Genomic DNA, 576716 nt, shown 5'->3' on the forward strand with positions numbered 1-576716 from the left:
AACATTGTATGTACAAATTCTTCTGGTACATTATTTTTATTTTCTACATAGAATATATATCATCTGACGAGGCGTGAGCTTCCAGATTTACCTCGATTGCCACCACGTATACGTGGCAGATGGTAGGCAGTCTAGGATATAAACAACTTCTATATTATAAAAATTTTTGTAAAATAATTTTGTAAAAGATTCATGAGTTTTATTAATTAATTAAAATCATAATAAAAATACGGAATTACTCTTATGTCTATTGCATGCTAATCTTCGAAACTAGCTGAGACCAGGGTTGGCACGAAAAGTCCAGTAAGTGGAAAAAACCATGGTAAATTCCGGATTTTACCGTCCCGGACTTTATCCCATAAACTGGCAAATTAGAAGAAACTGGCAAGAACTAAAAAAGTAACTATTAAATAAAATATATTTATATGCAAAAGAAATATTTTTGCTGTAATCTTATAATGAATCTTATATATATAATCTTATATATATATTAATGAATTTTATATAAACCAATAAAATAAACCAATAAAATCTTTCTAAATTAATATATGTAATTAAATGCAAAACAGTATTATATGTAATAGTAAATAATAGTAGTAATTAATAGTAATAATACTAATAGTAGAAATAATTAAATAGTAAAATTTTATGTTTACCAACGTTTACCAATCACTAACGTCTTTGCGTTTAACATTTTATAAGAAAAAACTAATTTATTTGTTACGTCAATTTCTAATTTATTACAAATTTTGTTTTGGATGAAACTTAGATTGGAGAATACTCTCTCTATTGACGCTGAACTTGCTGGACAATTATATAAATGCATGAAAAAATTAACAAAATCTTCGGGCAAATTATATTTAAAATAAAAAAAATTATATTTAATTATATTTAAATTATATTTAATTATATTTACTTGTATTAAATTATATTTATTATTATTTTTGCTAGTTTTTTCCCGGAAATACCATTTTTTCCCGGAAAATACCGAATTTTTGCCACTGGCATGGACTTTATCAAAAAAATATGGAATTTTGCCAACCTTGGCTGGGACGCTTGGCCGGTTGAGCGCATGTACTTATGATCGAGGCACATCTAAAACAATCTAGAAGCTTTGCTTCCACTATATTGTGGAAGGGTGGTGGGTGTACTTCCACCATGAGGCCTGTTCTTTTTAGTTGAACTGTGAACTATCTGCACTAATTCACAATTTATCTTTTTCCCGTCACATTAAAAGAAGAAAGATAAATTTTGAACTAGTGCAGCCAGTTCAGTTAAAAAAAACAGGCCTTATGCTCGAAGAACATCTAGAACAATCTAGAAGCTCTGTTTCCACCATGGGGTGCTTTCCAGATTCAAGATACAAGTCGCCACTGTGTAACACAGTGTCCATTAGTGTAAGAGAGAAAATTTTAGTTGTCTTACTCACACTAATGGACACTGTATTACACAGTGTCGACTTGTGTCGTAGTTAGGATGCACCTATGTGCAGTGTAGTGGGGGTAAACCTCCACTATGGTGTAAAATGTCGGTACGGTCGGCTCATTCTCTATCGGTTACGAGTGCGGATCAGTACGAGCATCATCGCCTTGTTTGAATTAATACTGCAGCAGGCAGGACTACAAAGCTTTTATTAAAGTAAGTATTCTCCTATCAGATATATCTCGCGTATACAAGCGGAAATTCGCAGTTGTACATTCACTCACGTTATAGTAAGAATTCAAAAATTTCTCGGTGTAACTTTAAAAATTTTTTTTAATAATTACGCGTGAATATTAACTAGATCATTAAGAATTATTAAATTCCTTACCATAGATATATCTCGTTACTAAATTTGTTTCTAATCGCTTCTAAACAATTTATATTTCCCAAAAATGTACGAAGACTAAAAAATTCCAATCTATGGTAAGGAATAGATTCTCCGACTAGAGCGTAAAACTCATCTGTAAAAGGATTTCATACATAAAATAAATATCAATAAGCTTATGCACAAGCAAATAACAGATTATTTTAAGATATGAGTATTTTTTTAAAATATGTATTTTAAAACAAATTATGTACGATAATTAGATTGAACAAATTAAGTAACAATAACTTTATTTCAGAACGAATACTACAATCCGACATGCAGAAAGAAAAATCAGTTTTGGATAACGATCCCTCTAACGGACAAAATCAAGATTTCTCTTCTCCTCGTGATCCAAATTCATATCTAACCAGTAAGATTTTCATTTTATTTTAATCTGTAGAAAGAGATAATAATTTACATTTTATAAATTTTATAATTTACGTTTAGTTTCCGATTTTGAGAATATCTCCAGATTATATAATTTTGAGATTTTATTCGATTTCTTAGTTTCTATTCATACCAATTTTTTATTTTATATTTTTGTTTAACTTAATATCTCATAATTAAACTTTTGTTTTTATTTCAATATAAAATAAAAGTTAGTTGGAATAACAACAGAGTAAACGTGTTTCACGAAAAAAAAATTTTTATATAAATAAATCGATTTATCTTAGATGGCGTTTATAAAAAAAGGCATTTGGAATAGAAAAGAAAATCACCATACGGTAGTAATAGAAACAAATGAAGTGGAAAAGATTGTTAATATAAAACTCACTTGACAACGTATTAAGTGATATTCTTAATTGTCTTACAAAAACAATTTTATAAATTCATATTAATATTATTAAGATAGCATATATTTACCTGTCGCAAATGATCGAAAATTACTTGGAGACAATTGTGTATAAAATCACATAATCACTTCTTATATATACATATAAAATTAATTTAATACGTAAAAGTAACTACATGCTTTACATATTTGATTTTGCAGTGATGTTATCAATAATGAAGTTAAGTTGGGGAAATTTTCTATTTCCGTTCAATCCTACCCTGGCCGATGAGATTCTGTCCGATGTCCGCGCCAGCAAGCAGCTACCGACAGGTATGTTTCATCGTCCATCCGGATTTATTTAAGTGTATCCGCGTAATTGTCGAGGCCGATTTCACGTTCACAAAACAGCATTGCGACGATTTACGATTTCGCGGATTAACAGTTGTCCGAAAAATCCTCGTTGTATCCATCGCTCGAAAATCTTAATTGCTATTCTCTCAATTTGCTGTTTACATTTTGCCTTAAAGTAAATCCTGATGTCTGATGTTGTGTTTATGATTTATTCTTCACACATTTTTTATTTTATTATAAAATAAGGAAACACTCCATTTACCTTAATTATTTTTTTTTCTTTTAAATATTTTTTCTAAGAACAGATTTAAAATTCTTCTAAACTCTTACTAGAAAACCTAATTGATTAAGATAATCAATCTTTAATACTATGACGTAATTTTTGAAAAGCAGAAAAAGTTTTTCGAGAAATCAGATGTTTGCATATTATAAATTTATATAAATTTATTGATTTATATGTATCTTCTGTCGTTATTTATCTTTTACACACTTTTGCGTTAAGGCAAAGGACGGTCTTATTATTTAATTGTATCCACTTTACTTTCAATGTTTATCCAAGTTTCTCTAATAAAGCCTTTAATATATTTAGACGTAAAAAAAATATAAAGTGTCTATAGTACATTACGTGTACTATACATTTCAGTACCGAAAGTTAATTTTGGTACTGAACATTTATAGTATACGTAAAGTAAACTATAGATTTTTAATATAGCTTAGCAACTCAAGCGGCGGCTATCTCCACTTTTTAAGATCTTATGATTAGATATCAACATCTGATAGCTTTTTTAAATCCAACTATATTTTTGTTTCACATAAATTTTTAGATAAAGTTTTAAATATTTTTTAAATTTATTAGCCGTTTTAGAACTTTTACCACGCATTATAATTCCAAATTTCTTGAAATTTATTAATTTTACGGTGTTACTTTCTTCTTCAATTTACATTTATATGCCGTCAAATTTTACTGATACAAAAATTTTCGCAAACTTGTACAAACCGAGACGATCCCATGTTAGATTGCACAATAGTAATGCAATATAAAAATTGTTCCAAAACTATAAATTCGACAACTTTTACAAGGAATTTTGTAAATTATTATATAATGTGAGTTCTATGTATATTCTTTCTATTTTTTAACTGTGACTTTTATTTGAATATATATTTCAAAGAGGAATATTATTTATTAGATAGATTATTTGAAGAACTTTTGCTTTTAAGAAATAAAGATATTTCCCTATTGGCATTCAATAAGTTTTTCTTTTTAGCTGATGAGATAATGGAAGAGTTTCGGTTTAATGGTCAAGATTTCGAATATTGCCCAGACACGGACGCACCAAAGAAAATTGTGCCATGGCCAAAAAAAAACAAAGAACCTTTGCCGACGGAATGCGTGTTCTGCAGGAATAATGGGGAAGAGGAATCGTTCTATCGGGAACACTTGTTAAAAGACGTCGACGGACTTATTCTGTGCCCTGTCCTCAGGTAAATATTAAAAAATTTATTTTGTCAAAAAATTACGGTGTCAAACAATTTTTTAAAACATTTAACATAAACATATATTCCTTAGAGATACTTTTAATATCCGATTTAAATTTCTGAATGATATGGAATTAGTGTATAATAATTTTCATTTTATAATTTTTTAAATATAATTTTACTTAATCAAAGTAAAAAAGTCTGCAGTGCCTCTATGCGGATAATTTCACGAAATAACATTCAAAACTTTTTTTCTCTTTTGTTTTTAATATTAAATGTCCAGCATTCATTAAATGTATAAAAAAATGATCTTTTTAATTTACAGAGCTTATACGTGTCCGTACTGTGGCGCATCCGGCGACTTGGCACACACTGATAAGGATTGTCCAAAGGGCCCGTACAATCCTAATACCATAAGTATAACAAACGTCCTTTTTAATCCACAAAAAACTTTGTGGTTAAACGTCGTAGCAAGTAAGAATTTTTTGACGTTTTCGACGTAGATGTGGAACATTTTCTTTCTCCAAATCAGTAATAGTAGTAGATACATAGATATTAAGATTTTTAATTTATGGATGAATTCATAAATACACGCAAAAATATATTCCGGTTACATGTGCAAGTATAAATATGTACTAATATACAAATTGTAAATCAATAGTGAATAAATGAAATAAAATTGTACGAACAAATTATAAATGAATAAAAAATTTTCAATAAATTTGAATGTAATAATTTTGTAGGTTAAGAAAATTTAAAAACCTCTAATGAATATAAATTCACTATTATTAAGATTTTTACATTTTTATATTATTTTAAATATTAAAAAATTTTATTATATAATATATGTGTTTCTTACATTGTAGTATTTATCTTGAGCCATTCGATTTTTTTCTCTTTATTAATATATGAAATGTAAAAACGTAATAAATACGTTTGAATAATAAGACAATTATTGCTTTAATACAGAAATAAATGCTGTAATAAAATTTAAGAAATAATTTTACTCTGTCGCGCATTTCCTAAAAAAATTCAGAGCTCAACACTAATGTGAGATATGAAAAAGAAAAAAATATTTAGAATTAATAGTTTGTTTTCTATATATTTTTGTTTTATATTATATATTTTATATTATATATGTACGTAAAAGAAACGGAAGAGAACAAGTCACTTATTTTTATAATTCATTCTATGATCGTTATTAACTAATGAATATTACATTATCTTAAAAATTCTTAAAGTCAATTTTTTCTTTTCTTACAATTAGTGCTTGCCTCTGTCTGGCTTACAGTAATAATAGAAACAAATGAAGTAGAAAAGATTATTTATACTAAATAGAATCAAATTTCCATACGCCGTTTTCTATCAGTTGTCTTGGAAACAGTTTATTTTTTGCTGCCTTTAGATAGCCTTATACAAAGATTATATTAACAATGTAATTGCAACCGAAGGGAACTTGTAGTTAATAAATATTTCTCTTTTTGTGCAAAAAACGCATTGCTATCTGACCGTTTCTTTTCTTTTTATCTGCATTGTAAATAATAGACGTAAAATATTTACTTTTCTTTGAAACACGAAGTGGTCTTAAAATGTGAAGTAGAAATTTATTATTTAAATTTCATGTATGTATACACTGCATCATCTAAATCCGGACAAAGATTATTTAGAACACTTCTTTATTCAGAAAAAACTTGAAATTACAAAAAAATTTTTTTGTACATTGCTTAAGGGATTCTTTCTACGTCCTATCGTTTAATATAATTCACGTGCCACGAACTTTCGCCTGGGGCGTGAGCAAACCCTCTTCAATAATTCTAAATTTACGAATGCTGTCTAACAGGTAAGAGTTAGTATAATCGAAACATATGTAATACCTCTTTATATTAGAAATGTGAAATTAATTGATTATTTTATAAATCAAACACCTGCTTGTAACAAAATTTATAAATCAATACTCTTTGATATAGAAATTAATATTGTAATTATATCAAAGCTATTATTAAAGATGTTCGGAACATCTCGATATTGAATATTTAAGGTATTCAAGAATGTCGATACAAACATCATAACGGACAAGATTTCACACTCGTTTGAACATTGTATGTACACATTCTTCTGATACAAATACATTTTCTTCTACGTAGAATATATCATCTGACGAGGCGTTTACGAATTGAAGGAATTTTCCAAGTCATTTGGGAGTTAGAAATGGGAAAGGGGTATATAAATGGGGGTAGGTTATATCTTCGTGTGAAGTGTTGGCGCTCATTCTCTACTAGTCGCGAATGCGAATCAGTACGGATATCGCCGTCTTATAATACAATATTTTCCTATCAGACATATATCGCGAATACAAGCAAAAATTTGCAATTAAATGGAATCCGTAGTGAAATTGATTCAATTATTCCTGATGAGGAATCTAGACGGAATGACAATTAATGATCTGAATGGTAAGTTCTTATTATACTCTGCATTTAATTAATATTTAAAAAAATACAAAAGGACCCTTAATTAAATGCCTCAAGCTGACAGCATCAATTAATTTCTTTAAATAAGATTCCTGAATGCTACGCAAATAAATTTACAAATTCAATTTTTCCTAATATTAATTTTATATAAAAATCAAAATATAAACTCCATTAAAATAAAATGTCGTAGAATTAAAGAGATAATACTTTTATCATATAAATTATTTTATAAAACATTTTAATATTTGGATAAAATATTCAGATTTAGAAATTTATGAATGTACATACCGTTTAATATTATAAATTTAAGAATAAAAGAGAGTGCCGCTTTTGCAGATCTGTATCACACTCACGTCGGAGAATACATTCCTTACGATAGACCTGGATTTACAAGCCTACGTGAATTTTTGAAAACTATTGATGTTTTGGAGATAACTCACAACGAACGTGGTTATGAAATAATTAAAATCAATATGGATCTAGTCTTGGAGGAGCTATCAGCAGTTATAAGGAAACGTGTATGTTTTTGTAATATATATTTTACCACAAACTCTATACAATAATTAGACTGAACAAATCAAGTAACAATAACTTTATTTCAGGACCTCTATCCGAGAGACACAAGGACACTTTAGTTTGTAATAACAATCCATCTAATGTATGAAATCAAGGTTTCTTTTATCTTCGTAATTCAATATGTTCTTGATAACATATACACTCATTCGCAGAGGCGAATAACTTACACGCGTTTTCTCGAGCTCATTTACAACAAATTATGAAATTATTTGTTCAGCCTACATATTTAGTAATAATAAAGATAAAAATTAGTGAAATCATCTGGTTTCTATTTTCAACCTCGGATCCCTGTCCACTAATTTTAAATTGACGTGACTTACTTAAAAAAAAAAAGAAAGAAATATCACATTAGTAACATTTAAAAAACAACTTCTTACGTATTATAAATATTTATAAATATGACTGAAAACGTAATTAACTCACTTTTAAGAAATAAAAAATAAAATAGTTTATTGGTCCAACGATAAGCTTGTTTTTTTCTATACTCCAGAACTGAATTTCTTATTTTTCCTCCTTTCTTTTTCTTTTTATTGGATAAAAAGAGAAAAAATAAAACGCACAAAAGAAGTTCAATCCTAGAAAGGATTTAAACAATTACAAACTTTAAAAGTATCTTACTTTCGACCAAATGTAATACTGGTCTTCGAAAACTAAACATCTTAAGCAAAATTCTAACGTTAACTATACACTGAAAACAAGATTTTAATAATAATAATAAAGCTTCGGTGAAATAATTTTAATTATGTATTTGATTAATGTAACAAAATATTTAGTAATCAGTATAATTACATTAATCAGAATTTGATAAGTTAATATATTTTTTTAACTAAATAAAGTTAAAAATTTAATGTCTTATAAAATTAATAACTGATGAAGACTTACAATTACTATAGTGGAACGTATGTAATACCTCTTTATAAGAATATTTTTTAAATTTTCTTTTAATTGACACAACCTATTACTTCCAGATAGCAAGTTTCCCGCAAATTACTATTAATTTGATAAAAGTACATTACTTGAGTTGCTATATTTTTTAAAAAAAGCTTCCTTAAAATATAAAAAAAGATTTTATTTGATATTGTCGGAAACATTTATTTACAACAAGTTATTAGAAATTTTAAAATAAAAAAACAGCAGATTAATTAGAATAAAATTTCCATACGCTATTGTCCATACGCATATTTTTAAATAATATTTTAAAACAATCATGAGTTTTATTAATTAATTAAAATCATAATAAAAATACGGAATTACTTTTATGTCTATTGTGCTAATCTTCGAAACTAGCTGAGAAGCTTGGCCAGTTGAGCGCATGTACTTATGATCGAGGCACATCTAAAACAATCTGGAAGCTTTGCTTTCACTATGGTGTGGAAGGGTAGTGGGTGTAACTTCCACCACGAGGCCTGTTCTTTTTAGTTGAACTGTGAACTGCCTGCACTAGTTCACAATTTACCTTCTTCCCTTCACATTAAAAGAAGAAAGATAAATTCTGAACTAGCGCAGCCAGTTCAGCTAAAAAGAACAGGCCTTATGCTTGAGGAACATCTAGAACAATCTAGAAACTCTGTTTCCACCATGGGGTGCTTTCCAGCTTCAAGATACAACAGTCACCACTGTGTAACACAGTGTCCATTAGTGTAAGAGAGAAAATTTTAGTTACTCACACTAATGGACATTGTATTACACAGTGTCGACTTGTGTCGTAGCTGGGATGCACCCATGGTGTGCAGCCTAGTGGGGGTAAACTTCCTCTATAGTGTAAAATGTCGGTACGGTCGGCTCATTCTCTATCGGTTACGAGTGCGGATCAGTACGAGCATCATCGCCTTGTTTGAATTAACACTGCAGCAGTAGGACTACAAAGCTTTCATTAAAGTAAGATTCTCTTATCAGGTATGTCTCGCGTATACAAGCGGAAATTCGCAGTTATACATATTCACTCACGTTATAGAAAGAATTCGAAAATTTCTCGGTTTAACTTTAAAAATTTTTCTTGATAATTATACGTGAATATTAACTAGATCATTAAAAATTATTAAATTCTTTACCATAGATATATCTCGTTACTAAATTTGTTCCTAGTTGCTTCTAAACCATCTATATTTCCCAAAAATGTACAAAGACTAAAAAATTCCAATCTATGGTAAGGAACAGATTCTCCGACGAGAGCGTGAAACTCATCTGTAAAAGAATTTCATACATAAAATAAATATCAATAAGCTTATGCACAAGCAAATAACAGATTATTTTAAGATATATGAGTATGTTTTTAAAATATTTATTTTAAAACAAATTATGTACAATAATTAGATTGAACAAATTAAGTAACAATAACTTTATTTCAGAACGAATATTACAATCCGACATGCAGAAAAAAAAATTAGTTTTGGATAACGATCCCTCTAATGAACGAAATCAAGATTTCTCTTATCCTCGTAATCCAAATTCATATTTAACCTGTAAGATTTTCATTTCATTTTAATCTGTAGACAGAGATAATAATTTACATTTTATAAAATTTATAATTTATGTATAGTTTCCGATTTTGAGAATATCTTCAGATTATATAATTTCAAGATTTTATTCGATTTGTTAGTTTCTATTTATACCAATTTTTTATTTTATATTTTTGTTTAACTAAGTATCTCATAATTAAACTTTTATGTTTTTATTTCAATATAAAATAAAAGTTATTTGGAATAACAACAGAGTAAACATGTCTCACAAAAAAAATTTTTATATAAATAAATCGATTTATCTTAGATGGTGTTTATAAAAAAAGGCATTTGGAATAGAAAAGAAAATCACCATACGGTAGTAATAGAAACAAATGAAGTGGAAAAGATTGTTAGTATAAAACTCACTTTGCAACGCATTAAGAGATATTCTTAATTGTCTTACAAAAACAATGTTTTATAAATTCATATTAATATTATTAAGATAGCATATTACCTGTCGCAAATGATCAACAATTACTTGGAGACAATTGTGTATAAAATCACATAATCATTTTTTATAGTTATAAAGTTAATTTAATACGTAAAAGTAACTACGTGTTTTACATATTTGATTTTGCAGTGATGTTATCGATAATGAAGTCAAGTTGGGAAAATTTTCTATTTCCGTTCAATCCTACCCTGGCCGATGAGATTCTGTTCGATGTCCGCACCAGCAAGCAGCTGCCGACAGGTATGTTTCACCGTTGATCCGGATTTATTTAAGTGTATTCGCGTAATTGTCGAGGCCGATTTTACGTTCACGAAACAGCATTGCGACGATTTACGATTTCGCGGATTAACAGTTGTCCGAAAAATCCTCGTTGTATCCATCGCTCGAAAATCTTAATTGCTAATCTTTCAATTTGTTGTTTACATTTTGCCTTAAAGTAAATCCTGATGTCTGATTTTGTATTTATGATTTATTCTTCAAACATTTTTTATTTTATTATAAAATAAAGAAACACTACATTTACTTAAATTATTTCTTTTTTCTTTTAAGTATTTCTTCTAAGAACAGATTTACTTCTAAACTTTTACTAGAAAACCTAATTGATTAAGATAATCAATCGTTAATACTATGACGTAACTTTTGAATAGCAGAAAAAGTTTCTCGAGAAATCAGATGTTTGCATATTATGAATTTATATAAATTTATTGATTTATATGTATCTTCGTTATTTATCTTTTACACAATTTTGCGTTAAGACAAAAGACGATCTTATTATTTAATTGTATCTACTTTACTTTCATTGTTTATCCAAGTTTCTCCAATGAAGCCTTACATATATGATTATTTTGAGACTTAAAAAAAATATAAAGTGTCTATAGTACATTACGTGTACTATAGATTTTCAATATCGAAAGTTAATTTATCTATAGTACACGTAATGTGAACTATAGATTTAGTATAGCTCGGCAACTCAAGCGGCGGCTATCTTCACTTCTCAAGATATTACGATCAGATATCAACATCTGATAGCTTTTTTAAAGCCTACTATATTTTTGTTTCACATAAATTTTTAGATAAAGTTTTAAATATTTTTTCAAGTTTATTAGTCGTTCTGAAACTTTTATCATGCATTGTAATACCAAATTTTTTGAAATCCATCAACTTTACGGTGTTACTTTCTTCTTCAATTTACATTTATATGCCGTCAAATTTTACTGATACAAAGATTTTCACAAATTTGTACAAACCGAGACAATCCCTTGTTAGACTGCACAGTAGTAATGCAATATAAAAATTGTCCCAAAACTATAAATTCGACAACTTTTACAAGGAATTTTGTCAATTATTATATAATGTGAGTTATATGTATATTTCTTCTATTTTTTAACTGTAACTTTGAATATTTATTTCAAAGAGGAATATTATTTATCAGATAAATTATGTGAAGAATTTTTGTTTTTAAGAAATAAAGATATCCCCCTATTGGCATTCAATAAGTTTTTCTTTTTAGCTGATGAGATAATGGAAGAGTTTCGGCTTAATGGTCAAGATTTCGAATATTGCCCAGACACGGACGCACCAAAGAAAATTGTGCCATGGCGAAAAAAAAACAAAAAACCTTTGCCGACGGAATGCGTGTTCTGCAAGAATAATGGGGAAAAGGAATCGTACTACAAGAAACACTTGTTAAAAGATGTCGACGGACGTATTCTGTGCCCTGTCCTCAGGTAAATATTAAAAAATTTATTTTGTCAAAAAATTACGGTGTCAAACAATTTTTTAAAACATTTAAATATATTCCTTAGGCATACTTTTAATATCGATTTAAATTTTTGAATGATATGGAATTCGTATATAATAATTTTCATTTTATAATTTTCTCAATATAATTTTACTTAATCAAAAAAAGTCTGCAATGCCTCTATGCGGATAATTTCACAAAATAACATTAAAATTTTTTTTCTCTTTTTTTAATATTAAATGTCCTACATTCATTACATGTATAAAAAAATCTTTTTAATTTACAGAGCTTATACGTGTCCGAACTGTGGCGCATCCGGCGACTTGGCACACACTGATAAGTATTGTCCAAATGGCCCGTACAATCCTAATAGCAAAAGCATAACAAACGCCTTTAAATCCACGAAAACTTTGCGGACAAACATCGGTCGTAGCAAGTAAAAATTTTTTGACATTTTCGACGTAGATGTGGAACATTTTCTTTCTCCATGTCAGTAATAGTAATAGATACATAGATATTAATTTTTAATTTACAGACGAATTCATAAATACATGCGAAAGTATATTCCGGTTACACGTGCAAGTATAAATATGTACTAATATACAAATTGTAAATCAATAGTGAACAAATGAAATAAAATTGTAAAGGTGAACAAATTATAAATGAATAAAAAATTTTCAATAAATTAGAATGTAATATTTTTGTAGGTTAAGAAAATTTAAAAACCTCTAATGAATATAAATTCATTATTATTAAGATGTTTACATTTTTATATTATTTTAAATATTAAAAAATTGTATTATATAATATTGTATGTGTTTCTTACATTGTAGTGTTTATCTTAAGCCATACGATTCTTTTCTCTTTGCTAATATATGAAATGTAAAAACGTAATAAATATGTTTGAATAATGAGTCCTTCTCTTCGTCATCTGTGAAGAGAAGGACACGGATCATTCCAGAAGTCCCAGCTCCTTGTCGATGCAAAGAGATGACGCAGAGATTTCCTGGGATCTTCCGATATAAATAAATTCATTAATTAGATCGTTCTGCTTTTCCCATACGGTTTATTAATAAAATAATACGATTTATTTATAAAATAGTAAATAACTTATAAATATAATTTATTAAAGTCTGTTATTTTAATAAATTATATTTACGGGTTATTTACTATTTTGTAAAAAGATTGAGTTATCGCGAGAAGAAATATTTATAGAGGTACCGATCACATATTGATTTTTATTACCAAACTCTTTTTTTCAACATATATAGTTTATCACTTTTCCAACATTAGAGTGGGAATGGGTGTGCACATCACAGTTGCATAGATGATTATTCTTGGGTTAATCCTCAAGATACGTGAAGGTCAAATTGGTACACAAATAAATGAATGTATTTCTGTTTCGCTTTTATTTGCAACTCTACCTTTGTGATTGTGAGAGCTCTATCTTCTTTCTACATCTTTTTATTGTTAGTCTTGACTTGAGCCAAATAATATTAATAATGCTTAAATATTCTAACTACAGTTCTTGTATCTCAGATAAATTTGAGATACTTCCTTCCTCCCTTCCTCCCTTCCTCCCACACACTCACAAGACGGCGACGTATATACTTAACTTTCTGTGCAATTCGGCGTATTGTTTAAAAGTTCATTTCTACTTATCAAATATTTTTTAGTTCATTTTTACTTTACATTCATTTTAATTTTTTTAATTTAAACATATTTCATTTTGTACATTAACAATTTATATTTTTAATAAATAGATGCTAATTGGTATTTTCAATTATTTTTTTAATAATAAAAATATATATTTTCAGTTTTTATAATAAACTTTGTAGAAAATTAATACACAACGAGACAAACATGTATTTATCAAAATAAAATATACCGTAATATTACGTCACTTTCCAAAATTATTTTGCAGATCACTCAGAACCATGTTCTTGATAACATATATCAACGTTATCAGACATTGCTCCCCTTTCATGCATAATTTCCATAATTATTTATAAATATAACAATAAAAAAACTTCGTTTATACATAAAACATAAATGAAGTATCAACTGATCTCCACGCGGCTATCTACGTCAGTCAAATCGTAGGCGAGACATGGACCTGTTGCTCGTCCTCTGTCTCGTCGAAATTTGGCTGATCGCCTTCAATCTAGCTCGATCGTGTTCGCTGCGTAATTCATTGATGACAACGCGCCGCGCTGTCTCTTGGGGAGGTCCGCGCGAGCGGATAATTGCCTCCCTTTCAAATCTCTTCCGGGAAGCGATAGGTAGTCGAATCGATGCGTAGCGGCTTATCGCTAAGGTAGTGTGTAAAAACACGGCGGGCGAATACCGCGGCATCGCCTGCCTCTGTTTGTATTGGCCCGACGGCGCCGCTTTGTCTGCCTTTTTTTTTTACACGCGCTGCGAAAGACTTTTCCAAGTGTCACTGCCGCGCACAGGAGAGAAAAGGAGAGGAGCAGGCCATCCCCTCTACGATGTAAGAGTAGAGAATCTCGACAAATCCACCAATCGCCTCCCGGCAATGTTCCGTGTTGAGCACGGTCAGTGCGTCGTCCTCACTGTCGTCAGTCGTCAGTAGTCAGTAGCAGTCAGTAGACTCGGTAGTGCTTCAGGTCTTCGGGGATAACGTGATACGTGTGGTGTGTTTGACGCTCGCGCGAAGCTTGCGTATCGGCTCTACAGGTTGTAATGTGTCAGATAATGCGCGGCATCGTTGCAAATCCAAGTGTGTATCGTGTATAAGATCATACAGTCGCTTCTTACACGTATAAAATTAATTTAATGCGTAAAGAGTAACTGCATGTTTTACACATTTGATTTTGCAGTGATGTTACCGATGCTGGAGGAAAATTCTCTGTTTCCGTTCAATCCCAGCCTGGACGATGAGATTCAGCGGCTGTTCGATGTCCCCGTCAGGAAGCAGCTGCCGACAGGTATGTTTCACCGTCGATCCGGATTTATTTAAGTGTATTCGCGTAATTGTCGAGGCCGATTTCACGTTCACGAAACGGCACCGTGACGATTTACGATTTTGCGGATGAACTGTCGTCCGAAAAGTGCGATCCTCGTCGCACCCATCGCTCGAAAGTCTTAATTGCTTGTTCTCTCAATTCGCTGTTTACGTTTTGCCTTAAAGTGATTCTCGATACATGATTTTGTATTGACGATTTATTCTTTACGCTTTTTTTTTATTTTATTATGAAAGGAAACACGACAATCAATCTTTAATATTATAACGTAACTTTGGAAAAGCAGAAAAAGTCTTTCGAGAAATCAGATGTCTGCACATTATAAATTTATATAAATTTATTAATTTATCTTTTACACACGTTTTGCGTTAAGACGAAATACAATCTTGTTATTTAATTGTATCTACTTCACTTTCAATACTTTTTCAAGGTTCTCCAATGAAGCCTTACGTATATGATTATTTTAGACGAAAAAAAAATATAAAGAAAACGAAGACGAGAAATGTGCTTGAAAATTATTTAGAAAATGTCGTTTTTCGACAAAGAAAAATGCAGTTTGAAGGAGATTTAAAAGCGTTTCGAACGCTGAAGGAAAGCATATGTCACAAAATTCTACGAATCCTGTTGTTTTCCTTTTGTGTACACGATTCATGATTTCACGCAAGTAAAGCTTTTAACGGTCGAGGCTTCTGGTACCTATTATCGGGTATTTTCTGTATTTACATAGGTCATAAATTACACGAATCAACACAAGCGTCGATTTATCTTTATCGGTATTTAATAAATAATTTAATAAACAAAGATAGGATGATGCTCGTATCATTAAATGGAAATCCATTATTTTATATGTAGATACATAATACTTAAATCTTACATTTTTATATATTTTTAGTTTCTATACAACCATAAACTGAAGCTAGAAATAATGTCACAGAGATTAAATTGATTGCCAATTTAATAATGATGCTTTAAAAAAAACACTTTAAAAAACAGTAAATAAATTTATTGCGAAAAACATTACTCCACCCAGAGTTTTCGCAATAAATTATTTACAGTGCATCATTAATAAATTGACGATCAATTTAATTTGTGATACTATTTTTAACTTTAATTTATGATTGCATTTTAAATACGGCGCGCAGTTTATAAAAACGGAAAGTGTAACTAAAAATAATACGGAAAATAGTATTAAGTACTAAGATTTTCTTCTGAACTGATGTTTACTTTGCTATTTCTTTTATTTTTTCAAGTGTAATGTAATAAATAATGATAAATTTTTTCTTGACTAACTCGTCAGTATATTTATTTGATTCATCGCTGGTACAATCTCCTCCGCGTATCCGTCGCTTTCCCAGAGATTTGAATGCATGGGCTCATGCGACGTGAAATGTTCGTTAAGGAAACGCGTTGTGTCAACTCGATAAGAAATACGAATCACAACAAACATAAGAGCGTACATTATAGCTATCCTGCTGTATCTTTGTTGACGATTTATATTTTCCAGTCGTCTATATAAAATCTTTTCCAAGATTATTTCGATGCAGCAGAGAGTCCTCGGGATCTTCCGGCTCGCGTCAATAAATCGATACATTCGGCAAAAAGAGAGCCGCGTTTATTTGTTTAGTCCGTCGTCTCGTGGCACCAATTACGATTTGCCGGACTTATCTCGCACGTGTGCATCTCCTTTGTCGGTGCATCGGTCGCTTTGCGACGGCGGCCGGTCGCCCGCCGCAAGAAGAGCATTCTATCGAGACAAAAGCCTATTAAGATTTCGCAGATATGTTTATTCCACGTGCCGATCCCGCTTTCCTGACGACGTGACGATGACAATTCCCATCTCTGGTAAACACACGAAGCTCGACTCGAAAGTGGCCGTGTGTGTTTACAAACTGTGGTTCTACATTGAATTATGTTCGTTCCTGCATCACGAAAATAGATTGCGGTGCTACGATTTCGAAGCGAGGAGAATGATGTGAAACATTTTGGATTTTACAATGCTTCCATCTCTGATTATTACGTCAGATTAAAATTTTCTTCCGAATTACAGTCAGTGTTTGTCATTATCTAGATAAAGGAATAGATTTATCTTACCTTCATCTAAATTATTATAATGTTATCTTCATGTTTATTTTAGATAAAAGAAATGTTAACTTTTTTTGAAATTTATTTAAAATAATGTGAACAATGACGAGAAGGAAGTATTGTCCTTGTAATCTCAACTTCCAAATCATAACAATAGGATTGCGTTTCCAAAATTTACTTTCCGTGAAAATCTATAGTACACGTAATGTGAACTATAGATTTAGTATAGCTCGGCAAGCGGCGGCTCTCTTCACTTCTCAAGATATTACGATCAGATATCAACATCTGATAGCTTTTTTAAAGCCTACTATATTTTTGTTTCACATAAATTTTTAGATAAAGTTTTAAATATTTTTTCAAGTTATTAGTCATTCTAGAACTTTTACCACGCATTATAAATCCAAATTTCTTGAAATCTATCAATTTTACGGTGTTACTTTCTTCTTCAATTTACATTTATATGCCGTCAAATTTTACTGATACAAAAATTTTTAACAAACCTGTACAAACCGAGATGATCCCGTGTTAGATTGCACAGTAGTAATGCAATATAAAAATTGTTTCAAAACTATAAATTCGACAACTTTTACAAGGAATTTTGTCAATTATTATATAATGTGAGTTATATATATATATTCTTTCTATTTTTTAACTGTAACTTTGAATGTTTATTTCAAAGAGGAATATTATTTATCAGATAGATTATTCGAAGAACTTTTCGTTTTTAAGAAATAAAGATATTCTCCTATTGGCATTCAATAAGTTTTTCTTTTTAGTTGATGAGGTAATGGAAGAGTTTCGTCTTAATGGTCGCGATTTCGAATATTGCCCAGACGTGGACACGGACACATCAAAGCAAACTGCGTCACGGCGAAAGAAAAACAAGAAACCTTTGCCGACGGAATGCGTGTTCTGCAGGAATAATGGGGAAGAGGAATCGTTCTATCGGGAACACTTGTTAAAAGACGTCGACGGACGTATTCTGTGTCCTGTCCTCAGGTAAATATTAAAAAATTTATTTTGTCAAAAAGTTACGGTGTCAAGTAACTTTTTAAAACATTTAAATATATTCCTTAGGGATACTTTCAATATCCGATTTAAATTTCTGAATGATATGGAATTCGTGTATAATAATCTTCATTTTATAATTTTCTCAATATAATTTTACTTAAAGTAAAAAAGTCTGTATCGTCTAGCGGATAATTTCACAAAGTAAATTCAAAATTTTTTATTTCTCTTTTTTTAAATATTAAATGTCTTGCATTCATTAAATATATAAAAAATGATCTTTTTAATTTATAGAGCTTATACGTGTCCGATCTGTGGCGTATCCGGAGACTTGGCACACACTGTTAAGTATTGTCCAAGGGGCCCGTACAATCCTAATACCATAAGCACAGCAAACGCCTTTAAATCCATGAGAAACTCTACGGGCAAACGTCGCAGCAAGTAAGAATTGTTTGGCATTCGCCACGTAAATGTAGAACATTTTTTTTCTCCAAGTCGTAGTAGCAAATACATCGTAGTAGTAGATACATACTAATAGTAGATACATAGATACTGATTTTTAATTTACGGACAAATTCGTAAATACACGCGAGAGTATATTTCGGTTACATGTGTAAATATGTACTAATGTACAAATTGTAAATGAATAGTGAACAAATGAAATGAAATTGTAAAGATGAAAAAAATTATAAATCAATAGAAAATTTCCAATAAATTAGAATGTAATAATTTTGTAGGTTTTAAGAAAATTTTAAAACCTCTAATGAATATAAATTCACTGTTCGTTAAGATTTTTACATTTTTCTATTATTTTAAATATTAAAAAATGTTATTATATAATATTGTATGTGTTTCTTACATTGCATTGTTTATCTCGAGCTTTACGATTTTTTTCTCTTTGCTAATGTATGAAATGTAAAAACGTAAAAAATACTTTTGAATAATGATACAGTTATTGCTTTAAAACAGAAACAATTTGATAAATGCTGTAATAAAATTTGAGAAATAATTTTATTCTGTCGCACATTTTCTAAAAACATTCAGAGCTCAACTAGTGTGAGATATGAGAAGGAAAAAAATATTAGATTTAGAGTTAATAGTTTGTTTTCTATATATTTTTGTTATATTTTATATTACATGTACGTAAAAGAAACGGAAGAGCACAAGTTACTTATTTTTATAATTCATTCTATGATCGTTGTTAGGGAATATTACATTATCTTAAAAGTTCTCAAAGTCACTTCTTTCTTTTCTTACAATTAGTGCGTGCCTCTGTCTGGCTTAACAAAATACATCTTAGATATAATAACTATCTTCTAAGCAAGATTTTTAATTAGGAAGGACTGCTCAAGAGGCAAGCAATCTATCGAGCGCATCCGATTTCTGCTGACAGAGGGTGTTCCCACATCTGCAAGTGCCAATGAAACAACGATTTTTGTTTGCGAAAACGAAAGAATGTAAAGAAAAAAATTTTTTTCAAGTAGAAAGTAAGAGAGACCAATGCTGACAAATATATTACTAAAACGTCTAGGTTAAGACTCTCAAGATTACTCTGTCTCTTTAAAAGATCGTTACCATTTCGAAATCAAAGCAAATTAAGAATAAGAGAGACTAATTCTGACAAATATATTACTAAAATGTCTAGGTTAAGACTCTCAAGATTACTCTCTTTTTAAAAGATCGTTGTGGTTTCGAAATCAAAGCAAATTAAGAAATGTGATTTTTTTTTCTTATTTCCGTACAATGAGTAAACTTTCTACACAAAGTCAAACTGTATTGTTATTGCTGCATTGCAATACAATCTCTATTCCTTGATAATTCACTTATTGTGAATTATTTTAGTTACGTATTATGTCCAAAACAAGCAAGTTTTCTCAAGATATATATTTGATCTTGATTATGAAAGGCCCAGTATTTATTAGACGATTATGAGAAAAGCGATGTACTTTGAGATGGACACTTTTGTAATTATTTTAAATAATGAGACTGCATTCCGTAGATTTTTAATCTAAGTTATAAGTTTGAATGGTCCATGAAAAAATGGGGTATAACCATATTTGGTCCATAAAAAATGGATTTGACTAATTATAAATGACCAAATATTTAAAATGGATGTGCCCAATTATGGATATATCTCATTTTTACATTTAAAATGGACTTCACAAATCATAATTCAAAATACTTGAATTATCGAGGAATAGAGATTGCATTGTTTCGTGCAACGCAACAGTAATAATACAGTTTGACATCAGAGACGTATTCGAACAAAAATCATGCAGAAAGTTTACTCGTTGTACGCAACGTTTAAGTATTGTATTTATCAGCATTAGCCTCTTTTCTATTAAAAAAAAAATTTATTTCTTCGTGGCATAAGATTAACATCGAATCATCATGACACGCACATCTTTATTTTAATTTGTTTATTTTAATTTTTTTATTGATTTTTTATTACGACGTTCGCTGGAACGTTGTGACAATTATGTGATTACGTCATGATTGGACCTTACTTACTATTGTTATTGAAATTAATTTTCAATATGTATACATATATATCTAATTTTTCGCGAAACTATGTTCGCGCCCTCTGAGACGCAAACATAGTAGAAAAGATTATTATTTTGAATATATCTAATATAAGAGAAATATATTACAGAAATAAAGTATTCTATTTTTCTTATATTAGATATATTTAAAATAATTATCTTTTCTACTGTCTTCATCGTTAACGAATATTCTATTTGTTGACGGTGAAGACAGTAGAAAAGATGTTTATTTTTTAGCTTGCAGTATATTTTTTGTTTTTGAAAGAGAATATGAGAATTAAACTTCATGAAGCGTCCTCAACAAATGACTTTTTTTTATTATTTCAAAAAGTTTATCAAATTGTGCGAATGTGAGGATAATTTCGTGACAAAAGGTATGCAAGTTTTTTTCTCCTTTGTAAAACTCTATCACTCATTAAATAAGTTTGAAGTGCTCTACGTGTTACGAGTTATATAGTATAGAAATTTCAGAGAAATTTGAGAACTTCTATTTTTTCGTTATCTGTGCAATATAAAATGTTCAGATATAAATGTAAGACATATAGTACAAGTTAGCGTTATACATATTGTACAATTTTACATCTCGATAATCAGATAAAAACAACCAATGTTCTAATAACTTTCGCAAATTTTTTTACGTCGTTTGCGACATTTAATAGATTAAATCACGAGTAGTTTATATTATATCTTTAAAACATTTAAATTTCCAAAGAAATTAAAAGTTCATTTTTTGTTTACGATTTTAATAATAATCTAAGCAATAATTTCATCTCCGTAATTTGTATATGTAATCTTCAAGAATCTATAAACGATTTCTCTGATAGAAAGACATGACCTCTTTACATGACTCTCTATTGTATCAGACGAAATAGAAACAGAATGATAACACATATTCAAATATTATAAAAGATAGTGTGATGAATATTTCAGTTTTATATTGCCATTTTGGCGGGTGTTGTTAAGTAGTATGTAAAAATATCACAAAGTGTTCCTATTAGAAGTTAAGATATAATAGCGTCTTATATAATAGTGTGCCAAATGTTATGTTTCAAAGAATGTTGGAGCTTATTATTCTTCTAACTTGTATTACGATTTACTATTTAATTGTGCGAATGAGTGCACTTTCGTGAGATGCTCGTACTTTAATGGCATACGTGGCCGAAGTTCAAAATTACGCAGTTGTTACACTGCCATCATAATACACTAGACTGATTCATAGTGAGATAACGTTATGGTAATTTGAGACTGTGCAGTAGCGATTAAGAGTAGCCAGCAGGTGATGACAGTTTTCACGTTAGAACACGTAAGAATTAGATTAGTGGACTAAATATTTAAAACATTTCAATTCCTAAAAGAAATTAAGATACTATGAAATAGTCACAGTGGAATTGGACTGGACAATTCTGGGGTCCTTTAAATTCTTAAAAATTGATATATATCTCGAGATATTTATATCTCTGTATTACAAGTCTGTTTTTTTTTTAGCTGAATTGGCTGCACTAGTTCAGAGTTTATCTTTCTTTTAACGTGAAAGGGAGAAGATAAACTGTGAACTAGTGCAGTTAGTTCAGCTAAAAAGAATAAGCCTTATATTACACAATAGAGAGGCATCAGAGGTCTTTTTCTATATCGGAGAAATTATTTACTTAAAAACTATTGCTTAGATTATTATTGATTAAAACTCGTGAACAGTAAATAAATTTTTAATTTCTTTCAACGAGAATTGAAATGTTACGTGTAAAACCGTTATTACTGTATTCAGAACGTGCTTATAAAGATGTTGGAATGACGAAAAAATGCGCTAACATTTTTATAAGAACGTTCTAAGTACGATCCTTTATAAGACATAGACAGGAATTTGAGAGAAATGAGCAAATTTCAATTCAAAGAGATAATTTAGCGTGTCCAGTTGCACGTTTTACAGAATTGTATAAATATTTATTTTCAATCGCAATTATTACCTCCGATATCGATCGCCCCATTACGCGTTTCTGTCTGAGAGTGTTGAAATCCACCGATTAAATTTTATGTAAAAAAAAAACCCCCAAGAAATCTTTATTGTACCTATCCAAAAGCGTGCTCGCACGAGGAACCTTTTGGATTTTTATTACTTTTTTTATTCCACCTTCCTCGCCGTGCCGTATTAAATCTCCGCCTATTAGGAATTAAATCTTCGCCTATTAGGAATTAAATCTTGTACATTCTGGACACGCTTTTTCTTTTTTTTTGTAACGTCCGTATTTTAAGATTATATTGCGCATATTGTCATAATAATGATCTCGCCAAATATTTGTACCAATGATTATTATTATCATTATTAGTTTCGCACATATTAATATATTATTCAAACCCAATTGTACAAAAATTGTATTATGCTTAATAATGATTCCTAGAGAATTATATGCATTTGAATGAAAAGCGTGTTTTCCTCACAATGGCATATCGTTCCTTTATTAAATTTTATTCAATAGTAACGTATTATGCAATATAACAGAATTTATCAGGAATCTGTGTAACATACTTTTTGCATCTTTATGTACAGGTTCAAAATAAATCGTTAAACATTGCGTGACTGCATCTTTTGCAATATCTGTATAATGCACGCATAGATCGATTTCATAATTCATTCGGTGATGATCTACTTGTTTTTAATATTATTTTTATCAGATAAAAAATTCGCTCTCTTTGTGAATTATTGTGAATTAGTAATTGGCATTTTTTTTTAAAGTGAATTTTTGTAATTGTCACAAGTTTTTTTTTTTCAATCAAATTTTTATTTTTAATTTCATTATAAAGTATAATATTATTGAAAGGTGCAGAGAGTCAACAATCTAAAATTCTATAATTATTCTAACTTTCAAGGACAGAGAAAGAGAAATGTTGACATATTATTTTTGACTTTAGCTATCGAGTAAGTAGGTCACACATCCTTTGTATTTGACTAGTTTAAATGGATTGTCCTTCACACGCATACACATACACTAATAGAATTATAATTAGATTTACTTAAACGTGAAATTATCCATATTAATATTACATTGTACTTATTTCAAACTTCACGCATAAATCAATCTTTTATACTTGATTAATCAATTCCTTTTTCAGTAATATAGTCATTATGAAATTACAATTATCTGAATTAAATAGACATTTGTGTTCAATTTTATATTTAAAGAAATATATAATTAATATTTATTTATTAATACATAATTTATTTTCTGTTATTCTGCGTAGAGTAAATTAAGCATCTTTTAATTTGTCAATATCTAAATATTTTACTTTTTTTTGTATTTCTTTTATGAAAGTCCGTTCTCTTTATATTTTTAAGTGCGTGTCGATGCGTAACGCGTCGCTATTATATTTCGCCTTCGAAAATTAGTCGTTGTGACAAAAGGTAATACGCTATTAGCGTCATATCTGCATCTGAACGTTCCCCATAAACCCGGGAAATACTAGCACATCCTGTATACATAAACGCGCGCTCGTGTAAAAAATCGTTCAATAGACAGCGTACCATCGAATAGCAACGACACGTCGTCATGTCACGGTTCCATATATTTCTGGTGAATGTACTTGTCATTGCAATGACGATAAGCGTCGCGATCACTTCGGAAAGGGTGAATCGCGGATTTAATCAGATTGAAAGACCGATTATAATTCGAGTGAGTGACCTGGTTTCCACTCGAAATCGGAAGGTGGTACCGCTTACCGATTTGTCGTCTATATTCTGTTTGAAATTAAACAAGTACAAAGTGCAGTATCAGAAGCTAGACAGGATCGTTCCTACTACCGCTGCTCCAACCACAGCTCCAGCTTGCATCTGTGTACCTTTCTATCTATGCGACAGTAATCAGACTATCATCACTGATGGGTCCGGTGTAATCGACGTACGGTGAGTTAATCGTCAAAGTTTGATAATTTATTTGTATTATTTGTGCCGCTAGTCTTCAAGATCGATTAACTTTAATCATTGATTTTTTATCTATATAGTCTTCAATTTTGATAACTTTATTACTTTAAATTAAAGATGACTCAAAAGGAAAGCTGGAACGGCTGCAATAATTTAATTTTGTATACTATTTATTGCGCTCATGTATGCTTCTTTATATTTATTGCTTTGTCCCTTGTCACGTACTATTATATATTTGCTGTTTTAATTTTATCAGTTTTATCTAACCCGTATTCGATTTTACGCTATTCGACTTTTAATTTTACTTTATTTTTATTTTTTGTTTCAAGTTTTAAGTTTTACAGTTGAATTTTGTTCGCTGAATTTAATTCACTGTTATAATTTAAACTTCAAATGCATGACCCAGTTTAAAAAAAAATCGATAGAAACAAATTTAAACTTTATTAGAATTTTATCTAATTTCATGATAAAGTTACCGTTTCAATCGGAATCACATTTAAGCTATAAAGAAGTTAACTATTTCCGTTATTTTTTAAGAGTATCTTAATTAAATACTAATTTGGATGTTTTTCTTTATAATTTGCCAAGTTATCTAATCTAAAAATTACGATTTTTTTTGTTTTATGTATATATAAATATTTCATATTTTAAGCAATACAATATAGAACAAAATCAAGAATTACAGATGAGAAACGTACACCGCTCCGGTTCTGAGCGTCACATTGATAAGAGTTCATTAACTGTAATCATTCATTAACTTTAATCTGTTGTCGTGTAAAACAACTTGTCGAACTTAATTTTGCTGAAAAAAAAATGTTTCTTTTAGTATGAAGAATTACGTAATCTGCATGTGAAAATGGGACATCCTCTCTGTGTGTGTGTGTGTGTATGTGTATGTACATATACGTATATTAAAAATGATGGGTAATTTGTATAAACGTGTAAAAATATTGTAATTATATTAAAAACACAAAATCTCTAAAATTAAAGCTTCAAAATTCACACACATCAAATTTTACATAAATCGAAAACATGATAGAATATTTAATTTTAACAAAACACAGTTAAATAGATATTGATAAAAATGGTTATTAAATTATAAATAACAAATAAATCGGATATTTATGAATTAAAAATACGAATTAAAGAAAAAAAATGAATTAAAGATATGGGGGATTATAGTTTTTTTAAATCTAATTCTATCGGATATTTTAAGTAGGAAATGCATCGCGATCTTAATCGACGTTGAAATCAATCTCTAGAATGTTTAATGATATAATTAAAATAATTGTGAGCAGTATAGCACGCAATACTACACGAACATGTCCTGGGCTCTTCGATGTCTGCTGTTATCCGCGAAATGTCACAGTAACTCCTACGAGACCTACATATCCAACGCTGCCTACATTTACATTTCCAACAATACCAACAACACGTCCAACTACAGCACCTCCAACTACAGCACCTCCAACTACAGCACCACTTCCGAACTGCATTTGCGTGGAGATATCGCAATGCGATCCTAACGGAATAGTCACCATCTCCGGCGAGGGTGTAATAAATCCACGGTACGGACTGTGTCCTGGCACTCTGGTCTGTTGTCGAATATTGGCGACGCAGACACCAACAACGATACCAACGACGATACCGACGATACCAACGACGATACCAACGAGCCCTCCGACCACGGCACCAACCACCACGGCATCACCCACCACGGTCACCACCGCATTACCTGGACAGGTGCAACTATGCTTCGTATGCGGCATTATCACTCTGTGTTTAAGTTGCACGCTAATTAGCATTCCTGGCGGTGGTAGCGTGATAGATCCCAGATTCTCTGATATCTTATCAGAGGGAGATGTCTGCACGGCGAGGAACATACCGTCCTGTCAAAGCATGTCATCAAGAGGCACGACTACGGACCTCGACCCGCCGAAGAACCCGGGTACATCGCAGGAATGTTACTGCGTGAAGACCTGGCTGTGCTCTGAGGGAAACGTGATCTATCCAGATGGTCTCGGTATAATTGATTCGAGATTCACGTTGTGCTCGTCGGCGGACCAAGTCTGTTGTCGGCTCGAAGGGATCAATGTCGACATCTCAGTGTCCTCCAGAGATCTCGTTCCAAACGAACCAAACAAATACTTGTCTCAGGACACCACTTGTGGCATACAGAACAATAATTACGCACCGCGTAAGTAAGAGCTGTGATCGTTATATTCATGTTAATAATGTAGCGTGAAGTTTTGTCTCGGTAAAGTATAAATTCAGAACAATATATTTGATTCAGCTATAGCTGTTGTTAAATGATAACAATCGCAATTGCTTACAGCGCAACCTTTTCCCCCCGGCTCTGAGAAAACTTATTTCGCTGAATTCCCTTGGATGGTCGCACTTCTAAAATCCACAACTGCTGGTTATGTTTTTCAGTGCGGTGCTTCATTAATTAGTAACGAAGCCATTCTCACTGCTGCCCATTGCGTTGTGAAGTACGTATGAATGAAAAACGTAAGAAACGTTTAAGAAACGACTTTTAAAAATGTTTCTCACATTTTTATCGATTCTAATTTGTACTTCGTAATTGTATAGCTTTATAGTGTATTTTTCTAAATTTTCCGATAGCCAAAAGCCCGAAAATTTAATTGCACGCTTTGGACTGTGGAAGCTAGGAAATACTACTCAACCGTTACCTATTCAAGAAGCGAAAATCTTGGCAATAGTTGTGCATCCGTCGTACTATAGCAGTGGGCTTTTTCACGATGTGGCTTTCCTCGTTTTAGCAAAACCGGTCACTTACAGTGCGAACGTTTTACCGATTTGCCTTCCTGAACAAGGGGCAGTCTTCTCAGCTGGGACCAGATGTTACGGAATAGGATGGGGCAGCGATGCTTTTGGTGAGCCTCGAATTAAGCTTATAGGTCTCCATTTATTTATTTATTTTTTTTTGGCTTATTAAAATTCATTCACAATCGATCTAGGCCCGGAAGGACATTATCAAACCGAGCTTCGAAAATTGAATCTTCCTATTGTCGGTCGAGAGGATTGTCAGACGCGTTTACGAAACACGAAATTGGGCCAGTACTTTCAACTACATGGAACGTTTATTTGCGCCGGCGGTGAAGCGAATACAGACACATGTCGTGGTGACGGCGGTGGGCCGTTGATTTGTCAAGTCAAGGGACAGTTTGTTCAGGTGTGAATCAAATTATAATAATAAAAAAAATATTTCCTACATAGTAAAAAAATTTGGCAGCGAGCAAAACAGAATGGACCTAATGCTTTCTTTTTATTTGTCATATTTTTAAATGTTTTCTATTTGTTTTAAATGTTTGTGTGACTTAAAGATGTGTGAATCAGAGTTTTCTAACGCTGAATCAAATTGAATTAAATCGAATCATTGATAACTTTTAATTAATAACATTATATTGGTGGAATATTAATATATAGATAATAACAAAAAATTTCTATATTATAAGAAAAATAATATTGATTATGTGATATAAAATTATTTTAAATAAAATAGATTTTATAAGATTGTCAATATATGTGATTCATATTCGAATTTCTTAGGTTGGAAATTTTCGAATCATAAAAATTCCAATCTGAATCTTATCTGATTCGTATTCAAATAATTTGCACATCTCTAGTCATTTTATGTTTTGTGCTAATTATATTGTTTTATAATATTTTTTCTTTTAATTCTTATTTATTTATACAATTTATATATTATATTAAATTATTTGCTATTTTAATTGTACTGAGAAAAAAAGTTGTTAAATTAAACTTTTTAACTTAATTAAATTTCGTCAGTTTAAGTATTTAATTATGTACTTAAATATATAAATACTTGAATATATAAAAAAAATTTAATCCGATAGAAAAAGTTAGTCAAGTTAACAACATTTTTCCAGTGTGAGACGCGGATTTAATTGGGTCAAATTCGTAGACTTCTTTAGTATTGAACAAAAAAATAGACTTGGACAATTTTTCATTTTAGGCTGGCATAGTATCATGGGGTATTGGTTGCAAAACTTCTAATGTGCCTGCAGTGTACGCTAGCGTATCGCAACATCGCCAATGGATAAATCAACAGTTTGCGACGTATGGCGTATAATGATGTGTATTGTATGTAATTTGTTATTTCTTCATCTGCGATGTGTTGTTTATATACATTAACATCATTCACATAACTTATGACAATTATAGTACTAAAATGATGATGATATTTCAACTTATATACTTTGTATTATTTATTTGAGTTTTCACGAACAATCTATATTTATGCATTGAGTCTTCTAATCATACAGCGAATAATGTAATACGATATAAATTCATTCTCCGAGAGCAAATATATTTGTTTCAACTATTATCAGTTGTATAACATACAAACATTATCACAGTACGATGAGCGTGGAAAAGACTGAGGTCAAGCACATCATTATGTTCTAGTTTCGATATGAATATTTATTTGAATATGTATTTTGAATAATAAGACATTCGAAAACTGTTATTTATAATAAAGTTGAGTACGATTGAATGATATAATAAGACTAATTTGTAAACGCGATCTTAAAGTATCTCTAAAAAAAAACCGCAAACTTCGACACGTGGCAAACTTTCGAATTCTTACACGATTATATTATCTGAATATGAATATTTTAAAATTTACAAAAAAGTCTTCCACCGTGACAATGTTTTACACATTGCCGTGACCAGGATTCGAACCTGGGTTACTACGGCCACAACGTAGGGTCCTAACCACTAGACGATCACGGCTACTGGAAGAATTGAATAAAGTATTGAAAATTGAGCACAATGTTTGTGCAGATAAATAAAAAAATGTTGTAAATGATTAAATACATATTTCGAGGAGGGTCGTAATCAACAATATATGAAATTATTTATAATAATTATGTATAGTGAAAATAATTACAAAATTTTGCAAAAGCGAATGTTTTTATAATACAAAATAAATATTTCTAAATATTAAAAAAAAAATATTTTTTTATATTTCTTTATCTCTCTGTTATTATTATATATATTCAATAAATTAAAGAAATTCTGAAACTAGACTTGTTGAAAAATTAACAACTGTTTTATAAATCTGCACAAGACACGCACACGTCCGCGCACAACCGCGCAAAATATAAAATCAATAAAATTATTTTATAGAATAGAATATTTTACTTTTTAAAAACAAAATTTGAAACAGTTATAATTCTCAAGTTGACGTCGTTATAAAATTAACAAAAAAAAGCTTCCACCGTGACAATGTTTTTCACATTGCCGTGACCAGGATTCGAACCTGGGTTACTACGGCCACAACGTAGGGTCCTAACCACTAGACGATCACGGCTATTGGAAGAACTGACTCCAGAACTGGAAAATCGAGTATAAGACATCTACCGATAATATTCTCTCCTATTAAATATATTCTTTCAGTATGATTATATAATATATTGTATATAATCCATTAAATTATTAATATTCAAATAATGAAGACATAATAAAATTTTTAATTCAACAATAATTAATATTTTCTTTGCATAATTATACAATATATTTAGTAACGTTACGTTTACTAATATTTAAATGTATTAAATTGAAAAAATAATATCTTCTATAATTATTATATTTTACATGCGTATTTATGTTTTTCTTAGCGCAATTTCGCGGAGTTCAAAAGTCTTCGATGATAACGATAATCACGATATTTATGCTCGCATAAGTGCAGCATTTATCACATCAAATGTTGAACTTTGGTTACCACAGAATTTTATTTTATATATTTTTTGAGAATTTAAATTTTAGTCAATCACGGAAATCTGAATTACGTTTTAAAATTCAATTCGAAAGATACATTTACAAAAATATTTTATTTTTTATGTAAAAACGTATTTTCAAAAAAAAAAAATAAACGTTTAATTAAGCTACGGATATTTATGATTTCCTGTTAACAATTTTAATTATCATTAGTGACGCATGATGTATCTCTTGGATTACTACAGAGTACCTGAACGTCCATAGAGAGCTCTTTCCGAGTAATTGTATTCGCTACTGTGAATAATAAACAAATAATATTATTTTTCGCAAAAGAGCGTTATGAGAGAACAGAAGTGAATTATTTTTCAATTGTTCAACTAATTCCAAAGATTACAAGTTCTCGATTTCGCGAATACTATTTTCGATAAATTTTTTTAACTCATCCATATTTTCGCAAAGCGTTTGCTCGTCGAGCTGATAAACGGTGTCATTTATATTTTCTCGCGTTCGGTAAAATGAATATGGTAAATGGCACTTCCGATCAGATATAACATCAAATGTGAAATGCTGTTACAACACCTGTGAACAATATATGATATTACGTGTCACCTGAATCGCGTGCAACCCAACGGTGAAATCCAACACACAATCTCGATAATCTCTCTCTGTGCCATCGTGCGTCATTAATGACAATTAAGTAAAGTATGATCGACTGCTGCGATATCCATTTTTGAACATGTAGCATTAGACAAATCGGGATTGATCGGGATTACTTGTTAACATTATAATTGTACTTACAATTGATATTATAATACTCATTTAAAAGATGTGTATATAAAAAATATTATTTGAAATAAGTATTTTGTGTAGTAAATGTAAAAAATTTTATAAATATTTTATATTTAGATTTATACATGAAATAAGATATTTATTTTACATTTCGATATGTCGTGGATAAATAAATTTTCTCTAATTTCTATTATTTATTTACTATTTTTTATTTCTTACAATTACAAAATGGAACATAGATTAAAATAAAAAAACAACATACATTTCATAGTTATACAAATGTAACTCATTTTTCTTTTAATATGTTTTAAAATAAATTTACATGCTATTAGTTTACAAGTAGCTAATTATTTTAGTTTTACTATTTTTTTTTATTTTCTACTCTTAAAAAAAAGAAAATGATAATTAAAAAATAGAGAAAATTCATTTATCCGTAATATATCAAAATAAAAAATAAATATCTTATTTCAAATGAATGTACATATAAATGTTAAATACTATTTGCATTTTTCATATTTATTACACAAAATATTTATTTCGAAGTACCTTTTATAGATACATCTTTTAAATAAATAATATTTTTATTGCCATCATTTATTTCAACTATTTTGCTTAGCATTGCTTATGCTTTCGTATTCCCAGTTAAGAAAATTCAAACGGGTATTACGTGTGTTAATAAAAAGAGAGAAAGAGAATGACGCAAGTAATTTTTTTTAAATGTAAATATCACTGACTTGTAAGCATAGACGTAATAGTATACGTCTATTCCCGCAATTTCCTTCATAATTTTTTTTAGATCAGATTAAAATCCGCAAATTTATTTGTCTCTTTGCGGCAAGCTGCGCGGAGAAGAATCGTACGAAAAATCACGATAAACAAGACGTCATCTTTATAATATGTAAAGAACGATTACGCTTATCTACATATACTTGACCTTAACACCAATAATTTGTGAATCTTAAACTTTTACGAAACGCGTAAAAGTTACATATATGATGTCGTAATCGTCCAGGAAAAACTTACAGATGATTGTCAAAATTCTAGCATTAATTTGGATTTTACGTTCATGATTCATTAATTACTAGCAGTTATATTCTCTTCAATTAAAAAAAAAAATATGCAATTTTAAAAATTTGGCGTTGAGCTCACACATAAATTTGAATAATTCAAATTTATTCCAATATTTATATCCTTGCAATTTTTAATTAAAAAACATGAATAAGTCTTCGCTTTGATTAGCTTCTTAATTGTTTACTTAAGGTCATCAACTAAAAGGAATCTTAGTAAAGATCAAAACTGGTATTGAGTAATATATTGTTTCGCAGCGAATATAATTGAAAGAAATCAAGGAAAGAGATAAAAAACCAGTTTATTATATGTACAATTAATAATGCGCCTTAGGCTCATCTGACCTCGAATTGAAATCAGAGATAAATAAATTGGTAATTACTATGATTTATAAAAATTTGAAAAAATTATTTAATAAAATATATTAATACTTTTGAGAAAGGTAGTTTATCGTAAATTGAAAAATTCCTTGCCGCAACATCAATATTCGAAGGACTCGCTTAGTCATTATTGACTCATGTCCGTTGGGTCAATAGAAGTATGTTTATTCTTTCAAAGACTAATTTTTTTGTTGTGCGTCACGGAAAAAGGGGGTTTACATTAAGGGAATGTATGAGTTCTGCTAGAATTTCCAGGAAAACAACTTCGATTCTCAGGGTCAATGTATAGGTGGGAAATGCCGGTTCTCCAAGTCTCGGAGTCACGCTATAACAGAAGATAAGTCGAGGAATTTATTCACGATAAACGTGCTCGGAGTAGGGATGAACCGAGGAAACCACGATTCTTTACTCTCGGAAGCGAGCTAATTGAACATCGCTGCTCCGTGTGGAAGGTGCTCGTTTGCTGTTCGTCGTGCTTCGGTGTTTCTCTCTGGTGAGTGTTACGAATTTGCTCACGATTTTAAATAGATTTGCTTCGCTTGAATTTTTTGAATGATAATCAGTGATAAAACCATTTGTTCGTTTTCTTTTAGAGAGATAAATTGAAATCTGAATAATATATTATTTTTTTTTTACATAATCTTGACGATCCAAGTTTTAACAGAAAATATTCAGTGCCGAATGCGTTTCTGTACGTTAGCATATAATCGCGTTTATCACATTTATGTAATTATAACAGTGATTATATAATATCAACGTACAAAATTCTCGGCATTATTCTATAATGCTAGTTGTAGTTGATCTTTCATTATAATTCCCTCTTACAAAATTTTTGCAATTCCTGAATATAAATAGCCTGAGGTTAATACCGGTTTTACGAAATATGTTGCTCGTACTGGTTTGTGATCATCCGAACCCGAAAAGTCAGTGGTGAATAATTTTAAACAAACGTACTGCAAGATTTCACGATCAGAAACTATTACACAACGTGCGATCACGTTATCGTATAATTAAAATGCATCGGTCAAAAAAACATTGAATTCTCTGAATAAATAAAACATCTCTATTCTCACGCTACATGTATATAGAGAGCATTTATACGCAGAAACAAAAGGATGGTATTTTCATGTGATGACGCATATTATGTCACGTGCATGTTCATTACGGAAGCAGATTGTGATCGAGGATAACGTTAATTATCTGAGGACATCAGATTTGTCCTGGTAATTACGTGGTCAAATTACTAATCAAAAGCGTATCAAGTTTCCAGAAAAGATTATGAGTGTCTTGTTATTCAAAATAAAATCGAGTGTCTTCTCTCGGTTTTAATACCGATCAAATTGTAAACTGGAAACAATCTTATTGTTAAATCTTATTATTTAATATAATTAAAAGAATTTCTTTTGACATGGCTTGATAAATATAATATTTTAATACTTTTTATGAAATAAAATTCGTAATGTTTTATATATAGATCAAATCAAAGGATATTTCAATTTTAAAGTAAAACCAATGCATGAAATCCATTAGCATACTATCATTCATTACAGTTATAATTACAGATATAGAAACTCGGACATCGCTACTCTGTCAGATATCTCTATCTCTCGAGAGTTCACATTTTTTTTTAATACTGATTAAGCGTTGAGTTTTTATGACTCGTTACGCTTATTATGAATTATTATGATTGTGGAATGGCATATGGATTGAATATATATCTCTATAATTATATATATAAATTACAGAATAGGAAAATATTTAAATCCGAAAAAAATAAATTTAAAAAAAATATATATATATACCTATGTATTTATAATATATTTTTTTTAAATAAAATATTTTTGTTTATGGAAACAAGTTCGATTGAGATAGAAGGAAGATTACAGCAAGCCTGTTCGATTATGCCCCTTTAATGTGTCTTACAATTTATCAGTGATATTTAAAAGCATTTCCACACATAAATTTAATGTGCATCCTTTATTCCGATCACATGTATCATATAAACACGTTATCTAGGCAAGTGTATTTTTTTCAACAGTAATTTTTCTCGATGATAGCCGAGAATTACCGAAGATTAAATTGCTTCACGTTAATGCTCGCACGAAAGACAATGATTGATTTCACGAGCTATTTAGTTTGCATTTATTTTCTTCGAGTTTTTAACTTAGAGTGAGGCATCGTTGTATCATCGCTATTTATAGCTTCGAAAAAGGAGATATCTCTTCTATATAATTGCATTGGAAGAAGTTTTTGCGAAGCCGTCGTAAAATCAATTTAGGTATGATCGTTCTGCAACATTCACCTCCAAATATGTTACACTATTTTTCGTCCTTGCTTCAGGCAGACTAGCCAAGAGTCCTTGACGCAAACCATGTGGCGACTGGTTTTCGCACTGACCTTGGTCAGCGTGATTTTGGTGACGGCATTGCCGCAACTCGATCAGAAAGACGCACCTGGCAGCCTTGGCGATCTTATCGATCAAACGTTCAATACCCCTAAGGGCACGACTCCTCAGTCGGTGCCCCAGGTAGACGGTGACATCGATAGCCTCATCAATCAAGTCTTCAACACCAGTACCTCCGGACCCATCCTCGGCACCCAGAATCAAACACCCTCGAAACCCGACGACTGCGAATGCGTGCCTTATTATCAGTGCAAGGAGGGCAAGATCTTAGAGAACGGAGTCGGCATCATCGATATCAGGTCCGATTTTGGTGATTCGGATGCGAACACCTCGAAGTGAGTTTATTGACCAAAGATTGAAGTCTCATCTGGTTTTTTACTGAACGGCGATGGATCATGGCATGCTGCGAAATTTGCGCTCGCGACAGACGTAGATGGTTAACGCTCCCTTTGGTATCGTAAAATTGAGATTGATAAACTTTAACTATACGATTAGTTTGCATCTGTATGCAACAATAACTATGTATCTTCCTCCCGGGATCTACTCACATTGAATCCTTAGTTTTCGATTAAATTACTAAATTGGTATTGGTATCACAAAATGCACGACTATTTTTCACTACGAAGATATAAATAGTGGTAAATAATATAATCTCTCATTTAAATATTTAAGTATTTTTAAATTCTTGAAAAAATTCATACATCTCTTTCGATTTACATAATTATTTTCTGTTTTGTGAAATAGTGATAATGATGCACATAAAAAAACAGAATTTTTTCTTAATAATTTAATCGTCCAAATAAAATATAATAAAATATTTTTTACGCAAATGATTGCTGCAAAAATTTTGTTTAGGGAATAATAATAGTTCTTTAAAATGCGAAACATTCAATTATAAAAATTTTCGATATTGTTTATCACTTTATTTAAATTTTTGTAATGTACAAATTGTGTCGTCGAATATGGTTATGGTATGATTAGTAGTTTAGACCGTACACGAAGAGCAACTGTGTTAGAAGAAAAGCGGAAGCGTAGCTATGCCGATATTGCTAAATCAGGAATGGTTTGTGATTTCTTTTGTTATGCGCTGACCGGCACAATACGCGCGTACTCGTAAATGACGTAATTAAATAATTACGTAAGCATAATTAAATTCTGTATGGTGGTTGACACTTATTCAAAGTATCGTTACAATGTTGTCACATTTCAAGAAAATAGTATTTTAATTAATACAACATTCTCTAAATTCGAATCAATGAAATCTTATTGATTTGTAGTTACAACTATACTTATAACTGTGGCCATCAGTGATTATGTGACTTTGATTGAGAGGGAGGTACTTTCACTGATCAGAATATTATCACTGGAAGACAATGCTTCATTGATTAATACAGTTCACTGATTCACATAGTTATAATTACTGATTGATATAGCTGTAAGCACTGAAATCAGAGAGGCTATTTACTTTCCTTCAGTAAATAATACACTGATTTCGATTTAAAGAATAGTGAAGCATTTTGATCGTTGCAATTGAAATTGCATATCAAGTTGGGAAATTGAAATTACAATATAATTAAAACACTAGGAATTGTGTATCATGAACAAAATTAATTACTCCGGAATCGAAAGTCGGACGCAATTTGCGATTAAACTTCCGTCAAAAGTACTCTTCGTGCATAGCTGATATATAAGGAGTTCCTGCATAAATGGCTACTTTTTTTTTATCTCGCGAGTTAACAGAAATAGACCTAACAAAAATAATATTAAATTAAATGGTTTGAACTGAACTTTTGTTGTAAGCACAGCAAACAGTCAACAAAAATTGTTTAAAATAGATAATTTTTTTTTAATGATCAATGTGCTTAACAGTAGAGTTCAGTTCAAATCATTTAATTTGATATTATTTTTGTTAGATCAGTCTTGCTAGTCTTGTTAGTTTGCGAGATAAAAAAGGATGATTACTTTATACGGAGACATACTTGTATATGTATACATTTGCATATAGATATTTTTTTCTTGCTAAGATCAGATTCAATAAATATTTTTTAAGATCATTTTTACTTTAAATGGTTTATTGTTTTTAGCATGTCGCCTCATTATCCCCGCCGCATGAGATTATCTTTGGACAATGAAATTCTTCTGGGCTCGCCAATAAATAATATACATCGTTCTTATTCCAAACACACTTTCACTTAATGGTTAATTAAATGGCTATTAAACTCGGAAAAAGTTTGATGATTGTCGAAAATCAGAATTTTTTAATAATCGATATATAAATTCTAAATTGTTTTATAATTGATGTCATTAAATTTGTATTTTAGTTAACTAGAAAAGAATTTTAAATTAATGATCTTTCAATGTTCAGCAAATTAAAAAAATAGTAATTTAATAAATTGTAATTACACATAAAATGTCATTAAAAATATAATAAAAAATTTAAAAGAATAAGTTGCAAAATCAAAAACTCTTTCTCAGATATTTTTTAAACTTTTTCCTTTTCTTATTTATATTTTATTTATACGAATAAATAATATGATCGTTTATTTGCATTATAAAATTAATCAAAACAATTATGATTCTTGTGTTTTTACGATTATATTGTGGAATATTTAGAGCTTCTTCTGGGACTTGCGACAACTACTTGGATGTTTGCTGTAAACCGCCAGATCTACAACCACCATCCACGCCTCCACCGATCGGTAGGACTGGATGTGGACAGCGACATCCCGATGGAGTCGGCTTCAGAATCACCGGCGATTCTGATAATGAGGCTCAGTTTGGCGAGTTTCCGTGGATGGTGGCTATCTTGAAGGAACAGGCCATCGGCGAGAATGGTCAGAAATTGAATGTTTATCAATGTGGTGGAGCTCTTATCCACAGACAAGCCGTTCTTACTGCAGCTCACTGCGTCAATGGGTCAGTAGGATAGAAAATAATATTTTTGCAAATAGCTACTCGATAACCTTAGTTAATAAAACTTAATTAGGTAACTGATATATTTCAAGTAGATAACTGATATATTTCAAGTACGTTCAAGTATCGGGATATAGATAAACAACTCTCATTTATGCCACGTTTCAAAGTGAGAATAAACATATTTTATATCTGTTGTCATCGTTCGTTATTTCTTTAATTTAACGATGCATTTCGATCGACAGGAAGCAGCCACATGAATTGAAAGTTCGCGCGGGAGAATGGGATACGCAGACGAAGAACGAGATCTATCCGCATCAGGACCGCGACGTCTCGAAAGTTGTGATTCACGAGAACTTCCATTCGGGTGCGCTCTACAATGATTACGCTATCCTGATCCTAAAGACCCCGGTCGAGTACGCGGAGAACGTTGACATTGTGTGTCTAGCGGAAATGAACGCGAACTTCGACGGATCCAGATGCTTCGCTAGCGGATGGGGAAAAGACATATTCGGTACGTCTTTTATACGTTTGCAAAATGCAAGAAATAAATTTGGATTAAACTTGAATCTTTCAACAATGTTTACAGTTTAATATATTAGAGTTAATTCACTGCAACGATGAATTAATATAGTTTAGAGCTGTCTGAAATGCGATTGAGATAATGATTTCATTTCATGATATTTAATTACAGGTAAAGAAGGACGTTACCAAGTGATTCTAAAGAGGGTGAACCTTCCTATAGTAAACCATAGAACATGTCAAGACATTATGCGTACCACCAGGCTGGGAAAATACTTCCGTCTGGACGGAAGTTTCATCTGCGCGGGTGGAGAAGCAGGAAAAGATACTTGCAATGTAAATTTCAGGCTCTTTCTACAGAAAATAACTTTAAGCCAACCGGAAATTTTATAAATTTGTTTTACTTTCATACAATACTTCAACATCTATATAATTCAAAGTTTTGGAAATTTCAAAATTTTCTTTGAATCGAGAAATCTGAACCTGAAAAATCTATTCTCACAAAATCCGCGTGATCAAACTCAGAAGCGAATATTTTCTAACATTCTTGCGTCCATTATAATCCTACTTTATTATAGCATCGAAAAAGAAGAGCATTCATAAATTGAAATAACAATTAATTAAGAGCTAATTTATACAAAATTAAGCGCGAGCTTTTTCTCGAAGAAAAACATTTTTTCTTATACGAGAAAAATTATCGGAAAAATTTCTTTTAAAATATTCCTCTTTACTTTGTGCGGAATTAGACAAAAGAGTGACTTTTCAATCTTGTCGTTGCAGGGTGACGGTGGAAGTCCCCTGGTATGCCCGCTAAGGAATGACCCGACCAGATTTGTTCAAGCTGGCATAGTAGCTTGGGGACTTGGCTGCGGCGAGGGCGGTACTCCCGGCGTTTATGCCAGTATAGCCCATGGCCGTAGGTGGATCGACGAACAAATGGCCTACTACAATCTAGACAACACCGTCTATCAATATCCCAACTGACCATTCTCGTCCGACATGCCAATATAGGCTACGCAAATTTTTTTTCAATTATAAAAACATTTATCATAGATTGCGTTGATGTATGAGTATTTTTTGATTTTTTTTTTTTACATCGACTAATTCTACAGTGAAAACAAATGTGATGTTTGACAAGCTACCCACATAAATAAGAAGATACCTTTCAGATTTTTTAAATATATTTTTTGCTATGTTTGGAGATGTTTTTTAGAAATTTAAGACATCTTGTGTGACAAACATCTTGAGAATGTCTTTAAAAGTCTTTTAAGTATCTCTAAATATCTTTTAGAAATTCTACAAAATTATCTTCAGCAAAATCTTTAGAAATCTTTTAGACTACTTTTAGAAATATCTTTCATAAGATACTTTCAGATATTTACAAGATCTCAATGTTTTTTTGAACGTGACAATCGATATGGAATTCTATGAATCTCTCTAATATGAGATCTGCATTATTTTATGTAGGTAGTTTTGAAAGTGATTGTTGATTTATATATGTGACGACGAAAAACAATGTATTTTGTATGTGACGCACAAGCGAATAACAATTTTTTAGTAAAAAAGGAAAATAGTACGTTCATTCATTACTAAAACCTTGAAAGTGCCTTTCTAATTGATCAATTATTTACCGGCGATAAATTGTAAAATATAATGCTTCCATTTTTTTATAAAGATGATTAATAATTATAAAGTGTACGCAGTTTCAAATTTTCATACGTAACATGATAAAAATCATTCTATATATGATAAAATTAATTTATAAAAAACGTTGGCATTATAATTTAATGAAGTTTAATATTAAGAGTGATCTATTTATAAAAGTTGTTCTAATAGAGTGATTGAAAAAGATGGGCCGATTTCTGGTAAGGTTTACTTTTTCTTAATAATCACCATTCATGAATTAGGTCCATTGCATTAATTTCTATATTCAAACGAAGATAGAAATTTTTAACAAAACCTCACTCTTCAGATGATCTGCTAACTGAAATAATGAATGTAATTTGAGATGTTACTATAATTTGAGATAAATCAGAACATACTTGTAGGACTTCACAATCGGATCTCGGTTTGTACTCGATATTAATTAATAAACTAAAGATAATTGTGATGTTTAACAGCAGAATAAAGAAAATTTCATTTTTGTGATTAACCATTATTTTAAAACTGATTTAAAAGACAATGTTTAGTTTTCTTTATTATTTTAAATTTATTTTTTATTCGGTTCTATTATTATATTCACAAGCATATAATAAGACTATATTTGAATTTAAAAAATTTTTTGTTTGATTACAAATATTCTACATGGAAGATACGTTTTATTATTGTAATTGAAATAAAAATTTTATTATTATTTAATTTATTTTGATATTTTTATAAATAATAGAATTTTTAAAAATAAATTAAATAGGCCTGATACGGCTCAGACGCCCCAGCTGCATAAATGCAGCTTTTATAAAACAAATTTGCATAATTAATGACTCGATTTAAAAGTATGTAAATCTCAAAAATAAATTATTCTTATACATTATTCCTATACAGAGTATCTCACAAAACTTGATCATCTTAAATGTCTTGTTGTTTTATATATATATAAAAAAATATTAGAAAAAAATGTAAACATAAAACATTATTTGAAAGAAGGAAATATTAAGATAAGCAACCAAAACAAATTTATGTGTTTATCGGATACACTAGAATTATTTATTACAGTTTTGAAATAAATTTATTTTAGCGAATATTTCGTCATCACAAAAGCTATCAAAATAGCAATCGAAATAATTAAATATGTCAATGTTATGTAAAAATTCTTTGATAGAATGCACGTGAACCTAATTCATCAAAAAGAATATTAAATATGTTATCAAATATACTTTTGATAATTACTGTGACAAAATAAATTTTAATAGAAAAAAGCATTATCTATAAATCAATTTTTATCCAAACTTTGCTATTTGTTTATTAGGATATTATGAGCTACTTTTATAGAAAATGTAAAAAAATATATTTATATATAATGACTCCATACATACGCTATTATTTATAAGTTTAAGAACGCTTGCAATTTTCTCGCGTTTCACGAAAAATAAGTTAAGTTAAAAATAAATTAATAATTTGTCAATAGCAAAAGTTGTAAAAGTTTTTAAAAATACATTTCAGAAAAAAAAGATAGTCTTTTAAATATATCATGATGCTGAAGCTAGCAGACGGACTTAGCAGACGGCCGCTGCGCAACACGCTCGACGCAGCGGTTCTCAACCAAATTTTCGCTCACAGCGTCTGCTGCTCTCACAAACTTTTTTAAGCAACTACTTTAACAGCATACATTATATACCACTACACAACAGTGGTACAAAGTGACACTTTAGGTTTAACAATAAAAACATGCTAAAAACATCATATAAGATTTTCAGAGAATTACAGGCTGCATTCGGAATTAAATTCCCGGAAATAAGTTTGTATGTCGACTTCTAAGAGGGCTCATTTTTTTATAATTTGCACACACCTTCGGGATGACATTAGAGAGTTACCAGTAAATTTTTAACAAATGAGCCCTCTCAGAAGCCGATTTATAAACAAACCGATTTATTTCCAAGACATACGACAAAAAGCCGTTCAATTTAACAATTATTTATTTATATCTCGACTGCTAGTCCGTCTGCTAGCTTCAGCGTCATTATCTTTTTTTTTCTTTTTTTTTTACTGAATTTGTCAAAAAGTTACTGATATTTTGCTGACTAGGAATTTTTTAATATGCATATGTTTTCTTCAATATAATCAAGATTAATAGCCAATCTTTTTCTGTATTTAAATCTTACACACATCTTACATTATGCATCACCATATATCATAGTTTTTTTTGTCAGATAAAATCTATATAAACGAAACGTAAGATACATTGGGAATTTAGTTTCTCAAGTGTTATTGGAAGCGATGGCTCGACTAAGTAACATTGTGTTGATTATTGCTGTGAACGTATTAATATGCGTTCTCGCGAAAGAAGAGCTCTATTCGGAACAATATGACCATCTAGATGTTCGAGGAGTTCTTGCAAACAACATTCAACGAAAAAGCTATTACAACTGCTTCATGGGAATAACACCGTGCACGTCAGAACAGAAGAATCTTATAAGTACGGCTATAGATACTATTACGTTTTTCTTTTTTTCTTTTGCAATGAATTTTTTAGTCGATACGAAATCGATTTTTTTAGCTATAACAAGATCTAATAATTTTTTAAAAAATCCATAGTGTCCAATAAAAGATTTGAACTAACAATAAGCATCAGAAGAGAAAAAAAATGACAATATAAGATTTACCAGTTTCACATTTTATCTTAACAAAATTTTAATTGCTCAATTATAAGTACATTATTTTTTTTAATTAAAAAAATTTTTTGTAAAAATTAAACAATGATATATTTGATGAAAACATTCATTTTTAAATTAATAATTTATTTTATAAAGAAATGTAATGTTAGTAAAAAATTTTGTGAACAAAGAATTTATTCGTAAATTTATTTGTTATCATTTTATGCTGATTTTTGAATAAATGATTAGTTCCTCAAGAATATGAGGAACAAAATTAATTTTTCATCCTTCTTTTGTGTGCAAATCGTATTTTTAAAAAAACATTAACTTTCTAAATCTTATCTTGCGTTTTAATTTTACCATATTAAATTAAACTTACACTTACTATTAATCAAAAGCGAAGTTCGATTAGTGTAAACTAGAATTGATAAAAAAAATCCTTTTGTTTCCAGATTTATTCAGCGAAGCTTATCAAACCAAATGCAGGAAATGTACTAAAAAGCAAATAGAACATCTGAATGTGATAAGTGATTGGTATACAACACATCAACCCCTGAAATGGCTACAATTGATTCAGAAGATGATAAACGATTTAAGAAAAAAATATGCTAATGATCACTAACTGCTGGTTATTGCTCATAGCACTCATGGATCTTCCTATTTATAGTCCTATGCCAGAATTTTTTAATCGTTGCGAGTAGTTAATCGATGCGAATATAGTATATCGCAATATTTATAACATGATAATTTTAAATATATATAACTTGTTAATAATAATAATAATGGTGCTAAAAAAACATTTTGTAAACATTATTTTAACTAATGTGCAATTTTTATTATTTTAATTTGTATTAAAGAAAAATACATAATTATACCACTGCAAATTATTTGTGATTTATAAGATAAGTAATTAATAATTTATAAGTCAAAGTTAAATAATATTTTCTTAAAAGAGAATAAACAGCATTTGTAATGTATTATTTACAAAATCATAGACATTGATGGAATAAATAATTGTTAACCGTTAACTTTGCACCCTAAACTTATATCATCGATTTAAAAGAATAAATATTTAACGCGATGATAATCATAATTTCTCAATAATTTTTTAGAAACAATACTATTTTCCTTAATCGTTTGTTAAAAAATAAATATTTAATATTGTAAAATTTAATAAGCGAATATTTTAAAACGCGTAATACTTGGTAAGAATACTTTAATCAGCTCCGGATTAATTTTATGATTTGATATAAAATTATTCTAATTGTTAGGCGAGAAAAGGATAGTCATCGTCCATTTTTACAAGTATTTTAAAACGATCTTATTATTTTGTTTTATCCAAATTTTTTTTATTTACATATGCACGCAAGAAACTTTTACGCGTGATTTTTCGCTTATACATGACGTCATGATTTCACAGCTACAGTACAGTCAAAAGCTTTTTAAGAGATAAACGGCAAGAAATGTTTCTTAAAAAGTTTTGTTTATGCATTTTTCACTTTTCCTTTACACTCCACTTATGTTATGAGTAAAGTGTAAATGATCTCATCGGAGTTACAGATGATACAGCGTATCAAATTATGAGTGTCTTGTTATTCGAAATAGAATAGAGTGTCTTCTCTCGGTTTTAATACCGGTCAAATTGTAAACTAGAAACAATCTTATTGTTAAATCTTATTATTCAATATAATTAAAAGAATTTCTTTTGACATGACTTGATAAATATAATATTTTAATACTTTTTATGAAATAAAATTCGTAATGTTTTATATACAGATCAAATCAAAGGATATTTCAATTTTAAAGTAAAACCAATGAAATCCATTAGCATACTATCATTCATTACAGTTATAATAACAGATATAGAAACTCGGACATCGCTACTCTGTCAGATATCTCTATCTCTCGAGAGTTCACATTTTTTTTTAATATTGATTAAGCGTTGAGTTTTTATGACTCGTTACGCTTATTATGAATTACTATGATTGTGGAATGGCATATGGATTGAATATATATCTCTATAATTATATATATAAATTACAGAATAGGAAAATATTTAAATCCGAAAAAAATAAATTTAAAAAAAATATATATATATACCTATGTATTTATAATATATTTTTTTTAAATAAAATATTTTTGTTTATGGAAACAAGTTCGATTGAGATAGAAGGAAGATTACAGCAAGCCTGTTCGATTATGCCCCTTTAATGTGTCTTACAATTTATCAGTGATATTTAAAAGCATTTCCACACATAAATTTAATGTGCATCCTTTATTCCGATCACATGTATCATATAAACACGTTATCTAGGCAAGTGTATTTTTTTCAACAGTAATTTTTCTCGATGATAGCCGAGAATTACCGAAGATTAAATTGCTTCATGTTAATGCTCGCACGAAAGACAATGATTGATTTCACGAGCTATTTAGTTTGCATTTATTTTCTTCGAGTTTTTAACTTAGAGTGAGGCATCGTTGTATCATCGCTATTTATAGCTTCGAAAAAGGAGGTTTCTCTTCTATATAATTGCATTGGAAGAAGTTTTTGCGAAGCCGTCGTAAAATCAATTTAGGTATGATCGTTCTGCAACATTCACCTCCAAATATGTTACACTATTTTTCGACCTTGCTTCAGGCAGACTAGCCAAGAGTCCTTGACGCAAACCATGTGGCGACTGGTTTCCGCATTGACTTTGGTCAGCGTGATTTCTTGAATATAATCAAGACTAAGACCCAATCTTTTTCTATATTTAAATCTTACACACATCTTACATTATGCATCACCATATATCATAGTTTTTTTTGTCAGATAAAATCTATATAAACGAAACGTAAGATACATTGGGAATTTAGTTTCTCAAGTGTTATTGGAAGCGATGGCTCGACTAAGTAACATTGTGTTGATTATTGCTGTGAACGTATTAATATGCGTTCTCGCGAAAGAAGAGCTCTATTCGGAACAATATGACCATCTAGATGTTCGAGGACTTCTTGCAAACAACACTCAATGAGAAAGCTATTACAACTGCTTCATGGGAATAACACCGTGCACGTCAGAACAGAAGAATCTTAAAAGTAAGGCTATAGATACTATTACTTTTTTCTTTTTTTCTTTTGCAATGAATTTCTTAGTCGATACGAAATCGATTTTTTTAGCTATAACGAGGTCTAATAATTTTTTAAAAAATCCATAGTGTCCAATAAAAGATTTGAATTAACAATAAGCATCAGAAGAGAAAGATGGTTAACGCTCCCTTTGGTATCGTAAAATAGAGATTGATAAACTTTAACTATACGATTAGTTTGCATCTGTATGCAACAATAACTATGTATCTTTCTCCCGGGATCTACTCACATTGATTCCTTAGTTTTCAATTAAATTACTAAATTGGTATTGGTATCCCAAAATGCACGACTATTTTTCACTACAAAGATATAAATAGTGGTAAATAATATAATCTCTCATTTAAATATTTAAGTATTTTTAAATTCTTGAAAAAATTCATACATCTTTTTCGATTTACATAATTATTTTCTGTTTTGTGAAATAGTGATAATGATGCACATAAAAAACAGAATTTTTTCTTAATAATTTAATCGTCCAAATATAATAAAATATTTTTTACGCAAATGATTGCTGCAAAAGTTTTGTTTAGGGAATAATAATAGTTCTTTAAAATGCAAAACATTCAATTATAAAAATTTTCGATATTGTTTATCACTTTATTTAAATTTTTGTAATGTACAAATTGTGTCGTCGAATATGGTTATGGTATGATTAGTAGTTTAGACCGTACACGAAGAGCAACTGTGTTAGAAGGAAAGCGGAAGCGTAGCTATGCCGATATTGCTAAATCAGGAATGGTTTGTGATTTCTTTTGTTATGCGCTGACCGGCACAATACGCGCGTACTCGTAAATGACGTAATTAAATAATTACGTAAGCATAATTAAATTCTGTATGGTGGTTGACACTTATTCAAAGTATCGTTACAATGTTGTCACATTTCAAGAAAATAGTATTTTAATTAATACAACATTCTCTAAATTCGAATCAATGAAATCTTACTGATTTGTAGTTACAACTATACTTGTAACTGTGGCCATCAGTGATTATGTGACTTTGATTGAGAGGGAGGTACTTTCACTGATCAGAATATTATCACTGAAAGACAATGCTTCACTGATTAATACAGTTCACTGATTCATATAGTTATAATCACTGATTGATATAAGTTATAAGTACTGAAATCAGAGAGGCTATTTACTTTCCTTCAGTAAATAATACACTGATTTCGATTTAAAGAATAGTGAAGCATTTTGATCGTTGCAATTGAAATTGCATATCAAGTTGGGAAATTGAAATTACAATATAATTAAAACACTAGGAATTGTGTATCATGAACAAAATTAATTACTCCGGAATCGAAAGTCGGACGCAATTTGCGATTAAACTTCCGTCAAAAGTACTCTTCGTGCATAGCTGATATATAAGGAGTTCCTGCATAAATGGCTACTTTTTTTTATCTCGCGAGTTAACAGAAATAGACCTAACAAAAATAATATTAAATTAAATGGTTTGAACTGAACTTTTGTTGTAAGCACAGCAAACAGTCAACAAAAATTGTTTAAAATAGATAATTTTTTTTTAATGATCAATGTGCTTAACAGTAGAGTTCAGTTCAAATCATTTAATTTGATATTATTTTTGTTAGATTAGTCTCTGTTAGTTTGCGAGATAAAAAAGGATGATTACTTTATACGGAGACATACTTGTATATGTATACATTTGCATATAGATATTTTTTTCTTGCTAAGATCAGATTCAATAAATATTTTTTAAGATCATTTTTACTTTAAATGGTTTATTGTTTTTAGCATGTCGCCTCATTATCCCCGCCGCATGAGATTATCTTTGGACAATGAAATTCTTCTGGGCTCGCCAATAAATAATATACATCGTTCTTATTCCAAACACACTTTCACTTAATGGTTAATTAAATGGCTATTAAACTCGGAAAAAGTTTGATGATTGTCGAAAATCAGAATTTTTTAATAATCGATATATAAATTCTAAATTGTTTTATAATTGATGTCATTAAATTTGTATTCTAGTTAACTGGAGAAGAATTTTAAATTAATGATCTTTCAATGTTCAGATAATTAAAAAAATAGTAATTGTAATTACACATAAAAATAACAAATTGTAATTACACATAAAATGTCATTAAAAATATAATTAAAAATTTAAAAGAATAAGCTGCAAAATCAAGAACTCTTTCTCAGATATTTTTTAAACTTTTTCCTTTTCTTATTTATATTTTATTTATATGAATAAATAATGTGATTGTTTATTTGCATTATAAAATTAATCAAAACAATTATGATTTTTGTGTTTTTACGATTATATTGTGGAATATTTAGAGCTTCTTTTGGGACTTGCGACAACTACTTGGATGTTTGCTGTAAACCGCCAGATCTACAACCACCATCCACGCCTCCACCGATCGGTAGGACTGGATGTGGACAGCGATATCCCGATGGAGTCGGCTTCAGAATCACCGGCGATTCTGATAATGAGGCTCAGTTTGGCGAGTTTCCGTGGATGGTGGCTATCTTGGAGGAACAGGCCATCGGCGGGAATGGTCAGAAATTGAATGTTTATCAATGTGGTGGAGCTCTTATCCAAGACACTATGGATTTTTTAAAAAGTTATTAGACCTCGTTATAGCTAAAAAAATCGATTTCGTATCGACTATGAAATTCATTGCAAAAGAAAAAAAGAAAAAAGTAATAGTATCTATAGCCTTACTTTTAAGATTCTTCTGTTCTGACGTGCACGGTGTTATTCCCATGAAGCAGTTGTAATAGCTTTCTCGTTGAGTGTTGTTTGCAAGAAGTCCTCGAACATCTAGATGGTCATATTGTTCCGAATAGAGCTCTTCTTTCGCGAGAACGCATATTAATACGTTCACAGCAATAATCAACACAATGTTACTTAGTCGAGCCATCGCTTCCAATAACACTTGAGAAACTAAATTCCCAATGTATCTTACGTTTCGTTTATATAGATTTTATCTGACAAAAAAACTATGATATAAGGTGATACATAATGTAAGATGTGTGTAAGATTTAAATACAGAAAAAGATTGGCTATTAGTCTTGATTATATTTAAGAAAACATATGCATATTAAAAAATTCCTAGTCAGCAAAATATCAGTAATTTTTTTGACAAATTCAGTAAAAAAAAAAGAAAAAAAAAGATAATGATGCTGTGCTAGCAGACGGACTTAGCAGACGGCCGCTGCGCAACACGCTCGACGCATCGGTTCTCAACTAAGTTTTCGCTCACAGCGTCTGCTGCTCTCACACATTTTTTTAAGCAACTACTTTAACAGCATACATTATATACCACTACACAACAGTGGTACAAAGTGACACTTTAGGTTTAATAAAAAAAACATGCTAAAAACATCATGTAAGATTTTCAGAGAATTACAGGCTGCATTCGGAATTAAATTCCCGGAAATAAGTTTGTATGTCGACTTCTAAGAGGGCTCATTTTTTTATAATTTGCACACACCTTCGGGGTGACATTAGAGAGTTACCAATAAATTTTTAACAAATGAGCCCTCTTAGAAGTCGAGATATAAATGAATAATTGTTAAATTGAACGACTTTTTGTCGTATGTCTTGGAAATAAATTTGTTTATAGTGAGACCCGCTGCGTCGAGCGTGTTGCGCAGCGGCCGTCTGCTAAGTCCGTCTGCTAGCTTCAGCATCATGATATATGAGGATAGTCATCGTCCATTTTTACAAGTATTTTAAAGCGATCTTATTATTTTGTTTTATCCAAATTTTTTTTATTTACATATTGCACGCAAGAAACTTTTACGCGTGATTTTTCGCTTATACATGACGTCATCATTTCACAGCTACAGTATAGTCAAAAGCTTTTTAAGAGATAAACGGCAAGAAATGTTTCTTAAAAAGTTTTGTTTATGCATTTTTCACTTTCCCTTTACACTCCACTTATGTTATGAGTGTAAATGATCTCATCGGAGTTACAGATGATACAGCGTACGTATTCGTAGGCAAAAGTAGGAAACTTTTTGAATCGTTGCGTACAATGTTTCCAACCTGTGCTTTTCAACGCTTGTTTCGCACTATATCTACGCTAGGGTATATAAATTTAATCATAATCTAATTTTCCCAATACGAACATGTTTAACACGTGCACGTTCAATATTGTTCTTTAATTAACACATACCTGACGATGGGATAGCAACTGTCCCGATGCATCTCGCAATGAAACGGAGTCGCAAAATTGGCGAAGACGGCTGATTCGGCTCACTGATACATCACACGTCCCGAAAATCTTGGGAAAAAATCTTGATGTACACACACGCGATACTCGACGCACCACCAATATTCAGTACTTCATTCGAGAAACGCCCGTTTTAATCTATCGAAAGATATAAGAGACGACATGAGAAATTTGCGAGATCTGTCCGAACGGTGAATAATTTCACGAGATAATTATAGCGATTTATTAAGCGCGCTTTTGCGGTCGCCATCACGATTCGCCGGTACGCCGCGCGAGTGTAAATGAGACGTATACCATAGGCTGATACGAATTATCGAGGCGCCATCTCTACAACGTGAACATACACTACTATGCCAATGTGTAGATTAGACCATTAGACGTCGGAAAACACGTCATCTGTAATGGTTGGCAGACCTGACGAAGAGAGCGCCAAGTGTGCGTAAACAAACTTTGAATTTTTCCCATCCTAACCAATTTTGCGCAATTTATTGAATCGTCTTGTCGCGATTTATGCAAGAGCAATCGGGACGAGGGGCGAATATACTGAAATGTCGGGGCGAATAAACAGTAGATACAAATGAATTGACTCATCATTCGCCGCTGGTCGCTCCGTCCAGCTCCGTTTCGGCCGCAACTTTCGAACGTTCGAGAATCCTCCTCATGACGATTCGTTTTGATTCACACTTCGTTTTCGGCATTCCCGGTACTCGCGTCCGTCGAAAATTCGAGATACGGGACACGGGACAACGGAGAAGACGCAATTGAACACGCGACGTCCGATCGACTAACCGTTACAGTCTGAAAATCACGGAGAATCTGAGATCCTCCTCACGACGATTCTGAGCGATTCGTATCGATTCACACTTGCCACGAACGCGTGATCCTTCGTTTTTCGGCACTCTCGAAACACTCCTGCTACTCACATGCGTCTGAAACTCGAGGATACGAGGCAACGAGGCAATGGAGAAGATGCGAGACACGATTGAACGCGACACGACAACGCACCGTGCGTCGTATCCGACACGATGGATATGGATGTTGCCACGAACGCCCGGCACTTCACTTTCGACACTCCACGGCATTCTCGAAACACTCGCTCGTACGGGACGACGAGGATGCGAGTTGAAATGCGCCGCGACCTTCAGTCGTGCTCCCTAACCGACCGACTGCTGGCACTGCGTAGCAGCGGCGTTAGCGCAGGCGCAGCCACGCGCTAGTCACGCCGCTACGCAGTGGCAGCAGTGATCGGTTAGGCGGGACGGCGGAAGGTCCCGGCGTGTCGCGGCGCATTTCAACTCGCATCCTCGTCGTCCCGGACGAGTTTTTGATGCGAACGAGTGTTTCGAGAGTGTCGTAGAGTGTCGAAAATGAAGTGAAGTATCGGGCGTTCGTGCCATCATCCGTCGTCGGATACGATGCATGGTGCGAAGTCGCGTTGCGTTCAATCGTGTTTCGTATCTTCTCCGTTATGTTCTAAGCCTCGTACCCGAGTTTCCGGCGCATGTGAGTACCAGGAGTGTTTCGAGATCGCCGAAAACGAAGGATCGCGCGTTTGTGCCAAGTGTGAATCAAGAGGGGGAGGATCGTGAGGAGTATCTTAAATCTAGAATGTTCGAGAGTTGCGGCCGAGACGGAACTAGACGGAGTGCGATCAGCGGCGAATGGTGAGTCAATTTGTATGTACTCGTATGTTTATTCGTCCCTACAATTCGGTATTCGTGCCTCGCCCTCATTGCGTGCACGTAAATTATCGTCGGAATAGTGCTAGAAATCCGTCAGTTGCGTTAAATCTATTAGCACAGGAACGATTTGAAGTTTGTGTATACGCGTTCGGTGCTGCCTCCCTTCGTCATGTGTGCCAACAGTCGCGGGTGATGTGGGGTGATGTGCTTTCCGATGTCTAATGCACTGACATCGTAGTACATGTGGTATATGTCCACGTAGAGATGGTGTCTTGAAAAATCGTATCAACTAAAATCAAAATTGGGAACATGGCCATTCTTAGGCTTCTCTTTTCTTTTTTTCGATTTTTTTTTGTAAAATCTATCTTATCCAAGTTTTTTTTTAATGCATACTTTTATTCTGCAAAAGAATTTTGTGATCTGTCAAACCAATACAAAAGTTAAATTTATTCTGTAATGCGATCGGTATTTAAGATCCTCTTAAATTATTGCAACTTAAAAATGAGAACAATATAATATAAAACGCATAATCTGAAAATTTTATCTTATAGGGAATATAAAAAAAATAAAATTCAATCAGTTATTGCTATAAAATAATTATAAATAAAAATTATAAAGTGACTCCAGTTTAATATATATATCTACTTTTATATCTATCTTGTAATCTAAATTTTATTTTCGAAATACAGATACCGTTTACATTCAGGTTTACATACATTTGCAATTAACTTTTTACATTAAACTGGAGTCACTTTATAATTTTATATAAGTAAGCAAAGATAAACATCGTTTTGTTATAGGAAAAAATGTTTAATTTAAGTATCTATGCATCTATGAATGTATATATATGAATGAATCCACATAAACACATTAATTAAAATAATACTTATAATAACAGACATAATGACTTAATTCTTTTATGCATAATTTTGTGCATTGTACTTGTAACATTGTTTATACAGTATCAATATTCTTAAACATATTATATCATTCACATTATGTCAACCTAATTATATTTTTTCACAATTATGTTGCTCACAATAAAAAATTTCTTTTAATCAATTTTAATATTTTGCTATAGTTATATTACTTTTTCTTCTTTGTCGATCTAATCCATTCAGATTGCAATTCACGTAACATCTGTGGTGTTAACAGTCCTTCCGCTATTAATCTTTCGGTCAATTTACCTCTACCCACACGTTTGCCACTTTCTTTAAAATCTAAAAAAAAAAGTATAATTTAGTACTTATCGCACATGTATAATTTAGTTGATTTTTGTATAGATAGCAATAATTTACCTCTGTAAAAGTTTCGCTTTTGCGTTTGCGACTCGAAACTATCGGCCTCTTCACCTAAATAATGAAAATAGATTTTTACATGCATATGTTAAAAACTTTATAATTAACATTATAATATTATAAAGTCCTTGAACGATTAAAATACTATTGCAAAATATTTAATATTGTACAATATTATTAATCGCCAGAAGACTATATTGAGGATTTATGCAATATATTGTATCAATTAAGAGTTTTTTTTTAATATATTGTGCAATTTATAAAATATTGGGCTGTGACTACTTTTGCGCAATAAGATGCCAATTTGCGATGCTTGACGCTTATTTTTAGCATTAATCAGAATTGATGCTGAATAATGAAATCTGAATAATTTTTGATAGCTATATACTATTTGTACAACAATCGTCTCTTAAAAATATTTCTTGATAAAATTACACAAATATGCATACACATATATAAAAATTCGTGAAAGAAGGATGACAAATTATTCTGTAAATATGTTTCTAAAGAATCAGGCTTACTTGCATCCGAATTTAACAACAAAGTCGTTAATCTAACTATTCCTGCCTCAATAAGTGCATCAAGTTCTTTCTGTATGTCACGAACCGTCTCAGCATCCGGGAATAAGTCCATGAAGCGGTAACTAGCGGCAGGAATACAAGATAAACAGATATAAGAACACCAAAAAATACATAATTAAGATATAATTTCGTAATTATAATTTCATACCTTAACCATAGATAAAGATCCAACACATCAAAGACACCTTCCAGGTCGACCAAATCGATGATGGTTCTTGGCATTTGAAAGGGCCACCCAATGTGTTGGCACAACCAGTTAAATGTTATTGCATCGTTTTTACTATATTGACGTGCAAACTGTAAAAAAAAAAACGCACATTTATGTGTGCCTCTGAAGAAGTGCAAGGATAAAAATTAAAATTTTACATTTTGAAAAAAAAGTAAATTTTAATTGGAAATTTTTTTCTACAAAATATTTTATTTTAATTAACTTTAAGAATCGATAATATATATTATAATACTTGCCTTCAAGAACATAGTGCATACATATGGCGATTTCCGATTAATCGGTGCGCAACAGAATACGTATCTCGCACGAAGCGGCAGTGAAACATGTTGTATCATATCGGCCAGAAACTTGAAGTCGTCTATGTTGCACATAAAATAAAGAGAATCGTCGACTGTGCATAAAGATACAAAAATATCCTAAAATAAAAAATTATAAATGACATCGTTTATGATCGATTAAAATTAATTCTATCGTTGCTTTCATGCGACACTCACCATAAGATTTGATAACGTCGAGTTTGGTAAATGATAAGCGTACAGTTCAATTTGATCCGCTGTTGGGTGGAGACCAGCTTGCGTTATTGGTTCCGGTGTTTGACTCAACAAGTTTTTCAAAGTCGGCAGATCCTCCCGTTTAAATGTCGTTACGTAGCCCTGCGACAAAAAAAGCGTATTTCAATTCTTCACACTTTTCTGTGCATTGTGCTTTTTTAATAAAATTAAAAACTGTATTATGCCTACTGTATCCCAAACTGTGCCATAACGTCCAGCGCGACCTGCTATTTGCAGAGCCGCTGACACAGACATAACGTCCATTTCCTTTTCACCTTTTTCATTGAACGTTGGTTGAATCAATGAATAAAATATAATTCTTCGGATGTGTCTATAACAACACGTGATTTATTTAAGATAATCGCTTTCAATGATATATCTACATTATTAAAAATTTCAAAATATGATCAAATTGAATACATGCAACTTACAAATTCAAACCCATTCCAATGGCATTTGTTGCTACCAAGATTTTACAAGAATTATTAGGATCGTTAAATTTCGCAGCTTGCGCCAATTTGGTGCCCGGTGGTAAGCTGCCATATATTACAGCCACTTCCTTTCCCCTGCTTTCGAGGGAACGCGACACAGTATAGATATCATTTTTGTTAAAGCAGACTATGCAATCTCCCGGCATAACATTATTCAAAGTTTCGACAGCTTGGTTCTCTATTTCCAATTCCGTTAATCGTTTATATCTGCGTACTTCTACATCTTCACCCGTTGAAACGCATATAGACTTTACCTGTATATATGTATATATTATAGTTAATAGATGTCAAATATTGCTATATAATTTACGAACACAAGGATACAATGAAAGGATAAGAATGAAAGACGTACTAATTCTATTGCACCAGCTTCACCGCATAAATGTATCTCATCCGCAGGAATTCCCAGAAGAGCTCTTGTCCATGCCCAGCCTCTATTGAGATCACGCATTAATTGAATTTCGTCAATTACAGCTACTTCATCTGCAATAATTTACAATTGTTTAGCAATTTTCTTGTGTAAATGTTGAAGATGACAAAGTAATAACTTACAATTGTTTTGTAGATTGACCATTTCTACAGAACAAGATAAATGATTGGCTGCGTTATCATGACCCTTAACATATTTTCGTTCTTCTCCAGTTAATAAATCACATGGTGTTCCCTGAAATATATTATAATAGGTATATGTTGTCTATAACTAGTAATAAATTTACTGAAAGTAAATATATGATATTAACTCTTTCATTGCATTTATGAAATACTTCTGCAACTAGTAATTTTAGTGGTGCACAGTACACTCCACTTTTTGCAGTAATAAACCTTTCTAGAGCATGATAAGTCTTCCCACTGTTCGTTGGTCCAGCATGAAAAATTATTTTTCTATTTTTTGCTCTTGCAAGAGGATACCTAAAGAGGATCAATAGTTTTATCATTTTGTGAAAATTTTGTTTTCTTTAATATGTTAAAACATATATGTATGCAAAGTACATGTTTCATAACATATGTTTCAAAAATAAATTCAGGATAAAATAATAAAAAAGATTAAAACAAAATAATATAGTAATGAACAAATAACATAATTAAGAGAATAATGTACATCTAATAAAATAATAAGTTAGAAACGTCTGATATTTTTCACTATTACAATATTGATAAAATTATCACCATAACTAAACAAAACTAACTTATGATGTCTATGAACTTATTATGAAATTTCTGTGTCCTAAATTAATTTTTGAAGTCACATGTTATGAAATACTCTGTATATTATAATTGACAAATGCTGTAATAAGATAAATCTCAATAACTTTAATATTATATAAATCTATAATTTCTTACCAAGAAGCAGGACTTCTTAGATCACTAATCTTTTTGAGATCATCTAAGCAATCAATATGTGGAAATATTTGCTTAGCATGACTTATGAAATATGGAAAAATATCAGCAATATTTCCAGCACCTTGCAGGATATCACTTAGGACTACATAGAGATCCACGGGTAATGGTTCCGTTCCTAGACAGTACTGTTTAAAGTTCATGAAAGCTTGTCTCTGGAGACAGCCTGAAATCAATAACGTAGTTACAAACATTGATCAGTACAAAATATATATTTGACATCCTACATACTATCCAATCCATATTGTTGAGCTAGCTCCTTGATCTCTGTTTTCTGCGAGAAGGCATTTAATATTTTTAACAGATCTGTGTTCTTCAAAGAAGAACCAGTCAATTCGGCGCCGACGTTTATATCATCTGGATTCGGTTTAATAGGCACAGGATGGAACAGAGACTCTGGCAAGTTTGTATTGCTATCACTTTTCTTGCCTCTACATTGCTGAATGTAACTCGTGCCAAGAGTTGGCAATGATCTCGACCTAGCAACAAAAGGTGAAATAATATAGAAATCATTCTCAAACTATAGTTTGTAATAAAATGATGCAATCCATTAGAAAAGTTTAAACAAAGGAGATAAGGGACAGATATGATCAAAAGTACAGATACACCATAAAGTTTATAATCTCTATATAACATATATTTTTTTTTTAAATATATGTGTACATATATAATATATATTTATAATATGTATACAAATGTACCTGCGGGTGAATGCCACTGCCGATAAGGCGCCTCTTCGGATTAGTTGTTCCGTCATGGCACATTTTATAAGTATCATCTTTCGCGAGCGTAAACAATATCTTACTGTCAAAACATTGCAAGAACCCAGAGAGAATCAGGAATACACGATTCGAAACAGACGTAACTCACAACTTGACCTAACCTAATGTACACTAACACAACATTCATGCGTATAGTGGGTGAGGAACGTGGAGAGGAACGTGGTAAAGTCATGTGGAATCCGATCAGTTCGAAGATGGCTGCCGACTGCGCATGCGTGGCAAATCATTACAGGCGCGAATTTTATAAATATAATTATTTCGAAATTTAAATGTGTACAGACTAAAAACATTGCACAAAAACAATCGAGTCTTTACGTAGATTTATTTTATCCAAGAGTTATTGCATTAGTCGCTAAGTAATCAATCATCAATAAATGACTGTTTTAAGAATAATATTAAAATGATAAAACATAAAATCAATAAATTGGAAATTAATTGATATTTTTTAAATCTAATTTTCATACAAATTTGATTAAAAAATCACATTTTACTTGAAAATAAAGATCATTAGCTGGATCCAAAGTTACGAACCAATCATCTTTAACTGCTATTTAAGCTCTCAGTGAGCGATAGCGCATCTGGATGCACCCATTGATTAATGTTGTGAATCTTAGCTTCACTTGTTTTTTTTTCACACGTTTGGGAATGTTGCACAAGGAGCAGAGGATTAATTTCCCGTCAAATAAACAATAAAAAGAATTATGTGCTTTCTTTCTTGACGACGCAATGTGTAAGCGACGCTGCGTTAAGATACACGAGTATTATACACGCAATCTGATTCTGAACGGAAGACGTCGGTAGAATCTGCAAAGACTTTATTTCTACAAACGTGTTTGTGCAGTTTGTACCTCCCGTAAATTTCGCAAGTTGGAATACTCCGCGCGAGACGAGATTCCGACGAGATCGGAAATTGAGCGGCGACTTGGCACTTCGCTGGCACAACTTCTCTTTAATTACAGTCATCGAGAAGCTGTAAAGCCATTAGACTCGATATCCCTCGCCGAATTTTCACAGAAATCATGTTGCGCCTCACAGGACGGTCGATTAAATGCGGACACACGGACAAGGAAGCAAGAAATTCTCAAATCATTCCTGCACAGCAACATTTTAGGTAACAGTCAATGACTTTGAATTGAACACCATCAATAAAACACTAAATGTGATTTAAATATTATATCACACTTACAGGATTGAATAATTAGTTATAAAAAAGTAAAAGTTAAATAATGAAGTTATTTTAACTAACAATTAGTTAATTTTAAATAAGTTTTAAATAATTTTTTACTAGAGCTTTACGTATAAACTTTAATTTAGTAATTTTTTCTTAAATTATAAAAATTTACTTATGTAAACGAGAAAATAATTGTAAAGGAAAAAATACATTTCCATATAAAAAACAATATCTTTGTTATTTCGTAAAAACTTAATTTATAAATAAAATATAAAATTTATTTAATGCTTAAATTTATATTTAATGATACATATTATAAAAGATATTTGTTAATTAAATTAATCTAACTCTAAAAAATTATAACATTTTAATTTAATATAAATACTGCTTTTCTAAATTAACATTTAATTTAATTTAATCTAAACGAAATTTTTAACACAACTAAATTAATTTTATAAGCTATTAACTTTAATTCTTTCAACTCTGAATTAATTCTGTTTAAAAAAAAAAACTTTTTTTTCTATTATTTTTCTTAATTTAATACAGGTGGTACTTGATTTTTGAATAATTTTTCTACCAATAGTTTTGAAGAAATCAAAATGTTTAAATATCGATTAGTTTGATGTCTGGATCTGAAGAATTGTCTCAGGGTAATGACGGGTGCGAAAGGATTATTTAACTTAATTTAGTTAAAAAAAAAAATGAACTTCTCCAGCTATGCACCCTTATCAATGTCTAAATAAATTCTTGACTTAGCACTAGGCGAAGGTGAGCTGAAAAAATTTCAGGCGAAGATCGAAGCGGCAACGCAGAAGAAGCTGAGGGATGAGTTTGCGGAGGAATGTTGTATGCTAGAGGCTGAAAAGAGATTCGCCATTAGACGCAATGCGGATGAAATTCATGCCAAATACGAGGAGTATTTCAAACTCACACAGCAAGAGTTGAAGGAAAAGTTACAGGTGAACATAAAACAGCATAATTTAACACTAAACGATCAATGATAACTTATTGAAAACCGTGCGATAGGTTGAATTAGCGGATGCAGATGCGCAACGCAACAAAGAACTACAGAAGGCCGTCGTAAAAGCGCGAATGGATACGACACACGATGTGCTAAGAAAGATACGGCCCCAGATGAACTGGGTCGTTACGCGTCTTTACAATGAGCTCGAGCAAATTTGTCGTGCGCAGAAAGAAAAAATGATTACTGATTTTAATCAGATTATGAGGTATCTAGATAACAAATACTCAAGTTTCGAAAGATTTTTGGCATGAAAAATATCGTAATATATGAAATATTAAATTTGGCACCACGAAGAAACCAATATCTCAAATTGGATGCAAGAATCGAAGAAATTGAGAGGCAAAAAATGAAAGAACTGCGTATTCAACGTCATGAACTTGAAATGCAAAACATAACGAATATTATTTATATTTTTTGCTTGGAAAAATTACGTAGCGGTTCACAATTACAGGCAATACACAAACATTTTGAAGTAAATATATAGCCATTTATATTAGACTTTAAAATATCTGTATTTACGTACATTTTTTCTTTCTAAAACGATTGGATAAAAATTAAAAAAGAAATTGAAACTCACATTTAACTGTTACATTTTTATATTAAATATATTTGTTATAAAGTAAAATTTAAAATAAAATAATGATTATACTTTGTACATTTGAATATACATATCATGATAAGAAATATTAATTAAAAATTACATATTTAAAATAAGGAAAAAATCAAGTTCTTGCATAAACTGATTGCTAAACAAGAAGAAATTATAAGTACAATGAACGAAAAGATTACAAAATATCGCAATACCAATGAAATGCTTCAGGAAAAAATCGATACTCTTACACAGGAATTTCAGAAATTTATAAATTTTGCGTTTGATACCTTGCCGGAGCATGCCGATTTTTTATTGCCACTAAACCTACTTTCTGTAAAAAGTATAAGTAAAGAGGACATCAAGCAAGTAGAGAAGCGATAAATAAAGTAAAAAGAAAAAATTTTGAAATTTATTGCAATAAAATGTTATATATTGTTTCAGATAGAATATAACTTAGAAAAGATATTATTCACATCCGATAATAATTTAATAAAATGCGTTAAAAATTCTATTTTCTGCATTAATAAATAAGTGTACATAATTATATCTATATTTATTTTTACATTTCTAGCGGAGTGGATAAATGATCAAAATATCAAGCTATTAATCCATGAGAAACGAATCTGCGGCATGTTTTATCAATCTACATTTTTCAAACACAAATACACAAAAAGGAATTAGTTGATTTTATATAAATGCAAAAGAAAAGGTCTGCGTATAAATACGGAAGAGTAATTTCTTGAAATAAGGCTTCCTTTTCCATTTACCGAGCTGTAATTCAACTTATTAATATTCTTGTTAAAAGATGATACAAAGAGAAAATATCAGATGCAATTAAAAGTTTTCATGCGCTATTGGATAGAGTAAGCCGATTTTAACATATTCGTGCAAACGTTTTTACTAAGTTTTTCAAATATGCACAATAGCGTCTAAAGTAACTTTCTTGTACTTACTTAAATGTAACATTAAGACATAGTAACATGTAAAATATATGTATTAATAAAATCTAGAGTTTTACTTTTTATATTGTATATAATTATATATAACAGCTACACGTTGATAAATGCTTTATACATAATTATATAAATTTATATAACTTCAAAGAGGTTTTATATAACCATGCATAAATGTATATAAATCATTATGAATATTTATATATACATTTATGGTAACGAGGAATTTATGTATAATTAAGTATAAAAATTTGTGTTATATAAAATTGTATATAATTAGCTGACATAACAGATTACGCATATTTATTAAACAATTTTTGGGGAGTAATTTCTTTCTTTTATAATCGCGATTTATTTAAAAGTGAATAAAAGTATAACATGTAGTAATAACTAAAAATACTTTAGTCAATACATAAGCATCTGTTAATATTATATTAATTATATTATATTAACATCTTCGAAAATTGCATTCTGGATAATGCAGAAAATTAATCTGCATGCATTTTAAGGTGGTTTCCCAGCAAACGAAAATAAATTCAAATAAATTGAAAATTATAATTTATTTTAATTTATTTACCCGAGTTTGCGCTTTAGAGTCTCGGAATATTTTTGAATTTAAATAAACTCAAATGCATTGAAATAAAAAATGAGTTATTCATCATTTTGAATATATTTCGAATGTATTTACATCCATATTATATTATTTTGGGATTCAAATGGATTCGAAAAATCTGAAGCGTGAATTCGAAAATGTCGAAATGAATTCATTTATATCTATTTCAATTAATTTTTATTTGCTGAGTATATCATATACTATAGTGAGAAAGATCATGAGATAATCGTAATTATCATTTGCATTACGAGCGTGAGACCGTCCTTGCGACGTTACAATTTCATAGTGGACGTTGTCAACTCATAATGCTCACACAGAAAAAAAGTTAGTATCTAATCAACAATTATTGTTTTATACGTATATAAGCAAGATTATAAATTCTTCCAAGAAGATTTTATATTCTTGCTTATATATGAAACAAAGATTGTTAATTGATACCAATTTTTTTTTCTGTGCACTAATAGCAAAGAAATTACATTTTAAAATATTGTGTTTTAAGCCGAAAAATAATTAAAAAATTCTTTCTTCGAATAAAATACATTTTATAAAATGTTTGTAAAACTTTGTTTTATGGCTTTTATTAATAAGATCTATAAAGGATTATTAATTTGTAATTTTGTTATAATAAAAAGTGTCTTTTATGACATTATTTGTTCAAATACTGTAACTGTGGAACTATGGCTCGATTAAGCAGTATCGCATTGATCATTGTTGCAATAAACGTACTAATGTGCGTTCTTGCAGGAAAATTTGAGCTCTATCCTAGTAATTATGATTACTACGATGTTCAAAGACATCTCAATAGATAAGGCTATACGGAGACGGAGAATTCAATTGCTACATGAAAAGAGCACCGTGCACAGAAGAACAGAAGAAATTAATAGGTATATCTGTATATACCATTGCTGAATTATTTCTTTTTTCTTTTGCAACCAATTCTTTCATTATTGGATCAATTTTTTCTTAATGACGACAATGAAATATTTGTACTTTTCAAAAGATACTCTTATATCAAATAAGAGATTCTTCTGACGAAAAGATTAGAATTCATAGATGTAAATAATTTTCAATCTTTAATTGAGAGTATAATTAATTACAGATACATATTTAGTGCCACAAGAGAAAACAAATAAGAAAATAAAATTCTTTATTTACTTTCAAGCTTTATCTTAACAAAATTTTAAATTTCTTACAGAATTATTTGTATGTATAATTTGTAAAAATTGAAGAGCTGTACAAAAGTTAAAACAACAACCACACATCTATTATATCAAACATTTGATAAGACTATTTCTAAGTTAATAATTGTTTAGCATGAATAGAAAACTTTATACGCAAAGAATTCATTCGACAATCTATTTTTATCATTTTACGATAATTTTTGAATGGATGAATAATTTGTTAAAAATATCCGAAACCAAATTAATTTTTCATCTTTTTGTATAAAAAAACCGTATTCTTGAAGAACTTTCAGCTTTCTGAATATAGCTTGTATTCTTTACTCTTATTCGTATTTAGATGTTATACTTATTAAGCAAAAGCGAAATCAATTACTATATATGTTACTAGAATAAATATAAAAGAATATCTTATCGTAGTTTCAGATGCAATCAGACATATTCTATACTAACTAATTGCGCAAGATGTTCTGAAAAACAAAAACAACTGGCATTGCTGAAGGCATTTGCTGAGTGGTATAAAAAGAATGTACCCGACAATTGGAAATTAATACTTGAGAATGTTAATTTGAACTCATAAAGAAAAAGAATATAACTGATCAGTAATTACTGGAAATACAAATGAATAATGGATCTTCCGAAATAAACAAGCGATTTCCTAATTAAATGTATTAATATAATAACTCAAAGTATGATTTATAATTTGATATATAATATTTGTAAACGGGAGTACCACATAGGAGAAGGAAATAACAAACGGTAGTACCTAACGATTTTAAAGAAATATTTTATACTAATTTAACTGATATGCAATTTGTATTACCTTAACAGAAAAGAATAAAAATAAATTAAAAAATAAAAATATATTACATTACAATAAATTGTATCTTGGAAAAGCGCACGTTTTTTTTTAAACAAATACACTGTGAAGAACATTTATTGCATAATTAATTATAAAATCGTAGACATTTACTAATAAACTGGTGTTGTTAAGAATTATGTCGCGTGAATAATATTTATTAAGTTATTTTAAAAAAGCAATATATGATCTTCTCCTTCCTTTCTCTACTCATTATTATACGACCTAGATAGGATAGTCCAAGTGCAAGTACAAAATACTTTATACGATTATTTCCAATAAATATATATTTTTTTAGAAATATATATTTTATTCTGTTTTTAATGTAAATTATAATTCCGGGTGTCTCCTTTTATTACATCTGTTCGATGTTCATCGGATATCCTGTGGACACATCAGGGATTAAACACGTACATAAGTTTCATAAACAGCGCATGTTATGGATATTCATTAAATAAGTGTCTATTTTAAATATCATAAGTCGTAAAACAGTTGAATCATGGATATTTTCAATATTATTTTAGGATATCTTATAGATCACAGATGGTCTTTAAATATCCTTGTGCTATCTGTGGTTATAAACAAGCATAATTAACTAATTTAAGACGGATATAGTACTTAATAACGCTCCGCTCAAACAAGTTAATTGAATTTCAAATGATGAATAAAAAAAAAAACGTTGCAGATCCTGAAATGTGACTTTCTCTGCACTATAAACCAAGAAACGCTTTCCTCTCCGCGAATTCGCATTACGCAAGACACTTCTCCTATCTGCGACGCGAATCCTATAGATGAAAGCGTTATTCATCAGTTTTCCTTATTTTATTTATTTATTTATTTGTGAAACACTGCATTTAGAAATATTACAATTTTTCCACCGTTTTATCCATGTTATTTACCAAATGTTAAACAAGGATAAAATGATATCTGATGGTACCCACACGATGTTTCTGAATACAGCCTTGCTAATATTAGACGTCACATGACCCTGAGCGCATGATTTAGATTTAAAAATGTTGACGCAGTTAGATCAGAATCGGTGCATATTGTAATGAGGATCTAAGTTTTATCTCAAAAACGTGCATTATATATTCAATATTCTCTCGAATACGCAAATGTTTTTTTGTTTGTATTTTCCATAAAACTTACTTCATATATTTTTTGCCGTTAAGTAAGCTCTATATAAACGCAATGTCGATTCATTAACAATCTAGTATCCAAGTACTACAATTATGGCTCGATTAAATCGTATCGCGTTGCTCGTTGTTGTAACAAGCGTACTGATGTGCATTCTTGCAGAAGAGTTAGAGCTTTACCCTAGTGAACTTGATGACATCGATGTTGTAAAAATTCTCGAAAATGACGCAGAGCGAAAAGGAGAACTCAATTGCTATTTGAAAAGAGAACCGTGCGCAGAAGAATTTAATAAATACACAGGTATAACTGTATATACTATTACTGAATTGTTTCTTTTTTCTTGTGTAACTGATTCTTTGGTCAATAAAAAATCGATTTTTTCTTAACGATAAAAATAAAACATTTATAAGGTAGACATTTATATGTTATGTCAAATAAGAGATTTTTCTGAATAATTTATATTTTTGTATAAAAAAAACTGTATTCTTGAAGAATTTTTAGTTGAATATAGCTTATATTTTTTAATTCTATTTAGATGATATTATTTATTAAGCAAGAGCGAAATCGATTGCAATGAAGTAGAATAAATAAATATAAAAGAATATCCTTTCGGCGTTTCAGAAATATTCAGAGAAGCTGTAAGAACTAATTGCAAAAGATGTACTGAAAAACAAAAAGAACATTTGGAGACAATTACTAATTGGTACAAAAAGAATCAACCCGATAATTGGGAATTAATACTTGAAAATGTCAACTTATGAAGAAAAATAATAAATCTTCCGAAGCATGCTCCAGATTTTTCCAACTGATTTTTTAATGTAATAACCCATAATATGATTTATAATTCGGTAAATAATATTTATAAATGGTAGTATATAGGGAGAGGGAAATAACAAATGCACCTAATGATTTTAAAGAAATATTTTGTACAAATTAATATAACTGATATGCAATTTGTATTACCCTAACAGAAAAAGATATTTAAAAAGGAAAAATATATTGTACTGTAATAAATTGTAACTTGAAAAAATAATTTTTTCTTAAATAAATGTACTATGAAGAATATTTAGTCTATAATTAAATACAAAATTATAAACATTTAAATGAAATAAGTAACCGTTTATTGTACATATCTTTGCACCCAAAACTCATATTGACTTCGAGTTAAAATTCTAAACATTGACCTTGATCCGTCACGTTTATTTTAGACCCAATTATTTGAGAAGTAATATTGCTTTCCCTTATAAATCATAATTTATTAAAAAATGAATAAAAGAATAACTTGTAGTGCTAACTAAAAACGTTTTAGTTAGCATATAATACCAAGTATTGCATCTTTGAAATCTTGAACATGTTTTCATAATCAAAATTTAAATTAGAATTTTATTACAATGTAAAATTACTTGAAGAATGTATTTTTATTAGCTTTTGAAATTTAGATGGGGAAAAATTTTTTTTAATCGGTTGTAATTTAAAAATTTTTTATGGTCCAATTGAATTAATTTTTGCAAAAGACGGAATAAATAATCATCGATTTGTCGCACGTATCTATTTTATTATAAAAATTATCATGTCATGTTAAAATGATATGTAACAAACTATTCACAAGAAATATAATACCAAAATATATAATCATTCTATAACAATATAAATATATTTATAATTCTCTGTACGAAAGTGTTAGATTAAATACTAATTAATACATCAAGATTCATTGAAATTCCTCGCATTCTTCATTTGACAGCCACGGAACCATTCTGGATCTCGTTCCAGATTGAACGCTTTACGTTGATAAAATTGTGCTAACATAACGGATTTCAAACCTACTTTGCTAAGTGGAATGGGAGGATAATCATCAAGACACCAACCGTATATCCAATTCATACAATCAGAAAAATAGAAACGCTTCTCCGGGGGTTTCTTATATCTAAAAAATTTCAAAAAATTTTATATCGATTAATTCCTTTTCAGAGATGTGTACGCTGTGTTTAATTTGTGTTGCGCTACCTTTCCGTCAAATAATTATAAGTAGTAATAAAAGTTGGGACTCCTTTCTCGTAAAGTATAGCTCTTACGTCGGGATCAATCGGCTTCATGGTATTTATATCGATAGAACCGTCGGACCTAGGTGGCCTCCAAAGAGGTAAGGGCTTCAGTTGCACCTATGTGCGTACAAAATTTAAAAGAGATAAGTACTGCGAATTAAATGGATTGTGAGTAAAATTACATACGATGGGTCTATCAACGCGAACTGCCTCCCGTTTTTTAGACTCCGCAATTATTTCTCTGGCGCGTTTTGTGAATTTCGGCTCTTTCAACTGATCTATCAATCGTTCTTGATTCTTTAAAAACCATGTTCTTCGTATCGCGTTTTCCTTTCTTATTATCTCATTATGAAATAAATGACAACGTGCGTCGCATACGTCTCTAGTAATTTTTGCCATATTTCGATCTTGCAAATTTTACATTACTTTTATGTAAAATAAAATGATTTTTACGAATAATTTACATAACCATCAAAAAGTATTTTAAGAAAAATAACTCTGAAGTAAGATCTCAAAATGACATTGTTCTCAAGTGTTTTCTCCTTTCTTCACACCCTTGTAAGCTGACGAAAGATGAAAAACAATGAGTTAAATATAAAAGTACACTATAGCATTTTGTAGAATGATTTATTTACATCATTACTATATATAATGCGTTTCACTGTTTTACACAAACTCAATATGCATTTATTAATATGTACCTTACATTATTTATATTTCTTTATAATACCAGTGGGAGCATATATATCGACTATATACAACTTGTTTCTCGAAAAAAAAGTAAACGCTTACTTATAAGGAAAAAACGTAAAAAAATGTAAAGTCGATTAATTTTATGTAATAATACATGACCGCAACTTGCGTGATAAATTTAAAAAAAACAAATCAGTAAACGCACTACACATTATGTACAGTATTACAGTATTCTGTCACCTGAAAAATAAGCATTTATTTGAGGTTCAATAAAGGCAATTTCAAGAGACAAATGTTTAATACAAAGATTAATAGATTTCAATGCAAAGTATAAACGATAAATTAAGTATCCTGTTAAATTCAATAAAACATACACTGCAATCTGACATGCTCGAATTGGTATGCGAAATACATGCACACGTGCGTAATAGGCGCATACCTGCATGAATGTTTCGAATGACAGGTTAGTTGCGAATCGTCGAAATAAGAAAACATTTTGATTAAATACACGTTTTATAAAGTCATTTTCAAATTTAATATTAATTTATATTACCATTCTCCTTTTTACATATATCTTTACATATAAATACTGTACTTTTTTTCTCTTCAGCGTCAAACTTTTTATTTAGCAACGATGTAGGGTATTAAAAAAGTTATAACAATAAATAAATATGGCGTGAAATATGAGTTTTACATGATATTACTCCCTCTTAAAGTCAACATCAAATGACCCAGTAATCACAGCCATAGGAAGCAATATTTGTGATTATACATCATATATCGTTTAGATACATTATTTATATTACAAAATGACTAAGGAGCATTTTATTCATTTGTACTTGAATAATTAAGAGGAATCGTACTTGTACAAATAAGTTTCATTTTTTCTACACTGGTTTTTTCATTTAATTTATACTGTACATCTGTAATATATTTTATAGTTTTATCTACAGTTTTCTATAAAATAATTACTTTACATCATTTCTAATTATTTTAGTTCAGGATAGCCAATCATGCCCTATTAATTCGATTCACTCCAATCCATATTGTATCTATAATTTTGAACACAAAAAGTTACATTATATTGTACAAATCAGAGTTTCATTAAGTAGTCTTTGTATAATTTTTTTTTAACGTCAAATATCGATTGATTTTGTAATGTCCTTTTAATAATGATTATAGGAGTTATCTAATTTTGCAAAATTGTCTGTTTGTGAAATAATCCTGCATTAATTATGCCCACTTAATTATGCCCTAAAGTATATTTTATTATCGGTGAAATTCCTGCATGCATCCCACTGTTTTCTTAACTTACTTAATAGTACAATGTTGGAGTGGGCTGCAATCTAATTGTGTTATGCGCGTAATCTATTTTCTACTATTCAAGTGGAGCATATTTTTTTTCTTCCTTTTTAAAAGTATCTGATTTTTACACTTAAGAATGCTTAAAAAAATATCAGCTTAATATTTCCTTTGTTTTTAGAAACAATCTCTATTTTTAAATAAATTTTTAAATAAATAAAGATGAATCCATCTATAAATTTAATTGATGTTTATTAAACAGAATCGTCATTTCAACTAGGTGTCAATATATTAATGCCTATTAAAATATTTGAATTTATTTACATAAGTTAGATATATGTAAATTCGTATGTATATTGATAAATTAATAGCAAATTAGTAAAACACAAATACTAACTGCTCCCATTCAAGCATCAAGATATACATCAAATTGATCTTTTGCTAAATGTTCAGTGATACTCCACATGAACAGTATAATAGATAATAGCATTTTATTTCAATTGTATATATTGGATGGCAGCCAGCGGTACCAGAATTAATAATTATTTTATGCTTCCAAATTTAGTATTGCTAATTAATAAAGTCATTTTTCAATTACATTTTAAAACAGTAGTACGTTACTTCCATACTGATTTTGCGTACATAATAGAAAATCTATTGAAAGCACAAGATAATGTATGAAGCTTAAAGGAACAAGAAATTTTCTCTTATGCCTGCAGATTTACTTCTTATTAAGATCATTAACCAGAAATCAAGAATTAAAAAAAAAAAATTAACTTCATTTGACGTTGTTTTGTAATAATAAAGAAGCTTACAGATCAACATTCAATAAATCTGTACCTTTGTTGCTATTGTCTTTCTTTAAGCATCGATTTTCGTTTCTTTGCGACGTAGTACATGCATAAAAATGCTGCTTAAATGGACGAATCAATGATTCAACGAAATATTCATTGTCGATAGAATCTTATAAAGAAAGAAGATACCTTTTTATTTTTATTCTCGCGAATAATGAAACAGTTTCTCTCCCTTTTTCTTTCTTTAATGGACAATCGGATGGTGCAATTTTTTATACGCCTAACTCGTAGTCACTTTCAATAATACGGGCGACGAGGCATGGTTGTTAAAATACAGACCTGCGCCCTGAAAGCTGTTGGATCTTGCCAATGTTGGATTTTGGTTAATTCCCGTCATACCGTTGTCGGCCTCGGAGTCACTAAACTCATCATCTTGCTTGCCCCGTAATATATATTTGAATGATTCGTATCTAGTGTAGAAATCAGAAATGTGTTAAGCTTGAATCACACTAGTGATTGATGATTGCATTTACATTTACGTCTCTTGATCAATAAAAAAAAACTGCTAAAATAAAGCTCCTTTCTAATTAATCAAGAAACACAAACGCAAATGCAGACAAAGACAAAGACGAAGACGTAATCGTTAATTGCTAATTCGAACATTACGCGATGCAATATAAAAAGGACAGTGAATGTTACAGAAGCTTAAAAAAAAAAAAAAAAGCACACAGTAGAAAGAAATGTAAGGTGGATTGACTTACATCACCCAGCAGATAGCAGTGGCCGGTGCTTGGAATAAGACGCGTGCGCGTAATCCGCGGAAGTATCCCTGTACACCGCCGAACCTATAGACTTGCTTAAACGCGTCTATCATGCCTTGAGCGCGCACACCGTCCTGCTGTGTATTCAGCACTGTCTTACAAACGTCCAGAGGAGTTGTCACCGCAGCCGCAATTGCACCTGCTGCTGCACCTAGTTACATAAAACAGATGATTAAAATTTTTATCAACTACGTTTCTTCGCATCAGAACTCGTTGACTCTGCTTAAGATTTAATATTTCAAGATAATGTTAAGAGATTAATTTGATTTTTTAAATATATTTTTAAATAATATCAGTAATGTAAAATATAAATTATGGATAATTAAGACTCACCTGATCCGATATGTGCTACTGGATTGTAAACGTGCTCTGGATTCGTAATGGATTGTACGAATTCATAAGAGATAAAATGAATACTCTGAAAAGGCACATTCATAGCCAATTGAGTTGTGTAACTCCTATAGAATGCAAATATCCCTTCTTTCTGGTACACATGTTGTATACAGTTCAATACATTCCTATATGGAGAATTGTACATCTGCAATCGCTGTTTAACCACTGTAACAATATAGTATAATATGAATTTCTACGTCTACTAATCTCTATGTCCTTTAAGATTAATCTTTCAAGCTATCTATTTTTTTTTAAGTTTCTCTAAATTTTTCTTAATTTTTACATGCTTTTTACTAAATACAAAATAATGAAAGAGATTGATAATGTGTAACTTATGATTAGATCTGTACATCTTCAATAATTATGCAATAACGCTAACCGAGACATTATAAGATCACAAGGTTATCTCTGTATTTAAAATGATATTTATTATCAATAAGTCTATTAAACATCACGCTTATCATGTATCAAACGAGCTGTTCTATTTTACCTTCCGCTGGGTTCATGACACCATCATGTAGAACTGTTGCTACACAACCAGCCGCCCCGTAGACAAGATGATTGAATTGAGATCTTGTGCTCTTGAACTTTTCTTTAAGACACTCGTAGCAGGAAAAATATAGAGCGTGCGCGGGACCGGCACCAGCCACTACCGCACTGACACCTCTAATTGGCCTTAATACACCTTCTTGTCGTATCATTCTGTACAATACCTCTCCTACTCCTCCTCCTCCTCCAGGACCAGGAGTTAATGCTTGCATTCTTGTCTGAACACAAAAAAAGATAAAAAGATCATTATTAATTGAAGCAATAATATGCAATAAGCTAACTTTATTTTTTATTGTTAGTTAAAGAAATTAATAATGAACCAACTCTATTCTTTTCGTACAAGCAGCTCTGCACAACATTTTGTGAAATTATCATTTATTTAAAAGTACTTTAAAATAGGATGACTTGCTGATTATAAGAACAGTGACTGTCAATTGGGTTGTAGTATTCATTAATAAAAATATCAGGGATTTTAATGGATAATTTCAGTCAATTTGTTTTGCATTAAAGCGAAATAACAGTGTGCATCTGCATTATCCATTTGCATAATGAACGAAATCAAGACCTGGCATATTAGACAGGGAAGCATATATAGTATAGATAGCAGTCTGAAAAGAAGATCAGAAATAGAACTCACTGCCGACGAACTGTGTTACATAATCAATAGTAAACACTTGCATTCTGAGTAAGAACCTAGTATAATACATTGCTTGCAATGCACAATTACTTAGTCTTTTGAGTCTATTATATTGGTACAAAGTAACTATGAAAATCATCATGTATATTACATAAAATTGTAAAGATAATATCTGTCACGATTATGCCAACAAAGAGTCGTAATATAAATATAAATTCATCACACCAATATTTCGTACAGTAGCTTTTATCAGCTGCAATCCTAATTTCAGGGCTTTTCTAGATATAAATATACATAGATTATTATTTCTAGACATATAAATATACATGTTACAGATAAAAATATTGTAAAAGTGAATTTCTGCAATACATGCTTACGTTGCAAAAACTGTAATGGCATTTTTAAGAAATATGTAGATAAAACAAATTAAAGTTTTAATTACATGCATATGTTTCAAAAGAATTGGAATTAAATGCAGTAATAAGACATGTTAATGGCACATATACTCTAAACCTATTGCAATTGTAATGCACATGTAATTTCATAACGTGAAAAAGAAAAAGAACTTTCTATTTCTCAATTGTGCAGAATGTAAAATTACGTTACATTTCAACGGCATCCTATGACTAATAGTAATCAAGTTGCATGAGTGTTTCCAACTATAAATTTCCTCATGTACATGTTATACAGTGTGACACACACACACAGGTCCATTTAAACCATCTATTATCTTCAACATTGTCATCCTATATAATTGAGCAATTTCCTTCGTCCAAAGCGGAGAAACGTCAGCGTGAGGCTCGACGAGCATCGACAGAGTTATTGTGCTTTTGCAAACAATGCTTTCAGTGCCGCTTATCTGCGCGTCTATTTGCGTCTATTAAATCGGGACAAGATAAAGCGTCCACCGTTCGTCAGGCGATTCCAGGAAAGCATGGAGGAAAATGCGACGGTAGCGGCGTCGCCAGATGGTTGGCCTTCTCCCAGGTGGCTGACGGACGGAACGTCGCGTCGCGCTCGCGGAGAATCCGCGGATGCGACGCGAGACTACGGCCGACCGAGAGCGCACCGGCGGCGACGGCGGCGAGAGGAGGTTATGTAAAAGGACCGGAAAATGGTAACGTGTGCGCGATAGCGACGTGAAAGCGATCCGCCGACGATACCTTGACACTGTCAAACGGATACATGACGCAATGCTCCATGATCCCGGCGACGGCACCGGCCGTCATGTGCACGGCCACGGAGTTGGTCGGCAGGCTCTCGTAGTCGTCCTTATTCATGATCACGGGGGAGAGAAAGTGCTCGCTCGTGAACGCGGCTCAGCTCCGTCGCCACGATGTCGCGCAATCCGTCTTGTCTCACTCTCTCTTTTTTTTCCTTCGTTCCTTCCCTCTCTCTTGCTCTCTCTCTCGTTCGCAGTTTCGCGACTGGCCGATACACGTTTGCGCTGCCGATTCGACGTTCACGTTCGATAACAAAGTATCACCACGACGGCGAGGATGACGACGACAACGACTGGACGATGATGATGGCGTTGCGCGGCGGCACGCCGCGAAGACAGACCCGCACACGGACGGATCCGGGCACGCACGTTACATTACACGCGCGCCAACATGTGACCGCGTGCGTCGATCGTTTCTTAATGGAGTTGGGGAGCACACGCGGGGAACCAAGAAGGCTCGGTGAGCCTCAGTGGCTGTCCGTTTCCTGCCCCCGCGCACGGGCAGGCTCCCCCTTCCTCCCTGCTCGTCCGATTGTTTCGTTTGCTTCGTTCGATCGACCGAATCGTCGCGGGGATCGACGAGCACGAGATCGACTACTGGAACGCGGTCGAGGTAGCGCGAGCACCGGCTGACGAATCGGCGATTCCGTCGCTGATCTCGATCGCGGTAGCTCGGCGAGGTTAGGTTCGGACGCACGTGCCGCGCATGCGTCGTGCGCGACCACGTGGTTCGTGAGGGCCGTTCGCTTCGAAATGTGTCGCGAGATGGAACTATTGGAACACCGAATGTAACCGAATGAGCGTGCATATTCTACATGCGAGCGTGCCAATAAAGAGGATAATTTCTTGGACGATAGGGAAGGGGGATGAGGGGTGGCAAGTCATTGTGAATGCGCATCACGGCACATCACGGCACATCACGGCGATCACGGCGATCACGGCGTATTCTCGCCCACGCGATTTCGCTACAGCTACATTTCTCGGCCGCCTCGTTTTCATCTCGGCTGTATTTTCTCGGCGGTTAAACGCCGAAATGTAACTCTCCGCCGCATGCAAATACGAAAACGATTCCTGTCAAATCGCTGAAGGATTCCGCCAGAGTGATCCTTCAATCGATTTGCGACGATATAATCCATGCAATCGCGTTGATTGATGCGACGAAGTTGCGCTCAATTTTCCGTCATGGAAAAAGAGTCAGGCAAAACTACTTCGTAGCTTTCTTCGTCGCGTTGAATACCAAGCGGCGAAAGCGGTTTTTTGTTATTCGATTTTGTCGTCGCAAAAGCATTACAGTTAAACTAAATTAATGTCGATCGTGATTAGCAATTAGGAAATAGATATCCGCTGAAGGTGAGGCGAGAAAGATGTAGAAAGTGCAGCTAGGCGGAAACTCGTTCCGTGCGTTGCGGAAAAATTCTGCGCGACCTTTATGTTTAACATACAGGTGCGGTTGAATTATTGAATGCATAAAAAAGAGCGTCTGTGTTTAAAACGACCGCGCGACTGCCGTCGTTTTCATGCAAAAACGGTATGAGGTTGCGTATATACTATTCTGCGCCTGATATATCATTTAGGAAATGTAAAATATTCGGCTGCGACGATGAAAATTTTTCTCAGAATTTTTCAAAAACTTTTCAGAATTTCTGTGTAATTTTATAACTTTTTCAGATTTTTTTTATACGAATTAAAACATTTTTTTAGAAATACTTAGAAAGTCCACATCTCTTCTTAGAGATCTCTTCTTTTTTTTTATATAATATATATAACAAAGTAAGAAAAGGCTCCGAAGAATATAAATATAAATACAAGATTGCCTATAGAGCCGACACTGGGTGTTGGTGTGTAAATATGTATTTGACAATTAGTTACAATATACGTTTCGATCCGACATTAGGATCATCTTCAGTAAAGACGCGAGTAAATTGCGATAATTAACATCGATAGTTATCCAGACTCCGAGTCGTTAGATAACTCGGACCATATACGTCCCCTCAACTCGACATTGATCCTGGATGAACTTTCGATGTTAATTATCGCAATTTACTCGTGTCTTTACTGAAGATGATCCTAATGTCGGATTGAAATGTACATTGTAACTAATTGTCAAATACATAATATACAGAAAACAGTTTCTTTGAAAAAAATATTTAATTCAAAAAAGTTTATGCTATACGATTAGAAAAAGTTTTCTTAATTTGAAAAAAAAATTTTGATTATTCCTTTTAGTAGAATTGAAGAAATAGTTTAATTGTGCAATGCAAATTTTTTTATAAACGAAAAAGATGTATTTTTTAAATCAGAACAACTAAATTATTTCTTACATTTCTGTTAGTACTTTCCTTGAATTAGATAATTATTTGTTAAATTAAACAAATAATTTGAACAAATCATTTATTTACTTTTAAAGTAAATTTTTATTTTCTGTAAAGATATTTTCACTTTAACTCAGAAAAAACCAAGTTAAAGAAATAATTTTATTAAATATAATTTTTTTCTGGATGTAATTATGAAATATTCTAAAATTTCTAAGATTTTTTGTTCTATAATTTTTATTAAAATGTAAAATCTAAAATAGTTAAAAGTATTTTTTTAGAAATTATGGGATGAAAAATCTAAGAATATTTCAGAATTCACGTATATGACAAATTCTAAGAAAAGATATAGACTTTCTGAGTATTTCTGAAAATTTCTGAATCTTTCTGAAAAATTACAATTTGTATAAAAATTATAACAAAAATTTTTCACCAGAGAACGAGCGGTAAAGGAAGGATCATATTGCGTCACAGGAAATGCACTCTTTGTCTGCTTACACAAATTATTTTTATCGGCTGACGTAAACGCTGGTATCGGCGAGTCTTCTTTTCTCTCGCTCTGTTTCGTTTTCTCTCCATTCTCTCCCTTTCTCCAATATGATTGGCTTTCGGCAAAAGTGAGGCTGATTAAAACGCTCATAGCGAGATTTATCTTTGATGAACTGGAGATAAGCAAATTATTCTCAGAGATTTTATTTATTTAGTTAGTTATTAATTTGTATCTATTCAATTATTTATTTGTTTACTCATTTATTTCAAGATTTTATTAATTTAACTTTTGTTTTTTTAATGAAAATTGTAATATTCTAGATACTTTCTAAAAGATGTCTCTTTGTCTACTTAGATATCTGGAGTATTACCTTATTGATAGGTACATTGTGCAAATGTACAATAATGATGTCATGAATTTGTAATAATTAAAAATTTTGCAATAATTAATATTTTTTTGCGCTATTATGTTTTAAACTGTTTCACATTGTTCGGAAAAGTTTTGAAAATAATTATCAAAAATTTTGTAATGAGATCCCTAAAAGATAGCAATATTTTGAGATAGCTTTCAAATATTTAAAGATCTTAAATAAATCTTGGGAATGTCTTTAATAACTAACAATTGAACTTGGTCCGCATTTTATAATAATACAATTAAAACCAAGCTAATGTACGACAATAATAGGATCTTGGCGCGTTGAAATAATATTCTTTGTGATTTCACATACAATTTCAGATTTTTTTTGAACTGTGAACTATTGTTACTTTTGATGTCGAACTATAGCTCTTAGATTGAATCAGAATAAGTAATATCACAGAATTAAATTGACAAATCAATTTTATATTACTAATGCTAACACAATATCTTTTAAAATCCTTCCCATCCTGGAAAAAGTAAAAAAATCTGTTGCGAAAAATATCTTGTAGAAATTTAAAGGAATTTATTTCTTAATTATTTGATAAATATCTTAAAAATATCTTTTAGAAATTCTATACACATATCTTACATATCGTTTATATATTTGTTATCAAAATAATTAATCAAATCTATTTTATTCCTTTTTGTAGATAACTTAACTACACACCTTCCAGAAGTGTTTTGTAAATATCTTTAACGAAATATATCTTTTAGATCTAAAGTTGTGTAAATTAATTTTTTAACTAAATTAAGTTAAAGTTTTTAAAGTTAATAGCTTTATAAAATTAACTTACATAGTTACTTTAAAAGTTACAAGAATAAAAAAATTAATTAGTTAAAAGTTATTGCGTTAAAATTAAATTAAGTTAAATTAAAAATTAACTTTGAAAAGCATTATTTATATTAAATTTGAAATTTGTAAATTTTAAAGTTAAATTATTCAATTATAGTGTGGCGACTGTTCGCCACATGCCCAACTGAAGGTTCGAAAAATAATATTATTCAGGAAAATAAATAACATGTTTGTCAGAAGATTCGCAAACAAGGAAAATCATAGACAGCTTCGAATTTGCGGACCAAACGGTCATTCGGAGCTTATATAAAGAGGGCGAGAGAAGAAACGCTCTCTCTCTCTCTCTCTCTCTCTCTCTCTCTCTCTCTCGCCAAGTAATCTCTTGTCTCAATACATCGTACTTTGTAACTCGGGCGTCATATATTTAAACCAAACGTTAGATATTAAACAGATAGAAAGCTCACTCGATCTCTTAGTTAATTCCTTTACAACTACATACCCCTACAGACGATTAAATCCCAAAATAGTATCAAAAATTATAGTATCATCAAATTTAATATTTATTTGTAAATTGAGTTTATATGAAATAATAAAGAAATATTGCTTTTTTTATGTGGGAATTTTTTTCTTTCATAATTTGATTCTTTTACATCTTTAACTTAGGAAAAAAGTTAATAAATTAACGTTTATGTGTTTCAAAAATAAATAAAGTTAAAAATTAAATCATTAAAAATTAAGTTAAGTTAAAAAATAATAACTTTTTAACTGTATTATTTAACATTTAATTTTTTAACTTACAGTTACTAACTAACCCTGTTTGAGATATCTACAAGACTTCAATGCTCGCTGGGAATCTTTTGATGTGCTCTGGAGGAAATCGACATTAAAAATTCTTAGACGATGGTCGACTTGGTGAGTAAATTCTTAGACAAAGACTCGAAACTCCAAAATATTCGTGAAAATATGTTCTTGAGAAATACAACCATTCGTTTCATTCAAGCGTAATTTTCTTCTATTTTATCTGCAAGAAAACAGATAATGCTGACGTATGAAATTAATCATATCTATTATTCGATCGTTCATTATCAAATAGATACGTTTATCTATCAGATCTCGGGACCACGCTGCGCGATTTTATGCCTCGTAATACCAATATTTTCACCTCGCTTCGCGATTATTCTATTGTATCAAAGCACTAACAGTGATACGGACTTTTTCTAACTTGTTGTGTGAAACATTGCCGGAGACAATGATCGGCGTTATGCAAATGCGTTGCGATTGATCATAAACAGGTCGTTACGAGATCGATAGATCCTAATATTAATTATAGTCTATTTGCGGGAAGCGCGTTTTCGCGGAACAAGATAGACCGGTCGTCACAAATGATCTCCCTTTCTACCTAGAATATTCGATATTAGATTTCAGTCAATAATGCGTAAAAATATATATAGTACGCACGATTGCGCGTCACGATCAACGTTATTATCAACGGTTCGTTTCTAAGCGTCGAATGAGAAGACGGTTTTAAGTGGCAAGGTCGAGCGGCGTTTGTAACATGCAATATGCAATACCGCCCGATCGCGACGCGTGAAGTAAACAGGTCCGGGTCGGCTTACAACGCCGGGGGCAGTCGCTTCTGAATTTACTTATCCTATTAAGGTCCTATCGTTATTAATCTTCGCGTATAGCGACGACCTTCGCATACAGCGATGACCCGTCGGTTGGCGACTAGAAGATGAATCACCGGCGCGGCAGGCCGCCGATTTAAAGGAAGCGCATGAGCTTTTTCGTACGCTTCCATTTCGAGCGCGTGTCTTCGCGATCACACTGCAAATCCAAGCGTGTATTTTTGTGTGTAAAATTATGTAATCACTTTTTACACATTTATACGCATGTAAAACTAAAAAGGAAAAAAGTTACATGCATAAAATTAATTTAATGCGTAAAAAGTGATTACATGTTTTACACACTTGGAATTGCAGTGCAATAATAATGGTATCGAAAACACCAATTATGCGTCCTTTGACGTTTTGCAAAACTATGATTTGTCATCGAATTGTTTTCTTCTACATGCATGGAAAGAATGGTTTCGCTGAAGTGTTTAAAAATTGAGCGGACTACAGATCTGAAAATAATTTTGTTGGGCCATCAAAATAATTGCGTAGGACAGTGAAAAGTTGCTAGAATATCAAAACATTTTGCAACATCGCTCATCACGCTTGAATGAACATGATTATTTTATTTTGCTTTTGTCCTATATATAAATTATTTCGATGGCTCAATGAAATTATTTTCAGATCTGTATCTAGCTAAATTTTTCAATACCTCAAAACCGTTCTTTCCGTGTGTGTTTGAATAATTTGAGCATTTAATTAGACGCGCATGGAGTTTCAAGCAGAAATTATTTTTCCTGGTACGTCGTTTAAGAAAATAAATTCCATGCAGATTTACTGACAAAACATATTTACTGCATAGTACAGAAGAAACAGGATTGGGAAGTAATGCGTTACTTGTAACGCCAATTTTTTTTTGTCTATAACAATAACAGTAGCACTGTTACATTTTTTACGATAGTGGTAAGAAATTTAGTTGTTTTTTTTTATTATTATTTTTATCGTTATTTTAGTTCCCTGTTATCTTTGTGCCTATTCAAGACTAGCACACTTTTTTAGTGCACAAATACTCGGTGTGCCAGATCAATGATTGCGTGCAATAAATTCAACTATAAATTTTATTTTTATAAACTATATATATAATATAGTATAATATATTTAAAATATTGAAAAATATTTTGTACTAATTGTTACTTTTTAAAATTCGTAACGAATAACTTTTTACTAATAAATAAAAGTATAACGATAACGCGTTTCCAACCTTGAGAATAAATGTAAAAAATTTGTTTTATTCCAAAGCGAAAGTTAATATTACAAGTATGAAATTCATAAACATTCTGACACATTCGTGTATATTGAGAAAAAAAATTGTTGAAAAACTAAAATGTTTAATCCGACACGTTCAATTAATGTTGAGTTAGTTTTATCTTGATTAAAAACTGTTGACACGAATAAACTATACCTTTTTTTTGTGCAACTAAATAATTGTTGAACCAACCCAAAATTTAGTTAATCGTATCGGACTAAATATTTTAGTTTTTCAACAAATTTTTTTTTCAGTATAATAAATATAAGGAAAAAGTACAAAGAATAATACTTCACAATAGTTTCATTGAAAAAAAAAACAAAAAAAACTGCATATCTCTTGTATGCACATATTTATACAAGTTTACCGATGTTACGGGATGACCGACAGAAAGAAGAATACGCTTCTTAAAGGAGATCTAAAAATATATATGACGTGTATCGCAGCGTGGTAACGTCGCTACTGTTTCCATGGAACGTTTGCATTGCTGTGAATAATGTCGAAGATAATAACAAGGCATTAAATTTTAGTTGTCCTTTTTTTATTGTTTTATATATAACCCGAGTATTATTCGAAGAATAAACTAATTATACTAGAGGGCGATGGTATAAATAACGTGAAAAGACAACGATGTGAGGATATGAAAATTATAAAAGAGTTATCAGTTTTCTAGCGACGTGAGATATAACGCGAACTAAATCTTGAGAACTTACGATTAGATTTTACATCTTATGGCGCTTATTTAATGCTTTTTTTATCTTATCGGCGTAATTCTTTTCTTTATCTTTCATTTATCTAGACGATCTGCAAATTCTTTTAATTCTTATATACAGAATGTTCTGAAATTTGCGAATCAAAATACTATAACAAGTTATTGAAAAATACAGTAAAATAGCTTTTTGTCAATTTTTATTTTAAATAATAGTTTTTGAGATACAAAGGTTTAAAGCTGGTCAATCGCAAACTACGTTTACTCGGAAAAAACGGTTTTTCTAAAGTATCCAAAAATTGAATTGGATACAGATCTAAAAATAATTCTATTAAGTCGTCATAATAATTATGTTAGATTCTCAAATTGAATTGTTAGAATGTCACAATTTTTTGCAGCATTGCTCGTTATGTTTGAAAATCCGTAAAAATTATTTTAATGATCCAATAAAATTATTTTCAGATCTATATCTAAATATTTAGATACTTCAACAGAATTGTTCTTTCCGTGTAGATAATCGCAAGTCATTAAAATACTATCGCGCAAGCAGTATTACAGGCGATAGCTTAAACGTAATCTTTGGTTGACCAGTTTTAAGCCTTTGTATCTCAAAAATTATTTTTTGAAATAAAAATCTGTAAATAACAATTTTTTTTACCCAAGTTTCCGAGAACTTTCTTGTATAGTATTTTGATTTGCAAAAATTGATTCGGAACACCCTGTATACACACGCGGGCGCGGGTTTGGGAGAACGCGTTAGAGTTACTTGTGAGAATGCTTTTAAAAAAGATTAATCACTAAAATCACTTGCGGTATAAAAGCTACAAATGTATACAAGAACTATTTTCTTCTACAAAACTGGTATGTAACGTAAGCGGAAAGTTAAGTCTATTTTTATTGCGATCTTACATATATATGCATACAAAAAACGAATTTGATTGGACTGCACTGATGCATAGTACAGTGCGTACTGATGCACATTAAAGCCATAGATCCGAGTGTAAAAGTAAAATAAATTGTAAATATATTGAATAATATTATAAAATACTTATATTATTAAACAGCACAATAAAGTATATTAAGAATTTAACTCAATATATTTAATTCATTTATATATTTATATTAAATATATTTTTTATATTAATTTATGAAAGGATGACTTTAATGTGCACCAAAGCGCATTAATGCTTCCAATCAAATTTGCTAGTATATCTAATTACGTAAGTAGATATCATAAAAAGTTGTTCGCATCATTAAAATCGGCAAGTTACACGTATGAACATTTACGTATGCTAATTTAATGTCGCATTCTAATGAGCGATAAACTATAAGTAGAACCGGAAAGACGAGTTTTTTTTACAGAATTGCTTAAACACTTTCATCAGATTACGTCTAGAGATTGTAGAGATGAAATCGATTATTACTCTTATGGGAAACTTATAATTTTAATAATTTTGAAATTGCGTTTAAAACGTGTGTATCTACGGACATTCGTTCGTACATAAATACATATACACATACGTACAAGTAGAAACACTCATTTCCAACAAAGTTGACCGTTCCTAGATTGAGTATATTATCTCGAAAGAAAAAAACAGGTGCTTCTTTTTTCTAACACTCGCATTCTTCGAGATTTACGCAATCGATTTTGATAATAGTCAACATTATAATCTTTAATACTTCTTAGATATTACATGGAAGATGTTAGTTGAAACTGATAACATTATCTCGAAATTTGTTAAAGAAATATTCTAATTAATATAAACTTGTTCATTGAAGCACTAATTGAAATTTAGTCAATATCTAAATTTCATAGATACTAATAAATTTTTATAATTTGTAACTTAGATTTGTAATTTCCTAGCTTGTACTTAAAATTTTAGCAAATAAGTATAAATCTAAACAACAGATAATTCTAAATATTATAGTGTTCAGTATGAATTATCTGAATTTTAAATAATTACAAATGCCCAATTATACGCATATTTGTACGTCATTGTTGTTAATAATAAAGAAATGAAACATTTCTTAAATTATAGTAAATTGGAAAAGGAATTATTGGATTGATATACACTATATATTACTGTATAATGAAATGAAATAAATATGCTTGGAAAATGTATAAAGCTTATTCAACCTGAATCCTCGGGGTGCTAGCTATGCTTGATTAGATCGTCTGCTTCGACGAGAAGAACTTGAAAATAACGGGCGTGGTTTATATAAGTCATCGCTCGAGTATCGTTGATGACTGGTCCTATTACGGCTGCAATTTTAAGGAATAATAATGTTAGACAGAATTGAATCTCAAGTAATATTCGAGAAGATATTTATTTAGAATGATACAGTCAAATCGCGCGTTTATAGAAGAGGTACAAAGTGAGTGTAACAACAACGATCAAACAAATATAATAAGTTACATGTATAATCCTGAGCTACGTAAAAATCTCGGAAACATGTAACGTACCTCTTTTCTTCTTTGATTACATTGGACGATGCCGTCTTGTCGCTCGTTGCAGACACGTCGCTGTCAGGGCTCAGAGGCATAACGAAGTTCTCGCCATTCGAGATCCCCTGGGCATTGCATAAATTCGAGAATCTTGGTTTCTTAGTGAATTTCCTCTTCTTGACGATGTGCACCGCGTCTTCGCTAGGAGAGGACAATTTCTCTTTATGGCCGTCATTATTGTTGTCCGAATTATTCACTAGTATGTCCGATAAGGGGCTAGACGAACGTTTGCGTGATTTCGGCAATGGCGGTGCCGCCATGGACTTCGGTATTGAGGAAACTACTTTGCCGCCTAGACTCTCTATTATATCTTCCAAAGACGAATTCTCCACAAGCTCTAGAGATTCCAAAAAATTGGAGAATCTTTCCGATTTCTCGTTATCAGTCTTGAAGTAATGGCAATCCTCATTGTCCTCGTTAATCACGGAGGACGAAGATTTAATTTCCATACAATCTATGATATGTGAGTCTATTGTGTCAACTGTAGGTGACGCCTCTATTTGTTTTTCATCCGGTGATTCTTTATTATCATCCTGTATCTCGAGTGTGTCATTCTTCGTTTCTTTGTTATCATCTTGTGTTTCTGCTTCATTATAATACTGTTCTTCCAATGCCTTTTCCTCTATCGTGTTTTCCTCCATCGTGTTTTCTTCCATCGATTGTTTTACGCTTCCGTTTTCATTGTGATCCAGAGATTCTGATTTTTCTGAAGCCGCGGTTTCTTCCAGTTTTTGCGAAACATGCGTTTCCTCTGTTTGATATTTTTCTTCCTCGACAATTGTATGTTTTGGTATTTCGTTCTTTGAACTTTTCTCAGAGTCGTCCTTACAAGTCTCTTTAGAGACTTGCGAAACTTCTGTACCTTCAGCGAGCAACTCGTTAGACTGAGCGTCTTTTTTCTCGTTTTCAGTTTTGGAATCCTGTGTGACTTGTGTTTCGTCTGAATTTGATATCACTTCGCTTGAAGATTGCTCTATACTCAACTTTAAGAGGTCATTCGCACAAGACTCGGCTCCTGGCATTATTATTGATCTCTCGTCCAGCATTAAACAAGGTTCGTGTTTCTCAGGGTAAGGTTCTTCATACTCCTCGTCGGGAATCTCTATAATTTGAACCCGTTCGTCGTCCGGTACAATCTCGAAATTATCGGTATTCTTTGTATTCGATTGATTCGTTTGATCAACTTCCTGCGTAACTTTCTTCTCCACCTTCTTATCCTCTTTAAGTTTCTGCTTTTCCATTTGTTTCCTGATTTTCATCAGTTTCTTAGCTTCATGTATGTTTTTTGCAAATTTCGGTTTTTTGAGCTTTACATCGGAATTCGATTCAACATCTTTATCTGGCAACAGCCTTTTCTTCAATGGCAGACTTGTATCACGTGTATCTATGTTTCCTTCTGTCTCTTCCTGCCTATCGTGAGCCTCATTGCTATTATCAGTCTCAATCTTCGAATGACTCTTTTCATTTGTCGATAGTTGCGAACTGATTTTTTTACTCAATTTACAATCTGTCTGATGCGACAACTTCGAATCGCTCACTTGCGTTTCCTCGATGCTGTCTGACGTTTCGCTGCCAGAATTACTAACATGATTATCCTTCGTCAAATTCGACGTGCTCGATTTGTTGCTAGTTACGTTAGAATTCGAGCTGCTGGGCGGTGAGGTTTTATTACTCGAGCCGTTCGAGCCGTCCCGGTCAGTGGAACGCCGATCGTTCGAGTTCTTCCGTAAACTCGAGTGATCATCCTTCATCTTGGATTTTTTATCTTCTCTACGCTTCTTATCCTTGGATGGACTATCGGTTTTTGACTCCTTTCTACTATCTGATTTCTCGGCGCGATCGGAACTCTTGCTCTGCTGTAAGTGATTCTTCGCGTCTTTTTTACCATTTGTCGTTTTCTCACTCACCTTTATATCCTTTTTCGCATCTACTTTTCCGCCCTTATCTTCCTTCTCGCTTCTGGAAGCCTTCTTCGAATCCGACTTGTCAGATTTGTCCGACAAATCTGACTTGCTACTGTAATGGCTTTTACTTTCTTTCGACAATCGTCTCTCATCCCGTTTTGTTTTATCCCTCGAATCTGATCGTTTATCTTTTCCATCGGAAATCTTTTCCGACATCTTGCTGCTTTTATTTTCGTGATAATTTACAGAGAGATTTTTCGATGACGACGACGATGACGACGACGAACTTTTATGATCTTTCTTGCTCGATTTTTTATCCTTAAGAGGATCCTTTTTGTCTTTATTCTCTTTATTATCTTTCATGAGTTTAATATCCTTATCCTTATTCAATTTTTCTTTCTCTGTCAATTCCTTCTTTTCTCGAAGCTCTCTAATCTTCTCTTTATAAATATCTTTCAAATCTTTCACTTCTTTATTAACATTATCTTTCTTATCCGTCTCTTTAGGCTTCTCGTCCTTGAGCTTGTTGTCCTTTAAATTTCCTGAAACATCTTTGATTTTGTCAGAACTTTCCCTCGCTTGCTCAATTTTATCTTTAGATTTACTTTTATTGTACTTATCGTACTTCTCACTACTGTGTTTGTCATACTTTTCGCTTGATCTCTTTCTCTCGTTATTTTTATCCTTGTAATATTTTGCATCCTTACTTGCGGCTTTATCTTTCGTGCTTTTTGATGACTTGCTAGACTCACTGTCCTTGCTCTTTTCTCGACTCTTATGCTCATACTTATCCTTAACACTATTATCTGTGGCTTCACGAGAATTTTCTTTAGAAGATACACTTTTAGCACCCTTGAAATCCTTAGTGTCTTTATAATCTTGCACATCTTTACCTTTAGCAAAGTCAAAACTGCTTTTAGTCGACTTGTTTTTAGATGAATCCAACTCTCTGAATGCTTTGAAATTATCTTTACCGCTTTTAGCCTCGTACTTGTCCTTCGTCGTTTCGTCTCTTGATGAATCGTGTACCGGTGTTAAAGCATGATTAGAGGAACCGAAGTCCGTCACTATTGACAATCGGGAATCCGAGGAGACTTTACTAAGCTGAGAATCTTGATTGCTATACTCGAAGTTATCCCGCGACAATTCGTTCGAGAAATCCGGGCTTCTGGATCTGTGACTCGTTAATTCCGATATGCCCGATAAATGCGAATCGTTGGAAATGTTGGATTCATTTAGATTCATAATGTCGATAGGCTCAAACGTTGGACTGACCTCTTCCTCCTCTTCTTCCATTTTGTCATCTGACTTCGCGGACGTGTTCAAGTTCGAATTACTTTCATTCTTAGTTAGTTTATAGACTTCATCAGACGATTTTTCCTCCACGGAAATATGTCCATTTTCCGACCCTGCTTTAGTTTTATCCTTATATGTCTCCTCATTCTGCGGCCTCTGTTCATCGACTTTTTCATCTTGTTTTCCATTCAAATCGTTTACATCATTTATATCTAGGGATTCAAGAGATTCATCCTTCAAGCTGTTCTTGTCGGACTCTGGCGAGACCGGGTCCAAATCTTTAGGTAACAAATCTTTAAGACCGCAAGCACCGTTCTTTTCTTTCGTCTTTGGCCTCTCTATACCTAGGAACTTATACACCACATCCTCTATCTGAGGCATAAAAACTGAATAGACCTTAGGATTCACCACTTGATCTACTATTCGTTCCACGCCAGCATCCAGATATGGTGCATCATGTATATGCTTGCGCAAGGTTTCCCTGAGCTGATTCTTGTTCAGGTCTGGTTTCCATACTTGCTTACTAAGGAAAGAGTTTACAGAGCCTTCAACTCTTGTCCTCAGATTTTGATACGCAGGCTGAAATTATACATATGCATTAGATACTATATTAATACATTAGATACTATATTAATATTTAATATTTACTAAATGAGTCAGTTTTTGTATAATATGTACAATAAATGTTTTCTAATATTTAGGTTTATTCGATTTTTGTAAAAAAAATTCTCAGATTTTCTAAGAATCTTATACAAAAATTTAAGTAAAATTAGGAAAAATTTTAATGTTCTGAAATTTATTTTATTATACTTTCTAATGTTCTTAATCATATAATCATAAAAAAAACCATTTTAGTTTTAGGTAATAAATTGAACAAAATACTAAAATAAAATATATAAATTAAATACGGCATGATTTGTTCATAATATATGGATATATTCAATAGAAGTACAGGATTTGGAAAGTATTTAAATACACAATGTCAATTTAGAACAATGTATTATTTTTTGTCACTAGATTTGCTATAAAACTTGAGTCATTAGAAAATAGACATGTATATTTACTGCTAATAAATTTTGCTCAATTATCAAAATGACCATAGAAACAATTTTATCAGAAAAAAAGAGAAAATATAAATTTAAAATAAAGTTTCCAAAAAATTTTTCTGAGTATCAATAAAATCTCATAAAAATCCATGATTTTTACAGATAAAAAAAATCCTAATTTTTTAAGTATGAAAACACTGAGTATTTTATGTAATAAGTTTTTAATGACTACTTATCATTGTACTTCTATTAAATTTTGATTCTTGAACGCTTGATTTTGATGCACTGTTTCTAGAGCAATCATAATTTCTATATATTAAATATCTATATATTAAAATATTACAGTCTCCAACAGTATATCAAAATCAAGCATCGAAGAACCAAAGTTTAGAAGGAATAGATTCGTTAAAAATCTGTTACATAAAACATCATCCTAAAATGCATCCTATTTAGGATCCTCTTTGTTGCAAAAATAACGATAACGATGAAAACTTTTTTACAGCTATGCCTAATGTTTAAACCAGTTACCTAACCTCTGAATTGCTCTGAATCGAAGGGATCAGGTGGAAAGGTCCAACGTCCTTTTACGTTACGGACGAGTTTGTTGTCAGGAATCGGTTGCGAAAATTACCTTGGTATCGACGTCGGCGATGCATTCCTTCCGGAACTGATCGAAGATACCCTGGGACTTAACTTCGCCCACTATGTGATCGATCAATCGTTGATCACCAGCCAGCAGAGTGTTGGACAGGCCCAACTCCATGTCGTCAGGTTACGTCAGGTATCGGGAAGTCGGATCTCGCTCGTCATGAAACGAATAGGACGATCATCCTGGCTGATCAGAACTGCTGAAGTTGTTGCCGTTGCTGGACCCTCTTGTCAAGCAACACGCTCCGCAGCTATCTCGCGGCCATATTTCCTCGCGCTTCGTGCGGTGCGCATTCGCAAGCCAAATCAGTCTGATTTTCTCGATTTAATTGAGAAAAATCTAAAAATGAAATAAATACACACTCTTACATTTTAAATAAAATTAAATTAATGTATTTCAAAAATTACGACTTGCATAAAATAAAATAAAAATAGTAATGGTAAAAATAGCAATAGTAAATTTACAAAAAATATAACATAGAACAAATAAGTTTAAGATATTCAATAGTCGTAAATAATTTTTAATCTTTGATTGAAAAGATAATTAATTACAAATTCATTCATACAGTCATTTTTTTAAACCAAAGATTGAAAATTATTTACGACTATGAATACCGGCTTAAAATTTAATTTTTAATAATTGTTACTTTTTATGTAGATCATTGTAGTCACCTAATTTTATAAAATATAAACTTGAAATTCTCATTAGTTTGTATCAGGTTTGTTTTTTTCAGCCGAAATTCTTGCACAGTTTATTTTTTCTTTTTTTCCGTCCACCGTGAAAAAAAAGATGAACTGTGCAAGTAAGCTGAAAAGGACAGATCAATTGTTAGATATAAAATTCCAATAATGCGCAATAATCTTTAAATGCCGTCTCTCAGCTGATCGCGAAAACTTCTCTGATTTTACAAAATAAAAACATCATTAAATTATTTAATAATCTTTTGTAGATAATGTATCGACGGTCGGTAAAATCATAACCGACCTTACCGGCAGAAACTAAATGCTTTTTCCCCCTCAATTGAATGACGAAACAAATCAAACAAATGGCGTCGCGTGAGTTTCAAACGCACAGTTTATGACCGAAATTTCTGGACAAAGTCGAGATATAAGTTTGATACAAGCAGATACAGCTTCATTGATGAAAGATCGTAATATTCACATGTTCACGGAAAAAGAGAGGACACTCAGAATTGACGATTTCGTTTAAAATTGCCTCTAATTCACGGACTCCGAAAAAGTGAATTGCGCGCCAACGTCTGATCGAGTGGATCAAACTACATACGTGCATACACATGCGATGTCCCGGCCGCTTTAAGTGTAGCTGCTTTGGTGAATAGTTGATGGCATGAATGGCGTGATATGCGCGAAATCGTCGCACACATTCGCAGAAGCTGAATCACGACCGAGAGAATCCTGTTTGAGTGGAACACTCGGGAGAGGTTAGTTGCCATTGTTGTGTTTCATCGCGTTGAACCGCGTTACTTGAGAGGTTATGTTGATCATGCCATTTCGAGATAAATTTCCCACGTGTCGCGAGACCTGTCTTCTTGTAAGACACAATTTGCCATTCTATTTCACGGCAACATGAGTTACATGCAAATCACGATTTAGTCCGAAAGCTTCATTGTATTACGAGAAATTACCTTCGAAATGGAGTGTTTATCTTTTAGGAAGAAAGTACGGATTTGAAAAAGACGCAGTCATCATGATTGATTGAAATTTGCGCGAATCATATGCTCTATCGTTAGAAAATAATGATAACATGAATTGTATTTTATTGAATTAATTATACATGTTTTCATAATTATGATTTTTTATTGTTCAATTAAATTTATACTCAATGTTAAATATTAAATGCATACTAAATATTATTAAATTATGTGTGTGTGTATGTATACATATACATACATACCTTATATAAATATTATGTATGTATGATACATAAAAGTGTACCAAAAATAATAGACATACTTAATATAACAGCTTATATAAGCATTTAAGGCCATTTTATCATAACGTAAACAGTCATAAGTGGTCATAAAACATTATAAGGTAGTGTTTATTTTTACCTATGCCTCCGCAGATTAGCTTTAATATTGGTTTAACTTTATTTTTAACTTCTGGTTCTAAGAATAAGTTTACACTATTACATAAAATGGCCTTTAAATGACACATTAAGTGGTGAGTGTAAAGCTGATTTTGTGGAAACTTGTTAATTATTGAGAGTTCTATCTTTTATTTTTAATAGTTAGTTTTTAGTAGATACAGAAGAAGACCATTTTGATCATTAAAGAAAAAAAAGACTAATAACTTTAGAACTATTAAAAATAAGAAGGTAGAACTTTCGATAATTAATTTTCTGTATGTATATATATAACATTTATTATTCTCAGAGATTTTTAGGAAGACTTCTGACAGAAAACATCATGTTTTATTATTTTTAAATATTCTCTGCTTATAAAGGTAATTTTTTCGACAATTTTGTTACTTGTAAGATAATTATTGTATCATTCTAAATTCATATATACTATTTTAAAGAGTTTTAAGATAAGAATCCGGCTCGCGTACTCATATAAATGCGACTTATTTGAGTGATAAAAATGATTAAAGAAATAAACAAATAATGCTTATCGTTAGAACTCCTTGGTGATGAAACAATAATAGAAGAATCTAGATCGATATGTACAACTAATCTAAGATCGATTCAGATATAACCGAATAATGTCCGATTTTTTCACACTTTCTGATAGCTATCTTCCAGATAAAAATATGCGTTGTAAATAAAAATTGTTTTTTTCCACTGAAACCTTTGATTACGTAATGGATAGTTATTCTTCATACTACTAACTTTCGACACAAAATGTACTACAATTTTATTAGAAATTATCATATTCTCTGGGAGATATTTCATGGATAAAGTTATCTAAAGATGAAGAAATTAAAGGGCACAAGACTAGTCTTTAACAAATTGTCTTCGAAAAACTTTGATTTATATTGATTTTATATTGATCAAAACGTGACGAAGGAAAAGTTGTTTCGAGTAGCACATGGAGCGCGTATTAAGCCTGTTCTTTTTAGTTAAATTAAACTTTGCACGATTTATCTTTCCTCCTTTTATTTTTTTTTTAAGAGAAAAAGAGAAGTAAACAAAAAGTTCTAAAAAAAAAACAGACCTATAGAAGACACGTCGTGTGCGTGTGCACTTTTCCAAAAATAAACAATTGTTGATCAGCGTTACGCACTCAACATCAATGTAAAATCGACGTTCCGTACGCGACGAGGCTAACTGACTCGCACAAATCACAGATATGGCCGTACCTTCCTGGTCGGCCGGGGGCCGGTCCGCGGGGATTTTATTGTACATTCGCAAATTGACATACAATGAGGACCATTATAAAACGCGTAATGGCTTTCAATGGGATTAATTTACGGTTCGCGCGGTACGGAACAGGCCACCGCAGTATGCCGGATCGCGTCTAGCGATTTCTAAATAGAGTCCGGAGCTGGACAGAAACGTCCTTGCGCATACAATCGACGAAACGAAAATAGACTTCGATCGTGTACGTGTGCCTTGTAGTAAATTAATTTAATAGAGCGGTTAATGGAGAGATAACCCATCGATATTATGACTTTATCATTAATGAAACATTAAAGCGTGCAATTTTTTGAGGGCCTTCTAATAGATACACGCTTACCATTTACTTGAAATATTTACTCAAATTAAACTTCTGCAACACAAAAAAAAATTTTTTTTAATATATATGCTCAACAGAAAATAGGGAGCGCTATTAGAACGTCTAAAATTACACAATATTTAAATCGCTGTAATTCAATGAAAAAATTTATCGTAGAAAAAAAGTTAAAAAAGAGCATTATGAAGTTTGAAATTTGTACTGTAACATAACTTTAAACCGCTTTTGATGATCTTTTAAATTCATAGTTTTATATCTTAAAAAAGATATAGATTATGTTATTTTGTTCTTTAAAAATTCGCGCATTTAAGATAGTACATGTTTTTTTTTTTTAATATATGTTAAACGGAGTTTTTTTTAACGTAATTCGGTAAATATTTAAATGTCTCTTGCAATAAGATGTCATCGCAACACTTCTATGCATGCATTCCGGTGCATTCTATTCGTTAATAGCAATGAACACGTGGCTGTTTAGCAGAAGTGTATCATCCGGAACGGTGGCAATTAAAGCTCGCGTCTGTCGCGAACGCTGGACTACTGGTGCGATCCGATTGGTCGTGTCCGAGTAACGTGATTCTGTCGCGATTAAACACATGAAGCGTGACCGTTCAGTTCGTCTTCGTCCACTTTATTTTTCGGAAGTTTTTCCGATTTCTCGTCGTGGTGCGAAACGGCAGACGAACGCGTCGCGGCTTCCTGGGACTACTATCTAGTTTTCGGGTCCATGATACCGGAATTCCGGAGAGTCGCACCGTAGAAACGCATCACAAATTACCGTCGATCTTCGTCGGTGGCATGCCAGCCCGCGAACACGGTCGGATGCAGTCGTGGTTGATCCGTTCCAGCACTCGCGTCGAGATGAACGTGGATCACTGCGTCGTCGAACGACGCACACTCTTAAACACTATTAAACGTGGCGTGCGTTAAAAAACTAGTGACACCCTCGACTGTGATCGTACGCTCGCGTTATCGTTTGAACACCATTTAGTTTCGTTCGAGGAATTTCGTCAGGTTTCAGAAGGTTCAAGATTGGTTCTTAAATCGGATCGGATAGATCCAAAGAGTTTCACGTCTTGTTTTCGAAGCTTGAAAGCTTGACGATTAAAAGGAAAATGATGCACGTTATCACGATCTCGTGTCAAGACTCTTGTTTTGAAAAATATTTCTATTTCAATAAGAATTTTTATTCTGTATTTTCTCGCTTCTGACGTGGTAATCTGAGATAGCAATGATGAGTGTGAGCTTTAATTTTTCATTTTCATCGTTGCGCTTTTTCTTTTTTTTTATTTCATAGAAAATTTTGTGATTGATTCTACAATTTGAACACAAAGGTCTTCATTAAAACATCGCTGTTCTGACACCCATCGATTTTATCGACGATCCATCAAGTTTGTTCATAAACGATGCTGCTTTCCATTCTAAATTTTCACAATTCCACCATACGGATGCGTGACGCTAATTCTTGATTTTCATTTCATTTTTTTTTTTAAATTAAGTGAAAGCCGTGGGTTTTCTCGAGAATCATTTTTCGGACCAATGAATTCGACAAATAGAGAAAGTCTTACGGGTCGAGGAGAACGTTTATTTTCTGCAATTATCTTGGAACTGAAATTATTTTGAACGAGTAAAATATAGAAATAAAATGCTGCGATAGACTGTAACGCGAATACACGAACTCAGAAGCTACGAACGCGAATGTACGAAGAGGAAAGAGAGATAGAGAAGACTGAAAAAGAACTAAATTTTATTTTTATTAATTAATTTATTATTAATTAATTACTTTTTTTAATTATCTCTATTAATTGCTTGTTTTACCGTTCAGGTGTTGTTTCGATTCGAGTTTGCATAGATTTTGATTATTTATACGCATATGGTAACTTCATTATTAGCAATATTGAATTCGTGCACTGTCTGCATAAGTCTTGAGATCTCCATTGGATGAAAATTTATTTATATAATTAATAATATTTTTTATATTTAAGATTTTTTTTTCTACTTTATAGATTACGAGGTGTTAAAAAAACTGCACTCTTTCTTTAATATTAGTATTACTATTTTAATGTAAAAGAAATTTTATTAAATATTATATCAAAATTTTAATACTGCAATTTGCATAATGCTCTTCTTGTTGAATGTCTTATTCAACAGAAAACTTGGCTATTCAAATTTATTCGCTTGAATTGCGTATCATATGTGACTTCGAACTTTGATTTATGAGGAAATTAATTTCATCAATCCTAGAATGCAACTGTGAATTTTCACTAAACTAGGTCAAGTTTAGTATAGTTTTGATGAAAATTCACAGTTGCATTCTAAAGTTAATTTAATTGATTTTTTAACAAAATAATAAATAAAGTACGTATAACAATTTCGTATAATGATTGGATATCACGTGATTGAAGTTGAATAGTTAAGCTTTCTAACGAAGCACACAACAGAAAGAGCGTTATGCTGCAAATTTTATTGTTCAGTAAACTTAAATTTTTATTACAAGAATAATTTGTGTTAATTCTTTTAATTCCGAATTAATACCACCGTTTAGAAAACAATTTTTTTTCTCTATTTGTTATTGTTCTTAATAATGTAGAGATGGTACCTGATTTTTCTATTAACATTTTTGGAGAAATCAAAATATTATTATTGTTATTTGCATTACTTAACCCTGCGTTGGTATGGTGGGGTGTGGCGTACCCTATAGCAAAATATGCTTTGGAAATCTCAACACTTGAGTATATGCATCATAAGTGTACAGTTTTTATTTGAAACAGTGTTGTCTATCGGTAAATTATTGTCTCTAGCTCAAAGCTAGAGATCAATGCACGGGATGTATCATACCCAATCACACCAACGCGAGGTTAATCCCTTGGCATCCGTCGTTGCCCCGAGACAATAATCTTCAGATCTATCCAGACGTCAAACTAATTGAAAATATCGAATATTAAAATATTATCGCTATTTGAATTTAATTCGTGAAAAATTTTTCAAAAATATTAAAAATATTAAAGAGAAAGACAGAAAAAGAGATTTAACAACAAATATTTTAAAAATCCAGAATTCTGTTACTATTGGTTGGTTTCGTTTTTTTTTAAACTAGCGATTAATATTATGATTTATTTGTTAAAGCAAACATTTTTTTGTATGAAGTTACATAAATATATTTTAGCGTAATATATTAGTTTTAATTTTATAGTTTTTGCCAATTTATTCCATTAGATAAAGTCAGGAACGGGGTAAAAACTGGGTAAAAAATTTATCATGTATTCTTTTTTAATTCACTAGACCTAGTAGACTTTCCGGTCAACTTTGACCTCAATAAAATGCTGACGAGTAGTTTGTTAATTTATCCTTTGATCGCACAATAACACGATTCTTTTGCTCGGCGTCAATTTGCATCCAGGTTGTATCTGAATAGAAAGCCATTTTTTATATCCAAGTATTCGTCCATCAAAACTCATCATGTTTTTCACATATTTTGCACCGTCATAGGAACTTATCGGCATGACAAAGGTCATTTAATAAATCAGAACACGTGAAGAACATGTGAATTTTTAAATGCTATTGAAATGAAAATAACGCTATTTATTCTAATCAATATCTTTATAATCTTCATCTTTCGATCTTTGGATTTTAGTCTTGGTCCTTTGAGATAGCAACTTCGTTTCGTTTTACTGATTGTGAGTCGCGAATGTGCTGCTTTTGAATGATTGTACTTCGTAAATCTCGCAACACACACACACACACACACTAGCTAATTACTATATAAAATTATATTTGATAATACGCCACAAGTTTCAACAGCTGGCCAAATAGAAGCGTGCTCTGTTCTTAACATAGCGTGTCCGATGAAAATATTCGAATGAATAAATATTGAACATGAATATGAGTATAAATACAATTTGTTTTGTATTTATAGGAAACGGATAAATATTTAAAATATTTTTTTTATTTGATTTGAAAAATTATATTTGTGAATGTGATTACGAATATTTTCGATTTCGCATTCATTCTCATTCTGCACTGCTAAGTCTATTATATTAGCTTTACTTTTTTGTTATTGAAAAATTTGAATTTGGATATAGGATCACGAAAATGCTTATTCTATTCTTAGAGAGATTGCTAAAGATTATTTATCAGATTCTGGTACAAGTATCTATACGTGTATTTTCTTATCGTTTTGATTTACTTGTAAACAAGTATAATCGTTTACCTGTCATTACAATACATAAAATATTTTGCTTTCGAGCTTGATTAAAGTTTGTGAAAAATAATTATACCAAGGGGAAAATGAATGCTATTACTCTTGCTTTTTTATAATTAAATAATATATAAAATAATATAATTTGTTGGCACGGTTGTATTATGAAAACATTGTAGCAACATGACATTTAATATTAAATAATATGTATTAAATAATGTGGTTACTTATTGAACTTTTTTTTTAGTTAATATTTTTTTTACGAATTAATACGAAATGTATAAAACAATTTTCATAAATTTCATATTTATAACATAATTATAAAATATTTATGAATAAATATTTTTTAATGCAAAAATTGTACATGAATAAAATTTATAATCCAATTACTATGTATTCATTGGACACACTATCTTAACTTTTTTCAAGAATTACGCAAGCGTGCGAACTGCTCTTTTGATCTATTCTTTTTGATTCTCGTGCCTCTTCGGAAGGATTGTCCATCGTGCTGTAATTTGCGCCGGACGTTCCACAGCCGGAGCCGATTTGTCCACTCCGTATCCAGATCGACTGACGGGGAGTCCTCCGAACCCTTGTGCTGCTCCCGCGAGTTCCCCCCCTTCCCTCCGTCTCGCGTGATCCAGAAGGTCACGCACTCCGCTCCCCTTGGGGAGCGTACCTTGAAAAACGCATTCGAATGCACGCACGCACGCATGCATCACGGCCGGCGCATCGCACCATCATCATCACCGCGCAGCGAAGTCAGTGAGTCAGTGAACCGTCCTCAGTGGTGGCGGTGGCGGCAGCAGTTCGGCTCGGTACGCCGGTGCTTACTTAACGTGTTGCGGTAGAAAGTCGACGATAGTCGACGATAGTCGACGACACCGGATCGACCGGGTTAGATTGGCGCGATCGTACGGTACCTAATCGCCGCCGACGGGAATTCGGGATCGCCGCGACCCATCGCCGGGGATCCTTCGCTCACTCGTGAGCGATCTGTGCGCTGACTGTTCCGATCCATGGATCTCACGAGCCGCGCGATCGACGAAGCGGCCGACGATCCCGCGAAGTTACTGATCATCGATCCGATCGTGGGAAACGATCAGCGGCGAGCAGCACCTGATCGATTGACAGACATTTAGTGCGCGTAGGACACTTATTTTTTCCCCCTTTTTTTTTCTTTTCCTTTGCTCTTGAATCGGATCTCTTCGCACCGAAAGCAAGGATGGACGGCCTCATTGAGATTTTTCTCTTTTGCGGAGTACTCTGCTACTTCTTTAATCTCAGGTAAATCAATCGTGGGGAAATTGATTAATCAGGGTTTAATGATTTTTATCCTTTCTTGTTTTTTTTTTGTTTTTTTTGTTTTTAGTCCAATGTTCAATTAATTATTCATCATTAATTAATCTTCTTGTTTTGGTTCGCGTGATAGGAATGTTTATTTCATTATCGGGAAAGATATTTTACAGTCTTAAATAAGAATCATCCGATGCTAAATTGATCGGAAAAAATATTCTTGATCAAGCCAGAACATATCACAGGAAGTGATAAGTTCCTCTGCTTCCTGTTATTAATTTTTTATGATATTTGAAATAATAAAAATTTTGAAAATTTATATTGATAGATCAATTTTTTATTATTCTTTACTTACCATATCTTCATATTTAACATTTTATATTTGGTTAAAGTCAATATGCTTCTGCATAAATAACATGAACGAGATAAAATTAATCTTAGCACATGTTGTGTCTTTTTATAAAATATATTTTTATGTACAAGACTTTATATGCATAATATAGGTAATGTGATACTGCGCCAAACGTGCAAACATTTTTATTGAAATTATTAAACGGTGATCTTTAAATACATTTTACAAAAATATGCTCTTTTATAGTCTCTCTCTTAGGGAACCAGCCATTCTGTTTTGGTTTCTTTAATAATCCGTCCTTTAGATTATCCTTGTATAACATCGCTCTAATTATTCAAATACTAATCCGATTGCGAAATCTCATTAGAGATCTATTGATGAGTGCACTTGCGAACAGATTGTTGACTGCGGACGGAAGGTACTCGGGGAAGGATAATTCGTGGAAGCCTTCATCCATGTATTATGCTATTTGGCACAGAGGAAGATTCAATAACCTCGCGAAAGCGTTCATATCTGACATGATTATCCATCTGGTGTTGCCATTTGTCTATTGTGCCGAAACACATGTCTGTACGCAAAGGTGCACTGGGCGCAATTTCGCCGAGACCTTGATCCTCATTAATCACGAGCCGTATCTTGTCGAGCATGATTCCTATGTTGACACATGCAAGGGCGACGGTAATCTTTTTTTCCCATGGCGACGCGTACAACGTGATCGCCACGATGACATATTTGACATTTGAAACATTATTTATATAATTTTATTGTAAATTACGTAATTTTAATATAATTTATGTAATTTTATTGCAATTTAAATTTTGCAGATAAACATCAGGAACTCTCCTTGTATTCATTACGATTAATGGATGATTTTTATTGTGATTATCTATCGTTTGATTAACCATTAATTATATAGATTAGGAAGATTAATGCGCATAACTTGGTTTTGTTAACAATGCAGAAGTTTCGATGTCGATAACCTGACCTCAGCCACATCAGAAATAAATTCACAGATTTTGACATTTCGAGGGAATTAGTAACACAACAACAAGCGTTAATCTGTGTTTATAATTAGATATATGTCCCACATTGTTTTCAAAACAAAAGCATGATTTATACGGTTATGAGCAAAAAGATTGCATTTTTAGATATTTATATAGTCTAAGATTGCATTATTTTTTTCGATGAGTTTCGGCATACAGTTTGATCATCGAGCGATTGGTTCTTTACTTATGGATCTAACCAGTACATCTGCTCTATGAGCAAGGCTAAGTTCCGAAACTTAGCGAAAAAAAGTGTTTACAATCTTTTCACTTATGACGTACATACATACAAGACTGTTTGCTAACTTAATATCCCACCAAACGGAAATGGATTAAAATAGATTAAAATACATTGATGCATATGGATAAAAAGGAATTGAATGCAATAAAATAAAATTTTCTATCTATGTGTAGGAATGGGACGTGATTTTTTTTCATGGATTTAGATGGATTCAAATATTTGTACAATTCTTTTCCATGATTAATTTTTTCCATGATAATAAATAAACTTTTGGAAAATAAGTGAAATACATTTTAATATGAGCAATAATTTTTTATAGATATTTTACGACAGTATCATGAAAGAATCTGTTATCAAAAACAAAATGTGTTTTTATTTTTAAAAATATAAAATTATGTCATTGGACTAATACTTTTGCATTAATCATCCTTAAAGAATTTTGTGTGTGTGTGTGTGTGTGTGTGTGTGTGTGTGTGTGTGTGTGTGTGTGTGTGTGTGTGTGTGTGTGCGTGCGTGCGTGCGTGCGTGCGTGCGTGCGTGCGTGCGTGCGTGCGTGCGTGCGTGCGTGCGTAAAAAAATTTCACGGGTCAAGGATTTATTTTAATTCGTGAAGATCTGCATGCAGCATAAGAATAACTTTGTTTCAATTTTTGTGTCACGAATTAAAATGGATCCTTGATCCGTGAAATTTTTTCTTGATTGAATAAAAGAAATAAGACTCACTTTTTTTCAATTCCATATTATGGACAAAAATAAGTTGGAGACTGTCGAACATTTTTTTGAATTAATCCTGTTTTATGTATTACAATGGATTGACGTGACCTGTAAAATCTTTTTTTGGATTATCAGCATAGGAATCGTGTAGTTTCAATCTTACTTTGCGGATTAAAATGTATTCAAGGAATTATGAAATTATAATTGGATTGAAATGGTTTTAAAATATTAAGAATTTGTATTCGTCAGTAACCACACGAATCAATGTCAATCTATTTCAATCCATTTGCTAGGATTCCTGTTCGATTTTTACAAAGAACTGTTATAATGGTTTATCGAAAATATGAAGGACGGTTAATGAACTGAAAGCCTTTTAACCATTCAAAATTATTGAAGTTTGCATTTTATTCGTCGTACTAGTATATCAACAAAGAAGAAGTTATATAAACTAAGCTAATGTCTGAATTTATAATTCTTTCTTAGTAAATAAAAATTGTATGTTTATGTGCGCGCGCGCAAAATATTTAATTAAAAAATTATATTACTCTCAGATTCATTAAATATTGATTACATTATCATTTTTCTCGAGTCACATTGGCCAAGCATTTTAAATAAAATCTTGCTCTGTAGAACGTATCGTACATAACAAATATGCTATGACGTATTTGCATCCAATGTACGTCAAAACTTGTGAAATTTAAATAATTTTTTTATTTAAAAGAAAGCACGCACTCTGGTTGTTCCATGACAGATTAGCTGATCTCTCAAGACAAAAATAGTTTGAAGGTTTCTTAAAATCAGAACCAGAACGGACTATAATTTTCTTAATATCTTCAGGCTTTTTTGATATAAAATTTTTGTATTTTCCGAGAACTGCGAAGGATTCCACAAGTGACTAATCTTTTGTTCCCTTGTTTGCGTTTTATCATTTCCGTCAGACGTTCAAGAGCCATTAATGGTCCATTTCAGAGTCTGACAGCAATCTTCAGCTTTCTTGAATTATGTACAATTGAATTATGTACAATCATTTTCTTCCGCTGTTTGTTTCTTTCCCCCTCCCCCCTTTCCTCTACATCGAATCCCTCTCTCTCGTGTGCATGTCTCACATGATAGACGTGATAGACTTATCAACGTGGACTTTGACAATTATTCTTGACCAGGTCCAGATTCTTGTTTCTCTGACTTTTTTTATTTGTAACGATTGTAAACATGGCCGATGTCCTCTGATGCAGTAGCATCTGTTATCGGTCATCCGCACGATCATCAACATCATCATATTGCGTTACAGTAATCATCTTTATTGCAAAGTTTCAGTTTTGCAATTGATACTAGAATTGCCCTATTGATATCTCGATTTTTTTTTTATTGTCTGAAATCATCACTTGCGAAAATTTCTTGATTTAGATTTTTTAAACTCCATTGAAATAAAATAATTTAATAATTAATTAACTTATATGATTTACGATTATTAAATTGTATTTTTAAAAATTTTAATTAGCTTTCGTGACATTTTAATAGTTAATATTGAATATTTTTTTACGTAAGAGATGTAGAAGGAATTTCAATATTTAATTTTATGAGAATAAATTTTTTCTATTTTTTTATATTACATTTTATTTATTATTTTTAATTATTTAATGTTAATTATTTGATATATGTATCTATAAAATTACAAGTTTTTTAAATAATAAAATTTATTGATATTTATTATTTTACTCAAGTTTGGAGAAAATTATTTATTCTTGGTTATCTTAACCAAATATTTAATTGACATCCTTTGACTATTATCAACATTTTTTTTTATGTATTGAGATGAACGGACATAACCGAATTGTGGAAACGATTTTTTTTAATGCTCAATGCGCAACGCATACGTATGCACATGGATCAGCTGAGATTTCGTGCAGTGGTGAACGCAAGATAACGGAAGCACTCCTTTCTTGCATAGGGAACAACATCTAATCTCTGTTTATGTAACCGATATGCGATATTGCATCCGCAAGCGTGATTGTGTGACCGAAGATTCTGTGCGCGTTTGATTGATTTTGCATTTTTTTCCCTTATCTAGAACAAAATCACTTTTACACAAGCAAACTCGAAACAAAAACATGTAAAACCGGTTGCGCGAAGTTTATATGTCATTGGCTTACATTTATTCGTACAAACATGTATCTGTGGATTCGATTACAAGCTTTCATGTTTTATTTCAAAAACATATTAAGAAATAAGTTTGAGAGATAGAAGAAGGAAATATCGAATTTCTTATAACATGTGGCACCTTCACCTTTGCTTGTTTACAAAATTAGCTCGATCTGGCATTTTTGTTGGTTTTACATTATTTACATTATTTTACATATTTGGATATAAGTTAATTGTAAAAGTAGGTTTGATTGCAGCTTTGACGCTCAATATTCTCGCATAATATTTGAAGATTGCGCGATATTATTAATTATCTGAAGGCTGTATTAAGTTTGTTTTGAATTGTCTAACGAAATATTGCATATATTAATGGAAATCGCTTTAAACAAATTGTTTTTTAATAATTTAAAATTTAATTTTAAATTTAATTGTACTCTTCTTCTCAACGTTGCTCTTCGCGTTATTTATCTTGATTATCTTTTGCTTGACAAAGTTGATTATAGAAACAATATCATTTGCGATTTGCATGCGCTTAAAATTCTCAGTTCGTAGACCTTAGGCTTTTCCCTACCGAATGCAAAAGTTGTTCATTGACACTAACGCGCGCGTCATTTCATTAATATATTTCGTCATTGAGCAATCATTGCCGGTTGTTACGAATACGAAAATATTTCGTCATGCATCACGCGAGTTCTTCTATTTATACACTGAAAAAAAGAGTTTGATAATAATAATCAAGTCTACATGATAGTTTGGTGAAATAGTTCAAATGTTCAGTTAATATAACCAAATGTTTAGTAACCAATTGGTTCCCATTATTTTCATTATGGACTTACCATTAATATAATTTTTACTAAATATTTGATTATATTAAACATTTGACTGAAATAATTTCACCGAAGCTTGATTATTATTTCCACACTCTTTTTTCAATGCACTTTTGCAACAGCTCTTTGTTTTCTTTTTTCTCTTTCACGATTACAAGAGAAGACCGTTTTAAAGAGCGACGCGTTTCACATATGCAATGTATGCATCGGATAATTATCGAGGATACTTTGCACGCTGTCTGTTTTTTCTTTGCTCGTCTAATCTAATCTAATGTCAGAAGGAGTTGCATTAAATTAATCATAAACGGCACTGCACGATTAATTTGAAAGGTCGTTTGCTGAATAAGCAATTATTATATTACGTTCCCGTATATCGGCGTTATCGCGCTTCCGTCACGGAGTATTCCGACATCTGAAGCAGTAGAAGAAAAAAGAAATGTCAACTTTGTTTTACTTTTTCTAGCTCTTTTTATCGTAGGGAAATTAACACGTTATCGGACTGTTTTTTTTTCCAAGATGCATGAATGTCCGAACTACCACCTTTAATTTATAATGAAAATTTTCTTTCTCTTTAAATTGTATTGATATAAAGTAAAAGTGAAGCGTTCGACCAAATTCGAATTTTGATGCTCGTATTATATACATACACATATAGTTAATGTTTTCAGGTATATAAAATATCTAAGACTTTAAAATCTGTGCAACAGCAGAATATCTATGCAAGATATATATAAATGAAATAAAATCATAATGAAATCCATAAAAGTCACAGTAAGAGAAAAAATTTCTAAATTTTAATAAATATTTATTCGAACAGTACTAATAAAATATTTACTTATGATACATAAATATTTACTCCACAAGAAAAAATGATACTTACATTAGTGTTTTTTTTACTAATTAAATATGTGTTTACATTTAGTAAATATTTTATTAGTAGGTACTATTTGAATAAATATTATTAAAGTTTAGTAATTTTTCTCTCGATGCAATTATTACCCTTTAGCATTTATTAAATTGCAAAATAGATAATTTACTGACAAAAAAAGTTAAATACGAGAAATCAATTGAATATTAGAAATATCAAAATATCATTTAAATATCAGAAATATTATACCATTTTCAACTATAACATTTATGAATTAATAATCTTTATTTCTTTTCCACCACATTTTTCCCTTGAATGAATTTCTCACTGCATTTTCTCCCGGTCGAATGTTTCTCGTGTAACCCTAGACTTACTACGCCATTGTTGGGATCGTACGAGCCTAATCGACGGTAACTCTTGGCAATCTTTCGCCTCTGAACCATCACTATGAAGTACAGTCCGTAGCGATTGTTGCGCACGATGCATACGCCGAGGATCACGAGTATTATCGTATGCAGAAAATGAGGGGAAAAAAATTCGTGGCTTGGAATATTTTTATAATTTGCGCTTACTACTGCATAAATGTGCGCTTAAATACCACGATCAGCGGTAGTTGAAAGTGATATGTCAGAAGAAACAGTTAAATCATTTATAAATACGAAGCGTTGTACTGCGTTGAAAAGGAAAAAGTAAACGCGCGGAAGGATTCCGTTGCTCTGGAATCGCGTGATCCGCAAGTGGAAATTCATTACGCAAGATGTATCGCTTCATGATTAAAGCTGTCACATCAATTAAGAATACGTAATCGATTTTTTTTTTTTATTTCTCCGTTTGTCATCTATGAATGAATACGTTTTACGTATGAAGGACTTTTGCATGTGATTAAACGAGTTTAATGACTCTTCCATTTTTGCACTTTGTAATTATCTGCATGCCACGTAGATATATCTAGTTAATTATACAGCGTGTGATGTCAATCGCAATATTCTGCAACTTTGATCAAATTTATCTTTTAAATGTACATAGTAGCTTTTAATGGACTTGTTCTAAAATTTGAAAAGGCGTTTTAAATAGTTTGCCAATAATTTCGTTACTCGTTCGCACATCTTTTTCGACATCGCTTATACAATATTCTCGATGTGCTCTCAGCATGAAGAATAGTATTTTTTCTTTTGACCTCAGATACGTCTGGGAAAGAGAAGAAGTACAAGAAGAAATGAGAGGCATTATTTAAATTGCCACGCTCAATTTTGTTTCAAATAAAGGGCCGTCACTTTGCAATCTGTTTAACTATGCGACAGCTTTTTCCCCTTTCCGTCGTGCCCCTTTCCGAGTCGATCGTGCGTAACGCGCTATCACGAATCTCAGATCAATCGACCGTAGATCCACTTTTCAGCGGCATAAAATTCTCAATCTCTCATCTCGACAGTTCGCGCGTGTCTCTGCCCGTCAAATTAACCGATAAATTTCTGCATCGCAACGGAGCGCATCCCGTTTTCCTCGTAATGTGTTTTAGCACAGTGCACGCATGATTTCACTGCGTGGACATAATTGTACGTTCATTGTTCTCCATATCTCAACGTTTAGCCTCAACGAGAACTCTTTATCAGGAGCCTCTATTTTCGCTCTATGTACATACTAATTTATTCCTTTCCACTTAATTAATTTTTTTTTAGTTTTATTTCTCGTCTAATTTTTGTTCGAACTGTTTTCCTCAAACGATACCGTTTTTCTCATACTAATAATGAATCAGCACATTATGAAAATATTGTGTCTTCATCGTTCATTGTACTTAAACGTTTATCTTTGACGAAGCCTCATCAGAATTCTTTTCTTCTATATATATGACCCTTTAATTTTGTCTTAAGGTAGCATTTACATTTAGACGGGTCAAAACAAAATTTAATTTATCTTTGTGAGTTCTGTAAAAAAAAAAAAGAAAAAAGAAATAGAAAAGGATAGAGAAGTCGTATTTATTTCATTGAGATGTGCTTTTTTCTTACGTTTAAATTTGATCAAAAAATAATATAAAATAGCGTTTACGATGATTACTGCACAAGACTCATCAGAAAGCAAAATAGGACAAGTCTCATAAAGTTAAATCGTGGACCTAGTGCTTGATGTAACCGTTTTTTTCTTTTCGAAATATTGCGTCTGAATAAAATAGCAATTGATTAAAGCTAATGCTTTTTTTACTATAAATTTTGCTTGATTTTACTGACTGACAAAAAAAACTAAGCATAAAAAATTCTATGCCAAGCACTAGTTTTTAGTTTTTGATGTTTAGAAAAAGTGTGTAAAATTATAAGTCGATTGACTGAGCCGTCTTCAAGATACAGTGACCACTATTTAAAAATATGATTTTAATTGGCTTTATTTTATACACTCAAAAAAAAGTGTAATATTAATTAAAACGTAGCTTGATTCAATTAAACATTGCACATGAATCACAATGCTATCACTAATACATGTAGTTAATTCTACTAAATTTATACATTCAACTATATTTGTTATTGTCTTTACTTTTAATCTTTTTGTTTCACTCATACCGTCATTTAATCAACAAGATATTTCCAATTAGATGATGCTGTTGATCCAACAGCATTTTTTTATTTGTATAAAATTTTTTAATAAAATTTAAATGTTAAATAGAGAAAAATTAAAATCGCAAAGTTAGGTCTTGTCTAGGTGTATATGTATCTGTTTTTTAAATTTTCTTTCTCTAAAATTTCGATTATACTAATTGCAGACCCAATAAAATGGTGGACGTATTGTCAACGCGTCTGCAGGAAGTGTACGCCAAGTGGGAAACCAGGACGGAAGTGACACGAAATGCAGAGCCGACCACTCGATTTTCACTAGATGGTAATTTTCCTTTCTTTCATTTCAAAAGTATTACGTACGATGCGCACCGCGGGAATATACAATTGCTATCAATCGACAGCTGCATTATCGGTGCGCGTCTGCCTATTCTTTCGCGGGGTCTTTCTTCGAGTGATGGAATGCGCGTCCCGATTGCAAGATGTGAGACACTTTTCTTTAAGCGCTTCGTTTCGAGTCGTAAACTCCGTAGCTACCGTACGTTTAACGGATTTAAGAATGCAATTGCTCTGTACCTTTTTTCTCGCGAGTCAGCATCGAATGGAATTCCACAGTCCATTCGTTATTTCTTTATATTAATGACATTCATCTATGATATCTTCACCTATGATATCTGATATTTTCACACATCTACAATTGATAATCTTTTGTGTTTTTGTGTTTCAATTATATTATTTTGCAATTGATATGTCATATCTCTTATTCTAAAAATACGAAATGTCAAAGTCGCAGTCCTCTGTTATTCTGTTATTCGTGTAGACAAGGCCATTTGCGATGAGAGATGCGCTTTCGACGACTCATTAAACGCGATGCAATTGCAGGTCTTCGGCGAGCCGGGTTGCAGACCCATCGAAGGAAGTTCCAGGAGCGGGAGACATCGCGCAAGGTACGCGACAACTCGTTGTACAGCATCAAGGAGACCGAGCCGCTGACGCCCTCGATCAGACACAAGCCCTCGTTCATGAATTACTGCTGCAGCACCTGTACACCCGCTTCCAGGGTGAGTTTTTGCCGTGTCCGCGATCCGTCGTCCTCGACGAGACGGATGGACATGGACCGATGTTCAACATCAAATTGACCATGTCTTGCGTGTTCACTGCCAATCTAGCCCGTCGAGCGATCTCGTCGCGCGTGGGCTAGATATGACGCGCGTGAGGACCGTTGAATTGGAGCTGCCTAGCAGCTGATTAACCCACTTAACTTACCGAACTTATCGTTAAATACCGGCGACCTCATTGCTCTGACTTTGATTGCCATTTTTGATTCATTGTTTGTCGATAAAGTTGATGAACACAAATTCAAATGCGACGTGTATCGAAATCCTACACCGAGTTATGTCGATTTCGCATTTTATAGCGAACGTTGAAAAAATATCAATAATTAATAGATTTATCTTTGTTTATTTGAGACTTATAAATAAATAAATATTATTTTAAATTTTTCGCCAAAATTTTAACGTCTTATGAGAAAAAAGTCCTTTTTATTATTATAGCGATTAAAATATACAAGATTTATTTGTCACTATTTTAAATGTGGATTTTATGTTTAAGTAAAGTGAAAGATATTTTATAGTTTGTTTTTAGGATCAATTAAATGCTATATGTTTATTTAATTAGAAGTTAGTCTAGTCTATACTCTGATGTGTTAGACTATCTTATTGTATTCTAGAGTACTGTTTAAGATCCAAAGTAATGGTAGCAATTATATTATATTCTGTATATTCTTTCTAAATCTTTTATAAAGTGAAAAATAACTCAAAAATTGTATAAGCTCAATTTTCGCTCTAGAGAAGTGAGTTTTCACTCTGTGAATTTTAATTCTTATTAAAATGGCAAGTCGCTCGAAAAATTGCACAAGCTCAATTTTTACTCTTTTACATTAACGTTTTTCTTTTTATGAAATTTAGAGACTATGAGAACCATTATATTTTGATTTGTGAAAACAATACACATCACAGTAGTCTTATCGTCTCAATTACAAAGTTCGCGTAAAAGAAATAGTCGTGAGCGTTAATCGGCGTTTCAGATTGCAAGAAAGGTTTCTGTATTGGACAACATAGGTCATTCACTAAAAATACATCCAACCGAGATAGTTCGGCCGGATGCTTCTTAGTCTCTTAGTCGGAATCGCAAATTTCGCGAACAAATCTTTGCGTATCTTTCTTTATTTTTGTCACATTTCCTACAATAAATTCGCATTTATCGCTAGTTGCGCCTGAGGAACGCAGAGTGTTTGCAAGGCGTTTCGTTCGCATCTTCACACCTACGATAGTGATCTATTTTCGGTTCAACAGAGAGATCGTAACGGTGTGGGAGAGCACACGGTGTGTGGCGACGACGCAAATAAGTCGCTTAAGAACCGATCACCTTTAAAGATCTACCAGGTCTTTAGACGAAATCTCTTTTAACACGATCATTTTCAGCTTACGCAAAACTGATAGTTGTGTATATGTGTGAGTGTCATTTGTGTTAATGCAACTGATGATCAACAGCATTCCGTAGAATTCTACTTTCAATAAGTCAAAATCTATGATCACAAGCGTGAATTGACAGTGGTCTCGTGACACAGGAATTCAGCTATTATAGCTTCATTATCTAATTAGAGGACACATCTTCTGACACGTGTCTAATTATATAACGAAGCTTCGTCGTCTTTCATCATTTGACCGTCTCCGGATAAGAACAATTAACACGCAAGCACGTACGCATCGATGCGTGCGTAAATACGAACTTCGTACTCAAGTACTTAATAATCTTGAAGAAGAAAAATATCTTGCCTAAAGTGGATTCGGAGAAGAAAGGGTGGGAGATCCGTTCTCTCACACTTAAGCTACATTTAATGAGTCACGCTTGTGACCTTAAAACAATTTAGAAGATTAAAAATTTTTTTGTAATTATCCTTATTTTTTGTAATCTGTTTTGATTCAACGATTTAACGTTATTAGAAAACAGATGTAAAAAACTCTGAAATTGTTTTTACACGCAAAATTGTGTTTGTACGATGATGAAGTGTTGACGTATCTGCATATTCATTGCAGATAACGATTTGTTATCAAGCTAATCGATGTATATAATAATAATAACATATAATTTGTCAGAGATAAATATGTGTTCGATGTTCTGATGATAAGAAACATGTGCGAGGAATCACATGGATTCTTATCACGATGGTGGCGCATTGTTATCGTTCGTGGGTATCCAAAGAATGTGAGTTAATAGGAATGTAAAAATATAATATAACTTGTTTTGTGACACTTAAACACTTAGGATGTCTTAATATTTATTGCAAGAAAAGGGAACTTTTTTAAAAAGTGCTCCAAAAGAGCTACGACTAGAGCGCGTTCAATAATTTTAAAATACTCTCTATATATTACATTTCTGAAAAATGGATTTAATTACTGACTTATATATTTTATACATTTTTTTATTATGTATATATTTTTCATACTTTGTTTATGAAATCTAAATCAAAGAGCATTTTTCATTTTACTTTCATTTTATTTCAGGATACCTTGGTAAAATCCGTGCTTAAGCAGCAGCAACCGTATGGTGTAAACTTACTGCTAGTAAAGCCAGGCTCAACGCTTTTTTCAAAAGTATTCGACCGTTTGTCTTATGTTTGGAACTTGAAGAGATTTGACTATCCGATGGTCACGAAAACAGTAAGTTTTGCTGTCATGAATGATTTTCGAATTTTGAATTAGATAAATCTTCACCATTGTTGAACTTGCTCTCGATATGCCGCAGGTCCTGAACGATGAGAAATTAAAAGACGCTATCAAGTTAACTGCGTGGGACATGGTCAATAATGAGGGTTCCAGCGAGGAGAACGCACTCGCAAAGGCGACAGCCAAGGCCAAGAACATACTGCTACAAATGGAAAGTCGATGCAGCGATACCCTCCTCAAGATAGTCGCCTGGCTAGTACTCACTCTGTTGCCTTGTTTCACACAATCCGTTGTCGTGTTACCCTCTCAAGTGGAGCTGCTGAAACAAGCAGATAATACAGGTTTGCCGCTTGTGCTGGTGCCTCTACATCGCAGTCACTTGGACTACATAATACTTAGCTTTCTCATGGTCGCGAATAGTATAAGGAATCCGTTGATCGCAGCGGGAGACAATTTAAAAATTCCATTTTTTGGGTAAGCCTAGAAACTAACATCGATCTTAATTATAAGCTTAGACTCTTATTCTGATACTTATAAAAATGTTTTTACGATCCATTTAATATTGATTGGCAGATGGCTTTTAAGAGGTTTGGGTGCTTTCTTCATTAAACGTCGTATCGACCCAGTGGCAGGACGCAAAGATCTTCTTTACCGTGCGACTCTTCAAACTTACATCATGGAAAATCTTCGGGCCGGACATTACATGGAATTCTTTGTGGAAGGTGGTCGCACAAGAACCGGCAAACCTTGCTTGCCGAAGAGCGGTATCTTGAGCGTCATTATCGACGCGTATATAGATGGCACTATCGAAGACGCGTACGTAATGCCTATAGCGATCAACTATGAACGACTAGTGGACGGAAATTTCATTCGAGAACAGTTGGGACAGCCAAAGCAGATGGAGACCTTCACGTCAACGATCAAAGCCATGTGGTCAACATTGATGGGCCATTACGGTATCGTCAAAGTCGATTTATGTCAACCATTTTCCCTCAGGGTAAGAGAGAAAGAAAGATTCCTCTAATATAAGATTGATCTGCATCGAAGAGTTGAGACCTGTTAATGTGGATAAATAATTTTCAACAGGAAATGATAAAGGCTTTCCAAACTCAGCAGAATAAATTGGCTATAAAATCTCCACCGGAACGACCTTTAAAATACACTTCATCGAATACGTCTCTTTACGGTACAGACGTAGTTGTGGAGGAACAACGTCAATTGGTGGACAGCATTGCTCGACATATTGTGTATGGTGAGTCAATATAACAATTGTCACTTGTTTTGTCAGTTCACAAAATAAGCATAATTATTGAGGTAGATATATTTCTGTTAATTGAAAAATAATATCTTTAATATTATATCTTGTAATTTCTCATAAAATTAATCTGAATTATTATTATCTAATTGTTTTCAGACTCATCCCAATCTATGCCGATTATGTCAACCAATATTGTTGCGTTTCTATTATTAAACAAGTTCAGAGATGGTTGTACATTGGACAAACTAGTCGAAGCGTTTGATGCGATGAGGCAGGAATTGGAGTTTGGTGACAAAAATACAGCATTCTGCGGAGAGACTGTTGATATCATTAAACATGCGGTGTGTATGAAAAGTGAAACAATTTGATGAAAAGAAAAAATAAATAAAATTACTAATCGTCGAAACTTATAGCTGGATATCTTGGGACCAGGCTTGGTGACGCAACAACGGCAGGAAATCACCGAAGCTGTTGACGGTGATCAGTCCTATAAATCGAACGTCGTCATAGCAATCCGTCCTGTGTCGATTTTACCAAATGTGATCGAGCTGTCATATTACAGCAACACTATGCTGCTGTACTATGTTATGGACAGTATAGTAGGTAAGACACAAAACGTCTGATCAGCAAGCTTGATTTTGTAACACAATCTTGTTATATATTTTCAGTAACTGCTTTGTACGCTGAATTGCAGTCCCAACTTAACGATCCGATCGCGATCGCCAATAACAATATTACAGTGTTCCAAAATTATTGGCTCGAACGAGCGCTGAAGTTGTGCGACATTCTTAGGTACGAATTCATTCTCTGTAGGCCTTGTCAGGAACTGAAAGACGTAGTTATCGAAACGATACAGAATCTCTCGCACAAGGGCATTATCACTCAGAAACAGGTATACTTGTTGTTATAAATAATAAGAATAGTTGTTGTCTGGGTTAGTATAATAAAACAAAAAAAATTATTAACAGGAGGTTTACCTAGAGGACGAACTCTGGAGCAAAAGGTACGCGAGAAATTTTGATGATAGTTCGGACGAAGAATACACAAGAGAGCGGGAAATTCAGAAGATTGAATATAAAGTAAATTGCTTTTCTTAAATGTCGTAATTAATATTATTTATATACTATTTTTTAAATTATTACATGTGTTAAAAATTATAATATGTACACATAAATATTTAATATGTTAAAAATAATCTTATGAGTTATGTGCTTCTTCATTTTTAGTTGAGCCTATTGCCTGAGCATTCTAATCATATGGAATTTCTACATACAATATTACGCCCATTAATTGATACATACACATGTAGTGCTTTCAATTTGAGGAAATTGGTTGACCGATCAATCAACGAACGAGAATTAGTTCAAGAAGTATTGTGTGAAATCAAAACTAAAGTGGATGGAGGCGAAATTAGTTATGGTAAGTTACAATAGTGCATTAAACTCAATGATTTTAAATTGATATATATTCTAATGTAATACAAAATATAATTAGATTCGAATATAGCAAAATATATTCTACGAAGTACAATTTTGCATTGAATATAAAATTGCTTTTAATAAAAATAATGTAGTTTGGAATCATTGAATTAGTAAAGGCTAAAAGACTGTTGTTTTTACATGGCAATTTATTTTTTAATAGGAGAGAGCTTATGCGTCGATCCGATAAAGAATTCCTTTAGGCTTTTCGAAAAATGGGGTGTTTTGGAGAGCCACATGCAAGAGAAAGTTAAAATTTTTTATTTGAAAGATAATTTCAACATGGAAGCAGCAACAAAAAATGTATACGATACCATAGCAGTTTTCAAGTGGATTAGAAACATGGACTAAAATGTGTGATGATACTTTCTACTTCAGTTAAAAAGAGTCTTTGAATCACTATTTTTTTATATCTTTTATAAGATGTCTCATTGAGATATAAGATTTCCAAGCATTGTCAGGCATGTGTTAAGTATACTGAGAAGCAAAAATAAAATCCTTTTTTGGAGTAGATGACTTTACTATCTGGGTTGTTGCATCTACTATATTGTTTTATCTTATATAACATCAATGTTACAATTTTCTACTTAAAAATGTTATTATGATATGTGACGCGTTGTTTAGTTGAAAATTATAAAAATATATAAAATAATATTGATATATAAGACCAAATGTGTATATATATATATATATATATATATATATATATATATATATATATATATATATATCACAGTTAACAAATAATCGGTAAACAAACCGCGTAAAAATAGGCAGTCTCGCTACATATTACAAATATCACTCGTTTGATATAAAGAATTGATAATGATTATTTTTACAGGTTATGTTCACTGGAATAACAGTATAATAATTATAAATATGAATCGTATAAGATTGTAAGAACTTTTTACATTAAATGCATGTGCGAAAAATGTATATGTAGCGAAACCAAGGTGCGTTTGGTCTTTGATTGGAGAAATAGTAGATGCGACGACAATCTCAGATAACACACTCATCTACATCTATCTTTGCAAAAGAACCTCATTTTTACTTTTCAGTGTATATAGCTATAAAATACCTATAATGTACTATAATATATATTTTAGTACCTACAGCTTGTACATAGCTTCTTTAAAAGGAGGAAGATAAAAAATACAATGTTATAGTATATCACTTGTGAATGTGCCTGTAAAAGTAGTGATTCATATTCACAATGAAATACTTAAAATTCGGTTTCACAACATAGAACTGTACAGTTACAAAAATTAAATGAGATAGTTTTAAATTGGTTGTATTGTAATTTTGTATTGTAATATTGTATTTTTACGGACAAGTAGATAACGCTATATACCACAGAGAAAGATGTTTGTGTATCTTGTTAATAAAAATAATCTTGTGTACTATATTTCAACAATATTCTCAGTTCTATTGATTTAAACATATTGCTTAGTACTTTTTGGGATTTAAACTTTTTTATTAAATGTTTGTATTAATAAATACATATGTATATATACCATACCATGGTATATATGGCATGGATGCCATATCGACGATTCAGCAAGTACGTCTAAGTCAAAATCCTTGGCATTGCGATTGCCGTGCTTCTTATGCTGTTTCTTGGCTGCGCAAAAGGTTCGCCATCTTCGCGAATCTGACCAACCCATTGCAGATACAGCAGGTTTTAATCACGACAGGCAATTGGAGTGTCTGGGAATTTGTAGCTGGTGCAACATGTACGGGCCCAGGTATCCTGGGCGGTCAGTCGCTGCTACGTTTGACCTTTCATGAACTCTGCGAGGGTCAATGGGCTTCCGTGAAAGGTATCATACCATGATTGTACCTCGACGTTTTAGTGCCGTCTTCCGTCACGTCGCAAACAGCCAGAAAAGACACAATTTTGGTAAGGATTATATTCGATCGAGTAAAATATTTTTAAATACCAGTCTTTATTTTCTAATGGCACAATAAACCTATAACATAAAACATTGAATGTAACGTATAAAGAATATGAATTAAATTTGAAATAGTCGCATAGAATAATTAGAATAGAAATTATTTTTATTTTTTTTCTAATTATTATTTCTAATTTTTTTTTTGTTTTATGTTACAGGTGTAAAGAACGTGAAAATCAGACCTCTGAATTTCTTGCGAAGAACGGAACGTTGTACAATGCATTTTGATAATAATTAATGTGTTACTTAAAATTTCTTTTTAAATTGCATTCAAATATTTTGTTTTCTTTTCGTTTTCCGAAGAAACGTAACGAAATATTCACGGATTTTTTGTGTAATTGTATATTGAATCTGTGTGTGATCATTCAACATATAACACTTAATGAAAATAATTAAGATATATAAAATAATATTAAATATCATATATATAATAAATAAGACATAACACAAAAATTTAAAATAAACATGTACTTTTGAAAATATTGTATTCTAATCACTCATTTTCAAAATCAATTCTTCGTATTGCTAAATAATTGACTTGTAAGAAAGAGTTCAAAGAATGTTTCTTCTTATTATTGTATTTACTATTCTGATTCCATTGAAGATCTGCATTTCAAGACAAAAAATAACGCGTAATTTAAAAAAGTAGAAAATGTATAAACGTAAATGTATATACATAAAATCACGTAAGAAATATTAATGAGCAGTAAGATCCAGCTATGACCGTTTGTTATCTTTTTCTCGATTTTAATTGAGTTGTATATAACACTGTCTTATCTGTATTATTACTTTTTTCTTTTTAATGATATTTAAGAGATTTAGAATTAAAATTTCTTGACATGTGGAGATTAGTTTTCTTTTATAGCGGGTTTCTTTGTTCGATTGATCGATATAGTTCGAACTCGATGACCCGGAATCCACATAATGTGCTTAGCACGCCGTATCAGTGTTCTTTGATCCTGACCAAACATAGAACCTTTATCAAGGACGGTTTCCTTTTATGGGAATAGCATTTTATGCAAATAGCATTGAACTCAAACAAAATTTACACATTTTACAAAACCAACTTGGACACGAATGTTAAGAGCGTACAATGTACTAGAAAGGTAATTGTAACTCGTGATTTTTATGATATACAAAACGTTATATTTTATTTATGACAATTTAAGACTATTTTTAAAAAAATTAAAAAAGCATCCAAAAAACGCTCACCAGATTTTTAAATCGGATACCCGAAGAATTCAGATTTTATTTAATATTTATAACGTTGAACAAACAACGATTATTTCTGCTTTAACGTTTGATAATATCAGCATCAAGGTTGACGCAATAAAATTTTTTTTTATTTAATGTGAAAAGCTCGCGGCACGAGAGGTTTAGGACAATCAATGGCCCAAGCCATGTTCCGCGCGAAATATTTCCTAGAACAGATTAAGTAAACCGTTGGTTTCCGATCGGTGCATAACATTATGATAGAACTATAGTTTGCTTTTGCAGAGGAGCAATTCTATATTGTAGTAAAATTTGCGATTTTACATGACAGATCCTCTTAGGTACATACCTCCGAGTATACCTAATCTGAAAGAGACTCCAGCTTGGTGGGAGAGAATGTATGCCGTTACAGTCGAGATAAAGAAACGTTTGATTCTGGAGGGATCTCTCATGATCACTTATACGTCTTTACCGTAGCTAAAGCATGGCTATTTCTTTCGCATCATCATGAAGTGTCATCCACCACCCACGGAATCATCTATTACGTTCTCGATCAAATAGAAAAACCCAGGGCCGACTTGTAGATGAAATGTTGACAATTTTTTCCGTTGATGAGTTTAACGTAAATAAAACTTTTTAAAGAATTATTTCTTCTGACATCTTAAAATAGATTTTTCCAATCTGAATCATTGGATTGCTTTAAAGTTTCTCGTAGAAGATGCAATATTACGCAATGTCAGTGAAACATTAGATATGAGTATTTCTTGTTAATAATAGTTAATATTCTTGTAATAAAAATACACGCGCGAGTCGTAAAAGATCTTTTTATATACTTTACTGTTGATTATATTGTTTCTATACGTTATCGCAAAAGAGAAAGAGATAATTTCACATTTCTTTACAACTGCGCATTATGTCTGTATGATAATGCAACTTACAATACTTGCAATCATGACGTAAAATGTGTGGCATGAAAGAAAAAGAATTGTTCAATAAATCCACAGTAACATCCACTGAAAATGTAAGAATTCAAATGTAAGAATTCAAATGTAAGAATTCTTTACTTCGAGAACAGATTTTTTTTCATCGCTTTTCAAAAAGATCAGTTTTTGTATTTTTAAACTGCACTGTACTTAACATCATTTTTAAAAAAACCTTATTATTTTTCAGAAATTATAACGAAACAGCGTATTAATTATGTTTCTTTTTCAAAACTAATTTTTTTATAATTTTTCATAGCATTCATACAAGAGTGCGATTTAAGATCGCAATTAAAAACTGTGAATAATGCAAGAATTATTCGATATCGAGACTCAAACATGCAATATGTTTGTAAGCAATTTTAATCGCGTTTAAACCATTCTAAATATCTAAAGTACTGATATCTAGAGTATGTCAAAGAGTAACTCCACATTTGATGTATTTTTATGCGACTTGCGGAAAGGCAAAGTGCAAGCGTAACTCGGGCGTAACGAAGAGATGAACTCTATACGTAATTGGCACGCTCGAATCGCCGAGATTCACGTACGTACGACGTGTTTTCAATGACTGTGACAAAGAGCGGTTCGCTAGTGGCAAGTCGAAATGGAAGGGGCGATGGATTTGTTGGCTGGCCGGTCAGTGTACTCTTAGCGATGGCTGCATCAAGTACCAACGGCGTCATCGATCTATTGGAGAAGCTTCTGAAGGTCCTCAAAGAGGAACATGTATTCGATCGATCTGACGATCAACCTGTCGTACGATTCCGTTATCCCGCATATTTACAGGTAATTAATAATTTAATTTTTTTAATGCCAAAAGTCTCAAATGTATTAAAGCAATAGTGCAAACTGTCTTAAAACTATTTTACGTTTAATTTACCTCGACGGCAATATTATACTATGTTTCTTGTATTGCTCGTATAACTCTTCTCGTTAGAAATGATAATAGAATCAACGTCGATTCGATAATTCGATATTGATTCGACATCGATTCAATATCGATTTAATAACTTCGACATTAAATTGATGTCGATTTCATTATCATTTCTGGCTTACATTATACTTTTTCTTATAACACATTTCTATTATTTTTTTCTTGTGATTAAATTAAATAAGGATTAATAATATTATTTATATTATTTATAGGACGTATCCATTCTATTTAAAAACAATAAATTTATCTGTATAAATCTCTTTATAGTTTTAAGTCAAATGACTACGTCCTAAGTTAATAATAAATAATAAACTATGTCTTAATTAAATAATTAATTAAGAAATGATCAAAAATATTAACCTTGAAAACAAAACTGATAAAGTTTTAATTGACTGATTACCACATCAGTTAAGTGATAAGATGTCAGTTTATTTTGTCTCTTTGTTTTATGAGTAAACAAAATATAAAGTTAAGAATGACAACCAAGTATTTAGATCTAACGTTGAATATCTTTTGAATAGTGTTGGACATCTTAAAATTGTTTTATTAACATTGAATAAAATTCAACATAGCGTATGTTTAACGAGCTTAATAATATTTTTGTTGCTGTAGCAGTGAACAATACTGAAATTAATGTACATTAGTCAAAAGAAAGAAAATTCGATTATTCGCTCCTTTAACCGTTAAAGTTTCCTTTAAAAACATTTTTCTTTGAAACACTCCTTTTAAATTTACACTCCTCTTTTCGCTCTTGAACAAAGTGCTATTTTGTTTGAAGATTATTCTTATGTACTTCGGAACAAGATTAATATGTCAGTTATGATTAAGCACGTAACAGAAATCATTAACAACGTGTTAAAAAAAAAAAAAAACAACTTTCCTGCAAGTGAAATTACTACATCTATCACGGAAATTAGTAAATATGTTTGTTTCTTGTTCTTATCACACTTACCTGATTTGAATGTGTAGGGGCTTTTGTCAAGGATGGTCCATAGGATGGATAGTCGGTAGGCAAATTAACGCGAGCCAAATCGTCAGTTACGTGCAAAGTGTCCGTATATTATATCGTTACTATAATTGTGTACAGTGCTCGCAGGCTGCTCCGGCAGAGCTGCCGAACCGCGCGTCAAATTCGGAGCTCTCTCAAAACGCGCGTAAGGGCACAATGACAATAACAAATCAGGGCCGATCATGCGATCCCGCGGAGCCAATCATAGTCTCGGAAATCACGCTGTGCTCCGTTGTACGTAGCATGATTGGCAAAGGAAAATGTGCCCACGGCATCATGATCGACAATGTCGCGTTCGATAACAGAAATATGCCTACATACAAAACTATTTAAGGATTTTTTCTAATTTAAATTACTCTGGAACATATATATATTATGGTTTGTGTTTGATAAAGTTTTTAAGTAATTAGCGTTTTAAGAAAATTTTTTTTGCTGTAAAAAAATTCTTTACGCTTTGATTTCTCAAACACGGGCTGAAAAATATTCGTCTTTTTTTTTGCAAAGAGACCATTTCCGATACCTGAAGGAGAAACGATTGGATAATTGAGGGAGAAAGTACGGAAAAAGCAGGGAAAGTTTCGGACAAAGCGATGAGCAAAAGGCGCTAAAATTCTCAATTACATTAACTCGATTCCGGTCGTCCCTGCATCACGCTGGAGGAAGGGATTAGTTAGAGAACCGCTATTGGATTAGCGAATCAGTCGACTCATCCGGTTTACCGTGCCGAATCGTCCTAGCCAAGTGTCTTTAGTCGTTTTCGCATCGTTCAAATTCTATAAGTGATATTGTAATGTAGAAATACACACGCCACAATGGTAGGGCTGATTATTTATTCTTTAAACGTAGTTACACATCAATTTAGCACGCATGATTAAAAATGTAAAGAGAAAATTTGTTTTTGTAGAAAGAAAATTATAATAGAATAGGCAAAGAACGATTAGTATTGTTAGCAGTTGCCTTTTGTGAAACGTAATAATGATTTTAACAATATTAAATTAACCTATAGTGACTTGGACTATAAATTGTCATGTTCTGTGACAAAACATGTGACATTTCTCAAACAGTATAAAAAGAAAAGGAAATACACTTTAGATTATTGTTACGAATTGCTTGTTCCTTTTATCGGTGATCACAATGACTTATTTTTTAAATAAATTTATAACTTGCATGTTTATGTGGAATCAATTTTTCTTACGCATCCACTCTTCTGTCCATAATACTAAAAAATTCTACAGTTCTAATGAATATGTTGCGATTAACGTTGTTACGCAGGGATGCAGCTCACCGTGCGATCCGACGGCAAATACTATGGCAGTAGAACGAACGTATTTCTACAATTTATATTAAAGGCAAATATATCCTTGCATTTTAAAGTTATCACGTTGCTCGTATGTATAATTGATTACTTGATTAAGTTAAAAATTTAATTAAAATCATGCTTGATAATTTTATTTTACAAGAGTATATTCTAGAAATACTTTATTTTTCATTCAATAAGCAACTAACGAAATGATGATACGTATAATGTGATTTTAATAATAAGTTTATATAATTTTAAAATATAAATGTCACGTGTCAGTGAGAAAATTTTGCCACACAATTGTAAATATATTTTTCGTCGATTAACAGAAATAAAATTATTCAAATTGATTTCTCTTTTGTAATTCTTTTCAAGTCATTTTTCATTGCATAGATAAATTGACATGTCACAGTACGCTGTATGCACATTTTAAAGTTATAATGGTGTAAAAAAATGGCTCAATTTTCTCAGACGTATCGCACCACGTAAAATTTTCTTGCAACAACATGACAGCAAATATATCTCAACAAAATGAAATTGATCATCATAAGTGGTGGATAAAATGGAATAGAATGATTATTAAAAGAAGATATATTCTTCCGACAACATATATCAATTTTATCTAGTATATTATCTGACGATACATATAATCTCGTATCTCGAGAACAATTTGTTTTTTATGAAAGGTGAAGGTTACGGCATTTTTATGTACTCACGCTCCGTTATCGGCGAGCGCGAGCTGCGGCCAACCACGTGACACAGGTTCCTCCTTCAGTATCTGCCTCATATCTTGAGGCGCCCGCGGATGACGATGAGACGGCGGGGGTGGTGGTGCCACACTCGCGCTGTACAGCTTACGTCCCCAGTGGCCCTCGAGCTCGACGGGACTTCCGCCCCCCGTGGTAGCCCCGGTACCACCCCCTTCGAGTCCGAGCCATGGCGACCCCCCAGCACCCACGATTGTGGAGCTGGGCAGGAGACTGCTCCACTCGTCGGACCGCGTGGTGAGGCCGTACGGACTCTCTTGGGGCAACAGGCTTTCTCCTTCGCGTTGCCAATCTTTACAGAAACCTTCGTCGCCCCTTCGCGTCTCCGCGGGAGACTCCACTGGTTGTCTCTCCGTCAGAACGGGTACGCCCGGTGCCACATTTCTTTATAAACGCGCATGAATCATTATCACTGGAACGTTAGCGGCCGGCAACCCGTGGCGGTGCATGAACGTCCGCTCACCACTGATGGTGTCGCGTCTTTCCGGACGCACCGACCGTGTGCCGGTGCACATGCGTCCGAATGTGCGTGCCACGAGTTCGCGATACGAGCGCGCACTAAGGGCCACGTTGCTGTCTCACAATGCACATTGTTTTCACTTGCTCGCGCAGAATCGTGTCCCTTGTCCTCTGTCGGTCCGCGGATCTTTATCACCGACGTATCACTCTGTACGACATATGCGGCATATGTTCGTAGATCTTGTGAGGGATGTCATCGGCTGACTCCTGAATGCTTTCCCAAAGGTGTCCTTCTTCTATCAAATTGTTCTATGATCCCTGTACCAGATGAGGTTTGAGACACAAACGTAATGTACGATGGTAATCTGAGCACTTGCCGGCAGCACCCTGGTGCGTAGTATCGTTGCCACCAAAATGTTGCAAACGTGTCTCGTGACCAGCGGAGAGGTCTTTCGAGGTCCCCAGTCGCACGTTGCTTCCCGTTACGGTGCCGCTTGTCGAATGTGTCAGTTACGACACTATCGTGTACCTTCATAGATTAATTTTTATGTCATGGATAAAAATCTTACTAACAATAGTCATTATTACAATGAGAAAAAAAATTTTCGTGATTCATGTAAATATGTTATTAGGACCATTCAAGCAAATAGTTTACTTCACACAAATAAATATTACTTCAAAAAAATAAATAATACTTTAAAGAAATAATATTTTCCACAAACAAGTAATATTTATTTATGTAAAGTAAATAATTTGCTTGAATGGCCCTAATAACATATTTACTTAAACCACGAAAATTTTTTTCTCTGCTCATCGTTGTTCTCCCGCCGCGTAGTTTGTCAGCTCCGCTCCGCCCGTCTATTGTCCGTCACTGCTTTCTGTCTATAAACAGGCGCTTATTCGCTAACTTTAACATCATGTAGCATTGATCTGAGCAGAAGGCTCAGATCAAAAAATGACTCAGGACTTTTCGACTTGGATTTGTGTCCTCTAACTCATGGTATACTCCAGGTCCCTTTGTTTTGTTACACCCTGTATATCATGAACTAATAAATGAATAAATATATTTATAATTAATTTACACTTTCTTTTTTCTTTAAAATAATCCGATAAAGTGTGACATTTTTGTCAATATTGGAATTCTAGTAATTCAATAGATTACTTTCTAAACCCTCTACAGAAAACATAACTGTCAATATTACTTAAATGTTTATTAGAATTTGTTTATTGGGGTTCAAAAAATATATTTATCTTAGTTTTATATCATTTGAGTACTATTATATATTAATAAATATATATAACATTCGATAGATGAAAAAAATTCTTTCTTCAATATTTAAAAATGAATAAAGTTTTTGGAATGGGATGGAATGAGATGAATTTTATACTATTTGATAGAGCAAAGTATCTAGTTTCTTTACTTGTTTGGTTAATATCCCCATTCGTCCCCCTTTCATGGAAAAATGGACATCAAAGTTCACTCAATTTGGTCGAACATCTTCCACTTAGCCATTCTCTCAGCCATATTCCAATAATTCATTTTCACGAATCAGTAATTTGTGAACTAACACATATAATACACATGAATACACACACACACGAACACGAACACGCACACGCACATGCACATGCATACGCACACGCACATGCATACGCACACGCATACGCACACGCACATGCGTATGCACATGCCCATGCGTACGCACACGCAGGCGCGCGCGCACACACGCATCAATGAAATGTTAACTTTGTGCTTGAGCTTCTCCAAAACAAATGAATGATTTAAATTCAATGAAAAATATTGTAAAAGATGAATACTTATCGTTCGGACTTTCCTCATTACATTGCTGGATTCGCTGTTTCGAATGTTTATTACACATTTCGTACAGAATTAATGTCAAATGTTGGGCAGTAAGGAATGAGAGTGATAAACGAAAAGGAGTCGAGCAAAGAAAACGCGAGATACAAACTGCCTTCAGAACGAGAACAGGTCTTTTAGTAGACATTGTTAAACAAGGAACAGGTACATCCAATGATGGTAATACTGCTCGAAAATTTTTTGCTGATCCAAAATTATCAGCTGCCATTACAGATTTAGATGAGAATTTGATTACTCGATTTGGAGTCTTGTTGCAAGCAATCGCTTGTGGTAAAAGAATTAATCTATCAGAGTTCGAATCTTACAGTTTTAAAACGGCCGAAATATTTGTATCGTTATACCCTTGGTATTACATGCCAGTATCAATTCATAAATTATTAATTCATGGCAAAGATATTATAAAAAATGCTATTGTACCAATAGGACAATTGTCTGAAGAAGCTCAGGAAGCCAATCATAAATATTTTCAAAAATATAGAGAAAATCATTCGCGAAAAATGTCGCGGATACAAAATAATGAAGATATTTTTAATAATTTGATGATTGCTTCAGATCCAATAATATCAAGTTCGCGAAAATTGATGGAACGTAAAAAGAAAGAATTAACTGATGATGCAAAATGTTTATTATATTTCAGCGATGATAATGAAAATTATGATGACTAAATTAAAAAAAATTAATGTGAGATGCAAGGGGACTCACAAAAATCAAGCACCCCGAGGGATCAAATATCTGCCACGTCCACGTCGTTGATCCTGGGTAGCGCTGAGAGCAGATAAAATAATAATATTCGTTTGTTAAATCATATTGTTAATATCAGTATACTTTGATGGGTTCGCGTTTGATGGGTTACGTTTTTTCTCGTCCATCACTATATCACTTATATCAAAAACAATATAAAATTTAAATTTAATCAAATTCTAGACTCATTTATGTGTTATATTAGCTTAAGGTCATCACTAAAAATTAAATTAACCTCGATTTTTGTTTTTTTTCAAAAAAAATGTTATATATTTATCATTGCTCATTTTTAAATACTCAATTGATTTCACACACATACGTTACAGTTGTGGAATAATCATCTATATATTTTATCGATAACAATAAGTTGCAGGTAATCTTAATTTCATACACTGAAAATATACGAATCGTACATCTTTTATATTAAATTTCAAGTAATTTCATTGCAAAATGTAGAATTTATAAGCAAATGACCGAAAAATGACGCATTCGCCCCACTGTGCGCCGGCTCGAAGGTTTACTTTTGAAACAAAGTGTTCAAAGACTCTCAAGATTTCACACAAATTAAACGGCTAAAACAAGCTAGTGAGAGTCAGCGCGGGTATAAGAGCGCAAAACACAATCAGTGTTTAAATAGTAATTTATTCATGATGAATTAAAAAAATCGAACGTTTCGGCTCTCTTTGGAGCCCTCTTCAGCGAATTACAAAAGGAAAAAATTAATTTAAATCGTCATTTTCAACGCAATTACAAGTGGCTGTTCTAATCGTCATCAGTCCGTTACCGGGAATGAAATGAGTCACCAACGGTTTGCCAAATCCGCCGTGGAAGCATTGCCCGTTGTCGTGTCGGTGAAATTGACAATTTTCTAAACAATCATCGTGTTCGTAGATAGCTGACATTACTATAATTAATGTTTTTTTGTTGTTTAAATTTTTAAAAAAATTATGTGACTCACCCATTGGCACTGATGACAAGCAGTGAACCAATTCGCCTGTCAAAGTATACGCTTGAATTTTTCGTGTAATGCCGCGTGTTTACGATCTCACGCAATAACGTATACTGACCAAATCTTCGTTCGAACATCCTACCATCGCCGAGGAAGTCAGATAAACGCGAGAGAGCAAACAATAATAGATACATAGATACGTAAATATGAACAGAGAAATCATTTGATACAAAACAAAATAAATTAGCGGGCAACAATTAACAATGTCAGAATTATCAAATTAAAGGTAAAATTACAGACCTAACGTGAATTGGAGGCAAAGAGATTAATATAATTAGAATCAATATAGTAGCAAACAAAACTTATCTGTTACAGTCTCTTTAATAGTGAGAGGTATGCGTGATGTAGAAATTCAGTATCCCTTTGTAAATTGAGGCTATTTGTTTGTAATTGGATGTGTAGCATTTCCGATGTTAACCGCCTGTCCAAAACTCGCTCGTTATCCGAGATTTTAATATTCTCCCAGTCAAAGTCGTGATTAAGATTAATTCTGTGTTCCGTGATGACAGAATGGTTGTTCGCATTACGTCTAATATCATTGCAATGTTCTATGGCGCTTGTTTTTAATCTCCTGCTAGTTTGTCCTACATAGGACGCATCGCAGTCTTTGCACGTGATCTTATACACTACATTTTTCTTAAGATTATTCGGGAGAACGTCCTTTTGAACTTTAATGAATCTGCTCAATTTATTGAGACTAAAAAAAGCCAGATTTATGTTGAATTTGTTCGTGAAATATTTGAACTTGTCAGAAATTGTAGGAACATATGGCAATAAGAACCATGGAGATTTTTTATTTTTGGTGTCGGTATCATTGTTAGTGTCTGTATGTTTGCTTAGATTAATAAGATGTTTAATGCGGCTATTGATTGTCTCAAAAATAAATCCAGCAAGATAGTCATTCATAAAAAGGGTATTTACGATAAGCTCAAAATTCTTTCTGTGGAATTTAGGATCTGACAATAAAAATGTTCTGTCAACCATGCCCAAAATTGTTCCTCTTTTCTGTGATAAAGGGTGGGCTGATAAAAAATTCAGGTATCTCCCTGAAAATGTGGGTTTATGATACCAATCAAAAATTAAGGAATCTTCGTATTTTATCATAGTGATGTCTAAAAAGTTTATTTTATCACCCCCTATTTCCAATGTAAATTGCATACGCGGGTGAAAGGATATCTATATGGTTTAGTCACTTTGCTGCATGACATTATTTCAAAAAACATTCTGGAGCCTTCAAGTAAGATTAACAACAGTTTCCAATTAGTTAAAAAATTGAAGGGCAGATATCTGGGTCCTGATTACAGGTTGATTTCGTTGGATGTTATATCACTATTCACGAACATCCCCATAGACTTAGCTTTAACAAGCATCTCTAATAGGTGGATGTTTCTTAGTGAATCTTGTAACATTCCTGAACAAGAATTTTTAACAGCGGTAAAATTTGTTTTAGATTCAACTTATTTTAGCTTTGGAAATGAATTTTATAAACAGAAATTTGGTACCCCCATGGGTTCTCCGTTGTCACCCGTTATAGCAGACCTCGTCATGCAGGACCTTGAACACTGGGCTTTAAACAAAATTGGAATACATTTACCTCTTTATTTTAGATATGTAGATGACATAGTGATGGCTGTCCCAGATAATTTAATTGATCTCACCTTAAATACGTTCAATTCCTTTCACCCGCGTATGCAATTTACATTGGAAATAGGGGGTGATAAAATAAACTTTTTAGACATCACTATGATAAAATACGAAGATTCCTTAATTTTTGATTGGTATCATAAACCCACATTTTCAGGGAGATACCTGAATTTTTTATCAGCCCACCCTTTATCACAGAAAAGAGGAACAATTTTGGGCATGGTTGACAGAGCATTTTTATTGTCAGATCCTAAATTCCACAGAAAGAATTTTGAGCTTATCGTAAATACCCTTTTTATGAATGACTATCTTGCTGGATTTATTTTTGAGACAATCAATAGCCGCATTAAACATCTTATTAATCTAAGCAAACATACAGACACTAACAATGATACCGACACCAAAAATAAAAAATCTCCATGGTTCTTATTGCCATATGTTCCTACAATTTCTGACAAGTTCAAATATTTCACGAACAAATTCAACATAAATCTGGCTTTTTTTAGTCTCAATAAATTGAGCAGATTCATTAAAGTTCAAAAGGACGTTCTCCCGAATAATCTTAAGAAAAATGTAGTGTATAAGATCACGTGCAAAGACTGCGATGCGTCCTATGTAGGACAAACTAGCAGGAGATTAAAAACAAGCGCCATAGAACATTGCAATGATATTAGACGTAATGCGAACAACCATTCTGTCATCACGGAACACAGAATTAATCTTAATCACGACTTTGACTGGGAGAATATTAAAATCTCGGATAACGAGCGAGTTTTGGACAGGCGGTTAACATCGGAAATGCTACACATCCAATTACAAACAAATAGCCTCAATTTACAAAGGGATACTGAATTTCTACATCACGCATACCTCTCACTATTAAAGAGACTGTAACAGATAAGTTTTGTTTGCTACTATATTGATTCTAATTATATTAATCTCTTTGCCTCCAATTCACGTTAGGTCTGTAATTTTACCTTTAATTTGATAATTCTGACATTGTTAATTGTTGCCCGCTAATTTATTTTGTTTTGTATCAAATGATTTCTCTGTTCATATTTACGTATCTATGTATCTATTATTGTTTGCTCTCTCGCGTTTATCTGACTTCCTCGGCGATGGTAGGATGTTCGAACGAAGATTTGGTCAGTATACGTTATTGCGTGAGATCGTAAACACGCGGCATTACACGAAAAATTCAAGCGTATACTTTGACAGGCGAATTGGTTCACTGCTTGTAATCAGTGCCAATGGGTGAGTCACATAATTTTTTTAAAAATTTAAACAACAAAAAAACATTAATTATAGTAATGTCAGCTATCTACGAACACGATGGTTGTTTAGAAAATTGTCAATTTCACCGACACGACAACGGGCAATGCTTCCATGGCGGATTTGGCAAACCGTTGGTGACTCATTTCATTCCCGGTAACGGACTGATGACGATTAGAACAGCCACTTGTAATTGCGTTGAAAATGACGATTTAAATTAATTTTTTCCTTTTGTAATTTGCTGAAGAGGGCTCCAAAGAGAGCCGAAACGTTCGATTTTTTTAATTCATCATGAATAAATTACTATTTAAACACTGATTGTGTTTTGCGCTCTTATACCCGCGCTGATTCTCACTAGCCTATTTTAATTTGTGTGTTTATTTTCGACACCGGATCTCTCTACTGAGGGAATTTTCCACTGATCTGCCACAACTTCGCGTAAATAACCGGTTCCGAAAAAACGCCGTCGGACCATCTACGCGACGCCCTGGCGAGGTAAACGCCCCCTGAAGAATTAGCCGAGCGCAACCGAAACGGAGATACCGCGCCGCTCGCGTGTATTGAGCCTTGTATATAGCCGCCTATGTCGCAAATGAAGTAGTCTGTAATTAATAAATACGCTCTAAATAAAGCTTCCTGTTTTTTCTTACACTCTCCGCATTAATCATTTCGTTCCCTAACTTCGAGCTCAGGCGATACCACGAGTGATCCGTGTCCGGATAGTACGGAATGTTACAACCTAATTGTTAAGACTTTAATTGACTACATAATTATCGTGCCTCTTCGGAAAATAATAAAATCACCGGACGAATTTCACTAAGGTGTGCCACTGAATCAAAGTACCGTGAGGTAGGAGATTGAAAAGATAGTGACACCATTATAGACTGCATCGTCTAGCAGATAATAATGACTCATACCTTTGTCCGCTTCCATTGTCATCTTAAAGTTCTTAACAATATATGTAATAAATACTAAAAAATAATTTATAATAAAAAAATATGTTAATTCATACTTTTATGAATCACGGGGGTACTCATTGAAAAGATTCTGCTCTTTCTACAAAATTATTGCAAAATACAAAAAGAAATACAAATAATTTTTTAATTACTTTACTCTCTAAATTCTTTGGAGTGGAATTTCATCTAAAAGAGTGGAAACCCACTCTAAAAGGGTGAAAATCCAGCCACTCTTTATCAAGAGTGGCAGGATTTTCACTCTTTAGAGTGGGATTCCACTCCAAAGAATTTAGAGAGTACCGCTAATAGTAACATTAAAACTTTATTTTATTATTAAAATATGCAAAAAATAAATGTGTTTAGATAAATAAAAAATCGTTTACTGCCTATATTTTTAATTTTTAATATTATAATAACCAGAAAAAAATTGTTATAACAAAAGTTTTAATTTTTGACTTTGAAAAGTATGGACCATATCACATTCGTGTTGTAATTTAATCAATAATTGCACAATAATTATTGCGTTGACTCCTATTAATCTATTTACATTAGTTGCAATTTTTGGAGAATCCATTAATTTTTTAAAATTTTAAAGAATGATATAATGAAATCATTTCGGTCTGTTTCACGGATCTATCAGTTGTGCAGAAAACATCAAATAACGGTATAATAATGGTATAATAACCCAATAACGTGAATCTCTTGCCTTCCCCTTCCGAATATAAAATCGTATATAGAACGAGCCTAAGCAATTACGACGGCTTTATATTCCCGAGCGTTGATCGACGTGTTTCAACAAGAATGTTTTGTGAGCTCATCATTCGATAAAGTAGTTCTGCAGTTTGTTAAAATTAAAGTAGTTTCTGTATTTGTTAAAATCATTTTTAAGTGAAAATGATGTACGTATATATATTCATTATTTATATTAATTTTGTGGCTAACTTATTTTAATAAATTGTGAACATATTTTGATATAAAAAGATTGATTTGATTTTAATAGAAAAATTACATAATTAATAAATAAATCTAAAAAATATAATTTTCGTGTAAAAAAAATATGATTAACATTTTCTTATAAAATTTGAATCATTTTTGATTTATAAATTCTTCAGTAACAGCTTAAAAAGTTACGGTAAAATTTTTATCTAAAAATTAATTATTAAACTTTTTTAATTTAAATGTTGTATATAGTTTCTTTTTTCAAAAATTACTTTTTTTATTAAAATAATATTATCGTACAATCATAAACTTAATAATTTGCTGTTATTTTGTAGTCGTATTTTAAGCTTATTTTGTAAATACTATTAAATTAAAATAACAATACAAATAGTGATATAATAATTCAATTATATGACAAGAATCTATTGTAAAGTTGTAAACTGTAGCTGTTCTACTGTTTTTCGCGTTTGCACTCTTATGAATTAAGGTCATTTTTTAAATGGTTTTGCTAACAAAGGGGCAAAGACCGCTATGTGCGCGACATTTGCTTGCATTTCGTATTTAAGAAACTTCTGCGCTCATCTAGAAGGCGTTTCCTGCTGCTTGTTTGTACTACTTGCTATCTCTTTTTTCCTAATTAAAATTGATTTAAAGGATTGCTTTTAGAATCTGTAACAAGTCTATTCACTGCGCGTTATTAATTCACTCTCGTATTACGTATTTAACGGGAGTTTAAGATGTATAAAGAACTGTTAATTATAAACTTTTAATTTTCTAATCTGTATCTTAAAAACTTATTTATGCATAAAAGACAATAAAAATGTATTTGTTGTGACTAAAATTATTAAAGCGCATCGAATCGTCCGTCGTTGAGATGTCAAATATTTTACTGGTTAAGGAAGGCAGAGGATATAAAAATATTTAGTAATAGTTGCATTTTATAGTTTATTTTACTTACCAATTATTTACGTTTTCTTGTTGCAGATCATATTTCTCCAGCTGGACTTTGAAAGTATTACTCTATTTGGTCTTGGCCTTGGCCTTAGCCCAAGATGAGACGAAAGGTATCGTCGTCTACCAAGGTTGAACTATTCGGTGTACTTGTATTATAATTATTAATATGATCAAAATTTAACGTTACGACAAAGTTTCATAAGTTATAGTAGAGAGAAACATTTGATTCTATATTTATCTAAATATACTTTTTATTTATTAGATTTCAATAAAAATTGATGAAGCCTTTAAAAATTTTTAACGTTTACGTTACACGTTTAAAATAATTTAAGTATTGCATGCACATTATTTGATTAATTTGTTTTTAATTTACCAACTTTAATGAATTTTAATTGCATTGATTTTTCTTCGGCAAAAATATTTTTTCTTGAATTGAGTTTTATATTTTTAACGCTCCTCAATCACTTGACTTATTATTTCGTGCTTTGTTTCTTTACAGGATACGGTCATTTTGAACATTCTTCGATTCCTATTTCCATTTACGGTGCGCCCACTTCCCTTCCGGAAGTGACACACTTTTCCCTCCAGCCCAACCTCGGTCTAGGACTCTCGTTTGCTCACCTACTAAACACATTCCTAACCATTGCAAAACTTATATTAAATTTTGTGATCTTAAAGACGATCATAAAATTTATTGCGGTAATGTGCTCGGTATACGATTTTTTTTAACAGAAACCTGACAATGTCAGGTGAGGTCAAGTTGAACTGGATTTTAAATTGATGCATTTTTGAAGGAAATGCATATACACTTCAATAATATCGTAACTCAATTTTTCTAATTTTTTAACAGTTTATATCTCTAAAATAATTCTAAATACTATAAATTTTTTATTTTACTCTTTCCGTTAAAAATCGTATAAAAACAATTAAAGAGAGAGTATAATTAGACACATTATCGCAATAAATTTTATGATCGTCCTAAAGATCACCAAATTTAATATAAGTTTTGCAATGGTTAGGAATGTGTTTAGTAGGTGAGCAAACGAGAGTTTGCTCACCTACTAAACACATTCCTAACCATTGCAAAACTTATATTAAATTTGGTGATCTTTAGGACGATCATAAAATTTATTGCGATAATGTGTCTAATTATACTCTCTCTTTAATTGTTTTTATACGATTTTTAACGGAAAGAGTAAAATAAAAAATTTATAGTATTTAGAATTATTTTAGAGATATAAACTGTTAAAAAATTAGAAAAATTGAGTTACGATATTATTGAAGTGTATATGCATTTCCTTCAAAAATGCATCAATTTAAAATCCAGTATTTAGAATTATTTCTATTCGCTGATAAAAGGACTTTCAAAAATCACCCTAATTGTTTAAAGTTATATTTTGTTTGACAATAATCTTTTACAAGATTAATTATAAGTTAAATTCAAAATCAGACTAGAACTTTATCAAAAGATATCACAAACTCGTCAATTGCAATTATAATTTAAGAAGAGAAATACGTGGAAAATATTGGATCAAAAAATCGAATTATGTTTAATTTTATATTCTTTTTTTTTTCTTTCTCCCTCCCTTCTTGACCTTTCCTAGCCTTCGCGTTCCTCAGCATGTTCGCGTTTTGCGAGGAAACGTACGCTTTTCCCGACGATACAAAAATCGACACCAAGGATATAAAGGAGCCGAAAGATATCAAAGAAGCGGCGACCGCGTCGAAAGACGTAAAGGACGCCATCAAGGCGGCTAAGGAAGCGAAGAAGAATAAAAAAGATTGCGCGCGGGATTGCGGAACCGATTATGATCCTGTTTGCGCTCATGATCCTACCGACGCCAGCTTTAAGCCGAGAATCTTTGGCACGCAGTGCGCTCTGGATATTCACAACTGCGAAATGGGCACGAGTAAGCACACAAAAGCGGCATATGACTCACTATAAATAATTAGTTATTTATTTTAATATGATACCATTGATCACGTTGTACTTTAATCTTAGAATTGGCCGTGAAGAGCAAAGGCGAGTGCCCTGGATCCGGTGGAGCAAGACTATCCTAAATCAACACTGCGGAATTCTGGAAGAGCAGCGAGAAACGTGGAGCATAACGCTAACCGTCGAATGAACTGTTAGATTTTATCATTGTGGATTTATTTAGTAAATAAATTCTGACTAAATATTTTAATGTATTCTAATTGCAATGCGACCGTTCTTCTAACGATGACAGAAATAGAGACGGTGTGATACGCAAGATAGCTGGATGTAATTACGTGACAAAATATGGCGATAAAATTGGCCGCTAGACTATACGCTGTGTAACCTATAAGAAATATACAGCGCAAAGTGTATCTATCTAATAAATATTAATGATGAGCAACTATTCATTCTGTCTCGAGCAATCACTTCCTTCCTGCAACGTAGTTGCTTCTCGTAGTTTCTAATTTATGTAAGTTGCGTGGGCTGATACTGAATATGTATTCTCGGTGCGCAAATTTGAATCAGCTTTCTAATTGCATCTACTTGCATCAATCTGTCTTCGCGCGAACACATAGTTGACAAATGTATTCTCAACTCTACTTGAATATAGATGATATCCGTTCTTATCACGCACTCACAGAAGCACAACATATTACATGCATTTTAATACTAATGTAACTTTGTTAATAGAAAAATATTTTATTTAAAATATTGAACGTGAGTAGAACTTTCTCAGCTATTATTACTTTGTCTTCATTATTATGCTAAAAGAGGATGTGCTCGTATGTAATCCCCATTATCCCCATCCGTTCTTAAGTAATAATGCATCATCCTGTACGCACGTGTCACTGTTATTATTGCATAATATATTATTGCAGCTTTCTCGGAGCTGCAGCGTAACGAATGATGTCGACACGCTACGGACAAGCTATCATTATCGATTGATAATGAATAAACGTTTGAGCTTTATAGCTCGTTTTCTAGATGGCTAAACATTAAAAGGCATGTTAATTTATAGAGGGGAGGAATTGAATGATCTTTTTCATTGCTCCTGCTTCAATACAGTTTTCATTAAATTTTTAAATCATATTTATGTAAAATGAATATCTCTACTTCAGTACACATCTCTATTTCAGAAATAAAAATTAACCATATAATTATTACATAATGTAACGAACACGCGCTATTTTTGTAAAATAATTTTATGCCAAAGTGGCTTTGGTCGTTTGTGATATTTTTAAGAAAAATAACAAATTGGCATAAATTATTATAAATCCTATGAATGACGAACATTGATTTGCCGAGCATGCCTACGCCGCAATGTGCGTGAAAGGCCGTAATCTGTTCGCGTGAGGCTATTGTCCGTCAATCTTCATTGTAAAAGCTTTACCTTCCAAATCAATGTCCAAGATAATGAGGATGCGACCGTGCGCAATGAAGAACGACGGCTGGCTGCGAATCGCGTTCTCAGTCCAGCGCACTTAGTCTCGTCTCCAATGCGTCTACTCCGAACTGTCTGTGACATGACCGACTTATTCTTAAAGATTTACTGTGCAATTGTCTTCTTTTCATTGTGCAAGACAAACGCGTATTGCCTCGTCTCGCATACCTGCACCGCGAACACGCAAATTTCTACAGGTAATGGAACGAATTAAATAATCGTCCGCAATTAAATTCAGCAGCATAAATTAATGACCGAAAAATGCAAGAAGCGTCTTGTTGAATCTCTATTAATAATTATATGCTATATAAAGCTGTATATTAAATGGAGATTGGAGAATACTATTTTGTATAAATGCATTTTTTTTTGTTCAAAGATACTTTAATAATTTCATGCTCTTTAAAAATTTTAGACTAAGACCGGTATTTACTATATATTTCTAGATTCTTATTTCAAGATTGTCTTAAGTAACGTCTTAAGATGCTGATACGGTTCTCTGATTGGTTGATGGCATCTCAAGGTGATACTTGAGATGATCTTAAATATAAGAATCGACTATGAATACCGGCCTAAGGAAGATAGGTCGCAAAAGGTAGATTTTTGCGAGAAAAAGCCAGATCAAAATAAAGTATTCAAAACTAATATATCTTCTTCTAAATTTTTCTTATGTACGTCCAATATATTGAGAAACGTGATCGCAAAACTTGATATGAAGTGATATCTCATGTGTAAGGGCAGATACGGATTATTCATCGACGCCCCCGGAAGAATCGATGTCGATCTTCGAGGAGATGGAGAACCGACTCTCGAGCCTGGAACGCAGATTGCGAGCGATCGAACATCCGGGTAAGAATCAATAAAACTCTCACGATTCGCGACAGAATCACTCGTACGAAAACACACTCGTACTTTTGCAGTTTGGCAAATCGGTCTGAAAGAGGAGGATTGGGAGGTATGTACCGCAGGACCCTGCAAATGCGTACCGGAAATGAAATCGGTGTCCTGCTGGAGATACAATCTGCTGGATTTACCCGCGTCGCAATTGGTGCCCGCCGATGTGCTGCGGCTGTAAGCAATTTGAAAGATAATATCGTTCGTTTGATAGGTACCCAATGATAAATCTTTTTCGAAAAAATAATCGAAGGTACGATTAGTGAATTCTAAGGCGTGAAAGAATTACTTTACAATAATTGTATAAATAGAATTCTTTATTTTATGTCGCACATTATCAAATAATTATTCTTTTTCTTTTAATTGTAACTTTTTATATATTATATAGACGAATATTTATTAATATTGACTTCTTTTCATCATAAAAATACATACGTGTTTAATCTTAGTATGCTTCGAAAATGAAAATATTTTTCTTCATGTGTCTTTTCAGGGATCTCGGAGGTAATCGGCTCAGCGCCCTGCACAGAGACACGTTTAGAAATATGACGCAGTTGCACCATCTGTAAGTAGTGTAACGATTGAGAGCTATGTATAATTCATGCTCAAAAGAAACTGAATTACAGAGACTTGAGTAGCAATCTAGTCGAGCATTTGGCGCCGAGCCTGTTCTTATCGCTGCACGGTATCGCAAATGTCAGGTTGAGCAACAATCTCTTGAAGGAAATACAACCCAATCAGTTTTTTGGATTATGGGATCTTCAAATACTGTACGTCAGACACTTACAGCCAGTAACAACAAAATGTCTATTTATTAAATATCCATTATTGAGATTTATTTATATTATTATATTTATTTAATTGAAAATTTGATGTTTCTCGTTTTCATCATTTTCTTGTGAGCTCGCTACAAATTTAATAATTCGTTCTATTTAGCGATCTGTCATCGAATAGACTTTGTACTTTGCCGGAAGGGATCTTTTTTTGAGTAATAGTCACTTGGTCCTATTGGATCTCTCTTTCAATCGCATTTCATTATTACCTCCTGGTGCATTTGATGGTCTTGGAAATCTCGATGAACTGTTGTTGAATAAAAATCGACTAGCTCAATTACCCGGTCGAATTTTTCGGGACACCAAAAAACTCAGACGCCTCGCACTTGAAGAAAATCGTTTGAAAGAACTGCCTAACGGTATATTTGAAAATCTGACGTCGCTCAAAGAGTTAAATATGCGGAACATTAAATATGCGATTGACGGAGGTGCCCAAAGAATTGTTCGTGACCCTGTCACAACTGGAAATTCTAGAATTATCAAGCAATAAAATATCTCGTGTAAATATAAATATATGTTAATTTATCTACATTTTAATTTAAAAAAATTACAACAATAACATGAATGTATTAAAAAAATATGTTTTCTATAAAGAAACATTTATAATATATTATTATAAGATATATTAGGTCTTTAAAAAATTATTTCTCTTTAAAATTTAGATTATATTATATATATTTCTTATAAACAATTTGAATCTTTGATAGATTGACGCAAAAGCCTTTTACGGTACGACAGCGCTTCGAGAACTTCGACTAGGACATAATCATATAAAACACTTGTCACCTGGATTATTCAACAATTCTGTATCCTTGGAACGTCTCATTCTCTATGACAATCGTATAAAAATCCTAACAAGAGGTGTTTTTCGCGGCTTGTACAATCTTACTTCTCTTTTTCTGCAATCCAATCGATTGAGGATACTACAATCAGGAGTTTTCAAGGACACGCCGAACTTACGAAAGCTGTGAGTTGATTTCTTGGATTTCTTTTTTATAATTGTGACACATTACTGACTTTAAATTTAATATTATCTAATATCAAATTTGTTTGTATATACTTTTACTTAATAAAATGACAAGTGTTTCCATTAAAATATGCATAAAAAGTTGTATGTTTATTTTATAAGTCTTATGTGTTGTATCAGATTACAATTTAAGCAATATATATTTTTATTTTTCAAATAAAAAAATATTTTTCTGTTTCACGCCGTGATGTGATCTATAGGCAACTGGAGTCGAATGACCTCTCTTTCTTGCCAGCTGGTAGGCTGGTATAAAATTTTTAAAGGCTTTATATGCACCTACATAATAACCACTTCAGCGTTTTATAGTCGAGAAAATCGGGCAGCTCCTTCTGAGTCCCATACACTTTTCTTTATCGATGAATAGTGCATCTGTCTTGGACTTCAAATTGCTTTCTAAATTAGATTTCGTTCGCAAGAGTTGCTGATGCTGTGCCTCAGTCTGTTGCAGTTTCATGTTCATATTATACATTATTTTATTAATATCCTCTACTTCTTTGAGCATCCTACAAAACGTGCAAATATTGTTATTTGTATAGTGATACGTGATACGTGAAATGATTGTAGCAAACCTGAGTTGAGCTTCATCCTTGCATAGTTCAATTTCTGGTCGGTGCGTCCGAATCTCCAGTCGCGTGTGCGTAACTTTCAATTTTGGAATTTTATCGGCGATGGTTTTTTGCATTAATACTATACTCTTCTCAGCGTTATAGATCTCTTCTAAAATCTAAAACGTTCACATACAAATAATACTAAATTTAACATATATTCTCATACTGTTTATAATACTAATAAAAATTTGTATGCTCCTGTTGTCTATCGCAGCCTTGTATTGCTTTCTATAAACACAATGTTTATTACCTTGTGCAGGTGCGTTTGTAACTTTTCTTTCGCTTCCAACATTTCAGCAGCTCGTCTGTCCAGCGCTTTATTGGTTTCAGTCCAGGCCTCAAATATCTCGCAGCCTATCACATTTATAGCGCTGTCAATGTCGCTTCGCAATTTGTGCGACTTTGCTCGCTCCACCTGCGATTTCTTCACTATACTGTTTGATGCTTCCGCCCAAGCTTCAGTTCTAACATTGTAAACGTAATTATTTATAGTTGCAGTCGTGTGTCAGTCAGTAGAGAAACGAAATTCACAAAAAAATAACTTATTTAGTAAACGAGGTACGCTATTATTTATTTTTTTAAATTTTATTATATATTTTTTTTAATCTCTTTCCTTCTCCCTCATTAAGTGCTATAACGCACACACATACAAAAATGTCACATATGTCTTTAACTAAAGGACTTTATAATTACCTAGGCTCATATCTCTCTACATCATCATAACGTTGCAGACCACTACAATTGTTCATCTGTTGATAAACGTTGTCAATTCCCAAAGTTTCTTTCTTCTGCACATGAATTTGCAGCTGATGTTGTATGCTTCTGCCGTTTGTTAACTGGAAGATATAGAGCAAGTTTTTCAAAGTTATCGCAACGGTAAACGTTTAATGTACCTGATTGGCACAATTATCCACGAACTGTTTTAATTTCGTCTCACAATTTCTCACAATCTCCACTTCCTTCAGCAGAGCTTTTTCGACCTCATCATGAACCAAATCAATACCTATCAATATTAACTAATTAATTAGATTTAAGTGACGCATTTTTGTAAGATTTCCCCCATTTCAATCTCGATACATCTTTGAATCTTTATAATAATTTAATATCAGAAAATGAAGAACCTTTTCTTGATTCCCGATGATAAAGACATTCTTGCGCGATGTGTAGCTGTGCTTCGAGATTTTGGATTACAATTTGCGAATTACGTCGACATTCCTGTAGTTTATCGTTTTCTACAATTAATCTTTCTAATTCCGAAACTATATCATTCCGCCAGAAAGTAATGTCCATGATTCTTTCCCCGCTCTTCCTTTGTCCTTTTTGTATCTTTTCATCGATTTCTCTGAGACGGATAGCAAGAATATATTTCGAGAAATGAGTCGATGTGTATTTTATTAACAAATAATTTTAAACATAGCTTTCAGAGCTTCAATATTATAACGGCATTTATATCTTTTATGTCAAATTACTCTCTGCAAATATTCTTTGCAAATTTCATCTTTTTACTTTTTATTTCTTTACAGGAATATCCAGTAAAATATCCAATTTGCAACAAAAAATGTTTTGAGATAGACTTTGATATATTATAATTTTAAAACAGAAATTAATATATTATCTAATATATCTATAATTAAATGCATCTATAACTAATTTTTTATTTGATTCAAAGGCAGTAACATCAAAACGAATCTTGAGAATATTTTCCTACCCTACTAAACATGTAGTCTTCTTGCGCAATTTTTCGGAATAGTTCCTGTTAGCATTCGCCTCATTGTGGAGCTCGATTTGATTTCGTACCCATTCACACGGTGTATATCGCGTGTAAAGCGCGGCACGCGCCGCGTGCGAAGGATTGCGATCAAAACCGGTTACCAAATTCGGGAACTTCAACGGCTCCGTCGCCAGTCCGCGTGACATGCGACTGGCGTCTACCAGCAGATTTGTTATGGGCTGCGCAGGCCTAAATAAACATTAATTTAGACAACAAAAATATTGTTTAAAACTGCAGAGAGTATATACAATAATTTCCTAATTTCATACATACGTATATAAAGTCTTGAAATTAATTTTCGCCTTTTATGCTAAAAATGGCTTTTTAAATTAGTGCTAGCACTTTTGATTGTTGAAAATACAGCAAGTTGCTTACAAGGGATTAGCTTCTACGATTTCGTATCTCAAAGTAGGACGCCAAGGATGCGACCTCGAGGTTTTGCATAATTCTCTGACTCCGCCTGGAACCGGAGGACCAACGACCCGCTCCATACACGGTGAAACGCTGCCTGCACTCCATGGCTGAAGTTGCTAGACATAATAGGTGTTTGAGTAAAATGATAACCGAACAAACGGAAAAAGATCTTAATGATAAAATTCTAAGATCCCTCGAGTGTTTTTCGTGCTATTGAATAAAATCTTCACAATAAACAATTAATTTTTTTAACCCTACATCTGATTGATAAAATTGACAGAATCTAGTTTAATTGGAATACTATGTGCAACATTGAATGACATTTACAGAGTACATACAATAGTCTCGCTTCTTTTTTCGGTTTTAATGTTAGCCATGATCGCCTACGATAAATTTCATAAATTTCTCTTTACATCCAGAAGAGATACAGGCGCAATTCAGCGAAATTTTGAAACGCGACTGAAGTAAATCGAATCTCGAGCGATTTGCGAAAAAAACGCAATGCCTATACTGTCGACTACTTACCATACAGAAGAATACACAATTAAAAATATTTTCTCTCGTCCGAGAAAACGTATGGGAAATAAAAGTGACTCCGTTAGTTCGTTCGTAACTTTTTTCTTGAAATAACGAGATGAGATATATGTAAAAAAATCATTCCCGTTGAGAAAAAAGCAAAGTGACTTCGAAGTAATGTTTGTCCTGCTTAGGCGGGGCGCATTTTTAAAGTCCGGAAGTGTATCGGCCACGTGACACACGAGTCGGCGTCACGACTGTCACGAGGTTAGTAGTCAGGTGCTTCGGACGGAGTGGAGTGCCTTCTGCTCTCAGTTACCGTGCGTACGGTTCAACGTGAGTTCACGTTCGTTCGACTCACCTCCAGGATGACGGATGGTACTGGAAAGCCGAGCAGCTTGACCCGCGCGTCGTTCTTCGCGCTGCTCGCCGTCTGTCAGCTTGCTCTCGGTCGCGCCTGCACGCCCGCTGTGCTCTGGTGTTCGCACGAGTCGCTTGACTATGACGCGGCGTACCGAGCGGCGCCGTCCAGCCCGCTGCAGAAGGTGACGTCTGAGGAGTTCGAGAAGAGCCTGTCACAGTTCAACGTCACCGAGCCGGCGGTCATCACCGAGGAACTTTGCATCGAGGATCTGCGGAACAGCAAGGTTAGTCTCTCGTTCCCACCTGGCTATTCATCTGCGTTTGTAAAAGGAATGCTTATCAGAAAGGAATAACAAAGAAGCTGAAGAAAGAACTCTCGACAAATTGCACCTGGTTCATATTGTTACAATATTGTCATCAGATCAGTGTCCTTCATTTTCTCTCTTTCTGCATTTGGATTCTGGATGTGCATACTTTTGTTCTAGTTTAGAAATAGAAGACACGCCAGGAGAAAGCACCCCGAAACTTGAACATTCAATGACCACAAGATCATTTTAGTTTGTTTCGTTATGGTCCATAAATATATTGTTCATCTTACATAAGTTCTATGTGTAGTGAATAGAATTTAGAATTAAGAGCACTAAGAACAGTCGTTTTGATTACTTCTTTTCAGAGAGATTGTAGAGTTGTTACAAGTACGTAAATATTGCAGGTGCTGTCAAATGCCACCAATGGGTCGAAAATAGTTTACTTTCCATGTGTCGACACACCTGACACGGTTCTCCTCAAGGTCTACAAGCAGATAAAAGTGATAGAAGATATAAATGATGATCACGAGTTCAACATGGTCCTTAAGGACATTGATTCGAGTGGATGCATATTACTTACAGGAAAACAATGCCGTTACAGTCACACTGAACGAATAAAGAGGGAGGCACTTGCAGACAACTCTACAGAGTTCAAGATAAAAACGAATAAAGTCCTCCTGTATTCGGCTAAGCCACTATCATTCAAGGTAAATGTTTTTCAATTTAATATTACACGAGAAATTTGAAAGTAAAAGAGATTTTGAAACATTTATGCATTAACATTAGAATCATTGATGGTACATTTTGGCTCTGATAATTATTCCAATTATTTTTCTTTTACATAGAATATTGAAAATATGTGAATACAAATAATATCAAAGTAACTTTTCACAAATCAAAAACAAAAAAAAAAAAAGATAAAATTAGCCTTTGACAGTTCTAGTAGAATATCGTCGGCGATCTTAATATTATTTAATTATATATATGTATATATATACAATAAAAGGGAAAATATTGACAAAAAAATTTACATTTTTGATATTGATCAATTAGATAAATAGAAACTGAAGATAATATAAAGGAAGTACTATCGTTACAGGCACCCGACAAAGATGATGCAGTGCAACTTGAATCAAAGGCTGCCAGTGCAACAAGTCGTACAGAGAAGGAAACCACAATCCTGACCATCAAGTTCACTAATGTCGAGGAAATTGGCAGTCTAACGCTAGAGTTCTACTTCGTGGTCAAAAGCATCGGCTATTATACGTTGAAAAACGTGACTTACGACATCGACAACAAAATAAATGTTCTATCTACCATGCGGGACATCTCCTTCCCGTTCGGTTTCTCTTACCATTGCTCGCCAGAAACCGCTTTTGTGAACAGTACCACGTCGTACTTAAAGCTCACGGAAATGCAAGTACAGGTCGATCACAAAAACGCGACGTTTAGCGACGCGTACGACTGCGTTGGTTTTACCAGTATACCGATCTGGATGGGGATATTCGTGACGGTGATATTGGGTCTGATCATGATATGGGCACTCATCATGATCATGGACATCCATACGATGGACAAATTTGATGATCCTAAGGGGAAAACTATCACAATCTCCAGCGCGGAATAGAATAATAACAATAATAATAATTTGTAATGCAATTGTAGGTATTGAGTATTCATGTGCGAAACCTATCATCGCAGATATCGTGTTGATTGTTCATAATGACGATTATCGTGTTAATTCCTCCGAGTGTCACACGTTTTCACAAAAACTGAGAGTATTAAGTAACGATAATACTAGTCTCATTATTGATGAACTTTCGCTCGATGTATAAATATCATTCCTTTGTACAATATTATTTTACTTTCAATATTTATATAATATATTGTTCGCTATTGTACGTTTGCTATTTGTATGATACAATGGTTACGAATTTCTTATTTTAGCGTTTAGTTCTTATGCTAAATTTAAGAAAAGTTGTAAAATTCTTCGAGTGAATGAGTTTCCTAATATATACTGGGAATAATACATATTAAATAAAAACCCAAACGAGAAGTGTTCTTTTAAACAGGAATATAATATATAACAATAGAAAAAAAAATAGTAATATTGTCTAGCCATATACATTCATGGTAAAAATGGACAGTTGCATATAGCGGTTATTACCTGTTACTATTTGTACAGCACAACGTAATGTTTATCTTAGAAACGGTATTAAAAAAAATTGTAAACTGAGACTTGTTATGCGGTAGACGAATAAATTTCTATTCGAAATACGATTCCGCACCAAATGATTCTCACTGTATAAGCTTCCTTATTAAGAGTTCGTCAAAAATATGTAATATAAGCTATAATATAAATGTTTAATATAATGTATAAAAAAAAAACGTACAATATAAATGTCCTGTAAAATCGACTTGTCGTCTTATTCATGCCGAACATGCAGGAACATCGAGACCATGAAGTATCATGAACACCATAGAATATGGTGGTAAAAGCACGGGAACCGTAGTATCCAATATCACAGGTCGAAACGGCGGCAAATCTCCATTCGATCGCAACTTCAACGCTTCAGCTTCGTTATTCAGTTTTATTTCGCTACGCGAAACAAATATATAACTCAAATTTACTATTCATTTGATGTATAAAATTTGGTTTATCATTTTATACACACCTGGACTGTAAACAATCAGCTGTCAGGACGTAATAGAAAATCTTGACAGTTTTGCTCATTTTGCTCCGTACAAACAAGTTTGATAAATCCACGTAGGCTGCGGTCTTGTCTATATTCATTCCGTACACCGTGATAGCCGGTACTCTGGCAATTAACGCTTTCTCTGGCGTGCAATGCGCATACAATCGTACGTAGCCGAAATTGTTGGGCGTAACCAATTCCAAGACCTTTTCTGATACGAATTGTTTATAGAAGACGCTGACCCACCAGTCGGGATTTGGTACGAGATCCGGCGAAACCATAGCGTAATTTCCGCCGAATAACGATTGTCTCGTGACGACGTTTAATCCGGCCTTAGCGCTGTATCCCAATTTGTCCAACCATAAAAATCCGGCTACGAATCTGTCGGATAATTCGGGCGCGCCTCCACCGAACGCGGTACTGGTCTCTGCTGCAAATTAGATAATCTATTGTGTAATCCTTTTATGTTATGCAATAGTATATGCTTAATTGAAAAATCTATCCTAGAAAGATAGTGATAAATAATACTTATAAAAAAGATAAATTTAAAAATTGCAAGATCTGCGGTTTAAAAAAAAAAATATTACACATTTGAGAATATCATAATTTAACTTTATATGTGTAAATAATAACATTGTAATTTAAAAAAATAATTCTTTAAAAGAAACTAAAAGCAAAAAAGTGAGATTAAATAACATAATATCCAATATTTTGATATTAATGTAAGGCACGTACACAGCCACATAGAAACGTTTTTCCCCGACTCGGTAATGAATTGTTTCATGGACTTGATTTGCGCCGGTAACCAGTTGAATGTGACAGGATGCACGAAATCATTAACTTTAGCCTCTCGTCCGTTTAAATAATACTGATGCCAAGTAACATAATTTACAGTGTACTTTTGACTACTTAAAAACGTCTTGGCATATTGCTCTCCCATTTGATTATTATCTCCAACATGATTCACTTCTGGTCCAACGAGAATGCTGTTAACATATCCTGCTTCGTCTAGCAATTGCCTCAAATGATCATAATTCTTTGCGAGTTCAGTCGCAGGAACTGTCACATTGAACACATGTTTAAAGGAATTTGGTTCTGAAAACGTCAAAATTAGCATCAGAAGTTTTCTATGTATTATTGTTCATATGTATATATATTTTATGTGGGAAATTAATATATTTATATTTTAATTCTATATATATAATTTTTTTCTTATTTATTATTTTACATTTATAAACTAATCATTCCTGTAGCGATCCTGGCACAAAGAGTCACACATCTGCTCTCTATGCCAAAGATCCAAGTTCAAATCCCACTAATCAAAAAATTGTTATTTGTATCAATTTTTCGCGTTGATATAATTGTTTACCATTTCCTAATTGCCAGTCTAGAGTCATGCCTTGATTTTTAGCGAATGCAATAATCTCCTGAGCGTTACTGTCATTCCATGATCCATCTGGATTTCTTAGCAATACATTCAGATCGAAGATCATTTGTAATTCCGACTTTGCCGTAAAATCATAGATAGCGAGCAGATCCGTGCCAGAAATGGTAAAGTTGCTAATGTCCTGGCCGTCCACAGGGCTGAGAATCTTCTCGGAAAAACTTTGTTCCATCTAAATCATCATGTATGCATTAAGATAATAAGGTTAAAATCACACAAGTAGTTTTATAAATATTTTATATCATTCTATGATCTTGAATTAAGTAAAATAAACAAGTCTTCTGCAGCACAATTTGCAAAATCATTTTGTTTTACTTAGGAGGATGTGATATTTAACCACCTGATTCTGAACAAATATCAAACAATCTGCCGAGGTTCCACCCACTCTGACATAAGCAGGGCTCAGGTGACGAGCCAAATTGATAAATTTCTCTTGTCCAATGGGTAACTCATCCATTGCTCGAAGTAAGGATGTGTCGAGTCCAAACGACAAGAATTTGTTGGAGACTATGTGTAACAGAGGCTGCTGTCTGTCGAAATGGAACACATAGGTGCGGATAGGACTATGGAGATTGGAGTTCCATAATGAGAGAATCAATAGTGTTGAGCAAAGGCCTAATGCAGTAAAGCAAAGTAAGGAGCGTACAGTTATGCCTGCAAAAAAAAGAACATGTAAAATTTATTAATAATAGAAAAAGTATATCAAGGAATAAAAAAAGTTACCTAACATTTTCATATTATAATATGAGAATTTTGTATCTGTATATATTATTTTTATACTTATACTTAGATATTTATACTTATGCTTTATACTTATACTTTGATAAAAGAACAAGAGAATAATGCGATAAAATAGATTTAAGTGCAGACATAGATATGTAAATACACGTGTTTCAAATACGACCACGTGACGTAAAGTTTTGCCGGCAAGTATGGCGGCAAGATGGCTCCAAAAGCCAATTTGCTATCGGCTGCGACGTAAAACGCAGTAAAAACAAGATATTAATTGCGCTAATTGATGTAACGCTTTAGGCCAGGCGAGCAAAGGCGAATCGTAACGTTCATCCCATGTATTTCTTGATCAAAATACGTGTTTCTTTTCCCTCGAGTTCCAACTTACTTCTACGTACGCGTAAGTCGTTTGGATCATGATATTCCTGATACCGGCTCTTGCCCCAGTCGTTATTTGCGAAGTAGCTCATCGTCGCCAAACAAGATTCTCACAACCCAGCCAGATCGACGTAACATAAATGTCACATGCACATCCGTTGCTATTACGCTGCTCTTCCCTTCTTGCGCATCGGCGAACAATTGAACGCTGTAGCCCCCTCCTGTTTCCGTTTCGCGCTGCGAGAATAATCGAGGCGGGTGCGATGAAAAATGAACGACTTTGCTTTGTAATGTTTTTTTCCCCTCGATAAAAATTCAGAAATAAATAGAATATTAATAATTAAATACCAATTAAATTTATTATTAATATTAAATAATTAGCAATTAATATAGTATCAATCTCTGGTGGAAAAAATTTTACACAAATTTAAGAAATGCTACAAAAATCTATAAAAAAATACTAGAATTAAAACAATTTTATTAATTTTTATAATTAAATACATATTTTTATTAAAAAAATAATCTTTCCAAAAAAATAATTTCTACTTTCTATCTTTAGTAGTACTTTGTATTTATTCATAGAAATTTTTTCCACCAGAATAAGTTACTTAGAAATGTGCTCATTATAGTTTGATGTAGTTTCACCAAGAAATTTAGAGAAATCACAGAAACAACGCATTATAAAAATACAAAAATTTAGAAAAGTGTCCTAATTCTAACATTTTTACATAGATTTTTGACATTTCTTAAAATTATGTAGAATTTTTCCGCTAGGGATGTTTTTGTCTATTGATTATCGAGACAAATAGCTAATCCGCAGACTTGTCTTCTATCAAATAAAAAAAAGGGGAATAAAAGAAATTTGTTCACATTTAAAGAATTAAATTTATATTGAATTATTACAGATTGAGAATTGAATTTCGATCATTTTGGCAAATAATTATATATTCTACGAAAACTCAGAGTTTTCCAAGATAATAACTGCAGAGTTAATTATATATGTATATGTAGCTTACCTTTTCTATGAAAAAAATTTCCTGATTATACTAACAATTAGAGGGACATTATGATTTTAGTTCTATTTTATTTCTGTTTAGATTTAGGTGGACCACGTGCTTTTTTTGGACGGACTTTTTTGACGTTTCGTAGCGTGTTGCTTGCTCGTTCACAATGACTGGTACACAATAAGATCACTTCACGACTTTCAAGGTGTGAGCCAGATGTAGATGCAGCCTGATATTCTGAAGAGACTTTGCTCCTTGTACTATCTATTTTTTCGGTACTCGTATACGATGTTTTTGCCGATTGTAATTTCTTCGTTCTAGGCTTCAACCAACGTTTTCGTGTTCTACGAACTATAAATAATTACTTATCCAATTAAGTGTGCTTATCCAGCAATTTAATGTCAAGCACCACGAAAAGTACACTGTTAAAAATATCTTGAAATTCAATGTATTTTTGAGTTATACGTTAAATTTAATGTATCTATAACTGAAAATACGTGTATGAAATTTAATGTACATTTGACGACATTAAATGTACATTAAATATTTTTAATGTATCTGCTTGAAATTTGCTTCTGTTACGTTACATTAAATTCTGCTGCCGAATTTTAACAGTGTTAAACAATCATATTATATAAACTTATGTGACCAAGTGGAATAAAAAATCATATGATGTCAAAATGGTTTTAAAATGATAATTAAGTCACTTTTCGATCAATTAACAGTCATTTTGATATCATTTTGACTTGCTGTTCTACTTAAAGAGTTGCAATTTTAAGATTATGTCTACATAGATTATTTACATATTATTTACATTATATTTTTACATGAATTTAAATTATTATAGTTAACATAAGGCAGAAAAAATAAAGTTATAAGATTGTTAATACATCTAATTTTTAATGTTGATAAAATAAAAATATATAGTATTCAAAATTGAAAAACGGAATATAATTTCACTATTTCTGAATCTCCTAGGATTCAGAGATTATTGTTCACATAAGATGAAACATATAGTTCAAAATAGTTTTCAATGTACATATGTAATATAGATTATTTATATTTTACGCGTAAACGCCCAGTCCTGTCTTAAATTTTCGATACACGTTGATAAAAAATGAAACGTATAAAGTGAAAAGATTGGAGTTCACCTTTAGGCGAGGTTTCCGCATCGTTCGAATCGGAGCTGGAATTCGAGGAATGGGGTGCACGAGATCGACTCTTATTCGCGGCACGGTTCCTATAGGAAACGCTACGTCGGCGCTTCCTCTTCACGTTTAATCTTTGCCGTGATTCCGAGCTGCTCAGCTCGTCCTCCGCCCAGAATTGCCGATCGGTATCGTCTGAGATTGGTGGAGCTGGACCGGGTAGCTATAATGATGTTAAAATAATTAACATCATTCTGTGTGTTGTCATACATGTATGTGCTACTTATTTATTTTTGTTACGCTTCACTCACAGCTTCTCCATGGGTATTCAAAGCGCGTCCTCCTCTCTTCTGTTCAACGTCGACACGATTTTCATAACCCTCCTCCTCGGAGCTGCACATCATCTTCGCGTCCCCCCAAGCACAATAGTAACCCATTTTCTTATTTCACATACGTACAAATCGCACTATTGCAATTATGACGCACAATTTATCGCATTTTACAATTATTGTTACGACATACTGGTGAATTTTTACGATACTCGGATAATCGATAGGGCAAGAGTTACACGAGATGTGTAGTGTTTTTTTCGTTAATTGCAGCTACCACGTCAGATTCATCAATTTAAAAATTATCCCGCTGAATGGAATAATTTTTTTATAGGCTCAACTTTGAGAAATTCATCAATTTTTCGTTGAATTTTTATTTGTAAGAAACAAAATCGTTTAATCGACACTTCTGGCAACAGAACAAATGTAAGTATCTCTTTATCTTTTTTTATTAATATATAATTTTTTATTACACATCAAAGATAAAGAGTCAAAGATTTGAAAATTAAATTGAAAAAAGCATCACTTCGTAATCTTTCGCAAGTTTTAGAATTGTTCATGAATATCATAAATGTACCATATAATTAGCCTTATAAAGTACGAGATAAATTAATTTTATATAATGATTATACAATAATTATCACACATAACCTTTCCTTGTAGGCTTCGGGTATCGTTTACAACTTCGTACACAACGTCAGTACGTATATTTTACCTCAATGAAAAATATGTCTCTATTTTCCTCCGCCACATTCATATCTTTCAATCGTTTACGCACGAATGTATCTTTACATCTGTATATGTATGTACAATGCTGTACATACAATACAGTCTGTATTGTTAATAGTCTAATCATTCTCGGATTTTCTGCGTTTTTTCGAACGTGGACTGTCGGTATCGTGGGGACTCGGAGTGATGTGACTTCGTTTCCGCTTAAGACTGCTCTCGTTCGCTTCGTTGCTACCGCTCGCTGCGGTTCTAGTTTCTCTCCGAGACGTTCCTTCTTCCGCTGCTTGTTGCATTACCTAAAATTAAGTGACATTAATAAGTTTCAAAAAATACAAATATAATTAAAGATAAACTGTTATAATACACACTGAAAGAACATAATTTAAAAAAAAACAAAGCACTCTAGCGTATCTTTAATAATATTCTTACTATTACTATATGTCAGCAACCGCTAACAAAAAAAGTATTATGTGGATTATAACTAATAAATTTATATAAAAAAATTTTCCTTACCTGCATTTCGTGCAAACACTCCTTTTGCATCGAGACTGCCATTTTAAAGATAACCGAATTGTGCTTGTTGTACATAATCGCATTCTGGAACATAAGCATGACATCCCTCTGAAAGTGCGTGTTCGATCTGATCGTGCCGTTGTCGATGTTCTTTTTGATAGTCGACAGATCCATTGGTCGAAAGATCACCGAGTGATATCCGGGTGCATGGTCCTCTGTAATCGGCCTAAGAAATACCGACGCGAATTTATGTGTGGCCAGCCGATTGTAGACGAGCAGGATTGATTTTTTCCAGGCACGATAATCCGCGCCCTCCCCGGTACTCTCGTTCTCCGGCTCGCTATCCACGGCAATGTTTTGCTTTTTAGAATATGTCTTCATCGCCCGATTGCTGCTCAATTTGCTCAACGAGGACTCTTCCTCGTCCAATTCTCCGGATTCTTCCCCGACTGTGAATTCCGTCTCCTTCTTTACGCTTTGCTCGCCTTCCACATTCTTCTTGACGTCCTCTTTCTCCTCTTTTTCTTCCTTCACCTCTACACTCTCTTTCTTGTTTTCTTCCGATAGACCGCGAAGCGGGCTCTTTCCGTGAAACAAACTGCTAGTTTCCGGTTCCGTTTCGGTTTTCAATTCTTTGACTTCCGCATTCTCTATTTTCTTAATACTCATTTCCGCGTCAGCTGTCGCAATTTCAACTGGCTCGCTCTTGATACTTTTCGTCTCCTCTGTGGTTGCCACACGCGTGATATTCTCGTTTCTATCGGCTGACTCTTTGCCAGCCTCCTCCTCTTTGACTTCTATGTCCTGCAAAATGGAACTGGTAGTATCCTCCGAGGAATCCTTGACTTCTTCCTTCTTAAACTCATCCGTGTATATCTCCGTTTCCTCATTCGCTCCCTCTGCCTGTGACTTTACCGAAGACTCTTCCTTTTTTGTCTCCACGACAGTCTTCTCTTTTACCAGGACTGATTCCTCCTTGAACGATTCTAAGGACTCCGTACTCTCGGCCGTGTTTTCGATAATCTGCTCCTCCGCTACCGCTTTCTTCTTACTCTCCGCACTTTGATTGCTCTCGTCGTCTTCCAGGATCAAACTGATGTCCTGCGACTTTTCTGTGTCTTCGGCACTGGGTATATCGTTCGTTACCTCCGAAGAGACACTGACAATTTCCGCAGAGGGCACGTCCTGCTGATCCCCTGTAATTTTCGTTAAATATATTTCTAATTGATCTAATCTCGCATTATCTTTACCTTCAGTGTCTTCCGAAGGGTCCTTCTGTTCTTTAACGCTACCGGATGATTCTTTGTCCTCAGGCGCAGCCACTTCCGTTTCTTCTTCCTCCTCGTCTTCTTCTATCACCTCCATGGCTTCGTCTACCGTCTCCTTCTTTTCTACCGGAAGTTTAGACCTATTTTCCTCGGTTTCTACGTTCGACGGAGCGTCCATGGATTTTGTTTCAACCAATTGTTTTTCTTCCGTTGGAGTGTTTTTACTGGCCTCACCAACGTTGATTTCTACTTCCGAAACAAGCTTCTCCGTCAGATTCGTTTTCTTATTGCAAGTACTGGTCTCGGATTTTATTTCCGAAGTGTTTGACACAATTTGATCTTCTTTGATCTCTGTGACAATAATTTTAGGTTTCTGCGGATCTATGGCGACGGTTCCAATAATTTCGGCGATATTCGAGGTACTGGAATCAATCTCCTCGATCGCCATTTCGCTTTGCGGCGAATCGGAGAGTGACACGGCTTCATCTACATCCCTTGGTTGCGGTTTTGGTACTGTTGTTGCTGCTATCGGTATTTCCGTTGCTTGCTGAGACGTACTCGCGAGACCACCGATAACCGTTGCTGTCGTCGTTGTTGTCGTTGTCGGCGTCGAACTGCTTGTGTCGAGTGTCTGTGGGCTAGCAGTGATATCTTGCTTAATCAATTCCTCGATGTCGTGGATGATATTGTTTATCTCGTCTTTATCCATCACGTTCGCCATTATGTCTTTTTGCATCACGTCTATGTGGTCAATTATCTGCACCATGTTCTCTGCCACGGGCACGTTTGTCGGAGGGGTGGCGGTCGCTGAAGCAATCGCCGACATCGTCGTCGCTGTTGCCGTCACCGTCGCCTCATTCTGGATAGCCATCTGCTGCACCTGGACTTGTGATTGCGCCGCTTGTTGGAAATTGCGCACCTCGGACGTAGTGGCGGCCACAGTTGTGGTTGTCTGTTGCGCATGGGATACGATCGTGGTGGAAGTTGTTTGCAGATTCGGCAAGGGTCCTCTCTGCGTGCTCGCTGGCATTTCCAGTAACATAGAGAGCGTAGGAGCGCCAACGGACGGCCGTTCCGGTGTTGCATTCGCGCTGGCGATTGCCGTCGAAACCATCTGCTGTAACTGCGGCGATACGTTCTGCGCCAGTTGCGCGTTTAACGCCTTTGGACTAGATCCGAGTAAACTGGTGATGGTTGGCGTTCCCGCTTGACCGGAAGGAGTGGATGGAAAGGACTGTATAGTTTGAGTGGTTGGGCTAGGAGACTTCAGCAGACTCGTCAGCAATGGAGATCTGCCACCCTTGTTGCTCTTCTTTTCCTCGTCATTCTCTGCTGGCGATTCCATCGTAGCGGGTTCCTGCACTTGTACCTCCGTTGTACTTTCCATCACTTTGCGAGTTTGGTTTACGACCGAGATAGTCGGTGAACTTATCTCCTGCTTCTGTTGCTGCTGACGTTTCAGCCACGCAATGTGAGTCCGCGCCTTCTGCTCCATTTCGCGTTCCTCTTGCTGTATATCAAGCCACATTTTCTCTAGTTTCTCGTCGCTTATCGTACCGGATTTGAGATGTTTTATATCCGTTTTGAGTCGCAGATATTCCTCCTTCTGACGAATCAGAGTCTGACCCAACTCAGCCATTCTTTCTTGAGTTAATTTTCGGACTACAGACTCGCTGGTGGTCTCGCCGCTCTCCCGTTTTTTCCTCTTCGGCGTGTCCGCATTCTCCAGCAGATGCGCATATTGCATGGCGCATGACTTTTGTGAGAACCAATCTGCAGGCCTTAGCAATTCTTTCTCGACAAATGGTCTCATAGACCTGGACACACTCATCCAATTTTGATCCCCAGACTTCAGTACGCTTGACGCAAGACACAGTTGTTCTCGCGTGGTCCATGCGTCGCAGTTCGAGTTGGTACGTTTGAGTTTCATTCCTGAAATTTATTTTCTTAATTAGATATATCATTTATCTTTTACAATTAAAAAGTTAAATGTAAATAATAGAAAATAATAGGAACTATTGCTCAAAAAAGTGATCAAATTCAAGATTAAACAAAGTAACTTAAACCATAAATTTTGTAAGTAAATGTAAGATAAAAATTAAATTAATAGAGCATATTTTCAGTTACATTTTCTTTCCTTAGTTTTTCTTAAAATCTATTTTTAAATGTATAAATGTATATATTTTATATCCAATATTTAAAAAGCAGAAAATAAAATTAAAACAAATAAAAACATAAATCATTCGCGCAAGTAGATTTTTTGTGGAGTCTTATGCGTATAGATTATCTCTCCCTATTCCTTCTTGACATTTTATGCTGAATATTTATTCGAATATTTACTTTAAAGCGGATAAAATTAGCAAACAAGTTTTATTGCGGTAAGCACAAAATGAGATTATCTGAATTTTGGTTTGATTTAAAATTAAATAATGTTTATTGGAACTCAACATTTTGTGTATCCTAACCTGTACATTAAGCATCTTACGTCAAAGACGTGAAGAATGTCGAACTTACTGTCTTGCATCGATGTCATTGCGCCTCTTTAGGTAGATTCTGGTCTCGCTGTGATTTGTGATGAGATACGCGCGACGTAACTTTAAATTGCAAATAACTGGCTGCACTTTACCTGACTTTGCCTCGCAATTCTTTAAAAAGAACACAGAAATGAATTCCGTTCCGCCGTCCAAATTACTGAAATTACACAGCGTGGTGGGAGTCGGCCTTTACTAGTCATGCGATGTAAACGTAGCTTTCGAACGTATTTTTACGACTTTGTGATGGACCAATCAAAGAAGAGAATATATAACGTTTTCTTCTTTGATTGGCCCATAGCAGCATCGTTGCAAAACCTCATATGTTTGTTCTTTGGAACAGACGGACAGCTGATTGTAAATTCGAACGCAGGAACGTCGTGACGGGAAACGTCAGAAACATCGTAATGGCGGAACGAGTGGAAGTTATTGAAGTCCCAGGCTGTGTCTCGTCGCCGTGAGTGGAGGCAAAACGTGCGAAGCGAGCGAGCGTGCGAGTCGCGAGGACTGTGCTCAGAGTCCGTCTCGAGGACACCGGTCGTTTGTCGAAATTCGTCGAGTCCCCGCCGCGACGATGATGAATAATCGCAGGCGCAGTAACTTCACGTATGTCAGTTCGTGCGTGAAGTACATGATCTTCATGCTGAATTTTGTCTTCTGGGTGAGTGAATCCTCTTCGTATTCTTCGTGTCACGCTTTTGTCTCCATACTATGTGTACGCTATGCATAATCCGCGATTTGCTCCAGGTAAAGTGATTCATAGGATCACATTTGTATCATTGTTGAATCTGAATTGTTAGTATGCCAGCTAAATTTCCACGTTCTTCTCACAGATTATGTCCATTTCCATCAATGTATATTAACTTTAATTTCAATTTAACTTACTCTTTATCTTTTTTCTAATCTTTAGAATTAGAAAAAGATGAAGAGTAATATAGACCAAAATCAAAGTTAATTCATACTGGTGGAAATGGACATTAGATAGGATAAGAGCTAAAGATAGTCAATATAGAAAGACGGTAGACAGAAACAATTTTTTTTATGCCTAGCTGTTTGGTGGATTGCTGATCGGCGTAGGTCTCTATGCGTTCGTGGATAAATGGCAGGCAACTGGATCTGTCCGAGTGGAGAATGTCTACGACGTGGTCTTGAACATCTCTCTGGTGATGCTGATAGCTGGCGGAGTGGTTTTTGTCGTTAGTTTTGCAGGATGCGTCGGAGCCCTTCGCGAAAACACATGCCTTCTTAAATTTGTTAGTTTTCTGCAGAATGTTCTCTTTGCAGTACAAAATGCATAATTAACTAATCAATTCTTTTTTTTAGTACTCGCTGTGTCTTCTAGTATTTTTCCTTTTGGAGATGGGTGTAGCGATCGTCGGTTTTGTATTTCCGCATACTCTGCAGTCTCTTTTGGAAGAATCATTCACGGACAAAATAATTCAGACGTACAGAGAAGATCCAGATCTACAAAATTTCATCGATTTTGGTCAACAGGAGGTATAGATCGTGAATAAAATTATTAATGATAAAAATACATTTCTTATATGTTGGTACATGCAGCAGAACATTTATACAATTTCATATTGCAGTTCAAGTGTTGTGGCTTGAGTCAAGAGGGATACCTGGACTGGGGGAAGAATGAATATTTTAATTGCACTAGCCCTAGTGTAGAACGTTGCGGTGTACCTTTCTCTTGTTGCATAAACGCTACTGATATATCCGTATGTATATTGTTTTTTTATGGTCAGATCAGTGCAAAAGTTTTGGCACTCTTTTTGGTGTTACTCCTATTACACCGTGTGCCAACACTAGTAGACATTACAGCAATTTATATATTAGAAAAATAATGTTAAGATCTATAATAAAAAGTTGATGCCATTCTCGAGTTATTTACAGTGCTATCTCGTGTCTGCGTAAATACGCCTAAAAAAAGAATATGCGTAATTATTATCATGTATGAGTTTAAGAAAGAAACAAAAATGATCAGATGCTGTAAAAAGTATTTGCGATAAATTTGGAAAATTTTAAAATGGCTTTTACATCTATCATTTTTATTCCTTTCCGAAATTTGTACATTAAAATCGCATGCAAATATTCTGTTTTTTTAGACTTATGTTCGCGGATACAAATTAGCATTATAAATAACTCAAATGTCATCAACTTTTTTTTTAGATAACTCCTGATGTAACCTTTCCAATAATATATGATTTGCCCTAATATCTGATAGTGTTGACACGTAACAAAAGTAACATTATTTTTTGAAAGAATCAAGACTTTCGCATCTTACAGAAAGTCAAAGATAATTAAAAGATATTCTATCTTCGCGAAAGATATTTTTAATGCTTTTAATTATATTTACTGCTAATGAGATAATTTCAACTTTCAGAGTGGACTTGTAAATATAATGTGCGGCTACAAGGTTCAGATGTTACCAGTATCAGAAGCAAGTAAAAAAGTGTGGACCAGCGGATGCATCGAGATCGTCCGAAGTTGGGCGGAACGTAATCTCTACACGATAGCTGGCATCGCTCTGGGTATTGCGCTCAGCCAGCTTTTTGTCATCTACCTCGCGAAAACGTTGGAGGGCCAGATCGAGCTGCAGAAGTCCCGCTGGCATTCCTGAGCTTGACTTCAGGCCACCTACCGTTACCAGATACATTCTGCAGCCAATAGGCAGGTGGCCAGCGGTGGACGATCGCGCGGATCGCAGGACACTGAGTCGAATATAAACGCGCGAATGGCATTGCTCGTCCTCTTCGCGATCTCTTTATACATACTGTGCATTTTGTCCCTCATCAAACTCATCCTTTATTTCAAGAATTACTTTCACCTGTATGTGATTAAAGGATAAATACGTTGCCGATGGTCGACGAGTCCTCTTCATACATTAGACTATGCATCGATCACGGAGGCACAAATCGATGACTCTTGCATAGAGATTGTGTACACACGCGGGTGCAGAAATGGTGTCCTGTGCGTTTACAGTCAGCGGTAAAAGTTCTCTTTAGTACTCAGAAAAGCATACCTTCTCGCTTACATAGTTGACTGCATGATTCAAAATGCTTCGCACTTGCATCGGCGAATTACGTGTCATGCGTGTCATTATGTGAATGCTGCACGGGACACGATTAATGCGTTCGTCTGTACATGCGACTGGTAACTCGAAAATTAAAGACAAAAGTGAGAGAGACATTTATCATGATGAATTCTGTAATATGCATTTCACTAAGCATGTTACACGATGTGTTACATTATATTGCGTTACATAATAGTGTTTATAAAAATCGCTAAATTTTATGATTATATGAAATATCTATTTTTCGAGTATTATTTTTTTCTTTGAATCAATTTGTAATTTTTCTTCTTTTTCATCGCGGTTTCAATGTACTTTATGCAATACACAAAGCTAATACTTGTGTGTTAAATTAAGACATTTAGATCTGATATAATCTTGTCTTTCTAACACGAGATAGTTCGACGATGTTTGAATTTTATCATTTTCAGCACATTGACACAAGTTGTTTTAACGGTTAACATTGATGTACTATTAATAAGTGACATAGGAGCTTGTTTCATAAGGATTCAAATAATGATAATCGTGTGCACATTTTTTGCATATGTTACTTCCATTGAGATAAGTAAGAGTTAGAAGATAATGAATTTAGAGATGAATATCATCTTGTAAATGAATCTTGGAATTAATTTGCTCTACTAGTTAGGTGTAAATTGTATCATCAAATTATTTTGATTTTTTTCTATATTAAATTATAGATTGTAATAACTCTGCGAAACTGATGAAGACTTAGTATAGTCGAAACGTTTTTGTTAATATATTCTCTCGAGAATAATTTTTCTTTTCATTTATTTATATACGACCTAATAATAGCTCGTCATCTGATCGTTTTCCTCTATTAATTTGCGTTGCAAACAACGAGCGAAATACCGATTGTTTCTGTATTAAATAATTTTAAGCACTTAAACGCATTTGATCATAGAGTAATGCGTATATAAGCAATTTTTGCTTTTCTTTTTTTGTAATTAACAGTTACAAATGTATTATTCTATAAATAAGTGGATGTAATGCTGCAATGTTGAACTTATGATACTGATAATTATTAACGGTAATTCTCATTCACTTGTAGTGTATGCGATGCCATATCTGTATTATGCAATCACGAATGAGCGCACATTATTTGAATGATATTAATTTATATCTCGCTGTCGTTGCATTAGCGTAACTCATGTATGTGAGACAAGAAACGTCCAGTGCCAAAGTCAGAATATCGTTTTTGTTTTAAACAAATCTGACAATAATCTGGTATAAATGATTTGTTTAATGCATTTAGGTGTCTCTTTGTCAAGAATATAAATGTAAAACTGATATAAAACCTTCTAGTTTGTAATAAACAAGTATTATTCTAAGGGTAGTCTTTTTTTTCGTCATTACCAATAAATCAAATTGTATCGATATCGACAAAATCGTATAAAATCCTCAATTAGTATAAAAAAATCATATTGTTTCAATAATTGCATTATTAGTGGCCTATCGCCTGTTATTTGCAGAAATTTCATTACAAAGTAGTATACGTACAATACTTATGTATATAAAGATGGATCTATAATATCATCAGGTACATTATCAGAATATTCCAAGATAACTCGCTCTCCGTCAAAAACAGCGGAATCCTCAAATAATTTTGTTAAAGGCGTGTCCATCTTACTGCATATCAGATCTCCGGTAGAATGACGGAAGAGTTTCAACTTATTCGTGGTGGTTGTGTTATTATTGTTGGGAACTTTAAGCGTGTCTGCTATTGAATCGATACACTTGCCGAACGTCCAGTGCATGTTGACGAAGGTGCCTTTTGATGTGCCTATATGTTTATTTTTAACTGTGAGCGGCAAGTGTACGAGAAAATAACTTCTCTCGCTCGTCGGTACATTTTTAGGGCCAATCGCAGAACATTTCACACGCATGAGTTGTACCTGCAAACACAGAAAGAGGCAAAATGTGTTTATTTGTATTGATATTTTTATATTAATGTAGCTTCTGTTTTATAAGTAATATATGTAACAGTACCTTATTTGCCAATGTCGTATTTTTGGATTTCTTCAAACTATCCGCGATTTGTTGGTCTACAATAGCTTTAGCTTCTGCAAATTGTTTCTTTGGTATTTGCCACTTTTTCAGTTTTTGTGTCCTCTCCGTTTCTCCCAATTCCAAGCATCCATGATGCCTGTGGGTCACGCAGAAATGCTTCTTGCACTTGACACAGAGCATCTCAACCGGTGATGAAGCCTTGCAAGATTCTTTAGAACATAGAAAGCTCACCGATTGTTCTGCAGTGGATTTCGAGTTCTCTGTTTTCAAACACTCATGTGATTCTATATTGAAATGCTCTTTACAGAAGGTAGCCTGACAATGCTCGCATTCAAATGGTAAGAAATCCAACAATTTGCAATCTTTCATCGAGCAGCGTTTGCCAGTCTCTGGAAATTCCATTGTGACGAAGCGACAAGATATCAAGATTACAATTGGGTCTATTGCGTCTTCCAGTAAAAGAATTTGGGAAATTAGAAATAACGATGTTCAGTTGTGTAGCGGTGTCGGAGAGTGCAGATGATTGTCACTGAGGGAGCTCAAAGCCAAATTATTCCACTTCTGCTCCAATTCCTTCAACGTCATGTGAGAATCGCCGTTGTCGCTCTCGGGATCCGGTAGCTCGGCCACTGGCGTCGAGATGTCGTCGATTGGCAGACGTTCCTTGCGCCAGCCCTCGTCAATCACATCTATCAGCCTGCCGTCCCCACACACCTGACTGTCCATCTCGCAAACGACGGTCAACACACTTAGGCTTGAGAAAACATCGTCGTACTTATAATATACTATCTCAATAGATTAAAGAATTTTACGTTTCTCGAGTATTGCATATCTTTATTCTACACAGGATTAAATGTACTTGCATCGTTTGATTCAAGGAAAATGAAATATTTAAGTCTTTCAAAAGCCAAACTGATCAACTCCATTTTTTAAACTTTAGCATTTTCATCTTTTGTATATGTTTTCGTTAATTTACAATATTAATTTTAGATAAAGCTCATAGTGCCCCTATGCGCTACAATATTTCAAGAATATAATATTATTTAATATTATGGGAATAGTGTATTAATGTTATATATGTCTGCTTTATATAATATTCATGGTATTTAAAAATTAATATAAATTATTATGCATAAAATAGTCAAAAATTTTATAATTATTACATTTAAGTTATAATATCCACAATAATTTAAAATATTGAAGTAAATAAAATTATTTACTTCTCATATAATATTCATATATATATTTAATATTATTAATAATCACTTTTTATTAACATTAAATAATATTTCAAGAATATTAAATAATATTAAATAATATTGTAACACAGAGCTCATTTTTTTCAAATAACCTATCAAAAATTAGGCCTTGCTTAAAGTGACGAAATCCGTACATTTATTTTAAAGAATCTCTCTTTTAAAATCAGCGAGAATACATCACATGTTTATTTTTACTTTAACATAATAACGAGAATCGAGAAATAGGCTCAGGAAATCCTAATCATGTGAAAACAACCATTCATAATAGCAAAATCTGTCGATGAGAACAGATGAGAATGCAATAATTCGTGAGAGCTGATTGTTACTTTTGGCAGTTGCCATGTGATCTGTGATCTAGATAATTTCCGAGTACTCACCAGCAAATGAAAAGTTCGAAAGGATCTCCGATTTTTCGCAGTTTATTCGATTTTTCAATCAGTGATACGTCTCAAGATCAGCAAAATTTGCAAAATCACAAGCACGAAGTAATGAAATACCAATAGATGAGAGACGAATGGCGCCATCTCTCAGGACCGTAAAAACGCATATAAGAGAAGGGAGAGAAGAGAGAAGGTAAGCAATAAAAAAAGAGTCCATACAATTCGATGATTCGATCTCGCGTAACCTATTTAAAATGGATAAAAAGATGTGTGATTGAATGGATGGATATTTTGGACGGAATTTCAAGACTATTTGAAAATCAGCTTGAAACAATCTTAAATCCAAGTTCGGAGCACCGAGCACCAATGTTGTTTTCATCATAGTCTATGATCGTGACAACTCTCGGCGGGAAGGGAGTTGCGTGTTGCTGCGTGCGGAAAATCTCGTGGATCTCGCGTCTCGCACGTTTTCTGCGAGAGATCAAGGTGGATCGAGGGTGAGCGTGGAGTCGAAACGATTGTTTTCGCGCGTGGATCCGCGCGGATCCGGCGAATGTAATGGCGACGCCGACCAACAGCAGCGGTAACCTCGTCGACGATTTTGAGGAATCGTTTCAGGTAGAGCCGCATATTTTACTATGTTCCTACTAACGAGTTGTACGCGTTATTATTCACGTTGAGATGTAATCCTATTTTTTGTTGAACGAAATTTTTGCCCCAGGAAAACTTATATGTACATCATAATCGGATGCGAATTATGATTTCAAGACAGTTTTCTAGAGGGATCGTGTCAACATTGTTCGGATGATCATGTTGTAGGATGTCAGTTTATTTCAATATCTATTGTTTTTCAGCAATGTTTGAGTATATTGACGAAGGACGAAGGACTGGGCAACAGCGGAACTGGCGCGTCTGGTGGTTTGACAGTGGATAAGGACGAAGGTCGCGCGGAAATGGAGCAGGCTACCATGAGGTTCATAGACCTGGCCAGACAGATGGAAGCTTTCTTCCTGCAAAAGAGGTTTCTTTTGTCCGCGCTGAAACCCGAACTGTTAGTCAAGGAGGAGATCAATGAATTGAAATTGGAGTTGGTACGCAAGGAAGAGCTGATAAAGAAGCACAATGACAAGATTGCTGTGTGGCAGAACATGCTGACAGATTTGCAGGGATGGGCGCAATCACCTGCTCAAGGCCCAGCGCCTAGTGGTAATATGAAACTGCACTGGTACCTTGTAATAGAACATAATTCCAAGACTATCTGTGTGCCTAATAACAAAATTATTTCCTCTTCCCTCACTTTATTTTTGAACTGTGAAATTCAGGTGGCACTTTCTCATCTTTGCATGTCAAAAATTTCTTTTTTGATTTTTTAAAAACATTAGCCATTGCAAGAAATAAACTTACTACAATTTTACGTGAAATCTATATAAACATGTTCTTTTCAAAAAAATATAGTCAAGGTATATGCTACAGATGATTTGAATTTTTTTTTGATTGGTTAAGTTGTAAAATTGATTGTTGTCAATCAAGTGCTCCAAAGCAATTGTAGCGTCAAATTGGCCACGCAGTTCAAAATAGATTGCCAGGAGAAGACTTATAAAAACATTAATGATAAAAAATCTTTGCTACAAGGTCACATCACTATTGGCATATATGAAAGGATTTTTTGCATTATACCATATTACGAGATTCCAGTGTTATTTAACGATTATTCAATTTAATGAAACATTTGATAACATTGATGTTAATGCTAATAGGATTACCTAATGGCAATCAAAGCGGACAAAACCAGCAAGCTGCAAGTGGTGGTGGTAACGCCTCGATGCAGCAACAACAGCAAATACTGCAACATCAGCAGCAGTTGCAACAGCAGCTGCAGCAACAGCAGCAGCAGCAGCATCCACAGTTACAGCAGCAGTTGCAGCAGCAGATGCAACACCCGTTGCAACAACAGGTATTTAAGTGACTCCAAAGTTAAAATTTTGTTGTTCTTCTGGTAGATTGTTGTTAGATTTAGTATTGAAAGTACACTTTTTACTAATTAAAAGGAAAAAGAAGAAAAAAGATATGAAAAAAGGCGAGTAATAATATAATTGAAGAGTAATGGTGAAGAGATAATAGAGTACTGCTATGAGGAGTTATTGGATACGATCGAAAATATCTTGAGCACTATAGAGTACGATGATATCCTGGACATAGGAACAGAAATAGCAGAGGAATAGAAATTTCTATGACCTTGTTAACGAGTAATTTTCTTCTTTGTATCATTTTCAAATCCTAATTTAATCAAACATTAGTTGCATAAGGCATTTTTTCTTTTTTTTTTTGTACAAAATTTTAAAGTTATCTTCTTATCTCATGTACATCTCTTCTTATATCATGTACTCATATTTATTTCACGGATCTGGCTTTTTTATGTCCAAGTTTAACCAGACAATGAAAAATCAGGAGTAGTCTCTCGAAATGATCGAATACATATTTCATAGTTTTTCATAATTTGGTAATTGTTTTCGAATTGTTTCATAATTGTTTCTGAAATATAGAAGATGGTGACAAATTTCATAAATTCTGTATATAGAAGGAAGGATATGATACATCGTAATATATCGTTATAAGAATTGTAAAGAATAAATAAAAAATCTCCAAAATTTTTAAGTGGGATAATAGTCCTTTGAAAATAAGTTTACATCTTATTTGTTGAAATTATTATATATCTTATTAATAATATTGTAAATACTATTTTTGTATAATATAAGTAATAATGTATATAACTATATATATATATATATATATATATATATATATATATATATATGATATATTACGATGTTCCCTTTCTATTATTGGTTGCATTTGAAATGCGTGATTGCTTATGTGTGTGAGAGCATATGCTGTGCGAGAGAGCATGTATAAACTTACATTTATACAAAGTTCATATATATTATTAAGTCCCACATTCTCTATCTCTTTTTCTGTGGTGATTGAAATACTTTAAAATGTTAAAGATTGTTGTTAAATTTTTCAAATAGTAATCGCTGTGGAGAGGAGACAGTTTGTTACGCCATGTCGCACGACAATTTTAATATTGCGCATAACATTAGTGCCTTATAATTTCTATACATGAACAATATAAAAATTTATTATATAAGAGATTTTTTTTAATTATACAAGAGAGAAAAGATAGAGGTTAAAAGGTTTTTTTCTAATTAATTACGATATAGAAGTATGTAAAAAAGAAAATGTCCATTATGAGGAAAACATTAAAGAATTAATTGTACGTGCAAACAGTTAATGTAAAATGGTGCCAAAACAATAAAATACGATATGTACAAATATTTAGTCAAAAGAAAGATGAAAAAATGTAATAATTCTCATAATAGCAATAATAAAACTTAGTAATATTCATAATTAATATATCATACCCCAGACAGCACACAATGTTTATAATATTTATCAAAATATTTTATAGATCGTTTAATGATCTTAGATTGAATACATAAATATTTATCAAAATAAATATGATAAATATTGTATAAAATATTTAGTCTATATTTTCATAACATTTTATACAATATTTATTATAATATTTACGATAAATATGATCTATTTAATCTAAGATCATAAAAATAATATAAGATATCTTGGTAAATATTTTTAAAATATTGTAAGAATTATATTTTCCAAATATTTTATAAATATTGTGTGCTGTTTAGGATATATATACACTTCGTATTAATAGAAAGACCTACATACTGATCACCTGATGATGATTCAATATCATTTCATAAGATAGATTATATTTATATAGAAACGTAACGGAACGTTGAACATACATATAGACGGTTCTTTATTCTATTTTTTTAAATATTTTTCTTACGAATGATATTTCTTCACGTTCTATCTTTGTATTCATAGAAAAGAAATATATATATGTGTATATATACAAGTGTACATACACGTGCTCACTCTTTTACATATAGATATTATAAGCATGCATATTGAGTAATGTTACACAGTAATGTTACATTCTAATTAAGAAAATCGGTGGCAAAAGAACACTGTTACTTGTAAATTAAAATACTTACCGTCGAGTTCTCCCTGCAAACAATTTAACACATGTGTTCCGTGAATAAAGATGTTTCTTTTCATATCTACGTGATAAATGATATATAGAGCATTTAAATCTTGTGTTTCCAAAGAAAAGCATTATAGTCATTGCAATCTGGAAGACTGTTTCACTTATGTTGTTTTGACTCACAAGTAGATATTGCAGCAAAATAAATCTTTGTTCATTGCAAAAAGAAGAAAAAAAATATTGTACTTTCTTTCATTTCCCTTGCCTACTTATCGTCATTCCCGACAGATCCGACTTTTATCATTCATTTGCGTATGTCTCTGAACTTATGCATGTACGTGGATCATATTTTTGAATAGCCGTTTCGCGAGAGTATAACAGAGTAGCCCGCACAGTTCTCTTCTTTAGAAAAGACCATGTCGGAGATAGAGAATAAAAAGAATGGAAGCTTATTGTTTTTGCTGTACTACGTTTTTCTACTCTTTACTTTTATACGCATACAGGGTGTCAGAGGAAACATCCTCACATCCCGATTGTCACAACCTTCATTTGATGTGACTTTGCAGGTGCAACAGGGTTCTGGTGGCCCACCTACGTCAGGTCTTCAGGGGGTTGGTGTGCCAGTCAATCAACAGGGCATGTTCATGGCACAGGGTGGCGTAGGTGGCAGAGCTACTGGATTCCCAGTCGGCGGTATGGGCAGTAGTGCTCTGCAGGGGCCCCTGGCCTATCTGGAAAAGACAACGAGCAACATAGGGATGCCAGAGAGGCGGAGTTGACGCGGAAGGGGGAGGGGCCGGGGCCGGGGTCGTGGAAGAGGCCGAGGTAGAGGAAGAGGCGGCGGGGGCAGCGGGCTACCACCGCCACCACCGCTTCTCGATCCTTCAGACCCATCGTCCTACGCTGCTGCTGCCGCAGTCGCAGCTGCTGCGGCGGCGCCCCTTCCCTCTCCGCAACAGCAGCCTCCTCCGCCTTGCACATAATATGCGTGGCATTTTTAATTTTGTCTTCTGGAAGAGAGAGACTATGTTTGTACTTCCAGAGTCAAGTACATTTGGTTGCCATTTGCCATTGGGTGTTGTGTTTGATGTCAGATTGTTGGTTTGAACGTGCTACAGTGATGATAATAACGATAATACTAAAGTGCAATTGTGATATATGTTACTGTTTATATTGTGGAAATGGACAACTAATGCATACAAATTTATCGTATGATTTTCGAGCTTACTGTGGTCTCAACAATAAGTGCGTTTTAATATTTAATATAATTTTATCGTGATCCAGGTTTGGATTGACACTGCGACTATACGAACATTTTTCTATTTCTTACGCGAAAGATGGACGTTTTGAATTCTTTGTATTAATTGCGGAAATCGTAAGGGAGGCGAGCTTCTCGTGGATGTGTGAAATTGCAACATAGAATGATGAAAGTATGATAAATACTTTGTAACTAATGTGGCAATAAGACATGTACATAGTAATGAAATTTATATTATGTGCGATGAGAACAACATAATATTTTTAATTGTATACATAGCGATAAGAATATCTTCCTATTTCTTTATGCATCGTTAATTTGTGATATTGGTTCTTCGGAGATCGTCGACACTTTTGTAATGAACTGCGTTCATCGCTGTTACAGTGCCTTTGGACACCTATCAAATGTACTGTTCGTGCGATATCAATAAAATGTACATTACCTAGTGTACGATACAAAATCAAAATATATGTTACGTATGTTGGTTGCATTAATATAAGCGTCTGTCCTGGACATTTGTGTACAAATCCAAAATTTTTATCCACGTTTGTATAAATTTAAAAAATTTTTCAAAACGTGATAGCACACTATATGCCTGTAACTAATGTACATTCATGCATTAGATATAGACGCATTAATAATTATTATAAAACGAATAGTTTTTAAATGCAATCAAGACTTCCAAAGAATTCTCAGCGTTGTATTAGCTTTTTGTTAATATATTTTTAGTTTTGTATGATTAATAATTTGTATCTTTAGCAAACACAGATATGACATGTGTATTGCTATATATAAGAGATATGTCTTACATTTAGTTTTATGTTATATGGCAGTTATATTCGGTGTTTGCTGGGATTATGTCATTAGAATAAGTACCTATGCGACATGTTTCATGAACATATACATTGTCATAAAGTACAATAATTTTTTATATTATGACATACTGTAAAATAATCAAAATTTAGCTTAACAAATAAATATGCACAATTATTAACAATTACTTGAAACTGATACTTTATTTTGCAATTATTTATTTTGTTTTAGTTTTAGCTAAAATAGATATGTAGTAGTAGGAAACATTGTAAAATGTAATAATTTTATGCTCGTTTTTAATATGATAAAAAGAACATTTGATATATAAATTATCGATTTAATATGACAATATGAATACACATCTATTTTTCATATTAATAAGAAATTTTTATATTGCGCCTTTTGCAAGCCCAGGACAGAATGCTTATATGCACTATTTTTTAAATCCGACGTACTCAGATACATACAACATATGCAACTTTCCTGTACAATATTATATTGTATGCACTGTAGTATACATATAGTTGATACAAATGTTAATTATATACATATTTAGAGCACGCTTTTTTATATTCACTATTTCAGCTGATTCAAAATCCTGATTGTAATAAAGTCCTCAAGAATTTATCAAGAGCTCAGCTTTACACATGAAAGTAAACAATTCAATTGTACAAAATTGTAAAAGAGTTGTATCAAACTTATTTTCATAATTGCCGTTTCATATACGAACAATCAAACATGTCGCATGTATAAAGAGTGGGATTATCAGTTTCGATTTGTAATGGAAACTGTATTTTATATAGGGGAATGGTCTAATAGAGGATTTTTTGTTGGAAAATAGGATGTAAATTGTTGCGGATTTATAAAAAAAAAGTTTAAATCTAGGTTTACTAATAGAAATAACATGATAATAAAATTTCCAAATATTCCTATTTGTATTAAATTTCGTGATACAGAATGTATCTGGAGGCGTAAAAATTGTTTCTTAAATGAACAGTTTCCATATGTAGATATTAAGTATTCTATTTTAGACATCCATCTTTACCGCATGTATACATTATTTTTACGGGTTATATATTTTAATCATATAAGAAGTGGTAACTTAAAAGATGTAGGCACTACCTAATATGGCGAGGTATAATAATTTTGATTTCGAGAATCGTAACAATCGTTAAGCATTTCGATAGCTATATCTACCAGGTAAAAAAATGCAACTATTTGAGATATATCATCTATATCTTGATGTATCAAATACATATATCAAGATTTAAAAATGTATATATATATAAATCTTAATTAATACAATTAATATATTCTCCAAATGTTCTTATAGTAATGGCAATGTATTTTTATATGGAAAAACGATTTTACGATCTTTGTCTAGCGTTCATTATATTTTGTCAAAGTTTTCAACTTATCTATTTAATATTCAGACTTTCAGACATTAAAGATAAATTTCCAAATCGCATTAAAGCACATTCAATCTGCATTATCTTTGATAAATTGGGAAGATCGCTTGATAAACCTGGTATCTATCTGTTAAAAATGCTGCTACTGGCCTATTGTAAATTGTTTGGGCGTTTTATCACTGAACGTTATATAATTTCAAATCTGATTAAATACATCGCCTCTCCATATTAGGCGCAATTCCCCTATATATATGTATATTTCTATATACATATCTTTCTGTGTAAACTTTTACATGTATGTATAGAAAATTACAAGAACCCGTTTGATGCGCGAGTTACGTGACCATGTGCCTTTTAACAGAACGTCTGTAGGAATTGTATGAGCGTACGTGTCGGGCGACCAGTCATTCCGGCCGGGACATATGATAATTCATCGTGGGCAGGACCCATTACACCAGCTATGTCCAGATGCATCCATGGAGTATCTTTGCTGACAAACTCCCTCAAGAAAGCAGCAGCGGTGGCAGAGCCACCACCCTTGCACTTCGCGAGGTTATTTACATCAGCAGTCTTGATTTTTTCTGAAAATTATGACACAGATTTTTAAGTTTTATATGAACAACGAATAATAAACATGTTATATCTCAATTTTCCGTAATAGACGAGGGATAGTGACTGAATATATAAAAAATTTTTGAAATCTAATGAGAATATAAAATATAGATAACGTAATTGCGTATATAATTTTCAATTACTTACTTGTCACTTCATCTGTGAAATGCTGCCACAGAGGGAATCTCCATACTCGATCGCCACTTATCGTGCCAGCATTTCTCAGATTTTCATAAAGATTACCATCATTCGAAAATACTCCAGTCGCGGCGTTCGACAAGGCGACTCTCATGGCACCAGTCAACGTAGCAATATCCACAATAAATCTGTTTAGAAGTAATTGAAAATCAATTATAATCAATTTATAACTATTTCCAATAATTTATCCGATTATCGAATATATCAATGAAATAAGATATAATAATGAGATTAGAAAATAGGCATTTTTTAAAGTATGTTAAATGTAAAATAAATAAATATAATAATTAGAATACAAGAGATATAGGTTTCTCGTATAAGTTCCAAATAATAAGACCAATACGATTCGTTTTAAATAGTAAGTGTTACACAGCAAACCTTGGATTAAACTGCTGAGCGTAGCACAGCGCGTCGGCGAGAATCAGTCTACCCTCCGCGTCGGTGTTGTCCACGATGATGGTTTTGCCATTCATCGCCTGCACCAGATCTCCCGGCTTCGTAGCATGTCCAGACGGCAGATTCTCGGTAAGCGGGATCAGTCCAATAATATTTTTCTTCAGTTTGAGCTCCGCCGCAGCACGGATGGTGGCGGCCACGCAGGAGGCGCCACTCATATCGGCGCGCATCTCGTCCATCTCCGACGACGGCTGCAAGCAAGCGTCCGCATTTAAACCTCTTACTTGCTCCTGATATTATTTTGTGAAATGGAGAGAGAGAGAGAGAAAACCGTACCTTAAGACTGATGCCACCAGCGTCGAAAGTGACGCCCTTACCGACGAAGGTTATCGGCGACTCAGTCGCATTATCTGCGCCTTTATAACTGATCTCCAGAAACTTGGGTTGTTCGGTGCTACCACGCGCCACACTAAGGAACGAACCCATCTTCTTCTGCTCGGCCCAGCTCTTGTCGTGTACCTGAACGTCGACTCCGAGCTGCGTAAGGACATCGTGGACTCGTTGCGAAAATATCGTGGGTGTCATTAAGTTGGCGGGTGTGTCCGAGAGCTCGCGAGCCCAGTTCTGCGCTTGAGCTTTGATAATGCCCACTCGCCATTCCGCCCTTTAAAGAAGTAACGAATTATTAGTTTTATTTGTAAAATAAAATGTATAAAATTTATAAGAAATAATGAAATTTATATTTTATAATTTTAATGGACGTTTTGATGGATAAGCCTAAAGAAACGATACTTACTCTCCTTCTTCTCCGTAAAGCGAGATCTTTGGTAACTTCTTTTTTTTCTCTTCATTTTTAAATCCTTGGAAAAGCCACGTAGCCAGACCAGCTCCCTCGGCGGCGGCTTCTGCGTCTCCTAGCGTTTCTAGCTTGATGTTCTTTATCTCGACGTCATCCAATGCACGGCATCCCGCTAGAACAACAGAACTTTAATAGAATCTATAGTACTTTATAATAATATAGCTTCTCAATATTTTTTTAAAATTAATTTAAGAAAATAGGTAAGCCATAAGTCCTATTGTATTACAATACAAATATAATTATGGCATAATTTTAAATGTATAAAAGGAACTAATTATAACTCTTTAACATAATCAATTGAAATATAAATATTAAAGTATTAATCCTTTAGTTATTATACTTCACTATAATGGGTTCTCTCTAAACGATCGTTTAGAACAAAGAATGACTTTTCTATTTTAATATTTCTTCGACGTTACGTATTTTATTTGGCGCGAGATATTACCGTGTCTTTTGATAATAAAAGCAAAATTATAAAAAAAATCCCTTCTCTTTTTCATTTGCGTTTGATCGCGTTCTATAACCGAGCTGTGCATACAGCGATACAGTTCTGCGTCTAGTTCAGTAGTTAAAGAGTTAAATATTCAGCAAACAAAAATGAATTGAAATGGATAGAAATGAATTTATTTCGACATTTTCGAATTTGTGCTTCAAATTTTTCGAATCCATTTGAAAATAATATAATTGGGACATGAACCCATCTGAATTCAAAATGATGAAGAGTGCATTTCGTATTTCAATTGAATCCATTTGAATTCAAAACTATTGTAAAGCACGAATTTGAATAAACTAAAATGAATTACAATTTCTAATTTATTTGAATTTATTTTCGTTTGCTAGGTATGTATTAAAATATCAAATAAGTATGAAATTTTGTAATATGTTGATGTCAATTTTGAAGTACACTTCTGAGAATTTTGTATAACAAAGTGAATGACTATTTGCATAATATACATAATTGAATTAATAAGATTACCTGCTGCGGCAGCACGTACATTTTCCTTTCCTTCATGGATCTCCTCAAGTTCATTAATACCAAGACCCTGCTTGCCCAGTCCGACTACCGCGACTCCGGTGTAATCTGTTTCATCCAAACCCCAAAACACTCTAGCGTGACCTTTAGGGATCTTTGGTCCTGCTCTGTAGCGTAAACATTCGTTCGATGTTAGTGAAAAGATCTCTGATCGCACCGCAATTTGTGAAGGAAAGATACGCGGCAGTGATCCATTTAGTAGACAGAGATGTTCAGACACAAATTCATAAATTTATTAATTACAATAGTCTAGGCATTCTTTTGACATTCATCATGTGTACGCGCGGTGTACTTGTAATTTTAAAATACACTCTAAAAATATACTATTCTTTATTTCTAGAATATCCTTTTTTTTCGTCCAATTATACATTAACATCGGTACATTTACAATAACTCTCTCATTTTAGAGATTATAGACTACACATTAATTCACAACTGCTGTTTTTTTTTTCTTAGCTACAGTATCAGCGTGGATACGTTACGTTATAGAACCGTTTCACATTCAGTTCTCACTAACATTGTTGAAACGAGCATTGATTACAACCTATTTAGCGGCTTAAGATATAATACAATGAAATATTTGTCGATAAACTTCATTATTTCTTTTATATACAACAATACTATAAGTAATAATGTGACTTTGTCATGGGGTTTAGTTGGCATAGTTGTACAGTGAATCAATTTTACATGTAATCATATTTTAATTATAAGTAAGAATAGATGCTAATTAAAGGCTAATTTACAATGTGCTTTTTTCTGTTTTTTTGCTTCTTGTTTATTGCCTTTGCGTGCACTGTTTTACATGGAAAGATTGATTTTGCTAAAGTATCTATACATTTAGTTGAATACAGATCTGAAAATAATTTTACTGGATCATCAAACTAATCATGACGAATGCTGAAGTACAATGAGAAATGCTGCAAAAAATTTTGACATTCTAGCAATCAGTTTGAAAGTCCAACGTAATTACTTTAATAGTCTAACAAATTTATTTTCAGATCCAATTAAATTGTTAGATATTTTAACAAAATTATTCTTTCCGTATATCGATAATTGTGTTTCTTATCACTTCTAAAGAGTTGGTCAACTTTTATCTCGCAAATTTCGATAAAATAATGCACAAAAAAGCAGAGAAGCTAGAAGTAGAAAGAGCACGTTGTAGATCAGTCTTTAATACTTATGACAGAAGCTTAAAGCAAGTTTATTAAAAGAAATATATTAAGATATATTCATTCTTTTATCACTTCCATATTCTGAAAACAAAATATATTGTGAACTTTATCGCAATATATTTCATTTTTCTATTCACTCTTTGTACATTTTCCTTTTTTAAAATGTATGTATCACTTGCAACAATAACTTGCTTCGCTCTGTCTTTCAACTATTCACCGTTCCAATTAAATTAACGTAGTAATGCAAATTTTTTTTAACAGCATAGTCAAATTACAAAGACGATAATATAACCATTAAAAAAATTTGATATGTAGTAAAAAACAATTTTAATAAAAATAACGCCTTATCTAGATATCATTATCAGAGAAAAAAATATTTGAGACATTGATTACCTTCTTATCACTTTTCTGTTTACACAATTACGCAATCATGATATCAGTCAATTTAAGCTAAATGATTTTAAGCTAATTTAAGCTGAAAACTTCGTTAGCAACTAGTAGCAAAAAATTTTAAAAATTGTTGAGATTTCTATCACGCGATAATGAAAACATCGATATTTTAATACTTAAAATATTGATATTGCAATTACTAGTGGTTTCTAGGAAAATGCAGGTACGATTTGTATACGATTGCCAGTCAAAGTATATTATATGTATATATGTATATCAATTTTATATTACATTTTAATATATGCGTATTTTAGTTTTGATGATTTCCATTCGAATGTTTCAACTTTTTCTAATCTTTCGAGAACTGAAACAAGTTTTTGGATTTACTCTAAAAATTTGTTAAAAAATTTTGTTAAAAAAATTATGTGGTTATCAAACGCGTATTTATTCTACGTGTCATTTCTAAATTTTGTGTCGAGAGCAGATTTCGTGATGGATGAAGACTACGTTCGCTCACAGCTTGTTGAGCTTTGTGACCAATCGAATTTGAATACTTCAGATAACTAACACGATTGATCAATTCCTTTTCTGTTTTAAATCTCGGATCGATTTTTAGCATTATGAACACAAGGTTTAACAAGGCTCATTTGTCCTTGGTTAATATTTGTCATAAACAAAAAGGATGAAATGCTTCGAGCGCTAAAGCGAACGCAGCTTAAAATATCGAAACAGTCGCCACTCGGACATTAAGAAGCGTTATTGGAAAATCATCCTCGAACACACGCATACAAATTTACATTGCGCTGTAAATTTCTGCAGACTCAAACGCTGCTTCCAAAAGTATTGTACTTATTGTAATAAACATCATACTCACGTCACGCGTCGATCATATTTAAAAATATATGTGTATTTATATATCCGCATAAAATAGTTTAGCAAGCGTGCAATTATGATATCTTCGACGAATATTAAGTATCGATAACGTAAAATTACGAAAGATCCTTTTCGATAAGTCATATGGAGGAATATTTTTTTCGAACGTGTTACAACGATGCAAAACTTTTATTATTAAGTGATTCAGTCTGTTGAGATGGAATTATGTTTAAATTAGATTAGAAAATTCAAAATACGAATGCAATAATTAATAGTACCAATTTTCCTAATCATACTCACACATAGGCTGCTTTTAAAAAAAAAAGAACCACACAGTCGACATTTTTGACATAGATCAACATTTAATTTTATTTATCATTTGATTCAAACTCAATCGAAACTCTTTGACTTTGTTCGGAGTGCGTTTTTAACTGAACAATATTAAAAAAAGTTTAAAATTTGAATTACTTGTTGTTGTACTACATTTAACAAAATTACAATACATATTATATACTTTGTAATTGTAAAGTAGCAATTTATATTTTACATTAAAATTTATAATTTTTCTTTTTAAAATAAATATTACAACGTTAAGCATTAAAAGTTCGTACACACTATGCATATCACGTTCCATTTAATTGTAACAAATGCGAGTTAATCTATATCGATTTGTGTCTCTTAAAAAAAAAGTAGCCATAGTGTACAATTCAGAGAAAATATTTGTGCTTTGTGATATATTGAGCATAGATCACATAATCGAAGATCTCCACTTGCAATATTTTAATCGCCAATAACGACCTTCTTAAAATTTCCATCGAATTTGTCGATTACATTAATTGTAAAAATTTTCATTACGTGTCATTATTATAAATCATTACGCTATTTAGAATGGTTCCATTATGTCTCGTTGTTATTCACATCTAAAATAATCACAAGGTAGGTACCATAAAATAAAAAGGGTCTAAGTATACTAAAAGTATTATAAAAACACAAAGCGAACAGAATTCTTTTCTGAAAGTATAATCTCTGTATAATTATTCTTACGCTTCTACTTTTGGCAATCTCCTTTATTATTTAGACCCGTTTTAGTTTACAGTAATCGAATACGCGTTTCACTCATTTAAGTTCAATTGCTTTTTCCTAATTGTCTCATACCAACTCTAATATTTTGATAATTCCTTGAGAGTTAGCGGCTACTACGACATTAGACATCTGCCTCCAGCATACCGCGGACACAAACTCGTTCAGATCTTCCTCCCTTCTGTCCTGTACCTCCAATATGCTTCGAACGGCATCGAATTTGTACGAGAACAATTGCTTTGTCAAACCTTTATAATAGACGTACAGCGCATTATTTTCTGAACCGCAGGCAACGTAATCGCCGTCGGTGGCGAGTCCGACGAAATTCTTTTCATTCACGTGCCCGACGAATGATCGCAAACAAAGTGGATTGTTTATGTTCCACATCTTTAACTGGGAATCTGTACTGGCTGAAACAATTTCCTCTTTGTTTATGAACTTGACATAGGAGACCGCTTTACGATGGCCCTTGAATATGCACAACGCCTCCTTCATGTTGCGCAAATCGTAATAATGTACACAGTGATCCGCGGATCCAAAGGCCAGGTGACACGAGCTACGTGGATTGAATTTCACGCAGCACACATTGGCCTTTGCCTCCAACGACGCCACGGAATAATCGGTATTCAACGCCCACAATTTCACGCGGGCGTCGTCGGAGCCCGACGCGATCAATCTGGTATCTACATCGTTGAAATCCACGGACCAACATCTCTTCTCGTGCTCCTGGAACGCCTTCGTTCTCTGACCGGTCACCGCATCCCATACCGTCACGGTGCCCTCATAATCCGAAGACGCGAGCATGCCCTTGTGAAAGGAGTTCCATGACACACAAGAAATTTTGGAACTAGATATCATCTCGACGCAGGGATAATGAATGTCGACGGTGTCACGTATGACCGCGCCGTAATCGAACACTTTGATGCGTTTAATGACACCAGCGATTGCGAAAAATTCGTTGTCCTTATCGAACTCGATACTAGACACAATAGTGGAATTGTTGAAGAGATCCGATGAGTAGTTTAGGGTGGCCAGTGGACGCAGAGAATTGTACCTCGAGAACTTGACGAGATTCTCGCGAAACACATCCAGCCCGGAACTCGTGCTGTGCACGCCACCGTGCTGCAGCTGAGCTTCGCTCTGAGTCTGCGACTTCTGGCCGAGTAGTAATTCCTTGCCGCGCGAATCGAAGTAACATTGAACGAAATCGTCAAAGTGAGCGTGCAATCTTTTCCTCCGTATGGCTAGTGTTGATCCACCGTGCTGACTGACACTCGGATTTGTGAAAGTATCAATGCCGCCGGTCGCCTTGTCGCTGGGCTTCACCATATTCGAGTCTATTATGTCTATAAGGCCGAGCATCTCACGTCTGATCGCCGATACCTGCGCGGTATCGTTCTCGCTTGCCTTTTTGACGTCCTCTACCCGCGGGCACTTGCTCTGAACGTCCTTCAGGATGTTCTCCACCTCCTCCATGTCCTTCTTGATCAACGCCACCTCTTTCTGCAACTGATTCTTCTGCTCCTCCTTTTGTTGCAGCAAGTGCTTGAGGAACTCGTGCAGAAGCTTATTTTGCGCCGTACAGGTCTCCGCCTCGAGCAGATGCTTTCGTTGAGTAAGCACCTCGAGCATCACGTTCACATCGGGCAGAGTGAGATTGGCGCTCTCCGCCGCTACGATACTCCTCAAGCCGTCAGAGGCCGGCGTCGATGAATCGCCACCAGCAATTCTGTGCCTACTATTGTCCGCGTACGAGCCTAGCTGAGCGAGGCCTTTGCTTCTAGTTTTATATTTGGAAACTAATTCGTCCAACAGAAAATTCGGGAAAATGTCGTGCTCGCTCAACGTGAAACTGCATTTCGGGCAACGATCCTTAATCTCTAAGCACTTTACGATGCAATGATGACAAAACGTGTGTCCACAACGTGTGATATACGCCGTGTCGATAAGATCGAAGCATATCGGGCACAGGTAATCGTTGCTCTTATCCTCTAATATCCCGGTCATCCTCTGTAGCACGTTCGTAGGTGGATGAGGCTTAATAATTTTACCGCTACCGTCGCCTAATCCACCACTGCTCCCGGCGCCGCTATCGTTCCCCATATTACCGTCGCCAGTCGACATTACTACTATTACTCTACTCGATTCCCGTCAGTCTTGAAGCAGTGATGATTTAATCAACTGAACGATTAACAGGAGTTTAAAATCTCCTATTCGACCTGTCTGACGTCTGTCTCGCGTCGAAAAGAATTTATCATAAATCAGGCAGTATTATATTCTTATTTATAAAGCGCAGCGTATTTTCTAGGATATCCTTGTGCGTAGCAAGTTGCGCTTCATATCATGCGTATAATACCGTCTCTCTCTCTTTCTCACTCTAGTCACTCCTGAAACAATGAAAATAATGCCAGTGAGCTCGTGAGGCGCAATACTATCGTTGGAAAATTCACAAAATTTTTGAACAGAAACAATACTTCATATGTATATATATATATAAATATGAGAATTTTAAGATAACAAAGGGAAAGCACTTTTGAATGTCAGATAAAGCTCAGGCAGCATTATAACAATTGTTTCAGGCTGGAAATATGAATAAAATATTTAAACATATTGTTATATCGTATGACGAAACGAAAGTGAAACAACAATTTAGATAAGTGCAATGTGGTTGGGGCTGAAGGAGGAGAGGGAAGAAGGGGAGGGAAGAGAAGAAGGGCCTTTTCATACACGTTATGGCTCTATACTTCGGACTTGTTAAACAAAGTATGTGCTAAAAGTACGTGTGTACACATGAGGGAACACAGGTCAACTTCGTCGAGAGAAGAGCGGGTTCCAATATGGAGAAAGAAAAAGGATACTCCGACATGTGTCGAGTCAACATATGTGTCCAAATAGCCAAGGCAAGAGTAGTCTGGCAAGTATATATATATATATATTCTACAACAGTGGCGCACAAGGGGTACAGCCTTGTTAGATTTAAAAAATAATAATAACGATACTAACACAGACGCGCGTTGCGATGTATGAAATGCCGTCTCTATAAAATCGCGCGGATGCACAAAAGAGATTTTTTTACAGCGGTGGTGGATAAATAGCGTGGCATTGAGAGACTTACAGCATAATGTTCTTCAGCAGCTTGCCGTTAACCAGCTCGTTGTACTTGGCCGCCGTAGGGGTGAGCACGACATTGTCCTCGCTCTCTGTTTCGTAAACACCCAATACCAATCCCGTCTGCGGAAAAAAAGGACAAACATGTCAGGAGAGAGCGGGTGACAACGGGATCAAGATCGTCGACGAGTAAAATGTGTCAAAGTATTGGGCATCGTAATCAACGTCGACGTTCGACCGCCGACGCTGATGAAAAGCTAGCTTAGATAACTCGCCCGAGATAGCCCGCGAATGAACACGACGATGGGTCGCGTAGTGTCGAATCATCATGTTCGCTCGAATTTTCCGAGACACGACGGGAATTTCGCGTTTTTCGTCGTTTCGGAGGAGCGAATGTGCTCCGCGTCGATCGACGGAGAGGCTCGCGCGATTACCTTCATGGTCGATAAACTGGCGAAGAGACGCAGGTGTGAATTTCCGTGCTGCACTGCTCTAGCCCTGATAAAAGACAATGCCATAATTCGTTCCCGAGAGCATTAGGTGCGATACATATATGCGCCCATCAAGACGGCTGCACACGGCGGCAGCGACGGAACGACGATTCTGATTGGCTGGATTCATTTTCTGATCGCCGACACCGTAAATCGCGCGATTTACGAACGCGAAAGAATCATTTCTCGGCTACGAGCGGGGATTTTATATAAATAATAAATATTTTAACGTACTCTTCTAAGTTCTTTTACAATAAAAATAAAAAGTAAAGTAAAATAATATGATGAAAATAAATATTACGCTTTGTATTATGAAGACAAAAACCTGACTTCGCAAATTGTCATCGAGCTCAAAAATAATTTGCGGAAAAAGGAAATAAAAAATAACTTAATAAATATTTAAAAAATTTTATCTTATTGCTTGATGTATCACGTTTAGATGTATCTTAGTAAAAAGTTGAGAAGTTTGGAATCAATCTTTTTTAAATAAAAATATTTACAAAATTGGATATATATTGATTTTTTTTAAATTTAATTCATATAAAATTTGTCTACTTTTCAAATATAGTTTTAGTAGAACCAAATTTTCCCATACCTGAATTTGTACTATATGTATGTTATATACTGTAGTATATTAAATGCTAATATTTTTATATTTGTAAAAAAACTTTAGATATTTTATACAGCATATAACATATTTTATAAACAACTTGTATTATGATATAAACAAATATATTGAAAATATATGTACAAAAAATACAGATCTTTTATTATATGAAAATAACTTTGTAATTTTAATAGTGTTTAATATCTTAATTATTATTAACATTAATTGGAAGTTTCTCTGGCATTATGGGAAATTGCAAGTTTCTTATTCAGGAGCAAAATGCACTGAGTTAATCGATAATAAAGTATTGATTTTAAAGAAAATGGGTCATCAGATCTTTATCATGTTTGTTTCATTTGATATCTGTCTCTTTGGCTGTCGATGCTTTCGCCTCCGCTGTTATATGGACATTTCCTATCATGCATTCTCAACAGCCTGTTTGTTTCCTTCACATTCTCTTTCTCTTTCCTCAACATTTCCTTCAGTTTGTCTTCATCTCGTCTCTCGATATTACTATTCTTCCGATTTTCCTTCTGTTTCTTCAATTTTCGTTTTGTCTCTTCACTTTATCTTTTTCATTTCTTTATCAAACGAAACTCTCGCTACTTATAGAATGATTGTCCTTTATCATGTCCAACTTATCATCCATTTTTTCTGCTTCAAATCTCACAAATGGTATCTTATCTCAAATGTTATCAGCTACCTTTGCAGCTTTCTGTCCTGATACTCCAGTGCAATACAATTATTTTTATAAAGAAATAACAGCCTCATTATTGATAAGAAACCCCAAACCGACGTGTAATTGTTTGGAGATATCCTCGTCTTAGATCGTACTATAGATCATATACCTGCCAGTTCTACCTTTATTTTATTGCTTTATTTACATATACTGTTGAATGGATGCTTCTTTTTTAATTCTTTATCAAAAATTGACTAAATGGAGTTTTGAGTTTACGTCTAAACGTGCGTCATTATTAACCTAAAGAATTATTTAAATTTACTAATTAGAGATGCGGTGAGGTTATGTTTTACAGAGGTTATGTTTCACATCTAAAAGTTACACATGACAGTTAAAAATAAAACCTGTCAACTGGCGCTTCCACGTGGGCGTAATTTAAACTACGTTACCATATTTACGAATCTTTTCAACGGGTAACACGCTGTATTTATATGATGTGCCGTTTCACATTCGCGAAATGATTTTTTTATAAGAAACTATTAAACATTAAAAAAAAAAAACAAAACAAAATAGATATATATGTTCGTTATGGAACACTTGAGCTGTTGTGATTTCAAAATATTTAGCGCTTTATAAAATAATTTCTTATAAGCTAAAAATAATTTTTATTTAAAGCGATTTATTGGGTTTTAGTTTTTAAAACTTAAATGTACTACTTCAGTAAATAAAATAAAGTCAAGTGACGTTTTAATAATATTTAATAGAATTTCTAACATCTTGATAACATATCTAACATCTGTAATATTATTGAAAAGTCATTTAACATCACTTTATCTGTCAAGACTACTGGAGTTTTATTTTTAAAAGTAATTGTACAATAGTTATATTTTTCGAGAAGCGCATATATTTGACACTTTTTTCTTACCTTTCTTTTGTAAAAACATCGACCGTGTCTGCAATGGTTATGACCGCCTTTTCTCCCTCTATGTACAAGCTCCACTTCATCATAGTCGTCTCCATACCCGTAAATTTCTTGTAAACTAATGGTGATTACCATCAACAACACAAATAATTTTGTTAACGTCATCTTTTTGAACGTATCTTCAAAAAGATGGCAGATAAGTAAAATTTTGACACAAACTATAACGCGGTAAATATTCGCCTTGATCTACTTTATATACTCTTGTACGGATAATTAAGCTCGCACGTAATAAAATCAATGATTACTTATAAATTATCTTATCAGATGCAATGGATCATATGAAATTAATGTCATCAATTAAAACCTTTATTAAACTTTATTCCTTATACGTCATAGAGTTAAATGACAGATGATCTATGCCATTTTTGTTTGAGAAATTTGTCGAATAGAGAAATAAAATAATTCTGGTTAGAAAAATGAAAAAAAAATCTCTTTTGAATATGTTTGTAATGCGACCACACCTAGGCTAGTTAATTTAATTTAATTTTCGGTAAATAACAAAGATAACTTTTTATTTTTTACTCGACAAATTTAAAAAAAAAACAAAAGTGGTATGGATTTCTTACATGAATTTATCCATCTGATGCATTGAATAAGGCTTAACAAGGTTTAATAAAGATTTTAATTAATTTATTTTTTATATAATTCGCTGCATCTGATAAGATAATTTATCAATAATATATATAATATAAGTAGCCTCAATCGCAATCTTGAGTGATTTAAAAGTTGCATGTGTCTTTCGGTAAATGACAAACATGAAAAAAGCACAAAAGTACCGATTCGCGAACATAACAGAAAGTTTATAAACATTTTGTATACACAATGTTATTAAATGGGCAAGTGTCCGGGAATTTTCCAATGGCAGACATTGTGTTAATACAGCTGCAAGTAATTGCGTATGTTTTTCAACTTTGTCGTCATCAAAGTCCAAATTTATATTTCGGAGCAGAAACGAATAAATTAAATTGTTACATAAATTATATAAATGTTGTAATTTCCCACTTATTAATGCAACTGCTATGTAACACACTCGTCGTATAACAGTTACATTACTGAGTGAGAAATTATACCTAATTAACATTTACATCATTGTAACTTGGTGTTTGCAAGGATATTGCTTCATTAAATATATATGAAAAAATATACTATTCTAACAAACATTTATATTTCTTCAGATTCAAAATGAATTTTTCTTCAGTATAATCAAAGGATGTTATATATGTTACTTATTCATATCTAAAACTTTAATTCAGTGCTTTTTACTAATTTGACATTAAAATTTAAATTTCGACATTAAAGTAATTTTTTAAATTTCATTAAAATAAATTTTCATAAAAATGCACATCACATTAATTAAATTGGAAATAATATTATTTATTTTTTTTGTAACGGAGGCTTAATTCATGAAGAAATTCTCGAAATATTTGTGCGTTCCGAAACTCAGCAAAAGAGTGTTGCAGCTTTTTAATCTTTGGTTTCGTTTCATAGCAATCCGAAATAAATTTCTTACGAAAAATCAAAAATTAAAGAACAAAATATGTTTGTTATAGAACATTGAGCTATTATAGTTTCGAAATATTTAATGCTTTAGGGAGTGGCTTTTTATAGACTAAATAATTTATATTTAAAATAAAGAATTTCATTTTATATTAAAGAAGTTTCAGAATAATATTTATTATTTTTATCAAACCGATCCAAGTATCTGCATATTTCATTTTATTCTTATTTCATTTTATTTTCTTGTTGAATGTTAAAAAAAAAAACGATATATGAAAACACTCGGGCAATGTTTTTGAACATAGCCCAATGTAAATTAATCTCGGTTTAACTTATTTTTTTATTTTTTACTAGTTCTAAAAATAAGAAAAGATTAAAGTCAATTTATAATACATTAACAGAAATGGACATAAGATGGCACAGAGTCGCCATTTTGCTAACGTAATATTTGTCCAAATCCTCAGAGTCGCACATAACGTTATTTATCATCATTTGCTATACTTATTCTCTATTTCATAAAATTAAAACAACTTTTTTTATATATATAGAAATTCATCGTTCACGCTCGCTTGAAATTTGACGAATCTCTCGGTGTTTCGGGCCCAGTTCTGCGCCTCCAATGAGACGAAGCGCTTTTCGCAACGCACCTCTCATCTTGGGTCTGCAAGAAGTCCCGGTTGATCGACTTGGAGAGGGGCCTTAGTTGTGAAAACGGGAGAGGGGAATGGTCGATCGCGTTGGGCAGTGTTGGGGCCCCATAAGTGTGTCGGGGGACCTGTCATATGTCGGATTTTCCATTCCACGTCCGCGAAACGCGATCGCGCAAGTTCCTCGAGCGACCGCACGAGCGATTCAACGAATTCCAGAGCAAGTGCGGCTGTCGAGCGGACCCCGTTCTGCGCGGTCCGTCGATCCCCCGCGCGCGAGCAAAACGCGCTCGGGCCCCGCAGCTGCTTCGAGAGTTGGAATGCGGGATCAACATGGAGGAGGTGGCGGATAGATCGATATTGCTCGGTGATGTCACGCACGGTCGCTGACTCTCCCGTCCGGCATCCCGTTGTGAGTTGTGAAATTCGCACGTCGAGCCGTAAACGGTCGCGAATGGACGCGTCCCGATGAGGCCCCTCCCTGGGCCCGTAACTCACGTCCTGTAAATACGGACGGTCGTGCAAAATTCAAGATGCAAATTTTTTTTTCGAAAGCGAGTACCGAGGCTGTCGCGTCGAAGCTGCACGAAAGTTCAATCGAGAAACACGGGATTGTGACAGTTTTATACGTTTACTCTTGTAAATTCGAAGAATAATCTATTGGCAAATTATAATTTACGTCGTGACATATGTCGTCATTAGATGACATAGGCTAGTAATTAAGCAAATAGAATCTAAATTTTTTTCTGTTTCTTTTTAACAAATTTGAAAACGGTCTCTGTCACTAATTTTGAATTCTTTGATTATTAAATTTTAAGTTAGAATTTGTACTGGTTCCTAAAAATATACATTTTTAGATTTTTGATAAATGAAAGTGAAGAAATATACTTTCAAATATAACTTTTTTTATATCATCTGTGTTATATCTAAGTAACATTTATTATCTCAAGATTATATTTAAGAAACAAAAATCTAGCTGCGCGATGATCCAAATAATTTTTACATTCCAAATTATTTCATCTCTATTTGGAAAATAAATGCACCAAAACAGTTGTATTGAAATTAATTCCTAATTACAGAACGGAGCATGGAATGGAAGGATCATGCCCACTCCTCTTTCCCAGCTTCGGGGAGCAGAGCGGCTCTGAGCGGGGAGGAGGCTACTCGTCGCAGAAGGTCGGCGTTTATCGACCAGGTGCGGACACCATTGACTTGGGCTACCATACCCTCGACAACAATGCCTGCCGTACCACGTCGTCATCGTCGTCATCAACCCCATGCGTGTCCAACACGCCGACTCGCCAACAGCAGCAGCAGCAGCAGCAGCAGCAGCAGCAGCAGCAGCAGCAACAGCAGCAGCAGCAACAGCAGCAGCAGCAGCAGCAGCAGCAGCAGCAGCAGCAGCAGCAGCAGCAACCCAAGCTACCACAACCCAAGCATCATCTGGCCCACGTCGCGGTCAATGATCTCTGCCAGCTCGACGACAGTTTGCTGCTGAAGATCTTCAGCTGGCTCGATACCCGCGACCGTTGCTCCTTGGCGCAGACTTGCCGACGTCTCTGGGAGATTGCGTGGCATCCAGCGCTCTGGCGAGAGGTCGAGGTGCGTTATCCACAGAATGCCACTGCGGCGTTGAACGCGTTGACACGTCGCGGCTGTCATACCTGCGTCCGTCGTCTGGTCCTCGAAGGTGCTACCGGGTTGCCCGGTATCTTCGCCCAACTGCCGTACCTCAATCTGACCTCGCTGGTGCTACGACACTCGCGTCGAGTCACCGACGCTAACGTCACCACTGTCCTGGATAGCTGTACCCATCTCAGAGAACTGGACTTGACCGGCTGTCCTAATATTACTCGTACTTGTGGTCGTACCACTATTTTACAGTTACAGACGCTCGATCTCAGCGATTGCCATGGCGTCGAGGATTCTGGCCTGGTGCTGAGTTTATCGCGCATGCCGCACCTGGGATGTCTTTACCTACGTAGATGCGGTCGCATCACCGACACCAGCCTGATCGCCATCGCTTCCTATTGCGGCAGCCTACGTCAGTTATCGGTGTCGGATTGTTTAAAAGTTACGGACTTCGGGGTACGCGAGTTGGCGGCGCGTCTCGGCCCGTCACTCCGCTACTTCTCCGTGGGCAAATGTGACCGAGTGTCCGACGCCGGTCTGCTGGTCGTCGCCCGTCACTGTTACAAGCTGCGCTACCTGAACGCCCGCGGTTGCGAGGCACTCAGCGACAGTGCGACCATCGCCCTGGCGCGTGGCTGTCCACGTATGCGCGCCTTGGACATAGGCAAGTGCGACATCGGCGACGCGACCCTTGAGGCCCTCTCTACTGGTTGCCCCAACCTGAAGAAGCTATCTCTGTGCGGATGCGAGAGAATTACCGATGCCGGTCTAGAAGCGTTAGCCTATTATGTACGTGGCCTGCGACAGCTCAACATCGGCGAGTGTTCCAGAGTTACATGGGTCGGCTATCGTGCGGTCAAACGCTATTGCCGACGTTGCGTTATAGAGCATACTAATCCTGGATTCTCCAGCTGATCAACAATCGTCGCTCATATCGGGCGACATAAGGAAATATTCTCGGAAAATAAGAGTACTCCGAGAAGAGAGAGAGAGAATGTCCTGATGAATTCTTTGAAAGAGGGACTTTGAGGTATATCCTGAGAATATTAAAAATAAGAATACATATTAATATACGTATATTGAGAATAAGAATATATTCTCTAGTATAATTAAAAAAAAAGTTTTACTAAACAATATTCTCAGGATATTCGATTATTTCGTATCACTAATCTCAAGTGCCAGAGTGTAATATAGCGGAAGTTTATAGAGAATTGTAAACCTAATTTTTTATCAGAATTTGTGCGACGATAAATGTTATTCTTTTTTATACGACGAAGAAAAAAAAACGACGTAGGATGAATTGTCAATTTCTGGGATCAATAACTCTCTATTTATTAAAAAGCATCTTTTTATCGCTCGCATATTTGTAAAAAGGTTGTTTCATGATTGGTTGTAAAAATATATACATATATTCTGCTTAAAAAGTTATGCGTGCTATTTATTGTTTTCATAATTTAATATACTGCATAATGATGATGAATCATTTGTATTCTGTAACGTTTTGTAATTTATTGTAATAATGATACAACATTAAATACTCTCATTTCTTAACACCATTGAAATTCATTCTATACAGCGCAGAATGTTACAGAATATTACAGTAATATTTAAAATAATTGCAATATTTTTGCTGAAATGTTACTGGAATATTCTGTAATATTCTGTGCTGCATGGGATATGTGTGGATTAGTTACACAGCATATGCAATGTATATGAAATTGCATAGAAATGTGCAATAAATCAGTCCTTATTAAATTAATTTTTAGAAGTACAAAATTTCGTGTGATAAATTTTTATATTTATATCATTGAAAAATTGTTGTATGTTACAAAAGTCAAATGTGTTTAATAACAAACGTTATTTTAAAATTTTATATGTCGTTTGGGGATTAAATATTTATACAAGATTTGTACAAACTGCAATTTTCTAAGATCTCTTCCATTTTTCTCCTGGACAAAAATTTATAGAGTAAAATTTTACTGAAAATTCACGGTTTCGAAACGAGGGTAATTTTAACATACGTATATAAAGTATATTATAAAATAATATTTATATATTAAATACATTTTTTTAAAGAAAACTTAATTATAAATTTCTGTTATAAATTCTGTTTTCCCATATTTAAATCACGATTTCGTCAATCATATTTATGAACTTTTGTATTGCAATTTAAATACACATTTTAAGACTTGTGAAGTACATATAAAGTGTTTTAAGCTCATTTTCGTTCGTGATTGATAAAACAGTATCAGCAAATTAAATATTAGAAACAGATTCCGTTAAATATTCGTGTTATGATTTAATTCTTCCTATTGATTTAAAAATAAAATATGTGTCCTTATGTAATTCGTGATATCGTTATTTCGCTTTATCATCCTGGCTGAAAATCACGAATGGGAGATTTCCCGTTGGTCCACGTGCCCGCGTACCATCGCGCGTTCGGATTTTGCATCCGGCGTGAATTCATGTCCGCGTAGTGTTCTGACAAACGCCTGCGCGAATATCCTTCGGAAACTCCGTGTTCTCTGGTAGGGGTAGCGCGGGATTCAGGGGCGAAATTGCACGGTGGTTGAAAACCGCCGTCGTGGACCAGTCGTACGTAGGCGATCACGCGGTCACAAGCAAGCCCTCAATTCCATGTCGCCGTCTCCCATCCCGTTTCTTCGATACGGGCTTCTTCTGATCATCGCCTTCGGGAATGGTGAGTCAGAATTGTTTTTCTCCCCTGATGAAAATTTTCCTCAGAATTTTTCATATAATTTTTTTTTAATTTCTGCATAATTCTAACACCTTCTCAGATTTTTTATACGAATTGAAACACTCTTCAGAAATATTCAGAAAGTCTACATCTTTTCTCTTTTTTATACATGTTAATTATGAAACATCTTAAAATTTCTAAGATTTTTTATTTTATAATTTCTCATGAAATGATATAAAATCTAAAAAAGTTAAAAGTTTTTTTCAGAAGTAATGGGAAATTTCAAAATATTTCAGGATTTACATGTGTGAAAAATTCTAAGAGAAGATGTAGACTTTCAAAATATTTTTGAAAAATGTTCCAAAATTCGTATAAAAATTATAAAAAAAATTTTTCATGATCTCCTCGATAATTCCTCATAAGGTTGTAAATTCGCGACTGGATTCATTTCCGTTCTTTCTTTTGTTGGCAACTGCTTTAACATCGGGGCACGAACGTTCGCGCGCGAATTAACATTGCAATTAAAAGTTGAAAAGTTTGCGCTTTAAATTTAGGATTTAAGATTGATAAATAAGTATTACGTTCTTTGATCAATTTCCAAGTACCTCTTTGCACAATCAAGCATAATATTTAATTATTGAAATGTTTGAAATGAATTTTAAGCAATGAAACTTTTGCAACTGCGTTCCAAGTGATTTAAACGTTTTCATTAATGTCTGTGATAATAGCAACAGTGTTTTCAAGTTCAAAGAAAAATTCAAACAAAACAGCTAAAAAATAATTTCACTTGAATTATCGATCTTGTTTCTTGTTTAAGATAAATTTAAGATGAATGTAACGATTTATATAATACTTTTTATTTTTTAATATTTAATGCTTTTTTTAAATTGGTAAAGTTGAACAAATTGAAGAAATTGAATTCGAGAAACAAGTTTAAAAAGTTTACATGTTCTACTAAAACTTATTTTTTAATAAATCTGTGTAAAGTTCAGTCGCGGTAAAAAATTCCTTTGCTCGTGGCAAGTTTGTATTTAACTTAATACAATTTAGTATTTAACTTATATACAAACTTAAGCAAGTTTGTATATAATAAAAAATGTCATTGTAAGTCTGCATAAGGGAGAATTATCTTATTTTGAAAATTAGATTATTGATACCTATCATCTTTGAGATGTCCTGTAAAACTCATCCTTTATCCTATAATGTTTCATAATCTCGCAAGCTGTGAAAAATGTAGGCCGTTGTCAATAAAGTTTCAAGGTACTGAAGTATATACGCGTTTAGTAATTGTTTAGATATTGTCGGAGGTCACAAAGTTCGTCATAGCTTTTGCCCGCTGACACTACACAACCGCTGATATCAAAGATGTCTGAGATGTAAATTAGCGACGCGATCAAATACCCAAGGCTGAAACTTCAACAAATTGCGAGTCATTTTTGGGAAGAGCGTCCTCGACACAGAGACAACACGAACAATTCGCGACTTTCATTATATGTACCTTTCGACCGTGAAATTTTCAAGGACTTGACATTCAATTTAATGGACGCATGAATGAATACTTATCACGATCTTCGATCGCACAAATTCTAAATTCACTTTGGCTCGATAAAAAATTCGCAGTAGCGTGAAATTCTACTGTGAAAGCCAATGAAATCTCTGAAGTATTAATCTTGTGTGAGTTTACACTTATCGACATAATTTGAATTAGTCATATTGTAAAAAACATTTATTTGTATTAAAATCTTTTGAAATTTTTGTATTAAATTTTTAAGATATCCGAATGTTAATTTAACATAATATGATCATATTTTTAAATGTTTTTAAATCAAATATTTTGTGGTAAATTACACTGAGAGAAAGAATTGGTTAAAAAACCAAATTATTTAGTCTCATACGATCAACTAAACATTGAGTTGATTCAATAATTATTTAGTTGCACGTATCGGAACAAATAATTTAGTTTTTCTCAGTGTAATTTCCAATATTTCTTAAAATAACATAACTTATAAGTAAACAAACAATGTAAAAATAATGCAGTTTTAAAACGTTAAAGATAAATAACTGTACGTGTTGATTTATTATGAATATTAATGTTACTGAGAAAATATACTTACATAATTTGAAAACAAATTATTTTTTAGTTACTTTAAAAATCACTTAAAAATCATTTTTTCAGCTAGTTTTGAGTTAAACCACTCCCTTATAATATTTTAATTTTATATTTAATAATATCTGTGTCTCGCTTCAATTCGCAACGTGTGAAATTTAACTGAGCAAACGGATTCAATTACCGAGAAAACTGACGAGACATGAAGGACCCCACGCCAAAGGTTCACGTGGTCTACGATGTAGCTTTCGATCTTAACCGGACCTCGTTATGGTATGTTTGCGCCGCAGCTAGTAGTGTAAACATTTGCGAATCAATCGTGTCAAGGGACCATTTGACGCCTTCTCCATTGCCATCAAATTCGGTGATCGGGACACCGACGAAATTTGCATATCCGTCGGAATCGGGATCTGTGCATGCATTTAGCAAATCGGTTTACCTAGCAGGGCTTTAACCGGTCCATTATTTTTTCGCGGCGCTTATAAGTCTTATCCATTTATCCATGTTGGCACGCGATTGACCACGTGAAAAAAGTCAATGTTTTTATAGAATGTGATATGGTAAAAAAATTTCGAATCGATCGAGGGAGAAAAACAAAATTCTTATCATTATTACGGTAAAGACATATATCAATAAGACGGGATATTAAATTACTTAACATAATCTTGTTAAATTACTATCTTATTAAATTACTTAACATAAATTATGTATAGATTATAAATAGATTATAATAATGTCTTAAAACTGTTTTATTAATAATTTTCTCTATTTTATATTTCTCATGCATTTAAACATAAAATCGAGCTGCAGCGTAAATTAACACATTTGATAAAAACAGATTATATTTTTAAAAAATTGTATAAAATAGAATAAAATAGCAGATCCATTAAGTTATTAGTAACCTAATCTTATCTTTGTATATTATTGCTCTGCATGATTTTGTTAGACGCTCATTTTTGCTTATCTTAAGAAAAATTCAATTATTGCAAAATTCAAAATAATATCCTGAAAAAAAAAACTGTTATATCGTTGTCTGGTACAAGACACCTTTTTTCCAACTTGTGCTTCCAAAGTTTTATTTTTAGTTTTGTTTAAGAAACAAAAAACGAAGTGGTATATTGACGACCTTGCTTTACGTATAAACAGATTCACGCAAGTTTAGTAAAGTATGAATACACTGTGAGTAATTGCATATCTGGTTACGACGTTGTAAATTTTAATTGCTTATTTAGCCATGCGTTGATCCGTCGATTATTGTTTTGCGATGCATCATTGAAATTTTACATATTTTTGCTCCAAGTATTCGGATAATCGAACATCTTCAGATCCTGCGGAGTAATCTCTGGACGGGAACGGATGTCTTCGCGCGGTGAACTGTTCCGCCCTGAAGAAATTCGATGCCAGTTGGTCGAGATCCCGCGAGATATTCCGCAGCTCATACAGTATCGACATCTGACATACGATCTCATTACAAATCGGCGAGATTTTTCGATTTGCGTTCTCGATGATACCGGGCGACGGTGACGAGCCAATATTTCTCGATCAGCGAGAATCTTTTGGGATCATTCCCTCACTCGGGAATGAAAGATTCGAATTACTCGAGAATCACGGAAACGAGACATTACAATTTTGTGATATGTATTAATATATAAGATATTTAACCCCGTCGTACCTGATGGAACATACGTCCCAGAATCCTTCAAAAATTCATATCGTTCGCAAAAAATAAATAGCGACTTCTCTCTGGATACATTTTAAACATAAAGAATAGAAGTCTTTGTAAGAAAAATGGCACCCTTGTGAGTTTCACCCCTTGAACTCATCAAATATTTGTAAAATGGAGTAAAAGTAAAAAAATACATGTATCTTCTACAAAAATTAAGATAGCGAGTGCTTTCTGGATTCATTTTGAAGGTAATTATGAGGATTATGTGAAAAAGATCGTTATTTAATTTTAAAATAGCTGATTCAATGTAGCAGGCAAAAATGCTAAATTTTGTTCCATTTACACGTATAATAACAAATATAAATTATATAAATTTTTGAGGTCGCTGATGATCTGCGGCAACTATTCAAAATTTAACTTGATGGATATGATATGGCAAATTAAAATGCTAAATTTTATGAAACTCATTTAAATCCGTTATTAAGCATTTTTAAATTTTGATCATAGTTTCATAATCAGCGATCTTAAAAACCTTTAGTAAAACGTGAATTAAATGTTAATTATTCCCAGAAAAAAGGATTAAGTGATATCTTTGAAAAGTAGATAAATCTGATTTTATATTTCATAAACTATTTCAAATCGCTAATTGCTGGAAAACTGTAATAGCCTGAACATCTTTTTCTTAAAAATAAAATGACTGTAAATTGATACAGAGATTTATTACTAGGAAATAATACTGCGAACAGAGAATATCTTGTGTATCAGCGAAACTGCCGATAATTGTATTTTAACGTCGTCCAAACGTCGTTATAAAGACGGCATTTTCCGTCGTTTGAAACTACAGCTCTTACAGTTCGATAGAATCGTAAGGACTCATTCTCCTAATTGCGAGCGGTATTCTCGCGACGAGTATCACTTATCTTCCTCATAGTATCTTCCTGCCTTCCTTCCTTACTTTAGGTTGAGATTAGCTCGGTCCTCTGACAGGTTTCACTACGCTTCACGGCACAATGGTCGCTTCAATGGGGACGTGGACTGACATTACTTGATCATGTAGCCGATCGCTATAATGGACGAACATCCACGTAACGAAATGGATCAGAGCCGTGATCAGAGAGAAGGGTCCAGCGAAAGGAATCTCTTGAGTCGTTTTTGCGAGGCCGCTTCCCAGGACTTTGCGCCGCTTCTCGCACTGTCTTCTACTCTAAGTGATTCTCCATCGCGTTTTACTCTCTCGAATATCACTTGTGTCGCAATTAGTCGGTGAAGCGATTCTTTACCTTTAGTTTTTCGCATGGCATTAAATTGAGAAAGAGAAAAAATGTAATAAAAAAATATTAAAAATTGAATTGATACATCCAATTCACACGAACATGTCTCGTTGCAATTATTCACACTGTATTCATATTTGCTAAACTTTTGACTTAATTTAATTTATAAATTTTATTTCCACCATCTGAAGGTATTTTTCTTTAAATTATTAACGATATTTTTTCAGTGACAAAAACTATAATTATTAAAAACTTCGAAAGAAGAATATTGAAATTTTTATTTTAGTAAATGTAGTGTTTCAATATTTATAAGCAGTAATAATATATTTGGGAGTAACAAATGCTAAATTAAATATAAAAGGCTAATGGTACTAAAATTAAATGTATTAAATTTTTCTAATTCTAATAAAAATTTATCTCTTTCAATATTATAATACGACATTTTATTTTTGTAAAATTTAAAGATATATATATATATATATATATATATATATATTGTGCCAGAATTTGTTTGTACTTTACCTACCATTCTAATAAATAATTCTATTACGATAATATATGTATGAGGCTGTGAATGTTATTACGATAAATTTATTTCTCTAGCTAGGTCAATCCAATATCTTTTTTAACAAAGAAATAAAAATTTAATCCTGCAAGAATATTTTTAAAGATTTTAGCTTAAATTGCAACTTAATAAAGTAATTTAGAAAATTAATCGTATTTTTATCTATTCAGGTGTTTGCGATGAGCATGAATACAGACTGACGAAGCACTTGCTGGACAAATATGACGCCGGCGTGAGGCCAGCTAAAAATTCGTCCCAGCCTTTGCTCGTGGTTTTTGGACTGTCTCTTCATCATATTATCGATGTCGTAAGTACTCGAGCGTAAATAATCTTAAAAATTAATATACAATACGAGAGAGTCCCGCCCGTTTTTTAGCGTTTTCTTAGAAAACTCTAATTTAAGAAAAAAAAGTGTTACGATCAACATTCTGTATTTTTTTTAATTTTTGCTTTTCAAACTGTTTTAAAAGTTTTAGTATTCCTTTTGTAAGTGTTTAGTATTCTTGTTGTATTCATTTTATAACATTTAATTAGCAGAGTTAATAATTTGCTATTTCGTATTTTTTTTTCAATTGTAAGTTTTGTAAAAAATGGTTTGCAGAACTTGTTTATAATTTTACATACGAATAAAAATATTTCATATTATGTACATATAATTATTAATTACAGATTAAAAGATTTTCTAATGTTTCAATAAATAAATATTCTTATTTGTGACACGTGTGTGAAACGTTTTTGCTTTAAACAGTATTAAATTTCTATCGAATTAAGTACATAAAATGGACACGATATCGCCCTGTAGAACACTTAAGTACACATATTTTCCACAATAAAATATTGATGACGGTTGTAAAGTAGAAATATCAACAGAAATTCCGACATATTTCTCGAAATCCTTAAAGTTCAACGACGATCGAAATGTTTTAAAGAAGTAAACTGTTGGTTGCACGAAATCCCTCGCTAAAGGCGAGGCCGAGCGTGGGATTTCTTCGAAAACATTTTTATATTCTTCCGTGCTGGAGTTAAATCAGGTAAATGCTATCGAGATTTTGCACATATTCGCGAAATCCTGCGGAGATATTAAATACATTGTTATACTTTATTTGGTTCATTATAATATTATGCTTTATGTTATGCTTTACACGCTTTACTATAATAAAAATATGTACGCGAAAAAGTATTTATATATATATATATATATATATATATATATATAAACGAGATAACGGTGACGCGTAATAAATCGGGAAACGGTGTCTCGACGGATTTTTTACAGAACAAAATTTAAGTATATGAGAAAAAACTATAAAAACGCTTGATTGCTCGTTTTTTTAACGATATTTGTGCCTATGAATTTTTTTTACTGTCGACTTTTACCATCGCTTTGGCATTTAAACAGAATTCTCAGTAAACGGATTTGATCTTTTAATAAAATAAATTCTCGCTTGCGAGGTTGAAAAAAATTGCTAAAACAAACGGTAGAAATAACATTTGAATACTGTCACAGCTGGTAAAGAATAAATGATTTTTATTATATTTTTAAAGATCCATAAAACTGTTATAATAATATTATTCACCGCTTTGTCGTGTCGACATGTGCTGCGTGCGATAAACATAACTGTGTATGTTTAGTTCATATATAAAAATTGCTAAATTAATAGCTTGTTCCAAATTTTATCAATTTAATATAAATTTCTTTTTAATTTTTCTCTCTGATTTATCTCTATCATCTGCTCAGCGATATTTTTAAGTCTTCTCCTAAATTTGTCTCGGGACCCAAGGTAAAATTGAGAAAAATGCGTATCGTAACGTAAATGGAAACACCGCGACCGTGACAGGATCCCCGGTGGTAATCGGAGATACGCGAGATAAATTGGCGTGAGAATAAGTAAGTCGGTGGGAAAGTTTCAGGCATTTGTTTCGCGTATGGCGGTAACGAGAGCAACCTTTAGCAACGTAACCGACCGATCACCCCAGGGAGGCCTGAGACTGTCTAACGAGAGCTCGTTACATCGCGCAATATACGGCCGATTATTCGGCTCGTCTCTCTCTCTCTCTCTTTCTCTTTCTCTCTCTCCTTTTCCTTTCTTTCCCTTAGATAATATTGATGATAACGTAATATTGCGCGCTCTCCCCGCTGAGTTTTGTTAACCGCCGAATCTATTGGAAACCTTTCAAGCCACTCATGGAATAGATAATGAAATAATTGAATAATAATCAAAAGGATACTTTGCATGAATCTTATTTATTTTCATTCGAAAAGATTTATTGAGTTATTTTAAATGTGAGATTTTTATCAGTTGTATGCCTTGGCAAAGCAAAAGAGAATTTGACAAGAAACAATTTTGCGTTGTATTATAAATCGATCAAGTAATGATCATTTATCGAGCTGCGATTACTGATCTAAGTTTATTTTGCGTTATTTGAAAATCATATTTTTACATGCACACCCTGAAAAAAAAGTTGTCAATGTGACTAAATTTTTCAACTCCTTACATTTTTTCAGTTCAAGTATTTCTGTTAAGTATGTAAATACATAAATACTTGAAGAAATTTAATCAAGTTGAAAAATTTAGACGACAACTTTTTTCTCTGATTGCAGAAACAACTTTGAATTCGTGAAATCGTGATTGCTCATCAAACAGTAATCAACCACAAATTCCTATCGCTCAAGTTCTCAACATATCTAAGCCCTGTAATTGGAATATTATACATAGTCTCACAATAGTATCATCGTTATATCAGGTTATTGGGTTACTCATTCCATTTTCCATAGTATCTACTCTCGAGAGACGATATACAATGATAAATGTTAAGCATTAAGCGAGAGTTATATAGCTCTTTCGCGAAGACTTTATTAGTCCGTACATATTCATCTTCTTCTATCATTACGAAAATAGCTTCTTGAATAAACAAAAAAATGCACTAGATTATCCGTAAAAAAATTATTAAATAATCTTTTTTTCTTTTATAAAAAAAATTTTATTAATTTCTTTCATTAAAAGAAAAAAAAGTATTAAAAATGTAACAAGATTAATAATAATTTAATTTGCAATTCTATAATAATTAAAAATATTGTTCTTCATTAAAAAAAAATATAAAGAAATTATAATAATGATTCCAGTGCAATCATTACGATTAAAGACGTTTTTATAACGGTTAATGTAACAAGCATAGTTTCAAGAGATCATTTACCGAAGTATAATTATTTTATAAACAATTTAAAAATATAATATGTATCTTCAGTAACAAAGTGATATAACGAAGATACTAACACTACTCTCATTGTCAAATTAAAGAAATCCAATCTTGAGATGTCAAGCGCAGACATCGTGACTCTCAGAAGTTAACAAAGTGGTTAGAATAAGTCGCTTAAGCGCATCAAGGACTTAAGGTAAAGTACCGGAACTTTTGAATATTTACGTTCTGTGCGTACAAAATAACGAGACCTAATTATAAAGAATCCTTGCCTTCGAACGTCAATCTAGCATCGAGATAACGTTCACCGCGGAATTCGTCAGGTTCCGGGTTTCGCACAATTACGGTGGCCAATTAAGTGTCGAATAGCTTTGTACTTTGCAATTGGCCTTAATTAAACGCCTTACGTTATCAGCAAAAGTAAGAAAAAAATCAGTGAGCAAAAATAACGTTTAACGTTTTTCTCAAATCAAAAAAATATATTAAATAATTGTTTTAAATTAATGTGTTTGTTGAATGAATTAAGGTGTACATACGTTACATTGTTACCATTTTTGGCGGTTAACATGAAAGAAGTCAATCATTTAAATAATAAGAAAAATCTGTATAGAACATTAATACGTATAAATTAAATTTTAATTTATCAAATTTTTTGCACTTTTTTGTTTAATATTTATAATATTTATAATATTTATAAATAATATTTTTCGTTATATATATAATAAAACTAATTGATTTTAAAATATTTATTTTATTTCTAATTTATTTGCAATTACTTTTATAATTGAAAATAATTTGAAAATAAAGCGTTGAATTCGTTAAAATATTTTGATTGCAAAAGTAATATTATTGCACGACGTGGCTTTAAAACTGTTCCGGATTTTATGAAGAATTGTTCATTTTTTTTATAACTAGAAAGATATATTGCCTGTTGTTTGTCGACCATATCGTTGACAATTCGTTTCGTTGTCATATATCAACTCCGATTAATCACACACAGGTCAACGATTTTCTTTTAGAGAACAGTGGAAACCTAAATATTTTACGATGAATTAGTTACAAATAATGAAATTTCCTAAGACGATCTTTCATTGTTACATATTACAGAAATATGTTATTGATTAAACAAATAAATTTCTTTCTAATTTACTTCTCCAAATAAATCGCGTTACGCAAAAGGGTCTCATGGATAAGCGAGAGAAGCGCATCGGAGAAAAAGAAATTAAATTTCGTGTTAAAACAATTTCATGAATGCTAATCTGCACATAGCATTTAGATTTACAAATGAATTTATATTACAGTTTGTACGCGAAGATCGTATTGTTTTACATTCCTTTACCGTCTCAAGGTTCATATTATTTATTTCAGGATGAAAAGAACCAGATACTCACAACCAACTGTTGGGTTACGCAGGTTTGGACCGATCATCATTTGAAATGGAATGCCTCGGAATTCGCTGGAATTCGAGTAATCCGCGTTCCCTACAATCGTGTCTGGCGACCTGACACGATTTTGTACAACAAGTGAGCACTCGTCTGAAATCGCGCGAATGAACTTTGCAAACTTTGCAACGCAAGTGCAGTTTAAAAATGTATACCGCAAGGAGAAAGTTTGCGCATTCAATCTGCGGTTCTGAGATATTAAACAAATTCTACAAATTGGAGCAATGATTTATACATCCTCTCGAGATCTCTACGTCTTGATCCTGTTATTCTTTTGAAACTTCTTTCGATCCCTTGCGGGATACTTCCCGCTGGTATGCATAAAGTAAAGATCGACGGTGATTCATAATAAAATATGATAATGAAAAGAAAAGCTCGCGAGTAATTTCAACGAGTAACAATTTTCAAGTTCAGATAGAATACAAAAGTAAGAGAAATAAAGATAAGATAGGCGACGAAGAAAAATAATTTAGAATAAATTTAGAAGCATTAGAGAAAAAATAGAATATATTTTTCAATATCGTGCCCGGATAATGTAATTTCTTAAATGGAGGAACGGAGTTCAAAGATACAAAATTCATCGAAATAACAAAAGGGTTTATATATCTCGTTGCGGTTTCAATTTTCTGGTTACAGTGCGGATCCACAATATAGTTCAGCGGTCATCAATACAAACGTGATCGTCAGTCACACGGGCGAGGTGGTCTGGCTGAGCCATGGTATTTTTCGCAGCAGCTGCGACATAAATGTGGAGTTCTTTCCGTTTGACGAGCAACGATGTGCTCTCAAATGGGCCTCCTGGACGTACGACGGATATCAAGTAAGTTTCACATTCTAACGCTTTGCATTTTATCTCGCGCATTTAGATCTTCATCCGCGCGGATGCAAATTATCAAGGTTTCACGTTTGCATAATTGAATATCCGATTTTTAATCAGAATGGGTCACTGCGCCGCGCGTATCAAAATTTTTTCTCTTAAAAAGCTAAAGCTCGAAGTTTGTTCCGACGGAACAAATTATTCAACAAAATGTAAATTGTGAAAACTTGGAAAAATTTGCGTTGCGTTTTCTAACGAAATCAACTTTCCTAGATCTGGATAAACGCGTTACAATAAAACTCGCGTAAAATGTGCGAATTATATCACGTGCGAAAATACCAGATGACTATCGAAATTGAATTTTTATAGATTTTAGTTACATTTTGTTAATCATATTTGCATTTATTGTAAGAAATTTAATACGAAGAGAAATTTTGCACAAAGTTACGATTCGTCCTATATCCGTTCGTAATTGCAATAGACGATAGTAGATAAATGTTCGTAGAAAATAATCACGTTTCAATGAATGCGCGGCTCTCGTGTCGCTACCTTTTCGATCGAATCTCGGCGCGAGAATAACAATGCGACGCTCAGTGATCTTGCTTACCATAAAAAAACATCAAGGCCGTACAGACAATCGTGCCGCACAAAGTACGTAACGTTTTTAATTCCGCGAGCTAATAATCGTGCACTGCAATGAGATACGATTCGTTTCGAGAAGACAATACGATGGACAATACACGGGACGGTTCGTGCCGCTGCTTGTTCATTGAAGTGGCTCTCTGGCCATTTAATAGATACTATATATTACAAAAACAAACACCAAGATCGTGCACCAGACAGTCATAAAATATTTTACACACTACGAATCATATATGTACGCTGAATATTTTTCATTTCTTGCGTTTCGAATTAAATTCGTTAAAAAAATCTATTGCACATTATGCACTTTGTTTTGTAGACTACTAAAATCGGCTAGAGATAATGATTGATTTGACGTTTGAGATTGAGAAAACGTTTTGAAGAAAAAATATTACTTGCATTCTGATCAGTGCGAGAAAATGTATTTTTGGACCTTGAGAAACAGACTATGCGCGAGTAATCGTTCTCTTATCAAATCACTTTTGAAAAAATGTACAAGATATTTAAATTATTAATATAATTAAGATATAGAAATGATCTATAAACAAACAAATTAAAAGGTGAAAAGTAATTACATTTATATTTAATCATTATTATTATATTATTACATTAAATTCAATTATATTTATAATATATTATATATTATTATATTTAATTATAATATATTATATATAATAATTATATTTATTTCTAATACATTCTATACAAAAAACTTGAGAATAATTAATGAACATTTTATTGATCATTTCTTTATCTTAATAGAATTTGCATATATCAAACTTAGTGTTCTTATTAACATATTTATCGGTCGCTATTCATAATTCCATCTTATTTTGAGATCATTTTAAGTAATGCCTCATTAGAATCATGAATCTCTCCAGAATATCTTGTGAATCGCGAGAAACAACATTCAAGCTGTGTGTCGAAACAAATTTTATCCGAATTTCACAGTGAGTTGAATCGTGATTGCAAATATATAAACGTAACACATGTTAAACTGATTCTGATCTTTTTATAATTTAAAGAGATTAATTTCGCCTGAATTGTCTCGCTTCAAAGATGTCGATATCTTCTAAATAAATAAGTATTACGTACATTAAATTTTTATGTGATAATCCGATATGTTCCATTTGGCCAATTCTCTTGTTGGTTCTTGTAAAACTTTCAGAACCGCTTAAAAATGCGGCAAGACACTTATCGGTCGGCGCGCGACTGTTCGTTTCACAGATTTTCTTTTAAATGGAATTAATTTCTGCCTTCAGCCATTCGTAATTCCTCGCCGTATTATATTCACCATTTAAGACCGCAAAATATTTTATGGTTTCGGTGGATAACATTCAGCGAGATGTATCGATTATCCGAGAACTGAGGTATCTATATACATTGGCTCATGTGAAATGCGAAACCATATCGATTAGGGCTAAAGATAAAGATAAAGACGAATAAATATACTGCAGATTAAATCTTACATTTGGACACAGCATGAAATTATTAGGAGAATCGTCAGATAAATTCTTGTCTCTTTTTACGTTATCAAAGCTAAATTTTTTTCGGCTTACATGAGAGATTACGTGGTAAAAAAGTATTTTGGCGCAGAATTCTGCGTGCGATCCGAATGAATGAAAAGAAAAAAATATATGTACAGCCGTTCGCGAAGCGAAGCCGATCGGCCTTTCGGAAGTTCGGGGAACGCTTAACATGGCTGTGCGGCGGAATCGAAAACGCCGGCCCGTCAAGTCGTGAAAATGGTTCGGGCAGATCGAAAAGCTTAATCCCGGCATCGCGAGAAGAATTCAATACGAGAGCCGTTCGGTACGCCTCCGCATCGAGAGAGCACCCTGCCGCCTATCTTTCACAGAGCTTTTCCATTTTCTATCTCTCCGCGTTGAATAAACTTTGCGCGCCGCGCCGTCACCGCCGTTTCCCGCCGTCAGTGAGAACAATTTTACTGCAGCATCTAAAAATTTAGCTAGATACTGATCAGAAAATAATTTCACGTTGGATTGTCAAAATAAATTTGCAACATGCTCAAGCATGATAATAACGCTGCAAACAATTTTGACGTTCTACACTGGGAGAAACATTTTTAATATAAATATATTTTTTTAAAACTTCATGCAGATTTTGTATGTTCTGTTTAAATAAGAATATTTACTTTTAAGTAAGTCATCATATTACCTTAAGTATATAATTTTTATATTTTTTACATATAAATAATAATTTTACAAATGAGCTAATAATAATATTAAATTTAATTAAATTGTTTTCTTAGATTAAAAATCTGATTATCTTGAACATAAAAGTAGTCTAACAATAAATATTTTCTAGAGTTGTAAGAAAAAATTATTCGATAAAAAATTATTTCTTTATTTTATTTATATACATAATTCAATAAAAAAAATTTTAATTGAACCTGAGTGTAAGCCATGAAAAAATATTGTTTTTGTATTGAGTTAAATTTTTCTGTTTTAAGAAATTTTTTCTTTCAGGGTAACAACCAAGCTAAACATCTTAGATAATTTTTAAATGGTTTAACATAACTATTTTCAGATCTGTATTTTAACAAAATTGGTCGTTCGTGTAGAGGACGTCATCGTGGTCTAAAATACTTGTTTTGGCGAATCTTTCAAAATTCTTCCCGCATTAATCATTTCTCGTGTTTCGCGCGACCAGATTCTCAGCGTTGATCATTAATTTTCCAAGCGCAAAAACTTTGGCAAGAGGCTTCTCTTTAATGATAAAAAAAAAACTGAGCAAGTTCTTATTTTAATTAGCAGTTGTTAAAGGAATTAATGTCGATCGATCGAGTAAACGGATAAACGATACAGCAAATTAATCGTTACAAGATTTGCCTTAGGAAAGAAATTATGATGAAGAATGATGACAAAGATTATATCGGAAATAAAATTGTAAATGTCTCGTACAACATTTTACTTCAATTTAAAATCCGATTTCCCTACTTTAATTCTTTTCATTCGTACGACCGCAATAAATGTCTTTGTCGTTATTTAATAAAACACGTATCGACTCGGATAAAAAGTTATTACGCGATACACAAAACAATCTGAATCGCAGCGAAAGACATTCAACCTGTCAGCTGCTAGTTTAACTTTTAGTCAATAAAACCGAACCGGCCTTCCGTTCGTCTCCGGTTACGTTTTTAGCGAAAGGACGCAACGTTCGATAAACAAATACTGCGCCTGACATTTTTACTACTCGCAAATTCACCGGCAAATTTTATGGACGCGAAACGGTGGTGACTTGTCCTCATCGTCGATGGTCATAACTCACACAGCGGAAATTTTACATGGGCATCAGCTCGAGCTGGAAAGACAGAGCGAGCAGGGGGACACTAGCAATTATCAGGCGAATGGCGAGTTCCATCTCCTGGACTTCACCGCTCGCAGAAACGTCGAGTATTACTCCTGCTGCGAGGAGCCGTACCCTGACATCACTTACGAGATTCGCTTGCGACGACGTCCGATGTTCTACGTCTTCAACTTGATCCTGCCCTGCATACTGATCAACGGCGTCGGTAAGTGGAGTGCATAAATGCGCATACGTGACCGAAACGGCGCGGTACCCTCAGTTAGCAATCTGCGACAGACTGACGTTCGTATATCGAAGAGCGTAATAATTGTATTTACGTAATTATATCACGTATTCAAAATATTCTGTTACTATAATTCCTGAACATCAGATCTCTCTTATTCAGAAAGTTCTGATATTATATTATAGTTAATAGCGTTACATTTCATTATCTTGCATTGAAAAATATTTAAAAAAAAAAGAGGATAATTGGCAATTATTAGCAGTTGTGTTTGAAAAATACAAAATTTTGTACAAACAAAATTCAATACAACATTCAAATATTGATTTTTACATCAAATTCAGTAAAGAATTAATACAAATAGTCGATGTACCGATTTTTTAAAACATCTTTTTTTTTATAAAAAAAAAGAGTGAAACTTTTTAAGACACTCAGGCTTAATTTCGCAAGTAAACTTTCACAGATTACGAATTAATGATATGCGGTAACGCGATGTAAATCTCGAGGATCTCGTTCATTAATAAAGGCAGTAACAGTTCTTACGTTAGTTACGAAGTAAATTTCGTAAATAAACTTTGCGACTACGAAGCGGCAGACTGTACGAGAAAAATCATATTCGAGATAGGCTCTCTTCTGATCTTTCCGCACTCTCCGCCCAACCTACTTGTGTAAGAAAATTGAGATGGTGCCTACTAATACGAGATGCGAACCTAACGAATTTGCATAATAGTTTCTCATAATTCTGAGAAAAAACCAGCGTCTTGATTAATAACTGCGAACAATTAAATCGTTTTAAGATGCTCGATAAGGAAGACAAGATGATCAACACTTTTATTTGCATGTTTAAAAGAAATTTGGAAGTTTGATAACATTATATATTTCAAAAAATAATTTTGAACGTTTCAAAGAATATTTTGAAAACAAATTACTTTGAAAGTTTAAAATTATTAATTTTTTTTATAAAGAGAGATATCTAGAGGAGATATCTTAAATTAAATCGCTCATTATAAACTTTTAATATTAAAAATTTTTTATAATTTTTTAAATTATAATGGAAGTAAAATTATTTTCGTGCTTATTTTTTAATAATTTGGAAGAAAAAAATTGAAACTTTAACAACGTGTTAATGTAATTCAGGAAAAGAAAAATATATACATTGTAACAAATACTATGTAAGCAGTTACAAAAAAATATAATTACTAAAACACTAAAGTGTGTCTTACACATTGTTCATTCTTTGCAAAAAAAAACAGAAGAAAAAATTTTTAAAGAATTATATAATTTTATCTGAGAAAAAAGAATGAGGAGAAGAATTTTAAAAATAACAACAAGGCCACTAGGTCTAAGTAAGTGTTAAGATTTGTTGCGGGGAAAAACAAATTAAGTCATCGCCTTTAAGGAAACGACAGCATAAATCGACAGCATTTCATTACATTTCTGCTGCCGTTTATCGATAATGAAAGAAATTTTCCGAGAATTTGCTGGATTGGAGCTTGTAAAACAGTAATTGCCTATCGATTAAAAAAAAGAGCTTTTTATAAATAGAAAAAAGTGAAAAGTACATGGAAAGAACAATTTTGCTGGAATACAAATCTGAAATGAATTACATAAAATCATTAAAAAAATATATATCAGATTTTAACTTGGTTGCTAGAATGTCAAACCTATTTGCAGTAACATTATGTTTAAGTGTCCTGCATAATTATTTGAATCCAAAACGTAAATTTTCTGATCTGCGTTTAGTAAAATTTTTAGACGCTGCAGTATAATTGTTCTTTCCATGCGGAACATTTAAAAAATGAAAAGAATAAAGAAATCAACGTAGATACATAGATAAAAAAGCAAATATGATAACAACGGAATATAAAACCCAATGGAGCAATCGAGACTGTCAGACGAATGGGACACTTCGATGGCTTTCCGATGATAAAATTGATGGTTATTGTAGAACAGTTAAGAAATGACAACTATGAATTACTGAAAAATATTTATGCGCTTTCATTTAGCCAACAATTTGTGAATTATTTTACACGATAATAAGTGATAAAAAGTAGATAAAATTTGAATTCATTTCCGTTGAGTTTGATTCAACATTTATAATTTTTTTGCAAAATAAACTCAAATAGAATTTGCGAAAAATCAATATCCCATAAAACATGAAATTATTACAGTTTAATCATATCAATCGATAAAGAATTTAAGTATTAATATACTTTTAAATATAGACACGTTTGTGAGAACCAAAGATACGGGAAACTTAAGAAAATTTAAATTTATCGAAGTCTTGAAAGAAAAGCTCCTACATATTGCATTTACTCTTTTGTTTTGTCGTCTTTTCTGCAGCTTTGCTTGTTCTATTTTCGATTTCTACAAACTTTTGAGTTTGTCACGAGACTTCGAATCGAAGTCTGGTGGAATATCTCGAGGATTCAATATTTCGCGGTAAGAGTAAAACTTTCGTGGACGCTGCTCCTGTTTGCTCTCCAGCCCTGCTGGTGTTCTACGTGCCCTCCGAGTCGGGGGAGAAAGTCACTCTTGGCATCTCGGCCCTTCTCTCCATGACGGTGTTCCTGATGACCATTCGTGAAACTTTGCCCCCCACTGAGAAGACGCCGCTAATAAGTGAGTATACATCGTTAGTCGTTTCCGTTCGGATTTTTAATTCGAATTCAGAAAGAACATTTCTATACGAGATTTTTTCAAAATATTGCAATCTATACCAATTCCTTCTATACTATTATGTTTGACTGAATTATCACAAATATTATTTTTCAATCATATTTTGGAATTTTTTAATAGATTTTGTTAATTTTGAATCGATGCAAAATGTTACCACAATTTCAATTCGAGCGTTGCAGTCACTCGTTATTCATTAAAAAACCTGCGGAAAGTGCACCTGGGGTTTTCTTGAGACGGTTAGCCGTCTCCGCAAGGCTGAACATCGTCTCATTTCTGCTAATGTAGTCTTCAAAGGGGAGAAATCCTTTGGAAGACTACATTAGTAGGAATGTGCTCAAAGAATAGTGAGAAAACCGAATATAATAGTAGCTCAGAATCGTTATCCAAGTAAAGAAAGAATTTTGTTTGATGGTTAGACACGGTTTGTGCAAGAAAATGTGACGAACAATTTCCTCAAAAAATTACAAAAGGTGCATCATATTCAAACTAAATAAATTTCTTCAAATAGTATATGCAATTACTTTTTTCCTATTTTATTCTTTGAATTCCGCGTCCAATACATTTTAAGATAAATATTTAGTATTGCACTTATACACATTTTTTTTTACCTAAATTGCTTTCTTTCAAAAACTTAGTTAAGAAATATAAATGCAATTATCTATTCTATTCATCTGTGCTCTCTCTCTCTCTCTCTCTCTCTCTCTTGGTGCTTTCAGGTCTTTACTATGGCGTCAGTATTTGTCTGGTGTCGTTCGCATCCGGTTTGGCAGTCGTAACATTGAATTTGCATCACCGTGGTGTGCGGGGCATACGCGTGCCGAGTATCGTGAGATCGCTGGTTTTAGACAAATTAGCCAGGATAGTATTTCTGAATTTCCAAGAGGAGAATAGACCGGTAAAACGGATGCACGTAATGCACATGCATATTGCTGCTTGTAATAAGCGGAGCGTTTTGCAAATTGTCATTTCCGGTTTTCTAAAAGCTACCCTCGAAATCTGAATCAGTGAAATCTTATTGATTTGCAGTGCTATAATTATAACCGTGATCATCTCAGTGATTATTCACCGTTTTTCAATGATTCAGATTAAGAAAAGGGAGGAGGGATATTCTCATTGATCGCGTATTATTGAAAGGTAGTGCATGTATCACTGATTGACGTAGTTGTATGTATAGCTATTGAAATCAGGTCGTTCATTGTCTTTCAATGAATAAGACACTGATTCCGATTTAGAGATTATATGAATATAATATCATAAAATTGAACCAATATTCTGTGCGCGACTTTCTCAGAATCAGATCGGTCCGGTAGTAATACCGAGAGCAGCTTCCGGCGGATAATAATAAACAGGATCGGCCTCAGGCATTCGTTTCAGCATACATAAAAGTTGTAATAAGAGATGATATATATCTTCGAGATTATAATAAAAAAAAAAAATAAAACATAGATATAGTATAATACAATAGATTTAATATAAAAAAGATAATAATTTCGATTAGACAAATATATAAGCTCAAAAAGAAAGAGATCATGTAAAATGTAAATTGTGAACGATGCGAAGAAACATATGAAATAAATGTTATGATTTTTTAAAAATTATTTCATTAATAATTATAATAATTAATGAAATAGTAAAAAAAAATAGATTAATGCGAGAAAGATGCAAACTTTGTCTCCGGATAGACATCTGCTGCCGATGCCGAGCGTAAACGAAGAACGTATTGCGCCTCGCCGAGAGAAAGTTTCGCGATTCATACATACAGTTTCTAAACGCGTGCGCCCGCTATTACTCCGTTCTATAGAAAAGTTACGGCATGATCATCAATATGAGATCACAGCGATTTGTTATTTCAGCAGGAACCGGCGGAACAATTCCCGAGAAGAAAGAATTGTCCGCTGCACTGCAAGCCCGAACTGCCGGAGCAGCATGTATCCCCCAAATATGTATCGAGAAAAGACGATAGTAATAGCTCTAGTCCCAGTCTAGGTGAGTGATAAAGTAAATAATTAACTTTATTAAAATATCATGTCATTGACTTATCAGAAGTCACTGGTCTTTAATCCGTGTATTTTTTTTTAATCTTTAATGTTGCACGTAGTCATATCGCCGTTCTCGAACGTGCATTTGTTCATCTTTGATCATATTTATTATTTCAGTGTTTATGTTATATTATAAGAATCGGCTGAAAGTAAATTTCTTTGTAGAATCAAGTAAGTTTTTCTACCATTCTCTCACATACATCTGTGTGTGATTTTTAAATTGTAATATTAAATAAAACTTTTTATTTTTTGCGTTTTCGCCAATTTGTCGTAACTCGGAAAGTCACGAGAGTTCGAAACGTGCCTTTGTAAAAGAATCATACCAATCTTTTGTGCAATGTGTAATACTTGGTTACGAGAGGTTTACTTTCATTTGCATTCAAGCGTAACGACCCAATATACATATGTTTATCGTATTTCTTGTTTCGAGCATCGAGCATCCTTTCGTTCTGATTATCTTTCAGTAGTCTCTTCGTTTAGTTTGGTGTACTTTCTCTTCTTTAACCAGTTTTTTTCTTTTAACTAATTGGTGTTGCGCGATTAATGTATTATGAATAGTGTCGAACGATCGCACAGATCTCGCAAAGGAAGGTGGCCTTGAGGCGCATTGGTCCCGGGTCCTTGGAAGAGTGCACGCGACCATCGAGAGGAACGAGCGGCGCCTGGTCGAGCAGGATCGCCGGGAAAGGACAGAGTTAGATTGGAAGCAGGTCGCTTTAGTCAGTGATCGTGTTCTGTTGTGCATTTTCTTTCTTACGACAATCGTCAGCACGGCGGTGATTTTATGCGGCTCGCCCCCGACCTCGGATGCGCCCGGAGATGGGTAATCCTTGGACTACCTTGCTTCGACTAATCGTTTAATGATTGGTCGAATAACGCTTTTCAAGAATCACCGATGGTTTTTAATCCATTAATAATTTTTGTCCCCCATGCTAAAGAAAAATAATTTAGCAGACTCGTTGATACGAAAGAGAAAAGAATATAATAGTTGCTTGTTTTGCAATGAGATGTGTGTTAATCCGTGCAGAAAATAAGTGAATTTTGAGTAATTAATGAAAACTGCTATTTCTACTTGCTGATACCGTGAAAAGATTATTTTGGGACAGACCTAGTTTCTCTTTGCATTCGCATGTTTCTTGCACAGAATGTATCGTCGTGCAATTTTAGGTAAATATAACGTATTTAAAATTTATAAAACAAAGTATATCTCTTGATCAGAGGTGAATTTAAGGAATGTAAGACTGCTGAATCAGTTCAAACAACAAATTTTTTTTCGAAATAAAAATTGGGGTTTTTTTTTTGAGGATCATGATTTTAAGAATTCATGTACGTACCTCAAAATTACAACTTAAATTCGCCTCTGTTCTCCCGACATTTTATTTATTTTTTAAATTTTTTATTGAACGAACGAATCAAGAATAATTTCGAAGTAGATAAAACTGTAAATATATCCATCGAATTTGTCACAGAGAATAAATTAACGACATCATAAATCTGTAAAAGCTCGTTAATGCGTAAAGATGTGTTTATCGATATAAAATATAAATAGACTTAGAAATAAACGTTCTATATTATGAGAATTCATCGTCTGTGAAATAAATAATGTATCGTCAATATTGAAATGTGCTTAAGCAGAGTCGAAAGTAATATAATTTAAGATATAATGGCAATAAATAATGAGATTTTATTTAGTCGACCGTAGAAGTCCCGCAACCGTATTTTTAAGTTATAAAATCCTTTCTTATTTATGTAAAAATATCTTTCTTTTTCATCCATTTTATAAGAATATGTAAAACTATAAAATATATTATAGAATGTATATATAAATATGAAAGCCACTTAATAGCCCTTAATAATAATCAGGTACAGGTGCACAAGCTATTTTTACAAAGTCTTCGTACTTCACATGCCCGTTCAGAGACACATTGGCCTCGCGGAAGATTTGTTCCACTGTAACAAGGGACATTATGCCAAAATTGCCAATTAGGTTGCCAAAAAGTCATTGTTTTTTTATGTAAATAAAAGTTTTTGCTTTATATAAAAAAAAATGCCTTTCATTTACATAGAAAAAGAATGACGTGACTTTTTTTGCCAATCTACATAGCAATACAAAGCTGATTATTATATCTACTCGCTTTACCTTCTTTGCTGCTCAATTGTTCTCCCCAGTGAAGCAACATATGCGCTAGCTGTCGCGCTGGAATAGTGCCACTGTGAGAGGTATCGGCAGCTTGAAAGGCTTTGATTACCTCTTTTGGTAGATCCTCCGCACGAGTCTGAAAGTGCATGACTTCCAGAAAGTCAGCAAAAGACATCTTTCCACCTAGAATCAATGTAAAAGATATTTTCCTATTTTGTAGTTTTTTTTTCTTTTAGTGAAAGCTGAATTTTGTGGAACATCCGTTACCTTTGTCCTTCATGTACTTGTTCAATTCCGCAATGGTCGGGCTCAGCCCCAGAGATCTCATAATTATAGTGAGCTCATCAAGTGTGCGAATCTGACCACTTCGAGCAAATAGATAGAAGCACTCTCGGAACTCTAAAAATAATAAAATTAATAAATTTAGACATCAATTTATTAAAATCATATAAAATTTATTAAAAAAAAATAAATTTCAGATCATTTGTTTCATTTATTTTAACAGAGAGGTCAAAAAACCGGATAAGAGCCAACCCAAGTTTTTAGTGTGTAACAATACAATTATTTATTAATTAATAACAAGCTTCAAACGCTTCAACCCATGATTTGGGTCATTCTCAGAATTATTTCAAGTACGAGGTAGTGGTAATCTTACAACTCGTTCTCAACGTACCGTCTATATCCTCTTCTCTGAAGTAACGTGCCTGCAATAATTACGTACCGGATGAAATACGAAGAGTAAAGCATGTATGCATATTAAGCAAGTTCATTGTGCAAGAGAAAGAAATCAAACAAAACCGCATGTGAAACACGAAGAAAATAAGATCGAGTCCCGGAATCGAGACAATACGACGTTTTAAATAGATTTCGGAATTGTTGCCATAATTATAAGATTTTAGAATTACCATGATCGATCGGTCTTATGGTAATCGCGTCCTTCCTTCGGATATCGAATTCTGTCGCAGTTTTGACACAACAGGTGTTTGACGCGAACGTAACCTCACCCGTTCTCCAGGTTCCCCTTTCGTCGCCCGTACAAGAGCGACATCGTTCGTCAGGGGAGACTACTAGATTTTCTGGATGTGCATAACCTGTGCAAGAGAATGGTTGGGTCAATTAACGCTCCTGTCGTCGAAATATAATTTTAGATTGCATGACTTATTAATGGAAGTCCGTGCAGCAATTTTCAAATGTCGTAAAGGTACAATAATGTAATTTCTTTACGTGCAATAGAGCTTTATTGTTTTCAAAGGTATTTTTACTTCAACTTAAAAAAAAAAACCAAGTCAAAGAACGATATCATCGATTTAAACGTATGCAATTTCTCGGAGTTTCTTGAGCTTTTTTGGAAGTGGCGTAAATTTATCGGAATCGCTATAATTTTTTTTAAAAGTAAATAAGTTATTTATTCCAATTACTTAATTGTTTAATTTAAACGAATAATTTTATAATTCAAAGGAAGTACTGACAGAAATGTAAGAATTAAATAATTTAGTTGTTCTAGTTTCAAAAATATATTTCTTTTATTTAAAAAAAGATTTACGTTGCATAACCAAATTATTTCTTCAATTCTAATAAAAGGAACAATAAAAAAATTTCTTTCAATCTAAGAAACATTCTTTTAATCTTATAGCAGTGCACAAATTTGATTCAAAAAAATATTTTTTAACTTGAAGAAACTTTTCTCTGAGCGAAGAAATAATTTAATTGCTTTTCAAAAATACTATTATTTTATAAAAAAAAAATTGCGTTATGTGTGTGTGTGTGTGTGTGTGCGTGCGCGCGCGCGCGCGCGCACGCAACCAAATTATTTTGTTAACTTTAATGAAAGAAACAACCAGCAAATTTCTTTCAATCCAAAAAACTTTTCTTTGACCGAATAGCAATTCACAAATTTCTTCGATTCAAACAAATCTTTTTTATTCGAAGAAACTTTTCTCTGTCTGAAGAGTCGGAGAGGAGAGAAGGTCGTTTGAAGAAAGATAAGGTTTTATCCAAAGAGCAATCCAGGGTTATATCAGGGGAAAAAAGTTAAATGTCGCAAGATAGCGAAGATTTTTTTCTTGCACATCTTGAAAGTAACATTGTATAATTGTTTGTTTGTGTCTTGATTATTTTTTGTGCAATGCGTCCTCTCGATGACTGTTTTTGACTTTTGAGATAACATATACATATAATTCGATTTCTAATTATATGAATCTTGGCCAGTTTGTTAAAACAGATTTTAAAAGTTGATTTTAAAAGCTGATTTTAAGAGGACTAAGCCAAGATTCGACAAAATGTTTGTGAATTAATAAATAGACGAAACAGTTTTGTGAAAACTATGGTGAAATTAAGACGATTTATAATTTGCGCCTGATTGTTGGATAGAATCTTCGATTTTTCACGTTGTATATGTTCATTGTATTTTAATATACATATATTATATAGTATACACATACATATACATTCAACTCAAAATTAAAGCATCACTTATTTTGCAATCCGAAAATAGGCAAATTAGAAGAAAGTGTAACTTCGCCAAAAATGATTACAATAAAATTATTCAAAAAGCATTCTACAGCTTCTATAACAGAAGTCTTTACTTTTTGAATGAGTATTTTAGAAAATGATATATTATTTATTCATAAAACTGCACGAATGTAAATAGAGATGCGTTAAATCTCAAAGGTTTCATGGCATGAATTAAAAATTGCACGCAAATGTAGTTTACAGCTTTCGAAAACATAAATCTTATCTTTAATTTTTGTGCACTCGTAGAACATCGTGCAATTTTTTGCATCAAGTTATGCAACATTAAATAAAAGAGGACAAGTTTTGCTTCAATAAATTCGATGAAAAAATCTCTGTACGAGTATTTAAATTAAAAATAAAGATTCACATTTTCAAACGCTGTAAATTGCATCTTATATATGCGATGTTTAATTCATGGAACTTCGTAAGGTTTTCTAATTCTATAAACAGTTATTAGAATTTATCATTCAATATCCTTTCTTTTTTACTTACCTTTTATCAATTTATTTTATAGTTAACTCCTTCCTCATTCATCATAAAGAAAAAAATTTAATTTAAAATCATGAGAGGCGCACAATTCACATGTACGATAAAAGTACTTTATTTCTCGATTTCATCGAATCGATTGGCAATAGAATTTTATGGCGGATTCATTTATTTAATAGAAAATTTTTGAATAATCGCAATACCAATTATTTTCTTATAACTTTTCCAGCGTAAAATGTACTATTAAAAAAACTTGAATATATTATCTTTTATAATCACTTTTCAATATATCTAATGTATATACATATAATTTTTCATTTATCGGTAATACATAAAATAATATTTATCACATTTCTTTAGCTCATACATTAAGTGATGAAATGATTATTGAAATAACTTATTCAAAATTGCAGAAAACAATAAACGATGAATGTATGATATCAATATTGAAACGTACTTAGAACTGGATTAAAAGTATAATTTAATTAAGATATATAATGGGAAAATAAATAATAAAATAGATTGTATTTATTTAACAGCCGTGCGAGAGAGTTCCGTATTTTTCATCTGTGTAATAATCGGACGTCGAACAATTCAATTTTCATAACTGAGATGAGATGCGATGAGATGCGATAGACGGAAGCATGTAACAGGTAATTATTTCCTAACTTGATAACGAACATTCTTACAACAATTCGCCTAGGTGATAAGGTCGGGAAAGGGCGATTAATCAAGCGGGGCGTTAGCAACTTTTCGGGGAATAAATTCCGCGCTAATTGCGACTAATGCGATCGGTCGGGCCGCTATCGGACTCGGTGCGGAGAAAAAAGCGCCGCGCGTTGGCAGCGCGAGAAGAATGGCGCGAACGGAACAATGATCCGGTAATCGTCGTCCCTTCCGGCGGCGATTGTATTAGAATTTATTTCGAATATGTGCCGGCGGCCGTGCGTCCGCTGGTGGCTATTGATTAACGCTCCTCGCCTCCGCGCCTCGTTAAAAAGGTTTTCGCCATCAATCTCGGTGCCTTTTATGAGGCCGACGCGATTACTCTCCTTCCCGGAGGATTTCGCCTCTCCCCCTGTCTTTCCCCGAAAGACGAAACAATTTTTTCGCCTCCCCGGGAAAATGACTCGACGATTCGCGACGCTATACTCACGTTACTCTGTGACGTCAAAGGAAACACGAGAGACGCGACGCCGCGACGCGGAATGTCGACCACGCTCGAACGTCGCGCGATACGATTGCGAATTAATGGCGCGGCTCGATTTCGCGATCGAAAATGCGGACGATTATACGCTTTACTCGCAAGAGATCGCGAACGTTCTCGTTTTTTTTTTATCTGCCATTGACGTTTTCGTATCTTCGTACATATCCGAGTATCTCGTTAACTGCGCCTCAATTTAAATACCATGATGGAAATAATTGTACAAAATTTTACATTTAAGAAATGCTACCAAAATCTATGTGAAAGTGCTTGGATTGGAGCGCCTTTATTAATTTTTGTAATTAAATACATGTTTTTGAGAAGAAATAAATATTGGTGTTAAAAAATAAATATTTCTACAAAAAAGACTAATAAGAAATGGTATAATATAAAGACTCGAAACTAAAATAAAAAAATTGATAAAACAAAAGGATTAATAAAAAAAGTCTAAAGCGCGGTTGAAGGAGCGCATACATATACACAACATTAAATGAACTAATAATTAAACTGAAAAAATATAATTATTGTAAATACTAGATAAAAGACACAAATTTTACAAATTTCTATTGTGAGTGGAACTTTGTATATACTCATAGAAGTCTTTTTTTCGCCGGAGTAAGCTATTTAGAAATGCAGTGTAGAATGTTAAAGTTTGACGTAGTTTCACCGAGAAACGACGTACTACCAAAATACAAAAATTTACAAAAATTTCGAAAATGTGTTCCAATTTTAGCATCTTCATTCTTTAAGTGTAGAATTTTGTGGAATTTCTCTCTGACAGGGGGTATCCGCGTGGTTGTGAGGCTTGAAATGAAATTGGCAACAAGAGTTTCGCATCTCGCTTCGACATTTCACTTGCACGTCGAAATTCGGTACAGCTCTCACTTCCGATACTCTAATTGTTGCATGTCTGTAAACGGACGTCTCATCGATTAATAGCTGTGAGCAACGAGCCTCGGTAAAAGATGCAATTCCCGCGTTATTCTGTAAACAGGTGGGAAATGCGATCGTAGCGGCAGTCAGTAGTATCCATCCTCGATAGTTATGAACAGTTAGGCGCTCTCTCTCTCTCTTTCGGGGAAGGGTTAACAATCGTTAGGAGCGAGCGCGGACTCTCGCACAGCGCAACCCGCGGAAACTAATTGGATATCGCGGGCTCGTCCTTTGCAGCATACCGTTTCCATAATTAAATTGCTCGCGGCCTCGGCGCCGCCGCATGTCGATAATCAAACTAATCCACGGCGCAACATTCCCGGGGTAATGGTTTCGCGCCGACGACGGGGGAGGGCGAGAGGGAGGATTCTGCCATCACCCTCTCTCCCTTCCTCTTGCCGTCGTTGCCGCCACCGCCGCCGCCGCCGCCCTTTTGTCACCGTCCTCGTCGCCTTCGCGCGTTTCCTTTTGTTTCATTGATAGATTGTTCTCCTCCCGTAAGAAAGGTATACGTGCACTCGCCGGCGCGTTTCGGTTATACGAGGCAGTAGAAGCAATATACCGAACGACAGATACGAAAATATATAGCGCGACAGGAAGGGGAGGGGGGAGGACGGCAGCGGTTCAAAATAGATGTAGATCTATGGGGTAGATGGAAGAGAGGAAGGAGACAGAGAGAGAGAGAGAGAGAGAAAGAGAGAGGGAGGAAGGAATTGAGCGAGTAGTGAGAGAGAGAGAGGAAGCGGGATATCGGTCGTAAAGGACGCGAGGAAGAGAAAGTTCGCGGAAGGACGACATGTTAGCGCGCGCGCATGTCTCTCGTCCTGTCCGCGCTCTGTTGCTCCGATCCTCCTCCTCCACCTTTTCCTCTAGCACGCCGGCACACGGAGGCGACCGAACGGGAGAGAGATAGGGTGGGCGACGCGTTCGCCGACGGCCGCGAGATAGGAACGGACGGAAGGAAGGGCTCGGGGGAAGAGAGAACGCGAGGGGGTTGAATAAGTCCGTTCCGCGCGTGGTGGGAAGCGACTCGGTGCGCGAGACAGCAGGAAGGAAAGAGAGGGAGAGGGAGGGAGAGAGAGAGAGAGAATGAGGGGGGGGGGAGAGGGAGGGAGGGAGAGGGAGAGAGACACATTCGTTCCGGAGTGCGTAATAAAAATATATTTTAACATGAAATTAAATCGCTCACCTTCACCCGTAATCGAAAACGGAGCATCGAGGCACAAGCCCTTTAATCACGTTAAACCTTTAAAAATAATATTGTCAGACTATGCCGAGAGAGAGGAGGAGGATGAGGAAGGAACGACGGTGTGAGAAGGAGAGCGAAGGACAGCGAGAGAAAGGGACGAAGGAGGAGAGAGAAGACAGCGCCGCGCGTGGAGTAGACGGGGTGGACGGGGTAACGGGGAAGGTCGCGCGGGATTGGGCGCGAGAGGGGGCTATATAGCTGGGTCGAACGCGCGCGCGGATTGGTGGGGGAAGTCGTTGGCCTCGGGAGTCGGGAGTCTTCGTCCGCGAGCGGAGCGATCTCGCCAGTGCGTTGCGGAACGCGCTTTCCGTCGGCGTCTCGTCGGTATCGTCCGTGCGTACGTGCGTACGTGCGTGTGTGTATCGTGCGCGCTCGCGTTCGCGCGTGGATATACCTGTCGTTTTCGCGTGTCGCGAGCGTCGTGCCTCGCGGCCGACGCACGGGCTCCGAATCGAAAGGAAGCGACGGCGTCGGAGGAACGGTCTGTTCCGCTTCCTCTTTTCACAAATTTCTTTCTCCCTCTCTGACACGTGTGTGTGAGCGCGCGTGTGTGTCAAGTGTGTGCGCGTGTCTGTGCGTACATGTATTCCGTATGCCCGGTGTATAAGCGGGCGGCGGCGGCGGCGGCGGCGGCGGCGGCGGCGGCGGTGGCGGCGGCGGCATCGTCGTCACGCGGCGATGAACGCCGATGACATACGGGGCTCCGACCCAACTTCTTCGCAGAGTCGAGAGGCGCGCGTCGACGAACGGCCAGCGGGATCCTCCGCGGCGGCGAGCACGCTCGCGGTTTGCTAGCGGCACCAGGACTCGCGGAGCGACGACGAGCTGCTGTGTCTCGGTGAGTGTCTCCGGACGCGCAGGGCAGGCGCGCGCGCTGCCCTGCGATGATATATATACGTTGCGACGAGTGCGCGCGGGTACCGGGGAGACGTTCGCGGCGGTGCCGCGTGTCCTTTGACGAAATCTTCAAGTTGTCGAGCGAATCGCGTCCGCGTCGCGGCGTCCGAATTCAAAGAGAGGTGGCGCCATTTTCCGCGAAGCGCGTTTGAATCGCCGCACGTTTTTGGCACCGATCGTTGCGCGCGCGTCGACTTAAACTCCGAGTTGTAATTGATAATTGAGAAAGGTAAGCGCTTCGCTCCTCGTGTCACTTGCCCTTGAAACCGAGTTCGCGCGAAGTACGCGCTAACGCGCAGCGTCTCGCGCGATCGTCCGTCGGTGTCGAAATAACCGCCATTTTCGTCGGCGCGGGCCGTCGAAAGGATACTCGGCAATGACGAGGGCATCTCGTCTCCGCCTGCATACATATGACTGTGCCGAACGTGTTTCGTCACGTTCGAACGTTCACGCCGCCTCCCTTCCCCGCTCGTTCCTTTCGCAGAATGAAAGGAACGTGATTTAGCGGGTCGTGGTCGTGGATCTCTCGCGAAGCGAGCCGCGTGAAGTTGGCTGCGGAGCGCGGTCGCGACGTGACGAATCTGGACGTAACTTGTCACGACGTGTCCCGTACCCGTCAAATAGCCGCGCAATCGCAATTTCCGATGCCGCTGACAATTTGAATAGAGGAGAGTAATTTGAGAAGAATAATTCGAGGATTTCTTAAATCAGACAAGCCGAAAAAGTTAAACTTTTGGAAAACAAATAGGATCTCTCGTCTTCAAATAATTCATTGCACGTGGTAATTTTTCTTCAGACATATAGCGAGTATAAAAACGAAGTTGTAGGTTTTAATTATTAATTTGAAAACATATTTTTAAAAGAAATAAACTTGAATTTGTTTTATTCTTGTGGAAATTTTATATTTATTACTTGTTTACTTTATATTTTACATTTACTTTTTTATAATATTAATAATGATAAAAGGTGAAAACGGAAATACTATTTAAAATACAACTTAATTTGATTTTATTCATAAAAATTTACAAGTTTTCCTTAACAAAAATATTTTTTGAAATTTCTTTTTGTTTAAATATGTTAATTTTTCCCCGTACATATAACATTGGTACACGACCAAAAATTTAGAACAAATATTTTGAGAAATTTATTCAAAAAGATATCTCTGGACTTGTATTTTCTTGTCGAAAATTATATATTTAATATCTATTTATATTTTCCGTTTTTTATTTGAGTCTGATTCTCATCGAAACAAAATTATTTATAATGTGACGCTACTAATAGAAAACAATACTGGTTGGCACTATAACCCAGATTTTGATAAAGATAGATTGTTGGGTTCTCGTAGGAAATTTTTCAACTATATTTAACGTAACAAAGGAATTTGTAGTTTAAGAGGACGTAAAAGAAATCACGCCTTTGCGTCTGTTTTATAAAATTTTAATTTATATTCAAAGTCTGTGAAGAAATATCATTACGTCACAATGAGAGACGGAATCACACGAATGATCATAATGACCTTGCATGCAGAATCAACATGAATCTCGCGATCATTTAATCGTTAATCAGCCACGGACGCTATACGCTTTATTATATGGTAAAAAAACTATTTTAATATAAAACAAAACTTGTATGTTTAAAGCAAACGATGATTTTTATTGTACTATGAAAAATAGATAAATTATAAAAAAAGATACAGGTAATATAACTATGTACTTAATTATTGAAATTTTTAAAGAATTATTATACGAATCGTTATTATACGATCGTAGAGCGTTTTATATTGACGTAATTGAGAAATTAATTGTAAAAGTCTCGCGATTTTTTTTAATATTTTTGTGTTTTTAATTCTTTTTTTTTTTGTTGAAGCTTGATGAGTCCTCTAGACATACGCGATAAAAATATCTTTAGACGTGGATAATTAATAAAAAAAGCCGTCAAAGATTTTTCTTTGAGCCATGCGTAAACTCGCTCGCGTTTGTGTTTGGATACGCCAAACAATCTATATGGATTACACGCGTCTTTTAGAGTACTCGCAATGGCGAAGGACGAGTTAGCTCTGCCCCATTTCTTTGATTTGAATCGTGCCCAGAAAACGCGCTAAACGTCGGGAAATATTTGCGACAGAAATTGGCCATCGAGGCTCTCGAGTAAAGCTCCGCCGCAAAACCAAAGAGGAAGTCCAGATACGATCGATATTTCGTATTTCTGTACAAAGAAAAAATCAAGGTTGCCTTAACAGAATAATAATGCTATTTTTCGCCTATCCGTACATCTGGTTCGATTGGATCAGATCTGGCCATTGTAGATCTGGCGAGATAAACTTTTATCCAATTAGATTTTATTCTATCTAAATTTCAGATCTGGTTGTATCTGTATTTTATCAAATTAGACATAATCAGATCTACTCTATTTTTTCCCCGGGCACGTATATTGGCAAGAGGAAAAAAGAGTAACTTTACTAAATTTTTCAATTAGATTACATTTCTTTAGTTCAAGTATTTAAACACATATTTGACTGAAATAAAATACTTGAACTTTAGTTTACGAAATTATGTGTAACTTAATTACATGTATATTTAACTTCAATACTTTGAACTGAAGAAATTTGATCAAGTTGAAAAACGTAATTAAGTTAATAACTTTTTTTCGAGGGGGAATTCACAACCCAAAATTTTGTACACCAATGCCGATTTTTGGCATTGCTGTAAAACACTGCCGACATTTTTGTACACTGCCGACAATGCTTATTGTTAGTCAATGCCTACAATGCCGTCAATCCTATATTAAAATTAAGGCAATGCCATGCAATTATGAACACTACCGCGTGCCCATTATCATACGCCAATGCCTGCACAAGAATTCTAAAGCTTTCCCGAAGTATTCAAAAATTTTTGTGCTCAACCCCATGATCGAAAAACCGACTCTGAAGTGAGCTCACCACTACCCAACCACTGACGACAATGCCGTCAATATTATAGGTCACTGCTTACTTTTTTCGGCAGTCCACTGCCGAAATTTTGTACACCAATGCCGGCTGTGAATTTCCCCTCGGTTAATAACTTTTTTTCTTAGTCGTAACAGAGTTATGGGAACCATAGCATGTACTCTGGAAACAATCCATATGGTTGCCCCAATCTTTATGAGTGTAGTTTCTATATAGTCACAACCGTATTCTAACTGTAATATAACCGTATTATCAGATGATGAGCTATCAGAAAAGTAATAGAATTTATTCACATGTTCACTTAGCAGCGAATTGATGGCAGAAACTCTATACGTAATTTAGCAGTTTGACGCAAATTGGTAGCAAAAATCGAGCAGAATCTATCGCCAATTAGCCATTAGATTAGCTTAGGTTGTATCGACTGTGCTGGAGTTTAATGCGGACGCAGATGCTGCTAATCTGCTGGCATACTATGCGCATTTCGCTGACAAGGATATAAACAACACAAGAAGGGTTACAATAACACACATTTTATTTTATGTGTGAAAACTCTTCGCGAGTTACTGCTGTTGTCTATTCTATTACTGTAATGGAACTGAACTTTGTGTCGCAGAGAAAGAAAAAAAAATTCTTGTTTCGAGAATATCCTTATTTTCGAAATGTTGAATATTGAAAAGAGATTACATAGTAACAAATAATCACAATTTACATACATGAAGAAATTTTGGATAGTTTCATAAAAGAAATATATATACTCTCATTATTCAATAATAATTTTCATGAATTGAGAAGAAAAAGTATCGGATAGAAAATAATTCTTCAAATCAAGAATGAGAATTTTTTATTATGTATTATTATTATCAAAAGAATCATATTGCTCTCTTTAGAGGGCTGTTATAATATTAAAATAAAAGTACGATATTTTACTGGAATTTAATATTATCCAGTTTTTTAAAGAAGATTAAATTATATATATAAGCAAAAGATTATCATATTTCATATATAAGCAAAAATAGAATTTCTTGTTTATATACACAGAAAGCAAAGTAGTATTAAATCAATAATCCATTGTTTCATATACAGGGTGATTATTAATGATTGGAACAACGATTTACCATAAAAGATGACTTATCGACTGCACTCCATGTAATTTATATGGAGTGAAGTCAGAAAATCATCCCTAATGGTAAATAGTTGTTTCAACCATTAATAATTACCGTATAAAATTTCCTTGAAAGAATTTGATAATCTTAAACAGACATAATTTGTTCACATGAAGAAATATTGTTGAAATTATGTCTTTAAGATTACCAAATTCTTTCATTCAAGATTTTATATTCTTGCTTATATATTATGAAACAATGAATTGTTGACTTGATACTAATTTTTTTCTATGTATTCAATGTAATAGCAGTTTAAATTCACGTATATTTCTTTTCCAAACATAAAGAATATTTGTTACAATCGCAGTAATTTTTTCAGTGTATACTATCCAAGAAAAGCGGAATGTTTTATTATGTTACGTCCAAAGAGTCACTGATCGCGATATTTTGAGATAATAGTAGGATAATAGTAACCTGTCAAAATGTACCCGTCAGATAAAACAACAGAGCTTTATTATCCCGCGGATCTGTCGAGGATTAAAATAAAATGAAACAGCCGTGGGAATTAAATGGTGTTCAAAACTAACAGCGGTTGGGTTTTTGAAATCGTTCGGGAATTATGATATGCGTATCAGGAACGAGGAAATAGCAATTAGCGATTTAAAAGCGCTTGCCGATGCGCCGCGCCGGTTGATATAGAGCGCGACACTCGGTATCAATTTTGTGTGCCGCGCCGTCCCGAGATAATTCCCGAGTGTGATTTAATATAAAGATTGTCCCTTCTTTCGCGTCAGACCTTTCAGTTCTAATTAGACACGGTGCGGAAGGTGGGATTGTTTCGAATTTCTAATTTTGCTTCTCGAACTAAATGTGAAACTGGGCTAGAAATTCATAATACATATGGAAATCCCAATGCATCACGCAGCACACGCGAATAACATTATAAACGTCAACACTATTATTTGGATATTCGGATATGGTTTAATATGCTGAAAGGGATTTCTGAAATATATATCGAATGTTACGTCGACCGTAGTCGTTACGGGCCGAAGAAAAATGCGCGAGCACGCAACATAAAATATTAAAAGGATTTATGAATTATACATTGTAAGATTGTTCCTAACTATAAAATAAGCGTCTCTTACAAACGGATGGATGTTAACGCGTTGTCTGAATGTAATTTACATCGCTTACTTCTGGCGCAAAGTGTTTCTGGTAAAAACATTGCCACAGAAATTTTATAAAAACTTTGAAATAAAACTTCTCCCCGCAACCACAGAAAAGATTTCTAGATTTAATTCTATTACGAACACTTTTATGTATCATAAAATAAGATTGACATAGTAATTGTAATTACTGTTATATTTTTAAATACGGAAAAATTTTTAAATCTAGAATAAAGCGATTTTAACGCTTAATCTCACAGATTTGTTCAGGCAGATTTTGATTAGACAATTTGTGATGAATCTCATAATGAGGAAAATGAGGAAAATTTGAAGAATTTTTTTTCTGATAAAATATCTTGAAGAGAGTTGCTTGTTTCGTAAGTACCTCGTTTTATAATCAAAAGATCCGTAAGGACTTACGCTTTAAGCAAAAACTGCTGAGCAGTGTTGCCAGGACAAAAAACATCTCGTACAGTAATAAAAATGTACTAGATTGAATCAAAATGTATTAAAAATTTATGTCTAGCCCTTTTATTTGGAATTTATGCTTTCTGCATTTAAATGATAGTACGCATTTAATATTACATGCTTTTTAACTATGTGATACAAAATTTATTGAAAATAATAGTAATGTAAATGTGTTTTAATTGCACAACGCACACACATACGTATATGAATATATAAGTTTACATACATGTGAGTAATACATAGTTTAAAAGACTAAAAGATTTTTATAACTTCTTAAAATTAAATTTTTCTTATAATTAAAAAACAATAGTTTACGAAAATTTAGTAAATAATAAATTTAAAAATGGTAACTCAATAAACTCAAATAAAATAAATTAAAAATATATAATGCCAACAAAAAGCAAAAATACAAGATATTCGCGTGCTGAATTTACATTAATATATTCTACAGAAAAACTACTTACAGTGTAGAAGTTTCGGTCTCAGGATTTGGCTCATTCTGAGTATAATAAAATATTTATCGACGGTATTAACTGTGAGTCGAGTTCCAAACAAAGACTTGAACTAATTCTCATATAATAAAATAATTATCAGCAAAATGAGTGGATTGCATTACATGCATAATAAATTTAAAGCTTATAATATATAATCTATAAAACATTTATCTACCATATTTATTAAAATCGAGGAAACTCTAACAAACATAATAGGATTTTAGTGCTCAATAATATTTCTTATGCAATTTTTGATATATTTTCTTATTGAGCATTAAAATCGTGCTATGAATGTTCGATGGTCTCCTCTCGATTTTAATTGTGTGTTATATTGCCTGTAATTGATTGCTTTCGCATTTAGATCATACATTATTACATTTTTCCAATATCATACATGAATTGTACCACATATTGAAAATGTACCAAATTTGATACAATTGTACCGAGTTTGACAATACTGCTGCTGAGTCTTTGCGAATTATAATGCATCGTTTGCAAATTTTTTTACGAGAGAGCGTTTGGTCGTATAGTTTGATCGTATTTTCTATCAACAATATTTCGAACTACATTGTTGTGGTTAATCATATTGTGCGTTACAACATCGAGCAAATTTTTATTCTAAATGTAGGAATGTAAATTGAAATTTATGTGTTATTCTCTTGTGTCAAAATAATAAATCAGTCTCATTTCATTCGACGGAAATAAATAGGAATTATAAAGCTCTTAATACTGCATTATTTTTCTATTGCACAAGATGCAATCAGAGTGCGTCAAGAATATTTTTAGTCTTATTATTAGAAATCTTTTTTGAAAGGGCGAGATTCAATCCGATAATTTCACTAAAACTGCGCAAAACATAATAAGGAAAATAAATGATTCCAGATTGGTTTTGCACGTTTCCAAATATTTCAGGCTTTTATGAGATTAAATTTTGGAAATTACCAGAGCATTGTCATTGTTAGACCATTTTCGCGTAATGCCATAATGCAACGTACTAAAATTACACATCTCGAAGTCTCGCCACACATAAATCAGAACAATTAGCGACAAACAGTCAAGGGTATTCCATAAAGGTATTTCGAATGGGAAAGAGATTTGCGTTGCAAGGTAGAATTAGACCATATTTTATGGCTATTGTTGATCGAGATTTATAGATAGTACAAACGGAAGAGATCAATCAATCGTTTAAAGCTGATTCTGTTGGAAATAAATACATATGACACGTAAATATGGAAATACGTAAATATTATAATTAAATGTTTCTATGATTAAATATTTTGTCTCTTGGAAATTATATGTTACGTTTCAAATATTGAGATATCAATTTTTCGCTTTCTTGGTATATTAATTAAATTAACTTTATTTTATTTGGAGGGTAAAAATGATTTCGAATTTTTTGTATGCAATGTAATAATGCATACTGCACTAAAGAGAAGATTTTTTTTTATGCAATGTAATTATGCATACTGCATTAAAAAAAAAGTTTAGTGATATAATTAAGCTTTGGTGAAATAATTTCAGAAAAACGTTTGATTAATGTAACCAAATATTTAGTAATATTTAATAATTTTATTAATAGTAACCAAATATAATAATAGTATACAATCGGTTACTAAACGGTTACTAAATTGTTAGTAAATATTTAGTTATATTATTAAATATTAAGTGAACATTTAATTGAAATTATTTCGCCAAATCTTAGTAACTATTATCTAGAGTTAATTATTATTATCAAATTAAAAATGCAAAGAAAGGTGGCTAGTACGAACCAAGCGCGGTAATTGCAGTGCGCGAAAAATAAATCAAAATTTAAAGAATCCTATTTTAAAATTGGCACGTTATTCAATTTGAAGCTTCTAATTTGAAGTCTGTTTTCCGCATTTCCGATTGGTTGTAAATTTATTAATTTAATAATTATTTAATTATTTAATTAACATAAATACAATAATTGCATAAATGATTAATTAAAACATGAGTATAATAATTGCATAAATGGTTAATATAATTATTTTATCAAATAATTGTATAATTATTTAATTAATTTAAATATTAAATTTGTAAAAGAATCGCTATGGAAAAATCAAAGTGCTTTGTTATGTTTTAATTTAAAATAAAAAAGAATATATGTATAATATGTTTATTACATTCTTTTTAAAGAAATGCTTTGAATTTTGATTTATTTCCGTGCACCAACTACCATGCTTGACTCGTACCAGTCGCCTTTCGTTTCACTTTTATTGTCAATTTCCGTGATCCCGTTAAATTACATCTTATTCTTTTTCTTCAATGTACGAAAATACGTTTCGTGAGTGGACGAATTTGAAGGCGGCGTAAAATTCTCATCGCGATTCTAAGGAAGGCTCGATTGTCGTGCCGGGTCGACTCCTTCGTAATTATTCTATTCGTCCGGGCTCTATCTCTCCGGCTTGGACATTACGCAAAACGTGTTTCACTGGCGCGCGCGTTGCGAGGTAACGGTTCAGCGAGACGCGCTCGACGGAAAATTGTCCGATCGTGTTTGCCGGTGATGGCGAACGACGACGACGCTTACGACACGCTTAATCCCGTCTCGGTGTCGGTTCCTCGTCTGTCGATATCCCTGGACTATTTCGGTGACGTATCACTACGATGAGAGATCCCAGTCAGATCCTGATATATAATAGATGGAGCGTCAAGCGTGGCGTGCGTTAATAAATGATAAGCCGGTAGATGCGCGCTCGTGTTTGATGTCTCGCGAGGTGCCGAGGTCGGATCTCATATTCTATTGTGGTGGCCCTGGCTTGTGAGAAAATTCCGAGAGTTTTGTATGCTAATTGCAAGATTCATCTATTCTCTTAAGAAAAATATCTGGTCTCGTGCCCACGCGGATGAATCAGTCGAAGTTAACGCAACGGAGGAACGGGTTTTCTTCGACTCAAGGGGAATTCATTGGAATTCTCACTTGATGGAAAAAATTGTCAGAAAAACGAAGGTTCTTCTTTCACAGAGGTGATCATCTGTATTTAGAGATGAGAGAAGTAGAAATTGGCTGTGCAATATAAACTTCACTAATAGCTAAAGCAAATTAATGGAGTTTAAGTGAATTTTACATTTTTATGCTGATATTTCTTATGAACACATTACTTTTTATTACTAATATTTATTTATTATTGTCAATAGTACATTTATTGTAAAATATAATTATTATATTTATTATAAATATGCAGCACTTCTAAATAGAAAACTAAGAATATTTAATCCTCTGTCTGTCATAATCATATTTTTATTTCCTTCGTCAGATGTGCGAGCTTTTTGTCTAGCCCAAATTTTTATTACTGTTCTGGGCTTTTAAAAAATTTGACCTTTTATGATATACGTTATTACATTCACAGAAGATTCGAGAACTGTTCTTAATAACTGATTTAAAAATAAAGTTAATTTAATGAATACTGAGAAAATGGAATTAGTATCTAAAAACTAAATATCTTATCACATATTGTATAATTTCAAAAAGATAAAATATTTAATCCGAAATATTTAATCATAGAAATATTTAATGAGTAACAATTCATTTATTTAGCATCTTATGTATATTTATTTTCAACGGAAAATTTTCTGGAAAATTCAGGATTACTTTTCAACCTCTTTATTACATTCAGGATTGGTCGGAAAATCCAGTGGGTGGATAAAAACCATGGTAAATTCCGTTTTTATCTTTCAATACTTTCCAATAGAATAAACCGTCAAAAACTGTAAAAATGACTATCTTGTAACGCTAAAATACATTCGTGTTACTTTATACAAAAAGATATTTATATAAAACGAACTATTAATATAGAAATTTTATAATGATAATCTTTTTTCATTCAAGTTAATATGTAATGTACTTTTCTAAAACAGAAATTTTGCAGATATAAAATGTCATTAAATATTTTATATTAATTTTTAGTTTAATAAGAAAATAACACAAATGTAATAAAATTAAAATTTTTTATTATTATAAATCTGATCTGTGTTTATTATTTAACATTTTATAACACAAAGCTAATTTATTTATACAATGTATGTATGTTGAAGTAAAAATAATGAAAATTCCAGATTTCAATTTGTTTTCAATGAATATAACATTTTTTTCCTAGTTTTACTGTGCCCGCTGTATGTATTACGTATAGCGGGCTATACAAAGATTTTACTTCTTTATAAATTATAACTTTATTAATGATGCGGGCAATCTTCTTGTCATTTATCTCTTTCTCATGCTCATCAACCATTTGAGGATAAAAATGTCGATTGCGAATAAAAGTTTCTAAACACTTTAATTGACTACTTTAGCTTGTTCTATAATAAGGAATTGTTGAGATTTGCATGAACCTTCACAATTTTGTAATCATTTCCTTGTCTTTGAACAATAATTTCTGTAATATTTTTGGATTTCTAAAAAAAAGTATTTGTTAAGTTTCTGATATTTTTTATTTAAAAAATGTTTTTGCCAATTAAATTCAAATAGTGTGAAGCACAATATGAAAAAGCTTTCTATATTTTTTATTGCTTTTAATAGGAAAGACTAGTTTGCGCAGGATTTTTTTGGAGAATATTGGTAAAAATCGATTTTTACTGTTGGCATAGACTTTATTAAAAAAATATGGAATTTTGCCAACTCTGATTACTTTATCAAATAGTTTTTTAATTCCAATGTTAAAACCTTTATTTAATAAAAATTAAAATTTGTAAGTGAAACTTTGCTCATGCCAAAGAAACCTAGATTGGAGATGGAGGGTTACGTTTATTATTTTTATAAAAGTGTGTATAAATGTTTGTGTCTTCACAATTTTAATTAATATTGTGTACAAATTATATTCAATCATTCTCTCTCTCTCTCTCTTTCTCTCTCTCTCTCTCTCTCTCTCTCTCTCATCTCTCAATACGGATGATTGTTTTGCAAAAACATCATTTGCATGAGTCACTTCCCTCTTCCCTCTTACTTTTAGTGACTCGTCTCGAAATGATCATCAAATGTGAGCCGTGTAAATTCGCCGTTTCGTCGTGCCAGGACTTGCGAAATGCGAGTAATGGCTTTCGCCGCGCCAGGTCATTCTTCCGCCTGCACGGACGAGGCGCGATAAAGCTCCTCCTCGCACGAACATCGCGTCGACATTCCATTTTCGGAATGTAGTGTCTATCCCGCTCGGGGACCGCCTCTACACAGTGTACCGGGAAAGTGTATCCGACCGCAGTTCTCTCCAGTAGCACCCCACGTAATTTATTTCGGCAACGAACTTTAGAGTCCCCTGAAATATTGCGTCCTACCTACCTAATTGTGAACTTTACATCGGCTCGAAAAAGAGAACGTACGACGTGCGAGAAAATGAACAAGATCTCATTTTTGACAAAGCTTCCATTCTCGGAAACTCACCTTTGCCGATTCAGGTTAAATTAACGTTCGAGGAAAGTTATCAACGGAACATTGACATTTTGAAGTTTGTATAAATTTGCTTGCAACTCAAATTCAGCCCCTCCCCCAACTTTTCCTCCTTATACTTTTTTTTATTAATTATCGCAATTACTTTATAAACATTACAGCCATTATATATTAAAAAATAAGAGAACATTTCAGTCTTTTATTAATGTATTTTTTTCATTATAGTTCATTTGTACACTGAAAGAAACATTATTAAATTTTAATAAATATTTATGCGAATAGTACTAATAAAATATCTTTAAAAATAAATATATGTTTACATTTATTGAATGTAAATATATATTTATTTAATACAGGGACTACTAATGTAATTTAAGTGTCATTTTTTTATAGAGTAAATAATTATGTACTTTAATTAAATATTTCATTAGTTACTAATCGAATAAATACTTATTAAAATTAAGAAATTTTTTCTTTCAGTGTATCTTTATTACCTACAATATAATTTGGGATTAATTTCGAGTCTCACTTTTCGGTTTCTTCGTCACGCTTGGAGATGAAGTCCCAAGCGAAATATTCCAAAGGATCCGCTAGCTGGTGATGTCCGTTGTTCATTGCTCACGAGCTTAAGCGTAAACATGATTTATTCGCGGATTATGCGTCGCGTCATCCTGGAAAAACGTATTATCGCTCCGGTGATGTCGAGCTTGCGCACCGACGCGACGCGACGCCGTCGTCGCGATGCATGCACTTTTATTTGCCCATTAGAGCGTGCGTTCCTTGACGTTGCACGCCAGGTCGGGATATGCTAAAGTTTATATATATTTAGAATTTACACCTACATGTCGTCCTTTCCCGAGAATGCATCCTGTCTATTATTTCGTTTTGCTCTCTCGCGCGAGTACGGGAATGTGCGAAGGCGAACCCGTTCCTTTTCGACGTCAGAGTAACCCTTCATGGAAAAAAATATATAAATCCTTTTTCGCACGTCGAAACACTGTACACGTTTAGTGCATTGTCGAGTCAACATAACAACTTGAAAATAGAAATGGTAGTTATACATTTCTGTTATATTGTAATAAAAATTCGTAATTTTTCTCAATGCCCTATAATTTTCCAGTTATTACTTTTGCGCTTTGTGCACATATTTTTACAAAATATTATGTTTTATATTTTTAAAGTTCTGCTTCGAACATTATTATTATTCAGCTCGTGAAAAAAATGCATATTTTTTCGTGAGCTATATATCGTATCGTAAAAAAAAAATGACGATAGAAATGTAGGTACCGGTCGTGTCCGTTACTAATTGTATTTCTCGACGAGTGAAGTCAACATTTCCAGAGAAATAAAGCAGTTTCGTTTGTCGAGTATTAACAATACGAAAGTCGCTCTCGTGCTAGTCGCGCGTTTTATTTGCATGTTTTAGAACTTTTTCCATGAAAAATGCAAACTGTTTGCTCGCTACAAAACTGATGTATTTCACGAGCATTTTTAATCGTCGCTGTGCATTAATAATCTCGTGTACATTGTTATACGTACCAAATTCCCATGACCAATTTTGCAGCGATATTGGAATTAGATTCTACTATTAGAAATGGTTAAAGTAAAATCGAACTGTTTACTATTTAATTAACGAGTAAATTAGCAAGGAGTGAAGTCTCACAAAAAGAAATATCGGAAAAATTTGTTTTTGTACGTAAATTATGTTTTTGAACGTTTCATATTTTGTGAATAGTGTTTACGTTATTTATATAAAATTATCTAGATAATCCATCTAGATAAAGAAATAGCTTTATCTCATCTTTAACTATATTATTATAATGTATATTGTTTTCATGTTTATCTTATATAAAAGAAGGGATGTTTTTTTTCAAATTATTTAAGATAACGTGAATATTAACGACTCTGAAGTATTGTACAATTACGTAGTTTGCAAGTTACGTAATAGGAAATTTTGTATCTTTACATTTTTTTTACAATCATTTAAATAATGATTTTACAAATAAGCTAATAAATAATATTATTAAGCCTTCATTAAATCATTTTCTTATTAGATTAAAAAATTTGTGTCGAATGTAAAAATAAATAAATAATAAATATTGTCTATAACTGCAAGAAAAAATTATTTAATTAAAATGATTTCTTTTATTTACATAGATATTTCAATTAAGAAATTTTTAACATTACTGCGAGTAAATGAGCTATTAGGATTCACCGAGTGAATAATTTTTTTGTGTTAAGTAAAATTTGTTTGCTTTAAGATACTCTTTTTCTCTCAGCGTATGTCTAGATTATTTTTAAAGATTCTTATTTAACGTAACACATGAGAGTTGCATGTGCAATCTCCCTTGTGCAGTCCCCGTTGCACACTGTACTATTAACGTGCCACATTATACAAGACCGCTCGCGCGAACAATTCTCTAGCCGCAATTGCCGAGTCGACGACATTCTATCTCGGTTGCCCCTTTGCCCCCCTGCTCCTCCGGCTCAAACTTTTACAGTTTACAAGTTTACTTTTACGAGGTAAACACCCGACCAGCCCTATCGCTTCCTCCTTGTGCATGAGCACGAGCGCGCGAGTAATTTTGTAGCGCGGCAAGTTTCGCGGTCGCGAGGGCGCCGCTTTAATCTAACCCAGCCTCTCTGATTTTCACGCGAAATGAAATAATGTTGCGTATTCTTGGCACTTGCGACCAATTTTTCATTGCACACTCTTGTCAACAGGATCGATCGACAGGCGGAGAGCGGCGCTCGGAGGTGGTGAACGTCGAAGAGGAAAGAGGACGACGTGGAGGAGTCGATCCGCCGTCGAAGGTAAAGCGAGGTGGAACCGGCTGAAAAAGAGAAGAAGAAAAAAAGAGGAAGGCTGAAAGCGAAGAGGAGACGCGGCGGTGGCGGTGGTGGAGGTGGTGGAGACGGCAGAGGGGTCGAAAGGTTGAGCGACCTACGGACCAAGACGAGGAGGAGGTGGCGGAGAGAAAGGGGCGGCGGAGAGAGGGCAGGACGGACGGGAGGAGGAAGAGGAGGAGGAGGAGGAGAAGGAGGAGGAGGAGAGGGAGAACGACCGGAGAAGAAGGACGGAGAAATGATCTTGGTAGGTGACTGGCAAAGTGCTGCGGTGGTCGACTCCTCGACGAAAGGCAGATAGCGCCATTAGTCGTTACCGGGGCACGAAACATCGGGCCCATGCGCGTTGCGGCCCTGGCCGTGGGCGAAGAAGGGGAGGAGGAGGAAGAGGAGGAGGAGGAGGAGGAGGAGGAGGAGGAGGAGGACGAGGAGGAGGACGAGGAGGAGGACGAGGAAGAGGCGAAGGCGACGGAGGGCCGTGCGGGGTGCCGCCACAACGGGGCCCGCGGGCCCGCGATGCTCTCCGCGTCTACCGCGACAGTGGGGGGCAGGAGTCAATGGTCCATCACGACGTGTCCGATTTTCTTTGTGCTGTTGCTGCTGCTGCTGCCCGTATGGATTCTGACGGTCGCCGATGCGTCTCCCCTTCATCCCGCACCACCGCATAGAGGTGAGTCACATTTAACACTCTTTGTTGACTTTGTTAAAGCGAAGTCGACTCGATGGCCCAAAGTTCGTGTGCTCGATCTGACAAGTGCCTTCGAATCGAGGACACGAATTGAGGATCGAATTGAGGATCACGTTGGGAGAAATAAAATTTTCACATGTCAAATGTCCACTTTCACGTATAATTATTTAATTTTCTGATGTGACACAAAAAGAGATTATTTTTCTGAGAATTATTAGTAAAGGATAATAGAATATTAATAAGCATTTATATTTTTTGTGCATTATTATTTTCGTAGTATTATTTCGGGAACGGTGCTAACATATATTTCGTAGTATTATTTCGGGAACGGTGCTAACAATAATTCAGAAAACTTATCCGGTAAACATTTTTGCAATCACATATCTCTCGTCATTCAAATATTTTTAATATTAATGCTATTAAATACTTGAATCATAACGTTTAATGCTTTTTATATCGATATTACCAATATATTTTTATTTTTAAGTTTTGATTTTAAGGACAGAATTAAAATCGACGCGTGCTTGTTTATGTTTTTCTCATAAATTCAATATTCTAACCACAAAGCTCACTTTACACGATCTATAATTCGCGAAAATTATAAACAGAATTTAAAATAAAGTTCTATTTATATTTTTATATCAAATTATGTATAGAATATTTAATCGTTTTGTTCTTTGACATAGTTGGGCTCTTAAAAAATATAACGAGGGTTATAAGAAATACACTGTCTAAATTCTTTGGAGTGGAATTCCACTCTAAAAGAATGAAAATTCAGCCAGTCTTGAAAAAGAGTGGCTAAATTTTCATTGTTTTAGAGTTTGTACTCTTTTAAATGAAATTCCACTCCAAAGAATTTAGAGAGTATGTAAATATAATAAAAATATATAATGGAGAAATCTTTAATAATAATGTCAGTTTCAATAATCTTCACAATTGTAGTAATATCCGCTACTCTCTAAAATCTTTGGAGTGGAATCCCACTCTAAAAGTGTGAAAATCCTGCCAGTCTTGATAAAGAGTGGCAGAATTTTCACATTTTTAGAGTGAAATTCCACTCTTTTAGATGAAATTCCACTCCAAAAAATTTAGAGAGTAGAAAAAAAATTTTGTAAATGTAAAAGATATATTCGGAGTGAGTTAGAATATTTAAATTTACATTTATAAGTTTAGTTATTCAAGTATATATTGCTGTCTTCTAATATTGGTAGAAAGCAAAATATACTTGGATAACTAAAAATTCGTTATCAAGAGCCGCGGTCGTGTCTCGCGCCAAAGTGAATGTAACATACTTAACATGATACATAACGAACTTTTAATCAAGGATCCTTTAAAGAGAGAGAGAGAGAGTGAGTGTATAAATATTTGTAGATTACATAAAAAACAATTTGGAGAAATTTTATTTATTTATTTTAGTTGAGAAAGAATCTTTTGTTATCCATTGATACGAGCATGTTTATTTTTACAATTGTAAGTTGTAGTTTATGTCATTTATAATTCACTCACGGGTATTTATACACTTCGTATATTTCACGCGTCTTATTTATTCACATATTTTTTATATAAAATTACAAATAGAATTCTATCGTAAATTACAGATCGTGTAAAGTGCACTTCATATGTTAAATATATCTAATGAAAAATCGTTGAATTTGGTTTAATAAAGTTTGAATTGAAAAAATATTGATTTATTTGGACTCGTATGTGTCGACGTGAGTCTCGGAATATATACATACGATGTATATCGAAATACCGCTCCGTTCGATTCAATGTCCCGAAGGGGTTCGCACGTTGACGATGGCCGCAAAGTCCGATACTCACCTTTGTCCAAACGTGTTCCTTTTGTGTCCCGATCGCTCGATCGGTAGTATTTACGTAAACAATAGTACGCGCGACCCTAAACGCTGCTCTAATTGTAATCTGAGCACGTGAAACAAAACTGCGCTTCCCGTCGTCCCATTGATCGTCCAGGCCATTTACTCCGAAAATCGCTTAAGTTACGCGTTCAACGTCCGCTCGTTAAAATACAAATGTGCCGCGCAATATGTAGTCTCGAATCTTACATTCTTTAAATTCATCCGGTTAATACGAAAGTTAAGAAGATTAGAATTGCTGGATACAGATCGTGAGAAAAGCAAAGATTTATAATAATGAATAGTATAAAAAATTATTAAGTTGAATGATGGATAACGATATTTTTTTTTATTTCCTTGACTTTCGCTCTCTCGAGGAACAATAATTAGATATCTTGAGGCGGAAAGAAAAGATATAGGTAATTGGATCCGAACGTGACTGGATTGAATCCGAGAGTTTTCGCTTGCCGACTGGCCGTTAAGAGGAAAGGTCATGTAACGGGTAAAAAAAATTAAATTTTTTTTTACGAAATTCGAAAAATTAACGTAGTTGTATAGATATACGGGTGCCGATCGTCGAGTAGATAAAACGTCGAACGCGTGATGCATCTTCTCTTAGGTTCCGAATTCAGTTAGAATTTCTGATTAATTTTTTTGTACCCTTTACAGAGACGTCTATAATGGCACATGCAGAACGCAAACGAAAGTTTTATTCTAATTTGACGGTATGGCGTTTGGCCCTTGAGCATCTCAATTGCGGCTTCAAAACAATCAAAATCGCCGCTTTTATCGTTCCTGGCTTTTTAATAAAAATTACAGCTCTATTTTACAAATAAAGCACAATATGAATATTGTTATTGGTCAGCAGTACAAAATATTTGCTGATCAATACGACGTACAATAGTTACGAAGGCGGGAGCGCCGCAGCTCAAGCAGTACTAAAGAGGCACGATCGGTTCGTTGAGAATAGAATGCCTTACAAGAATTCTATGAAGAAACAGAAGGTATACCTTATGGGCCTTGGCATAGTAAGTTAGCTACAAGTATCCGAAAATTCACTCAGAAAAAAATTGTATTTAAATCGTTGAAATTGTTTCTTTAACTTGTTTTTTTTTAAGTTGAAGTTAAAATACCTTCACGGAAAATAAAAATTTATTTAATTTTAAGAAATGACGTTATTAGAAGTAAGTTTAAAAGTAAATAAATTATTTGTTCAAATTATTTGATTAATTTAAATAAATAATATTGGTTAGCTATCCAAAATTTTAAATGCGTCTAATATTTAAAGATATATAATAATAATTTTTTAAATCTTTAGTTAGATAATAAAATATACTAAAAGTTTCAAAAAGATTCAATACATTTTTCACAATAAATTTCCGAATATTGGTGAATATTTAACTGTTCACATGACCCTTTTCTCTCAAGTCTCACCTATTTATACTTCATTCGCCTATCTAATAGCATTGCGCTGTGATTACAATTAATAAAATTATACGGTGGATAAATAAAATTTCATTTTTTACATGCTGAAATATTCACTGAAATTTCCCCATTTTTCGAGTAAAACAATGATTTTATTTTTAAACTCTTCGAGCGCGTGCCGTTTACAATATGTATTTTCTGGTATCGGCGGACCGTTTTCGCACATATAAAAATATTGGGACGCTATTAAATTTGCTATACTGAAATCGAGCGGCGGAACTGACAGTCAATGTGTGTGCAGTCTCTCGGTAAAGTGGATGCGAAACAAGTGCACTCCGGGTGCTGCGCTCGTCCGAGATCTGAAAACGCGTCTCTGAGGAGCTCTCTCGGTCGAGTGGTCGTGGTGAATGCTCGAGCGTTCGTTTCCTCTTAAAATTTCCGTGATCCTTTCACCCTAAAATACTAACAGCGAATTTCCGCGGAGTGGGTGCAACATTTTGTCGCGTGTACATATTGCGCGCGAAAATAAATAGATTGATTCTATAGCGCTTTTGCGATGAGACGCTCAGTATCTATTGAAGCGAGTAGATTTAAATTGATATGGTGAAAGAGGGAAGGTTCTTTGATACAAAATCATATTAGCGACAGAAGGTCTAATTAGAGAGCGTATAACTGCAACTGCGTAAGCATTGCAATATTATAAGCATTGTCAATGGTAAAAGGCAAATTATTTTATTGCATCTCAGATTTTTCTTAATTGTTAAAAGAAGATATTAAGAAATTTGAGTCTCGCAATTTGCTCTTTTTCTTACGATTCAGATTTAGACCGCAGTCCCATGAAAAGATAGATACATTGACTCTTTTTGCTGTCAATGTTAAATATCATTGTTCAGTTTTAATTTATGAAAACGTGAATATTATGCAGAATTTAAGCGAATTTAATATAAATGTTACACTCTTGGAATAATGCATATATTAGTATGTTATGTACTATAATATAATCGTTCGATTTCAGAAATGGGATTTTCATAAATATGAATGCGTTTATTATTCCTACCACGTCTCTGTCTTTCTTTCTCTGTATCATTTATTATAACTATTTTATTTTGTTTTACTAAAAGGATATATATATGTCAGAAACAAATACTTTGAATATATATATATATGTCAGAAACAAATACTTTGAATTTCTAAATTTTTAAATATAAAGATTCTTACATATAACTTTTAAATATAAAGATAAACTGTCGAATGTTAAAATACATTTCTACTTTTTCGAGCTATGTATAAATTCGTTACGTTACATTTTCTGACTTTTAATCGATTTTTAATTGAGATTTGTCGTGTGGTGATTTTTGAAAAATAAATGATTGAGTGAAAGTGCCTTGTTCGATCTACGCGCCTTCGAATTTTGCAACGATGACAAAAAAAAGTATGCGGTACAGTCATCGCGTTTTTTCCCACCGTGAGCAATCGAGCGCGAATTATTACATGTATGCCTTAAGGTTTGTGGCAGAACTCTAGCATTGCGCGATTCGATAAGAAAAACTACGATATATTGGAAAAATTAGTGTGGAGTTTTTCCACGATTTTTTTGTATTATTAATGAGTAATCTCAGTAACGGTATACAATTATTATTCTTTAATTGCAATATTTCATTAAAACAATTTGAAAATATCTTTTAGAAATAATTTTACACTTATAATTATGCATTTATTCGAAAAAAAAAAAAAGATCCTGTATCGACATTTAGGAAATAAACGTCCTCGAACGAGTTTCATGCCGCGTCCTTTTGTCTTTATCTTAAAAAAATTAACTAGAGGATTTTTTTTCTCAATCACGCCTGTGATTCACATTTGAAACAAACGCATCTTTACGGCGCGACTCATCTTTGCGTGACTTGCGATTTACCGTTCGCTCGACGCATTCTTCTTAGACGGCCACTAATAGAACATCCGTTTCTTCCTCGTTTGTTTTTCAGATATCACGCGCAGCTCGTATATCAGGCACTATGAGGCAGCCATATATGACACCGTAGCCTTGAAACGACATCGCAATCGGATACGTCGCGACATCGCCGACTCCGAGCAACCCCTGATTTTGAACCTGAAGACGCTCGACAGGTGAGTGCGAGTCCCATAAGCAAACTCCTTCTATCTATCTCGGTACACACTGCGGACTTTTCCTTCCCTCGCTCGCGGTGTGTTCCGAGCAAAGACGAAGAGATCGATACGGAATCTGGACATCTGAAGAGACTGTTGACATATCAGGCTCATCAGCGGATGTCCGATTTTAAATTGAGATACGACGAATGTCTTTGAACCTCGCGAGAAAATGTAAAATTCCATTTTTGCCGAGTCTACGACGTTGAAGAATTTTGCGCAATTTAACGGTACAAACATAAAAGTATCTCTGACCAAGTTGCTATCATTATACGACCTCTTGCAAATGGCATTTCGAAATTGGCGAGTACGTGTATCTCCTACACACTGCTCGTAAAGCGATCGCGGACAAAGTTACCAGTATGTGCCGCCCGCACGTTCTCGGTATGTCCTTGTTAGGTCAGTGGTATCTGAATCCGATTAAAGATGGTGACCAAGACCAGTTCACATGTAGCTTAGTTTGTACAGGTTGCACGCATCGTGAAATTATCTTAAATATGCAATTTCTCTCTCTCTCTCTTAGTCTATCTTTATTTCTTTTTTCCTTGAGACACTTAAGGATTTCCAATCGGAGAAAATTGTTTTACCAGAAAAGAAAATTAATTTTGTTTTTCAATGTGTTTGAGATACTTTGGACATTTTCCTTTTTATGTCACATATATTGTCACATATGACATTTCTTATTTTTGTCTTTAATAAAAAGTTTCCTCTTATCTTGCTAATGAAATATGTGGAAAATAGTTGTTGAAGCGTTTTCTAAGACGAGAAATTTTTGTTAGCAATTATAATACGATAATATTTATAGTTATAATAATAAAAAAAAAATTGTACAAGACACGTGTTCTCCCTTCTTCCGCGTCAAATGTCAATGTTTGTGCTTGCACGTCGAACTAAATTTACTATCGAGACCGGCAATCACGAAGTTTCTCTCTCACGGTTATTTAATACAAGAGACGCAATGACAGAAAGTTGAATTTATGATAGCGCTCTAATTCAGCAACAAACCGCACTCTAGTCAGTGTCGGTGTATTACGACGGAGGCGTTTAAATATTGAATCGCGCTTTCACTCGCAGCGTATTTATACGAACTTAAGAAATGGCCGTTAGATAACGGTCCGTGACTTCGTTTTGTCTTCCGAATTGTAACGGTATATGACTTTTTTCAATTTTTCAATCCCTTTGTTTCTGTACTATATGTATTTACATTAAAATAATTAGAAGATTTTTACTCTGCTAATGTAAATATTGTTTATTCATTAACAATTTTTTCATGAATTTTAAAGTTACATAATGCTTTTGTTAACATTAGCTTTTATCACGAGATGTAATTAGGAAATGAATTAATTTTCGTTAATTGCAACAAACTCTACCACGAATTAAAAATGATTATTTGTGTTTTTTCTCTCTTAAAAATTTGAAGTAAATTTTAATTTCATAGTTTTTTGCATATAACTTTCATGTCCATTAAAGTCATAAACAATGGAATATTTTCATTTCATTATTCAAGAATAAATGAATTATATAGACAAAAAAATTAAATAAGTTTTTTAATTTTTGATCAGTTCTTAATTATGATTTATCACTAATATTAAAATAATTTTATAATAAATAGAAATAAAAACTGCGTTTATAATGTTAGAATTAATTATATTTTAATTTATAATTTAGGATTAATTCTTAAAAATAGGCCGAGTATTTATAGTATTATTGTCTTTTTCAATCTTATTTTTATCAACTCTTTTTGTTAACTTTTTGTTCTCTCTTTTAATCTTTTTCTAATTTAATTTTAATTTAAATTTAAACTGAATTTGGCGACTTTTGTGTCTGGAGTCATATATATACACTTTTAACCTGTTATTTTTATTTAGTATATTTATATTTCTCATCACAATTGCATAGAGTAAAATAAAATTAATTTTGTTGCATTTTAAATTAATTAATAGAATTACGCGTACGTGCGTGTGTCAATATTACAAAAAATGTCAAGTTTCACTCTTAATTATACTATGGGATAATTGGATTAATCCATAATAGATTTTATTTGATGAATTGTATAATTAAACTGCTCAATTCGGTTTGTCCGAAAATTTTGTCGAATTCCGCATTCCGCGGAGACAAGAGACAGATAGAGAAAGAGAGGAAGAGAGGGAGGGAAGAACATTAAACATTTGTCGTGCTATACATTATGCAGGAGACCGTGACAACCGCGTGCACCATGTAGATTGCAAAGTTACAACGAATGGTCCAGCATCTCAGCCGTGGCGATGTGACTCCGTAGAAACGGTTTACACGCTAGCCCATCGCCGTCGTTTCCTCTTTCTTTCCACCTTATCCTGCCCCTCCCCTCGGGAGAGAGAAAGGAAGACAAGTTCTCGAGGAAATTTCGTCCGTAATTCATAGACGTTAAGCTAATTAACTGGCGGGTACTGCTTGATCCGACAGTCCGGAGGATTTGCGGCACTCTCGAGAGGGAAAGAGGAAACGAAAGAAAGATGGAAAGCAAGAGAGAGAGAGAGAGAGAGAGAGAGAGAGAGAGAGAGAGAGAGAGAGAGAGAGAGAGAGAGAGAGAGAGAGCAATCCTCTCGACGGAATTAAGGAAGGAATCAAGGAGTGAGCGAGCGAGCGAAGTCCAACTCCGCGATTCCCGCGTGCCGGATTTAGACGCGTGTAATTATCGCTAATTGCACCGACGACGACGATGACAACGACGATAACGTGACGTCATTGTCCTTCTTTCGCGTCTCTCGCTGGTACGATTACTTTCGAAAATTCGCCGCAATGGAAATCCATTGCTTCGCGTTTATCCCCTTAAAGTTGTGGAATTAGGACGTTGGCGATTTTGTTAGCGCAACGGGTCACCGAGTGTTTGGAGTGGTTTGTCTCCTCCCTCTGAAAAAGGCCATGCATTGTATTGTCGTCTAGTGGAAATGTGAACGATAACGGAAACTAACGAAATATCGAATCCAGACAATTTTCATTTAAAATGTTTTTGTAGAAAGTATTTCAATTACATCATAATAATTGTGATTTATAATAATACAAATCATAATAATAATATAAAACATTTCTACCAGAATCAATTACACTACACGTATATAAACGATAAAAAGTTTCATCGATCACGATTGTCGCAAATAAAAGACCACTTATTTCAATTGCGCTACGATTCCCCGTTATCATATGACTCTGCATTCCGTCGGACGCACAATATCCGCTACCGACCTACGTTCCAGCAATTCCGGAGAGTATCAGTCTGGAAAGAATTTCAGTTCACGAAGAATTTCCTACGTAAAGCTGTCCGGGGAATGTTAAATAAATGAGTAAGAGAAAAAGCCAACTAGGAGAGCGAGAGAGAGAGAGAGAGAGAGAGAGAGGAGAGGGAAAGCAAAAGAGAGAGAAGAGAGAGAGAGAGAGAGAGAGAGAGAGAGAGGGGAGGAAGATACGTATTGGCATTCGCGTTTCACACACCTCCTGCATCGCAAATTTCTCGTCCTGGGCGACAAACGGCACGCAGCCCCTCTCAAACTGGTAGGAGACACGAGAAACATCCCTCGATCTCCTCCTCCTCCTCGTTCTCCTCTTCCCCGGTCGCTTTCACAGTCCGCCAATGTAACTACAGCGTTCGTCTCTTTATGTAAATCGGTCGAATCCACGTCGGGCAATAAAATGTAAAGCAGGAGTGCGCCGTGCGATTCCCTCCATCCCTCGTCGTCGTCGTTGTACATCGTCGTCGTCGTCGTCGTCGTCGTCGTCGTCGTCGTCGTCGTCGTACCAAGCGCCCGCGCAACACCCTCTCGTCGTTCCCCGTCGCCACCGCACGACGGTGGCGTTTCTACCCTGGTGCACCTGGTACAAACTGGCAAGATAATAGTTGAAGAGAGGAGAAGAAAGAAGTTTCCGTGCGGCGCACACGTCGCCGTTCTCGTCGTCTCAGCGGCGGCAGCGGCGGCGGCCTCCACTTCGGTGGCCGTTCCAGCAGAGTATCGTATTGTACGATTTTCCTTCCCTTTCCCGGTGCCGTCGATGCGACCAGGCGAATTTATTGGCCATATCGCGGCAAAGTCGCCGGTTTTACTCTCATACTTCGCGAAGAAAGTCCGCCGTTCGTCTCTCGTAAATTCCGTAGCGGCATTGTCCGCGAGACGCGTCCACGATTAGACCGCGATATATTCGTCCTACGTGTATTCGTTTGCCTCTTGCATTCTGCAGGACAGATTATAAAAATAGTCGGACGGTGCGCTGAAAGCTTCGCAAACCAATAGTTATTACGTCTTGTTACCTCTTTGAAGTTTATTAAGTGTCTATTTTCGCTTAATCTTTATAAAATATTTTAGGATAGCAAAGTTATTGTATAGAGTTCCAATAAAGATCAAAAGATCAAAATTTATATTCTAAAAAAGTAACAGTTTTCTAAATTCTTTTGGACAGTGCTTTTATCCTCTAATCATATAATATAAAATTAATACACATATATAGGTCATTAATAAGCAAAAAGTTCGATGAATAAAACAAATGCATTTATTTTAGGGATTTTAATACAAGTATCGCGAACTTTTCAACTTTATTTACCTTTCATCAGCATGAAAATCGATAAATTACAAGAAAACTCAAAAGTTAAAATTAATAATAGTAAAAACAATTCAAAACTGACATAATAAGGAAATTATTTTTAAGTTTATATCGTCTGAACATGATAAATTTCATATCGATTACGTTAATGTCCAATATAGGGAAAAGTTGCTGAATGCATATCGGTCTCTTAAAACGTTAAACTTATTCAATATTTTACATTTTTACTTCGTACATGCAATATTTAGTGACAAAAGTAAAAAGCAATAAGAAATAAGTTACAATAAACAAAAATTTAACAAGTTTTCCTTTATTTTATGCACTATCAGCATTTTAGAAAATCAGGTACATCTGATGTAAATTTTTTATTAACATATATATAGCTTATAATAATGTAATTACGCAATTTTATTTTAAATTGTTATATTTTTTATAAAAGAAAGCTTGTTGTAGAATAGTTTATATTCAATATATATACATATTATTATAAAAAACAAATTGATATTTTTATAAACTCTATCAAGTTCCTTAATTTGTACCAATTTTATTATAAAGAAATGTAACATTAATAAATGATAATAATAAGTAATAGCTATGAATAAAAATATTTTAATTACAAAAGTAAATTCAAGCCAGTTTTATTTTTTATCTTTTCAGTATTGTTATTTATTAATTACTGAATATTTGATCGTTTTTTCGATAAATTATTAGTAAAATAAATATTAGTTAATGGTTTCTTATATTTTTAATTATTTTAATTTATAAATTCAATTCGAAGACGATATTTTTTAAGAGGACATAAGTACGCTTTAGACGATCGATTTTTTAAATCACATCTTTCAGCGTATTGCAGAAAAGCTTATAACATTAATTTGTTACTAAAGAATTTAACATGTAATAATAAATGATTGAAACATCGAGCTATAATTTTGAACTTTGATTTGCAGCCAAAACAGTACCAAATACGAGATATAATAAAAAAAATGATACGCATTTGGCAACTCTCCCTTACAATATAATATTCGCAAGAAAATTTAGAGTAATCGCTGAATTTGTTTTTGCGTGAGAACAGAATCGAATAAACTCAAACCGAAGGAAATGGGAGGAAATTAGGATATGTGTCACAGTGTTCGAAATTGTTTCATCAATATGTAAAAATGGACCAAATGTGATATAAATTATCATGTAATCATATAATATAAATTAATATATTAATGTTTTTGTTTTTAAGCGTCTACAATTAAAGAATATTTTGGTGTAACAAAATACTGTTTGTTTTTAATATATTTTTCTCATATTTCTAAAAAAATATAAATGTTTGTCAGCTGCTCGCACCGGCCGATTCCGTTCTGACTTTGCCACGTGAATAAATGAGAGAATAAACTTTCGCGTTATTTCCTCGGCGATTTCTCAGTATATAGCCCGGTCTTGGGAAGCACGGCACGGTTAAGCCGGGAATAGATACCATGTACAGGCGACACCTTCTCACTTTTCTAGCCTCACGCTCGCCTCTCTCGGCGGAAGACTTTGCGCATGAATAGACCATGTACCTCGGCGCACCTCTCTCTCTCTCTCTCTCTCTCTCTCTCTCTCTCGTACGTTGCGGATCCAGTTTTCCCGTACGTGGGCACGGGCACGACATTCAACGAAGCCAACGCATCGTTTCGCCGTGCACACGGGGGCGATGTTATGGGCGGTTATATAAAAGCTAAAGAGCACACGGCCGAACCCGTGTTCCACCCTCTGCCTCTGAAGACGCGCATTGCCCATCCAATGCGCGATAAAGCCGCGTCGCGTCCGTCGTGGTGAAAATCGCAGAGCTTACCCCGGCGCAACGAGTCGCGTGCGCGCGCGAAACTCGCGTAAAGAGTTTATACATATATCGCGCCGCGCGTAATCATTATGAAAATAAACGTTGGCGCAACGTAACGCGAAAGTTGTAGTCTCGGGGTAAAACTGAGAAATTATGCGAACTATTTTTCCGCTTCGCGGCACGGTCGTTGTCGCTCGCGACTGTGACAAAGAAGCGCGATCAGTGAATTAAGGAGGTATCGGACGTACGCAGTCCCTCCAAAGTAAATAAAATTTGTGATTGTTTAGTTATTTTGTAGATAAATAAATAGATAAATTTTATTTATTTTACTGATCTCTGTATTGCAATGAAACTTTACGTAAATTATCTTGAATGTTTAAAGTACTTAAATAAAAAGTTCAGATTTTTTGTATTATTTCGTTATCAATTATATTTTCACTGGAGTACGTATCTAATTATTATTGAAATAACTTTTTATCCAGATAGAAAATTATTGCAAAATTTTTTCTGCTACTTTCAAATGCAGTATAAAACAATCTGTAATTTTTTTCATAATTTTCTTAATGTTTTGAGAAATGTCCTATACATTCTTAATAAGCGGCTAAAGCGGCTTTCCCATCGCGCTGATACATCGGCACCCTTCACAATAGAAGTTAAGAAGCTGGGATCGTTGAATTAACAAATACACGCTTTAATTTCTTATTCGCTTACTCGGAGCAATATTTGTGATAACGGTGCGAAAAGATAACTTGCCATTAGCGAAGTTTATCCAAGAGCCGACTGTAGAATAGATCTGAGAAGGGAAGTAGTGTAGCAATGGCGAAGTTCCACTTCTGCCAAAGGAATTTGGCGTCGAGTTTTTCTGGAGGAAAATTTAATCTCTTGATGGCGCGATTCTATTAGAGACTTTTCATTTGAGATTGAATACATATTAGCTAAATTCAAGCAGAGCGAGAGATAAAGAAAGAAAGAAAGAGAAAGAGAGAGGGAGAGAGAGAACTTCTAACTTCAAAAGTCGATATTTGTGATGTTTTAATAATTTAATAGTTCCGTTCAACGTTTTTCTATTTTCTCGTTTTTTACATTGGCTTTTTGTCTACGTCACATTTTCTATTGCCCGACGAGCGATAGTAAGCACTTTAATTAGAGCGTCTTGTATACAAACTTACGAGAGATTATGGCGGATGCAACGGGAGTTCGTCCTTTATGCAACAGCTTCTGGCGCGATGAAAGCGGCACTTAAGCGACTTTTTCGTGATGCTGCGAAGATACGACACAACGAGCCTCCCAAGACAAAACTGACGATTTAATGCGCGGTCCGCGACGAAGGTGCAGCCGACGGTCGGATTATGAAAATGATTGTCGCGGAAGCAGCAGCGTGTGCGCCATAAAGAGCCGCGACTAATTGTTATGCCTCCCCTAATTCCTCGCGTAATGCGTCCCGCGGTTCTGGCCCTGCGTATCTTTATGGTAATCCAGCGTTTTAGCGTCTTTTTAGCCGAGTATGCTAAAGTCGTTTTCTTCCTTCGGTGTCTTCGCGCTGCTGCGATAATAAATAAATGCCGTGAAAAGAATTACGATCGTCCCAGCAGGTCTCTAAACAAAAGCGCAAACAGTCTTCAGTTGGTGATGCATTAAGAGCTTCATTCTTTATAGATTGAATTATTATTTTGTTGGCGGGTATATTTAAACGGCATTTTTCGAACGAGGAGCGAAAGTGAAATTAATTAGTAACATGAAGATGAAACTTAAAATATACGCAATTATATATTTTTAAATACTCGCAATGTAGCATTGCGTTATAAAACGTGAAACAGATGCATAAATTAAATAATAAAGATTGATTTTTCCATTTTTTTCACATATTTTTATATTTTTGTAATAATTTTAAACCGTAAATGATTTAGTAAAATTAAGAATTCCATGGAAATTGCCATTAAAGGAGAATTCAGTTAATTAACGAGGAATAGTGTCAACAGCATTACATTTCGGATATTCTTTATACATTCAGCGTGCATTATTTAAACATGAATCGAATTCGTTTGGTTTTGCTTGTCCTACCATGTAAATCCAACATCATCGCGGAATCGGGCTTTAATGAGATATCCGGAAGCATGCCGCATATTTGCGCATCGTCATTGTGAAAGTCGTGTAAGTTCCAGCACCGGTTTTGTTCAATGACAATCATGCCGTTATTCTGCTACATTTTACAATGACCACCGGTTTCTAGTTGACCTTTGATTGTCATCGTGTGTCAGTCACCTGTCACGCAATGACTTCATCGTGGCAATTATCTTTGTTTTAAAAATGGAGCTACCTTTCACACAAGTAAGGATTTAAAAGAGAAGGGGGGTGATTAAATTAAATATTATATGCAAAATTCAAAATAAATCAAATATTAATTCGACTTTCTCGGATTTCGAGTAAAATGGCAACCGCAATTTATGAATTGACAACACAATGGCGAATTAGTAAAATAACATTTCATATTCGTGCTCGTATTTTGCTTCAATATTATTTTACAAATATTATTTTGCTTTCGTATTTTGTACAGCATGAGATTTTATAATCTTGACATAGTCTTGGTTAAACATGTCGCGATATATTTAATCTATATATATATAAAGTATATTCGCGAAGCGCAATTACATCACATATTTAACTGGACAGATGCATTTCGGTTATAAATAAAATAACTAATGTATACCGAGCGTATTTATGAAGGCTCTAACGAGCTCCTCGGGTATACGTTTCAATTTACCATGCTCTAACATTGTACATATTTATATCGCCTCTTACAAAAGTGTCCCCTTCATAATTTATTCGTTGTTGAATTTTATACGAAAGTATAGTGATATTCCGGTCGAATTTATTTTCACGTGATACATAAACTATTATAACGTATATGCGTCTTTATAAAAGCAAAATACTAATATCGTGTTCCAACCGTGATTTATTTTTCAGCAAAAATAGATGGAATCTCTTCCTTTCTTTTTTACATTGAAAAGAATACATTTATTTTCAGCAGCAACAATTTATTTTCGTGATATGCTGTTTTTGCACGCATTTGAATGGCACACATCAGCGGCGAATATTTATGAAAACGTCAATAACTTTTCCGAGGCCTGCGTTATTTTTCAGTGTTTTGATTTTCACGCTTTCAAATTCTTCCTTTCTCGAAACGTTTGTTTTTACAATCTATTTACCGCAATGTTTTTTTCGCGACACGGTAATACGGCTTGATATGACGAATGTGGAGAGCGAAGTTGCTATTAAAATTGTCAGAGCGTTTATACATGCATATCTTTATCCGACGACTAATTTATTTCTACGAAATCAGAGTTACGATGTTTATGCGACAGAGACTATTACGTATACGTATACGTATACGTTCATTTCCGTTCGCTAGAGGCCATGATTTATTTCTGTCATGTGGTCTCTTTATCGTAATTGAATGTCTCCATGATGAACGTCAACGTACGTTATTAATCCGTTTCGCGTACTCTCCTTCACGGTATTCGACGGCGCGAACGTCAATCATAGTCGACTTTGATCTCGTTAAAGGCAGATTTGTTACGTAAATGCCACTTGCAGGAGCGAAAGAGCGCGTGTATATTTAGCGCTGAATCCGTCGGTGGTGGCGAGAAGCCACCTCGATCCATATATGACGTTACATGGTTTCGTCTTAAGCTGTCTTTGAAGGTTCGAAGGTTTCAAGCGTCGTATCTCGAAATTGTGGGTGACAACCGCCTCCGTCATATCGATCTCGCCAGTCTATTTGACGGGAATAGGAAGCGAAGATTCGCACACGTTACTTATCGACAAGAATTTATTTTGAGAGAATTTTATTTTAAATATTGCGTATATTAAAAAGAGAACTGTCTCTCTCTCACATTTTGCCGGAATATACGCGCTGAGACGCGCACTTTTAATTCCGATGTTCGAAATGTTATTTTTGATACGGTTATTTCCATTTTTTAATCAACGACGCGTGTTCCTTCGTTATCGATAATCTGTTGTCATTTTACTCCGGCAGTACCTCTCTATACCTCTTTTCCATACAGATTAAAATATACCCGACATAGTAAGTACGCGTGAACTTATAGATTGACCTGACATTTCATACAAAGTACGCTCGAGAGAGATATTGCGCCTCGGTGGAGAAATCAAGATATTTATTCCCTAGGTTTGTAACTGCCCTATTTTTCTCTTTCATGCGCGAGCAAATCGACGTACATACTGCATGGAGAGCTCGCACAGACGATATCGGCTTATATATATTTCAGTTTAAGTAATATGTTTTTTATATAAATCTGGTGAGATGGTCATGCTTGAGGATTTTAGCTTGACGTTCTAGCTGCATGTAATACGATACCCGGGAATCCTTTGTCAAGCCTTTGTTTCTACGCGAAACGTTGTACTTTGGATATTATAGTTATGTGAGGAATTTACCGTACTTTGTTCTATCGATGTTGGAAAGATATTTAGTAGGTCTCTCTCTCTCTCTCTCTCTCTCTCTCTCTCTCTCTCTCTCTCTCTTTCTCTCTTTCTGAAATAAAATTGTCGAAATAATTCATCCGTACGGATAATAAGTACATTCAGAGAAAAAGTCATGGTAGTGACAGCTATACAAGTTTAATTAATGTACATAATTCAATGAACTATTTTATGGTTACTGTAATTAAAGTTTTAGTTGCGATACCTGTAAAACATAGTTTGTATCATCACGGTAACATTATTTGTGCAATTATTAGTTCATAATGAAATGGCACCTCAATTATAATTACATCGTTGGACTTTACAAATAAGTTATGACAATTACAGTTTACATACGGCAGATTAAATATACCGGATAATTATGATAGTTAGTGGGGCAGTGATGCGGGACTCAATGTGCGAGGAAGAAGGACGAGGGATTCCGAATTCAAATCTCATATTTAATTCAATTTTTTCATCACCTGTATTCGCGTTACTATTTTACTACAGTTTATCCAATAATTTCGCTACAAATGATTAATGTTACTATATTTTCTCAGTTTATATAAATTATTATTGTTTTTACTACAATTTTCTAATAATGTAATACATAGTTGAGGTGCTATCTGTTCAAAAATTTCTAAATTGCTGGTACGACTTCTTTCTCCGAGCGTAAGATTCAACTTTTCATAATCGCAGCGCGCGCATGCACGTATGCGCTTAACGGCACCTTCATTTTCTTCCTCCGACGATTCCTTTTCCTTTATTCGTGTTATTACCAGATTATCGGCCTTCCGCGTGACGACCCGAGGCGAGCCGATATTGTGGTACGCGAGAAACGCCGATAATTATTCCTCCCCGCACTCGATGAGCCCCCACAAAAAAAAAGTCTCACGTTCATCACGATTCATCTTGCAGATCCTGGACGATACGCTTGTTTCGCGACGCGAGCCTGTTTAGCAAGGATGTATCCTTCGAGAGCACGAACGGGCCGATACCCTTCGACACGTCGCATTCCTACGTTGGTACTGTTTTGGGTAAGTCCACTTATATCTCATCGTCTTCACCGATCGGAGGAAGCCTAAGCATAGCTTTTAACAGGTTCTTCGCTATCAGACCGTCAGTTATAATTCAATTAATAAAAGTGTGTTGTATTGGAATTGACGCGATTAAAATCGAATTTCGTGTTTCTTCCGCGTAGTTTGCATAAAAATTTGCACCTCGTTACAACCGAGCTAAATTATTACCTCCCTCTACGTCACAGATGCTATCGTTTTAATGCCGCGGCAATTTTTGTTGAAATTATTTAAGGATGTGTTGGACGTACAATGTCCTACGTCGTTAACAATTTATTTGGCTGACGCCGTAGCTCATGTCACGGCTGTTAATTTAATTTTCAAACGCGCAGTGGTAACGAGTAGTATAAATGACAAAACATGGCGGAAAATGCGTTATCTTTAATCCTTTCTCTTTTTTTTTATCAGTTTATTCTGCAAATTTTTGAAATACAACGTTTGCAATACGCAATTTGCTATTGGGAAATCTATTTTCTCGATGTTTGCTCGTTCTATATTATACAGGAGACCGGATTGTTCGCGTTGATTTAACGATAAGGCACAAAACGCGTGCGTCAAAAGGAACTAATTACGCGCCGGCAGATAATGCCACGACCGAGAGCGGGGAATCTTGTGATTCGAGATTACCGGAATAATCTCAACGATCCGATAATCCCGAAGCTCTTTCTCCCTGTCCCTCGGCGCGTGTCAATGTCACAGAGCGGGCGTGCAGCGAGAGCGCCCGCTGATAGTCATTGCAGCAACCGGATCAATATTTATACACGCTCAGTACGCGCGTACCGGAATTACATTGCGTAAACGAGGCGTATTATCGTCATTAAGCCGCGGGCGGTGCGGCGGCGCGCACGGCGTCGCGGGCGAAAGAGTGTAGTGTCAGCACGTTTGGAGATTAGGCGTGGTATTACACTCCGACGAGCACGCGCGTGTCCGCGGACAAAGTAATTAGCTGGTATCCCTCAACTTCAGCTTCTCGTGTGGATAGCGTGCGGCCGCCCCCGGTCTGCTGCTGCTTCCGAGGCGGTTTCCGCCGCCGCGCCGCGCCGCGCCGCCCCGGTGCAGCACATGTGCGCGTCCGCGTGTTTCGTCGGCTCGGTATATAAGGGCGGCGAGCTTGTTCGGACGCGCCTGCCGCGAGGGTGCCTTGTTTAATCCTTTGATGCACTCGGTGTATTCGCTTTCGCATTACTGACAGGATCCATCCGATTGTAATTGAACACTCTCTAAATTTGTTTTCCCAAATCGGCACGCGGTGGAATCATCGCAAATTGAGCACAAACGCGCGTGTTTTAATTTAATGAAGTGTTCCAAGCGTAAAATATAGCTGAATGCTGTCAGCGAGATTTCGCTAATAACGAATGTATTTATTATGATTGTTATTTATCGTTATTTATTACGAATGTTGTTTTTTCTTTTTTCGAATTTATAACGGGCTGTCGAGTCGAGAGGCGAGCACTTTCGGCTTTTTTTTTTATATATTTGTCACGATAATTCACATATTTAGTTTAATATTAGTTTTTCGAATATAGTATATATGTGTAACATGCGGAGTAACTATTTTAACAAATTAAGCCGCTATGAAACTCCTGCTCGAATCTAAACAAAAAGTAAAGTTCTGTAAATAAAGTTTAATAATTTTTATCGGCTTTTCTATCGGCTTTCCCGCGGAGTTTTCAGCGTATAAACAACGGGAATATCTCAAAACTGGCAAGTTTCGTTCGAAATGGGTTTTTTTATCTTTACTCAGTAGCCTTCCGGGATATCCTTTATATCTTAATAAGCCAATATTCCCAAAACTGCACGCGTGACAGGTAAATTATGCGCGATGCACGGGAGGAGGTGGTTATTTCAATTCCCAAAGTGCATCAGAGGATTAACGTTTTGTTTAACGTCATTGCATAACCGCAGATGGTTTTCCGGCTGAATGCGATTTCAGTAATTCATTGAGCACGCCCTCGTTAGTTCGCGTCGCTAATGTGCCTATAAATAATCGAGTTTGTTCCGTGTTACGCGAGTCACTCCCCGCGCGAGAGATGCACGTCTGGTGAAATAATCCTCCTTGATTGGTCCTTACAAAAACATTACGGTGATTTGTTAGTATCGTGCCTAGTTATATCCGTGTAATTAACTCGGTGTACTCCCCTCGGATGTAGGGCGTCGCGGGAGAAGTTACGATTAGAGATCTTGCGCTCTACTTGACGAGTGTGGGAAGAGAACTTGGCTTGACGCTTCGTGCATCCGTAAATTTGTTTTTTTTTCTTTTTTTTCCGTCTCAACGCAAAGCAGCTTGATAATTAAACTTCGAGGAAAAAAATTGGTTGAAGTAACGTTGACATCAAATTAATCAAAGTAAAAAGCTCTTTTTGCCCGTTTACATTATTAAAACTCGTATCCCCTGTTTTATTAAACTCCTCCGATCGCGTTTTTAATATTTTTTTATTAAACCGTACTTTTCGTAATAAGTAAAAGATGTTTCGGAGCTATTACAGCTTCTTTTATTTCTTATTATTAAGCTTTTTTTTAAATCCTTTATATACCTAATGAGAAACATAATCTGCTGCTAACAATAGAAGTAGTTTGCATTCGCTAAAACTGTTTTGTGTTAGGTAATGTCATCATTTACTTCCTCGGTAGGAGGAGAGACGCTGAAGCTCAGTAAATAATAATAAAGCAATAATAATAGAGAGAGAGTAATAATAACAGGAAAGCTTTTGTGCAAGAAAGACTCGGAAAAAGAGTCGGTTAGATCGATCGGCGACGCTCCGCACGGCCAACCATAGTATCAAATATTCCCCTCGTAACTTTTCGTGACTCTCGTCGCGACCCGCAGCGAAATCGAGAAATAAATTTCGCGTTCGAACGAGCGTATCTCGAAGCGAGTCGCGTGCGCGCCTCGCAGCCGCGCGAACGCATCGGAATGCGCAGCGTGCAACGACGGAAATGCAGGCCGCGCCGTCCTCGATTTCAATTCGAAATTATTTGAGAGCCACGCGCGTGAATCGCGCGAGATACTGTGTTTGGCGCATTGCGAAGAGAGCGAGAGCGAGAGCGGGCCATTGCGCCCGGGATTCTGGACAAAAAAAAAAGAGCTCGGAATTTCGCATGCGAATTCGAAATGGATTCCTCCGCGTCGTTATTACGCGCGTTTCCATTCGCCGCGTATCTGCAACAATAACACGTACAGATACGCTGTACGATTTTTTTTAATCAAGTTGTCACTGTGACTGCGCATTGACGATTTTTCCTTTTTTCAGTCGTTTGGCGAATATTGTTTTATTATCGTTGCGCGGGGCACCGGTGTTTTCCGCGGATCATGGCCAATTGACATTTCCAAATAGCACGTTTACCTTACGCCCGCGTCGCCGCATTAAACTAGAACTCTCATTTTCGTCATAGCCGTCGTCATTGTCGTAGTCGTCCTCGTCGTTTGGAAACGTGCCAGATTCTCCTATTGGAGATACACCGCACGGTTACTGTGCCGGAGGGGTCACGAATAAGAGGGTAGGAGAGGAGATCATAGACTTTCGGTGGGAAATAAACGTATTCCACGGTTGTGACTAGAACATTGGAACCCACCGGATTTTAAGAATAAATTTTGGAAATCTGTTTTTTTTTACAACAAAAATACTGTGACGTCTATTTCTATAAATTTTTATTTTATTTACCCGAAATTGACTCTTCATTAAACCTTTAATTTTAAAATTTAGGAATTAAAGATATCAAGAAATTTCTCTTTTTACTGTTTTGAGCGTCAAAATAGATTGACTTATATAGGAGCTAAGCTAGCAAAATAGGTTTTGTTAGGAACCTTTATTGAACCTTCATCTGCTATCTATAAAAATACTTTCCGTCCAGAAATAGGTGTAACATTATTTGTAATGCTAAACTTATGTAAAAATTTTGAAATAATGAGAAAAATTATATAACTTGTAAAGCTTTTTCTCAGAATATTTCACATTAGCATTAAAATTAAATCTATAGAATTAAAAGTTTAAAAGACGAATTAATAAGTATAATATTATTATAGTAGGTTTTTATTAGCTGTGGAATATTTTAGTGTGTGTGTGTCAAAATAGCGTTAAAATGTTAGAAACATTTGTAGCCTCAAGGTAGTATTGAAATTAAATTTATTAGAATTACACTGAGAAAAAAAGTTGTCAACTATTTAATTTTTCAAAATTTGATTAAACTTTTTTAATTCAAATATTTATGCATTTAAGTTAAATATATAAAGTTAAGTTCAAATATTTTATGTATTTGAGTTAATACATAAGTATTTGAAGAAATTTAATCAATTTAAAAAGTTTTAACAATTTTTTTCTCTGTTTAAAGATTTAAAAAGGAAGTTAATGAGTGTAATATTATTAAAACAGGTTTTTTTTTTAAATTATAAAGTATCTAAATAGGTATACAAACTATCTTTAAGAATGTCAATATCCATAAGAGTATCAAAATCTTGATTTGAGTACGCTCTGGAAGAAAAAGCGCAAGTAAACACTAAATAATCGATAATGTTATTTATACGTTTCCTTTTTTGTCTGTAAAAAGAAGTTATTTTATCTTCTTTTCTTTCCATTGGAAGTATTTTTTTAATACTATCGCATACATATAAGAATTTATATTATCTGTTTTTAATAGATAAATCAAGATATCAGCGCGCGTTTTTAATTTAATCATAGAATGTTAGAATGAATCAAGTTTTTGCTCACGCGTTTAACTTATAAATATCACTTCAGGTACAAATTCATGTTTGGATTAATTTTTGCTTGCGATTTTAAGCTCCAATTGTGGTTAGGATTTAAAAAAAATTGTAGGAGTTAACGGGTTAAGCTAACATAGGTACGGCATTGCCTGAATCGACGATGGTTGATACTAGCGCATCGTCCGAGCCCCGTAAGCGTTTCAGTACGAATCAGACACATACATAGGACAATAGAAGCAGAGAGAGAGAGAGGAGAGAGAGACAGAGAAAGATAGAGAGTGAGAAGGGTCCGCGTGGTATAATTTCGGTATACGGCGAACTAAACGTAACCGCAAGCTCGCGAACGGGCCAGAAACTTGATCGTGAATGCGACCCCGGATCGTGAATCGTGAACGACCCCCGTCGGCCCCGTCGCCGTCGCCGCCGTCGTTTCGATCGGGATTGCGGGGAAGTTGAACTCGGCCGTAATAGCATCTTGCCGTGGGTAATATCCGAACGTCGTAGTCTTCACTTCGACGACTTAGGCCGCGGTTACGGCGTCGTACGCGAGTTTCCGACGAGCATTCTTGCACGCCGACAAATTTCAACCGGGAAATCCGTTGAACTGGTAGACGAGAACTGCATTCATTTATTGTAATTGCATCCGCAAGTTGAGATATAATTACGGCTCCATCGAGTCTACCTGAGTCTACCTGCATTCACTTCAGCATTTGATTATAGCAGCCGTGGTATTAGCCTCATTTCAACTGGATGTATTAATCCGTTTTATTAACTCGGCGGTCGTCAATGTGACACAATTAACTGAGGCGCATCTGAAATTGTGGTTTCACTAAATAATTTGCATTTGCTTCAATGCATATTTTATTCGGCAGAATAATTAATTATTAATTCATTGATTCATTTATTACTTTTATTTATCTTCTTTTATACAAAATGACTGATGAATTCACCGAAGATATAAATTAAACATCGTGCTCTTGTTATTCTTCTTTTAATTTTATTATATTATGTTTAATTAATTCGGCTCATTTCATGATCTCCACTCATTTCTCCAATATTAATCTTTTTAATTATATTATTTAGGATATCGATGTAAACAGATTTAAGATTGAATCTTAAATGACTCTTGGATAACTTACGGATAGTTGAACTAGTACACACGCGGGTTATAGCATAGCGAACGCGCATAGGAATTTGCCGATCAGAACTAATTAAATGTGTCGAGATAAGTGGAGGTAATTACATGCTACGTGATCAGATCTCGCGGAGTTTCCCGGAACTTTGCGTTTCCCCATTGAAATAGTATGGATACATTATGATCCTGATAACGAATGCTTTTTTTCGAAGATAGGCCACACGTAACGTTCTTGCGCGATAGAGATACTCGGCAATTAAAAATTTCGAATATAAATATAAACAGAGAGCAAAATTTTTTCTCGAATAAAAATTTTCGAGTAACTTTTAAATTAACGGAAACGTAATTTGCGAAAAATTTACGAGTAATCTTAATTTTGACAACAACGAAGAATCACCGCGAACAAGGATCTCATTTACAAAACCAGTTCATGACCGAAGGGAATACGGTAGTCCAGAGGTAACCCTGAGTCATCTCGACTTGGTTCACGGTATTTGATTAGTTTCGACGTCTGCTACGAATTCGTCCGGATGAGTTTCAGTCCGGGACGTGCATCCACTATAACCGTAGCCTTAAGGTGCGTTTACACTTTACGCAGGCACCAGCTGTTTCCCCGTGCTCGTAATGGAAACGTTTACACTACTGCAGATGAATTTCTCCTGCGTTGGTGAACCGGATCCTCGTGCAATATTCCCGAGCTCGTTCGTCGCTATAGAATATATATAAAGATATAAAGTAGTATGGCACAAAAATAAAGTATATGATACGGAATGACACAGCGATATACGATTAGAAAATATCAATTGAAAAGCAGGAAAAACCGTTATATAAAATAAAGAAGTAAAATGTAGAGGAGATGAAGTAAGCACCGAGAGAAACATTTTTTAAAATAAAAAATACATTTTCTTAAAAGTGTGTATATTTCGATGCAAGCATTGGTTCGTTCTGTTTAAGTAAACATATTTACTTTTAAGTAAATAGACATATTTATATCTTTATATAATTTTGTATTTTTACATTTTTTTACATTTAAGTAAGGATTTAAAAATGATATTATTAATATATTATATCTAATAATATTATTATACTTAATTAAATTATTTTCTTACAATTAGAATAAAAAATCTGATTTTTTTAAATATAAAAATAGGTTATCAGTTCGTATTTCCTATAACTGCAAGAAAAAATTGCTGGTTAAAAATTTTTTTCTTCATTTTATTTACAGAAATATTTTAATTCAGAAATTTTTAATTTGATTGCAAGTAAATATTAGGACCCATCGAATAACTTTTTGTGTTAGGTAAATTTTTTTGTTTTAAGATATTTTTTTCTCAGTGTGTCAGTGTGAGAGTGTGAGAGGAAAAAAGTATAAGCAAATATCAATTTTAAAAGTTACGTATCGAATCTCTCGATCGACTATATCGTATTGAATTTTTCATTATTTCTCCTGGTTGTTCGCGCACTATATGCAAATTTTACTCTCGAGTCATGATGATGTGGCTTAATATAGCAGCGGTAACCGCAGTGTATGAAATATCGAAATGTCCGGGCTTACTTGATGGGACCATTTAATTCACATCGGAATCCGATGTTTAGATTCCGTATTGAACAGGATTCCTTTACACACAGTTTCGGGATCGACATTCGTGCCATGCTGCGCGTATCTTCTTTGACGATTGCCTGTTTGCTCGTACGCCGGGATGAACGCGAACGAACGAATGGATACGTTCGTTTTCCGCCGTGTCACAGCAAATCAACTTCCATCGTTCGTGCTCGCGTAACATGCCTTTCTAGCGAATTCATTCGGTCACTCGCGCTCTTGAATGCCGCAAACGCACATTTATTGCGAATCAATTCGCTCGCTGATACTCGGCTATTGCTCTCTTGTTTACGCAGCGCGCCGTGCCATGCGAACGCGAATACGTCGGTTTAATCGCGCTTTTACGATATAAGCGCACCTTTACAGCGTATCTTGTTCGCTCGCGCCTGTACATTTCAAACGTGCACCTTTACACCACTGCGCTCCACTCGTGTTTGCCTTTGTAGCAAAACCATTCGCTTGTGTCGCGCAAAATGCATCGAGAAAAAGTCGCTCTAGTTCCCATTCAAACAATTATAAAGTTAATTGAACCAGTTATGAATCGATTCAACGCTAAATTTCGTCGACGCTGAAATATTTCGTCGTATTAATTTGTCAATCATGTTTAATTACTTGTTTGTGCGGCCTGTAGCTATAATGTTTGCTCATTCAGCAGTTCTTTATCGCTGCATTGCAAAATGCATCTTCAAATACTTGGGTAAAAGAGCGTCGATGTAAACGAGAGACGCGACTTTATTAATCCTTCACGGTCGAATGTCGAGCTGCACTTGACACCGAACTTTGATGCACAGGATCCGGCCGTAAGCAATTCGACACCAAAGAGGAACGGACACGTAATTTATTCGCATTTATGCATAAAGCGGTAGGAGCGAGATAACTAACTCGATCTTCCCGATACGCGGGAGCGCAAAGTGGTGAGCCCGTTGATTGCCTTCTTGTACATTCTCTTCCGCGACGACTTTAATTGAGGTAACGCTATTTTCCGCGCAACCGATTACGTCTATCGCGAAATTGAAATTATTTTTGTCGTATCAATTTTCCTTACTTCCGACGCGCTTTGAGGATGTATAGGACATTTCTCAAAATTAAGAAAATTATGAAACAATTTTCTTGTATTGCAAATTAATGATTTAATAACATGCGCTTTCAATTAATTTTCCCAAACTCGATTTTAACAGTTGAAAGTAGTTGCTATTAAATACAAATTTGAATACATTTTTTAAGTAAAACAAACTTTCTTAGTAAAATCAAGATTTATAACTGCTATTAAGTGCTGTGTCAATTGATCATGTACAATGGGATTAATTAAACAATTATAATGAAGTTTAATTTTGCAATTAACATATTTAATTTATTGAATTTTTTATACACGAATTGTTAAACTTTAATAAGATTTCGCTACTGAATCTCACCTGATTTTCATCTGGAATTGTGAAACTGTATTTTAAGATGAAACTTTATTCTCAATATTCTTACTTGATATACTTTTTGATATGAGATTCATGTGATAACTATAAATGCAGATTGTAATACGAATATATCCATGCATAAGTCAACTTCCATTTCCTACCTGTGAAATATTCGCTTCATAAAACAGTCTAGTGACACGATGTATTCAAAATAGCGTATTATTATACATACATATATCGATACCATCATGTCATCATATATCAGAGAGTTGTCACTCTTCTCGAGAATCGATAACAACGAGGTGATTTATTTCCCTGGAAAATCAGGGAAACCGAGAAAATTTCGATGAATGATTGAGATTTTATTATTACTTTTTTTTTGCGATTTTAAGTTAATATCGCTCTTGGAAGTGAAGTGAAATTCATTTCTGTTGTCTGACGTTTGAAAACTCGATACTTTACCGACCTAATTAAACCGACTATTAAATCGTTTCGCTATTAAGGGAGTATTCTATTTTAAAGGATCCAAAAAGGTGTTTTTTTTTCTGGGAATATTTTTAGGGAGGCCAACAATTAATATCAAACTTTGCATACTTTTTTATTACTATTGTCAAATATTTTAATATTTTTGAAATTTAAAATGTGCTACTTTTTCGCATGTTATATACTGATCATTAAAATAGCTTATAAAAAAAATACATAGAGGTAATGGGATAAATGTCTCTTTTGGACATCTGAAATAAAAAAACTTAAAACTTTTTTTATTCAAGAGAAGCGTTGCTATTGTTGGAATTGGAATTAAATAAAATATCTCTAAGTTTGACAGAATAGTAACTTTTGTAAACATTTTTTTATATTTTAAAAATCTTATAATTATTTTTTTTATAAACAGAAATAATGAGTACATAATAATGATTCCATAATAGTTCCAACGAAAAAATACATATAATGTACTTGCGAAAAAATTGATGACGATTTTCCTAATAGTTTCCAAGAAATTTGTCCTACAATCAAAAAACATGGTTTCGAGAAGAACGGTTTTAAAGTTTTAAGTACACTTTATAGCGTGATTTTCATTTCATTATAACTAATCAGCAATTTCAAGTTATATAATAAACACTTTGTTTCCGCGATTAATTCTTGTTTTTCAAGTTTTTCAAGTACTTACGTTTTGGCTTTCTTCGTCGCTTGCAGCGCACGCTGTGTTGCTTGTAAATGAATTTCGTCCTTTTTTTGTCAATGAATATCTTCTCCTTGCAGTCCAGTTTTCCTTCCATTACCTCATTTATAAAATATTTTCAAGATTGCAATGACACGTAATATATGTTGTTCAAAGTTCAGCGACAAACTAATTTAAGAGTCACTTTGAACGATACTTTATATCTCGAGTCTTGTCCCACGCAATGTACAAGTCAAAACAATAAGTGTAAAAATAAGTATGAACAGCATAATATAATTAACATTCAACAACAGTCTAATTTAAACAGACTATAATAGCGTGATAATAATTTCCATATTAACTTCCTTCTCATTCAAATATATACGATAATTAACTGTATGACATTAAGCGCTTCGATTTTGACCTATTATAAGCGCTGCTAGCTTTTTCATCTATAACTTCGTCAAATGATCAAATATCGGCAAAACATTTGAGGAGGAAATGTATTTTAGATTTCATATAATAAAAATATCAAATTTAAAAGTCAATTTTTTAATACCTTTTAAAGAAGAATATTCCCTAAATCGTCTCGTTATTTAAGAAGTTTTTGGCTATACAATACGAGTTAAAAGTTATCGAAATTTAAAAACTGGAGGCTTCTCCAGATTTATTCTTTTTTTATAATTTATATAATAAAAAATGTTGGCCGTAAATGCCTTGAAACTAGTTGTAAAGTAGAACATAATGAAAAATTTAATTTATAATGGTTTTTGCAGCGAAAATTACTATATTTTGCTGCAGTTTTAAATAAATAACTTTTAAACGAGATTAAATAAACAACTTTTAAACGAAGTGGATCTAAATGAATTTTTGCACGAATGTTTATTAGAGTTTTATTATTACATGTAAAAATTTTTATTTAATTGGTAATGCCGCTTCACCATCAAATTTGCAAATAAGTACTGCAAAACGTGATTTTAAATAACGTTTAAACGAAATAACGTTTAAACTAAAAAGTAAATTTTGCTCAAATTTTAAACACTCAAACGTAATTCTAGAATATTCTATGAAATTTTTATATTTTTAGTAATGCTTTTTGAGATACGAGATACCCATACATCTTTAACTGCGAAATATCGCAAAAAACGGAATGAAAAACTGAATTAAACGCGCTTGAAAAATTCCGTGAAATCTAGATTTTGCAAAACAAGACAACAACGACGACGACGACGACGACGACGACGACGACGACGACGACGACAACGAAAGACACATGTTACGAATTACAAGATGTTAAATAGCAATTAGGCTTATCATTATAACTCATGGTATAATTACGACAATCGTTGTACGCTAAATGGCGATATAGTGACTTGATATGGACGACGTTTGCAGCGTTTGTTACCACCCAGCTGTCATTTAATTTATCACGCAACCACGCGATACTCGAAATTAGTAATTAGTGCGCAGAGCGACGCGGCAATTAAATTAACATGACTTTTTGGCGCAATTCGCGTCTCTGTAAACCAGCCCAACAAGCCGCCGCAATCTGCCAGCTGGTTGGCTGTAGAATCGGCCTGATAGCGGGCGCATTGGTGCGGGATAACGCGTATCAACGATAATCCGATTAGCGATTAAACTTACCTAATTGACGGTATACGCGCGTGTAATTACATATCCGGGGACACTCGATTTCCAATTCACGATAATGGAGAGTCGCGGCTAGCGCGGTACCATTAGCAAGTAATCGTCTTGGAAAGTTTGCGGGCGAGCGAACCTGGGTCGGCGCGCGAGCTATTACGCGCTCGATGAAAGTATTTGCCGCATTATGCTCGGAGTCGCACCGCTATATTGCGAAGTACGGGGCACGGTTATCAGGGTAAAGATTATCGGAGCTCGGTATCAGGGTCACAAGTTTATTTTTCTGGAAGCGAAACGGTCGCGGCAAGTTTTTTCTCCTTTTTTTGCGAGCATACGTGTATAATTATTTATATTTCCGCGCGCGTAACATTCTCTGCCTTTTTTTTTACGGTTACGTCGTTACGAAGACATTCAAATTTCCCCAAGAATATCAAATATCGTTTTGCGGCCAATTAAATTGTCGTCAGGTGGAAATTGATCAAAGGCTCCATAGATGGAAAGAAACGCCGGGGTACCAGAAACGTTCCGTTTACGCGGCTCTCGCTCGTTTCTTTGAGAATAAAAAAAAAAAAAAAAAAAAAAAATAAATTTTCAAGTATTTATGTTTATCCGCGTGAAACAAAGGATTGGTGTGAGCACCGTGTCGCGCGAGTTTTGTGATACTTAAAATTCAATTACGAACAAAGCGCGCTCGTTTAAATCCCCGCCAAAGAAATCCCACTCTCGGCCACAAATCCCTTTAATGTTAATGTCTCTCGCGACAAGCCCCGAGTTTCGCAGAAGTTTTCCCACTAAATTTTTTTTATTTTTATTTTTTTACTTTTTCAATATGAAATATCCGTAGTGCGCATCTTGCGAGTGAGAGGTCGAGAGCAGGTCGGACAAATAATACGCTTTTGTAAACGGGGAGAAAATTCAGAACCTGCCCTCTCCCCGTATTTTTTTTTCCGCCGAATAAAAATACGCGATATTGCGAAGTATTTAATATACGTTTACAAAGCATTACGTTTGCAGTACGTTTTAAGCAATTTATACATTTTTTAAATCCGGTCGCTTTTTTCCAAAACATCTCGTTTCGCGAAATCACGCGGATGTAATTTGGAACCGGAGTTGAAAGTTCTTTTTTTTCTTGGTTTTTTGTTTTTTTGGTTTTCTCGACAGTGTTCTTCAAATAGAGCTCTACCTGCGTTCCGCGTTTTATTACCATTCAAATTTTACGGACGATTTAATTACGACGCGAAATTTCAAACGCTTTAAATTTTAAGCACTCTCGGTCGATCTGCTAGGCAGTTAAATATTGGTTAATGCAGTTTCGCGGAACTCGACGCGGAACTTCGTTACGCCGGGTATTAGCGAAATGAACTCAGGACAGCGGCTTGGAATATATACGCGCGGGAGAACGATTCCACGAGCAATTTTTCATTCGTTATTGAGACGTATTTGACACATTGTCGTCGCGCGCTACACGCCGAACGGTTGCGCCGTGCCGCGCGGTGACTTTTCTTCGCGATGGACTTGTATTCGTTGTTGCGACAACGACGGACGGACGGACGAATGGACGAACGCGCGGTGTCCGGGAATCGATCAGGGGCCTTCGAGAAGCGCAAAAATTGCCGGGCCATTTGTCATAGTCGGCGGAATCCCGCGTCGTTTCCCAATAGGCGAAATTTCAAAGTCCGCGAGTAATGTCGGTTCTTCCGCGCTCCTCCGGGGAAAGGGCCGGAAAGTAGGCCAATCCCGTCTTTCCCTCCGCTCAATGTTCCGCGGTAATAGCTATAACGATATTTTGGCGTATTTCGTCTCCCGCGGCGTTCTCTCGGAGAACGCGGTGGTGCTACTCGCATTGCGACCATGCCGGTGAAATGCACTCCGTTCTTTGGTAGCGCGAATGCAGTTGCCGCGATACCGACGGAATGATCATTTGTTTCCACGGAATGTGCGGCAAGTTAAACGGACGATACGTTCGAAATGCTCGTGTTCTCACTCGGCTTTTGTTCTCAAATCGGCTTGGAGCCGGGGAAAAGCCCTCTTGAACGCTCTCCGCGTTGCCGAAAGAACTCTGATTATTGTTGACAGCAAATTTGCCGGAACGTTGAACGGCGAGCCGCTCGCAAACTTCGTTCTCTATAATTGTAAGTCGACGTTGAATGCAGCGTGTGATCTGCAGACGCGATTAGAGGAAAGGGCAACAACGTGATCGTTTTTAATTTACAAAATTAGCCATTTAACGTTGACTGTTTTCTAGATTTTATTTCTTTCAAACCGTTAAATAGAGAACTTTGGCCAAAATGTGAAAACGCAATATAAGCGAAATGAACAGATCTTAGTAGATATTTATTGTGCGATTTTATATATCTTTTCAAGTTCACGAAATTGCGCGCCAAATAACTTTTCGTTCTTAAAACACAGTTCTAAATTGAACAAGAAATAGTAATATAACGTTATTAAATTGAAAATCAATTTAATAATAAATGATTCTAACAAGTATCTAAATGTGAGAACCCTTTCGCTTAAAAAAAAAAGACTGTAAAGAATTTGATGCAAAAAATAATAATTTTAAAAATATTAAAAAAAATTATTTTATTCTATAATTAATATATTTTAGTTTGACGAATTGTATGAATTATTACATTTTTTATATTTCTCCAAAAAGAGATAAAATCGTAAATTAAGTTCTCTTCAAACCTGTTTGTATCTCGTTTATTTCTAATATCTCTATTTTTCCTTTATGAGTTTTATTTATCTGATATTGAATGCTACGTAATATGATCCGAACTTGAGGGTCAAATGGCTGCATTTAGCGCAAAATATCCGATATGAGGGAAAAATCTATGAATTTCATGAAGATACGTCTCGGAACTAATCCTTAATAATAGAATGCGATGCTTTCGTTTCGATTATTTTTTTATATCACCGAATTACAGAAGCAATGAAATAATTTTGCACCATTACGCTTTTCCACAGAATATTTTATAAAATTCGGAATTCTCTTCCGCTCCCGTTTTAATTCTTGTTTTTAAATAACTTGATAATTGTACCTTGATAATTAAATTGCAGAACACTATGTCGAAGTAAAAGAAGTCTATAATTCAAAATATCTAAAAGCGGGATTTCGATTTTTACTTAAACGAAATTTATTTGATTTAATCCGTGCAATTTGCATATCTCTTTACACATTATTAGGTTCTACATGTTAATGCCTTTTTTTTTATTTCAACGTGATCTATCTCGATAAAAAAATCTGTTTGATTAAAATAAAACGTAAATTATACTTCGAATCCGAACAAATATCGAATAAAGTTAACGAGACTCTTGTTTACTGAATAATTATTAAAATCCTTATGCTGAATTACATAACAAAATACATTTTTCTGCCGTTATGTTTGTTTCCAGTAATTAATCTAGCGGACTTTTTTGGATTTAGTCTTGATGTACTGCGTGGACTTTTTTCCGGAACAATCTTTTTGCGAAGTATCGCACGCGAACGAATCACGAATCATGTGCTTGATGAAAGGATACGGTTTACAAAGAATTCTGACGCGGCAACTAGAACGCGAAGGGGTAGCAAGTCACGATCGTAGAATGATGGTTCTACTGGCCAGCAGCCAGTTTGTCCCGACGTATTCATAAGCGGAGCTTCTCGTACTCGAAGAATACGAATTACGGAGACAAAGGGACACAGGCGGAGAATGCGTGCTTTAAAGCTGTGGCTACTGCGGCTAATTAAGTCGAGATTTGGGGGTTGGCCGCTTATTGTCGAGCACCGTAAACTGCACACAAAGAAAATGCAATTTCCGAAATGCGCTTTTCGCAAATTACCGTATGCAAAATTTATGCGTTTAAATGGGCCCTTTCTTTCATGCAATCGTCTTTTTTTCTTTTTTTCTTTTTGTTTTGACAGATGTTCCACGACTCGTTTTTACCGCCGAACCTTTATTCCCGTCTTTGCTTCCATCTCGAAAATGAATTTACTTTTCACAAAGCTTTTAAGTAATAGACAAAGCTAATCTGTCAACTAAAAGCATCTAAAAGCACATGTTTATTCTGAAGAGTAGAAACTGCTTTTAAAACGGAGTAAAAGGAACATTAATATAATGTTACCAATTTTTTTTTTCCTTTGGCCAATTCTTTCAAAACGCATTTATATAATAGAACTTTTAATTGCAGTGGTATTATATTCTTACTTTTATTTCTATGAGATGACTTGGTATACTTTTACGAACATAATAAGTTACGTAACGAGCATTATTGAAGCTTCGGCTTTATACGAACGAGAGCCAAGATGCTTGATAATACTAGTATTATCGATCCGAGATAAGTAGTTGATTCGATTTTTTTGTCTGCCATGTGATGATTCGAGCCAACTTAATGGCAGATAATCCGATAGTCAATTAACAAACTAGCCGGCGTGTGTTCGATATATCGACGGTCTGTGCGCGCTCGAGTTTGTAATTTGCCGCGATGATCAAGAGCGGAATATTTATTATCCTTTCGACGCTCCTGAGTGTCGAGGAAAAACAATAGCTGGTTTCGCCGGAGAAAGAGATCGCATCGCTTTCCGTGATTGCGAGCTGATTAATCGAGACGGCAAGGGTATCGAAAGAATGAACGTCGCTTTTAATCAAGAGAGGGGCAACAAAACACGACTTTATTTCTTTCGAAATTCGTTTTTATAAATAATAGGAAATTGTATATTTATTCATAGCAATACGAATGCGATAATTAATGAGAGATATACATTTTTTATATTTGTCGCATTTGTTATCGGTTATCGGTGAGTTCGAATTGGCCTTCGATTCTATTTTAATTCTACCGAATTAATTATTTGATTATGGTAACAATAAACAATTTAACATTGCATTTACTTTTATATTAATAGTAACAAATAATATTATTATAGTAAAAAAAAACCGTCGAACAAAAAGAATCGTAATTAATTCAGCTGGCAAACAACATTTATTATTTCGAGATGTCTCTTTACTGTAAAATTAATATTTACCTGGTAAGAGATATTGCTTTAAAATTAACGGGAGGAGAATTATATATAAAATGAGAATAAAATTAAAATATCATCTCGACCGTTGTTTATTCATTTCTGTAAATTAATTTTTAATTTATAATTAAAGTTTAAATTGATTACATAAATTGATAAATTATTGTTATATTATAGGTTTTATATAAATATAAATATAATATATGAATATTTTTATATATATTATAGAAATATAAATTTATTGAGAAGAATGTAGATGTAGCTCAATTATTTCGCGAATCGCGCACAAAGGTTCGATTGTAAATAGCTATTAATGATATGTTTTCGCGAAACGGCAAAACCGGCTGATAAATTGAGACTTATTTTACGCTCGCTGCAGTTCTATCTGTTGGAAAATCGACAATCGAGGTTGGTTCGCAAATCAACAAGAGCGCAAGTTACTCGGCATATCTACATACGTACAGGAACACGTAATTTAGCGCTGGTGCGCCGCGAGAGAAAAAGGTCGGTAATTATTCCGTGCGATTAGCTCGCAATAGGTCAATCGAGGGTTAACCAACGCTCATTAGACTAAGTATCGCGATCTCCACGGCGAAATAGATACTACCATCGATTACGACGTTAATGCTGCAAGACATTGCAAAGAAATATCTTCGATATGCGCGAGGATATCTAGCGCGCGAGTGTGTAGTATCGCGAAACTATTAATTTTGCATGATCCTATTATCTTACTTGCTGGAATTAATTGCCTTCTGTTTTTTCTCTCTCTCTCTCTCCCCCTTTATTTGAGATTAATAATTAATTCCTAGAAACATGAAAATGGATCGGACAAACGCCGGACTACTACGCTGATAGAGGGGCCGCACCTACGGGATTTTACGCGAAGCATAAATCGGCCGGCAAGAGTAAGACGAGGAAAATTACGACGTGCTTTTCAATCTCAAAGAGATTGCTACGGGAGAATTGGGGATGGTTTAACGAAGAGCTATCCACGGCGTAGTTTCGTAATATATAGCTCGAAAAAGGCTGCCAGATATATAGCGTAATATTTTTAACGCCGTCGGTGATGATTTACGGCGTCATAGATCATCGCTCGACATTGAATCTTTTAACTAGGGAAAAGCTTTTTAACATGAAAAGAGAGATTGAGAAAAATTATACTGGCAAAGCTCACTTTATATTGCATTAGAACTTTTAGTTTAGTAAGATAATAACTATCGTGTTATAATAAATTAATATCAAAAATTGAGATTCAAAGTGAGCGTGAAATCGGTAGTTGCATAATTTACAAAGTAAATTACAAAGTAAATTATGTCGCAATTGCACGCACACTTTGGAAAAAAAAAATTTTCGAAAAAGATGATTCGTTTATTTTAAAATTTCCGTAGCCCCGGTATCTATAACGAGTAAGATGAGCGAAATTATATTATACGTGTAACTAACTTTTATTCAAAGCTGGACTAGATGGACACTGCGCGAAATGGATAAATGACTCGTCTCCTCTTTGTCTCAGTTTTTGCCGGACATTATACGGTGGCGAATAGCCCTCTATGTTGTCCTCGGACTGCGGAACAATTCGGTATTCAAGTACTATTCGCTGCATATTGCTCTGCGAGTGCGAGGAGAGCCGGCAATGAAAGGCCACTTCTCGCGGCCGCGATTTTCACTGCGTATTTCGACGCGGCGGTCACGAGTTTTGAGCGTCTGGCTCGCCCGCAGCTGAAACTGGCCACTCGCATGTATCTTTTTTTTTTACTAAATCGACGAAGAACGCCGGGGTGTCCAGATAATAGAATACAAAGCGCGAAAGAGACAAAGGTAAAAAGCTCTGCCACGCTTTCACAGAAATAACTACGTCATGTGCCAGCGGTAACTTTATACCGCAATAAAAAAAAGCGAATCAGTTCGGTGTCGATCTACGAAAGTAATTTACAAACTTGAACGTAGTTGTTGTTCTTTTCTTTTTTTTGTATAAAAATTGTTTCTTTCACTATTTTCGATAATAGATTAAGGATGTTTTGGCTGTGTAATACGAGCTAAAAGTTATCGAAAATTAAAAACTGGAGGTTGCCCTAGGTTTATTCGTTTTTTCCTAATCAACAACAAAAATTTTGGAAGACGCGAATACCTGAATTTTGGTCCTGAAATTAATTTTAAATAAAGAAACAATGAAAAACTAGATTTTTAATGGTTTTTGCAGAGAAAATTGCTATATTTTGCTGCAGTTTTAAATAAATTAACTTTAAACGAGTAAGCGAATCTAAATGAATTTTTGCACGAATATCTATTAGAGTTTTATTAGTAAAAATGCTGATTTAACTGGTAATGACTTTTCCATCAAATTTATAAATAAATTCTGCAAAACGCGATTTCACAATAACAATAAAGAGTAAACAAAGAATTAAATAACTTTGAAAGCAGTAAGAATAGAATATTCTATGAAATGTTTATATTGTTAACGTTTTAGCGAAGTTTTTGTCACATATTTCGAGAAGATTATCGAGTGGATCGAAAGTTCCGGGGGAGTTTGCGGGATAAGTGCGTAAAAGACCGTTCCCGGTGAAAGCCGGGCAAGACGCTAAGTATCGCGTCAACTCAGATCAATGTGACTGTCGGTCCGCCAACTCGTAATTCGATTGTTGATCGATGAAGCGACGCTCGGTCGCGCTTTCTCGCGCGTATAGCGTTACCGCTCGCCACGATTCGACGGGCGCGTCGAACGCGCTTGCCACGACCGAGCCGATCCGTTAGCCGTTCAGTGACTAAATTGGATTTTTCTACTAACGAGCACGAGGGCTTTTCCTCCGTAAAAGCTCCATCGCAGACCTCCTCGACTAGCTCTCTGCTTCCCCCTCGGCTATCAAGCCTCTGCTCGTCCCGCTCGAGAGCGCATCTTCTCGCCTCATCCCCTTTATCGCCGCACTTTTCCGGATCGCGCAACCCCGCCCTGCCCCGCCCTCGACCCCGTCCCCGTCCCCACGTCCCATGATTTTTCTTTATTTTTTTTTTAAATTTCCTCTCTTTTTTCGCGTTTCTCGTTTCTCCTCCCAGACCCGCCGCTGCCGCTGCCACCGCCGCTGCCGCCGCTGCCTCCCGATTAAAGGCCCTGTGTTTCCATAGATCCGCTCCGCCACTTCTCGGGATTACGCCGGCAGCCAACCGGTTCGCTACCTCTTCGCGAATCCTCCTGCGAGAATTAAGCGTCTCGAGATGCGAGAGAGATGAACGTTTGCATCTTTCTGACGCTGCTTTGTTCTTCGCTCGCCGCCGGCGAGCAATCTCGCTGTATGTACATCTTGCTGCACAAAATATTAATGCTACGCTTCAAACTTTATTTTTTTTTCCTGGCCGATACGCCGTTACTTCATAGTAGCATTTATCGTTTCTTCGACTTTTAACACAACAAAGTCTAAAATATCTATAGTTAGCATGTGCATTAGGTCGTTTGTAACTGTAACACGTACATTTTATGATACGCGGCGCCTGTCAATATCTAATGACTTTTCTTAACTGGCGTCTGTTAGAAAAGTGTTTTGATCGCCTTCGCCAAGCTTGTTAATATCTCCTAACGTCAGACACGACTCGGCACTCTATTCGCAACGATCAGAAGCGAATAGTCGATAGCTACTTTTAAAACGCGACATTTACGTCCAAGTAAAAAGATCGCGACACGGATTCTTTATCACGATTCGCCAAGGGAGAGAGAAAGCGAGTGTCGATTCGGGGCGGTATCAGGTATGAAAAATGCAAGTTTCAGCTTGAATTGATCGGCGACGAGAGGAAGAGTCTATTGAATCGCGCTCTCAAATGTCCGCCGCGCCGCGCCGCGCCGGCGGGGGCGTTTTATCGCGGAGGCACGAAAATCGTCGAACGAGAGCCCGTCGATGAATAAGTATGAACGAAAACACGCTACAATGCGTGATAAAAACGAATTCGAACATGAATAATTCATTAATTATCGACGAGAGCTTTTTTCTTTTGTATCTCGCTCTTTATCGGGTTTTTTTTGTCCTCGACGACCCTGCGACGCGATGCTCGTTCTGCACGCCTCTCTCTCTCTCTCTCTCTCTCTGTTTCCAGCTCACATTCGAAACATCGCCCAGAGGGAATTTTCTTCCGTCTCTCTCATTTTTATATCCACAAACGTACAATCTTCTTCCTTTATCTCTATTCGCTCCGACTCTTCTTGCGATCATTCTGACTTAACTAGTTTCTTCCTTCAAGATTACTCGAAGAGACGACTTTTAGAATCTCACTTTTTTTTTTTGTCAAATCTATCATCTTATCAAAGTCGGAGGAAAATCGTCGTTAATATTATAACCAGGATAAATTTAAAGAAAGTGCTCGTACATAAATGTTTGATTTCTGCTTTATACGTTCGTCTGAATTCGTCTATATTAGGGCTGATTTAATAAACACACCGTTTCTGCCACTTTCATTTGGTTTTTATGATTTTTCTTTGGGACTCGGAGTCGAAAGAAGAATTACTACGGACATTTCATTTGTCAAATATGTAGGATATTCGCAGATTACTCTTTAAATATTCCGTAGTCTGTCAGCACTGATTAAATGAGTTAACTGTCATCGTTCGAGTTAAACGCTTTTTCTTCCGCCCCCCAGCGCCCGGCACCACCGCGCGGGTTCTTTCTCCCTTCTGTCTCTCTATCTACGTGTCCAATCTCTCTCCTCCTCTCAAAGTCATTTCGACTTAACCAGCTTCATCCCCCAGGATTACTTTCAGAAGTCGATTCTCCTCCTCGAGAGAGAGGAGGAATGTTTTTCTCCCGCGTCCCGCGTCGACGCGTAAAACCGTGTAAACGTGTAACGAGGGAATTTGACTATCGCGCGCGGCCTCGCTGAATAATATTTCGCGTATATACGTTGGACGCCGCGTCGCGATGAATAATTGATAAATTGCCGGGGTACAACGCTACGCCGGAACAACACCATTGCACGTTATGTACAATGCAGCGTGTCGGCGACGGACTGTAACGCGAGCTTAACACCGCGATTCCTATCGAGCGCGCTCAAGGCGTTAATCTGATCAACGTGTATGACGCGTTGTGCCGCATGGACGATTTGAACGATTCGAGGGACGTCGCCAATATAGAATTCGAACTAAAAACCGTCAAATCAGTTGCGTCCAGCTGCGTGCAATTTGTTTCCCTAAATTTAGCGAGAGTCGATTCGATTTTACGGAATACACACGGAGAGCACGGTTTTGCTCAAGTTTATCTAAAAATTTAGCTACATACAGATTTAAAAGTAATTTTGTTGCACCATTAAAATAATTACGAATGTTTGCGCATGATGAGCAATGCTGCAAAAATTTTGTAGTTACTACTGGTATCAAAAACTTAGTTATATTTAACGAACCATTTGGTTATAGTTGTATAAAAACACTTGTTTGGTTAAGTTACTGATTGTTTGATCAAAACAATTACATGTAGTAATTATAACTTTAAAATTCATTTGATTATTATTTAACTGAACGTTTCGCTGATATTTCCCTCAGTGTCTTGTCCCACTTTTCCCTATTTAAAAATTTAGCTGGATGCAGATCTGAAAATAATTTTATTAGATTATTAAAATAATGTTGGACCATTCAAACTGGTTGGTAGCTGGTCAAAACCTTGTCTTGCAACGTGAGGAGAAATGCCCCTTTTCAATTTTTTAAAGATAAAGTTTGTAATTCTCTGAAGATTTTGTTTAATGATAGTTATATTGAAAGATTGATATCCAAAGAATATTTAAGAAGTAAAGGTGATTCGTCGATTATAAAAACCTAGTTTTTATTCATCATCGAACCGTTAACTGCATCGTCTTAATTGCTCCACCTTGCCCTACTCGAGCAAAACAGTTCCTTTCGCGCACGAATCAAAATCTTGCATCGTCGTCGCGTTTAATTGCGCGCTCCACTTTTCCCTATTTATTCCCGCGGTATCTCTCGCGGTCCAGCGTATTTATATCAATTTTTCTTTGTTTCCCGCCCGACGTCGACGTGGAAGATCTACTTTATCCGCTTTACGCCTGTCCAAACTGTCGCGTCGGGATGAGACTCGATTAAACTGCGGGGCGCAGATTCCTCCCTCCTTTCCTTTCTTTTTTTGTCTCGAGCGGCCGGCAGCCCGGTGGTTCTGGACAAAAGCTATCAAAAGGATGCACCGTTGGCGGTCATACGCGGACAGTTTTATAATCCCCGTACTTTTGTTTGTCCAACCTTCGTGTTGCTTCCTGCCCTTATTGCACGCCGCTTTCCCAACGTCCGGTCCACTTCAGCATTCAGTATTTTCCATCTCGCAATCGGTAGTCTCTCTCTTGAATATGTTTATTAATTGCTACGTTCTCTGTATTTATCTCTCTTTCGTTTCCTTCCTTTTCTTTTTTTGCATGGGTCGCAAAAACGTTCTTTTAACTTTCATACTTTTTCGCTCTTCGTATAATAATAGCTAAGCTGCCGCTCTGCCGTTATCGCCGTTAATCACGAATATATACTATATGATATGATAATCATATCGTTAGTCTGCGTTTGCCACGTAATTTATTAATTACGGTGCAATTACGGGTAAATTTAATTCTTCACCTTTATTCCGTTTTTTATATCGCGGGGAAAAATATCTCTCCAACCCTCCTTTTATACTTTTTCTGCTTTCCAGCTTTTTTATCTTGCTCTCATTGCCGCTCTAATCGTTTAAAAAGTCATTATCGTTTGCATGTAATCAGTATTTCCCTAATGTATTTATTAATTACCAAGCAATTATCACGTTTTCCTCACCTTTATCTTCATTTGCCCTTCGTCGTCGAGGACAGAATATTTCTCCACAACCTCGTTCTCTTTTTTTCTTCTCTTTATCTTTGATATTTCCTCCCTTTACTCGCGCATCAGCACGATCGCACTCGCGTGCAATTAGTATTTTCTTAGCGTATTTGTTAATTACCATGCAATTATCGCGTTTTTCCCGTTTATCCTTATCCGTTCTTTGCCCGTTTTACAGGAAAAAATGTATATCCTCTTTCGTCCGTTTGCTCCCTTCATCTATTTGAGAGATCACGCTCGCTCGTTTGCTCGCTCGCTGGAAATTAAGTCGTGCTCTTCGCTTTGAGCGCTCAAACGTGAAGAAAGCCGACGAAACGCTTTAAAAAAACGCGAATACTGTAGACTACTATCTACTGCCTACTACTCCGTGATCCACACTCCTTTTCCCCGTTGTAATGCGTTTATAGTAAAATAAGCAGCGCGAGATTGTAATTATGATCACGTCTTTTAAAGGGATAAAAGGCGCCTTTACATTTTTCGAGTTTTATTTATGCTAACAAATGCATTTCGAGATATTTGGCGAAAACACGATTGCGTATTTCCATTGCGTATTGCAGCGTCGAAGATTTACAAAAATGATTTCGTGAACTCTTTTTGTTAAAACTTTATAACGGTTTCAATTACACACGGAGAAGCGGTATTCCTATATATATATATATATATTGCTAGAATTAAATTATTTCTTTAAGAAATGTTCGAGATTTATATATATAGATCGTAATCTGAACAGTATCCGCAGAGCGGAAGATTTGACCTCGACCTGCCGTCAAAGCCGCGGCGGTGGCGGCGGTTCGAATTTAATCTGACGATAGCCTAGTTTTTCCCCGCGTTTCTCTTACGCGTTTACTTTTCCTCCTCTTTCCCCTCGTTCCCAAGGTTCACTATTGAGCCTCTCGCGGGAGGTCCACTTTCCGCTGGCGATCTCTCGTCGGAAGAGGAAAAGGAAGAGGAAGAGAGGAGACGCCGCCGCACATCGATTACGTTTCCCAACTCGTCCGCGGGGAATCGCCGTTCACGGTTAAGCTATCGCGCGAAATGGGATCGAATTAGCCGAGGAAGCTCCGTAGATTGGAAGAGAAGAATCCCCGCGTTTTTCTTGAAAAACGGATCGCGGAATTTCACCTGGATCTGAAATTCCGCTAGGCATCCCGACATCGCGCTGCTGTCTCTTCTTCGGCTCTAATCGACGACGTTCTTGCGGTTCGGAAAAAGGAGCAATCGTCTTCGCAGCAAATGCCTGAGAATCACTGGCTGGTATTTCAGCCACGAATTTTTCAGCGGTACGAGGTGGATTTCAGCTTAGTAAAAATGACAAGGCTTTTAATCCTTCGAGAAGATTGCGAGGATACAAATTGATAACGAGACTCTTTTTATGTTATTCAACTTTAAATGCAATTTAATTTGAGGGAGTTTTCGTGATATTGTGTTGCAAAAATATATAATATTATACACAATTGTACATCGATTTAGTATTACAAAATGGAAAAGAAGTCATCACGATTCATATTTTTACTGACAAAAATTAATCATAGAAATCATAATGAAAAATATTCAGAGAACCTGAAAGCTGTGTACCTCATGTATATATAAAAGTGAATTTACGATGAAATAGAGTAACATCTCAATATTAAATCTTGTTCTCGTCTACGTTTGCTTGATTTTAAATTTAAGTGAGAATAAATTTTATATTAAGGTCACATTTGAAGATAAATAACGTGTCGGATATTGAAAATTTAGCAAGTTTATTGTTTAATTTATTTCTTTTATAAATAAAATTCAATCTGCGAATTAGAAAATAAAATAAGAATTATTAACAGTAACGTGCATACTACTGAAGTTTTAAATTGAGTTAAATTGAATCTAGTTTGAATTTTTTATTAGCGAAATCGTATTTTATTTGACATCTTATTCTTTACATTATTTAAATTGCATTTAGTTTCATACTTCTATATATTTTTGATCCGAATTAAAATTTGTCCTAAAACATGTTTATGAATCTTCTCGACAAATCGGTATTTCAGCACCCTCATATTGAAAGTTGCAATACGTTTAAAAGAGAAAGTAAAAAAAGTGATATGCTTATGATAAATGATAAATTAACTTCTTATAACGTTTGACGTGTTTGTATCCTGTTTTTATTCACGCGCAAGTTGTTTCCTTTTGCGTACGGCAGCTAAATTGCCCCGCGATATAAAACCTCTCTGCTGATTGTCCCTTTTATCGGAGCGGATAGGGTATCGATTACCATGAAGGGTGAATTTACGGATCGACCGCGGCGCGCCAACAAGCAAAGGGATCCAAACAATTACTTGTAGGAAGTAACACGCGGCCGTAAATTTCTCCGACTTCGCGATAGCACTTGAGTCGATTTATCTTTCCTCCACCGATAGTCCGGAATATCGTCTATGATTGACGATTGGAATTCCTAGAATCTACCCACGTTTTACCCGGGGAAACTCGCTTCGAAGCCAAGAGACTCGATTCTCGGAGGTCGTGATTTTCCCGGGGCGTCTTCCACTCAAGTTTCCTCGCCGTTCCTCAATCTGCAACGTCTTTACAAAATTGTACCGGAAGCGAGGTACACGCATATTGAGCGACAGTTCCAGTATACACTGCTTTTTCCAGACGAATTCCAATCTTTCCAAGTTATTGTCGATATACCTGATCTGTCCTCTGCACTCTCCTGTCATAGGGAGAAGAGTAGGAAATAAAGTAGAATGAAATATGGTTGATCTTGGATCGAACTCTGCCTAAACTTTGGAATTTAAACGTATTACGAAAGGAGAGCGTCAATGTCTTAAGAGACTAATATATTTACTTAAAATGGAGTTTCATTTAGAAATTGAATCGTTTGATAATATTATTTGACCGCCGGTTCGATTAATCCATATTATTTGCACAAGATTTGCACGTATTTTATGCTTAAATTACGCAAGGCTACGTCGGGCATTAGCGACAGCGATAAAGCAAATAGAAGGAATTTCTTGCTCGTCGCTGTGACGGCAAACTTCGATTTCAAGAATTTTCCACGGAAATCTGTCGTTTCGTTCAGGAAGTTGAACCGCCCGGATGGAATTTGCACGGCGCGAAGCGAAACGAAACGAAGTTATGGCTCGTCCCCGGATCCTAAATACCCGGCAATCCTTTCTAATTCCGCCCGAAAAGTTACCATACCGAAACCTCTTCTCCCACTCTTTCGCCGTGCGGCCCGCCTCCGCTAAACTTGGGCGAAGTCGCAAAAATTTCATAAGAAATAATGAAAGCACGGCGACACGGAGAACGAAGGCTTCTGCAAATATAATTAACCCCGACGGTAACTTTATATGCACCGTGGGAACGCCGAGTCTCCTGCCGCTGCGATTCTCCCTTGTATTTTCGCAGATTTAAAAGGTATGTCTGCGGGGTCATACCGCCGGACATTCAACGCAAATCCGTCTCTCTGCGGAAACTGTTAATAATAAGGTTAGCAATCTCAATTCTTGAGAGTTTTATTAAAATACGGCGCAGATTGTCGCGAAAATACTATTAACGTGCGCATATCTCGGAAAATATTATTAACGTGTACTCGAATTTGTAGGACGATTTGTCTTTTGTACTAATAACATGAAAGACAATTGAAACGATCTTTTACTTATGATATAATAAATTAAAATATTCGTTAAGAGTTAAAAAGGAAATTTATAATGCTGTATAAATTTTGTTCAAATTTAAATTATAATTATGTAAAACACGTACCAATTATAAGCTGAATTTTGTCCTTTTTTTGCGATATATATATCAATGTAGGTTCGCGTACTTTTTGCGAGACTTTCAGCGAATTTCACTGGAAAATATGTAAAGTGTATGTTTATTTGAGTAAATGCGTCCGTATATTTTAATTTAGTTTCACGTACCCATGCATCTCATATTTTCTCAATTTTTTCAATTTTCTTTGTATTTCGGGTGGGTTTTGTAGCAGCAGCACTGTTAGCGCTTCGTTCCTTGTGTATTAGTACACTAAAAAAAAGTTGTTAACTTGACTAAATTTTTTAATTTGATTAAATTTTTTCAGTTGAAGTATTAATGTCTTTAAGTCAAAATTGAATTGAAAAAATTTAATCAAATTAATGATTCTTTTTTTCATATATTTTTTTGTTACTGTGATTCTGTTATAATTTGTAGATACACAATAAATTAAAAATTAAGTTAAATTACATGTAGAGTCGAATTTTAGGCAGAAAACATGAAAGTATTTATAATATAATTGTTAGTATTTATTAAAATTAAAATGTATAGATTATATTATCTATTTTTTTATAAACTCTCTAAATCTCGTAGAGTGAAAAATCACTCGAAAATTTCACAAACTCATTTTTCACTTTTTTCAGATTGGCGTTTCATTCTACGAGAGTTATAAAGTACACAATATTAAATATTTATATTATGACACAGTAATTACTACCTGTGATTTTAAATATTTTATGATAAAAAAAGATGTTAAAAAATTGTCTGTTATATGATGATTGAATTTGTATGATGCAAATGATCCCTTTTCTCCGATAAATTCGATTACTGGCTTTTTATTAACCAGCGTCACGCGTCCCGTTCTCTTTACAGAGGATGAAAGCGCCGTGGTGCAGGGCGTCGTTACGCAAGACGGTCTCTTCGACGGCAGTGTCGTGACCAGATTCGAGGAGTACTACATCGAGCCGACGAGCAGGTATTTGAATAAAAATGAAGACACGTCGCCGCCCTATCACAGCATAGCTTATCGCACCTCCGACGTTACCACCCCGCCACATCCATTACCCTGTGCCAGTCATCAGCTGCATCAAGAGGGGTCTCTTCGTGATTCCTTCGATAGGTGAGTTCTATCTTTCTCGAATCGCTAAGCGACGATCCTTGATAGACAAGGATGTAAATCGTATAATGTTCGTAATCGTTTCGAAATTCACAGACAATTTTTTTCACGATATCTGCTCCGTATATTTTTTTTGTCAAACCAAATGTCGATCTTCAGTTTGACGTTGACGTAAAAAATGATATTTGTGAAACTTTTACAATTTTACATAACAGATTCAAGACTCGAATTGCGACGGTATAATCTTTTTGTCGATAAACGTGCATTCATATTTAAAATAATTTTTTAGAATTGCATGTTAAGTTGATTTAAAATTTTTTTGATATTAAGTTATCACATGGCAAGTTTGGATATGATCATATCGAGATCATTTTTCCCACGTGCAAAGCATTTTATATATAATTCGATACATATGATTAACTCAAATAATGTAACCGATATAATGACGGTGCCTTTATTAAGACATACTTCCAAGCGCTTATGTTCTCTCGTATATTCTCTATTTTATGAAAATACATTCACGAAGAAAATGTTAAAAGAGCACATATTGTTGGCAAACGCGGTATAATTTAGACACGTGTAAAGGAAATTCCCGCCGGCCGGGATTATCATATATTATGCGTTCCATGTCAGTCTTCATATGGCGGACTTTAAATGTAAATTTAAACTTCGCGATGTCTGTTTCTCCAGATATAGGTACAACAATTCTCAAGCATTCTACGAGCCCCTGCTCGGCGAGCATGTTGCTCTCTACTCGAGGGAAAACAATGCGAGGGTGTTAACGATGGAAACGAATAATGACGTCGAGTATACGGACGCGTGAGTATCTTGCATTTCTCGTCGAAAAGATTGCAAATCTTTTTTTTTTCCTGATTAATTGCGCGCAAATAAATCCAGCTTATCGTACGCTACGTTATTTTAGACTACATCGTATCGCCATAAAAAGTTTTATCTTCAAATATTCGTTTACGGAGCACGAAGGATGAAAGAACTTAAAAATACAAATTATAAAATAATGAAGGGAAAATAAGATACTGCAACGTAATGTAAAGATGCATTTAGGTACTTCGTTTTTCTACAAAAGGAACTGATTCAAGGTTTGATAATGAAGTGAAGTAACTGTATTTTATATGGCCTACCTAAACTTTGCGATTTTTTCTAATTTTTTGCTGAGTCTAAAATTAAAAATTGATTGTCAGATTGAAAATAGGAAACATTTCTAACCATTAATTTAAAATATGGGACAGTTAATGTGGCTGACGAGAAGACTTTTAGAAAAAGTGTCATTTAGGTAATAGTAGGTACATATGTACTCAATATAACTCAATTATATGTTTTCTTCTTTTTCTTAAAAAGCGTTAGAAAAATAGATAATAAAGTGAATAAACAATCTATTAAGTAAATAATTGATTTATCTTAACTTTTTCCCCTTAAAACCATGTTTTATGAATCGGAGTTTAGTAGGTGAGTTAAAATTTATAATCCGAAGTAATAAAAGTAGTGAAAAAGTATTACAATCGATGCATGTGTATTCATTATTTATCTATTAAGCATATTGGTTCTACCTCAAAGAATTATCTTTCTTTGACTATAAACAGAGTGCTACGACGAAATATAAATTAAATACTGCGCGTTATAAAGTATAAATATACAAATATAATAATGAACTGCGAAGACGAATAACCATCACTTGGTGGTTATAGAAAGCAGTAACTTTCCTACGAAATATAAGATCATAGAAAACATAATCAATAAAATTCTACTTTTGATCTCACTATCAACAACAGTATTCACAAACTGTTGCAAACAAGTGACGTTGACAGCCTATACGACAGACTAGCGTTATTTGTTCAATTCATCGTGTAACTAGTTAGAAACGGCAAGTAGGCCATGTAGGGTACATTTACCTCATTTAAAAATGACTGACTTGACGGTTTTACTCTAACGCGGAATATCAGTCGATCTTGTCTTCTGGGTCAATTCGCGTGTCAATTGTTGGCGTGGTGTCAGCAAACTGAGCGTCACGAAAGTTGAAATAGAATTTGGAGGAGAGCGGAGTTTAGGAAGCCCTAGGTACACGAGAGAGGAGCGCGCGGCGGCGTTTTTCATCGCGCAATAAAAGCGACCTTATTTCTCGCCTCCGCAGCGCGAGCGGCAGAGATCGGATCGCGAGGCATCTGCACAAGCGTGCGACGGTAGATCCTCGGAAAACTACCTGCATGCTCTACTTGCAAGCGGACCATCAGTTTTTCGCGCGATACGGCACGGAGGAAGCCTGTATCGAGGTGATGACGAGACACGTGCAGAGAGTCAACTCCATCTACAAACACACAGGTGGGTGTTCTTCCTTACGGCGATATACCGCGCGCGCGGTATGAGAGATGATCTAACAGTCTTCGCCACGAGAATTGGGAAAACGGACGTGGCGAAGGCCGAGGGGGGGGGGGGATTGGATGGGGAGGAAAGGAGTCCGGAAAATTGAAAACTACTTGAGGAACGCGAAAAACGTCAGGGGAATCTAATTTAAAATAGCCAGGGAATATCGAGGACTTGAAGAAAAAGCGAAGAAATTCAGAGACTTTCGAGGAATGTCGGGAAACTTCGGGAATTATGAAAATTTTCTGGAATTTTACAATTTCTGGACGTGGTTGATGATAATAGAACGGGAAAGAATCGTTTGTTTGATTTTTATTAGTCAATACTTAAACTTAGTTCGTAGTTTAACATCGCGTAATTAAGCGTTATATTTACACGGAAAATATACGATGAAAATAGTAGATTTTCTTCGTATGTAAGTGTGCATGTGCACGCCAATTTTATTTTGTTTTACTCGTTTACAGTTCTGGTCTCTTGTGATAAAGATGATAGAATTATAGACGAAGCTTGAAATTGTGAGACCGCTGAAAAAGCAAATAATTATCAAATAATTAGAGGAAGTGGAGCAAAACAGAGTTTTCGAATATTATCTATGTGTGCAAACCAGTTTAATGTTACTTTAATTTTATTTTAATTTAATATTTAATTTGAGAAGTATCGATTTTATTAAATATAAAATATAATAAATCTTAACTTAATGGAAAATGTAATTAAAAAAAAAAAAATATATCAATTTTTTTCGACATAAGAAAAAAGGTGTTTCACACATTGCAGGCGTTTAATACAATAGATATATGATAAAGGGACGAAATATGAACAATAAAATATGTCGATAATTTATTTTAGGGTCTTCTTAAAGTTCATTATTTTTACAGTGCTCGATCTCAACAGGATTAATGTAAATTTAATTATAACATAACATACTAGTGAAGATATAAGTAAAAATTTATTTGAGGTGTTTTCTGAACGTTTCAACTTGCGGATCTGTGTATCACTTGTTTACTTAAAAGTTAACAAAAATATAAATATGTAATATAAATAAAATTCTAAATATTATTTCAAAATTAATACGAGATATATTTCGACGCTTTTTGCGCAAAATGTGAATTTAAACTATCGATAAATATTTTGTTTTTCAATATTGTAAAATACACCAGTCTGCTTATTTATACATACGGTATTTTCATTATCGTACTGTTCCATTATGTACGAGTGTTACACACACTGAGTTCTACATTACATGCGAATTACTCTGTTTGAGTAACAGAGAACCGTAATCACATGGGAGTCGTTAAGAGTGGTGAGGCGCAAGAAACTAGAATAATACACGAATTTAAGTGAATTATTTAGTTTTGATGAATATGCAATTTAAGAAACAAGCAGCGTTTGAGCAGCGTTACCGTCTGTTTTCAGACTTTAATCAAGACGGACGGCCGGATAACATCAGCTTCATGATCAAACGCGTCAAGGTGCACAGCGAGGACGCGTTGAGAGACCCTCATTATCGTTTTCCAGGCAATTACGGAGTGGAGAAATATTTAGAGCTCTTTTCAGGTAAAGATCTCATTGTCGCTCTTGGTTAATAAACCGCAATGTGGCGGTAATGTCAATACGTCAATATCCGAACGAGGGAATTGCTGAGCTGATAATACGTTGATGTTTGCCTTGTTATAGAGGAGGATTACGATGCATTCTGTCTGGCTTACATGTTCACGTATCGGGATTTTGAGATGGGAACTCTGGGTTTGGCGTGGACAGGCGATCTCAAGAATGCCGGCGGCGTGTGCGAGAAGAACGGGGTATGCTCAGACGAAAAGTATTAATAAATCTTCGTGAAAAAAATGCCGATTATATTTTTTTAAATAAATTTATAAATAGTATGGAAGTAACTAAATTTTTAAGAATTAATTGGATTAGATTAAACTCGAAAAAAAAAAAATTTCTAGTTAAGTGTGTCGATCAACTATTAAATTCGAAGCGTAATCCCATCCACGCGCGACGATCAGCCGATTTACTCCGATGAAAAGTTTTTTTTTTTTTCTTTTTTTCTATCGCGTGACTTCTCCTTTCGCGACCGTTGAAGCGCAAATCGTCGTGAATACACGAAGTTTAAATGACAAATAATCGTCGAAATAACGTTGCAGCATTACCGTGGCAGCATGAAGTCATTGAACACCGGCATAGTGACCTTATTAAATTACGGGAAGCACGTACCGCCTGCGGTCTCTCACGTTACTTTGGCACACGAGATCGGCCACAACTTTGGTTCTCCGGTACGTATATACTTCCGTTAGTCGTTGAGAACGGCGCGTGTTCCACATTCCGCGGCCTTGTTATACGATGTTATCCCGTCAATAAACGAATGACGCGCACGCCATACATTTCATTGTCTCTTCACGTCCAGCACGATCCGGAACAATGTACACCGGGCGGCGAGGACGGTAACTTTATAATGTTCGCCCGTGCTACCAGCGGCGACAAGCGTAACAACAACCGCTTCAGCCCGTGCAGCCTGAACGCCATAAATCCCGTGCTCAACAGCAAGGCACGTTCGCCAAAGGGATGCTTCACCGGTGAGTTTTATGCCGCGGGAGCAACGGCGCGGTGCGGCGGACACGATACATCGCGACGTCCGTCGTGGCGAAACCAACTTGATCAAACCAGCTCCCCATCTGCTCATCCAATTATTCCAACCTCGTTTGCGCTAACCCTGACGGTACTCTGCATTGTTTATTGTAGAACCGCAAGTATCGCTGTGCGGCAACGGCGTGGTGGAGGAGGGCGAGGAGTGCGACTGCGGCTGGGAGGAGGATTGCAGGGACTCGTGCTGCTTTCCCCAGCGCCGTTATCCGCCGCCCGAGGAAACCCCGTGCACGCTCACACCGCGCTCGGTGTGCAGTCCTAGTCAAGTATGTATGACGCTTGTAAAAAATGCGAGCTGGACTGTATTGTCGAGGGAATTTTAGGACGACTTTCCTTCCTCAAAGTTTAACCCGACGCTTCTGTAGCCGCGCTTGCGCTTTTTCAATCTTGAATATTAAATGCTGAGTGTTCAAGTGTGTAAATTTTTCAAGTGCCCGCTTGTCCAACTATGTATTTAAACGTTTTGCTTAGTTGTTTAAATATTCAAAGACCAGAATACACACGTAAATTTTATGTATTTAAATGCGTCATATCTTAATTAATTTTTAATAAAGTCATCTTTAATATTTGATCAAATTTCTGCTGCCCGATTAAACATATTTAACACAATCAACAATGTATTTAATAATTGGTGCAGTATTTCATATTTTATACAAAAGATATTGAGAGTCGTTGGTGCGAATTTCATTTATCGTTTATTGTTCGTTTATTTTGCTAAAACGTTAATTAATTTAAGCGGTATTCTATGAAATTTACTTTAGGCGATTTACTCACAGATAATGCATAATGTAATTACGGAAAGCACATCGTGCGTATGACATGATGTAATTTCGACGGCTCTATTTGCTTTCCTTTTCAGGGTCCGTGCTGTACCGGCGAGTGTAATCTCCGTTTCGGAGACAAATGCAGAGACGACAACGGCTGTCGCGACGCGAGCTTCTGCGACGGTCGTTCTCCGTATTGCCCGCCATCCATCAACAAGCCTAATAAGACCATCTGTAACCGCGAACTGGTTTGCTTCATGGGGGTAGATATTAGTCTCATTAAAAACTGTACACGTGCTCTCTTATTAAATGAACCAATATGATAAGTCTCACGTGCGCGAAACTTGTGTTTCAACAGGAGTGCACTGGCAGCATTTGCTTGGCATACGGACTGGAATCTTGCCAATGCATACCAGGCCCGAACGATCCGCCAACGAAGGCTTGCGAGTTATGTTGTCGACTTCCCGGGGAAAATCAACCGTGCCTGTACGTTTATCTCGCATTATTCCGACGATCGATTTGCGCATTCGTTGAATTCAACAAATTTTTCTTTTTTGATTTTTTTTTGCAGATCGTCTTCGGATTGGAACGCCCCACCGTACGATATTCCCGACATGTACTCGAAGCCTGGAACTCCGTGTAATGATTATAACGGCTACTGCGATGTCTTTCAAAAATGTCGTGAGGTAAGTAGAACTTGGTCACTGAGAGGATAGCTAGTAGAAGCGGCGTTAATTAAAATATTTTATTCAGGTCGATCCAAGCGGCCCATTAGCAACTTTAAGGAAGCTCTTATTATCCGACGAGAGCCTCGCCACTTTCAGACGGTGGGTCGCTGAACATTGGTATGCAGCCGCTCTGATAGTTTTAGCGGCGATATCGTTGCTGGTACGTGTAACATTATCCACATTAACATTTTCTCTTGAATTAATGTATTTTATAATTATTTATTTTCAAAATTAAAATTTAGATTTCCAATTTTTTGTTCTTTTATTGTCTTGATTTTTGTTATATTTCTAATTAATGATTAGTTGGATGACATTGTTACATTAAATAAATTTATAGAGAACAAATGTGTTTTTTAAAAGATACGCGCGAGAAAACAGTTATTTTATGTATTTATATATGTTAAAAATGTTCACTATCAGAAATGGCTAAGGAAAAGAGAAAAGTACAATGAGAGTAAGTGTAGGGATATATGTACAGTAAACTATTGCAATCTAATAATGTTTATTGCAAAATAATTAAATTAATTGCTTCTTATAAAAATTTTTTGTACCTTCTTCTGCAGTGCGTACATTTGGTTAAAGTATTGCGTAGAAGTAAAACTTCTTGTAGTTGCTAGACAGTAAGATTTAAAATCTTGAATAAAGTGGTAATTTGATTTTTTTTGTAAATTATATATTTTTTATTACTAAAAATATGTACGCGTATAAAGAAGTATACAGAATTAAAGAAGTATGTATTTATACGATGATTTTACTTTTCGTATTTCTCTAAATTATTATCAATGAGAAGATAAATAAAATAAAAGTTAATTTATGAAAATGTAAAGAGATTTCTTTCTCCTTTTTTAGGTGGCCAGCATGAGATTATTAGGCAAGCGACCGGACTTGAAGCTAAAGTCTGTCACAATAATTCACAGTTCTACGACGGAAACGGTACGACTTCCGCCGGAAGGTACGGAAGGAGTGACGGTGCATCCACCGGCGGTACGTGCCAAACTTCCTCTTAGCAGAAAGGTCAGAGAAAAGAGGTGTCATCGCAAACATAAAGACAGTCATGCCGACAAGTCCAATAATAAGGTAAAATTATTGATATATAATTAATATATAATTTTCATCAGAAAATTAGAAAATAATTTATTGTTTAATTTAATTATTCAAATTAATATATTAATATATTAATTTGATATTTATATTTTCAAGTTTAAGTTCTTAAATTAAATAAGTCTTTTTTGTTTCTATTTAAAGGACGCTAAAAAGAAGCAGCAAAATCAACCAACAAAAAGATCGTCTACCGGGCAGGTGGATGATTTTGCGCGAAAGAGACCGGCCGAAGTTTTGGCTGCTGTAACACAAGAAAACAAACGGAAGAAGATCACATCGGTTAGGGATAAAGGACAAGGTGCCAGCAATAATCCAGCCGGCGGCAGCAGCGGCGATAATGACAAAAGAAAGCGTAAAAAGCAACATAGAAAGGAGGTAATCGACTATTCGGCAATTCAAGCGGATAAGGAACCAGAAACGAACGCAGATCCTAAGAGTAAAGTGCGCTCCTGGTTATTGGCATCTTCTCAGTGTCGACCGGAAACCGGTGCCCGTACCAATATCAACGGTTTGCCGAAAAGTAAGTCGACCCCGGTGGGTCTGACGGCCAGCGGAGGGGCGATTGGATCCAGAGTACCAGTGTCTAGGCAACAGGCGTTGACGTCCGTACGACGTCCTGGCGCGGAAGTTGGAAGGGTGGAACTGAAGAATTCGTCGAATTCCCTCGCCAGGAAAGAACGGGCAAGACTCCAAGTGGTGTACAAGCCGCCGTTCCGGTTCAGCGTGAAACTACGCAAATCTGACAAGGTGGCGCAGGCACCAGCCGCGGCTGTGAATCACACGAATGCGAATAGTAGAACGACGAAGCTGCCGAGAACCGGGGTGCTTCTGCGAACGGCTAAGAGGAAAGATCGAGTCAGGATAGGCAGAGCGCGACAGATCGCTCCTACTGGTATCGGAAACAGCAGTGGTGATCTGCCGGAACCAGCTAACTCCGACCTGCACACAGTACCTTCTGATTTAGAAGTACTGCTGTCCGAGAGTGAGTTTCTCTTCTCGGACACGTGACCATGGATTTCATGGATAATGAACGTGTTCGTTTCGAGTCGCTACGCGGCTAAGTAGCTCTTGCACATTTTCATTCCTTATATTTGTGCGCGAGAATAGATAATACTTAGGATACGCGGAATGATAAATAGTTCGCGTTGAATCGCTAACTCGTGCGTGGAAGAATCCCGTCCGAGAATGTGGAAGGGAAGACTTGTTTAGTTGATTTTGTTGCCTGACTGTCGAATGACTGTATCTGTGTTCGTTTTTTTTTTTAACTGTTCGCTGACTGCTCTGTATACACGTTGAAAAGACGTGCTTCATTGATTCTCATTTTCTTCCTTTCCGCACTTCTAGAGTGGAGCGATAACGTGGCGACCGATCATACGTTTGTGAACGTTCATGCGCTATCATCGCTGATGCGATGAACGTTTCTTACGCGCGATTGCGATGAACGGAATTTGCGCTTCGATGACGAACGTATGGGGTGTGCCAGCGTTAGTTTTTGACGATCAAGCCAGTTTTCTTCTTCCAAAGAAAGGGGCCAAATCCACCATTTAAAAGTGCGACTGGTGTGAACGCCGCAAATATATAGATATTGATCTACTCGTCTAATATTTCCCGGAACTATGCTATGTGAAAGCAGATTACGATTCGTTTTTCGATGGTAGCTTTAAATTTTCAGGGATCAGTGCGCAACATTAATCTCAAAATGCAACGCAGTATTTTGGGGCGTCGAAAGTAATGCTTTATCTTTAAAGTCTCTTTACACTGTGCCTGTGCTGTTACTCTGTACCCTCTTTTCTGACGCTTAGGGAAAATCACGTCTAAGAATGGCGTAGTTTTCATTTAAATGGCGATATATTATCGGTCGCGTGAGAGGATGACAAAAGGTGAATTGCGTCGACAGCCTTGATTGACTAACTTTTATTAGTCGCTCCCTTTGAGATTATAGCCCTAGTTATAATGTAATCGTAACAGATACTATGTTACAGTCGTTGCTATGATACGGCTATAAAATACTCTATATTTTAATCCTAGCTGTAACATAGCTATTACATACTTTATATTATGACCCTAGTTATAATATAGCTAAAGTATATTATAATGTATTGTATAACATATAATTTGCAACATACAACAAACTTTCGCTGAGACCGTGAACATGTTCGGACGTATTTTCTACGGAAAAACATTTCTTGTGTGACTTATGTTCCATTTGTTACATTTACTTGTGTTACAAACAAATCGGATTTAAAAGTTGTGAATTCACATGTTTTAGTTAAAAAATTCACGAGTTACTTGAAGAAATTGAGCTATGTTACAAAGCTATCAAGCTGTTTTTAATTTTCTTGTAACTGCACTCTGTAAGCAGAATGCTGTAATTCTAACCAGATACGTACAAGTTTCTTGCAAGAATTTATCTTGCAGAATCTTTCGGAAGAGAAAGGAAACAGATTATAATGTTCTAATGGCAGATCTGTCAAAATCTGTTGCAAGATTTACAGTAGTTTTGCGGCAGATTGCTATTAGAGATTGTCTTTCTGTTTTATTTTCTTTGAAAGATAGAGACAAGACAAATAAGTATCTTTTTTATATCTTTGATTTTTCGGATAAACCCTTACTTAAAATATTGAAGTATTCTACATTTACAAGATCTCGGCAAACAATTTATGTTATCAAAAAATTGTGTAATTAATGCATGATGAAATTCCGTGGAAATGAGTTTTGCGAAAAAAGATCATACATTTAGATGATGAATTACACAAATCTTTGTGCTTGGACTGCTTCTTTTTCTTCTTCTTCGCGTGCCATACGCTTGTCAGTGTATAGTTACTTTCAGTGATTTGCCTTTGCTTTCTGAGATGTGACAATCACTTCTAAATTAATTAAAAACCAATTGAATTATATTATTCTGAGTGGATTTGAATCCGAATCATTGGCATGTAGAACAAACAACTCTTTATGCTACATCGTCATAGACTGAACGGTTTTATATAAGATAGAATAGATATAACGATATATAGCGATATAAACAATTACATGAGATAGTGAAAAATTAAAGAGTATTTTTTGTTAATATGAAATATTATCACAAGAACAGGAACTAATACACAACGTAAAAATAACACGTTCACAGTCTCAGTGAGACATGTTGCAAATTATATGTTGTAAAACGTATTATAAATTTGCAACATTATACCTTTAGCTATGATATAATTAATATCTAACTGTATATTATAGCTACTGTTGTAATGTATTGTGTTGGCCACAGCATTTATTCGTAGCTAGGGCTATGGTATCGACGCAGAGGAACAAAATTTAGCATACCACGATCAAAGCTGATCTGACGTTAATAGGAATGTCAGGCAGTTTTAAACAGATCGTCGGGAGGGTTCTCTTATTACTTCGCCGCCCGATCTGCCTGTAACGTTAAAGTAACGTTATTATTCACTCGTGGTTCCTATTGTCGACAATTCCTAATCACATCTCGTGAAGCATCCTGTCGGATATATTATACTTTGCATTTTTAGTACGTCCGCGAGAATCGCGAGACGAGACGGATATTGCTTATATTTTTAAGATTGTACAAAATATCTTCAGTGGCACCCGTTACGCCAAGTTTTGGCAATTTCCGTTGCTCGTGGTTATTCAGTGGAGAACATGCTGTTTCTCCTATTTCATATTCAATCTTCAAATCCGATATCTGGTGCTATCATTTGGTACTTACGTCTCTTATATGCCTGATCGCATTTGAGTGTAACTTCCACTTGTAAATATGCTTTACCGCTCAGACATTCCTGTTTGCTTTGCAAAAGTTAAGGCGATTAATAAGAATCGGTAAGATAATTGTTTTTTCATAGTTGAAAAGAGCTTTTTGTGGAGACTAACTCATCAACTACGAATTGATGATTCTCACGCACTACCCCCAAAATATCCATGTAATACAATCAAATGTGTCAAATTCATTGAATTTGATATTCAAAGTAGAAGAAAATGTGTCAAATTCAATCAATATTCAAAGTAGAAGAAAATATTTTTAACTACAAAATTAATTGGAGAAGAAAATACTGTATGATAACAATTAATTTGTAATGAAATATTAATGTGAAAAAAAATGTTCTTGTCGTATTCTTGCTTTACATTACGTGTATTTTAAAATCCATACCTTTACAAAATGGATTTTTATCGATTCTGATTAATTGACGTTCTTTTGCAAACCATTGTCAAATGTGTTGCCGAGTTTAAGTTCCTTGCGCTCGCGGTATGTGCACTCGAATTATAAAACGTGTCTCGATACAGAGTATTAGCGCGTTTGCGTTTCATAAATCAGCTTCATGTGTGCATTCCCCTCGAGTGTGTCGCCGCGAACCTTTGAGCTGCCACGATTTCACTCACGGCGACAAACCGCGATAGCCGGCTCGGTTAATCGTTATGAAATCGACTAAACTAGCTCTTATTAGCCAACACGTATGAGTACGGTTAATGCATCCTCTTTAAGATCCGTTTACGATCGTCGACTTCTCATATTATCAGCCTGAGGCGCCGAGACATGTGAGGAGTCGCTCTGTATAATAAAGTAACAAAGTTTGATCGATACGGACTCGATACTCAAGGATAATAACATTAATAATATTAATACGCTCGTTGGCGGCATTCGTTTTTATATCATTCCTTAACAAGAAGTATTATTCAGTGGGAGAACGAGAAAGAGGTAGAGATAACGTAAAAATAACTAGCTACACTTTACGTATAGATTACTAAACGATGTAAACAGGGTCTGATAGGTTTCTTTTAATTTAATTGAAGCTGTTTAACTAAAATTATTAACATCGCTGTGCATAACTTTATGTAAGCAAGTCGTATTTTATTTGAAACTTATTGTTAACATTGAAACTTATTAATTAAATTAAATTAAATTAATAGAATTTTGTTTTTTAATTTTTTAAAGGACATATCAATTATACATAATTGATTTTTAATCTGCAATGTTGTAACAAATTAAAATTTATACTCAGCGTTACGTTTCATATTTATATTGATATGCGTTTGTTAAAAATAATTGGAAGCCTAATTTGTTAAGTGAGATATTTCGACTCTAAAGCTTATTAGAACATTTACAATTATTACATATATAAGTAAACTAATCTTCGCAAAAAATTATACTTTGTCTAACTTGTGGTAATTATACTTGGCCGACGTATTTTATACATTCCTAAGTTTGCAAATGCGAAGCTGGTGTTCATAGTAACAATTTGCGAGAGAGATCCGTTTGTGTATGTGTGCGTGTACATACACACTCCCGTAAATGTACTTAATTCATAAGAACATGTGATGTTATACTTTTACATGAATCCATAGACAGAATTGTTTAACTCGTAAGGAAGCGTGCTTTTATTTTTAAGACCGAGCTGTGTTATATCTTCTCTTGATTTAACCGGGAATTGAAATTGATTTTTATTTCGGTGAATTAAATTCTCGATGCTACACCGTGATAAGAAATAAAAAACGGAAATTTAATCTATTTTGTAAAATTGGATACGTTTTGTAAAAAAAAGGAATTTATCTTAACATAATTTTCTTAATTTTAAGTAAAAAGTTATTTTCGATTCAGAATTAAAATATTTGAAAATTGATACACATTGAGAAGGGATAGGGAATGGAAAGGATGGAGAAATTAGCTTTTGCCCAGAGCGTCTGTAGCATTTAAATCCACTGAAATTTCATTTTCAATTGCCGAATATTTAACCAATTATGAGCCATGTCGCGCGATTCGCTTTGTTGTGCCTAGTCGCTGCGCAGAAATCGCTACGAATTCGCGTGCGTGCGCGGCGAGCGTTTAATATCCGTATTAATCTGGACACTCGTTAACTTCGTTCGTACTCCGTTGTGTCTATATGCATCTATACACATATATATATACACATATATTGTGATACATACTTATATATGTCGTACAAGTAAGTAGTACTCCGCTTTGATCGTACGATTTGCGTTATAATCTAAAAAAAAAAAGGAAGCAAAGGACGGAAAAAGAACGAAGGCAAGAAAGTGTAGCTCGAACGTAGAATCAGCAGGTAGACGGCAGAAATGTTCGGATATTCGGATTCTAATGTGTAGATGATAAAACGTAGCTGTTACCCTTGTGTAGTCTGTCTACTGAGAGACTTATAGTTGCGGCGAAGTGAATCAAATTTGTAAACGCGTATTATAATGCGATCAACAGTTTTTTTACGATTTTAAGAATTCGGCGAGCGCGATTGGGCACGCATACATACGAGAAAAACTTTGCGCCACTTAGAATTAATTCTGCGGTGAATCTCGATTAGCGCGATTAGAGATTTAGCGATTGAGAAAATAATCAATTTATAGCGAAATCAAAGCAAAATGTTCACTGAGAAACGTGAATAAGTTTAAAGAGGAGAGTAGATATCAGTCTTATCACGTGATATCATCTATAATATTTTTGCATTGGTGCACGTTTTAGCATAGAAATTTAAATGCAACTTTTTATTTTGTTTTTAACAAATTGAATTATGATTAACCGCTATATTTTATTCGCTTAATACTGCTAAATTTAGAAAGAAATAATTATAGATATACTATTAAGAAAGAGAGAACTATTAAGAAAATCAAAAATTGTTTACGAAGCGTACATTAAGGAGAAAAGATTGGCGTTAAAAGGAATTCTGATTTCTATTCGAATTTCCTAAGTGAATAAGAACAGAACAGAATAACGAAGTTAAAGTTTTTAATGGAAATTAGATTCCTTCTAACTCCGTTTATTTTACAGAACAAGATCGATCTACTTTTGTAAAAGGATAGCAGCTTTCGTAAGCTTCAAAATTCGATTATTGACGAGATCGAAGACTGTTATGCGAATTATCTTTAGGAGGGAAAATTGTTGGCGTTGCCGTATCGGCGTAATTTAATTTTTTCGTACATATGCGTGTTCATCGTACGATCTGAGAAAGCATCCGTAGTTCAGTAGTTGTAGCTGAACACACTATTTTTGATCCGTGAGTGATGGATAGGAAACTGTGGCGACTAGTGAGCCACCGAACAAATTAATTGCTCTTATACTTACAATTAATGCCGTAGTCATTCCAGTTAAGCTCGAATGCTTCTTGTTCCATTTAATAAGTAGCCGTGGCGAGGGGTGATGGGATCGCACGTGTCCCCCCGCATGCCAAATGATACAACACACAACACTCGGATCCGAACAAAGTCGAGGGCACAAGTGGTCTCGATCCGAACCTATTCGGAATATTTGATACGTCCGAGAGGCGAGACTGTTATTATTTTAACTCTTATCGCGTACCACATAAACTTATAATTGATATAAGAATGGGCTGCTGTATTTTTACACGGACTTTGTACAAATATAACGGAGGAGTTCTCGCTGAGAGTCCCCGCGTTGGGGAGATATGTACATACCTGTATACCAATAAATACTAGACGAAATGTGAAACAAGGAAGAAGCTACGACCGTGCAAAAAACAAGCATGCATTTATATAGTATGAGAAAACGCGAAGGTATATTTGCATTTAAAAGAATCTCCTATTAGAATATGTTTGTCCTAATTTATAGAAAAATGAAAGAGAAAGACTAACGTGTTAATTTTAGAAGTTAAATGGACTTTTGGAATTCTTGGTTTTCGCACTCGTTATTGCGCGGTCGTAAGTTTCACTTTATTAATATTATTTCATTACCTTTTTAAATATGTGATTTTATTAAGTGAATTTTTTGAGATTTATGTTAATAAAGTTAGATCACAGTGGATTGGACATTTAATTTAATTGTAAATCATTTTAATTTTTTATTTGTTATTTATTATTATAAGTTATTGATTTTATTGTTACGTATTTATACATTTTTCTATTGAAATTTTGTCTAAAAGATTTCATACTTATAACGCATATTTTTTTAAAGAATCTTGTTAGTGTCAGGTATATCAGTCGCAAATTTGTATCATTCAGCACAGTGTCTGGTGTTCTGAGCATCAGTTATCTTCTTTCTTATAATCTTGTTAGCATTATTATCGTTAAACTATTTTATACCTGTTGTCAGTCAACTGATTTTCTTTTTTATCGTGTGCACAATTTTCAGATTGCAAAATTTTCCGTTCCAAAATATTCATAGCATATTCAATTCTGTTATTTGTTATAATTTCTTTTAATTCCTTTCCATATTGAATTTCTATAATAAAATTATATGTTTGTTAAATTTTAATTTCTAGTGTTTTCAGAATTGTCAACATATTTGAATAATATGTTGAAACTAAAATGGTATAAATATGGATAATTACGGATATGTTCTATAATTTAAATTTACAAATATTAATGAAATATTGAATGTTAGTTCAAGTTTACTTTTTGCTTGTCGTGCGTTATTGTCTTCTCTTTGTTTCTCGAGATCTTTTTTCCATTCTTCGGTTAAATATCGCTTAAACGCGGCATCATCTGCTTCATCTCTCGCTTTGCGTTCAGCTTTCCTTCTTGCCTTCAAATCGTAGAAAGATTTGTGACATTTTTTAAATTTCTATCCTTATTATATAATTTTTGCATTCGTGCAAAAAACAAACGCGATTTTTCATTGCATTGCCAATTACAAACAACGAATGGTTAAAAAATTATTCTATAATTATTATTTTTGAGAAAAGATTCGGTTTAACTTGCAACTTAATAATAATTTCACGAGCGGATTATAATACTTAAATAATTTAATAACATTACTATTTCTTGAAAGGATTCAGCAATAACACATTGCTTCTTTGCAGGTCTGACCGATTCTTTTTTCCACTTGCTCCTCTGCTCTTCCCGATACAATTCGTCAGCGATTTCTTGCCTTTTTTTTTCTTTACACACATTGACTAACAGTTTTTTCGTTACTTGTTCTATCGCTACATCTCTCGCCGCGCGAAGTTCTATCTACACTACGAAAAACAAACATCACTAAAATTTTGATGTAAAATTTAGTTAAATCTTATATTTTCAGACGAAACCTGATTTTACCTCCATACCGAGCTGCTTCTTTTGTCGAGCTTCCTTTTCCGCGATTACGCGAGCTATTTTTTTATCCTCATCTTTTAACGCGTTCTTATATTTCTTTTCCCATGCGTTCTTAGCCGCCAAAGACGCGGTCATCTCTGCATTCAGAATAATCGCGTCTTCTCTTTTTTCCTTTATCTTCGCATCTTTCTCCTGTATCTTCCGTATTGCTCGTTCCATCATCTTGCGATCCTGCTCTTTCTCTGCACTTATTTCCCGTTGAACTCGTCGCTGGTTGTCCGCCAATTGATTTTGCAGCTCATCGCGCAAGTTCTGCTTTTTTCTTTCACTCTCGGCTCTTTGCAGTTTGTCGATGATTTTGTCTTCGTGCCAGAGCTTTAATAGCTCTGCTTGATTCGCTTCTAAACGAACCTTTTCCTCTATCATACGCGATCGGGCTTCGTCTACCGCACAACTCGATGGCAACCGAGCCGAGGATTTTACTATATCAGATTTTAGCGCGCGTTTTACTTCTTCGGCTGTAATTTAGGACGAAAAATATCATTTTTATATACGGTATCTCACTAAGATGAAAATCTTCTGTAGCGTAATCTGATATAAGAAAAAGATATAAAACTATTTTTATTTATATAAATAATTTCTTCATATAAATTTCCCACCCAAAGTCGAGTATAACTTGGACAATTTTGACAATTTTTTTTAAAACTTTTATTTGAAGAATTTATAAGAAATACCGAACGTCTTCTTTTCTTACAATTTTTCATGTATGTAAATTCTGAAGATGTAGAAATATGGAAGTTCAGAGAAAACTTTTTATCAGGAAATTTATAAATCTTTACTTTTACGCCGCGACAGTTCGGCAGCCAGATTGTGCGCCACTTCAATCTCCTCTTGTTTTGCTTTAACAACTGCTCGGGTACGTGACAATTCCTCCGCCAAGATAGCTTCTCGTTGCTCGGCCTGTGAACGACGCCGTGCTATTTTCTTGTCGCATCGCTTCACCATCGATGCTCGTCTCTCCCCCAACGTAGCTTCCTTTTCGTCCTGTATCCTTTTCTCGAGCGTCTTTATCAAGTACCATTCTCTATGAATTTTCACCATCTTTACGTTTCGATGTAGCGATGTGATTTCTTCGGACGCGCAGTGAATGGCATACGGCGTAAACTTCATGATAGTCGATCAATTTCAAGCAGTTTGATATTATATCTTTTATAAATAATAATTTTAGAATATACATATGTTCTAAGATAATAATTCAGGAACGAGTGATAGAAAAAAATAATCGATTAGATGCGAAATATGTTTCTTGAACTCATGTCCAAATTTATTTTATTTTTTAATTAAAGATTTTGGTTTACTTTATACTTTGACTAGGGGTGTACGGGTACTCGAAATTACGAGTATCTGAGCTTCGGGTTGGATCAAGATTTTTTTTTCGGGACCGGGTTGGGACTCAAAAGTTTGTAAAATTCCGAAACTTACGGGTACCCGAAATCGAGTCGGGACCCGAAATTGAGTCGGGAACCGAAATTCTGAAATTCTGTCAAAACTCGAAATCGAGACGAAATCTCAAAATTTTGTAAATTTTGAGTACTCGGATCTAAAATCGGGTCGAGAAGCGGTCATAGATCTAAAAATACCTTATACACTGACGTGAGAAAAAAAATACTAAATTTTAATAATTATTTGTTCGAACATTGCCTCAATAAAATTTTTGCCGAACGTAAATATATATTTATTTAGTATAAGGAGTAACCACTAATTTAATTATCATTTTTTATTGAGTAAATACTTATGTTCTATAAGTAAATATTTTATGGGCAGTATTCAAATTTAGTAATTTAATATAAACGAAATGCCTTACGTAAATTTAGTAATTTTTTACTAAATTTACGTAAGGCATCTTTTTTACTAAAGACGCACTTCCTATTTTCGACGGAAACAGGGCCACTTTCTGTTTCCTGTTTTTAAAATGTTTTTTTTTTAAATATTGTTTGGCTCATTTATGCTTCGTTAAAAAAAGTTTCTTTAACGTTTAATACACGTTTTCTTTAAATGTTTAAAAAATGTTTTTATAATATTAAAAAAACATTCTTTTAATGTTAAAATAAACATTTTTTTAATGAAAAAAGGGGCACTTAATCCATTATTTTTAACGTTTTTATAATTGCTTTTAAAAATGAGTGTTGATTGAAATGTTAAATGCTTGTTAGCATTAGTATTATTAAATTAATTCTCGATTTAATGTAGTGATATTACTATTTTTGTTCATTTAAAAAGTGTGTTTTAAGGATCCTCCGAACGATCCTGCGAAAAAATTTATCGACGTGTAATTTGGCACATTTGTGAAAAATGTATATAAAATTACACAAGAAATATCAAAGGATTAAAGATCCTAAATATCGATTGTATTGCAGAATAAATTAATTTTCGGATTGGTTTGACGGATTATAATTTTTTTGTAGAATAAAAGTACGCATAAAAAAATTTAGATAGGATAGATTTTACGAGAAAATCGAAAGAAAGAAGAGAAGGAAAAGCCTGAGAATGGCCATGCCCACGATTTAGCAGATTTAGCTGATATATATTTTATTAAAAAGAACAGCCGTTAGTATCATGCCTATTAGCTGATATGATTTTTCGAGACACCATGCGCCATCTCTACAACGTGAACATATATTACGATGCCAATGTATGTACATACGTATGTATGTACAGTCGGTCAATACCTCAGAAAGCACGTCAATCGCGTCTGTTGGCACACCTGGCGAAGGGATGAGTGCCGAGCGCGCGTACACGAACTTTAAATTTTTTCTACCCTAACGGCTTACGAGCGATTCATTGAGTCGCAATTTATATGAGCGCAATCTGGACGAGACACAAATACTGAAATGTGAGGGCGAATAAACAATAGATACAAATGAATTGACTCACCGTTCGCCGCTGGTCGCTCCGTCCAGCTCCGTCTCGAAGTCTCAGCCGCCGCTTTCGAAGATCCAAGATCCTCCTCCTCTCGATTCATACTTGGCACAAACGCGCGACACTTGGTTCGTTTTCGGCACTCCCGGTACTCACGTCCGTCGAAAACTCGAGATACGGGATACGGGGCAACGGAGAAGACGCGATTAAACGGGCGACGCGATTTCGCGTCGTCCCGACCGATCGTCTATTGCCGTCTAAATGATACGGAGAATCCAAGATTCACGACGATTCGTCTCGATTCATACTTGCCACGAACGCTCAAGCCTTCGTTTTCGGAACTCTCGAAACCCTTCCGGTGCTCACGCGTGTCGGAAACTCGGAATAAGAGGCAACGAAGAAACTGCGAAACACGATTGAACGCGACACGACTTCGCATCGTGCATTAGACACGACGGATGTCGGTACGAACGTCGACATTTCACTTGCGGTAGTCCACGACACTCTCGAAACACTCGCTCGCATCAAACACTCGTACGGGATGACGAGGATGTGAGTTGGAATGCGCTGCGACGCACCGCGACCTTCCGCCGTACTCTCTAACCGACCGACTGCTGGCACTGCGTACTGCGTAGCGGCGTGACTGGCGCGTGATCATCCCCATTCCCCCACTCCCTACTCCCCCACGCGCCTGCGCGCCGCTGCGCCGCTACCGTCACCACTACGCAGTCTATGCACTAGCAGCAGTCGGTTGGTTAGGGAAGACGGCGGAAGGTTATGGCGCGTCGCGGCGCATTTCAACTCGCATCCTCGTCGACCCGTAGGAGTTTTTGACGCGAGCGATTGTTTCGAAAGTGTCGTGAAGCAGTGAAGTGTCGGGCATTCGTGCCGGCATCGCCATTGGAATCCCCGGCCAGGATCTGATTACAGCGATAACGAAACATTCGTACTTAGATTCTTGTGAAGTCTGATACTCAGGGCCTGAAAGAGGAAGAAGTGCCGGCGTCCGTCGTGTCGGATGCATGGTGCGAAGTCGTGTCGCGTTCAATCGTGTTTCGCATTTTCTCCGTTGTCTGGTATCCTGAATTTCCGACGCACGTGAAGGGTTTTGAGAGTTCCGAGATCGAAAGATCGCGCGTTCGTGCCAAGTTTGAATCGAGACAAATCATATATTGTGAGGAGGATCTTTGACGGACTCAAACATTCGAGAGCTGCGGCCAAGACCATCGATGGAGGGCAAGCACGCTAGGGTATGCGTTTTTCCTAGCTACAATTGTTCGTTAAAATAAATTTATATTGATAATAACTGATTTGATAAAATAATGCAGCAAGTTATAAACGTAACTGAGTATGCAATGGCATTGCAAAGATTGAAAGAAGCTTTGGAAAAGGATAAAGTAGTTATCAAACTTTCTTCAATGGGATACAAATCTTCCGTGTTTTATTATGGATTCTAGTGAACCAATTAAAGCATTTAAATTTTATAGAAGCAGAGTTAAAAGAATTGCAATTGTCACAAGAAGAGGTATAATATTACTTTTAATATTGATATTCATTTAATTTTATCTTAAATATTTTTGTGAATTATTTTCATATTTGTTTCATTATTTTATAGTGCGACTTGAAGAATTAGTTGCATATTTGTTTCATTATTTTATAGTGCGACTTGAAGAATTAGTTGCAAAACTGGAAGAGACTTTGGCTTAAAAAGATGATGCGGATCTTGAAGAAATAACAAAATAAACGAACGAACTTGAACAAGCGAGCTTGAAATTGTTTGAAATGGTGTATAAAAGGGTACTTATGTGAAAAATTAATGAGCATAAATTATAATGCTCTATATAATTCAGAGATTATTATTTAAGTATGTTGCTTTTACAGATGGCAGCAGAAAAAAAAGTCAAAATCAATCACAGCAAGAACCTGAGGGTGAAAGGAAGGAGGAGACAAATTAATTCTATTTAGATAACTCACGTTCTATGAAGAAGATAAACAAATTCACATTTGCATACATTTGTATTAGCATCTGTTGCTGTTCCATAAGCTCAAAGAAACCATTTATTTTAGAAAAAAGAAATTAAATTTCGATATTTTGTGCGATAGTAACAGATTAAAAATAAAGTATTTAAACATGAAAAAAGCTGTTTTCTTTGTCATTTTTAGTGATTATATAATAAATTTTGTGGTATTTATATAAAGATATTACTTATTATTATGTACATAGTCGAACACTAGTATAATGTAACTTCAATGTAAAATGATCATTTTTTATGCAGCATATAAAACATGTGCAGAATGTCAAAATTCCGTTATAATAATTATTATACAATAATTTGTACTAAAAAATAAGATGGAATGATTTGTTAACAAACTTATTACTGTAGAATGCTTCATAGCATGTTCAGTGAATCAGTGTGAAATGAGAATATAGAATTGACAGAGTGAGATGAGTGTTCCTGTGCAAAACAAACTTTGTAAACAGTACATAATACATAGAATTATCATAAAGAATATTGTCATAAGATAAATAATACGATGAAATTACTTATTTGATTTTTTTTATTTAAATATCTTAAATAAGAGAATATAATATATATATGTACAGTTAAAAGTATATCGAATGAATACCGATTGTTATTGTTTATTATAATTATAAAATAATATATTTAATTAATTATTTAATTATTTTTTATTATTTTTATACATGCTGATGAGTCAGTATCTTCATGCTTGGAAGACAAGTATTTGACTCATAGATATTCTTGACGCATCAGTATATAAAAGTACAACTGCATTCTTCTAAGATTTAAAGAAATGTAAACAATGTATACAAGATACTATATAAAAGTTTTGTTAGTTATTGTTACGTTATATTAATTTAGTATATGTATAATGGTTAATCTTAGAAGGTTCATGTTTGACATTTGAATTTATTACAAAACAGCCAGATGGCGCTAGTCGAACAATCATGCGCATTTGTGCAAGGGCAGCTACTCCGATATTGCTCCATGATTGCTCATTACCATGATGGAAGGATAACATGGTGTGTGCAGTTCGCGCGTGTCTCTCTCTAAAAATTAGCCCTCTTCGTCTATCGGTGGGCTATAGTTAATAAGACAGGCAACTGTGAAAAACAAAATTATTTAGCGTCAGCCTGTTGGTATGCTGAGTCATCTATCCTTGTTTCATGCACTTATTCAAGTATCTGCTTCTCTTTCTATCGGGAACAGTTATGCACGTGAAGTGTTACACTAATTTTTGACCGAAGATTCGATTCATTCGGTTAGTTTCCTCCATTTCCTTTTCATCGTAAGAACACGTGTGAAAGAAATAGGAAACAGCGTAAGAGTGTGCAAGAAATTGACAAGCTTTTAATATGTTGTAATACAGATAAAAATGTGGGACACGTATTTTTATATGTATAACAACGGGCCCATATAATTGTCAAGAGGATAAAACACACTCTTGAAATAAATTGATTTTTTAATTTCTGAATTAAAAAATCTTAATATTTAAGTAATACCATCGAAATGGTAAAAAATATAAAAAAAAGTTTTAAATAAAAGTTTTATATATTTCTATGTATTTTATAACACTTTGTTTAGATTTTTTTTAATGTTATTTTTCTCGAAATTTTCCTTCTCTTCTAAATTTCTGAAAAATTTAAAATTTACTTTATATCAAAACTTATAGCATATTTAACAACAAATTCAAACATGTATGGTGAAGTTATAGTTCGAAGACACATTTTTCAGAAATAAACTAAAAATATCTATATTGCTATACACGCGCCCCATCCATATCTGCTTTATGGCGTCTATTGTTAATATATATTTATTTTTTTAATAACTACAAAATTTTTCGTATTATTATATTTTTATATGTTTTTTAGGTTTAATTTTATTGTTTTTTATTTTTTATTTATTTATTTATTTACTTATTTAATTTTTACCTATTTACTTTTTATTGCTAAAAATCTATACAATAATGAGGACGCTCAGAATTTAACTGAACAAAAATAACTGTATTTGCTTGTCTTATTATTAAGTTTTTCCAATTTAATATTTAATTTTGATATAACAACAAACTTGTTCAATTGTAAAATATTAAAAAATATCACTTACATGCAAATCACACCTTCCTTCTGACGTATGTAAATCGAGCCATGAAAATATACATACAAGGATAGAAAGAGAAACTAACATGTGTGAAACAAAGAAGGTAGATCCAGCATACCAACAGGCTGACACTAAATAATTTTACTTTTCACAGTTGCCTGTCTTATTAACTATAGCCCTTGCAGAGCAAAAGTGGGCGTGGTTTAGCCGAACTGCACACACCATGCTATCCCTTCCACCATGCTCATTACCTTACCGGAATCGTGCATCACTGGTGCATCACAGCAGCGGTGGATGCTAGGCGGCAAGTTTCGTGTGTGTTTTCAGTTAATATCAATAAACCGTCACCACGTCTTTCCAATTCGCATCTTTTGGGTAAGTATACCACTTACATGAGCCGCGGTAATGTACTGATTTCATGCCCATACCGAAAATACTGCGATATTTATGTACGAATATCGCGTGTGCGTTGCTTAGGTTATGCGGAGGCGTCATATTGATTTTTGTTCGGTTTCGTTTCTTCAGATATTAAGTATTTCAGATAAATAAATGCTAGTATAGGTCCGCCATGTGTCAAATATGTAAATGTACACTTTACTTTACAAATTATTTAATAATCTATTGAAGGCAACATAATATAACTTACACATGTATGTATTTTTATACAGAATATGGAGGTACAGAATTAGGGCCGGTTAACATCAATTAACTTGAAAAAAACGGTTGATTAAATTTTACAAGTTACCAATTGCGGAACTTATTCTTTAATATTTTTATATTATGCTTTAAATTGATACTTAAATATTAAAAACACTAAATTGTTAATTTAAAGTATTATATTTTACATAGATAAATTATAATTTGTAGAAAGTGGACAAGGAAAACAAAATATACTCAGTTTTATGTTTTTGCAGTTAGTTATTTAATCGGTTTATCAAGAAATCAGTCCTTAGCTCATTTACATCAATGTAGATTAATTCTAATCTTAATTTAATTTAATTTCTATCTTTTTTTAATTCTTAGAACTAGAAAAAGATAAAAAACAAGATAAGATGAAAATAAATTTGCATTAAAGAAAGTGGATATACTATCAAATTACTAAATACTAAATATTAAAATTTTATCAACTAACTTTGGAGTTACAAACACAAAAGAAGAATTTTTGTTTATATAATTTTATGAAAAATATATTTTAATAAAATTTTAAAGTTTAGTGAAGTGAGATAGATTTAATGAATAATAGTATATTCTGCCATTGGAAATAGAAATTATATTTTTAGAAAAAAAGATTTCTAATGAAGAATATAAATGATGCAAGTGCAACTGTTTATATGTATTTTCTAGATTAGGATTTATTTAAAATTATTTGTACAAAATTACACATAATGTATAATATTGCTGTACACATGTTTAAAATTATTATTAATATATTACTTTCTGTTGCAGAAACAATATGGTACGAGGTCGTGGAGGGATGATCAGAGGTGGTCGAGGTGGTATGGGGCGTGGAATGGGCTTTCCACGAAAGCAGTTTCTACCACGACATCCATTTGATTATACATTATGCGAGGCAGCTTTCCCACGTGTTAAGCCTGCACCAGATGAATCAGATTTCCAGTCGGCTCTTGTAAAGAAAAATGCTGATATGTGTCCTACGCCAAAGGAACAAACTTCCATCTTAAACCTTGTAACTAAGCTGCAAAGTGTTCTTGATAATCTGATTGTTGCACCAGGAACCTTCGAAGCTTGCGTAAGTATACATGCTTCCATTGTATAATCGTTAATTGAGTTTTAGCTATTTCTGTTTAATATCTCTTATATCATACATTTATACATCGATACAATATTTGCTATTTTCTTTTAATGTAGCAATTGGAAGAAGTAAGACAAGTTGGCAGTTTTAAGAAAGGTACCATGATAAAGGGCCATAACGTCGCCGACATTGTTGTCATTCTCAAAACTTTGCCGACGAAAACTGCGGTTGAGGCTCTCGGAAACAAAGTCAATAACGATCTGAAAACCGTGAACCCAAAGGAAATGTTCAGACTTATGCAGACGGAGCGTGGATTCGATATTGCTAACAACGAAGCTACCGTGCGCGTATTAATAACCACATTACACCAAAATCTACGCAAGTTGGAATCGGAACAACATCTGGATGTTAAAATTTGTCAAGGTGATTTTTGCGTTTACCAGCAAAGATCTTACTATTGTTAGAGAAAATGTGTGAAAATATGTATAATATTTCTTGTAGGACATCTCGCTGCTATTAGACATTCTCGTTGGTTCGAAGAAAACGCTCATCATTCTAGCATTAAGGTTTTAATTCGATTACTTCGTGATCTTAGAAGTAAATTTGAAGGTCTGGAGCCATTATCGCCGTGGATGCTGGATCTGTTGGCACATAATGCCATAATGAATAATCCTAGCAGACAAGCATTACCGATAAACCAGGCTTACAAGAGAGTGCTACAGTTGCTCGCTTCTGGACTGTTTCTTCCAGGTTCAGCAGGTATATTAGAAATTGATTTGTTCTTATAATTAAAAGTCTTTGATAGTTATCATCGGGAATGACGTCATGAATAAGGAAACATGCGTTACATAATTCTTTCGCAATTGTGCGATTGATGAGTTGCAAGAATAATTTGCGTTCTAATTCCAAATAGCTGACGTACATATCGATTTTTTATAATTTTGCGAGAATTGTTATATAAATTATAACAACATTTTTCAGGTATTTCTGATCCGTGCGAGGGTGGCAATATACGCGTGCATACAGCATTGACGCTCGAACAACAGGATCTTGTATGCCTCACTGCCCAGACACTGCTGCGTGTATTGGCTCATGGTGGTTACAGACCATTGCTGGAAGGCTCCAATAAACTCGCAGTAGAGATGAGCGTGTGGGCAGGAGGCGTAGTGGCAAGCCCGTTAGATAAAGCATACGAGCCACCAACGGAGCAAGAGCAGCAGGAAGATATGGACGAGAGTAACGAGGAGATGATCACCGAGAGCGTTTAGGATTTGCTAAAATGGGAACGTTTTCTGAGTTCCTCTTTTTGTACGAAGCGCTCCTACTTTCTTGACGGCGTTTCTTATAAAACGTATTATATTTATATGTATTGCACACACACATTTTAATGATAATTGAATAATTCCGTTGACGATCTGTGAAATTATACTTTTTTATATGGTGTTGATATTCGCACCATGGGCAATCTGGCAATGGAAGTATGTCCACAGTATGTGAGTCCGAATTAAAATAAAGTATAGATGTAGTGCACTCTATCAGTTTAAATTATTTGTTCTACTCCTATAAGTTCTTTCTGCACGTATAACACTTTAAGCATCTACGTTTTTTTTTTCTACAACTATTGTATAAATGCCATGGAGAGATTCCATCACTAAAGATTAGTTTTGTGTAAATTTTTTTTATCGAAAAATGTATTCGATTTTTTTAAACATTTCGTCAATAACTATTGCAAGGATACTGTGTAAATGTGGTTGAGAAATTAGCCGTTCCTTTATACTTCGAATATGCTTCACGTACTGTCTATGACACATTAGACCTCAGTATGCGCACATATGAAATATGCTTATATTTCGTTATTCTCTTGCAATTTGGCAGTGATATGCACGTTTCTTAAGCGTGTAACGAAGTGATAGAAAATATCAGTCTTCATTTAGAACCTAGTGCAGGCAAGGATCATTCTCTGCGTTTCTAGCAACCCGCGCGCAATTAACTATACGGGAACTGGCTCCCGGTCGGACAGGCACCTTGAAGAGCTTGCCCTGCGGCATGCACACGCAGACTTTGTACTGCTCTTGGCTCTCGACAGGGCTCTGCAGAAACATCGGCGCTACCGGGATATTCTCCATGTCGATGGAGATGCCGTCCTTTGCGTCCAGCACTACGCTGCCGTTCACGCTTTTCAAGAAGATGTCGAGATCGGCGCTCCACACGATGTCTTTACTCTCCATGCGTACGCCCTCCGCGCCATGCAACGAGACCTCATCCTCGGACTTGATCGCCAGGCTCTCGTTAACCGGCGACGTGATTCGATGGGTTTCAGCGATCCTTACGTTGATTGTCTCCACGCCGTTCGGCAGACCGAAGTTCGGGAAATCTGTGGTGAAGTAGATCGCGCCAGTACGCGGGTCCTTCACCTCGAACGACTCCACCTGCGACATGGTGGTACCGTTTGGTAAAACGCCCAGCTTCGAGTGCGGATGCGCTTCGTGAATGCGTCCACGGCTTTTCACATCGACGCGAATTCCAGCCTCGTCGCCGGATAATTCCATTGCCTCGTCACCGTAACTTTGGCAGATACCCGATTGCAGGGATATCTTTAGAAAACGAAGAAACGTATAAGATTACGAAGATATACTGATGTATCTATTTATCAAATCTTTATTTTATAGTCTTTTCTATATTCTAGTCTACATATTTCTTGAAATATGTAAATATGTATGTATATACCTTGTCCAAATCTGTTCTTCCGTAAAACTTCACTAGATTCTCGTCTGGTATTACTTCCATAGCTTCCATTCCCTGACTTATGCGTAAAACAGCGATGACAGTGATGTTTAGAAAAAGATTGCAGAGGCCGATTATTGCCAGGATCAAAGTCAACGTCCAAAGACAGTAACGTCTCTTGGTGGATTTTTCGCCTGTCAACGACATGCCGTACGAAGAAGCGATTGTCCTGTTAACATCGCCCAAGCAGAATATTAATCATTCAAAATCGTTTTAATTTGATCCAGGTGAAACTGCATATTTTTTATTAATTGCATTTAATCGGTTTCTAATTAATTCTGATTATTTCCTTTTTTTTTCTGTTTAATTAGTAACATTAATTATACACATGTTTAGATAATATCAGGAAAAGCAAAATCATTAAAGCAATTAACGCAGGTATAATCAAGTAAATTTTTCTTTAACGAAAAACTTAATAAAGTGAATTGTTTTATGACAAATATCTTTTTTTAGAAAAATACTTGCATTGGACAGGAGTTACATGTAATTTAATGTACGATCACTTTTTTATTTACCTCACATGCATGCTGCCGCAACTATTTTGGCGAATTATGCCCTTAATCAGAGGCCCGTCACTGTTGGACAGATTGTCGTCAGCCTTCGATATCGATGGTGAACCGGTATCATTTCCGCATACATCTAAAAGAGCCGACATCGGACGTCCTTCCGTCTACCTGTCGGAAAGTCAATGTCGACAGGTTGTTATAAGAGTTGTTCATGAAGTAAGAGTATACTTCATGGAGTTGTTACAGAAAAATCAGATGACTAGAAAAATGTTGTATATACGCAAAAATAGAATATGTAGAATATATAATAAATATAGCCAAAAATTATTGATTTTGCTAATTAAGGAAAAATATTTTAGAAGGAGAAAAATGTAAAATCATACAGATGTATTCGTGACATTTGATTTTATTGACTTACGTTACTACAAATTGCAATGCACCTATACAGATGCATTGCAATTTGTAGCAATGTACGCTCGCACAGCACGTATAACGATTTGTACCTCGTGTCTTCATCTCGATAGTCTTAATTAAAACCGTAGAATCAGTTTCGCGTTTTGTTACCAAAAAATTACTCTCATTGAGAGATCTTTGCACTAAACGGCGAGCTCCTCCACTGAATGTATTTATCCTGCTACGAGACGTGTAGTCGACCGCTTTATGAGCGGTTTCCTTACCTCGACTGGGACCAGCAGCGTTGCGGGAGGCGGTGGCCTCTTCAGATAAACGAAAATAGACGACCGCGTTACGTTCTGCACTTTCGTGGATTTCCTGACGACCGGGAGCGATGGAAGTAGGTGAAGATACACCGGTCGGCGCTTGCGCGTCCAGGGATCAATGTCGAGTATCCTCAGGAATTCTACCTTGCGCGCATCCACCTCAGAGAATTTGTACATTCGCGCTTGTTTTTGACAAATGCAAGAAATAGAGATCGAAAGTCGCAGTCAAATAGAGCCAGTCCACGAAATAAAAATTACCTTTATCTTCTTTTATTTATACGCATATATTGTTAGGATGTAGACATAATATGGGAGTTTTTTAGCAAACAAAAATGAATTGATATGGATAGAAATAAATTTGCGTAAAAAAATTATTTTGTAATCCATTATTATTGAACATGAGCAAAATATATAATTAAATGTTTTTTTTCTATACTAATAATTATTTCATACAGATATAACTTTAATTAAACAAAAGTTGAAAATGCACTATGAAATAATGTAGAATGTATATTAATTGGTAAGAGAAAAAAATTTTTATGTTAAATTTTATGTTAATATTGTACAATGAGTGAATACAAAACGTTGGAAACGTAATGTAATGAGAACAATAACGTGCATTTTATATGTAAGAAATATTTGAGTGATATTACTTATTATGTTTCTGTGAAGGTATGAACAAATTCACCATTAACTGCACAAATTAAATACATGTATTAATGTATGAAGTATATAGAATTAATACAACAAATAACTTGTAAGATTATGAAAAGGTCATAAAAAACCTTATATAGATTATTTGCCTTATATCTATTGTGTATCTCCGTACTGATATATAATAATAACTTAATATGCTATTTATAAATAGTTTTCCATTAGAATTCTGTGTAGTATCTTCTTACTATAAAGCTCCATTGAGTGCCACGTACAAAAGAAAAAAAAAACAACATTTGTAGTTGCCGCACAGATTTATATGTTAGATTTTACTTCTTGTATTTTTGTAATAATTGCTTTTAGAACTTTTATACTGAAAATATCCGATGATGAAGTAAAAAAAGAATTAAATGCACTGGCAAGAAATCAATGAATGTCACAATATAAGTAGATATTAAGAGCAGCAGGCAAACAGAACTAAGAATGTCCACGAAACAACAACTAGCTTTAGTTTTCTTTTATTTTTTATATAAATTGATAAGATGTGGTCATATACCAATAAAATCGGATTTTCAATAAAAAAGTTTCCCAGCAAGCAAAAATGAATTGAAATAGATAGAAATAAATTTATTCTGACATTTTCGAATATGTGCTTCAGATTTTTCAAATTTGTTTGAATCCAAAAATAATATAAATTTGACATGATAAAAGATCATTTCTCGTATTTCAATAAATTGAAAAATAATATAATGGAAACGTGGATCCACACGAATTCAAAATAATGAATAGTTTATTTTATGTTTCCATTTACTTTAATCCAAAAATAATGAAGACATGAGTACATCCGAATTCAAAATGATAAATAACGCATTTCATATTTTAATCAATTTGAATTCATTTAAATTCAAAAATATTTGTAGACTTTAAAACGCGAATTAACATAAGTAATATGCACTTTTTAATTTAGTTAGATTTATTTCCATTTGCTGAGTTTCTTTTTAAACTATGAACAAATTGAAGTGTCGTGTAAATTAAAAATTTTCTGGCCACGCGGTTCTTTCTATCCAGGGAATGTAATAGTAGACTCGAGTATATACGCCAGGTATAATGCCACAGTCTCGTCCGAGACTGGTGACCCCAACCACGTTGTACAAACAATAATATTCCTCGTGAAGGAGGGTAAGTGGTCCTCCGCTATCACCCTTAAACAACATCAAATATATTCAGTTAATTTGTGTGTGTTTATAAATTTTTTTGTTATAAAAATGTTATAGGAGAGTGTTTCCAAATGCGCACTACTTAAGCTATTTTTTATTATATTTTGCATTTGGTGTGTTAGATGAACATTAAACTTGGAAATTGTAACTTGATGTATCAGGCATCTATTATTAACATTAAATCTTTCAGTACAAACAAATTAAAAATTAGATAATAGTTACAAACATGATTTTAATATACTCAAATTAAAATAAACTGTTTATTAAGAAGGATGAATCATGCAACTTGTGGTGCAAATATATTACCGGACATGTATCTATTCCAACTTCTCCCGCACAAATTTGCCAGTCGTCGACGATTCCTGATGGAAGCTCAACGGAACTGGTGCCGTCGAAATAAGTCGCGTTACAAGACGCATGGGAGACCAATTTGAGAGTCATTTTTAATAAGTCGTCTGAATTTTCCTCATCAACTGAGAAATTAAACGATACAATGCTTTTATTAATTTCATATTTACATGCATATATTCATATTTTTTTTTGATGACAATAAATTTAAATGTTTAAAAATATACAAAAGTGAACAATAATCTTATGCAATATCGCATTTCAATTTTCTTTCAGTATTTTATTTAATTTTATTCCGAGAATTTAATTTTGTTTTTTTATTTAAAAATTACTCGTACGTCGTTCGATAGCGTTTAAAACTAAAAAAATTTATATATATTGTAAAAGATTTAGCTTCTTCTTAATTAGAGAACTAGCACTCAGTTAAAGGTATACAAGATTTGTAATTAGTTTCTAAAAATTTTAAAGAAATACTGTCTTTGTAATTACGTCCAACTTGACCCCATCCAGTGGCGATTGCATAGTCATTCCCATCTATATCAGGCCAAACTACCGGAAGACACGCCGGTCTGACATACGCAGTGTAGTTAGCTTCCTCCTCCAGACGCAGTATAGCTATGTCATGATACTCCAACGGACGTTTATAGTCAGGATGCCTTATCCTTTCCGCGATTGCGATAGTCTGCGGCATCGCATCGTCATACTCGTCAATGAGATTCAGATCGCCGATACGTACCCAAGTTGCATTTCCCCTTTTTGAAACAAAACGAGATTTACTGTAGTTATAATTATAATTTATTAAGCAAAATTGACTTTTTACTTAATTTCCAACAATAATATTATAAATTCAAATTCTTCAAAAAGAATTTTAAACAAGTTTTTGATGATGGTCATTCTCAGGTGCAGTTTTTATCAGTTACTGAAACATAAGTAAACTATAACTTTTTTGAAGTATTTTAATTGTATCTCAATTATTTATTTAATTATAAAGAATTTATTACTTTTGTTTTTCTTTATTTCGAAATAACTCGCAATGAAAGCGTTTTTCATATGGTTTGATCAAAATTCAGAAGGCAGAAATTTTATAATAAAATGTCATTTTTCATTTCAAATTTCTATAAAAGCAACCTCTTGTAATCATTTTCTCTTTTAATTTTCGAGTATAAATTAGACAAATGAAAGAAGACAAGCTGGAAATTTACCAATCCGATGCCCAAGTGCAGTGGGCTGCTGTAAGAACAATCTTGGAGGAAATTAAGCTACCGCCGCAAAACCATTGGATATCATCAGGACCGCCGAAGCCGACAGCCGCCATGAACGGAAATTCTTTCGGATCGGCTTTAACGCCACCAACACCACCCCTACCCCAAGGAAACATTGTTTTCGGGCATCCGAATTCATCCGCGTATTCTTCACATTCTGAAGAAAAGAAATCATTTAGACGATTGTGGAGAATAGAAAAAAAAACTAGAGACACAAAATTTATGTCTCAACTGATCTAAATTTCTTGTTTGACAAATTGTGTGTTTTTATCTTGTTTTTCAAGATCTCATAAATAAAAATCCACTTTACGTGTTTACGTTATAATTTTACAGGAATTATGTGTAAAATGGTATGATAAAATATATGTTAATTTTTCACTCAAATTTATTGAGAATGTCTGTATGCTGACTTACAATTAGTACTGATACGCTGATTATATCTGTAGAAGGTGTGCATTCATTTAAGAGATGTTTATGCGTATTGTAAGACATGTTCTTACGTAAGACATGTTCTTACGTAAGACATGTTCTTACGTAAAGAATTCCAGTGATTCTTCTCTGTTATCAGAAAATAGATTGGAGAAGAATTGTTATTTACTCTTTTTTGCTATTTTTCCCGATGATTCAAATATCATAGGCTGTGATGTAGTCGTTCGTTCGGTATGTTCCGGTTGTGGCTCCGGTTCGTTGATCACAGAATTTGTTGTTGGGCAACATACTATGTTGTCGAGAGGCCCGCAGGTCTGATTTATCATTTTACTGTTTGAAAATTTCTGATCAACTTGAGGGCAATCATTTATATGTTTGCACACGCCTGCAGAATTGTTGCTCACGCATGACTCTGAAAGATACAAAAAACGTATTTAATGTAGTTATAAATTATTGCTAAAGATAAAATTACAGATGACTGTGCAAAAATATTTTTTCCTCGATTTGATTTTGAATTTAAAAGTTTAAGTAAAGTTTCTTCAATGTAACTTCAAGCTTAATTATTTATTAGTTTTAAGAAGATAAAAGAAAAAGACATCAGGTGGAATAATTTTGAAGCCTTATATATAAATTATTATTAAATCTGATTGAAAGGCATTTCATATAGTAAGTATATTTTATAATAGTTCAAAATTTCATTTCTTTTTATATGACTTGAAGTTAATGGTCTTATAAAATCAATTTAAAAATTAATTTTGATACATTAAAAGTTATATAATTAAAAATTAACTAATTTAATCTGGACGTAAAGGAGAAGAAGGTATTATGGCTACTGTCGACAATATGGCTATCCCTATTATCTCCGTTATTAGATGATGTAATATTTTCTTAAATATTTATTCGTTTAGTAACTCGCCGTTTATTAGTGATGCTAATATGCCAATACATAGTAACTGACAATTTGTAATGTCTCAAGTAAGATGCACATCGTAAACATCCATATTACATAGCCACAGCTCATATATAGCATGACTTTATTTGTCGAATTTATACATACATTACGACATACATTTATAAATTCAATAGTAATTAAAATTGACATTCAAGATTTTTAAGTTTAATTAAAGTTAAAAAATTAATGTATAACATACTTTTAAAAATGACGTAGAGAGTATGCATCTATAAAAATTTGTACTACCAGCACAACTAAAATTCAGCTTTTATAAATACGTAACAAATACTAGTGACCAGTGACCATCCTACAATGTCTAAATTGACTGTAACAAAGTAATTTTAACGATTTTTCTTAGAATGCAACGTGATTTATACGCGATATTATGATATTTTGTTATCCCAGATATATTCTACGACCACTGCGCGCCGTCCTTCCTCTATAACAGTGGTTTTTAACCGGTGGTGTGCGCACCCCTAGAAATGCGGGAAAGCATTTCTAGGGATGCAAGAGACGTTTTTAGATTTTCAAAAGTAACAACCGTCTAATCGCTAAAAAGAAACTACAATAAAACTATAATATAAGAAAAACAACAACGGCGTAGCTACTAATTTTGAATTTCAAATAGTTTTATGTTTACATGTAAATGTTTTTTACACAATGTGCATATATGTATATTTTTGTATTTTTTTTAGTAAATAATTTGTTTTGCAATAAATTTATTTTTTATGTTCTAAGAAAACTTATTTTTCAAGGAGGTGCAAAAATGTATTTTTTGATTGAAAAGAGTGCGGCTCATTAAAAAGGTTAAGAACCACTGCTCTATAATATGAATCATCAAACAAATTTATTATTTTATTTATTAATTAAGTTTATATAAAAGAATAAGGTATTATTATAGATACATTTTTTAAATAAACTTTTTACACAGATTTTACTATCAGAAAAAAGTTAATAAATTAAAGATTGTATCTTCAAAATAATAAGTTGACGTTGAAAATTAAATAATATAAAATCAGTTAAGTTAAGTTAATAGTTATTAACTTCATAACTTTATTATTTTACTTTCAACTTTACATTTAGTTGTAACCTAATACTGTATCAAATTACTTATATTTAATGTTCAATACTTGTTTGATGTAAATGAGTTATTTGGATGACGTTTACAATAAATATTTATTTGAATCAATCTTAAAATAATATTTTTTTATCAATGTACGACACATGGTTTTGACGCAATCATTCACCGAAGAACGCGCTCTACATATTTGTTTAAAACAAAAATTTACGTTTTGTTTTTAGGGAGGAGAACCAATACTCACCTCCGACATTCTGTCCGTATGTCGCCGACGGGATCGACACCAATATCAGCAGTAATAATGATGAGGTGAACGGTGCCATTTTTGATTTGCCTTGGTCACAGTCTTCTCGTCTAATCTGGAGACTGACCACGATAAAATATATATTTCGTCTTAATACGTCTGTTTTATACTTTTTTTGATCCCCACCTAGATCACTTATTTATCCAAACGTGGAGATGATCAACCAAGATTTTCTCATAATGCATTTCGCGATAAATCAGCCGATTCCGTACGTGACTCGTAGGAAAAGTTGAAAAGGCCTTTTAAAGGCGGATGATTAAAGCCCATTATACAATAGCAATAACGTAGTTGTAAGAGAATGAATAACTTTTCATTTCTTATGTTACAACCTTATGGCTTTATATATGTTTACGGTTCTTGTAGAATGGGTTTTTAAATGAACGGTTGTCGCGTGTTGCAAAGAATCTGTATCAGGAATTGAAATCTTCGTGATTCCCGTACGATTTCGAATCGAAATTGTTGTAAATCCTGTAATTTTGTTTTTGCGAATGTAGGGTAAGGTTGCCGAAAGTGCACCACTTTTGACATAAAGACTTATAACTAAGAAACTATGAGGAATATTTTTAATTTTCTTACGTCATAATAAAGTACAAGATTTCTCCTTTTGTATTTATTTTTTTTTTTAATTTTATGTATTGTCATAAATTTTTAAATGATGATTTTTAAGAAGCCTTCAAATAGACAATTGGTCTTCTAAATTGCATCACAGGTTTATATTACTTTCTAGAGCAAAGCGACAATTTTTCTACTAGATTCTTTCTTCTCAAACCAAAATGTGTTAGATAAGCATAATTTTATTAATATTGGAGATAAATACCGTAAACTAAATATAATTTCCGTCAATGTCATTACTTCGATAATTTTTCAATAATATTGCAATAACATTGTTACATTATGGCAATATTGTTATAACGTATTCTTGTATAATTATTATATTTAATTTTATATATATAGCGACACAATCAAAGCAATGATGTGATTTAAGAAACTACAAGACATAGTGTGATTTAGGAGACTAAAGCATTTTGTAAAACCTTATTTATTTAATTTACAAATAAGAGTACAAAGTTATTTAAACTTTGTTAATATAATTTTAATAATATTGTGATTATTACAAATTATCAAAAGGCTCGACCCGAAAGGAGGGTCAAAATTCCCACCTCAATGGATTTATCTGAAATTTGACCCATCTTTTTGCCATTAAAAAAAATTAAGTTTCCCAAATTTTCAAGTCCCAAACTTTTTCCTGTTATCCATAATCTTAAAAAAAAAAATGTTTTTTTGGTAAATAATTATTTTCTCTGCGAGTTTTTAATGAATCGATTTAAAATTTTAATTGGTAGTAGATATTATTCAGATACATAATTACAAATTTTTGTTTTCTATTTTGACAAAATTTTAATTTTACAAGTCAAAAAAAGATTTGAAATTGTAATATCTTGTCTCTCGTAAGACTTGCTATCTCTCTATTTTAATCATAGTTACAAAGTTGCATTTTTATGCAAACTATCTTCTTGATTTATTTCAGAAATTTTTTTATGAGAATATTCTTAAATACCCCAAAAACCGCTTTTTTATTTTTTTCGGTTATTTTTTGTAGTTACTTTTGCTTTTAAAGACTATTTTGTGGCTCTTTCCAATAACTTTTCTATTCTCCACGAGAACAGAGTCCATCATCAAGCATCATTAATTAATAACTTCAAAAATATCTCATTTTCACTTGTTTTTGTCATTTTCGTGTAATTTAAGCGTAGTTTTTTAATCGATCTATGACCAAATCGATTTGCTATTTCTTATGTAACTAGATAATTTTTGCTATTACTCATCATAATCGAAAATGCCATCAAAATTTTTTTAATCTTAAGAACAACATATTTCAATAGGTTTCCACGGTGCCATTCTAGCAAACACAAAATTAGCGTCGTATCGTTAGTTGTAATTTCGCATTCAGCAATGTTACATAACACACTTTATATATTACATTTACATTGTTGAGTGAGAAATTATATTAACATTTACATAACGATATTTATATTTGCTGGAAATGCTTTCAGTGCATAAAATTCTTTTTTTTTCAGTAAAAAGTATCTAGTTTGGAAAATACAAAACAATTACAATTCAAATTAATTTCAGCTTTTAAAATAAGAGGAATTATTTATTTGCTGTCTGCAATCTCATTATGAAATATTTTTTCAACAATTTTAAAAATTATACCATTAATATGTTGTTAAGTTTATTTGTTTAATTACAATATACAGAAACTACAAATATCTATTTAATTCGTATTTCATTATCCATGTTTTTCATATTTTTTCATAATTTCTCACATTTATGTAAATATCTTGAGTATTATATAATCTTAAACGGATGATCTCTTCTTTATTAAAAGCTTAATTTTTAAAAGCTTAAAAGATATGAACACACAGGTTCTTTTATTAGTTACGTAACAGTTTTATGTATTTATTATTTTGTATTTTATTAATTGCAAAATACTGAATACAAAAAACAAAGCAAAATACAAAAAACTGTTACGTAACTAATAAAGAACCTGTGTGTTTAAATCTTTTAATCCAATTAAAGCGTACACACTATACTGGATTCGATATTTTGCTACACATGGGTGTACGTTACCGGACAATTTTCAATTCCGTATATCTCGATATCTAATGCATAGAATTTGAACAATTATTTTTTTAATCGATACGCCAGAAGGTCGAGAAGAAGAATAAATAGGTGCGAGAATTGAGAAATTGAATATATTTGAAATATTAAGAAGAAATAGAAACGTACTCGCGAAAAAACGGTTTTTTTTTTAAATTCGTAGTTTTGAAAGGAAAACCATTAGAGAAATTTTTCCAACAAATTTTAAGCTGATTACTACAGTGTCAGATTTCAATTAAAGAAAATTTGGTAAATAAAATGAATAAAATAATTGATTTGAAAAATAAATTCTTTGATTAAAGTTTAAAAAGAATTGTCTTTGTAATTTAAAAAGAATTTTTACTTTGAAGTGTAAATAGATAGTAAATAGATAGTAAAAAAATGTAGCGTTTAAATTAATCTAGAATTATAATACTTTAGGAAAGAATGCAAGAGGTCTCTTATCGAAAAGAAATAATATATTTGTTAAAACAGCCGTGCAATGAGAATATTGTGATAGTAGCGCCATCAAAATGTATGTTATAATTTTGATAATGTATTTGAAGAATACGTAGACGCGTCAAATTGCAATGCATGTACATGTATTGTGACCAATAAATCACGAATGGATATAATTCATTTATTTTCCTTTTTCTACAAAGAAGGCTTTATTGCAGCTAGACGATTTATAATTCGTGATTTTAATCAAAATTGCTGCTATTTTTATAGTTTATTTCTACGAATGTATATAAAGTCAGGAAAATCTACGAAATCAAAATTAGTTTTAGTTTTTTTTTTATTTTTACACATATTTATACTTTGTTAGGATGTAGTTATATAATGTCCGCTAAAGTTGGATTTTCAATAAGGGTTTGCATCAGGAATGAATAAAATTTTGTGTAAAATAAAAAAGAAATGTATTTAACATTTGGGAAAATAGATACATTTTAATTAAACAATATTTTAAAAATCTTATGGCCACGCGGTTTTTCTTATCCAGGGAACGTAATGATAGACTCGAGTATAGACGCCAGGTATGATGCTACCGCAGGTTCGTCCGAGACTCGTGATCCCAATCACGGCGTGAAGCTTACATCGGTCAGCAATTATGACAGCAAGTGGACCTCCGCTATCACCCTTAAACAACAACAAATATAATTAATTAATTTGTATGGGTTTGTAAATATTCTCGTTATAAAAATGATATAAAAGAGTGTTGCCAAATGCGCACTACTTAAGCTACTTTTTATTATATTTTGTAATTGTAACTAGATGTTTCATGCATCTATTATTACATGTTAAATCTTTCAGTAATAACAACACATTAAAAACTAGGTAATAGTTATGAAAACGATTTTAATAGACTAAAATTGAAATAAAATTTTTATTAAGAAGGATGTAACATACAACTTTTTGTGCAAATGTATTACCTCACATGTATCTATTCCAACTTCTCCCGCGCATATTTGCCAGGTGTCGACAATTCCTAATGGGAGCTCAACAGAGCTGGTGCCGTCGAAGTAACTCGCGTTGCAAGACGCATGGGAGATCAATTTGAGCTTCATCTTTAATAAGTCGTCTGAACGTTCCTCATCAGCTAAAGAGTTAAACGATATAATGTTATAATTAATTTCATATCTACATATACATATATTTTTTTTCAATTTTTATAACAATAAAAATTGCATATTTAAAAATATACAGAAGTAAACAATAATTTTATGTAATATCATATTTCAAGTTTATTACAGTGATGTATTTAATATTATTCTAAGAATTTAATTTTGTTTCTTTTCATTTAAAAATTACTTATGCGTCATTTGACATTGATCAAAACTAAAAAATTAATTTATGTATCAAAGATATAACTCCCTCATAATTAGAGAACTAGCACTCATTTAAATATAAATATATAAGATTTGTAATTAGTTTCTAAAAATTTTAAAGAAATACTTTGTAATTACGTCCAACTTGACCCCATCCGGTTGCAATTGCCTCGGCGTTCCGATATACGTCAGGCCAACCTGACGGAAGACAAGCTGGTCTGACATACTTAGTATAGTTAGCTTCCTCCTTCAGACGCAGTATAGCTATATCGTGATATTGCAAAGGGCGTTTATAGTCGGGATGTCTTATCCTTTCCGCGATTGCGATAGTCTGCGGCTTTGCATCGTCATACTTGTCAATAAGATTCAGATCGCCGAGACGTACCCAGGTTGCATTTCCCCTTTTTGAAACAAAACGAGATTTGTTATAGTTATAATTATTATTTATTAACACATGTTAAAGTTAAGTCAATAACAAGAGAAAACAGCGATTTTTTACTTAATTTCCAACAATAATAAGATAAATTCAAATTCTTTGAAAAGAATTTTAAGCAAGCTTTTGATGATGGTCATTCTCAAATGCAGTTTTTTATCAATTAATATTTATATCTTAATAATAATAGCTAAAATTAAATGTTCAAAAATATGCTGAAGTAAACTATAATTTTATTTAAGTATTTTATTTCGATTACTTATTTAATTGTAGTCTGAGAATTTATTACTTTTGTTTTTCTTCATTTCGAAATCACTCGTAATGAAAGCATTTTTTATATGGTTTGATTAAAATTCAGAAAGCAGCAATTTTATAATGAATATTATTTTTTATTTTAAATTTTTATAAAAGCAATTTTGTGTAATAATTTTTTCATTAATTTTTAAGCGTAAGTTAGACGAATGAAGAAAGACGAGCCGAAAGTTACCACTGCGGTGCCCAAGTGCAGTGGGCTGCTGTGAGGACAATCTTGGAAGAAATTAAGCTACCGCCGCAAAACCATTGGATATCATCAGCACCGCCGAAGCCGACAGCCGCCATGAACGGAAATTCTTTCGGATCGGCTTTAACGCCACCATAACCCGCCCGGAAAGGGCATCCAGGATTATAAGCAAATCGTGTACATTCTGAAGAGATAAATATATTAAGACGATTTTGGAGGATACAAAACTTAAAACACTAAATTTATATCTCAATTTATATCTCAATTGATCTTTATCTTTCTGTTTGTCAATGTATGTTTTCTCATCTTGTTTTACAAGATCTAATTAATATGAATAAAGTTCCACTTTACGAGTTTAAGTTATAATTTTACAAAAATGTATATGCAAAGTAGCATAACAAAAAGTATGTTAATTTTCCACTCGAGTTTACTGAGAATGTCTATATACTGATTTAGCACTGATGCATTCTGATTGTATCAATAAAAGGTGTGCATTCATTTAAGAGATGTTTAAGCGTATTATAAGACATATTCTAAAGAATTCTAAGACGTAAATAATTCTAAGATGAGATATGGACCAATTTGGTTTTATTAAATTTAGTTTCGACAAGTAATGAAAGAGTAATGAAAGAGTTTCAGCGATTTTTATCTCTTATTAGAGAATAGATTGGAAAGAAATTCCTATTCACCTTTTTCTTCTTCTTTTTCTGGTAATTTCGATATCATAGGCTGTGATGTAGTTGTTTGTTTAGTAAGTTCTGAATGTGATGCCGGTATTGATTGAGTGACCACAGAATTTGTTGTTGGGCAACATACCATAAAGTCGAGAGTTTCGCAGGTATGACTGAGTACTTTGCTAGTTATATATTGCTGAAAAACTTGCGGGCAATCATCTATATGTCTGCATACGCCTGAAGAATTGTTGACCACGCATAACCACTCTGAAAGATACGAAAAAGGCATTTAATGCAGTTATGAGTAATTGCTAAAGATAAAATTACAGATGACTGTGCAAAGATATTTTTTCCTCGATTTGAATTTGTGTCTAAAAATTGAGGTCCTTAATGTGACTCCAAGTATAATTATTTATTAGCTTTAAAACGATAAAAAAAAGACATTAAGTTAGAATAAGTTTGTAACCTTACATATATTATTATTAAATTTGATTGAAAGGTATTTAATATATGTACATTTTATAATAGTTCAAAAATTCATTTCTTTTTATATGGCTTGAAGTTAATGATTTATAAAATCAATTTAAGAATTGATTTAGATATGTGAAAAGTATATAAATAAGAATTAACTAATTTTTCATCTTGACCTAGAGAAGAAGAAGGTATTACGGTTACTGTCGACAATATGACTACCTCTATTATTTTTGTTATTAAGTGATATATTCTAACAATTGCTTATGGAGTTATTTAACATTTTATTCGGCTGTACACATTTCGAGTTGTATAAAATTAAAACATTAACATGGAATTTTGTTAATATGGTGTTATAAGTAAAATTTTTACATTGAAATGTTTCTTCAATAAAGTGACTATCATTTTAGAAGGTGATATTCAGAAATATTTAAAATTTTATTTTTTGCTTGTTGTTTAATGTTAAACAGGGATAAAATAATATTTCTAATGAAATTTCTAACGGTATTTTTAAAGTTTCCAAACGCAGAAAAATTCTAAATTAGGAAAATTTGAAACAATGGAAAATTAAAAATATATAATTTTGTAATAAGGTACCGTATTTTTTTTAAACTAAAGTAATTTTTAAAAATTATTTTTACGGATAGCCATATTACAACCATTTTTTTTCTTCCACCGATTATGCAGTGCATTAGATATTTATAAATCACGTCTTAAATAATAAATATTTCATTGAGTTTAGAATCTGACAAACAACACTTTGACGTATGTAATTGTTCAAGTTTCAATAAAAAATATTAATTATAAACAAAGTTATGCAATAAAACGAAATTTGGTGTCATATTATCTTCTTCTCCTTTAACATTTAACGTTTAATGTTTAATAGTTTAATATAAATAAGTTATTTGGACAATGTTAACAATAAATATTTATTTGAATCAATCTTGAAATAATATTTTTTTATCAGTGTACGACACATGGTTTTCACGCAATCTTTTGCCGAAGAACGTACTCTACATATTCGTTTAAAATAATAATTTGCGTTTCTTTTTAGGGAGATTAATCAATACTCACCTCCAACACCCTGTTCGTACGTCACTAGAATCGACAGTAACATCAACAGTAATAACGATGAAACAATCGGTGCCATTCTTGATCAGTTGGTCACGCGGTCTTTTCGTCTAATCTCGAAGACTCACCATGATAAAATATATATTTTGTTTAATACGTTTGTGCTTCATATGTTTCAGTTTTTCCCGAGCCACACCCAGCTCACTCATCTGACCTATCGTGATGATGATGAACAACTAGATCACTTTTATAATAAGCAACTCGCGATAAATTAATCGGTTTCGTTCGCGTGTTCGAGGAAGAAGGAAATATGGCGCTCTAATGACGGATAATTAAAGCTCATTTTACAATAGTAACGTAAAGCTGTAAAGTCGTAAAGCGTGATTGTAAGAACTTATAAGCAAGTAAATAACTTTCATTTCTTACCTTACAACTTCACGGCTTTATGTTTACTGCTGTTGTAGAGAGAAGAAAAAATAAGAGAAAAGAAGAAGAGAATTATCAGGAGTTTTACAGATGATCAGATCTCGCAAGTAGCAAGGAATTTGTATCAGGAATAGAAATCTTTGTGATTCCCATACGATTTCGGATCAAAATTGCAGCAATTCCTGTAATTTTGATTTTGCAAATGTATATTTTCCATGCAAATTATCATGCACACTGCCGTTGTCACAGAAAATGGCATTAAATGTTATTCTTGTCTAAATCACTTTAACATTTGAATTTAACTGAAATTCAATTGTTTGCTGAGCTTCTCCCAAACAATGAACACATTTAGGTGTCGTATAAATTAAAAATTTTCCGGCCACGCTGTTCTTTCTATCCAGGGAATGTAATAGTAAACTCGAGTGAAAACGTCAGGTATGATGCTGCCGCAGATTTGTCCGAGACTGTGGATCCCAATCACGTAGTGCGAACATTCATGGTCCCCGAAAATGAAGGCAAGTGGTCCTCCGCTATCAACCTTAAACAATAACAAATATATTAAATTAATTTTTCTGTGTTTGTAAATATTCTTGTTATAAAAATGATATAGGGGAGTGTTGCCAAATGCGCGTTACTTAAGTTATTTTTTATTACATTTTGTGTTGTTTTAAAAAGTTTAATAAACATTAAACTTTGAAATTGTAACTTAATGTCTCAGTTGTTATTACTCGTGAAATCTTTTAGTAATTACACATTAAAAACTAGGTAATAGTTACAAAAACGATTTTAGTAGAAAAATAAAATAAAATTTTTATTGAGAAAGATGAAACATGCAAATTTTTGTGCAAATGTATCACCTCACATGTTTCTGCCTCAACTTGCCTAGCACATATTTGCCATTCGTCGACGATTCCTAATGGGAGTTCAACAGAGCGGCTGCCGCCGAAGTAACTCTCGTTGCACAACCTATGGGAGACCAGTTTGAGCCTTATCTTTAATAAGTTGTCTGAACCTTTGTCATCAGCTGAAGAATTAAACGATACAATGCTTTTATTAATTTCATATCCACATATATGCATATATATTTTACTGATGACAATAAATTTGAAAATTTAAAAATTTACAAAAGTAAATAATAATATTATACAATATCACATTGCAATTTTATTTCAGTATTTTATTTAATTTCATTCCAAGAATTTTGTTTCTCTTCATTTAAAAATCACTCGTGCGTCGTTTGACATCGATCAAAACTAAAAGAATTTATGTATAAAAGACGTGGCTCCCTCATAATTAGAGAACTAGCACTCATTTAAAAATAAATATATAAGATTTGTAATTAGTTTCTAAAAATTTTAAAGAAATACTGTCTTTGTAATTACGTCCAACTTGACCCCATCCGGCTGCAAATACCCTGTACATCCGACGTATTTCAGACCAATTTACCGGAAGACAAGCTGGTCTGACATACTTAGTAAAGTTAGCTTCCTCCTTCAGACGCAGTATAGCTATGTCATGATACTGCAACGGGCGTTTATAATCGGGATGTCTTATCCTTTCCGCGATTGCGATAGTCTGCGGCATCGCATCGTCATACTCGTCAATGAGATTCAGATCGCCGATACGTACCCAGGTTGCATTTCCCCTTTTTAAAATAAAACAAGATTTATTATAATTATAATTATAATTTATTAATACATGTCAAAATTTAGTCCATAATGAGAGAAAAAAGCGACTTTTTACTTAATTTCCAACAAGGATAGAATAAATTCAAAGTCTTCGAGAAGTATTTATGGAAGTTTTTGATGATGGCCATTCTAAGATGTAGTTTTTTATCAATTAATTTTTATATTTTAATAATAATTGTTGAAATTGAATATTTAAAAATATGAAACTTAAGTTTCCGCATATTTTTGTAAACTATAATTTTATTTAAATATTTTAATTTTATTTCAATTACTTATTTAATTGTAGTTTGAAAATTTATCACTTTTGTTTTTCTTTATTTTAAAATCACTCATAATAATTTTGATATGGTTTGATCAAAATTCAGAAGGTAGAAATTTTATAATAAAATGTCATTTTTCATTTCAAATTTCTATAAAAGCAATCTCTTATAATCATTTTCTCTTTTAATTTTCGAGTATAAATTAGACAAATGAAAGAAGACAAGCCGGAAATTTACCAATCCGGTACCCAAGTGCAGTGGGCTGCTGTCAAGACAATCTTGGAGGAAATTAAACTACCGCCGCAAAACCATCGAATATTATTAGGATCACCGAAACCGATAGTCGCCATAAATCGAAAATCTTTCTCAGCGCCTCCCCACCTATCCTTATGAAACAATATTCTGCATCCAAGTTCATGTGCGTATTCTTCACATTCTAAAGAGAAGAAATCATTAAGAAGATTTTGGTGGATACAAAAAAAATTTTAGACACTAAACTTATGTCTTAACTAATCTTAATCGTCTTATTTAATAAATTATGTCTTGTTAAAGAAAAACAAAAGTTTTTCAAGATCTCGTTAATATGAATAAAATTCCATTTTACGTTATAATTTTACAGAAATATATATGCAAAGTAGTATGATAAAAAATATGTTACTTTTTCGCTCGAGTTTATTGAGAATGTCTATATGCTGACTTAGCTCTGATACGCTGATTATATTAGTAGAAGTTGTGTGCATTTATTTAAGTGATGTTTATGAGTATTATAAGACATGTTCTAACGTAAAGAATTCTAAAATGAGATGTAGACCAATTCAGTTTCATTAAACTTAGTTTTGATAAGTATTAAAAGTGTTCCAGTCATTCTTATCTCTTATCAGAGGATAGATTGCGAAGAAATTTCTATTTACTTGTTTTTGCTACTTTTCCATGTGATTCCAATATCATAGGCTGCGATGTAGTCGTTTGTTGAGTAAGTTCTGATTGTGACGCCGCTATTAGTTCGGTGACCACGGGATCTGTTGTTGGGCAACATACTATACGGTCGAGAGCTTCGCAGGTCTGATTGACCATTCTACCATGTGAATATTCCTGATAAACTTGTGGGCAATCATTTATATGCTTGCATAAGCCTGCAGAATTGTTGATTACGCATGACCACTCTGAAAGATACAAAAGACGCATTTAATGTAGCTATAAGTTATTACAAAAAATAAAATTGTAGACGACTGTGCAAAGATGTTTTTTCCTCGACTTAAATTTGCGTCTAAAAGTTTAAGTCCTCAATGTGACTCCAAGCTTAATTATTGATTAGTTTTAAAAAGATAAAAAGAAGACATTAGTTGTAATAATTTTGAAGTCTTATATATAAATTATTAATGAAGTTGATTGAAAAGCATTTTATACAGTATATTTGATAATAGTTCAAAATTTTATTTTTTTCTATATGACTTGAAGTTAACGGTTTATAAAACAAATTTAAAAATTAATTTAGATACATTAAAAGTTATGTAATTAAAAATTAACTAATTTAATCTGGACGTAAAGGAGAAGAAGTTATTATAGCTGTTGTCGACAATACAGCTATTCCTATTATCTCTGTAATTAAGTGATGTATTGTAACAATTGCTTATGGAGTTATTTGTTTAGAAACCCGCCGTTTTTTAATGATGCTAATATGCCAATAGATAGTAACTGACAATTGTTATAATGCATTTTTACTTTTAAGCACTTCTAATTGTTTTCAACGTACACATTGAATCTTTAATTACACATACTTCATTATTAAACTTGAGTGTATTATAACACAGAGTTGCGTACACTTGTGTTTTTTGTTATTTATCTTTTTATTCGGCTGCACATTTTAAGTTACTATACAAAATTATAGCAATAACATCGAATTTTGTTAATATGATTTTTTAAACAAAATTCTTACATTAAAATATTTTATCGATAAATCGATTGTCGTTCTAGAAAATGGTATAAACAAAACATAATATAGAGATATAATTTTATACTTGTCGTTTTATGTGAAATGTGGATAAAATGTTTTTTTTAATGAAATTTCTGATATTCCTAATAATTCTGAACGCAGGAAAATTCTAAATCAGGAAAATTCTAAGCAATGGAAAATTAAAGATACATAATTTTATAACAAGGTACTGTATTTCTATTAAACTAATTTTTATAAATTAATTTTATAAATAGCCATATTACAACCACTTTTATTCATTTAATACTATTTTGCTTTCAACTTTACATTTAGTTCTAACTTAATACTGTATCAAATCAATATTACTTAACGTTTAATATTTACTTATTTGATGTAAATGAGTTATTTGGATGAAATAAATAAATAAATATTTATTTAAATCAAACTTGAAATAATATTTTTTTATCAGTGTACATACAACACATGGTTTTGATGCAACATTTTACCAAAGAAGACGCTCTACGTATTTGTTTAAAACAAGAATTTGCGTTTCTTTTTTAAGAAGGAGAATCAATACTCACCCCCGACATTCTGTCCGTATGTCGCCGACAGAATCGACACCAGTACCAACAGTATTAATGATGAAATAAACAGTGCCATGCTTGATCAGCCTTGATCACGCAATCTTCTCGTCTAACTTAGAAGACACGGTACGATAAAAGATATACCTTGCTTAATACGTTTGTTTTTATGTTTCAGTTTTTTCCGAGCCACACCCAGTTCTCTCATCCGTTCTACCGTGATGATGATGAACAACTAGATCATTTTCGTAATAAACAACTTGCGATAGATTCCATTCGCGTCTTCGAGGAAGAAGAAAAAGCGTTTTAATAACGGACAATTAAAGCCCATTTTACAATAGTAACGATAAGCTGAAAAGTCATAAAGCGTAATACAAGCTTATAAGGGAATGAATAACTGACATTTCTTACGTTACAACTTTACGGCTTTATGTTTACGGCTATTATAGAATGGGTTTTACAGATCAGTTGTCGCGTGCCGTAAGCGATATCTGTAACAGAAAATGAAATCTCCGTGATTTCTGTACAATTTCGAAATTGCTGTAGTTTCTGTAATTTGTTTTTACGAATGTATACAAAGCAAGGAAAATCTACGAAAATTAGCTTCAGTTTTTCTTTTATTTTTACACATATTTATACATTGTTAGAATGTAGTTATATAATGTCCGCTATCGAATTTTCAATAAGAGTTTGCATTAGGAATAAATAAACTTTTGTGTCGTAAAAAAGAAAGGTATTTAACACTTGAGAAAATGGATACACTTTAATTAAACAAAATTTATAAAAAATTTTACGGCCACGGGGTTGATGATCATACGTCAACCAAACATGATTAGAAAAAAAATACGTTAATTGAACATGAATTGAAAAAAACACGTCAACCGGATCATAGATTTAAAAAAATACGTTAACCGGACATGGATTAAAAAAATACGTCAACAGGACATAGATTGAAAATCATTCGTCATTTGGACATAAATTGAAAATTGTACGTCAATCGAATATGGATTAAAAAAAATATTTGTATTTGAAATACAACGACTTTAATTCATTTGGATTTATCTCCGTTTATTGAGTTTCTTTCCAAACTATGAACAAATTTAGATGTCGAATAAATTAAAAATTTTCTGGCCATGCGGTTCTTTCTATCCAGGGAATATAATGGTATACTCGAGTATATACGCCAGGTATAATGCTGCCGCAAAGTCTTCCGAGACTGGTGACCCCAACCACGTTGTGCAAACATTGATAGTGATCGTTAATGAGGGCAAGTGGTCCTCCGCTATCACCCTTAAACGACAACAAATATATTCAATTAATTTGTGGTTGTAAATATTCTTGTTATGAAAATGATATAGGAGAAGTAGTGCCAAATGAGCACTACTTAAGTTATTTTTCATTATATTTTGTATTTGGTGTTGTTTTAGATGAACAGTAAACATCAAAATTGTAACTTGGTGTTTCAGGCGCCTATTATTACACGTTAAATCTTTCAGTAATAACAAATTAAAAACTAAGTTATAGTTGGAAACTATTTTAATAGACTCAAATTAAAATAAAATTTTTATCGAAAAAGATGAAACATGCAATTTTTGGTGCAAATGTATTACCTCACATGTATCTACCCCGACTTGTCCAGCACATATTTGCCATTCATCGACGATTCCTGATGGGAGTTCAGCAGAGTTGGTACCGTCGAAGTAACTCGCGTTGCAAGATGCGTGGGAAACTAAATTGAGCGTCATCTTTAATAAGTCCTCTGAACGTTCCTCATCAGCTGAAGAATTAAACGGTACAATGCTTTTATTAATTTCATATCTACATATGTGTACATTTTTTTGATAAAAATAAATTTGAATACTTAAAAATATACAGAAGTGAACAATAATCTTATGCAATATCACATTTTAATTTAATTTTAGTAGTTTATTTAATTTTATTCCGAGAATTTTGTTTCTCTTCATTTAAAAATCACTCGTGCGTCGTTTGACATCGATTAAAACTAAAAAAGAGTTTGTATATAAAAGATATAACTTCCTCATACTTAGAGAACTGGCACTCATTTAAAGGTATATATACAAAATTAGTAATTAATTCTTAGAAATTTTAAAGAACTACTGTCTTTGTAATTACGTCCAACTTGACCCCATCCAGTGGCAATTGCCCTGTCATTCCGACGAACATCACGCCAAAGAAACGGAAGACAAGCTGGTCTGACATAATCAGTATAGTTAGCTTCCTCCTTCAGACGCAGTATAGCTATATCGTGATATTGCAAAGGGCGTTTATAGTCGGGATGTCTTATCCTTTCCGCTATTGCGATAGTCTGCGGCATCGCATCGTCATACTCGTCAATGAGATTCAGATCGCCGATACGTACCCAGGTTGCATTTCCCCTTTTTGAAACAAAACGAGATTTATTATAGTTATAATTATAATCTATCAATACATGTTAAGTCAATAGACGAGAGAAGAAAGTGATTTTTTACTTAATTTCCTACAATGATAGGATAATTTCAAATTCTTTGAGAAGAATTTTTAAGAAAGTTTTTGATGATGGTCATTCTCAGATGCAGTTCTTTATAAATTAATATGTATATTTCAATGATAATTGCTAAAATTAAAAATTTATTACTTATTTAAAAATATGCTGAAATTTAAGTAAACTGTAATTTTATTTAAGTATTTAAGTATTTTAACCCTTAAACACGTAAGTGGATCTGAGAGATCCCATATGAAGCTTTAAATGCTTGCTATGTGAAGACGGAATGACATAGGAGGTTTGGGCCAAGACGTAAAAAAAGTTTGAAATCTCCTCTTTTGATTGATATGGTTGATCAACTTTTCTGGTCAACTAGAATTTGAACGGCACTGCAGCAAAGTTTTGTTAGGGTCAATGCGACCATATAGTGTGTAAGTGAAACTTTTTTTGTATTTTACATAAAAAAGCTGGACAAAATACGTTCGAACAAGTTGGTTTGCAGATATTACTCGCATATACTCTGTTTAAAGTTGGAATACTATAAAATGCTGTAGAAAATGGAGTTTTTCCAAAATATATCATAAAACACATCAATTTTCAATTTTAGACACGATTTAATCAAAAATACCTCATATTCGCCTTGTTATATAAGTTACATTTTTTAATAGAAATGACAATAATATAATTTTTTTTTGAAAGTATGAATCTTTAGCTTTAAAACGCCGTATTGTAAAGTTTTTCAAAGTTTTTTGTTGCAAAGATATGATTTTTTTTTTAAGTGGATTTTTAGATGTTCAAAAATACTTCTTATTCTCCATGTTACATAATTATACTTTTTAAAAGAAATGACTTTTATTTTATTTTGAAAGTGTGACTCTTTAGCTTTAAAACGCCATATTTGAAAGTCCTTTAACGTTTTTTGTCGCGAAGATATGATTTTTTGAAGAAAAGTGGATTTTTGACCAATTTCTTATTTTTGCTTAATGGTTTTTCTTTTATAACTTCACAATAAATTATTTTTTGGCAATGCCAATTGTGCAGTTACACTCCTGAGATTTTGAACTTTCGTTTTAAAAAAAATTGTAGAAAGATATTGATTGTAATCAAAGTTATAGCTTCTCAAATTTGAAAAAGTCTCCCAGACCCAAAAATGTGTTTCCGTATTTTACAGAATCGGTGTGTTTAAAAGTTAATTTTATTTCAATTACTTATTTAATTGTAGTCTGAGAATTTATTACTTCTGTTTTCCATTATTTTGAAATTACGTAATAAAAGCATTTTGATATGATTTGATCAAAATTCAGAAAGCAGCAATTTTAAAATAAAGACTAATTTTTATTTTAAATTTCTATGAAAGCAGTCTTTTGTAATCATTTGCTTTATTAATTTTTGAGCATAAGACAAATAAAAGAAGACAAGCCGAAATTTACCAATTTGGTGCCCAAGTGCAGTGGGCTGCTGTGAGAACAATCTTAGAGGAAATTAAGCTACCGCCGCAAAACCATTGGATATCATCAGAACCGCCGAAACCGACAGCCGCCATGAACGGAAATTCTTTTGGATCGGCTTTCTCGCCACCAATACCGGCTGATATTGGGCATTTGAATTCATCTGCGTATTCTTCACATTCTGAAGAGAAGAAATGATTAAGACGATTGTGGAGGATACAAAAAAAGCTCGAGACACAAAATTTATATCTCAACTGACCTTAATCTTCTTGTTTGACAAATTATGTTTTATTATCAAGATTCTTGTTAATACGAATAAAATTCCTCTTTACGTGTTTACGTCATAATTTTACAGAAATATATGCGAGAATAGCATGATAAAAAATATTTTAATTTTCCAGTCGAGTTTATGACGAGAATGTCTATATATTGACTTAGCACTGATACACTGATTATATCAGTAGAAGGTGTGCATTCATTTAAGAGATGTTTATGCGTTTTATAAAACATGTTCTTATGTAAAAAATTCCAAGATGAGATGTGAACTAATTTAGTTTCATTAAACTTAGTTTCGATAAGTGTTGAAAGTGTTTCAGTGATACCTTTTAACAGAGAATAGATTGAAAAGGAATTTCTATTTACTTGTTTTTGCTACTTTGCCCGGTGATTTCAAAATCATAGGCTGCGATGTAGTCGTTCGTTTAGTAAGTTCTGGTTGTGGCGCCGATATGGATTTAGTGATCACAGGATTTGTTATTGGGCAACATACTATGAGGTCGAGAGACTCGCAGGTGTGATTGATCATTTTACCGTCTTTATGTTCCTGATCAACTTGTGGGCAATCATCTATATGTCTGCACACGCCAGTAGAATTGTCAATCACGCATATCCACTCTGAAAGATACAAAAGACGCATTTAATGTAGTTATAAGTTATTGCTAAAGGTAGCATTACGTGTAACTGTGCTAAGATATTTTTTCCTCGATTTGAGTTTGCATCTAAAATTTTTAGTTTTCAATGTGATTTCAAGCTTAATTATTTAGCTTTAAGACGATAAAAAGAAAAAACATTAAGTTGGAATAATTTTGAAGTCTTATATATAAATTATTATTAAATCTAATTGAAAGCTATTTTATATATGTATATTTTATAATAGTTCAAAAATTAATTTCTTTTCATTACTTACTTAATGTTAATGATTTATAAAATAAATTGAGATATGTTAAAAGTTATATGAATAAGAATTAACTAATTTAATTTTGATGTAATTAAAAGTTAATTTTACAAAACATTATTTATATTACATTAGAAAATTGTAATTTTTAAACGTTAGATTACTTAAAATAATTAGAGAACAAGAGAGGATTGTGGAATACCTTTCTGTGTATTGACAATAATTCAGTAAATATAACGCAACACATTTCTAATCAACGCCAGTATATTTGCCATAGACTTCTATCCATCCCCCTATAGGTAAAAGTTCATTGTGCATATAGAACAAACATAAGTAACGAAGGAAAAAAATGATGTGTTTGTGGAATAGCAGAGTAGTAGTGGAATACTAACAACTACATCATGATAAGCACTTTTCTTTACAAAAAAAACATAAATTAATAATGTTTCGTAAATTTTACATAAAAATAAGTGCCATAAAAAAAGATTTTACGTACATTTTGTAAAATATCCTTTATTTGAAAAACTTTCTTTAAATAGTTTTTTGGCTTACAAATTTTTTAAAAGAAAACTTAAAATATTTTACAAAAATTCTTTTGCTTCTAATAAACATTATACAATACCTACAATAAGATTATTGTAATATTGCAAGAGAGATGTACATGGCAGACGTCAATATTCCACAGTTACAGCCCGTACTTTATTTGTTGAATTTATACATCATACATTATGACATACATTTATAAATTTAATAATATTTGATATTCACATTTAAGATCTTTAAGTTAGATTAAAGTTGAAAAATTAATATATAACATACTTTTCAAAACTATGTTGAGAGTATACATTTATAAAAATTTCTACTACCAACAAATTTGAAATTTTGTTTTTGTAAATACAGACACTGAGAAAAATTTCGATCAGATTTATCTCGTTAAAAAGTAAGAAATGGATATATCCGATTATTTAGATCGAAATATCCGAAAATAAACAGATAATCTGTCGAATAGTCACTTAATTTTTAAACAGATTATCCGTTTATTTCTGCATATTCCGATCTAAATAATCGGAAATATTCGTTTGTTATTTTTTAACAGGATAATCCGATCGTTATTTTTCGAACATTTTTCTCAGTGCAATAGTTTCGACGCAATTTTTTACCAAAGAACGCGTTCTACGTATTCGTTTAAAACAAGAATTTGCGTTTTTTTAGGGAGGAGAACCAGTACTCACCTCCGACACTATTCTGTCCGTACGTCATCGACAGGACCGACACCAACACGAACGGTGATAACGATGAGACGATCGATGCCATCCTTGACCAGCCTTGATTACGCGGTCTTCTCGTCTAACCTCGAAGACTCATCGCGATAAAATATATATCTCTTTAATACGTCTGTTCTTTATGTTTCCGCTTTTTCTGATCCCCACTTAGCTCACTTATTCGTTTCACCGTGGAGATGGTAAATCAAGGTCTTCTCGTAATGCATCTCGCGGTAAATCAGCCGATTCCATTCGCGACTCCTGGAAGAAGTTAGAAAGGAGCTCTAAAGACAAATGATTAAAGCCCATTTTACAATAGCCGTAACGTGGTTGTAATAGAATAAATAACTATTCATTTTTTATATTACGACCTTACGGCGTTAACGGTTATTATAGAATGGGTTTTATAGATGAGCAGTTGTCGCTTGCCGCAACAGATCTGTCTGCGTGATTCTCATTCAATTTCGATGAAAATCGCTACAAATTCAGTAATTTCGTTTTTGCGAATGTATATCTTCTATGCAATTTATAATGCGCTGCCGTTATTACAAGGAATGATATTGGAAGGATATTTTTGCTTAAATTAATATGAGTTTGAATGAGATGCTTAATGAATGTTGCAATGTTATAAGTAGAGATTGGGAGTCATAGGCAAATAGAGCCAGGTAAGATCACAAAATAAAAATTGTCTTTAATTATCTTTTAATTTTACACATAAATTGTTAGGATGTTGTTATTTACATTTAGTGCGCTAAAATTGGATTTTGGACAAAAGCTTGCATTAAGAATGAGCTTTTTTGTTGTATAAAAAAAAAACGTATTTAATATTTGAAAAAATACATACATTTCAATTAAACAATATCTTTAAAATTTTCCGGCCACGCATATCTTTCTATCCAAGGAATGTAATGATAGACTCGAGTGTAGACGCCAGGTTTGCTGCCGCAGAGTCGTCCGAGGCTGTTGATCCCAATCACGTTGTGCATACATTTATAGTCCGTGTTAACGACGGCAAGTGGTCCTCCGCTATCACCCTTAATCAACAACAAATATATTCAATTAATTTGTCTGTGTTTGTAAATTTTTTTATAAAAAATTATTTATTCTTGATATAAAAATGATATAGAGGAGTGTTGCCAAATTGCACTACTTAAGCTATTTTTTATTACATTTTGTATTTGGTGTTTGTTTTAGATGAACATTAAACTTTAAAATTGTAACTTGATTTTTCAGGCATTTATTGATACACTTTAAATCTTTCAGTAATAACAAATTCAAAATTAGGTAATAGTCACAAAAACAATTTTAATAGACTCAAGTTAAAATAAAGTTTTTATTGAGAAAGATGAAACATGCAACTTTTGGTGCAAATGTATTACCTCACATTTTCTACCAGTATCTTCCCAGATTTTTCCCGCACATATTTGCCAGTTGTCGACGATTCCTGATGGGAGCTCAACGGAGCTGCCGTCGAAGTAACTCGCGTTGCAAGACGCATAGGAGATCATTTTGGGCGTCATCTTTATTAAATAATCATAAACTTCGTCATTAGCTGAAGAATTAAAGAATAATGCTTTTATTAATTTCATATCTACATATATGCATATTTCTTTGATGACAATAAAATTGAATATTCGAAAATGTATAGATGTGAACGGTAATCTTATGCAATATCACATATCAATTTTATTTTAGTAGTTTATTTCATTTTGAGAATTTCTGAGAATTTAATTTTGTTTCTCTTCATTTAAAAATCACTCGTACATCTTTATCATTGATTAAAACTAAAACATAATTTATATATAAAAGATGTAGCTCCCTCATAATTAAAAAACTAGCAGTCATATAAAGATATCTATACAAGATTTATAATTAGGTTTTAGAAATTTTAAAGAACTACCGTGTTAGTAATTACGTCTTTTTGAAATCCATCCGGTTGCTCTTGTCTGAGAATACCGACTTAAGTCAGGCCAATGTACCGGAAGACAAGCTGGTCTGACATGGGCAGTATAGTTAGCTTCCTCCTTTAGACGCAGTATAGCTATGTCATGATATTGCGACGGGTGTTTATAGTCGGGATGTCTTATCCTTTCTGCGATTGCCATAGCCTGCGGCATCGCGTTGTCATTAATCCGCATAAAATTTAAATCGCCAAGACGTACCCAGGTTGCATTTCCCCTTTGAAACAAAATAAGATTTATTATAATTAGCATAATTTATTAACACATGTCAAACTTCAGTCAAAGCGAGAAAAAGAAAGCAATTTTTTAAGTAATTTCCAACAATGATAAGATAAATTCAAATTTTTTGAAAAGAATTTTAAGGAAGTTTTTGATGATGGTCGTTCTTAGTTGCAGTTTTTTCATGATTTAATTTTCACATTTTAATGTTAATTGCTAAAATTGAATCTTTAAAAATATACTGAAATTTAAGTAAACCGTAATCTTATTTAAGTATTTTAATTTTATTTCAATTAGTTACTTAATTGCAATCTGAGAATTTATTGCTCTTATTTTTCTATATTTTAAAATCACTCGTCATAAAAGCGTTTCGATATAATTTAATCAAAATTTAGAAAGCATTAATTTTATAATGAATACAATTTTTCATTTTAAATTTCTATAAAAGCAATCTCTTGTAATAATTTTCTTCATTAGTTTTCGAGCGCAAGTTAGACGAATGAAGAAAGAAAAGCCGAAATTTACCAATTAGATGTCCAAGTGCAGTGGGCTGCTGTCAGGACAATCTTGGAGGAAATTAAGCTACCGCCGCAAAGCCATTGGATATTATTAGAACTGCCGAAACCGACGGTCGCCATATGCGGAAAATTTGTCAAAGTTACTCTCTCGCCATTTTGATCAAATAATATTGGGCATCCGAAATTATTCGCGTACTCTGCGCATTCTGAAGAGAAGAAATACAAAACTCGAGACACCAAATTTATATCTCAACTGACCCTAATCATCTTGTTTGATAAAGTACGTCTTCTTATTTTGCTTTTCAAGATCTCGTTAATATGAATAAAATTTTACTTTGCGGATTTACGTTATAAATTTGCAAAAATGTATATGTACAAAATAGCATGCAAAAAATAATTTTCCACTTGAGTTTACTGAGAATGTCTATATGTTGACTTAGCACGGTACGCTGATTATATTATATCAGTAGAAGGCGTGCATTCATTTAAGCGATGTTTAAGCGATGCGTATTATAAGACTTACGTAAAGAATTCCAAGATGAGATGCGGACCAATTTTGTTTTGTTAAACTTAGGTTCGATAAGTATTGACAGTGTTCCAGCGATTCTTATCTCTTATCAAAGAATAGATTTAAAAAAAAATTCTATTTACTTGCTAGTGCTACTTCTCCTGGTGATCCCAATATCATAGGCTGCGATGTATTCGTGCGTTTAGTAAGTTCTGGTTGTGGCGCCAATGTTGATTCGGTGATCACAGGATTTGTTGTTGGGCAACATACTATATGGTCGAAAGATTCGCAGGTCAGATTGATCATTTTACCGGCTGACAATTCCTGAAAAACTTGCGGGCAATCATTTATATGTCTGCATACGCCTGGCGAATTGTTGACTACGCATGGCCAATCTGAACGATACAAATGGCGCATGTAATGTAGTTATGAGTTATTGCTAAAGATAAAATTACAGATGACTGTGCAAAGATATTTTTTTCTTGATTTGAATGTGCGTCTAAAAGTTAAAGTTTTTAATGTGTCTTTAAGCTTTGTTATTTATTAACGCGCTTTAACATGATAAAAGAAAATGACATCAGTTGGAATAATTTTGAAACTTTATATATTATTAAAGCTGATTGAAAGGCATTTTATGTATGTATGTATTATAATAATTCAATATTTTATTTCTTTTTATATGACTTAAAGTTAATGGTTTATAAAATTAATTTAAATTTATTTTAGATACGTTCAAAGTTACATGAATAAGAACTAAATAATTTAATCTTTCTATAATTAAAAGTCAATTTTAAACAGCATTATTCATATTAAACTAGGAAAGTGTAATTTTTTAAAGTTAGTTTACTTAAAATAATTAAAGAAAAGGTGGGTATTGTGAAATAAAACAAGAATTTGCGTTTTTTAGCGAGAAGAACCAACACTCACCTCCGATACCATTCTGTCCATACGTCGCCGACAGAATCGACACCAATACCGGCAGTAATAACGATGAGACGATCGGTGACATTCTTGATCAGCCTTGGTCACGCGGTCTTCTCGTTTAATATCGAAGACTTGTTGTGATAAAAGATATACCCCGTTTCACACGTCTGCTCTATACGTTTCTGCTTTTTTCCGATCCCCACCCAGCTCATTCATTCCTCCTACTGTGTAGATGGTGAACCAAGGTCTTCTCATAATGCATCTTGCGATAAATCAGCCGATTCCATTCGCGACTCGTGGAAGAAGTTGGAAAGGGTCTCTAACGACGAATGATTAAAGCTTACTATACAATAGCCGTAACGTGATTGTAAGAGGATGAATAACTTTTTATTTTTTATGTTATAACTTTATGGCTTTATGTTTACGGCTATTGTAAAACAGGTTTTACAAATGAGCAGTTGTCGTGTGCCGCAACAAAACTGAATCAAGTATTGAAATCTCCATGATTTCCATGCGACTTTGAATTGAAATCGCTGCAAATCCTGTTATTTCGGTTTTGTAAATTTATTGTACATCTTTCGTGCAAATTATAATATACGCTGCTGTCGTTACAAGAACGGTATTGAAAAGATATTTTTACTTAAATCAATATGACTTTGAATTTAATAGGAATTTATTTATTAGATTCTTAGGTCCATAAATACTCAATAAATGTCGCAATGTAAACAGAGATTGGGAGTCACAATCAAATAGAGCCAGGAAAATTCGCGCAATAAATATTAACTTCAGTCTTCTTTTATTTTTATACTATACATGTATTGCTAGGATGTAGTTAGGTTCGCTAAAATCAGATTTTCTGTTGCACATATAGTTGCACATTCATACAGTTAGTAACTGTACGAATTTTTGTGTCATATAAGAAAGAAATTTAACACTTGAGAAAATGGATACATTTAAATTAAACAATATCTTCAAAATATTCCGGCCACGCGGTTCTTTCTATCCAAGGCATGTAGTGATAGACTCGAGTGAAGACGCCAGGTATACCGTTACCGCAGAGTCGTCCGAAACTGTTGATTCCAATCACGCTGTGCATACATTTATAGTCCGTGTTAACGACGGCAAGTGGTCCTCCGCTATCACTCTTAATCAACAACAAATATATTCAATTAATTTGTCTGTGTTTATAAATTTTTTTGTTATAAAAATTATATAAGGGAGTATTGCCAAATGCGCACTACTTAAGCTATTTTTTATTATATTTTTATTATATAATTTGGTGCTGTTTTAAGTTTTTAATATTAAATTTTGAAATTGTAACTTGATGTTTCTAGCCTCTATTATTACACGTTAAATCTTTCAGTAATAACAAATTAGATAATAGTTAGAAAACAATTTTAATCCGTTGAAATCATACTTCCACGTAATAACATAACGGTTACATGGAGTCCACTGGATCCCCTGCACAAAATCAGTCGTCATTTGCAAGCTTTTTGATATTTCATCGCAAAAATTTTACTAAACATACCTTGAGGTTTCTTGTTTATTAGCCAATACTTTTTTAAATTAAAATTTGACATAATGAAAAAATTCAAATAAAAAAGAACTGCAAAATTTGACTTTTTTTTACAAAAATATTCATAAAACTTTGAATTTTTGAGATAATTCAACAAAAATTTAGAGGTGTATTCTCAATATATTATACTTTCAAATAAAAATTAATTTCATAGAAGGTTTTGAAAAAAGTACATTTATTTGGAAGTTTAAAGTGCTTGACAAAAATTGTAAAATCAAAGAATTGAGTTACAAGACGCAAAACAGAGTAAATAAATTACTCTACGTACTCTTAAAGTTAGTGTGGGGTTTTTTGGACCCCTTGTGACCGTAACAGGTTAATAAACTTAAAATAAAATTTTTATTAAGAAGAATAAATCATGCAATTTTTGGTGCAAATGTATTACCTCACATTTTTGATTCGCTGTTAAACATATTTGCCAGTTGTCGACAATTCCTGATGGGAGATAAACGGAGCTGCTACCGTTGAAGTAACTCGCATTGCAAGACGCATAGGAGACCTTATTGGGCGTCATCTTTATTAAATAATCATAAACTTCGACATCACCTAAAGAATTAAAGAACAATGCTTTTATTAACTTTTATCTACATATATGCTTTTTTTGATGACAATAAAATTTAGTATTTAAAAATTTACAGAAATGAACAATAATCTTATGCAATATCACATTTTAATTTAATTTTAGTAGCTTATTTAATTTTCTTTTGAGAATTTAATTTTTTCTTTATTTAAAAATTACTCGTGCCTCGTTTAACATCATACAAAAAAGAATTTATATATAAAAGATATAATTCTTTCATAATTAGAGAACTAACACTCATTTAAGAGTATATATACAAGATTTGTAATTACTTTTTAGAAATTTTGAAAGAACTTTTGTGTTTGTAATTACGTTTATTTTGAATCCATCCCGTTACGGCTGCCTGGGAATATCGATTTACATCAGGCCAATCTACTGGAAGACAAGCTGGTCTGACATAATCAGTATAGTTCGCGTTCTCCTTCAGACGCAGTATAGCTATGTCATGATACTGCAACGGACATTTATAGTCGGGATGTGTTATTCTTTCCGCGATAGCGATAGTCTGCGCAATCGCCTCGCCAGACTTCTGAATGAGATTTAGATGGTCGAGACGTATCCAGGTTGCATTCCCCCTTTTTGAAACAAAACGAGATTTATTATAGTTAAAATTATTATTTATTAACACATGTCAAAATTAAATTAATAACGAGAGAAAAAGCGACTTTTTATTTAATTTCCTGCAATGATAAAATAAATTCAAATTCTTCGAGCAGAATTTTAAGCAAGTTTTTGATGATGGTCATTCTCAGATGCAATTTTTTTATCAATTAATATTCATATTTTAATCATAACTGTTGAAATGGAATATTTCCAAATATGCTAAAACTTAAGTTTAACTATAATTTTATTTAAATGTTTTAATTTTAATTCAATTACTTATTTAATTGTAGTCTCAGAACTTACTACTAATTTTGTTTTTTTTTTTATTTTAAAAGCACTCGTAATAAAAGTGTTTTTATATGATTTGATCAAAATTCAGAAAGCAGCAATTTTATAATGTAGGTGATTTTTCATTTTAAATTTCTATAAAAACAGTTTTTTTGTAATTATTTTCTTTATTAATTTTCGAACGTAAGTTAGACGAATGAAGAAAGACAAGCTAAAATTTACCAATCCGGTGTCCAAGTGCAGTGGGCTGCTGTCAGGACAATCTTGGAGGAAATTAAGCTACCAGCGCAAAACCATCGGATATTGTTGGGACCGCCAAAACCGATGGTCACCATATACGGAAGATTTTTTAGAGAGACTCTGTTGCCACTTTTATTAAATGTTATTGGGCATCCGAAATCATCCGCGTATTCTGCGCATTCTAAAGAGAAGAAAACATTTAAACAATTTTAAAGGATACAAAACTCGAGACCAAATCTAAATCTCAACCTAATCTCAGTTTAATCTTCTTGTTTGACAAATTATGTCTCCTTATTTTGTTTTTAAGATTTTATTAATGTGAATAAAATTTCACTTTACAAACTTATTTTATAATTAACAAAAATGTATATGCAAAGTATCATAATAAAAAATGTGTTAATTTTTCACTCGAATTTACTTCGAATGTTTATTTGCTGACTTAGCACTGATACGCTAATTATACATGTAGTGGTAGAAGGTGTGCATTTATTTAAAGGATGTTTATGCGTATTATAAAACATGTTCTTATGTAAAGAATTCTAAGATAAAATATGAAAATATTTAGTTTCATTAAACTTAGTTTTAATAAGTATTGAAAGTATTCCAGGGATTCTTATCTTTTATCACAAAATAGATTGAAAAGGTACTTTACTTACTTGTTTTTGATACAATTCCCGGTGATCCCAATATCATAGGCCGTGATGTATTTGTTTGTTTAGTAAGTTTTGGTTGTGGCGCTGATATTGGTTCGGTGACTACAGGATTTGTTGTTGGACAACATACTATAAGATCGAGAGATTCGCAGGTCAGATTGATCATTTTACCGGCTGATAATTCTTGAGATACTTGCGGGCAATCATTTATATGTCTGCATACGCCTGGAGAATTGTTGACCACGCATGACCACTCTAGAAAGTACAAAAAACGCATTTAATTTAGTTATGAGTTATTTGCTAAAGATAAAATTACAGATGACTGTGCAAAGATACTTCTTCCTCGATTTGAATTTTTGTCTAAAAGTTAAAGTATTTAATGTAACTTGAAAAAAAAGACGTAAGTTAGAATAATTTTAAAGAATTCTATATAAATTAATATTAAAGCTACTTGATAGGCATTTTATATATGTATGTTTTATAATTTAAAATTTTGTTTTTTTTTATATGACTTAAAGTTAATGGTTTATAAAATTAATTTAAAAATTAATTTAGATATGTTACAAGTTATCTGAATAAAAACTAACTAATTTAATCTCAACGTAATTAAAAGTTAATTTTAAGAAGCATTATTTATATTAAATTAGAAATTCGTAATTTTTTAAAGTTAGATTTCTTAAAACAATTATAATTAACAGAAAAGGTGGGGAATGTGAAATATAACAAGAATTTGCATTTTTTAGCGAGAAGAACCAATACTCACCTGCGACACCCTGTTCGTATGTCACCGACAGGATCGACAGCAACACTAGCAGTAATAACGATGAGACGATCGAAGCCATTTTTGATTAGTCTTGGTTATGCGGTCTTCTCGTGTAATCTCGAAGACTCACCGCGATAAAATATATATCTCGTTTAATACGTCTGTTCTTTATGTTTCCGCTTTTTCTGGTCCCCACCCAGCTCATTCATTCGTCCCACTGCGGAGATGGTGAATCAAGGTCTTCTCGTCTAATGTACCTTACGATAAGTCAGCTGATTCGCGACTCGTAGAAGAAGTTGGAAAGGCGCTCTAACGACGGATGATTAAAGCCCATTATACAATAGCCGTAACGTGGTTGTAAGAGAATGAATAACTTTTCATTGCTTATGTTACAACCTTATGGCTTTATGTTTACGACTATTGTAAATTGGGTTTTCGACGAGCAGTTGTTCCGTCCTTTCTCTATAATATAAATCATCAAACAAATTTAATATTTTATTTGTTAATTAATTTTATATAAAAGAATAAAGAATTATTGTGGATATTTTTTCTTTTATAATTTTTCTTACACAGATTTTATTGTAAGAGAATAAGTTAATAAATTAAAGTTAAAAATTAAATCAGTTAAAATTACTTAAATTAAGTTACTAACATTTAACTTTATAATTAGTTGGAACCCAACATTATACCAAATTGATAATATTTAAAATTTAATATTTACTTGTTTGATGTAAAAAAAATTATTTTGTTGGTACTAATAATAAATACTTATTTGCAATCAAGTAATCTTTCTTTATTAGTGTAGAGCATATGGTTTTGAAACGATCTTGTATCGAAGAACGTACGTGCTTCATGAACCCGTTTAAGACAGGAATTCGTGTATTTTTAGCAAGCAAAACCAGTACTCACCTCCGACATTCTGTCCGTGTGTCGCCGATAGGATCGACTAACAATAACGATGAGACGATCGGCACGCTCGCTGGCATCCTTGATCAGCCTTGATCATGCGGACTACTCGTCTAATTGTCGCGATGGAAGTTATACTTTGTCTAACACAACCATTCCATACGTTTCCGCTTTTACCAATCTCTACCCAGCTCACTCATTCCTCCCACCGTAGAGATGTTGAATCTTGAAGTTATCTCGTAATGCACTTCGCGATAAATCAACCGATTCCATTTGCGATTTTGTGGATAAAGTCGGAAAGGTGCTTTAAAGACGGATGATTAACGTAACGTTGTAAGCAAATGAATAATTTTTTATTTCTTATGTTACAACCTTATGGCTTTGTACGGCTATTGTAGAATGGATTTTACAGATAAACACTTGTCGCCTATCAAAAGAAATCTGGATCAGGAATTAAAATCTCCGTGATTTCCATACGATTTCGAATTGAAATTGCAAATCCTGTTACTTTGTTTTTGCAAATATATTGTAACGACCACAAATTATAATGTGTACTGCCGCCGTTACAAAAACAGTGTGTTAAAAAGATATTTTTGCCTAAATCAAAACAATTTTTAATATAACGGGAATTTATTTGTTAAATCCTTAGATCCGTAGATACTCCATGAATGTCGCAATATAAGTAGAGATTGCGGGCCACAAACAAATAAAGCCAGGAAAATTTACGCAATAAAAATTAGCTCCAGTTTTCTTTTATTTTTATATTACACATACATTATTAGGATGTAGTTAGATTCGCTAAAATCGGATTTTCAGTAACGGTTTGCATTAGGAATGAACAAACTTTTGTGTAGTATAAAAAAAGAAACGTATTTAATACTTGAAAAAATGGATACATTTGAATTACACAAGGTCTTAAAAATCTTCCGGCCACGCGGTTCTTTCTATCCAGGGAATATAATGGTACACTCGTGTGTAGACGCCAGGTATGATGCTGGCACATAATCGTCCGAGACTGGTGACCCCTATCACGTTGTACATACATTGATGGTCCGTGTTAAAGACGACGAGTGGTCCTCCGCTATCACCCTTAAACAACAAATAAATTTAATTAATTTGTTTGCGTTTATAAATATTCTCGTCATAAAAATGATGTTGAAGAATATTGGCAACCACTTAAAACATTTTTTTATTACATTTCGCATTTGGTGTTGTTTTGCATGCAAATTAAAGTTCACAAAAAAATTGTTTCAAGCATCTATTATTGCACGTAAATTTTTCAGTGTTAACAAATTAATTTCCCGTACAGCACGTAATATTGCAATCTAACAACAATATTGCTGCAATATTGCTGTAATATTACAATATTGCTGTAATATTACTGCGATATTGTAATATTGTCGCTATATTGTTGCAATATTACGTACTGTGCGGGTTGTTATAAGTTTTTCTGTAACATGTTGCAAAAGGTATTATATAGAAAATTGGTAGCATAAAGTGCACTTGTAATCTCTTGATTTGTATCGTTTTTAAAAATATCAAATTTATAAATTAAAAAGTAATTAAAAGTATGAGAAATTAATAATTTATTGTCATTAATAATTTATTGAAGAAGCGATCAAATATTTCGTAATTAATAAATAACGATATTTAAGTAATAAGAATACTAAAATAAAACTGACTTAAAAATATTTTTCTTTGTAATTAATGTATTTTTATTTATTGCAATTATTAGTTTCATCATTATCATTCATTTCACATTATTATTTATTATTTATGTATATTATTTTCTTTCTTATTTACTTTTTATTTTTAGTATTAAATATCAATTCTTGCATGTATAAAATATGAATTTAAAATATTGCAGAGATGCGTTTTAAGTGATGGTACGCATTCAACAATTTTCTCCTAAAAAGCTCCTTTTTTCCAGTATTAAACCTTTAATTTCTTGCAGAGAAATGGAATTTGAAAAAAGCAATTGTAATAGTTACGAAAAGACTAATAAACTAATATGTTACAAAAACCATTTTAACAGACTCAAATAAAATTTTCATTGAGAGGCATCAAACATGCAACTTTTGGCAAATGTATTACCTGACATGTATCTTTCCCGACTTCTCCCGCGCATATTTGCCAGTCGTTGTCGATTCCTAATGGGATCTCCACGGAGCTAGTGCCGTCGCAGTAACTCGCGTTGCATGGCTCGTGGGAGACCAATTTGAGCGTTACTTTTAACAGATGATCTGAACCTTCCTCATCAGCTGAAGAATTAAAAGATATATTGCACTTAATAATTTTATATCTACATATATACATATACATTTTTTCAGTGACAATAAAATTAAATATTTAAAAATATACAAAAGTGAACAATAATCTTATGCAATATGGCATTTCAATTTTATTTCAGTATTTTATTCAATTTTATTCCGAGAATTTAATTTCGTTTCTCTTTATTTAAAAATCACTCGTTTGACAAAGCTAAAATAAAATTAAAAATATATATATGTATAGAAGATACAGTTCCCTCATAATTAAAAAATTAGTACGTATTTATAAATATATATACACAATTAGTTATCAGTTTTTCAAAATTTTAAAGGTATTCTGTCTTTCTAATTACTCTTAGTTTGACCCCATCCAGTAGCGACTGCCTTATCATTCTGACCCACGTCAGGCCAATCTACCGGAAGACACGCCGGCCTGACATATGCATTGTAGGTAGCGTCCTCCTTCAGACGCAGTATAGCTATGTCATGATATTGCAGCGGGCGTTTATAGTCAGGATGTTTTATCCTTTCCTCGATTGCGATGGTCTGCGTCATCGCGCTGTCATTGGTATGCACGAGATTCAGATCGCCGAGACGTACCCAGCTTACATTTCCTCTTTTGGAAACAAAACGAGATTTATTATAGTTATAATTATTATTTATTAACACATGTCAAAGTTTAATTAATAACGCAAGAAAAAAGCGACTTATTTATTAATTACCAACAATGGTACGATAACTTTAAATTCATTGAGAAGAAACTTGAGAAAGTTGATGGTGGTTATTAGTTGCATTTTTTTGTCAATTAACATTCATATTTCGATAAAAATATCTGTAATTTATATTTAGAAGTGCTGAATCTTAATTGAACAATAATTTTATTTAAATATTTTAATTTTGTTTTAATGGCTTATTTAATTACTTTCTGAGAATTTATTAATTTTATTCATCTTTGTTTCAAAATCACTCGTCAATAGCACTTTGATATGGTTTGATCAAAATTTAAAAAGCAAAAATATTTATAGTTACAATGACATGAAAGCTATTTTTTATTTTAGATTTCTATAAAACCAATCTTGCAATCAGTTTCTTCATCAATTTTCTAGCGTAAGTTAAACGAATGAAGAAAGACGAAGACAAAAGTTACAATTCTGGTGTCCAAATGCAGTGGGCTGCTGTCAGGACAATCTTAGCGGAAATTAGGCTACCTCCGCAAAACCATTGGATGTTATTGCGATCGCCAAATCCGACGGCCGCCATATGTGGAAATTCTTTCGGATCGGCTTTCTTACCACCAACTACTAATTTGTGCGTTTTCAAGGCGCATAGCGATATGTTGATTGGCTTGTGATTCACTGTCGGCGTCGGAGGTAATACGAGACCGTAGACAGCTTCCGCATTTTTTGCGCATTCTGAAGAGAAGAAAACATTAAGACGATTTGAAAGACTCAAAACTCGAGATAACAAATTTATATCTCAACCGATCTTAGTCTTTTCATTTGACAAATCATGTTTTCTTATTTTGCAAAATCTCATTAATATGAATAAAATTTCACCTTACGTGCTTTCGTTATAACTTCACAGAAATGTTTATGCAAAGTGACATATAATAAAAAATATTTTAACTATTTCCACACGAGTTTATTATGAATGTCTATATTGCTAATTTAGCACTATTAAGCTGATTATATCAGTAGAAGATGTGCATTCATTTAAAAGATGCGTTTTATAAGACATGTTCTTACGTCAAAAATTCTAAGCTGAGATGTAGACCAATTTAATTTCATTAAACTTAGTTTCGATAAGTATTGAAGGTGTTGTAACAATTCTTATCATTTATTAGAAAATAGATTGAAAAAAAATTTCTATTTACTTGCTCGTGCTACAGATCCTCTTGATCCCACTGTCAAAGGCCGCGATATATTCATTCGTATAATAGTTTCTGATTGTTGCGCCGGTGTTGGTTTGGTGACCTCAGGATTTGTTATTGGGCAACATACTATCGGGTTAAAATCTAATTCTCCGCAGGTCTGACTGGGCATTTTGCCGGCTAACGATTCCTGATAAACTGGCGGGCAATCATCAATAAGTTTGCACACGCCCGCAGAATTGTTGATTACGCACGACTCTGAAAAATATAAAAATACAAAATGTTCAAAGTTCTTTAAATCGCTGTAACTCAAAGAAAATTATCCGACTATGCTGAAATCTTATAATGCATCTCTGTAGTAAAATTACATCAGATGAAACACATCGACTTTTTTTACTTGGAGACTGCGTAATATCTTGCGTGAACCAAATGAGCTTTTTTTGAAAAACAGAAAAAAATTAAAAAAAAACTTAATAATATCAGTAAATTATCATTCAAATATTAAAACAATATTATCTGATGAAAACTGTTAGTGAAGTATGCGCGCAATGAAAGATATTATAAGTTAGATTTGGAATTTTAAATATTTATTTTTTTTTTAATCAAATTATAAATATCGATTTGTGATGAATATCAAAAGAAAAAAATTCTAGTAAAAAATGTAATTTACTTACTCAAATAGTACACAAATGCGTTTGACCAAATTGTAAAAGCGAATGCTGCGTAATTAAATTAGAAATTTGTAATTTTTTAAAGTTATATTACTTAAAATAATTACAATATGGATTATCAAACAAATTTAATATTTTATTTGTTAATTAAGTTTATACAAAATAACAAAAAAATGTTGCAAAATTTTTTCTTGTATAACTTTTTTACATAGATTTTAATGTTAGAAAATAATTAATAAATTAAAATTGAAAGTTAAATCATTTGCAATTAATTGAGTTAAGTTATTAACATTTACCTTTATTATTTTACTTTCAACTTTATAATTAGTTATTGCCCAATACTGTATCAAATTTATAATATTTAATATTTAACATTTATTTGTTTGAAGTAAATAAGTTATTTAAATAATACTAACAACAAATATTTATTTAAATCAAGTAATCTCTTTTTATTAGTATACCGCACGTAGTTTTGACATGATCTTTTGCCGAAGAACGTGTTCGACGCACTTGATCAAAACAAGAATTAGCGTCTTTTATCAAGGAAAACCAATACTCACGTCCGACGTCCTGTCCGTAGGTCACCGACAGGATCGACACCAACACTAACTGTAATAATGATGAGAGAATCGGCGGCATCTTCGATCAACCTTGGTCACGCAATTTTCTCGTCTGATCTTGAAGACTCGTCGCGATGGAAGGCATACCTCGTCTGACACATCTGCTCTATACGTTTCTGCTTTTTCTGATCCACACCCAGCTCGCTCATCCATCCCACCCTGGAGATGAGAATCACGAGGTCATTTTCGTAACGCACCTCACGATAAATCAACCGATTCTATTTTCGACTTCGTGGAAGAAGTTGGAGAGATGGTTTAACGACGGATGATTAAAGCCCATTGTACAATAGCCGTCACGTAGTTGTAAGTGAATAAATAACTTTTAATTTCTTATGTTATAACCTTATAACTTTATGTTTATGGCTATTGTAGAGAAAAGAGAAAAGAGAGGAGAGAAGAAGAGAATTATTGCTGAGCTTTATAGAGGAGCAGTTGTTGCGTGCCACAAGAAATCTGTAACAGAAATTGAAATCTCTGTGTTTCCGTACGTTTTCGAATCAAAATTGCTGTAATTTTTATAATTTTGTTTTTGCGAATGTATATTTTCCATGCAAATGGAATCATCATGTGCGCAACCGTTGTTACAAGGTTTACATTGGAAAGATATTTTTGCCTAAATCACTATTATAATTTTGAATTTAACGGGAATTTAATTGTTAAATTCTTTGATTCATAGATACGCAATAAATATCGCAATTTTGACCGTGTACTCATGTCAAATCATTATATTTATGTCTCATACAAGAATTGCTCCTTGTTTAGATAATCTGTGGAATTATTCTTGCAATGTTTATATTTTTCTTTAAATAATTGTAAATAAGACCTAGAGATTTCTTGTTTATACATAAACAAAATTATGTATTAACAGTAATTAAACCAATTAATATTAATTGGAAATAATCTTATTAATTCAATATGTTATACTTTTGTCTTAATAAAACTACAATAATATTTGTCTTATTAATGTTATTATTGAATTAATAACATTATTTTTAATTTGATTTATCTAATTGAGCTGTTAATACAATATCATTTTTCATACATTTATATACTTTCATATATATGTAATAATCTCATAAATGTATTGTGTATTTATAGTATACGTCATATTGCCTTCATGTAACTAGAATAAAATCAAAAACTGCGTAAATAGGAGCAAGCTTTACACAATATCTTTAACGTTAATTTGACATTAAACTCACAAGAAATGACTTATTGCAGATATAAAAACAAGAAAAAAAATATTTTTTGTCTTGTTAACAGAATACATCTTAGAAATCGATATTGAAAATCTTGGAATTGTGCACACTGAGGAAAAATATGCTGTACTAAGAATTAAAACGTAGTTTGATAGGTGCTCATTATCAAGCTATTAGAAACCCGTTGATGATTACATGATTTTCGATACGTCAGATACCCAACTTAATACGCGGAATAAATCTGATTAGATCCATTACGATCGACATCACGGCGATGCCAAAGGCCCATTGGGTTTGATAAGATTAATTACGTTTTGAGCAAAACATGTACATACATCCTGGAAGGTAGCCTTTGTCCGAATATTATCTGTAGGAGGTGGAGATGACAACATAAAACTATTAACAGTTTAATGAAACATTAATTACATTTTGCAGTAAACAAATTCATAGCTTCACAGGAAATGTACAAAAGAGAAATATTTTTCTGAATAAATTAAAGTGTTAAATATGCTAAAGTTATTCCATGCTTTCTGGAAAGATGTGTCATACTGCGGAAAAATGTATGAATGTGCAAGTAGCACGTGCTTTAATAAGAATAATAAAATGGTTTCTAAATTAATTAAATAGGATTTGTATGCGCCCTTTTTGATTAATTCAAAGTCAACTTTTCTTTTAAGAAAAGTCGTATATCTATACGATTAATAAAATTCTTGCAAATTGCAACTCAGGTTGAATAACAAAACTTTGTAATTTTTACTTATCTTTATATTTATAAAAAATTGAGTAAAGATTTATTTATCAAATATGAAATAATTTTGTATAAAAAGTTATAATATAAATATAATATGAAAGAATAAACACATTTGTCACAAATGCAATGTTCTATTTCAGTAGCTATACAAGAAACCGTTTCCAGATTCATAATTTAAATTAAACGATATATTAAAAGTCTTCCGGCCACGCGGTTCTTTCTATCCAGGGAATGTAATGGTACACTCGAGTATAGACGCCAGGTATGCTGCCGCAGAGTCGTCCGAAACTGGTGATCCCAATCACGTTGTACATACATTCATGGTCCGTGTTAAAGACGGTGAGTGGTCCTCCGCTATCACCCTTAAACAACAAGTAAATTTAATTAATTTATCTAGATTTGTAAATATTCTTGTAAATATTCTCATAAAAATAATGTTCCTAAATGTGTTAAGCTTTCTTTTATGAAAGTATAATAATTCAAAATAAAATTGCATAATTATTCTATTCATCAATCAATTATATGAGATGATGACAAATTTACATGAGATAAAGCTGATTTTTTAAAATGACGACCCCTTTTACGAAGAGAGTAAGGCGAGGCGGCCGACCGGCGTAGCGTCTGACCTTGTGCGGTCATCAACCCGAGTGGGGGGTCATTAACCGACGGCGTGCACGTGCGCCTCGACTAGAGTGAATGACCGAACGACCGAAGAGAGTGGGGAGGGGGCCCAGACAGCACGCGGCGTGGCGCGTATCTTACGGGACCATGCGCGGTCAACAACCCGAGTCGGACTTTAACAAGGATAGCGTGCGCCTCGAACTTTGGGCCTCGGGTAATATGGAGTCTCTCTCGCTGCACAAGACCACCGCGTCTCTTGATCAACGACTAAGGAGATTTTGCATCGCGCCGTAGTACAAACTCTCGTAACTCATTTACAGAGTTGAGTAATTAAAAAATTAAAAGTTAAATAATGAAGTTAGTAACTTTTAACTTAACTCAGTTAATTTTAAATGATTTAATTTTGAATTGTAATTAGTTATTTTTGAAATACATGGACTTTATTTTATTAACTTTTTACTAAAGTTAAAAATTTATTTGTATAAAAAAAGGTTATAAAAAAAAAATTTTAAAAAAAGGAAAAACAAAGAAAAGAAAGAAAGAGTTTTTGAACCATTGAAAGTTTATAGAAACATTGTGTGGATAATATTGTATGAAAGTTACAAAAGATTTCTGCAATGTTACTATAAGCTTGCGGTAACTTTGAAATGTACGCAATTTTAAACCTGAAAATTTTCATGACGTTTTGGACTATTTGAGAGCGTCTATTTATTTTACTTGTAGAAGAAACAGAATGCAATGTCAGTAATTTTTTCTTCTGCCAACTGCATTATTTTTACTTGTAATAACCAAACTTATTTTTGAACAGAGGGTGAATCATCTTTCTTGATACTGGAAACCACAAGGTTGTCATGCACAATGTTGCCCGTAAACGCGAAACAAGTGAGCTTCGAATATAAGTCGAGCGCTCTCACAAATATGTAATTCTTAATCCAAGAATAACAAGCTTTCAAATAATATGATTCAGCTTGTCGTGGGAACAATATGATATTGGAAACAAGAATACGATTTTAAGAATAAAATATACTTTGCACAGATCTATTTATTATTGATGCAAGTAAACAATTGTAATTAAAAAAAGCATTTTATACTTAAATAAAAACAAATAGCATTTAAGAATAAAAATATACGTGAATTAAAAATTTATTTTTTATGTGTTCTTCTTTCTAGTATTGAAGCTAGTCGCATCTTTGGTTTCTTGCAGAAAAATGGAATTGGAAAGAAGCAATTGTATATTATTAATTACGAAAACAATTTTAATAGACTTGCATTAAAGTAATATTTTTATTGAGAGGGATAAAATATGCAACTTTTGGTGCAAATGTATTACCTGACATGTATCTTTCCCGGTTTCTCCCGCGCATATTTGCCAGTTATCGACGATCCCTAATGGGAGTTGCGTGGAGTTGTCTTCGAAGTAACTCGCGTTGCAAGATACATGGGGAACCAATTTGAGCGATACTTTTAATAGTCTGTCTGAACCTTCGTCCTCAGCTGAAGAATACAATACTCTTATTAATTTCTTGTCTACATATACTAAATGTTTTTTCAATGACAATGAAATTGAATATTAAAAAATTTTATCTCAGTTTATTTCGAGAATTTAGTTTCGTTTTTCTTCATTACAAAATTACTCGTGACTACTTATTTAGCATAGTCGATTAACATAGCTCGATCAAAATAAAAAAATATATATGTATAAATGATAAAGCTTCTTTATAATTAGAGAAATCGCACGTATTTATAATTATATGTACAAGGTGTGTAATTATCAGTTTTTATAATTTTGAAGATTTTTTGTCTTTGTAATTACCCCAGTCGGTTTTACCCCATCCAGTGGCGACTGCCACGTCATTCTGTCCTACGTCAGGCCAATCTACCGGAAGACACGCAGGTCTGACATACGCATTGTAGGTAGCGTCCTCCTCCAGACGCAGTAGAGCTATGTTATGATATTGCAGCGGGCGTTTATAGTCAGGATGTATTATCTTTTCCTTGATTGCAATAGTCTGCGATATCGCGTAGTCATTCGTCTGAACGAGATTCACATCGCCAAGACGTACCCAGGTTGCATTTCCTCTTTTGGAAACAAAACGAGATTTATTATAGTTATAATTATTATTTATTAACACATGTCAAAGTTTAATAACGAGAGAAAAAAGCAACTTTTTATTTAAGTTCCATCACTAGTAGGATAAATTCAAATTCTTCGAGAAACTTAAAAAAGTTTTTACAATGGTCATTCTCAAATGCTTATAATAAAATATAATTTTTTTATATAATAAAATTATATAATATTCATCATTTTAATGATAATTACTAAAATTGAATATTTAAAAATAGACTAAAACTTAAGTAAACTATAATCTTATTTAAGTATTTTAATCTTATTTTAATATATTATTTAATTGTTGCCTGAGAATTTATTAATTTTGTTTATTTTTATTTCAAAATCACTCGTAAAAATAGCACTTTGACATGGTTCGATTAAAATTCAAAGCAGAAATGCTTATAATTAAAATGACAAGAAGTCATTCTTTATTTTAGATTTCTATATAAGCAATCGTGCGATCACTTTCTTCATGAAGTTTTATGCGTAAAGTTAGACAAATAAGGGAAGACAAAAAAAAATTTACAATTGCGATGGTCCAGCGCAGGACGCTCCTGTCAGGACAATCCTGGCGGAAATTAGACTACCGCCGCATCGCCATTCGATATTATTGCGATCGCCAAAACCAACGGCCGCCATATGCGGAAATTCTTTCAGATCGGCTGTCCTGCCACCGATTATCAGTTTGCGCGTTGTCAAGGCACATAGCGATACGTTGATGGGCTTTCGATCTAATGTCGGCGTCGGTGGTAGTACTAAACCATACACGGCTTTTGCATTTTCCGCGCATCCTAAAAAGAAGAAAACAACAAAGTTTTAGAGGACACAAAACTCGAGACATCAAGATATCATTAATATGAATAAAATTTCACTTTACGTGTTTACGTTATAATTTTGCAAGAATGTTTATGCAAACCGGCAAGATAAAATATATTTTAACTATTTTCCACTCCCTTCCAGATTACTGAGAATGTCGTTATTGATGATTTAGTAATAATAAACTGATTAAGTATATCTATTGATTATATCAGTAGAAGATGTGCATTTACTTAAGAGATGTTTTTGTTTATTATAAGACGTGTTCTTATGTAAAGAATTCTAAGGTGAGTGGTGGATTAATATAGTTTCATTAAACTTAGTTTCGATAACTATTGAAGATGTTTCAGCAATTCTTATCTTTTATAAGAGAATAAAATGGAAAGTTTATGTTTTACTTGCTCGTGCTACAGATCCCCTTGAACTCGATGTATTCGTTCGAGTTGTAGGTTTTGGTTGTGGCGCCGGTGTAGTGACCGCCGGTGTATTTGTTGTTGGGCAACACATTATCGGATCAAAACCAAAATATCCGCAGATCTGTCTGAACGTTTTACCAGCTAACAATTCCTGATAAACTTGCGGGCAATCATCTAAAAGTCTGCACACGCCCGTAGAATTGTTGCTTACACATGACTCTGAAAAATACAAAAGAAGTATTTAACGTAGTTATAAGTTTTTATTAAAAATAAAAATTGGAGATGATTATTCAAAGATATTTTTTTCTCGATTCAAATTTGCATCTAAAGACTCGAGACTTCAGTGAGACTTCAAGCTTAATTATTTATTAGGTTTAAGATGCTTAAAGAGGAAAAGAAATCAGTTGGAATAATTATAAAGTTTTAGTAAGTATATATAATTTATATTATTATTTAGGTTGATTAGGTCTCTTTATATATACATATATATTATATATTTGTTATATAATTCAACATATATATTATATAATTCAAGTTTCAATTTTATTTTACATTACTTTTCGCTTGAGTACTTTAAAAAAATTGAGAAGTCTGACATGTAAATTATCTCCAAAAAAGGAATAAAATTTGTTTTTTAAACTTGTCAACAACGTTATTCACACATTTATACATTATAATGAATTAAATAAAACGGATTTTTTTTTAATGACAGAGATATTTCTCACAGCATCGAGCAATTGCCATTAAATCATTATGCCAAATACTAATTTGTATGACAGAATATACTCATTAAGAATAAAAATAATCATTAAAAAAAAATTTATTTGTGTTAAAAATTACATCAGTAAAAATTAACTAATTTTATCTTGACTTAATTAAAAGGTAAATTTAATTAAAATTAAGTTTTAGAAAGCAGTACTCATAATATTAAATTAGAAATTTGTAATTTTTTAAAGTTAGAATATTTAAAACAGTTATAATATGGATCATCAAATAATTTTAGTATTTTATTTGTTAACTTATTTGTTAAGTTTATATAAAATAATAGAAAAATTGAGAAAAAAAATTTTTTTTTATAACTTTTTTACATAGATTTTAACGTTAGAAGAAAGTTGATAAATTAAAGTTTGAGTTAGAAAATAATAAGTTAAAGTTAAAAATTAAATCATTAAAAATTAACTGAGTTAATTATTATAATAACATTCAACTTTATTATTTTACTTTCAATTATATAATTAGTCGCAACCCAATACTGAATAAAATCAATAATTCAAACATTTAATATTTACTTATTTGATGTAAATAAATTATTTGGATGATACTAACAACAATATTTATTTGAATCAAGTAATCTGCTTTTTTAGAATATACAGTATGTCGTTTTGAGGCGACCTTTTGTCGAAGAACGCACTTGACGCAATCGTCCAGAACCAGAAATCGCGTATTTTTAGCAAGCAGCACCAATACTCACCTCCGACATTCTGTTCGCGCGTCACTGATAGGATCGATACCAACACTAACAATAACAACGATGACACGATCGGCACGCTCGCTGGCATCCTCGATCAGCTTTGATCATGCAGTCTTCTCGTCTGATCTCGAAGAGATCATCGCCATGGACACTCGTCGCGATGGAAGATGTACTTTGTCTAACCCGTCCTTTCCATACGTTTCAGGTTTTTCCGGTCCCCACCCAGTTCATTCATTCCTTCTACTGTAGAGATGATGAACCATAAGGTTATCTCGTAATGCACCTCGCGATAAATCAGTTGATTCGTGACTTTGTGGAAGAAGTAGGATAGGCGCACAACAGACAAACGTTTAAAGCCCATTCTACAATAACATAACATGATTGTAAGTGAATGAATAACTTTTTATTTCTTGTGTTACAACGTTATGTTTACGGCTTTATTTTTACGGCTATTGTAAAATAAGTTTTACAAATGAACAGTTATCGTATGCCGCGAGGAATTTGTAACAGGAATTGAAATCTCCGCGATTTCCGTTCGATTTCGAATCGAAATCGCTGCAATTTTTGTAATTTTGTTTTCGCAAATGTATATATTTTCCATGCAAATTATAATGTGCGCTGCCGTCTTTACGGTATTGAAAAGTTATTTTTGTCTAAATCACTTTAACATTTAAATTTAATAGAAATTTAATTGTTGAATTATTAGATCCATAGATACTCAGTCGTAATATAAATAGAGATTGGGAGTGCAAATAGAACCAGGATAATCCACGCAATCAGAATTAGCTTCAGTTTTCTCTTATTTTGTACAGATATTATTAGGATGTTATTATATAATGTCCGCTAAAATTGGATTTTTAATAAGGGTTTGCATTAGAAATAAACGAATAACTTTTGTGTCTTATAAAAAAGAAATAAATTTAATACTTAAAGAAATGGATACATTTAATTTAAAGAAGTCAAATAGACATATTTAAATTAAGTAACATCTTAAAAATCTTCCGGCTACGCGGTTCTTTCTATCCATGGAATGTATTGGTAGACCGTGGAAACGACCGAAATAGTCCCACTATCATACAGAAAATGCCGATCCCGATCAGGCTTAACGTACGTTCTTGGTCCTTGACGGTGAATATTTCTCTTGGAAGACTATAATAAATCTTAAACAACAAGTAAATACAATTAATTTATATGGGTTTATAAATATTCTCGTTATAAAAATAATACAGGGGAATGTTGCCAAATGCGTAACATTTAAATTATTTTGTATTATATTTCGCGTATGGTGCAGTTTTGGATGCAAATTAAAATTTGAAATTATAACTTGATGTTTCAGATATCTATTATTATATTAAACATTTGAATAATAATAAATTAATTTAATTTCCTCGAGATTACCACTTAGACTAAGACGTTTCCGGTACATTTTGTTATCTTGATTTAATCTGGTACGTTTTTATAAGCGGATGTCGCAGATTCATACTCGATAAGATTCTAATTATTAATTAATTTGATGCGTCAAGTTTGTGATAAAATTTGTAATATAATTGTTTGTTGTTATAGATTTTAAGATTTGTATTGAAGAAGACGGTTTATTAAATGTCGGATCGTTTGATTTATTTTGGTTTTTTATTTATTAGTTTTTGTTTTGGCATACGGTTCCAGCACGGTTCTTAAGCTCGTTTTGTCTATTTTGAATTGTTATTCAGAGGAAACCTAACTTTTATTTTTTTTTAATTTTTTAAATTAACTTAATTAATTATTTTTTTTATTACACATTGTGAAAAGTGTGATTTAAAAAACCAGTCGTCTAAAAAACGTATCTGTGATATTTTATATTGTCGTATCTTTTAAATTGTCTTCGAAAATATCGAATTGATGAATTAAAGTAATTAAAAATATTAGGAATCATACTAATTCATGCGTATTAATAATTTTTTAAACCACACAAAACAGGCACGCTCTACGCGCGCCCTACAGAATTTTTGATATTATATAATGTTATGCAAATTACAAATTTAATATTACACTGTTAATTCATACACCCCTCAACACACATAGTTAAAATACGCGATCTTCGCAATGACATCCGTTCACGAAGTAAGTGCTAAATGAGAACCAGTCAGCATATCGGAAAAGCAACAATAATAATTTGAATATCGATGCATTGCACTTTTTCAAATAAAAAAAAAAGATAAAATAAACTAGTAAAAGCAAGCAAGTATTCAATAATTAATAAATAACAATATTGAAAAGGTAAGAATACTGAAATAAAACTGCCCTGAAATTATTTGTGTAATTTACATATTTTTAATAATATATAATTATTATTAATTTTACTATTATCATTTATATTATTATTATTTGTATTGCAGTAAAATTTGTCACAATACGAGTTAAGAAACTTGATAAAGCTTATAAAATATCAATTTAATTTTTACAATAATTGTAAATATAATAAATGTGTAATATTCTACAACAAGTTTTCTTTTATGAAAGTATAATAATTCAAAATAAAATTATTTTATGATCAGTTATATAATATGATGAAAATTTACATCAGATAAATCTGATTTTTTAAAATGACAATAGTATGCACAAAACAAGATAAAATTTGTTAAATTTTTATTTTTGTTATTTTTTTCTTATTTACTTTTTATTTTTGTCACAAAATGTTGGATCAAGTGTTGCTTATATGAAATAAAAATGTAAAATATAGAAGAGGTACATTTTAGGAGACGGTACGCATTCAATAACTTTCCCCCAAAGTTTTTTCTTTCCAGTATTAAAGCTAGCCGAACCTTTGGTCTTTCGCAGAGAAATGGAATTGGAAAGAAGCAATTGTAAACTATTAGTTACAAAAACAATTCTAATAGACTCATACTAAAATAACATTTTTATTGAGAAGGATGAAACATGCAACATTTGTTGCAAATGTATTACCATATTTTCGTCTCCCAAGATTTTTTTGACGCATAATTGATCTTCTTTGATGATCTCTAATCCGTAGTAGAAGGTACTCTCTTTGTAAGACCCGTTAGGAAATAAAGTGAACGTCGTCTTTAATGATAGATTGTTTAAATGTTCGACATCATCTAAAGAATTAAACAATGTTCTTATTAATTTTATGTCTACATATAAATATTTTTTTACTCAATGACAATAAAATTAAATATTAAAAAATTTTATTTTGAGAATTTAGTTTCGTTTTTCTTCATTACGAAATTACTCGTGACTACGTCATTTAACATAGCTCGATCAAAATAAAAAAAATTTATATGTATAAATGATATATTTCCTTTATAATTAGAACAATTGCACGCATTTGTAATTATATATACAAGGTGTGTAATTATCAATTTAAGTAATTTTGAAAATTTTTTATCTTTGTAATTACTCCAACTGACTCGACTCCATCCAGTGGCAACTGCCTTGTATTAATAAAAATTAACTAATTTAATCTTGACGTTATTAAAAGTTAAAGTAAATTAAAAGTTAATTTGAAAACCATTAATCATATTAAATTAGAGATTCGTAATTTTTTAAAGTTAGATTACTGAAAACAACCACAATATATATATACAATATATATATATATATATATATATATATATATATGTTGTCAAACTAATTTAGTCTTCTATTTATTAATTATATAAAGTAAAGAAATTGCGGAAATTTTTACTTTTATAACTTTTTTACATAAATTTTAACGTTAGAAAAAAGTTAATAAATTAAAATTTGTATTACAAAATAAAAAGTTAAAAGTTAAATCATTTGCAATTAATTGAGTTAAGTTATTAACATTTAACTTTATTATTTTGCTTTTAACTTTATAATTTGTTGTGACCCAATACTGCGTTAAATTAATGATATTTAACATTCAACATTTATTTTTTTTTTTATGTAAGTTATTTGAATAATACTAACAACAAATATTTATTTAAATTAATTATAATTTTTTTTTACAGTATATAATATGTGATTTTGAGGCGATTTTTGTCGAAGGATGCAATCGTTCAAAACAAGAAATCACGTATTTTTAGCAAGCAGCACCAATACTCACCCGCAACTTTCTGCATGTGTTCGCGCGCCACTAATAGGATCAATAATAACACTAACAAAAAAACCAATGACATAATCCGTACGCTCACTGGCACACTTACTGGCATCTTTGATCAGCTTTGATTACGAAGTCTTCTCATCTGATGTCGAAGAGATTGTCGCGATGGACACTCGTCGCGATGGAAGATAAATTTTGTCTAACATGTCCTTTCTACTTTTTTCGATCCCCACCTAGCTCACTTATTCCTCCCACTGTGGAAATGGTGAACCATCATGTTATTTCGTAATGCACCTCACGATAATTCAGCGGATTCCATTCATGGAAAGTTGCGTTGCAACTTCGTAGAAGATGTAGAAAAGACGCTTTAAAGACAGACGATTAAAGCCCATTCTGCAATAGTGTAACATGATTGTAAGTGAATGAATAACTTTTTATTTCTTACGTTACAACCTTATGACTTTATGTTTACGGCTATTGTAGAATGAGCTTTAATCATCCGTGAGCTTTACTGATGAGCAGTTGTCGCATGCCGCAAGAAATTCGTAACAGAAATTGAAATCTCCATGATTTCCGTACGATTTCGAATCACTGCAATTTCTGTAATTTTGTTTTTGCGTCTGTAAATCTTTCATGAAAATTATCAAGTGCGCTGCCGTCTTTACAAGGAACGGTATTTGAAAGTTATTTTTGCCTAAATTACTTTAACATTTAAATTTAATTGAAATTTAATAGTTCAATCATTAGATCCATCGATACTCGATGAATGTTGCAATTATAAGTATAAGAGATTGGGAGCCACAAGCAAATAGAACCAGAAAAATTCACGCAATCAGAATTAGCTTCAGTTTTCTTTTATTTTTGCACAGATATTATTAGGATGTTGTTACGTAATGTCCGCTAAAATCGGATTTTCAATAAGGGTGTGCATTAGGAATAAACGAATTTTTGTATTGTATAAAAAAGAAATGTATTTAATGTTTAAAAAAATGGATACTTTAAATTTAAAGAAGTGAAGTAGACACATTTAAATTAAATAACATCTTAAAAGTCTTCCGGCCACGCGGTTCTTTCTATCCAGGGAATGTAATGGTACACTCGAGTATAGACGCCAGGTATGATGCTGCCGCAGAGTCGTCCGAGACTAGTGACTCCAATCACGTTGTACATACAATAATGGTCCGTGTTAAAAACGGAGAGTGGTCCTCCGCTATCACCCTTAAACAGCAAGTAAATTCAATTAATTTGTCTGCGTTTATAAATATTCTCGTCGTAAAAATGATATTGGGGAATGTTATCAAGCACTTAAATATGTTTTGATTATATTTTGCATTTGATGTTGTTTTGGATGCAAATTAAGATTTGAAAAAGGAAACTTGAGGCATTTCAGGCGTTTCAGGCATTTATTATTGTACGTTAAATTTTTCAGTACTAATAAATTAATTTGTTATAAGTTTTTCTCTAATTTCTTGTGAAAAGTATTATTTAGAAAATCGATCGCATAAAGTACACTTGTGATCTCTTGAATCGTCTTTAAAAATATCGAATTTAAGTAATTAAAATAATTAAAAATATTAGGAAATATTAATACATTTTTATTAATATTTTATCAAAAAAGCAATCAGGTATTTTATTATTATCACTCATCTTAGATTAGTATCATTTGCATTATAGTAAAATTTGTGATGGTACGAGTTAGGAAACTTGATGAAATTTATAAAATATTAATTTTTACATTAATTGTAAAAATATGTAAATATAACAAATGTAAAATATTCTTCAACAATCTTTTTTTTATAAAAATATATTAATTTAAAATAAAATTGTATAATTGTTTTAGGACTAATTACATAAGTTGATGAACAATTTACATCAGATAAACCTGATTTTTTAAAATAGCATGTACAAAATGAGATAAAACTCGTAAAATTTTTGTTTATATTATTTTTTTCTTATTTAATTTTTATTTTTGTCACTAAATGTTGCTCATATGAAATAAAAATATAAAATACTGAAGAGGTACGTTTTAGGAAACAGTACGCGTTCAATAAAACTTTCCTCTAATGTTTTTGCTTTCCGAAAGTATTAAAGCTAGCCGAACCTTCGATCTCTTGCAGAGAAATGGAATTGAAAAGAAGCAATTGCAAACTATTAATTACAAAAACAATTCTAATAGATTCACAATAAAATAATATTTTTATTGAGAAGGATAAAACATGCAACTTTTGGCAAATGTATTACCTGACATGTATCTTTCCCGACTTCTCCCGCGCATATTTGCCAGTCGTTGTCGATTCCAAATGGGAGCTCCACGGAGTTGCCGCCGTCAAAGAAACTCGCGTTGCAAGACGCATGGGAGACCAATTTGAGCGTCACTTTTAATAGATTGTCTGAACCTGTGTCTTCAGCTGAAAAATTGAACGATACAATTTTTTTATTAATTTTATGTCTTTATGTATCTGTATATATATATATATATATATATATATATATATATTTCTTCAATGACAATAAAATTGAATATTGGAAAATTTTCTGAAATGAACATTAATCTTACGCAATTTTTACAATTTTATTTTAGTGTTTTATCTAATCTCATTTCAATTTTAGCTTTTTAAAGATATTTACTCCAATCGACTAGACCCCATCCTGTGGCGATTGCCTTGTCATTCCGACCCACGTCAGGCCAATCTACCGGAAGACACGCCGGTCTGACATATGCATTGAAGGTAGCGTCTTCCTCTAATCGTAGTATAGCTATGTCGTGATATTGCGACGGGCGTTTATAATCAGGATGTCTTATCCTTTCCTCGACTGCGATAGTCTGCGGCATCGCATTGTCATTCGTCTGAACGAGATTCAAATCGCCAACACGTACCCAGTTTGCACTTCCCCTTTTTAAAACAACACGAGATTTATTATAGTTATAATTATAATTTAGTAACACGTGTCAAAGTTTAGTCAATAACGAAAGAAAAAAGCAAATTTTTAATTAATTTCCAACAATGGTAGGATAAATTCCAATTCTTCGAGAAACTTAAAAAAGTTTTTGACGATGATCATTCTCAAATGCAGATTTTTATCTATTAATATTCATACTTTAATAATAATACTAAAATTAATTATTTAAAATATACTGGAACTTAAGTAAACTATAATCTTATTTAAATATTGTATTTTAATTTAATTTTAATATCTTGTTTAATTGCTTCCTGAGAATTTATTAATTATGTTTCTTTCCATTCCAAAATCACTCATAAAAGTAGCGCTTTGACATTGTTCGATAATATTCAAAAAGCAGAAATGCTTATAATTAAAATGACAAAAAGCCATTCTTCTTTTTAGATTTCTATATAAGCAATCACTTTCTTCATGAAGTTTTGAGCGTAAATTAGACAAATAAAGGAAAACAAAGCCTAAATTTACCAGTCCGATGTCCAAGTGCAGTGCGCTGCTGTCAAGACAATCCTGGCGGAAATTAAGCTACCGCCGCAAAGCCATTGGATATTATTGTAAGGACCGAAACCTACGGCCGTCATATGCGGAAATTCTTTTGCATCAGCTTTTTTGCCACCGACTATCAGTTTGCGCCCATCCAAAACGCATAGCGATGTGTTGACGGGCTTTCGGTTTAATGTCGGCGTCGGTGGTAGTACTAAACCATACACGGCTTTTGCATTTTCCGCGCATCCTGAAGAGAAGAAAACAATAAGGTTTTGGAGGACACAAAACTTGAGATACCAAATTTATATCTTAGTCTTAGTCTTTTTATTTGACAAATCATATTTTTTTATCTTGCTTTTTAAGATCTCATTAATTTGAATGAACTTTTATTTTACCTGTTTACGTTATAGTTTCACAGAAATGTTTAAACTGGCATGATAAAAAATATTTTAACTATCCATTCGAGTTTACTGAGGATGTCTATATTAGAGCTTTATATTATTAAAGTAGCGCAATTCTTTTATCTTAAGCGATGCCGACTTCAACCACCATGATGGAATGATGGACCTAATAGTTTTTCATCCAATGAGCGTTCAGTGATTTTAGTTTTCACACTTTTCAGCCAATCAGCATTAGGTCCAAAAAGCAGATGGTTGCGCTACTCTTATAATATAAAGCTTTAGTCTATATAACCAATTTAGCACTAATAAGTGGAATTAGTACATCTACTATTTATATGTATTAGTAGAAGCTGTACATTCATTTAAGAGTTGTTTTTGCGTATTATAAGACATGTTCTTACTTAAAATAATTCCAAAGTGAGATGTGGACAAATTTGGTTTCATAAATATTGAAGATGTTCCAGTGATACTTATTACTTATAAGACAATAGATTGGAAAGAAGTTTCTACTTACTTGCTCGTGCTACGGATCCTCTTGATTCCAATGTTAAAGGCCGCGATGTATTTCTTCGTTTTGTAGGTTCTGGTGACGCCGGTGTTGGCTTGGTGACCTGAGAATTTGTTGTTGGGCAACACACTATCGGATCAAAACCTAAAAATCCGCATGTCTTACTGGGCATTCTACCAGCTAACAATTCTTGATAAACTGGCGGGCAATCATCTACAATTTTGCACACACCCGCAGAATTATTGATCACGCATGACTCTAAAAAATACGAAAAACGCATTTAACTTAGTTAGTACGACTCTAGTCTTCAGTGAGACTTTAAGCTTAATTATTTATTAGCTTTAATATGCTTAAGAAAGAAGAGAAACCAGTTGGAATAATTTTAAAGCCTTAGTATGTATACATAAATTATTATTTAGACTGATTGAAATATTATATATATATATATATATATATATATATATATATATATATATATATATATATATATTAGTAATGATTCAAGATATTAATTTTGTTCGTATTACTTTTTCCTTAAGTACTATAAAGAAATTGAAAAGTCTAACATGTAAACTATCTCCAGAAGAGTTACGAAATTTTCTTTTTGATTTTGCCAACAACGTTATTTGTACGCATATATGCATCATAACAAATTAAAAATTAAATGCAGACTTGTTTCTTAATGACAGAGATAGCTCTTAGCATCAAGAAATTGCCATTAAATCATAATGTCAAATACTAATTTATATGACATGATATATCTATTAAGAATAAAAGTAATCGTTAATGGTCGAGAATTATCAATAATTAAATAATTATTTAATTCTTTCGCGTTTCAAGAACAAATTAAATAAATTTGATATATGTAAAATAATATATTTATGATTACAATTGTTTTGTAAATGCATAATTATTTATAATTGAAGAGAGAGAGAAGGAGGAGGGGAGGAGAGAAAAATCTGTTGCTAAAATAGATTTTTTTTAGTACATACACTGAGTGAAAAATTGCTTGATTTAAATAAATATTTATTTGTATTATTTCAATAACTATTTTATATCAAACTTGTATTTTATATCAAATCAGCGTTAGATATGTGAAAATATTTTTTGAATTAAATTAAGTTAAAATTAACGGTTTATAATATTAATATAGTTAAAATGTTAAAAATTGCATAAACAATAAGCTAGCCTGCTTAATTTTGACGTACTTAAATTTGCGTTACGATCAAATTAACGTTAAATTAAATTAAATGTTAATTCTGAAATGCATTATTCATATTAAATTAGAAATTTGTAATTTTTTTGAAATTGAATTATTGAAAACAATTTATAATATGGATTATTAAACTAATTTAATATTTTATTTGTAAATTAAATTTATATAAAAAGACAAAGAAATATATTTTATAACAAAAAAATAGAGAAATGTATTTCATTTATAATTCTTTTTACATAGATTTTAACGTAACAAAGAAGTTAATAAATTAAAGTTTGTGTTTCAAAAATAATTAGTTAAAGTTAAAAATTAAATCATTTAAGATTAACTACGTCAAATTAAAAGTTATTAACTTTTATATAACTTTTTAACTTTATTATTTTACTTTCAACTTTATATTTAGTTGTAACCTAATACTGTATCAAATCCATAATATTTAACATTTAATATTTACTTGTTTGATTTAAATAAGTTATTCAAATAATACTAACAATAAATATTTATTGTATTTAAATCAAGTAATCTCTTTTATCAATCTACAGTACGTGGTTTTGAGGCAACTTTTTGCCGAAGAATGCGCTCGACGCATTCGTTCAAAACAAGAATTCGCATATTTTTAGCAAGCAGAACCAATACTCACCTCCGACATCTTGTCCGTGCGTCGTCGACAGGATCGACACTAACACTAACGGTAATAACGATGAAACGATCGGCACGCTCGCTGGCATCCTCGATCACAGCCTTGATCGCGCAGTCTTTTCGTCTGATCTCGAAGACTCGTCGCGATGGAAGATATACTTCGTCTAACACGTCCATTCCACATGCGTTTCCGTTTTTTCCGATCCCCACCCAGCTCACTCATCCGTCCCACCGTGGTGATGATGAACCACGAGGTCATTCTCGTCATGCACCTCGCGATAAATCAGACGACTTCATTCGCATCTTTGAGGAAGAAGTTGGAAAAGCGTTCTAACGGATGATTAACAGACGATTAGTTGTCGCGTGTCGCAAGCAATCTATAACAAGAATTGAAATCTCCGTGATTCCCGTGCAATTTCAATGAAAATCGCTGCAATTCTTATAATTTTGTTTTTGTAAATGCATATTTTTCATGTAAATTATATCTTGTGCTCTGCCGTCGTCACAGAGATTGAAAAGTTATTTTTGCGTTTTTAAATCATTTTGCGTACTTGAATTTAATGGAATTGATAAATTCTTAACACTATAGATATTCAATGAATATACGTGAATTTGTGTGTGTATTTATGTGAAATCATTATTTATGTCTTACAAAAGTCGCTCCTTATTCCGATCTATCGAATGCTTGCAAAATTCTATATTTTCCATTAAATAATTGTAAATAAGACCTAGAGCTTTCTCGTTCGTACACGAAAAAAACATTCTATTAACAGTAATTAACATTTAATAATAGTTAATTAAAAATATTTTTATTAATTCAATGCGTTATACTTTTGTCTTAATAAAACAAATATTTGTTTCTTTAATGCTATTATTGAATTATCAAGATTATTTCTAATGTGATCTATCTAATATAAATGAGCTGTTTATACAATACCATTTTTCATGCATTTACAATAATCTCTTATAAATGTATTCATCATATGAATTATGTATTATCTTTTATGCAACTGGAATAAAATCGAAAGCTGCGTAGATAGGGACAAACTTTAAATAGTGTCTTTAACGTCATTTTGACGTCAAACTGACCATAGATGATGTCAGTTTACAGGATATAAAAACGAGAAAAATAAACTTTTTTATTCCTTGTTAACAGAACGCATATGAGAAATCTATATTAATCCTTATATCTTATTACGAAGAATTTCTTATTATTTTACGTCACGTATAATGGTTTTCTTACAATTCTTACATTTATGGGAAACATTATAATACGTTAATTTCCTCAAAGGAATCTCGATGCAAAGTACAAGAATAGTAGAACAGTGATTGTCTTATTTACTTTAGAGACAAGGGAGTGAGATCGATCGAGTTGTAATGCAAAAGTAAAGTGCGGATTTTTTGGAAGCTTTCAAGTTAAATCTTTGAAGCTTTCTACATCTCATTGCGATTAATTATTTGTTCCTTTTACGATATCATTATTTCTTACATAGGTTACACATTACCAAGCTATTAGAAACCAGATGATGATTGCACGTTTTTCGATATGTCAGACGCTGAATTTAATACACGGAACAAAATCGATTCGATTCATCACGATCGACATCACGGCGCTGCCAAAGGCCCGATGGGTTTGATAAGACCAGTTTCATTACAAGCGAACCACGTGTGCATACATCCAGGGATGTAGCCTTTGTCCGAGTGTTATCTGCAGGAGATTGATGTGATTGAATACAACTATTAACGGTTCAATGATACGTTAATTATATTTTGCGGTAAATAAATTTATGACTTGACAGAAAATGTACGAAAGAGAAATATTTTTATGAATGAATCAAAGTGTTAAATATGCTAAATTTATTCTATGCGTTCAAGAAGGATGTTTCATACTGTGGAAGGATGAGCGAATGTGCAAGTAGCACGTGTTTGAGTAATAATAATGAGATGGTTTCTGAATTAAATAACTGGAATTTCTAAGCACGATTTCTGATTAATTCAAAGTCGACTTTTCTTATATAAGATTAGCAAAATTCTTGCAAATTGCGTCTTAGAGTGAATGATAAAACTTTGCAATTTTTACTTATCTCTGTTTTATAAAAAGTTAAAAATTAATTTATCAAATATAAAATAATTTTGTATCACAAAATATCAAAAAATGCAATATTGAAGATTAAACACAGTTGCTACAAATGTAATGATCTATTAATTTTAGCCACTGTACAAGAAACTGTTTTCAGATTCATATTTTCAAAATTTATATAAATATATCTTTTTTATTGAATTAAAAATACAGTGGAGCCTTCCATATCTGAAATAATAGGGAGACAAAATTGTTCGAATAAGAGAATTTTTGGATAATAGAATAAATACATTTTTATTTATTATTAAATTTTATTTAAACAGAAACTTAAATTTTTAACAAAAGGGACTTCATATAGTCAAAAAATACTTAAATTTTTTACGTAAAGAAAACAAAATTAATTTCACAACATGTTATAACATTCAAATAGAACGTTTGAATATTGAGTATTCGGATAATGGAACTTCGGATATGGCAGGCTCTACTGTAATAAGTTAACATTTCATTCAACTGACGCATGAAAAGAAGCTTATCCCAGCGTGAGTATGATATGCGGTTAAAGTAGGAATACAAGTTTTCCTATGAAGCAGCTAGTTATTAAGGTACAATATCTACTTATTGGAAACAGACGTAAATATTTTACGAATCGCGCCAGAAGGAATCCAGCGGATACGTCATTGTTCGTAGCTGCGGTAATATTATTAATGACAGCTCAATGCACGGATCGCCAATCGTTGATAAACGACTTCATCATGCGCAAGCCGCATGCACTTCGTTACGCGTTATCCATTGTACTTAAGGCGAGAATTCGCTATTAAGGCCTTTGTTCGAAGAAGGTGTCGATACGCCGAATGTATTGGATTCGCAATATGCCCAGAGAGCTTGCAATCGCTTTGTTCGTCACAATCTTGTTCAGGAATTCCGTGGCGCGAAAAAGTGACGAAAGTTAGTGATAGCTTGTCTGCTTCGTTATATTCGCGATCGGATTCGAAGAAATTGTTTATTTAGAATGTACACACACTCATCATCTCAATGTATCCTAATTCTTTGTCAAATTTTGTTGAGGCAGAAATTAAAGAGAGAATTCATAGTGGTGACTGTATAACTTTTAGTATTAAAGCTCGTAGTAATTATACAATAAATATGAGATTAATAGACTAATTAGATGTTTATTTAAATAAAATAAAATTTGGTGACTAAAGAATGAAGGTAGCATTTAATTCAAAGACTTATATTAATTTTTTGTTTGCGTAAATTTCCATAGTTAATCACAGAAAAAATTAAAGTTGATTTTTTTTTTAATTTTATGGAAGACCTGATATGTAAAGAATTTTTTTTGAAATTTATTTTTACAAAGTTGAAAGCTGTGAAAATTTACAAAAAACGAAAGATTATAAGTCTCTGATTTAAGCGTTGACTTCATGTTTTGTTATATATCAGAATCGAATCTTCCATACAACTTTAAAAAAAAAGACAAGTTTAATTTTATTTGTTATTTAAAAATAAATCATTATTATTACACAATTTGCATTGCAAGTCTATATAGCTTCAGCGAAATATGTAATGTTTGTTAAATCGATATCGTTAAGTGTTTTTAGAACCTCTCATTGTGAATATTCGCTTTGAAATTACAAGAAACACGCGTAACTTTAGACGAACAACATTCGCGTAAATAGATGCGCATCTCGTGGAGACGCGTGATTAAGTAATCATGACGTTTGATAATAAATCGATGAGCTATGCATTTTGCCGGCCACAGAATTGCGCGTGTAAATGAGTAATGAAGTAATTTCTATACATTAATTCCCATAATTCCTACACATCGTAATTGTACCATAAATTGTCGATTGCAACGGTCATCCCTGTCCATTTTTAACTACAATTGTTATTCACATAATTGTATTTTTCCTCTTTAGAATGTAAGGAATACGCCAATCTGGTTTACGAGACCGAGAACTCGCCGATTTTGCGCATCAATGCCGGCTCGAATAAAGTTTCCCGATGCGCCATCATTGAGACACCTCTAATCATCGGCGGAGTCCAAGCGAAACATGCGGAATTTCCGCACATGGTAAGAATAAACACATTTATTGCTGTGATTGCAAAAATAATTAGAAAAATATACATAATGTCGCCAATGTAATAAACATGTTGCAAAAACATCAGTAGATAAAGAAAATTATCTTCAAAATTTTGATCACTTAAAAACTCATAAAAAACAATATCATTAATTGTTATGTGATATAAAATATATGCTTCTTGTAATTAAATTATGTAATTACAAATACGTAGAAAAAATATGAAATTTAATATGTGTAAAATATATTTTATAAAAATTGTGTGCCTTCTATTTTTGAAAATAGAGAATTTTAAATATTAAATATTATTTTTTATTAAATAATTTAATAAGTATACATTTTGTTTAATAATTTTTACTTTGTAATTGTGACATACGCGGTGTGCTTTGCATTCGCTTTTATTTGCTTTCTTAAAATGTGCGATGTTTGAAAAACCCATGTGATAAGTATAATAGATTTCCATGTATTGCTTTGGTCATGAAAGTAATTATCGGAACAGTATTTTTCATATCATAGGCAGTGATCGGTTATGGCAAAAGCGACATATCCTGGCAATGCGGAGGAAGTATCATTTCCGAGAATTTTATTCTGACAGCTGCGCACTGTATGGAATCTCCGGACAAGTAATGCAATAGCAACAGCTGAGTTACAATTATTCTGTTGCATCTTTCGCCATCATTACACTAATGATTTTGTCATAATTTTGGACATCGAATACATAGAAAATTAAATAATTAAAATTGACAACAGTCACAGTAGATCTGAATACTCAAATAATAAAAAATTACATTATAAACATAAATAATATTTAAACTAAAGAAATTTAATTAAATTGAAGAATTTAGTCAAGTTAACAATTTTTTTCTTAATGTAATATTATCTATATGCTTCTCAGGGGTCCCGCAAGTAAAGTGCGAGCCGGATTAATTGACCTAACGAATCCGGGCGATTCTATGCAGGAGAGAGATGTCGCGGAAAGAATTACCTATCCGGATTACAAGGCATCAATTAGATATCACGACATAGCGTTACTGAAGCTCGATCGTCCATTAGAATTGAATCCTCGAGTGAGACCTACGTGCCTTGAAGTAAACTCCCAGATACCAGGCAAAAGCGCTATCGCTTCTGGATTTGGGAAAACATCCTACGGTTAGTCCAAGTCTCTCATCTTATTATTTTACATTATTTTTTTGCGTATTGAGAGATATAAAGTGACATAATGTATAGAGTCCAATATCGGTAGCAACAAATTGATGAAAGTCCAGTTAAACTACATTTCGGAAGATAAATGTAAAGAAGCTTACGCTGAAGATCTTGGCACTCGACGATTACCCGATGGCTTGATATCGAGCTTACTTTGCGCCGGCATAATGGAGGGAGGAAAAGACACATGCCAGGTGTGAAGAATTGCTTAAAATTATTTTTGAGCCAATTATTTTTTAACATAATAGTTTGAAAAATATCTTTTGTATTCTTTAAATTAGTAATTTTACATCTATTTCTTCATTTATCTTCGGACAGTTTGACTTTCAAAGTCCACAAGATTAATTAAAAAAAAATTGTATATATAAAAGATTTAAAAAATAGAGACAGGTAATTAAACATTATAAATCAGATGCAAATAATATGTTCGCTTTAACTGCATTTGGTAAATTTTACTTACTTAAATACAATCACATATTTGAAAGATTATATATTTAAAGGATTGAGAAAGAATTGGAATAGAGTCTAATGTAATATTATTTGCAGGGCGATAGTGGTGGTCCGTTACAAAGAATTCTTTCGGAACCATACTGCATGTACAGCGTCGTGGGTGTGACGAGCTTCGGCAAGTTTTGCGCCTTCAAAGACTCGCCCGCGATATACACCCGAGTCAGTTCTTATCTCGATTGGATTGAGAGTACGGTTTGGCCGTAAAAATCGAACACGGAAGCGTATCGATAAACGGAACGCGCGATCTTTCAAATTGAATTCGATTGGTTTCAAATGGCAAAAATAATCATGTGTAAAGTTATATCAAGATGGTGAGAATTGAGGAATAATTGAAATAAAAGAATTACAGACAAAATCGTCACATAATCATTACTGTAACTTTTATTACAAAAGAGATAATAGTTGTTCATCGGTATTTACAATACACGGTACCCAAATCAATATATAGTACGTACGATCCAGTTTAAGGAACATCTGCAACTTATTTATTTACACAGGGGATATATTCTAATTAATAATAACCAACAATGATAAAATGTATACAATATCTAATGAATAATACGCTCTGTAAAAATAGAATGATATTCAACCCCACACAATTCGGATAAAAGGAGATAAAAACGACACAACTATAACTTTAACAGGTGTTATAGTATGTCCAGTATATATATATTGGGAGATACATAAAAACTATTAATAAATATTACAAGTGGCAAGTAAGAATACGGAACAGAGAACGAGGACTCACAACGCGATAAAAAAATCTACAGAGATGCGATCTGCTTATTAGAAGAAATATCTCGGTAATCGTCTAGTAAGATAAGAGATGCTTAAAACTTCCATCGAGACGTAATTAAAAACCGTAATGAGTGCGCATATTATTTACATTATGTATGATTTAAGTTATCAGTCTTACGGCTCTCGAAAGGAAATTACGTGTATAAGTATGTACACGCGCGAGCGCGAAGTCTCGTTTTACTCATCAGCGATCGACGGACGCGAACTCGATTTGTAGCGGCAGTACCGGTGCACAAACTGGCTTCTTTGCGACAAACTACCAATCATCCCACGTATTTCCGGTACATCTGTTTGCAAAGCTTCTTTTAATACTCCGCATCGAAGCGCGAAGAGATGAAAGAAGCGAAGAAAATAGGAAGAGCGAAGGAAGAATCAAAGAGAAGAAAAGGAAAGATAACGCATAAGAGAAGTAACGGAGGTGTTCGTTCATCAGAAGATTTGACGTTAAAAGACTCGCTGAGAAAGCGTAACGCGATAGTGGAGTATCAATCTTTATCCACTTTGAAGAAGAGAACTTTGAAAAATTCCGAAGAGCAGAGAAAGCTGTTCCTTTTAAGATATTGCTAGCAGGATCCAATTTACAGAACGCGTAGATCGGCGCCTGCAAATCATCGGGTAAAATCTCTGCTGTCTCTCGTAGCCGTATGCCGACGTTTCTTCCAGCAATTCTGCAAACTCAAAGCACTCTCTTATTCACCGCGAAAGCATAACTCAGATCGCTGAGCATTCGAACGTTGCTTTCGTTCAACAACGCGGGTGGCATTGTATTTTCATGCGCGTCAGCCACACACTAACTAGAGAGACATGCATTTAATTTCAAACGAGAGACTTTTGAAGGAGCACAGGCACCCAACTGGCAGCGCTTTGAGCGTGCTAGGGAAGAGTGTCAGAAGTGACTTCAAAGAAACCTCGATACTCTACACATAAGGAAGCTTGCTAGATGCAAGATAAGAAACGATCGGTAAGAGATGCCTGGTGCCACAAAGTATCACGTCTGAAGGTTCAGTGCGTGCGTTCACAGCATTAAATGCTCCGCTCCTCCGTTCCGAGTTTTCGCGAAAGTAACGTTCGAATGTTCCCAGTGAGCACGTTGACCATCGACTCGACAATATCTGAACGAGGCTGATGAACGTTTCAACAATCGAAACAGTATACACAAGTCTTCTTCAGATTCACGTCTCAGAGAAAAATATCGAGCATATGCTAATTCGAGACTCATACACACATTTCTCATAGAACTTCTCTTTTTGGTATTCACGAATTAATGACCGATTATTACGTGTGCTACGGTGTCTGTTTGTAAATCGAGTCGCTCGCCGCTCTTTATCGCGGCTCATTCGTTTGCTCTATTTATTTTTAAGCCCACTTGTTTAAGCGCGCCGCTGCAAGCAAACAGATGATCCGCGAAACGCATGTGTACATACGAGTATCGCGTATACGCCTACTTCAGTATACATGTACATATAAGACATAAATCTTCGTTAAAAAAATCTTTGCGAGTGGTGAAAGCCAAAGATAGTTAAAGTGCATATACAGTTGCGCTTTACATTATAATAGTTCAACATTTCACAAGACACATATCTAGTATCGTTTATCCGCTCGATTTGGATATTCTCATGACTGCGCGAAATTTTGTGTTTACCATGCGAAGCTATTTTATCCTCTAATCGCGAAACGATCGAAGGAGGAACTATAAAGGAAATGGCATATAGCACCGGTTAGAAAATAAACCTGCCATTAACGATTTATTATTTGAGCGTTTTCCGCTGATAACATCGATTGCGAGCGGTATTCGCCTTCTACTACAAATGCTCAGTTGTTAGTTCACGACATAACTTTTCATCGATTCGATAACGATGATACCATTGCCCAAATAACATATAGTAATAGATTTAAAGAACATATAAACGGACGTTTGCAAAAATCACGTACGTTTTCACGTGTTTGCATTGCCTGAGCGATGAAATGTGCTACACGTGCCATAAGACAAATCTCTATAATTCCTTAAGGCACCCTAAGGCACATCGTAATGTAATTTTATTACAGTAATCTTGAAACTGTTATTTACACCGAAAAAAAAGATTTGTATGTTTGAGTAAATATACTTATTATTTTAATATCATATTTCCTTGACTTAAATTAATATTAGTCAGTATAAATTAATTTTTTTTTAATTAAAAAATATTTCTTTAAATCAAGAAAATGATGTTAAAATAAATATATTTACTTGAACATAAAACATTTTCTTTCAGTGTGCACTGAGACTTGACGAGACCTACAGTCTTCAGTGTTCCGTTATGCTCGTAAAAAATAATTGACACACTCGGTCGACGGTTTATGTTCCGCAGAAAGGATCGTGTCAAGAGTGCTGGAGAGGAAGAAATGGAAGATAGAGAGAAAGAAAAAAAAAGAAAGGGATATAGAGGAAGAAGTGTACAAAGGAAGAAATGGAGAAAGCTTACAGAACTCTAACAATGGCCGATATGACGAGACCAGCGAGACATGGATCGACTCGAGAATGGAAGCTCAAACCCCGACGGACTCCTGTCCGAACAGGCGGGCCGAAAATCCCAGGAATGAGGAAGCGGAAGAGGAAGAAGAGGACGTTCGAGAAGATAACGTGCGACGACGATGTTCATGCTGGTGGCTGCTGGCGTTACAGCTGCGGAGGTGAACGCTGGATAATCTCGATGAACCGATCGTACGATGAGCGGATGCTGGGATCTGAAACAATAACAATATATGATAAGATAATACGTATAATATTATCGTTCGACTGGAGTGATAAATATCAAAGCCGGAAGTGCTCGATCGAAAATAAATTAAAATGGATAGAAATGAATTTATTTTTAGATTTATTTTCGAGTTCGCGCTTCAGACCTTTTGAATCCAAAAATAATATGAACTCAACATGATGAATGGCTCATTTCGTATTTCAATCAATTTGAGTCCACTTAAATCTAAAAATACTCAGGGACTCTTAAGCGCGAACTCGGATAAATTAAAATAGATTGTAATTTTCAATTCATTTGAATTTGTTTTTGTTTGCTTGAATGTGCATCATTAAAAAATTTGCGACAAAAAGTAAATATGGTATTGGAATAGTAAAATGATAAATGTGCTCAAACCCTCAGTTCTATATTGAATTTTAATAGAAATAAAGTACGATTAATCTCAACAAAATACGATTAATCAAAGCATAGTATTTTTAATAATCTGCATCTATGATTAAAATTCTGCAATTATAAAATAAGATTAAATAGGGAATTAATTATATATTACAAATTGTGGTAAGTTCAATCGATCCAAACGTTCGCAATTGAAATGCACAGCGTGTCGTTGCATCGAGTTTTGAGAATTGATTAATCGTTTAGATTTCTATCAGAGATGTTCATTTTAATTTATGTAATATTGAATTACAGTTACATATGCTAAGTAGACGTATTTAAAAGATTTAATATTCTTTTTACTCTGTCGGCACAGACCGAACACGATTGAAAGCTCTTTGGGTTTCGGCGACGGAGTTGAAACGCGTCGGAGTGGTCTCGGCGACCGCCGACTGTGATTTCCAGGGAGGGGCGAGCATTTAACAATGCTCGGCAATTAAGACGGCTGCCTTTTTCTCAGCGACACGGAATGCGCGTGTCGCGCGCGTAGGTATATATTACATATGCGGGAACGCGCGCAAACACCGCGCGAACAAGCGAGCAACCGCTCGAGGTTGTCGAGAAGCCGAGATTACCCCGGTCCGTCCCACGCGTCTAGACGTCTTAAAGCTTTTTCCTTTTTTTTCCCTTTTTTTCGTCTTTTCCTCTCCCTCTCTCTTTCTCGCTCTCGGTGCTCAAGGCGTGGCACCACACGGCGTGACCGCGGCGCGGCACGAACGCGCGGTATACGATCCTGCACCACTACTTCTCGCAACCACGCCTCGAATAATGTCTACAGGATATCTCAGGAGTCGCGCACTTCCTCTGCACCGGAGATACAATTCATAGCTAAACTGTCTCAATGCCGAGAAACGTGCAGATAAAAAGAGCTCGCTCGCGAGAGTTCAATCCTCTGATGCACTTCGAGAATTAAAGCGACTCCTGCAGCTCCGCTTATCATGCACATGCGACTACAGTGATATCAAATTACCGAGAAATTATATGCTGGCTTATATTTATCGTATCGCGCGTTGTACCCCCGAGACCAATGTGTACAGCTTTTAGTTGTTATTATCAGAAATTGCGTCGTGTACAAAATTTTTAACAAGGTGATAATTGGATGCTGCATCTGAGGGTTAAAGAGGCCATCGGATCGTTTGGCATCAAAAGAGTCGTAAATCCTACCGGATGTTGTCAAGCGATGCCAGATACTGTTCGAAAATAAGAACTGCAGTGTGGATTGTAATTACAATAAAAAAAACTTTTATGTTTAAGTAAATAAATTTACTGTAACATCATTTTCTTGATTTAAAAAATATCAATCTAATTGTAAGAGCTGTGCTTGAATCCGAAAGTGACGGCACACAGTTCAAAAGAATCAGAAATCATAAAATCACATAAAAAACATTTTAGCTCTAGGATCCTGCTATGAAATTACAGTATACATAGGCCTCCTCATCTCATCTTTAATTTGTATTGTACATAAAATGCGATCTAGGTTTGATTATTAATTATTTAAAAAATATTTTCCAAATTTAAAAATAAATTATTTTATACTAGCTAATATTTACTTGGATCGATCGAGAAAATAATGTTAAAATAAATACGTTTACTTGAATACATAAAACATTTTATTTTCAGTGAAGGAAAAAATTTATTTGCAGTGACATCTTTAAGAAGAAATCAAATATCACAACTGAATAATTAACAAGTGCTATTTTAAAAATACCTAAGTGTAGTAATAAATTATATTAATAAGAAGTAATAAATGTAATTAAGCTAATAAGTGTTAAAAATAGCTAACGGTAAAAAGAGAAAGGCGAGAGACAGTGCTAACGTAGCGAGTCAAATTTTTAAGAGCAGGTTTCCACGCGGGAAATATTTTTATTCATATTCATTGAGAAATCTAGAGTAGTGCCTGTATTCGAGGTACCTTTACTTATATTCACAGGGATAATGAATGATATTGTCGAGGTAAACCACGTCTTTTAAAATATGTCATTGATATATTTTAATTCTCAAATTTCTTTATAACTTGTACGAAAAATGTAATTCAACGTTTCAATAAAAAGAAAATATTTTAATAATTCTAAAATAATCGAAAATATCTCTGAGATTTAAATTTACACATGAAACCTCTCTGATATATTTTGTTAGCCCAAAATGTGCGAATATTTAAGATCAGAATTTTACGGAAAAACCGATGCAGATCATCAATGAAATAAAAGTCGTATTCGCAGAAAAATCTTAATACGTTTACAAAATAAAATTTCAGAGTTATTCGTCGACCAGACTTCTTCAATCGTAAAATTATTGTATTCGACGATTACATTGAGAAAAAAGTTTTTAAATTACAATAAATATTTATTCAAACAGTACCAGTAAAATATTTACTTACGGTACATAAGTATTTACTCTATAAAAAAAAATAATATATTTAAATTAAATTAGTGAATTTTATACAAAATAAATATATATTTATGTTTAGTAAATATTTCATCAGTACTATTCCAATAAATGTTTATTAAAATGTAATAATTCGTCCTTCAGTGCACCAGTTACATCTGGAAAAGCACCGTAATTCTTCGCGGTTTTCTTACGCAGTTATTCTCTCCGTTCGTCACAATGCCTGAAAACACAGGCATTAAAGTCACCTGTTCCTTTCGTTGCCAAACAGAATCGTCCGCGGGAAAGCGCGTTGCGCCACAAATATAGATCGATTTAGCGGCAAAGTGGGTTAACGCGTTCGCACCAGGGTCGAGTTTTGCAAAACTCGAACGGAGCCGTCGAACGAGTCGAACCAAACGCAAATCTGTCTCTTTGACACGTCTCGCGTACCTCGACAGATAAGGGTCGAGGACATTTCGCGCTTGGAAAAGATCCGTTTTGTTTGTTATACTTGTAACAGCGCGCACGAAACGAGGTGCTGATGGGCAAGTGTGTCAAGGACGCGTCGTGTCCTTTTTGGCCGTGAAAACGATCTGCAAACCTTGTCAACTAGAACTTGTCAAGCCTCGAACGCGGTGATACGCGGTGATCTGCGAGCGACTGCCAGATCTTTGCGCCTCGAATGCAAGAGTGCAAGAGTATCCTTGGAACATCGTTAAACGAATCGCGGCGTGCCTTTCAGAAAAACACAGTAATGTTTGTACTACTGGCACACGAGGGAGAAGAAAACGCGAACAGGGTGAATGAATGTATGTGTAAATATGTACAGACACGCTGCCCCCAGAAGAAGCGATTAAAAGTTATCGCCCCAACGATACCACGTGGGCCGGTCTCCCCTTCATTCACTCGTGACTTCAGTGTTATTTATATAACATTTATCGAAAGATTAATACTCGGCTCGCTTATTGGACGCATCCAGCTTGATTCTCTCGAATTCGTAACACACATCTTTAACACTTTGTGTTTTGGCGAAAAGATCTTTCCGCCTTTCCACGAGTTTAATTTTTGATACGGAATGCATCGGAGGCCTGGGACTTAAATCGTTAAAAGTTCATTGAAAAGTAAATAAATAAAAGGGGTGAATTTTATTCGACTTTTGTTCTAACCGATTACACAAACAGCTTCATTCTCCGTTCGTCTTCAAGAGCCGAGGAGGAAATTTCGTACGAAGAAATAGCTTTTTTATTTTCGCGCTCGCGATACAATCCTACAATTTTTTTTATACCCTATGCATCATACGATGGATCTATAAGGCGACGACACGAGAGGGCAGAGGGCAGAGGGAGGGAAGACCGAGTGATGAAAGGAGGATGCGGGAGGGAATGAAATCGGCGTGTCATGCCGTCGCGTGGTAACAACCTTTCGTTAAGGCGATTAGAGTCGCGCGACTCTCATCGTCGGCGGGACCGTTATCGTGCTTGTCTCGCACACGACGACGTCGCCAGTCGACTATAGTTATTTATAGAGAGAAAGTCCGAAGCGGCTCGGGCGGCGAGAAAGGCCGTTCGAAATTTTGCGAGGTGCCGCGATTTCGCGATCGCGCCGCCCGATCGATCGATCGAGACGCGCGATTGCGAAACCGCCGGAATGATAACGCGGTGGAAGGCGCTTCGCTCTGCTTGGAGCTTTCGGCTATTCTCGAGTAGAAACTCTCGTTGCGTTTGTCGGATAATAATAGCTCGTGAGATCGTGGTACTATTCCGTTTGTACGCGCACGACGTAAATAGATAGAACTGTCGGCGTAAGTTCAGAGAGTGGAACCAATGAATCTTTACTTTCTAATATCGTAATGTTTTTTTCTTCTTTAAAATGTTTGAAAAAAAAATATATATACGTATATAATTAGACTAATATTTTAACTCGGAAGTTTCTATTCATATTTCATGTTACATCAAGAGAATTTAAAAAGAGAAGTTAAATTTTTCCTTCGTTATAGAAGAAAAAAGACTTTAAAGATATATGGGTCACATCGAAACATTATCAAAAGTATAAAAATTTCATAGAATATTCTAGTGTTACGTTTGAGCATCTGTGTAAAATTTGAGCACAATTCAGCAAATGGTTTAAAAGTTATTTAATTTTTATTTACTCTTGATTCTTATGTAATCATGTTTTGCGTATTTGATTGCAAATTTGATGGGGAAGTTATTCATTATAACGTATAATTTTTTTTATTATTTATTGTGTCTTTTTTTAAAATATACTTTTCCACGTTTGTTGAACTTTGAACAAGTAACGTTCTCGTAAGTGTGAAACACACTACATTAAAATTCAAGTGCGTATTATATTTAAGAGGCCACGTGCCGCGAAATATCTCGCTGATATTACTGCTTAATTAAAATTCAAATATGATACATCAGTATAGATAAAACTGCATGACTTTGCTTTTTATCAATTTATAAAAATAATACGTCCCATTTTAAGCATGTGGAGTGTAAAGATACGAATACTCGAATAGATCCGTTCAGCGACGAGCATGACAGTGAAAGTTGCCGAGAAATCAAATTTGCGAAACGTGTTAGGAAACTCGATACGTCCGAGAATTCGAAGAATTTCTATTCCAGCGAAATAATTAAAAAAAAATCTATAAGAAGTTATAAAAATTAAAGGAAGAAATATAATGCATGTGTGAATATGCGCTGTCCTAAGTATAACACAGATAATAATTTTAGAAAAACTGCCATGTGCGTCACGCAGTTTTATCGCGAACGTTTGGTGCTTATTCAGAACACTCGCTTAAGCATTTGTTCTATCGCCCGTTTCTTCCAGGTCATCGCGAAAAGAAGCGCTAAAACTCGCGACGTACTCTTACACGAAATAAAAAAAGATAAGAGGAGAATCGGAGCTTACCGTGCAGATTGCGTTATCCGACGCTCAGAGTCGTCCGGCACCATCGCTCGCGCTATCAGCCTCCCCGATTGTTTTTCTCCCGCACGCGTGTTCTTGTTTCCTCGTTCTCAATTCGGATCGTCGCACAGCTTCTCTCCTCGCGTCCTCGCGTTTATTCCTCCTCGTTCCCACGTCCCTGGCGACTCACGTGCCTCGCGAGATGCCACCGGCTCGCGGTCCCGCGTGATCTACGTCTCGGCGAAGTTGCCGAGGTGAGAAAAACTGGAGGAATTTGTACAGCTTCGTACATGACTTTGATATTGAGACGAGGGGGGGCCACGACCTCCTCACCAGTAGGGCGCGTCGTTGGCCAGGTGCTGCCAGGATGCGAACTCGCTCCAGGTACGCATGTTCAATCTGGTAGCATCCGCGACCTGCGGCATGCCGTCCCTCTCGTTACCATTGGTGAGCACCTCGCATTTCTTCGTCTGGATGTTGTCGTATCGCGCGGCTGACACTCTGGGCTGAAGTATTAATATTTGGTATTAATGTTTCTCAATCCTTTGGAATGCGCATTATAGCAATGAATTTCAATAAAAATTCGGAACTTATTTAATCCATCAATTTACATACGAGAAAAAGGAAGCAAAAACTTTTACAAGACAAACAGATAAAACCAAAATTTAATAACTCTGAGTAATGCGTAAAGTACATAGTCGTCTTTCAGACATGTATGTACGTCTTAGAGAGCATCTAAACCATGAATATCCTTGAAACTCAATGAAACGTGACGAATCGCCTCTATACCTAGCAAATATTTGATGAAGATCCAAAGATCCTTGCATGTAAATAAAATCACGTAATTTTTACGAAATATGTCAATCCGTCAATCAAGGAACACCGGGTGAACCGTTACAAGGACTGCAAATAGAAGTGACGTCGCGGATACACATTTAATATTGAGAGATTAAATAATCTCTTTTTAAAATGCTTACCTCCTGCTTTTTGCGAACCAGATAGTTTTTGCCCTCGTTGTTGTCCCACGACTCCTTGTCGTCGGTGCGATATCTGACGCAGAACTCGATGACATTCGACGCTACCGGCAAGGTGAGCCGGAAACGGAAGGTGTCGTAGAGGATGAGGGGACCCGGCGAACCCGGTTGCGCCACGTACGTGCAGTGCACGTCTTCGTGGGTCGCCCAACTGTCGCTGGTGACCCTCACCACGACCTCCTTGTCGTAGGCCAGATTCCGTACCTTCACCGTGCCCACCAGGCACTGCTCGGACTCGCGCACGATCACGTTCTCCAGACTGACGTTGTCCTGATCGAGCTTACGCCGAAAAGCGAGGTAATCGCTAGCCGGCTGCGGAAAGGTGACCTGCCACGGAGGCGTGCTATCCTGCGCTGCTTCCTGACTCAGATTCTTCGACATGTTGAACAGACCACCGGTCAAGCCGGCCACGTAAGCCGTGCTCCACAGTGGTGGTACGTTGCTCGGTTCCGACATCACGCGAACCTAGGTATCAAAATCGGACGAAATATTGAAATATCGAATGATAAGATAAATTAAAGGAAAAATAAGTTAATTGGACTTGCGCGGAATGTTAATCCGACTGTTGGATTATGTAATATAATGATGATTAATATACCACGCGCGATTCTCTTTGTTTGGATAGTAAAATAAAGACGCGAGTTATTATTAAAAAGTTACTGTGAATTATTGACATTCTTGTTAACTTAGTATCATTAGCAATTAAGTCCGGATTTGTGGCTTCGATTAGATATTAACTGCATAATTATTATTTAATTTTAACAATCATAAACGTCTTTCAAACGTCTTGGCATATTAGGTAGATGTAAATTATATGCCTCTTGGCATTCACTTTTGACTTGAATCCAGCTCGCACGCTCGTAATACACTTTAGCAATATACACAAAGTATAAATTGTCAAGAAACATACGTGACTACTATCGCACATGTGAAATATGATCAAGCAGCAACATTGTGTTTAAAAATATGTTTAAAATATTTGGAAACCACTTTTTTTAATATTTAAAAATAATGGGTTGAGTCCCCTTTATTTCATTTAAAAAATAGTTATTGTATGAATAGGTAATTTTAACGTTTAACAAACGTTTATTTCAACACTTGAAAAAAAATTTTCCAAACGTTAAAAATTATCCTCTTGTTAAAATAAACTCTTTTTTTTTAATGAAATAAAGGGGAGTTAAACCATTATTTTTAACATATTTAAAAATAATTTTCATATGTTGTAAAAATATTTTTAAAAATTTTGTTTGCCACTTAGGCACGATTCGTGGGCCTCAAACTAGATATTATCGCGCTACTTCGGTAAAAATAATTTCAAACAAAATTTAAAAGTACAAAGTAAAGAACGTTGTTTGATTCATCGCTGATAGTATTGGTTTTATCTATCTTCGTCGTTATTTGCTTTTCAAAAGTAAACTAATACTGCGTATTCCAACTTGCGAACGAATGATGGTTGAAATTTTCTGACCTTTGATTCATGATACAGCAAATGATTTAGCTATTAACATTATGAGTTCTTTTTTTATACTTATCGAAGAAGCGATGCATCGCTCCGCGAGTGTTGTAATGGGTAAGATAAAATCAAATTTATCTGTCATACACATATATCAAGACCACTTTTGTGTCATATAATTTATCTCGACGGAAAAAAAGGGGAAAAATTGTAGAAGTACCTGTGTGAGAGGGCGGCCGCGATCGTCAGCGAACACCACCCGTTTCTTTTGCTTGCCATCGTTGTTTCGCAGTGAATCCAGGGATAAGGATCCCGAAGAGAGGCACGGCCTAATTCTGGGCGGCATCGATCGGCTGGTGATCGTGGGCGCCGTGACTACCAAGGGGCCGTACAGCAAGGAGCTGTACACCGGGGGGCTGTGCAGAATCAGTTCGGCCGGCATCGCTATCGAACACATTTAGACCTGTGAAAGAAAAATGTCCATTTTTTGCAATTGTCGTACATACACAAACAATCTTGATATTAGTAAATATTATTCTTATATCCAAAAGTAGAGGAAATGGTGGAATAACGTTTCATTTTCTTAAAATAACTCATAATTATTAGATATCAACGTGACATAGTTTTTATGGACACAAGTTTGTTAGATATCAGATTGTACCAATTATCTTACAGGTAAAAGTTCATTGAGTATATAAAAAGAATTTTAGTAATTTACAATTTGATAAAGAAAAAGATGCGTTTGTGAGATAGAAAGGGGATTATGACATACGACTATAATGTCATAAAAGGCACTTTTGTTTATAAAAGATTGCAGATTAATCCTTCGTAGATTTTACACAAAAAAATGTCACAAAACAAATAGGAGTTTCATAAATATGTATTTTAGAAAATATATTTTTACCTGCAAAAAAGGAATTTCGAGCGATATTCTCTTTTGCATACATGCTAATTATACTTTCATGAATAAAATTGTAAAACTGCAGAGGTGACAGTCGCTACACACGAAAGATCGGACGGGATTGAAAATGTATTGCTTAATAATTCTTTTAATGGCACTCTGGCGCCTGCAATTTATTGACGTCGAGACACCGTTAACGTTAATTTCGTCACGTCGTGGGCGAAATCTACGAACGATATAGCATTTAAAATTGTAAGGCTCGTTTCTCGTCTGCCAGAAATTTCAACTGCTTGGATCATCCTCAGATCACGTGGATCCGCATGGAGTCATTAAAAGTATTTATATAGTTATATCAATGCCAATTAGTTGCCAATACGCGCGACACTTTTATATTTATCGACTAATCGCATTCTTTACAGTGAAAAAAGTTATAATATCTTTACATTAGCAACAAAAATACCTTTATACCTTAAGAATTTTTTGTGATAAGCGCACATAATTCATTAACGTATTTTGCTGAATTATCAATTATTATCTTGTACGTCATTCGTGGTCAGACACGATGCCAATCATTTATTCGTATGCATTGTGTCTTGCAAAATGATCTATCTTATGTGTTACGTACACACATTTTTGTTCTAAGATAAAATATGATATCATTAGTTAAAAAATGAACAGCACGAGTGATTAAAGGTTATCATAATCCGGCGACATAAGTAAGATTTATTGCATCTTATTAAAATGTTTTTAAATAAAAATGATATAGAGGATGTAATAAAGATTATCTAGATTTTCCTTTCAGGAATATTTAACAGATATTCATCACTTGTCAAAATTTCAAAAAAATGTATAAAATAATTTTATATAAGAATTTGCTTGGTATTTTTATTAATTAAATATTAGAAAGATATAATCAAACCATGTGTTTTCCAAAGATAGAATGACGCTTACGATTTCTGTCTCGTAGAGAGGCAAAATATTCAAAAAATTGTACGAGTTTAATTTTCACTCTGTTAGAGCGACGTTTTACTCTACGACATTTAGAGAGTACGCTTTTGTGCGCTAGCGCACATGTACTATACTATACGCGTAATCAAGTTACTCGCGGGGTAGAATTACGACTCTCAGATGCGGTGAACCGGCGAGCCGCTCTTCCTTTTCTGGGGACTGGTTCCGGGTGAACCAGGCCTCGAGACGCAATACGCATGCAGAATAGGTACCAGACCGAAACCAAACGGCAGAGAATCGGCAGACCATGAATCGCATGGACGCGTTTTAAATCTCAGCACGACGTTATCTCCTCAATTATAGGTATAACATAGTTTCCAACAAGTTGCAAATACTGTTAGCAGAACTAAATGCATCTTCGCTAAACACTTTGTAGGAGTAGTGCAATATATATATATATTTTTTTTTGATAGAGCAAGAAAGGTGCGGCTCACTTGAACTAAATCGACCGAGTAAAGCTACAAAGTCATAACTAACAAGTGATCGGAGTAATTGAAGAGGTTTAACTGCGGCGATTTATGTGTACACTTGGAAGCTATATAAATAATATGCGGCTAATTAATGTAACATAACGCTTATTAACTTATTATTATTGGACATTTAAACGTAAGCGACATGACCTTTAAGTCTTCATTGTATGTTTGATAAAAGTATAATAAAAGTATAATATGCAGGTAATCAATGTAATTATAATATATTGAGTACTGCACAAAATTTTTAAAAATTCTTGCTTTAATTCAGACAAGCTTGGTCTAGTCAGGAAGCATTGAATGACTCATCTACAAGTATCTAAAACAAAGATTTTCTAAGATAGAGAAAATTTAAACCAAAAATTAAGTTAATAAATTAGAAGCTAGATATTGCACAAGGAAAACTTACAAAACTTAGGTACTGTACGGTTCACGAGATCATTTGACATGTGTATAAGTAAGGATTGAGGTCATCGCATAGTGCCATTCTCATTCTTCTCATTTAACAATGATTTAACAAGGACATGCTGTTTGGTCTAACGATTTACACAAAAAATCTTATCGTTTCTTGTTACAACTCTCATTATCGTTTCCCTGTAATTTTCCATTATAATGCGCTTTATCTAACCGATAACATGTATCGTCAAAAATCAATGAACAATATAATAGGATAAAATAACAACTCGGTTATGTAATTAGCCATTTTTATGTACAAGCGGGAACATGATAAGAGAATATTTGTTTGCACAATGATATTCTTGCGAATAATGGTGAAAATTTATTATCATCTCGCAACAGCAACATGTAAACATGGACTAAAGAATTTAAGAATTACTTTATTTTATTGTCTAAAATTCTCATGGATTTTTAATTAATGATCAAGATTTATCTCACAGAACCTCGTCAGTCCGTTGATTATCGCCCGTTGGCGGATAAATCTTCAACATGCCTCGTTGCACTTCCTATTCATCGATTCGGCGACTGATCGGCATGTTGCACTTTTCTCTTCGGGTATACTGCCGCATGCTCGGGCACGATATATTCGGCTGCGGTATTTTTACCGTTCCCGAAGAGATCACAGGATGAGCAGGCTTTAAACTCAGAGACTTAATTCGCAATGCGACTCGCCTCGTTACATCTCTATTCACGACTCTACAACGCTTTCCCGAGATAAAAGCATGTCGCATGCTTCAACATGATAAATTCATCCGCGATTTTTATTGCGAACGCGAGAAGAAACATCTCATCGCGCTCTTAACGAAGTAATGATCGGGTCAGCTGTCGTCCATTAATTGTCGTAAACAGTTAGGTAAACGTTATATAATGAACGATAGAAAAGATGACGTTTATTGAAATGTTTTTTGTTGCAACGTCTTCAGTATATCGCGAAGCACTTTTTTATGAACGTTTCTAAAATAATAATAAATAATTGTTGCGTTATAAATTTTCATAAAAATGATGCACGAGTCATTAATTAATACATTCATATGCATGATTTAATATAATGTGCATTTATATCATTGTATGTGTGTATATGTGCGCGCGCGTGGATATTTGAAATGTATTGGAAATTGGTTATCAGCAACGATAATTAAACGTAAAACTCTTTTCTGCTGGTAGCACGAGTGACAAAAAGAAACGGTCATACACGTGTCGACGACAGAAGTTTATCGTCTGGCCTCTTCTGTTTACAGATGTAAGGCCATGAAAAGGAATACGCGAGACGATCACAGCAAATATCCGACATGTGCAAGTTCGATATGCGATCGAACGCAGTTGTGAAGGAAAACTTTTTTGCGCTTTAATTGGTAAGTTGACGCAATATCACATATCTATCATTCATAATTTTTATAATATTTTTTATACGTCAAAAATAAACATTTATCTGTAAATAATCTCTCTGCTAACAACAAGATTAACAATTGGTGATTATGGTTACGCATCCTGTTAGTTATTACAATATTTTATAATTGTGACATTATAATTGTGACATTATTTTATTATACAAATAATTTTAGTACATAATTCATAATTCATATAACATCGCCTTGTACCCAGACATAATAGCACATCATTTTAGCAAATTGGACGGATAAGACTATCGATAACGTTAATATGATCAGTACTTGTTAAGTCAGCTAAATACAATTAGATGTATTTAACTTCTATGTCCTCTATATGTTGTATTATTATTTGCATAAGACAAACATGCGCTTGGGTCATCTTACATTTATGTCATACTTATCTTTATTTTTTTCATACTTCAATCTCGTTACTGGAATGTATTGGAATGTATGTGAACATATTTTGTATTTGATAATTTGGAAGAACAGTTTATTTTTATATTCATATATATATATATATATATATATATCGCATTATTTCTTTAAAACATACGAAGAAAATATTATAAAACGTGTTTGTGTGTGTGTAACTTAATCCTGTAAGCTTTGTGTACAAAAAATCTTTCTAATACTTGATGAAAACATGTCTAAAGTACAGTACATTTATGTAATAAAATCATAATTATGACAATGCTCTTTTTCATTAGCGAATGAATAATACTATCTGGTTGGAAGACGATGAGGAAAATTACGCAGTCGAACTATTTCAGATAATCTCGCGGCCAAATTTAGATTGTCGCGAAACGCGGCCTTGGATCTGATCCAATCCAGTCCGTACTCTTTAAGGTAGATATAAATTCGCGTACACCGTCAAAGAGCGGAAAGGCGAGCTTCTTAGCCCAATTGTAAATTGAAATAGAAAACCTTAACCTCGCGTAGGGGTCACGAAACTTGCCAATTCATAAGCTGCAAGCTATGAAAATTAACTTTAAAGAATGAGGAATTGAAAGGAATATAATGAATTCCTGTGGATGTCTTTAGTTATACTTCTCTTCTCCACCTGTCTCTCTTTCTCTCTCTTGTTCAAATATTTTTACAATATATTTATAATAATTATTATATTTTAAACACACATTTTTTATTCTACTTGCATTTATATTATGCAACTTTTTTATTATAATACGCATATATTGTTTAAATTGTGGTTTATTAATTTTTATATATTCAATAAGAAGCTACGAAACAGACAACGCAGGTTCACTGGATAACAAATATTTTTTAATAAGTAATAGATGTGGTATGTATTAAAAAAAATTTGTTACGTTCACAATCACAATTTAAAGAACGTTATAATCTTATTATAAGGTCATGACCAGAGATATCTATGGTCACTTTGAGGTTTGCTCACCAATGCAACTTGACTCTCGGAGACTGCATTGGCGCCATGTGGTGACTACAGACAGCTCCGACGTCGAATCATTTGTCGTAGAATGTAATGCTCTATGACAGGTAAATTATCAAGCATGTATGGAATGTATTATAACATTTGAATTTGTAAAACTAACAACTTATCAAGCAGATGCACCTTATACTCTTTGATATTAAATTATTCTAGTAAAATGTCTACAGAGAAAAGAGAAAAGATGAGAGTAAGAAAGTGTAAAGGTGAAATGTATGTATGAATAGTAAAGCTATACTAGAAACAAAATAAGATTTAAAAAACCTTTTGTACACATATAATTTTTAAACTTTCTTACAATTTTTTTGCTAAAAATGATTAAAGATTTCATTAAAATTAATAAAACATTTAATGTTAAAACTTGAAAAGTTGTGACAAATACCAAGAAATTTTTTTTAAGATATATGGAGAAATATGTAGTATACATTGATAACACCATATGTCGAGAATATCATGAAACATTAAACAGACTGTAGAAGGACAGTGATAATTTTTAATGATTTTATCAATTGCGGAAGTCAAGTATTATAAAAAATATATATCTTTTCAACGATTTTTCCAACTAAAAAAAAATGCAAAATCTGTCTTGTAAAGTTTTATAGGTAATTTGAAATATCTATGTACTATTTATAATATGTCTGTCTCGTTAAATAGATAATCATTCAGAAAACAATAAATACAGGGTATCAATAAAGTCTGTCTCCACCTCTTATATTTTCGGAATCGATTCAAAATTATGAAAAATCACAAAATACATGTTCGATTATTTCAAGGAACTATTCTACCTTTCCAATCCTTTTAAAAGAGCAATTTCTCGAATGAATCAAACACGTATTTTGCAGTTTTTCATAATATGAAATATTCCATTCCTACAATATGTAATAGTATTGACGAGTAAAGAATGCGGAAAGATCAGGATAAATTATATAATATGATCGTGAAAGTCAAAATATCGCATCACGTCTGCTTACATCGCTTTAATCGATAAGATATTAATTTTAAATAAAGCTGCGCATATGTTGATCTTAGTAGTCTTTTATAACCCATAGTTTTCTTTATCGCTAGCGAAAAGATACAGAAATGATGTTTTATTACGTAATGCTTATAATATATGTACATAATAATTTTAAAAATATATACAATATCATTAATATTATATACGCAAAAATTTATTAATAAATAAAGTAGAATAATTAATAAAAAAATAATTAAATATTTATTAAAATTGGAAGGATTAAAAGATAAGACTTCGTACGATGATTTCGTACTTCAATATTTCATAAAGAAACTTTAATACCTACATTGCTACTTAATATATTACAACTTAAATATTTTTTCTCTATTTTTTTTTTACTGTAATTTTCTCTAACTTTTAATTTCTAATTTTACTTCCAATTGTTTATTTTATAATTATTAATCTTTTAAATTAAAGTCTATAGAACCATACACGTCTATACAACTTATAATTTTATTTATTTTTATATGTTATATATCATATATATATGATATATATATATATGAGGATAATAAAATATAAATGTTTGTAAATGATTCATATTGTGCACAAATTAAGAATGGTATAACAGTGTCAATTCTCAAGTGCAATGATAGAATTCTGGGGAAATACTATGAAACAGCACTTGACAAAATACTTGTACGATAGATGTCTGGTTAATCGGTCGTCGCTATCAATCGTCGGTGTTTAACTATATCAAGAAGCAATAAGGCTATCTGACTGCAGGGAATTAGTATTGCTGAGATAATAGAACGGTCAGAAGGTGTCAAACGTTACGCGGAACGTCACGTATTATCGCTCGTGTTTCTAAACATTTTCTTATAAACAGTGTTTAATTTACGATTTAATCCACCGATTTTATATATATGTTTTTTTCGGCACTTTGGAAAAATGGGTCTGTCATGTTGGACATTATTTTCTCTATCTTAAAGTATTAAAAAAATTTGAAAAAGTTTATAGAACATCTGTTAACATTATAGTTGACAATTTCGTAATTATTTTAATAAAAATAATTTATTAAATAGTTTTCTTTTTAAAAAGCTTTAAACATGACCGAAGAAAAAAGTTAGGAGTTGTCGTTTTATGTCGGACGCACGCATACAGGCAAAGGGTTTATTTATCACGTTAATTTATTCTGTTACTTTTACAGTTGTTGCATATACATAATCGATAATTGAACTAGAATCTTCAATAGCATAACTGTTTAATAATTACTGTTCTTACATTGCAAAACTTGGATTTCTATTGCAATAAAATTTCATACTAAATTAATAATTAGACAAAACGTATCAAAAAAAATAAAATAAAAGATATATTTGTAAATAATATACATAAGAAAAACATTATTGCTTCGTGTACTTTTGTTCATTTTGAAACAATTTGATTTTCATTTATAATAAATCTGTCCAATTGTAACTCTACATGTCAACGATTCAAAGTTACGAAGCTTGAAATAAATAATTCTGCGTTATGTACATGCAATAATATTTTATTCTTCAAATTTTAAACACCGATTGTTTTACACGTTATATGCCTGTGTGTAAACATAGACAGTTATCCAGTAGATAATTTACTACATAGTTTATCCGAAGATGAAACAACCGATCAAGTAAATTGTAACATAAGTTACAGTAGTCTCTAAATTTCGTAGAGTATAAATAACTCGAAAAATTGCACTGGCTCAATTGACGTTCCACTCTATGAGATTTAAAGAGTAGGACCGGTTCGTTTTGTAATTTAATCATATACTATATTATGTTTTTTTGTCGACAATCCGGCAGATATCTTTAAATCAAACAAGAAAATTTAATTGCGCGTGCAGTGCGAAAACACACCGATATCAGTTTCGACAGTTTTACCGGCGTAGCGTGACTTTTGTTTGTCAGTCCGTAATGCGCGATATTGCCCCGATATTCTTAAACCAATTACCTCGCGCCGCACAAGACACACATTCTTTATCGTTGAGGAAAAAAAAGACGAGGGCACGTTTGACTGATATAGCATTAAATATGCACTTGCGCGACTGAGGTGATGGTAAATGACGCTCTCAATGACGTTGTCGGAGGCAACGTTTGACAAGGTGGGTGTATATACACTGTCATCGCACACGAGTCGATGCACGGCAGCCGCCTCGATTTTACTTCCCATGAATATAAATCCACAAATAGGTCAGCGCGTCTGTCGCATGAATCAGTTGGCGAAAATAAAGACGGAATGACGATGGTGAATGGATATGTAATTTTTCACGTGGGTGCGCTATAAATTCCGCGAAACCGATCCAAAATACTAATCTCCTCGCTAAGAAAACATATAAAAATAGGGCGAATGCATTCGAAGAATTCTGCAAAACCACGTGACGAGAATTTTATTTCCGATTATAATTGTAAATTTTTTTGTGTTCTGGTAAAGAAATGTTATGACGCTTTGTAAGGACGTACGAGTATAGAAAATTGTAAAAACAATAACTTATAATGTGAGTAACATATTAATTAATCTTTTGATGACAAAGTAATCGAGTTTTTAATAATGAAATTCATGAATGAGATTAAATTTGAAGAGAAATGATTAATTGACGGAGCTAGCTCTTAGTTAATTATGTTTCTTCCACTCGAATTGACACTCGGTTGATACCGTATCTAACTTCACATTCTAATTATAATTGTTGATCCGCGTAAAATACGAAAGAATTAGGGTTATCTGAAAGAAGAGACAAATGACGCCGAAACAATGGTGTCAAAACCTTTGCGCATGCCTGACCTATGATAATCTCGCTATCATGTTACTCAATCTGCGCATTAAAGAATACCCATAAGAATGTAAGCGATGTACACGAGAACGTAAATACTATAATGGATAACCCTGAATCGCTACTCTTTGTTATTTTCTGAATTTCCAGACGCTCTAATGTTGATCCACTTTTTACGAAGCATTCCAAAAACAAGTTCTAATAATAGAGTGAACATTAACACGCACACATCTACGAAATCTCGTAGAAGTTTATAAGCAAAATTATCGACTTCTCTGTCTTTGTGCAATTTTGACGTTTCTTTTATTTTTTATAAAGGAAAATAAATAAAATTTTAAAAAGCGTATTCATAAATAAAAATTAATGAGAAGTTCTTTGTATAAAAATTAAATTTTTATAATATAGAGAACGCTATCTCAATTAATGCAATCTACTTTTTTTTTAATTTTTAAGTTTATATATTAACATAACATCGATGCTGGAAAGAAAATGAATTTTTTATTTCGCAAAACTTCTACTCGTGACACGTGTCATATTCGCTCATCACACTTGACATATCGGTGAGTGAATGAGTCTACTTAGCAACACGCGATAAAACTTGTGATTACGACTTGGATTTACCTTGTACAAATGTTGTAAGCGTTGCTGAAAGCTATCTTTGAACGTAAAAATAACCGCCGATCGTAAAGAGTAAAATGACGAACGGAGGAGACCGTTCTTCAACCGGTTTTAGCGTTTCATGTGCATGTGACACGAAACGAGCGTAAACCGGGCTTGGTAGAGAGCCGGAAGGACCGGTCGCTGGAATTCGAGTAGCTTCATTCAAATTCGAAACCCGGCCAGACTCCTTAGCGCGCGGCGGTACTACAAATAGCTCGGAGATGATCATGAGGCGAGCATTCTATTTTTTGGACGCTTTACAATCGTTTCGTCTTGGGATTCCCATTTGTAAGGATAAACACACGCGGACAAGTGATTGTTAAGCATTAATTATCGATTATCTATAAAGTTCAACGGAATTGCCGATAGTAACGTTCTAATTTCGAATCGCTGCCGCATGTCACCAGACATCCACGCGACGAACACGTGAAAGAAATCTTTTACAAGCGACGGAACCGTATCTGGTACCAATTCGACGAACCGTATCTTGTACTTTTGGAGTCGAACGACTCCGTATCCTGTACTTAGCGTGGCAGTATTTCCCTCTTTTTCTCTCCTTTTTATTTTCTTTCACTCGGACGAAGGCGCCGTTGAGGTCGGACCTTTCTGGCCTTATCGCCCCCGGTATTCTGGTTCGAAGCAGTAATGATAACCGACATACATATATTCTCGGCTCTCTCTTGCTCCTTCTAGCTTGGCTCTAACGCCCTCGCGAAATGGTCGATCGCGGAATCTTACCGAGCAAAGTTTAACTCGCCGCCGAAACCACGCGACGTTAGAGGCGCGATAATTTTAATGCACATCCACGTTATCGTTAAATAGATTTAGATTTAGTATCAGAAGCACATTGACTCGCTCTTCAAATAGAAACATAGAGATTTTGCACGGTTTCTCCCCGTAATTTTTGTACTTGTACTTTTTACTCTGCTACGTGATCTAAAAACAATGTTACAATTTTATGGTCTTGCATAACTTAAAAATTTGTAAGTTTGTCTTTTAAAGATTGATGCGTTTCGGTCACACTGAAAAAAAAGATTCTTAAATTTTAATAAATATTTATTAACACTAATAAAATATTCACTTACAATATGTAAATAATTACTCTATAAAAAAATGATATTCAAATTAAATTACTGGTTTTTATACTAAATAAATACATATTTACATTTGGTAAATATTTCATTAATTCAAATAAATATTCATTAAAATTTAATAATTTTTTCATAATTTTAGAAATTGTGTTCAGGATTTAATTAGTAATAATTTTAGAAATTGTTTACAAAGAGTATTCCAAGTAATACAGTTTCTTTTTAATAAATACATATATAATTAACATATTGAATATAGTTTCGGTTTTTGTAGTTTAATTTTTAATATTCGTTATTTATTGTAGTATTTCGATTAATGTAATTTTCTTTTTTTGTGTGTGATGTGACGGAGAGATATCTTCAACAATTTTTTAATTTTAACAAGAAATAAATAAATGTTAAAAAAACATATGAATTATCGTCTAACAATTAGATATGAATTAATTGATATCTACATGTGCAAATTTCATGTAATTTAATAATGGATTACTATATTTTAATAAAATAAAAAAAAACCTTTATACCGTGCACAAAAGAAACGAAAGAACTCGATGAGTTTCAAGTATCAGAGTTCCACGTCTACTTAATTAAACGATGGCGTCTTAATTTCTTCCGTGATATCTGATGTAATATCATTCGAGAGTCACGTGCTCCCAGGTTGACTTCTTTTTACAACTACGTGAAATCAGTAGACGGATTGGTAGACGCAGATAATGTATCGTATTAACTCATCCGTTGTGTCTAAAACTTCGTTTCGTTCACTTTTTCAATGATATCGTACTTGCTCATTAATGCACGTATTGATGTTACGTAAGAAAGGGAGTACGTTTCCGTACGTTACTACGAGATATAAGATATACTTCTACACGGATTAGCGTGTAAATTCAGATTTCTCTGCTGCACAGAAAAAAAGTTAGCATAAACTGAAAAATTCATTGTTTTGTCCCTTAAAAAGAGAACTGAGACGTGTTTTAACTTAATTACTATATTGATAACTAATGATATTTCATCTCTGATGAATAATATTTTAACATTTCCTAAAGTTTTATCAAATTTTTTCAAGATTTTATATTCTCATTTATATTTCTCTTAAAAAAAAGAACTGATAAAGTGTTTCAACAAACTGATTACTATATCGGTGACTGTTGATTACTATTTAGTTAACTGACTGATTTAGTAATCAATTTATTTTAAACTTTAAAAAATTTCGCTATTTTTGGAATATTCTTATCTTTATGTAAATAAATCATGTCTGTTTAAGATTATCAAATTCTTTTAAGAAGATTTCATACCCTTGTTTACGTATGAAACAATGTCTCGTTCATTTCGTACTAATTTTTTTTCCGTATATTCAAATATATTCTAGTCTTTCAAAGTTTTCCTTCGCTTTCCCGCTGGATATTCGCTCGATGCACCCTTAATCGGAAAGTTCTCGAGAATCGGCCTCGGACTTTCCCCGGAAATTGCTGCTTTGCTGCACACACGCTGGGATATCGTGTAGGTGTGTTAAAGGGTCGATTAACCAGGAAAAATTCCGGCTTTTGTACCAGCACGAAACGCACGACTACACACGACTACACGCGTGAATGTCGTTCAGCAAGCCGCCAAGCTGGTTTCGAGAGAATATCCGGGCGACTTGCGTTCGATATATAACGCACTTCTCTGAAAAGATCCGACACGAGAGATTTTCAGGAATAATTTCACGATCCGTATCTCCGTCTATTAAAATTTATTAAGATATTTTGCTCTATCGTTGAACATTTAATTAATGAAATAATTAAATTACTGAAATTGTGAGGAAATTAAACGAGATGGAACAAGGCGTCTTCGCTTTAATCAATCACACCTTTGGCAATAAATAATTTTATCACGTCCGGTTAAATTAATTTTACGATGCAGCTTGCTGATTAATTGCAAAACAAAATTTTTTTAATTATGTATATATTGCTAAATGTATCACGCGTTCATAGCGAAGTAAAAATAGAATTAGTTAACGTGGACAAGCTAATTCGGTAACGATACGACATAACATGTAACACGTGTGTAAATTAAGCTATTTGTCAGGAAACGACATTATCTTAGGTCTTGTTTATAAACAAAGAATCTCCTTCGTGAAACGATAGCACATGTCGAAAGATATGTTTTATTTGACCTGTAAATGAACTTCGAAAATATATAAATAATTATTTACATGTTACTTAACACGAGTATATATATATTGGTTGAGATTCACACGTTATCTCTCGTTCCAGTTCCAATCTCTCGTCTGCAGTATCACGCCGGTTTCACGATAAAATATGTGACACGCTCCTCATTAGTATCATACAATTATACGATTATTTTTTGCAAACCGAAATACTATACAACGATAACAAAGAATCATAAGTTCATTTGTAGACTATCACAAAGAGATTTGCCCTCGGTATTTTCCACTGACGGTAACGACTGGCTCATGTCGGAGGTCGAAACATGATCTGAATTTTGAATCTCATTCTCGTGTGTCATCATTATTCTTACGTGCATTGTATACGTGTGTTAAAAAGAATCTTTTAAAACTTGCGATGAACTCTGACTTATGATAAAAAAAAATTAAAATTCTATTGGCATCATCCCAAATTTAAATTTACTTAAATATAAAGTTTCTATTAAAATTGAACCTCTATAAAAGCGCGTTCGCGCAAATCTGCAATGCTTTTATTTTTATTAACTTGTTTTTTTAAATAAATTAAATCAGATCTGTAATTCCGAGTTACTTCTCAGCATCGTACATTTAACGTGATTCTATCTAATTCTCAGTTCACGTGTTTGTGTTCTGTATCACGTGGTTGGAATCGGATCGTAGAATGACAAGAAAGTGTCGAAGGTAAACAAACGTCTTTTAGACAGTTACAGATGTCCATCAGTCACAAATACTCGCAAGATGAAATTCACGATTATGAGTAACTCCTGGTTGCAAGGAAAATGTCCAGACTTGTTGCAGATGCGAATTCGGAGTAGCGCGTCCGTTCAATGCATTCGCGACTACTGTGTCTGCAACGTACACTCGAAACCGGTGTAACTTCGATAAGATTTCTAATATTATGGAAATTCTTCATGCCAAGTACGGAAAATCGTAACTCAAGTCAATGAAAACATGCTTTTATTTTAGAATAAATCGAATAAACACGGGGGAAAGAAAGATTATATTATTTCCACGGCGACATATTGAAATTCAAAATTATTAAGATATCGGTTTCGATATTAATTTTAACTAATTTTAATTTAATTTAATTTTAATTTTTGTATTCTCTTCATACGTTAAGCACAATGAGTATATCACGTTTTAAAAATATTGCAGTTTTGCTCTGCGATACAAAACAAAGAGTGAGAAATTTCGCGAATACATCAAATGCCAAGATTAAAAGATTATTATAGCTACAATTGTAATAAAAATGTATACTCAAAAAAATGTTTATTTTCAAGTAAATATTTCTTTGATATTATTTTTTTAATTAAAAGAATATTTCTAAAAGTTTAAAAATAAGATATTTTATGCTAATATTTATTTAAATCAAATAAAATGATATGATCGAAAGAATCTCTTTGTGGGTGATATGAAAAACGTAAATATGTGTGAATGTGTGCATGTGGAGTTGTGAGTAAATAAAAATACCATACTTATGTCTGCATTAAAAATTAAGAATAATAAATTGACGATTTCAGTAAAAGAAATTTCTGTTTTATTGTTAGCAAACGTTGTGATCATTTGTGAAATATGTAAAGATTTCTTGCAGTTACTTATTTAGTTAATTATGTTATCAAATTACCGTAATTTTTTTAATATTAATTATAAACTACTGAAAGTTTGTCATTTTATCAAATATACAGTATTTAATAACGCAATGCAAGAATTATATTTTTGTTTTACAATACCACAATAATGTAGTAAAAGAAATGTAGCAATTGGATAATTTAAATCTTAAAAAAGAAACAGAGAGGAGAAGGAGGAGAGAGAGAAAGATAGCTCTGCTCAAACTAACAGATAATTATATTTACAAAGTGATTTTAATTAATGATAAAATTGTGCTAACAACATATTGATATTAGATTACTTTTAAATATATTTAAAAAAAGCATCAAGACGAAATTAAAATAATAGAAAAAAAATCAATCTTTTTTGCATCTTATGCACACTTTACTCAACGACTGCAAATGAACGTCTGCGTTCAATTAAACGAGAAAACATATGAGAAGGCTTTCTTCAATTAATAAGAGGAGAAGATGGTATTATAGTGAGTATTACGGCCTTGTAAGTATTACGACTGCTCGTAATGTCTTCGTGAATAGCCGGCAAGAATTCTAGTAATTACTTATGGAATCATTTGTTTAATAGCTCACCAAATGCAGTGGCACTTATATAGCCGACATTTGTGACAAAATATTAAATTTTTATTTCTGAACATTTCGGAACTTTTTAAAGATATTACAGCATTTAATTACCTATACTTCATTATTTTTAAACTCGGACGTAGTGGCATACAAATACTTGAGTTTTTCTGATTATTTAAATTTTTTTTTTTGGGCTATATACATTTTTCTGAGTCATTCAAATTGTTAAACAACAGTATATAATTTTACTAATGTAACGTGCTTAAACTTCTGGTGATTCAAAAGGCGTAATATGGTCTCTATTTTAAAGTTTTTATGTTGAAGAAATTATTCAATAAGTTTATAGTTCTACTGCCAATCTATTACATTTAGTTTACATTACATTTTATTTTCTATATTGCAGTCTATACGTGGATAGACTATACGTACATATATTTGTATATATTGTACAATCAAGGTTGAGTAATAATTAGTTAAAAAATTAAAAATTAATACTAAAATAAAAAAGTTAACAATTTTTAACTTAACTTAGTTAATTTTAAATGATTTAATTTTTAACTTTAACTAATTATTTTTGAAACACGTAAATTTATTGATTTTTTCTGAGATAAAACTTTATAATTTATGTAAAAAAAATATTAAAAAATTTCCATAAAAAAACATTATTTCTCTATTATTTTACATATAAACTTAATTTACAAATAAAATATTAAATTTCTTTAATGATCCATATTATAATTGTTATGAGTAATCTAACTTTATATACATAAAAAATTGCAAATTCCTAATTGAATATGAATAAAATGTTTAAAAGTAACTTTTAATTTAATTTAATCTTAACTTTTAACTCAGTCAGTTTTTTGTTCATTTAACTTTTAATCTAACTAAACAAATTTTAAAAGCCATTAAGTTTAACTTAAATCAGTTTGAAAAAAATATGTTAACTTACCCAACCCTGCTTATAACGTTTCTTAATAATTTTAGTTCATTTTGAGTAAATATGTAATTTTATAACAAAACATTAATTTTTTTTAAAAAGTAAATTTTAAAAATGTATTTTTGTGAGGGAAACAAACGTATTGTCACTTCTGTTTCACTTCTACCCATTATGCAATGTCACATGTTTATAAATAACAATACAATGTCACATGTTTTAGATAATAAATATTTTATAACTTGTGTCTAAAATTGATTAAGCAACACATTAAGGCTTCAATTAAAAATATTGATTATTAACAAAGTTGTTGCAAAATATAAATGACGAAGGGGAAGCTGTATTATCACTTTCTCCTTAAACTTAAATTGAAAATTAGTAGCAAGCGCACATTCCTAAGCGACCTTCCTAAGATTTATATTAATCGCTCTCTCGCGCATGTCAACAAACAAACCGACGTAAAAGTGTGAGTTACTTACTAGTTTCTCGCAGTAAGGACAGGCTCCTCAGACGTGACGAGGAGCGGATTTAAATAACTCTCACGGGCTGTCCGCTCCGCTTTCTCGACGATCCGGTAGTGACGTATTCCTTCTTCCTTTTTACGCGCTAACCTCTTCTCCAATCCGCGTTTTACTCCGCGGAACTTCAGGACCGACGACCAAGTTGTCAATTGCAGTTTTCCTTTCGGGAAAGGGGCTTTTCCTATCTCATAGGATCATACGTAACATAACCATCAATCGAGTACCATCACGATCGAGAGTCTGTATTGCACATTGGGTACGACCGAACGGATGGTGACCTCGTGTAAAAGACGCCGGTCGTCGCGGTCCGTTTAAAGGCTCGAACGGTTCTCTCCTCCACACGTGATAACAGCCACTGTGTAGCGCATCGCGCGCGTGCCGATCACCGACTCCGGCGTGCACGACCGACAACGGCGGTCTTATCTCACCGTCTCGCCATATGCCGCGACAATCGGACGGACCCGCGATAACGCACGCGAGTGCGAATAAGGGAGGAAGAGGGAGGGAGAAAGAGAGAGAAGAGGAAGAAGAAGAAAGAGAGAGTGCAACCCTACGACTCGGCCGGCGCGCCGATGATCGCGCGCGGTACCGTTCTACGTTACACCACGTTCGACACGCGTTTGAAGCGCAGAGTTTTGAAAGCGGCCGCGAACCGGCCGGCGCGCGTCGCGACGGCGAGCGCTGCGCATGCGCGCGCGCTGCGCTTCGCGTGACATTCACGTGATCGCGACACATACGCGAATCGGAGTCGCGCGCGTGCCGCGTGCTCCGTGCGCATTCCTCGCCTTGCAGCCGTCTGACCACTCGTCGAGCCTCGGCTGATCGACTGATTCTCTCGTGCAATTGCACGCTTTATTAGCTTATACACATTTACAGTGAATATAAAAAAAAATTATTAATCAATACAATCCGCACTCTCTTCCCTTTCGAGATAATAATGTAGATTTTTATTGAGAAAATTCCCCTCATTCTCATTTTGATGACGCAGCGTCTAACGCGAGGAACACGCGATTTCCGACGTGGCGCCAGTACCTCGTTGACCTTGCGTGACTTTTTTTTTAAGAAAAAAAAAATTACTTCAACGTCTGTCGCAAACTCCCCACCTCCCATCCGTATCAGACGCGATGCACGTGCTCAATGCAACTATTACAGGCGCCGGAGAAAATCTCGCCAGCACGTGTGACTCTTTTATCAACTCACCCGGTGTTAGATTTAAGAGACTCTCGGGACTAAGAGACTAGGGCTTCCGCGGAATTTACCGTGTACGCAGAGTAGAGAGAAACGCTTGTGTATATTAATAACGCACTCAGTACAAAGCGGCATGCGTAACACCGTAATAAAACAGGTGTCATTGACGCACCTGACGGTCTGAGCTGAACACGTGATGACTGGCAGGAACTGCATATTTTTAGTATATCTGAGACGATTATCAGTGATGCATTATAAATGTTTTTTCTCTTTCTCTCTTTGCACATTCCGCGAGACCATCGGAGTTTCTTGAAAACGAGCGAATTAACATTCGCAATCTTTTTAAACGTTCCGCGATGGTATGCGACTTTACTCCACTTTCGGCAGAGCGAAGCGACAATACTTCGCAACTGACAGATCATGCATCGAGCGATCGTAAAATAAACAAGCCGTGGAAGAGAATGTTACAATCATCGTCGGTATTTTCTTCTTTCTTTCGCTTTTTTCCCTCCAACGGGATACGAGATAAATAAGCAAAAAAAGATATCGCGGTGGGAGATTAAATAGTCGCGCCATTCGTCGAAATGTGTCGATTCATCGAACGATATCCGCGCAACCGGCGCGCAATGCAGGATTTCAAGATGTTCCTGCCCATTATTCTGATTCGTGCTTAAAATTTATGATATTTTAAAAGTATTATTGTAGTGAATACTTATTTATGATAATTTTACATGACAATTTTATTTGTAACAGCTTAATTATTGATCAATTTGAAAAAAAAACTAAATATAACGATTTAATGAAAATGTAGAATAATCAAATGTAGAATTATCATCACAAATATTGCTGTTATAAATAAATAAAATGCGAGCGCAAAGATGTGTGATGAAAGAAGTTTGATTAAATTGTTAATTTTCATAAAAATTGCCAATTTTTGCAACTTTTTTAAATTGCAAATAAAACCATATTAAAATTACACAATTTTTAGATCAATCTTAGAAGACTTATATCCGAAAGTATAGTAAATATTAATAATAACATTATGACATAATAAAAGAAATCCATCCATTATAAATAAGCTCAATATGTAACGAGTAAGAAAGTTTTCTTCTAACTTTCCAGGTTATTTATATATATATATATATATATATATATATATATATATATATATATATATATATATATATATATAATTTAGTTTATAACAGTACTAAACAAAGTGAAGAAATATATACGTGCTCCTTAAAAATAAGCGCCATATTGCGAGAAATATTAAATGTTTCGTGTTTATATTGCTTAGTAATTAAATTATGCTGATACTAATTGAGATATAATCATAATTAACTATATTTAATAATTTTTTAATTGAAATAAAGTCAAACAATATATTTATTCAAAATTATTTTAATTTTTGAATATACTTTTCTGAGATTCCTACGCTGTGCGGCGCGACACGTGTTGCGTTAACAAAATTTCTGAAACATCCGATACGTGTAATTTTCCGCGACCGCTCGTAAAGATGTACACATGAACGGGCGTACGGACACGAGTGATCAGCAATTGGTCGCCGCAATTTAATTTTTGTAAATTCTGGATGATCATATATATATATATATCAGCTGAGCCGGACTTGTTTTTGCTACGAGCGATATCCTCGATATCTCTGAAAAAAACGCACGGAACGATACCCTTTTATAGCTTAGCGTCGCGAAAAAACGCGTGGAAAAATCATGGGGACGGGGGTTTCCGCAAGGGCTCCTTGTGTAATTAAGAAAAAAGAAAAGAAAAGAAAAGAGAGATACTCGCAGCTGGTGCACGCTATAAACACGTGCCGCCTCGCGATCGGATATTCTTATGCAAATTGCCGCAACACGCTCAGACGTATTACGTATTGCATTGATTATAAATTGTAATAGCGCATATTCATTAACCACAGAGTTGCATTCCGCGACTGACTAATCTCTCTCCTCTCGTCAACTTCGTCGCGAGAAAAAAGCTAAAAATACAATCTATTTATTTAATATCGGATATACGAATTTCGTGCGACGTAAAGCACTCTCCTCTCATCCTCAGCTATAAAAAATATTTCAATAATATCGAATAGAAATGGAGCAATAATATGAGTAATAAGCGTGGGCGTTCACGATTTCTCTCGCGAACGTATCGTAATTGTACTACATGAGCTTCGGTAATTTATCTACCACATAATAAAGCGTATAATCGGATTTGTCGTCACATCAATGTCGACGTTTCATTGTACATTTTCGTAGTGTTTGAGCACGTATGTACATTTCTATAGTGTAAAATCGAAAAATTTCCGCGAATGATGTAACATGTATGAATGACGGCTCATAACGACGCTGTCGTTATGAGCCGTCATAAACGACTCGTAGTTGTAAAGCCGCGGCGCTATGATACCGTGGCTCAAAAATCTATATTGAAAAAAAAAAAGAAAAAAGTATAGGCAACAGATAAACGGAGAGATACGTGCGCAGAGACACGATCTTGAGGATTAAATTGTTTACAGTTGCTTTTATAATCGTACGTCGCGATTGTCGACGGCTGTAACATGCGCGTCAGTCACTTGTATCTTAAAGAGATTCATTGAACGATTGCATGTCGGCAATCTTGCAAGCATTGCAAGATAAAATAAGATCTTTACAATTGGTCGAAAACGAAGTGATCTATAAAATTCGGTGTTTAGACCTGATCTCGCAACAGAGGCAAAAATTTGTAAAATGCAAAGAAAAAGAAAGGAAGACGTGTCTCTTACGCATGTGTATTAGCTCCAAAGATATTCAAACAAGGAGAAGAAATAAAACAGAAGACAATTCACATATTAACAATTAAAGAAAATCATTTTTTTATAAGTCTCTCGTTCTCTTACAATTAGAACACAGTGGTAATATGTATATGCACTTCAGTATTACTCCGGCTTTGTTGCATATCTGCCTTACATGAAAATATCGCAATCAATTTTAAGAACAGATACAACAGAGCGAAGAAGTCATTGGCTGCTAGTCCATGTCTAGTACAGTCACAGACAATCGGTAGCGCTTGGCTTAAAGTGAACATCGTACATAAAACACAGAAAAAAAAGATCACCATCACCGAGAATAAGTGTTAAGACTATAGCAATTGTGGCTGTAAATGGTGTTCATTTTCCGCTATCTACACACAATTGTATTATTCTTATGCATATTTTATATATTTGCGTAGTTTTTTCTCTTTATAACTATGACGAAATAATTTCAAAAGTGTCGTGAACGAGGACGTTAAAGACGGCGTTTTAATGAGATCAAGAAATTGTCTTCGAGATTTTCCTTCAAGGTCGCATTTAAAAAAAGTTGTCCTTTAAACAGCATTACGTATCCCGAAGTCAAATTAATTCAACTATATTTGGTACTTTATAAATAGTCAATCACTGTCATGATGATTTGCAGCTAATGCGTCACTCGGCGTCGGGAATACGATTTTTCTTTTTAACGATTCGTAATATCCCGATACCATTTTTTTTCGAAAACAGATCGTTAATAAAATAGCTATTATATCATCTTGGTAAAAAAAAGACTATACAGTTTGAAAGCTATCAAATTATAGGAACCCCATTGATTATGTTTACGAACTATAAGAGAGTAAATTAATCAAATATTTACATTATGTAATACTTATATACCGAAGTTATAAGTTTATACATATCGCAAGTAAAGTCCGAAATGCAAAAGATTTGTGTCTGTAACTAAATAGAAAAACTTCGTACTACTTGAAGAGAGTAATACAACATATATAACGGACATAAATGTAGTTCTCTCAGTTGATTTGCGGTTGTCAAAATAAAACCGTAAAATTATATTTATAATGCAAAAAATGTTACAATAATTGTAAATATATTATCATTCCGTATTAAAAAAAACATTTGTTTGTACATATAAATATATATTTCATCACATTGCAGACTTTACCCATAATGAACATATCAAATAGATTAATTTACAAGCTACTATATATTCATGTATGAGAGACGGTGAGTAAATTACATTCCCCTTCGATTTTATATACTTTCAAGATCAAAATTTGCTTTCATCTTTGCCTTTTTTTAAATTGAAACAGGTATTGATATAAATAAATTTTTTCATATGTATACAAATGTATACGAGTATGTTGTGATCACTTTTAATACTGACTAATCCTAGGAACACACTCTAGTCGACACATCAAATTTGATGTAAGAGATGCACACTGTATCAGTATGAATATATACATAATTAATATTGTATCTCTTTTCATCATCTGACGATTGGATTGATCTCGAATATTACGTTTAAATGCTAGAAATAAGCTATTACAACGTCATCTTTTTTGTAGTAAGACTGGATATTATTTTGGAATAAAATATTCTGCATATTTCGATCACATACGTACGCACACACATACTGTTATTTTCTGTAAATTCTATTTTAGTCAGTTTAAAAATGGAAGAACTGATGTTAGACGAATCAAGTTCGAAGCAAGTTTAAATTTTATGTCCGCGACAATGCGCCGCATGCCCTCGACCTCTGACAGCAACAGAGGCTGCGCAATCGCGCCGCAGGACCCGGCTCTTCCGATCACCGTTCCTCAACGCCATCGCTGCCGCCGCTTTCCTGTTGAGGCCTCGCAATTTGGTACGTGATAAGATATTCTGGATATGCTTGTTCACCTCTGTAGACAACGTATTCGGGGAATACCAAACCGCCCTGCGACGGCCTACCCATTACACTATGGTGGCCGGGAGGGGCATGTGCCATTTTCATTGCCGAAAATTGTAGAAACGACTTACCAAGCGTAACTCTACAGAGCAGTAAGTGTCTAAAAAATTAGAAACAAACATTTTAATAGTACACAATAAAGTTATTAAACTTTTAAAAATAAAAAAAGAAGTGCATAAATTTAATGTATGTTAATGGTGAAAGCTGCTATCGATAGACCTTTAATCTTTTAGACACCTGCCGTAACAATCTGTACTTCTTATAAACATTTAATTTTCTTCCGCTTACCTGTGGCAAATGTAACAGCTTCTGTCTTTATGTGCGGGGCATCCAGTACCGCCACATATACCGTAGACGTATTGATTACTCTTGCTGCTGTGTTCTGCAAAATATATGCCAGCGCCGAACATTCCGCCGATATATGCGTGCCGCTCATCGAAGCCTTTCTGAACGATAGCATTGATAAATGGACTACCATGGAACAACATTCTTTCGTTCGCCTGTGATACTGTAGAGCTGGAAGTACCCCTAGGTCCGGTACTAGGAGAAGCAGGAGCGGCAGCGCCGACTTCTTCAGCTACTTCTTGTCTTCTATGGGCATAACGCTCCCACAACTTGCGATTCTGAACCTTTTGAATCTGCATAAAATATTTTTAATTACAAAACTGCCAATGTCAAATGTTACATTACTTTTGATGTAAATTAAATACATACTCTGACTATGTTGTATCGAGAGAAGATACCACCGGAATGACCGTTATCCCTATGTTGTCTAATAGTACTTTGCATTTCCTCTTCAACAGCCAAAAATTCTTTGTCTTCTGCTAATAAATCCACTAACAATGTCCCGGGATTTATGGAAGGTTGCCAAAGGGAACCTGCCGCTGTGTTGAGCAGCTTATCCATACCTTTAATTAATTTATGTCTATAACCGTAAGCCGACACTCCAACTTGCTTCAAATCCTCGTGACCCATTTCTGCTAATATATCTAAAGTGATTTGTTCGCGTTCAAATAGTTCAAGTAGATGTTCCAAACCAAGACTTTGCAGAAAACCGGCAACGGTTGTGATAGTATTGTTGTGTTCTTTACACATATCTTTAGATTCTTTCTCGGAGCATGGCTCACTCGGCGGCATTGGACTCAGACACGACGTCGGGCGAGCCAATGGCACGCATAGAATCATGGCTGCACCAGATGGCATAATGACTGTTTCTTGAGTGAGGGGCGGTGGCGGTGTAACAGGAACTGCGCGAAAAGAATAAACATTATAATATATGTATATAAACATATTATCTGAATATATATATATATATATTTTTTTTTTTTAAATCTTTAATTAGTCTATATTTGAATCAAACTGGACAGAAATATAAGTATAAACAATTCTTACCAGATACAATACTGGGTGGTCTACTGTTAATGGAATTGCTACCAGCACTGTTCACTATGTTGCCAGATGGTACCGATGGGACGATTTGCTGAGAAGCCATAGCATCTTGCAATAAACATCTTACATCATCTGCGCTGGCCAAATCCACCGGAGTCTGGCCTTCCTGATTTTTCAGAAAGGGATCGGCACCGTGAGCAAGCAGAAGGGCACACAGTTGCGTTCGACCCTTTTGCGCAGCTTCATGCAGCGGCGTGAATCCCCATTTATCAGTTGCATTCACCACAGTATTGTATTTAATGAGCAAGGCTGCAATGTCCAAGTGACCATAACTCGACGCGTTATGCAGGGGAATAAGACCGCCTTTATCTTGTGCATTTACATCGGCTCCACGCTCAAGCAAGAATTCAGCAACTTCCAAGTTATTGTATCCCGCTATATTAAGAAAAGTACAGTTTACGTATAGAATACACTGATATTTCTATATAAATATTTCTATATAATCTATTTGACTTGTAAAAACTCAAACTAAAATTACATTTAATAATACATCTCACAAATCTGTAGTAAAATAAATAAAAGAAAATACAAAAAAGCTATTTACATATCTTCAAAAAACATATTTTTTAAAAAAGAGAACAAAAAAAAGAAATTATCGATGTTTATGTAATAAAAAAAAAAAAGATACATTACCGGCTAAATGTAATGGAGTACTATTGCGTCCTTGTGCATCTCGACAGTTGATGTTGTCTTGCGTAACCAGTCTCTGAACTCTGGCTAAGTTGCCCTTCTTCGCCGCGTCTAAAAGAGCACTATTTCCGCGTAAGAGATCCGCTACATCTTGATCGCCATCTCTTACCAAGTCTAATGGCGTCGCGCCGTCTCTGTTCTTTTTAGTGGCATCAGCTCCGTGTCTCAGTAGTAATCGAACTATTTCATATTTGCCTTTGGCAGCAGCTTCGTGAAGCGGCGTAAATTTCCATAGATCGGCAACATTCACAGATGCTCCGTGTTTTACTAATAATTCCGTAACCTCGTAATGGCCGTAAGAGCAAGCGTTATGGAGAGGAACCAATCCACTGTATAAAAAATATGCAATATTAGAATATTGAATGCATAGATGAATATTGAATTATAGAATATCTTAAAGAAAGATTAATAAATATTATGTAAATATTAACAATAAGTAATCAATGGATAATTAAATTTATTACATTAATATAATTTTATTACCCTTTGTCTTTGGCATGCACATCTGCGCCATGTGCTAATAGATACTCTACAACCGGCACTCTATTAAAACCCGCTGCAAAGTGCAGCGGAGTCGAGTGTCTCCCGTCCAAATCGCGACAATTCACAGCATGTGGATTGGCTTGCAAAATTCTTTCTACTGCAGCAAGATCGCCCGATTTGCTCGCCTCTAACAGTTGCGCTTCCACATCGTCGGTTCCATTTGGTGGATCTATGTAATTAAACATAAAGACGAAAATGTTCTCCCCCAAAATAAATTGTGAAATCAGATTAAAAGTAACTTACCTTGCAATATTTTCAATACATTCTCGGCGGAAATTTGTGCCGCAGTGTATCCTTGAAGGGATACTATTGAAGGGTCGATATTATACGACAAAAGTATTCTGCAAGCTTGTACATTATCCTCTCTAGCACACCTAGTAAGGAAATAATTAATTGACGTATTATGAACTAATAATATTAAAATTGGCTCACTCATTTCTTACGATGGCGAAATCGAAACGAGTGGTTTTTTCCAGAACAAAGATACCTGTGCAGCGCAGTTTGTCCTAAGCCATCTAGCGCGTTGACTTTCACATTATGCCGCAGCAATATGTCCATCGCATCGTAATGCGAATGGTCAGTCGCTACGTGAAGCGGCGTAAGGAAGTCTTTATTTTTCTCATTCATGGCAGCATTCTTTCGAATCAAGGCCTCGATAACTTGCTTTCGCTTCGGGTATGGGGACGCCACTGCGCAATGCATCGGTGTATCACCGGTATAAGGATGTTTGAAATTAACGATTTCTTGCGACAGATATTTTTTAAGCTTAGTAAGATCTGCCTGCCTGCAGGCGTCCAATAGGCAATGACCTTTATATTCGTCTGTAAGTTATGATTAGACATCGATTGTAGAATATGCATGACTAAAATATTTATGAATCAAATGATAAGAATAGAAAGTACGATAGATTTGCTTAAAACTTACATGCTAGTCTTTCTTGTAATTCGAGGGTCGGCGCCACGTCGATGGCGCTCTTACTATGGCAGTTTAATTGCGTCGGATCCGCGCCCTCGCTCAATAGTAAGGAACAGACCTCTGCTCTAGACTTACTCGCGGCTTCGTGCAACGGAGTGAATGTCCAGAGATCACTAGCGTTAACGGCGGCACCGTGTTTCAGAAGCGCTTCGGTTACTTCAAAGTGACCGTATGAACAAGCGTTATGAAGCGGTACGAGACCTCTGTAAACGAGTCAATTAGGATTTCAATGAATTTCAATTCAATTTCGATATGCCGTTTGACTGAAAGTTATAGCAAATAAAAAAAATAAAGACCAAATACTATGAATCAAATAAGGCAAGGAACTTTATTACAAATTGATTTTATAAAATATAAATTGGATATTTGCGTCTACCAACCCTTTATCCTTGGCATGCACATCCGCGCCATTTTGAAGAAGAATCTGTACAACCCTAGATCTATTATATCCAGCCGCCAAATGTAGCGGCGTAGACCTTCTTCCGTCACTGGCGTGACAATTGACATTAAGAGGATTTAGTAGCTGTAATAATCTTTCTTCATTCCCGGATCTAGCCGCTTCTAAGAGCTCATCTTTTCTATATTCTCCCGTTAGTACCGGTTTTGTAGAGACATCCGCTACTTCTAATGCAGTCTTTCCTTCTGTATTCCTAATGTTTACATCTGCTCCATGCTGTAGCAGAGTAATACATACGTCTATTTTACCCTGTCAAGTACAAATGAAGATGAAAAAGTTAGACACCATTTCCATCTTCAGCCCTTCAGTACTAATGACAAAGTTGTATAAGTGCTATAAAATAAGCACCTTGATCGCCGCCTCATGCAAAGGTGTGAAGTTCCAGTTGTCTCTCGTATTTGGACTTGCTCCTGCCTCTAAAAGTAATCTCACAACGTCGCAATGTCCAAAGGAACATGCATTGTGTAACGGATGCAGACCACCGTCGTCGCGTGCTTGAATCGACGCACCAGCAGAGAGAAGAAATTCTACTACATCCTTTCTACCATATCCTATGAAAAATTTTAAAACATGCAATGTATTTAATATCTTCATAATATATAGTCTTTAATATATAATCCCTTATAATATGTATACCTTTATAATCCTTTATAATATACAGATATATAATATATAATAATTTATGAATGCTCAAACAATATTTTTGAAATGTCAAACCAGACTTGGTTTTAATCAAATGTCAACAAATGCAGCATGCATCGCTTAGTCAACTTTTTCATGCCAAACTTTCTTATGACCAAAATATTTAGAAAAATGTTGGAGTAAGTGCATTAAGTTAGATTACGTTGAAAAATAAATAAATATAATTTATAGTTCTTGATAATAAGATAATATTACACACTTTATATATAATTATGTATCCCAGCAAACAAAAATTAATTCAAATGAATTAAAAATTGCAATTCATTTTAATTCATTTTAGTTTATTTCAGTTCGCGCTTTAGAGTTCCAAAGTATTTTTGGATTCATATAAATTAAAATATGAAATGAGCTCTCTTCATCATGTTGAATTATAATGTATTCATATCCATATCACATCCATATTATTTTTGTATGGATTTGAAAAATCTGAAGCACAAATTTGAAAAAGTTGAAATAAATCCATTTCTATTTCAATTTATTTTCTGGATCAAAAACCTGTAAAATACAAAAGATCCATAAAGTATATAATTAGGAGAAATTAAAGTAACTGGAATTAAAAGTAACATTATATTAAGTAAATTGCAACATCCATATTAACAAATGTTGTAAACAAGATATAAAAAAAGATAGAAAATGGTTATAATGGTCATTACAAACTTCTATTTTTTAAATGCTTTTATCTTGTTCATAGCATTCTTTTATAAGAAATGTTATCCTACTTCTGTTACTTTTAATTCCATTTTCCTATATCAAAATTCATTAAATTTTGACAAGTTATAATAAATTCTAATAATTTTAAAGTTTAAAAGAGTTTCTATTTTTTGTAATACAAGGGTGGATTGAATAGTTTCTAACATGACCTAATAAAACACAAATTTTCAGTGCAAAATAAAATTTATTTTTCAATATACTCTCCTTTTAATACACCACACACGAACTTCACATTTACTTTAATATTTTTTAAACCTTTCATACTTTCAATAAAAAAACTTTTATCCAAAAATAGTTCACAGCACATTGCATTTAAGAATTTGATAAAAATTCTTCCAACTGAGCTATTTTTTTCAAATTTGGGAACAAAAACGTTCAAACTATATTTTTGAAATGTCAAACCAGACTTGTTTTTGATCAACAAATGAAACACTCATCGCTTGGTCAACTTTTTTATGCCAAACTTTCTCATGTCCAAAATATTCAGAAAAATGTTCAAGTAAGTGCATTAAGTTAGAAGATTATATTGAAAAATAAATGATTTTGTTCTGGAAATTCATGTTTTATTGGTCAGGTTAGGTTGGAAACTTTTCAATCCAGCCTCATATGAGGATATATTGAACTAAATTAGTTCATCACAATTAATGTGACAGCAACCTTTTAGATAAAGATTCAAATTATTTATTTCCATCAAGTTTAAACTATTGGCCATAGGTATACATTTACGATAATCCAAAAAATATTACAATTTACAGATAATAAAATGCCAGTTTAAAAGAAGCTAAAATATTGATGTTTCCAAAGGGAGTGTTGTAGAAAGGTCAATAATTCCTTTCAATAATCCATCTAAAATTTTATTTTTTTATCTTGTAAAAATTTCTATCACATTTATCTAGAAAAATTGTGCGTATGTACGCTCTCAACGTGATAATCATCATCGAGTCGACGTCGACAAAATCATCGCACGCAATTACCACTTGACAGCTCTACGAAACGCGATCAGCTGAACACGATTGGCCTGGCTCATTAACCTCCCTCAGCCAGCAACGTCCACGTGTTTACGAGGAACTTTGACATTCGAAGAGGATGTCGATCAGGAGGAAATAAGAGTCTGAACGAGCGCGGAGCGGATATCAAAAAACGAGTCCCGTGTATTCGACTCACCAGCTGCAAAGTGCAGGGGGGTGGACTTGCGTCCGGCAGTGTCGCGGGCGTTGACCGTCTTCGGATTGACCAACGCCTTCACCTTGGCGAGATCGCCGGTCTTGCAGGCCTCAAAGAGCTCGCGTAGCGGGTCGTTGCCGCCGCCTCCGCTGCCGCCGCCCGAGCACGGCAGCGAGTCCGCCGCATTCGACAGTGTCGATCTGCGTCCTGCCATCTCTTCACACCGCCATTTTCACGCTGTCGCGCCGTCCGACGACAGGAGGAGACCCCGCGACGTAGTTGCGACGACGAACAGGCAGGCACATCTCACGAACGTCCGGCTGTAAACGCTGCACCGTACACGCCACAACGGAGACGGACGGACGAAAGGATCGACGGACGGACGAACGGATGGACGGACGTGCGGGTGGGCGGGCGGGCGGGCGAACGGATGGGTTGCTAGGGAAGCAATTGGCCCGCACCAGCGACGTTCCGCGTTTCCGCGACGTAACCGTCGACGAGGTGTCTACGGAAGATTCGCGACCGTAAGCAAACCTCGCGATTATCAGGTGGAACACGTAGATAACTAGAATCTTGACGTTACCGACCTCGTATTCTCGAAGACATGCGAGTGCGCCACCGTCGGTGTCGGCGAGATTTTACGTCGCTATTGGTACACCTGACAAAGAAAGTATCGAGCGCGCGTATGGAAGCGTACACGAACTTTTAATCATTTCTAAGGGCTTTCGCCTTTCGTATAACTGATTGATTCGTCTCATCGGACTGTACCGACAATAATTAATGCGAACGCAATAGAGACAAGGCACGAAATAATAAAACGTGGGGACGAATAAACAGTAGATATAAATGAATTGACTCACCGTTCGCCGCTAGTCGCTCCATGTCCAGTTCGGTCCAGCTCCATTTCGGCCGCAGCTGTCGAACATAGAGTACCAAGATCCTGCTCACGACGATTCGTCTTGATTCACACTTGGCACGAACGCGCGACCCTTTGTTTTCAACATTCCTGTTACTCAAATGCGTCGAAAACTCTGGATACGATGCAATGGAGAAGATACGAAACATGATTGAACGCAACACAACATGAATCGTATCCGATGACGGATGATGGCACGATCGCCCGAAACTTTACTTCATTTTCGATACTCCATGACACGAATCAAGATGAATCGTCATGAGGAAGTATTGTATTTCGTCTTGTATTTCGAATGTTTGAGAACTACGGCTGAGACCGGAACTGGATCGAGCCTGCACGGAGTGACTAGCGACGAACAGTGAGTCAATTCATTTGTATCTACTGTTTATTCGTCCCCACGATTCAGTATTCGTGTTTCGTTCCGGTTGCGTTCGCATAAATCGCAACAAAACAAATCAGTGAATCGGGCGAAAACGTTTTAGAACAGGATTTGAAGTTGACTTTGTATTGTACGCGCGCTCGGCGCTGTCTTTGCCAGGTGTGCCAATAGTCGAGCGATATGCTTTCCGAAGTCTAACCTAACCTAACCTAACCTGACATCGTAGTGTAGTTCAAACTGCGCAGAGTTTACATCGTTAGATTGGCTGACCTGCGTGAATCTGTTAAGTTTGAAATTTTCTCCAGCTCACTCGCGCCAACTCGCGCGCATCAACGAGCTGCTCGATCTCGTAGATTAATTATAGTAGATTTTCAGGCGTCAGACAGGCAGACAGACTTGGACAGACTATACTCGCTACTCATGAAGGTATAACGCGATCGGTTTTCTCATTTTGACGTGGTAGAGCCCCGTGGACCAAGATATCTGGTTATCGCGAACGACGTCAACTGGGAAGCGGAGCAGCAACGGAATCCGACGATGTTCGCTATCGGCGAGATGTCGATGCGATTCGCGTCAGTAAACACCATCGCGGAACATCTACTAAAGGAGCTCGCCAACGTCAATAGCAGGATCGATCTCACGACGAGTGAGATCGTCGAGACGAGGACGACCACCGGGCATGCCCTGGAATGGCGGGGCGCTGTACGAAGAAGGAAGAGTTCAAACTTTAATAGCGACGTACGTCATCGAGAGATTTTATTTGTAATGTATATATACAGTATTATTTTATTCTTATAATGTTTACCAAATGTTAAAAAAAACAGGAATAAAATAATATCTGGGTACGTCCCAGGCGAGAATTTCTAACGGCCGCAGATCTTTCGTAACTTCTGATTGGTTCACAGATATCTTTCGCGGCTTCTGATTGGTTAAAGTCTCTTGCCCCCTGTTATTTTCTCCCGTTTTTCATTACGTAATAGGGGTGGAAGCTGGTATTTTCCATTACCGTTACCCAGGAATCGCAGATGGCGGCTTTTGAACATTCGAAATACAAACACGCTTTTGCACGCACTTACACGGCATGTACGCTTCTGTGCAGCCGTGCTCCGTGCTATCAGAAGCCGCGATATTACAAAATTATATAAAAGTTTTAGAAAAAAACGAGCAACAGTGTTACTCATTACTTTTTATCTCTGATAATTAATAGACTTTAGACTACATGGGTCAGAAGTTACGTTTGGTGAGAAATAACGTTATTTTTTTTTAATGAATAAGTACCAGTTTTGTGTGTTATATATATTGAATATTTTAAAATATTTCTCTTATCTTTGTTTTTGCAGGAGCACTTAAAAATTAATTTTACTACATTTAATATAATTGTATCACAATGTACTCTTTATTATTGATATATAGAATGTTTAATTATAATATTACAGCATATTCGATGTTACAGTTGTATGATGTCAAAGGAGCACCTGTGGTGAAGAAACCGCAACGCAGTAAGACCAATGTAGAAAAAATTTGGAGGTAGTTTTACAATGACAATGTGTTCTACAGAAGTGAAATAAATATTGGATAGATCTGTACAACAGATTTTGTTGGTGAGTCATTTGTTAATTATTCAATCTCTAAACGAAAATGATATAAGCAAGAAAAATATTGAGATAAATGTAAACCTATAAAAATGATAGAAGGATAAACATTTTGTGCACAGAATATCATACAAATATTTCATACTTGAGACTTAATACTCTGGAGATCTAATTATTTTTATTGATTTCTATCATGTAGTGAAACGTATGCAAATATGCTGCTTATTGATTCATTGTCTTGGAAATATATTGAAAATATACATTTTTATTATTTTTTTAAACAATGCACTTCTGTTTTGCATCTCAAAGTGATGTTATATGATAAGTTAATTACTTTAATATTTTGCACGATGTTTTTTTAAGATAGTACTATTATCATCTTTATAGTGGTACTACATTTATGTTTAGAAAGATTATTGCTGGAGATAACTCGGTGGTGTCAGTTACTCTTATTGCTTCATGCAAAACTATCACAATTTTTTTTCAATTTCATATGTCACGCACTAAAATTCTGTCAATCTATTTTTTAGTCAAGAATTTCTTAAATTAATTGTATTTCTGTTTAAAAGCTTTAGACTAACTTTTATTATTAATGGAATCTAATTTGATCTATACCACACATTATTATAATGGAAGATAATTGAAAGAGAAAAATTTTTGAATCATTGGATATTGATAAAAGTTTCTCTAAGTTAACTGTAAATTTGTAAAAATTTAGTTTGCTTTAACAATATAAGTATACAAGCAATGAACTTCAATATACTTAAAGGTTTAATGTGACAACGCAGTTTATATGTACATTACAAAATAAGAACATATTTTTCTATTACTGAAATCTTAATTAGAAATACATTGCTCATCATATCGATTACCATACTTCCTATCCCTTCAAATTAATTTAGTGCTATCTATGATTTTGTTCTGTGTTGCATGCCTTATTTTATTTCATGTTACATATTCTAAGCATAGACGAAATGTCGGAATCACCTTTACACACGTTAGTGTGTTAATTTCATCTGTACCAAATGCTAAGTACTAAGGTGAATAATCACTAAAAAGTCATACCTGTGAATTACAAATGTAAGATAGTTTTACATTTTATATTGTCATGTACTATTCATACATTTTTATTCGTACATAGTTATTGCTATACATTATTCATACGCGGGAAGAATAGTTTTGCTGAAGTAAAAATTTAGTTATAGATCTAGAAATAATTTTTTTTAACAATCAAAACAATCACAGGACATTTAAGCATGAACAAAGCTATAAAATATTTTGACATTTTAGCAACTAATGTATTTGTCCTATTATGATTTTTTTTTCAAATGAAGTAAAAACATTTATTTACATAAAAAACAAAGCAATATGATTTTTTACCAATCTAATAATTATTTTGATCTAACAAAATTAATTTCATATCTGTATCCAATAAATTATTAAACACTTCAGCAAAAGCGCACTTTCCATGTATATTGTTGACCATTACACCTAACAATACGCAAAATTATCAATGTATGTAGACTTCACAATTTGTTTCCTGCGAACATAGCTGAACATTTCATAAAGCTCCTAAATATACGTTTTGGATAATTGTGTGAAATAATTTTTTATATCAAAAGATTTGTAGGATGTTGAGTAAAACATAAAGATATTAACAAGAAATAATTGTCGCTCAATAGCGGAGCGTCTGTATCAGTATATCATATATCAGAATTTTTTTCAGATTTTTAGAATCCAAAAATTTTGAAAAAATCATAATCTTTTGTTTGGATGCCCTTAATAGGATTTTTCCACTGAAGTTTGATGATATGTCTTACATGATCTTGCTTTAAAAGATAGTCTTTCTCGACTTTTAATAGGAGATTGTTGTAAATTGCTTGGTTCAGTAAAATACATATGTTAAATAGCACGAAGAACGTTGTAGAACGTTGACTTTACCGACCGTATTTCCGAGAACTTACGCCGCTCGAACCCGACACTGTCGCCATCGTCAGTCTTCTCGATTGGTTTCGAAACGGAGTTGTCTCGTGACAGTGCAGACGCAGAGTCCGCTTTGTTGGCTATCCTGCGCGAATCAGTTAATAAAGTTTGAAAATTTCGCTAGCTTGCGTGCATCACCGGCTCCTCGATCTCGTAGATTTTCACACGTAAGACAAAGAGACAGGTTATATTTGCTACTCGGGAAGGTATCACGCGATAACGCGATCGCGCTTTACTCCGATTTTGCCGTGGTTAAACTCCGTGGACAAAGATCTGTTTATCATTGCAAACGGCGCCGTAGCTGGGAAGGGGGGCAGCAATGGAATCCGGCGACGAAGATACATTTGCTATCAGCGACGAGGAGATGTCGGTGCAATCTCCGCCAACAAACCCCGTCTAGGAACACCTGCTGAAGGAGCTCACCGACGTCGTGAGCAGAATCGATCTTTTGACGAGAGAGATTGCCGAAACGATGCCGACTACCGAGCGCGTTTTGGGTGCCCTAGGGTCTGGAATGGCGAGTGCTGTACGGTGAAGACGCGAGTTCGAACTCGGATAGCGACGTACGTCATTGCGCGATTTTATTTGTAATATTTATATAGTATTATTTTATTCTTGTTTACCAATTGATAGAAAGAGATCGAACGTTATCTGGGCGCATTAGACGATAGTTTCTAACGACCGCCATAGATCTTCTTTCGCAACTTCTGATTGGTTCACATATATCTTTCGCGGTTTCTGATTGGTTGAGATGTCTTGCCCCCTGTTTTTTCCCCTCTTGTTTTTCATTACGCAGTAGATAGGGGCGGAACCTGGTATTTTCCATTACCGTTTCCTAGGAATTGCAGATGGCGGCTTTTCGACGTTCGAAATGCAAGTTCATTTTTGTACGCATATACACGGCATGTACGCTTCTGTGCGGTCGTGCCCCGTGCTATTAAGAGCCGCGATATTATCAAATTATAAAAAATTATTAGAAAGAACTAACGAGCAACAGCGTTACTTTTTATCCCTGGTAATAGACTTAGATTACATGAGACGGAAGTTATGTTTTGTGAAAAATAATGTTATTTTTTTTTATGAATATCACTTCTGTGTGTTATATGTTTTGTATGTTCTTAAATTTTTCTCTTTGTTTTTGCAGGAGCACTAAAAAATTAATTTTATTGCATTTAATATAATTGTATTGTAATGTACACACTATTGTTGTTATATGGAATGTTTAATTATAATATTACAGCATATTTGATATTACAGTTATGATGTCGAAGGAGCACCTGTGGCGAAGAAACCGCAACGCAGTAAGACCAATGTAGAAAAAATTTGGAGGTAGTTTTACAGTGGCAATGCGTTCTACAGAACAAGTGAAATATTGGATAGATCTGTACAACAGATTTTGTTGGTGAGTTGTTTGTTAATTATTTAATCTCTAAACGAAAATGATATAAGCAAGAAAAATAGTGAGATAAATGTAAAGCTATAAAAATGATTGAAGGATAAACATTTTGTGCACAGAATATCGTACAAATATTTCATACTTGAGACTTAATACTCTGGAGATCCAATTATTTTTATTGATTTTAATCTTGTGGTGAAACATATGCAAATATGCTGTTGATTGATTCATTGTCTTGTAAATATATTGGAAATATACATTTTTATTATTTTTTTGAAACATTGCACTTCTACAAAATGTTTTGCATCTCAAAGTGATGTTATGTGATAAGTTAATTACTTTAATATTTTGCACCATGTTTTTTTAAGGTAGTACTATTACCATCTTTATAGTGGTACCACATTTATGTTTAGAAAGATTATTGCTGGAGATAACTCAGTGGTGTTAGTTACTCTTATTGCTTCATGCAAAACTATCACAAATTTTTTTCAATTTCATATGTCACGCACTAAAATGTTGTCAATCTATTTTTAAGTCTAGAATTTCTTAAATTAATTGTATTTCTGTTTAAAAGCTTTAGACCAACTTTTATTATTAATAGAATTTAATTTGATCTATACCATACATTATTATAATGGAAGGTAATTGAAAGAGAAAAAATTTTGCATCATTGGATATTGATAAAAGTTTCTCTAAGTTAACTGTAAATTTGTAAAAATTTAGTTTGCTTTAACAATATAAGTATGCAAGCAATGAACTTTAATATACTTAAAAGGTTTAATCTGACAATGCAGTTTATATGTAAATTACAAAATAAGAACATCTTTTTCTATTACTGCAATCTTAATTAGAAATGCATTGATCATCATGTCGATTACCATACTTCCTATCCCTTCAAATTAATTTAGTGCTCTCTATGATTTTGTTCTGTGTTGCATGCCTTATTTTATTTCATGTTACATATTCTAAGCATAGATGAAATGTCGGAATCACCTTTACACACGTTAGTGTGTTAATTTCATCTGTACCAAATGCTAAGTACTAAGGTGAATAATCGAACAGTACAAAGTCATACCTGTGACTTACAAATATAAGATAGTTTTACATTTTATATTGTCATATACTATTCATACATTTTTATTCGTACATAGTTATTGCTACATATTGTTTATACGCGGAAAGAATAGTTTCGCTGAATTGAAAATTTAGATATAGATCTGGAAATAATTTTTTTGAGCAATCAAAACAATTATGGGATATTTAAACATGAACAAAGCTACAAAATATTTTGATATTTTAGCAAATAATGTTTTTGTCTTATTATGATTTTTTTTCAAATAAAGCAAAAACTTTTATTTATATAAAAAACAAAGCAACATGATTTTTTACCAATCTAATAATTATTTTGATCTAACAAAATTAATTTCATATCTGTATCCAATAAGTTATTAAACACTTCAGCAAAAGCGCACTTTCCATGTATATTGTTGTCTCTTACACCTAACAATACGCAAAATTATCAATATATTTAGATTTTACAATTTGTTTCCTGCGAACATATCTGAACATTTCATAAAGCCCCTAAATATATGTTTTGGATAATTGTGTGAAATAATTTTTTATGTCAAAATAGATTTGTAGGATGTTGAGTAAAACGTAAAGGTATCAACAAGAGATAATTGTAACTCAATAGCGGAACGTTTGTATCAGTAAATCATATATCAGAATTTTTTTCAGATTTTTAGAGTTCAAAAATTTTGAAAAAATCATAATCTTTTGCTCTTAATAGGATTTTTTCACTGAGGTTTGATATGTTTTACATGATCTTGCTTTATAAGATAGTCTTTCTTGACTTTTAATAAGAGATTGTTGTAAACTGCTTGGTTCAGTAAAATACATATGTTAGATGGAGCACGAAGAACGTTGTAGAACGTTGACTTTACCGACCGTATTTCCGAGAACTTACGCCGCTCGAACCCGACACTGTCGCCATCGTCAGTCTTCTCGATTGATTTCGAAACGGAGTTGTCTCGTGACAGTGCAGACGCAGAGTCCGCTTTGTTGGCTATCCTGCGCGAATCAGTTAATAAAGTTTGAAAATTTCGCTAGCTTGCGTGCATCACCGGCTCCTCGATCTCGTAGATTTTCACACGTAAGACAAAGAGACAGGTTATATTTGCTACTCGGGAAGGTATCACGCGATAACGCGATCGCGCTTTACTCCGATTTTGCCGTGGTTAAACTCCGTGGACAAAGATCTGTTTATCATTGCAAACGGCGCCGTAGCTGGGAAGGGGGGCAGCAATGGAATCCGGCGACGAAGATACATTTGCTATCAGCGACGAGGAGATGTCGGTGCAATCTCCGCCAACAAACCCCGTCTAGGAACACCTGCTGAAGGAGCTCACCGACGTCGTGAGCAGAATCGATCTTTTGACGAGAGAGATTGCCGAAACGATGCCGACTACCGAGCGCGTTTTGGGTGCCCTAGGGTCTGGAATGGCGAGTGCTGTACGGTGAAGACGCGAGTTCGAACTCGGATAGCGACGTACGTCATTGCGCGATTTTATTTGTAATATTTATATAGTATTATTTTATTCTTGTTTACCAATTGATAGAAAGAGATCGAACGTTATCTGGGCGCATTAGACGATAGTTTCTAACGACCGCCATAGATCTTCTTTCGCAACTTCTGATTGGTTCACATATATCTTTCGCGGTTTCTGATTGGTTGAGATGTCTTGCCCCCTGTTTTTTCCCCTCTTGTTTTTCATTACGCAGTAGATAGGGGCGGAACCTGGTATTTTCCATTACCGTTTCCTAGGAATTGCAGATGGCGGCTTTTCGACGTTCGAAATGCAAGTTCATTTTTGTACGCATATACACGGCATGTACGCTTCTGTGCGGTCGTGCACCGTGCTATTAAGAGCCGCGATATTATCAAATTATAAAAAATTATTAGAAAGAACTAACGAGCAACAGCGTTACTTTTTATCCCTGGTAATAGACTTAGATTACATGAGACGGAAGTTATGTTTTGTGAAAAATAATGTTATTTTTTTTTATGAATATTACTTCTGTGTGTTATATGTTTTGTATGTTCTTAAATTTTTCTCTTTGTTTTTGCAGGAGCACTAAAAAATTAATTTTATTGCATTTAATATAATTGTATTGTAATGTACACACTATTGTTGTTATATGGAATGTTTAATTATAATATTACAGCATATTTGATATTACAGTTATGATGTCGAAGGAGCACCTGTGGCGAAGAAACCGCAACGCAGTAAGACCAATGTAGAAAAAATTTGGAGGTAGTTTTACAGTGGCAATGCGTTCTACAGAACAAGTGAAATATTGGATAGATCTGTACAACAGATTTTGTTGGTGAGTTGTTTGTTAATTATTTAATCTCTAAACGAAAATGATATAAGCAAGAAAAATAGTGAGATAAATGTAAAGCTATAAAAATGATTGAAGGATAAACATTTTGTGCACAGAATATCGTACAAATATTTCATACTTGAGACTTAATACTCTGGAGATCCAATTATTTTTATTGATTTTAATCTTGTGGTGAAACATATGCAAATATGCTGTTGATTGATTCATTGTCTTGTAAATATATTGGAAATATACATTTTTATTATTTTTTTGAAACATTGCACTTCTACAAAATGTTTTGCATCTCAAAGTGATGTTATGTGATAAGTTAATTACTTTAATATTTTGCACCATGTTTTTTTAAGGTAGTACTATTACCATCTTTATAGTGGTACCACATTTATGTTTAGAAAGATTATTGCTGGAGATAACTCAGTGGTGTTAGTTACTCTTATTGCTTCATGCAAAACTATCACAAATTTTTTTCAATTTTATATGTCATGCACTAAAAATCTGTCAATCTATTTTTAAGTCAATAATTTCTTAAATTAATTGTATTTCTGTTTAAAAGCTTTAGACCAACTTTTATTATTAATAGAATTTAATTTGATCTATACCATACATTATTATAATGGAAGGTAATTGAAAGAGAAAAAATTTTGCATCATTGGATATTGATAAAAGTTTCTCTAAGTTAACTGTAAATTTGTAAAAATTTAGTTTGCTTTAACAATATAAGTATGCAAGCAATGAACTTTAATATACTTAAAAGGTTTAATCTGACAATGCAGTTTATATGTAAATTACAAAATAAGAACATCTTTTTCTATTACTGCAATCTTAATTAGAAATGCATTGATCATCTTATCGATTACTTCCTATTCCTCCAAATTATTTTTATGCTATCTATGATTTCTTTCTGTGTCGCATGTTTTATTTCATTTTATGTTGCATATTCTAAGCATAGGCGAACTGCCGGGATCATTTTTTTACACATGTTAGTGTGGTAATTTTGTCTACTAAATGCTAAGTAAAGTGAATAATCGAACAGTACAAAGTCATACCTGTGAATTACAAGATAGTTTTATATTTTATATTGTCATATACTATTCATACATTTTTATTCGTACATAGTTATTGCTCTGCATTATTTATACGCGGAAAGAATAGTTTCGCTGAAGTAAAAATTTAGATATAGATCTGGAAATAATTTTTTTGAGCAATCAAAACAATTATGGGATATTTAAACATGAACAAAGCTACAAAATATTTTGATATTTTAGCAAATAATGTATTTGTCTTATTATGATTTTTTTTCAAATAAAGCAAAAACTTTCATTTATATAAAAAACAAAGCAACATGATTTTTTACCAATCTAATAATTATTTTGATCTAATAAAATTAATTTCATATCTGTATCCAATAAATTATTAAACACTTCAGCAAAAGCGCACTTTCCATGTATATTGTTGTCTCTCTTACACCTAACAATACGCAAAATTATCAATGTATGTAGATTTTACAATTTGTTTCCTGTGAACATATCTGAACATTTCATAAAGCCCCTAAATATATGTTTTGGATAATTGTGTGAAATAATTTTTTATGTCAAAATAGATTTGTAGGATGTTGAGTAAAACGTAAAGGTATCAACAAGAGATAATTGTAGCTCAATAGCGGAACGTTTGTATCAGTAAATCATATATCAGAATTTTTTTCAGATTTTTAGAGTTCAAAAATTTTGAAAAAATCATAATCTTTTGCTCTTAATAGGATTTTTTCACTGAGGTTTGATATGTTTTACATGATCTTGCTTTATAAGATAGTCTTTCTTGACTTTTAATAAGAGATTGTTGTAAACTGCTTGGTTCAGTAAAATACATATGTTAGATGGAGCACGAAGAACGTTGTAGAACGTTGACTTTACCGACCGTATTTCCGAGAACTTACGCCGCTCGAACCCGACACTGTCGCCATCGTCAGTCTTCTCGATTGATTTCGAAACGGAGTTGTCTCGTGACAGTGCAGACGCAGAGTCCGCTTTGTTGGCTATCCTGCGCGAATCAGTTAATAAAGTTTGAAAATTTCGCTAGCTTGCGTGCATCACCGGCTCCTCGATCTCGTAGATTTTCACACGTAAGACAAAGAGACAGGTTATATTTGCTACTCGGGAAGGTATCACGCGATAACGCGATCGCGCTTTACTCCAATTTTGCCGTGGTTAAACTCCGTGGACAAAGATCTGTTTATCATTGCAAACGGCGCCGTAGCTGGGAAGGGGGGCAGCAATGGAATCCGGCGACGAAGATACATTTGCTATCAGCGACGAGATGTCGGTGCAATCTCCGCCAACAAACCCCGTCTAGGAACACCTGCAGAAGGAGCTCACCGACGTCGTGAGCAGAATCGATCTTTTGACGAGAGAGATTGCCGAAACGATGGCGACCGCAGAGCGCGTTTTGGGTCCCTGGTGTCTGGAATGGCGAGCGCTGTACGGGGAAGACGCGAGTTCCAACTCGGATAGCGACGTACGTCATCGCGCGATTTTATTTGTAATATTTATGTAGTATTATTTTATTCTTGTTTACCAAATGATAAACAAGATCGAACGTTATCTGGGCGCATTAGACGATGGTTTCTAACGACCGCCATAGATCTTCTTTCGCAACTTCTGATTGGTTCACATATATCTTTCGCGGCTTCTGATTGGTTGAGATGTCTTGCCCCCTGTTTTTTCCCCTCTTGTTTTTCATTACGCAGTAGATAGGGGTGGAACCTGGTATTTTCCATTACCGTTACCTAGGAATTGCAGATGGCGGCTTTTCGACGTTCAAAATGCAAGCTCATTTTTGTACGCATATATACGGCATGTACGCTTCTGTGCGGCCGTGTTTCGTGCTATTAAGAGCCGCGATATTATAAAATTATAAAAAAATATTAGAAAGAACTAACGAGCAATAGCGTTACTCATTACTTTTCATCCTTGGTAATAGACTTTAGACTACATGAGGCGGAAGTTATGTTTGGTGAGAAGTAATGTTATTTTTTGTAATGAATATCACTTCTGTGTGTTTTATATATCGTATGTTCTTAAATTTTTCTCTTTGTTTTTGCAGGCGCATTAAAAAATTAATTTTATTGCATTTAATATAATTGTATTGCAATGTACACTCTATTGTTGATATATAGAATGTTTAATTATAATATTACAGCATATTTGATGTTACAGTTATGATGTCGAAGGAGCACTCGTGGTGAAGAAACCAAAACGCAGTAAGACTGATATAGAAAAAAAATTGGAGGTAGTTTTACAGTAGCAATGCGTTCTGCAGAACAAGTGGATTATTGGGTAGATCTGTACAACAGATCTTATTGGTGAGTTATTTGTCAATTATTCAATCTCTAAACGAAGATGATATAAGCAAGAAAAATATTGAGATAAATGTAAAAATATAAAAATGAAAAAAGGATAAACTTGTTTGTGCACAGAATATCATACAAATATTTCACACTTAATATTGTGAAGATTCAATTATTTTTATGGAGTTCTACTTTTTATTGATACTTCTTTAATGAAACATGCAAATATGCTACTGATTGATTTATTGTCTTGGAAATATATTTGAAATATACATTTTTATTATTTCTTGAAACAATGCAACTCTACAAAATGTTTTGCATTTCAAAGTGATGTAATGTGAAAAGTTAATTACCTTAATATTTTGTACCATGTTTTCTTGAGGCAGTACTATTAAGATCTTTATGGTGGTACTACATTTGTGCTTAGAAAGAGTATTGTGCAGTATTGTGCTGGAGATAACTTGGTGGCATTAGTTAGATACTCTTATTGCTTCATGCAAAACTGTTTATCATAAATTTTTTCAATTTTTTATGTCACTCAGTAAAATTCTGTCAATCTATTTTTAAGTCATGAATTTCTTAAATCACTTATATTTCTGTTTAAAAGCTTTACAACAACTTTTATTATCAATAGAATCTAATTCCATTTATACCATACATTATTACAAAGGAATATAACTGAAACAGTAAAAATTTTTAATGATTAGATATTGATAAAAGTTTCTCTAAGCTGATTGTGAGTTTGTAAAAATTTAGTGTCTTAACAATTTAAGTACGTAATCAATGAACTTTAATATATTCAAAAGGTTTAATATGACAACGCAGTTTATATTTAAATTACAAGAACATATCTTTTTCTTACTGAAATTCCACATTAGAAATGCATTGATCGTCTTATCGATTACTTTCCTATACCTCCAAATTATTTTTATGCTATCTGCGATTTCTTTCTGTGCCTTGTTTTATTTTATGTTGCATATTCTAAGCATAGGCGAACTGCCGGGATCATTTTTTACACATGTTAGTGTGGTAATTTTGTCTCTATTAAATGCTAAGTACTCAGGTGAATAATCAAACAGTATGACTTTATACCTACGAATTACAAAGATAAGATAATTTTTATGTTGTCATATATTATTTATACATTGTTATTTTTATATTGCTACACATTATTCATATGTGAAAAGAATAGTTTCGCTGAAGTAAAAATTTAGCTAGATATAGATTTGGAAATAATTTTTTTGTGCAATTTAAATAATTACAGGACATTTTAAGCATGAACAAAGCTACACAATGTTTTGATATTTTAGCAACTAATTTGTCCTGTTATTAAAGGCTTTTTTTAAATAAAACAAAAATTTAAATGTAAATAAAATACAAACAAATTTTGTATTTTATTTACATAAAATACAAAACATGATTTTTTTGACAATTTAATAATTTTGATCCAACAAAATTAATTTTATATCTGTATCCAAGTTAAATTATTGAACATTTTAGCAAATGTGTACTTTCCGTGTATATTGTTATGTTTCTATATCTAACGATACGCCAAATTATCAATGTATATAGATTTTACAATTCTTTTTCTGCAAACATATCAGAACATCTCATAAATTTCTTTGATATATGTTTTGGATATTTGCGTGAAATAATTTTTTTATGTCTTAAAATAGATTTGTAGGATGTAAAATATAAGGGTATCAACAAGAGATAATTGTAGTTTAATAGCATGTCTATATCAGTATATTGTATATCAAATTTTTTTCAGATTTTTAGAGTCCAAAAATTTTGAAAAAGTAGTATAATCTTTTATTTGAACACTCTTAGGATTTTTCCACTGGGGTTTGATGATGTGTTTCACATGAGCTTGCTTTATAAGATAGTCTTTGTCGACCTCTAATAAGAGATGATTTTAAAACTGCTCGATTCAGTAAAGTACATAAGTCAGATGGAGCACGAAGAACATTGTAGAGCGTTGACTTTACCGACCGTACTTCCGAGAACCTGCGAGTATGCGAGTACGCCGCTCGAACCAGTCACTGTCGCCATCGTCAGTCTTCTCGATTGTTTTCGGAAACGGAGTTGTCTTGTGATAGCGCAGACGCAGAGTCCGCTTCGTTAGGTTGGCTATCCTGCGCGAATCGGTTAATAAAGTTTGAAATTTTTGTTAACTTGCTTGCGTGCATCACCGGCTTCTCGATCTCATAGATTTTCATACGTAAGACAGACAGAGAGACAGGTTATATTCGCTACTCGGGTAGGTATCACGCGATCGCTTTGCTCCGATTTTGCCGTGGTCAAACCGTGGACAAAGATATCTGTTTATTATTGCAAACGACGCCGTAGCCGGGAAGAGGGGCAGCGGGGCAATGGAATCCGACGACGAAGATATATTCGCTATTAGCGACGAGGAGATGTCGGTGCAATCCCCGCCAACAAATCCCGTCGAAGAACACCTTCTGAAGGAGCTCGCCAACGTCAAGAGCAGAATCGATCTCACGACGAGTGAGATTGCCGAAACGAGGGCGACCACCGAGCGCGTTTTGGGTGCTCTTGAATGGCGAGCGCTGTACGGGGAGGACGCGAGTTCCAACTCGGATAGCGACGTACGTCATCGCGCGATTTTGTTTGTAATATATATGTAGTATCATTTTATCTTTGTTTACCAAATGATGAACGAGATAAAATGATATCTGGGTGCATCCCAGATGATAGTTTCTAACGATTGTCGTAGATCTTTCTCAATTTCTGATTGGCTCACATATATCTTTCGCGGCTTCTTATTGGTTAAGATTTTTTTCCCCCTTGCTATTTTCTACTTCTGTTTTTCATTGTACCACTGATAGGGATGGGAAGATTGGGAAGCTGTTATTTTCTATTACTGTTGGCTGTTGTCCAGGTATCACGGATCCTGATAGCTTGGTCGCATGCCGCACACAGCTATGCTCTCATTTATGACGTTGCTGGCACACTTTAGCACACGTACACGGCATGCACGCTTGTGTGCGGCAGTGACCAGAAGCTGTGATCTGCGATTCTTTTTACCTTATCGTTACTTTTATTTTTTTATAATGATAATTTGATAATATTACAATTTTTTATTATAGTAATGACGCTAGAGTTGGAAAATTACTTTTAACAAGTTTCTTGTCATTACCAAGAAAACATTTTTTATATAAAATATGTATAATTATATATTTTTTAAAATGTGGACATATTTGATGTATAATTATATAAATAAAAATTTTACCCGGGTATGCATTACTCATTGAAAAAAAAGTAACTTATCAGTTGACTCATTATGTAAGTAAGAGTAAAGTTAGAAGTTAGTATTTTTTAATGAGCAATGTGTAATGATAATGAGTTGATTGTGACTATTTCCCTGAACTTATTATTAGTACCAAGAAAAATTGTAACATTGTTAACAAATTATAAAACAATAATTATAAAGAGCTAACTTGTTACGAGTAACATTGTTACTTATTGTAACTCATTACTTCCCATTTCTGACAATAGATTTTAGTTAGTGACATGGGTCACTGATAAGATGTTATATTTTTGTTGGTTTTTTTTAGAACTCTAAAAATTCTGACGTAATATATTAATATAGACACTTTGCCATTGAGCTACAATTATCTCTTACTGATACCTTTATATTTTATCTAAACATCCTACAAATCTATTTTGAATTTGAGTTTTTTTTTAATTTTGATTTTTTCTTTTATTTGTATTTTTTTGTTATATGTATGTTTTTAAGTTTTTCTTTTGTTTTTGTTTTTGCAGGAGCACTTAAAAATTAATTTTAGTGGATTTAATGCCATTATATCACAATGTACTCTATTGTTGATATATGGAATATTTAATTATAATATTACAGTATATTTGATATTACAGTTGTATGATGTCGAAGGAGCACCTGTGACAAAGAAACCGAAACACAGTAAGACCAGTGTAGTAAAAAATTTGGAGGTAACTTTACAGTGGCAATGCGTTCTTCAGGACAAGTGGATTATTGGAGTAGATCTATACAATAGATCTAGTTGGTGAGTCATTTGACAATTATGGTATTTGGTCTCTAAACAAAGACAATACAAGTAACAAAAATATTGAGATAAAGATGTATAGCTATAAAAATAAGAGAAGGATGAAGATTTTGCGCACAAAATATTGTACAAATGATCTTTATTCAACAATGTTTTACCTTGTAAGTATAGAAATTCGTAACGTCAAGATATTTTTGCATCATTCAAATTCAATTGAGTTCTGCGATCACGCAGACAAATATTTCACACTTAAAACTCTGGAAATCCAATTATTTTTATCGATTTCTACCGTCTAGCAAAACGTATGCAAATATGCTGCTGATTGATTTAACGTTTTACTTGGAAATATATCGGAAATATACATTTTTATTATTTCTCGAAAACAACGCAACTCTACAAAATGTTTTGCATCTCAAAGTGATGTTATGTGATAAGTTAATTACCTTAATATTTTGCACCATGTTTCCTTGAGGCAGTACTATTACCATTTTTATAGTGGTACTACATTTATGTTTAAAAAGATTATTGTGCAGTTGCCGGGGACAACTCGGTGGCATTAGTTAGATACTCTTATTGCTTTATGCAAAACTGAGGCTATCACAAATTTTTTTCAATTTTCTGTGTCACGTACTAAAATTCTTTCAATCTATTTTTAAGTTAAGAATTTCTTGAGTCAATCGTAATTCTATTTAAAAGCTTTTTAGAACAACTTTTATTATTAATCGAATCTATACCATGATAATCTATACCATAATAATACCATACATTATTATAACGGAAGATAATTGAGAGTGAAAATTTTGAAAGATTGGATACCGATAAAGCTTTCTCCAAGCTGACAACTGTAAATTTGTAAAAATTGAGTATGTTTTAACAATTTAAGTACGCAAGCAACGAACTGTACGTTCATATTTGCAAGACGTTTGCATCATCGTTATTTATCGTTAATATCCATCGCGTTTTTATTCTCCAATGTATTCAATACAACAATTTGATAAACTTTAACATACACACTATCAAAAAGTTCAATATGACAACGCAGTTTATATGTAAATTACAAAACCAGGACATATCTTTCCTTTTCTGAAATTCCATATTAGAAATGCGTTGATCATCATACATCGAATACCGTACTTCCTATTCCTCCAAATTCATTTAGCGCTATCTACGATTTCGTTGTGTGTCGCACGCCTCATTTAATTTGATGTCACATATTCTAAGCATAGACGAAATGCCATGATCACTTTTTACACGTTAGTGTGGTAATCTCGTCTCTACCAAATGCTAAGTACTCCTCGGGTGAATAATCGAACAGTACGAAGTCATACCTGCGAATTAGAAAGATAAGATAAATTTACGTTTTATGTTATACATTATTCATATATTGTTATATATTATTATTGTTACACATTATTCATACGTAGGAAGAATGGTTTTGCTAAAGTAAAAATTTAGTTAGATATAGATCTGGAAATAATTTTTTCGAGCAATCCAAATAATTACATTTAACATGAACAAAGCTACAAATTGTTTTGACATTTTAGCAACTAATTTGATTGTCCTATTATGAAAGATTTTTTTTTTTAATGAAGCAAAAACTTTTATTTACATAGAAAATAAAACGACATGACTTTTTTGCCAACCTAATAATTATTTTGATGTAACAAAATTATTTTCAGATTTGTATCCAAGCTAAATTATTAGGCACTTCAGCAAAAACGTTCTTTCCGTGCATAATTGTTACGTCTCTTACACGCAACAATACATAAAATTATCATCGTACATAAATTTCATGATTCTTTTTCTGCGAATGTACCTGAACATCTCGTAAAGCTCCTCGATCTGCGTTTTGGATAATTGTGTGAAATAGTTTTTTATAACATCTTTCGTTTGGACGCCCTTGGTAGGATTTTTCCACTCAGGTTTGATGATGTGTCCTACATGAGCTTGCTTTATAAGATAATCTTGATCGTCCTTTAACAAGAAAGGGGTGGTTTTAAAACTTTTTGCTCGATTTAGCAAAATACATCTGTCTCATTTAATATTTTGCAAACTAAATATTTTCTTGAATCATAAAACATTCAGAAAATTACTCGTCTAACTGTATCGGCCCTTAAAAGGAAGCCGATGATTAAATCCACTTACATGCAGTGTCTCGAATTTAGCTATCACGTCAAATCGCACTTGGCAGGGCGTGCAGAAGTTCACAACTGGTGTCCAATGCATGTCGAGCTCGTTTCCCGCTCTCCACTGGCATAACAGCCATCGCACAAATTCCTCGAAGAGGGGGTATCTCGGCCCTTGTCTTGTATTTGATTTCGGATCCTGTATTTTACGAAAGATTCATTTTTTAATTTTTTGTTTGACATTAATAATTTTATCGATTGAAATCATCAATATGAATATGTTAATTTGTGTACTATTAGAGAAAGTCGACTTCAAGTTCAACTAATTTTATTTTTTTATTTTTTTTTATTGATTTGCATCTTTTATTTCCATGTTTATAATTCACTAAATTTTATTTTAGGAGAATTAGGATTAACTTGACTAGCATGAGAGAATCTGACTGGTTATTATTTATAAAAATCGTCGAAAGACATTACCCTTGCTCTGTAGTGCCAAACTATGTGTGCACCGAGGTTACTATGAAACGTGTGTGGCAGACTGTGCTCCAATTTGTCTCGATAAGCGCTAAGCAATCTTTCGAAGGGATGCCGCACTATCAGAAAACTGATGCTGTCGTTCAAAAATTTAGCCAACTCTTCCGCGCTGTGCCTAGGATACCTCTGTCTGGCTAGCGAAACCGGCACTGCTTTAGAGGCCTTCAGAAATTGCGGACTATATCTGCAAAGGTAGTGCAATAACGATTATTCATTGATGATTCATCACTGATTTATCATTTGTGATTTTATCAGTGGTACGATCAATTTATAATTAACTCATCCGGTTAGGGTTTTAGCAAATTAACGATTAGAAAATAGAAAAATTTACGATTAGAAATAACGATTAGAAAAATAGAAAATAGGGAAATTCTTTGAGTCCAGGATAGTTAAAGTAATTAAATAGCTATCTTTGTAATATTATCTTTTTGCAAACACATCTTGCAATTTACAGTCTGCAGCAGTACATAAATTGCGCGGTACATACTATATCTTCATCATTTTTGTCGTTTCTGCGAGAAACTTTAGTTACGTAAACAGCGATGGAACTTACCCCGCAAGTAAATTAAAGTTATACATCCATGATGTAGACGCTGCTTTGAAAACGTTACACCATATGAGATGGTACTCCCTATTTACAAGAAACTCCCAGGCGTTCGGCCTGTGAAGCGAGTCGTTGCCAGGGCGATCGAGTCCCTCCTCGGCGCATTTCTCCGCCAGGAATTTCCGCCTAGCTGTTAGACGTTGCTCGGTTTCCGCCGCCGTAATTTGCTCCAATATTTTCTCCTCCGGTGTCAGATTCGCGTCCTACCAAAGTGTATAAAGTTTACGATTCGTAAGAGAAAATCAATGCGAAAGGACGTAATTTGTAATCGATATCCTGTGTTACGCAGCACCATTCTACTGCTCGTTTAATGATGTCGCTTTTAATTAAGGTTCTTTAAAAATACGAAGTGTCGAGAAATATTACTGTCATTTACCATTAACTTGACCTAAATTAATAGTTAGTGGGCGGTTAGATATACCAGAGACCACTTCAATGAACTATAAAATGAGTCGGTGCTGCTGAATTATGAATTGGACACTGACGTAAGAGTTATGTATGTGTAAGATACAAAACGTGTCGAAAATTACTTGCTCGATTATTTTGCGTAATCTTTGTAATGCCGTCGTTGATAAATGACAGAAATGAGAAATTCACGGACGCAAGCTTTTTGCGCACAATTTAATCATTATTACTCTGCCAATTATTTCATTCTCTCTATTATCATTTGCGACGAGTAGCCTCGTTGATGCGTAGGTTCAAGTTATTACGTTATCTACTTAATAATAATAAAAAAGGGGGGGGGGGATTTGTTTGAAAACGTAATGCGCGAACAGAATTATGAATGAACATAAGCTTCTCGTGTAAAAGACGACCTTAACCTTTTATAAAAAGGTAAAAAAGGTGTGTGTGTCTGTGTAATACAAAGATAAAATAAAATCATACTCATGCATATAAAAAAAAACCATTTAAAGTGAAAACTTGATTGACACATGCACCTGGCGTGAAACTCTAGCATGTCTCTTAATAACACTCAATTACAATACAGGTAATTGCGAGATAATGAGTAATAATTATTATATAGCTAATTAAAACTGCACACGTGCGAAAAAGTTAGAGAACCAGTCCATCGATTGAGTCCGAAGAGTCCATGTACGCGGATTATAACACGAATCTTCCTGTCGAGGAAGGACTACGCCGCAACACATATTGACCTCCGGGGCTTGTAAGATTAATCCAATTTCCCAATTTTTGTAATTAGAATTTAAACGCATGTCTATGTGTTTAAATGTATGTTGCATTGCGCTGAATGCGGTCTTGATAAGTGCATGACATAATTGCATTTAAATTGGAGATTGTGTTACTTGTGAACGCATATTTCTCTTTTAAGGCGTGTCTCACGTCGCTTTCAATGTAATTGAAGCTCTTTTCATATTTAATTTCTCTAAAGAAAATGTTCAATTAATTAAAGTACGACTTTCTGATGTGACTTTATGAATAATTAATGAAAGTTAGCTTAAATAGTATTCGTATAGCAAACGTGATGTTTACAGGCGATAAAATAATGCATATATTATATCAATATAGTATACAAAAGATTACCTCTTACCATTTATAAAATAGACGGTAAGAGGTGATATTTTGTATACTATATTGAGACACATCCTTATTAAATTCGTATCTCACTAATAAGAGGCGGTAGACAATTCTATGATCTCATGAATTATCTGTGTATTCGGGAAATTGGTTTCGAGATTCTCATACAGTCTGTGTGTGTGTAGATATATAACTGTATACACACACACACACACACACACACACACACACACACACACACACACACACACACACACTTTGATTTACGTCATCCTTATCAATACTTTATTTTGTGAGGCTCATTCATATTTACATTAAAATTTTTGCAAGAATTCTCTAAGCGGTAGAGATCTTTCAGTAATCCGGTAATTACAAAAGCAAATATATCTTACGTCAACTCCCCCGGGATTGTAAGGATTAGTAATTTAGATTGCTACAGCCTGATTGCGATCGCGACGAAATCCCGCAGGGAGCGAGACCTAAAAGGCGTGAGAGGTAAAAACCGATTTTTTCTTCCCTCAATATTCGCGGCGAAGTCGTTCAGCGTGAAAAAGTCGGCATTGATATAGTATTGTGGTGTGGCGAGCTGGCAAGACCGAATGCAGAACTACCGGCTTCCGCTTATTGATTTCGATGTGGAACGCGTCTTGTGCGACGACGAATGTGGGCCACGAAGGGTGGTGGCGCATCGCGCGCGTTTATGCATTGGCGCATCATGCATACACGTGCCACCTGTGAGGCATTAGGGCGCACATCGTTATTTCTCTTTGTTACATTTCTGCGTTATTTACGTTAAGCAGTTATACCATGTTGTTATACGAGAAGATATATTCCGGTTGGGCAGCTTTCCTAAGTGCAATTAAATGTTAGCTTGTCGCGACTGAAGTATTGTCGTACGAGCGGTGTTGCAGATACTAGAGTCTTCCTTGCCAACATGTTTCCTGTTTCCTTTGTTTTGATATCATGTAACAACCGCCTGTGGCCGTAATATTTTTTTCTCTCTGCTGTTTTCTCTCTGCTGCTTGCAGTTATTTTTGGCCATTATTACATTTTTGCTCGGTGCATTAAGGCGTTACAAATAATTACAGTCTTTTGGATAAAAACGTCTCTTTTGTTTAAACGCGTTGAAATAAAAATTGTATTTTCGCTTTTAATTATCGTTAGCTCTCCATCTCTGTTACTGTTTTATTTCTGACAAAATTCAATCCACATTGGATTTTTGCGTCTCTGATTGTGAAACGTTATACTCCACGCTCTGATTCAAATCTTATTATTCTGCAAGAGAATAACTTTGTTAATAAAGATAATTCATGTTTTTGAAAAAAAGTTATGCGTTGCGATAGAAGTTTTTGTCTCGCGATTTTCCATTGTGTCGATATTAATTTTTTCCAATGGAAAACTTTTTGGCTTAAACACCCGAGATTTCATAGCAAAAATATGAAGTGCTATGCGTGTGTGATGACCATAACTTATCATACGAATGCCCCGACATGTAGAAACCTTTTTGGCGTTATACATTATCTTAATCGGATAATCTCGCTGAGCCAGAAAAATATAATACTTTGAACTTATATAGATTTCTCGTTTTGTCTTTGGATGATTTAAATCTTTGTTATTAGGTATCGTTAATAAAAAAAAAAAACATTCACTGTAAAAATTCAGTTCAATTATTTACAAATCTATTGTATGATTTTGAAAAAATTTTAAATTATGCAGTTATACAAAATCTCGAAATTATGCCATTACATTTAAGGTTTTTTATTTTGTTCGGAATTTTTGATATTTTACGATAAGAAAAAGAAAAAGAGACAAACTTCTTTTTGCTTTTTATACAATTTTTTAGCTATTTTTGTGGGGAGGGATAACAAATTTATCTTTGATAGTTTCAGGAGCTTTGTATGTTGCGATGACATATTCAAATCGATGCTAACGTCTTTCTATTGAAACGTTTTATTCTTATTGATACGTATGCATTTGTACGATTGTCTGATAAATTTCATAGCAAAAGGGTCAATGGATACATGTTGGTTCCCAACTCGCAAAATGATTACGTTCGAAAGTAACTTTAACTACTTTTTTGGATATTTAAATGGGCCATATCAGGCGGGCACTGATCTATGTACCGCATTGCGCCTGGAAATGTGCCAATCTATGGTCGTTATGCTTTACGTAAGGCAAACGTTTTCGGTTTCCCAAGAATCAGGGGGAAGAATTCTGCGTTCCCTCGAAATTAACTTTTTTTTTTTTATGTGACCTCTTTCACGTCAGGAACGTATAACAAGCTTTCTTAGAATAGCACATTTATAACATGTTTAACGAGATAAATGTTTGTTTAAACATTGGCAACTTAAAAATGGAACTCGGCGCGCAATTATTGGAAGAAGAGTTAAAATTGAGATTAATCAGCATTGCGACTTTCGTTGAATAACGTTGAAAATTGGCGCAAGTTCAATTATATGCTCGAATTGGAAACTTTAAATGACTTTGGAGAATGCAATTGAAGCTATTGAATGTGAAACGTCATGCTAATGTTGAATGATCGACGATGGCAAACGTTCGGTTTTCGAGCTCCATAAATTGTACTCGAATTATTCGAAACAATGTAGAGCAGATTTCTAGGGTGCTTAAAGACCCGGAGAAATATTACTGGTAAAACCACTACGAGAGATATAACTCACCTCCAGCGAATTCCCGTGCTGCAGAGTGTTAGTGCCATCCTGACCTGACAGTGCTAGGACGATAAGCGCCAGGACACCGGCGGCAAAAATAGCACGGCGAATTCCTGCCAAGACGCGACGACGTGGGGTCATCTTCTCCCGGAGAACGTGTTTCCGTCTGTACTCATATCGGACTGAAACACGTTTAGAGCGTTACCATACGGCGCCTCTTAAATAATGAATCGCTATAATTAATCAGTGATCCGCCGGGCCATTACGTTAATTGCGTTGTCTGTCGATCTCTCGCCATACCGATACTTCGGATCTTGCTAACGAGGACGAGATTGGGTGATAAACTAAACCGTTCCGTGAATGTGAACGTAAACGCTTTAGAATGTTCCAAGCCCCAGGTATTATGTTCCGTCAGAAATTATTCAGCACACCCCGCGATTTATAGCTCTCCGAGCGTCTGATAGTTTGGGAGCCGGTGAACACTTTGTTGTATCATTTCAGCAAACTTGATTTGTCAATTTTATCGTTATTTTTATTATTTTATCATTACAGCAGTCATAGCAGCAAAGCTGATATTTTTTTTCTTATTGTTTATGATATAAAAAATAATAAAATGACAGTCTGTCAGTGTACTTTCGGGACGATACAATCTGTCATCCCCTCAAATACGTCAAGAAAATAGGATACAATTTACGGAACACGTTAAAAAATGATACAATTGTGTAAAAAAAATACAATACAATTTTATTTCAGCAAAGTTGAAATTTAGTACAATAATAGTTATATTATTTTTTTAAATAATCAAACAAAAATCAGCTTTGCTGCTATAATGTATATTACTTATTTTTTGTATTTTTTATGTATATTTTTTATTTTTTACGAAATAAAATGGCTTTTGTAGGCTTCTGTCCCGGAAGAGTGACGGCAGACTTCCGTTTTAACAATCTCAAGTATAAAAAAAGACGATAAAATTGATTAACGAAGTTTGCTGAAATAAAACGCAAAAAATGTTCACTGGCTCCCGGACTGTAACGGCATATGTCGCTATCATAGTCTGGGAGCCAGTGAACATTGTTTGTTCTAGCGAAGCAATCGTTTTAAATTCGAGGTAGTGTAAATAATCTTTTATTTAACGACAAAATAGACGACGATAGAATTAATGACTCGTGTGGTTTGTTGTCTCGCAAATATTATGTTTCGCAAGTTCTACTTTAACAAGGAAGCGATGATGACAAATATACCATTACGTCTTCGTGTTCTGACGTTCGACACGAAGACGAATGTTCGATCCGACAGCTGAATCGGTTACAATCTTCTTTTAGAATTCTCGTAAGCAATTCTCGTTACATGACGTGCATTTCGCCCACGTGGAAAGACGACAATGGATGCATTTGCAATAAATAGATTTTTTCCGCATATCGACATTTCAATCAACTAAATGTAAATGCTCTTTATAACATTTCTATTCGGTAAAAGGAAACTTTAATTATTTTTCTAATTAACACAAATATTTTTTACACAGAAAAAGAATTGGCATCAAATCAACAATCATATTTTCATATATAAGCAAGAGTGTACAATTTTTTGAAAGAATTTGATAATTTCAAACAGACATGACTTATATGAAGAAACAAATTTCTTATGTCTATTTAAGATAATCAAAATCCTTCAAAATATTACACTCTTGTTTATATTACACAGAGAAAATGATTTCTTTGCACTTAACAAATTTTATTGATTCAAACATTGATTTGTTTGGATCATTCCAAATAAATTTGTATCCAAACAAATTTATCGAAACTTGTATTAATAAGTGCTATTAATAATAGTGCTGTTTTCGTAAAATAATGGAAGTTCGAATAAAACAATATTTTTATTCAAACAAATATTTTGTATAAGCATATGTTGTTTTAATCAACACTGAGAGAAAAGATTGTAATTCAACAAATACCAATATCCGTAACAAATATTTATAGATACAACAAATATATTTGTTGAATTAAAATTTTTTCTCTCAGTGAAACAACTTTTAGTCAAAGAAATAAAAATACTAATGAAATGTTTTTCTCTCTGTATATGAAAATGTGATTGATTTAATAATAATTTTTTTCTGCGTAATACTTATTTCTGTAATACGTCGAGTAGTTTTTACAGACACACGCGTAACCGCTCAAGAATACACAAGTCGATGATTCAGATGACACGATAATTAGTTCGGCGAAGAAAATTTATAAGAGCGCTGTGTTTATTTGCGGAATACTACGTACGACGTGAGAAGGAGGCGCGCCAGTCCCGATGGGATAGGTAATCAGTTTCGCATTTCCCGGTGTTGGTATGCGTTTGTCCGTGTATATCGAGATCGCGAGTTATTCGCGCGCCAAGCAGCCGTAGAGCAGCCGCGGAAATGTGACCGCATCCACGCGATAAGCGTTCGCGCGCTGCAGAAATTCTCACGGTCAGTATGCCAGCGGTAACGCCGGCGTGGATGATCCCACTTGCAGTTGACTTTCTCGACGTTGTTGCTAGCATAATCGTCGCGTTTGGCTGCACGTCGAATGGCAGATTTACCGAGATTCGTCATCATTGTATTCTATCCGCTCGGATTACGCGGACCATTATAATGAAGCCTCGTAATATTGTGATACGCAGGAACGATCGGATTAGTCATTGTTTGCGAGAAGGAAGCTTGAAATTCATTATTTCATGCGCAATGACAACATGAATCAAGGATAACAATCAGAGTAATGAGGAGGAAAAGATCTTAAAATATAACATCTTGAGCAATAAAAAGAAACGGTTCTAGATCTCTACACTCAAAAAATATTTTGCTGATGTAGATTTCCAGATGTCAGGACAAAAATTTATCGCTATTTTTTATATCTGTTAAAATATTATTTGTTACATATATAAATTTATAACAGCAACAGAAAAATTTTCTTTTTTAATTTCACAAACAGTTCACATCTGATATAAATTGTCTTCGTTATTTAAATTGGTTAATCCTTAAAAGAAGTATCAAACACATGCGATATCTCAATATTTGCTAATTATTTATCTACCTCAGTTAATTTTTTACAGCCAAAAAATTATGGCTGTACTTGCAGTACCATTCTTTTGAGTGTGTCACGTTTCTTCGTTGCTTCGCAATTAAATGGTAATTATTGCTGGCGTTTTATGAAACAAAGTCTCTTGTCACAAGGATAATCGCGGGTAGGTGTGTAATTATCGAATAAAGCGAAGTGGTAGGCTACATAAATCTCGCTTTTTTCGAAACAAGTTTCGCGCTGATGTATTGCTTGCGTTGCGCTTGACAGGTAAAAAGAGTCGAAAAGAAAAATTGCACAGTTGCGAAAAAGGATTTAGTAGGGCGTATGCAAACTTTTTTGCGGAGGTGTGCCGCAAAAAACTACGTACGATCGAATTCTATCAGGGTTTATAGAACAAATGTGCTTCAGCAATAGCTCATGGTATCAGCATTTGTCAGTGCTATAGATGTAACACATAAAATATGACGAGTTATAGGTATCGCTTTTTACCGAATTTTTACAAATTTGCTATCTTGACACATGTAGAGATAACAACATACGAAGATAATGGTTGTAAATTTAATTATCGAGACATTTCAATATAGTTGTTTCCTATAATATTTCCTGTTTATATTACATAAAATAAACTTGTGTGTTGATTTTATCGTATCAGTCGGTCACTATTTAAAGCAAAAATGACTTCTTTCCGTTTCATACCGTTCAGGTAATCTATTGTGCCCATTCATTTGAAGTCACATAATCTTTACGTAACTCTATTCTTCACTATGGACTCGATGCATTTAGTAAAATATACTTTTCCTGCTTCATTGTCATTATGGAAAAATTGAAATCTACTAGATACTAGATTACTAGGTATCTCACTTTTAAATTTCGCTAGTTAGAAAAGAGAATATACATATTTCCTCGAAATACACAACCATTGTGTAATTACTTAAAAAAAAATTAAATAAATAAATAAACCTAAGCGATATGTATTCTCACTTAAAAATTTTTCTATTTTAATCCAAGTGATGTATTTTAATGGAATATAAAACTTAATCACAGAACCAAGTTTCTTTACATAAAAATTTTTTTTTAATTTTAATTGAACTGATTCATTTTGTAGTGTTACGTCTTTAATTCTTCATGACTAAATTTTATATTTCATTAAATTATGTCACTTGGATTGGAGTAGGAAAATTTTTAAATGGAAGTACAATAGTATTACTTGGGTTTTATTTTTTAAAAGTAGTTTTACAACAGTTATAATTCAATTCATGTTATTATCGAAAAATTGCAAATTTACTAAATAGTAAGATAAATATTACTTTTTATTTGTAATGAACAATATTGTGTAAGATAAAATTTACTTAAAAATGATAATAGTATATAAAATAAGAAATAATTGAAAGCGATATCAGTAGGATTATTCTCTTGTGTAACATTAAAATGAATGTATGTATAAAGTAGAATTCATGTTATTCGCCAATAGGCCATCTTCGTGCGATATAATGCGAAACGGATCCATACTAGCGCTAGGATTTCAGCATTAGATTACATAAGCCTGGACAATTCTGTGTGCATGTGACTTATGTTTTCCGTGAGATTCGTGATGAGAGAAACGGTTTGCTCCCACAGCGAAGGGAACGATCTTTGATCTCGACGTGAATGGAACCGTTGATTTGTAATTCACGATTACATTTGCTTTGTGTACCCGGAATAAGAACTTATTACTGAAGCATGTGACAACGGCAGATGTCAGTTCAAGCATTAGTCTATTATCATTTGATTAGAATTTTGTCACAATGAAAGATAAATATTTAAATATTAAAGCTCAAATTATTTATACAAAAAAATAAATACATGAGAGATAAGCCACGACCAAAGAGAGTGAACAGATAAATAGATACATTTATTCAAAGAAATTTAAATACAAATCGTAAATGCTTCTAAACCGTTACTAAGTCTTTTTCAACACTTCCATTAATCCATTAATATAAAAATAATAAAAATTAAAAAGATAAAAGATGTCCTAAAAATTAATTTTAGGACAGCATCATGAATTGATAATAAATTCAATGTAATAAATCTGATAATAAATTTAATATAACATGTAAATAAAGCAATTTAACATAATAGAAATAAATTACTGTCAAAATCAAAGTCAATCAGATTATAAAATTCACAATAGTTAATAAATAATCGTTATTAATTATTTCTTGCACGTTGAAATGAATAGCTAGACTGAAATCGAATAAATCCAAAAAAGGAAAAAAACTAGCATAGCGTGATGTTCGAATTTTGCCAGTATTAAAACCGCTCAAATTATAAAATTAAATTATAAAAATAGCAAGTATAGAGATACATATAAAAAATAAAATAAATATAAAAGAATTTAATTTGGATAAAGAATTTAATTTGGATGGATTGAAAAAGAGGCAAGGTATTAGTAGTCCTAATTTAAACAGTGCAGTTCATGTTGACACAAACGAAAAGACAAATGCGACTATTAAACAATACATCTTTTTCGTGCAAACAAAAGACGAATGAGATTAAGCAAATTATTTAGATATAATGTATTAAATGATACTTTAAAAATTATTATTAGATAGAGAGTAAAATAAACACAAGAAGCATCAAGAAACTCTGTATTTTTTTGTAAAATTATGTTGTTTTTTTGTTTTATATTTAACATTTCAGAAATTAATTTTTTTCATAATTAGAATTTTGAATCAAGAATTTTTATATTCCAATTAAAAGATCTTTAATTATAAAATTTATGATATCTTGTTACTGAATGTGTCTTGATGGCTCCATCTTTATGTTTTTTAAATTCTAGTTTTTAATTGTCTCTTCGTTTGTCCAACGTGAGATATTGCAGTCGACACAACAAATTTTGGAGATAATATTGCTGTGGCACTCTAAATGTATTTTGTCTTTATGTACCTCAATGAAGTTATTAATTTTGTTTAAATATCTAAGACCAACAGTAAATGGAGATCTGTTTACCAGCGATGCCGTTATCTCAGATATATTGCGGATGGTGCGACAAAGTATTATTTGATAAATTGTTCATTATCAACATTACCTTGAGAAACGACTTTATTATTAAAATTAGATAAAAGTTTAGTAATAATCAACTTATTGATCCTTTTGTTGATTTATTTAAAAATAAAGAATTTTTAGAGATAAGTAATTCGAAAAAGTTGCTGATATTTCTAGAAAGAATTAGCTGACGTTTAAAGGAATTTAAATTTCATTGTTAAACTGTAGAATAGTTAACATTACTGAAATTATTAAAGAATCTTCACGTAATGCAAAGGGTTACCATGCACATTATACATAAAATCAGGTCGAGACAATATTTGCGCACGAAACAGATTCGTGCATACAGACGGGTGGATTAACAAAATATCGTTAAGATTTTATTAGTCACGAATGTTATAATTCGGTAATTTGCCTGGCAATAGATCGAGCAATAAAAAAAGGAAGTACCGTCGCGTGCATTCTGTTATAGAAACATCGAGGACTACTTTTGCAATTGCACTTTTTCAAGGATGGGTTTATTAAAACTAGCCTTGAAATCATAATCGTCGACGACAAGCAACCGCGAGAGATATATTAAAGGAATCAAATTGCAGATAAGATTTCACGTCTCTTTCTAACGTCAATTAATTTTGACCTTAATTTAAATTGGCCGGTTGTGTTAATTAACATTGACTCGATTAGGTCATTTCTTTCTCTACGTCTGCACTGCGGACAAATCTACTCTGTATAAAGAGATGGTGAGAATATCTAATTTGTAGTTAGTTAACTCGAACTATCTGCTATTTGACTTCTACTTCTTTCTAAAAGCCGAAAGTTCACTGATTTATGATTAATCGTTGATGTTTTTAAGGCCCAGTTTAACTAACGAAATTCTAATTTAATTCTCTCTCGATTTTTTTTTATGATTCTAGTTTACATTGACAATAATATATGATGGAAGAAGAAAATTTGATCAATCACGATAGATGTTAATGATACGGGGTTTCAGCAAAATTAAGTTAATTTACAGTCTTTCAATGCCGTGTCACGAATATGTTAAAATTCCAGGTTTGCTGCGAAATAATCACGTGATAATTTTCACTTTGGTCTAACATTATCGCTCACCGTACACGCGATTCTATATTACGTTAGTTTTATCTTTGCCGTATCCCCATAACGTTATCGCGAAAAAGTAACGTTTCCTGGATGACGACGGGCGATCGGTCTCGCGGAAAAAAAGCGGTCGTGTACAGCTGTGCCAAAGGTTCACGGGGTCAGCGGGTGGCCTTTCTAATTCCAGGATTTGCGCGCGGGGGTCGCGTTTACCACCCGGGAGAGAGTCTCATTTCTCTCCCAGGTTGGGCATCGCGTGTATCGCGAGTATATACCTTCTCCCGGCATATATCCAACGACGGGATCACTGACGCATTTGTTGTCGCGCGCGAGCGTCGTCGACGGGCGTCGTTTCTCCCCCGGATCGGTGCGCTACGCGTCGTCGGTGCGAGGGAGACGTCGGACGTGGTCACGCCGCAGGAGGCAGGAGCGCGCGGACGCGGTGTGTGGTGCCACGTGATGCGTGCCGCGTGTCGCCAGGAAAAGTACGATGCCGTACGATCACGGCGGCATCGTGCAGATCACTGAGACCGACCGACCGGCCTGTTCCATAAGCGCCTCGGCGCTACCGCCCGACCCGTCCCACCAGGGCCGATGCTTCGCAGGGTGCTCTCGCGATAGGCGCGTTGTTTCTGGCTGTAAAATCGGAGCACACGAGACACTATTTGGTCCAACAATCGTTCTTAACATTCGTGGGCCATTCTATTACAAAATAAAGGAAATTAAGTCTAGATATATTCTAACACCAAATTGGGAAACCAAATTAAAGAGAAATGGATTCTTTCCAAATTAATGTTTTCAAGTTTGTGTATATAAAATTGAATATCATACGTACGTATGAGAAGTACCAACAGAATTTATTCTTTATAAATGGAAATATATTCTTACATATACATACGTTTTTTGTGGTGTCTTATGTGTAAATGAAAACAATTTATGTTCTATAAGAAAACATGTAGTAAAATTGAAAATGAGAACAGGCTATAGATGCATTTGTAAATGGGAGCTGGATGAATATGAGAGGACAGTAAATATTAATCTTGATGTCGGGGTATAAATACCCGCAGCCAGACCTGCGGCTTGTCTGCTTCCGTCCATTGGTCGGTTTTTTCGCGGGTCGATTTGCCGCTGGACGTTTCTCGCGCAAACGCGCCGCGGCTTGCGAGCCACCGCGAGCAAGTAAACGCCTTCTCGGTCGGAGATCGATCAATTGAAATTGAAATTTAATTACTAATGATAACTCGTGATTCGCGAAGTATCGAGCGTGTCGTACAATCGTGCAAACTGCTGACGTTGTTTCCAAATTGCGGTTTGATATTGGCAACCTGCGTTGCGAAAAAGTGACATGAATATTGCATCGCGATTACACGATTGCACGCAATTAATATTTTCCGAGCTTACTCGAATGCGAGTTAATGAATACATAAAATGTGTTTAATTTTATATAATCAGAAATGAAACGAGCTATATTTTTATGTTGGATTAAAATTTCTACATTCTATTATAAATTTCCGACATTTGTTTATTGTGAAGCATTCTTCATTAAAATATAGAAGAGAGGAATAAAATATCGACAAATAAGTATATCGATTAACTGCAAATGAAAGAATTGATATTATTTTCTTTTTATTATTGATTTTATTTTCTGTTAGTTGAGAAAATCTCTTACTGTCTCGATCTGATTTCGTACGGCTATCTTCACCTCATCAGTGCTATTAAATTGTTGTGGCGTTTGAAATTCCTTCACCCACCGACTTCCGGTTTTTCACTTGAAGAAATTTTTAGTTTGTTCGACAGCGCTGATGAGGTGAAAATAGCTATACCAGATTGCGTCAAGACGTCGGTAGCAGACTTCTTCGACGAAACTTCTACTGTGATACAATATCTCAATTTAGAAAGCAACGGACTGAAAAGTAGATTAGAGTGTAAGATTGCGTCAGAAAAGAATGAAATTGGAAAAACTTTTCTCGCTTATATTTGCCTGTTTAGCTAATCAATGTTTTTTTTTATGTCTGATGAGAAGACAAATTTAATTAATACAAATTTTATTTTATTTATTTTTAATTACTTTCTCGCCATTTAATACGCTTTAAATATAACATATAATGTTATTAAAGCAAGAAAAACATAATAGAGAGGAATGTATAAAATATTGCGTTTATATTTCATAGAAAGGGAAAAGAGGGAAGGAAAGTAAAATTTGCAAATTATCAGAGCTCCCTATAACATCGCAATTTGCATAATAAAATTATTCTACCACCGTTGATATTGCGTTATTATACATTTTGCAGGAACATCGTGATTAGTATCTTTGTTCTCGGGTCAATTTGCATAGATAATGTCGATATAAGCATTGCTTTCAAGGTCGATTCGTGCATATCCGCCAACTTAACAACTGCATTATCTGTGCATGACCTGATTCTTATTCTTTTGGGAAAAAGAGCGTATGCATAATTTTATATATATATATATATATATATATATATATATATATATATATATATATATATAACAACAATAGTAGCTGAAGTATTATCAGGAAGTAGCATTTATTAGAAAATATCAAAATTAAATGCGTATATTCTGTGAGAAACGCAAATCGAGCGAACGAAGAAATAGGGTTAAGTAGAATTGTCTAATGGCGACAATTAGGACAGTTTATTTTTTACGTTCTACAAGTGGTGCAGACCAACGATAATTTACCTTCGATTATTCTTGCATCGATATCTTAAATTGTTCGAACAATAAATCTGCCAATTCGAATGCGACGCATTTCTTCTGCCATTTTTATCAGTGTGATGCTGTGGATTAACATTAAAACATGATTAATTAAAATGCAAGCTGTTTGCCGTTTCAATTAGCTTTACATTGATCTACATTCATGCAGTATGCATACATTATGTTACGTAACGTCAGGGGTTTTTATACGCGTGTTGAATACGTATAAGTATTGCACATATACAAGTCGTGCATTATCATCGTTAAATGAGGCAAATATCTATATCACGTGGCACATCGTCATAGACGATGCTAAAAGATTTGCTCTATCTCCTTTTAAAAGCTTTATTTCGGAAATATCTAATTGGATGACACAACTTTCCTATCTGTGACGTCAATATTGACTTTTCTCGGGGAAAGCGTGAGACATCTCCTTCCCAAGACCAGTTTCTCCCAACAAATTATAACATCACATCACGATGCAAAGAGAACTTATTATCATAAATACATAATTTAATTATACATATATATAGGATAAGAATTTTTGACAGCTTAAAATTTAATTTTCTAAACTAATGTACTTATCGTTTGGATATTTTACGCGTTTTACATTCTATAACGAGTTGAATAGTCTAAAGATGTACACAGTTATGAATATTGAATTTTCCACAAATCAAACTTTATATTTTTTATTTTTATTATATTTTAAATCAACAAAGCTAAATTCCAAATAACAGGTAATTATAATTTGTTTATTATGTTTATATTTTTTTGTAAAGCAGTAGTAATATTATTTTAATACGATTATTTTAACGCATACAAATTAACTGAAAACTGCGAAAAAGAGAAATTCTTAGACGCGATAGTCAATAGCGTAAAAGTTATTGCCGTTACGTAAACTTTCTTTGCAGCACGTTGGAGAATCCAAGATATTATCCATACGTGTTATCTATGCGGGACGAGCAGATTTCCGGAGAATCGGCGTTCTGGAAATTGGAACAAGAACGTGCTTTCCACTCGGAAAAGATCAACTCGATCCAACCCGGAGCCGTTGTGGCGACAACGGTGATAGATCTGGGATGCTATCCGATGTTCGATCAGGAGCCTGTCGTCAAGTGCTGGGGTATAATCTCATATGAGATAGATGATACACAATTCCAAATCCCAGTGCCGTCTATCCAGCTCTCCATTAAGAAAACGCTTGATAGTTCGTGTATAAAGTTCTTAGATGAAAGAAGATACAATACGATATTAGCCCTGAAAAGCACGTCTACCATAGAGAAGGTTGTTAACGTTTGCTTTTCGAGAGATGATCAAGATGATCAAAATGGATCGGGCAATGAACTCTTTCATTTCTTGATCAGAAGAACCTTTGCAAAGGTTTACGACAATGTTTTTTTAATGAAAGAACACGGCTCCCTGATGTACTGCTTGATTGAAGTGCAATCGATCGATGTCAAGGAAGCTCGTATCCGAATCTTTGCCAGGTAATGTATTGCTGACGAGCGGAACTACGCTCTTCTTGGATCGCTATTTATGGTAACGTAAAACATGCTATGATGAAAGGTAAATTTACATTATTTAACAATACGTTTGCAGATCTGTCAATCAGCTGAACGTAATATTGCATCTTCTGCAAGACGAATTTCAGAATGTATTTGTTGTGGACGAGACTAATGATTGCGTCGAAGCTGCGGAGGCTCTGATTCGCGAGTTAAAGATGATTCGCGATAAGAAAAGTATTCGCGACATACAAGAAGCGAAAGTGATAACAGACTTACTCATTCCTTAAATTCTACTTACTATTATGTGTTTATAAAAGATAGTCTTGTATTAACTCATTAGTTCCTGATTTTTTAATTTTTTTTAATTAAAAAAAAATATTAAAAAAAGCATTGGTAGGTAATAAAAGAAGAAAATTTGAAAAAATGCTGTTCTATATGTAGGACAGTGGGAAGAAATGGGTTAGTACGAGGTGTAATTGTATGTCATGTATAAAAATATAAGACTGCAATTAATGCAGCAATATATCATTCAAAAAATTAACATCGACGAAATAGAAAAACGTTAGTGTAAATAAATCAAGTTTTTATTATTTTGTATAATTTGTTATCTACCCTTCTTATAATATTGATATAATGATTATCGAATTAAAATTTGATATTGAGCTAATTGTTTTCTTTTTTAAGAGATTTACTCGGAGAAATTTTTTTTTATTAAAAAAAAATACATTTTCTTGAAACAATGTATTTTGATGCAAGTATTTCTTCTTTTTAAGTAAAAATATTTATTTTTAAATGAATAGACATATTATCTTACTATATAATTTTGTATTTTTACATTTTTTATATTTAAATAATTTTATAAATAAACTAATAATATTAAACTTGATTATGTTGATTTTTTAGATTAAACAATTTGATTATCTTGAATATAAAACAGGAACCAACAATAGATTATTTTCTAGAACTGCAAGAAAAGATTTCTTGATTAAAAGTTATTTTATTTACATAAATATTTTAATTAGGAAATTTTTGACTTGACTGGCAAATAAATTAACTATTAGACCAGTGAGTAAATAATTTTTTGTGTTAACTAAAATTTTTTGAAGACATTTCAAGATTTTTTCTCGGTGTATGTAAATTAATGTATAAATCTTCTTTTATTATGAAATATACACTACACATGTAGGTAGGTACATATCTTCGCGTACACACGAAAAAAGAAATATTCACACTGGAAATGGGAGGCATTCAGACACTGTAAATTTTTGAAATAATTTATTTTGTTAAACTATATAAAGCACATATTCGTAACATATATACTGTAGTGAGAGTGGATAGTGAGTGATCGGAGTGACAGAGTGAGTGAGCGAGTCAGTGAGTGAGTCAGTATGGGTCAGTAGACTTCGCTGAGCACTTTCGATAAAAAATATCGCTACGACCAGTGTGCATTTTAATGTCATCAACATACGATATAATTCTTTCTTCTCAATACATATGTATACAGTCGTTTCATTACAGATATCACTTTGTTGTATATGCCCGCCATATGTCTTGGCCGCGTCCTATGTATATGTCGACTGACTTACGCGTCGCAATAGTATGTATACGCCTATGTATTAAGATACCTACATTGTGTAAAATCGATAAACGCCTTCGCTGTTGATTAAGATTGAATGAATGGGGCACAGTAGCGGCGCGAAACGTGAGAGTTCTGTTAAAATACCGGCTATCGCGCGCTTCGCACTTTGTAGGTTGAGCCCGTAATGAAATATCGAAGTGTGCACCCATCGGTAGGGATTCAAGTCTATCTTCTTTTTTTTTTCTCTCGATGCATCGATATTTTAGCGGAGCAGTTGATGCCAATTTTATCGACTCGACGCGACGTTGATGCATATATTTGCGTTAATTAATTAGACTGAGGGTTCTAAAGCCTACCGATCGATTAGCGGCCGGCCGGCCGTTTAAGTTTTGTTTAAGTTACGAACACGGTCGTTCAATTCTTCCTTCAAGTGGCTGTAATAAAGTTTTTTTTTTTATTTTTTTGTTTTTTAACCCACCGTCAACAGGGGTCGGCTCGCGTTCGCACGTGGAGAAAAGTCTCGCCCGAGACGAGAGGTTGGTATTATATAACGCTATATCATCAATCCACGATCATTTGTCACGACGCTTGTTAACACTGCAAGTTAATTAATCTTGTTTGTGTGCCTGGAATCGAAAGCTTTCTCCTCTGCGAACCCTGCCGGCTTCTATTTCAACGCGCGACATCACTCGGTCCCTTTTTTTTCCAATTTTTGTTTCTATTTTCTCATCACCGCACTCTCTCGCTCTCGCTCTCTTTCTCTCTTTCATGTATTGTCCGCTTGGCTTATTTACATACTACATTGGGCTTCGACTGTACACGCGGATATATACCCATATGTATATTCAATGTACATAGGTACTCAATTCCCATTCGTTCTCGTTTCTCGTGAGCGATAATTTACAATAAACTAGTTTGACGTTTTCGTCCTTGTTGCCGTCGTCGTCTTGATCGTCCTCGTCAGAGTATCGCATAATTCACTAATACACACGTAGTATTCGGCACTCTCGTTTCCAAAGCTGCAAATCGTATGCGTAACAATCTTTCATTTTATAAAGGTCGCGAATAAGTGAACACTTAACCGATCGCTGAATCGTAGTCGCGTTCTTATCTGGAGCGGCTTTTTTTTTTATAGGATTGTTCGACCTTCGCAATCCAAAGACCATGGATTCATTCATTATGACGTAAATTTTTCCAAACTAATTAGTTTGATTTATTATTTGCTACTAAAGTAAAAATAAAATAAAGAAATAATTTAATTTGAAATAGATTTTTAAGTATGAATGTTCAAGTTAAATAAAAAAATTAGATAAATTGACATTTCAACATAATTGTATATTTTACATGAAATTATCATCTTTAAGGATGACTCAAAGAGATCTACATAATCCTAATTTTTTGTTATGTTTTCTGTTGTTTTCAATAAATCTCAATTTTTACAAAATTGATCGACGTTTATGGACATGTGAATGCATGGTCCTCAGCAAGCGATGCTATCGAAATCCGAATCTGAAAGAAGACAAACTCGAATGCATTAATGAAACGCTTTTCAATGCGTAAAAAAGCGATGTATCCATGATTTTATATTACTATCAGTTCGAGAAAAATTTGCTGTTTCATAGCGATTATGCAATTAAATTTGGATTGAAATAATTCTTTAAGAGAATTTTTCTTGGTGAAATATAACGTAAAATGTAGCGTTAACGTAATACTTTCTATGGAAGTCAATATTTAAGAAGATCGTTACCTTTATTTAAGAAAATCTTAGAATTAATGTGCCATGAAATGTAACAATATTACTGTATACAATTTCGATGGTGTACATAACTAAACTTAGGATGAAAGAGAATCCTGGAACTGATATTATATTTTTTGTTTCGTGATAGTCCGCAACGCAATCAATATTGGCGTATTTTGCGATATATCACGATGATAATCGTAGTTCGCTGTTATGACAAGTATTATATATATCATTATTGATTGCCAGCTTTGACGTAACCGTCTCATTTTCTGCGAGGAAATTTATTTGATAAACACGAAGAAATGTGCGCAGAGATATTCTGAATTTAATTATTTCACATACTTGCTGCATACTTCCCATCAAATTTTTAAGAAGGATACGCAGATGCATCTTATTTGTAACTCAAAAACACTCAGTTCAAAGTCAAGTTATATAATTATATAATTTATGTTTAAAAAAATAAGTAAATATGTATGTGAAAATTTAATACAATTTTAAAAATTAAAATATTTGCAATTTGTTTTGTAGTGCATGTTAAATTGAAGTATATCCAGATTTTAGAGCATTTATTGATGTTGAAAGTTTAAATGTGTTTTTTAGTTCTGTTAAGAATCGAACTAAATTAGAAGAAGAATTAGTAGAAGACACTTTTACATTAATTATCTTAGGTATTTATCTCGCGCGTTTTTGTTATACTACAGAAAATAAAGTTTCTTCTATGTTGTTACTATTATTTAGGTAGAAAAACCTACGCACGAAATTGTAATACAGTATAATACACCCACATCCAAGAAATCTTTACATGAGTCATAGGATGGTATGAGGAGAAATCAGTTTCTTGAACAGGCTATACTAATTGCACCAAAGTATTTATTCTTAGAATAAATAGCAGCGAAGGCACTAAATTATATTAATATCTGTTCATTAATGATTATTACGAAAGTAAACATTTTTATCAGCATACAAGTGCTGTCTAGAAACAAGGACAATCCCAGAAATGCTATTGTTTAAATTTTTTTACAAATACGTCATCATATCTCTTGCAAGGAAAGTGTTATGTAGATCTTTTTAATTTTTACATTTCATTTGATGCTTTTCTTTCGCATTTACCTCTTATTATGCGATAACGCAAACTCTTTTTTTTTTTGTAAAGTATTCATCACAAAGATTATCGATTCGTCGAATTAACGCCGATTGAAATTCTAATTTTAACACTCGCCAGTAACTCATCACGACCGATAAATCAGAGTAATGTATTCACAGGCGTTTACGTTAGTCGCGTTGTAAATGCATGTGGAAATCTATTGACGAAATATACAAACGTTTGCCTTATTTTCGCCGACTTCAGCATAGAGACGTCGTTACTTTTTCCCACTACGTGATTAGCCTTAATACTTGTTTCTCTTGAAATTGTTCTCTCCGCTACTTATACGATTTATCGCGATTGACTTCACTGGTAGAACGCGTGTCGCTTTGTAATATTTTATTTGCAATTCATTCTATATATATGTACACGTCTGTCCGGGCGTCCGTGTACGTCGGCAACACGTCCGTTTAATGCGGTATTCGCTATAGCGGTAATTGGAAAATAATCTCCAACGAGAAGTAGTTCGAGACATAGAATAGTAGTTCGATTAGAAATATATAGTCGTCGTAATCGTGCGTTTTGGACATCTATGTTTCTATGTAGAGTTTCATAAAGCTTCGTTAAGCACACGAGGACGTATTGCAATGTACACGCATACGCACGGACATATTTAACATAGATTACATTATCAGTGATTAAATAATAGCATAGAAAATAATTGTTTTCCTCGCCACGAAGCTATAGTCTCAACTATTTTGCCATTGACCTTTGATACTTGATATTGTTTTTTTTTTTACTCTCATTTTCTTATACATAGTTCTTCAACTAGTTAGTCGCTAGTGTGATACTGTATGAAATCTCGGAGTATGCATGTGTACGTGTGTATATGTGTTTGTGTACGTGTACATGATGCATTTCGCGCTCGTCGTGCTGTACCCGAATGTTATACATGCAGAAATGCATGTATAATTTCGTCGGCAGGCAGGACACAATATGTGACGATATGCACTAAAAAAAAAGACGTTCTTTTTTTTTCAGATAAAAAACTAAGAACGCTTTCGAATAAATGGTCATAAAATATATTGCTGCAGAATGTATGATATCTTAAATAGTATGTCATTATTAATAATTTGATTTATAAGTGGCCGAGTTTCAACAACTAGTAATATCGAAATGAATTGATAATACCGAATCACGAAGAGTGCGTTGACAGAATTTGAATCTTATATTTGAGTATTGTTTGGGGGAAAATCGCTTTAATCGATTGGCATCGTATTGATTTAGTATTTGCTTAATCACACGCCTGAGAAAGAAATAATTGCAAACGCGATATTGATGACGAAACTAAACGAGAGATATTCGTTTATTTACTCGTATCGAGCGTGTAATGCCGCTAGATAAAAATATGATATGAAATATGCGCGCGAATATTTTCAATGCAAATTACTTTGACATTATCAATTAAAGATCGCGAAAAATAATTTTTTATTGCAATTATACAGTATAACTAATGATTTTTATATTTCTTAATCAATTTTCAGATTTCTTCAAAACTGCCATTTTACGATTATGAGAAAAAAATTATTTAAGTGCAAATCACTTAGATTTTTTCAAAAATTTGTTTTATATTAAGAATTTCCGTGCTATATTCTTTAATATCTAAACATTTTATGGTTCCTCTTTTCCATATGGCACATGTGTCAAGGCATGACGACGTTTAAAATAAAAAAGGTTAGAAAGAAATTAGTTTACAGTATTTTTACGTTGACTTTTTTCTCTCCGACTTCTTTTTGTTTAAGAGATGAACTCTAAAGTTTAATAATAGATAAATTAAAATTCAGCTTTCCTACGCGAAACGTATGACGTAGAAACTGAATGGACGGGCGAAGTTGAGTATTGCTATCGATGGTATGTACATGATTAATGATCGCTCTTTCACTCACTAAGAAGTAATTCAATCTTAATATAATACATTTAATTATATACTCTCACTTTGCACCCTCATCCCTTACTTGTATTTTTTCGTGCGCTTCTGAGAAGTCTCGCGTACACTGCTTTCGAGTGATTGTTCAACTTCTATCGGTTATTTGTTAACGTGATTACACGTATAATATCTATCGCGACCGATCGCGATCACGGTATATCTTATGCGTGCACGCGGTGAATGTAGGTACTCTCTCTTCTACTTATGTTTTCTACTTATGTTTGATGTGCATTGGCTTTTTTGACTCATTTGCCTATTTGTGTGTTTGTTTGAGTGTATGGCTTTTTATGTGTGTATATACCGTGTGTATGTACGTGTGCCATGCGTATGACATGTATACTTATTTTTATATACCTTCTCTCCCGTGGTACCTCAATTATACAGTAACATTTTGCTAAGGCATTCGTTATGGCAAGTATATTTTAAAGGTGCCGATGTCTAAATACGCGCGTGAAATACTTCTCGTACACTTTATAAAAGTATAGTCGGCCGGTTAATTCCCTAAATATATATAATATAGCCAGGCTAGGATCGAATCGGTTTTTAAAAAGAAACGACGGCCCCATTAGAAAAGAAGTGTGACCTCGATTCGAATTTATATTTATATATATTTATATTTATATATATATATAGATAGGTATGCGGCTTGCACATTCGCGGCCCGCGCTAATTTTTTTCACCTAATCGCATGCAGTTTCTCCGTCTAGACTTGGTACGCCTAATTATCCCGTTAGTAAAGTATACCGAATTGCAAATCGCTACGTAAATCGCGAAACGAGAAGAAGTTACAGATCTCGAAAAGCACGAGTGTGTGTTCCTTCGGCCAGAACGCGTACGGGCTATTAACTTCCACTCGATATAGAGAGTGACGCGCCTAACGAGGTGCAACTGCATCTCCGAGATGTCGTACGATAGCTTGAGATATTCGTACATACCAAGCGTTATTAGCTGAAGGTCCGATTGATTTCCTCGTTCGAATTAATTAAATGCTTGCTATTAATTATTGCTTACTCACAGCATGAGCTGACCTTAATGAAATACGCACAGCAGCGTAGAACGGCATAATCCGCACGTTTATTCATTATTATTACTTTTTATTCTTATGGCACATGGAAGATCTTTTGCGAGTAATGGTGTAGCATCAATTAAAGCAATCGTTCGCGAATTCGAATTACTAGTGCAATTTTAAATATAAATTTCTACTTAAATTCGAGTAAATTTGTCACATAAACTCGTTTACTTTTCATGTATTCAATGAAAGAGTTCGATTCTTTTAACATTATTAATATTAACATCCTCAAATAATCGTTAGATATTTGCGGGAGTACTATTGTACAAGCTACACCATTAGCCTCGTGAAAGATATCGGCAATGTACTTGTCTATAAAACCGTAGCACTCCTACTCTGCCATGTATTTCATCCAAATTTTCGTACGATCTCTGCAGCTAAATTTCCCGAAAAATTTTATTTTACGAAACGCCAAGTAAATCTTCGAGTCGCTAAAGAAACGGAAGCGAAAAGTCGCGTAGAAAAATCGAAGCATCTCATTTGAAGTGTCTTCTCGCATCCGTCCAATCGATCTCTAGCAAGCACTCACTATTAACTGATAATGCGCTCCCCGCTGTAGTCTGCTTTCCTTCGCACGCTCGAAAAAACGATCGTATAATTACAAACGCAATAACGTGTAATAGAAAAAACGTCGGTAGATTCATATCAGCGCCGCAACAGCGTACATACATATTCATACCATAAGCACGACATCGAATTCCCGCTCATGGTGTGAACCCTGTAGAAAACTCTCTTTCGTAGAAAATTGACGCTAGGGTAATGTTTTCTTCATTTTATTATTTTTTTTTTTTTACAAGGCGTACTACGCAGGTTTCCCAGTTAGCTGCCCTAGCTTTCACACGGTGTCACGATATTCAAAGAGATTTAAGGAGAGCATAAAAATCGAAAATTTGTTAGTAATAGATAGTAATTTTTCATGTAAAATTCTCATTACGCAGCCAGACATTATCGAAACAGATATGATGTAAATTCTATGACGGTCGTTTAATGCGACGCGACGTTCGGCGAAGGATTATCTACTGCTCTTCCGATTGCGAATGATTCCTTGAAAGAGGAAAAAAAAATCGTGACCTGTGATAACACCATTGCGTTCGAGCAACTGTTAAGATCTACGTGATTACACTTCTATTTAATATTATACAAGAATTATCGCACGCGCGAGCTCTGATGTGTGCATAATTCGTTGTTTCAATCACATTTGATTTTCAACGGCTTTAGAAAAACGGGCAATGTTAGCGGATTTTAAAATGACACGTTTACATTTGCCAAAATCGTTAAAATGACGATATTCAATCGCGATAATTTTATCCAGTGTTGAGGTTATATTTGATAGTGTGCAACATCTAATGAAATGATACGTAAGAATAAAATGGATTTTTCGGAAATTTGTTCCGGGGGTACCGTGTCACCGTGCAAGAACTATTGAGAAACGCTTAACAGCGGATCATCTAATAGAGTTTTATTTAGCTTTGGACAGTCGCATGTTTCTTCGTCGATTGTTCTTACAGCTTTCGATCCTTGAAACCGGAAACGGAAATTGTAAGTCTACTTCGAGGGGTAGATAACTTTTAGACGGTCGTTCTGTTTATTTAGCGCGATGTTTGACGAGTGAGATTACTCGATGGATACTCGAAAGGTGCACGATACGTGGAAATTTTGCTCAAGCCTCAAGTCTGCTTTATAAATTGCGAGATCGAATGTTCTCTAAAAAGAAATGGAAAAAAAATCGAGTACGATACGCTATACTAGTTAAGCATTTTTACCGAGCGCGCTGTAAAAACAATTCACGCATCCAGCATATACTTTCGCGACGTCTCTCAACAGAACGATTGATATGTGAAATTTGAAACACCCGTTCACGATCTCGTCCTTCTCTTCGCGGCGTCTCATTCTGCATGCTCTATATGAATTGACGCACTTTAATCAACTTCGAACGACAGTTGTGCTCACTGCAGCTAGACGACCGATAACATTGTCCAATATTTTTCTAGACAATTCAAAACAAACTCGATATGTCCTCCAGACAATCAATAATATTATGCAATGATATTGAGCGTCTAGGAGCCGCTTAATGCTCTCGTAATTCGGTTAATTTTTTGCAACGATATAGATCTGCGATTTTTTCTCGTGTTTTTTTATCTCCGGTTTTCTCAACTACTATCGATTCACAGACACTATATGCATCCATTTCCGATTTCCGGATCTGTCCCTTACTCCTCTGTCTCCCCCTCCCCCCCAAATTCAATATACCGCTGTTCACACGCGACCTGACTCAATACAAAAACTATTCACCTCTTTTTTTTTTGTTTTTATTTAATAAGTGTCTCACTCTTGTCTGTTAGCATTTACGGAAGTAAGGTTCACACGCCTCACAATAGTCACACGATCTCTCTGTTTAATCCTAAAGAGTTATTCTCTCCCGACTTTTCTTTCGTATAGAGCGCTATAGAGATGCGTATCTCCTTACGTACATATTACGTACGGTATTATGTACACGTAATATCTTGTATGTGTATGTGAGTAGAGTACTAACACAGCGCTTCCTTGCCGCAGCTTCTTATCCTTCTTTTCCCATCGTTTTATCGACATAAGTAGACAGTAGCTAAATAGTGTCTATCAGTTAGCAGTGGTAGTAAGAGTACAGCTTCTTCCTGTTTCTTTTGTGTGTCAATCACTTTGTTCTTTCCCTCGCACTCGTCTCGGAGCACAGTAACAATATTTTATATATATATATTTATTTATTTATAATATTTATATATTAATGCGTACCTCTTAGGCCCGAACCGGCAGATTAATCCTAGACCGTTCGTACAGATTAAACTATAAAAACGTCGATCATGCGGTCTACGACTACTCTACCATTGAAATGTTTTGACCTCTCGTACGCATTCTTTCTTCCTTACACTCTCTCGTGGCTATTATATAGTATTTATATATTTATATATGTATATTTAGGATGAGACGTGTGTTGAAGATGTAAATAATGACAGAAAACTATGTCTCTCTTACATGAAAAATAGGTACTTTTTTTCTTTTTCATTTTCTCTCGCTCGTTCTTTCTCTCTCTCCCTCTTGCACGCATGTGTAAGTGTTTTATGTTTACATATGTATGAAACGCGCGTCTAAACCCTTACGTGAAGACATATGTACATGTATTCGCGATAACGTGTACGATATACGCGTCAACTAGAAAAAACGATCGGCTCACTCCTTGCAATCGTGCGCCCGCAAAATGGAGTCGTCTCGTCATCATATAAGTAAAAATAACATTCGGGCGTTATTTTTAGTAGAGGATGACCGATTTGCTTTTCACGTGGAAGGGAGCACTCGTAATCTCGAATCTGAGAGAAAATAAAAGCGAATAGCTGCGTTCGATCGCATGCCTACTAATGTCGAAAGGACGTTTCCTTAATCCTGAAGAGCGCAACACGGTTCAACATACTCCGTTTGAAAGAAATTTCTTGATTTTATTAATTTTATGTGTAAATTGTCACGGAAAAAACAAATTAATTTTCTTAATAAATTTGATTAAATTTTGGTTGCTTTGTTATAATTTTGTAGAAATTCAGAGACATTATGTCGCGAAGTGAAACTGTTACTTGTGCTCTTCGGGATTAAGAACTAAAGAGCTCGTTAGGTTTTATAGTTGTAAACTAAATAGTACTACAATTATCTTTCGAAAACCTTTTTACGCTGAATCTTCTTCTGTTAGGAGGTATTTAAAATGAAATATTCTGTTTGATTCCGATTAGCGTCTATAAAATACGCAAAGCGAGATCGATCGGTATGGTTCAGTTGGCCTCGAAGATATTGGTATTTATAAAACGGTATTTAAACGGAATACAATAGATCAAGCTCCGGGGGGATCATGATGTATAAACTGCTTAAGTATCGGTTTAGTCGGTGTTTAGTCAAAACCATTTCGCACGTAGAGCTGAACATTATAAGGTTATCTTGCAACACGATATTTAACCACTATGCATAATACTTCATATATGTATGTATATCTTTTTTTTTTTGTAATTTATTTAGTCGCCTAATTATGCGGTAGTGGTGTAGTAATCATTGCAAGTAATAATCGTAACAATAATAATAATTTATTACATAGTATTTATAGCTTCTTTTATAGTACATTCGCGTATTTTTCTTGTTTTCATCTCATAAAAAGATACTTTGCTCGCGTTATGCTTAATATTCATTCATTGACATGTAACCACAGCGGCCCGAAAGACTCTCAACAAGTAAACACAGCCTTCGGGCCCTCGGTAGCATTTGTAGAACCGATTTAATCCGTATTACCGCATCTCAAGCTCTCTCCTTTACTCTCTTTTTCTGGATTCGTCCGCGAATTCTCAAATACGCGTGTAATTTCTCTCTTACCGATCATATTTTTCTGTATTCCAGGACGGTCTATCGAATATTATCCGACATTTGAGTCGCAACATATAATCGTCACTCGGCTTTAGTGTTATAACACTCTCGAAGTGAACTGAAACCGTAGCGAAATAAGGAGGCTCTATCAAACAAGCGAGATTACGGAACGCAAACTTATTTCGCGTCTGAAAACAGAAAAAGAGCCTTTTCACCGACAACTGTAACTCATCTTACCGTTTCTCTTTTCGTTCTTCTATTTCTTTCCCCGCACGGAGTATTATGCATTTATTCGTTTCACCTATTTATGCGGCTCTAATGCAGTACGAAGCTAAAGATAAATCGTCAACTTAATCGAAATGTTCTGGTCTTACGACGTACGATTCCTCTATGTTAGTTGTTGCCTTAAAAAAAAGAGCATTCTAATTCTTCACGTAGATTATACTGGTTTTTTTTTCTTCTTTCCTAAGGTGCGAAACGTCAACTTGCAAAATCACAGAGAATTACGCATCGTTACACTGTTACTTAGGATTATACCTAATTTTTTTTTCCCACGCGACGTGGGCTACATATTCTCTATAAACTTCTAGGCCTGCTCTTCGTCGTCTTTGAGATCTTCATTCTTCGCTGCGTCCATCCATTAATATTGCACCTGATGCGACGCGGCGATTATTCTCAATGAAGAGACGCGGCGTAAAACGTGGCTCCATGTTCTCCAACCGAGATACAGATGTTTCCTCTCTCTCTTTCTCTTTCTCTCTCTCTCTCTCTCTCTTTTTCTCTCTCTTTCTGCCTCTCGTGAAAGATTGAATTTTCGCGATTATGTGGAATGCTTCGTCCTCACTTTTTAAATAAAAGAAGTCGAACCAAGTTTGAAAGATAAAGGGGCCTAAAATGTAAAAGTTTTTTTTCCTTTATTCTTCAAACCTTTCATTTCCATCGTGAAATTATTTTGCGATATATGTTTTATGATAATTTTATATATCACCAAGAATGTATTTATATAATTCTTGCGATGTTTTATTTGACGCGAATCTGTATCACAGTTGGAGCATAGGACTCGGTCTCGGCGGTTTTGCGGTCCTGGACGAAAATGCCGTCAGATTAATATAAGAAGGCGCTATAAATCGATTGCTAAAGGACTACTGGCATGGCCGATATCTATGTATAGACCGCTGCTATAGGATCGCCCTAGCACCGGGCACAAAACCGCCAGTTGTCCCGTGGTCGATAAGATAAAGTTCTATCGTTCTTCGAACATGGAGCCGTTAGTATCTCTGCATATGCTAGTAAAACGAGTGTCGTCATTGATACGAATCTTTGTGGAAAGTGTCGCTCTTGTGAAAGATCCTTCGTCCTTCCCTCGTGAGTTCTTGGCTCGCGAAATTGTTTTCAGACTTTGGTCTGGGCAACAGGCAAGCCGGCAGCGTTCTGAGCTCCATACTATGTACCTGAAATGATAAATTTTACGCAGATGACACACGCGCTCATTTATTTTTGTAAAGATACGAGAAACGCAGGACTTTGTGTTTCGTTCGTCGATTAGGGATAAATTTCAATCAATAAGATTAGGGATAAAAGTACACAGAAAGAACGATTTTGCTGAAGCATTTAAACATTTAGCTGGTTACAGATCTGAAAATAATTTCATTCGACTGCCAAAATAATTATAACGGATGTTAACGCATGATGAGCAGTGCTACAAAAATGTTTTAATTTCTAGCAATCAATTTGAGACTCTAACATAATTATTTTGATGGGCTAATAAAATTGTCAGATCTATATTGAGCTAAATTTTTAGATACTTTAGCAAAGTCAATCTATCCATATACATCGAAAATAAGAATTTTTTTCTTATAAGAACATTTTTTTCTTTTGGTTAAGAAAAGAAACGCTATTAAAAACAAAAAATGTATCCTAATAGTTTAATCATAGCGCATTGCACCATCCATTCATTCGTGTACTTACCGATTCCTCACTGGCGCTGGCATGCGCGGCCTGCTCCGCGAGCGCATTTACTACGGCATTTATCGTTTTTGATTCGCTGCCAAGATCTTCCTCGCGATGAGCCACCAGATTAGGATTCTTGCCGATTTTGTTTAGCCTACAAAGAGAGCATGATTAAGCGTAGGGAATGTCGCATGGGACATAACCGACTACTATTCACACAAATTCTAAACCACTTAGCAGCACAGAGATTCTTCCATTTCGTGACGCTTTACAACACCCGCCGCTTATCATCTGTACTCAACACTGATTATTATTTGCTTCGATACTACTTGCACTGCTAAAGGTAATCGAATGAAATAAACCGATAAAAAAAATCAATTATCTTTGTCACACTGACCGCGCACAGTTTTGTATTTTGAATAATACACGAATACATAAAATAAAATAAAAAAGTAGCGAATACATTATTTCGATGTATCGATTTTCATTCGGGAAGTCCTTTGCCATTAATATTTTTGTAATATCGAGAAAACAATTTACAAATTTAGAATATAATCTTTTCGAATCGAATCGGCACAAGAATAGCTCTTACGCGGACGTGTGACAAAAATGATACTTCAAATAATTTATAAAATATGTTATGCCAAATTATAAATAGAATATTATTATGTAATGAATGTGTCGAGAGTGTAAAACTTTAGTCGCGACTGCACTTATTATTTATTTAATCGGGTAATATTCGATTTCACGATATACATCACTACATCGGATATTTTCCCTTTCATGCACATGAGTATAAAATAAATTTCGATTATATTTTTGCGTCAAAGATATTTCGAACGGATTTAACTCTCTCAACTCATTTTAAGTATCGTAAGTTAGTGCGCTTTCATCACAAATTTGTTTCAAATTATTCCCAACTCTCCAACTGTCTCGCTCAAGTGTGTCACGAGAAAATCAATGAGCGACAATACGTCGCTTTTATTCTTTCATTTTTCTTTCATTGAAAATTTTCATTGACGTATGTGTGTGTACGTGTGTGTAAAATAAGCGTTCGAGTTCTAACAAACACATACGAAAATCGGTATGTTGAGGCGAGAGCGAGATGATTTTCGCAGGCGGCAAATGACTGATCTCCGTTTTGTCGGACAGTACGAAATGCTCAAATAAAGTAGATGGGAGTGGGAGTGATGATTGACATCTATTAGCACACCAACTCGATAGAACAAACCTAACCAAAGCTTATACCTCTCGGCGGCAACGCTCTCCATCGTTCTGCGCATTAGGGGATACTGGTCCAGTACGGCGTTGAAATGGTCCACCGAGAGGCTGAAGAGATTGCAGTAGGTCTCCGCTCGAACCGACGCTACCCTCCTTGCGTTCGTCAACAGACAGATTTCACCGAAGTAAGACCCGTCCGATAACGAGGTCGCGACTTCGCCATTTGCCATCACGATATCGACTATGCCTTCTTGTATGAAGTACATTTTCGAACCGATTGTACCCTCCTTAATGATGATATCACCTGCAAGTATACGTACACGCTCGAATGTTACACGCGGTTCTTGAGCGACGCGCGAGAAAATATCCTCTCGGGATACTCTCTCTAAACGAGACGCTTTTACTTGCGTGGATAGAGAACGCGTTTATGACAATTGATACCTGGTTGGAAGACTTCGTATCTGAGTTTCGTCACGACATCCGAGACGAAATTCGAATCGGCGTTGGCGAAGAAGGGCACGGATGCTACTAGCGATCTGCAGTTGTAGTTTATCACATCCTGAAATAAGGCGCAATCTCTTCGTAGTTATCTGTATTTTTTTCAATGAAAATATTGTAACTTTTCTAGACAAGTTCTAAAGATCGATATTAAATATTAATATCATATTAATTATATTAATATCATCAGTTAGAATAAGAGATTTTCTGCTACTCTTTTCCCGAAATATTATACACATATAATTTTTAATTGCAATGAAATGTTTCACAAAGATCCTATCGTACTTCTCTCAATTTTTCCGAGAGCTCTCCAAGGATCAGCTCTTCGTCGAAGAACTTTCCTTGGTACCGATGTTCGAAGTACTCCGTTATCCTCTGTCTCATTTCTCTCGGTAATTTTCGATAGGCCATGTATTCCTCTACTTGTTTCACCTATGAAAAAATCGGAAAATTAAATTCAGATAAACTTTGGACAAGTTACTCTCGCGCGTGTCGCATCGTTATATGACGTGTTACCTACCTTCTCGCGGTATTGTCTTCTCGAGGAATCGAGAGATTGAATGAGATTTGTCGCGTGTCCGAGGAAAAGAGCGTAACACGTCGCACCGCTGATCATGCTGAGCATGGTGAGCCACATGTCGGTCAAGGACTGTGGCGGAAACCTACCGTACCCGATACACAGCATGTGCGACATGGCTTTGAAGAGGGCCCACGAGTATTGTTCCAGCCAAAACGAGTCCTGCAAGTAGGCGTTAGGTCAGATAACATATTTTGTAAATCGATTACCAATTCCATCACAAAGAACAAAGAGTTTATGCGAAGTTTCGTTCGATCTTGCTTCTTGAGAATTCACGATTGTCAAATCGTCTCAAATAAGACCCTGCACACAACGTAGGAATATTGGATATTGGGAATGGGAATCGGAATTTTGGAATTGGTTTCCCCCAATGAACATTAAACGTAACGCGTAACGGATACGAATAAAATATGAGGCATAAATATGTTATACAAAACACATCGTCATTAATTATTTATCTGTAGTGCTTATTGAGGAAACTGATTCAAAAATTCTAATTCCCATTCCTAATATCTAATGTTCTTCCATTGTGCACAGAATTTCCGAGTGCTCTGTCACGTACAGTTTATTATTATTTTTATATATTTTGAAAAGAAACATACGTTTATAAACAATTTTAAAAATGATATATTAATTTTTAGAAGAAGAAAAATTAAGATAATAACAGCTGAGTGAATGGGGAGCTTTAGTGAAATCGATATTAAACAAATTATTTTTCAATCCTGAAATTATATATTAATTTAATGTTTATTAGAATTATGAACAGAGTACAATATAGTTAAATAATAATATTGATTACTCACTTGTAACTCGTTAATGGCCACCCATGAATTACTGGGAAATCCTTGAAGCATGGGGACCAGGAATTGCAGACAGCCACTCCAGTGGCCGATTAGGAGCATCATACAGATCAGGTTAAAAATCCGCATGAACACCGACGCCATATTCAGGAACTGCCAACAACAACGTTAGAGCTTTACTCTCGTGCCGGATCGGGCGCGTCGGAATGTTTCTCACACGTTTTAGTTAAAACTTCTCTTGTTTATCCAAAAGCTCCGATTGCGTAGTGTACAGCAAGTAAGCGAGTGTTGCACAAAAACGCGTTAAATATATAATTCGTCGAATACAATTGGTTCTATTACTGTTTTTATTGCTCAGATTTAGGAATGCTGAGTAAACTACGTGACGGATCCGTCACTAAGATCCGATCGTATATTGATAATTATTCAACAAACAAATTCTATGGAGAATAAAACTGTTTTTAACCCTTTATCTAGTACCACGCTTATAAAATAACAAATTTTTGGAAGAAAACTTGTTTATTTCGAGATTTCCTGCAACAAACTTGAAAAATTAAGATTGGTTTCTGCTGTGTTTAACAACTGATTAAAAGATTGAGATCTTTATGATTGACAGTACATCAAGCAAGAATTAATGCTCGCATTCAGATCTTAGCGCGGATATATACAGTTCAAGTGAGGGTGTCACATTTTTCCTAAGTTGTCATCGCCAGTTCTCAAACTGTTAAAACTCTTTTTTTTTTGTCCGTTTAGAAAAGCATGCTACATTAGAAAATACGCATCACGTGGCACACAAAAGAACAATTCAATGTAACCTAAAACGTCGATTAATAACTGGTTACTCTACGAATGCTCTAACAAAAAAATATCAATCATTTGCAACTGGTTGGGCCAAGATTCTCAAACCGCTTATGCGCCAAATGTTTATGATATGACGTACACAAAAAGGGTAAAAAAAGACAGAAACAATCGACGCTCATCCAATGAGATCGATGTTATAGGTTCGGTTCTAAAACGTAAATTGCAATTTGTTCGGCTCCATCGTGCGCAATAAGTACGATATGGGAATCCGCGTCCGTACTAAAATAAAAAGCTGGAGAATACGCTGAGAACGTACCGACGCGCGTGGCGAATTAACCCTTCAAAATTCCGACTTCTGTCTTATTTCGATTTATTATCCTTCATGAAGAACTGCATCTTGATATTCTTCTTAATAATTACTACACTTGATTGAATAATTTGTTTCTGCTTTTCTTGGTAATATTATTATTATGCATTCAAGTGAAATATTAACAAATAACTCTGCTATTTTTAATAAAATCATTGCTTAACGAAATAATAATCAGAAAAATTTTGAACTTAAATATATGTTATAATTTATCTTTATATGAAATTATCAATATTTTCAAGAGGAATTTTTAATATTTTTCTACGTATAATTAGAAATTTATATATATGGTAGATCCATTTGATTTTATTTGTTACCAAAATCGGCAAAGAGCGATTGATAAATTAATCGAAGGGTTGTAGTCGGATAGTCTCAGCGTTCTCCTGTTAGTCGAGAGATAAGGATAGAGTTATCTAAGGATCGTTGGAGGTATCATGAAGTGCGACTCATGTTCATGAGTAGGTACATAACGTATGTACATATGTGACGATGACATTTATATATATATATATATATATATATATATATATATATATATCTGCTTCCGCACTCGTATGCGTGCGGCACTCGCAACGAAATGCGACACGCGCGCTGCAATAATGAGTATGTCATGCACCGTATTCGGTCTCCGGTGTTCGAGAGATTCCGTTCGGATACCCTGCCAATAGCGCAAATGAATTTCCAATACGACGTCGCCGTCGTCTGGGCATGTGCGAAGAAAATTCTCCCGAACCCGGGGTCCTGTTATATGCGGCGACGAACTGAAGTTTTCGAACTTAAACGCGCTTGCCCAAGTACCCGCAAGTGGTTCAAACCTTCGAGTTTTCTGTTTTTATCGTCCACGATATTTATCATTCTCCATACACTTTCCTGCTCTTATAATTTACGGAAGTTTGATACTTTCGTGAAGAAAATTCTTGTAGTACTCGCCTCGCGTTGTCAGGTGAAAAATTTTTGTTGGCAATTTATTAAATACTTGTTGTTAATAAATCTAAGCGACAGCAAAAGCGAGGAGAGCAGGTGAAACTATTTACGTTTTGTCTAATCTTGGGCAATCGCGGTATAATGATCTTGAAATCGTACGGCAGTGGGACCTATAACGGTTAAGTAATTATACTTGCACTTAAACCGTAGAAGTGACGAAGCCATTGCAGTACCGACGTAATGACATAATGGCGTACAATAAGCTCAAACAGATGTGCCATCTTATTGAAGATAATCAAGTTCTGTGAATTTTGGAAACATTCCTCTTTATATTCTGTCTTTATTATTTAATTGCTGTAAAATTACAGCGATAAGTGCTCGTGAAATTTATAAACAAACGATAATTAAAATCATTTATAATAATATGCTATATTTTAACAATTATTTATCTTAAATTTAATAATCAGACATTTTTTTTACATTAGTGATACAATATTTTCAAGAAATTAATTATACGAATTTGGCTTGCATAGCTTTATCACTTGTGCGATTATGCTGGAAACCTGGTTGTAAAAGAATTGCATTTACAGTTATCAGCAGACACGAGGTGCTTTCCATATGACACAAGTCATATGACACAAGTGTCGTTCTGTCTTCGTTACTCATTGAATACCAAGAAAGATAGAACGACGTTCGTGTCGACTTGTGTCATTAAATGGAAAACACTTACAGTTAACAGACTGCAACAATGTTAAAAGGCGACGAGAGACACTTCGATGCCCAATCGCCGTAGGATTTCGATGAAGCGTGGGGCTCTGGTTATTTAAATGCGATAAATTATTAGAGGTACTGGCTATCTATCGGGTATCATGACACTCCATGGATGATGATCAATGATAATTGTTTCTGCACCTACGGGAAACAAGTAAAAAACATGGGAGACTTATGAACTAGACGACATACAGCTGAATACATTACCTGGTCTACAAGTAAAAAATCGTGTACACGTGAAATACACACGGTACACGCGCACACGCATACGTATATCGTCGATGCCGTAATGAGCGATGCGACGTATATGTACGTGCGTGGCGTGGTTTCGTAAATTAACAAGAATAAAAAAAAAAGAAGGAAAAGAAGAAAGAAGGAAAACACAAGATAAACGATACACTCAACATCAACCTTCTCTTCTACGAGACAGTCACAGGTTCAGTAAAGATGAAAGCTTGATTCTGTTATGTCTCCACGATGTGATGAATGAACAATCAACGATCAATGAGTCAGCGCACTATTAACGGATGGCGATTGTAAGTGGTGACAATAAACGTTTTAAAACGACACCGGAACAAAAGTGAGTACTGCAAACTAAAGGTACAACAGAGAACAACCGAGACGAGGTTATACGGGGTTCACGGAAGAGAAAGATGTTTGTCGTGGGGGAAGGGGGGGGGGTGAGAGAGTTCCTCGCATTTCGGCCGAGACGAATTCGAGTGATCATGAGCGTTATGAGGAACGACGAACAAAACGCAGCTGCCAAATTAAACGTCGCGCTGTTAAGCCTCGCGCAAGCTAAGCCACACGAAGCGAGAAGGCGAAAGCGTCTTCGCTCTTCTGTCGTTTCTTTGTTTCTTTTTTTTTCTTTTCCGTATTTGCAAGCACACAGATAGCTAGCGGTATTACACATATATAGAGGTGCACTTTCTCGGCCGAGAAGCAGCGATAGAGCGGGGAGGAACGGGCAGCGACAGAGCGGACAGCGGTGGGTAAGACGCGCGGCTGGCAAGGGTGAAAAATCAGGTTTGCAGAGCAGCGGTAGGGGAGGATAAGCGGAGCTCTACTCTCATACGCATTGCATCCGTTTATTGTTTATTACGTTAGCGCTCGCGCATGTGATCTGTGTGTATCCATTTCCTTCCTGTACTTTTATATCTAAGGTAGCGATGCACCTCGGGTATACATAGTTGATATACAGTGTGCAATTTGCAACAAAGCAACAGAGAAGGGACGCCCAATCACGTGCGCTTGTTTTCACAGGATCGTGCACACCGTCTAGCGATCAAAAGCGTTTTACAAGATAGTGCGTGGAAATAGGCGGTTTGCGGTCGTCCATCGGGTCACGGGACGCGATAGGATCGGAAGGGAAAAGGCGGGAGGGAAAGGGGATCGAGGAGACAAGTAGATGATACAACTAACAGTCATATAGTAAACGAGAGGAAGTTAGAATGAGAAGACAAAGAGAGAAAGATACAATATATATATATAAAGAGACGGAGAGAGGAAGGGTTTAACACGAATATACAATTGTTTTGAGTCGCTACGCCGGACTTTTGACAACCGGTCCCCGTTCGGTTCACTTTCACGTTCGGATATCGCGCTGTCAATCGGCCATCATCGAAAATCGGGGCCTCTACGTCCGCGAGGTGACGCCGTGCTGGCGCAAAGGTGGTTCATTAATTAACCGAGCCGAGCGTTTTTTTCTTTGTTCTATCTATTTCCGTGGGTCATATATCACACACATAGTTATGTACATGTACTTTCTCATCGCTAGGCGGGTGCCGATGGTGAATGTATAGAAGCATAGCCTATTGCTGCGGGTATTATATATTTATATATATATATGTAAATGTATAATGCGGCGGAAAAAGTAAAAGCTGAATGTTTGTAATAAACCAACGAGCCAATCAGCGTACAGCTCCTCCGTCCAATTAACCTCGTCAGCCCCGTTCCCGGTCCTCGCGAGACACCGATAGAACGACAGTCGATCGGTTCAATAACATCCGATTCCCGCGTGACGCTCCAAATTATTGCTTTGCAGACGCATTTACCCTTGGCAAGGAGATAAACGATTGATTTAAAAAATTGATTCACTGATCAGAGATATATTAGCTCAGTTTTGAGGCGTGGAATCACGAGGTTCTTCTACAGTTTCTGTTATATTTTGCTAATATCTCCACTGGTGCTTGCGACACTTTCTCAAGTGTTATTGATTATATTTTTTATGTCATATTAAAACGTTCGTGTCAAGAAATTATCATGCGAACGGTTCTTTACTATCGGAGATCTCGTTCAATCATTACGTTAATTAAAATGTCGGCGATAAGGAGACGGTCGAAAGAGTCTACTTCCTTCTACCGAGTCTCGCGGAAACCCGGATGGGAAATCGCTGAGGCTGATTCGTAGTGCGAATCGCGTGGACGTGAGCTCGCGCGTTCGCCAGGGCGGGTTACCTTAAAAATAAGTTCGCTTTTGCTGAAACCGGACTTCTTTTTAGTCATATTGTCAGAACTTAGGCGCCCCCTCCGCTCAGTGCGTTTTTTTTGTAGGTTCTGCAATATCTAGAAACAAAAGAAAGCGGGACATAGCCAGACGTAGTAAGAAGAGGTTAATAGAAATTCTGCAGAGGTTAATAGAAATTTCACAGAGAGAAGGAAGTAGAAGAAATAGTGTGTCGGAAAGAGTGTAAGAGAAAGAACGGGAAACAGAGATAGAAAGAAACGGAATGAAAGTAACAGTGAGGAGGACGAAGGACAGAAACGTCTGTATAGTTGGTACAGTAGGCGGTTATATATATATTAGTCGACAGATTTGCAAGATGGTATGGTGGTACAGTGGCGAAAAGTAAGACGGAAGTAGTATAGGAGATTGTCGGGCGGTTGCAGGATCGATTTTCTTTTTCTCGTCTCTCGTAGGGGGGTCAGTAATTTCCGTGTGCGGTACAGTGGCCACGTTACACGACGAACATTGAAAGGCAATCCAATCCCTGAAGTTTCGTTCTTTCGCTATAATTGTGCGAAGTACACTCGGATCGCGATGTCCGCCAGCAGATGTGTGAAAGTAGTAATCGACGTCACTGTACATTCTTAACGGTGACATCCATTAAATCAGGCCGTACGCGCACGACCACGCTAGTTTTCATTTAATGACGAAATAAATTAAAAAAAAAAGTAGAGAAAGACGACATAGTTATATATTTACATAGATATAAGGTGTTAGTACCTCTCATTTTCCATCCTCCCTCCTGAACGCTAGTACTGGCACATACACAAGCACATAAATAGAGTAAATAATTACATCAGGTGTCAGTATATTGGTATATCGGTGTCAGTGCGAATTCTCGCTTCGTCGGCGAGTGTCGGCCGCCGTAATCTCTGGGTACCAAAAACGATCGATCGATCGACCAATCGTGTGAGTGATGAGAGAGAGAGAGTTCGGTAAAGTGTGAGTGAGGGTCGCAAAGAACGATTTTCGATGATGTGAGCGAGTGTGTGCACGCGAAAGTATCGGCAAGGGTACGACACGATAACGAAGAGTAACAGTTCGATGATCCGTGAATTAATATAGATAATTAGTAATCAACAAGCCATTCGTTGGTATCAAAGCTATCGAATTAGCAGTCGCGCGCCAAGCGTGAAGCCGCAATTCCTTTTCAAGCTCGGATGAAGCTCGATGAATTAATTAGCGGATCTGTATATATATGTGGTATCATGGTGGATTTACAGATTGAGTAAAAAACCGCGCGATTAACTTGCAAAGCCGTGTAACTTGATCCTGGGCGTGTCTATAGATCCATTGAAGTAATTCAGCACGCGAACGTAATTGACTTCGTGACACTGTTGATATTATCTTTCATGCAAATTTGACGGCATTGTCTTGATTTAAAATGAAAATTCAATTGCAATATACGCCGTAGAGAATTTGATACTTTTTCACATGGGAGAGGCTGCTCATTTCGTCTTGAAGAAACACTTTTAGTAATTTAATCGAAAAAGGACATTTATTCGAAAGAAAGGCTAAAAAAGAAGAAGAAAAGTGCACATTAACTTACGCTTGAAGGAACAAAAATTATTGTGTTGGTGATACATATTAAACATTGCCTTAGCTTCGATTTATGAAATTCATATTGATGAAAGAGAGAGAGAGAGAGAGAGAAAGAGAGAGAAAGAGAAAGAGAGAGAGAGAGAAAAATCTGCAAATGTGATAACTGTGAAATATAAAAATTCTGCTCTTCCCGGGGCAATGTGTGCGCATCGCTGCTCTGCTGAAAGAAACAGTCTGTGACGAGATAAACATTTACAAAGGAGTACGCTCCCATCTTTCTGAAAAATTCCATGCAAAAGTCACGAAAAGGCAGAAGAAACTTGAGAATTATCAAAATTTTTCCTTAAAAGATCACCGTGTAGTTCGAGAGAACATCGTAATCTGGTCGCAACATTGATGAGATTGCAAAAGTATATACACAGACAACATTAGGACAAGAATACGTTAATTGCGATCTCACGACATTTCTCTGTCGCGTATTTACATCTTATGCATAACATCTCGATAATTGTGCGATAACTGATGAGAAACGCGCGATTTGCGCCACGCCGACCATGTGCGCGTCGCCGCGCCTTGCCGCGAAAATCACGCGGACGTACAATCGCGCGTTTCTGCATGACAGCTATGATTTATCGTCTCTTAATGTGCGTACACACGCGAGTACGTTTTAATTTGCCACGCTGAATGCAACCAGCCCCGACCATTATCGCGGCGGTTTGCTACTGTGCGGCTGTTAACTCTAATGTGCGTGCTCACAAAGGCACTCGTGTTTGTTATCTGATTTAATTACGATGTAAAGGGAAACTGGGTGTACGTGCCACGGGCAGGAAGCTTTTGCACTCGTTACAAAGAGCACTGCGTTTGCTATTCTTTTTTTTTTATTTAATTAATTAATAAATAAGGGCGAGTTTATATATGGGTGGAATTTTCGGGCGCGTTGTTGATTCATTGTAAGATCGAAGATGTACGCACGAATATGGGAAGGAATTGTTTGTCTCTCTAAAATATTTGCTGACATAATAGATAAGCCACTTTTTTCCGTACAGAATGTTATCGTTTGAAGGAAAAAAAGAATTAATGCAACGCAAATCACGAGTTAGTGTTTAAAAAAGTTAAATGAAAAGTTAACGTTAAATAAGTAAAAAGGAAAATTTTCGATTACGATAAACTTATACTTTATTTGTTTTGTGTTTTTATATGCATTATCTATTTATTTTTTGTACTATATTGCTGACAGTTTTTAATTATTATAAATAAGAAAAATAAAACATTGAAAACTTTAAAAATTAAATTAGCTTTAACGTAAGTCTCTTTCACCCTTTCTCTTTAGATCTCTTAATATTTTAAGATAGACGACAAGTCTTAATATGCAATCATATAGCTTTAATCTTTTTGGTTGACATTCGTCGTTCATTTAAATTTGTCAAATTCAATTGCATGATAAATCATTCGACGTTTAGGAAAATACTATGCAATGAAAAAGGAGAAATAGACAACGAGAATCGTCTGTTTTAGATCTAGTCTGCGATTAATCGACTGTTCTCTCCTTATTTCCTGTCTCTCTTCGCGAAAAACGAAAATGCACACATGAATGACAGTACATTATGACGTACATGTATATGTGTATTCCAGAAAATGTTAGTTTTGCTTTCTAGGCATCAACACGTAAGAAGCATCTCTCTCGTGGAAAATTTTCCTCTTGTTGCACAATCGAGCTGAAACGAAACTACGTCATTGGCGATTCGCCGTGCGATCGCGCTGAGGAGCAGCAATTCTCGAGACAAGAGCGGAGATGCGAAAGACGCACGCGAAAGAGAGGAAACGTCATATCCGCTACATGTATATCGGGTGGCGAGATGGTTAAAAGACGCTGTGTCGCGTATTTCTCTCGCTTCTGTCGTCAGGGGCTAGGGCCGGATATATCTATGAACGATCGGGTCTACGGCGGAAACAGAATGTCACGCTGGAAAATATCATCGGTAATATTATAATATAAACGTGCTCCTGAGAAAAAGAGAGAGAGAGAGAGAAAGAGAAAAAGAGAGAACAAACGAACAAAAATATGATGATAATACGGATACATACGTGGGCAGAGGAAAGTACCGACGGCGTCTGCGTAATTGTACTCTCCGTCCTGGCGGAAGTAAAATGTCAAAATGAAACAAAAAGAAACGAAATCGGAATCGCTTCCTCCTCGTTAAATCAGGCATATCTAAACAACACGAAACAACAGGCAATCAGAACGGAACGCGAATGGGAGGAACGAAATAATCGGTGGGGGACTGGGTTGTTCTCGCTGGTAGTAGTAGTAGTTCACGGAGGAAGGAACGAGGAGAGGAGCGAATAGTGTCGAGGAATAAATAAAACTGGGAACACACACTGAACACGGGCACATTGCCAAGAATTTTGGACAGATAGGGTTAATTAACACCTAACACTCACAGGCAGACCTACGGTTAGACCAACTTTCTCGTCTGTAGAGCGGTTCGTGTCGAATACCTCGCAGAGAAATTCTCCATCAGGCTTACACTCGTCGTATTATATTGTCGAGAATCAATACAAGAATTGATCTTTTTTTTTTAGACACATATTTCTTGTTTCATAATCACGCGCCAATTCGCGTTGCAGCGACAAGATCCACGATAAACGAATTCTCGACTCTTCATCATCACTGTAACCACATGCGCTACCATTGTCAAAAAATGGTGCATCCGTTAAAAAATGTATATATATATATATATGTATATATACTATCAGTATACAATTACATGCACACGTATCTAGATTATGCAGACCGTCACTGAAAGAACGTCGATAATCGCTATTGACTCATACGGTAATGTACATGCGCACCTATGTCGTATCAGGCCAATAAAGTTATGCGACTTATGGGGCTGGCGATAATCGAGAGTCGAGAAATTCGAGGCGAAACGTTTCAACGGCGATCGACACGAACGTCAGCCGTTCCTGCGATCGCGCGATCGAATATTCGACACGACCAATTTACAATGACTATTCGCAACCAAACTCATGTTAGTACCTAGCAGAACGGAACTTTCCAACAAAACCCGACAAAAACAAGGTAGCATCTCATACCAAAAAACCGTTCTCAAGAACTTTGGCGAGGAATCAGCTAGCCGGTGAAACATGGATTTCAACAATGTAGTTATATAGAAAAACATCGTCACTAAGGTATAAACACGGCAAGCATCGTCATTCTCCATCGATCAATACATACTGATTTCTTCTCAGCTAATATCGCATCTTCTAATCTGTGATCCATGTCACACGTCGCATCGCCAGGACTACGGGACTAAGGGCAAGACTGATCAAGAGCTTGTTGAAATGTTCTACACAAGTGAGAGCTATTTGACTTTTGTGAAAATTACAGCTACGCTTAGTTTTGGATGAAATATAGAGTTATACTACAACTTTTTGATTAATTTCACTTGGAATAACTGTTTTAATAATTCGGTTACCTTTCGAGAGGTTAATTAATATGTATAAGACTCTCTTCCGCTTTGCCAGTTCGAGTTTGTAGTGTTCAGATTTCAAGCAAGTTGCGCGACTTTAAGGAAGGAGTTTAATTACTCCGTAAGAGTCTACAATAGACTTTTAACATTTGATCAAACGGTAAGCATAGTCTTTTCTTGGTGCACGATTGACTCGGTCTACGGAACATGAAACTCCCCGACAGTATTAAAGCTCTTGATCGGCTCTGCTACAATTCACAAACTGGGTCTAAGTATGTCGGGTGTGTTATATGTGTGTAAAAGAAAAATAACTTCTCGTACCGGAGAACTGTAAATTACACGGCAAGACTATGCACGTTCTCTATGAAACTCAAACGAAAAAAACGAGAGACAGATGACCACAAACGAAAACGGCAACGGTAATCAGAATAATCAATCGTAATCAATGAGTAATAACGAAAGAAACGACAGTAGTGAGTAATAATGATCTAGCGTATATAGATATATTTATACGTAGAAACACATTGAGTTTTGTGTTAACGAACGCTTGAATCAAGTAAGGGCAATTGGCCTTGGTTTCAGGGTAACTAGGCAGGCACACCTTGCTGGTTCGGTCTGGTTGGGGCGGTGTCGCCCGACGCTCGTAGTGCCTCTCCGGCTGTTGATAAAGGGGGATCTGCAAACCCATTCGGAAACGTGTTCTCGCAGTACGCCTAGTAGTCGATTTTTATATATTGTTTTCTTTCGTTTTCTACTCGTGTGTGTATGTCGAAGGATTGAGATGCGATTCCTGTGTGTGTGTTGTGTATGGGTGTGTTTGTGTGTTAATAGGTGGGTGTGTGGATGTGTAGGCAAGGTTGTATAGATAGTGACGGTGTGGAGAATCGTATGATATTCGAGAAATATAGGAGGATCGTTATATTGTCTCACGACACTTGATTACTTGAGAAAGTAAGTAGGTGAGTGTGATAGGGCGAGAATATTTTTTGATGAGACGATGAATAGAATCCTCATGTTACATGTAGAGCAACGCGATAATCACGCGCACCTGTCGTGTTTTCGTTTTCAGAATTTTGTACGTGTTCATATCCACTCGGTATAGAGATTTTTCGCTGCTATAGATTAATGAGTAAATTATCGATTCTACGCTCGCATTGAAATTATCAAACAATGGAGGGATAAACGTAATAATTGCGTGTACGTGTATTATGTACGTGTGTTATGAAAGAAAACCGCCCGTTTTGTTGTATATCAATGTCGATTGTGTCTGATAATACCTATATGTAAGAACTTGAGATAAAAAATTGTAAGCGCCGTTTTTTTTACGTATTTTTTAAATGAGATCATGCGTAAAAAAAATAATTTTTTGCAAATTTTGCACTTACAGTCTTTTTATATCAAGTCTGTACTTCTCTACGGCAAAGTACATAAAAGAACGACGAATTAGCCAATAATTAGCCATTAGTTTAAATTAAAACATTTTCATTACAAATGTTATAGTAGTCGTAAATTTTATGGTCTGCCCATTCGAATTGAAGAGATGCCAATCTCAACTTCGATAATCATGCGAAATGATTTATAAATTAAACTACTAAGCGCGCTTGTATTTTCTTGACACGGTATGTGTTGTAGCACCACGTTGAAAGTTTATTCTTCGCACTTCGAAAATAAGAGTGTGACAACGATAACAATAACGACGAAGAGAAGAAGATGAATGCAAAATATTTGGTCAAGTTTCATCTTAAATGGATCTATATTTTCAATTAACCTTCTATTAACGTCTATGTGAATAGTGGCGCCACGAAATTACTACTCTCGTTTTGTCGTTGGCACACTTTCGAAGCCCGTGGACGTTTTCACCGAAGCTCGGTCTCAAAGGCGGTACTAGAATTGATTTGATTTTGCGTTAATTGAGAAAACATTTTATCCCCAATTTAACGAAAACGATTTATCGTGAATTCGACGAAGAGAGGGAATACGGGATGGCGATTCCCGCTATCATCGTATTCGACCGCATTCGTCTCGCGATATTTCTATTGCTTCTATTTGACGAACGTTAGTTAATTTGACCAAACAATATCGATACCCGCGCGACGAATTGTATGACGTATCTATTGCACTTAGAACGCAGCTTTCCCTCGAGCATACGTTACTCCTTTCTTTTTTTTTTCTCAGCGTATGTCTAGTTTTGTACAACAGAACAGAACAGAGAGGAAAAAGCAGAGGGAGGCAATAGTAACGTTTCAAGGCAAGCGTAACAAGATTTTCAGCGAATGACAGACTGCTCTCTTGATTGGACGAAAAGCCTGATTGATTCGTTGGTCTCTTCGCTGCGCCACGATTTTACGCTAACAGCGCGAGCACAAGTAACGTAACACAGAACGTTATTCCACGTAAACACAATTGCCGACGTGCGGAAGCACCGAAAGGTAGCATTAATTTCTCAACCCAATTAACCCACGCAAACAATTAATGCACTTGCAGTTCATTCGCCGTATAATGGACCTGGCGAGATACGTACGCATCATATACACGAAGTTATAGACATTATCTCGTTACCCGACTTATTTTCTTATTAATATAATAATGTAAATGTTTCACAATCTTTTTCCATTCCTGTAAATGCAACGGCCATGTATTTTGTTTGAATTGTTAAATCCACATTTACGTGAGGAAATAGCGAGATACACCCGGAGTAAAGTGAAATAGAGACGCTAATTTGTGGGAAACATTTATAAAAACAAGTTCAATCTTCGTTTTTCTTTCTTTTTTGTTTTTACTTTTTTCTAATCATTCTGTTCTTTCTTTTATCTTTCGAAATGACTCTCCGATCGAACAAAAGGGCGGGCAATACGTTCGCGCGTCGCTTCGATTATCGAGTGGTATGTACACTTGCTTGGAAGAGCAGTTACTTACCCGTCGACGAATCGTCGTACCATTACATCACGTGCACAGAATCGACATGTGCGTTAAAACGAGAGCAAAAAAAAGTAACGAGTAAGATACGAATAGCGAACAACAACAATTATCGGTGCATCGAAACGACAATGAAAAATATAATAAAACGTTGTATTGTGTCACGGGATTCTCTTTGTATCGAGTTTCACGGTGTATTAGCGATGATACTGCGGGACACGCAATCATCGCGTGCACGCGTGTATCCCTTTTCCTCTATTTGCTTTTTCGTCACGCTATCTCTCCGCTTGTGTCCGCGAATTGTTTGTTATAGGTATTGCTTATTGTTATAACTATTATCTGTTTATGCCCCTCTCGGTGCGATGAGATGATCGAGCAAGGGAGAACAGCTGATTTTAATTTACGATTATTATCGCGAGAGAGAAAGACAGACAGGGAGATTGGAGACTTTCTTTTGTAGTGAGAGTGGAAGTTTCGGGTTAGTCACGGGATATATTGAGTAGAGCCGTGGGGGACACTTAATTAGATGTTCAGCAACGGAAAGCGAAACATAATCTAATCATCTGAGAGCTCAGTTCGGAAAAGATTCTCCGCAGTGGTGGACTGAGACTTTTGCAACAACGATGAAAAAGTAATTTTGTCAAGAAGCGTATCCTACTTTCGCTCAGCATACACCTAGAAAAGATTGTACATACATATTCGATCGGCTGAACTTTGCTGATGAAATTCTTATGACAAAGACTCCTTGGCAGGTAGCGAGAATGAAATTCTCTGTTAATGAGTGTAAATTCGAGAAAACTTGATTAAAAAAGATTGCCTGTCGAACAAAATCCACCACTGACATGAGAACTTCGCTAGTAACTCGGTGAGTTACCTGCGATTAAATACGAAATATCCACGGAGTACGAAAAGATACTAAAGTGGGCTGACTTGTTCCCTTTACCTCCTTCGATTCTCTATAGCGACCATGTATCAGGCATAGACATAATTATTTAATGTCCCGCGTAAAAAAAAAGCGGAAGGTGATTTCTGCAATTGACAGATTCAAAAAACTGACAATCGACATTTAATTAATTCTCGTTAAGCCTCATTGTCTACAGGAAAAGCAGTAATTTCGCAGGAGGAAGATCGTTTGTCAGCTTCCTGAATCCGTTAAAGGTCACCAAACGCTCTTCTCCTTTTCTCTTTTTTTTTTGTTTTTAGATATGTCAATTATACACGAACTACACGTATCGTATGATTACAAAATGAGAACAGTGCTGTATAGTAAATAGCGGAACACTCACATAGACCTCTTCCCATTGCGAGACATACCGCACCAGTCTTGATAAACGTAGTAACCTAACGAGTGACAACAGTTTTGCAAGCCTGAGAATCCTTAGAGCACGTCCAGCATGCAGGATCTGGAAGGACTCGCTGAAGTCCTGAAACTTTTAAATTTCTATTTTATTGTAATATTTGATTTACTCCCTGTCGATCAGTAAACGAGTGTGCAAATATCCAGAATTATTTGTTCGGAAAATCGTTTCATGGTTCATTAATCATTATGTAATATATGTACATAACACTATGTCGTATTTTACATTGCCTAGACTTGTATATATAATTTCTTGTAGTGCCTATTATTGTATTTTTACATTTCGAGAATTTCATTAATTGTTTTATCTCTTTTAAATATTTTTTAACCAGCGTACTTCAAAGAAATGACACAAAGAAAAGATAAAAGTTTTTTTTTTACAATAATTATATATCGTGAAAATAGCACAAGAAAATCCATTTATTCGTTAATTGGCGTAAGAAACTAGAAAGTTGTTTTAATGATTTTTCACATAACGAGATGATAACTTTTAACTTAACAAGGGACACGTGTAAGGTTACTGCTACTTTACGATGCAGGATATACTTACTTGATTAAATATGAGGAAAATGTAGTCTAGTGGTATGGAGGAGATGAGGTCGAGAAAGAACCAAGTCCTGAGGTAGTGTTTCGCGATTAACTTCGGATCCAGTATCACCTGTTCGGCATTATCCTGCTGCATTATACCTGCAACGAAAGAATTTCACTACGGTGCTTTTCACGTCAATGGTTTTCCAAAGCTTGCGAAGCTCAAGCCGCCGGAAAAACGCTAATACCGTTACCTCACGCTCTGGCGACTTGCCATCGATTCGACAGTTTGTCACATCGCCGTTCCCGTGCATCTGATGCACCCATTATGTGTACATATATATATATATATATAAAATGCATAATTTAACAATTGAAAGTGGAGACGAGAAAAAACCAATTACTGAATCCGTTATGGCGGCAAGAATAAAAGGAGAGGCGTAATTATTAAGAATATTAATGTTTCCATGCTAACATTCGAATGGTACATGAGACAATACACCTCAGAAAGTTTTAATCAACGTGAATCGACACAAAGCAATATACGCTATAATATAAATGATTTTCATCGGCCGCGGCTCGTGACCCAATTGCGCGTTTACGGAACCGCCTCAAACACGTTTCGAATTAATCCCCGAGTAATAACGAAATGTCAAGGAGTTAGGAGTGTTCTCTTTTGCGTAATAATACTATGCATTGTGCATTGTCGGCAAGAGCGCAAGTAGATGAGCCATCTCGCATTGCGTTTGTTTTTTTGCTGATATATTTGGGATTGAAGCAAGGACGAGTTGCGTGAAAGAAAAAAAAAAATCAAAATAGTAACCCCTTGAAATCTTGGATATAAAAAATTTAAGCGCAGTGATACAAGTCGAATAATGTTAGAAAGAAGAATTTGATAAGAAAATGATTGATATATTTCTTTAAGTATTTCTTTTTTTCCCAAGTTATAAGTATTTAAATATTTTTCAATATTTAGTCTTATGAAGTATTACACGTATAATGTATAGGTAATGTAAAAAGGAGCAAAGTATTCTAACGTGTGTAAACGTTTTTACTGTCGGCAGTATATACGAATTTACGCCGATTATTGTGAAGGAATGACGCGAAACACAATGTCTAGTGGAATTTTGCACGTTCGCGAAGACAGTATAATACAAGCAATGCTTAATGGTATTACATGAAAGTTTCAAAAGACGTTACTAATATCGTTAGAGATACGGAGCCGTTGTTGCGACAACGCAGCTGTTCTTGCATACAAATCCTATTGGTATGAGAGATTAGAACTAGAATTTCTCAACGGCACACGTTTGCGAATTTAAAGCCTTTTATCAGGGATATCAATTAAACGATGAGAATTTATTATAAAATGAGGGGATATTTAATAACGAGTTGACCGAATGACACTCACCCGTCCTGAAGTTGACGACGATGTCTACAAGGAATATCGTGTCGGAAAGGCAGTTGAAGGCTATCCATCTAGTGCTTAGGTCGTCATTGAAAAAACTAATGGCGACTGGCAGAATTATCAGATTAGCTACCAGTAGGAAGAGCATGCAGACGTCCCAATAGAATCTGAAATAAAAAAAATTGATACATTAAAACCTGTTAAATCTGAATGCATATAGTGGATACTACAGCTTAAAAGTAAAACTTGGCTTATAGAAATTCAGTTTTAATGCGATTTAGGATATATATCTTCTCACTTAACTTCGTTCATTTTAACTCATACGTGATAGTCGTTTTATATTCTCAATTTCAAGGTACCGTGAGCCAATGGGGATTTTGGGGATTTGGTTGCAATCTCGGTTAAAATAACTTTCAAAATCTGATCCAACTCTCGCCTAAACTGTAAATCTCCAAAGCCAGATATCGTAAAATCTTTTTTAAACTTAATTTTGTTTTTTGCAATAAAAGTAATCTTTATATACTGAGTGATTGTTAAGTAGTTTGAAATATTTTACGGGATGATCTAACACATTAATTTAACTTTGATGAAAACTATATGATTATATATATTCGAAACAGTTTAGATTCTAAAATACACGGTGTCAAAGTTCATGGAAAATTTCGTTTTTTCTAAAAATTTCTAAAATTATTCGTATTATTTTCACGAATTTTTGTGTATGTTTGAAGAACATAAAAATAATATCTTTAAAACTAAGTTGTTTCGGACATGGTCATATGAAATCTTAAATTAGAGAATCATCCCTAAAAAATCTTTCAGAGAGTACTTAATGATTATTCTGTACATAAAATATTTTTTTTATAATTTTAAAGTAAAATATTTATTGTTTTTCTAATATATTCCTTGTAAAGCTTGTAAATTTTTATATAATCAAATTAATTAATTAAATCATTTAATTAATGAAAGTATATTTGTGTATGTATTATTCTCAGCTCAAAATAAATATATGTATTGTATTAGTATTATGAAACTTTGAACTATAGAAGATGGTACTAACTTGGTAAGGAAGAGAAATGGATAACACGTTTCGAATACTGATTGCAAACAGTCGTACGAATTTACATTTTATTACGCCCACCGGTACACAAGTTTATTTCACATTTTTGATCCGCCTAACCAGTTACGGAATCATTAGTCTGCAAAGTGGCGCTTGTGAATAAGAATGAGGGTAATTTTTCACCATTTCGTGGGGGAGGTTGCGGGAGATTTATAGTGCGATGGAAGAAACGAGGCGATTTCTCTCGGGAAGATTAGGTGGAAATGCAGAATAAACTTTTTCACGCTTTGTGCTTTTAAAGAGAAGGAATCAACTGTGAAAAGATGTCGATGTCCCGAAAATTATTTTGTCGTTTAACTTTGGTGGATTTAACAAAAATCGACAATCGTGATTAATGCGGCACAAATGTGAATTAATAAGAATTGAAAACCTGTGAATACTAAATAATGATTTAATTCTTGAAACAATAATTCACCGAATTACGGTTGTGGAAATGCAAATCAGATTGAATCAATTACGAATACTAATCTATAATTAATTACGTTTCCAAGCAGAGATTGAAACTGAATTGGAACGAAATGAGATCATTTTCCACCGTAACGCAGTGGTGCCTTAGTGTCTCACGTATGATAAGTGTAAGAATCAATGGGCGTACGAGGCGGACATTTTCGATTGGTAACTTTGCCAACTGTGCCGCAAATTGTGACGGTTAATGAACAAACTCGTAACGCTAATTTCTCAACTTTAGAATTTTCAATCAGATATGCGACGCGTCAAAGTTATGCACCGGTAGTCCATTTCGATGTAAAACATTTCAACTTTTCTGCGGTCTGACGGGTACGATGGATAATACAAAGTTGCACAATATGACGACGGTGAAATCATGCATATGGATGAGTATGAGTCTAATTACTTTTTGATATTTATGCCTGCGTATATTCCTTTATTAACTAATTATTATGCTGAATAATCTCTTTAATTTAATATAATGATATTAGTTTCTTTGACCTGTATTTAATCCGTTATTTATTTAGAAATGCAAAATTTATATTAAGAAATATTTATCATAAATACACAACATTTAAATGTGAAATTTAAATACACAAGAATATAATTGTATTTGCAGAAATTATTATTACAATTTAAATAATCGAAATATATTACATATTTATAAAATATATTTAGGGTCTTTAATATCAGACAATTATCGCTTGTCAAACAGTCATATTTTATTAAATTTTATATAATGAAAAATGTCATTCAACATTACTTGATGTTCATATCTATAAACTTTATAAATCCAATAATTTAGTTTAAGAGGTCTACATTATCACGATAACCGAGAACTTTGTTTTAATACGAAATCTCTGATGTATAGACATATGACAATTAATATCTTACACGATGCACGAGCATAATGTTGCGGGCCATCACTTCTGCAACAACATGTATCTCAGCATGATAATGCACTATGGTACAAATTGCTATTCTTCAAACCGAACAATTTAATTACTTCCTTCCCTTTTTCCATCAAATTGCCATCTTAATATAATTAAGCCGTTATGTATACACACAGACACAGGATGAGCACAATGCATTTTCTCAACTCCCATTAATTCTCCTAAAAAACATTGGCCAGTAGTTGACGTAGTAATTATATAAGGCTTAAAATTTTCAAGTTATCTATCATATATTTTTCTGAAATTTCTTCTAGTTTAAAATTAGATCTTGTAAGTAATTACAAGCATTATCCGCTAATGAACTGTACGGTTTAATCATTTTTCATGAAAAGGATAAATTAGAAACTTTTGAATTTTTCTGAAAACATTTTTCTCAAAGCTGAGCCTTTGCTTGCGCATCCTCCTTTTTTTAATCACCGTCTCAATTTATCCTTTTACGGTGAATTTACTTTATGAGCCTTTGTGGCTTACGACGCCATTGTGTATGACTAACGTGTCGGGGTCAAGAGGTAGTAATATAGGGACTGCTCTACAAAACTGTAGGGCAGTAACTAAGCTTTCGTTTTCCTGTTAAGTTTGCAAACTTATACGCACCTTACGGCGACATAATACATCAAGCGTTTATGATGAAGAAAATAATGTGCTTGCGGAGAGCAGCCCTTGTATTAAAGTGCAAAAGCTTTCCGTCGGCCGATCGTGAAACTCAATTTCTGAAAGCTCGACTTTAATCAGTTCGATTTTAATCCGGGCAACATTGGCCCACTTTTCGGAGTAATAACGTTGCTGCGTTCTGGGCAATAAATGCGCCCGTAAGTCACGATATGTACCTGAGCATCCCGCTGATACACCACGCTCTCCATCTCTTTCTCTTTGCCTCAATTAAAAAATGTGATTTATTCTGGCCGTTTATAAACAAACTTTGTACACATATCTCTGCAAAAGAATTTTACAATAAAAACCCCGAACATTTGTACCAAAATTTATCTTCGCATTCTGACAAATTTTGCTTCGTAAATTGTTTTGCCAATTGCATTATTTATATTTTTACCTTTATCTTTGATCTCGCTCCATTTCAGCCATTATTTTCAGCACAATGTTAAATATCGCGTGGTTACGACTCGCAACGTGTTTTTATAGGAAAATCGCGTACATTACTGTTTATTCGAAAAAATTTTATTTTAAAATAAAATATTATTTTTCTCTTTGTCTCTAACTCTGCCGCTGTTTTTTTTTTCTCTGTAACGCGCGGCTCGTGAGGGAACGCGCATGTAGTGCGATCTTTTGCGTGTCTAGCTTGGATGCTGCACGCGAATGCATCCTGCCGCAGAGCACATGTCGTTGAAATACTTGCGGAAGGAAGCAATACTCGCGAGCATTCCATGCCGATGTCGCGGTATCTTCGGCGGCATTCTTCACCGCGGCAATTTTATTTAGTTTCATGCACACGGTACTGTGATGTTACACGCCATTTTTCGACCAGCAACGATGCGTAACGATGCCGGAAACGTTTCATTTGCGACGAATACAAATCGCCTACGGCGATTCATTCACGAATTTATTCCTCTCGTCATAAAGCGACGCATACCAAGGAAAGTGTACGGATAATCCGTACGCCGGCCATCAGAGTACCTCTCTTCGCTGCAATTTAATTAGATTATGCGAACATGCGGGCGATAAGGCGCAGGTATACTCCGTTTAAACTGGAGCTTATGCTGGTAAACCGCACTGGAATACCGGGCTCAAGATGACATTAGTTCTAATTAATTAATTAGATAATGCTTAAGATAAATGTGCGTCGACAACATTCAAGAGTTTAACGTCACATCTTACAGGTCTGTTTCAGCACAAGTTCGTCTGCAGAATTTATGTGCTTTTATAACTCACATTAATTTTTATATTCCTAAAAGAGCACGTGAGCAAATGAGCGAGTGAGAGAGAGGGAGAGAGAGAGAGAGAGAGAGAGAGAAATATTAATTGATCTAATATTTCATCAAATTTGAATATTTATGAGAAAGAATTTTATGTTTTGTATAAAAAATATAAAAATTAAAATATACAATAGTAAGTTGAGTATTAGATCGATAACACAGGAAATAAAAAAGATATCAATTTTTTGCGATTAAAAAATATGTTTAATAATTAATATAGAAATATTATTAAGTACTAAGATCCGTTTTTTGACCGAAAAATAGCATTTTCTTCTTATTTCTTATATCAAAAATATTTTTTTTCAAAGTAATATAATGACTATATCGAATCACGATGTCATATAAACAATCTTAAAGAAAACGAGAGGAAAAGAAAAATATAAATCATAGGGGAAAAAAATAAAAAGAAAATACATTCTAATGTTCTAAAGCTGAAATACTCAAACCGAATGAAATGAAACGTTTTTCTGGCATGATAAACAGGACCGATCCATATATTGCACGAAATTAATTTGGCAATATTGAAAATGGGAAGAAGATTGATGGGTCGATCGCTCCCAGCTACCTATAGGTTGAACAATTCTTTTCATTACGTGTCGTTTGTTTCAATTCGCTCATGTTTCTCCACGTGAGTTATGCTCGTGCGGAAACGTTTTCTCGAAAAACACGCTGTGCCTTGGGAATTCGCATTATAATAGCTGCTCGCTTTATGTGTCGATAAAATATCGCGATGTGTTGAGGGCAAGGTGCATTGGAAAAAATTTCACTTATCGAGTTTCGTTCGCGTGTTAAAACCATATAGTGTCAATAGCAAACAGTCGTAAGACTGTCGTGGATCGAGTATCGTTGGAATTTCCTGAATTGTTCCTTGGTTCGTTTGTATTCTGTATTTAGGTAATTAGCAATATTTATGAGATGGAGAAGCGATTTTCGAAGTTTTCGGATAATTTAAGCGTGTTTAATGTTCTCATAATCGATATAATTAAAGCAAGGCAATAAACGTCGTGTTTAATATCTGTTATGTGCAGTAGTGTAGCTGTAATATGTATTTCGGAAATTGTACGCTCTGTAATTAAAATTGCGATGCTCTCGCTATGTGGGTCATATATCAAATGAAGCGATCAGTCGATTCGCGGAATAGAAAAAAGACGCATGTACAAATTCGTGGATATTGGCCAACTGGCATGGGTCGACGAAATGCATTCGGTTCGGCGCAAGTGGGCGTCCGTTTATATTCGTTCCGTGTCCCATTCGTGTGGAATATCATTTCGGTTTAATTTCGCCTTCCGGAAACAATGCTTTATCTTTGATGAAATGCAGCAGGAGATGTGATAGGTAATTAGCCTCTGCTTTGGGCATTTTAGCATTAATATAATTTTAATTTAATTATAACGCGAATTTTGCATTTATAATGAACACTATTTCTAACGTTTTGAAATATTAATTATGTTTAGAGAAATTGCAATCTTATACCAATTGGATTTCAAGTAAATTGAGAAAAAATGGAACGCAATAACGAGCAGGTGACATCGCGTTTTTTTTCGTATTAAGGTAAATAATCGCGAGATAAATTGAATTAACGACGCGTGAAAAATTATGCCGTCCGACCAAACAAATTTCCTGAAGGTTTTTGTATCAAACGAAACTTTTTCCACATACACGTAACGCTAGATAGACAGTGACCTAGAAGCGTCTGTGTGAGATTATGCCTTGGCTATAACCATGTCCCGGGATCAGATTTATGCCGCTTTTTCGGAGGATCCGCTTTAACGAGCGTAAAAGGTGTGGGCGGCGAGGTTCTCTGAATTCGAGACAATTTACCACGTTCTCGCCTTTCAGGGTACTTTTTCTCGGGTTGCACGCGGCCTTGTCCGCAGCGGCCAGTTGCATCAACGCCTAGTTGAATTTTGCTTCGTCGCATTATGATTGTTATACTCGGAACGCCGTTCGTATTACCATGAAGAAGCTTTCTCGTGATTTAATTATCAAAAGTATCTTTTTTTCGCAAACGACGTAAGTGCCTCATTCTCTTTTATCACATCTTTCTCGGAAGTATTTAACAGCTCCACGTCGCTTTGCTGACGTTTGTGTTCAACTGTTGTGATTAATTCACCGGTCGTGCAAAAAAAAGAAAAAAAAAAACGCGAAACGTGAGAGCGGAAGTGCGGAACTACGCCTACACGTTCCGATCTCTATGGAACTCTGCGAAACGGTGTTGGCGCGATATCGATGAAATACGATCTCCCACGCGCTTCAACCCTTCGGTCGAAAGGCGAATATGTTATCGTCCCAGTTTCTCTTCCTGGATACTTTCCGCTATCCTACCTACGAGAGAGGCTGATCGCATTAATCTTAATTTGCTTTAGACGATTCGGAGTATAACAGCGCCGTACATCAAAACTTTTCCACCGCGCATTGAGTCGCTGGGAGACTTTCTTGACCTTTCCCGTCCAGCGTAGTCTCTTTATCCTTCTCTTATGAAAAAATGCGACACGTCGGAGAATTGCAGCGTCGCGCGTCGCTCGGGAGGATGGATGATTTCTGGCCGCGAATGCTCGCGATCCATCTTGCGCTCCAAGCCGACGCGGCTAAAAGTCGCATCTCGCGTCACTTTTGAATAGGGATTGAAAGCTTTATTGAAGCTACTGTGATTCTTCAGTGTTTAATACTGTTGATATTGTTTCAATAAAAAAAAAAAATTCTTAGAGAGCTGGTCAAAATGTTAGAGACGTTTATTTCACATGGAAAAGGAGATACCGTTAAAAATATGACATAAGTTGTATACTCTGAGAGAAAAAATTTCTAAATTTTAATAAATATCTATTTGAATAGTACTAATGAAATATTTATTTACGGTACATAAATATGTACTCTATTAGAGAAAAATGATATTTAAATTAAATTAGTGAGTTTTATAATATATTTTAAAATAAATATATGTTTACATTCAGCAAATGTATATTTAAATTCAGTAAATGTATATTTACATTCAGCAAATGTATATTTGCATTCAGTAAATGTAAATATATGTTTGTTTTAAAAGATATTTTATTAGTACTATTCGAATAAACATTTATTAAAATTTAGTAATTTTCTCCTTAGTGTAAATATATGTAAATATATTGTTACGTTCACGTAACTGTTGGTTTCTCCGGACACTTGCGGAACCACTTTCACACATATATGTAAAATATACTAACATTTCTGAATATCTTTAATTTTAATTTTTTAAATTTTTGTCGAAACATGTTATTATACATGTATGTATGTGTATTGTGTGAAATACTGTCCATTCGCGATCTATATTTATTTGCGGCTATTATAAGAAGGTGTTTTGTTTCTACGGCACGAAAAATTGAGAGAATTTAAGCTCTGAATTCAGAGATTTTGTTTATTGAGGTGACCATTTTTAGTTGCAACTGAGTATTTCTGCCTATAACCTTGCATATTTTAAGAACGTGTGGAAAGCGTTTTAGCATCATGAATATTGGAGAGGATTACTCATTTCTGCGCGCGGCAAGTGTGCCGTCCAGAACGCCTTACCGCGCGTATTTGCCACGCTGAGGATTAGGGGTTTGCCTTAGCGTGTGTATACTACGTGTCACGTATGAACGACGAATTTTGTGGCCGCGCAGCACTCTAATAGGATTACATCGGGAACTGAGAATTTGGGACCGAGAATTTCAACCATTTTCTACATATATATACGTATCCGTCTCATTTATACGTGCGCTCTAGTCTCGTTGCGGAAAATGTAATTTAGAGTATGACATTGCGCTTGAAATAACGCGAAGGATTTCGGCTAGAAGTACGGAAGTATATCACAGGTAAAAATTGTAGATGCGAGCAACAATTTGGGGAAGTCACAGATATTTCACAGACTCGCTCTCTATAATAATGAACATAGTAAAGACGAATTTATGAACTCTACGAAAAGCACGATCTCTTGTTAAAAGCGCGAAGTTTTTGCTTTACTAGTTAAAAAACCAAATTTTTTACTAGTAAATAACCGTTATTTTAATATTTTTACCTTTTATTTGATCTTATCTAAATATGAATAATTCAGAATTATTAAATACACGCTTGATGAATATACATTATTGCTACGTAATTATCATATAAAATTTGCGCATAAAAACAGGGTCTAATTGCAAAATTCCGCGCCAAAGTGGAGGAAGGTTTTACGCAATGCAGAAAATTAATCAACAGACATCTCTCGAATACGAAATCTAGAATTGATGTGAATTATTTTTTTTATATTAATTAATATTACGTATTGTGACAGAGTTATTTCTCTCTGTCAACATAATTTAATTTACGAATATTCCGTTGAATTTTTTAATTAAATTCCATATACGAAAGAATATATTTTTGCGGTTTTATTAAAGTGGTCACAAATGGTTATAGTAATCGATATATAACGTGGACTAAGTACCTTCGAAGCCGACAAGAACTTCGACTACAATATGTAATACGATATATAGGTCTCGGCTCAACTGTTTGAGATAGGATCCGCAGGATTTCGGTTAATATCGATAACGACAGTATCTCGCATTATGTCCCATTTCGAGAGGCCGTTTCAACATGTGGTTTAACTCCTCGCCGCTGCATACCGAAAGGAGTCAAACCGAAACTTCGGTATTATCGGTATGAAATAGGTCTCGCCAATGTTCGAATAAATAATCGCGGCATCTATTTATTTTGTTACTTGAATTTGTGAATAGATCGGTTTGTAGAATACATACAGGGATATTGCAGATGAAACGTTCTGCACGAGCTCTATTAAATATCTTTAATGCCAATAAGTAAATGAATTTTGATAAAAGTCTGATTAAAAAAAAATTATTATTTATATAATATTTTATAAGAAACACGTGAATTAGTGTCTAATTGTGTAGAACTGAATTTCGTTGAAATGAAGATCAAAGATGGCTGGTAAATAAGAACACGTTGCCTTGGGGAGAAAAGTACATTTAAACTTCTCGTTTTATTTTTTAGGATACATAGCAATGTCATTGTTAACGTGTGCAATTACTTCCACGTGTTTTGCAAAATAAAGTTCAAATACGCTTTCTTTTCTCTCAAGACATTGCTTAAATGCGTCCCCTTTTTCCATCTATTGCTTCAATCCATTCTTCTCCATTTGCGATACGGAGACGTTTCTCGTGTGTTGCAATAAAAGCGAGAAAATCGGTCTTTCGCCCGCCAGCGTTTTCTTGGAGAATTATTTACTGCAGTGCCGCCACATAAATGAGCGACGCCGCGTGTTTGTTGATTGGAAATACATAATGCAGTATATCCGCGAAAACAGCGCGTATTCGTGGCGGGTACAAAAATCTCGTTATTGGTACGTCGTTTGTAGAAGGGGGAACGAGCGGCGTGATAATAAGCTTTGTATCACCGTCGGAAGATGTGTTCCATCATTGCTCACGGTAATTATCGAAGCAGACTGCGTTAGCAGAATAAGGGAAACAATACGATACGCGACGTTCTAGAAGTTAACCACACATTGTTCCGGCGTATTAGTTCTTCTGACATTGATGGATCTGTACGCTGTGTTCCCATTCTCGGAGCAAACAGGTTTTCGGGGATGAAGTTTGAAATTGATTCAAGCGGGGGAAGAAAATGAGTGGACTAAAGATGATATCATTGGCATTGTCTCTCGAGGAAAACGTTAGTATAGCTACAAAATTAAACCTTATTTTGCTTCTATGAAGCTAATTAATTTTCTAATTAAATGAAGATAATTCTATTATACACGCAAGTTTTTCAAATTATATGGTTAAATCGGCGTTATTAATACAAACAATTACATTTTTACCTTAGCTTCTACACACTGAGGGAAAAATTACTAAATTTTGATTAATACTTATTTGAATAGAGCGCTAATGATATATTTATTAAATGTAAATATATATCATTTATTATAAGAATCACTATTTAAATATTATTTTTTCTTAGAAATAATTATGTAAGTAAATATTTTATTAGTACTATTCGAATAAAAATTTACTAAAAAGAATTTTTTCTCTTAGTGTATTTCAACTAAGACAGATATAATATATATCTTGAGAATATAAGCTTATTCGAGAATATTGGATTTATTCCTGAATTATCTGGAAAAGTCTTTCCAGTAAAGAAAGAGAATTGCTTCTCTCTCGCAAAGTTGTATCGCGATATTGTACTTGGCGCAAAACGCGTCTCTTGATAAGTTTCGACAAACAGGTGGCAGCGACGATAACTATTTTGTTCACTTCACTGAATCTTCCACGATAATTCTATTTCACACAACACGCCAAAAATGTAACTATCGATACTTGGCTGATTTCCATATTCTGAGTCGGAAACCACACACCGGTTTGTTTTGTTACACGTATTCGAGATACGTAGAACTGTGTGTGTGTGTGTGTGTGTGTGTGAGGGGGGGGGGGGGGCACCCCACTGAGATTCATCTGTAAATATATGGACATACTTCTTTCACAAAAATACTATTATGCGTGTTACGTTTAATTTATAATAAGTTGTAACACTCTCTTTCGAAGGCTGATAAGAAAACGTAACTATGTTTTCAAATTTTAAAGCTTTGACTTTTTTGTCGAGAAGAAAATCGGAAAATTGAATACTCAGAGAAAAATCGGTAGAATCGAATGAAGACAAATTAAATATATTAAAATATATTGAATATATATAATATTTAATATATTTTATTTATACGTATGCACATACGTGCATACATACATATGCATATATGTGTATATATGTGCATAATAATTAATTGTCCATATGTATATAAATATTAAAATTTGCTTAATTGAGATAGTTAATTACATTTTAATTGACAAATTATATTGTTTGATACATGCTTGAATGCTCATGTTATTATGTGCATATGCAAAGCAGGGACTTTATCATAGTCGCATTTGTGAAACAATGAGTTCATTTAATACAGATCGGATCAACATATTCTTTAATTACGTCGCGCGTCGCAGTAAGTTTTCATTTTCCTCGTACAAGTCTATTGCATTAGAGCGGAGATAAATCCGTGGATTAGACAAGGTCTCGCTAACGCAAAATGCGCAAATATCCTTATCCTAATCGTCGATATGATTTGTATAAGGAAAAATAATTCTTCAATTGTAAAGCGGCATAATCTTTATATTTATAAACTTCTACTAGGAAATTAGAGTTAGAATTAATTAAATGCTGAAATTATTCTTAAGAAGCAGTTTTTTGTGCCACGCGTCGATCGATAAATATTGTTCTTATTTTTCATCAAATAACAACTCGTTTTACCTGCAATCTTCTATTTATCCAGTGAAGTTCGAGAAAACGCCATTTTAGAGGCTACCATTAAAGGTGCAGTCGTACATTATCGAGAAAACTAATACGTTACTCGCAATTGGAGTAGCGGTCAGCAGATTCTCCAGAGATCAGATGCACATATTTGGCGAAGTACCGCTGCATACGTGCACAAACGCGCTCACACACGCTCGCGTCCGATTATATTGATTGGTAAGAATCACCATGAAATGGTTCGCCCGTACACTTGCTCATATAGGCGTACTGAACAATACTGCGGGGTCGCCTATTGTTCAACAGAGGATGCTGACATAATCAGAATCACGATCATGTATTTTACAGACCTGACGCGTGCGCGCAAATGGTTTTAGCGAAACAGTTTTATTTTGTCGAATTTTGATCTGTTTTGAAATTCTCGAAATCTCTTATCTACTCTTAAATTTGAATCCTTTGGGACTTGATAAAAAAAAAATGATTCTTATATTCTGTTCAAATACACTCTTGGTTTGAAAGAAAGCAAGAAGAGCTCGTTTATTCTTATGTTACAGTGTTCAAAATAAACAAATGTTATCTCATTGGTTATTACAACATTTTAAAATTAGAATGATGTGATCATATATCTTGTTGCAAGTGTTTTAAGAATGAGAAGCGTATGCCTCAGATTGCACGCGAGTAAACCACATTCCGCGGAGCCTCGCGGTTTGCACGTCGGGGATAATTTTAGTTTGTTTATTTACACACGATTCATTTTTGCGCGGTTTCCCGAAGTGAATACACATTTCTATATTTAAGTGACTTTGATCCATCGCGTGGCTTTACATCGAATTGTGGGGTTTATTCGCGAGCTGTCGCGTCCCGCGAAACGATACGCCAGACCAACGGGAATTATCACGGCTATTTCTGTGACGCATTTAGATATCGGATCATGCGGACCAGCAGAATATGCTACGAAATTGCCACTAACGCGCGCTTAGCCGTAATTAGGATATTAATAATTTATGTGCCACTCTCCGAGGATGTGCGCGCATGTGGATTCTCTATGCGCGACCGCGTCGCAGAGTAATCTTCAATATTTTCGGGCTCTCTAATTACTCGCATCGGATTGTCGCCGTGTCATCGTATAAATTTTACGACGTTTCAACGAAGTCGTCGTTTATCACAAATCGCGCCAGCTACGAATATAAATCTCATGAAAAAAAAAAAACGCGAAAGCTGAACAAAGAATTTGATAATAGCTACCAAATGTTGAGTGAAATAATGCCAATTGAATAGTAATATAATCGAAAACTATTTTTTTTTTTTTCTAAACATTTTGTAAATGTTACTAAAATTGATTATACTCTTAGAAAAGATGTGTAGAAAAGTAAAATTATTTTTGGTTATATTATCCTGCTCATCTATGGATTTGTGCAACCCTGTAACTTTGATACTCTATATCTTTGAATAAAGCATATTTTTTAGCTTATAACATATGAAATCAATACCTCAGAGTCTGACAAAGATGATAAACGAAAGCCGAATAAAAAATATTTTATTCTCAAATAATTACAATTTTTTTTAATTGTGTTGCAAAAATTCGCAAAAATGATTACTTTGGATAGTTAAAGTTTTTTTTTTTTTTTTAATCTCAATCCTAGTTTTCCAATTTATATTATGAAACAGTTTCAGCAATGTAAAATGTTACATAGAGTACCCATGTGTAGGGAGTTAAGGTTAATCAAATATTTAATTGGCATTACTACTTTACTCAACATTTGATAGCTATTACCAAACTCATTTAATGTTAATTTTCAAACAATTGTGTTTTCCTAAAATTTGCTTTTTCCATACCACCGAACTTTGCTTCAAAGGCGATTGCGGTGATGGTAGCTGCAATAAAAGCGTCTGTATCGGGTATCACTATTTCATGCTTCGAGCACTCGCTTCGGCATGTAAAACCGGCTGATCAACGCTACTTGAGAATAATTGATTGAATCGTTACAGCGCGCAGTCGATGATCAAACGTATCACGTTGCGCTTATTAATGGGACACCTCGGACACCTTGGCCCACTTTATTTCCCATTTAAGGCTTATCCGTGTCACATTAAATAACCAAATTAAAATCGCCATTTTACTATTGCTTTCGAAGAGAAGAAAAAATGACGGCTTTGATAGGGACGAGAGGAAGAAAGCGAAGTGGCGTATTCGTTAATTAGTTATCTTATATCGGAGAACATAAATTCCTTGTCAGAACACCTAAGATAGAAACGTAAAGTGAAAAGAAATGATTAGAGAGTAATGTACAAAGTTATAGGGAAAAGGAGATAGCAATCTGCACGATCATTTCTCAATGCTATAAGTGACATTGTACAAGTTTCTATATTGGTGTACTTACAAAATCGAAGAATTATGCAAATTTGAATACTTTAGAAATTACGCGTTAGCGTTAGACATATTTTTTATACGTAACATACGGAACAAGAGTAATATCAATCGTTCTCGTTCGCTCGAATTGCACTGAACTAAATCTTGCACATTAGATTTTGATATTATTACGCGAAGGCGTACAGCCTTCCGATATAAAACAGAAATTAATTTTATATCCATAAAAATGTGGACCTGTCAACAGGTTATGCCATTTATATGAAAGACGCGGAGATGAATTTACATCTCGCAGTGGGCGTAGATTATGGTCATGGTGGTTTCGTGGAGTTAGCGCAGAAATAGAAAATTAATTAAGTCATCTCTTAATTACGCCTCCGGTTAAATTCATTTTGATAGAATGCGCACACGGTCTCTCTCTCTCTCTCTCTCTCTCTTCCTTTTTGTACGTGCGGCCGTAAAGTGTGCAAACGTAGGATGCTTAATTGACGACCGCAAAAAACGCGAGAGAGCAGCTTCGTTTTGTTCACGAAGGCGGAAGTCATCGCAACTGGCTGCACTGCGCCGCTTTTTACGCCGCCCTTATGAATGAAACGATCTACGTTGGTCGGCGCGGAGGATAATTCGGGATTGCTGATGCGAACAATTAGCACGGTCGGCGTCACCATATGAATGAGTAAATAATCGGCTTTGCTTTCACGTTGAATACCGCTTGAATAGTGACAAACTGATTCTCTTGTAATGCAACATATATTATACACTTTGTGTTTTCTCTTACACGTACGAATGTGTGACAATTTTATGACTTATCCTTAACAAGAATATTATTGTCCGATTGACAAGTTTCAAGAATCAAAAAATTAAATAATTAAATAAGAAATTGGATCGTTTAAAAATTAATTTGTTCATTAGTTGATAGAATTTATGCGGGAAAAATATTAAAAATGCTACGTTCTAAAAAGATGTAAACGGAAGTACTATACATTCAAAATACGAGAAGAATCATCGGAATCGTTACGCATTAAAACGACTGACAATTAAAATCACTAATTGTCTTGTATTAACTTTAATTCCATTAAATTCCATGCCGTATTATTAACCTATCTCACAAATGTGAAATATTGCCGTAAATCAAATTTTCCGTTTTTTGCGTAGTTCACGAGCAAATCATTTAGTTCGAGATGCATAAAACTCGTTACGTCACGATTCACGCTGATAAGTTATACGTGTAAGTAATGAGATTTTGTGAATATGTATACGAATAATAAACTTTCGAAATACCGTTTCGATGGCTTTGCTTGCGAGCAGTAAACAATCGATAACTTTGCAATAGCAAAACGGCTCAAAGAAAACCATTTGTTACCTGTTCCCCTGAGCTTTGTGTTTGGCAATATTAATACGTCTGTTTTATTAAACATTTGTTCGATATCTCGTTGCAATGCCAGGTATGCGTTATATCGACATGTATTTTTCTTGATACACTAATATATGCATCATTAAAAATTCGTCGAATATATTACAGGCAAAAAAAAAAAAATATTTTGACAAATTTTTTTCTCGAATAAACAGAAATAAAAAACGTAAATTGTAATCAAGAAACATTATAGCGAAAGAATGGAATCAAGTGTACGTGTTATACGAATAAGAGACTGAGTAATTACATTGGAATATAGATTATTCGCTTAACTGTGCTATTATGGAGAAAAATTTTATTTTCGTGTTGAAAAATTCATTTCTCAATTATCGTATCAATTAAATCACATATGAATGGAATGAATTATTTTTGTAATTATCTGGATTATTCGAAATTTGCGTGTTCTGATCGAGTTTTAAATTCTGAGCGCAATTAACAAGTCTCCAGATTTAAGCTTGACAGAGCTACATATATTTATAGAAAACTGTTCTTCATTGTGCCGTGAGGCGCTCCGTACTATATTCCGGTACTAAATCTTGGTTTACGGTTTATAGTTTGCATTTTACGATGCATTTTGTAACGGTATGGCACGTTTAATGACAAAGTGGTTACGTATGGGTTAGGAAGATGTAGCCCAAAAGTTCCGGCCTGACCGGACTTGTTCGCGATTGTCAGACATGTTGCATCTTTGCGCGGCTAATAAAGCGGCTGTTCGCCTGGCAATTCCTGGCATCCGATGGCGATACTGCGGTTAAAGACCGGAAGTTGCGAAAACGCGTTTCAGCGGTCGGTCGTTCGCCAAACGTAAAGTGGGTTACAAGTGTTTGTTCGGCCATATCTAAACGGCGAGGGATGAGCCGAAATAGCCGATAGGATGCTTTTAGGAGGCTGAAATGGGCTGAAACGCCGCGTGTACTGCGGCGATTTTACGAGGCGATCAGGTTTAGCTTTTACGCTTATGCGATTGAACAGCACCGCGTCGCAATCTTGTTAGAATCAGCTGCGAGAAGCTTACCACTCATACAATTGGACACTATTAATAAATTGCTCTCCCTCGTCTTTCGTTTCATCCAAGAACGTTCTAAATTTTGTTACAAGTACAGTTGCAATTAATTTGTGATTTGAAGATGAGAATGCGTCTTGTTAATGATTATTAATTACGGAAAATGCGTTTTACTTTTTAAAGAAAAATTCAACTTTATTTCATTTTTAATAATTTTTTCGAGTTTGTGGTTTTATCAAAATTTTTTAATTTAATGTGTAATTTTAATATATTTGGCGATTTTTATGGCAAAGCAAATTTGTAAAGTTAGGAATTCATTTAAAAAATTCGTTGAGAAATTGCGAAAAAGACATTTAACAAACGGACCGGTCAGAAATAATTGATCCCATGTTTATTAAGGAATTTATACGACCAAAGTACATGCTGCTATATATTATTAATATATTCGAAGTTAGCGTATCGAAATCATGACATACGTTTACATTATTCTGATAATTGAGATGTACCGTTTGAATTGACAACTCCCCCGATCATAGATAGCTGCGTTTAATCTTGCCTACTTCGATTAGACCAAATCAGATTAATTAAATTTTATCGTAACAACAGCGGTGGTATCTTAATAAGAGCTCTTTTATGGTACCTGCTAATAGTCGTTAAAAGTTGTAAAGTATTTTTTCTTTTTCAGTACAATTACCTTGTTAACGAAAATACGAACAAGGAAGTAATACTGGTCGTTTAACGCCATGTTTGTGTCAAAATGTCAGTTTATTCCTTGAAATTTTCTTATTCAAGAGATATTTAAAATCGAATCGCGAAACGCGAGCATAAAATTTTATGTTTTCTAAATTAAAACTTTATGTGACATAAGTAGAGAAAGAAAGCTACATTTAGAGTTTATAATGTTAATCACACGAATGCTAATCACGAAGCATTAGCATTACAAATTAGTTAAAATTGTAATTTTAAATTATATTACATTAAAAAAATTTTACAACTTTCTTTTATCCTGTTCGACTAAACATTTTTTTTGCTGACATTTGTGAATTTTAACTGTAATTTGTGTTGTATAATTTTGGTTATAATTGTAGGAAAAAATTTTAATCAAGTGTTTAATGTTGATTATTCGATCGCTATTTTATGAAGCACATTATTTTGATTTAGACAATAATAGGAAATTTAACCGATATTAGCATAAATCGATTCGAAGAGATGCATTAAATTGAAATAGCCATCTAATTTTGATTAACGTTTGATCAGCGTTTGATCAATGTGTCCACTTTAGATAATAATTACGGGCATGCGAAAAAAGATACAATCACGCTAGTATTATCGACTTGATTAGGGCAAAACCGATTAATCGGCCAGCCAGTTGATCGTCGAGAGAAAGAGACAGCCTCTTAATCTTCGATTAATAAAATATCTCCTCCGTTCGCTATTTCTTATGGTCGGTACCGCGGCGCGACCATGGCCCAGTGAGATCGAACGCGCGCACCTTCGGCCTCCGAATACCGATCTGTTCGAACGGTGCCTAGAGCATACACAGGCACACACGTGTGCGCGATATTCCTTATATGCTTCGGCCAACGGCATATATCCGCCTATATCTATATTCGCATATACAAGACGCCGCATCGGTGCACGTACATACGGCCGATACATATGCAGGCGCATACGAATACCCCTTGAGATTACCTGCTTGCAGCGAAGGCGATTCCCGACAGTTGAAGAAGTAGGCTACCAGGGAATCATGGGTAAAATGTAATTTCGACACGAGAAGGTTGGCCTTGTGCTATCGGGAAGTTACAGTCGAGGCGTGAGGATTCTTTCGATCGCAACGACTTTCGATTTTACTGGACTCTATTTTTTTCATTACGAAAAACTAGAAAAAGACGAAGAGAGGAGGAGGGGGGGGGGAGATAAAGATTTTAGTTTATTGCATTTTATGGATCCTTAATCTTAGCTCCCTACACTTATTTTTGATTACCTTCTTTCCCATCTATGAGTTTGTGCAACCCTGTAACTTTGACACGCTATATCTCTGAACAGAGAAAGCACATTTTTTAGCTTATAGTATATGAAATCGATACCTCAGAATCTGATAAAGACAATAAACGAGATCCAAATAAAAAATATTTTATTTTTAAGTAATTGTAATTAAAAAAAAAATTGTATTGCAAAAATTCGCAAAAAAATGAATACTTTGGATAGTTAAAATTTCTTTTTAACCTCCTAGTCTTCAATTATAAAAAAGTTACAGCTATGTAAAAAATTGCATAGGGTATGTCGTACCCATGAGTGGGGAGCTAGGATTAAGGGTGAGCGTACAGAATATGCAATGATAAATTACTGTAGTACGAAATGTCCCATACAACTTGAAATAAAGTTTTTACGAGTTATAAATGTAATTAAATAAGTAAATGGGTGTCTGCGCGTTCGTGATAATCAAATATATTCAGGTAACTAAACTTCGTATTATCTCTCATCTAAAAATACAAAAAAAAAAAATGTTATTTCCACAAGACTTTGATTCACAAAAGATAACGCTCGTAGATTTTGTTGTATTTTCATTTCATTTTCTCTCATTCAGAAGAGTTTTTACTTTTTTGCGTCATTTGTACAACCCATAAATCATTCTTATGCCGTTATAAAACCATTTCCGTCAGAATCGTTGATTCAATTAACTCGTAAAAATGTGTATTTTATTTCAATTCACGTTGATCTATATCGACTCTCGTATTTTTTGCTTGATTGCCCCGAGTTAAATTATTTGAGGAATTAAGGGCATCACAGCGAACAGAAATTTTTCCATCATAACGCGATCATCATTACGCGGTTCATCTTCGTTGATTTTCAGCCAGAAATCTGCGCGATGCTTCAATGCATCTGATGAAGAAAGTGCATGTCACTCAAATCGTGCGTTAATTTGCAAAAGTGCGATCTATATAACACGCCGTTGGTCTACGATGCGCATTAGATTCCAGAGAAACGAGTTCGAATCAGCTGGACGATCGATCGTATCAGGCAGGTTTGCGGGTTGACTCCATTGAACTGCATTAAGTACCGTGTGCGTGTTGTCAACACGCTATATATATAATCTGGCTCATAAATTACGATCCGCGAATGCGCGAGAGCCGCAGAGTTTGCGTTAGATGATGATTAATCATGCCGCCAGCTCGCGGCAACACATTCCCCAGCTGAGTCGAGAACTTCAACGATTATCGTTTTATAACAGATGCGTAGACGGTCCTCCGCCGTCGCCGCGCCGGTTCCACGAAGCAGACGCAATATCGAGGAACGCGCGATCGGTTCCGATGAATAGGATGCTGTGCTATATCGGAAGAGAAGCCATATATTTATCGAATCGGTATCAATTCCGTCTTATGCTAGTCGGATTTTTGTAATCCGTATTTGATAAACATACTTGGAGTCGAGATAGCTGCGACGCGAGTGTTGGATGAGCATATATCCATGATTTTCGCGGAAACTGACAATTCTAAAGAGAATTAATAAATGTGTATAGAGAGAGTTAAAGCGAAATACGAATATAAAGGGAAATAAAACTTAAATTGATTTACTATTCTAATTATCCGTTGCGCGTCGAGTACGTAGAAAAATATCGAAAATGATCGTCAATTATTGTTACATAGAGAAAAAATGCTGTTGAATCTCTAGTTGGAAATATTTCATTAATTCAATAACAGTATTAATGAAACAAAAAGATTAAAAGTAAACAGAATAATAATTATAGTTAAATGAATAAAATTTAGTTGAATCAACTGCATACATATATTAATGACCGCCCGTGATTCGACGTTTAATTGAATCAAACTACGTTTTAATTCATATTATTCTCAGTGTAGACAGTATGGGGTAATAGACGATTAATGAACGTCAGACTCACATTTTTAGTCTTAATCGCGAATCGATCTGCAATTTGCGAGGTACGAATATCTCGAAGGAAGACCGATCTGCGAGCGTGATCGCGCTTCGTTTCCGATAATTCTACCGGAACAAGATGGATTAGCCGTTCCAGACACTTCCTGTTTCAAGTATCTATAATATATGGTATATTTTAAGGCACGTGACGCACGGTATTTTGAAAGCCAGCGTTAAATGGCGTTATAAAATAGAAGCCACTTGAGACTTCGCGCACTCAACGTGGCGTATTGTTAATAATCCGCGGATTATGGCACATAATGTGATGTGAAAAGATACTTATAATAGAGCATAATTTCCAGACAGTGGCCATACACACCATCTGGGTAGGCGACCACGAAATAATGATCGCATTAATCCTGTTGTAGAGGCAGTCTCTAAAATGATTCATAAATAAAACTTTTGTAAATAAAAAGAGATTTTATGTTGGTTTTTTAACAAATTTATACACTGAGAAAATAGTTGTTGACTTGACTAAATTTTTCAACTTGATTGAATTTCTTCAGATTAAGCATTTATGTTTCTAAGTTGAATATATATGTAGTTGAATGAAATGTGTCAATGTTTAAACATTCAGCTGAAATATTCAAATATTTTATATATTTAAGTTGAATACTTAAATAGTTGAACTGAAAATATTTAATCGAGTTGAAAAAGTCAAATCAATAACATTTTTTTCTCAGTGTACGTAATAATTTTTATTTTGATATTAGAACATGGAACAAGCGATAAATGCAGAAATATATACAGAAATCTTATTTTAATTAATGTTAACATACTGCACGAACTAAAATAATATTTTTAATAATTAATAGTATAGTAACGATTTAAATTTACACCGTCTTGTTACTAACTACTGTAATTACTTTGAAGGAATTAGAATTGTATGCGGTCAACTCTGTCCCAACATTCTGAAATTAGCATGAGTGCGAGACTGCAACGCGGTAATGCGAACAAGATGCGACATTATGCGTGCTGCTCCGGTGGGGAAGATCTTTATGTAACGCGTTGTCGCGAAGCAATCGGCATTACATAAAGTAAGCGCACGTCGCCGCTATTACGTGCAAATTTGTTAATGTATTGTCGGTTAATGTCATACTTATCTGCTAGTTTCCTCGCGATCGTCACCGCGCGGTGCTTCTTAAAAGGCGAGGAAACCGGCGATTATTATTCTCCTCAAGGCTGCCCGACATACGAAGAGAGACATACAAGCGGATTCTCGTACACGTTGAAAGCTATTCGCCTAATTGATCATCACGGATATGTAGTATTCCCATGGAAACGGTTCAATCGAGATACCCGTGATGTTACAATTATTTAATGTTTATAGTATTATCGACGGCTTGGATTGTTATTTTCAATTATACATAGAGAGCATTCCATTTAACGTAAACAGTATCAACAGTACTAATTATAATATCTGCTTTATTATAATGCTATGTAAGCTGGTAGCTAATACTGCTGTGTGGGAATTCGATTATGATATGTATATATATGATATTATGTATCAGATAAATGATTTTTCATCACATTAGTGTGATAATTATATAATAAGCAAAATAATTGTGACTTGAGATAAGTGTATAATAAAACATTTTTTAACGATAAAAAATTATTTATTTAATGTATAATATTATATACATAACATAATCGAATTCCCATATAGCATTATTATTAGTTACTAGTTTACATATCATTATTATATTGCAATTATGTGAAGATAGAACAATTATTTTCTGTTGTAGTATTATTACTCTTGATCACCTAATGTGTTACCAGTAATTATTACAAATTGATTTAATAAGAAATATCTTGGATAACTTTTAGATACATATACTATTTCAGTTGGCAAAAATGCCAAAATATATTGAGGGAAATAAAATTTTTTATTAGCTCGAAACATACACACATACACGAATTCGCGAATAGTTGTTCGGGAAACTCTGCTCCGCGCACTTAAAGGACTATCAATATCGAATTCTTCGTCGTTCCCCTTCTATTGTCATCCTTTATTGGCACATAAATGAGAACGAAAGTTTCGCTTTAAATTGGCAAACGATTGCTTTATAGCCTTTGCATAATTGAGAGTAAGGTAACTCATGCCGACAGCTTTTCATTCTCTTCCTTCCCTTGCACCCTCTCTTTCTCTCTCTCTCTCTCTCTCTCTCTCTCTCTCTGTGCCTGTGTGTGTGCCGCGAATGCTTAATAAGATCGAGGAAACACCCGGAGATTTCTGGAGCAAGGTCGTAAATCGTTCGGGTGAGTACCGAGGGATATAATCTCCAGACGTTTCAAGTTCGCGCGGCCATTAAAGTCGGATCAGTCCGGCGATCCGGACAACTTACTCGGCTGCTGTGTCGCTGTGCTGGCTCATCAGTCATCCGTTGGTCAAGTTTGCTAATACAAGTTGCGTTGTAAGTGCCGAGGGCAATTAGGATGCTTTTATTCACGATGGCTTTGCTAACGTTCCGTTATAATTTAGCAAGCTACAATATTAATGAGATAATCGTAAAATCGTATAGCTTCAATAATCTATTGAATATTTTTAATAATAAATATATCTGATTCATTGTGAACAGAGCACGAAAATTTCATCGATATTGCGTATTAAAAGGAAGAACTAGCCTCGCAATTGAAATGTTAAAATTGCGAATAATGGTTGTGTGCGTGTGTTCCGTAAAATTGAATTCCAATGATGGAAAGTTCAAATAGAGGACATTCGAAATAATATATTCTTTCCCATTCGACATTCTCCGGAAAACAGCGCGACGTCCTAAAGAAAACTCAAGCTCGCGCTTACTCAGGCGCGAGGTGTTGTTTTTTCTTCCTTACGGATGTTCGCATCGCTGCCGCGAAAAAATGCTGCCGCCTTGCGCAATTGAAGTGCGATGACATCGCGAGAGTGACACTTCTCTCTTATCCGGTTCTAAATGGGGCGCGTTGGCGATCGGAAACCGACGGACCGACCGGATTGGAAATTGCAGAGGCCTTGTTCGGGTCTGCCCTATCATTAGGTAGTTTGCAAATTTAAACAACGGTTTCCTACTACCGCCAACGCGAACCACTATCGTGGTCGAGTACACGGTTATGGTCAGCGTTACGTAACGGACCAGGGGAGAATCACGTGATGACCCTGATTGGGAGCAAAGCCGGTGGGCAAGAAGGCCCTCGGCTGACAGCGAACATAGAAAGAAATTACAATCGAGCGCATAAACAGATCGCGATCGATAGAGTACTGTCGCATCGCGGAATGAACCGACTGCCAACGTAAAAAATCGATTCATCGAGTCTCCGTGATGAAATCAACACTTGATAATAATCTTCAACTTGTTGTGAAGCACGATTACAGTTTATCATCAACTATTATGCTAATTATTCTATTCGTTCTTTTGTAGTTTTTACCATGTGACCTTGCCCACAAAATGCATACACATTTTACTGTTAATTCCGTTTGTTAAAAGAGTTATGAAACGATTTTGCATTTTTTTTTTACTGAAATTAAGTAGGTAGAAAACAATATTAAAAAAAATTTTTTTATACATGTAGTTAAATGACATTTTTTTATTGTTTCACTGAGTTTTGCGAGGATAATAATGATTATAAAATGCTAAAAGTACAATTAGAAATTTCTCCAGTTAATACATTATTTTGCTCTCTTATGGACATATTGCAACGTTTTTATGTATCTGGCGAGTATTTGTCGAATCATTGCTTTTTTAAAGGGTCATTTGGCCGACAAAGTTACAGTTTTAGACATTAATCGGTTTTATATTACTGAAAGTGCATTGAACTTTAGAAACGTTTTTACGAACTCAATTAGCACAATTATTTATCGATGAGTAAGCGCAATGACGGAATAATGGATTATTAAAGGGGATTTTTGTATCTTTGCTTTGGTGAAAACAGTCATGTTAATCGGATGAATGAAGCACGTGCCGAACGGTGACTACGGCAATTACGTAATAAAAGGGCATATTTAACGTTCCGTGTAATTAATCGACGAATAGAACACCGCGGTCACAAGGCGACGGCGTAACCGACCGCAATGCCGTACTTTTGGTCTCCTATATCGGTAGCACTAATGACAAAATGCACTTCAAACAGAAAAGCCAGATTATTCTCTTGGTTCCCTTTGTTTAACGCTGAAGGCGTGGATTCTTGTATTGAGCTTGTCAAGTGTACTAATATTATATGTCTATATATCTGCATATATATATATATATATATATATATATATATATATATATATATATATTCAAATATTGATTTTATTTCTCATCTAAGGAAGAAAAGGATTATACATATTTTTGTACAATTGTGATTGCAGTATTATACTTTCTCTTGCAATTATTTTTTTAAACATTGTAGTGTCAATTTATAAAGAAAATTTTCTTTTCTTTTTATTCTTTTTCATAATTTTATAAAGTTTGATATACAATGCATTTATATATATTTAAACTTCAAATTACAATTTTCTCAAAGTTTATTTAAAATTGCGTAACAAACAAGGCTATTTATTTTCGTAGTTTCTTAAAATCTCAGCGTTTTTTTAATTTGATTTGGTAACTCTTGATAATTCGACATTACCGTCTTGGAAAATATTCAGATATTATAATGGAAAAAAATGTAATTGCAATTTTAAATATGAATCGATTAAAATGTGGAATTTCATAAAAATGCTTGCGTAAAATATATCTAATGTAAGTCACTTTTGGTCATGATGCTTCATAATTACCGGGGAAAACAGTTGTAAGACCCCCAGGACAATTTTATGCGGTAGATTCGTAAATCGACGCGAGTTCTTTGGTTCTCCTCTGCGTGTCCTGCATAATCGATTGTTCCTGACAGCGTCTTAATTGCACTCGGATACGTACCACTGCCGAGGAAAACTCGGTCACAATGACACCCCGCGTTTTTGAACGAACGACGAATTCGTTCGAGCGCGGACAAGCGTTCTAATTAAATCCTTTTCCGAAGGAACAAACTCGCATCACGCCGGAGGAATTAACTCGCGACGGCTCATTAACGTTCAATCGCGACGTTGGATCGGTCGGTGCCGATGCAAAAATTCGCGCAGCTCGCCGCGAAAGTTAATTGATGTCTTCCTCCAGTCGACGGGAATAGATGAATTAATTGCGGCCTCAGACTTTTTTTGCGAGAGAGGCGCGACGCTGCTCTCGCGCAACGGAAATAGACGACCAAGCGTCCATGTTGAATTGCACAACGTTCGCTGCTCCAGAGTCGGGGATGATAGAATAGCCACGAGATCTTAATTGACCCGAGGGAATGCACGGCTATGAACCGCGCGCGTTACATACAATATGCAGTCAGCAGCCGCGTATACGCGCATATATATGCATGGTCTCGTCTCCGCGAGAAACACTACATGAGACTAATGACGCCGTCGTTCGCGCCGCGAACTAATCACGAGTGAAGGAGTAAGGAAGGCACTGATTATTACGTATTGCGTTTCGTCGGGCGCGAATCGGGATCCCTGTAGATTCCGAGCGGACTCATTTCGGTGCCGGTGAATCTCATAAGAATGGAAATGACACAATTCTCTCGTCGAATAGTTGAATATAAATCAGAATATCGGACCAAGATGCGACATTAGAAAAGTAGAAAAATATCTAGGCGAACTTATTTTGATTGCATTCGGCGTCTAATATCTATGTCTTAATTACACAACTTGCGGATAATTATTATAATAATTAGTTTCTTGTATTATCTTTGAGTGCGAATGAAAAATTATGCATGCATACATCCACAGAGAAAATCTTTAGAATTTATATTTAAAATGGTAGGTCGTGAGTCAACGTGGACTTTAGAGAAACTTTTACTATACTTTTGTAAAATTTTATTAAATTTGAATAAAAAAATTGTAGTAAAATTCTTTGATGTATTCCGCGACTTCCATGATTTTGAATTCTAAGAGAAAGTTTTTTCCGTGTAGAGCATTATGTACTTCATGACGTAACAAAAAGTTTCTGCAGCTGCAGCAATATCGTTTCTCGTAACTGATGACATTTTCGAAAAACTCGATGCGACTGACAAAGAATTAGAATTTTTTTGCGAATTAACGCTTCTGCAAAAGAAAAAAACAACTGGCTCGCGAAATTTCGCGGCTTTCCGAGTGTATCAGAATATGAATACTGAAAACAACGCGAGGTAATTAAAAATGATAGAGCGATAAACTTATCGGAACATACAACACGGATTGCGGCATCCGAAGCAGAAGCGAGATTTGAAGCAGGACCTCTGCTCTTATGTTACTAGGCGCTTAATCGAATATAACCATCAACCGGCATTCGCGCGCCGACCTAGAAAGACACAACAGTGATAAATTAGAGTCGCGCGAGGGGAAAGACACAACAGATTGGATTGTGCAAATAAACAAGTCTTTTATACCGGATTATGCTAAGATATTTTTTATGTTATAATCTATAGAGGCCTTGTATTTGAAATTTTCTCAATTCTTTTATTACTAATTGCATTATGAGTAACCAATAGCCTAACTAATTTCCCAAATAATTGAGTCATTGGCGTTAATTGCTAATTTACATTTTAAAGAAATCCAGCTATATTTCGCGAAATCAAAATTATACATAAGAGAATATCGAGATTTATGTACACTACGATTTATGACTAAAATATAGATAATTAATTAGGCACTTAATTATGAATCAAACATAGATGAGATAACTGATCGCGATATGCTTATTATCGGTATAAATGGAGTCATTTCATTAAAAGCATATGTGACAAAGCAGTTGCGTTCTTTGTATTGGCTTTTATCTGCAGCCATACGTGTATTATATGAAATTCTCCGTATGCCACAGCTGTAATAATAACGCAGCACGACGGAATCGATATTGTTTATAACAATCATCGCGGAAAATTCCGATTTTCATAATCGTAAATTTATGTGCCTCGGTTGCGTATTTTTGCAAGTGCAGCGGGATGATGGAAGGGGTTGTTTTGCAGGGAGAGCTATCAGCAAATGCGGAGCAGGCGAATGAAGTTGTATTTCACTTTTATGAGCGCTTTAACAAGTAAAGAATTACGCACACGAATAACATTTTACTGTCGGCTAGAGGACAGCTTATAACGGCGTGAAATATCGAACGCTCGTATGAGATTCGTACGTGTAACATTTGGCGTGAAAATGCATCCAGCATCTTACTCCACTGTCTGTTGACTTTTCGTTCTGTAGCGTATTCCAGGAAATAAAGACAGAATGCGATGCATTATTAGAATAATTTAAAGTATATAATTCTCGCGTAAAATTACATGTGACTGGTCATAATTTTTTTTTACAAAAAAAAACTTCATTATCTCTTTCACAAAGTGTTGTTGTGCGAGAAACGAACGAAATAAAGCGTGGAAAAAATTTTTCCTACAATCGTTTAATATCGCATTAAAATGCAAATTTGCAGAATTGCGTTCTACGTAAAATATGGGTATATTTTATTTGGAGAGAATATTTACTTGAATTGTGTTTGATTAAACTGATTGGATATATAGTGTGTTCCCGGTACCACGATATACTCGATAGAATACTAAGGACAACCCATCGATTGTCATTGTTTGATCGACCGGAGGAGTCTAGGGGGAATTACTGGTTGGCGTGCATGCATACTCAATTGAGAGCGACACAATATTATTCCTCGCTATGAATTTCGATGCCTACAAGTTTATCCATATGGTTGCTTGATAATAATTGAACATATGCACATTTATAACAATTTGATGAAATAACTAATTTATTACACTTCCTTATTTTTTTTGGAAAGAAAAAAATTGTTATAATTATTAACAATTTTTTTTTGGCTTTCCACGATATTTTACTCGTGCACATTGTGGTTTTATAAAAATATAAATATTTAATTTTATCATTCTAAATGTGGAAAAATATACGCAGATCAAAATTTTATTTTATTAATTTGTTTTCAATTAAAACATTATACTACAAAAAAATAATATGTGAAAATCTTTTTCTGGAAAAATGATGTCTGTTTTTTTATGTTGTGTTAAAAATACATTTATTTTATCATATTTGCTTATTTACGGCTCTGCAATATGAACAAACACAATATATTGAACATTATATTAAATAATATATTAAATACTATTTTTGAACAAAGATTATCAAGCTTTAATGCAGCCAGCTACACACGTGATCGAGCAATGCGCCACCAATGACACCGCAGCCTCCGACTTAATCGGATGATTATTCTGAGATCATTCTTACACTGATGCTGGACAAGCGGTGATATATATGTATGGATACACGGTTGTAACTGGCTCAAGCCGACTTGCTCCGCTTTCGCGGTCTCTCTCTTTGTCCATCTCTTCAAGAGCCACTTTCTTCATCCAGTTTTTGTTCCGTTTAATTTCTAGGACGTTTCACGAGGCCGCTTTCGCCGAGTCTTAATCTCTTTAACCGTGGATAATTCGCTATTCCGTGAATACGCGACCGAAGTGCATGCGGTGGATATCTCGCGCTTCGTCGAAAGTTTCCTCTTCCTTTCTTAATTCAACCGGCACACAATAGTCTGTTTCTCGGATCTCGAATAAACCACCGCGCCGCGCCGTGGCAAACGTGAAATACGAATTTGCCCGTTAGTCCGTTCTCTTTGTCAGCGACAGAGGAGATTCGCAGAAAGCGAGCTCTTCGCCTGTCACGTTATAACGTAATCATTTACGTATGTAACGAGCGTGTCGCGCGGTCGCGTTTATTACTTCATATAAATTATTATACCACGTCACTATGCGGTCGCCCGTACGTGTTTAGACTGATTTTTCGTCCACTATGTCATCTCATTCGGCTGTTCACGAACTGTCTAATCACGCGCTACCATAAAATTCTATCTTATTAATACATGACACAGCTTGGCTCCAGTTCCTGACGAGGACAAAGTTTGAAGGCGGCTTCAAAGTTTGTCGGCAGTGTCAGCGATTCCTCGTTTGCCTCGTGTATAAGTTATCCTCAATGCCGATAGACGCCATGTACGACCTCACTACTGTCCGGATACGGTTCCGCGTACTCTCATTCGAATACATAATTTTACAGCTTCTTGAACACGCTTCTCGAATACGTTGCCGCGATACACGCTCGTATGCAGATCTATTCGCTTATCCGCCCCTAAATTCCCAACTTTATTTGATACGCGCGTTACAAGATTGAAATTAAATAAATTATCGCGAATGTAATATTAATCTTAATTAGTTATTAATCTTTAAACGCAATATAGGATCTGGGAGACCCCGCATGAAATTTTGATCGCTTGCTATATGAAGAGGGAATGAGATAGAAAGTTTGGGTTAGGACGAGAAAAAAAAGTTTGAAACCTCCGCTATCGATCGCAACGTCGTGTGATTAGTTTTAGAACTCAACTAGAATTCAAACCGCACAAAAGTAAATTTTTTTGTTATTATATTTTTTTTGTTATATAATTTTGATAACATAATTATATAATTTTGAAAAGAATGATAATGGCATAAAAGTCTCACTCTTTATCTTTAAAACGTTGTCTAAACAAGTGTTTTTGTTTCGAAGATATAATTAATTTAAAAAAATTGTTTACAAATTTTTATTTTTGCTTAATAATGTTTCCTAAATAACTACACGATAAATCATTTTTTTCGACAATACTATTCGGTCACATTTCTGAAACTGAACTTTTATTAAAAAAGAAAAGAAATTTGTTAAAAAATATTGATTGGAATCAAAGTTATTGCTTCTCAAATTTGCAAGTCTTCCAAATTCCTTTACTATGTTCAAGGATTAATATTTGATTTTTTTTTACCTGGTTTATAAGGTTTATAGTTAATATACATATGAGAGTTAGACATAATAGTTTTTGTATCGCATACCTTTTTTTTTCACATTAAAACGTGATGTCGCTAACGGCGTCACGCGTAGTTCAGAATAGCTCACGTTAATGAAAATGGTAGACTAGAATGGATGATTGCACAGCAATGATCGATTAGACGTCGTCTGATATTATGCCGTAACGATGCGATGATTGTACGGATAAAAATAATCCTTGCTTCTTTAAATACTTCACTTCACGTGTAATGTTTTTTTTTTCAACCCTATCAAAGCGAAACCAATGCGCGTGAAGTACATTGCATACGTGCGAACTTAAGTTATTAACACGCGATTTTTACTTTTACTTTTGACCATTCAGGCATTGAAAACGTCATCTGCTTTGTTTCACGATGCTGCAGCGCTATAAACGTATTTTACTCCGAAATGGGAAAGAAATAGCTCAGAGCTTCATTATACTTTTGCGTCTTTGTTCAAACTTGGTATTTAACACTGAAATGCCAAAGACGGATAATTTGTCTGCCGGCAACTTTGAATGCCGTAATTATCGCTTAAGTGCATTTTCTTCTAGTATTTTCAGAGAGATGCGATTAGACTCGAACAAATACGCGTTATTGGTTATACAAAATAATATAAAAATAAATTCAACGCGCGTACAAAAATACAAGAGAAATCCTAGAGTATTTCTCCCTGCGGGGGAAACCGCATTTCAAAGGTAAAATTTTCTCTGGCGTATCCGAAAGCAGGGAACGTTAAATGTGGAACACGAATATTCGATACCGTGGCCATAAGCGATAAATCATTCGACTCGGGGGCTCAGTTTGCATATCTTAACATTATCAACGGTAAATCAAGCACGAAGAAAGCCGTTTTCACCGGAGACGCGGCTTTTTATACATACAATTTAACACGAAACGAGGTAGAAAAAAGTACCTACCTAATATTCCGTCCAGAGTTAAGTAGCGTGGTTTATGTTCGCTTTTATGGTGTCTCATATTTATAGGAGTTCCTTTCTCTAACAATAAGAAAGAGAGTAGGTGTGTTCTCGTGACCGAGAGTCCCGTCAAGTTATGTTTACCGCAGCAATTCCAGCCGACATAAGAGCGGAGACAAATATGTGCAGCCGCTAACATGATGAGAGAGGCTTTTATGACAGAAACAATCGCATATTTTATTCCTTGTAGTCTACGGAAAAGTAAGACATCTCGGATTTTTCTTCCTCATTTTTTTCAGGCTGCACGTATAACAATATTTTTATTTAATTTTTTACAACGTTTCCGCGAGATGCTGTCGTACGCATGATATCGTCATGAATTCCACGTGCCGCGCGAGGCGAATTGAACTCGACAAATTACAGATTCACGAAACGTACGCAAACGTAGGACAGCGATTTGGTGGTGGCCGCATATTAAAACGAAGGAAATGGTATTGTCGGCATTGTGCGTCGTAAATTTTTAATATTCTGCACCGAGTATCTCCGGGTACTGAGCTTCCAATAAAGTTTCGCTTCAGTTGAAATCCGGTCGAGAGTATCCGGAAGACACGGTCCCGCTATCTACTTATACTTTCGAAACTATTTGAATAATTTGGATGTGCTCGGCAATTTTGGCATATCTCGCTATTAGTTCGTTTCCACATAATTTTGTTGAACTATCAAAATAATTGTGAAGGACATGATTATACTCGTATAATGAGTGCGTTGCAAAAAATTTTGACATTTTAATAATCAGTTTAAGCGTCATAATTATTTTGAGGATTTAGCAAAATTATTTTTAAATCTGTGCCTAGCTAGATTTTTAGATATTTTAGCGCAAAACTGTTTTCGTACAATCGGGGTGTTTACTACAGGGAGAAATTGGGAAAACCTAGTTTTCAGGAAATTTATTTTTTATTCTTGGAAATATCATAGATTTTCATGAGAGTTTATATACTTAGGAAAAAATTTTAAATTTTATTTTTAAATTTAAATTCTATCTCTTTTTCTGACAAAATTGTTCCTTTAATCATTTTTTCTTAATAATACAAATTCAATTATCAATATATCAATGTATATCTCCCTGTACATTCCCATGTGACTCGCAAATTTTTATTTAAAAAAAAATAGTAACAATACATTGAATTACATTAAAGTTTAATTTCTCTACTTAGAATTTTGAACATGATCTCTAGAAAATCCGAGAATTTGCAGGGAATTTTTTTAGAAAATTTGAGTAAACATTTTGGTATAAGTATTCTTAATTTTAATAATAATATGTAATATTTTAATAGCAAGTATTCTTAATTTGGTATAAGTATTTTTAAACAAGTAGTGCACTGAGCTTATAACTTTTAATTGAAACATCATTTGTCTAGATTTTGTACAAGCGATTTAAATATTAGGTACTGGAAAAAATTGGCTGTTGCCAATCGAAACTCGTATCGACATCGTGTCTAGTAGGATCCTTGTTAATTGCTCAGGATGGATCCATTAACGCGATATCTCCTATAGACATGCACATGTCCGGGATGTTCGGATAATGAACTGCTGACGGAGCGACATTACAGCCGACTATGTGGCACGTGTTATCGGATATTTCGGCTATCATTTATATTCTGGCCTATAGATCAAAGAAGAAATTCATTTAGAACACGTGCTCTCACAAAACCGCGACGCCACACCGATTTGCTGTGTATCTAATATCCTATAATTCCGTAATCTTCGCGAATATTTTGATGAAATTTATCTTTTTTGAAGTACATTACAAATGAATTAACTTTTTTTATAAGAAAAAGTTAATATTTGGAAAAGGAATAATTTATTGTCAGATAAAGTCAGTAAAAGCACAGCGTGATATTAATTTTCATAATATCAACCTATTGAAATTATTATTATTATTTCTTGTTGAAAAAGATTTAATGATATTTGCACGCGTTTCATAATAATATCTATTAATTGCAACGCGCATGTCTCCCTTCCCCATTGTCACTTTCGAATAAAGCATAGTCAGATAAGAGAGCTTACATGGCTCTTATTATATGGATACCTGATATATATGGTAACGATTGGAAAATGGGGCACCATTGACGCTCATTTGTATAATTCAGCAGCTGAATATTAGCGTTATGTCGCGCAAAGAACGACCGCTAGTTACGCTCGTTCTGCCGCGGAAGATATCGCTACCATTAACGGAGGAGCGAATTAAAGTTTCAATGCCCACGAGAGTCTCGCGTTTTAGTGGAATCGTAGAGAAGACTGCGGAGGACCCGATGTCCTCCGCACTGCCGGTAATTAGCCAAGATTCCGAACGGAAGCGCTGAGCAATTTTAACCAATTGGAACGACAAACGCCACCGCCGCCGTTGCTGTCGAGCCGCGGTCGAGTATAGTGTTTCGCGCGTTATGGAACGGCATGCTGCGCTATGCTGCGTTAATATCGGCAATTTGATACTGTAACGAGGCTCCATTTGCTCATTTCCAGTCGTGCGAATTCGTCCTTTTGATTTCTCTCGCCTTAGAAGAGTTTTTTTACTTTGAAAATAAAAAAAAAACACTTGCAATGGTAGCGATGAACAAGAATTTAATCTGTGACAATTCTACCGTGAATCATTGAAAGAGAAATTGTTGGATGTAATGAGAAAATAATAAGTAATAACAAAGACAAACTCGCTTTGTCTACAAACGTAATTAATCGAAGATTTTAATGGCCATTAATGAGCAAATTAAAATACATCTTTAATATGAAGATATTTTATTTCTATATACACGCTGAGAGAAATTTATTTGTTGTGTTTAAGTAAAAATATTTCCTTTTAAGAAAATAGACATATTATCTTAAGTATATAGTAGATTTGTATTTTATATACTTTTGAATTTAAATAATGATTTTACAAATAAACTAATCATATTATTAAATTTAATTAAATTTATTTCTTACATTAACAAATCTGATTATCTTGAATATAAAAATAGTTTAATTATATTACAGTAAATATTTTCTAAAATTGCAAGAAAAAATTGTTTGGTTAAAAATTGTTTCTTTATTTTATTTATATATAAATATTTCAATTAAGAAATTTTTAACTTGACCGTAAGTAAGTAATGGAATTCACCGAGTAAATAATTGTGTCAAGTAAAATTTTTTGTTTTAAGAAATTTTTTTCTGTTTGTGAATAGATCTTTTAATTAATGTAATTTAAACATTTAACGGCGTTTCATTAGGTTCGCTGCAGGAGAGTCCCAATTGCCTACAAATCGTTTGCTTACAGTGTCGTTTGTCGACATCCCAGCATTTCCCTACAAATTGTTTGCGCACAAAAAAATTCTACCTACAGATTGATTGGCCACAGTTTCAATTGCGCACAATTAGATAATTGCATTACGAAAACACACGACAATATTGTGCACAAGCAGCATTATGCTACACAAAAATTTGTGCCTGCAGATGGATTGTTTAAAGGCAAATTTTTTTTTTTAATATAAGAATTTTTGCTTCTCATGTCACTTATCAGCGCTTAAACGATCTTTTCTAAATATACCAGTAGATATAGGAGTTTAAAGCTAACTAATTACAGACTGCATGACTCAAATATGCGACCGCCTAAACGATTTTTGTGCGCAAACGGTCTGCAGGCAAATAGAATGTTGGCAAACGATTTGTAGGCAATTGGGATTCGTAATTTACAAGGAAACGTGCATTAATGTTATATCGTTAAATTTCTCTTAACTGCAACTTGTATATCGTTAAATTTCTCGTAACTGCAACTTAACATTCGCTAAAGAAGACTGCAAGTCGAAATGTTCGGATTAAAAAAATATAATTAGAGAATCTCTATATATTCAGAAATAAATGAAATATCTTCATATTAAAGATGTATTTTATCATTGTTGGTTGTTAACTTTTGTTTAATTATAACTGTGTAAAAAAGTTATATTTTGTTAATTTTTATAATTGTTATTAGAACTTTTTAATAGGTCGAGAATAAATTTGTCAAACTCCGAGTATTTGTCTCTCTCAATTTTGTATTATGTACTTTGTGTTATTTAGGTGTGCTTTTACTAACATAAATCCGCGAAATTTAGTTCATGCTCTTGTAATCCTTTTTGCCCGACTAATGTTGATTAATAGTTAATTCCGCAAGGGATTATCGTTAATCGAGGATCGCCCATCCATTATCGTTCGGTAGACAGGTCTTCTTGAACGCTTACTGTCATTCTAATCGATATATTTCTCCTTAAACAGGCCGGCGAGCGCGTTAACATTCTTCGCGAGAAGTCGAGAGCACGCGTCCGGACTTCAACGATGGACTGTGACTCGCTATCGAGAAGGCAACACACTGGCAGGAAACGAAAGGCGTGACGAAGACTTCTTCCTGAGACCGTAAAGTTCCAATGCTATTTCGTCGACGGGCGAGGGAGACTACTCGACTGTATACGCGTACGGTGGTAAGTAGATTCTTGTAAAGCCTTTGAATATTCCTTTGCGCGACCCAGATCGATCGAAGAACCGAAGGTGAGCAACCGCGCGTTAGCCTCGTAGGTCAAACGCTCTTTTGTGATCCTCGAGATCTGTCCTGCTTGCCGAAGACATGCGCGCCACATGGGCGTCTCGAAAGCCTGAACGATGAACGATCCGGATACGGTAGATATTTTACTGCGACACAAAGGCGCGCTAGGTTTACGTTTCTCGAGCCGGGAAGTGTGTCGCAGTCAAGCCGAAAAGTTTCGGATTGCCGGTAAGCCGACACGACTCGTTGATTTACGCTCGCCCGCTCGGACCACTTTTGTCATTTATCACTCCCGCTAGCGTCCGGCATACACGTAACATATTCGAATAACAAATTTTTTTTCTAACGTCACTCTACATCTTAGAGTAGTGACTGTTAAAATTAAATTAATTGTATCGTGCTAACTTAAAAATGACTGGCATAATCGGATAATAATTTTTTGTATCGTTTCAAAAGCAAATCTCGTAGAGGAAAGTAATTTTTCATTTTCTATTATTTCCTTTTAAGATGTCTGTAAGGTAGTCGGTCTTGAAAAAAAAAAAAAACTTTTATGATTGATGCAACTTACGAAGTGTTGGAGAAAATAAACTGTTACAGCCTTTGCTTTTTGCGGAAAAAGGAATGAATATTAATGTTGTAATAACTTGTATTGCGTATTATTCAATTACTATAGTAACTTGCATCATTGTTATTTTATGAGTTATTTATATCTAGTTATCTTTCAACAACTAAGCGTAAACTTCATGTCCCGTGAGGAGAGAGCACGTGCATGCAGAATTTTGTTCTCTTTTATGGAGAACCCGGGACCGATGTGTCGCGCACGAGTTTATTCAGGCAGACTTAGATATGAGGCTGCGTCTGAGACCGATATTTCTCGGGTGGGATATGTTTTTCAACCGGAACGAATACGATAGCGCGAAATATTGATGCCGACTGTTGAATAAGATCAGTCGATAGTCCAAAGAACTTACCGAAAATTGGAGCAAGGATGGATGACACAGTGACCTGCGGTTTTCTGTCTGATCCGTTCCTTCATAAGCGCCTTCTTGCTGCCGAAGAGCTTCATGGCCAACTTGTTGTCCGTCGGCTGGAACAGGGCCTGAAGCTGATTCTTTAGGAAGCTCTGCTTGACTTCCTGGCCCGGGAGGCCCGGGCCCGGCTCTTCCTTCGGCGTCCCATAGAGGGACACGTCGTCCACCCCGAAGTGGACCTTCCCGCTGCCCTTGTAATTCATCTCGTTGCCTATAAAAAGATTGTGCGGTCGTCAGGTCAGTGTCGGCCGATAATCGTCCATTATTCCAGGACTTTTATCGCCATCCGATAGCGCGCGCCGTAAAATCTCGCACCCGTCCGATAAACCCGAGCCGAGTTGCGCGATAGCGTTCGCACAAAGCACAAATCGCGAACTGTCCACAAGCATAACTGAACTTGTAAACTCGCGCCACGATAGCGTCCCGACACGTATGACTTTAATGTCGTTAACCCGAAGTATCTTTATGGCTCGTGAACTAGCTCGTGAAATTTGCCGTGTGCAAATTTGACGGGACTTTTTACAGCTTATATATGGTTAGGAATAAATTTATTTGTCCGCCTCTCGAAAATATTAATTGTCTAATAAGGTCAAATAAAACTGATTAACCTACGGTTCAAATCTATGTGTCACGATACTCACACGTATACGCGCGCGCACACACACACTTGGAAATTCATGATATCATTCTGTATCTTTGTTTTGTTGCCACATCTTTTGCTTCGATGATATAATTATACCTCTTCCACTTAAAACAAAGCTTTTCTCGAGAAACACTTTACTTATGCTGTACCTAATAATTTATGCACAATTTTACATGCCACGTTAATTTTGATTAATTCTAATACGAATATCTCAATTTAATTTTCTAATTGTAAATTACTCATGTAAATAACTAATGGAATATTTCTACATATAACTAATTATTTTGTTTAATACATTTATAGATATTGCACAATCCATCGATTACATTAATTCTGACTCATATTTGTTCTTTCTCGTTATATAAATCACTTTTGTAATTTTTGTAACAGTCTTGATCTAGAAAGTAGCAAGAGCGAAAGAAATTCATTGCGAAGAATGCAATTGTCGGTTATGTCCTCGCTTCTAGAGATAAGTGTCGACAAAGTCGATGGCTATCGATAATCGTATAAACCTTACGATTTATCAACACTCACCGGATTTACGCGGTTTACGAACGCCCCATAATGTCCAACTCGAGATAAACTCCTCGTACGAGCCCGACCGGGAACCAATATCGTTCGATTTTAAACCGTCTCGCGACGGCGTGGCGCCTTGCTGTAAGAGCGGCCTCTCTTGCGCCACGAAAACGGATCTTCCTTCGTCGTCGACGTGCACGGCCGCCATGACGTGTTCGCGAACGAGAACGAGATGAAACGGAATATCGCGTTGACCCGCCGGTCGAAAGGCAGACACCGCTCAAGACTAGCTTAAGTAACGGAACAAGGACGCGAAGAAGCGCGAGAGGAGACGCGTATCCACTGACCGGTTTTAGCCGGACGAACGAGTACATATTGCCCGGTTCTTTTTCTTTCACGTGTTGGTATACGCTAATCCCCGGACGCTCTACCACGATTCCTGCCGCATCGCGTAAGAGATCCAATGTCATGATCTATTGCGCTCATCACGTTGTACCGTATGATATTCGAGATGAATGGACGGAATAGCGTTGCTGCGTTTTTAATCGTGATCAACGGAAAGAAAGAGAAAAAAGAAATGCGGAAAATATTGTGGCTCTTTATATATTATTATTTGAGAAATTTTATATTTAGCAAAGTATCTCAAAGTATATGTTACTTGAATAGGTGAAATTTAAATTAGCATTGATTTTAGATTTCTAGAATTTTGTAGAGATGGGAATTTTCTGTTTCTGTGTGTGACGTTTAAGAAATACATTTTACTTATTATTATTTAGAGAGAAAGAGGAAGAGAGAAAACTGTATATATATTTTCGCCAAATGTTAAAAATTTCAGTCATTTATTATATTCCGGTATCCAGTTTATCATCATATATTTTCAATTTCTGCTAAAGATCGGGTTTTATGCGGCGAATATTATATAATGCGTCCAAAACTAGAAAAACTTGATGCCTATAATGGCTTATATTTTGCTGCGAAGGAGCGTTGAATTTGCATTCATAAATTCGCGTAGGTACTGCGCTGGAAAATCCACACATTATCGCTGCTAATTTATATGAGCGTGTTAAATCGTTCTTATTTTAAACAGTTTTATCCCGAAAAACAGCTTTCGAGTATGGTAATCGTTTCTCACGAAATGCATCGCGTTGCATTATACATTCACGAGGAGCACATCTTGCAGTATTTAAATTCCTTCTGTCTCTCTCTTTCTTTCGTGACATTTAGCGTATTGCATTATCGATTTTCGCTTCGATATTACTTGTATTGGGGTAATCTCGTTTCGCAACTTCAATTATTTCGATATAAAACAACGCGGTTTTTTTTCCATCACCATTATCTACGTCGGACGTATTTCGTCAGTGAGCGCATCATCTCACACCACTCACATTTGTGCATTGTAGGCAGTGGACAATACACCCCGTTACACACGTGTATAAGCGCATGTCACTGATCCGATCAATGATTTATGACATTTTACCGCAAGCACCACAATGCGGCAGCCGCACTCGCATATATTTGCGAGAAATGAGTTTAATTCGACGTTTATGGATGTTTTGATTCGATTCCGTGACCCATTAGCGCGATATATGTTGTTAAAAAATAAATATTTAGGCAATTGTGAATAATCGAAAATTCAGCCCGCAATTTCATATTCAGTCGTTTCCGCATCGTGATTTGCATAACGTGGACATTACGGTCCACGCTCGTTATCGTGGTAACACAGCAATGCAATCGCAAAATTCATTCCTGTCGTTAACATTGTATCACTTTATCACGACGGATCTCATTAATGTAGTTTTCACTTGCATTCTTTATATTCCAGCGAGATGTTTGCGAAGATCGTAAACTCGATTGGAATTTATAACGGTCGTAGACGAGCTTGCGTCTTGCATTTTACGCAGCTCTCCGTGAAATGTCTTTCTTGTACCTCAAATAAAGTGCGCATTTATTTGAACCCTATAGTACTTGTAAGATATTTGCACAAGTAACGGTGCGAGCAATGATAACACTTTTATCAAGACTTACAAAGCATATAGAAGCAATGTAAATAATAAAAAAAGAATACGTTCGCATTGAATTTCTATACGAAAAGAATAATTTTGCTGAAAATTATTCGAAAATAATTTATAATAAATCGAATTTCCTTAACTTTGAACCATTTACACTTTATGAAAATTAACTGTTTAATCAGTAGAAACAATTCGCTTGTTTTAATCAAGTTTTACGTGTGCGAATTGTTAACAACGTATGGTGGCAACATATATAGTACAAATATTTTCAATGCGCATTTGTACAAAATACTTCAACATTCTTAGTGTGCTCGCGAGAGAATAAACACTGCACTTAAGAATACTTTAAGGAGATCATTTTCATCTTCGACGGCGGCGCTTACCTGTGTCGCCCAGGAAATCAGTGATGAGCAGGGTCTCGTCGTCTAGAGCAGTGACGAGACTGTCTGTACACGTGTTGGTGTTCTCGATGCTGATCTTGATGCTGTCATCTTTGTTGAGCCGTGGATGATTGTTCGCGGCGGGGTTGTTACTGGCGTGGCAGTTGTTGTTGCCGATCTGCTGGCCGAGCTGGTGATGGGGAGAGCGCACGGATTCGGTGCTGCTGGTGTGCAAACTCACCCCCGTGGTCGCCCTTCCGTTCACCAGCCGTAGGCTCGGTGCCCGACGACCTCCGCCACCGCCGCCACCGGAACCGGTCACAGAACGGCCGCCACCGCCACCGCCGCCCTCGCCCTCCCTGCAATAAATTCTTCAATTGTATAATGCTTTTCTTCTCATGCTTGCTGCAAATACAAGCTGTATTTCGGATAGATCTCGTAAGCCTTCGTGGAAGTTACTCCACGTTTTTTTTTGCTATTAATGAAAAACTCTTTGCAAGATTTTCCTCTCGAAAAAGATTGAACGAGAGTTGTCTCGAAGGACCGTTTTTGTTTTGCTGTGATGCGAATGAACATTGTATCTTATACATCTTGAAACAAAAGATTACGAATATATGGCAGAGGAAACTCTACTTTAGAGAATGCATCAGTTTCATCAAAGAAAAATTGGAATTGGAGAAACGCCGCGGCGCGGGCGCGGGCGTTGCGATACCGCATGCAACGATTTTCACTATTCACGTACACATATTATTATGGAAATCTTTGCAGCGTCGTTTCGTATGTAGCACAGTGATTCGACACAATGGATACCGCGACATTTCTTTCATATTTTTCAAGAGTACTTTACAGAAATATATTAAAATGCAATTTTGCAAAATTAAGTTTCGAGGATGCAGATAAATGAAATTTATTTTAAATTCTATTTAAATCAAAATTTGTTTTTCATTTATTTTTAAGATCGATCCATTCTCGAATTGCGTTCATTATCGAATGTTGTGAAATCCCATTAATATCGTTTTAGTTTTGAGTTGTTAAAGACAATATTTGCTAAAGTCCAACAGTTTTTCATTTCGACGTGAGGGACATTTTGACGAGATTTTTCCACAAAATATAATGTAGGTTTTCTGTAACATATTACGTATATTTCCAAAATAGACGTCAGGGAGAGGATCTAATGGTCAATTACGCGTGACGCCGATCGCCGCTGGTATCGACAGCTTCGACGTGATACCTGATACATTAATGCCGATAATGCGTTTTCCCATCGTCACGATGTCGCGCGTATTTTCAGTTCACCGCGAAACATCTCGGCTCTTCGCGACAGGGCAATAAATTTTTTTTTCGACCCCCGGCATATACATATACGTATGCGCGAGAGCACCGCACATCAACGGCGGATTTTCACTATTGGCACGCAAGCTGGGCGCTTCGTTCTTCTTGCATACCAACAAATATCGATATCGTGAATTGGAACGCGCGGGGCATGACACTAACTGCAGCGAAAGTGCAATGGTATCGCATTCTCACGCTTTACGCACATGACATAAATCAAATTCGTTCGCGTGCCTCGGAATCAAATTGTATTACCGAAATTGTTAGGAACCACAGCTGATAGACAGAACAGACAATCTACGTTGGAGTAACCTCACCAATTCCGATCACGTACCGTAAGGCATACAAAATTAGTTGATCATTAAACGGTCATTGCTACACCGATAACCTTTGCTTGTTCAGCGTTTCAAACGTTTTAGAATGTTGGAGATATATGAATTTACGTAATTTTTTAAGATAATTTTAGAATTTTATATTAAATAATTTAATAATAATGATATGACTAATTAAATAATAATAATAGTTAATGGATTAATTAACTAGGCTTTCTATAGTTGTCCATCTTTTTTTATATAATAAAGTAGAGAATATTTAGATTGCATAATTAGATAATAAGTATATTTAATTTTTTTTTAATGCTTTGTATTACCATTCTAATCATAGTAATGAAACATACAAAAATTGCACGAGTTAAAATGAATTAGTTTATTAAGTCAAAGCGGAAAGTAATTCAAAACGACACGTTAAAGATAATTCAAGATAAAATTTTATTATCTACTGAAGGAAAAATTATTAAATTTTAATAAATATGTATTTGAATAACACTAATGAAATATTTCCTAAATTTATATTAAATATAAATATATGTATTATATATTTATTTATTACCAGAACTACTAATTAAATTTTTGCATTATTTTTTTTTTTAATAGAGTAGATATTTATGTACTGTAAGTAAATATTTCATTACTATTCGAATAAATATTTATCAAAATTTATGAACGTTTTCTCTCAGTGTAGTTTTGACGTGTATGTGGGTGTTTGATTGCATTGAAAAATTATTTTTTATTGCAATTATAAAATATTGCAATACATTTCTATGATGTAAATTTTGTCAAAAAGTGTGCTCGTTTTATATTCGTCGAAGCAAGCAATGGTCGAAAATAACGCAATTTCCGCCACACTGTGTTGCGCCGCTGACGATGCGCCAATCGCGTCCATCCATCCGCTTTACGCATTCAACGGAAGAAAAACAAATTGTCGGAAATTTTATCGTGTCGATCTAAAGTGCGACGAAGTACGGCTGAATATTAAATCACGTAGTTCGTAATAATTGCACGTCAACGTGACGAGCAAATAAACCAGCAGGCGTCGGGAAAGATGTCGGAAAAGACGTAAAAATAGCGGACACATCAGACTCTTCTTGCGCGCGCCTTTATAAGGTGGATACTTGTCTATCGAAAAGGCTGCTCACGCAAAAGAAGCAATAGTAGCAATAGATAAGAGAAATCCACCAATAAGTGTTCTACGAAGTAGAACATCTGTTTTTCGATATATAAAACGGAAAAGCGACGAGATAGGGACGGAGGTAGGCTGCGGAACTCGAGAAAATGTAAGATGATAAAAAGAGGAAGAGAAGATAAGATAGGAGTAGCATGCACAGGATGTTTTAATGACCAGGAAATATTAATTATCCTGTAATTATCCGGTAAGCAAACTGTGAAGATAATCATTTGCTTTAAAATTATACCATGTTTTTCGCGAGTCCCAATTCTTTTACAAGACTGCGTGGTATAAATTAACTATCCGATTAAGAATTTCGTATGTGAATAGATTTATTTCTATTATATTCCCGATTTGTTGTTTCACACAAACATTTAATATTTTTATACATTTGTGCAAAAATGCTATATTTCGGTTGAAAATGTTTTCATCAAATTCTATACTTTTCTTGCTTTTTATTTTATAAGACAGTAAACAATTTTAATTAAAAATTATATTTTGAGTTTTTTCTTTCTCTCTCTACTTTGCTCTGTGATCAGAGAGTCGGCTTATAATAGTCTATATTAGTTTATTATTTTGATAATGTCGAATTATAACTAATACTATTTATTTGAATTACAATAAACAGAAGTAGATTTTCGTGCAGCAGCAACGGATTATAATCGAATATGCGCACATGTTCAGCTTTTATAGAGCTAAATCTTGTCTAGAGGAAGCCGCGATGCCATTGTATGCACCACTTGATACGTATATATTTGCGTATGTGTTCGAACCAACCTCTAGTTAACGCTGGAATCTATTTTAAGGAACCTCCCCGCCGGGTAATGCGGTCGACCGCGGCAAAAAGCATTCGAGTCCTGATGTATATGCCTCTCGAAAATACAAGATAGCCGTGCCGGTAGAAAAAGAGTGTCAAGGTTCGCTTTCGATTGCTATAGCTTTTCTCAATTTGCCAAATGGCAGGACGGACGAACCGAGGGAACGACCTGACCTGACTGTCTTTGACGAGATTGTGCCATCAATGCGGATATTGGCCTTGGCTAAGAGAGGTGTAACGGACCTTACAAAATGCCAACGCTTTTTAATTTTTACTAATGTACTATATGATAGTACATTAGTACCTTCGACAGAGGCTATACTCTTATCTGATTTTTTTTTTAATTCACTTTCATCATTTAGAAATTTTGGAGTTAAATTGGCAATGCCGATGAATTATATTTTATATTTATTAACAAGAAGTGAGACGGTTCTTTATTTTTCCCATAAAACTTTTTTGAAGTGCGATATTATAGGCGAAAAATGTTTGAAACAATGAATATTCGACGTTGACGGGTGACAATGCTATATCGTAAATGTTACAAAGGTGGGACGTTATTCATTTGAGGGAAATTGGGAAAGTTGTTATTTGCGATAATCAGAAAGAAAGAAAGGAAATTATATATTCGCCGAACTGTGCGGTATAGATTTTCTGTCTTATGCTGTTTGCTCTACGTATAATCGCCTTCGTTTCTCGACCTCAATTTATCATGTTCTATCGAAAGGCGAATCGAACTGAACGTAAATCAATATTGACGCCGCATCTTGCTTTGCTAGTGCAGACGAAGTTCGTCGTAATATGCAGCAGAATCCTCTAATCGTGAAATACCCAAACCTAATTTAAATTAAGATAGCGCATAGTTATAAACACTCTGGTAATCAATAGTTTAGATTGTCGCATTAGCAACCACGATTCTGCAACTTGGAATTATAGATGTTTCCAAAATGACACGATGAAAACAGAATATACAGTTTTTTCGTATTATGTGAATTACGCTTAGAGGATAATAGCTTATTATTAGTGATTAAACTAAGATAGCGTTTTTGTCATAATTAATTAGAATGCTGCACATAATTGTTATATTATATGCCGCAAAAAAATTATATTCAATAAAAGAATTGAATTATTTCATCTCATTTGCCACTTCCGCGTATTTCTATATGTGTATAGATTTTGTGATTATTATGTTTACTTTCGAAAGGAAAACAATCTTTTAAACATTACGATAAGGCGCATGAAAATTAAGCATTTTAATTAAAAAAAAAACACGAACATATTTTGATGTTTAATCGTTACGTCAAATTAGATTTTGCACGACATTTTAATACATAATTTGAAATTGTATACCGTGTCAATGTTTGTTAATTCACTTACGCATGCAATTCACTAAGTGCACGTTCTGCTTGAAATGGAATTCATAATTATGGCTTTCGATTATGATCGTTTGTCATTGTGTAAGCTCATTTAAGCGGTTAATTGGATTCGAAATAATTAAGCATTTAATAAGAAAAATCAACTTTTCCTAACACATATTTCTGTTAAAAGTATATTAATTATCTACTGCTACAATTATTGTTGATTTATAGCTTTTTTGTAATTGCAATTTTACAAGTAATATTTATAATTACGTCTTTAGACCTTTATGATTGTAGTATTTTTTAACTATCTCAATGATGCGTTAAATGACGTATTTACTAAAGAAAAACTAATCTTCAAATATGTACCCGTTAAAAATATGCATTACATGCTTTATTGTACAATTTGTTTTTTATACAATTACAACTCTTTGCGATATCTTGATGGAGAGAATATCTCTTTAATCTTTTACTAATCGCGCTTCTTTTACATTTTACAACTTGCATTTACAATGTTGTGATAAAATAAGGAAGTACAAGTAAGAAAAATAATTTATTATAAAGTGGAAAAAAAAATACATCATGCAAAATATATAAAGAAATTTGCAAGTTGGATATTAATTTTGATGATGAACTTCAAGGACTTGACGAATTTTAAGGACTCTCACGAATTTTCGTGCCTCTTCTTGAGCGGAGTTTCGAGAACGGCAAGCAGTTAATAGTAACTTTTAAATATTTATTAAGAATTTTTGTATTGAATCTTTGAGTTAAGAAAAGTGTACATACTCGCGCGTAAGATTTACTTTAATTTAACGTCGAAGTTTTGTTATTTGGTTACTACAAGTCGACAGCTCGCCTTTTTACGGTGCGTGTTCTTGCAACATTTTTATTGAATACTAAAAAGCTTTTACTATTTCTCGTTTCTGGCGGACAGAATATCCTGTCCTTTTTATATGTCTCCGACTTTCTGCCATTTCGATGCGCAGTGCTCATACATTTGTTGGGCGCGGGGGGGCTATGCAATTCCGACATTCCGGCACTACGCGACACGAATTTGAACGTTTGCCTCGGCATTGTGCAACAATAGAGTTTCATGGTCCAACGAAAAACTATTATCGCCGTTATTGTCACTGCCGTAAACGATGAAATCGGTGCACGGTGTAGTGTGTCTCCGATCGACCGCACTTTCCTTTAAAAACTAAATAGAATAGCCCAAGGGAATTATAAATTTTTGCGCAATGGAGGGGGTTTGTGTAATTTATATCCCTGCATTTTTACTAGATAAAAGTTGCAATTATTCACGCGAGATAGTATTTCAGTTAGAACGTCCAGAAATACACTAGTTTAACAGGACGCGGTCAGTAGATATGCATATACAGTCGCTCGAGATTGCATGCATATATACTGACCGTGCAAAAATGGCACGTCGTCGGTATTAACTCTTAATTGCCTCCCATTCGAAAACTATGAAATTCCGGGGAAGCAAGGAACGAGAGTCCCAACAAAGTTTTTTTTTCCCGTGCGTCTGATTTCACATTCTACATTTTACTATTGACATTATTTAGTGAAAGTATGTTGTTAAAAAGAAAAGTTAAATGCAAAGCGCGATTTTATGCTTTAGTTGTGTATATGCGTGCAATTCTTTTTATGTATTATAGATCTGGCGATATATCTTCTCAGATATTACTTTCAGAGCTCTCTCTTCGCTCGTACCTTCTTATTTTAATCTCCTCTTTCCATTCTGATAGATATCCGCCTCTATCGAGATTAAGGTATTGTGATTTTTTTGTAATCTTAGTCAACTGCGTTCTGCATACTCGTTATACGACTCGCTCGACGAGATTTGACTTTCCTTCTTTTCTCGCGTAAAGCCGCATCGCAAGTCGAGCTTGAAAGCTGGAGGTAACGAGTTGAAATGAACAGAACGCCTTTTACATATTACGGAAATATGCCCGCCGCGGCTCCGCCGGCAATTTATAACTGCGAATTTATGCCGTTGGGACGTACAAGCTCCTCGTCATAGCGCATTAAACGTTCCGCATATTAAACGCTTCGCTGCTTATGAGTAACAGTATGACCCCAAGTGGCATTAGTTGGGAAGAAAGAAAAAAACACTTTATATATAATGCAATCTTTCCTTTGACGTCCTTTGAAACAATTCTGTAGAAATGGGATAGTGACGAAACTTTACGCACAAAATAATTAAAAATTCATTTCTAACAACGTAAATGTTGAAGAAGATTGATAAAGGGAGCGAAACCGAATTAACTCTTTTAAATAAGTTTCAGAATTTATATACGATGCGTATTTTCGAGTGAAATAATTAAAAAGTTGGATGAGGTACTCCGTCCTCATTTTCGTGATAAAGTTATGTATATTTTTTAATGTGATCACAACAAAAATATGCGGGACTAAGTTGGCGCTTTATGTAAACTGTTATATTTGTTTAATTAAGAATTATCAATTGTTTTTATTTCACTCGCTTTTGAACGTGCACGCGTTGGAGCGCACGTGTTGTCGTTCTATTCAGCACACACATTGTCATCGCATTCATTCACGCACACTTGGCGGAGTGCAACAATGGAGCGATTATGTTCCGGGTAAGGTACATGTGTCGCTTCGCACACTAGCCTCGTATGTGCGATATGCTTGGGATAATTTAGAGTAATTATGCCAGAAATCAACACGATAAAACACCGAACAAGACACTTTAAGAGTCATCGGTGACGGCATTGCGCAGCGTAACATTGGCACCTAAATGGCGTTTAATTTTGCTGCGTCTGTTTTCGCGTAAAAGTAAAACAGTGAATATTATGGATGGAGAATTACGCAACATTTAATCTGAATTAATCGAATACGTCAATCATTGCAAAACGATTATATAGTGCAATATGCAACAAAGACTTTATAAATAGTGCTTTACGATGCTTTTGAATTTTGCAGATATAATGCGCAAGATTTGACGATTTGACGATTCTGATCAGGGTTGATAAAAATTGAGGTTTAAATATATTATGTATTTTAAGACTTGTGCACTGATGGAAAAAATTACTAAATTTTATTAAATATTTGTTTTACTAATTTAATTTAACCATCTTTCTTTTATTCAGTAAATATTTTATTGTAATTGTTCAAACAAATATTTATTAAAATTTAATAATTTTTTCTCTCAGTGTGATTTTAAAGCATATTGTGTATTTAAAATTTGTTTAGAACATGTTTAAAACATGATTTTTACCATACAAACTTGATCCTAACGCGATTTATATTTATACTTTTGTAAGCCGATTTTCATGGACATATAACGGATACGGGAATTGGTTCCGGATGATATATTGAATACGAATATTGTAATCGTTCCGTTCAGCGAATGTATGCCTGACACATTTTTCGCTGACGATGGACGTGACACGTTTTACATGTTTGCTGATCATGCGAATCGAGATCAAAGGATCACGGCGGTGCGACGTAACGATGGCGCAAGATTTTTGTTATAAATTCGCGGGCTTCCGCACAAACGTTTTAAGCTCCGAGCTTGTCTTATGGCGAGTCGGCGCGCGATTTACTCCGCGTGCAATCCCTGGAGGCTTACTCTCTCGATTGCTAGGAAAAAAAGCGAGCTTTACTGACCCATTTACTTGCGCAGGCCGATTCGTTTGGATTAGCAGTACCTAGTTATACGCCTCACAGAACACGCTTCTTATGCCGGCTTAACGCATTTGCGACTACTTGCGTTCTCGGTATGTCGTACCATAAAAAATATTTAGCTCGCTCGTGCTGCTGAATATTTTTTTAGCTTCAAAGAAAATGCAATAATTAAAATAAATTAATTTTCACGCTGATTTGATTTTAATTAAATTAAAATAGACAAGAAAGTTAAAGAGAAATATTGTACATTATGATCAGAATATTAATTATGGAAATATCTTTCAGAATTTTATAAATTATATAATATTAAAATTAAAATCAGAATTGAAGTTTAAACCTCTATTAAAAACCGCTGTATGATATTAATAAAGCTTACGCGTTCGGTGAATAATAAGAATAGTTTATTATCGTGAATATGTTAATGTATGCATTCTTTGAAAACATGCATATTCATCAATCTCTATTCGGTTGACATAATCAGAGTTCGATCCCCCGCATTTTGTAAAATTTTCCGCGTATTCGCAGCTATGATATACCAAATCGAGTTTAACATTTAACCCGGCGTTATATGCCACAGCGTAGGTTTTGACATTAAATATATAGTCACTACGGAGTTTCGCTAATACGTTTCCATGTTTCGTATTTATTCAGCGATATCTAAAATTGGATGCTTGTAGTTTGGTTGCTTTTATGGACTTCCATTTTATGTGATAAATTGACGGCATTCTTGTGTCCGGCGATTTGTTTTAATCCGCGATACGTCGGACACAAGGGATTGATTATGAAAACGGCTTTTTAACGTCTCTCGACCTTGCCCGAATTTCATTTGACGGATGATCTCTCGATGAGATCATGCTTTTTCACGAAAACGCAGCACTTCCGGCTCCCATAAATGTATATCGATACACTGAATTTATTTCGCTGGTTTTCCGATGATGTATATTCGAGATTTATGATGAAGATTCGCGGTACAACATAATATTGAGCGAATTGCATTTCCTTGGCTCAATCTTTCGTTATAAATAGTGGCAAGAAAAAGAATTAATCGCATGTTTCTAATCACGATGTTTACTCCTATTTCCTATCTCGTTAATTTTTTTTATTGCTCAAATTTATTTTTTATATTAAAGCAAATGATTTTCTCGCGGATAATATCGATAGTAACGTTTAAAATGTTAGAACAGCGTAAACAGAAGTCGGACAGACTTAATAACTATTATACATTGGCATTATTGCGCCGTGCCTGATTACGTCGGTTATTCCTGCAGATATTCAAATACCGTGCGCATCATGGATGTACGAATAACTAGCCGGGGGAGCTCCGCAAACTTTCTCGACGATGATATTCACGAAACAGACAATCGTAGTCGGACAATTCGTTTGCCGTCTCAATGCAGCCCGCGCTCGTGTCCCACGTGGATCGCACAATCGAGCGAATGGCTTAGAATTTTGTGGAATTTCCTATATATACCGGTACTGTACCATGGGGAATGCGCTGCACGAGAGTTTCGAAACGCGATGTGGCCTATATCTTCTTTGCTCCGCGACCCGAGATGCATTTATGCCCATAGCTTTTTAACCGGTGGATCAGCGCGCAAATGCAGCCTTGATTAATTCCCCGCGAATCGCCAGCTCCGAAATGGCATTCCATTGGCGAATCGCATTGCGCGTTATTCCTCTGTGAAACGCGTATCGTACATGCGCTCCTATTCTGCATTTGTTAATCGAGTTTCTTTCCATTTTGTCTCCTGTTTAACAGTCATTGTGATGTGCGCGAATCGCGCTTCAATTATCGCAGATTAAACAACGAAACGATTGCCAATTTACATTTATCGAAAAAGTTTCGCGCAATAATATTTATGCGCTACATAGCTCTCAGCTTTAAATCTTTTTAAATAATGCTATAATTTTTCTCATAAATAATAATAACAATGCGTTAAATACTAATATGACAACGTTATTGCTATATTAATGCATTATTTACAAAAATTTACAACAGCGATAAAGTATAAACATAATATAAATATTATCGTGCTCGAAACTTCTGTCGTGTGTAACCGTGTTTATGCGATAAAAATTTTCCTATTTCGCTCTCTTGTAAATATTTAATGCAAATGCATAATTATCACGCGTTAGAGACCGCACTGCAATTTAAGATAAAAACTATGAATATGGAATAAATAAAACTGATATTATACGAGGTATTTATAAAAATTGTCTCTACCTTTATATTTCAGAAATAGTTGTATTAAAATTATGAATAATAACCGTGAAATACGTGTTCGATCATTTAGAAAGGTTTTTCTTTTAAGAGAGTAGCCCTTCGAAATGATTGAATATATTTCACGGTTTCTCATAATTTTGCACCAAAATACAGGAACAAACTTTATAGACATCTTATAGTTAGTTAAAGACAGATGGAGAGAGCAAGAAAGCGATAGCATTGCATTTTAATATAATTGCGAGTTTTGATTGAATATAGCAAATTGAATCATGGGTTATCTAAATGTCAGTTTGCATGTGTATCAGTCAACTTTCTTTCTTAAAATCAATAGTTTATTATACGTGAATAGTTTATTATACGCATTATGTAGTTTTAACTTTATTAAATTATGTACACCCCCGCATACATTATGAGTAATTAATAATGTTTGTATCAAACATTAATTAGTTGTGCACAACATTATGTAAATTATAATTATATTGATATATTTCGCTTTCAATTTGCAAGAATCTCAATTTATCTCTTTATAGATGATATCCAGAAAATTCAGCTGTGTCAGATATTATTTGATATTTGAACATTTTTTATGAAAAAATTTGTAAAAAAAAAATAACAAAGTTTTGAGATTATAGATTTAAATGTGTTACAGAACAAGAGAGAGAGAGAGAGAGAGAGAGAGAGAGAGAGAGAGAGAGAGAGGGAGCCGTTTGAATGTCAAAGCGTATTATGTTATTTCCCTTTTTAATCAAGAAATATGATCATGTTTCGCGCCAGATCACGCAACGCATAGGGCATACCGTCATTTATATTTTTGTAATTTAATAATACTTACACATATAATAATTTTTAAAATAATTATATGAGGCAAAGTAAGTTGTTTAAGCAAAGTAATTGCTTGATAAATTAACGTATTATTAAAATTACAAAAATATGAAGAATATTAAAAATGATTCATTAGTTTAATCTAATAAATTTATTACCATCATACACGCTCTTAAAAATTTAACGTTTATTAAAGACAATGAATAGAGCAGTAAAAATAGTATTTCACAAAAATCGGTTAATAATTGTGTCCTGTGTTTGTGTGTGTGTGTGTGTCTGTGTGTGCGTGTGTGAGATCTCGCTGGTAACATTATTAGTACAAAGTAGATTTTTACTGGATATTCATTTACCATTGGTGATAATAGGACAAAGCCAACTCAGATCGGAAATAACCTTCTTTTTCAACTAAATTATCTGTGTGAGCACCGTGAGCACCTTCGGGAAATACTTCGCGAAAGTATTGGTCTCATCGGTCTCACTGCCAGCGCACGTAATTCCTACACTTAAACTTAATCGCTCGAACGTTAGTCCAGCCATGCGACCTTCCAAAATTAATCGTATCGAGAAACGGACAACCTTTAATTAATTTTACACACACACACACACACACACATACACGTTTTTTATTGAAATTGATTATTTTGAAATACATATATAAAGTACTGTTTTTGTTTTGATGTTGAACTGATTAAGAGAGCAACAATTTTTTATTTTATTGTAGCTTGAGGAAAGTTTGAGTACTTATTTTAATTACTTCTTCGTGGACAAGGAAACGGTTTCATTTTATAATGTAGAAATATTGAGACATGCTAAAGCAATGTTTATTTTTAAGAAATGAGAGTTATGAGAGAGTCATGAGAGTAATTTTCTTGTGAAACAATTACAATTACAATTTCAAATTTATACGAAGCATTTCCAACGTTAAAAATGGGATTGCGATGCTTTCGCGAATCTTTCAATTGAGAAATAAAGTGTACCCTGGTCTATACAGCAGTCAAACCTCACTTTCATCGATTAAACTTCAAGATATTCGCGTCACACCTGAAGTCTCTCATTCGAATTCCACGTTGATATACTATGGGTCTTCCTGCTATTTCTCGGCTTTGGCCATCGAGAAGAACACGCGGCGCATTACGCGTCGATGAAAATCCTTGAATGTGTTCGGAGACGTGTTGTTCCCAATGTCACAACGCTATACCATAATATTAATTAAAAGTGAATGTTTGAGTAAGTCGCTTTCAGCGGAGCGTGTCTTCCTTGTTTTAATCAACCAGCAGCTTTGCAATTCCAAAACAAAGTGACATATCTCCTTTGATTATCATAATTAACTAGCCAAAATTATCTCCCATCCTAGATGTAATAACGTAGGAATTTGTCTACGGTAGTAGATTAGACTAGTAATAAATTATAGTATTGCGTGACTAAAATAGACGTTAATTTGCGATATTATGGTGATTGGCATTCCACTTTTTGTGCGAACTGTCATTAAGCGTTAAGATTTCTTGCGTTTCCAAGATGAATTACACAATAAAAAATAAAATGTCTTAGAAAGTTAAAATAACTCAAAAGTTAAGTTAAAATAACTTATTTTAAGTTATTTTAACTTAACTTTTGAGTTATTTTAATTTAAAATTTAGAGTGGATCTTTTGGGACATGCAAAAATGTGTTAAAATTATATTTTATTTTTCACTGTGTATGTTCCCTCGTGTTTCTCACCTTTTTCTATTACGTATTTTCCCGCTCAATTTACTTTCTTAGAACTTCTTTTTCTTTCGGAAAAATGTCTTTTGAGATCAAATTTTTGGATTAAATAAATAATTATTACATGTTTTGTTAGAACAATTACAACGAATATTTCTGTATAGGGAGGGGGAGGGGGGAAGAGGACGATATTGACTGATAATAAAATTTTTAAATCGCACACTGCACCAGTTGGAATATTAACCAGTACTGCGTTAATCGGCTTATAAAGTACGTTATCTTATCATTCTTAGCGATTTAACCTACTGCTTGCATCGCAGTTGCACTAGCACGATAAAATCAATATTTGCAACACGGATTAAGTCTGGGAAATGTTTATCGTGTGAACCTAAAAGGAATTTCTGTAGAAGTATTTCATTTCCATTCATTCTTTTACTCGTTGACACTACGTTAAAAATGAAAAATCGATAATGAAGTAATAAATCAAATAATAATGACAGGAAGAAGTTATATTTAAAAAAAAAGGTTTTCTAGAATGAATAAAAAAAAATATAGAATAAAAATACGACAAAAACTTAGCTGCTTTGAGTTAAAAGTATAAAAGATTAAAAGTTAACTTCAGAAAGTTGTAATTGTTTAAACTGAATTAAAGTGACGACAAAGAAATAGAAAAAATGGGTGATGATTTGTAATCGTTCGTAATAGACTTCGAGTATAAAGGATATTTCTAGGAGATAATACAATATATAATTATACAATAGGTGATCATTAGTCATTCTGATATGTGCCACACACCTGGCGAGTGCGACGCGAAATAATTAATGAGAAAGAAAGCACCAGATGCACATTATGCTCTATGGAATTGATATTTGCTAAAAATTTTTTCCTTGGTACAATTTTACGGTACGTTACGAATTAATTTAAAATTTATTCGTATATTTTTGAAAATCTCAAAGATTATTATGAATCATATTTCTCAGATAACAACTGTGCATACGATCTTTTTCACTGCGATGCAAACTTACCAATAAAGAGACAAGATAATCTGGTATAATGGTAAATCGATAGGGCCGACGGGCTTTTTTTTCCTCAGAGCGATATTTCCTCAAAGATCCTTTTCGCGTTACATAGTTACATCGATCCTGGCACGAATGAATCGGCGCTCGTATCATTGATCCATTTATCAAGGATTGCGTGAACGGATGCGAGGTGAAACGTATCCGCGTACTTCCAGTTGCCCGACGCGTACAAAACGTGTTAGCTGTATTAAATTCGTCCGGGAATCCGAGCGAGGAAAAGGTCAGCCGGACGCCGCTTAGGCGGCCACAAATATTTTGCCACGCGCTCGTGTCGAGGGGAAAAAAAAGTTCGAGCAACAAAATTCACGCTCAGAAACGTCCATCGAAAGCCGTCCCGTGCGCACGTTCGAGCACGCGTGCTGTTGAAACGATCGTACGTACGATAACGAGCAAGAATGAGGCGAGAAATGCTACCGGGTAATTTGCTGTCATCGTAAAACAGTCGCGATAAGCATTAGAGTATCTACGATATGCAGATTACCGAGTGCCATAGTCGTTTCAATATTCCTTATCCGAATGCTCGCCGTCACGGAGCGGAGAATACCAGAGTTTCTCTTTAAAAGCTACACACGATGATCGCATACCGATGGTATATCAACGTTTCTCTGTGATTTTGGAAATATTCCGTGCATACAACTGGAAATATCTTCCGTCGTTCGTGACACTTTTCCGATAAATCTCAGATCACCCCTGTTACACGTATCGGCAGCAAAATTGAACCGCTCAATCATTTATTTATGAACGCTCATCGCACAAAATCAGTAAATTGAGTCTAATTTTAATTTCATTGGACAGTGTGTTTTATATATCGATGCTGGTTTTAATTGGTTAAACGTGTTCTCGCGGGATGTAGCATTACTATTTCGCCGTGTATGTGTTTCCTAACAGGAATTTTCTGTCGCTTTAATGGACGGCTGACGTTTTTACATTTTCACTGGAAATTCAGGAAAGTTCAAGAAAGCTTGAATAGCGAGGCTGCGGTATACTTCGGGCGGTCGGAAAACTCCGCGGCGGAAATACTCTTGCATTTGATTTTACTTTCGTCAAAGCCCGAGAAAAGCCACGCACAAACCTCGGAGATCCGATAGAGAACTCTTTGGAAATCGGAAAATCCCACTGAACGTCGGCGAGCGAGACCCGCGGCAGTCATCCTAAGGAGCTTCCTGCTCTTTCTTCTGAACCGGAAGGAAGCCCACGCTTTAAGGGTTGGATCAATCGATCAAGGGGAAAACTCTTCACTCGCTTTGTCGCGCGCTTCGCACGTCCCTACAAAGACCCACTTCACATTTGACGATTTATTCACGGACATATCCGTTCGCCGTCGTCGTCGTCGTCGTCGTCGTCGAAACCGGCGGACGCGAGAACGAATGCGACAAACGTCACTACTTACTGTGCTAATCGTAGATCGATCTAATGCACGTCGTCAAAAGGAATTCGAACTCGCGTCCTCGCTGCTCTTTCCTCTTCCGGCTCGCTCAGTGTCACCCGCGAGCGCCTGCAGATCAAACGATTTCTCGGCTGCGGCTCCGCACGCTCGATTGCCTCCAGCGTTTACGCGCGACCTTTCGACGACGGTCGCGTATTCACGACGACAGTGCGATTCATCATCTTTTAAAAATCCTCGTTCTTCACTGGTCCCATTCAACGTCACGACATCAAGAGACGTGCAACGAATTCGCGACAGTTTTTCGCGTGGAAGAAGATCGATTCGTTTGATAACGCAACGATGATCGGATGACACGGACGTTGGCTCGCGTATCTTCGCACACACGTTTCGAACTAATGCACTCAAGCGATAACTAGATAGATAATGAAGCTAGTCGAAGAATTCTAAGTTAGACGGCTGGATAATTAATTTTAGGCTGGATGATCCCTGATTGACGCACGTCATGTGGTCCCGCGCGAGCACGATAAGTAGGAACGTCAAAAACTGTTCGCGAAAATCGAGGCCCGAACATCAGCAGCACCGTATAAATGTCAGCTGCTGCTGCCGGCTGATTCGAGTCGGGAGTCGGGAACGCGCGCACGTGTCGACGGTCGATCGTCGGACTGTCGCCGGAGCGAGTGACGGCGAACAGCTGATCGGTGGTGGGCCGAGAGCGAATCGACCGACCTGCCCGACTCCTGCGAACCGACTAAACGCGCTCTCTCGTCGCCGGTTCTCTCTCGCTTTCCTCGCGCGGCCCCGCAGCCTCCGGCTCGGTCGCGATGTGTTCTCGCCGATCGCGGAGTGTCCTGGTCGAAATCACGATGTCATCACACCACCGCGTAGTCTGTCATCCCCAGTGTCTTAGCGCGCACGTGCTGAACCATGAAAAGGCAGACGGCCGAACTGACCACTCACGACACGGCTCTCCCTTGCACCGGCTACGCTTCCGCTGCAGCCCGACTGACTGAACTGGGCTGGCTTGACTAATGCCTGCATAGCTCGAGCAGCTCGAGCCGGAGTCTTCGTGCTCTCTTTCTCTTTCTGTCTCTCTTTATATCTTTCCGTATCTCTCTTTGCCTCTCGCTCTCTACGTCTAGCCTCGCGGGATAGCTGATATTCGAATTGCGCTGAGACAAGAGGAAGAGTGAGAGAGGAGATGCAGGATGCAGGGCGCAGGGCCACGATGTAGGAAAGAGAAGGAGTAAGAGAGACGGAAGATGGAAAGAGAAGAGGTGGAGGGTGACTCCTCGACTTCCTCGTAGCATGCATTTTCCGCACCGAACGCGACTTGATTTCTTGATTATTGTGCAGGTACATTATTAAAATAACTCTCTAAACTAGTTCTTTAGCGGCTGGTATTCCCCATGCTAATCCGGAATATAATTTGTAATTCAGACTTCTTCAATGTTATGAGTATTTTTCTCAATACTTATCACGATATGACAGAATAGAATTTATTTTCTAATTTTATAACTTACAAACCTTTAGTCAAATATTATTGACTATCCAAGGTCCAATAGACCTAATGCAGGCTGCGCTTTAAAGATTTATATAAAATAAATAGAAGATTATTTAAATAAATGAAAACGATATGAGTAAGAAATATAACGAAATAAATCATAAAAATACATATATCTCTGGATTTGAATCAGTGAAATTTTATGATTTGTTGCAGTGCTATACTTATTAAGTACTTAACTACAATCGTCAATGATAATTCACTGTCTTCTGAATAAAAGAAGATACTCTCATTGATCAAAATTACTGAAATACAGTGCATATATCTAATACTAATTAATACAGTTATAGTGTTGAAATTAGTGGCATCTGGTGAAAATTAGTGGAAATTACATTGAAAAATAGAATTTAGTAATCATAATATAGCTATGATGAAATAATTTCCATTAAATGCTTGATTATTATAATCAAATATTTAGTAATATTTAGTAATTATGTTAATAGTAACCAATTGATTATTAAACAGTTACTAAATATTACTAATTTATTTGATTATATTAACTGAATATTCAACTGAAATTTTCATCAAAGTTTAATAACTATCACCTAGATTCGATTATTATTACTAGACTTTTTTTTAGTTTATTGTATTATTCACTGTGTTTGAATAATATACCGATTTTGATTTAGAAAGAAAGGAAATTTGCGTGAATGTTGAAAATATAGCACAGATCGAGAGAAAATTATGCATACATATATGTATACACATATCTACATATTGCGGTACAGTTACTCTCGATTATTGTGCACATGTATATATATATATTTGTACATTCCTCTATCCATAAAAATTTCTAAAGTAAACTCGCGTTTTATTTTTCGTAGTTAGACTGCAGCATTGTATGTCGGCACTTTGCGAAAACGATGTTCTGTGGTGACGAGATTCGGCGTCGAATGATTTCATCGGCGCCGTGCCTTGTTAAACATGAAAACGTGGATTTTCAAGGATAACACGTGAAATTGGAGCTGCGCGAAGGATTTTCCAAGAAGGATTATCACGAGCAATTCATGCGTACTATTGACCCGAATAATCTGTTATTTCGTCGCCGTCAAATTTATAAAATTGCACGCGCACTCGATATTTCAAGGGTTTCCTCACAAATCATATGCAATTTCAATTTGTTTATTTCCAGGGCATTATGCTGTTACGTTTCTGTTTGCAGACATATATATATATATATATATATATATATATATATATATATATATATATAGTTACGCTTGAATTTTAACAGTTTTTAAAGCTGCGTAAATAGCGTCATCTCAACCCATTTAATTATACACGTGCATGTAGCGCATATAAAATTTCAACTTTAAATAATTTGTGTGTAAATTGATTATTAAATTTGCTATAAAGTTATTAAGCGTTTTACACACGTGCGTGTTTAATCGCGAAAAATATCGAGGTCGAGTAAATTTCGGATATCAAGCTCTACTAATGCGATGGGGTATAAATTTGATTATTCGTCGATACTCTACATAGGGGAGTCCTTCTCGCTCTATGAGGTTCGTAAACAATATCGAAATATAATTAACCGTACCGCAATATCCGCGCAGTCCGGTTTATTTCAACACGTTATAAATCGACCTCGCACCTGCGCTGGAAAAGAATTTATTCAACAGTTCATTGCTACACCGCCCGTGCTTTTGTTAACTCGCTCGCTACCGAAAGAAGTGAATGTCCTTCATCCATCTCGCCGTGGCATGACGGAAAAACGGCAAGAAAAATAAGGAAGTAGGATTTCACGTGCAGATACATTCCTCGCGCGTGGATAAACATGTCAGTGGTTTTCGATAACAAATATGTTCCTCGAAAATATTTGAAAATTTTACGCAATTGTATTTTTCGCAGACAGAGCAAATTGTGATTGTACGGCATGGATAAAACGAGACCGAGACATCTTGGAATGTTAAAAATTCTCATTTGCATACTATCACGCTCCTTGCGCAGATGATACGGTCATCGGAGAGACTGTGTGTGTGTGTGTGTGTGTGTGTATGTGTGTATGTGTGCGAGCCCTAACAAAATACTGAATTTTACAAGTCTGATAAAGGTGATTTGACTATAATGCTTCCCGCGCTAGTTAACGTTCTAATTATTACGGTTGATTAATCTGTAAAACAGCGGAACGGATTGCAATTAATACATCCGCTGCGGATACGTTTCGCAAACAATAAACTATTATCACGCCCTATCGCACTTTGACGCATTTCCGATCATGACGATAATAAACGAGAAAAACGATTCGCACGAGCCTACACGGCTTGTACAAACAAGCACGCCTAATTAGCAGAATTATTATGTAGGGTGTCGTATAAATCGAATATTCTTTGAACGATATCGGATATTTTTTAATATAATTATACGATCAAGAGATTACTCACTCATGAATAGGGTGCTTGATTGATTTCCGATTTCTTGTGACTTCTTACGATTTCAATATGATTTTAAAGTGATTTTGATTTTTTACAAATTTGAAATGATTTGAGATTTCAAATGCTTTCGTATAATTTCAAGTGATTTCAATTTGATTTCTTAAAGATTGGGCTGCGTTCCGAAATTCTCTGCCAATACTGAAAATCTAGTATAGTCTATCTATACATAACGTGAATTATATATTTTTAGTATTGGTAATGTGTATATCGGAACACAGCTTTGATGTTGAAGTGATTTCAACTGATTTCTGATTTTAATTTGATTTTAAATTGATTTCAATGATGGGTGCTTGACTAATTTCATCAGTGAGTAATTACGATTGTGTCTATGATGACACGTTAGTAGTTATATTTAACATTCAAGAGATTTTAAAAGTTTGATGCGATAAACTGACAATAAATGCTTAATTTCATATTTTCACAAATTCACCTTTTCAATTTATTTTATTCATAACAAACATTTCATTTAAATTTTGTGGGGAAGGGAGATTTAGTAATCCTAGGCCGCTATCTAGAAATTGTCAGTCAAATGTACAGACGTCACGTCTCCAAGCGCGACACTTGATCGGATTCGTGGAGTCAATGATATTTTTTGCGAAATCCTTTGACGCACGTTTGCATAAGTATTCTTGATTTCCAAGAAGAGAACGATCTATCTGCTGTTACATTTCGTTACTTATCTGTAGATCGCGACTTTCCGTTCAATCAAAACATTGATTAATCTAAGTGGTCAGTCTCGGTGTGGACTCAATTTGCTTGCAGATTCGTCTTATTTACGGTTAATCAGGATCAAACGGTCTCGTAAATAATTTGAGTGTCACGTGTCCGGCGCGACTGTGCCAATTATCTGTCACGCTGGACATATCTTATAAGATAACGTCTATGCGAATCGCATAAATTATCTCATTTATTGATATACGACCATCGTTGGAAAAAAAAATAACAAACGCTTTCGTTTCTTTTATACATAAATTCTCTCGACTTGTACAATTGATCAACGAATCCCAACGGCGGGTATTGCTTCAAAACCGTTTCAGACCTCTGTTAGCAGGTGGTGCTGCACAACAGGAGAGACTCTCTGCCTTACCACCCTATCGACATTTAGACATATATACATAGGATGCACCAGAACAAATTTATAACAGTAGCAAAATCTTGCTCTTCAAGTCACATGTATTTGTTCTTTCTTGATGAGCAAGACTGCCATCTGGAATAAAGATATTTTTTGCATATGAAATAGATTGCATTAAAAAACTGAGTATTACAGTTATCGATAATGAATTAGAAAGTCACTTTGTCGATACTTCGAAAGTATTGGTTTACTTCTTAACGAAATAGTGAAAGCGAGCTAAATTTGACTTATAATTTCGAATCGCGTATTTTTCCATCTGTTAGATTTCGAACGCTGATTCCATCCGTTTCCTGGTACACAGTCCATAGTAGATAGTTAGCAACTATTGTCATTTCGAGCTTGTCTGTTTCCTGGCACACAATCTATACAAGATAGTTAACAGTTGTCGTTTATAACTTCACATTATACAGTGATGTCAAAGAGTAATGGTAATAAGAAGAAAGCCATCGCAGAACGCTGCATTCGATACCTCGCATGCTTTTATAACATAATATCCGGGGTTTCCGCCGGAAATCCAGCTGTAAAATAGAGAGATTCCCTCGAGAACTCTTGTCCTGCAAAAGGCATCGATGCACTTGACGATATATCTTGCGAGGACTGCGGAGGAAACTGTTATCCGAGATACTTCGCACCGCGAATTTCGATACTATCGACATCGCTTTAACGATCCGCGCGAGACTAAATTGAATAGAGGGCTCGAGATCGATCCTACGTTCTCGTAACCCGATTAAAGCCTTCGTAGTTATTGGAAACTTCACGCGAGTTATTGGAAAATTATTCGCTGTCCCATTAAATTAGCATGTAAAATTAAACATCAAACCCGACGTCATAAGATTGTTGCGTTAAAAATTTCACCTACCGATGCACACTTCAATTGTGTATCACTTTTTTTTTTTTTTTAATTATTCTATTAAGTGAATCTAATTAAGACTTCTAATGAAGTTCTATAAGTTTTCTAATTAAGATGTTTAAACGGGAATTATTGTTTAGAAGAATCATACCGTCCATCAAATGTGAACTTTCCTGTGATTAAATCGCGTTATTATTTAGAAGGTTACGGCAGTGTGATGTAATCTCACCGCGCTATGTATTATAAATGCAGTTTGCAGTTATCTAAAGTTTGTACGTGCTCAGGTGTATAGGCAATGGGATATAAAATTATAACGCAATGTTACATATACATATAACGCAATATATACGTACCGTGTGTGATTCACCGAGGCGTAACAGTGTCCTGTTCTTTCGGACGTAAACGCGCGCGGACGCGGCTCCCGGAAGTAATTTCTGTCGGGGAGAATTCATATTGCCGAATCGACCTTCGAATGGAGAACTTCGTTCTCGATGCGCGTTTTAAAGAGGCGGCCACGACGGAAACGCATACGTGCCGAGCTTGGGAAATTAATGTACGAAGCCGCGTTACCGCGGGTTCCGCTGAATGTGTCCGGCGCATACGCGCGTGCATCCGAGCGTCGTCGGGCCTGCGGCCGGAGGCCACCCTCTGTGAAATTATAGCGTCCGATGCACGTTGTGCACAGACCTATAAAATCTAGTAGGTTATCGATTAGGAGCTCCTACTCTCGCCACCCGATGTTGCAAATCTGGATATGCCCCGGCCCATTCACCTGAATATCCAGCAACGACGACGACGACAACGACGACGACGACGACGACGACGACGACGACAACAACGACCTCAGCGACGGTAGCGGCGGCGGCGGTAGCGACAACGATGGCGACATGATGTGCGATTTAGGTCAACAGATCGTACAACTGTACCTTTTCCGCGCAACTCCCTTTTTCAATTAGTCATTAGACAGATTCGCGGTTTACGGGATTGTACATACAGTTGTTTTCCATTTTTTTTTCTTTTTTTTCGGACCATCTCGATTGGCATACCAATGCTTTTCCCCGACATCGCTAGCAACGTGCCTGACATACATTTTACCTTAGATTTGATAAAATCAAAATAAATATACGTCAAATATAATATCTAAAGGTTCTTGATAATTCCAGAAACATATTTACGATGACAATGTTGAAGATATAGACACAAACTAATTAGGAAGAAATTTAATTAATTTAAATAATTTTTGCGCACAAAAACCTTATCAAGATATATTGCTTAGCATTTGGTAAATTCAGAGTAAATGTACATCTAAAATTTCTTAAAGCTATTAAGAAGATATTTACGATAAGACTACTGGAAATGTTCTTATAGGTATTAACTGATTAGGAGATTTAAATTTTTAATTTGTGTACACGAAATCCTTTCAAGATATATTGCTCAGCGTTTGGTAAATTTAGAATAAACATATCCGTCTTGATAAATTTAGGAAGATATTTACGATAAGAATATTGGAGATATTCTTGGACATAAAGCGATCGGGGAGAAATTTAGATAATTCTGCACACAAATTCCTCAGAATATATTGCTTGCTATGCAAACTAATTAGCCCGGTGTATTCCGTCAACTTTTTACGTTCTCTACGATTTAATCATTTATGATACTCGGTACCGTTAGATTCCGTGCAGCTAATGAATGTTTACTAAATTTAAGTCGCGTAAAAATTTCCACATTAAAAAATGTGCACTTATATTAATCGATCGCCGAGACTCATGTAAGAATAGTCATGTCGCCTATATAAATCCATTGATTTCATCCCGACCCGCCCACGTGCTCCCCAAAAGGAATTATTCCTTCTGACGGCCATCGCCGTCGACCTGGCACCGTTGGGAGGGAGGGAGAGTGTGCGTTTATGAAAATGTATTTTAAGTTTGCCCCTGTGAATCGCGCTGCCACTTTCACCCCCTTCGTGCTTCGAGTCTTACGTGACCTACGGTATTAATCACGTCTTCCCCCAAGGGTAAGGTCATTTATTGGGCGCGACGGCAAACGAGGCTCGTAATCTCTGACGTAGACGTCTGCGGTCGCCAGATGAAGGCTTCTTTTCCTCGCTCCGGACTCGCGCCCTCTTCGCAGATTGTACAAGTGCGCCCGCACGTGTTCACGCTCGAGCGTGTGTGTGCCCACGCTCCTGCGGCCATGACCGGCATGCCGGGTGGCCTCCCTGCCGTACACGCACCCCTTACGCTCGTAACTAATCCTGCGATGACAAATGTTATCGCGCTCTCCGATGACGTAACGGCGCGTGTTAATGATATCGCGTGCTAGTTTCGGATGCCGCGCCTAATTACGCGCTATACCGCTAAATCTGTTTGGGATCGATCCGGCGCGAGCGCGCCGGGTAACCTTTCGATTTAGACTTCCGTAAACGTCACTGGGCCGATTTTTAAACGGATTTTTGCGATGACGAGCGGTATTGGCCAGCTGACGGCTTAATCAAGTTTTCTATTACTCAATGATTCGGCATAATCGATTGAACGTGATAATGGAAAATATGGATTCGCCGATTCAATCGATTGCTCAAATGGCACGCTGTACCACGTTCACGTAACACATTCGAATCCGTCAACACGGAAGAAATATAACTGTGAGAGTGACTTTTATATCCTCCGTGCTGCAGCGTCGACAATGGCCTCGATGTTGAACGAAAAAATTTCATTGTCAACGTTGCACAACTAGCAAATTTGCAGTTTCTAGCAACACCCAGAGAAAAATTATGATTAAAGTCAAGAAATCTTTTTTTTTTAAACATATTTTTTCAAGTTGAAATGAAAATACTTTTGAGAAAAATAAAAATTTATTTGATTTCAAGAAATGACGTTATTAGCTTTTACTAAGGCAAATAAATTATTTGTTGAAATTATTTATTTAATTGAAATAAATAACTTTTTAATTCAAAGAAATACTGATGGAATTATAAGAATTAGTTTACTTGTTTTTCATTTAAAAATATATTTCTTTCATTTAAAAAAAATTTTTGTTGCCCAGCCAAATTATTTCTTTGATTCTAATAAAAAGAAATAACCAAGAAATTTTTTCACATCGAAGAAACTTTTGTTTGACCGTATAGCAATGCACAAATTTGTTTCATACAAACAAATTTTGACTCGAAGAATCTTTTCTCTGGGTGAAACCTCACTGTATTCACGATACAGAATTTATTTATTGCAGTTATATAATGATGATATCCGTCTATCATCCACATTTGATGTTTAAATAAATATGCAATTATGCAAAAGTTGATTCCAAATATTATTTTTGATAATTTTAAAATTTGCAAAGAAGGAACTATAGTTTCAAAATGCCATTTTCTACTATTTATAGGCAAGATTGTTTCTGTCTTTTTTTTTATTTAGTTTTGTGTCAACTTTTGTTAAAATGAAGATCTTAAGGCTCTCTCTTGATCACTTTCTTTGTTGATATTGTATACTAATTATAACAATCCAATGATTAGAAAATAGAAAAGAATGGCATGTAATTCTGGATTATTTTATACATTATTCTTTGTAACAGTTTCCGTTTTATTAAGAGTGAATAGATATTATAAACGACCTAGATTTTTAATATAATAGCTCCCCGTTTTGCAGCGAATATTTTTCACTTCTAAAAAAGATATCGTACTTTTTCCAGTGTATCGATACTTTGATTTTGAGAATAAACGCGTTCGTGGTGACGACAAAGCGGTCATGTCGTGTATAATAAAACATACACGACGTATACAGCACATGTTTTTCGCGCAAAATGTCAGATTGCCCTTCGGGCGTGGATGTCAAATAACGCGATATCGATCATCGTATATTACACAGGGTGGTCCAGACTCGTGACTGCAGATTCTTTGACAGATTCGCTGCCGATCTTACCCCAGTAAAAATATGATCGAATAACATTTTTCTTCGTAATTTTTCGATTCTCGCAATATTAGGTGTGTTTCGTAGCATTGACACGTAACATGATAGATTAAAAATCGATTATATAAAGTGCACATAAAAGAATCGACTTCTTGTTCACGAGCTTAGAAATGATAAGCGTGTATTTCTTTGTTAAATTTCGATTCAAGAGAGATGTTCGATTATTTCTAAAATATGAATTATTCTTTGCAAATTGACTGCCTACTTTACTTCATTTTTTTTCACATACACACTCTTCACGCACTCTTATTTGAACTTCTTTTTATCTCCCGCGTTTCTAGTCCTAAATCAGCTGTTGAAAGTTCTTAGTCAATTCCTGTATCTGCAGGCACGGTGTTAAATGCTAGTTAAAGTACGGTGCATAAATACGTGTTAACCGACACAGGTTTGTGTATCGATGTCACCGACAGTGGTTTTGCGCCCTAAAATCATAGTACATATGCAGGATTGGGCCAACGTTTATTGTCAGACCATGATGCCATTATGCAGCAGGGGGAGGAGGCGTACGATACGCCTGTATACACACACAATTCATCGTGCGCGGGGGCGGCGGTTAGAGAAGGTGCAGAGAGTTGCGTGGGAGGAGGGGAAGGGGCGGAGGGGGAATCGTGGAATGCAGGGTAAACCCAGATCAATACCGGCGAAAGCCGGTGACACGGTCGCGAACCCGCGGCACACACGAAACCGGAATCGCGAAAAAAAATGATTGAAATCGCGAGACGTCGCCGGCTTGGTAACTGCTGCGCTATGATACACTGGAATTATAATACGCGAGAGGCTCGAAAATTTGGAACTCGTCTCCCGCATATCTCTCTTCGCGCTATTGTATTCGCGTCGTCTTTGCACCCCTTAGGACGCGAGCACCGTAACCGTTGTTGTGTGCATTGAATCTGATACGAATCACGATCTACGTATTTCCGACTCTACCTCTTTCAAGTGAGATCGATACTCGGTCGCCAAGAAGATTTTATCGAGAATTTATTATTGTTACGTAAAAAAGTTACTTTGAATGTAGAACAGCATAACATTTTATTTCAGTGTTTTTGCGACATAATGTACAGTGCATATGTTAGAAATATGCACGAGACTAACTCAGATTATCTGGGGAGTATTTAGAAACGAATTATTTCAAGAATTTTTTTTATTTCTCTGTAGTAAAAATTTTAAGAAAATTTATTATTTGTTTCTTCATAACTTACAAAAATATATATTTATAATCCTAATATTTCTTTGAGATCGGTTTGTAATTAAACGAAAATCAGTTTTGCGTAATTAAAAGTTGCAAAAAGTAATTCTATTTTTAGAAAAAAGATTGTTATGTGTAACATATTTTATAACTACATGCATTTTCAATTTCAAATATACGAGAGAATGTTATTTCTAAAATATTTTTCGATAATTCGTAAATGATTGCTGTGTCTCTGTTGTCTCTTCCGCAAAAAATATTTGAAGGTTGCAAATAATTTTCCAATTTGGATAAATTTCTTTTTCGTATTTCTATCCGCTTTTCGTTGCTCAACCTAATGATCGATATTCATTTCAACGAAAACCGATACTATCGCTTTCACGACTCATGTGATCTTTTTAGCATAACGGTAACGGTCTGTCGTAAGCTTTTTTTTTAACTTGCCGGAAGTATATACCGCGTGAGCACTGCGGTAGGCTGCATAAATATGTAGCATCTCGTACGTGGCAGCGAGGGTGGTAAGACTATTCTGACGCAAGTCGAGTCACAAATGCACTCTCTTCTGTCATGACTAAACAATGCAAATGCGGTTTAGTGTGTATGAACGAATCGACGTGTATGAACATTTCGACCTCGGCTATTCCACGTCAATACTATGGAATATTGTGCGGAACTAGATACAATTTTCTTTGAATAATAGATAACGAATAAAAGCGACGAGAGAATTCTGATTCAGTAAGGATATTTCTGCGCCGTGTGATTGATCGAATTAATTGTAAATTATTTTATGTGCAAGTAAGAACAATTTTATTTGATTTATTTATTTATTTATTTATTGTGCTGTCTCTGTTTAAGAATATATTCCAATAGTTATTCCAATAACAACCGAAGTAATATAATAAATATATAATCAGCGTGATATATAAATGGATAATTTCCGAAATAATTTATAGAAAAGATCATCATATGAGAATAAAGTACAGAATTATATATACACAACATAAAAAGAATAAAATAAATTATTTGAGCAAGTGCAATTATTTGCGTAAGTTAAGGCTTCAATAAAATATTTGAGTATACATTTTGTATTACAGTTGAAAGAGACTATTTTACTTGACGTAATTCTCTAACGGTGAATCTTGATCAGAACCTCTTCCGTATAATCAAACTGCTGCGTAACTGTCTTATCTAAATAAAGCTCACCGGGGTGTGCAGCTGGCATAGTACGTGTGCGAGCAAATCGAAGCTTTGACCTCGACTACCTTACGTCATGCCAATCGAAACTTTACGTAGTAATTCAGAATAAAGAAGTTGAGTCGCTAGGGGTAATTCAAGTTCAGCGGAAACTCGTAATTCATGCAATGTGTTGTAAGTCGATATCCAGCTCCGAACGCGTTTTTCCGTGTGTAAAGTACATCTGGCTATGCGCTGGCAGGCGCATCGACGTCTTCCATCTGAGCGATTATTATTATCGTTACGTCAGGTTTATCGAAACATCTCGCGTGTAGTAATTTAGAATAAGGAAGTCGGTTCATTAAGCGCGTGGACGACGCTTGGTGATCGATCGGTCACTGATGACTTTGGCCACGCTTCGCGTTGAACTTCGCGCACTATTACAGCTACATTCTGCACAAGGGAGAACGATAGTTTCGCGACCTTTATCCGCTCTAAATTCACCGAACAGGAAATGTGGCGGGGGCGGCTCAGAGAACGCGGGGCAATCGCGAGAGAAATCGAGTTAAATGCTCAACATAATCGCATCTACGCTTCTTATTGCTGTCTAATTAGCTCCAACAAAATCCTCTTGTATTTCCGGAATACCTGTGTCGAATACGGCCACAGCTGCGCGCCAATCGGTGCACCGACAAGTCCACCTACTCGTATTAATCGCTCGCCTATTAATCATGTACTTTCCCAAGTAACTCTACGAACGCTGCTTCATGGCTTAGTACCATTACTCCATTGGTGGCGTACATAAATATGTATTGATTTATATCAGAGACCGCATTATCTTGCTCTCGCGGCTCATTTCTTCGACTACACACACACACACACATACATACACACACTCTCTCTCTCTCTCTCTCTCTCTCTCTCTCTCTCTCTCTCTCTCTCTGCTTCTCTTCTGATGGCAATTTTCTTTTGATCGATCTTTTATTTTTACCGTCGATCGAACCGTTGCTGCATATATGTATATTAAAAAACCTGATGGGATGGGCGTAGTATTGAATCCATATTTTTGTTCGATTTGTAAGCGAATTTTGGGATTATACTTTGGTTAATCTCATATTACTCAAAATTTATATACATTTAGTTTATGTTATATTATGTTGTATCAAACATTTCTCTTCCCATTTTTAATCTGAATTTAACAGTTATATTTAATGGATTTAATACACTTCGCATGATTTTATCGTGCACGAATTATGAAATACGAAATGTGTAATAATATTTTTTATTGAAATTTAGTTTGCGAAGCATGTAGGATAGGATTTACGATTTTAATATTTCTCTGTAAAAATGATTAATGTAAGTTATTCGGATCCAATTATTTCCGATATTCCGTGACGATGTTCGTCATACTTAACTTTGCATTCTCCATCGAGCCGCGTTACAAGAATAGCAAACGAAATTGATTGCACATGCATAACTGCCGCCACGAATTACTAATCAAATATTGTAACAAGTGAGCAATATTTATACCGATGTAAAACGAATGTCCGCGTGTCACGTAATGAATGTGACTGTGGTAATCGGATCGTATGTACTCTCTTTCGTACATTCGTCAAAGCTATAAATAAAGCCGTTAAATTCTGTAAGCTTCTGTAAATTCTCTCATGATTTATCGCATAATTTTATCTTGTTTTTTTTTTTATTGTACCAAGGAAGCGCGTGCCAAAGGCCATGCGATATATATATAACCTGCGTATAAATTTATATTTTATTAATTGGCTTCGAATATAAACATACTTGTATATAAATATACACTTTATTATTTGCACATAAACAATTTTCCATTAAAAGAAAATTCTATAATATATACTATAAATAATAAGTACACGAATAATTTGGAATAATATATTGTATGCAACTTAACTCACTTAATTTTATGAAAATCAGGACTGCGAAAGTTCAGTGACATTATCAAATAAAAGATGGCTTTATCAATGACAATTTAAACCAATTTTCAGACTTTCATTGATTCTTTGTCTCTTTCTAAAAGTTGAAACAGAAGTAGAAAGCAAACTGTGAGTTAAATTACGCTTATTAAATTACCAAAGTTAACCGATACTGACGAAACCGGCCATGAACGACGCAAAGAAGAGCGAAATTGGGGCTAATAATAATTTCATTATGTGAATTGGTTTCTACCTTTTTGCAAAAGGAAACGGGGAAACTTCTTCGGATAAATTGGTGATTCGTTTTCTTAAACACGCAAAAGTTGTAGAAGAAATTCCAGAATATTATGATACTTAATATACATATATTCTGTAACGTGTACTTTTGTCGTGTCCCCGCCGCACGAGCTTTCAAGCTCGCCTTTTTTCCAACGTTGAGCACATATAAAGCCAGGAACACGAAGCGCTGATTGGCGGGACGGATAAAAATGTGCTAAAGAAAGGCGCACGGCGAAAACAAAAAAGGTGATGACGGTGGTGGATCAACTTGTGAGCAAGCGAAATGAAGCATACGAGAGGGAAGTTCACACGTGGTGGGTGTGTACATCGATTTATTAAGTACAACTAATACATGAGCCGTGAAGAGCTCTTGGATATGAACGCAGCGCGTATTCTCGTGGAGTGTTTAGTTTCGTTGTCCGAGACTAAAATCGATCGTCTCCGAGCGAGCCCACCGACGGCAACATCCAAAGCACACACAGCGTGTCAGCAATAACGTTATTTATTTGCATAAAAAGAATACATATACAGGACACACCGAAAGTCGCACGCTTTCTCATGGTTATACATTTTTGTAGAGCTCTTTTAGCGCTCTAAAGATTTTATATACATATTTCGATGCTCGAGCCTCTAGTTACAACCAACCTTTAACCTTCCAAACACGTTCGGGTTTTTGGAGCGTTCTCGTGGTATTAGAATATTGTAACACTTCCGCATATTATAATAATTATTCTGTTCACTAAAATGTATTAAAATATTATAGAAAAATTGCAAAGCTTAAATCTTTTATTAATAATATTTTAATACGAAGAGAATTTTTTAAAAGTGTTTGGACCGAAAAAGACCTGAATATGTTAGAAGGTCAAGTAGGTAGGTGATCAAAAGTTACGTAAGAAGGTAGGTGCGACCCTGACAACAATCCAAAGAAATATTATTGTCATATTTTTCATTAATATATTATGTTATATTTGAATTTACATTAGTTAAATCTTTAGAAGATAGAGAATGTAAAAAGAATGAACTTTTAAGACTTGTCGACAATACTTTCTATTTTTCTTTTCTAGAACAAAATTTCTAATCCTTTATGTCTTTGTTGCCTAGGGCGCTGTGGCTACCCTTCCTAATCAAAGGTTAAATTAAAGAAACTACTCGTAATTGATTGAAGAATAACGTTATTTAGTTATTTATTTGAATGTGTGTCTCGTGGGCAAAATGTGGTAAAACTTCTATTAAATAATTGTGATTTTTCATTGAATTTTTAGAAGAGCCAATTTTCGTTGTTGACAAAGCGAAAGCGTGCGATTTCCGGTACAGCCTTTATACATATTGGAGTGCAAAGTACATTGGTGGCATACATTAGAGGGTTGTTTTCCTGGTTGTTCGACGGTTGCGAGGACATGGAACGTCTCGGTCGCCATAGAGCCAGCCTGGCGAAGCCGTATTTGGTCATGGCCGCGCAGAAGTCCGCCCTCGATTGCCTTCGACTCCAGTTTCTCCGAATTCCCCTTTTCGATCAATCCGTGCCCGAAGTACGGAAGCGACGAATCAGCTTCGACATCCTTCAACGGGCGCGCCGATAATCCGCGTTCGCGACGATTCACGATTATTGATACGGCGGCGGTTCATCTCTTGAGCGCGTGAACGATCATACGGCGCGTCTTCTCGATGCACTTTCGCAGGATAGTGCGGAACGACATGGTCGAATCGTCTCTGTGAGCGGCCTGCGATGAGCTATCGAGAATAACGTTGAGCGAGAATAAGAATTGCGGCGAGCGTGTGGAACTTGAATCGCCGAAGAACATTGAGCCTCTTCTTGAGCTTCACCTGTACTATCGTTTTCTATGAGCTGCTCATGCTGTTGTTACCGTCGCGCCGCGTCGGCAGATAGACGGATACGTCCGAAATTATGTATTCGGGACACGCGCGCACATGCAAGCGGCGAGAAACGAAGCACCCTCGTGCTGACCGACCGTATTCCGACTTCCCTCCCTCACCTTGGGACGAGATGTAGGGTTGTTTTTCCCTCGGCGGCGCGTAGTCCGGAAACAAACAGGCGGTCGATCGCTGACGACGAGAGATTGTCCGTCTCCGACGTGTCGGCGATCGATTCCACGGTGTGATAGGGGCGCGAGTTTTCGTTGCTCGATGAGTTATGGTTGGGCAAAGTTTCGCGGATCGAGCGCGTAAATTTCGACCAAAAGCCGACACGTCGCGCCTCGCGTCGGTCCTTCGGCGTCGGACCCGGCACCGTGGCGGCAGTCGATGAAAATCGGACGGGAGGGGCACGGGAGAGAAATCACGCTAATTGCAGCCTGATCTCGCAAAGTCAGAAATGAATTTTGCTTCTCGATCTCTCGCGGCGAACGGTTGTCGTAAACAAGCGATCAGAAAATACGTAGCAAAAATAGTCAAAGAAGTCGCCGTCTGCAGTTTCTATCTTCTCTCTTTCTCTCTCTCTCCCTCCCCCTCACAGCTGATGATGTCCCCGAGCGGACGATGCTTACGAACGAACACTACGCGATAACACGCTAAGTATATTAAGCTCTGATTAATTAACAGCACAGCCGATTCCGAGCGGTAATAAAAAACCCGACGAAGCGCGCGCGCGCGCTCATGCATGCGTTAAGCTCTGATAAAATAGCAGCACAGCCGATTTTTCGATTATATAATAATAAAAAGGTTCGATCTCTCTTTTTTTTTCCTTCCTATATTGCTTTTCTAAGCATCCGCGTTTCTCCTCCGTTTGCCTCCGAAGTTCCGTGATTCGCGCGCGAATCTTGTTCGTTCTCGTGCGGAAGGAGATCCTTCTTTCTCCTCCTCGCGCACTCTCTATCTCTCTTTCTCTGTCGCTTTTTCTCAGTACTTGTTCTCTCTTACTTTCATACTTGGCGTACACCGGGCAGCGACTCGCCGATCTCGCGCGGCGATATCACGCGGCGATGGACGAAGCGCGACTTTATCGCGAATACGCGGCAAAACTTTGATATGTGTGTCGCTTTCCCGAGTGCTTCGCGACGCCGATGAAGGTATAGACGTCCCGGTAGTCAAGGCACTGGACATGCGCATCGAATACGAGAGCCGTACTCGTACTTCGTACTCTTTCTCGTTGGGCTCGCGAAAGATTCGGTGAACACCATGATGGTCTCGAATGAGTTGCTTCTGCACTTTTGCGCAGGATATCTCGCAGGACTTTCGCTTTCTGAAGCGGAACCCGTTCGGGTCGCTTCTCCGCTCCGAGAGTGTATTTTGTTGTATCTTCTTTCATCTATCGGTTTTTCATCAATTTTTACGCGACCCGTATCTTTTTATTTTCTTCACGTAGATCTGTAAAAATAAACGGCTAAACCGATACCGTTATTGGATTCCTCGGTATTCTCAGTTGATCGTATCGTTCCCTTAACTTTCTTCCGTTAGACACTCGTTTTTAGAGGATAAGGCGCATGTACGTCCCTCGCGACTATATTAATCTTTATTACGACTCTAGAAATGAACGACTATCGATACTATTCCACGGATGTTTTCGGTCGATCGTATCGCCGTTAGACTCTTCAATTTTCGTTCTTTTTTTTGCTACCTTGTCTCTTTGTTGCGTTCTAATTAAGGAAAGAAAGGCGAATGAGGTAGTCCAAATAGAAGTTACGTAACAATCTTGTCGCAGCCTCTAGCGACTCCCGGCTAGCGATAGCAATCGATGCTAATGTTTTATAATTGCGTGCATTAAAGTCTCGGTCGCGCACGTCACGTCTCTCTATCGACGGTCTCGCTCTGAATACAAAATCCCCTTCGTAGAAAAGTCCGCGAATCGATTGAAACTCTCTTTATCGCTCGCGCGCAATCCATCCGGCCCGATTAGCATAAAATCGAAAAGCTCGATCTAGAACGTGAGCGAGGGATCCCGTTTGCGGACGATAGCGTTCGCATTGCCTATGCAATATACCGGTGCCATATGGTGCAGAGATATGCGCCTCGCACGGGCGTAAACTGTCCTTATTACGTCGAGCAGTCGCCTCCGCCGTCGTCGTCGCAACGCGTTTCGGAAGGCGGAATTTTCTACGTCGGGCGATGTATCGATTGGCCGGCTCCACGAGTCACGACGAATCGTGCGGAAAACGCGAATCCTCTTCCGTGCGATCGCCATCGGCGCGCAATGTTACATCGCGGTAAAATTAGAACGCCAGCGTCATTGACTGCCGATATCGACCCACCACCGTCGTTGCTGCCGAACGGTTCTCCGACTGTTGTGCACTCGGTAGTACCAGTCACTAATGGCCTATAGACAGCTAGACCCTTAGCGATTTTGCATCCCCTGCCGGGCACTCGCGTTCTACAGGGTGGTACCACGACCCGTGCTGAAATAGTGTGAGTAAGCCGGGATTATTCTCGGATGGTCGGAAATAAATGCACCCTCAGGCACCGCGCCGGGGATCAAGGACAACGAATCTTTGCTTCCTTCCTTCCTCCCATCCGAGCCTTGGATTTTCCTTGAGCCTTGAATCCCTCACGTATGCGGCGGCTGCTCGTATCATCAACTTTTGGTTGGTCGGTCGGTCGGTAGTGCACGTGACTCGAAGGTCGTGCTCCCTCCGAATCGATTGGACACCTTACGCCCGGTGTTCCAGGGGGCCGCCAGTCTGTCGGTACCGACGATCGGTCAGCCTCCTCTTCCGGATCGATGACGATGCATCCAACCTCAACGGGAACGCCGACATTCGCAACGCCGCGAGCTTTTCCTTGACCGAATCGCGTATGGCTGGGCGATCGAATGACAAAATCTGATCTCGCCGCACCTCTCACGAGTCCTACATCTCATATCTCATAGGAGATACCACGCAGGATCAGTAGAGGACACTGTCGTTCATCGGCATCACCCTGCTCTCGTTGTACGTGTTTTTCCACTTCCTTTGTGAATCTTGTTTGAATACGGCATTCACTGTACGGATTCATGTTATACTCGTTTTACGAACGGTACTAGCCTATCATGAGCCTAGCCACTCTTTGCTAATGAACAATGAAGATAATTCTTTACGTTTATCTCCTCGTACATTTTTTAACATCTGTCATCTACCATCGATACTTTGTATCATCGTTCAATCTCAGACTTTCTTTTTGATAAAATTCTTTCCTCGGTAGAAGGCGATTTTGTTGAACGCTGATTGATGCTGAACTCGTTTTTAGGAACTCGTCTTCAAAAACTTCTTTTGGGAGATGCGGCCTTACAAGTATAAGCCTTGTATCCTTGAAACTCTTGCGATCCTCTTTCAATGGAGGATGAAAGCTCTCGCAATCCTCTGGAGAACGATTCTACGGCTCTCGTGGTCCTTCCGGCGGACAATACAAGCTTCTCGCTTACCAGATTCTCACGGTTCTCTCGCTGGCTCGCCGTGTTCACCGATTTTCAGACCGGGCTCACAGAGAAACGTCGCACAAATTGATCACTCCCGAACAGCCCTGTCCAGGTTACAGACAAGACTACCGTTACATATTCGCGGTGTCCTCCATAGATAGAAGAACATCGTGTCTACCAAACGCGCGTTTACCTCCCGCTAACCTATGACGAATTCCCTGATGTATACACAAAGGTGTACACGCGCTCGTCGAGAGCTCGTCGCTCTCCTCCGCGCCTCCCTTCGTTATCGAATGGCCATCCTACGGCGCACACTCCGTCCCCGTTCAACCCTCGCCGCTCACCACTTGCCGCTACCAACCCCCGGTCGCGCGCACCCAGCCAACTCTACGTTCCCGCTGCGATCTTTATATATAGCTTTTCCGTTTGCGGAACACAAAAAGAGAAGGAATGGCTGTTCGCGAAAATAAACGACGGCAAACGGGTCGCCGTCACTGAAAGTGGCATCCAAACAGGCTGCTAGCCACGTCGCGTCGATGCTGTCGCCTTCATTCTTGTTCTCTTTGTTGTCTAGATCCACCTCCGCACGATTACGCATTGAGCCAATTTCGCGCGAATCATTGGTCAAACATTTCTTCCGCATGTGATCGATTGCTTTCTGATCGCGCGCGAAAGCTTCTAGTTCTTCTATATATACATATATTTTCCTCTGTCGATTGTCTGTCGTGCGATGTTTCATATATCGTTTGATGTTACTGCGTGTGAAATCGCTCTTACTGCAATCCGTATTTCGCGTGCAGCATGCAGTTACAGTCGGTTTCACGCGAAATGTAAATAATCGTATGCTAAATGTACGAATAGCGCAAATGGTTGAATATTATCTTGATTTTACTTGAACTTTTTCTATGGAAATATCGCTGGAAATATTTAATTATTTTTCCATCATTTAGAAAGACACATTGATTAATTAAAAATTAAACAATTATTGTGCTAATGATGTTTCTCATCTTATCTATTTTTGCAATATTAATTTTGTTTATCTATCATTATTGGTATATCATTATTAATATATCATTAACGTGTGTGTTAACGACTCTATAAACGTATTTAGATTGACTATTAGGCGAATATCTGCTCAATAATTATAATTAATATATTTTGTATTGAGACGAGAAATGTTCATCATGCGACGTACTCATTTGCGTGTGAAGGAACGATTTTGATACAAAACTGCCGACGATCAATTCGCGCGAAAGCGGCTTAACTCTTGTCGTTACGCGAGTGCAACGCGGCAACGCCGATACATCCATGTGCATTTTGACTGCCTCGCCAGTATTTATCGTATATTTCCGTTTTCACTGACGAATTTCTCTAAAATGTACTCGAGAAATTGCGCATTTTTGCGTGAACACGACACTATTGCTTCTCGTGACTGCCTAATTCCGTAAAAATAATACAAATTTGTCTTAGACTAAGGCTGAATTGATTATTTGTGTAATTTTAATATTATTTGCTATTCAGAAAAAAGTAGCACGGAAGTTCCAACTAAATACCTCGAGGTGTTTGCGTGTTCCGCATACGAAATATTTCAGATATGATTCGATTCAATTGTGAATTTGTTCGCTGCAAGTAAACTCGGTCGACTAAACATCCGATGACGTCAGTATCCGGTTTTCGTCTATGGAACGAAGTCGGGGAACAACGCGAAATATTTATCTCGCAACGACTGATGGAAGCTCCTTAAATAAACCAGAGTTCTTTTACCGGACCGCTCATATTGAAATAATAGAAGCCGATGACATTTGGGGTTTTGCTCGGAATTTCAAGGCAGTGAAAATTATTAAAGCTTGTTGATCGTACTAATCTCTACGTGTAAAGCGTATAAAAATAATTGGCAAATTCGATTTCTACATTTTGGCGAAGAGTTGCTAGAACTTTTTGGCGTACATCCAAAATTAAATTTTAACCTTCACGACAGATTCCCTTTTTTTTTGTTTTTTTTTTTCCAAGTGAAATTTATAGCATTATTCAACTTTTCAATATCGTGTCTAGATATCTAGCTAATTAATCCCGGATTGAGCTTCCGACGAGGCAAAGTATAATTACGTTTAAGTTAAGAATAAAAAGTTTTGTTATTTAATTACATCCCGGGAATAAGTTCGCTTTTTCATCTTCGACCACTTGATATTTCGTAATGTCGACATCTTAACGTTTGCGTTCGAGAATTAATTTCCGGACTGATTAGAGAATCCCCGAGACACCCTGTATATCGGGACACGTTATCAGATTCTCCCGTGGCTATTTCGGGGTATCGACCAATCAGTGTTAAGGTCGGGCGCGCCCACGATAATTCGAGGACTACCGAAATTCGTCCGGCCGGCGCGCGGATTGATCCTTGACTTACTTCTTGCCCGCGCCGACACGGCCAATGGACGTTATCGCGCACCAAAAGCACATGTAATTAAACACACGATGATGAGAGAGGGGAAGTACATGGGAAGAGAGAGAGAGAGAGAGAGAGAGAGAGAGAGAGAGAGAGAGAGAGAGAGAGGGTGGCTCAAACAAAACACAATTTAATCGTGACGCGCGTCGCGATCGTTCGTCGTTAATTACTCATGCATATGCAACGACGTGTAAAACATGAAATTAAAGGGTCGCCGAAGAGGGGGTAGCGGAGCGTTTGGAACGGACAAAAGCGTGACGTTCATAGGAGCAAAGTGTTCCAGCGAGCAAGCAAGCGAGCGAGCGAGCTCGGCGTTAAATAAAATAATTACGCGAATCGTCGTAACGCAGCCACCCACGCGACCGCGTTTGTGGACCGAACGGACGTTCGACCGCTTTTTATTTTATCTCACTGTGACCATCGTATTACGTCGCTACGATCGCAATAAAATGCAATATCTATTATCCACGACCCGCGCGTTAATTAGTCGCATAAAATAAACGTACTCCTCCACAAACTACAAATAATTTGTTTTAGATTATTTCTGGATTATTACAAATTTTCAAAGATTTTTTTATTTTTTTTATTTATTTTTTTATTTTTTTCATAAAACAGACTATTATTAAAGGAAAGTCTACATAGCAATGCAGTCGTTACGATGTTACGATACTGCGATGGGTTAATCAAAGGAGAAAAAACCACATATTCTCTTTTTGATTGATCTTTCGCAGCGTCGTAACATCGTAACGACTGCTCGGTAGATGCTCCTTAAAAGTTATATAGCAGCGCGATTTTTCTTACGTAAGAGAATCATGATGAAAACAGCATAACAGTAAAACGATATTGATGAATATGCATAAATCCGGATATTGCGGGATATGCAATAAATATTATAAGAGCACGCATTGCATTGTATTGTGCTGCGAGTTCGCTTATTTAATTACTGTTACTCCGTTGAATTGGAAATCGATTAACGCAGATACGTTTCGGACGTTAGTTAATTAATTCCTTTATGTATCATAATTCGATTGTTTCGGACAAACGCGGAATGCGTTATTTTTAAATGCAGAGCTGCACGGTTCGTATTACTATGAACTTCTCTCGCGCAATTATATCGTGTGCCGCGCAGAGCGGATATCCACCGCTTTGTGCAACATACACGTGCGTTCGTTCCGAATTCCGAGCGACGTGCAATAATTTATTGCAACAACGTCGCGAGGTATCGGTATTATTGAAGTGCAAATTATCTCAGTAAGTGAGAATTTATATTCAAAATTTATCTCGCCGGCAATCTACCGCTTATATATCAACGCGTATTGCGCAGTTAAGGAGATGCGTCATGTTGCAACATATTTTCGTGGAGCTGCATCCGTCGTTTATTTTTTCTTCTATTTTGTTGCAATAAAAAATTTGAAAAATTTCACTATGGTTGCAATGAAAATCGCGCTGTCCGGCGTCTTTCACAGATATATTATTTGATTTATTTGTTCATCATAGCTTGATCCCGTCACGTACTTCATTTGTCGCGTGTGTCGCTATTATCTTGTTAAGTATTCCATTATAAAGCGCACGAGAGCGATGCCGTTACGCAGTTGGTCGTTTTAATTGCCTCTTTGACTCGCAACATCAAATTAATGCAAAAAACGTATTAAATGAAAAGTTCATAAATGCGCTTTCCGAAGTTTACGAAGCTCGACGTGGCGCTATCGCACGGTGAATGTAACAAGTTTTAGAGCAAGAACATGCCCGGGCAGAACGTGCCATCTAGCCGCAACGAAAGGCGGGAGATTATTGATCGTAAAAATGGCGCCAACGTAAAGTTGTGTAAGGCGGATATCAAGTCATAATTTTCGGTAGCTTTGACGGCCCGGATCAATTTCTAAGCGCTCGCTCCTTTCATCTATTAAAATAATGAGATCCCTCTAACAACAATGACGTCAGTCCTACATGGCTGAATGCTTTGATGATCATCATATTTAAATTTAAATGAGATACAGTCTATTGCAGTGTTCAAAATTCTCGTTAAAAAATCTGAATCTTATTAAAACATTTACAAACCGTATTGCGATTTAACAAGATTTTTTTTTCTATATTGATTGAGCTGTGAGCTTTAAAAATTTGAATATAAATTAACAGGATTGGGAAAATTACTTTGTTGAAATAATTAGTTTGAGTTATACTTTTTTTTTCTCAAAAAAATATCTAGCTACTGTTACAAGTTACTGATTCTGAAAAATACACGTTACAGTTGCAATTATTCAAAATGTAATGAGTTGTTACTTTTCAGTTTATTTTTTACGATGTTTATACAATTTATATATTGCTACTTTAAATAAAAGAATCTTACATTTCTAACATTGTTAAATTATTTTACTTACTAAACTAAACATTTGGTTATGTGCAATGTTATTTTGTATGTAATAAATCAGAGCTGTTTCGAGAATTGGAAACTAAATATATTTAATATATTAACGGAATTAATTCTAATTTATATTAAGTTAATATTTTTACTTGAAATATATTATCAAAATTATGGGATCACGATATTTTTTAGCTAAAAAGTTTGCCAACTTCAAATTTTACGATAAAACCATCGTAAATAATTTGGGGCTTGTTTTAAAAAAATAATGTCCCAACTTTAATGATAGCTACTCTCAATGATAATTTATTACTTTATTCTTTTAAACGTAGACCATGTGTTAACGGATAAGTTTTAAAGTACCTATAAAAGTAACTACTAAATTGGTATTACTAGTTACCAAAAAATATTTAAGTTAAATTACGGTTATTGAAAGAAAAATAACTAACTGTAACTTCGTTATAAATAACGAGTTATTTCCCAACCCTGTAAATTAGTTACAATTATATAGACAAATATAAGTTCTTTTGAAGAAGAACTTTAGACTTGCATTCACATGTGTTATATCAAATAAGTGATTCTTGGAGTTAATTGAAACTTTTGACAAATTTCATAAATGTTGAAATTAATAATTAGATATATTTTTTAGTGATTTTAATGATTGTCGGGTATAAGTATTTGCGATTCTTTAAGAAAACGGTTACTCTAAGAGAAAAAATTACCAAATTTTAATAATTTTAATACTTGGTTGAATACTTGTAATGAAATAATTTGTTAAATGTAAATAAATATTTGTTTCATGCAAGAATTACTTATCATTTTTTATTGAATAAATATTTATGTACCATAAGTAAATATTTTATTGCAAGTATTCAAATAAATTTTTTTCTCAGTGCATGTAAGTTGATAATTATTAATTTGATCATTGACGGTTTATTCGATTATTTCGTGCAACTAACGCGATTTCGTGCAACTAACGCGATTTTAATTATCTCTATTATAATATCGTTTAAGCTTCCAGAAAGTAATAAGAGCAAAATTGAACGCAGTACTCTTTTAATAATTAACAAAAATGAAATATATATCGATAAAACCGGACTGACCCCGAATTGGTGAAACGAAGGTAGCGTAGAACAGCACATTCGTTTCTACGTATTTCCGGAGCGGAACCGCGCGATTGAGAGCTCCCGAAGGATATAGCTCTCCAATATAGCTTCGCAATCAGAAAAAAGTTAAAAATGGACTTACAGGGAGAACGGCCAGGACGTCTCGAGCTTCTGCGACGGGCGTTTCTCGTGCTTCGCGGCATGCCGATTCTCAATTCCGTGGCAACTGTATTGGGAAAGAAACAGAGAAACAGAAAGATTAGAATTAATTCTGTTTTGGGTTACGTACTGTGCATATTCGTAGGGGTTTCTGATGTCTCCCGATGTCTCGCGGATCTCTTACTTGCCATAGTCGCTACACTTTGTTTTCGGAGCGGAGAGAGGAGCGAGAATGCAACATCGAAATAAGCATACGCTCTAATAAATATTACAGCCGCAACGAAACTCTGATGTATACTCTCTGTGATGTAAATATATGACTTTAGTTAAGTAGATCCATCACAATAGGAAACATCAGAGCGTGAGAGAGACAGAGAGAGAGAGAGAGAGAGGAGATAGTAAAATAAAAATGCACATAAAGATACACGTATGAAAAAGCACTGACACGTTTAAATAAATAAATTTAACTGACGAGTGGATTTGCGTTTTTATGAAGAGATGAAATGCGAGCGGCGTGCGAGCAAATGAATCAGATAAAATCAACTGCGATTATGCGAGAAGGAACGCAACTCCGCGTTCAATTGCGTTAAAGTAATATTGAATATATTATCCGATTTTTATATCGGAAGTCTACTACGTGTGAATTCACCTAGTGATTCCAGTCTAGCAAATTTCCGATCGATCTTTCCATAACGAGGTCAATTAGGCACTGCTATTTTCCGCATTAAGCATCTCGATGACCGAGTTTTTTTTTGACTAAACTAATCAAGTTAATAGATAAAAGGTAAATCGATAGTTTATGAGACCTGCTTGATCAATAAAAGATTTCTAATTAATTAAAGAGATCTTGTTTACTTAGAGCTTCAATATATTGTTGCTGAGAAGAGATTCCAAATAGAGGAATCTGTTTAAGTGAAACCACTCTCTCTCCTTTCGGCAACAGCATGCATTTCTGCCGAAAGTGCACGTCGATTAGCATACGTTCTGCACGCGCGTTACGACCAGATTGCACAAGCCCAAAGCTCGATTCAGCGGAATCGCGTACTGCGAAGCACGTGTACTTTAAACAAATGACGGAGATAAAATAGATTGGCTGGCAGTGAAATTAAATCTCACGTTATTCTCGCCCGACTGTAAGAGCGGCTACAAGGGATCACACTGACGTAACATCCTTTAAATATTGTAGCCGCCAACACATGCGCACATACAAGCACGCACACTGCCGAATGATTCATGTCGTTTCAAAGACTATTCTCTGTGCCATGAAAATAAAATCACGATTCCCGATCTTGATTTTATCGAATATTGTTCATAATATATTCGGAGAAATTTTTCGATACGACGTTTCGAACAGATAGGTTTTTTAAAATCAAATCATAATGAAGGAGAAGGGTATTAACGTTACTGCGGTCATTATGGCTACCCCTATTATCTTCGTTATTAAGTGATAAATTTTAACAAATGGTTACGGACTTATTCCTTTAATAACCCTCCGCTTTTTAGTGACGCTAATGTGCCAATACACAATAGCCGACAATTGTAGCAAGACAGGTTTATTTTTGTGTACTTTAAAATGCAATAATTTCTAAACGCTGGAAAATTTTAAATGGTGGAAAATTAAAAATACATAATTTGGTCACAAAATGCTGTTTTTTCAACTGAACCAACTTTTTTAAACTTATTTTTGGGTTAGTCATATTGCCACCACTTTTTCTTTTCCACCGATTGTGCAGTGCGTCACATTTTTATAAATCACGTTCTAAGTAACAAATAATTTATTACTTTGAGTCTAGAATTTGTTATGCAACACATTAACGAACATAATCATCCAAGTTTCAATGTAAAATATTGATTAGGAACAAAATTATTCAATAAAATGAAAATGGGTGCCATCTTACCTTCTTCTTCTTTATTTAATTATACTTAAATAGCTAAATATTTATAATATAGAAAGAACAGAGAGGGTATTCAAGTGCTAAAAGAACGTTAAACGTTGCACTAATAATAAGCCTCTCCAACGTCGATTGACTTTAACGAATTGTCCAATAACTTGGATACTGTTCCTAAAATGGGAACAGTTGAACGTTACGCTGTGATTTAAATTAAATCAACGTCGACTGAAAATTCTTTCTCTCTCAGGGACCAATCTTCCACCACCGAGTGTTGTGTTAACAAAATCACGCGCGGGACTCCGAAAACGAGACTCACGAGTCTACCGGAAACGCGTTAAATTATATATGTAACGAATCGCGTATCGTCGTGTCACGCAAGCTGGATTCACTCGTGCGTATCTCACATAATACCTAATGATATCGTTCACAAAAGATTCGCCACGCGCTAGGAAAGATATCGCTGCCAAGATTCCGCATGGCTCGATCGTTGCAATATTTCGGCTGTCGGTGGCAACGGTGGCAGGTAACGTACACGCGGTCGGTCGATACCAACGCCGGTGTGACCTACAGGATACATCGGTGGTGATACGGCACCGCGCGAAACACACGGTATACCCCATCCCCTCAGGCCTTTTCCTCCGCCCTTGTCGCCCCTCCGCGCCCACCCTACACACGTGCTCGACGTGCCTGTACGTGAAACTCGAAGTGCTTGTCATTGTCTGGCGCGGAGGGCGCTTGACCTTCCGCAATGTATCGAGCACTTCCCCGATTTTCTTTCAGTCGGTCGTGTGAAGAAGAGGCGCGGCCATATTTTTGAAAAGGGAGAAGAAGGAAAGAGGGGGGAAAAAAATACATTGCTTACAATACGCGTGGTATATTCAGGATATGTCCTTTGTCGGGACCGCGGCGTTGTTCCAATTCATCCGCACCCGTTCGTGCAAGTTCGTATATGTATGCACTCCAAGAAAAGGGGAACGAGACCGATCCTGTTAGCCCTGTCCCCGCGCTTTCTCTCTCTCTCTCTCTCTCTCTCTCTCTCTCTTTCCCTCTTCTATATTGTGGTCTCTGATACCACAGCCCCTTCTTTCTCCTTGCCACGCGAGGTCGAGCGCCCTTTCGAAATTTGCCGATGGCCAAAGGACGCCTTGAGGACTGTGCTCGTCTGGCCTCGAATCCGAGATTCTTATCTTTTAACTGAAAGCTCGTGGAAAGGAGTTATCGAACGACCTTACCACTTGCGAACGTCGTCTGCAACGTCTCTGCGAGATCGCGAGACTTGCGCCCGTGTACATACGTGCGTCGGTTGACTTAGGAAAAATATTCACGAAATATTTTCTGCTATTCTAACTTTCCTTACTTTCTCTCTTTCGTTTTGTTATTCACCGTGGCAAAATATATACATGTTTGCTCGGTATGCAAATACTTGAAAACAGCATAAGTCTTTTGGACTTACTGAGTATTTATTATAGGGAAGCATTTGCATTTCTCGTAAATTGTTTCTACGTCACAGTAAAAGTTTGAAGATTTTTATAAAATTTTTAATGAATCTATTTGAAGACCTAGTTTATTAATCGCGATTATAATGATTAAAACTTTCTTCTTCCAGACATATAAATTCACTTTTGTAAATTACTTTCGTGAAAAAAAATTTACCTTTTATCATTATTTAAGGTAATTTAAGTATTCTTTAAAGAAATGATAAACTAACTAAAATAGAATGTATATATACAAAGATACAAATATACAGGTGTAAAATATAAGACGATATATAAAGCTTTCAGAAGCGCTGATCCTTGCGTGTCCGTTCATGCAATGCAGTCATTGCGGAATCTTTTACGCTACATAACGTCGCATGATGCGGTCTGCAAGCTGTGCAAAATAACTTCATGAAGAAATCAACCGCAGGTTTTTAGCGGTGGAAAGCCTGACGTCGGCAAAAAAATAGGACAGATTTTTTTAGAATTGATGCCAGGGAATACATTTGTTGTCCTCGCGATCGCCCCCGTTGGGAATCGCGATGAAAATAGCGAAAGTCATAGTATATCTCCAGTTTGATGCACGCTCCTCTATGACAACTAATCCAAATGTTACTTTCCACTGGGAAATATCTCCTAATTTACATAATCAAGTATTATATAGCTAACCTGGCTCACATCGCTGCTACAGCATCACGTATCTATCGCTAACCTGCAAACGTGTTTATTGATATTATGTTAAACACCACTGGCCTCATGTAGTGAAACATTATGCTCTCGATAGTGTGATTAATCTTCAACTACTATTGAAATTTGTAGAGCTCAACTATGTTCTCTTAATCTCAATAATGATACAAATTTATACTATGTCTACAACTTGTAAAACAGTTTTTATAAAATTTATTTTTATGATACATAAAAATTTAACAAAAAATTAAAATATTTAACTTGCTCGTTAAAAAATTAAAAACGACTTATTTTTAAAAAGATCACTAATTCATTTTGCACAAGGTACGAAAATAATTTATATTTTTCTGTTATGAACGGAAGTGAAACAACATTTATTTGCCTGATGTATTTTAGCATCATAAATATTCAGATAAATATGTATTTATATTATTTCTGTAAAATTACAGCGAAATAACAATGATTAGTGAATTTATCCGTCACCAACCGATTTTAATTGTAATTTTAATTTATGATTACCGCGAGCAATATGGAAATGTAATCTGTGATTATTGTTTGAACATTAGTAATATTCTATATTTAGATATTTCAGAAAATATCAATTTTATACGTATATAATAAGGTATCATATATAGATTAAAGAACATATTAATCATTCTACTTTGATATCTGATTTCTTTTAGCGTTAAAAGTTATCTGACTTTTTACAATATACTGTGAATGTTAAAAAATATATATTTTTCAAATGGAAAAAATTAAGGAATAGTAGAAATAATAATTTTAAAAATATTTAAAGAAAAAATATTTTATCATTGTATCAGATAAATATACATGATATACTCTGAGGAATTTAACAATTGTAACCAAATGTATCGATGTTTACTAAAACGTGTTAAAGATACATTTGTTACGCACAAATTCAGAATGAAAATAAACGAACTTTTAATAGGAAATTTTGCGAAATTTTCTTAATCAACTCGGCATTTCGCGTTTTTGCAATTAAAAATTTCGCACGCATGAAAAGAATGAATGAGCGATGAACGTGTATAAATATCAGTATAATATTCTGAGAGGAATAAATTTATATAGGTTGAATATATTACGTTTTTTTTAAAAAGCATTTTATGAAATATACATGGAAAGGTGTAACGAGAGAAGATTCTGCAAGAGCGAGGTGGAAAAGCGAAAAGCGGAAGTGTATAATTCATTTATTTCATATGTTTCCTATACATCCTCGTCTCTCGGATGAATCTGATTTACGATACAGCTCTCAGCATCGCGTATTAAACCCATCTCATTCATTTCGCGTTTTTAGGTACTACAGAGAAACTCTCCTGATCGCGTTTACTCCAAATTGCGACGTCGTAATTTCGTGCTACCTCTTTTCCTATTCATGTTTCAACGAATGTTTCGCTCCGTTGATCGCGACGTCCTATGCTCTAGATACGCATGAGTGTAATGCAGTTACCCCTTGGTTAGTACACACGTCTCTCTCTTTCTCTCTCTCTCTCTCTCTCTCTCTCTCTCGTACGTTTGTCGAAATGGGAAAGCGACATCGTTGGCAAGCATCCGAGCCGCATGTGCGATTTGCATGTGTAGGTGCATGTGCGTGTACCCGGACATTGCATCTGTCTACGTGAATAGCACGACTCGTGCACACATCGGCTGATCCAAGAGAAAGAGAAAGAGAGAGAGAGAGAGAGAGAATGAAAGAAAGGGAGAGTTGACGAGGGAGCCTTCATACCGCGGATCGAAAAGACCATCCCGACTACCCCGTGCACACGATCAGTCGAGCGTACCGCGAGCAATTTAAAGGCGAAAGGAGTAAAAGAAGTGTCTTTACATCGCCGCTGCTTCAAGCTCGCAATTTCCATTGTCCTCCCTGCTCGTCAACCCGTCCGCCGCTACCATCGCCAACAATCAACTCGAACGTTAAGGGTGAATCCACAATTAGGACAGGTTCGATCTCACGTTCTTTTGTGTCGGCACGGAGCTCGATAATTGTTATCGTGGAAAATATTCCGGTCCAAGTGCTTTTTGTAAATTAATACACGGTTGATTTGACGAGATTAAAGATACTCGAGAGATAGACTTACGGTTAACAGAGATGAGAGATTAGATACTTGAACGGAGCTTTGTCAGTCAACGGCAAATCATAGTGACACGTAATTGTCAAAGTCTTTACGGATGACAGATAACATTCAAACACACTGTCACACGATTTAATTTAACGCGACAATGATTATTGGAAAATTGTACGTGCGAGGAATGGCATCTCGCAGCAGAGAAAGACACTTTTATTATACGTACAAATTAATAAATTTGATATAAATGTAATCATTATTCAATATCAATTTGTTGTAAATACGATTTCTTTAAAGAGGTGATTTTTTATTTCTTTTAAAGGAGTAAAAAAATTTATTTATTTAGACAGGATATGAGACATTTCGAAATCGATTCACGATTAATCAATGACAATGCTCAAATACTCGTTAGGGATCATCGTACGATTTGATTATCATGAATAATAATGTAAATTGTACAAATTGATGTCGCGGGGGATTTCCACGGTATGTCCGAGAATTCTATCTGTCTCGCCACAACGATGCATTAAATCACATTAGCATCATTACGCGGAAAATCTGTCGCTGCAGAATAGGTGCAACTCTAATGTGAGTGCACCATAATGAGGCGACACTGCTCTCGGCTGCTTACACGCCGTGTTTAATCGTGAAGTCTTACAATTTTTTTCAGAAATGTTTTTTCCCGCAAGTGTTTCCCGTTTCTCCAGCTCGTTGCGCTGAAAATAACTCGATACACCGTATACTTCCCGAGATAGCGTTACTAAATTAGCATTGGATAAAAGAGCTTGCAGAATATGCAGTCAGACAATTTTCGCGCTCATTATATTAATGATCATTAATATATAATATACCATGCATGAAAATATGTTGATTTTTTTTACTGAGGAAATCGTTGGGAAGCAAAATATTTGTTTATTAATATTTAAAATTGCATTAAAAATGTGTATTATTTAATTATTTATTCTTGTTAGTTATTACTGCGATTTTGCCATATGTTAATATTGCGCAAATCAATTATGAAATGTAAATGTTCGAAATTGAATAATCATTGATAAAAAGGTAATTTTGTAAGATTTCGGATTTCCCATAAATATTTAAGATATTTCTTAAATATTTATAGGAAATTTGAAATCTTACCAGATTCGTATCGGTCTAATTTTAATTAATTATTGTTTATAAATATTTAATAAACATTCAATTTCATTTTTTTGACTGATTTTATCGAATTTTATTGTACACTAACGTTTTTTTTTTTTACTGTTAATATTTTGATCTGCAGATTAATAGCAGTTATAAAAGGAAAGGCGTTTAAAATAAATATTCGCTGATCGAATCTCATCGGGTACTCTCCAATATTTCAGTCTGCTATTAAAATTAGCTTTGTTTGTCGAATATTGTTTACCTAGAATTACGAGCAGGCTTGTCAAAAGTATTAGAATTATACGCCTGATTTCAACTTGATGAGGCCGCAAACGAAGCTAATTATCGTTATTGTGCGGGAAGAGTAACGTCGAGTCGGCCTTGTTCTCGACCCTTAACGGAGAACAAATGCACAGATTGCCTCCGGCCATCACAGTCTGTTCGCACAGAAACGAGCACATTGATGACAAGTTTTATATGCATTTCCACGTAAACAAAGGCAGCATCATTGCTATATACTATACTGCATTGACACTACGAAGCGTAAGAACATACTATGTATTTTTTTAATCCTGGTTTTAAATCTCATAGAAATCATAGAAATCATTGCTTGACAAAAATTTTTTGTTTGTTTTGCATACATTACATAAATTAACATACACAGAGAAAGTACGTTACAAACAAAAGAAAGTTAAAATACGGCTTTTCTAGCAATTTTTTAAAAACAGCTCCAAAATTTTTACTATTAACGAATATAATTACATATTTGCATAGTATTCTCAAATATATTCGAATATACTGCATACTATGTGTGTTAATGGTATTCGTAAATAATATCCAATGTTATCTGAAACGCGTTTCAACTGAGATAAAAGAACCTAATTTCCATATAGTAATATCACTGCATACGATAAAATGTTTTAAAGCTAACAGTACTTTTTAAATATATCAAAGTTGAAACGAACATATTCATTACATGATCACGAATAAAATAGCTGGAAAAATGAACAAAGGCTAATAAAGAAATGCGATGGAAATGGAATTATCTTTTTACATCTAATGAAATAAGAATCCAATCTGAGAATATTTATTTTAAACATGCAGCTTTTTTTATAATTCTTATTGATCTAAGGATTTTTATGCACAATAAAATGTCAATGTGCATAATAAGATTGGTAAAAATAGAGAAAATAAAATATTATCTTATTACATATTATAATAAATCTTACCAACGATTCTTCTTCCATCATTAGCTACTCAATTTCGTTGTACATTTATATTTTCTAATTAACTTACGCGTTTTTAATGAATGAACGAAGCAGTCGTAAAATGATGATAATGTATTATCCTATCCATGTATCTTTATTAGAATTTCCTATAAAGTAAATGCAATAAAATTTACTTAATCATGGAGTATCGTTGCAATTCAAATCTAGACGAGATGAATACGCAAATTAAGTAACTCAAATCAAATAGTAGGGTGAAGATACAGCAAATTGCAGGAGCAGTAAGTGACTCGTTTATTCTTTCTTGCACTGGTCGACGACGTAATGATCGGGTGGTTTATAAGACGAGTGTTTCTGAATAGGACGGATTTTTCTCAACTCCCCGATGAGAAGGAAATGTCACGGAAGGCAATAACGAGTAAGAAAGTAAGAAATGACTGCGTGATAACAACTCATAGCCCAGTTATCTGGATTATAATGACTATCATATATTATCTGTCAAGTCAAGACGGGCTCTCATATTTTGTTAACTTGCGACTATTTTATTTAATGTTATATCACTGCTGGTTTTAAATTCTCTACACGCGAGAATACTTGGATGATAGATCGCAAAATTTTGATCGTGAGATTAACAGAGGTTACGTGCTTTGATTCTTCGGACATATTTATCTTAGCACAAATAAATATTTTAAAGGTGTAATTTTTTAATATACATCGTATGTGTGATTTTGATGAAAATTTGATTAAATTTTGATTCGATTTTTTTTTCTAAACTGAAATACCATTTATTAACAGATGCCCAATGATTCAAAATAAAAACTTTTTTAAAGAAAACAAAATTTTTTGTCATTATGAATATTACGAGATAGAACGTATGCTTTTTTTCTTTGCGAAAATATTAAAGCGAAAATACAATGCAAACTTTTGTTATATAATGAACGCGGGACGAAAGAAGTTCACAAATTTTATGTGGGCATTGTCGATTGTCATAGCTATTATTGTCATTCTTTGGGATTAACAGTAATGCGCTTCACGTATATTCACATTGAGCGAAAATATATTGCTTGCGCGCGGAAAGATATTGCATTGCTGAGAGTGCACTAATAGTAGCTCGAGTTAAGTACAGTGCTTTTACCCGCATTAATATGCAAATGCAGATTCGGATATAAATCTTGAGAGCATCACAACTGTCTAAGTACTTTAATTTTTCATTCAGAAGGCGCGCCGATGTAAATTACACGTTTGCCTGTGCTACTTTTGTCATACGCCACGCGTACTTATTTCTCTAGAATAAGTGATTATTATTACCAAGTCGATTATTATTACCAAGAATATTTCAGCCAGCAGCATGAAGAATCGTCTGTGCGCGCAAAGATATTTTTACTATGAAGCACCTATCATTAATATTATCGAATTTCTTAACCGCAGAATTGCAGATTGAATAAAGGCAATAGAGAAAAATGTTTCAAAAGCTAGAAGCCACACAAACACTAATCATTGTGAAACTTACCTTTGCAATTTTGCACATACTCACACACATACACACGTTCTTGACGAATAATATGAAAATTATTATTATTATAAAAATAATAATGAATAAGAGTACAATGATTGAAAAGATCTTATTGGTCAATAATGACCATTACTTCCGCTGCGCATGCACATAACGGGAGAAAAAAAATTGAAACACGAGATGCGTCTCATAAGTCCATAGGCTACCAGTTTGATGCACTATTTTCCGTATAATGTCGCAGGAAAAAAGTTGGTGAAGTCGAAAAGATCGATGACAGTAGTCAGAAAAAATGGAAGACAAGAAATGTCAAAGCATGCGTGACTTATGACTTAAGACTTAAGAGGTCATATTTTATTTTTTAGAAAAAGATAGAAGGAAAGAGAAAGATCACAAGAGACAAGTAAAGTAATGACGATGGCGAATTGATATGTATCAAATGATCCGCTAAGAGATATAAAGAAGTAGTAATAGCAGAAATAGAAGAAGAAAAATTCGAGCGTAAGGAATAAAATATGAAGGCAAAAAATAAGACAAGAGTTAATGTACCCTATTGTTCATAGGTCTGCGATGGTGATCGCCCGGCAGTCCCGACAATAGTCCAATCCCTACCAACACAATAATATAATAATCAGTGAGCTTCAATATGATCGCCACATTATGTAAAACCGCATTAATAATAATATCGGTATGAAATATTGCTGATTGGAATATTCGAGTTTCGACTATTCCTTGATTTAAAAATAATGTAGGAATTTCAATATTTAAAAAAGAAGTTTTAATATTCAAGAGAAAAGAGATCGCTCTCTGAAAAGATATGATAAAAAATCCTTATTTTATCACGTATTACGTGATATTACGTATATTATTAAGTAAATTTAAAGAAGAATTTTTTCCAATATGATAAGCACAGTGTAAAAAAATTAATTTTTTTTTACTTTAATTTTTGTATATTGAATAGAAAAATTACAATAGAAGAAAAGAAAAACTTACAACGATTAGATAGTACGACGTTTTTATAGAATTTTTTATTTTTTCTTTCTTCTTTCAGTTAATATTTTGCGTAAAATTTTTGCACCAATAAATAAATGATTCTTTGCTCGTAATGAATTTCACATGCGTTGGCAATGGAGTTGCCTACGACTTTATATCGACGTAACCAGCACCACGCGATCTCGAACGTGCGATTTAAAGCGTGATATTAGATATTGTAGAGCTCTCAAGGGCTGCAAGATGCGAACCTCGACAGAGATTGTGGAGATACGAGCCGCTGCCATTCTCTAAGCACTTCTTCAGTTCACCCTCTGGCGTATCCTCCCCACGCTGCTGATGCATCTCAGACTCCTTCACCTCCCTCTTTCTTCTCTTTGCAATCTACGCGGTGACACCCATTTTCAGGCCTACTCGAAAAACTCTTTCAATCGCCTATTTACAAGACACGGATAGCTTACGATCGAAAAAGATCTGGATCACTGATTTAAAACTGCTGTTGGAAAAGAGAAAAGAGAGAGAGAGAGAGAGAGAGAGAGAGAGAGAGAGAGAGAGAGAGAGAGAGAGAGAGAAGGTAGAGAGGAAGCACTCGTTCGATACGATTGAACAGTTATTATAATTATTCTTTGTTCGATAGGATTCTCCGCGGCACGTATAGTTGCCCTGACAGTCGCGGATACATGCTGATCGAATCGTTCAGTATCGAATACATGTCGAGCGATATAATGCACCGCGAGATAGTGTGTATCCCGCAGTTGCTGCCGCTCTGGAAAATCGTGAAAACTGGGACAAGATGAGAAATTTTAGAATTCTATATGCGTAATGTAGGAACTTGAGAGAAAGAAAATCATCAATTTTCAAAGATCCTCAAGCCATTTTAATGCTCACCCTTTTTCACCTCCTTCACTCGCTTAGCATTTTTGCGACATATCAAAAAGATAAGTAGAGTAGGATGTAAAAGAAGTAGAGTAAGAGATATTTATGGAAATAAAGTAACACCAGTTACTATCATACGTAGACACATATCCTCTACATGTAACATTTTTTTCTTGCAATTATATAAACGATCATTCAGGATATATTTAAAATATGATTATTATGCAAATCGGATTAGTTCTGAATTGTATTCAGCAAAACAAACTTGAAATTATTTTTGCTTGAAACACAAATTCTTAGGAATTGATCCAGATATAAATAAAATAAGAAATAGCGAAAAAATTGAGCGTAAGAAAAATGCTACATTTCGGGAAGAATAATCGTAAAAACCGAGAGTACACGGCAAAAGCGTTTGAAATATCTGTGTTTGCAATACTTAATTTAGCATCTTAAAAAGAATGTAATTAATAATAATTACTTTTGTAATATCATAATTAAAATATCTTTTCTTATCAAAATTGCTTTTACATTGGAGCGCGGACTTATCTTTCGCGCCTTAATATTTCTGTAGGAGACCGGAAGTCATTATGTTTCCAAGATAGTGTCATATCTTGAGCTAAGAAAGACGGAGCATCATTTTTCAAGAAAATCTGCGCGTGCATCTAAAGGTTAATAGGGCACAGAGTGATTTTTAGATCGTCGCGAAATGATCTCGCGTAAAAACGCGTATCGCCGACCGACTAACGGAAGCGAGCATAAATCATGGCGACGGAGAAATCTGATCGGATTGAGCGCGATACGCGGGCGAATCTTTCGCTTTTCGAATGAAAGCGCGGCTACGGATCTATACAATAAGCCCGTATTCGCAAAAAGAGCACGCGGGATTACGGGCTCGCGTAAAAAGAGACGCGGGAAGTGATTATAAATATCCCCGCGACGCTCACTCTCGCGTCATAATGCACTTATAATTCTGCGTTAAATGCAGCGCGCAAAGCGAGCGTATTAAGCCATTACCTGCCTAAGACCTGAGTTTACGGGAAAATACGGTGCACACCAAAGAAATATGCAGATGATATTTTCAGGATAAATATTACGATAATAGATATTTCTGTAATAAAAATAACAGAGCAATGTCAGTTTCGAACTATAAACTCTCAAGTGCCGTTGAAAATCTTCTCACGACTTTTATATAACTATAGTTGTGCAAGAAATGTTTAACCCACAAAATTATAGTTTTTTGAATTATTGTAATTAGTAGACCGTTTGTACATTTTTCTGCATTAAACAAAAAAGATATAAGCCTAATATGTGACTAACATTAATGAAAAATAGTTTTTACCTACATTTTTAAATCATGTCAAATATTATTTGCATTTTTCTCGAAACGGCCTTTATGTAGGTTGGACTTTTCTTGCATAACTAGACCAATTAAGCTTTGGGGATGTGAGTAGATGATCCAATGAGTATTAAATTAAAAAATAAAATATTTTAAATTACATGATGGAATCTGTTGTGTGATTTAAAATATTTTATTTTTTAATTTAACATTTATTGTTAGTTACTAAGTTTAATATAAAAATTTGAAAGTTGTAATTGTTAACATTTTCAGTAAAGAAAAAAATACTTTTTTTATTTCTTGAGTAATTTTTATATGTAAAATTTCACGCTTGTATTCAGTTTTTTTAAATTTATTTTTTAGAGTGTAATATAGACACGATTTAATGATAATTTTAAATTAAAATTATTT

At 34.4% G+C, this 576716-nt stretch overlaps 42 protein-coding genes, 3 long non-coding RNA genes and 2 other non-coding genes across 99 annotated transcripts in view; 22 read left to right on the top strand and 25 right to left on the bottom strand.

The window, feature by feature from the left end:
* The first annotated feature begins 4216 nt into the window (after window positions 1-4216).
* Window positions 4217-5066, top strand: LOC105195826 (nanos homolog 1-like). The gene is made up of 2 exons (XM_039458909.1): window positions 4217-4457; window positions 4777-5066. The coding sequence occupies exons 1-2, from the start codon at window positions 4252-4254 to the stop codon at window positions 4952-4954; spliced, it is 384 nt and encodes a 127-aa protein (XP_039314843.1). The 5' UTR covers window positions 4217-4251; the 3' UTR covers window positions 4955-5066.
* A 5512-nt stretch (window positions 5067-10578) lies between these two features.
* Window positions 10579-12761, top strand: LOC105195837 (nanos homolog 3-like). The gene is made up of 3 exons (XM_011161445.3): window positions 10579-10687; window positions 11958-12174; window positions 12475-12761. The coding sequence occupies exons 1-3, from the start codon at window positions 10579-10581 to the stop codon at window positions 12626-12628; spliced, it is 480 nt and encodes a 159-aa protein (XP_011159747.3). The 3' UTR covers window positions 12629-12761.
* A 1932-nt stretch (window positions 12762-14693) lies between these two features.
* On the top strand, window positions 14694-23226 carry LOC105195720 (nanos homolog 3). The gene is made up of 5 exons (XM_011161276.3): window positions 14694-14931; window positions 15032-15139; window positions 18034-18256; window positions 18560-18706; window positions 19603-23226. The coding sequence occupies exons 1-5, from the start codon at window positions 14895-14897 to the stop codon at window positions 19724-19726; spliced, it is 639 nt and encodes a 212-aa protein (XP_011159578.1). The 5' UTR covers window positions 14694-14894; the 3' UTR covers window positions 19727-23226.
* Window positions 23227-24135: 909 nt separating this feature from the next.
* Window positions 24136-29261, top strand: LOC105195733 (phenoloxidase-activating factor 2). Its single transcript, XM_011161297.3, has 6 exons — window positions 24136-24700; window positions 26017-26915; window positions 27054-27210; window positions 27344-27615; window positions 27700-27914; window positions 28719-29261. The coding sequence occupies exons 1-6, from the start codon at window positions 24348-24350 to the stop codon at window positions 28833-28835; spliced, it is 2013 nt and encodes a 670-aa protein (XP_011159599.3). The 5' UTR covers window positions 24136-24347; the 3' UTR covers window positions 28836-29261.
* Window positions 29262-29425: 164 nt separating this feature from the next.
* Window positions 29426-29497, bottom strand: Trnah-gug. The gene has a single exon. It is a non-coding gene; the product is annotated as a tRNA-His (tRNA).
* A 508-nt stretch (window positions 29498-30005) lies between these two features.
* Trnah-gug lies at window positions 30006-30077 on the bottom strand. The gene has a single exon. It is a non-coding gene; the product is annotated as a tRNA-His (tRNA).
* A 2981-nt stretch (window positions 30078-33058) lies between these two features.
* On the top strand, window positions 33059-40131 carry LOC105195851 (phenoloxidase-activating factor 2). Of its 2 annotated transcripts, none has more exons than XM_026133784.2 (6): window positions 33059-33214; window positions 35062-35460; window positions 37739-38041; window positions 38284-38552; window positions 38733-38896; window positions 39341-40131. In XM_026133784.2, the coding sequence occupies exons 2-6, from the start codon at window positions 35093-35095 to the stop codon at window positions 39542-39544; spliced, it is 1308 nt and encodes a 435-aa protein (XP_025989569.1). In that variant the 5' UTR covers window positions 33059-33214; window positions 35062-35092; the 3' UTR covers window positions 39545-40131. The 2 variants fall into 2 exon arrangements, with proteins under 2 accessions (XP_025989569.1, XP_025989570.1); XM_026133785.2 differs by having other exon boundaries at window positions 35062-35424.
* A 2282-nt stretch (window positions 40132-42413) lies between these two features.
* Window positions 42414-43654, top strand: LOC105195741 (putative odorant-binding protein A10). The gene is made up of 2 exons (XM_011161308.3): window positions 42414-42692; window positions 43323-43654. The coding sequence occupies exons 1-2, from the start codon at window positions 42494-42496 to the stop codon at window positions 43490-43492; spliced, it is 369 nt and encodes a 122-aa protein (XP_011159610.1). The 5' UTR covers window positions 42414-42493; the 3' UTR covers window positions 43493-43654.
* Window positions 43655-48424: 4770 nt separating this feature from the next.
* LOC120359791 lies at window positions 48425-48939 on the bottom strand. The gene is made up of 2 exons (XM_039458885.1): window positions 48685-48939; window positions 48425-48565 (listed from the first exon to the last, which is right to left on the bottom strand). The coding sequence occupies exons 1-2, from the start codon at window positions 48881-48883 to the stop codon at window positions 48537-48539; spliced, it is 228 nt and encodes a 75-aa protein (XP_039314819.1). The 5' UTR covers window positions 48884-48939; the 3' UTR covers window positions 48425-48536.
* A 3817-nt stretch (window positions 48940-52756) lies between these two features.
* On the bottom strand, window positions 52757-57389 carry LOC105195781 (ATP-dependent RNA helicase SUV3 homolog, mitochondrial). The gene is made up of 14 exons (XM_011161387.3): window positions 57132-57389; window positions 56662-56909; window positions 56374-56596; window positions 55773-55941; window positions 55585-55696; window positions 55385-55515; window positions 54973-55286; window positions 54731-54872; window positions 54485-54643; window positions 54227-54406; window positions 53910-54058; window positions 53702-53823; window positions 53181-53234; window positions 52757-53102 (listed from the first exon to the last, which is right to left on the bottom strand). The coding sequence occupies exons 1-14, from the start codon at window positions 57206-57208 to the stop codon at window positions 52969-52971; spliced, it is 2214 nt and encodes a 737-aa protein (XP_011159689.1). The 5' UTR covers window positions 57209-57389; the 3' UTR covers window positions 52757-52968.
* LOC105195859 (meiosis-specific nuclear structural protein 1) lies at window positions 57317-60380 on the top strand. The gene is made up of 6 exons (XM_039458767.1): window positions 57317-57430; window positions 58014-58323; window positions 59140-59342; window positions 59410-59612; window positions 59702-59879; window positions 60123-60380. Exons 1-6 carry the CDS (start codon window positions 57317-57319, stop codon window positions 60378-60380), a joined length of 1266 nt encoding a protein of 421 aa, XP_039314701.1.
* A 4410-nt stretch (window positions 60381-64790) lies between these two features.
* On the top strand, window positions 64791-65804 carry LOC105195772 (ejaculatory bulb-specific protein 3). Its single transcript, XM_011161375.3, has 2 exons — window positions 64791-65039; window positions 65361-65804. Exons 1-2 carry the CDS (start codon window positions 64835-64837, stop codon window positions 65498-65500), a joined length of 345 nt encoding a protein of 114 aa, XP_011159677.2. The 5' UTR covers window positions 64791-64834; the 3' UTR covers window positions 65501-65804.
* Window positions 65805-66273: 469 nt separating this feature from the next.
* Window positions 66274-73869, bottom strand: LOC105195750 (mitoferrin-2). 5 transcript variants are annotated; one of them, XR_003268586.2, is made up of 7 exons: window positions 73137-73869; window positions 71278-71554; window positions 70728-70952; window positions 70335-70545; window positions 69913-70043; window positions 66747-66901; window positions 66274-66666 (listed from the first exon to the last, which is right to left on the bottom strand). XR_003268586.2 is itself a non-coding variant. In XM_026133690.2 (6 exons), the coding sequence occupies exons 1-6, from the start codon at window positions 73251-73253 to the stop codon at window positions 66864-66866; spliced, it is 999 nt and encodes a 332-aa protein (XP_025989475.1). In that variant the 5' UTR covers window positions 73254-73869; the 3' UTR covers window positions 66274-66863. The 5 variants fall into 5 exon arrangements, 3 of the variants coding, with proteins under 3 accessions (XP_025989475.1, XP_011159651.1, XP_011159621.1); XM_026133690.2 differs by having other exon boundaries at window positions 66274-66901; XR_850728.3 differs by lacking the exons at window positions 66274-66666; window positions 66747-66901 and adding an exon at window positions 67395-67717 and having other exon boundaries at window positions 69763-70043; window positions 73137-73867.
* A 6781-nt stretch (window positions 73870-80650) lies between these two features.
* LOC105195789 (biorientation of chromosomes in cell division protein 1-like 1) lies at window positions 80651-91760 on the bottom strand. Its single transcript, XM_011161398.3, has 4 exons — window positions 91412-91760; window positions 88219-88575; window positions 83300-87120; window positions 80651-83098 (listed from the first exon to the last, which is right to left on the bottom strand). Exons 2-4 carry the CDS (start codon window positions 88348-88350, stop codon window positions 82993-82995), a joined length of 4059 nt encoding a protein of 1352 aa, XP_011159700.2. The 5' UTR covers window positions 88351-88575; window positions 91412-91760; the 3' UTR covers window positions 80651-82992.
* Window positions 89312-113034, top strand: LOC105195797 (glycerol-3-phosphate acyltransferase 1, mitochondrial). Of its 5 annotated transcripts, XM_011161408.3 has the most exons (14): window positions 92739-92951; window positions 96620-97412; window positions 106355-106470; window positions 107028-107206; window positions 109712-109867; window positions 109953-110347; window positions 110447-110870; window positions 110960-111125; window positions 111288-111472; window positions 111545-111734; window positions 111800-112023; window positions 112100-112210; window positions 112358-112550; window positions 112773-113034. In XM_011161408.3, the coding sequence occupies exons 2-14, from the start codon at window positions 97351-97353 to the stop codon at window positions 112958-112960; spliced, it is 2589 nt and encodes an 862-aa protein (XP_011159710.1). In that variant the 5' UTR covers window positions 92739-92951; window positions 96620-97350; the 3' UTR covers window positions 112961-113034. The 5 variants fall into 5 exon arrangements, with proteins under 5 accessions (XP_011159717.1, XP_011159710.1, XP_025989469.1 ...); XM_011161415.3 differs by lacking the exons at window positions 92739-92951; window positions 96620-97412 and adding an exon at window positions 89312-89677; XM_026133684.2 differs by lacking the exon at window positions 96620-97412 and having other exon boundaries at window positions 92740-92951.
* A 540-nt stretch (window positions 113035-113574) lies between these two features.
* LOC120359792 lies at window positions 113575-116922 on the bottom strand. The gene is made up of 2 exons (XR_005576568.1): window positions 116712-116922; window positions 113575-114579 (listed from the first exon to the last, which is right to left on the bottom strand). It is a non-coding gene; the product is annotated as an uncharacterized LOC120359792 (long non-coding RNA).
* Window positions 116923-116951: 29 nt separating this feature from the next.
* On the top strand, window positions 116952-131652 carry LOC113002876. Of its 5 annotated transcripts, none has more exons than XM_039458883.1 (3): window positions 116952-117539; window positions 130647-130744; window positions 131116-131652. In XM_039458883.1, the coding sequence occupies exons 1-2, from the start codon at window positions 117318-117320 to the stop codon at window positions 130716-130718; spliced, it is 294 nt and encodes a 97-aa protein (XP_039314817.1). In that variant the 5' UTR covers window positions 116952-117317; the 3' UTR covers window positions 130719-130744; window positions 131116-131652. The 5 variants fall into 5 exon arrangements, with proteins under 5 accessions (XP_039314817.1, XP_039314818.1, XP_039314816.1 ...); XM_039458882.1 differs by having other exon boundaries at window positions 116957-117539; window positions 130647-130726; XM_039458881.1 differs by lacking the exon at window positions 116952-117539 and adding an exon at window positions 127488-127749.
* Window positions 131653-132196: 544 nt separating this feature from the next.
* Window positions 132197-132998, top strand: LOC105206506. The gene is made up of 2 exons (XM_011175998.3): window positions 132197-132526; window positions 132619-132998. Exons 1-2 carry the CDS (start codon window positions 132238-132240, stop codon window positions 132675-132677), a joined length of 348 nt encoding a protein of 115 aa, XP_011174300.3. The 5' UTR covers window positions 132197-132237; the 3' UTR covers window positions 132678-132998.
* Window positions 132999-133934: 936 nt separating this feature from the next.
* Window positions 133935-137259, top strand: LOC105193138 (leucine-rich repeat-containing protein 15-like). Its single transcript, XM_039458877.1, is given in 10 exon segments — window positions 133935-134232; window positions 134774-134881; window positions 134953-135103; window positions 135420-135491; window positions 135553-135696; window positions 135863-135899; window positions 135902-136162; window positions 136164-136259; window positions 136467-136726; window positions 136987-137259. Coding segments are annotated over 10 exon segments (1323 nt in total). The 5' UTR covers window positions 133935-134090; the 3' UTR covers window positions 137039-137259.
* On the bottom strand, window positions 136844-140225 carry LOC105193110 (tektin-3-like). The gene is made up of 8 exons (XM_039458876.1): window positions 139541-140225; window positions 139103-139354; window positions 138516-138736; window positions 138288-138397; window positions 138088-138230; window positions 137645-137858; window positions 137356-137510; window positions 136844-137289 (listed from the first exon to the last, which is right to left on the bottom strand). The coding sequence occupies exons 1-8, from the start codon at window positions 139654-139656 to the stop codon at window positions 137079-137081; spliced, it is 1422 nt and encodes a 473-aa protein (XP_039314810.1). The 5' UTR covers window positions 139657-140225; the 3' UTR covers window positions 136844-137078.
* Window positions 140226-140347: 122 nt separating this feature from the next.
* On the top strand, window positions 140348-143183 carry LOC105193113. Its single transcript, XM_011157451.3, has 3 exons — window positions 140348-140742; window positions 141171-141473; window positions 141866-143183. The coding sequence occupies exons 1-3, from the start codon at window positions 140464-140466 to the stop codon at window positions 142391-142393; spliced, it is 1110 nt and encodes a 369-aa protein (XP_011155753.2). The 5' UTR covers window positions 140348-140463; the 3' UTR covers window positions 142394-143183.
* Window positions 142826-148831, bottom strand: LOC105193112 (heparanase). Of its 2 annotated transcripts, XM_026138219.2 has the most exons (7): window positions 148480-148831; window positions 148172-148391; window positions 145247-145560; window positions 144832-145078; window positions 144198-144557; window positions 143442-143892; window positions 142826-143365 (listed from the first exon to the last, which is right to left on the bottom strand). In XM_026138219.2, the coding sequence occupies exons 1-7, from the start codon at window positions 148603-148605 to the stop codon at window positions 143197-143199; spliced, it is 1887 nt and encodes a 628-aa protein (XP_025994004.1). In that variant the 5' UTR covers window positions 148606-148831; the 3' UTR covers window positions 142826-143196. The 2 variants fall into 2 exon arrangements, with proteins under 2 accessions (XP_025994004.1, XP_011155752.1); XM_011157450.3 differs by lacking the exons at window positions 148172-148391; window positions 148480-148831 and adding an exon at window positions 146027-146314.
* A 97-nt stretch (window positions 148832-148928) lies between these two features.
* On the bottom strand, window positions 148929-153776 carry LOC105193114 (bromodomain-containing protein 8). Of its 3 annotated transcripts, XM_011157453.3 has the most exons (4): window positions 153522-153776; window positions 150990-152939; window positions 149740-150935; window positions 148929-149522 (listed from the first exon to the last, which is right to left on the bottom strand). In XM_011157453.3, the coding sequence occupies exons 1-4, from the start codon at window positions 153538-153540 to the stop codon at window positions 149346-149348; spliced, it is 3342 nt and encodes a 1113-aa protein (XP_011155755.1). In that variant the 5' UTR covers window positions 153541-153776; the 3' UTR covers window positions 148929-149345. The 3 variants fall into 3 exon arrangements, with proteins under 3 accessions (XP_011155755.1, XP_011155754.1, XP_039314804.1); XM_011157452.3 differs by having other exon boundaries at window positions 149740-152939; XM_039458870.1 differs by having other exon boundaries at window positions 149740-152939; window positions 153473-153537.
* A 157-nt stretch (window positions 153777-153933) lies between these two features.
* Window positions 153934-157960, top strand: LOC105193116 (tetraspanin-33). Its single transcript, XM_011157455.3, has 5 exons — window positions 153934-154199; window positions 154588-154791; window positions 154862-155035; window positions 155128-155259; window positions 155925-157960. The coding sequence occupies exons 1-5, from the start codon at window positions 154113-154115 to the stop codon at window positions 156159-156161; spliced, it is 834 nt and encodes a 277-aa protein (XP_011155757.1). The 5' UTR covers window positions 153934-154112; the 3' UTR covers window positions 156162-157960.
* Window positions 157961-158065: 105 nt separating this feature from the next.
* Window positions 158066-160408, bottom strand: LOC105193117 (AN1-type zinc finger protein 1). 2 transcript variants are annotated; one of them, XM_011157456.3, is made up of 3 exons: window positions 160276-160408; window positions 158619-159365; window positions 158066-158524 (listed from the first exon to the last, which is right to left on the bottom strand). In XM_011157456.3, exons 2-3 carry the CDS (start codon window positions 159039-159041, stop codon window positions 158135-158137), a joined length of 813 nt encoding a protein of 270 aa, XP_011155758.1. In that variant the 5' UTR covers window positions 159042-159365; window positions 160276-160408; the 3' UTR covers window positions 158066-158134. The 2 variants fall into 2 exon arrangements, with proteins under 2 accessions (XP_011155758.1, XP_011155759.1); XM_011157457.3 differs by having other exon boundaries at window positions 158619-159357; window positions 160276-160398.
* LOC105193118 (mediator of RNA polymerase II transcription subunit 28) lies at window positions 160363-166631 on the top strand. 2 transcript variants are annotated; one of them, XM_026138220.2, is made up of 5 exons: window positions 160363-160471; window positions 160663-160896; window positions 161133-161484; window positions 162036-162232; window positions 164920-166631. In XM_026138220.2, the coding sequence occupies exons 2-5, from the start codon at window positions 160837-160839 to the stop codon at window positions 165130-165132; spliced, it is 822 nt and encodes a 273-aa protein (XP_025994005.1). In that variant the 5' UTR covers window positions 160363-160471; window positions 160663-160836; the 3' UTR covers window positions 165133-166631. The 2 variants fall into 2 exon arrangements, with proteins under 2 accessions (XP_025994005.1, XP_011155761.1); XM_011157459.3 differs by lacking the exon at window positions 160363-160471 and having other exon boundaries at window positions 160480-160896.
* A 709-nt stretch (window positions 166632-167340) lies between these two features.
* Window positions 167341-180483, bottom strand: LOC105193120 (E3 ubiquitin-protein ligase COP1). 4 transcript variants are annotated; one of them, XM_039458873.1, is made up of 8 exons: window positions 180257-180483; window positions 177562-177677; window positions 170875-171038; window positions 169836-170010; window positions 169376-169703; window positions 169022-169290; window positions 168593-168771; window positions 167341-168414 (listed from the first exon to the last, which is right to left on the bottom strand). In XM_039458873.1, the coding sequence occupies exons 1-8, from the start codon at window positions 180416-180418 to the stop codon at window positions 168188-168190; spliced, it is 1620 nt and encodes a 539-aa protein (XP_039314807.1). In that variant the 5' UTR covers window positions 180419-180483; the 3' UTR covers window positions 167341-168187. The 4 variants fall into 4 exon arrangements, with proteins under 4 accessions (XP_039314807.1, XP_039314808.1, XP_011155763.1 ...); XM_039458874.1 differs by having other exon boundaries at window positions 168589-168771; XM_011157461.3 differs by lacking the exon at window positions 180257-180483 and adding an exon at window positions 177989-178147.
* A 1767-nt stretch (window positions 180484-182250) lies between these two features.
* On the top strand, window positions 182251-186001 carry LOC105193121 (F-box/LRR-repeat protein 7). The gene is made up of 2 exons (XM_039458875.1): window positions 182251-182869; window positions 183537-186001. Exon 2 carries the CDS (start codon window positions 183550-183552, stop codon window positions 185002-185004), a length of 1455 nt encoding a protein of 484 aa, XP_039314809.1. The 5' UTR covers window positions 182251-182869; window positions 183537-183549; the 3' UTR covers window positions 185005-186001.
* A 212-nt stretch (window positions 186002-186213) lies between these two features.
* Window positions 186214-208445, top strand: LOC105193139 (neuronal acetylcholine receptor subunit alpha-7). 9 transcript variants are annotated; one of them, XM_026138222.2, is made up of 9 exons: window positions 186214-186790; window positions 192567-192703; window positions 196963-197117; window positions 197673-197856; window positions 201814-202030; window positions 204533-204667; window positions 205441-205634; window positions 206578-206710; window positions 207322-208445. In XM_026138222.2, the coding sequence occupies exons 1-9, from the start codon at window positions 186727-186729 to the stop codon at window positions 207588-207590; spliced, it is 1488 nt and encodes a 495-aa protein (XP_025994007.1). In that variant the 5' UTR covers window positions 186214-186726; the 3' UTR covers window positions 207591-208445. The 9 variants fall into 9 exon arrangements, with proteins under 9 accessions (XP_025994007.1, XP_025994008.1, XP_025994011.1 ...); XM_026138223.2 differs by having other exon boundaries at window positions 206581-206710; XM_026138226.2 differs by having other exon boundaries at window positions 205441-205619; window positions 206581-206710.
* Window positions 201956-297106, bottom strand: LOC105193122 (calmodulin-like protein 4). 4 transcript variants are annotated; one of them, XM_039458878.1, is made up of 5 exons: window positions 296509-297106; window positions 209809-209994; window positions 209171-209302; window positions 208904-209086; window positions 201956-202102 (listed from the first exon to the last, which is right to left on the bottom strand). In XM_039458878.1, the coding sequence occupies exons 1-5, from the start codon at window positions 296594-296596 to the stop codon at window positions 201984-201986; spliced, it is 708 nt and encodes a 235-aa protein (XP_039314812.1). In that variant the 5' UTR covers window positions 296597-297106; the 3' UTR covers window positions 201956-201983. The 4 variants fall into 4 exon arrangements, with proteins under 4 accessions (XP_039314812.1, XP_039314814.1, XP_039314813.1 ...); XM_039458880.1 differs by lacking the exon at window positions 296509-297106 and adding an exon at window positions 209577-209607 and having other exon boundaries at window positions 209809-210070; XM_039458879.1 differs by lacking the exon at window positions 201956-202102 and adding an exon at window positions 208425-208713 and having other exon boundaries at window positions 296509-297096.
* On the top strand, window positions 215400-288588 carry LOC105193142 (disintegrin and metalloproteinase domain-containing protein 10). 2 transcript variants are annotated; one of them, XM_039458869.1, is made up of 18 exons: window positions 215400-216127; window positions 230484-231276; window positions 236555-236696; window positions 248512-248630; window positions 276719-276965; window positions 277653-277781; window positions 279109-279296; window positions 280752-280892; window positions 281013-281137; window positions 281483-281611; window positions 281743-281911; window positions 282078-282247; window positions 282841-283008; window positions 283104-283231; window positions 283317-283431; window positions 283499-283633; window positions 284323-284550; window positions 284719-285582. In XM_039458869.1, the coding sequence occupies exons 2-18, from the start codon at window positions 230946-230948 to the stop codon at window positions 285580-285582; spliced, it is 3528 nt and encodes a 1175-aa protein (XP_039314803.1). In that variant the 5' UTR covers window positions 215400-216127; window positions 230484-230945. The 2 variants fall into 2 exon arrangements, with proteins under 2 accessions (XP_039314803.1, XP_025994006.1); XM_026138221.2 differs by lacking the exon at window positions 215400-216127 and having other exon boundaries at window positions 230946-231276; window positions 284719-288588.
* LOC113004567 lies at window positions 257917-259522 on the bottom strand. The gene is made up of 2 exons (XR_003269107.2): window positions 258681-259522; window positions 257917-258516 (listed from the first exon to the last, which is right to left on the bottom strand). It is a non-coding gene; the product is annotated as an uncharacterized LOC113004567 (long non-coding RNA).
* A 111-nt stretch (window positions 297107-297217) lies between the features above and the next one.
* On the top strand, window positions 297218-298637 carry LOC105193123. Its single transcript, XR_850574.3, has 4 exons — window positions 297218-297743; window positions 297822-298018; window positions 298154-298290; window positions 298375-298637. It is a non-coding gene; the product is annotated as an uncharacterized LOC105193123 (long non-coding RNA).
* A 2196-nt stretch (window positions 298638-300833) lies between these two features.
* Window positions 300834-303894, top strand: LOC105193124 (interleukin enhancer-binding factor 2). Its single transcript, XM_011157465.3, has 5 exons — window positions 300834-300986; window positions 302058-302361; window positions 302481-302787; window positions 302866-303123; window positions 303346-303894. Exons 2-5 carry the CDS (start codon window positions 302065-302067, stop codon window positions 303630-303632), a joined length of 1149 nt encoding a protein of 382 aa, XP_011155767.1. The 5' UTR covers window positions 300834-300986; window positions 302058-302064; the 3' UTR covers window positions 303633-303894.
* Window positions 303895-304046: 152 nt separating this feature from the next.
* LOC105193126 lies at window positions 304047-306466 on the bottom strand. Of its 4 annotated transcripts, none has more exons than XM_011157466.3 (4): window positions 306332-306466; window positions 305664-305822; window positions 305092-305317; window positions 304047-304958 (listed from the first exon to the last, which is right to left on the bottom strand). In XM_011157466.3, exons 2-4 carry the CDS (start codon window positions 305801-305803, stop codon window positions 304302-304304), a joined length of 1023 nt encoding a protein of 340 aa, XP_011155768.1. In that variant the 5' UTR covers window positions 305804-305822; window positions 306332-306466; the 3' UTR covers window positions 304047-304301. The 4 variants fall into 4 exon arrangements, with proteins under 4 accessions (XP_011155768.1, XP_011155769.1, XP_039315140.1 ...); XM_011157467.3 differs by lacking the exon at window positions 306332-306466 and adding an exon at window positions 306158-306321; XM_039459206.1 differs by lacking the exon at window positions 306332-306466 and adding an exon at window positions 306219-306320.
* Window positions 306467-307897: 1431 nt separating this feature from the next.
* Window positions 307898-325581, bottom strand: LOC105193129. The gene is made up of 13 exons (XM_039458768.1): window positions 325123-325581; window positions 323520-323771; window positions 318708-318959; window positions 318004-318202; window positions 317222-317484; window positions 316688-316854; window positions 316231-316394; window positions 312558-312751; window positions 310453-310695; window positions 309795-310011; window positions 309082-309344; window positions 308551-308717; window positions 307898-308229 (listed from the first exon to the last, which is right to left on the bottom strand). Exons 1-13 carry the CDS (start codon window positions 325199-325201, stop codon window positions 308059-308061), a joined length of 2631 nt encoding a protein of 876 aa, XP_039314702.1. The 5' UTR covers window positions 325202-325581; the 3' UTR covers window positions 307898-308058.
* On the bottom strand, window positions 320849-322207 carry LOC120359839 (serine protease snake-like). Of its 2 annotated transcripts, XM_039459210.1 has the most exons (3): window positions 322043-322207; window positions 321518-321626; window positions 320849-321198 (listed from the first exon to the last, which is right to left on the bottom strand). In XM_039459210.1, the coding sequence occupies exons 1-3, from the start codon at window positions 322057-322059 to the stop codon at window positions 321025-321027; spliced, it is 300 nt and encodes a 99-aa protein (XP_039315144.1). In that variant the 5' UTR covers window positions 322060-322207; the 3' UTR covers window positions 320849-321024. The 2 variants fall into 2 exon arrangements, with proteins under 2 accessions (XP_039315144.1, XP_039315143.1); XM_039459209.1 differs by lacking the exon at window positions 322043-322207 and having other exon boundaries at window positions 321518-322036.
* Window positions 325582-326169: 588 nt separating the features above from the next.
* LOC105193144 (serine protease persephone) lies at window positions 326170-335756 on the bottom strand. The gene is made up of 12 exons (XM_039458769.1): window positions 335622-335756; window positions 334838-335089; window positions 334194-334392; window positions 333404-333666; window positions 332868-333040; window positions 332346-332522; window positions 331459-331573; window positions 329695-329946; window positions 329035-329233; window positions 327241-327518; window positions 326733-326899; window positions 326170-326412 (listed from the first exon to the last, which is right to left on the bottom strand). Exons 1-12 carry the CDS (start codon window positions 335701-335703, stop codon window positions 326239-326241), a joined length of 2331 nt encoding a protein of 776 aa, XP_039314703.1. The 5' UTR covers window positions 335704-335756; the 3' UTR covers window positions 326170-326238.
* Window positions 335757-336517: 761 nt separating this feature from the next.
* Window positions 336518-346785, bottom strand: LOC105193128 (serine protease persephone). The gene is made up of 12 exons (XM_039458770.1): window positions 346599-346785; window positions 345371-345625; window positions 344645-344909; window positions 343851-344113; window positions 343322-343488; window positions 342145-342316; window positions 340322-340366; window positions 339562-339813; window positions 338888-339086; window positions 338087-338349; window positions 337580-337740; window positions 336518-336762 (listed from the first exon to the last, which is right to left on the bottom strand). The coding sequence occupies exons 1-12, from the start codon at window positions 346675-346677 to the stop codon at window positions 336577-336579; spliced, it is 2307 nt and encodes a 768-aa protein (XP_039314704.1). The 5' UTR covers window positions 346678-346785; the 3' UTR covers window positions 336518-336576.
* A 1934-nt stretch (window positions 346786-348719) lies between these two features.
* LOC105193145 lies at window positions 348720-364488 on the bottom strand. Its single transcript, XM_039458771.1, has 14 exons — window positions 364315-364488; window positions 362465-362716; window positions 361532-361796; window positions 360734-360999; window positions 360347-360513; window positions 359153-359323; window positions 358109-358224; window positions 354226-354404; window positions 354043-354138; window positions 352554-352790; window positions 351866-352130; window positions 351043-351308; window positions 350560-350723; window positions 348720-348970 (listed from the first exon to the last, which is right to left on the bottom strand). Exons 1-14 carry the CDS (start codon window positions 364400-364402, stop codon window positions 348800-348802), a joined length of 2703 nt encoding a protein of 900 aa, XP_039314705.1. The 5' UTR covers window positions 364403-364488; the 3' UTR covers window positions 348720-348799.
* On the bottom strand, window positions 354954-359144 carry LOC113004571. Its single transcript, XM_026138250.2, has 3 exons — window positions 358109-359144; window positions 356986-357137; window positions 354954-355202 (listed from the first exon to the last, which is right to left on the bottom strand). Exons 1-3 carry the CDS (start codon window positions 358212-358214, stop codon window positions 355062-355064), a joined length of 399 nt encoding a protein of 132 aa, XP_025994035.1. The 5' UTR covers window positions 358215-359144; the 3' UTR covers window positions 354954-355061.
* Window positions 364489-366852: 2364 nt separating the features above from the next.
* Window positions 366853-370539, top strand: LOC105193127 (serine protease snake). Its single transcript, XM_011157468.3, has 6 exons — window positions 366853-367338; window positions 368310-368464; window positions 368988-369094; window positions 369367-369620; window positions 369699-369868; window positions 370221-370539. Exons 1-6 carry the CDS (start codon window positions 367245-367247, stop codon window positions 370386-370388), a joined length of 948 nt encoding a protein of 315 aa, XP_011155770.1. The 5' UTR covers window positions 366853-367244; the 3' UTR covers window positions 370389-370539.
* An 8-nt stretch (window positions 370540-370547) lies between these two features.
* Window positions 370548-399904, bottom strand: LOC105193131 (protein phosphatase 1 regulatory subunit 3C-B). Of its 3 annotated transcripts, XM_039459207.1 has the most exons (6): window positions 398883-399904; window positions 387542-387633; window positions 382131-382373; window positions 380401-380922; window positions 379427-379929; window positions 370548-373706 (listed from the first exon to the last, which is right to left on the bottom strand). In XM_039459207.1, exons 3-5 carry the CDS (start codon window positions 382365-382367, stop codon window positions 379753-379755), a joined length of 936 nt encoding a protein of 311 aa, XP_039315141.1. In that variant the 5' UTR covers window positions 382368-382373; window positions 387542-387633; window positions 398883-399904; the 3' UTR covers window positions 370548-373706; window positions 379427-379752. The 3 variants fall into 3 exon arrangements, with proteins under 3 accessions (XP_039315141.1, XP_011155777.1, XP_039315142.1); XM_011157475.3 differs by lacking the exon at window positions 387542-387633 and having other exon boundaries at window positions 398883-399856; XM_039459208.1 differs by lacking the exons at window positions 387542-387633; window positions 398883-399904 and adding an exon at window positions 385189-386629.
* A 3045-nt stretch (window positions 399905-402949) lies between these two features.
* Window positions 402950-411961, bottom strand: LOC105193132 (poly [ADP-ribose] polymerase tankyrase). 3 transcript variants are annotated; one of them, XM_011157478.3, is made up of 12 exons: window positions 411552-411961; window positions 409323-409525; window positions 408898-409190; window positions 408467-408720; window positions 408030-408363; window positions 407786-407916; window positions 407483-407711; window positions 406943-407328; window positions 406253-406684; window positions 405575-406107; window positions 405149-405498; window positions 402950-404960 (listed from the first exon to the last, which is right to left on the bottom strand). In XM_011157478.3, the coding sequence occupies exons 1-12, from the start codon at window positions 411763-411765 to the stop codon at window positions 404720-404722; spliced, it is 3600 nt and encodes a 1199-aa protein (XP_011155780.1). In that variant the 5' UTR covers window positions 411766-411961; the 3' UTR covers window positions 402950-404719. The 3 variants fall into 3 exon arrangements, with proteins under 3 accessions (XP_011155780.1, XP_011155779.1, XP_011155778.1); XM_011157477.3 differs by having other exon boundaries at window positions 407786-407907; window positions 408898-409223; XM_011157476.3 differs by having other exon boundaries at window positions 408898-409223; window positions 411552-411960.
* Window positions 411962-423044: 11083 nt separating this feature from the next.
* Window positions 423045-448056, top strand: LOC105193135. 3 transcript variants are annotated; one of them, XM_011157482.3, is made up of 5 exons: window positions 426438-426822; window positions 426912-427171; window positions 428460-428608; window positions 446873-447448; window positions 447561-448056. In XM_011157482.3, the coding sequence occupies exons 2-5, from the start codon at window positions 426935-426937 to the stop codon at window positions 447751-447753; spliced, it is 1155 nt and encodes a 384-aa protein (XP_011155784.1). In that variant the 5' UTR covers window positions 426438-426822; window positions 426912-426934; the 3' UTR covers window positions 447754-448056. The 3 variants fall into 3 exon arrangements, with proteins under 3 accessions (XP_039314492.1, XP_011155783.1, XP_011155784.1); XM_039458558.1 differs by lacking the exons at window positions 426438-426822; window positions 426912-427171 and adding an exon at window positions 423045-423730; XM_011157481.3 differs by having other exon boundaries at window positions 426434-427171.
* Window positions 428731-443774, bottom strand: LOC105193134 (carbohydrate sulfotransferase 11). The gene is made up of 7 exons (XM_011157479.2): window positions 443519-443774; window positions 436087-436259; window positions 431822-432075; window positions 431212-431452; window positions 430754-430933; window positions 430425-430582; window positions 428731-429936 (listed from the first exon to the last, which is right to left on the bottom strand). Exons 1-7 carry the CDS (start codon window positions 443529-443531, stop codon window positions 429849-429851), a joined length of 1107 nt encoding a protein of 368 aa, XP_011155781.1. The 5' UTR covers window positions 443532-443774; the 3' UTR covers window positions 428731-429848.
* A 672-nt stretch (window positions 448057-448728) lies between the features above and the next one.
* Window positions 448729-576716, bottom strand: part of LOC105193137 (potassium/sodium hyperpolarization-activated cyclic nucleotide-gated channel 2) — a 138343-nt gene continuing 10355 nt past the window's right edge. Inside the window, exons 2-16 of one of the 10 annotated variants that reach the window (XM_039458560.1) lie at window positions 563073-563156; window positions 521289-521644; window positions 517678-517948; window positions 480936-481099; window positions 479550-479686; window positions 478929-479072; window positions 475328-475402; window positions 469663-469770; window positions 464347-464496; window positions 463487-463705; window positions 463252-463398; window positions 462910-463027; window positions 462496-462772; window positions 461266-461401; window positions 448917-460748 (exon numbers count right to left, since the gene is read on the bottom strand). In XM_039458560.1, the coding sequence (XP_039314494.1) occupies window positions 460602-460748; window positions 461266-461401; window positions 462496-462772; window positions 462910-463027; window positions 463252-463398; window positions 463487-463705; window positions 464347-464496; window positions 469663-469770; window positions 475328-475402; window positions 478929-479072; window positions 479550-479686; window positions 480936-481099; window positions 517678-517948; window positions 521289-521644; window positions 563073-563156 (2533 nt within the window). In that variant the 3' untranslated portion in view covers window positions 448917-460601. Of the gene's footprint in view, window positions 460749-461265; window positions 461402-462483; window positions 462773-462909; window positions 463028-463251; window positions 463399-463486; window positions 463706-464346; window positions 464497-469662; window positions 469771-475327; window positions 475403-478928; window positions 479073-479549; window positions 479687-480935; window positions 481100-517677; window positions 517949-518914; window positions 521255-521288; window positions 521645-553033; window positions 555463-563072; window positions 563157-576716 lie in introns of those variants that run through there. The other 9 variants (XM_039458559.1, XM_039458561.1, XM_039458567.1 and 6 more) reach the window with 9 other exon arrangements.

Source organism: Solenopsis invicta, chromosome 16 (genome assembly GCF_016802725.1).
Source record: "Solenopsis invicta isolate M01_SB chromosome 16, UNIL_Sinv_3.0, whole genome shotgun sequence".
NCBI classification, from domain to species: domain Eukaryota; kingdom Metazoa; phylum Arthropoda; class Insecta; order Hymenoptera; family Formicidae; genus Solenopsis; species Solenopsis invicta.

Coding starts and splice junctions, on each gene's coding strand:
- LOC105195826 (XM_039458909.1), top strand. CDS start 4,252: ATGGAAGAGTTTCGGTTTAATGGTCAAGATTTCGAATATTGCCCAGAC. Junction 4,458..4,776: donor ATTCTGTGCCCTGTCCTCAG/GTAAATATTAAA, acceptor TTTAATTTACAG/AGCTTATACGTGTCCGTACT.
- LOC105195837 (XM_011161445.3), top strand. CDS start 10,579: ATGTTATCGATAATGAAGTCAAGTTGGGAAAATTTTCTATTTCCGTTC. Junction 10,688..11,957: donor CAGCAAGCAGCTGCCGACAG/GTATGTTTCACC, acceptor TTTTCTTTTTAG/CTGATGAGATAATGGAAGAG. Junction 12,175..12,474: donor ATTCTGTGCCCTGTCCTCAG/GTAAATATTAAA, acceptor TTTAATTTACAG/AGCTTATACGTGTCCGAACT.
- LOC105195720 (XM_011161276.3), top strand. CDS start 14,895: ATGTGTCAGATAATGCGCGGCATCGTTGCAAATCCAA. Junction 14,932..15,031: donor CGGCATCGTTGCAAATCCAA/GTGTGTATCGTG, acceptor TTGATTTTGCAG/TGATGTTACCGATGCTGGAG. Junction 18,257..18,559: donor ATTCTGTGTCCTGTCCTCAG/GTAAATATTAAA, acceptor TTTAATTTATAG/AGCTTATACGTGTCCGATCT.
- LOC105195733 (XM_011161297.3), top strand. CDS start 24,348: ATGTCACGGTTCCATATATTTCTGGTGAATGTACTTGTCATTGCAATG. Junction 27,211..27,343: donor GCTGCCCATTGCGTTGTGAA/GTACGTATGAAT, acceptor ATTTTCCGATAG/CCAAAAGCCCGAAAATTTAA. Junction 27,616..27,699: donor ATGGGGCAGCGATGCTTTTG/GTGAGCCTCGAA, acceptor CAATCGATCTAG/GCCCGGAAGGACATTATCAA.
- LOC105195851 (XM_026133784.2), top strand. CDS start 35,093: ATGTGGCGACTGGTTTTCGCACTGACCTTGGTCAGCGTGATTTTGGTG. Junction 38,042..38,283: donor GCAGCTCACTGCGTCAATGG/GTCAGTAGGATA, acceptor TTCGATCGACAG/GAAGCAGCCACATGAATTGA. Junction 38,897..39,340: donor CAGGAAAAGATACTTGCAAT/GTAAATTTCAGG, acceptor TTGTCGTTGCAG/GGTGACGGTGGAAGTCCCCT.
- LOC105195741 (XM_011161308.3), top strand. CDS start 42,494: ATGGCTCGACTAAGTAACATTGTGTTGATTATTGCTGTGAACGTATTA. Junction 42,693..43,322: donor AGAACAGAAGAATCTTATAA/GTACGGCTATAG, acceptor TTTTGTTTCCAG/ATTTATTCAGCGAAGCTTAT.
- LOC120359791 (XM_039458885.1), bottom strand. CDS start 48,883: ATGGCTCGACTAAGTAACATTGTGTTGATTATTGCTGTGAACGTATTA. Junction 48,566..48,684: donor AGAACAGAAGAATCTTAAAA/GTAAGGCTATAG, acceptor AAAAATCCATAG/TGTCTTGGATAAGAGCTCCA.
- LOC105195781 (XM_011161387.3), bottom strand. CDS start 57,208: ATGATACTTATAAAATGTGCCATGACGGAACAACTAATCCGAAGAGGC. Junction 54,873..54,972: donor ATTGGAATGGGTTTGAATTT/GTAAGTTGCATG, acceptor GTGTTGTTATAG/ACACATCCGAAGAATTATAT. Junction 53,824..53,909: donor GATCTTTATCTATGGTTAAG/GTATGAAATTAT, acceptor TCCTGCCGCTAG/TTACCGCTTCATGGACTTAT.
- LOC105195859 (XM_039458767.1), top strand. CDS start 57,317: ATGTACACTAACACAACATTCATGCGTATAGTGGGTGAGGAACGTGGA. Junction 57,431..58,013: donor CTGCCGACTGCGCATGCGTG/GCAAATCATTAC, acceptor AGACGTCGGTAG/AATCTGCAAAGACTTTATTT. Junction 58,324..59,139: donor CCTGCACAGCAACATTTTAG/GTAACAGTCAAT, acceptor TTCTTGACTTAG/CACTAGGCGAAGGTGAGCTG.
- LOC105195772 (XM_011161375.3), top strand. CDS start 64,835: ATGGCTCGATTAAATCGTATCGCGTTGCTCGTTGTTGTAACAAGCGTA. Junction 65,040..65,360: donor AGAATTTAATAAATACACAG/GTATAACTGTAT, acceptor TCGGCGTTTCAG/AAATATTCAGAGAAGCTGTA.
- LOC105195750 (XM_011161319.3), bottom strand. CDS start 73,253: ATGAATAAGGACGACTACGAGAGCCTGCCGACCAACTCCGTGGCCGTG. Junction 71,555..73,136: donor ATCCGTTTGACAGTGTCAAG/GTATCGTCGGCG, acceptor TTTTGTGTTCAG/ACAAGAATGCAAGCATTAAC. Junction 70,044..70,334: donor ACTGCTATCTGCTGGGTGAT/GTAAGTCAATCC, acceptor TTTCTACACTAG/ATACGAATCATTCAAATATA.
- LOC105195789 (XM_011161398.3), bottom strand. CDS start 88,350: ATGGAGTTGGGCCTGTCCAACACTCTGCTGGCTGGTGATCAACGATTG. Junction 87,121..88,218: donor TCGCCGACGTCGATACCAAG/GTAATTTTCGCA, acceptor GTATAATTTCAG/CCTGCGTATCAAAATCTGAG. Junction 83,099..83,299: donor GTAATCAAAGAAGAAAAGAG/GTACGTTACATG, acceptor TTAAAATTGCAG/CCGTAATAGGACCAGTCATC.
- LOC105195797 (XM_011161408.3), top strand. CDS start 97,351: ATGGACGGCCTCATTGAGATTTTTCTCTTTTGCGGAGTACTCTGCTAC. Junction 110,871..110,959: donor GTCAACCATTTTCCCTCAGG/GTAAGAGAGAAA, acceptor AATTTTCAACAG/GAAATGATAAAGGCTTTCCA. Junction 112,024..112,099: donor GCATTATCACTCAGAAACAG/GTATACTTGTTG, acceptor AATTATTAACAG/GAGGTTTACCTAGAGGACGA.
- LOC113002876 (XM_039458881.1), top strand. CDS start 127,565: ATGTATCTATTATTGTTTGCTCTCTCGCGTTTATCTGACTTCCTCGGC. Junction 127,750..130,646: donor CTTGTAATCAGTGCCAATGG/GTGAGTCACATA, acceptor TTCTTGTTGCAG/ATCATATTTCTCCAGCTGGA. Junction 130,745..131,115: donor AGGTATCGTCGTCTACCAAG/GTTGAACTATTC, acceptor GTTTCTTTACAG/GATACGGTCATTTTGAACAT.
- LOC105206506 (XM_011175998.3), top strand. CDS start 132,238: ATGTTCGCGTTTTGCGAGGAAACGTACGCTTTTCCCGACGATACAAAA. Junction 132,527..132,618: donor CAACTGCGAAATGGGCACGA/GTAAGCACACAA, acceptor CTTTAATCTTAG/AATTGGCCGTGAAGAGCAAA.
- LOC105193110 (XM_039458876.1), bottom strand. CDS start 139,656: ATGGAGCGGGTCGTTGGTCCTCCGGTTCCAGGCGGAGTCAGAGAATTA. Junction 138,398..138,515: donor TCATCGGGAATCAAGAAAAG/GTTCTTCATTTT, acceptor TAATATTGATAG/GTATTGATTTGGTTCATGAT. Junction 137,290..137,355: donor AAGGATGAAGCTCAACTCAG/GTTTGCTACAAT, acceptor CACGTTTTGTAG/GATGCTCAAAGAAGTAGAGG.
- LOC105193113 (XM_011157451.3), top strand. CDS start 140,464: ATGACGGATGGTACTGGAAAGCCGAGCAGCTTGACCCGCGCGTCGTTC. Junction 140,743..141,170: donor AGGATCTGCGGAACAGCAAG/GTTAGTCTCTCG, acceptor TAAATATTGCAG/GTGCTGTCAAATGCCACCAA. Junction 141,474..141,865: donor CTAAGCCACTATCATTCAAG/GTAAATGTTTTT, acceptor CTATCGTTACAG/GCACCCGACAAAGATGATGC.
- LOC105193112 (XM_026138219.2), bottom strand. CDS start 148,605: ATGGGTTACTATTGTGCTTGGGGGGACGCGAAGATGATGTGCAGCTCC. Junction 144,558..144,831: donor AGACTGGCAATTAGGAAATG/GTAAACAATTAT, acceptor TGACGTTTTCAG/AACCAAATTCCTTTAAACAT. Junction 143,893..144,197: donor AAACGTTTCTATGTGGCTGT/GTACGTGCCTTA, acceptor TCTAATTTGCAG/CAGAGACCAGTACCGCGTTC.
- LOC105193114 (XM_011157452.3), bottom strand. Junction 149,523..149,739: donor AGTGTTTGCACGAAATGCAG/GTAAGGAAAATT, acceptor ACTTAATTTTAG/GTAATGCAACAAGCAGCGGA.
- LOC105193116 (XM_011157455.3), top strand. CDS start 154,113: ATGATGAATAATCGCAGGCGCAGTAACTTCACGTATGTCAGTTCGTGC. Junction 155,036..155,127: donor TCGATTTTGGTCAACAGGAG/GTATAGATCGTG, acceptor TTCATATTGCAG/TTCAAGTGTTGTGGCTTGAG. Junction 155,260..155,924: donor TAAACGCTACTGATATATCC/GTATGTATATTG, acceptor TTCAACTTTCAG/AGTGGACTTGTAAATATAAT.
- LOC105193117 (XM_011157456.3), bottom strand. CDS start 159,041: ATGGAATTTCCAGAGACTGGCAAACGCTGCTCGATGAAAGATTGCAAA. Junction 158,525..158,618: donor ATACGACATTGGCAAATAAG/GTACTGTTACAT, acceptor CTGTGTTTGCAG/GTACAACTCATGCGTGTGAA.
- LOC105193118 (XM_026138220.2), top strand. CDS start 160,837: ATGGCGACGCCGACCAACAGCAGCGGTAACCTCGTCGACGATTTTGAG. Junction 160,897..161,132: donor ATTTTGAGGAATCGTTTCAG/GTAGAGCCGCAT, acceptor ATTGTTTTTCAG/CAATGTTTGAGTATATTGAC. Junction 162,233..164,919: donor AACACCCGTTGCAACAACAG/GTATTTAAGTGA, acceptor GTGACTTTGCAG/GTGCAACAGGGTTCTGGTGG.
- LOC105193120 (XM_026138217.2), bottom strand. CDS start 176,570: ATGTCGACTGGCGACGGTAATATGGGGAACGATAGCGGCGCCGGGAGC.
- LOC105193121 (XM_039458875.1), top strand. CDS start 183,550: ATGGAAGGATCATGCCCACTCCTCTTTCCCAGCTTCGGGGAGCAGAGC.
- LOC105193139 (XM_026138222.2), top strand. CDS start 186,727: ATGTCGCCGTCTCCCATCCCGTTTCTTCGATACGGGCTTCTTCTGATC. Junction 186,791..192,566: donor GATCATCGCCTTCGGGAATG/GTGAGTCAGAAT, acceptor TTATCTATTCAG/GTGTTTGCGATGAGCATGAA. Junction 206,711..207,321: donor TAGCTCTAGTCCCAGTCTAG/GTGAGTGATAAA, acceptor TATTATGAATAG/TGTCGAACGATCGCACAGAT.
- LOC105193142 (XM_039458869.1), top strand. CDS start 230,946: ATGCGCGTTGCGGCCCTGGCCGTGGGCGAAGAAGGGGAGGAGGAGGAA. Junction 248,631..276,718: donor CTACGTTGGTACTGTTTTGG/GTAAGTCCACTT, acceptor TTCTCTTTACAG/AGGATGAAAGCGCCGTGGTG. Junction 283,634..284,322: donor TAGCGGCGATATCGTTGCTG/GTACGTGTAACA, acceptor CTCCTTTTTTAG/GTGGCCAGCATGAGATTATT.
- LOC105193122 (XM_039458878.1), bottom strand. CDS start 296,596: ATGAATCGAGAGGAGGAGGATCTTGGATCTTCGAAAGCGGCGGCTGAG. Junction 209,303..209,808: donor CATAAGACCGATCGATCATG/GTAATTCTAAAA, acceptor TATTATTTTTAG/AGTTCCGAGAGTGCTTCTAT. Junction 202,103..208,903: donor ACAATTGAGCAGCAAAGAAG/GTAAAGCGAGTA, acceptor TACGAACGTCAG/TCTGTCGCAGATTGCTAACT.
- LOC105193124 (XM_011157465.3), top strand. CDS start 302,065: ATGGTACGAGGTCGTGGAGGGATGATCAGAGGTGGTCGAGGTGGTATG. Junction 302,362..302,480: donor CAGGAACCTTCGAAGCTTGC/GTAAGTATACAT, acceptor CTTTTAATGTAG/CAATTGGAAGAAGTAAGACA. Junction 303,124..303,345: donor GTTTCTTCCAGGTTCAGCAG/GTATATTAGAAA, acceptor AACATTTTTCAG/GTATTTCTGATCCGTGCGAG.
- LOC105193126 (XM_011157466.3), bottom strand. CDS start 305,803: ATGTCGGCTCTTTTAGATGTATGCGGAAATGATACCGGTTCACCATCG. Junction 305,318..305,663: donor TGCGGCAGCATGCATGTGAG/GTAAATAAAAAA, acceptor CGATGTTAACAG/GACAATCGCTTCTTCGTACG. Junction 304,959..305,091: donor GAAGAACAGATTTGGACAAG/GTATATACATAC, acceptor CGTTTTCTAAAG/ATATCCCTGCAATCGGGTAT.
- LOC120359839 (XM_039459209.1), bottom strand. CDS start 321,739: ATGCATATATGTGGATATGAAATTAATAAAAGCATTGTATCGTTTAAT. Junction 321,199..321,517: donor TTGAGGCAGAAACATGTGAG/GTGATACATTTG, acceptor TTATTGTTTAAG/GTTGATAGCGGAGGACCACT.
- LOC105193129 (XM_039458768.1), bottom strand. CDS start 325,201: ATGGCACTGTTTATTTCATCATTAATACTGTTGGTACTGGTGTCGATT. Junction 317,485..318,003: donor TGCACTTGGGCACCGCAGTG/GTAACTTTCGGC, acceptor TGTTTCAAAAAG/GGGAAATGCAACCTGGGTAC. Junction 309,345..309,794: donor TGCACTTGGGCATCGGATTG/GTAAATTTCCAG, acceptor TGTTTCAAAAAG/GGGAAATGCAACTTGGGTAC.
- LOC105193144 (XM_039458769.1), bottom strand. CDS start 335,703: ATGTCACCGATCGTCTCATCGTTATTACTGCCGGTATTGGTGTCGATT. Junction 333,041..333,403: donor CGGATGGATTTCAAAAAGAC/GTAATTACTAAC, acceptor TTAATTCTTCAG/CTAATGACGAAGTTTATGAT. Junction 329,947..331,458: donor CGGACAGAATAGTGTCGGAG/GTGAGTACTGGT, acceptor TGTATCTTTCAG/AGTGGATATGCGTGATTGAC.
- LOC105193128 (XM_039458770.1), bottom strand. CDS start 346,677: ATGCCGCCGATTCTCTCATCATTATTACAGTTAGTGTTGGTGTCGATC. Junction 344,910..345,370: donor AGGATCTGTAGCACGAGCAA/GTAAATAGAAAT, acceptor TCTTCTCTTCAG/AATGCGCAAAAAATGCGGAA. Junction 337,741..338,086: donor GGGATGGATTCAAAATAAAC/GTAATTACAAAC, acceptor TTAATTCTTTAG/GTGATGTCGAAGTTTATGAT.
- LOC113004571 (XM_026138250.2), bottom strand. CDS start 358,214: ATGCCAGTAAGTGTGCCAGTGAGCGTACGGATTATGTCATTGGTTTTT. Junction 357,138..358,108: donor ACACATGCAGAAAGTTGCGG/GTGAGTATTGGT, acceptor TTAATTCTTTAG/ATGATGTCGAACATTTAAAC. Junction 355,203..356,985: donor TCTTGGGAGACGAAAATATG/GTAATACATTTG, acceptor TTGTTGTTTAAG/ATTTATTATAGTCTTCCAAG.
- LOC105193145 (XM_039458771.1), bottom strand. CDS start 364,402: ATGCCAGCGAGCGTGCCGATCGTTTCATCGTTATTACCGTTAGTGTTA. Junction 358,225..359,152: donor CCGCGTGGCCGGAAGACTTT/TAAGATGTTATT, acceptor TCGTAATCAAAG/CTGATCAAAGATGCCAGTAA. Junction 354,139..354,225: donor GAAACGTATGGAAAGGACGG/GTTAGACAAAGT, acceptor ATGATCAAAGCT/GATCGAGGATGCCAGCGAGC.
- LOC105193127 (XM_011157468.3), top strand. CDS start 367,245: ATGTATTGGATTCGCAATATGCCCAGAGAGCTTGCAATCGCTTTGTTC. Junction 367,339..368,309: donor GGCGCGAAAAAGTGACGAAA/GTTAGTGATAGC, acceptor TTTCCTCTTTAG/AATGTAAGGAATACGCCAAT. Junction 369,621..369,698: donor ATTTGGGAAAACATCCTACG/GTTAGTCCAAGT, acceptor CATAATGTATAG/AGTCCAATATCGGTAGCAAC.
- LOC105193131 (XM_039459207.1), bottom strand. CDS start 382,367: ATGTGTTCGATAGCGATGCCGGCCGAACTGATTCTGCACAGCCCCCCG. Junction 380,923..382,130: donor GCGGCCGCCCTCTCACACAG/GTACTTCTACAA, acceptor TTTGATACCTAG/GTTCGCGTGATGTCGGAACC. Junction 379,930..380,400: donor TGGTTCGCAAAAAGCAGGAG/GTAAGCATTTTA, acceptor TTAATACTTCAG/CCCAGAGTGTCAGCCGCGCG.
- LOC105193132 (XM_011157476.3), bottom strand. CDS start 411,765: ATGGCAGGACGCAGATCGACACTGTCGAATGCGGCGGACTCGCTGCCG. Junction 409,526..411,551: donor CCCCCTGCACTTTGCAGCTG/GTGAGTCGAATA, acceptor AATTTTTCATAG/GATATGGTAGAAAGGATGTA. Junction 405,499..405,574: donor CTCGATACAACATAGTCAGA/GTATGTATTTAA, acceptor TATTTTATGCAG/ATTCAAAAGGTTCAGAATCG.
- LOC105193135 (XM_011157481.3), top strand. CDS start 426,935: ATGGAATCCGACGACGAAGATATATTCGCTATTAGCGACGAGGAGATG. Junction 427,172..428,459: donor GTTCCAACTCGGATAGCGAC/GTACGTCATCGC, acceptor TTGATATTACAG/TTGTATGATGTCGAAGGAGC. Junction 447,449..447,560: donor CGTATCCGAATCTTTGCCAG/GTAATGTATTGC, acceptor ATACGTTTGCAG/ATCTGTCAATCAGCTGAACG.
- LOC105193134 (XM_011157479.2), bottom strand. Junction 431,453..431,821: donor AACTTTAATTTACTTGCGGG/GTAAGTTCCATC, acceptor CTACCTTTGCAG/ATATAGTCCGCAATTTCTGA. Junction 430,583..430,753: donor CTAAATTCGAGACACTGCAT/GTAAGTGGATTT, acceptor TTCTTGTTAAAG/GACGATCAAGATTATCTTAT.